Below are 576716 nucleotides of genomic sequence, written 5' to 3' on the forward strand. Positions count from 1 at the left end.
CTTAGAGAACAAAGACTTCTGCCCCAAGACAGATTGGCAGGGGATTGGCACATGGGGGATTGGCAGCTACAGAGAGCCCAGTTTCAAGTTCAGAAACTTCAACTTGCAATCAGAAACTTTTCTGAACCATTCTTACTCACAACAGCAGGTGATTTCTGCAATAGATTATTTTAGATCTTCCCAATGAAATGTCTGATGAACCTGTGTGGGGGCCACAATTTCTGCTGAACTTTAACTTCTCCTTGGGAAGTGCCAGTGCCAGGAGTGCCCCAAGGCCCCGGAGCAGTGGGAGGGAGGGTGGCTCTGCTGCGGCAGGACAAGGGGACAGCGGATGGGGACAGCTTGAGTCATGGCACATGCCTGCTTCCAAACCCAGCAGGAGCAAGGAGGAGGCAGAGGAAATCACTAGGGTAGAAAAATTAGCTCTCAGAAGCCCACAATGACATTTGTAGAATTAAAAATAAGCCTGTGGTAACACCCACACGCACAGAAGGTGTACTGTGGACAGAATTGCAAGCGGTTATGAACAGTACACAGTCCTTACAAGTGTCAGCAATCACCATTAAAATAAACACTCACTAATATGTTGGAAATACCTGTAACAATTGTGCAAGCTGCATGATTGAGTAAGGGTAATTTTCCTATATCATTGCTAGCATGTAAACCTATTTCTACTCCCAGTCCCCTTAAAAAATAAATTGTTTTCTAACTCCTGAAGGGGGAAAGGAAGCAAAAAAAATTACTCAGTTGGCAGCAATCCACTACCAGTCAGAAATTATTGACACTGAATCAACAAAAACAGAACCTCTGCATGCTCTGTTTGGTTCCCCATCCACCTAAATGTTTCAGGGAGGTGATGTGTGGAGGAAAATTACATAGTTTAATTGAATATTATTACCTATAAACTACCAGGTAGGTCCTGAGGTGTTTTGAAGTAATTGTAAAAGATCTGCAGCGAAGTGCATGTGGAACATCATTCTTTACTTATTTACTACTTGGAAATATTTTAAATCTTGTTTTTATTTCCAAGTGATCTCAGCCTGCAAATGTACAATGCACCATTGTAACAGCTGCAGATGATATTAGAAATGAATTGCAAGTACACTGTGCAGCACTGCAGTGAATCATAGATGAGTCCTGGAGAACTGTTCCTCCATTATTTTAAATGTGTACACATTACCAAATGAAATAACATGTATTATTAACATTGTATTACAACACAGTGGGTAGGTTGCAAAAAATCCAGAAAATTATAACCAGAAAAACTTTATAAATTTAAATTATTTTAATAAAGTTTATTGAGTTTAATTCATTACCTGAAAAAATTACAAAAATGAGATATAGATACAGGATCTACCCTTAATCTCAGAACAAATTCATTATATTAATTTCATTACAGAAGAAATTCAGCTTTTGCGTGATTTGGTTTTTTCATATTTCAATCATCACAGGCTTCTTTAAATTAAATTGCATGTTCAGTTGTTTGGGCAGAGAAGCCTAAATTAACACAACTACATTAGAAAGTATTTTTAATAAAATCCTGCTAGGCTCTATAAATTAATGGTTGTAAGGACTGTAAAATTTCATTTTAAAATGAACTCTTGAACATCAGAGAAACATTTGCATGCTTAAATGCAAGGGCACAGATTTTTCTCTAACATGGGAATATTATTATGCAATGGAACGATGGAAATTCCATAATATGTCACAAACACAATTTAATACTTTTTTCCATTAGAGGACTGCCTGCAGGCACCAAGATAAACTTATTACAGAAGAACTATTGGTGCTTTCAAAGTTAATACTTCATTGCATTTTCATTTCAAACATGTTTATTCTATAGTTGGTACTTAGATTAATTTGCCCTGGACCAAAACATGTTTCTCAAGAATCACTAGTAGGGACCTCATTTAACAATTTACATTAAAGTATGTATTTTTTAAATATTGGAAAAACATTTTCAGTGACTGGATCCTAACAGCTTGTGACAACCACTGAGGATGCAAGGGAAACTGATAGGGGTGGTCAACATCCATAGAGTAGGTTAAATCTTTCCTTTTCAGCAGCTTCACAAGGGTTACCAATCTGGCCCTGAAAATCCCCATCCCTGCCTATAGAAGCCATTGCTTTGTTTTACTACCAAGAGAAACAGCTGGCACTGAGAAAACATGAATGATCATCCATGCTGTGATGTGTGAGCAATCAAAGCAGGAGGATTCTCCATCCTCTGAAGGGTCAGCCATCCTCCAGTAACTCCTCTTGGATGCCTGCTCAGTAGCTGTGGGATAAGTCATAAGCTTTTGTTTCCCAGTGACTTGTCCAGAGGTTAAAAACTCCAAACCTTCAACCTTCAGCCTACATGCCAAAAAACAACTCATCTCCCCAAACTCTTCCTCTTTCCAAAAGATATTAATCTAAACTGGAAGTCTGAAGTCAACATCAGAGATATTGGAAAATTAGGCCTTGTGTTGTTTTCTTTCTGGTTTATTCAAAGACAAGTAGGGGCAGAAATACTACTAAATTGCCTGTGCTAAGTGCAGCAGAACTAGGTTTCCCAAATAGAACATTGCAAAGCTCTTTCCTGTAACCATGGGAAATCTCCTAATGCACACTAGAGTCAAAACAAAGATTTCTTTCCTTGAAGCAATATTCCGATATGGAACGTAAGTGCTTTCAAAAATCCACAGACTAAGATTTCAAGAAAGGGCTCTTCATAACCCGTGAATCTGCCACTTAAAATTCTCAAATGAATAGCACAGACTGTGCTTTTAATAGGCATAAAAAAACTTCTGAACTCCCATCAGAAACTAAAGCATCTGACATTTAATTTCGACCGCCTCTTTAGCAAATCCCTCAGCTATGGTATACAAGCACCTTTTGCTGGCCTAAAGAAACAGCCCCCTGCAGAGACTATTTTAGAGCCTGGCAGGAGCTGGCTGGGCAGTCTCGGCACTGGCCAGCACAAACACCTCAGATGGAAGAAGTAAGGCTACTCCATGCAGGAGAGCACTCCTTGCCACATCTGTCCTTAGAGCACATGCTAGAAGGGGACATTCAAGTCCTGCCTTCTCCACCACCCTGCTGGAAGGAGGTATAATCTCTTTTATACTTTTCATTCCTGGGAATCTTTCCAGGCTAATCCCTTCTGCACGGACTGTTTGGGTCACCTCTGGCTCCACTAGCTAAGTGATGAGGCACTCACTGCTTTCAGTTCCTGCTGGCTGTGGCCAATGAGCTCATCAAGAGCTTGAGAGAAATCCAAAACCTCAAGCTGAGTTCCTCAGCATGTCTGGAAGCCCTTTACTGTGTCTGTCCCATAGTAATGTATTTCCACAGCTCAGCATCCTATGCAATCACACTTCACTGCATAAAGCCAAAAAAATTTGAAGCTTTTCAAGCTGACCTTTGTAGGATCATCCCAGCATCAGCTCATAACTGCTAGCACATTAAACCCAAATCCAAGTTTTTAGCCTAATATTAGACGGCTTCATCCAGGCATAAGCACATTCAAGAAGATACAGGCAGTTAATACCTTTGAAAAAAGACTAACTTTGGAAAGTTAAAATGCGTTTGAAAACTTTGGTCCAAAGACAGAAAAAATTAAAACTGCTACCAACAGTCAGCTGTAACTCACCTAAACTAGCTCCACTACCATCTGTTCAGGCCTAAATTCAAGCTTACAGTAATCAAAAAGAGATCTATTGATATAAAAATAGCTATATAAATAAAATAAAACATTTTTAGAAGTAACATAACTTCTTATAACCACTTAGAGCACCTTCTGGAGATTACAAAATAATAAAAAACCAAATCCATACAAAACAAATCCACAAATCAGAATGTGATTTCTCTGTGAAGAATGACTTTCAAAGCACATCATTCAAAGGCATCTCATTCTTATATGCACTGCTTTCCAGACTGAAAGTCCTGCTTTAAAAACATTTTCCATGTTTCCAACTCTGAATTCCCCATCTATCCCCTTGTTCTTTCACACTTTATTATAACATTTTATGTATTCACCTCGCTGTTCTTCAGTTAATTCCATTTTCTACAGTAAGACAGATACGTGGTGTGGCTGGCCAAGAGCCTGCCTTTCCAGCCACTACCATCTTCCCAGTGATGGTGGGAAGTCACCTAGAAATGGTGACTTTAGTGGACAATACCACCATACCAAATTGAAGAACAGGAAGTCAAAACTCTATCAGTCTGTTGGTGGCACTGAGTAAATTAAGTCAGGCAGAATAAACCTGGAGCTTAGCCAAAATACAAAATGTACTACAGATTTTCTTATCCAAATGACTAAGATCTTGGATGACAAATCAGGCTAAACTCCATCAGCAAAGGAAATAAGACAGCTACAAACATATCTGCAACTAAGGTGACCTTTAAAACACAAATTTTGAAAAATAGGGAAAGAGAGAGATGGGCTCAGATCTCTTCACTGTTGTCTGCAACATCCAGCTTCTTCGTTACTAGCTGGGGAGACATGGAGACCAGAAGAGAGAAGTGAGCACTGCTCTTGTTTCTGTGTCTAACAGCTGCTGCAAAGAGCAAGTTTACAGAGGAGTATAGTCCCCAAGGCAATAAGCAGTTTTTAATTAGAGTCAGGGGAGAATAGCCAAAGGACCGGGTCCTTTGCTATCAGAACTAATGCATAAAGGTCAAACTGGCTGGTTTTGCTGAAAAACAAGTCAAACTGTAATGTGTTCTGCTTACCTGTGTGGCCATATTGATGGATATCTGACCAACCAAAATCCCCTGCTCATTTTAAACATCTGTTTAAGCATTATAAGCAAGCATCTATTTCAGCGTTTTTTCAATTGTTTTAGGATTGTGCCAGTTGAAAGAAATGACAAAACAGGAAAATAAAACTCCTAAATGGTATTTTTGTTTTGGGGAAATACAGCTTTATATGTTCTATGTTTAGTCTTTGTCATAAGAGTATCCAGTAAATCAACACAAAGGAGAAATGCATTATTTTTTAATTTTCAGGAAAATTCAACGTATATCCTGTAATTTTACTGTCTGCCTCCAATTCTTAATTGTTTACTTATCTGCCAACTCAAGCCAAGATTTTCCATTGGCAGGATCTTCCATTTCTACTTCTCAGTCTTGGTTTCATTAGGCTAATTCTGAGGGCAGCTACTAAAACATCCAGAAGACAACTATTACAGAGTTTAAAAAAAATCCTTAGTTCCTTCAAATGGAACTTTCACTTCTCTGGAGTCTCCTAAGTGCTTCAGAAATATCTGTGGGCTGAGCAGGTGTGGCAAGGAGCAGATGACTACACTAGGATGAAAATAAAACTATGATGTTGCTTTTAGATTCCACAGCAACCAGACGTTCAGCAGATATGAGTGTGAATCCTCCTGTGACACCTTCCATAGCTAGTGTCCCTTCAAGCTGAGTACCTTATCCAATAAATGGAGCCCTATACTATTACTCAAAATGTACCCACATGGCTGTAGAACCTTTTCCTGATGTTCCCTCACTCTCTGCCTAACAGATGTTTCTTCTAGACCTCTCCAGAAGTAAATGAGCAGCAAGAAACATCAGAACTCTGATAGCTAAAGTCAAACTGCACCCAAATTATAAGTTTGATTGTCTCAAAGCCTCTAATCACTGCTGTAATTAGAAACTATAATGCTATTATCAACAGTCAAAACTCCTATTGGTCAAGTCATAAATTGAGTGATTTGGTCATAACTTTTTGTAGGAGCATGGATACATGATAAGGGAATCAGGGAATGATGGATTCAGTAGTCATCACCCCCAGCTGCTAAGCTGGTTTTTATCTAGCTGGTATCAGGAGGTCCTGCCTGCAAAACCTTCTGCTGCTGCATTCAGCAAAACTCCACTTGATTGCTCATAGTGATCATGATGAGCTCCATTCAGGGAACAGCGGGTCAGAAAACAAACCCTTGTTACATAACTATAATCTATAAATACAGTCAATTTATACTTTTGTACACTGATCATATACTGCAATTTCCTGCACAGGATGGTGCAGCAAAAGGCTCAGTCTCAGAGAAAAGGCAGAAATCTATTCACAGTTTTCTGAGTTTACAATGTTTCTTCAGTAAAATAGTTCGAAAACTCCCCTTTTGGCAGAGATTTTTTTGGTAATTTTTCATCTGACATGCTTATCATGGTTTAACCCAGCCATCAACGGAGTACCCCTGACCCACACACCCACTCTGTCTTCCCAAGTGAGCTGGGGAGGAGATCAGAAAAAGGCAAAAACTGTGAGCTGAGAATAACTTAATAATTAAACTTAAGTTAAAAAGCAAAAAAATACCAAACAAACCCAGAAACACCTTCCATCCCAAAACCCCAAACATACATAATAACAATGAAAAGAATGGAGATGAAAAAAAGAGAGGACTAAACTAAAAGAAACACAGGTGGTGCACAGCAGAACTGTTCAGTTCACCACTGTGTGACCGCTGCCCAGCCCATCCCCAAGCAGTGATCAGCAGCTCTTGGCCAACTCCCCCAGTTTATTTACACAGCATGACATTCCATGGTGTGAATGTCCCTCTGGCCAGCTGGGGTCAGCTGTACCAGCTGTGCTCCTAACACAACTAACTAAACACCAGTGTGTCGGCAGCAGTATTCTCATACTAAATCAAAAGCACAGTTACTAGGAAGAAAATTGACACTCTCCCAGCTGGAACCAGGATTCAGTAAGCAACTTTTTCCCTTCAGCATCTTAATATCTAAATATCTATTTAAATATTTACATAAATTTTTTGCTCCTTTTTAATTTAATTGATTAACTTCATTTTCATGCCTTCCCCCTTTCACAGAAATCTCAATTTCAAGCCTTCAGCAGAATGTAAGACCTGCATGTACCCTGGCTGCTCCTTCAAGCTGACACACCTACTGGAGCATCCTTGTGCTATAGCCACTGTTCCAGGTTTGCATATCCTGTGCTCAGCAATGAGACCCAAGAGCCATGAGGACACTGCTGCCCAGGCCACAAGCTCTCTCCTACTACTGGAAGTGTCACATTTGTCCTTGCCTGTACCTCTGCACTGAAAGCAGCACTTGCAACCAACAATACAGCACCTGGCAGAACTTCAGTTCCACCACTGCTGCAGGGAGCTGGGAGCTCAGGCGCTGAAAAGCACAAAAAGAAAATATGTATTTGTCTATGATATATTCTAGGAAATTATAAACTGCAAACCAACATCAAACAATGACAAAGATGAAATGCTTAAACACTGGTGAAATGTAAAGCTCAGCACAGAAAAATGGCACTGAAAGGAAATGGAAATTTTTTTATGTCAGGTTAATGTATGCTGCCATCTGGAAATAAGAGCAATAAAAAAACAACATGGAAGAGTGAATAAGCTGAAAAACTAATCAAGAACAAGAAACTGGCATATGAAAAACAAGATGTCATCTGTTACAGAGAATGAATAGAAATCACATCTATCTCATCTCCAGGAGTAAGGAAAACTGAAAGCCTATTCTGATAACATACTGTCCTGGAAAAGGGCTACGCCAGGACATCTGGAAGTTTCTGGGAACCACATCTGATACAGTCTCATCATAATTCCAGTCTCCATCTGGCAAGTGAAAGAGTCTTCCCACATTCCAGGGCTAACCACTGACTACATGAGCTTGCAGCCTCTTGCAACAACCAAGTGTGTAAGGAAGAACAAAACCAGTGTAACAACACAAATGTGCAAACACTCAGAGCAGCTGACACCATGGCATGGCTTCCCACAGCACGCTGTCCTGCTGAGGACACTTGCTATCCTTTTACCCCATAGGAGGAAGCACAGCTGTATATCACAACTCTGGCTACAGATCAGCAGTGACAGGGGAATGCAAAAGCTCTGCTGATGGTCTGTAAGCACAGGCTTGAGTGGTGGCAAGAACAGAGAGGTGCACAGGAGAGGAGGTACAACTGGATGTGCAGCAGGTGGCCTGCATCTGAGGTCAAACCAGATCAGGGGTGGGGTATGGGCTGCCTTTCAAAGCAGGGGGATACAAATTGGCTGTCCAAATTCCAAACAACAAAAAGATACAAAATCAGCATTCCCCCTCCCCAACTCCCACCTGGAGTTAAACCAGAATCAACAAGAGCACTATCTAGGCCTTTCTTGACCAATTTTCTTTCCAGTCATATTGCAGAAGGTATGACACACACAGTCCTGAACATCTTGACTTTCCCATTAGTTTTTGGCTCGTCACAAATTCAGGCCATATTTGTGCCTACAAACATGACTGTCAGACCATTCCTGGTGGGATATGCAGCGTCAGGAATTAATTTACTATCAACTATTTGCTTCAGCAGCTGTGTAGGGAATTCTTATTCACTGTCTATAAAGTCATTGCAAGTTGTATCCTTTGACATCTCACTTGTATTCAGAGTTCTATTTAGCTGAAATTATCTCACGTTTACATCAAATTTTCATCCACCACCCTTTGTTTTTCTTCTGAAACAAGCTCATTTTCTGCTGTTGCTCTACTTCCATTAAAATAATTGGTACCACACCACATTTTTCTATTTTTATACTCATACCTGCATCTGAAAAAGCAATTTTATGCTGGCAAAGGCCTAAGTCCAATACACTTGCTGGTTTTACACAATGTGACACAGCAGTATGTGAGATCTACTGAGAAATAAAAATGCCAGATCGCTTAGTCCAGTCACTTGCTGGTTTTACACAATGTGACACAGCAGTATGTGAGATCTACTGAGAAATAAAAATGCCAGAAGCAGATTCAGGAAGTGAACACTGGGCACAGGGCCATGTAGCAAAAGGCAGTAATGCAGGTATGTTAAAAGCTAATGAGGATGAAGAAGAAGGCCATAGTACTGGTCTCTGCTGTGTTAATGCTTCTCAACAACCTTCCTTCCAACTGAAACCACAACCACAGTGCAGTGAGTGGGACATCTGAAAATCAAAACATGTGTGATCAGGAGGGCCACAAAGAGATTCCTAGGTGAGCAAACTCCTGGGATATCTTCCACCACACTGCTTAAGATTTGTAGCTCTTCCATTGAGCCTGTAGAGGTGAGTCTTCTCCTCAACTATAAAAAGCTTTTACTGTCATGTCTATAGCAGTATACAGGTATAAGTGACTTTACAATCCCAAATTTCAAAAGAAATTACAACCATGAGAGAGATTTTCTTAAGCTCTATATACAGTTAACCAGATTCCTGAAGAAAAAGCCCATTATATTCATTTTATTAAAATGCAGTGTACAGCCTTTTATATCTTCAATATGGAGGGAAGCCAGGTCACCAGGCAGAAAATAAAAGGCAGCAGCTTAGCATCCAATGCCATGGGAATATCAACTTCTCTTAATCTGACAAAGAACTGAGGTTGAAACATCTCACAATTATCCGCTCCTCTAAGAAAAATGTTAATTGAATGAAACATTTACACTATAAGCAGGCAGCATTCCCACAGGAGACCCAGGATGACAGAATTCTGTCACATAATCAGCTGATATCAAGTCTCCCTACTCATTTGGTTTCTCTCCTGAAAAGACACAGCGTGGGAAATCTCTCACCCTCCAACTGACAAGAAATAGTTTGTTTAGTCTTTCTATTCCTCCTCTACTGGGCTGGTGTTCACTGGCTTTGAGAGGGGGTCCACAAAATACACATAATACAAAACCAATAGCATCCTATGTTTTTCTTTGTAAGATTATATGATCCAAGCCAACATCCTTACAATGCTTTCTCTAAATTCTCATGGGACAAAACAAAACAAAAAAACAACAACAAAAAAGACAAGGGTCTTTATCTTCTTCCTCATCTTTTCTACTAAGACTAGCTTCCAGTCCCCTGTCTTCCAAGAGAATAAACGGGCATCTTCTTTTGTTTTACTAAATAAGCACTTTATTCTCATCACATCAGACTTATTTTTAGAATATTTGAATAGAGTACCTTCATCAGTTGCTACTTTATAAATAGAGGTTGCTACGGAAGGAACTGTAGCTGCATTTCCTTAAGCAACAGTAGCAAAAGAATATGAAACAGCAGACTAAAGGTAGATTTTTCTTCTACTGTGAAGAAAACATATTTCAAAAACATAGAAATACTATCCCTCTAGTTTTTCTTTTACAGTTGTAGACATGTTCACTCACATTTTTAGGATTATTTCCCTACTTCAGAGCAACCCTAGGAATTCAAAGCTTAAGGTTAGTCACAGCTTGGTAGCATTAAAGATGCCACCAAGACTACAAGTTCCCTGTACCTGCAGAATGTGTGTATTTAGGTGTAATTTTAGTATGTAGAAAGAAATAAGTCAAAAAAGGATTTGGTTTCTTATTTATCTTGCTGTGAACATTGTTAGAGGAGAACACTAGTGCCAAGAATTTGGTTTTGGGGACTCAAGCTCTTCACTGGGGCTTCTACACCCCCAATTTAGAGAATAGATTCAGTAATTCTGACTGCTGCACACTGTTCTGGCTGTAGTCACCAGGGGAAGATATTAAAACAGCAGACCCACTCTGGGGGAAAAAAAAAGAGAAAGGCTTGGGACTTGTCTACACAAGAGACAATTCAGGACAGTTTATCTGAATTAGCTAGAGATTCTCTGTGGATAAGTCAGAATCAAATAAAACCTCTGGGTGTAAACGTTTGGTCAGAATTAAACTGTCCTACTTAGATTAACCTTCCAAATGTTTTACACAGCCAGTGACAACTGACCAGAGTAGAAGGCATGAAAGGGTATCCAAAATGCTCTGATAAACACAGCCGTGCTCCCCTTCTGCCTCGTGAATATCACATCTCACAGCAGAACGTAGTACCAAGAGCTGACAAGGGGAACAGAAGAAACTGAGTTCAAGGACACAATAGGCAGAGAACTAGCTGTCAGCTCTCAGAAAACACGCAGCTAGAGCCCAGGCACAGGCTGGTTACAGTGCTGCCAGCTCCAGCAATCACCAAACACCTGCATCATGGGATGGTTACATGGCAGCATACACCACAGCCCATGTCACAGCTGAGACAAACACAACACAGAGTAACATCAAACAATTTCAGAAAGCTTCACTCCATTTCAGAGTAAAACCATACCTCATCAGAAGGCTTCAGGCATCTGCCCATACAGAATAACATCACACCACTCCAGAAAGCTTCAAATGTCTGCCCTTCTTGTTCTTTGTCCCAGCCTTTTATCCCCTCATGTTGATGCACTGCACCTGTGTGCCCTCTGCTCCCTTTGGTGGTTGGTCAGTGCCCCTGGGCACTCCATGGCTCATTGCTGTCAGTGCTGCTCACCTGCTGCTCACAGCTGCAGCCCATTGGGGATGAGGGTCAGCCACAGCCCCACTCCCAATCACCACAAACTGTGTGCCTACGGTTACAGCCAAGTGGAAGCTAAGCACCTTGGAAGGGTTAATGACACCCCACTTACCTCCAGCTTGACTAGGAGAGCATCAGCAGACACAGGGGACAAGTTTCATGCAGGACATGCTGTAGTTCCTAGGATTCTCTACAGAGAAAGAACAAGCTCCAGTACTGACCACAGAAGGAACTACCTAATCCTCTGTGTTGGAAGGGGACTGAGGCTTCATGGTAAGGCAAATACAGGCAGCTTACTATGAGCAACAAAGCTGTTAGTCATACCTTGGTCTGGCAACTCGGCAAGTGCTCAGCAAAAAGCAGGCTTATCACAGTCACACGAGGGCTTCAATTCCCACCCTGGCAGGGGTCTTTCTGGGGTCTTCCCAGTGTCTTCTTCCCCAAACATCAGGTCAAACCTAGAAACTCTAAGAAGTGTTATCAGCCATTTTCACACAGGAGAGGATGACAAAAAGGCAACACTGTTATACTGGAAAGTCCCTAGTGGCCAATAGCAAGTGTAAAGCTTTCACAGCCCTAGGCATGCAGTAGAAATTCAAGTGGCAGAGAGACTGTAAATATTTGCTTTGCTTTACTTTACTTTCCTTCGCAAAAATCCCTGAAAACCAAAAGCCCTAGAGAAAGTGGAGGAGAAGGCCAAAAGCTGAAGCCATAATAGGTCCTCCTTTAGCTTTCCACTTGTCCAAGGGAGAACCAGGCAGCTGCTGGCTCCAGCTGCAGTCATGCTCGTAGTGCACTTCATGATCTGTCCAGTCTCTCAGAGGTGCTTGAGGGGAGAAAAAAACTGTTCATGCTGGTGTACAGCAGGAAAATCCAGTATGCTGGGGTTGAGGCAGCTGTCAGAGGCAGAGCCTGGTAAATATACTCTTGATGTGCCTGGAGGGAGGTGCTGCAGAGCTGAGAGGTCTGGAGGTCTGCTCACCCTTCTGCCTGCAAATGCTCCTGAGTGTCCCCAAGGCTGAGGCTATGCAGATGGACAGGGATATATTTGATCAAAACAAAATCAGTTTATCTGCTCCTAAAATGTAATGCACTCTGCTTTCTGATGGCAAGCCTCAGAAATACCAAAATTAGACTTCAGAAGAATATAAAAAGCTACCCGCTAACATAATGTGCAAATGGACTGTTGCACTCACTGTGATCTTGGGCAGCAAAAAATTAGAAGGCAACAGCAAACAGCAAAGAAAATTGCAGCTAAAAAACACCAAGATTATCCTGTTTTAATACATATTGTTAAAATGAACATTTTTAAAAGCTGAAGAAATGTGAGCCCGGATGCTATCACCGTATGTCTTACGCAGTTCCTGATTATAAACGAACAGCAGAATCCATAGAAGAGAATCTAAAATGGTATGGATAGGAGCCCAGCTGGTGTCCCCATATGCCTCAGAAATTCCATTTTTAGGAACACAGCAGCATATAACATTAAGGATGCTTCTCAAACATCTCATTTATAAATAGAGCAGAGCTGTTTCACTGAAGTACACACAGAAAAGGTCCACAAGAATAATAAATCAGTTGCATTCAAAACCACTGAAGTGGTTCAACCACACTGTTTTCAGTAGGAACCACTCTGTACCAGAATATTCCCTGAATGAGGAATGATGCTTGTTCATCACTGGGTTGTTTTTTTTAAAGCAATCACCAAAAAGCCATTGTAGTACAAAAGTGCCAACTTACTTTTGTTTCAGCAAACCCTTCCTACCTCATCACTGGGTTTGTTTTTTTTTTTAAGCAATCCCAAAAAGCCATTTTAGTACAAAAGTGCCAACTTACTTTTGTTTCAGCAAACCCTTCCTACTCAAAGCTTTTTTGGGTCCAGAATGGAAGAGCTGATGACCAAACTTCAGGGCAGTGGAGAGTTACAGATGTGGGAGGACAAATTCTTGCCACTTCTGAAAAGCAGTCAAAGCAATGTCTGGAGCTTGGCTGGTCCACATTCTGGGGAGAGTCCTTTCCCAACAGGCTGTGGACTCTGCAGCACAGCTCTTCCTCAATGCTTTTCAAGTTCACCAGAACTACTTCTAAGGGTAGGCCCTTAACTGTGGGAATTCCTGGTTAATTGTGAGAATATGTCACCAAATGCAATTCACATAAAATCACAATTTCATTACATGCACACCATCAATCAAAATATATGTAAAGCAGACACCTAAAAAAATACACTACATATGAATGAAAAATTATTTTATTTAAAAATACATTATACAGCAGAGTGTCTCTCTTTTTGTTTTCTCACTGCTGGTTCACAGAGATAGTATGATAATTTTAACCCAAATATTTGACTGGGAAAGATCCTGAGAAAGAGACCAGTTACAAGCTGATGATATACAGTACACTGAAAAAGAGTCATCTCTTTTAACATAAAAGAATCTCTTGGTAATCTTATAAATCAGATATAAAAAACGCAGATTTGCTACCATGCAAAAATGAGTGAACATTTCATTTAAATCTGCACACACAGAAATCATTAGTACCTTGGAACCTAACTACCTAGACTAAGGGCAGGGTAAGTGAGTTTAACACGGTGATACAAACTTTGGATCTACTACAATTTTGTAAACACAGTTGATAGTCTAATAAAGGTGGATTTTCAATCACCTAAGTAACCTAGCTGTAGCTAAGGACTCTATTCTAGGTCTTTTCTCCCCACATATATATTTCTTCAATCTCTTAATTCTCAGCTTAGCACAATGACTTTGTGGCATATGTTCTATTGCACTCAGAGATGACTTGGCCTTGCCGTGTTTGCCAAGCACTCTTTAGGTAGTTGTATCTTAGTGAAAGCAGAGGTTAAAACAAAGTAAAAGCAGGCATTACCTGATGACTATATGAGAATACATTAAAATTCATCATAGAAAAAATACACCTGATTCTACATCATTGTGTTTCAAACATACTCTAACAATGATTAATGCACAGGAAATACAATGAACTCTGGAAAATTTAAGGCCTAAAATGCTCAACAGCCTGCACTGACCAAGAGTGTTCTCAATGTTTCTCTAGTGCTGCATTTTATCTGCTCTTGCCAGAGGGACACTGCCTGGCACATGTTAACAATGTCTTCAGAATATTCAGATCCATTTGGTGCTCAATTTTTATAGGACAATTTCACTACGAATGATAAGCAAGACTCTTCCAAAGCGGGGGCTTAAGCTGAATATTCACAGCAATAACAGAGATATGGTAACATTGGCTGATGTTGAAGAAAAATCAATCTGTCAACACCATGCAGGCTGGCAGAGGATTTTTTTTTTCTTTCTTTCTTTTTTTCTTTCTTTTTTTTTTTTTTTAAGAATATGAGCCTCCAACACAGACATACAAGGATTTGTAGAGAGAAAGTCTGCCTGTCCTGGTCAGTTAGGCTGAAAAAAAAAAATTAATTGAGACATTTTGGTTTTTCCATGAGTTTTCCATGAAAATGGAGAGTAGAAACTCAGATGAACTTTTCTCACTAAGCTGGTGACCCTCTTCTTATCTTAGCACCCATTCTCCCAGCACAGTATCAGGGAGTACAACAATCATGAGAAGATGCAGGCTGCCTTGAGTAATTTGTTTAAATGATTTATGAATAGCACGGCTTCCCATCAGATATGCTAAGCTAAGAATGGAGCCCTTAACCTTTCCTGGGATATCATTAGTAATAAAGAATATATCAAAGATCAAACTCGCTAAATTATTCTCACTTCTTTTAACCTAGATACATATAAGTCATCCAAGACATTCAAGAACTACAAAACAACAATTCAACTACAATTATGTCAGGAAAATATCCAAATAAATAAACTTTTAATTATGATACAATACTTATTACAGTAAAAATTGGCATTTTTTTCTCTTCAAAAGCAGAAGCACCAGTCTTACATATAACATACCGTTTGAATGATATCTTACATGGAATACAGCGTAATACAATGTGCAAACAGCATTTTCATACAGAACATAATATTTGTCTAGTTTTTATACATTGAAATTGCCTCAAATGGAAACAAGTTCATGCGGAATTAAAAATGTAGATTTTAAAAATCAAAGTTAAATCAAAATACAAAGTACTGTTGGAATAGGTACATGAACCATTGAAAACAATGAGAAGCCAAAATAGAGGGTAATGTCAGATAATTAGTGCTCAGTTTGTCCCATTCCATCATAAAAGTAAACAGTTAATATTTTTGCTAGAAAGTAAAGTGACGTTCTAATATTTAAGAATTCTTCAAAATGTTGGTATCATTTTAGTGATGTAAAAATCAAGTCAGAAAGAGGACTTCTAAAAATTTCTTATTTTTGATACTCTGCAAATATCATGTGTGGGCTGTGAAAAGAGATGAAGTCCAGTGGAGTGAATACACATCAGCATCAACATCATGTGACTTCTGCAAAGGCCGTGATGTGGTTCTACGAGTTAAAGGAAAAACAAACAGATAAAAATCACAAAACCACACAGACAGCAGTCACCATTGTGAAAACTTTTGCCTCCTGTGTTGGAAGGGCAGCCTTGTACTTGGAGACTACTGAAGGATGATGTAAATGAAACTGGTTTTCACTGCAGTGCACTCGCTCACTCCCATAGCAATTCTTAACTGCTGAAAGACTCGATAGGGAAGTATGCTGAACAAAGCAATTGTATGTGATGGTTCTATTATATTTTAAGATGGCTTTTGTTTGTTTTAAATTACATGTGAAAAATTGAGTTAGCTGTACTTTTATTGCTACGTTATTCATAATTGAAAACAAAATTCCTAGAAATTAAAATGACAGTTTCTGACAGATTATAGTACTCTACTTCAGTGTAAATACCATTCTAATATTAATTTTTTAAAGATTATTTTCTCCCCATGAGCACTGAATCAAGTAGCAAAATGCTTGAAATCAAGTGGCATTTGGCAGTTAAGAACTCCTATTCAAAATTTATTTTTCAGAATGACCAGTGTCCAGTTGCAATCTAAGAACATTTTCTTCTTTCCTTCAGTGGGACAATTCTTAGGAACACTGAGATGTGTATTGGAACACGAACATTCTATGTGCAACTCTAAAACCCTGCAGCATCCCAAAGAGCTTGGCTACTTCTTCATACTCAAACCTAAGCAGGTGATTCTGCAAATATCTGAAGGGGAAAGCAAACACAGAGTGATGTGCAGGACCCAGAGGAAGTGTATTTCCCTGTGGGCACACTGTACCCTTGACTGCCACCATTTTTCACAAAACATCCAGTGGTGAAATCCGTAAAGGGAACCTTGATGTTAAGCCATGTGTTTGTTCCCAAGCACAAAAATGCACAGAGGGTAAAACACCAAGCAAAGCACTGCAAATTTTTTTTTCATCACTTTGCCTCCTGGGGCAGATTAAACTCAGAAGAGAGGAGATGTGAGCTGAAGAGGAAGGGAACATGGATAACCTGGGGAGAGCAGGACCTCCCATTTTTTTGCTTAAGGGAAGTCTTTCAGAAAATCTTTTATCACACAGCATAAAAAGTGCTGGAGAGAAACAATGTCCACCATATAAGTTTATATTTCTCAGTTCTTCTTTAATCTGCCTGAATATTTGTCTATCAGTCTGAGCAAGGGGATATAGGCAGGTATCTTTGCTTTTTCACATTAGAGAGTGGAAATTAGAAATACTTTGTTTTTAGAGCTGCCCCTTATGCCCCATCTCCAAGCCAAGCTGGCAGCTTTGCTCCCTCGCTCACTATGCCTTAACTGTTCTGTGTCCAGGGGGAGAAGCTCTCTTCCACTTCCCCTGCAATATGCATTTTAGCTCCAGCAATGTTGTTGCTGTATTTTATGACAGCTTTCATACAAGAAAACTACTTAACACTTAACAGCAAGCATCTATGTATATTCTTCCCCAAAACAGAATTTCTATCTTTTAAATAAGCAACAATTATTAAACCATGGCCAAATTTTTTTACAAAGCATTAGAAAAAAAAAAAAGTGCAATGCTCCATGAAAACATTTTCAGTAAAAAATAGTAACAAATATTATTGCTTGCAGATTTTTGTTCTGCAGAAGAAATGCAAAATTAGACTTCCTAAATTTAAAAAAAAAAAATCAACTCCATTCTGTTTTGAGTATACGATAGTGTGGGCAAACTCAGTGACTCTTGAGTTGCTGTGAGGCTCTGATGACATTTTCTTCATAATATTTACTTTATTTTCTTTATTTAGACCTCAAAAGTCCTCCTGTCAACTTGAAGTATCCTTAGTCTAAAATTATTCACTTTTTTCATAACATTGGAGGGAAAAAAATTGTTCTTTATTTCAATCAATTCTCTCAAGTCCTGCTATGTGCCATCCCTGTCTCTAAGCGACACACATTTTTCTGTGATGCAGAGAACCAAATGCTCTTTCATGTGGCATTAATTCAAGAGTGGATAACGATTATTCAGGGAAAGAAAAATGTGGTTCACACTCCTGCCAGCTATACTTCCAAAATGAGCAGGTCACTATCCTGGGAAGACACACAGGGCATGGGATATAACAACACAGAAGAAAATCCTCCTTCCTCAAAAAGCCCTCAAAGAGAACTGGTAAGCTGCTGATCAGGGACCTATTGATTTGGACCCTACTGAAGGCCTGTCCATTCATTTCCAATGGACTCAGCAGGGCGATGCATAACTAGGTCAAAATTAATCCCTTGCTGATGGCAAGAATCACTGATACAGATTCATGCAGCTGTCTGGTTACTCATGCTTTTTCATGCTACCGTCTCAGGCAAAACTACAAATCAGCCTTGCTGACATCCTGCAGAAAAAAAACCCAAACAAACAGCATCCCCTCTGGAATAACTACATTGCAACTCTTTTCATTCTGCTTAGATTTGCTGTGACAAGGGCCAGAGTGAGATACTAACTACAATAACCACTGTCAACAAACAGATTCACACAGATGCAGGAAGACAAGCAAAAAATCATGCATAAGACCTCAGCTTCTCCAACTCCATGGAAAGTTTTTTCCCTAAAGTTCTCCAAAGAATCAGAAATGCTGAGGGTCTGCTCAATGGCAGCAGTCTCACAGACAGGCAGACCAGCGTTTGTGCCATCCATTCTAAGAGGACAGTACCAGGCTGGTGAGCAAAGCATGCATCATAACAGTGCTCTCACACCAACAAAAAAGGTAAAGCCAAGGGCTAAGCCTTGAGTGCAGGTTTCTGGGGAAAATGATCCAGAACTGTATATCTTCTGCTAAGTTTTAATTAATTTCTATTGATAAGCAATGCTATAATGTCAAAGCATTTTAAAAATACATTAAATTTTCTGTGATTTGCAGTTTTAATTATCTATATTAAATATTTTTAGGGTTTTTTTGCTTTGTTCTTACCAATACAGTTAGAAAATTCAAAAACAGTCACCATCCTAAAAAGATGATTCTTCCCTGTTTGAAAACAGGACTTGGTAATAAATTTGTAATTTTTCCCACAGTAGATAGAGTTCGTTAAATAGAAAAATACTACTGTAGCACCTCAGGCAAATGATAATTGATCAAACAATAATAATAATGTTATCATACAAGTCTCTGAGTCGGCAGAGTGCATTTTGTGCTTTTGCTGGAGAGCTCGGAGCAGCAGGGTGGCCTGAGGTGGAGGTGGCCTGCACAGAAGGCAGCGGGCAGTGCCGGTGCCCGGCCGTGCACATACGTGAGTTACTGCCTTAGAGCAAGGGGCCCGCGGGGCTCCGGCCCCCGCAGCCACGGGAAGAGCCTAAGGACGCGTGCTTTGAGGGAGGCTCCTTGCAAAGCGCCTTCTTGACTGTGACTAATGCCTCGATTCTGTAACACCTACAACATGCACGTTTGAGGAGGTCACACAGAATATATTGCTCCACTTCCCATGTTTTAAGTATTAAGTTTATCTGAGCATTAGATGTAGTGATCACCGTTTGCATTCAATCAGAAATAATTCTTGTACAATCTCCCAGAAGCAGATTTCAGCAGAAGAGTAGGACATGAATACAAATTCAAATGTTTGACATTGAAACAAAACTGCTCATGATTTTGTATGAGCTGACTGTCCTGGGTATGTGTTTGTGGTGTGTGTGTGATTACATCTACTTTAACAGACTGTATTATCAGGAGAGAATGATTATGCCAAAAACTACCTATAAGCTGGTATAAGCACATGGGCTCTCATCAAACCATCCTGCAGAAACAAGTATGGACACTATGGAGGCTTTCGGATATCAAGCACTACAGTATTTGGAGACCTCTCAACTAAAACATTTCAAAGCAACAGAAATGGACACAACCCTCTCCCACATCTGCCCATAGTATTTAGAGGTAAAGCGTCTTTGTGTTCTGCTTTTAGCTGTGAGCTCAGTGAGAGGTGATCTCCCTGGAGAGCTGCAGGGAGCAGGCCAGGCTCCCTAGGCCATGGTGCTGTGTGTACATGAGGGCACATAACAATTGAACACTCAGTACCAACATGTGTAAGACCAAGAAAAAAACAGTAACACAGAGAATTAAAATTTTCTGACATTGTGAAGAAGCTGTTCTGTGTCTCGTGAATAATCAAGATGGAGTAAATAGAAAAAACAATACTCCTTCAATTCTGAAGAGGAAATCTTTCCCAGTCTTAAAAACACTAGCAGAATTCATTGCAATATCTACACTTACTATTGCTAGAATGTTTTATCACTATCGTTACCTTTGGCACAGACACAATGGAACAATAATTAGTGTGTCAAAGTCAAGAAGATTTCTGAGACAGTTAACTCTGAGTCACTAAAAACCAATATGATGGGCAACAAGAATGTCACATATTGCAAGAGGAATTCCAAATCCTTATGACCATTAAAACTTGGAAATGACAGAAGGAGAGAGCATGTAATCTATCTCTTTTGAGTTCAGTCATGCTGGATAGTCAGTCCTACTGGGCAGTATAAGAAACTTCACTGTAAGAAGAAACAGCACCTGTGTTTGGGAAGGTTTGGGCACTGCTGACAGAAGTACCAGTATGAAGGAATGCCAAGCAGAACCTTGGGTAATAAATGCAGTTTAGCTGTCAAACTGAGCACTGCCAAGAACCCACTGTGCATAGTGAATAGCTACAGAAAGCACTGATAATCACACACAGTAATTATCTCATCTCACAGGAGATGAACCATGGTGCATCTCCTAACCCAACCCTTCCTTCTGAAACTTTGAACCATGGTGCATCTCCTAACCCAACCCTTCCTTCTGAAACTTTCTATCTCAGTATTCTATCTACTCCCTCCATTAGTCCTGAAATGCTCCATGTTGTATTTGTATTTGGTTTTTTCAAAGCTAGAATACTTATTTAAAATAAATAAGACTAGCAGAATCATAATCTACTACATGATGGGTAGGAGATCTCTATAAGCCCTGGCCAATTTCAGGCAACTTTTGCATGAAAAAAATGTCAGTCTTCCCTGAAACAGGAAACATAATTTGTGACTGCACTTGGATAAAGCTGAACCTCCAAACTCTTACAGGTACTACCCAGAATATCCCCATTTATCAGTAATTCCTGAAAAAGAACAGAACTCTCTAATCTTGCTGTGGTAGGATGAGAGCTTCCTCTCGCTAGGAGGCTGCCAGCGAACTGAAACACCAACTGTCTTGTAAGGGATGAAGAAGATCAGAGAAAGAAGAGAAAAAGAAGCAGATGGGTGAGTGATGAGGTTTCTTGGCTTTCATTCTTTTCATTACTTCTGAGGATTATTATAGTTAAGGTAAAAGCACTAAGTCTGCACTGCTGAGCAGGTTCTGGCAAGGATCACTCAAGAAGACACGGCAACTACAGCTCACTTGACTGCATGGGCACCCGTGCAGAACAGCTAAATCATCTGCATGCACCACAATGAAACAGAAGTGTCATGCAACAGTGATCTAACCTTGTCACTAAGCAGCAGCAGCTCAATTTGGAGTATCACAAGAACCTATGCCTATTTAAGTGCACTTCAAACACAGCTAGACCTCCACCAGAACTCAGACAGTAGCAGCACAGTGAGCGTGCCAGGAGCATTTCCTCTCCATGGAGAAAGCACCGGAATAGCCAATAGCAGACCTGGACCCAGCAGAGAAATATGCTTCCAGGTCTGTATGATGCATCATGTGCTTACTCATTTACAGGTGAATTTATTACAAAATAGCAGTGAGTGGAGTCCTATCTGGCAGGCATTTCTAATGAAGTCATTCCTTAAGGCAGGAGTTTTTAATTGCTTGCTCCCAGACACCTATATAGTTACTGGTTTTTTAGTACCAGTCACATAGCTGAGTTGCTTCCAGCTTGCACTGCCTTAGCCTCTGATAACTTCAGGCAGTTAGGATTTGTGCTACTCCCAGTAGCTAATTTCTGACAGATCCTGTCTTTAATATTGGTACAGGAGCTTGTAGATTGAAAATAAGAAAAAAAGTTTTAAAATAAGTAAAATGTAAATCTATGTGCATTCAGAATATTGAAGTGGAACAGTCCTAACTGAAATGTAGTGAAAAGTAACTCAAGTGTCTAAAGGAGGAAGAGGCAAATAGCACACAAATTATTTAGCATCACTCTCTCTCTCCGGGAGAGAACAAATGATGTAAAATAAGGGAGTTAAAAAGCAAAGACTAATTCAAGAATTCTTGTAGCAATGGTAGTCAATTGAGAATACCTAACTTAATTTAGACCTTAGTTCCTTGAAGTTGTTACTGCCAACTAAAAGTTGTTACTTTTATTTAACAGGGTCTTTCTTCTATCTAAAACTTTAGATTAAACAAAAAAATTACATTAAATAAAGTTTAAATTACCCATATACACTCAAAACCTAAAGCACTCACATATAAGTAACTTCTTTATCAATTATTTTCTAATTCAATTTTAAACTTTCTGCAAGTGGAAACAGAAGAAAGCATTTCCAAACAATTAGCAAAGTCTTCACCTTATTGTCCTTGCATCCCATCCTCTGTCTGAAAAAGAGAAAAGCTTTGCAACACAGACAAAGATGGGATCTCAGCAAATGGTATAACTTTGCGGTCAGGCAGTGGTTATCTTCAAGCAGAGCAAACATTATCCTGCCACCATCCTCCCACATTCTCCCATTGCTTTCCCCACAGCATCTTAAACTAGGCCAAATCTCAGGAAAAGAACATTGTTGATCATGAGTGAGAGGTTCTCAAACCAGGCAGAAACATGAAGTTAACAAGAAGTCTTTATTGCCAGGAAAAAAAAAAAATTCAACATCCAAGAATGTACACCTATTACCTGTGATGGCTTTTGAGCCACAGAAATGGCTTCTATTGCATGAGAGCCTAGCATGTAAATAAAACATGTTCTTATTAATGTGGTTCCAGGCCAGCTGACAGCTTGTTTTGTTTTGACATTTTACAGAAAGCTTACTGAATGGATTATTTTGAAGATACACATTCATCATCTAAACCCTTGTTCAAGCAAATGAGACTCTGACCTCCTTACGACAAGATATCAGCGGAAGTAGTTTAGACATATTTGGTTCAAAAAAGGCATGTCAGACCATTCTGAAAAGAAATCTTCTTTCCCTTTAAGGAAAGGAATAAAAAACCCAGGACTAGCAGTAATTCTTCCTAAAGAACAACTTCCACTACATTCAAGTGACTAAGCCAGATTGGGAAACCTTTCTTGTGTTGAACATGAAAAAAAAATCAGAATTAATGTGGAATTAAAATAATATCACAGAAAAATACTTTTGGTGCCCTACCCAGTGTAGAATTGTTTGCTGTCTTCAAATATGAGCACAATGTAATAGAGTTTAATAAATTGTGACAGACACAGTCATTAGAAAAAGCAACCTTCCTTTAAAATTCGCATTACTACTTCAAAGTTTCCCCTTGGTAAAAATGTCTGAAGTATTTTCTGCATTTGGTTATGCTATCTATTTCAATAGTTTTTTGCTCATAAAATTAGACAATCTTACCTAACACATAGTACAATACCATCTTCAAAAATATAAATGGTTATAACACTAAAGTAAAATAAATTTTTAAGCAAAACTCTTGGCATACCCAGGAGACTCTCACTAGCATGTTCTAGTCTAAAATCCCACGTGCTCTGATAAGAGATCATGGGCTTCGTGCAGTCATGGCATGGCCCATTGCTACTTTCACTTCCAAGTGGGCACCCTGTCCTGGGCTACCATGTGTCTGATGACAGAAGCCCCACAGGTGACCCACAAGGGACTGCATCCCACACTCTGCACCAGGCTGAGGACATACCACAAACAAACAGGATAAATGCCACTTGTATTGCAAAGCCCCTTGGGCCAGGGGTTAGACTTTCTTTCTAAGCATTCTAAGAACTTTATTTGTTCTGTGGAGTATCAGGCAGAGTATTAAGCACGTTTACTTGAGGAACACAAGGGGAGAGGGTCTCAGATCTACTCAGCCTGACTTCAAGGGCTTAGCAGCAGCTATGTCAGTGAAATGACGACATGAAGAGTCTCCCAAGGGGTGTCACTGAATTTAATTCCTTCCTTCTTTCTCTTTCACTGACATGTTTCTTTATTTTAAATCTGATTACCTTGGCACTCTTGTCAGGCTAGTTTGTGATTTCCAGGAAAGCTACATTTTATTTAACTGATTTTTAAAAAGTCAGACATTACCTTTTCTAGAGGGCTTTCTACTCTGGGTATGCTGATCATGGGCATCTGGGTCAGATTATCCAGATGAGAATGTTCATGTTCTGGCTGACGTCCTCTGAAGTTATTTACCACACAAACAACCTAGAAGGGATTTGAAGATAAACAGAATACCTAAGGAACAACTCATTTTTTCAAGCTTTGATCCTGACAATTATCATTAGGCAGAAATGACACCAGCTTTAGTCACAGCTTTACAGTAGAATCACTGAAATGTGAAATTCATGTTTTACAGAAAATCCTTAATTAATATTTCAAGACAAATGACTTTCAAGTGATTTATTGGTACATGCATCATTTGAGAACCAAAAAAACCTCTTATCTAAAAGAAAATCCATTACTGAAGCTGCACAATAGAACACCAATTATTACCAATCTCACTAAGAGACGTCTTGCAGCATCACATGGCATTAACCTGTAACTCCTGGGAAGGCCAGTGCCATTTCAGTCATGATCACCAAAGACTTTCTCAAATGAAGAGTAACAAAAGGAAACAAGAAGGCAAGGACCATGGCCAAGTCTGAATGTAACTTCAAATCTGCTCTGGGCAGCAGATTCTCACACAGGGACTTTGTAATGTGATGTGTAACAGTTTGTGCTTCTACTAATTACAACACTCAGCTGAGCAGTAATGTTTGCCAACCACATTTTCTTCAAAACACATCTAAATTTGATGTCACGCTGCTGGACACCTTGTGTGGAAGGGAACATTTGGAAATGCAAGCAGATGCATTTTAAAGGAGACTTGCAGCTACCCTTGCATGTCTAGAGGAGTGAAAACACCCACCCCAGCCATGGGGTTCTCAGCCAAGCCATGCTTTCAGATCCAAGATCTTGAGACCAAGATCCTGTGATCCAAGAGTCAAGCTCAAAAGTGTTTCCATGGGGAAAAATATCTAAGATGTATTTAGTACTATTGCAAGCTGCCAGGCAGACAAACCTACAGGCATTAAACAGCAGTGATTGGTCTATTCTATAGTCTTGCACTGCAGATATTAGTGAAGGTGATTAACAGATTAGAAATAGTTTTCTGACACAGACAGTAGTCATGGGCAACTGTAATTAACTGTCTGGTTTTGGAACACAGCTCCAGAAGAGGAAAAGGCTAAACAAAGATTTTTTGATACAGAAAAATATGAAATTTCAACATAAACCTCAATCACTATGAAATAAATTATGAAATAAATTCATTAGACTTATTGTAAAGCCAGAAAAACAAATGCAACCTCTTCTCTGATCAGCGTGGGTACCACTACATCGAATTTAATACTTTATCCATGAAATCATAACTGTGTGATATTCTGAGGAATATATACTTCCTGCATGTGGGCCTTGCTGCATAAATTACTGTTTCAAATGCTACAATCTGTTTTATATGGAAGTAAAAAAAGATAACTGGATCAGTCCTTTTTTTTGACTTCCCATTTCTGAGTGTATGTAAATACTACAAAGGAAACTGGTGACTACTTAAAAAAACCTAAGAAACATGTCTTTTGTTATTTAGTTATCTGAAGGCTTTTTTAAAAGAGATAAAAACTTATGCATTAATTTTTTTCAAACAGAAGTGACACAGACACACACTTACCAAAAATACTGCTATAGATATTCCAATTACAAATCCTGCTATTACATCTGACCAGTGATTTCGATACTCTGCTACTCTGTTGATTCCAGTGAGGAAGGCCAAGCACATTAAACCCAAACACAGAACAGGTTTTGCAAGCCTTGTTCCTCTGGCTTTCACTGTGTTGGTGATATACATCTGAAAATTAGAAAGGAAGAAAGTGTAAGACTAATGGATGTCTCCCACTAATTGGTGAATAAAATCTCTATATTTTATTTGAATAGACTATGTGTATTTAGTGCTTTTTTTCTGGAGTGGGGAGGGTGTAAAGAAACTAGGAGGTAGAGTAGTAGATAAAAGTCATCATACCCTTTTTCTATGGATAAAGAAAAAGAATCAGACCATACAGCAAAATTGCATTTTACATGAACCTGAAAAGCCTACAGAAAACCAGGCAAATTGGACAATCCTATCAGATTACTCTCAGTCTGTGAATTTATTTATTAATGCATAGAAGTAAAGAAACTGATTCTTCACTGGGCTGTGTTGACAGTAACAGAAAAAATATTTACCCTGAAGTACTACTAGTACTATTACAAGCTGCCAGGCAGAGTAAGAAAGAGAACACATAAAGACCTTGTTTTTATTAGCAAAAGCCTTTCTTCCTTATACATAGCTTCTTTACATGACTAATTAGTGATTTGTCAAAAACCAGTGAAAAGGAAAAAAATCGTGTCAAAGAGCAGTGAAAACTGAACTAAATGCCAGCATCTCCTTTCATAAATACAGTTTCAACCAGTGATTATAATAATAATTTCAACCAGTGCTGAACTAATACAACCCCGTGCTTCACACAAACCAATCTAAATGCTGCAGGTTTTATGCATCAGACTGAGAAATCCATTTGTCCTGCTGCAGTCTAATTCTCTCTGTGCAATACTACTGAATTAAAAGCAGTGCCTGATAATAGAGCAGCTCTTCTACCCTAGAAGTGCATTAGAGATTACCAGGTTTAACCCAGCACTTCCCAAGCTCTGATGAGCCAATGGAAGAAATGAATACCAAATATTAGACTTTCCATTCTCTTATCTTGGCATTAAGACCGCTTGCAACACCCCTCCTTCCCACCTTCAAAAAAAATTATACTTCAGCTAATAAGATTTTTGACAGAAAAAGTTTCTACTCTGCAGAAGATGTTTCTGTAATTAAAGTACTGAAACCCTAAGTCTTCAAATGAGTCTTAGCTCATTGTACTCTTGCAGGCTGTCTTCAGTGAGCTGCTCTTATCATGCAGAAAGGTAATAAGAGAGAAATGCAACTTTAACATCCAGCTTTTTAGCCCCACCGGTTTTCTCCAAGCTATAGACCGAGTACTACACACTGAATTAATACAGCATCCATCTGGTTTAGGGAGTCTTGTTGTTCTACTGGATACTACCACCATTATCCACATTCACACTATATGTTAGGACAGCTGGTGCTAGGAAAAACACTGGAATATTTTTAATACACAATAAGAAAATCAAATTTCAAATACAGCTTGGGTGAAGTTGACACAGGGGGAGTTAGCAGGAAGCTATCCTGCATTTAATTCTGTATTGTGTTATATTAAATTGAAATGACTACTGAGAAGGAAACATTTGCTTAAGGCAGGTCATGGTGACATGTTTCATTTATCTATAACAACTTGTCATTGCCCAAGAAGATTATCTCAATTTTAATAAGACAAAACACATTATAGTACAAATACTTGATTCTGCAGCACTTCAATCAAATTTCAACATTTTTAATACAAAGCTGAACCCAAAAAATGTTTTGCATAAAATTCTCAGAATATTTTTACAACCGAGCATGTCCTTCAAATCCCTACTCAAAGCACTGAGGAAAAACAACCACAGATTCATGCTGTGCCCCACACGAGCAGAGACCTCCATTTGCCAACTCCCCTCCTTAAATGAGCAGTCATGGTTGTCATGCCCAGCTCCTTATTCAAAATAACCGGAGGATTCTGCCAGCACAGGTACCATATCTATCTTTTCTTTAAAGAACAAGTACTACTCATGCAAGGAATAGCATTATATTACAGTACAACAGAATCAATAAAAACAGGCCAAACTTTCCTGAAACACTGTGACAAAAAGTCTGTATTTGCAAAACTCTATATAGCAAACATAGCCTCCTCCAAGGCAGGATTCATAGATACCCATTTTTAAACTTGGCCTCTTGCAGCTCCAGCATAATATATTAACAGTCAACTACCTGATCTACACTAAGAATAAAGCATAATTAAGCAGCTGTTTTCTTCTTGATTCTGGTGGAAAAACTATAAACCAGCACACTCAGTAATTGACTAAGAATAAACAACCTGAAAAGATGACAGGATATTTCACTCACTTTTAATAAATATTAAATGCAGTATCAACAAAGGAAAATACCTCAGTGATTTAAATCATTAGTAGGGATGAATGACAGTATAACTTTTTACAGGGCTAAAGATGTTTACTGAACAACTTCATCCCTATTCTTTTTAAGAACAAAAATTGGGAGAGGAGTTTTCCAATGAAAGAAAACTTTTACATTAGTCAACAGCAAGACCAACAGCAGAGATTTTGTATGTAAGGTCAAGGACTGATACAGTAGTTAGAATCAATATTGCAGGCTGCACATTCTCCCGCAACATCAGAATCGTACTGAATCTTCTCTTGAAGAACTTCTGCTGTCACTGTTCCTTTCTCCTGAAATAAGATTTTAGTATTAAAAGACAGAGAGCTGTCACCAGTAAGCAGACACAGGCAGAGAGTCACGTAAGGAGGTGGATTGTAACCTGATTGCACAATATAACCATATTTACTATACTTTCAGAAAACCACAAACATTTGACCTTCAGTCTTCAAGATACTGGAAGTGAAGCTGTAAGAGAACCTCATATATTGACAGAAAACCTTTAATTGAAGCAGGTATGAAAATATGAATTTGAAAGAAATTATCACCATCACCACCAAAGACAAAGCAAGCTCCCTGTGAAGTTTCTGGTGTGACTGGCTCACACCATAGTGTAAGGAACAACCATAGCCTTGGCATAGGCTTGTACTGCCAAAGTACTACAAAAATGTCAGGTTGCAAGTCTCATGTGAAGTTTGTCCTAAATCTAGTACAAATAATTCCAAAACACGTTAAGAAAAGAACAAGAGCTGTATGTAAAGTGCAGGACAAAGTGGATTCCTGGGCTATGCTGCAAGCTCTTTCTAGGCATCTTTCAGCTATCTTTAGGCCCACCCACACCAATATCTATGCACACAAACACAGGTGTAACAGGTCTCAGAATCCCATTTTAGCTACATGGGAGCTACACATCAGGCTGGGTGCTCCAGCCAGGAGGGAAGATAATTTTCCTTGCTGATTTCATTAGCCTGGGGCCCAGGGACGCAGGTAAGAAGATCCCTTCTGCATCTGCTATTTCATTTCTCCCTGATTTAGATGGCCTGGGAGACTGACAAAGACCTGTCCATCAGTGGGCAGTGAATAATGACTCATAAGACAACAAGAAGAATGAGGAAGAAATCATTGTACAGGCACTCATCCCAGGCAGCACTTCAAACATAAATTATCTCATGTTTTCATTTAGTTTTACAATGGGCTAGCATTAAAGAAATTATCTTGAACTATTTAAGTAATGTAAGTAATATTATGAATGTTCCACCCAAGGAGTTTTCAATATTCATCAGACCTACAAGAATAGAGATACTCATATCAAAAAGCTGAAAAAATAGTGGGCTGTTGTAGCCTATAAACAGGTTCAGTGTTTAATTAGAATTCAGTTTGAAAATCCAAACTCTTTTAAGCTTCCTTTGGTAATAATTAATGGGTCAAACTATTTCTAGAGCAAACCAAGTCATATTCTCAAATCATCTGGGTCCTTCTACAACTGTCCACTGAAGGTTTCTTTTAGTGTTTCTGAAGCCTCCTCCAGCTTTCTCTATATGTTTTAATCTAATTATTTATGATGTTAGACCAAAATTAGCTTTCAAAGTCAGGGGCTGGCTTGGCAAAAGGAAAAGAAAGCTCTAGAATTCTGGACTTTACTATTAATTTTCCTACTATAAGCTCCCCACAGCTGTAACTGTAAAACCACTGGGGAAGGTAAGAGGTATCTTTCTCTATACCAAGACCATAAGACACCTATTACAAAGGCTGTTTCCTTGAGGATCTGAATTGTAATGAAGAGCTGACTGACATGAAATTTATAGAGGTATTTAGATAAATTCCTGGCTCAAATAGTCATATTATTTTATTATTTGGTCTGAACCAAACCAATGCACTCAATTTGTGACGCTCATGACATACGTTTTATTATCAGTATTGAGGGATACTTGTTGCACCAGATACTGAAAGAAATTCCACATTCCTAGCACTATTCCTGAAAGGCAGCCAGAAGAATCCTTTAATTTCCTAACAAAAAACGGACAACAAAGTCAATTCAGTGAGGTGGCTCTGCTAGTCCTTTTCCTCCTGAACACTCCTTTAACTCTGTCTGAGAAGCCTATCATACCTTCACCAGCTGCCCATGTAGCTGGAATCTAAACAGGCACTTTAGGACAAAGGACAGGTGAGACTGCACCTATACCTATAAGTGGATCAAGGAGTGACACTGAGGAGAATGTCACCATGCTGCCAGCACTGTTACCCAGACTGTCTTGTCTTTTCCCAGTGACTTATAAACACACTGAACAGCAAAATCAATGCAGCAAAATGCCAGGAGCAAGAGCCTTGCAGAAAACATGATCATGGGCCAAACAAAAGCTCTGCAGAGAGGAAACAATTATTTGCAGGCTTTACAATCTGCTAGTTCTGTCTGAAGTCATAGTTGAGGCCAAGGGTTCAGAGTACAAAGCAACAAAAGCTGCCTACAGACTTAAAGGCTGTGTCAACTATCAAGACATGAAGCCTGTTCCTCTATCATTACAAACCCAAAGCAAGCCTGAAATGTGTGCAGTAACACAAAGTTCAATCACTACCCTACCCAACTGCTGCTGTGCAATGCATTAAGAACAACAAAAAAAGGGCAAAACTTCAGAGAATTAAAATTTCCCTTGAACTAGAGCTAGCCATGACCAATCCCCTAGGTCTGCAGTACCAAAGGATAAGTGCTAGTCACAGGTCTTAAATTTAAATCTACGGGATTAGGCTGACTAAATCTAACAAAAAAGACTCATGACTTCCACTTCCTGTGTCTCAATTGTGGAAAACACCCCAAGTATGTGCATACTGGGCTGCTTAAAAACTTACCTCTAATTGTCCAGGCTATGTCAGCTTATGTATATCAAAATGTGTCTTATACAATTATATACTGTTTAACAAAGCTGCAATGTTTGCCTATGTAGCAAATATTGTTCCATCTGAGAAAGGGTGAATTGCAATGCTGGTAAGTAGATGCAGTCAATTTACTAACCCAACTCAACCAAAAACAAACAAACAAAAGATCTCCAATGAGATCAGCACAGACACCTAACGAAAAAACCAGGCACCAGCCAGATTAATTAGAGATTTCAGAACAGATTTACAGTAGCTCATTTTGAAAACACTAGTACACTGGAAAGAAAAAACCTGAAAGTTTGAAGAAGAAAGGCAATGCATCGGTGTTTGGAACAGGGTAGAGAAAACACCTAACCACAGCATTGCCACTCAATATTTCCATTCCAATCTCTCTTGATAGATCCTGGAAGTAATGGAGGCAAACATTACAAAGCTCTAAATACTAGCAAAACAACTGTTTGAAAACGACTGTACTTTCAAGGGAATTCTGAGTTACCATAGCAGCCACCCACTCTCAAAAGGGGGAATAGGGGGAAAATGGAAGCCTCAAGATCTTAGAAAAAAGAAGCTATTGTTAATAAGACAATACGCACAGATGCTAGGTGATAAGGACGTGGCTGCACTTAAATGGAATGAGATAAGAGAATTATTAGATAAAGCATAAGCTTTGTTTCTAAATTGGTTGATTGGTGAAATCACACAAGTCCAAAAGCATTTACTTCACCACCTCGGAGAGCAGGGACCTTTGGGTCAGTCCTTTGTGTGTTTTTTTTCCTTTAAGCTGGTTTTGTTTTGTGACCAGCTGGCTGAAATAACCAGGGAGGATTCCACAACAATCTCCCCCTCTCCAAAATTTCTGTTAACCAAAAAGAAAGCACATATTGTACCAAAGATTATATGCTAATGAAAAAGTGAGTAATATATGGAGGTCTTTATGTCCATGCTGTGACATGCAATAACTGGTGTGACATGGCTCATAGAAAGACTAGGCTACTGTTTTAAATCTTCTACTCCAGTGAACAGTGATGAGAAAATTGTTATTTAGTGCCAACTATCCTGATAAACATCATGGCAGTGTCAGGACATGACCCCAAATACTGGAACATTGAATTTTTTTCCCCTTGGAGTGTAATAAATAGTATTTTTAGCTTCAGTCATGCTTAGGATTTCAGGAAAAAAAAAAAAAAAAACAAAAAAAAAAACCCAACAATGAACCTGACAATATTGTACAAAGAAGCTACTACAGGAACTCAGAAGTCCTGAGAGGAGTTAATAGTGCTTCAGTTAAATGATAGCAGTGTCAAGCACCATGCAGGAGTAATGACATAGGATATATTCATTTCTATAGTTACTGAAAGAGCAAATAGTGATGAAATGGATCTCAGCAGCTTTAATTTTTTTATATTGCTAACTGTATACTGACCACAGAAGAGGTTTGCATAAAGTATTCTTGCTCATGTCAAAAACCACTTATATCAGGCATTTAACCTTACTGATGTCTGCTTTTTGTTTTTAGAACGTATGCATTAATACGATTTTACTTTCTGCTTTGCAGTAGCTCAATAGCTGGTTTCCTAGTTACTCTGACTCTTGGCAACAGTAGAAATCCAACTTTACAGACGGATGAGAAATATAGGAGTAATTAAAACGAAAAATTCTGAGTATTTTCTAAAATAACTTGCATCAATTTTAGAGTGTCTCATCCTTAGATATCTCCCCAAATAAGGACAATAATAGTAGAAGACTTATACTTGCCTCAAGTTAAACAATAAAATATTATTGTTCATCTCTTATTTGCAAACACTTGCCTGTGCTAACTGATGATCAACATCTATTAAACAGACATTTCTCACAAGAAACCTGGCAAATGTTACCATCAGTGCTGCAGATTTTAAGCCATTGGCTCTAAAACCCTGAGTAGAAGCACTAAGTTGACACACTGAGGCCGAGATCTTTGCCACGTTGTCAAGTATCACCTTCCACATCAGTCAGGAATTAAAAGTTGGCTCAACTGGTATGTGCTCAAAAGCAATGCACACACACACACACATGTCTATCTACACCTGCATCCATACACAGACACACACCTATGGGCAGCCCACTGAGGGGACACAAGGGCTGACTCCTGCAATGACCACAAAGCTCCACACACCTGCCTAGTTTCCACTGACACTGTGAAGGCAGCCCTGGGCTCATCCAAAGGGCTGCAGAGGGCTGTGATTACCAGCACAAGTCAGGTAAGACACTCCCACACACATCTGCTGGGGAGAACTTGTCCCCAGCAAAGGAACAAGATGTGCTTGCTCCTGCTTAAGACTAGAATGATATGCACTCCAAACTACCCTGAGTTACTTGAGTGAGACTAAAGGGTGACTCTTCCTCTCCACAACCTATACAACAGCTCTGATCCAGGCAGTCAACACCAAGTTTTATCCCAGTGCTGTTCATCTCTCCCTTTAAAAGAGAGGAGAGAGGGAAAAAAGGGTGGACTGTCCTGTAACCCACTTTATTGCCTAATGAAAGCCAAACTGACTTTGATGAGGCACCTATAAACACCAATTCTGGTACCAAAAGACACACGGGGATACTGAGAAACATGCAGAGATCAGACATCCATATAGCTCACCCTTCTGTTTCACCTCATCAAAGAATATGGCCATGTGTGATTCTCCTGATCTGCACTGGGTTAAAACACAGAGAGGTACCACCACCAGTCAGAGGAAATCCCTACCCTTGCTCCTTAGCACCCAGCAAAAGGTTCAGAAGGTTCAGAAACCACAACACCTTGTCAGAATTAAGCCAAATGAATCATTCTCACAGTAACTCACAGAAGGTTTGCATGCAGAAAATCAGCCAATTTTGGGCCTCATCTTCTGCCCATTCCTCCCTCCTCCCCCTCAGAGTGCCAGGCATTTGCTCTCAAAAATATAGCTATTAAATAATATAATATACTTACAGCCAGATACATAGCTGCATATATGCTTAGCGCTGCTTCTTTGGATGGGAAAGTCTTTCTGGCTTTCATGATAAGGTCTGGATTTCCAGTGCAGGCATGTACGCTACTGATGAATTGGGTATACTGTTTACATCCAAGTGCTGTATAGTTGGGTTTACAAAGTGCAAGAAAATGGGGTGCAAGATTCCCTGTTACTACTTGTCCAGCATTTACAAAGATGTCCGTAGCAAACAGTCCAAATGCATAAATTCCTAAAGAGGGAAACAAAGAGTTAAATTTCCTGACAATTTATAGTATTTATCATAACAATAGAGCAGCTTCTTCCATTCAAGAACACGAAAAATCCTCTCATGTACTGTACCCTAAAGAGCACAGCCCATGCTGGAGATGATATTTCCTACAAAACTGCAGCAGCAACACTGCAATGTACCCACACACCTGATGTCTCTGCCATCTTTCATAGGAACACTCACCCCTTGTGCAAGCAGCCTGCTTTCCTAGGCCCCACAGCCATGCATATCCCCTGCTTGGGGTAGCTGGCTTTACTGGTACCTAACTTTTACCCATGTTCACTAAACAGAAGTGACAGAGAGAAATTCTTCACCCAATAAATCTGCTTGAAAACCCAAGGTCAGATCCTGATGGATAAGTAAGTTGTAAAGTCATAACACACACACTGGAAAAACTTTTTCTTTTTCCCCTTGCAGCTGTAAAGAATCTAAAGTACTGAATAATTCAATATTGCCATGCACCAGTTGTCTTCATCTGCCTGCTACTGGGTAAATCTCTATGCATAGCATATTAATCACAGTATCAACACAGTGAGCTAAAGATTTATATATTTGAGGAACTACTTATGCTAAAGAGTTTTTTTAATCAGACATATCAGCAAAGCATTAAGCACATGTACTCATTCATTAGAATGTAAATGCATGTATCTGATTACATAAAAGAAAACAGATTTTTGCCATTCTGAGGTTCCCCTCCATCCTTTTGTACATAGCAAATGAGCTCTGGAAGAATATGCAAACACAGCAGCCTGACCAGCAGGCAAAGCCAGTGGATGCCTGTTCCAATCCCACTTGAGCTATAGATTTCCCCCTGTATTTCTATGGGCACATCACCTTACCTTTCCCATACTCCAATTCACTGTAAATATAGGGTGAGCTCTGGAAAATCCCAGTTTCATGGGGCACTATGAAGACTTTAAAGGATCAACATCACAGCAGACGTAATTCCAAAGAAACATACAGTTATAAAGGTCAGGATTTTTCTTAACAAAGCTAGAGGACCAAGGCTGATTTCTGGGATCCTGGCTGGTCAGCAATGTCACACTAATGTTAATTCCTCCCAAGATTCTAGACTCTGGTGAGCAGCACATTGTGCCTGGCCATGTCACTTCACAGAAGGACCTTTCAGCCAGTCCTGAGGGTGTGCACTGCACAACACAGCTGGACACATCACTCTGGGGGAGCATAATGGGGAGCAATGCCTCATGCACTGAAACGGCAGTGAGGCCTTTGCTCACTCCTGCCACCCCAACCAAATTTTTTTTGCTTCTGTGAGGAAAGAAGGGACCACTTAGTTGGAAGAAAATTCAGGCACTGATTACACAGAGAGGAACCGGAGTGGGAGGAGCTCTTTATCACCACGCTGCACCTCCTCCAGACCTATACAAGAGTCTCCTTACCGGGGGAATCGCACTCTGGGAAGGCAGGCACAGTTGTTACACAAACACTGCAAATACAGACACAGCTGCACATGCCCTCCCTCCCCCTGAGACTGGGGCACACAGCAGGATTAGCTGCCCCAAGGCTTCATTCCTCCAGCTATTTCCTTCAGATGCAGCCATGAGAGAGAACCAAACAGCAGAACTGAGCCCTGCTATGGCATCCCTACATGTATTAAAAGGCAGCATCTGGAATTTCCAACACACATTTTGAGTGGTGGGACTTCTCCCTCCAAACACACTTAGAATGTACTAAATAGAAAAGATGACATCTCATAGCCACTCAAGTCAATGGGGGAGTTTCAGCTAAAACCAATGTAGCATGGATTTTGAACAATTTTCTGCTAGAGACTATAATACAATAGCCAGGCTAAGAAAGCAGCTGAATTGACTTGGCTTCAAATACACATTTATATCCCAATGTCCTCAGCTTTTGGGTGTGTGTGTGTTTACTTTCAGCTATAGATATGGCACAAGGATATCACCTTTCTCCACTTCACCCCACTTCAGGCCTGCTGGTTGTTTTTCTCCCCTAGTGGTCCCAGCTCCTTCTACTTTTACTGCTGTTTCTGCAACTGTTTTTAATCCAAACTTCCAAAAAGCTTCATTTGCTGCCTAAAAGTAAAACTGCACCTGAGTTATGACTACACATGAAATGTAATATGGTTATCTGAATATTTTCTCCAGGTCAAAATTAAGACATAATTGATAACTCTCACCATTCAGAAAATGAAAGCAGTAATTTTGCTCATACCAAGGAATCGGATGGTCCTGCGCACCAGTGGATTTATATAACAACAGTCTCCAGTTAATATTGTTTTCTCTTGGTTTTCAAAATCCTTTGTAGCTAACTGTAGACAAAAGACTGCAGTTTCTCCAACGATAATCTTAGAGGAAGAGAAAAAAGGGGAGAGAAATGGTGCATCAGATTACAGCAAGTAAAACACACTAATATTCCAGAGATAGAAATCTCATCTTAAAGAAACAAGACCAAACCAGCACAGAAGACAGCATAAGTGAATCAAGTTCTGTACAGTAATCTTCTTATGAGGGAAATATGCCTTATGGCTTGCTTTATTTGCCTTAAAAGAGAATAAATTATTACAACCAGGATTTGTAGTCAACATAACATAACCTAGATTTCAGGATGAGAGGAAAGGGAAAGATCTATTAGTCCAAGAACAACAGATCACACAATGCAAAAGATCTGGACCACATTAAAGGCCTAATCCTGCAAGGTGCTCAGAATTTCAGTTCCTACATGGCATTCACTGATACCCAGAACTTTGCAGGGTTGAGCTTTAAATTCTGGACTATGATAGAGAGAAAGGGGGGAAAATAATAGAGCTCCTGTTCACATCAGAGGTTTGGTTTGCCAGGAGGTACTTAACAGGGTTTGATTCACATTTTGCTAGCTAAATTTATCAAGTCTGGCTTTAGCTCTGTTCCTCATGCTTGAACAAAGTGTCACCACTGATATTTTAACATTAAGAATGGCCATATTCACTCCACCAAAATAAAGTTTTCATGTCTATATATCATTTACATTATGGTTGGAAAAAAAAAAAAGTAAAAATCACCAAATGAGAAAAAAATGTATTTTGAATGTAAAACATCTTCTCTAGGTTATGTATTTACCTGTACAACAAAGCATGACCTTTAATTTATTCACTAACTGCAGATTGAGACTTGATAGCCAAAGCCAAGACTTTAAGTAGATACATGATATCTGCTTTATGGCAGGGAAATTTAAAAGTAGAGCAGAATGGTCAAACACTGACCACTGGATTCTAACCCTGATTCACTGTGGGACTCACAAGCAAGGCCCTTCCACTCCTCTACATGAAAAACTTAAAGCTTATTGACAGGTACATCACACTTCAATCAACTAGAATGAAGACTACCAAAGTGAAATCTTAATACTCCACAAATACAACCAATAATACCATCAAATCTGATTAATTGCTGAGGTTTTTCTAAACCTTTGCCCAAACAGGAAAATATAAATATTTTCATATATCACAATAGGTCTGAACAGTTCTACAAAATAAATAAAATAATCAGTGGGCACCAGTTCACACACACATTTTGTCGTCAACAGGAAGGATGCAATTAATGACATTCCTTAGCTGTTTGCAGATTATGCAGATATCCTTGAGCTGAATTGTGGAGGAAAGTGCTACTTATAAATAATGTGGCACAAGTAACAAAAATAAGTCTGGAGGCAAGTATGTGAAAAGCAAAATTTAATTTGTCACCAAAACAGTCATTAGCTATTACTTTAGACTGCCTTCAGATCCTAGTGGAATGTTTAGATAAAAAAAAAAAAATTCAATACCTGAACTAACAAATATCCTCTCTCTATTGTGATGCAAGCAAATTTCCACCCCAGTGAAGTAGAATTTCTTCATCTATAATTAGTAAATGATCAGTATACATGAAAAATAATTCAACCTTGACTTCAAGATCATCCAAATTATGAGGAGAATTCAATCCAGTGATCCCTATAGCTCTCATGAAAAAAACATACCAAAAATATCAGTTTTAATGTGATTCATAAAGGTGAGAACAGAAACACTAATACTTTTACTGTGAGTCACTGTAATGCTTTTCTTTCCTCTCAAGGACTAGGCAACCTGAACAGAGTCAGATTCTGCCTTTAATTATTTCTGCCAAACTCAATAGTTTGCAGTAAAATTTTCCACAGATTTTGAAACTCCAGGAAAGAGCAGAATTCAGCACAAAGGAAGCATCTGTGAGATGCAGTGCTCAACTTTTTTCAAGAACACCCAGACTGCCAGCAAGCTCAACTCTCCAGCTCCGAGCAGAGACTGAATCTGCTGATCTAAGAATAAAGGTTGTCTTCTTGCCTGGTAGGAAAGCTGGCATTTACTAAAGAGAGAACTGCTTGTTCAGTTATAGGAAAGGAGATTCTCACTTCCAGCAATGTCTTCATCAGTTGCATCTAGATCTTTGCTGCTGCCTTCTTACATTTCCTGTCTTTGATGGTGACCTGTATGAAGAAAACCCTCTGTTCCAAGAATAGCAGCATTCAAGCTCTTAGCTGAACAAGAATACTCTAAGGGTGGGCATGTAGGTGCAAGGGTCAGAAGGATGTGGAACTCCGCTAAAAACAAACTTCTGCTACAGAGGGCCTAGTGCTCTGCTGTCAGAAGTAATAGGAGTCATTGAGCACACAAGGCATTCATCTCTATGCTTCCGTGGATTGGCTTCGAGAGAATCCTTCTAGAATTTGGCAATAAATACAGCTTCTTTATTTTTCTGTACTGGCAGCTCAGCTAAAGCTGTTCTCCTTCCTCCATCCTTCAGCACAATCACTGCTCATCTCAATAATCAGTCTATTGATGTTTCAGAAATGGAAGAAAAATCCTTTTCAATCTCAATAAATCCCAGGAGAAATTCTTCTTCCCAGTGCAATTCCTTCCCCTTCCTCTCTGCAGCACCACTGGCAATAATCGGGTCTACAGGGCAGAGGAAAAGGAGAGCAATACCTCCCCTGCACTTCACAACAATTTCCATGCCTGGTATATTCCTGGAAAGAGCAATTTCTGTATTCCTGCTGGCACAGGAACCACCATTACCCCTTCCACTGCATATGCCAGTTGTAGTCAGCCAACAAACGACATTTAATTTAAAAGAATTATTTATGTACTTCTCTAAATCTTGGGGCAAAAAGTTTTTGGAATATTCCAAAACTAGCAGTGAAAGATTGCAATGGAGAGTCTGAATGTTCTGACAACATCAATGTCTGGACAAAACTACACAAGTACAAGTACAGAAATATGACTGCAATGAAAAAGAGAGGATATTAGAAGCATCTTTTACCTTATTCTATCAGGGTCACACTACTTCAGATCACTGTACAAATTTTCCCAAAGGTATGTATTAAAATTCTTAGCTCACAGATATTTTAACAGTTTTTGAAAGCAGGGAAGGCCATCCTTCCCTAAGGCCATCCTTCCATTTTGATATACAGCCACAGCATATAAAGTATAAGGAAAATAACAATTTTCATCTGTAGTCTAACAGTACAAAGTGCAGGCTCTCCAGTATTCTGAAGAACATATGTATAAACAACTTGCAGAGTCCTTAGATAAAAACAGCATACATAAGTGTTGCAACAAGAAGCAAGACAAGGATGATCATTTACTCTTATGGAAGCATATAAAAAATATTAACCCAGCAAAAATTAAATCATAGAAGTCCTTGGAACCATCTCCATGGCAATCATATCCTGTCTGTGATGTGACAATCCATTTGACAGCAAGGAACAGAATTTGAGAGGGATGTGATCTAAAATTAATATTTCTTCTTGTTTCACCTCTTAACTCCATATTAATATATTATTAATAATACATTTTCTGCACTTATTGCCAAGCACCTAATACTTGTGCCTTTCCTTGCTTTCTCCTCAGGATTCTTATAGCATTTTGCACACATTCCCTACACTGATTCCCTCCTCCCAAGTCCAGGTTTTTCCTGTATTAGTCATTTTTCTGAATCCAGGCAAGCTGTGCCTAGTTTTAGCACTGCATGTCAATTTAAAAATCTAATTTGTCCTTCCATCCAGTATATTCTTAACTTGGTTCTAAATTCTGCGTTCTTTTCAACTCAAAATGTCAAGCCTGACTCATTCCAAATATTAGAGCTAGAGCAGCATTGACATTGTTGATTTTCCAGTAAATTGACTCCATAAACAAACCTCCCCTAGTGTCTCCTATGCTTTACAACAGTCAGCACCTATATAAATAAATGACCTTAAATCTTCACTTCTTAAAATAATAATAAGGTTTACTTTATGACCTACATTGTTATGTATTTCACAAACTCCCTATAAAGTTCCAGGACTTAAGTGAGACTTAAATATTCACTTGCATGACAAGATATCTGAAGGTACATGAATATGTTTAAACAAGATAAATCCTGAAATATAAGGTTGATAATCTCTATTTGGGATTAGGAAATAAATTTCTGTGTATACAGTCATAGACCTTTCCAGCTACCACCTACTTTAAGCTACAAGAAATATTTCACACAGGCTAGGGAATGTCACAGAATACACAATTCCCTCTCTGCCAATTCTCAGGGTTATGCTGTAACTACAGCAACCACTCAGATAGATGAGTAACACTGAAAAGTGGTTACTGCATTAAAAAGGCCACTAAATATTCATCCATGTGCTCAACTCATCAAGTTAAGAACATTTTACAATACTGTGCTTTGTAGTTTCCCTTCTGACTTCCTTTCATTCATTGTGTTTCTCCCATTTAGGCATGACTTGAACAGTAACCAAGGCTTCTATGAGACCATCTTGAAGAAATAACCTTGGGGAATGAGAATCTCAGGCAGTCCATAGCTCTGCTTTTCTCTCTAGAATCAATTTCTTTGCTCTTATCAGCCAAGAAGGGAAGGTAGAAAATGGAACTAAAAATCTTGGGAATGATTTACATATCTCTATGAAAATTGTTATCAATTAAATTACCTGGACTCCCTATTCATTTAACTTATGAGTTCCCACTTAGTATGGTGCAGATCTCTTCTAAAAATATGGCTTCTATATGCTTTTTTATTTCTGCTCTTTAACTTGTCTTTTTAACTTTTGAGACCATGGGCTATTCCTGGCCTATTTCCTCTTTAAAAATGCCATCCACGTACCAATGAGCATAGTGGTCTCAGTTTGAGAAATCCAGCAGCATAAACCTTGGCCTTTAGTGATGCTCAAAATAAAGCTCTGCTCTCCACTTGAAGCTAAAATTGTTGAGTGAGGTGACAGCCCCGGCAGGAAAAGCAGCAACAGTATTTCCAGCAGCAGCAATTTCAAGCTTATTATGCAGAGCTTTCCCTTGAGGCCATTTTCTCTGTGTTTTTCTTGTTCTCATTGCTTCTTGCTTGCTTAAACTGACAGCAAATGCCCTGGTCAATTTTCAGAGAAGTACATTTTCTATAGTAACAAATGACCAGTACTTCTGCAGAAAATGAAAAAATAAACCCTAGATAAATCTGTGGTATTGATTAAATAGAAAACATCCTCTCTTGCATTCAACATGAGGATATAGGACCATACTGCATAGCAGCTTCTGAAGGTCTACAGAAAAGATGTAAAAAAGAAAATTGCTTTTCTAAAGAAAGATTAAAAAAAAACTCAGACTTTTTGAGCCTGTAAATTTTGTTTAAAAAATATGTACTCCCCAATTTTTTTGAGAAAAATACTAAAATTCATATTTAGTCATGTCCACTTAAGAAAGAAAAATAGCAGTAAAAGATTACATATCTAACAGTGAAATATTACCTGCATTATTAGTTCTCTGTAGGGTGGAGTAAGGCTGTATGGTACTAAACAGTCATGTTGCTTTTGATAGGAACAAACATTCATTATTTTCCTTTTTAATACATTGTAGACATATTCCGTATGTAACACTGGTAAAGGCTGCCCTCTTCACAAAGATTCTACTGCTATTTGAAAGCAAGAGGCACACAGTAGCCAAGTATTTATAACCAGGAAGCCAGAAATTAATCACATGAGAACTTTATCACAGAGACATGGACAACTTCATCATTCACTGAATTATCTTCATTCATTATCACACGAGAGGAAAAAAATTAAATATTTTGAAGTACAGAGTCTCTTAAGACCTTCCTTTTTTCCTTAACTGAGCAATTGATCATATGTGCCAATGGCATCTCCTCTGGAGCCCAACTAAGGTGTCTGATGGGCAAAGCTCCTGCAGAGCAGCACCAGGGCTGAAATCGCACAATGCCAGAGCAAAGGCTGGGCAAGTAAAAGGTCATTGAGAGAAACAGTTACCAGGCCCTGCTGTTTGGAGAAGAGAACGCCTCGCGCCAGCACCAGAGGGCCACAACTGGTGGCACATGAGAGCAGGGCCTTGCGTGGCACTTGATCCTCAGGGACTGAGGCAGGGCATTGAGCACACAGCTCAGAGGTGTGCCCGTGCTGCTGGGCTGCCCTCCACACCGAGCTCTGCGTTCAACTCTCCTGCTGCTGTGTTTGCTGCTGCAGCTCCCGCTCATGGCTGCTGAACCTTGCCTGCCCTGCTGGGCTGCCCTCCACACTGATCTCTTCATTCAGCCCTCTCCAGCTGCTGTGTTTGCTGCTGCAGCTCCCGCTCATGGCTGCTGAACCTTTCGTACCACTGTGAGATGAAGAAATGCAGCTGCTCCACACTGCAGCTCTCCAGGCGATTGGAAATGGCCAGGATGTGAGGAACACGCTCAGGAACGCTCATGTGGCAGTCTGGGGGCCCAGTGAGTGTCTGGCACCTGGCTCTAAAACTATCCAAATACTGGCAGCTTTACAATACTGACATGAGTATTCTTGCTGAACACATTGCAATAGGTAGTAGACAAGAGACATTCATGAGAATTCTTGCCCATGCATCAAGCTTTTCTAATTTTAAAAAAATAACATCCAAAAACTAGAGAAAAAATGTTCATCTAGAGAAAAATCTCTACATCTAAAAATACCCTAGTAAATGGTGAGGGGAAGAGAGAAAATTTAATTCAAAACTGCCTTCTAAAGGCATAAATTCACATGTCAAACTGTGAAGTTGCTTTAGTCTCAAATACTCCAGATAAGGTTTTCACAGGAAATTCTCAGTTTTTAAATTTTTCTCATTTTCTTTTTACAAAAACCAAGGATGCCATTATGTAAAGTTTCTGAACGCCACACTTCACAAACACATCTCCTTAGGAAAATGAGTTGTAATATGAACAGATATCATTCAGATATCAACTGATTTTAGTCTCCTGATCTCTGATGGATACACGAAAAAGGTTGTTGTTAAATATAATTATTTCATTAAGGATATTGGAAAAGAATTCTACATCATAATTTTTCACTTTTCTCAAGCACTTCAACTTTAAAATCCTGCGGTATTTGTGAAGGAAAAATAAAATATTCAAAGCTCTACAATTTATCTTCTCTATTAGAAGATGAATTTCATATATGTTCATCTCTGCATTCAGCTGTATCAGTGAAGTCTTCCACTGGACTTCGAGTGACACATGTGGAGAAGACTGTAGTTCTTTATGACCTGGACTTGGTGAATCCCTTTGTTTCTTCACTGGCCAAGAAAACTGTACATTGCTCTGTCTGCTGAGGCACACTGGTGTCCTAACCCTTCTGTGCATATTGAAAACATGATTCCCTGACAAATACAATACCAATGCATCTGACACCCTACCAGTGATCATTTCCAACAGCAATGCTACTCTGTATTTTAAGCCTTAGGTGATCTATGCAACTGCGCTTTTCTACCCAGGATGAACATTCAATTGCAAAATTCAGCATAAACGGCCTTTCATCCCTGTTTGAATAAAACCTGATTACATAAAAGGCATCTCTTAATGATTCCAGTCACAAAGTAGTGGTTTTACAGTCAGTATATGACTGTAGCCAACTGTTCTCAGAGGCTCAGAAGGACAATATCTGTATTTCTCACTTTTCCCAGTGTCTTACTTCTAGCTCACTTTTACTCAAGGCCAGTGATGTTTTGCAGATATATTATTCCACAGATCAGTTCAAGGAAAGCCACTTCCACTGAATTGCCATTGCCATCAAACAATGGAAAATGAAGGATCAAACACTTGTACCCTGTGTGCAAGTACCTTGTGTTTTAATAGAGCTATGAGAAAAACATGCTGTACATACGATCAATGCCTGTAAGATTCCACAAAAATTGTTTTCTGGATTTTTGTGGCAAAATATGCATGTCTACAAAACATACACACAACTGGTTTACTAGTTATGTTCATTATTATCAAATAGTATTTGATTCATAATGATAAATTTAAGTAGACTCCTCAAGAAAATAGTTATAAGCTTTTTATTTAAAATTACCTTCAAAATAAAACAGCTCTCTTTGTAATCACTTAAGTAGCTCTACTCCTACTAATAATGGCCTCTGTATAAGTAACTCTTCATTTACCATTACCTTAGGCTACAGTATAATTGCCAAAAAATCAAATGCATTAAGGTGATTAACCTTTTTTAGTTGAAATCCAAGGCAGTAAACTCACTAACTTCAACAGGAGCTGGATTAGTTGTGAAAACTATGGCACTCTAGGTTAAGAGCAATACCTCATCCAAAGTCTAGAAATACATCTTAGCTATGAATTCTGTCTCAAGAAAATAATAAAACTAGGAAGACAATCCAATTTTACAGAGAAGCAGTACCAAATATTTGAGAAAGAGGTTTAACAGGTCAGATAAATCAGAAAGATATGTCAAAAAATGCAATGCCCACTCTTGAACATATTAACTTCTAAATCATTATTCTAATATACTTTATGTCTTTACATTGTAAGCATCACTGCAAAGAATCCAGGTGTCATTAAAAATGAATTTAAAACACTTTAAAAGCCCATGTATAAAAGCCTTTGGTCTAAAATGAAAATTTATTCTGAGCTCACATTAGGGTTACTTGTGCATAATATGTGCATTCAGCATAAAACCAGCAGTAAAATTACTCAGTAACAAACCCTAACATTATTAATCCACACTTCCAGTGCCTCTGAAAGCTGGGAAACAAATGACCAAACAGAAGCTTTCAAGTAAAGAAAAGCAGAGACAGCACCTTGCACTGACACTTGCGTAACACAGTCAAAGAGATGACTCTACATAAGTTAACTTTTCAAGCTTCACTGACCAGGCTAAGTCATGATGTTATTCCCAGAACAGTCACTGGAGATGCTGGTCAGGGAGAAAGGACCCAAAAGAAAAGAGGTCAGAAGTGCCTCTTCTAGCCTCACCTCAAACAACTAGCAAGCCCAGAAACAAAACAATGGGTGACCATTCCCCCTGCATCTTCTTCTTTGGAACTGAGAGCTGTAATTTCACAGTGTGCAATTATTTCTCTTTAAGAATGTTATTACAATAAATTAAGATACTGAAGTGATGTTTATTGGAAACAGAATCTTAATGATGTCATACAAGTGGTGGTAGAGGCCTGTTTATGAGCACCAGAAGCTTTAATAATTACTCACCCCTGCTCTTAACAATGCAATGGGAATGAATTAGGCAGCAAGCTTTTTCACAAAAATTACACAGCACTAGTATATCTCATTTATCTTTATTTGATAAATACACAAGTGGAAAGACCTTTTCAATAATGTACTGTACATTCTGTAGATCAAATATGGTGGGTTTACTTTATGGTGGGTTTCTCTGTGGTGGGTTTTCTGCAAATATGATTTGCACCACTTTTGTCACTCTTTCAACTCTGCTACACAATGTCTATTTTACTGCTCCTGCCACAAATCCAGATGGCTGCAGATGTGCAGCTGGCAACACTATGTTGTCTGACCCTGTTTAGAAGTTTACACAATGCAGTGCTTGAATTAAGAGGAAGTCCCAAGTGCCCTCATTGGCACAGCAGCCAATGAGCTGAAACAGGAGTAGCAAGAGTGGGAAATTTCAGCAAAAATTTCCTAGTACAGGAAATGCCTACAAGACAGAGGGGAGATTGTATACTTTGCTGTGAAGACAGCAGAGCATAAAAACAGCTCTTTAAGGCATGCAATGGTATTCTCAAAACTAATTGCAAAGTCTATTGGCTGAAGTAAACCCAGCTACTCTTCCTCAATATGTGACTGTATCTCTTTCCACTCATGAAATAGTGCATAATGGTTTACCCTAACAAGGATCATCTCCTTTGCACAGATCTGTAAAATAATAGTAAATATGCTGCTGGCTTTATCAGATATCTTGAAAAAAGCTCAAGTGGTGAGAGAAGTGTTTTAAGGATGAATGAGCCTATTTAAAATTTTTAGGTCTTGTGAAGCTCTGACACTGATTGTCTTCAAGGCAGAATTTATAATAGTTGGTTTTTGGTCTCCTGTATGATGACAATAAAGGATATTATATAAAATACATGCTATTATGTAAATGTACAAATACATGCTTTTTTAGCCAGTCTTGGATGCAATCTCATTATTGGAGCAATTTAAATTACTACAAAGAACAGTTCAAAGTGTTCTGCAATGAAAGGTGCTTGCACACATTCAGGGATAACAATTTAAGTATTTCTGCTGTAAATTAATAAATTCTTTGAGGCATAACGTTTTTGCCATTGGTATTAAGATTAAAAGTACACATGAACAAAACTATGGATACAAGTCAACCATATAACCATGACTTTTTCTGGCAACACATTGAGCATACACACTTGCATATGTAAACATAGTTTTTTAAAGACAGAGGCTCTGCTCTATGATTTCCATCTACCCCTAATCACACAACAATCACAATCAATTCAGAAACAAAAGAAATACCGAGTAATGCTGCAGTACAGAAGAAAAAGATTCTATCAGCACTAAACTCATTCACCCACAGCACTCAACCTGGGGAAAGCCTTGTGATTTCAAACAGCACTGAAACATATGATTAAACTCCATCAATATCAAGATAAATCACTAACAATACCAAGATAAATTAACAATCTAGCTCTAGTATAACTGTTCATGCACAAATCTCCTAGTGCTTAAAAGAGAAGCCTAATTTCACAACTACCATTTGGCAGCAAGGCATTAACAGCTACGTGTCCATCCTGCTTGAGTGGTCAGATCCCTTTACCAAGGCAAAGCCTGTCAGAGCACACAGCCCAGCTCTGTACATTCATTCTGCCAGCTGCAGATGTCCCCGAACCACTCACATGGCCCAAGGTCAATCTGCCTACAAATCTCATCTGCCTTTGCTAAATGCTCTGGAAAGAGCCCCTGTGACCGACTGAAGCGCTGACTTCAGTCAAGCGTGAGCACTTGGCAAAGGGGCCCATACTAACAGCTGGAATATCCCCACACCATCCACATGGAACATGCCTATGGCCTACAGCCTAATGCAGCCCAAGCATTAGCCCATGCAGTCCTCCCCTGAGCCCCTGGATGCCCAGACTCTCATCTGTCACTTTGAATGCATGATGGCAGTAGCCTCAGGCCTGGCCTCGTGGCAGAGCCTTGATACACCCAACAGGGCCAAGAACACTCCTCACAGGAACAGGAAAAGCAGGACCTGAGCAGTGGAGAGGCTCTGGACATCTGGCCCAATCTACGTAAGTATGACCAAAGTACTGTTAATATGTGCCAAAGCTTGGGCATGTCCACACATCGCTCTGCATAGAGCTGAACTCCTGCACGGACCTGCACTTGGTAGGTCAGGCTCAGCCATGAGCCATTGCACCCTGTAAGGCTCCTCCTTCTCAGCACAGTCCTGTCATGGACAGCATGTACAGGCACTCTGCAAAACCCAAAAAATGAACACATCCTGGGATAAGTCTTGATTAAAGCAGGTCAAGCTCAAATACTTCACCTCATGCTCCCAACAGGCTGCAAGTTCATGTCGTTGGTTACTGCAGCTCAGCTGGCCCGTGATTAAGAAATCTTTAAGCAGAATTAATTCAGTCATGTCTGAGCCCTAAATTGCTACAGACAGGTCACAGAAATCCCTATTACTACCCAAAATAACTATACTCGGAGGCTGAGTTCCACTTACTGATTCTAATATTCAATACTTGATCTATAAAGAGCCAAACTATACATTGATCAAAGAAATCCCCAAAATACTACTCAAAATTTGAACAATAAAAAATGAAATGTATCACTGATCCTTTTTAGAGACAGCATGAAACCTACCAACCTAAAACAACAGGTGTTTCTATATGCTGTACAGAGAAAGAAAAAAAATAAAATCTGGATAGCAGAATACGGTTAGGCTGACCTCTGTTCTTGGTAGCTGCTTTTTTCTTAATTATTATTTAGAAAATTAAAAACTCAGAATGCCTTCATACATACTCTTTAACCTGACATGGATGAGAGGCAAGAAGAAACAGTAGAGAAAGAAAAATGCCTCATACCCAGTGGAATCCCAAATTAAGAGTCTGTTTTGAATCAGTACTGAAAAACTTCTTACACTAATAGATTCTACAAAGCCTTAATACATACAGTCATTTTTCTGCTGCAGGTTTATTGGTATTTTTACATTGAAAATAAATATATTCTGATCCACAGGTAAATAGAAGTGCTCCTCGCAAAGGCAGTTTGCCCACCAGAGACAGCAAGTGCTAGATCTGCTTTCCTAGTCACTGTCCAACACCATGGTCACTGTACTGTGTGCAAATACAAAGAACTTTGTTTTCAATAGATATTCCTCCTTAAAGCCCAGAGACATGGTATATCCACTTCAGCTGGACTTTTTACTTGCAATCTGTGAGGTTACCACATCTCTGCTAAATAAAAAACCATGCACAATGAAAGCTGGGCCATCATGCACTTCAGTGTATCTGAGAGATGCTGCAAGAGCGTATAAAGCTTTTTAAACATCACTCTGCTTTTAAGGCTAAAAAACACAGCTAAAGCTACTTACAATTCTACTTTGGCTGTCATTTATTATTTATCATATGGACACCCATCTCCTCAATCCTGCATGATGTACAATGAGCAAGAACTGTTCAGCTGAAAAAACTGATTATTACTTCAAGCCTACTATTTTAGATTATAAACAATGATAGAAACTCCTTAATCACTCAGGATTAGTTGGATTAACAATTTCTCACTTAAACATAAGTGCATCGTTTGTAGGACAAGCAGGCATTCAGCTGTTGCAAACAGAAGCCTGCCTGCCTTGTTCACATCTGCTTGCCACTTTACTTCCAGAGAACCCATCAAAGGATGAAGCATATGGCCTCGATATTGTTAGTGTTTGTAAATCACATGCATACTAAACACAGCAGAAATACTTTGCAGTGGAAGTACAAACATAACTTCTGCAGGCACTGCTCATGTAAGCCATCACAGCACAACAGGAAGACAGACAGATAAAGAAGAATTCCCAAGAAAACACACGGTGGTTCTGAATTTTTAATTGTTTCTCCAGGTTATAGCTCTGCTGGATTAGTGGTTTAATGCTGAGATAAAGCCAGCATCAGACTATCAAATCATGTATTTGTTTTGCTATGTGTCCCAACAGGCCAATGCTGACATCTGGTACACAAAGTTACTGCAGACCTAACAGCGTGATTTATTTTTTTATTCTTAAGTAGAGTTGCAAAGCAATTATCCATTCACAAAGGAGGAGCATGAAATAAATTTCCCTTAGCTTTAAACTTCTGCATTCCAGACAAGGGCATTCCTCCTCCCCCCACAAAGAGTGGTTTCCTGAAGTCCCCAGTACTTGCATATTTCAAAAAACAAAACAAAAATGCAGCAGGTTTTATCTTTCCTACAAACATGTGGGAATGGAACAAGAAACCTATCAAGGAAAGAAGTTGCAGCTGAGCACACAGATTGAAACAGGGCTATGATACAGGGATCAAATGAGCCCTGCAAGAACAATGTGGTCACAGAGTAAACAAAGTTTACTGGCAATTCCTTATTTATGTAAGGTTTTAACAGCTGAAAAATGTGCCAGCAAGAGAAAGACACATAAATCTAAAAAGCTTTAGCTTTTTGATACGTAACCTATTTCAATAATCCAGGAATTATTTTCTTTGATTAGCTAATTAGTTTCTCAAAACCATTCCCATTTGGTTTCAGAGGCTGCTTAGTCTACCCAACTCATATGAGTCAGGATGTAAAACTTTAATCTTTTGTTGCTCTATCACTGTCTTATCAAAAACATCATGAGATGTTCAGATATCATAATAAAAGTTCACTGTTCCCAGAAAAAGAGCACTAGGATAGACTGCATCCCTTGCTGGCATGTATGCTGCATACCTATGCTGGTATGTACACCTTTTTCAGTAAGTTGCACTTAAAACTGAAAACTTGAATACCTTGCTACATACCCTTGGGATTTTTTTGCCCTGTAACACAGCTGCTGGCAACTGTTCATCCTTGCATTATTTATCAAGCTTCCTTGATTCTTTTCTGGAAGAAATGACAAAACAATTTAATCTCCTTCAGGATGCACAGAGGTCACTTCTTCAAGCAGCAGACCAGGAGAAAAGTCTGTTCAATTCTGAGAATCATAGGATGGCCTCAGTAGGAAGGAACCCTTAAAGATCATCTGGTTCCCAATCCTTCAGATTGCTCAAAGCCCCATCCAATCTGGCCTTGAACAATTTTAGGGATGGGGAATCCACAGTTTTCCTGGGCAACCTGTTCCAGTGTCACACCACCCTCAAAGTGAAGAATTTCTTCCCAACATATATTCTAAATCCACACCCTTTCACTTTAAACCCTTGTCCTATCACTATGAGCCCTCGTAAAAAGTCCCCTCTCCAGCTTTCCTGTAGGCCCCCTTTAGGTAGTGGAAGGTGTTCTAAGGTCCTTCCAAAGCCTTCACTTCTCCAAGCTGAACAACCTCAGCTCTCTCACCCTGTGTTCATAGGAGACATGCCCCAGCCCCTTGATCTCCTTTGAGATCCATCTCTGGACTCCCTCCAGCAGGTCCATTCTTACACTGGGGGCCCCAGAGCTGGATGCAGTACTCCAGTAGGGTCTCACAAAACTGGAATGGCCCTGTGCTTTAGTTTTTTTCCAATACTGTCAAGGTGTCCATAGAAGCTGAACTGACTTGGTACCAACCATGAAGTAGAAAAATAATCAGCCTGAAGTAGATTGAAGGAACACCTGTGAAAGTAGTGGCTTTTCCTGACTAAGGTGAGGAATGAAGAAACAGGTCAGGCATGAGGCACAGCAAATTCACAGAAAATATTTTCAGCACTTGCATTCTACGTTATGCTTTTCCTCACATTATAACAGACAACTGAGTATTTTGATGTCCCAGATATCACAACCTAGAACCCCTTTTCATGTATGGCACTAAGTTACACACTAGTACCATAGTTTCAGCAAACAACAGGTTAACTAAAAGCTTCTCTGCCACGAGCGTTTTGATAACTCAGCCTGATAAAATTTGATCAGTCCCTGATGCCACAGCACATAGAATTACAGATGTCAGAAGGAAAATAGGTACTAGCAGGTTCAGATAGGAGGACTGAGATGGGAGGCATCCAGTCACATCACATAGATCTATGTGCTGGAATCAAGTGGTGCATCTCCTTCAGGTCTCTGCATATTCTGTCCAGTCACATCACATAGATCTATGTGCATCTCCTTCAGGTCTCTGCATATTCTTCAACTGCTCTTGAGCTACTCAGACCTGGAGCTACTAAAATAGCAAAGACGGTGAAAAAGAAAGCAGACTTAGGAAAACTGTGCACATACTTCAAAAGGTAGCCTCTCTTTTTCAATTTTCTCAAATGATGTTGTTTTTTCTTAAGTACTGGGGTACAGTAAACTTGATACAAGAACAATTATATTGCATCTTTCACTTTACAGTCTTTCTTTTGCCAGGATTCAAAATTTCCTCCTCAAAGGAAAAAGTTACTGACTAAAGCTAAGCTCAAGGCAGAATGTCTCATTTTTGACATCCATTCCTTGTTTAGGATGTGCCAAATCTAGAGATTCCTCCAGTCCACTTAAAAAAAAAAAAAAAAAGAGAATCCAATATTTCATGTCTCAATGGCAAATATTTTTTTCAGTGAAGACATTAGACGTATTATCCTAAAATAAATTAGTCTTTAATTGGTTTGCAGAGAAAATACAAATATGCTAGGAATTTGCCTAAGCAAATAGAAGTGTATATTTTATGGATAAGTACTGTAATCACATATTTGTTACTTGGAAATAAAAGCAAACACCATTTGCATAACTGAACTGTTTAAATATGTTAATGAAAATGTGTCATTATCTCCTCCTAGCTTTTATATGGCAGTAAGCATATATCTTAGGTCTAATACATCACATTTTATACCACTTATTGTTTAAAAAGTGTTGACATTTTAAATAATCCATATTAGTATGTGGAATCACTAAAAGAATCCTTGAGTGCACTTCACAGTATTTTAAAGAGGTCAAAATTATTAACATCTACCAGAAAGAAACAATGCAGAACTGATCACTCTATGGATTCTGAAAACATGAGACACTAGCCTCACCGATCTAGAAAACATCTCTACTGGAAGCTAAAGGATTAGACTGACGTGTATTTCCCAAGCTACATCTGTCATAACAAGTTTAAAAAAGCAACCAGCCCACTGAGCAAGAACTGGCACACTGGGAAATGGCTTAAATAGCACTGAGCCCTCAACTAGCAGTTCTATGCTTATTACATATTTGAATAGACTCAAATCAAGAAGCTATTTCCTGTCACCTTCACATTTGACTTTAAGATAAAAAAAAACAAAAATAAAAAAAACCCCATGTGTTGAGAATTCCTCAGTATACCAGAGATTTTGGGGTATTAGTGCTATGGACACTAGAAAGATAGGAGCACTGCCTCTGCCCAAGTCTCAGTCTTCCCTCACAGAATATCATAATTAGGGCTTTTCCACTCTTCTGATTGCAATTTCTACCTCATCCACATTTTAAAAAGATATTACTGCTTGTATGCCTAATCTTCCTTATGCAAACACATCTACTCACTCAAGTCATTACCTGTGCCTAAAAGTATGATCTAGGAGACCTTCCACACATAAAAGTCTAACACTGGAAGGGACAATATATTTTATTATATGTTAAGCTGCAGTTGTTTTCAGCACTTTTTGAAAAACAGACTAAAGAAAAGCAACTGTTTGAACCCTCAACATTCTCCAGTAGAAGAACTCAAAATGTATTTGGGAGATAAGAAACAGTGCCTACACCCTCTAGAGATAACCCAGAGAAAACCAACATTATAATAATGTATCTTCATTTCATGGAACCTACATAAAAGCTAGGAAACCAGCAAAAAAAAAAAAATTCTTCTCATCCTAGAGCAAGGTTGTTGGATTCCTCTACAAGTTTCCTACAGTTGCTGCAATACCTGTGAATCATAGAATGGCTTGGGTCAGAGGGGATGTTAAAGCTCATCTAGTTCCAGCCCACCATGGGCAGGAACACCTTCCATGGGCCTGGCCTGGAACCTGCCAGCTGCCACAGCTTCTCCAGGCAACTCTGAAGCTGCAGGGGTTTTAAGCACAGACATCTTAGCAGACAACAAATTTGTTACAGCCAAAGTGAATAGCACAACTTGACTCCATACTAGATCCTACACAGCCTATCAGATATTTAGAATAGAATAGTTCAGCTAGGAGAGACCTACAATAATCATCTAGTCCAGCTGCCCACCAAGTCATGGCTGACCAAATATTTGGTAAACACATGGTAATTACTTGACCAAAGACTGTAGATACACAAACCCAGTAAGTCCCAAGTACAGAGCACAAAACTTCTTTCCTTCAGTCAGTTTCCCTTCCCCATATCAGAGCACTTGACTCAAAAGATAGAAATTTTTAAAAAGCCACCACAAAACCAAAAAAATAAAACCCAAAGAAAATCCTGAACAACAACAAAAAACCAAACCAAATGAACAAAACCCAACAAAACAAAATAAGTAAATAAAAAAATCCCCACACACAAAAACACCCAAACAAAAAAGCCAAAACCCCATCAAAAAGTCAAGCACTCCAGCAGAGCAAGCAATCTCTGCTTCTGCCCTGGGACTGCACTTCTCAGATCACACTCCTGAGCACCTGTGCCTTGCCAGCCAGCTGCAGCTGTCCCTGGATGGCATGGGGGCAGATGGGCTGAGGAAACAGATTGGCTCAGGAATGAAAGCCTGGCAGCAATGCTGCACCAGGGCTGTAGGAATGTACGAGCAGGAAGCAGCATTTTAAAGACTAACCAGAAAATGTCCAGGACTCACAGTACCTCCCTGTCAGATGACACAGGCTGTTATTCAGGTCTCAGCACATGCCTGTGGCTGCCCTGCGAGCAGACACGCAGCTCAAGCCCATGGCCTGACACTCAGGGCTGCTGCAGCATCTCCGATGTGGCACAGGGGTTCTGGATGAGCAGCCACGTGGCAGCCTCACAGCAGCCAGAGAACCACTGCTGATGAGATGCTCATCAAGACAGGTCCTGCTACTGGTTCTTTACTTCTTTAGTTTTCTACTAGCAGGCAGGTAGAAAGGAAAATCATTAGAAAAACTATTTTTTTATGATTTTTGAGCAACTTCACTCAAACTCAAGCCAATGGAGCCATTAATTGAGTCACATTAAGATAAACTGGCTTAACTTGAAGCACTCTATGGCTCCAATTAAACAAGTCCCATTACTCAAGAAAACCTCAGTTGCTATTAACACCAAGGTAAAGATTCTGCTGCTCTACCTCATAACCTCAGAAAGAGCATTAATCCCATACACCAAACAAGCAAGAAAAAAAAAGGATTTTTTAAAAAACCCTCATAAATTTTATTATTTAATATCCTGTGTTCAAGGACAATACTCATTGTGGGAAAAAAAAGTGAAATTGCATTCACAGAGATCTATTTCCTTCACTAGCCTACATTTGCATGTAGTCTTTACAGACCAAAACAGGGCTATGTTACATTATTAATATTTGTATTTCATCTGTAGAAACAAAATTACACAGAATATGTACATCCAAAATGTCATAGACAAGAAATAAACAAAACGGAAGGGAACCTAGTCTCTGAAATCTACTACAACTGAAAACATACAAGTTGTTTTGGTGAAGAAATCTTACTTTCACCATTCCTTTCAATGAAAAGAACAAGCAAAGGCAATGTACCTGTTCTGTACAACTAAGTGCCATCCTGGGTAAACACTAAGTCCAAGAGGATTGCTCAAGGCAAATCAGAACACAACTCTATGCAAAACCTGAAAAATCCACCCATTTAATAAAGTTAACTATTAGACTTAATGCTGTTAAATCAATGAGATTCCCAGAAGCTAAATTTTTGTTTAATAAAATGAAATAAAAATGCTTTTTTAAAAAATGAAACACAGGCATCTACAATGTGGCTTTCCATGCCCTGACATCCCATGTCATCTGCCCAAAAGACTGGTGACTGGAAGATGAAACACAGTTAAGTATCATTAAATTCTATTATTAGCTTTTTAGCAAGGCTAATTACAAGACTGCCAACCCAAAATGTCATGGAGATTGCTCTGACGTAATCATCTAGCACCCAGGAAATGAATGGAAACTACCAATCCATCTTGCTGACACATAACAGGAAAAAAGATGCTCGACATGAATATCTGACATAATCTTTATAACTTCCTGAGGCAAACAAAAGAAATAGAATTAAAAGCAAAACAAACAACACACACCAGCATCAGAGAAGCATCAGCAGAACAAAACACAACAAAATTCCCTTTTTGAATCTCAACAGTATTTAGGGGTTCAAAAGAACAAACAGGTAAATAAAGTGGTCAAATAACTGATGTTCAAATCAAAAGAACCCAACAAAGCCAAAATGCTACACAACAGGTTTTGCCAAATGAAGAGATTGAATCCCTTGGGAGAAAAAAAAAAATTAAAAAGAGAACCAAGTCCTAACACTAAGGCTGATCCTGACCATAAGGTTTTATATTTGATACCATCTGAGATTTCATAATGCTACAAAAGCAGAAATTGTGTCTGGGATTACCACAGCCTTAGCCTCATGAGGCTTTTTCGACTCCTATTTTGTTACATTTTCCTGAAAAAGAGTTATTATGATTAAAAAAATTGCTATCTTAAAAGGCCTCTTCTTATTGCATTTTTTATTATTCCAAAGCTTACAGTTGATAAAAATCAACTCTTTACAAGGGCTTTGTGCATGTGTAGCTGTGCAGGCACCTGGTAAGTCTAGATATAATCCATCCCCAACAGTCAAATGCTCTCCTCTAGGTCTTTTCTCCTCAGTATGGTGAGGGATCACTGAATGATGCTAATGCCCTCGTTATCTGACAACAGAGTACCTTCAACAGCTTGAAAGGAATCTCACTGCTTTTCCAAAAAGCTTTCCCTTAGCCGTTTCCCAAAAAAAAAGTACCCGATAGAAAATCGATTAAATAAATCACTTTTTAGCCACACCTGTTTAAAACTGATTGACGGAAGATCATGTTCAATTAGAGACACAGGTTTCGTTTGCACACACATCAGTAACTGTGACATATGGAGACAACTAAATCAAGTAAAACTGCTCCTTGCACGTACCAGCTGACTTTTAGAAAACAAAACTGACAGAGGGATTTTCTAATTAGTACCGGATGACACATCAGTAAGTGGCTGCTAAAAGCCAGATTTTCCTCAGGTTGCCCATCTGCAAGCGACGCGCGTTTCGAAAAAGAAAAGATAATTTTTTACCAAAAGGAGTCGCACGGGGCTGGAAATACAGGCACTGGCAGTTACATAAACCGGTGCTAAAAATAAACTTGAGAGGCGCGATGGGCACGGTGGGGCAGGGGCCGGGGGCGGCAGCGCTGCCCGTGGGGCTCCGGGGCCGGCCGCAGCCCCGGAGCGCGGAGGGTCCCCGCCCGCCGGCGGCACTGCTCCGGCCGGGACCCGCGGCCCGGTCCGGTCCGGCCCGGCCCAACAAGTCACCGGAGCGCGGGCACGGGCGGCCCCTGCTTACCACCAGCACGGGCACGCCTGCGGTCAGCGAGTAGAGCAGCACCGGCGGCACGGCGCTGCGGTCCTCCGGGCCCGGGTAGGGCTTTCGGTACGCGCCCTCGTAGCAGAAGAAGCCTTGCACGTTGACGGTGAAGGTGTCCGTGTACTCGAAGTAATAAGCCAGCATCACGGTCCCTGCCATGATCACCATCTGGAAGTAAAGCATGCTGGTGAGCGGAGAGGGCACTCGCATGTACGTGGGCTCCGGCGGCCGCGGCAGCCCCTCTCCCCGGCGGCGCGCTCCGCCCGCTCCCCGGCGGCATCCACCGCGGGCGGGGGCGGCTCAGCGGCGCGCGGCGGCGGCAGGGGCGGCCCCGCCCCGCCCCGCCCCGGGAGCAGCGGCCGCGCCGGACCGGGCTGCGAAGGGAATTGCTCGGCCCCCGCACGGCTCCCACGGCACAGCTCCGCGGCCGTGATTAGTAAGGGAACCCTCCGCTTTTCCTCCCCGGGGCCACCGTGGGTCCCTCTGTGCACCGACACACACACCTGTAGGACGGGCGTGCACAGGGCAGCTCCCGCAGGTGCGCCCCGTCCCGTCCCGTCCCGGAGCCGGCGGGAAGCGGCCCCGACACTGCCAAGAGCCGCAGCTCGGACGGGCCCGGGCAGGAACGCTGATCGCCACTATTGGCCTGGGTGGGAAGGATCTCAACATGGAATCACAGAAGCACAGCATCAGTTAGGTTGGAAAGGACGTCTGAGATCATTGAATCCAACCTATGGTCTAACAGCACCTCGTCAACTGGACCGTGGCACTAACTCCCACATCCAGTCTTTCCTTAAACACCTCCAAGTATTCCTGTGTGATACTGTGATTTTACAAGAAAATAATTCTTCATTTTTTGCTCTATGGGCTTTTATGGCAGCAGTTTTGGAGATACATTGTAGTTGTGTGTTAACAAAAGAGGCCATCATGGAGTTTAAAATTAGATTCCTTAACATACCCCCAACCCAATAAGTTTAGTGTGTTTATTTATATTTAAAAACTTGTAAATATATAGCATTTATCCTGAGCATATCTGCTTGTTTGGGTGATCAGATATGTGAAATACATTTGACTTATACAATCAGCTTGTGCTCTCGCTCATTCCTGGCCGCAGTAGAAGTTCCCTACAGTCCCACAACTACCCACCCTGACCCCCAATCCTTCCAAAACTGGGAATTGAAGTACAGAGTCTTTGGTATATAGATAGCTATGAAAACAATTAACACTTAAAGTTTTTATTTAACAGCTATAAAGAAAATTGTTGGCTGGCCTTGAATCTATCCTCACTCAAGTAACATCCTAGAATAAGAATAGAGTCTGCACCAGTGCTGAGAGAAGTCATACACATAGGAACACAAAAGAGTTCTATTTAAAAATACATATACAGCAATACACATAAGAATAGACAACTGTGCCCAAGGCTTGTACAGATTCACGCATGTGTGGGCTCCAGTCTGGATCCCCAGAGCCAACAGATAAAACAGTTACTTAAAGGTACACACCCCACCCCAAATGTTACAAGGGTGGAAAATACTCTTAGTGGACACTTATCTTACATAGTAAAGGTGGTAAGAAATAACAAATGAGATTAGATCACCCTGTTTTATAATGAGTAATCATTCTTCTAGTGCTGTACTTTGGCTTTAACTGGTCATTTTCCTCCCTTTCTTGAGAGTTTTTTAATATTCAGTGATGTTAGTCTCCATGCATTTATTTTTAATCAGCCCTTGAAGAACACACTCGTCATGTCTGGATTCCACATCCAGTCTATTTTTATGTGCTTTTAACACACTCTCCAGAAGAATCTAAATCATGTAATTCGCACTGCACTCACCAGACTTAGCTGGATAGCTCCCTACCTTTGTGAAAAATCTGTAGTGAGACATGAGACATCTTGTGGTGAATTCTGCCTAGCACAAATTCTATTTTTCCCATTTCTTTAGCACAGTCTAATATACATTACCATACACATAAAAATCGTAATCCCAGAAATTGCATACAGACACCCTCATTGTTAGGATGTATGGCCTGATCCCAAGACAAAAGTCAACAGCTGGACTGCAATGAGCACAAGACTCAGCTCTTCAGTTCTGTTTGAGTGCATGCCCCATAGAAATGCTGGTGGCATATATCTTTCAAATATTTGCATGGAGGAAAATCAATCTTTTTCCAGAAACCAGCTGGTAAAATAGTCCTGCATTTTGCTATCACAAACCAACTTCTGTTTATAGATGTACCAATGTTCCACAGTTAGCTGACCAAGTAAAAGCAGAGATAGCTTTTTATTATAATGAACATGTTTATTGCCTGCACAGTTGAATATGCAAACATATATTAAACCAAACATATAGAAGCATAGGAACACAATCCCCAGTGACTAATGCAACCAGTTAAATGTATTCTGCAACCACAGTGACATGCACGAGAGAAGAATGGCAGAGAAAAGCCCAGAACCCACATTTTTTGTTCCAGAAGGCTATTCATATATTAAATTGTCAGCTGAAACTCAGATAACTGACAGACTTGTTTTGAAATTAACTTCCTTGGGAATATTGCCACTGACCTCAGAGTAAGAGTTCCCCTGATGTTCCTCATAGGTTTATCTTGTTCTTTTCATTTGCTACCTAATTTTAAGTAAATTTTCAGCTGAGGAGACACAATGTGGAGCAGGGCAGACAAAGAGAAACCTTAGACACACTTGTTTGCAATATTTTGAAATCATGACCTTTATTACAAAGAGGTATTTCCAATGCCAAACCAAATTCACTAACCTTTCATTTGCTTACATCACCACTGCTTATTGTATTTTCTAGTTATAAAACATTGCTCTGGCAAATGGCAGTAAAGAAACAGAGCCAACATAACAAAGCCTTCTCAATAGGAAGGAAAATAAGAATTAATATCAAATCATCCCACTATTTTTATCTTTCCTGTTAACCTCTTTCATGCTTTATCAGAGTGTCAGACGCTTGAAGCCCCATGACTGTTTCACTGTTAGATCTCCACACTGCTACACTAATACACTAACCCAGCCCTTTCTGAGACAAATATTGCATCTGTGTTGATGGCACAGCAGTAGGGAAAAGACAGAATGAACTATAATCTCTACAGATATTTTTAAGAGACAACTAAAAGGACATTTTAATTGATAAAGTGAATTGTTTAATGATATGCTGTGGTGTAAATCCTAAAACCCAGGACATTTGCTGCTAAAATGTGTGCTTGTAGGACTATAATAATGCAAGATAAAAATAATTTCCTAGCAGCTGGAGCAGCATCAACACAGCATCAGAAATGGGGGCTCACACAGAATACTTGCAGTGTGATTCAAACAAGTTAGGCACCAAATGTAAGTTTTTCCTATGGTCTTAGTATGCAGTTTACAGAGACAACTCCATTAGGTGACTAAGCTCTACTACATTAGGGCAGGATGAATCATTTTCTGAAAATGTCATTCATTACATCCTAAAAAATACCAGCCTCTTATGATAACACTTGTAAGAGTAATGACACAAGCTTTGATGACTAGCTTAGACTAGCACCCTTCTTTTAAGGAGTTGTAGTGAGATGTCATCAATTCTACTCTTAACTTTCACTGACACATAGCTAAACTAGCTCCAAAATAGGAATTATATTTTCCAAGACTCAAACAGGAAGAAAAATGGTAAAATTAGTAGCAGCATAAGCATTACTGTTGTATTTATATTGCAGTATTATGTAGAACTGGACCATATTTTTCATAGAAGACAAGATTTTGCCCCAGTAAGCTTGGGTACCTCATATGATGCAGTGCAAGTAATATGAGAGAGTGAGCAGATGGAGATGAAACAAATGAGGAGGAGGACAAGGCAGCAATGAAATGATTGAATTTGATATAATGAGCAGCAGTCACACCACATTAGTTGTCTAGTCAGTATTTACATCAGTAATATAATTAATCTTTTAAAAACTGCTTTCTGTATTCAAATTAAGAAGTATAGTTCTTCATGGGTTATAAGAGAAACTTGGGATACCAGTGGGACATCATGTACCTAAGGCCTGTACATTCTCAGAATTAAAGCCTGTGTTACCATATCTACCACTATTTATAATACAAAAACTTAGACACAGTTTTGTCAGTGTGAAATGAAATAAATCACTGGTACTTGAAAGCTCAAATAACGATTGTTTAATCTTTCCTACGATAAATTTAGGAAAAAGCCTACCACTCAGAAAATTACTACCACAACTACAAATTTATTTTCATTGACAGACACATTTTTGGTAACTGCAATGCTATACAAATTGACTGTACACTTGGCAATCTTTGGTATAATAGGCTCAATAAAAATCATATGACTAGCCTCAGAATATGTAAATAAGCTACCTCATCTCATTCACCCAGAATTCTTGTAATTTCTTGTAATGAAAGAAAGCCATTTCCCAAGGTAATTAATGATCCCTTTAAAGATTAACATAGCAGATTATTGCACAGTGTTTGACACAGCACTAGCCTATTCATGGTGCAGTATTCAAGTGGGGGAAAAAGAAAAATCACACAGACCTACCCTGTGCAGGACACTATATGTATTCATACAGCTGATTTTGTACATAATCTAAAATTAGTTCAGACATTTCAACAATGCCTGAAGGTTCTACAGAGCAGTTCAAAAATTCTCTTTACATATTACTGAATTAATTTCACTCATTTGAATATGACAATTTTCTGCACTTTTGTAGTTTGCCTTCTTCTTTGTACATTTTTATTATAAATAGTCAGACTAATTAAGATAATTTATTGACTAAGGATTCTGTACTGCCATTAAGGGGATACACTGAAAGTAAATGTTTGCCCACTCCTCAAGTTTCTGTGTTGTCAGTATAAAGCTCTCATCAAGCTGAAAATCCAGAAGTGTGAAGGAAGGAAATGGTGAGCTCATCAAGACCTTTTTGGGGTATCTTATGCTCTCACCCCCAGTTTAGTTGCCTATAGAAAATGGACCCTCGAAGTCTGCAGTGTTTTTGCAGACCCTATAATGACATCAGTCAAGGATCTACGAACAGCTGAAGTTATCAGAGAGATGGAGATGAAATTCTGTTTTAACTGAAGCAGACCTTGTTCATTTGCAGGAAAACTTGTGCAATGAATCAGTCCTTGTGTAGACAAGGACTTGAAAGCTCAGATAATTGTCACAGGCTGGCTGTTTTAGTGGCCAGGGTTGCTGGTCTCTATCTGGATGAACCCACCCTCTAATTTTTAAGTTCCACACTTTAACAGAATTACAACTAATTTTTAGCTCTGCATACTTGCTGTCATTATCTTTTGCTAATTCCATGACCGGAGAATAAAATACTTTGTGGCACTAGAGAGGGGAACTGTAAAACCATCTGAAAGTGTCTATAGAAATTAGACTGTGGCTTTGCATGGGACTCTGCATGGAGCTGTGAGGTCTTCCTTTCACCTCTGATGAGTCCCCAGTTACAGAGTAAAACTTGCAGAGTGAGTTCCCTCTTTCCTTACCCCAGCTTTGCCCCTAGCAATTGTATCCTGGACAGGGAAGGTATACAAGACTTCACTTTCAAGCACAAATCTGGATGTAAGATTAAATTAACCCACTTATTGGCTTTCTTTCAGAAGGGAAAGACCAATGGACTAATATAATAAATTATGCACCAAAGGCACGGAGTGCTTCCAGCTCTGGTTGCAGTTTAATGTATGCGGCTCACGCTGGCAGGAGTCCCACACTTCCTCTGTAACTGTTTCTGCTGGCTAAGCTCACACACAGTTGTGCCGTAGAACTACTTATGTTCTTACAAATTATACCAGACATTTCTCATTAGCATTACACCTGAAATCCCATTCCTGAGTTGGACATTATCTGTTATTTCATAAAATTACAATGAAAAGCACAGAAAAAGCAAGTTCAGGGTATATCGGCAGCAGCACTTCAGTGGAGAAAAGGGAAGAAAAACCCCAAGCTCACAGAATTTACCAAACAGAATTACAAACAGTATCCATTGCTACCAGGTAATTGTTGACGAAAACTAGATATAGTGCTGATTATTTTCTTAGATTACTTTTAAAAATCTAAATATTAAAAATACTTAAGTCCAGTTCATAATACTCATCAGACCTGCTCTTTGCTATCCTCATGTATCCCTCTGCATTCATGATCCATGGAGATACAAGAAATATGTATCATACATTTCATTTGACACCAAGCCATTCACAAGACATTCATGTTACATTCATGTTTTCACACATGTGCCTCTGAAAAATGCCCTTTCTTTTGTAGCTTGTTCATGAAGATGCAGCAAAGCCAGAAAAGTCAAGAAAGGGGAAAACCCAAGTGACAAAAGTCAGCTACAAAGACACAAAGCATTTGTAAGGCCTGGGATTCTGCCATGAATGACACCATCACCAGGCCACTGAGGATACACCTCACAGGAATTTCCTGCACTGGTTTGTTTCCTAAAGTCACACTTTTCCATGCCTCCTGCAGGACAGATACCTCTGCACTTTAAAAAGCTCCCACCTTCTGCAGATATCTCCCGTACACTATCCTTTCTGGCTAAAAGGCTAAGCTCAGAGCAGGACTGAAAAGACAAACATCTTTGAGGCATAGGCATGCTCACAATGAAAGTTGTGTCTTTCTCCAAATGACTGGATTCCTACAAAACAATTCCTGCAGGAAGCATTAATTTACATCAATCATTATTCAGATATTTTCCATCAATCATTATTCAGATACTTTCCTGCTATCAATGTATTTCTGTCCTTGGAGATATATTCAAAACTTCATTACAAGGCTCTGAGGAACCTTACCAAAAAGTGAGGTCAGCCCTGCTCTGAACCTAGAATTTTCTCAGGTTCTGTGAATTATATGTGTTTTACTCCAACCCAGAGATTTGCTGTCTTTAATCTTAATGGTTACAATCTGTTCTAATGGTCGTTCACAGAAATTATTGTCATTCACTTGGTTATTGTAATTCATATCTAAGAATAAAATCATATTTCCTCTAAATTGCTTAATTGATACAAGTTGAAGCTGCCCATCCACTTACCTAAAGCAGTAGCAAGAAAGATATCTTTAATTTTCCACTTTCTAAAGAGACAGTACTCTGTGTGTATATGTCTATATATTTACATGTATGTATGTGCTCCAGTAAGGTGCTACATAAAACCTGTTACAGGATTGGTTCTTAAAAAATAATCTAAAAGATTATGCCTTTGATTTAATCATAATTTCTCGTCATAATTACCTTCCAGGCAAAAACTGTACTATCAAGCTGTCAAGTATTAGCAAAAGACTCATGAAGGCAGCAAGGAAGTAACTAAAGCATCAAAAAGTCACTTCTGAGAGAAGGCAACAGTCTTTGCAGCTTTCAGAAGTGAAGCCTGAACTGAAAGTAACAGTTGGACACTAAAGAGACATAATAATAATAAAATAAGTTAAACCAGCTTTTGAAGATTCTTTGTGGTAACTTGGTACCGTGAATTATTAATAACCAAAGCTTTCAAGCCCTGCTAAATTAACTTACATAAGATTGCTCCTCTCATTTAAAAATATTCTGTTTAACAAATTGTTAGGCTAAAGGATAAGAAAATTATTAGATTAGAATATGTCTGACACTGATATAACAGGGAACACTGTCAAATTATTATGTAACAAAATACATGTTTGCTCGGTCAATACACAACTCTTTACTTTTATCACTGCTGCTGAAAATCCTTCCTCATTCAGTGTCTTATTCATCCAGCTGGCCAGCTTAACTACAGTACTGACTGTACTAAAAGAAAGAAGAGGCAAGTGATCATGGGGGAAAAATGATTAGAAAAAGAAAGGTGGAGAGCAAGGAATTTGCTTTTAGGATACATTTGCAAAGTTGGCAAGAACATCAGAAGCTGAAATTACAGGTTTCTTGTGGGAAAAATGCAGTAGGTGGGGGATTCTGGAGGCTCCTGCCAGAGCAAAAGGATTAAAAGCATGAGCTCAACAGCTCATGCAGAAAGCTGATGACCAATGTGGCAGCAGGACAGTGTGAGGAGAGTTTGAGTCTGCACAGGCTGCCTGGCTCTGCACAGGCCTGGCAGGTGATAGAGGGGGAAGAAGGCTGAATCACTGGGACAGAACTAAGGGACATTAAATGCCTTCAGGATTTATTCTAGGAAAAGATTAAACAATATCTACCAGAACTAAAATTCATATATCATTTCTGTTATGACTGCCTGATGACTTCTTCTATGCCCTTAAAGCATCATGTAGTTTTTACACTCTTCGTATTGCCAGAAACTATCATTTTTAGAGGCATATAAGGCTCATTTCCTCTGAAGTGTGGTAAAGCTGTAAATGTGATACAGCTAGCTCTGAAATAGAAAGGCATTGAAATATTATTAGTGTTTGGTCTTTCTCCCTCTTCCTATAGGAATTCTGCTGATTTAGAGAAATTAAAATCTGTAGGAGACCTGAGAACAGAACATAAGGGCTGCAGGATCTTATTTTCCCTAAGCTGGCATGAAAATTAACCTTTGGGAAATTGAGTGGACATTTGCTAAAAAGATACAGCTACCTTAGAATACATAATTTTTATGGCTTTAAAATTTTTATCATATAGCAATGCCAATACCTAACATGCTGAATGCTGCTTCTACAGTGACTAGACAGCATCCAGATTGGATTTAAGCAAATTATTTAGCCTATTAGGCATCCTAGTGTCCAGTATTTAATTCCATTACAGCAATTAAGCTTTCAGCTAGTAAAAACAAAAAAAAAAAAGAAAAGTAAACCCATAGAAATGAGAAAAATATCAGATTTTTCCCAGCTGACCTTGACATTAATTACTCAGCTCAAGTCAACACTAAGCTTACAGAAAGCTAGGTATGTTGTATTATATACAACTTTAAACAATGCATATCATCCAGATAGGTTTAAATCATGCACTCTCCAATTTATATCTCAATTTACAATAACATTGCAACTAGCAGCTCCAGAAACAAGGATAATGTAAATGAAGATGCAGAGCAGATTTTGTCATATAATCTTTCCCAAAGATAGAAAAAATCTTGGATGGAGATCTTTTCATTACTCTTATACACAGCAATTTAATTCTGCACCAGTAACTGAATCTCACTAGTTTTATGCAACAAATAGATATCCCTGCACAATCTTTTCATTTCAGTTTTCAACAAAAAATCCAACAGTGTGGATGTTTTAAAGCACTACAAGTAATAAAGCTTTTAAACTAATTGGAGTAGTTTTGCTACACAAGTTCTTAGAAAAGACTCCACTGTCTAAAACTATCCCTGAGCACACTAAAAATATCCCCCAGAGAAAGAAAAGTTCAACTACATGTTTGTGTCCTATAGGTACACAAATCACTGGGTCCTCCCTTCTGGGAGAGCCAACAGGAAAGGTAAACAACAGTGCAATCTCTGGGGACCAGGGATTTTCTTCTCCCTGCATTTCTCATGGTTAGGGCAGAAAAAGTCACAAAGAAGAGCAAAAAGCCTGGGAACATCTTCAGGCTTTGAGACAATTCCAGAAAAAAACCATTCATGAATTAGTTTCCATCAGAGCATAGCTGACTTGGATCCTACTGTCCTTGACACATTCTCTTCTTGCCTTTTTGAGCTTTGATCTATTTCTTATAAATAAAAGAATCACTATGAAAAGCAGGGGAAATGGTACCTGCTTCTTGTAGAGGTTACCCTGTCAGTCAGTGCCAGCAGGGGAGGATGAGCAGAGAGGGGGAGCTGGCTCTTGCTGCACTGCCTGGGATGACCAACACAGCTCTTGCACACCCAACATTTCAGACATCTGGGTCTCTGTTATACAAGTCTTAAACAGCCTGCTAAGATGCAAATGTTTATTAGAATGTTATGTTACTTACGAGAGTTAAGCTCAGAAATTGATTGGGAAGACCACAAATGAAGAACATTTATTGAATTACTATGCTTTATCCATTTCAAAGCAGCAGAAGCTTTCCAATGCCTGCCTTGTCAGTAGAAGACATTGAAAACTTCCATTAGCACCGTTAGTGCTTTTCATCAGCATCAGCCTGGTCTCTCAGTGCATTGCTCTCAGTGAATGATTAATGTTGAAATCCTCTTCTCTTTGAATGTTTATCATCCTGTTAGATATGGCTGGAAGTTTAATTTCTCAGGGCATTGTCAAATAAAATGTGTTGCAGATCGTGGAAGTTAAATACTGCACAGATAACCAGAGCCTCCTCTGTTTCTAACAGCAGGCTATTCCTTTCTAGCAGTGACAGAACAGATCTGTATTATAGCACACATATTTTTCATTCTAAAGCACTTCTAAAATGAATAATAGAAATAAACAACTGAAAAGAATTGTGGAGGAATTGCTTCCATGAAAGGTAATTTCAAGCCAAAAGTCCCTTAAAAGACCAACACAGTAAATGCAGGCTTATCAATATATGGCAATAAGTTTTACAAAGATCAGAATCTGGGTTGGTAAACTTGGCTATGTTCACAAAAGAAAAGAATAATCTACTAGAATGGGAAACTCTCATACAGTTTCCCTCCATGCTCCTTGAGAGACAATTGATACACCAAATTCAGCAAGATTTTAAAAGAATCAATGATTTTTATTTTTTTTTCTGTTTGTGGAATAGGGTTAAGAGGACAGTCAGTCACTGAGCTGTCTTGTAAGATGATCTCTATAACGTCCTGGATAAATGTAATGACAAAGAATGCCTAAGCAATTCACATCCTAGTTCAAAACTCATATACTTCCCAAGGCAACTCCTTTGTGCCAGATGCCCTAAGAAATATGCAAGACAGTCAAAAGTGTATTTTCCCTGAGTCAAAATGAACCAAAGGGCTACTTTTAATTGAAGGAGCAGCTGTAAACCAAAGACAGTCAGTCACTGGAAGCTATGGAGTAGGCTTTTCAGTTATAGTTTATTTATTAATTTATTTTCTAGTGAATCTTCATATAACTTCAATTCCATCCAAGATTAGTATTTATTTGTATATAAATTGTATATATTGATCCTGTCCTGGTATTTTACAGTTATCTATGGTATTTAAAGCACTACATTGTTTTGGAATAGATTAATTTTTTTACAACATACTTAATAAAAATATATATTTTAAAATTATTGTTAATATTTTTATTACTCTTATGAAGACCTGCTATTCTAATAATATTTATTCTTTCTTTAATTCCTTTTAGGATCTACATTTTCTTTCAAATTTTTATGCAAAGCTTTAATGGCTAAATCATGGGACTAAATTAACAATATGTAATGGCAATATTAGAAATAAATCTTCATAGCATTTCAGAATTGTACTGCCCCTTCACATTGAGGAAAAAGACAATTCTTACTCCACGCCTAAAGGGAATTACAAGCCTAGGAATTGAAATAAATACACAAAGAAATGAGCATGCAAAAAATACTTAGTAGAAGCAGAAACCATACTTTATTAATCTAAAAGCAGATTCCAGTTCACATATCTAGTGTTTCACTTCAGTGCAATATCTTTAAGGTCCATTTTAAAAAAATTAAAATTATAGATTGAAAGAAAACATATTTTCAGAATTATAAATTCAAATGTAGATAATTTGAAAAGTTGATATTTTGAAGGCTGGATATTTTGATGGGTTGTGTAAAATACTCACTTTTGGCTTTCCAGTATCACCACAAATTCACACAACTAGTTTTAGCATCCCATGCTAGAGGGCTTACTGGCAAGTTTTTAAGGCTGTTGAAAAGCTACTTATATATTTGAAACAGAAAGAAAAAAAAGGAGAAGAAAATTGTAGGATGAGAAGTATTGCACAAGAAAGAGATTATAAATTATGTCCTTCTTAGGCAGAAAATAAATCCTTAGAATCCAAAGGGTAAAGGAGAAACTAAGATTGACCTTCTGCCATTGAATCAGCTCTAAATGGTCTGAGTCATCTTGATTCTCAGCAAAAAATCTCAATTCAGTGGAGAGTAAACTGCATAAAGAACTTTGCAGAGTGTATATCCAAGGTAGAGAGAAATGTCAGTCAGCATCTCCTGAGAAGCATGAAAATAAGCTATTGCTGTATTGCTACAAAACATATCCTCCCAAAAAAACCCTAAAAAGGACAAAGCCTGTCAGTGTAGTTAAGCACTCTGCTCTCTGCTAAGAATTCAGAAGTTCCTTGCATATTAACATAAATTTTTCACAAAATTTAGATATGTGGTTTACGATATATGTGAAATTCACAGAAGTCAGTATTCTCATAGGTACATATATATGACATCAGTCCACTGTCAGAGTCAGTAATATTCTAATTCCTTCATTCAGAAAAGGTGAGTTTAGGAATTTCTAAAAGTTAACAGCAGGCAAAAAATTATACCTTCTCTAGAGATCCCAGTGAGTATACGTATTGGCACAAGTAGAAAAAAGTGAAATCCAGGGAAAAAAATTATAATACAGTTTAAATTGCTAGATTATAATAATACACTTAATTATTCTAGTGTGAGAATTCCTAAGCCTGAAATTGCAGAAGTGTTAAAGATCAGCAAAAGTTTGCACCTGGTGACACTAAGAAGTTCCAAGTTGAGATTGTTAGGTTTGGGCAGTTAAGGCTGAGTCCAGCAGGCAGTCAGAGAGGAAACTGCCTTGTCCCAGGAATTTCCCTAAAAGACAGAGAGCTTGCTTCACAGCTGCAACCTGGACATCTGTTTTCAGCATACATGCTAGAAAAAATACTTCACTTACAAACACATGAGTTAAAATATCTCAGAGAAAAGACAAATAAATCAGTTTTTGCATAACAACCTACAAGGTAGGGAAAACTTGGGTTAGAGGGAAGTTGAAAAATACCTCTCCTTTGGAATCAAAAGGTATGGTCTGTCATAATAGTTGCATCAGTTGGTAGTGCTGGAGAAACTAACTTCTGATGCTACAGATATCTTTAGGATATGAATCTCAAAATCTAATGCTTACATGAACTTATTTAATGTTAAAGGGATTAGCAAGAAAACAATAAACAAATGCAACAACATACCACAAGAATTCAATGATACAGAACACAAGTCAGAGAAGAGAGAGTATAAATGATGCCTTGAATCAGCAGAATCTCCTAACAGCAATAGAACATAATAGATGTTTGTACAGCTCAGGTTCTGTATAGCCCAAATGTGCAGACTCAGGCTTGAGCTTGCAAAGTCTTACAGAACTTATTACTTTCTTTCCTCCAGCTTGGATAAGCAGACATAAACTTCTAGTTCTATCCACTAGGATCAACAGATTAAATGAGGTTCATTTCTTTGAATTGACTAAAGAAAGAATTTGCAACAGAAGATAGAATACCCAGGTGCACCTTTTCTACCATTTGTGAATTAAATAGGACAGAAATATTGTGAGTAGTAATTTACAAGGCTATTTAGTGGAGAAAAGCTGACATTCTGAAAGGTATAAAGCTTAGTATCACAAGAAGAATCAAGCAAACAGAGATCCTGGTTTTCTTATCCCTGAAAGATAAGATTTTTTTGTACATCTGCTTAGATAATTTCTCTCACAAGGTTAGAGCTTAATTAGGAAAAAAATTTACTAAATATTCTTAAAAAGGGCAAGAACATAGAAAGTAGATCTACCTGTAATAACATCATTGCTTAGCAGAGGAGCTATGCTTGTGAGCAAGCTCTAAGAAGTGCAGAAAACCTATTTCTGCCTTGTGGCAAGAGAGAGAAACTACTAGTATTCCTTTACTGTAAATCACTCTGATCTCCACCTTTTTTTCACTCCCAACCTGCAGGCTACTCATGAAAATGTAATATTTTTCTGAGGAGAGTGCAATAGAATTTGACTCACCTGTATGTAACTATTCCCTGCTGTAACTTCCAACCAACACTTTCACGTCTCCTTGCTGGGCTGAACACTTACTGACCATCATACAGCTTTCACTGTCCCACACTGTGCTGGCCCTGCTCAGCTCCAGCCATGAGTGCCAGGCCAAGCAAACACTTTCACGTTTCCTTGCTGGGCTGAAACACTTACTGACCATCATACAGCTCTCACTGTCTCACACTGTGCTGGCCCTGCTCAGCTCCAGCCATGAGTGCCAGGCCAAGCCCTGGCTGAGGGCTAAGCCCCTCTTTAGCCACTGCTGGAGAGCGTGCAGCCAGGATATCAGTGGCATGGAGAGCAGCAGCATCTCAGGCACACTTCCCTGAGAAGCAAGCTAGGATTTGGGTACAGTCCAGAGTCATATCCTGCACCCCATTTACACCTGTTCAAATACTCTGATAGTCAAGCCAATAAAGACTGGCAGACTTTCAGAAAAGCAGATTTATACTGTGTTCCATGCAAAACAAATACTTGAAATACAAGCTGGCAAAGCCATACACTTAGTTACTACTGATGCAACATTTGGATCACCTTTTAATCCTAGAGAACAGCAATAATAACAAGTGATTGTAGAATACAATCTCCTACAATATATTTGTTTTCTACTTGGGTATCTTATTAAATGTGGGTGTAGAATTCTTATTCAGATTTTCCAAATTATGCCAGATTTGGCACAAGGCTAACTAATTCCCCCCAACATTCAGAAAGAAAAATCACATTTCCTAATCCCCATCTATAGGTCTAGTTGCTCTTTATGATCTCCCTAATTAATTTCATGACAAACTTATGTAATAGCATCATGACATCATCAGAGTTTTGATCCCCTAATGCTAATTCCCTAATTAGATGTGATGACACAGAGGCCATGAGTCTTGCTGCTGTCTCAGTGTGACATTGCACAAGCAAGAAAAGCCAGTGGATCTGCAGTGATTTGTGTCACAATGGATCACAAACATCACTTGAAAATGGTGAGCATAAATTGCCAAGTTACAAAACTTGCTGAAATTATGTGACAGAAATAATGCCAGACAATGAAGCAATTTTCTATTCACACAGAAATAATTTCCAGAATGTGCTGATAAAAAAAATCTTAAACACCTTAATTCAAAAGGCCAAAAGGCTCTATGACTCCATTGAGGATGAAAATTTCACCAGGAAAGGTCATTTAAATCATAATGTTTACACCATAAAAAACTTCTGCTTGACATGCAGTTATATTGTCCCTCAATTTATGATATCCATTTATCAGATAACTCTAAATGTGTATAGAGGGATCTGTGCATCCCACAGGAACCAAAGAACACTGCTTTCTCAGTAGCAGTATGAGGTAAGGAGATGGGTACCAATATGCAGAGTCTAGGAATTAGATTCACGAGGAAATCTTAAAACTTCTCAAGTTTTACTTGTGACCACTCAAGCACCACTGAAATCCCTGGAACAGCTGATGGCCTGAAATGCAGGGATAACAATGTTGAATTGCCTCTGCAGTAAGGCCCAAGAGGGTGTTCAGGACAGTGCATGAGTCTGTGGCTGAGCAGAAAATTGAATGCAAATGCCCCACTCTCACTCAGCCTAAGAAATGTTTATCAGAAGAGGTTTCACTTTGATCTGCAGTCCACAGAATCCAATGATACCAGTGTGCACATGCCAGTCAGGAAAGACTGTGCTGAAAATACAGCTTAATAATTTCCCTCAGGCTCCCTCATACCAAGTCAGCTGGCAACCTGAGAAGAGCCATCAGTATTTTTCTTTATAATTAGCATGTACTATAAGAAAAATGTTGATGGAATTTTTTGTGTGATCCAAATGTTTTGGATGTGGAAATGGCTTAAAATAAACAGGAACAAAACCTCTGCCAACATAAAAATGCAGAACTATTCTAAACTGAGTTACCATGTAAAACCTGGCTATGGTTAGGTTACGTTCTCCTTCATAACAATATTTTATTGGACTCCACAAGATATGCAACTCTCAAATGTAAAGTCGTTTAAGAACGAAAATAATTGCAGACTTAAAGGATATTAAGATTTAATCACCAAAATTATGGGTCCAGGTCAGAGGTACTTCACTTCCCTGTATTCTGGCACTTCAGTACATCACAATCACTTAAAATTTAATTGCAGTCATAGGGACTCCATTCCCTCTCATGAAGGAATATTACACGGGCAGGAATTTTGTTCCCAGCTGCCACAAGTGATTGCTAGCAGAGAGCAGCCCATAAACACAAACATTTGATAGTTGCTGAGATTATTTCATTTAAAAATATACCCAAGAACTTAGCAATGTATCTACTATATTTTCCTACCTCAGCTAATATGGAGCACGGCAACATCACGTGGCTTCTCTGAGGCTGACACCTGCTGCTCGAAATCGTGTTCACCTGTGAAGGAAACACAGGATATTGTGTCCATCTCTCAGAAATGGCCTTGTTTGTAATAATGTGCTGACAGCAAACTAGAAAAGACCTGTGTAAAACACGGGTTTGTACCAAAATAAGGAGTGGTGAGCATTACATCAGGGAAGAGATGTTCACTCTTTATTCCAGTATGAAAGATCTTCAAGTTAATTTAGATTTTACTACTTTTTTACATAGATTACAGCCATTTTTTGTTCCAAATAATAGTATATATCCTAAGATTTATACTTAAAATTGTACTAATTATATGTCTGCATACATCAACAAAACAAATCCTTTATCTCTTGTTGGCAGAGCTTTTCTAATTCTATTAACTTCAAAGAAATTTAAGCATGTTCTTAAATTATGAACAAGAGGACTTTGGTGAAGAGGCATTAATTGAAGCTTAAAGATTTTCAAATTTAAATTTTAATCTATCAGGCTTCTACAGAAGCCTAGGAACACAGGACTAAAAGGAAGTGCCAAGCTGTGAAGTTGTTTTGTGCAACCTTAGTACAGTGGATCTTTGGTTCTTAAGGATCCACAGAATCCTTATTCTCAACGCTGCCCTTACAAAAACTTTCCTATTCCCTTGCAAGAAAATTAGGATCTGTTGTTAAACTTAAAACAAAAAAAAAAAAGCAATAACTGCCTGAAAGAAAAACCTTCCCTTCTAATCTCTGCTATAGGAAAAAGTACTGCGGATGTAATGATATTAGCAAACAGCCCATGACTGATATAGTCAATTGACTAAAATCTCTGGAGAAGTTAGAATCTTCAAGAATTAGAAAACTTCTAAATGCTGTGTAGTCCCTCTAGATTGCTCTCTTCTTCCTTAAAAACACCCTGTATAACCAATATAACCACAATTTCTCTGATTATTTAATTTTTAAAACTCTACTTTAAAAGCTTCCCTCTAGGCTCTTCCTAAAAGATACTGAAATAGTCCATTAGCTGTCTTCTGTTTTTCCCAGCTGTTCCCCTCACTGTTCTTCATTTAAGTCTCACCCATTTTTTATGTTCTGTCCTTCTGGTGTCCCTGTGTTCTCCCTCCAGTTTCTCTTTAATCTTTCCACATACTCCCTTTCCCTCATTCAGTTTCTCATTTTTCAGCATCTTGCATCTCCTTCTCTCTCCCTATTGCATGGCCTCCCAAATTCATCTTTGATTCCTTTTCTTCCTCTGATGCTTTAATAAACTGCAGCTGACTCTTTCTCCCTCTCATGCCTGTGCCTGTGCATATTTCACACAGGGCTTGGGGCTCAGCAGTCCAGGAGTCAGTAGGCTAAATAGAAGAGAAAGCAGATGCTTCCCAGCAATATCAAAAAACCAAAATGCTCTGTGTGTACAGCCTGGCTGCCAGCAATGCACTGACCATCTCTGATGCTCTGCTCCCCTCATGAAGGTGGCTGGAGGAGCCTGACATTGTGCATCCCTCCTCTCATGAGGGAGCCAGTAGCAATGTGAAGCAGAGTGGTTGCTCAATTCTGTGAGACTTAGGCATGTACCAGGCAGGTCTCACTGGGAGATGGGAGAATTTTAGCTGTGACCCTGTCACTCTGGGCATTTTTAGCCCTGTCTTTGGGGCAATAAAACACAGCTGTAATTATCTGCATTCAGCTAGTGTTTATCCAAAGCAATGAAAAAAAAAAGTGCTTCATAAGCAAGAAAATTTGGCATATGTTCTTGAAATTTCTCTCAGATTGTTAGAGGCTGAACTTATTTATCAAGTAAATAGAAAATGCTGCTCTACTGTTGATCAATTCACTTTTATGAATCCAGGGCCAAACTCTGCTGTTCACATTCCTTTCAAATCCTCTCTCAGGCAAGAGTCCCAGAGACTCCTTGACACTCCATTATACAGTTACATAATACTACCATTAATACTGCACACGGAGATGTGCATGCACAGCTACTGCACATTGGGACTATAGGCTCAGTTCATTAAAGAGACACCAACACAGCCCTTATTTATTATTTATTGAGTGTTAACAATACATTGAAGAAAAGAGAACAAGCTCTGAGAATTAAGGACCAATATGTGTCAGCTATTCAGCCATTAGCTCAAGACTAAAAAGGGACTAAGATCCATCTTCTCCAGAATAGCACCAAAGGAGCAATGTATTCTTAATGTTGTGCAAGCACTGCAGATGTGTGTTGGCCAGTGTCAAAAGCTCTCAGTGCACTCAAATGGGGATGAACTCTAGAGCCTGAGATGTATCCCAGATGGCTTTTTTTTCCATAGCATTGAGGTAGGTACTGGTCAGAGCCTAGACTAATCTTTACACAGGAGAAACATACATAATACATGAGATTGCCTTTCCAGAGGTTGCTGCTATGAGTTTGGAGAGAGATGAGTGAGCCTGAATGAGACATCAAGAAGCCATCTGTGAGAGTATGGCTGAAATGTTACAAGCATCCCTATAAATATCTCTCGATGAGGAACTAGTTCTGTTTTAGTGATATGAAGTCTTTTTATGAAAGTAGTTACTAGGCAGCCTATGAAACATTTTCTCTGGCAGTACTCCGCTGTATGCATTAGGCAGCCTGTCTCCCTCGAGCTGCTGTTCTGGGGGCATGCCTAGCAACAACCTACAGGATCCCTCTCCAGACAAGCCTACCCCTGGAACACATCTCACCAATCTGCCTCGCTGCCAGGCTAGAGCATCATGTTCACAGCTGTGCTGGTTTGGGGGGAGACAGCAAGCACACACCTCCAGGAGGAGCTCTGGACAAGGGCATTTGGCTGAGCAGCAGCAGCTCTGAAGGACAGCAGCATGGGAGCCAAGGGTGGGCTTCACACTTGGCAGCTGTAGCCTGAAGATCCTCACTGTATTACTATGACTGTAACCCCTGAACAACCACTTCTTAGCTCCTATAAGGGAGTGGGAATTGGGCAGCAAGGCCAGGGCCACAACAGCAGAATATTTTTACAAAAAAGTAGTAACTGTTCTGAGTAGGGTCTAGGAATCAATTCTATGGGCAATTTCTAGGCATATCTACTGACTCAGGTATTTCAGATGCACAAGGAGACATCCTCTTAGGATGTAACACCAGCAATGAGCTCTGGGAAACTTTCAACAACTTTCAATGCAAAAAGATGCCTAGATTTTAATCACTTCCAATTTACTAGGAAACAGAGGAGGAAGTACTTGTGCTCATAGCTCAAATATGACTTAAAGGGATTTATTTAATACCGCATTCCACAGCCAGAAAAATTAACACATATATCCTTAGTTCTGAGATGGAATTCCCTAATCTCATTATTTTGCTACCTCTATTATCCATGGTCGCCTTTTTCCATCTTCTGGCATTTTTGGCAAAAGACAGTGTTATACAAGTTCCAATCAGATCTAAGGCACTACTTAGGATTTATCTAGAAATACAAATAGCATATTCTATTTCATTTGTCTCCATTTATGGGTGAAGCTCACCTATACCAATCAAAAAGTGCTTACCAATAAATCAGGAGATGTTGAATATGCTCTAAACTTTTTTAAAAATCGACTAAAATTCAAATAAAGCACACTAGAGCTATCAGTAGCACTTATGCTCCCCAGTGTGGTAAAAATGGAGTGAGAAGGTAAACAGAGAATGTGACTGGAGAAATTGAATTAGTCAATGAAAAAGGGAATAAGGTCACTGTGCTGTGAAGAAAATCTTCACAGTAAGAAATCATTTTTATATGCCAAATCGACATAGTCATCATAGAGATGATGGAGTATAATGAAGATGATGACATTTTAATGAAGAGAAACAGAAAGAAAAATAAAGAATGTTGATACTTTCCTCTGAGTTACTGACAGTTCTATCTCCCATTTGTATCAATCTCCCATTTTTATCATATCTATCTATTTGTCAGGAGGGCAAATGTGCTGCATGAATATAATGCAGGAAAGCTTAGAATGTGGGCTAGTGAGCATTTGTATATACTTTGATAAATTTTCTAAAGTGAACCAACTGAGGAATTCCTGGAAGGTCCAGATTTCCTGCCCAGATGACAATCAACACATTGAAACATAAGTTGTTCTGGCATAGAGAGAGCTGTCTGGGGAAGCCTTCAGGACAGTCCAAAATTCCCTCCAAAATAGTTCTTGTGCAAATTAGTCAACCACTTAGCTGTGAAGGTGGCTAAGAATTCATCCAACCACTTTGTCTCATGAGCTAATGCTCATTGTTTAAATTGTGCAGGATTTTGTCTCTGCAGTTGACCGGATTGAGAGTTCTGCAGCAGCCAGTGGTGGCAGATTGGTGAGCACAAAGGCACAGCCCTGACACCCAGCTACACAACAATTAGATTGCTGTGTGAACCCAAGGAGTTTCAGACTTACTACTTACATTTCATGGCTCTTGCTCCTGCTGAATGCCATGATGGTGAGAAAAAAAATAATTTTTACAGTAATTGGTACTCAACTTATGAAAACTGCTGTTAGTGAAGGTCTCCTCTGATTTTTATCTGTGTGCCAGCTACCCCTCAGTTCCATGTATATCCACAGGGACAGGTGCTTTTTCAAACACTACTCAGGCTTTTACAGATAATGAAGTGTTCATTCTTGTATCAGAAAGAATTCTTACATGATCTAAAGCTCACAAAAATCAGCCTTAGCTGATTTTTTAGCTTTGTTAAGGCTGAAAAAAAAATGATCAGACAAAAATATTGCAATAACCTGAACTATATTCATGGCGGAAATACTGAAATATATATTCCAAACAATCTTTAGAGGAACAGAGTTCATAAAATTATTCCACATAGTCACACTTTTATGCCTCTTTCTCCAAGAGGATTTCTCTTTGCATTTTAAGCTTGGTGCTGCAGTAACTAAAAGTCTCTTTTTTCTGACATGCATATTAGTTTTGATCCCAGGGTGTAAGGACAGAGGACAGACAGAGCAGTGGGAAGCTAACTCTGTGAACAGCAAAGGCATTATTTGAAATAACTGACAGAACAGAGATGAGTCTGGTATGTAATGTAACCTGAAGATCAAACCAAACTACAGAATATCAAAGAACTCATCTGCAGATAGGACTGATAAAACAGGGAATTTTGTATACTAATGTCTATACCTTCTCATGTAAAATGCTAGGGAGTTTGTTCTCAGCCAAATATGTGACATTTCCAAATAGCTTTTCTCTTACAAAAAATATTTTAAAATAAAAACTTAAGAATGATGATCCCTTCAGGCTTTAGATCTGCCAGAGAAACACATGAGAGGCATTTCTCTCCAATAGGAGAGAAAGCTTTTCTCTGTATACATAACAGGAGAAAGAAACAGAAGAAACACAGCACATATTGATGGTAATGATGCTGGGAGAGAAGTACTTAAGATAATTTGGATGAAGATCGTACAGATAGAGTCAGCATTTAATGTATTTCAAAAGTAAAGTGTGAAACCAATGACATACAAAATATGCCAGAATAGGGTGCTATCAGCTGAGAGACACATGAGAGAGAACAGTTGCAAATCACCCTGATTAGAGCAGGGAATGACACACTTGGCTTCTTTTGCTACCTGAAAATTCAGGAGTGCCACTACCTGGTGAACCTTAGTAATGAACTCAGATGCTCTTTCCCTCTGAAGCCCAGGGCATTTACCCTCTTTGCCACTTCCTTGAAATAACCTTCCACCTCACAAGTGTATTAATCCACAGGCAACAAGGTCCCTGTGACATCTGCCAGGCATCAGTCATTGCCAACACACAGCAACATCTATGTTGAGGGTAAATGAAATATGGGTGAAAATGTCACCAGCAGATTGGAAGCAGTGCAATATACACAAACAGAGTATTTTCCCCAGTGACTTCCACATATGTTGCACAAATGTTTTGTTTCTTCATTTTTTTCTGACCTTCTCATGGGTGTATCATTTGTGATGATATTGAGAGCTAAACTGTGCTCACCTGTTTTGAAATTAAATAAAATTAGTTTTTAAAAAAAGGTAAAACAGTTGGAACAGCATAGAGTGACAGTTTTCTTACCATGAAAGGTGAAAGCTAGGAACTAGAGAAACTACATCCGTCTCTTTCTTAGATTACTCATTATCTGAAGATTAACATGAGAAGGACGTGGAAGCCTGTCCAACACCAAATCAAAAGCTCCCACAGGAGTTCAGATAGTAAAAAGTGTTATCAGCAAGAAGAGGATTCATCATGGGATTATGTTTGTAGCGACAGGATTAAGTTTTGCCCAACAAGCTGCAGTATCAGAAATAACAAGGTCATTTTTCTGTTAAGATGAGGGAAGAATGCACTTGTTTTGCAAGCAGGAAAATTAATGTGGGATTAACCAATTCCACAAAATTACACCAGTTGTGAAATCAAGGCAAATCTTAATCCTATATCTTTTTACATAAAAAAGAGCCCATTGAAGTGAAAGAGCAAAATTCTGGTGCTGACATAAAATCCCATCCACCACAGATGTGACAGCAACTCTCTACCAATATAACAGGAAGCCCTTGCCACTCAGAAGGCATCTACACAGACACCTTCCCACACAGGCAGCTGATGGTGGGAATCTCTGCAGAAATTCTCTAGAATAGCTAGTGCAGTGTAACTGTCTGGAATAATATAGATCTTGGAATGGCTTTTTGTCTTCATTTTGCTCTCTGATTTAGAATCAAAATATTCAAATATATGGAATGTTATGCCTTAGTCTGCAGCTTGCTCTCCAGTCGGGAGAGGATTTACAAAGCAAGGCCAAATCAGCTGCAGTTCTCTGTGCATTAGCACTGGCCAGGGAGGTATGAATGACACCAGCCATACAATGGGGTATTTATGTTGGGTTTTAAACCCAATGAAACCAAGTCTTTAGTCCTAAAAGCTCTGAACAAATAGTTCACAAATGAAACATGCACATTTCAAGGGATTTGTTTTAATTACACGCTGATGACACTAGAATTACTGCTGCCAAGAGTTCCTCACAGGCACGGCTGGAGTGCTGTGGAGGCGGAGGGTGAGTCAGGCTTGATGGATGTATCCATAATTGTACCTACATTTGATAAGAATCTTCTGTCCCACAGCTCATTGCCTCACTCAGTGCTCACTCAGCTGAGTGTTTAGAGCCACTGAAGTGCCTTCTGGCCAGGCACACTTTCTCTGTTCTTTCCAGTCTGGGCATCCCTTATCTCAGCCCCAGGAGTAATCAGTCACAGCCACCATCCAACAGTGCATGTTGAGCTGGCCCACTGTCAGTAATGGACATTGACCTGCCTGTCATCATCTGGAGTCAGAGGTCAGACAGCTGCTGATAAAACTTATCCACTTGATTAATGCACTTTTTCTGTGTCTCATCAACAGTATTATTAGACCAAAACTAGCAGAGTGAGGCCATAGTGTGTTTTCCCTAAATTTATTCAGTATTGAAATTTCTGTCCTGATTTTTTTAATCTCTTAATTGCCAAATATTCAGATTTTGAGTAATGTTGATTAGTTATGAGTAGACATAAAAATCACACATTATTGGTTTTGTGGCAAGGATCAATTCCACCTTATATTAATTAAAAGTTAGTTCATATGGCAGCCTGTGAAACTCACTATTTCCAATTTTGTTTTTTCAGAAAAAGTCAATTACACTAGTGTTCAGCAAAAGTGCAAAGAAGCAGCATAGAGTCACCACAATCATATGTATATCAAAAGTAATTTGTACTTGAGAATAGCTGCATCTCCAGTTGTCTTGAACTGCTGATCTGCAAAATTTCTGATAGTGGTTTTTGGGGAGCTGGGATGAATACACTGTAATGGTTTTCTTCCCAGCCTTTAGCTGCTGTTTTTCTTTCAATTCCTAAAATACATTAAGTACTTTCCTCATGTGACTATCTAAGCAAGTTCTGTACTGCCAACAAGATGTGATACTACTGCAGATGGGAGCAGCTATCATTCTTCTTTTTCAAGATCAAAGTCGTGCACAATGTCAGCAGTATGAGAGTCTCTATGACACTGCTGCATAATAATTTATCAATTATTTCCTATTTAGAAGAACTTGATGGAGGCTGGCATGTATAAATCTCTATATGGTATTTCTTCAGATTCCACTTTTTCATTATATTTCCTTCAGGCCAAATAGACTCAGCTAATCTAAGACTAAAACCTGGCATTATTTCTGCTGTAATAAAATTCACTGACAGTTCTCAGCTTCTGCATAAAACCTAATTTGTGCATAATAATGTGTGCAAAAAGTCACAATTAAGCTTCAAAGAACTTAACCATGATAATCATCTTTATACTTCATTAAAACAGTAATAATTTAAAATTTTACTGCATAATTGTAAACTTCCCAGTTAGCTTATGTGTTTCTTTATTTTCTCCAACTCTCTGTTCACTAAAAATAACCAAAAAAAAACCCCCAAAATTTCACAGAAAATAAGTTATAGAAAAAAAAAATGCAATTTTGTTTTCACCAGGGAGGCTTAAGTATAGAACTGTAAGTTGAGGCATATGAGTTGATGAGCTGTATTCTGGGCCTGCCTGAACACCACAACACTGCCTACACTGGCCATCACATATACTGAATCATTCAGACTCCTCAAACATATTTACAGATATCAAAGTGAAATAGGGCCCCTATGTTGTCTTTACTTTTTTTTGGTGATAAATTATGTACGTTTTATTCAAGCAACTGGGATACATCACTAAGGGTGGGGGTGGACTGCTGGATTTTCTATCTACTATCTAACAGCATGTTCACAGGAGTATATAGCCATACTATAACTTTAGGCCAAGTAAACAGAAAATAGAACCTCAATATGTGTTTGTGCTTTGAATCTAACCATGAAAGATTCATTGTCTAAATATGTCATTGCAGCCAGTGATTCAGAAGTAGAACACTTCCATCTGGCAACAGATGGTCAAGATGGATCTTATTTGCAGGAGAGTCTTCTGCTAAAAGAACTAGTCTTCAAAATCTGCATAATCAGATAAGCAGGTTCTTCCTTGTGCTATTGCCATGAGAAACCACACCAGAATGCTATCTCACTAGTTCAATCAACTCTGGATACCCTACACCCCTGCTTCATTAAGCATCCTTCTATGTATCACAGCCACTCCTGCATTTCAGTGCTAATTTGCTCATTGACAACATGCACATGATACATGTAACCGTTGTACAATTCTAACACCTTAGTCCGTGCTCTATCATTGTGTGCTGTGATGAGCTTATCAGCAGCTGTCCTTATTGACTGAGGGATGCTTGCAGCTTCCTACTGGCATTTGCCAAGGGTTTGCAAAGCCATCCCCTCAGACTGAACCTACTGCATTGTTTCACATGTTGTCACTCATTCACAAGAGACAGTGTCTGTGGGAGTGACAGATGGCTGCTAACCAAGTTGGTCTGTCCTATTTTCTCCCTCACCATATCAGCTATGTGGTGCCCGTCACTGACTTTCTTCTTTAAAGATTTGTGGAATAATATTCCAAAGCTCAACACACTCTACTCAACCATTCAATATTTACTCTTTGTAAAACTCCAATAGATTCTGTTTCATGGTAACTAGAAAAAAAAAGGGAAAAAAAGATTACTTTCACTGAATTACTTGTTCTTTGGGAGTTGTTCACTCAGCTCTGAAGAAAAGGGCTTAAACATCAGTTCTACTGGAGAGTTGAGTCATCAGATAAGAAAAATCAGCTCTCCCATTTTTGTGTGATGTGGTAAACAAGAAAAGCACTGCAGAATTAATTCAGTTCTTGCTTTGGTCACAGAATCTGAAGTGGCTGTTGCCATGGGTACATAGAATCAAGTATTTAAAAGGGATTTAAGGACATGAAGGAGGAGAAATGACAACACATCATGGAAGATTCAAGAACTGTAGATGCCTGAAGAAAATGATGATCTGAAACACAGAGACACGGAAAAGAAAAGGAGCCATTCATGAGATGAACACAAGATAAGAGAAAAGACAGCTCACTGTGCTATCAAGATGGAGAAGTAAAAAGCAGAAACTGGCAGGCACACCAAGAAGCAAGGAGCAGCTAGCTCCATAAGAGGAAGGGGCAATGAAAATAAGCAGGATCATAAGGACATTGAATTGCATTATGCAGAAAATCATAAAGGATACAAGAAAAGGACAAAAGAAGGGATAAAGAAATAGCAGACAGAGGATAAGGGGAGAAGCAGATTTACAACACAAAAACCAGGTATGTGTGAATGATTGAGGATTTTCATTGAAGAGTCTATGAGCCAGTTATCAAAGCTGATCTGGAGATAAGCAAGATGGTGTGGCAGGAGCAAATACTTGTCCTGAGCTAAAAAAAGTTATCATGGGAGAAAAGAAGCAATCGTTAATCCTACTTCATGCTGATAAATGTCACTGCAAAGTTTCATCAAGAACAGGATCAAAGAGCTATCAGCTAGGAAAGACTGCCTTCTCTTGTCTTTAATGGGATTCTTCCAGACCCAGGAGAAGGAACATACATGAAATATGGTATTAAATAAACTGCAAGGTGATTCAATGTCTAATCATAGAAGGCGGGGTTTAGGCTGCTTGGTCACTCAACAGAGGACTTTTTTCTGATGAGAGACATTTTAAAGAAGGGATTGTAAGCAGGAACAGAAGATAATATTAAGTAGCATCATCAAGTGAGTCAATGACACAGCTGCTAAAATCTGACTTTTAAGATAAAGTAGTTTAAAAACACCAACAGTAGGCAACACCTGAAAAGTACTAGCATAAAGGAAAAGAACCTCTAGAGGGAAAGCTTGTTGAAATAGCAGTTGTGATGAGGATACCAGCATCAAAAAGAACTTGGCCACCAGAAAAGGGATATAAATGTAAATAAAGTGAAATGACATTTCACAGTTAAAGATGTGACAGGTGCTTGAGAAATAAGGCTACTGTGGATAAAGCAGAATCTAGGGGGCAAATCAGTGTGTAAAAGCAGTTCTAGTGAGCAGTGTCAAAATTATGTGATCACCACAACTGCCTGCTGGGTATTTGTTGGGAGATCAGAAAATGTCAGTGTAACTGCTCTTGCCTCAAGTCACTTACTAGAAAATACAAGGTTTGCAGCTAACAATGCAAGCTAACAATGACTACTGGGACAATGGCAGCACTTGAAAATACGCAATGACATCTATTCATTTGAATGAACCACTGAAAGCTTTAGCATACTCTGGGAGAACAACTCTGTAGGCAAAGAGGGATGCAGCCTAAAATTACTTCTATATAATTAAGCATATGGCTCATAATTTCACACACAATGAGTTGAAAACTATGGATATAGCCACAATCCATCTTCAGTTTAGCTACAGCTATGAGTTATATTTCTACTTGGCTTCTAGCTAACTTTCCTAAACAAAATTAATAAATGCTAAACGCCAGATAAGCAAAAAAGAGTGCAAATGCACCCCACTGCCACAGAAAGTCATATTTTTTTCTATTTTTGTTTTAAATAGCATTAGAATAGTGTCTGTTCCTGAGATCCAGATGCTATTGCAACAAAAACAGTAGAAGAGATAGAAAGACAAATTAACATCTTGCTGCACATGTTTAAAAAAAGTGTATTATGAATAGACTTTTATCAAGGCAGGCAGCAGTAGTAATAATAGAACTACCTCACACTGAAATCTGGTGCTGACATTTGAAGGACAACTTGAATTGTGATATTTGAAAGGTTCTGGAAGAGAAGTTAATGGTTCTGGATAAGGGCAGTTTTTAATTTCTTTTTGTCATTCTTAGAAAGAAAGGACTAATGACCTTGCTTTTGCTGTCGAAATGAATTGGACTTTTGGCCTTAATGTGCAGAAAGACAAATCTCAAGATATTGCTATTTTCTGAACAAGTTTGTGTCTTTACTTTGGGGGTATCATTTTGCATACTTTTGTACATAATTTCAAATACTTGGTGATACGATTTCTTAAGATGAAATTCATACATTTTAAAAATGGTCTTTAGAATTGTTTACATTGGTGTCTATCCAGACTGACTAGTCAGTGAAGTGCTAACTTCAGCTGTCTTGAAAACCTGCTTGTTACTTGTAGTGAATTAAAAAACATATTTCCAAGGTGTTCAAAATGAGATTTTAAGTGGCAATGGATTGATCTCCTGGCAGTTCAAATAGATACATTAGAAAAACTTTGCAGAGTATACAGCAGTTAGGAATGGGCATGATGGATTTAAAAAGATGGGGAATAAATACTGCTGACACCACAGGTCCACCAGGTGAGTCTGTCTCTGGGTGGCCTTACAATGGCTGGTTTCTTACTACTTCCTTACCAGTCAATCCCTACCAAGACATCTCTCCATTTCAGCTGGAATAATTACTTTTTTCAAATTATCTAAAGACACACAAACATGTAATTATGATTTCCAAGAATAATGAGTTTTTGTAAGTATTTCTAATGTACATAAAAGAAACCTCAGGGTAGATAGGTAATAGAAAGCTAGTAGAAAGATGAAGGTTATAATTCCTATAAGAAGACCTATTTGTGTTTGGATTTTATGAATAGTACACAATCAGTGACATCCGCATTAGAAATTTTTTTTTTTCTAGTAGAAAAAATTGCATTGTCCTTACTGGATAATAAAATATGTTGTCAAGATTGTTTCCTTTCCAACATGTTAGACTGTGGTATTGTAGAAGTAGCCTGGGGGAGGTGCTGGGCAAGAGGAAGTTGAAAACAAATTTTGTAAAATTTTACAGCCATACTTTCCCGATAGGCTTTACTAAAAGGAAAGACACTTGTTTTAGAACCCCATATTCCTGTATTTCACACATACTTAGCACCCCTCAGCCTCATTATTGAAAGTCTTTTCCCAGGAAAATAAGGCTAAGGGATGTGGCTCAAGGAAGCTACAGCTACATAAATGTAAATTTGAAAAAGAAGCTAGAACTTGTGTCCTTTGTACTTCCATCCATTGCTGTTATCTATACCTTCATCTCTTCGTGTTCTCAATACCTTTTGTTTCCTTCTGTACCTGGACCATGACAAAGGCACAATTGTTTCTCAGAGGTCTCAGCTCTGGCCTTACAAACTGCTTGGTTCTTCCACCACAGGCCAAAGACCACATGCTAATTTCCATTAAGGACTCAGTCATCACTGGGGTGATGTGCCACAGCCAATAGGCTGCCCAGAGAGCCATGTCAAAAGCAAGATGCATATGTTTCCTTAATTTGAGAATTAGGGATTTGGGGATTTCCCAATAATTTGGTCACATCCTATAGGAAGAACACCCTAAGCATGATTATAGTGGATGAATTTGGTACAAAATCAATAAAGCTTATTTGAGTAGGGCAGGAGAATGGGTGAGTAGTGGGCAGATAGCTGCTCTGTGGGACAGGAGGGGTACTGTGTGCCTCTGCAAATGTGATACAGCTATTTAGAGGAGGTCATCCATAAAATCCTGGTCTGGTTTCTAATGGAATTTTAAATAATAATTAGGAAAGTAGTTGTTTTAACATTCATCTGAGACACAAATAAAATTCTCACTTCACCTGCTGCAATCTGGGATGCATTACATTCTAGAACTATAGAAATTATACATCTGGTTTGGTTATCCTACTAACCAGACAAAAATAAAATCCTGGCCAGAAGGAGTACATTCATTTGGCTGATTTTGGTCACTTTATTGACGGTTTAAGCTCTTCTTTTTTAAACTGTCTCATTGGATCCCATTCTGAGTATCTAGGTTGGAGTGAGGGACTGTGTTAGGCAGAAGGGCATTATAGCCATCTAGCACTATATCAATATAAATCAGGGACTTCAGCAGAAATGCTTTGGCCACTGAGGCATTTACTGGATTTGCTGTTTCCTTTTCTATTTTCAGAGAAAAAAGCTTTATGAAAGGGAATTTTTGGTGGCTGGAAAATGAAATATGCTTTACCATTTTTTATTGATAAATATTACTGAACATTTATTTAGTATTCTACATTTTTATAAAACTAATATTCTGAACCAAATCATAATACTTCAGAGATTTATCCAACTGTCTTCAGTGGAACATTTTATGTAAAGGAAGAAACTATTTTGTGGATCAACATTTGCAACATTTCTTTCCATTTCAGCTGTCAATAGCAATTTAGAACTATGTATGAAAGGACTAAAGACCTATCTAGCTTTATAACTTTTCTGAACAACCACTGTTACTCCAGAAAACATTTAACTCCAATAATGCATTGTTTTGTAGAAGGATAAACACCTTCCTATTCTGAGTAGTTGATCTATTTATGCCCCAAGGCTTAGACATTCTTGGTGCTACAGTGCATGCAAATATATGTAATGTTCAGTATGAAAAAGCATCATATATAGAATTGAACAGCTCTACTGCAGAAAGCATCTTCTGTCAAAATGCAAAAATAATTTGTGAGTTTGGAACTGTATATTAGTAGAAAAACCTACTTGAAAAAAATATACAAATACAGATTTTTAAAAAAACCCCACCCCATATATTCTCTTCCAGTACAGTTTATTCCCCACTCACGAAGCTCTTGAAATCAGCAAAAACATTCCTGTTTACATCCTGCAAGCTTTGCACAGTTTCATCCTGTTAGATGAACACCCTTAGAAATCAGACTCCATTTTTCCAGGGAAGTTGTATCCAGTTTTGCTACAGCTGTGTGATGCTTTGGCTGCTTATTTACATACCAATCCCTCACTCACTGGATACAAAAAGTATTTTGTAAGCTGTACAAATACACACGTACCAGATTTTAAAAAAAGGTAGTCTGTTGTGTGTCCTGCACTCTAAGATTTCTGAAGACACAGCAAGGCTGCACATCAACCTATGCTCTGCAGAGCAATCTTTAGCTATAATTAGTCTTCCTAAATACTAATCATCACTTCATCTATGTGAGTTCTTATAATATATTCAATTCCCCACTGCATTAAAAAATGTTTCATTGCATATTTCAATCTCTGGTTCATTTCTTCCAGAGGATAGATAATTTTAGGTAATTAAAAATATTAAAAATTATTGCCATCCTTAGCAACATCAGTTACTTGTTATGCCTGTTAAATCAGCGTTAATAGAACCTGGTACAAAGCAACAAGAGTCTTTAGGAAGTATCCATATGCATCAGGCACTTATGTAAACTACCTTACACGCATTTAATGAAATTAAATGCTTGCGTTGTAGGAAAATAAGGTGCCCAAAGTACTTTAAAAAGGCAATGCAAGGAGAAGGCAGAGCATGGCAGAGCACTGGGCTGGGGACAGTCAGGACGATGAGCAGCACGGCAAGAGGCTGCTCTCGGTGGCTGTCTGCCCACACACAGCTGCCAGGAGTAAGAGGAATAATGGGATAAGCATGAAAAGCTCTAAATAGCATGTGACTGCTTTTACATTACATGAACTTACTGGGAAAATGAAAAAAAGAAAAAAAAAAGCCAAATATTTGAGTCTGTTTTTTGACTGAGCAAGTTTGATGCATAGTCGCTTGTGAATGCACTGTGTCGATGCAGTGGAAAATCCCAGCAGGAATTGTTGGTGCCAACTGAAACAGGATTATGCACACATGACTGACAGTCCCTCACAGCTAAGTAAGGAGCAATGCAAATCACTGGTGATTGACTATTATTAATCAATTATGCCCAAAAGACAGCAGATTCTACTTCCCACAGCAGAATTCCTGTTTGACTGCCAGGGCTCGAGGTGGCCGTGGGCCGCCGTGGTGTCACCCTTGTGTCCCGGGCAGTGCTGCACCACCCGCTCTCGGCCCCGCAGCCGCAGCTGGGCCCGCCGCGCCTCGGGCAGCCCCGTCCGGGCTCCCTGTGCTCGGCCTTGCCCTCAGCCGCACCGCGCACGGATCCCCCTGACCAGCAGTGGGGAAGCTGGATAAAAATCCTCCCGGCACGTTCCCGCACCGTGAGGAGGCCTGAGGAGGAGAGCAGCGGAGGCGGGCAGGCAGGGAGCTCCAGCCCCGCGGGGGCCGCAGCCGCGCTCGGCCCGGGGACACCGCTCGGGCTGGCCGGGACAGCCAACACAAACCTGCCCGCACAGCAGGCTTAAGCTGTTTGAGATTACTTGAAAGAATAAATAAGCTGCATGCTTTCTCTTCATACAATTGTATGGAGACAATGTTTTCCTAGCAGAAAAAAAAGATCTGTGATGCTGCTGCACGAGGAGCTGCAGAGGCTGCAATAAAATGGCTCATGTGCTTTTTGTTCCTGTGCGAAATCCACCACACAGATAAGAGCAGACAGTAGAGCAGCGAGCATGCTTGGGTTCATGTGCCCGTGCACTCTGCGTTAGCAACGTATCATAACTCCTTCTGCTTGAGTGAGCAGAGTGAAATACTTGTTCTCTTTCTTATTAAAGATGCTCTTAAAAAACATGCCTGGATGTCAGCCTCTGCTTCTATCTTCTCCTTTACTGAAGGCTTTCTAGGCTATAGAAAAACAATGAAGGAGCCAAATGCAGACAAAAATGAACCTTAGTACTGAAGAGCAGCACTATCTTTGTGGTTGTTCATAACACCACCTCAAAAACATCTGAAACAGCTACTTAATTGGGCCTAACATGAAATACAGAAGCAATCTGACTGGCCTGATTTTGCATGTGTACTGGGATTAGTCCCTTCATTGCAGTACAGTTGCTTCTGAAGTGTGCCACTGCAAGTAGATCAGCTGAATTCTAAATTAAACCCTCTTCACAAGCATATTCAGCCTATACTCCACACTTTATATCGTGCCTAGCAATATATGTTCCCTAGAGGGTAATACAAACGATAATTATTTCTTTTTTATTAGTCATTAAAAAGAGCAAGGTTTCTGTGTGGTCACGGCTGTCTGTTTATCCAGTTAGTGGTATGCCCATTGATTGTTTTTGGGTCCTTAATTGTACAGTGGAGGCTAATTGTACAATAGAGGACAAATGTACATCCTTTCCCTCACTTCCCCTTATACACTAACGTTTTCATTCTCAGGGCTCCAACAAGCAGGCTAATTGCGAGTGCATCAATATGAATATGGATTGATACACAGGAAACTGGGCAAATTTACAAAGGAGTGTGAAGCATACACGTGGGCAACCTTCACATGCAGTACGCACAGCTGAGATGCAGCACATACAGAGGCTGACATCACTTTATCTCAACTGAAGGCTGGCTGTAGCTGTAAAGAAGACCCCAAGGGCTCTGATGGTATATTGATCCCCATGAGAATATGTCATTGAATTTAGTGTATACTAACACATTCTGAACAGTTTTGTAGTATTTACTCTAGAACAGCAATGATATTCCCACTGAATTTCACATATTTTTGCTTTTCTTTAAGATCTTTATGTGATTTCTCTATGAGATTGTCTACTTCAAAAATAAACACTTTTAGCTTTATCCAAATTTAGAGAATTTTGCATATGGGATAGCTTACATTCTTAATATTTTTCTCCTTCAGTATTTATTGCAAAAACAAGCCTCCAACCTTCGATATACATTCTAGCAAGGCTGAAATCACACTGAGAAACTCTCAATTTATGACTCGTACCCTGAAGATGAAGGTTTTCTCTAGCAGAGAGATATTGTCCAAAATAGGGAGATTTTACTCCTCATGATGTTCACTGACACATGTAGCAAATAATTTATTCAGAAGGTAAAAAATCCAAAGGGAAAGAGGATTGCTCTAATGTCCCCTGTAATGTAACAGACCACTGGTACAGAGTGCTGTTGGTGCTGTGAAGAGCCATTTGTAGGCAGAAGATGCCCCGATGTCACAACTGTAACTGCAGGCACATGATTCTGAGCAGGCTACAAACATCAGGCTTTCCCAAGGCAGAGTCCATAGAACATGTCCCTGCAATGCCTGGGATGGCTACCGTCCCTTCTCTTTGGACTACACACAGGTCAGATTTGTATATTCATTGTCCTGCTGAATTTGAAAGATTAGAACAAAGTAAATGTATCATTGAAGCAAAAGTGAATTAAAGGGAATGTTGGAATTTTTGCATATTTCCATAAACAAGGGTTCTTCAATCTTTGGCCTGAAAGTTCAATTTATTTCAAGAAATCTTTCAACTAAAGCAGGAAGATTTGAAGCATATAATTCTTAAAACCTGTCACCCTATTCTTCTCTGATTTTTTTATTAATAGAGATATCTGAAGAAGGGCATGAAAACAGTGTCTATATATTTTTAAAATATATTTATATTTATAATTATATTTATATTTGCATGCACAAATGAGACTTTGAGTGAATATAGCCACAACAGCTTTTCACAAGGTAGTACATTAGTACATTCAGGACTTAAGACTAAAATATATTAAAATATCATAGCACTGTAAAAAGAAGGAGTATGTAATCCTAATAAAAATGTCTATTTTAATTACACCACCAGCAATTTGAAATGGAAAATTAGCATTTTAGAGTTCATTTTAGAGCTAAGGATGAGAGGTGCTAAAAACACACAGTGCCATATCATGCAGATTTTCCACTTTGGTTAGCTTTGTTTCTGTGGTAATTGAAGTCAATTTTTTCTCCTTTTTAAATAGAAAACTAGCAGGTCCAAGTCAGTAATTTTTAAGGAGTCCATTATCTCATTACAGAGAAATAAATGTAAGAGTTTATTAGATATTTCAGAGCAAATGTAGCTCCACACCTGGGAGTTTATTGCTAGACTGCAGTTAAAATGACCAGCTCTTACCCAGAAAGTTTAACCCCCACAGATTTCCCACATCTTTTATCCCTGTGAAATCTGTGGGCAACAAAAAGGTCCATTTTGGAACGAGGAAGAAGAAGGTCTCTGCACTGTGCTGAATGCAGCAGTTACCATGGTGGGGCACAGAGCCATGAAACCAGTGCTGCCTTGTGTGCTTTGACAATTCACTGCAGATAAACCTTCACACCACACAAGCTGCACAAGTAGGACTCTACTCAGTGAAATATGAGCTTGTGATTTCATATTTCCTGTGTTTCCACCACAAACATAATTTGACATGACATTAATTGAAGATACGTTCTAAAGACTACAACTCTCAGTGGATCTTAGTACAGTGCTATATATGTGGGATGCAGTCTTTTCAAATTAATCCTGACACTCTAAGAGACAGATTTTCCCTGGCATAACCTGGGGGATAAAACACATACCAAGGCCTGGTTTGTCCAAATTTAGTTATTTAAATAAAATACCTCAGCTGAGGGCTTCCAGCTATAACTTGATGATAGAAAAGTCAAAAGTCAACAGAACTGTGAACTACAGTCAGGGAGTACATTAGGTCCTCCTAAAACCTGAACTGATCTCTGGAGACGCCTCTGTCTCACAGGACACACCCACTCCTTCCATTGACTATGTGGAAAACTTGGGCACTGTGTACCTAAACTTGGGCAGAATTAATCTGTGCCCAAATATCTGGCCCAGATATCTGTGGCTTCCCTGTGGAATGGAAGAATACAGCACTAAGGGAGAGTAGTGTTGGACAAAGAATGGGAGAACAGAACAGTGCTCATGAGACATCCAAGAACTTTGCAATACCCATCTCACTGGGGAGGTAACAACATAAGCCCTCTTTTCTTCTGTGAAAAGTGTTCAATACTGCTTCAGCAGGAGTCCTTTATTCCTTACACAGCTACTTTCATTAAACATGGATCACTGCACTGCTGGGCTGATAGCATTAAAAAATATCAATTGACCATCAAACACTCCATAATGACCAGTTTTCTTTCCAGCACTATTAGGCTTTATATAAATTATAAAATGCCGTTATTGTCCAGGCTACCTTATGTGTTTTCATCACAGCACATATCCCTGAGAATTTTGCATTATATGTGCCAAGATAGTCTTGCCTTTTCTAGTAGGAGGGAGAAAACCCTGACAGAGGAAGATAAAGACAACTTTATATATTCCAAAGTAAATATTCCCTTTGATGCTACATCTTCAGAGCAACTGTCCCAGTTTTCCCAGATCTCATGTTTGGGGCAAACATACAGGACATTCAGAGAAATACAACCTTATAGGGTCCTTTGTCTATTTCAGATTTTTAAATTAATATGACCTAAAATATACAGTAAACACTAAAAAACACATTGTAAGGGAATGAGTATTTTGTTCTCATAAAATGTTTCAAATATTCTTCTGTATTATAGCCATACTAAATCAGATCCTTTACCCAGTGGAGCTCTACAAATTTGCTGAACTGGTAAACTTTTCTTTCTGTAATGTATAGTCTGAAGAGACATAAAGACAAAACACTAGACTGTGTTCCCAAATCCTACTGGAAATGAAAGGAGCTGCTCTGAAACACCAGGAAGCAATATTTGCTTCTAGTGGTTTTTTGCTCACAAGGTGGCTATGTTTTGAGTAGTTCCTGCCAGGAAGGTATTTTGAAAGATTCATTAGATGCATTGACTTCAGTCACATGCTATTTTCACTGGCTTAAAATAAAAATGAAGGCAGAATCAGGCCATTTTCTAGTTCAGAATGCAGCTGTTCTACCCCTGATGGCATAACTAATTCATTCAATAATAATCAAAGGATTCTAAACCAAGATAGTCTAGCAATTTTCAGTTGTCCATTATTTTTTTAGTTTCCCCTTATAATCAAATGTGATTGAGAGAACATAGGAGGAAAAAAACATACATCATGCATGTGTAGTCTGATCGGTGATAACATTTCCTTTCATTCAAGAAGACAGACAGAACCATTTTCTCCTGGCTATGCTTTCTGAGTCCTTCTTTCTTTCTTTCTGCTTAAAAAGATACATTTTATAGTAATGAACCAACATTATATGGTACTGAAGTGATGTAAGCAATACCAGTGGGGCAGAAAATATCAATATCATTATAGCACAGTTTAATACTTTGAAAGCTGAACCCAAATTTTGGAACAGAACAGTCAAAAGACATCTTAAAAATCTCAGGCAATTCTAGACAAATCTGTCCTGTAGGTATGTCAAATAAATGTGAGCTTTATGGACATATGGTTTAACTTTTTTCCTCCCATTTAGTCTTTCTTTCAGCCTAGAAAGGGACCGTGGATTCATTTCAGTAAGCTGTTCCTTCAGAAAGACAAAGGAGTGCAGTTCCACATGAAATACTTTAAAATAGAGTTTGATTTAAGTAATTGCCTTCAATTGGGCCTAGATTTTTTCCTGTTAAGTGTAATACAGTACTAATCTAAAAAAGTGATCATAAAATAGTCAGGTTTTACATGGTGGATTTCCTGTATTGAAATATTGAGCTCTTTCAATTAACCACAGTCACAAAATTATTTCCTTTACTTTGCATCTCCTAACAAAACATGAAGGAACAAAACACACATTTTTGTTTATTTGTTCTTGTTCAGCACCATCCCTTACTAAGCACCACATTTTGAAGGGATTGTGGCTGTTTTACTAAATACCACTAGTGTTCCAGGCACTAAATAGAGCATAATTGCCCGACAAGTCTGAGGCCAGAATTACTAACTGAAGATGTAAAGGTGTCCCTTGGGCATTCCAGTGAAACTTCTACCATCTGAACTGAGCAATAACCAGCATTTCCACACACACCCTGGCTGCACTCATACAGAACAGGTTGCTAAGGCCCAGTTCTCATCAACAATTCTCTCACAAACCAGCAGAAAGCAAACAGCACAGCACACATATGGATGGGGCAGGTCCATATCCTTTGAAGCCATCGATGTTATCAAGTGTGAGTGAGTAGTTAATGCCATCTGCAGCATTTAATTGCAGGTGAGGATTCATTGGAGCAAAGAACTCAGCAGGATTCTTCCATCCGGGGTTAAGCACTTGAGACTGGAAGTGAGGGCAAATGACTGCTGCTGGTTTTCAACAATTTTTACAGAGAAACTCTTGAGGGAAATGATCTTGTCCTGACATACTGATTACTGATAAATCCATTCCAGACAAAAAAAGCACTTAAAGTAGCATTTCCCTCCCAGCACTTGGAGTAGGTTGAAGAGGTGGAAAAGGTAAAAGGTGAGGAACAGCTATGAATACTCCCTTTTAATTTTTGCATTTAATGCATGAAAACAAATAATTGTTTTGAACAAGGAGAGGTGAAGGCTGATCCCCTGTACCTGTCAGTATCTCTCACCACATCTTTGATACACCAGGTATCTATTACATATATTCTAAATGAAAGATTGGGTCAACAGACCGGAAAAGTTCACAATATTGATAGCAATGCACAGAAGCACATTTCAAATGCATTTTCCCAGCACTTAAAAACAATCAAATTGGATGGTATGAATTTGATATAGAACAACATATCTGCATATCTGAGAAATCTAACTAGGCAAGGGATTAGAGAAGCAGGACACTGATCTGTTTGGAATTCCATCTCCATGCATAAACTGCATGTTTCTTCTGCCAAACTTTGCAATAAGAGATACAGCTTTCCACTGTGTTCCTTATGTTACCCAGCTAAAGTGGTGTTTAAGCTGCCTGCACTGCAACATCCTACTGACTCCAGCACCTTGAGATTGCTATCCTGGATTCTATTAGCTGGGCACAGACAAGAGATACTGCCCCACAGACAGCAGTGGAGTTTCTAGGATGAGAGAAAGAGAGGCTTCCTAGCTACATCTTCAGTCACCTTCTTGAAAAGCTCCGTGCTAAAATGCATAAGGACAAAGAGATAGAAGGACAGGACAGAACAGGATGGAACAAGACACATGGGACTGCCAGCCATACCTTGGACAGCTCCTCAGCATCACTTCTGCCCGTGAACAGGGGACAGTGCCACTGGACAGCAGTGACCTGGGTGCAGGTAATATTTTGAGGGGTATGGTAAGCATAGGGCATGAGCCCAAGGAAAGAGAAGGGTGTCATATTGCATTTCACTTGCAGGCTCAGTCTCACGGTTTCTGCTTTCTGTCTCAGATAACTACTGCCCTAAGCACAGCTAGTTGGCTGCCAGTAGACAGCAGACAGCACAATAAGGGAAAAACAGAATTGGAGCACTATGGAGAAAGGTGCAGGGAGTTTGGAAACAGATACGCCAAAGGTAAACACAAGAGGGTGAAAACACTGAAATGGAAGACTAGAAGAGGTGGATGACAAAACGATAAGGAAGGGAGGATGGGGAGGAAGCAAGAAAAGTAAGAAACTGTAGAGGAGGGAGCAAACAAGACACTGAGATAGAAGAAAAGAAAAAGGTTTATAGAAAATTGAGTGATAGAACTGGGATGGTAAAATGGCAAGGAAAATGGGGAAAATATATGAAAGATATTAACAACAGATAGCATGAACAAGCATCTAGAGAGCATAAAATAAAATGCAAACACACAAAATTGTGTGGCAAGAACTGAATTACTGAAATATGTAATCTATATTATGGGCAGTAATACCTGCTTTTAGAGCATCACATCAAATCTCCAAACCTCACATCTATATCCCAAGATAAATCAATACTTACTATTCCAGCCACCAATCCATTAACAGATGAATGGATACACTTTAAGTCCTGGGAAAATGTTAATACTTTCCATCCTCTTAACAATGATCACAATCTTGACATCACAGCAATTTAAAATGTAGCATTTTAACCTGTTTAATTTAGATGATAGGGGCACTCATTGCTTTTAATTTTGCTTTTGTGCTACAAATAAACTAGCTGATGATATCCAGGAGTCATAAACAATTTTCCTCTGGTACCAAAGATGGTGACAGGTTTCATCTGCATATTCATCAAGTTGCATGCACATAAACAAGTTTTGTGGATTACTTGCCCTACTTCTTCTAGTATAGTAAAATATACAACATTAGGACCTTTTAGCAGCAGATCAGACTCCCTGAACTAAATTCCAACATGAATGAAAGGAACTATTCCCGCACTCTAATTATTTCCCACACTCTTATTTAATTATTATCAATTAAATGTAGAACTTTACAACAAAATAGAAAACGTTTGTGTTACCAAAGCAGTAAAAATGTAGAAAAAATAGTTGAAATAAATTGTTGCCATTAGAGAGACAGATGAGCCCATTCAAAGAACTGTAAAATCAAGTATTAAGCAGTTACAAAAATAATACCTCCTTAATTTATTTTCCTTGGGTTTAGACATGTAATTTGTCATTGGTCACAATTCCCAATTTATCACTAGAATTTGTATCTGGAAAGCATTATACCAGAGCAGGAAGGCAAATAATAGATTTGAAAAACACATGAAAATTGCGTTCTACCAAATAAGTACTTACATTGATATTCTGCTATCAAAGACATTTAAACTCCAAACAAATAAATCCTTCTATCAACATAAATTAACTCCTGGGAAAAATGAATAAAACTACACTATTGTGTGTTTGTATTAATTTGGAATTAATAACATTTTTGTAAGGTTTTTGTTCTTTGAAAATTCAACAGTTTACTGAACTCCTGTGAAAGATGAATAAAACTACACTATTGTGTGTTTATATTAATTTGGAATTAATAACATTTTTGTTCTTTGAAAATTCAACAGTTTACTTTTTAATTTGAGTTAGATTAACGCTATCAATAATTATATTTCAGGGATACTGTTGAAAAGTGGTCAGGGTGACATCCCTTTGTCCAGAACAGGAAATCAGATTTTAATGAATTTCTGGTCTCTAATCAAGCTGCAATTTGAAATCCTAGTATGTAAAATGCTGTGGGCCTTTTAAAGTAATACCTTCAGAAGGAATGCCTTATTTTTCATGGATTTGGAAGTGTTTGGCTGAAGTTACTGTTTTAGCTCAATACAGGTTTTACCAAAGCAAATCACTAAGGGCTCCCTTAGCCTACAGTGATCTGTTGCCTCAGGCAATGCACTGCTCCTTGCTCCTTAGTTAACTGATAGCTGCTTGTCTGTCCACAAAAACCATTTACTGCCACAGCATTGAAAAATAGCTTCTCCCCTTCTGTAGATCTCACCATCTACTTCACAAAGCACCCCCTCAGGGTGGAAATCCCTGGAAATGGCAGCTGAATTTTGCTACACTGCTTCTCCCCTCTATACATCTACAAAATCAATGATAAAAACTAATTGCTCTCAGTTATATGAGCAAAGTTTTAGTCCCTCATTTGAGGGGCTCTTACACTGATAATTCAGAGGCCATAAAGATGTCAATCTCCTTTTGGAGGCATTTCACTAGGCTGAGGGACACACTACAGAAATATAAGGCCAGCAGGAGAATTCTCCACCAGCCAGTCTACAAGGTAGAGGGCTGCAGGAGTGATGTTTACTATAATATTTGGTGTTTCTGAATGCTTCCACAGCCTGTTGTTCAGGCAACAAAGTACACTTGAGTTACTTCAGTTTATCTGAGGTAACACTTTGAGCCCTAATTTCCCAGGATTTTATACCATGTTCTTTCTAGAGTGTCAAATGTGTCATTTTCAGGAGCAACCACCCAAGGAAAGCCAGGTGCTGAAAGGAAGAACTTGAAGCTAAAAGCACTCATTAAGCCATCAGATATGTCTTGTTCCCTGTTTTTCCCTATTCCTTTTTATCCTGCTGTTTGTGTTTACTGGAGCAGCTACACAAAACAAGAACTTACTGCCACACTATGCCATGCCCTGCACACAGCTCAAGCATCCACTTCTGCTTGCACTGTTGCAAAATCATCTTATATCTTCCACATACCCTAATTTTTTTTTCTGCAAGTAACACCTAATAGTTATAATCCTTAAAACTCAGTGAGAATTCATAATGGCTTGAAGGTGTTTAAGGTATTCCAATCAGGAAAGATGAAGTGCACAGGAGAATCACTCTCTTACATGATATCTTATTGTCACAGTTGCCATTACAAGTTTGAACTTTAGCAAGATGCTTCTGTGGTGAATGCTTGTTGGCTGTGCACATCCACATTTTCACTCTTAACAGACTTTTCCACATTTAATTCAGCAAAAGTTGATTTTAACAACCTTCTAAGCATGATTACAAAGGGGCTGAAAGCCACCTGACAGCTCTTCACTCTCACACTACAGAACCAAAATACAAAACCATTGTATAACCTCTTATATTTTTGCCCAAGTGCTAATTTTATAAAGAACACTGTTGCTGGGAATATTCAACTATTTTTTATAATCCAGGTATTTCTACTCAACTTATTCATAGATCAGGTTTTTATTCACTTTTATTCTAACAATGACAAAATAGACAAAATTCCCGCACCATGCTGTTCCTGCATTTATTCAACATTGACTGACAATGAGTTTTTCTGCTGCCTGATGTTGATCTTTTTTCAAGGAAAATGTTATACAAATAATGAAATAAGTATTTTGTTGCCATCTTATTGCAAAGGTTTCATACCTTCTCGGAGATTTCTCATGGGCAGCTCCTCACAGCACTGACGACTTCTCAGCACGGCCAACAAACTCCATCTCACCCCTCAACCAGCCAACCTGCTCTTTTATAATACCCCTCTTAATTGAATCCAGCTGTGGTTTATTAAGAGCAGGCTTGTTCTTAATGCTTGTGGTCCAGATAAGGCAGCTTCCCCTGCTGCTCTCAGTGCTACACTGGGCTCCATCTCCTGCTGCACCTTGCCCTGCAGCCCACTCCCAATCATGCTAGGTTACTGTGGAGATGGCCACTATACAATTTTAGAAGGCTTTTCTTACTTGTTGTCTGTGCAGTTCTGACTCTGCCTCTCAGAGCTCCATGTTGCTTTTGTTCCAGTGCTCATGTAGCAGTGACTTAGCAAACCTTCCCCCGTACTCTTCAGGGGCCATGCTATTGCTGAGGCACCCCCTGCTGCTGTGGCCATACCATTTGCCACTTCTGTCACACAGCTTGTGTCCTGCTGCACACACTGCCATTCAGGGGGAACCCAGCACCATCCTGGGTCCTTGATCACGTCAGGGTCACCAATCATTCCCATCTTATGGCAAAGGTTTCATACCTTCTCGGAGATTTCTCATGGGCAGCGCCTCACAGCACTGACTCCTTCTTCTCAGCACAGCCAACAAACTCCATCACACCCCTCGACCAGGCAACCTGCTCTTTTATAATACCCCTCTGAACTGGATCCAGCTGTGGCCTGTTAAGAGCAGGCTTGTTCTTAATGCTTGATAATTAGCACAGCTGTAACTCCTTAGGGGCCAGATTATCTTCACCACTGTCTCTATTCTCCTACCTTTTATCTAACCACAGTATTTCATGGTTTTTTCCTTTCTGTTAGTTCAGTCAGTTTTCTGGTGCTATACAGTATAAATATTAGTCCTGATATCTATTGAATACTACAGTGGAATTGCAGTCCTTTTAAGCTGACATGATTTTGCTCAATTGTCACATCATTTTAAGACTACATAAATACAAAAAACCCCATATTTATGTGCATATGTACACATATGGGTAGGCTTTTATGTCTAAGTTTTACTAACTAACAGTGAAAATTAATATTTAATAGTGTGGGACGAGTTTTCTTCAGTTGTGAGGCTACCTCATTTGTGTCCTTGACAACAAACAGCACTATGATTACAGATTTTCAAAATAATTGATGTACTCATATGGAAGTTAATACTGGACTTCAATATTGTAAAAATAAAAGACTTTTGTCTCTTTTGAATTCAGAGCATCTATGAGCACTCTGAAAAACACAAGCTTTTGTACTGTAGATACTTTTCCTCTACCTCGTATGAGTAAGACTACCTTGTGTTATTATCATTCACTTACTAAATTTCCTTCTCAAAGTTGTGCATGCAGTTTGCCTTTCTCAAGGAATTTGAAACATGCAATTTTCATAAAAATTCTCTATTTTGAGAAGGTGTTTATTTAAGCTGAAAAACATGACATCAGAGTCTTGACTGTGACAAAACTACATTGGGAAGCAAATATGTGTAGTGGTTAGAAAGAGATGGACTAATAAATATCAACAGGTTATTGTAGTCCTGAAAATGTCAGATAAGTGTACCAGTCCTTTTCAAGCAGGGTATTTCATATAGACTGCAGGGCAAAGAGAATTTCTGCTGGGACTCCAGAGTTTCCATTTAGACAAATGGGTTCAGTTAATTGCATGACTATAGTTTCTTACTCAACCTCTCTCTGCCTGAGCTCACGCACCAAATGGCAGATATCTAATTAGCTGGTGACAACTTGCTCAGATTCAAGCAAAATATTTGTGACAGGTCACTGCAGAATAATCCAGATTTGTTTTTTATTGATATCTACATGAAGTTGCTTTAAAGAGGCATTGATATTCCAGAAATGGCCTGAAATTTTCACATTCTGATATTTTCAAGCCTTTATGCCTGTAACAAAGATCTTAAATACAGATGTGTGCAGGTAAGAATCTACCATTATCAGCACAGAAATAAACACACACTGGGCACAGGCCATAGTGAGCACAGACTTGACATCAGCCAGCCGCAAAGCAGCTTCACTAAAAAAGCTACATAACCATTCAGGCTGCTGCTAAATCTGACTTAAGGGGAAGCAGTTAATACAAACCACAATCCAGCATTACACTTCTACAGCCACATGGCTTGCAACCAATAACTTGCCTAAGGCCAGAAAGCACAGGCATGCAAGTCTGCAAAATACTATGTAGATGTGTTCATAAATAGTATTTAAAGCGACAGATTTAGAAAAATGATCCTAGCTTGACTCATGCAAAATATGGAAAGTTCATTTTTCAAACCAAACACTGCAGTGTAAAAGGCAGCAGGAAAGCCAGGAATCATTCAGAGTCATCTGCTACTTTAAAGCTGTGACCTATATCTAGCAGCCAAGGAAAAGACATTAGAAGACAGAGCTTTACAACAACAGGAGATTATTAAGCATAGCAGAGAAACAATTGCTTGTTGCAATTACAACTTCAAAGCAGAATTTAACTCTCCCATCTGCACTGCGCATCTCTTTTGTATGTTTTGAATTTGTTCCACTATGAATCTCCCAGTGCTGTCACATGCCATCTATCCAAGAGTGCTATGTGCTGCCAACATGGGATCTACAGATGGGTCAAAGAGGAAAATTTTGCTCTAACATGAAAAAGCAAGGAAAAAAAATCCTGCACTTGAAGAAAGCTAATGCAAATGCTGATAATTAAGGACATGCCCTTGATACCATTCAGCTATCCAATTTTGCTATATCCTGTAATTTATCCTTTTCATAGCACTTATCAGGTTCATATGTAAGGTACCTTGTTTAGATGCTGCCATGTTATCTGACATGAGCTTTGTCCTGGGAACCAGCAGTATTTTTTCCTCCAAATAACAGATTATACTGAGGTAGTTGCACCAAAGATTAGAAAGCCTGTTCATCAAATATTCATAAAATTTTATCAGTTCTATGACCAAAACAATCTTTTAAATGAATGACTAAAACAAGCAACGTCCCCTCCCTTGCTCAGGGCAATTTACCTATGGAATAATATGTGAATTCAATTCAAGAATTCCCCCAAACAGATTTTCCTGAGGGACTGGGAGTGTGGGGGGAAGAAGAATATATATACAAATACACACTGCTGCATTTTTGAATTCTGATATGGCAAGCAAAGCAGAACAAAAAACATCTGTCAGTTCTACACAGCAAAGCCCAGCTCCCATATGCCACCCTTTCTCAAGAGAGGATTACTGTTTTAATATGGTGAGTTCACATCATCTATTCTGCATTCAGTGGGCAAGCCAAAGAAAAAAATATCTATCTATATAATATGATTTAACCCTGATCCATGCACATAGCCCCAGAAGTGGCCTTTCTGTGGGGAAATTGTGTGGTGACCAGAAGAAAGCAGGTTTCCTTAGGCTATTAAGCAATGGTAACTGCAACTGCAGCTGCTGCTGCAGCCTCTGGCCAAACTTCTGCTTGCTACAAACCCCCAGAGCCACTCTCTGACCAGGTAATCTGTACAGCCATAAACTCACCAGCTCCTCTGAATATTTGTCATATTATTTCATACTGCTTTGCAGGTGGGTTTATTCAGTGATGTAACAGTGGTCCCTGCTTCTGCAGTATGCTTTCTGTTGCCATGGAAGCAGTGAAACCACAGCCATCGCCTGTGTCCAGCACTTATCAAAGCCTGGGAGCAAAGGCAGACTTGGCTGCAGAGGGAAGAAAGCACCTGGACAAAGAGACAATGACCTGCAGTCACATTTAATGCAGTGCAACTTTGCTAACACACTAGATTGTACTGGAAAAGAATTTCAAATAAGTTTTCTAATAACTGTAGCAGCTACTGTCTGCCTGAGAAGCACAAAGAAAGGTGCTTTCTTCACCTAAAGAAGTTTCACCAACAGTGCTTCTTTAGGGGGCCAAGGTCTTGGGTTAAACCGAGCTCTAAAAAATCAGCTTGCAGTCACCAGAGACACCTACTGATTGCCAAGTTTTCCTTTTGTTGATGGAAAAATAAATCACTCTTAAAAAGTCATTCTAGATGAGTCAGAAGAGGCCTATAGTCCACAGCTATGAATTTCATCTTTTAGTTCCCCACTCCTCTAACTGTTTTTATGAACTTGATTGGTTTTGCAGAAGCAAAGCATAAACAAACAATTTTATGCTTTATGCTAATGTTCCATGACACTTATCTGAGTTTGCTTGAAGGTGGGTAGAAAAGCTGTCAGGAGCAGTGCAGATTCTGTAAGTATGACTATCCAGCACATGGATGCATTCATAAGTCACACATCGCCACACCTTATTTTAAGACTGCCATGGTTGAAATGGACAGGAGGTGTTTCTGAATTAGTTACCACCAACACATTTTCCTTTAGGAGATCATATAGATGAGATGCTTATTGTGGTGGACTGCCCTTAGACAAACACTGGATGTCCACCAAAGCCTCTCTATCCTCCCCTCAGCCTGAGAGGGGACAGAAAATATGACAAAAGGCTTATGGGTCAAGACAAGAACAGAAAGAGATCACTCACTAGTTACTCTCTTGGGCAAAACAGACTAGACTTGGGGAAATTAGTTTAATTTAGTATGAATTTATTAGCAAATTTATTGCCAACCCTATTGGCAGCTAGGAATCTACTGCTGGCAGCACACAAAGGCTGAAATGGTGAAGTGGCACCTTAGCTGTACCTTGGTCCTGAGAATGTGGTTGTTCTAGCTGAGTCTCAAGTGAGGACCTAAACGAAAGCCCAGAGAGAAGGGTGGGACATGCACCTAGACATGTCCATGTTTGCCCATCAATGTCACCTTTAGACTAGTGCCAGTCAGACCTGCCCCACACTGAGACACAGACACTGATGAGCCTTCTCGTTCTCTGTTTGACTAGAATCCCATGGAGCTGTGAGAGTCACTGAGCCAGCTATGCCAGAGCATGCTGGCAGTGGGTGTAGCTGTCCAGGTCACAGCTTTCCAGGAGGGCCTGATGCCTCTTTGTGATGCTGGGGATGACAAACAGTTCTTTTGCAGAAGATGTGCTGTGGGTGAGGAGCTGTGTCACCAGGTGAAAGAGCTATAGGAAGAAATGGACAGGCTACTCACTATTTGAGTGAATGAGCAAGAGGTAGACCGATTATTTTCAGAGACAATACAAAACTCTCAAGACTTTTGGGAGTCTTGAACCTCCAGAGCAGTGGAGAAGCAGGTGGACTCAGAGCCCTACACGGTAATTAGTCAAAGGACTGATAGTCAAGGGCCTGTTAAAGATGAAGGCTGGAACTGGGTCACTGCATATCAGGAGCAAGGCTCATCTTCCTTCTCACTGTTTGACTGACCCAAGAAAGTGCTCACAGCACCTGACAGAGTTCAAGAAGCATTTGGACAATGCTCTTGGGCACATGGTGTGGCTCTTGGAGATGGTCCTTTGCAGGGCCAGGAGCTGGTCTTGATGATCCTTGTGGGTCCCTTCCAACTCAACGTGTTCTGTGATTCTGTGGCAAGCTATGTCACTGACAAAAAGTAACCGCTTTAGCTAACTCATATATAACCCCACTCCTAGCTCTATCAGAATCAAACACAAGATTAGCACAACTCTTCCTCCCCTTACAGCAGTCACACAGCTTGCATGGTATCTTTCCCATTAGACACATGTTTATAGTGAGTTTGCAGAATAGAGGCTGGCTACTACCTTTTATTTCACTGTATCTATCATAAATGCACTCTTAACAGCCCTTTAGGTAGTCCAATGATAAAATATAACTTATAGCAGGAATTTTTCCAGTTTCTAAAATTACATCATAATTTTTGAGCTTGTTCGTTCATTTTACCAGAGAAGCACCTGATGCCCCTGATTCTCCCAGAATGAAGCAATTTTGTGTGAAACAGGCAGAAAAAGTACTCTTGAATAATTTTTATTAGAGTATGCTGATTATTTTCAAGCTGGATTCATGATTTCACAACAATCAAGGCCTATATACTAAATGCAATTAAGTGGTATCACTCATTACCCACTCTCCCCAGTTATAGTTATATATTTGGCAAGAACAAAATCTTACAACAGCTCCTCAACTCCTGCTGTTTTACTGCTGTTTATTTGCTGTTTTCTTGGTGGTGGGATAACCTACCATCAAAGTTAACAAAAAGTGACTACTTTTATTTAAAGGCTAGACTTGTACTGATGGGTGTGAACTGGACATCCCTACAGCACTCTTAGTAATTTCCTGGAATTTAGTGCTGATAGACAGGAACAAACCTCCTCTTCTCACAGCTCCTCTGTTCCTAGTAAGCCGCCCAGGCTACCCCTGCTACCTGGAGGCCCCTGACCTGCCTTTTACAAGGCTACCAACAATTGCTCTGAATCCTGAGCCAGCAGAAACCCTGTAAATCTTTCCTAACAGGGTTAAGACAAGACTATGTGTTGGTATGGCAACGTGTGTTGCAGCTCTGAAAAGTCTTTTTCAATGATTTGGAGTCAGACTACAGATTTGCGTTCCACACCTGCCTGCAGGCATGAAGTACATTTTTGATTTTACCCTCTCATGATGCTTGTCTACTCAGAGCAGAGCATGGATTGGCATATCCACTCTGGATAAATGAAAAGAGAACAGCTAGAAAAGAAAAGGGGCTGATGAGAATCTTCACCTCCATTGCCATAGCAGCCAAAATACCAGTAACGACCTGAACAAAAACAGCAGGTAATTTCCCATTTTCCCCCAAAAGGAGAAAGGCAGGAAATAAACAATGACTGCTTGAGTCATGCTTCTCTCCTTGTACATTAAAGCTGAATATCACAATACAAGAATAAGCTTATAGGCACAAGACAATTTTTGCAGACCTTATTAATGTGCTACAAAGAATGTAATTGCTATCTTACACACATAATTCCTGCAGGCCTTCTCCAGGGTACCTCTCATTGACATCAACAGGAGCTTGCCTGAGAAAAGGCTGCAAACTTTGATCCATAAATAGGATCTTAGCACATTTCACCATGGAAACAATTGCTCGGGTTAATTCCGTTCTCTTCAAGACTGTAGCAGTAACTGCACCAGATACTTGACAGATCAGAGAAATCACATGCCTCGGTACTGCACATGGGGTTGAAGAGCTCAGTTTGGCTCAGTCCCAGTCACACTACTCCCCCTGACTGGCACTAAGACTGAGGTGAGCTGTCATTGACATCTTCATTTCAAAAAGGGTACACCTGCAAGAAAGGAACATTGATTGTATAGGCATGCTATTCCCTGGAACGTTCTACTGCTCTGTTTCAGAAAAAAATATTTCCCAGAAACAAGATAAACGCCGCAGACTCCCCAAGGAGCATCCCGAGCGCCCTGATGCCCTCAGGGATCCCGTTCAGGTCTCTCAAACCCGTGGGTGCGCGCACACATCTCCCGCCGCAGCCGGAGCATCCCCGCGCGTGGGCGCCCCGCCCGGGGCTCCCCTGGCCCCCGGTGCCCGCCGGGCCCGGCGCGAAGGAGTTAAGCTGGCCGGGACCCCCGCCCGCCGAGCCGGCTCTTGGCCGCCGCCCGCAGCCCCGCCAGCATGTCCGCGAAGGAGCGGCAGAAGGGCAAAGTGACCAAGGACAGCGTCACCCTCCTGCCCTGCTTCTACTTCGTGGAGGTGAGTGCCGCTAGCCGAGCGGGCTGGCCGGGGCTGGCGGCGGGCGCGGGCAGCGGCGCGGAGCCGATCGCGGGGAGCGCGGTGCGCCCGCGGGGAGCGAGCTCGGCTCCGTGCTCCCTCCGCACCGTCTGATGCAAAACCCTTACGTGATGCTCTGTCTCGCCGAAATCAGCATCGAAGCTCCCTGTAAGGAGCTATAAATTAATGTCCTCTTTCGAGCCTTTTGGAGCAGGAATTATTTCTAAGAATTACTCAGAACATGAAAGGGTGCCTCTAATAAATCGGACTATGGCACAGGAACCTCTCGGGAGGAAGACATGTTTCAAGAAGGGCTGGCTTCCAGGCAAACGCCGCTCGCATTGCTTTGATAGAATAAAAATCATAAGGGAATGCTTAGAAAAATAGAAATGCTCTCAAATAGGTAATCACTGATGTATTTTTGCTGAGCCCTGAAGTATGTGTTTCCTTTATCGGAGCTAAAAATGTCTGTTTGGAAAACAGGATGAGGTTCTCGGCACATCTTCTAGGGCAAAACCTGCCATGGCTGCTCAGCTGGTAGCAGGTGGAGTTGCAGAGACACTGGCTGCTTGGTGTGTCACTTGGAGGCACTTAGCCTCCCTGGAAAGTACAGTCACTTAGGTACTTCTGGAAGATCATGAGTAGACACAGTTTAAGCTTAAAGAAACAGTTGTGATGTGGATTTGTTTAATGGCACAGCAGAAAGAGGAAGGTACAAATGTTTTATGGGTTGAGGGAAGCCTATCATGTGACCCTTCTCACAGGGAAGAGAGCCTGTGGCACTTTCAGGTACCTAACTTAGGTAGGAAACAGATTGTGAAAATAATGTTAAGAACTTAATGGTAAAATATGGTGTAAGCTAACTAAACCTGGCACTCAAAAGCATAAAGTATATATAATACTTAATATATAAAAATACTAAAATATAAACATAGGGTGAAACATAAAATATGTTTTCTCTCAGAGGCACTTGAAGGGCTTTGGAGGTTCTCTAGAAGGTAAAAGGGGGTTGGGTTCAGAAGGAATTTTAGGTAACAGTGGGATGTTTCTGTTCTGTAAGCACCTGGATATGGTCAGCAGCTAACACTAAGCTGGAACTTAACAAGTTCCACTTAACAAGTGGAACTTGCTAAGCACCAACTGGAAAGCTTAACAGAGACTGGTTATATGGAAGCATTGAGCTCATCCTATCAATGTGATTAGGCCTGCTCAGAAAAGCCCTTGCTGTGCCATGTACCTTATATTAGCTTTGCACAGGAAGCAGAGGTCACATTTGGAGAAGCCCCTAAGAAAAGGTAAGGGCCTTCTTCACTCTGTGCTCTCTTGGCTGCTTTGGGAATCCAGACAGGAAGGGAGGTTGCTGTACCTCAGCCTGAGCAGGACTCTAATGCTGGAAATGATGTAGAGGTCCTGCAAGACACAACAGAACTTGTGCTGTGCTTTGGCCTGCAGCAAGATGAGATGAAATGCAGAGCAACAGGACAAAGTGTGTGCCTGCTGCTCTTAAGAGTTGCCTTATGTAATACTGATTGCATCCATATACTTTCCCTAGAAGCTCCCTGCAGCTGTTACAAGGAATAAGCTGAAGGATTCTGTGAGCAGCAAAGAACCCACGCTGAGCTCTGCTTACAGCTCCCACATGAGGCAGGCAGGTTCTCCACTCAGGTCTAGACTGTTAGGTCCCGCAGCAAGTCATTCCAAGCTTCATTTAAAAACAGGTAGAGATCTTTTCAACAAACAATTGCTCTGAGGCAGTCAAAGCCCTCAATTAACAGCAAGGTCTCCTAATGAACTTTTAAGACTTCCATGTTATTCAGTCACAGGAGCAGTCAGCCTATGTGAGCCCTTCCCCACCAGGAGTAATTTCTAATTACTGAACTGCAGACTCACGCCCTTCTTGAACTGAAAAGCAAAAGCAACATCAAGAGAAAAAACTGACTGAAATACACCCAAACCTAAACATTGATTAGGAAACTTTTTGGTGAGTTATCAGCCCTGTTCCATTACATAGCATGAGGATTTGAAACCATTTCCCACTTTTCAGTTGAGGACTGAAATCACTTGGGTGAAAGGGTAACAACAATTCATGTGATACTTGAAAGGAGCATGTAGCTTGTGTTCCCTGTGAACGCCCACTCCGCGTTTGACGCATGCGCACCGATTCTAATCAGACTAACGAGAATGCCTTTCTGAGCTTTGGAGCACAGCAAATTGCCAGCACTTCAGCAGCATCAGGGAAAGGACATGACTTAAAATCTTCTGTTGTGATTGGCTCAAACAGAACCAGATTGAGTTGTACTCCGTAAAGAGGGATTTATTCAGAGATCATTTAATTGCAATGAGAAGTTTGCAAGTGTAAGGGATAGAGGAGTCACCCAGTGTGGTTGACGGGCATTACCATGTAACGAGGATTTCCTTTGTAAGCAGGAGGTAAGGTCCTAATGCAATCCGGCAACAGCCAACTACTTAGACCCCAAACTTACCTACTTTAAATAAGGCTTTCTGAATTTTAAAGCTTTAATAAATAGGTGGTAAGAAACAGGCTTTCAACCTCTTGCCTTCTTGCCTTTGAATGCTGTCGATTCTTTTATGTTTTTTTTCTTTTGGCACTCATCCACTTCTATTTTCCCTCTCCTGTTCATAGAAGACAGTGCCTTCCCATTCTGAATTGCAACAAAAAACTCCATAGCCCATTAAGTTTCCACTTTTGAACAAGAAAAGTAGGGCTTGCTGACATCCACTTTCCAGCAAGACCTATTTAGGAGGTCGAGGCCCACGGAAAACCACATTGTTTAGAAAATAAATTTCTAAAAATATGCTTTTTTTTTGTTTTCCTCTTGAATGCTAGACAAAAGCATAGAATTGGAAAAAAATGTTGACTTGAAAGATACTTAATTTTTTTTTTCAACATGGCAGGAAAGAGACATATTCATGTTATAGAAATGAAATATATTTTAAAGAGTGAAATGAGTGAAATAATACATGTAACAACCACTATAATGCAGGCATGCAGAACTTAGAAACAGCAACACACAAACACAGTTCTGACACTAAGGGGTTTCAACTGTTAAGATCCTTAAGAATGTGTTATGAATGAGATTAACTCCGGTAAACAATTGTGTATAGTGGCAGTGACTATCAGGCTTAGATAAAAATATGATTACACAGAATGTAGACAGGCCAGCTGCCCTGGAGAAAAGGAGACTGAGATGGGACCTCACAGCTGTCTACTCACACGGGAAAAGATGAGGGGCAGGTACAAATCTCTCCTCTCTGATGACAAGCAACAGGACCCAAGTGAATGACAGGAAATTGTGTCAAGGGAGGTTTACGTTGGATATAACACAAAGATTCTTCACCCAGAGAGAGGCTGAACACTGGAACAGGCTCCCCAGGGAATTGGTCACAGCACCAGCCTGACAGAGTGCACTGTTTGGACAACAGTGTCAACATGGTGTGACTCTAGGGGATAGTCCTGTGCAGTGCCAGGAGCTGGACTTTAGTGATCCTTGTGTCCCTTCCAATTCATATTCTGTGAACTGATGGATAATTCAAATCAGCAGGTGTTTGCAACAAAAGAGTTAAAACATAAAACTAACATGCTCCTCTTAAGATCATAAGAGCTATTCTTCGTTTACATGGGAAAAGCAAAAGGAGAATGAGGGTAGAGCTTTGAAAGACAGGGAAATGGAAAGAAAATTAAGAGACAGCTTCAGAATAATGTGGATGGATCATTCTCTAAAAGCATTAGAGGCAAATAAACACACTTTCAATTACATGTTTTCCAGTTTCATGATTCATAAAATAAAGTAACTTGATGACTTATCCTATGTTTTGTAGGAATGTTTTAGAGGTTATTTTAAAGGACTGGTAATAGTTCTGCTTAGCAGAACCTCTGATTAGCACACACTCCTGAGAGCTGAATAATTTTAGATTGCCTTATGCACACTTACCTGAAGGGCATGGTAATCATCACCGTCAGGCAGTTAGGCCTCTTTTATTCTTAACTGTTCTTAAAGCATTTTAGGGTTCTGTAGACTGACTCTATGGGTTATCTGAATTTCATTTGCATAGCTGAGAATGACAAAGCTTTCCATGAAAATTCATAGTCACTCTGGCCTAGTGGGAATTACTTTTCATGGTAAAAAGTCTTCTACATACCTCTGGGAGATCTTGAAAATTAGTAGTCCTGGATTAAGTTTTGGGTTTTGTTAACTGACTTTGTTTTCAGCACATTCAAAGTACATAATTATTGCGTTCACTTAGAGAAAAAAAATGTTGATGTCTTGAATTTTAATATCAATCTGAAATCTTCCAGAGCTACGTAGTTTCCATTCCTGGCAGAGTGGTCACACTTTGGAGTCAGGATAGACGGATTTCTCTCAGTGAAGGACATAGACTGTCTTTACTCATGCTCTCCCATTTCAAAAGCTCCTGGTTTAAATCCTGTCCTCATGGAAGTTGCATAAATTTTGCGTTTGACTTCAGTGGTATTACTGCTTCATCCAGTGCCTAATATGTGGAAATGCAAAAGGTCAAGGTGTTGTCAATCTGCATAACTTGATGCATTTATTCTCCAGCTAAATTGTGTTGCTGTAGCACAGCCTTCATCTGCTGGTTGTGTAACTTCCAGGGACTAAAATTGGAGATATTGGATATAAGGACATAATTGGATATAAGGGACACTGTCCCTTGTGCAGTTAAATTTTCTTCCTTATGTTGTCTTCTGGATGCTGTGTTATGAATGCATATGGATACAGCTTCTTTTGCTACATTTTCCAGAGCTCAGCCAGGCCTTAGTCAGTTTGGAAACATTTCTTCCAGTGGTAGAAGGCCACTTATTTTCCTTGTTCCCCAAAGGAGTTGGAATTCTCACCAGCAGAAAGTGCAAAGATCTGTTATCATTGTGGAACTCCAGGCTGCAGAGCTCAGGGGGTCATGAGACCCCACTGAAATAGGTGCATGTAGAGAATGGCCACTGTGTCTCAGTTACAGAGCTTTACTTCCTTTTGTTTCTAACATACGCTGAGAGAGCTGAGCTTGAAACATCATTTGGAACTCAGTAGCACTTCTTAGTCACATCTGGAATGCTTTTCAGCTGTTCAGCCATGCACGACCCACAATATTTAAATTACAATGACCTGCAAGTCGTGTATAGGTGTGACTGCAAAAGACATTAAAAAAAAAAAAATCAGTGGAGTGAAGTGATTAGAATGAGAGGGAATAGGCTGGAGGAATAAATCTTTCTTCCTAAAAATAGGATGTTTGGAACTAATGTAAGAATTAAACTGTAATGCTGTGCCTTGGAGGTACGGTGTAGTCATATTTCTCTCTAGCTTGGTTTCCTTTTATACTTAAATTAACTGGGGGCTGCACCCAACAAAGATCCCCAATAGCAGAAGATGAAATTATCCCATTGCTACTGTCAAAGAAGCATAATATTTTCCAAATATGTATTTTTCTCTCAAAAGAGTTAACTATGTGTGAGAGGAGGAGAAGGAGAAATACACTTAGCTCTCTGCCCATTGAGCTGACCTAGTCACGTGTCTAACTCTCAGAAGACAGATGTCACATGTGTTTATAAGGCTGCATTACAGACCAATATCCCCAAAATATTAGAGGGCTATCTGAGACCTGAGGAGGCTGCTATGCATTCAGAGCAGCTGTATAACTCATTGGCCAAGTCATCGATGTCGCATCCTCCGTGTCACTTCTGTGCTTATAGAAGAGCTGTACAGCCTAAACAATACCAGACTGAGCAGGAGATGACCATAAAAGGGGGATGAAAAGGGAGGTGTCACACCTGTGCTGCCGCTGTCTTTGGGAAACAAATGCAAATGCCACAAGCTAGATGTCCCTTCTGGTTTTGCCTATATGCTTGGCAAGTGTAGAGTTTGAGTAGTTCTCAGTGAAAGAAGGCCCTGCTGCCTTTTCAGTCCAGCAACATCCTCTTGACCGAATACTTCCAGTAGTAAAAAAAGGCCTGAATATGGTAGAAATTAATGGAGATACAATTTTTTAAATTACTACCTCATCCAAAAATTTATAATCCTACCATCTGTGATCTTCCTTATAAAAATCTATTACTCTGGAGCCAAAGTTAATAAAAACCAGCATACTGTGGAACCTTAACATGCCTAGGAACTGAGCTATTACAAATGTGGTATCTCATCTGATGGTCCTGTCACTTCAAAATTCCATTTGTAGGGAGTTCAGAAGCGGCTAAACAGCATGGGAGGAAGCCACTGGAGAAGGGCTGGCACCTACAGGATTAATTGTTTTTTTGTATGTATGTAAATCAGCATTTAGAGAGTACAATAAATTGTAGCATTGTGTAGGGACTGGCAGCTTTGTCCCTTAGACATGGAGTTTTTGAATAAACTTCTGGCTGAAATTTGGTGACACAGACCTGAAAATACCAGCCTTTTGTTGAAGTACTGCTGTTCTTGATTTACCATAACAGTGCAGCAAAAGCATACATTTTGTAATCAACAGTACATGTAATACCCTAAATCTCAGTGTATATAATTATTAATTTATTATAACAATTATTAAATTATTGTAATTATAATTGATGTAATCAAACAATAATAATTAAGATAAGGAGTCATCAATTATGTTTGAAGTCACACTGAAAAGAAATGCATTGCTGGTGGTTTTGTGTTTTAAATTTCTGCCTGAAAACTTACTTTAAACACATATATTTAATAGAATATATATATAAAAATATATAATATGGAAAATTTGTAAAATATATATATAGATTACTTCTCCCCAAAAATATTTTTGTTAAACAATCTTTACTTTGTTGGTTTCTCCCTGTATAATTGCTGCTTCACATTTATTTATAAAAAAGGAAAAAGGAAAAAGCACTTTTAGGGTGACTGTGCATTCAGCATGACTGAGATTTCTGAAATAAAAAGAAATTGTATCATTGGCATATCAGCTCTGTTTTAGGTCTTACACATACTGAGACCTTTCTTTCAAGATTTGGTAAAAGATAAGGATAATTTGAAGAGTTACATGAAGATAGCTGTTGTATTTCCAAAGCTAGACTGTAACTGGCAGTCACAAAAAAATTAAGTTAAATTCTAAAACCAATCCTGGAAATACATATAACTTAATTTTCCAAAATGGTAATTATAATAGATTTCAAAGACATCTGGGATTTGAAATTCAACTTTTAAGTTGAAATGAAATCAAATAGCATTAAATCTAGGCGAAGAAAGACCATTTTATCATGTATCTGTACACAATTTCCACAAAAGTTAAACAATGGTAAGGTACAAGTAGTTTAGAGAAAAGACTAATTCCTTCTAGCTTTGGGCCAGATGAATCTTGCATCCAGAAAAGGGACAAGGAGCAGCAGAAACTCGAGTTCAGGCAGAAAAGCAAAAAAGCCTTTATACAGATGGAAGCCTTAAATTTCTGAAAAGACAGAATGCCTTCTTTTATAAGCCTGCAACATTTAAGAATTAAGTTTAGAACATAAAAATAAATTGAAAAATCTCACTTTTCTGTCAAGCTAGTCCCCTGCTCTATAGGCATGCCATGTTCAGTGCTCTCTCTTCAGAGTCATGGGTTCTCAAAAATGAGAAAATGGCAGAATTTGGCTGATGCCATTTCTTAATAGTGGCCTGTTCTGGAAGGTGCTCAATCACAGTAATGATAATGAGCTCAGGATTCACCGCGGTCAGGATAAGAGAAACCTATCCTCTTTCCATTCTCTGCTCCTGTCCGTTGTGAATCTTGCAGCAAGGTACCACAGGACAGCAGCCAGGGCGGCTGAAAGCTGCAGTTGCTGTCAGTAGTTGGCTCAGGAACACCTTGTCTCCTCCAACCCACTACAGCCCTCTTTCTTGTCTCATCCATCTGTTGCGCCTTGTCATTTAGACCATGAATTCCTTGGCACAAGGATCGACATTTATGATAAATTTAATAGAGTCTTCCACAATGCACAGCCTTGTCATGGGAACTAAACATAGTTATTAATTAGACCATCCTTCTCTGAAAGACTTGGCTGATGTTTTTTTCATGCTGGGAAACCAGTGGCATTCATTTATTGTCTCTTTGAGGCAATCCTGTTTATTTACTTGATTGCTTACAAAGATACCCAGTTCCCAGTAAACAAGAGAAACATCCAGAGGCAGCTCCACTCAGGAAGGGTTGCAGAACAACTTTAGAATCTGAGAAGTTCCTGGCCATCCAAGTCTAAAAATTATTTACAAAATACAAAATATCCAAAGAGGGTATCAGGCATCCCATAACCCTTTATTTCGACACCTGGCCTATCATACCATCTTCAGTCTGCATCTGGCAAATCATGTCTTAACTTCCTCTGAAAGCTACATCCATGCTGCTTCTCTCTTTTCTGCCTACCTTTTATACAGGCAACATCACCATGGGATCTGGGTATGAGCTCATGGTAATAAAGAACACCCAGACAGCACAATTTAGCAAAGCAAGTCACATAACTGCAACCTACAAAACGGGTTCAGACATCTGAGTACGTGACATTCCACAGCTGAATTCTCACGAAGCCCATGAATTTTAAGATAATTATTTTCCTGAAGATAAATAGGGACTTTTTGCTTAGTTGCGTGCTGACAAATATGAGAGTAAAATATAAAACTAGCAGTGTACAATTTTAGAGAAGCCAGGGATTCCCAGGTTGTATCCACTCCAATAGTACTTCCCTACTAAGCCTTGACCCTCTACTCTTCATTCAGACTTCTGTGATCTGTCATTGTGATAGCTGTCCTGTGGCTCTTGGCCAGAAGAAAGATTTGTTACATGCCCCATCTGGTCAGAGAAGTTGTTGTGCTGCTGAATGCTGCTTTGGTTTGTCCTGCACTATATAACACAGGAAGTCTTCTTACAACATCTCTGGGTATTTGCATCCTTGTTGAACTCTTAGGAACAGATAACGTATTTTCTGATGCTTGGGCTATTCCTCACTCAATACAGTAAAAAGCTTTTAAAATATTAATAGTGTTAATTATTATTAATAAAAAAGTTCTGTGGTTTACTGAAGGCTTTTAACTTACAGTTTAAGAAAATAGTAAGGTGGGAAAAGATAAAAAAAAATCTCTTTTTAAAAAATAAATAGATCACAAATCAAACTTTTTCAGTAGCTATGCTGATTATCCTTCTGACTTTAAGGCTCTAAGCTGAACAGGATTTGACCATTTGGGTTAAACTTTAAATTTACAGGTCTGAATTAAAAGCTAAACAGGGATCTTTCTCCATTATCCATCCAAGGAAGTAAGAGTATAAAGACTTATTAGTCAGGATTAGTCAAGAATTGACATTGGAGGTTTTATTATTCTAATTAGGCACAGGAAAATTCCTATTCCATTTTGTAATTAAAACAATACACATTCTACCACCTAATTATATTTGACATTTTCAAGGTGTTGGGCGCCGAAGTCTATAATTACAGAAATGCTGCTGCCTTAAGCAGAACACTCCATACATATTCATATATTAAAGAGTCAGTTATACTGTTTAGAAGACTTTAGAAACATTACCCTTTTCTTTTTTATAAATGTTAGACTTGTAGAAGACATATTTTTATTTGTATTTTTAAAAATATGGGAAGAAAAATGTTCTTTGGGATATGACATACTGTATATAGCAAATTGACTACAGACTTAATCATTAGTATTGTAAGCAGTTATGTTAGAGGTTCATAATCCTTTAGAATTATATCTTTTCTTTAGCAGAACAGATAATTAGAGTCAGAAATAATATGGGAGTCCTGTACTGAAGTCATAAGACAGTAAAATGCAATTCCTTAAATTCCTTGATTTTTAAATTAATAACAGTCACAGCTTACATACAGTAATTTAAAGAAAAAGTTATTCACTACCTTTTATTTTAGTGTTCCACAATAAAATACCACTTCAAATATTGCCTATTTTTGATAGTTGAATACTGCCATTTAAAACAGTTGCCTGCCTAAAAATACTGTGATCCAAGTAGAGTTTGCCTTGTGGCTAATGCATAAACTATTGCTCAAGGAGATACTTTCCCTTCCTGATATTGGAGAAATGGAAAATACTGAAGATGAAACTCTGAATGCAAGGTGTTTCATGAGTGTGGGCCTGCTCTGTGTTTCCGTTCTGGGAAATTAACCTTTGGGGATGTCTTGATAAAAGGGCATCATTTCTCAAAAGAAGGGACAACAGGCATCTGCTTGTTTTGTCCATTTAGCCCACTGGAACAAGTTTGTGTCCTGTTGTAAGGTGCTTTGTCCAATGGGACATGGACCCTGACTAAGTCATTAAGTATGACTTTCAAATAGTTATTAATAAATGACATTGCAAATGTTTCAAGAGTTAAATGTGGTGCAGAAGGGAAGTTGAGAGCTCAAATGCTGTGCAGAATTTCAATGTCCTAGCAAGAGCAGGACAGAGTTAGTGCAAGCTCCCTGCACACCAGGGCAGGGTACACTGTGGCAGCCTTTGGGTCCAGAGGCCCCTTATCCCAATCAGCAGGGTCTCTGTGAAGGCAGATGTTCAGAGAAGAGCACCCAGTTCCACAACAATCTAAATTATTCCCAGAGTATGAAGAGTTCAGGGAAGCCCTAATTCATCCTGCACATCTATGTAATAACTGCAAGCAGTCTAGCCCATGGTGACAAATCATGCATGCTTGCATTGTGGTCAATCAGGCTGCATTCAGCACAAAGAGAGGATTATATTATATTATATTATATTATATTATATTATATTATATTATATTATATTATATTATATTATATTATATTATATTATATTATATTATATTATATTATATTATATTATATTATATTATATTATATTATATTATATTATATTATATTATATTATATTATATTATATTATATTATATTATATTATATTATATTATATTATATTATATTATATTATATTATATTATATTATATTATATTATATTATATTATATTATATTATATTATATTATATTATATTATAATTAATATAAAAATATGTATTATATAATGCATCCTGCTAAAGAACTGAACTTCTTCCTGTGATGGGCAAGAAACAGAACTTAATTTAGTGACAGTCTACGTGATTATTCCATAGATATATACATATTTCTGTCAGATTATATATAGTTATATATTATATATTCACATAATATGTATTATATATTGTGTATGTTATATGCTGTACATGATATGTATGTATGGTATAGTATGTGAGTGCAAATATGGATGTGTTTGGGTTATACATATATATACATATCTGCACTATTTACTGAAGCAAACTTCCTAGATGCCTGCTCTTATTTCTGTAATGCTCACAGCTAGATGATAAAAGAATTATGAACGATAGTCATCAAGGCTCTAAACAGACTGAGTCTCGCCAAGTTTAATTGCTTTTTTGGTAGAATTGTAAAATGGATGTGCATTATCACATATTTAGATTCTAAGAAGGACTGGATACTGGTTTTCATTAACCATCACTTTGAAACTTCATGCAAAATGGCTTTGATGTAAAGACTATTATATATGACAGAGAGTTGCTAAAGGACCAAAAAGGGTGATTGATGAACAGCAGAGTACTGGGGCCCCACATGGGAGACTGCAGTCCTGATACTTTCCTTAAAAAAAAAGAAATTAAATCAAAGTTATTCTAGTAATGATTCACAGATGAAAAGGCTAAATTATATGTGCTAAAGATTGGGATGGGTGTTTTGACTAGCTTGGTAGACAGAGGGTTATTGATATCAACTGAACAGTACCATGTCTCCAGAGAATTAATTATTTAGAGATAGTAAAAGAGGCATGATAAGGAGCAGTGAGATATAAACAACAAACATCAAAGGGATTTGTTAACAGACTATGTCATCTTTGCAAAAGCATTGCTACTCCATTTCCAAACAGTAATTTGTTGTTTTCTTCTCTTCTAGTTGCCCATATTGGCATCTTCTGTTGTTAGCCTCTATTTTCTTGAACTTACTGATGTCTTCAAGCCAGTTCACTCTGGATTTAATTGCTATGACAAGAGTCTGAGTATGCCATACATTGAACCTACACAAGAGTCTGTTCCCTTCTTGATGTTGCTTAGTCTGGTTTTTGCTGGACCATCAATTACGGTAAGTTTGAAGTGCTAATGTCACTTAATAAAGATTTTGAACAGAGTTTCAGTTGGCTTAAAGAAAATAGCTCCTTTGGTATCAGTTAAGCTGTAGTGTCATGCAGGTTAGTTTCCTTAGGATTTTAAATTCATGTTTCATTCTTCTGTAACAAAAGGAGATACACTCCTTATAACATTCCCTGTGGCACTTCATCTACTCTCACTGTCTTGATGGTGGGGTTTAATGTTAAGAAACAGCATCTACAGTTGGATGAGAATAGCTTGAATCATTCTGTTACGCTGTACAAATATTTGAACTTTTACAGACAGGGCATCTCCATACTCTCTGATGCATCAAAAATCATCAGAAATGCAAGATTTTTTTTTAATGCAAGTCTTTCACAGTCCTGAACTTGCCACTTTTGTTAGAACTAGATTTATTCAGAGAGAAGGTATATCAATCTTGTCAGTCAACTCAATTACATTTCCTAAAAAAGCACTGAAACACCTCTAAATGATAAGTTAGTCATTAAGAGCAGGCAAAAGTGGGCTGGTTTAATCATTCACCCAAAGGGAAGAGATGATTTCAACAGAACAGAAGTATCCTGTCAGAATGAGCAGCTGGGTCAGTATTTTACAGAAAAGTAGAAATTGTCTTTTATATATATATAAGACAATTCATTTTGTCTGATTTTACTGGTTCAGATAGGAGCTAATTCTCACACCACTCCTGTCTGGCAAGTGGAGACAGAAATTCACCTTGAGTGGGTGATTCTATGCACCTAAAAAACATGATCAACCTTTTGAACGATCTCTTCTCCCCCCTGACAGCAATGACTATGCATCTCAGTTAGGCACTTCTCAAAGGCCAGCTGCAAATATAACTCTGCTTCTAGCTTCTCTTAATTTCCTTAACTTCAATCAGTTAATTCTTTTTATGACACTATCCAATTTACAGTTACAAAATCTATAAAATGTGATGCCTGTATAAAAATTATCAAGTGCTGTTCTCGCTTTGCTTTCCAAAATGTTTTTTCTTTGTCTTTTTTTTTTTTCCTAACTGAACAGTTCTTACTGCATTTAATTTCCGTTGCTTTAGAAACCATTTTTGAAGGATTTTGCACAACCAGCAGGCTAAAAATTGTACATTTAGGAACTGGGAGCTAAGACTCTAAGTGATTCTGGTACAAATGATTGCTGCAAACACCAAATACTGTGATAAAAGCAAACCATTAGTATTGGGATTTGGCTGTGTTTCTTAAGTGTTTCTGCTGAGAACAAGCTGGACTTTCCTGAGACACTTACATAAGAAATCTATCTAGGCTTACTTGGGCCACAGTAGGTGGGAAAACCTGGCTTTTACTTGAGAGAGTTTCTGTTAAGCCTAGGTAATATCAAACACCTTAAATCAGGATAGAAGATGCATTTTTCATGATATATTATTTGTTAGGGGCTTTGATTATAACTCAATTCTTTCACCATTGCATGGAATTTTGCTATAGGAAATGTTATTCTTGCTTGAATCATTCTACCAGCAGTACAGAAATTAATCAGAAGCATGCCATGTGAGGAACTCAAACCCATACTTGAGCATGCCTATAAAAAAAGAAAGTTTGATAATGAAAGTAAATCCCAAAGCTTCAAAGTACAATTAGCTAAAAGCTGCAAGCCTTGGGAAGATGTAGTTCATTTGTATTGATGTGAGCATGAATGTGATGCCTCTGTTGGTTAGAGGCTGGGCAGTGACAGTGCAAAATACACAACTTCCTTCTGTTGCTCTGAAGGCATTGACTCCTTATTATTCGATACCACTCTGGAATTAAGGAACTAGGGGACATTTCTGTCCAATCCTTCCCTTTTTCTTTAGAAAAATAGGCTAATGTAGCTCAGTGTAAATAGATTACAATTGTGCCATGGTCACATTGTAGAGTTGAGCATTTTGTAAGTTAGTTGTCATAAACATTTCAATTGATTACACACCTTATAAAATCTGTAAAAGATAGAAAAGAAAGCATGAGCTTTGTGAGGAATTGAGGACCTCCAGTAATGTTGCATATCCTGGCCTCTGTCCACACTTCAGGGACTTACTGCAGTATAAGGCAGGAGGTCATCAAGACAAACATTTTATGAGTTGTTTTCCCAAGCCATTATTACACAAGGATCAGTTTGGCTTTGGTGCTTTGTGTTTTGGTTTTTCTCTTTGGGTTTTTTTCTCATTATTAGTAAGTAACAAATGCATTTAAACAGGTCTGTTCTGTAGCCCTGAAGGGTTATTAAAAAACCCAACTACCTGTATTATTGACATATGTCTCATAGCTTGTGGCATAGATTGTGCAGCCCTGAAGGGTTATAAAAAAGAACTACCTGTATTATTGACATATGTCTCATAGTTTGTGGCATAGATTAAATTTTGTGTATGTATTCAAAAACTGCAGGAGACTTGAGTGTAGAACACCTGGACTTGAAGAAATTACCAAGATATTTTATGTCTAGAACACAGATACACCTGAATTGCAGCATGATTTCAATTTGCTTCAAAGAACTCTGAATCTGATATTTTATGTCTAGAACATACATACGCCTGAATTGCAGCATGATTTCAATTTGCTTCACAGAACTCTGAATCTGATCCTCTGATAGATTTTCTCTCTAGTTACTAATTCAGAAATGTTAGACAAATGGTATCAATCGTATCAGTGAAGATTCAAACTCTTACCAGCCACTGACTAAAAACCTGCTTCAAGGTAACAATGTCCTTTCCAACAGAGATCACTAGGACATCAGATCACATTGATTTGGGAAATCAATTCTCAAGGAGAGAAATTCACTGCTGGCAGTTTCACTCCTATTGCCCGTTCTACTCTGGGAGTATTTTTTTCTGTGGAAATACCAGCCTCTGAATTTTCCTTGACATAGGCCTTGTTGTTTTCTGCTCTATCACACAAGCTAATCCATCTGTTTGGTGTTTTCCCTGTACATTCCCTAGAACTTGGCTAAAAATTATTAGAGTTTTTCTGAGTTTTAAGTTTGGAATACTACTGGTTTCTCTGTGAATCTTCAACAATAAACTGATCAAATATAGACAGATAATAGTGGCCATATTTCTCAGCTAATTAGAATTTCTTAAATAATCTTTACCACTGGCTTTTCCATGTCGTAAGAGAACCTTTACAACTTTGATCTTCCTGATCAAGAAATTTCAATTTATTAAAACTTTAGTTAATAAAGAGTTAGACTAAGCTTTTCCACTTTACCTGCCTTTTCCTCAGATGGAGGTGTTACTATAGACAAATACCACATGTAATTGCAGCAGATTCAGTATAATTTGTTGCATTATAAGCTTTGTGCATAGCATGCATTAGTATTCAATGCAGCTGTGGATAGGAAAATGACTCTGCTTTTGCTGGTGAGAACTGCCTCATTAATTGCAACATTTCAATTCAACCCTTACTCTGAACTCTGTACAAATCCTGTACAGAATTCAAAATGGCTGCACTACTGAACAAGGAAAACAATAAAATCTGAGAGTGCAAATGTATAAATGTGTCTGGATTTTCCAGAAAGTGACATAATTTTTTTTTTACGTTCTTCCTTTTATAAACCTTTGTTTAGGGTTTTGGTCACAATCTGTTTTGCTTGGTGCGCTGTGAGGGACCATAAGGACAGAACTTTTTCTGCTGCTGTGGATCAGGTTAAAACCCAAACCAAATCAAACAAATACAGAAGAACAGGCTGTCACATAATTAGAAGGTGCTCAGGATTGTTTGGCCTGTGGCCAAGACTGAATGCTAAAACCACTTCAGGAGAACTAAGATATTGCAGTGGCTCTGGATTATTTTAGAGGCAATATTTTATAATTACTGCTTTTTTATTGTAGAAGCACCAAGTTTCAGCTGTAGATCAAGGCCTGAGCACTATATACTCTATGCCATTTGCATGTAATTTCAGGGCCATCTTCTTGTCTGCCCTCATTCAGGCTAAGTTGCATTACTTTATGTTTACTTATTGATATAAATCTTTTAAAGTTGAGTGCATGTCAGTGGATGACATTGGTTGTGTTACACTTATATTACAGCCTGTTAAATTCAATCAGGATCTTCTGAGTAAGTGCTACATTCCATTTAATGGCTCCTTTGTCATTGCAGATAATGATAGGAGAAGGAATTCTCTACTGTTGCCTGTCCAAAAGAAGAAATGGGATTGGAACAGAGGCCAATATTAATGCAGGAGGATGCAACTTCAATTCTTTTCTTAGAAGAGCTGTCAGATTTGTTGGTGGGTTTCAATTGTTACTCCCAAAAAAAAACTTTCCACATACATTCAGTTTTCACCATGCAGGTTTGCTTCTCTGAAACAGCCTTTCAGAACAGTGCAGAGTTGTCACTAGCATAGATCTTCTGCTAGAAAACATAAGAAACAGACTGCAACAGCAGCCCCATACTCAGTAATGCACCATCTACACTTTCCATTTCCCCTTTCCTCTCCTCTACTGTTGTCAGTGTTTCTAAAAGAGTAATTTTTTTTTTCCTTCTCTGCCCACCTTGAGCTGGCTGCTTTTTAATGATTTCAGTGTATAGCTTCCCCTGCCTGTCTTCAGTGCATCATAAGGATTCATCCCACCTGTCAAAGTATTCAGCATGACAGTGAAAACTTGTCAGAAACTCTCAGTAGGTTTGACATTCTTTTTCTGGAATGTGTTTATCTGCCTCTCAAAAAGGGCTAGAATCTGGCAACTTAAATGATAGAGGAACATGTCAAATTCTTTCATTTTACTTTGTTTTAATTGTCATTTATGAAAAACTCTACTTTGAAAGGCAACTGGACTTTGATCCCCTTCTTACAGTTAATTTCCTCTCCCAATGAGTGGCTAAAGAAAAGGTTTACTGTGTTTCAGAAATCTTTCATTAGAGAAGGTTGCCTAGGCAAAGACAACCTGCAGGACAGCAGACTGAAAACCTGGTAGACAACTATTCTCTGGGTTTTGGTAATCTGGCAAACAGAGAGGTAGTGACAAGTCAGGTTATGCATTCTGTGATCAGTAAAGCTTCATAAGAGCAGCAAAGGCTTTGTGGATTACACCATGAGCCAGGAGGACTGTAAACATACCCCACATCCACTTCTCCTGTTTGGTATCACCGAGGAAACAAAGACACATTCATTTCATCCCAAATTCCCACTCTGAATTTGAAGGTTTTTTCATATTTTAATGGCTTTAACATTCTTTCAATTTTAGGATGAAAAATTTATTTCTGTGAATAAAAGTAGGGAATTATAGATAAATCTTTAGGAGAAGAGCAGTTGAAAATGTCCAGTAAAGCAAATGCGTTACTTCAATTGTCTTGTGAATTTGGCATTATTAATCAGTCTGACGCATTGATCCCTTATGAAATAGACTTAAATATTTGGATTAGTGACAAACAAGGACACAATACTCATGAAACATCAGAGGTGTGAAAGTAGCCAAAGTTATCAGCTGGTGATTCTGTGGTAGCAAAAAGAGAACAGATCTTCAGAGCAATGATCTAATGGACTGTTGTCCATACTCCTAAAAACCTGTCTTCCAGTGAGAAACTCCGAGGACTGGATAAGCACATATGCTCTCCTCAAATAGTTGGATACTCTTTAGTCAATTCAGAAAAATTCTTTTCAAACTGAAGCAACTCCCTTGTAGCTCTCTTGATGAAAAGATGTTAGAGGACATCAAGACATTAAAACAAAATTTTAAGTATCAACAGGAAGAAAATAAGCATAAACTATCCTAATTTTTATATTAAAGAATTCAACTTTGCAATAAAGTTTTGTTCTGCATTTAAATTATCTTATTCTGCATTTAAAGCCTCTCAAGTCCAATAACAAAAGCCATCAGAGCTCTGTTGAATGTACTTTGCACAATTAATCAATCTAATTAATGCATATAATATAACAAGCTCTTGATTTCTTTCCTAGGTGTTCATGTATTTGGTCTTTGTGCAACTGCTCTTGTTACTGATATTATACAGCTATCAACAGGATATCAGGCCCCATATTTCCTGACTGTTTGCAAGCCTAACTATACATCCTTAAACGTATCTTGCTCAGAGAATTCATATGTTGTGGAGGATATTTGCTCAGGAGCTGATCTCAATATTATCAACGCTGGAAGGTTGGTTCTATTCTTCATTGTGTACATTTTAAAGTATTCATTTTATTGTTTATTTTCTGTTTCAGTTTCAGGATTTTTTTTTCCTAGTTAAAGTCTGAATGAGTTAAAGGTGAATGCATAAATGTCTTTTTAGTGATGTTCAATTTTCTCCATAAAGGTATTAGTCTAGCAGTGGGCTTTGGAAGACCCTGTCAGGTTCCAAAGCACAGTCATTAGCAGCTGTTCTGCCCCCTCAAAGGAGGCAGTTTCCTATACAATTGTCACTATGTATAGCTTTACTGCTTTTGGAAGTAGTGTAGGAACAAAGTTCCCTGTAACAGGCAGGGGAAGAAGTCTCCCAAGTGCTTGGTCTGAGACCTCTGTATAACATACATTACAGCTTGGGTGTTTGGGAGTTGTTGGACAAGTTTGTTTTCTGTTTCTCTAATTAATTTTTTTTATATAAACAGCATTGGAAAAATATTTTTTTAGAGGAAATACAACAATAGTACAAATCTGTGTGTCCCAAACCTGTCTTTTCTTGCATGGTATTTCTAAGTGGTTTTTCATATGTTTCCCCATAAACATTTGCTCTTATTGGGATATTGCCGTGAAGCCTGATGCTTGCAAGCAGTGTCTTGCAACTGCATGGTGTCCCAGGGAAATCAGGACATGATTACATAGGAGCAGGCAGAAAAATTTTCACAATTACATCTCATTCATTTCATTATCTCAAATATGATGTCTACTGCTTTGAATTGACTGCCTGTAGCCATTCCAAAATCACCAATCATTCTTAAGTTTAAATACCACCTCTTCTAAAAAAACAGTGAAATTAGTTGTAACATATTAAGACTAAGCAATCAGGTTTTGGGTGTTTCTGTTTCCCTAGAAAAACAACCATATCTTGATATCTCGAAGTTATTCCCATCATAGAGGATATATTTGTCTCTCTATAATATTCTGGCACCACCCACAATTTCTCCTGAATTCAATTTTGTTGCATTTTTCCTTTTTTATGTTGCTATTTCCTTATGCCAGTCTCAACTTTACCACTGCAAGCAGCACTTGCTACTGGTTCTTCAGTAGCACTTGCTACTTCCTATAGAAACTATGGAATAACTTAGAAGTTATATAGAAACTATGGTATAACTTCTACAGTACAGGAGGTTAATTTGACTTCAATAATTACAGTTTGGAAGGAACTTGTTCTGAGTTTGCTAATGCCCTTCATTTTTGATTTGTACTTCCCAGAAACTTTGGCTCCAGAAATTTGCCTCTGGACTCCTGTATGAAAGCATAGGGAGGAGCACATAATTATCCAACTGGTTACATCAAATAATTTTTCTGCAACATCCCCAAATATCCAGTGGTTCCTATTGTCCATCTTTTCCTCTATTATCTTCAGAGGAAGATAATTGAGCCTTTTCAGTCACTTTTGTTCAACTCTCTAGTGAGGTCTCTGTCCTCTGTCATCTCTGATGCTCTGACTCAGTGTGACTCTCTCCCTCAGTAGGACTCATTGTTGTTCCCCCTCTGCACATCCTCATGCATGCAGATTTAGAGTGATATACTGTCATTTGAGTTCGGGACATGTTTTCTTTGAGACCTTTGTTCACCTTTTCAATACAGAGCCATACAAAAAGGCTACATATTTTTAGCTGGAGTTATATTCATTTGAGATTAAAAGATAACAAATAGAGGAACAAAAGCAATGACACCATTAGAAAGTACTGAGAGTGCATTTAGTCTGTGTTTGCCCTGAAAGCATGTGAATAGAAAAGAGAATAAAGATAAAATTGACTGTGCCATTGTGACACACCTTATATGCTATTAAAATGCCATCAAATTAAGGTTAAGTGCTAGAAAAGTTCATAGGACTCAAGTATACATATTAGCTCCACAGAGACTCTAAACAGATTTATGTTTCATTAAAGCCTGCAAAGGGTAAAGGAGTTGATTGGCTATTATAAACATTTACCCTAATTTTTTTTGATGTCTTTATTCCCCAGCCCTCAAACCTGAGCTTGTTCTGCAGGAATACTATTTGTGAAAGATTTGTTCAGGGAGGTTAAAAATAAAATAAGATGAAGAAGAATTTAGATCTGTTTTTAGAAATGCAAATGGAGCCATGCAGATTTCATCTTGGCCAGAATCATGAACCTGCTAGAGGCATAGGCTCAAATTGAGGTCAGCAGAGTGGCATTCATACTGAACTACATGCACATTTTTAATTGCCAATTAATTATGTAGAACACACAAGGCAAAATGCATAGGAAAGAAGTTTAGAAAGCAGACTCTGCTGCTTTGCAGAACAAATGTCTGTCTGAGCTAAAGAACTGTGTTTCAGTCTCTGCTATTTTAAACTAGCTCACTCAGGTGTTGCTAGGAAATTGACTGTACATGGAGCCCCGTTAGGATGGCAAAACCCATCTGTGAAGCCAAATTATATGAAGTATTTATCCCAAGCTGAGCTTTCTCAGGTGAAAGCTGCTGTTGTGACTGAAAGGTAAACATACTCTTCTTCACCAAGACATGCAGCATGTCACATATCTATGCCATTGTAAAGAGAGAAATCCTCATTGTATCTGACTCATTCCTAGAGCTCAGAGGTCATAGACTTTTTTTAGGGCTTCTGTGATCTAGATGTCCACAGCACAGCAGGAATTACTGAATTCAAACCCAGATTTTTTCTCTCTCTACCATGTAAAAACCTCCTTTGCATTCATATCGCTTTTCTTTAGTTGTTTTTAGAGAATTGAAATGGTCATTCAAGTCTCCAGAGTTTCAATGGGAGCAGAAGGCCCTTCAAGTGCAGACCTGATATTGCCTACTGTCTCAGAGTTTGGACATGTTTTCATTTATTCTCTTTCTCTGGCCATCAAGAAGGGGCCCAGTAATTCTTAGAATATCCTCCCTATGTTGCTGTGCTCCATTAGCTTCTGTCATGATGTAAAGTGCTGAATTTTTTTTAAATAAACCTATAGACATAGCAAATAAAGATGTAGTTTGCCTCTCTCTGAGAAAAATGTCACCCAATGACAAATGTTACCAATAGATCACATATTGCTTAGGAAGTATAAGATAGCTGTACCACCCAGTGTTTTTTTTCAATGAGCACTAGCACTGTGCATTTGAACTGAGAAGTATAATTTGAGTGTCCTTCCTTGGCAGAAAGTCATTCCCTTCTCAACATGCCACCCTGGCAGCCTTTGCAGCAGTGTACATTTCGGTGAGTAAACAACTCTGCTCAGTTTCATTTATACAAGACAAAAGTCAGAAAGTAATTTCCTGTATATTGTAAAATTATGTGTTGTCTCGATATCATGGATGGATGGATGGATGGATGGATGGATGGATGGATGGATGGATGGATGGATGTTTTTATCCTAATAATCTGAAAGTAAAATAAAACTACTAATAAAGCTAGTTTTATTGTAGCTATTAAAGAATAAGGAAAAGGTTCAACTGCTTCATATTCTTTGTTAAGAAGCAAAAACAAATTGTTATGTTAAAGTATGTTTGATGCCTCATATTATCTTCATATAAAATGCAGTGTTTATCTGTCTTACAGAGTGATATTTTAACTTACCAGTCAAATTAACTGTTATGTATGCTGCCTTTTCTTTGTTGCTGTCTTCACTTGATTTGCTGCTTTTAAACTTGAGGCATTAAGGGCCATACATTGATGTGATGTAGTTTGATTTCACCTCCAGAGATTTGCAGCATGGATGAAATGGCACAATCACTCCCAGAGGCCTTCAAGGTGTTACTGCAAAGCAAGTGAATAAAACCCATCAGTCAGTAGCAGAGAATCGTGGGACATGCTGCAGCAATCACAGATGATTTTGCACTTCTGAGCAGTAACAGTTCTTCAGTATGGCCCACAATGTTTGTACTATAGACAACTTACTTGAAGTTTAAAAAGTAATTCCATCACTTGCACTGTAAAAATTAGAGGAAAACAACAGTAAAGACCAGTTAATGACATTGGATAATAGTACTGTGCATGTACTGGGAGCTTGCCAGTATTTATTCTGCCCAGAGAAAGGCCAGAATTTGGAACAACACTGATGAACCACCTCCACTTAATTTTTGTAACCTCCGTGATATTATGGCCCTCAGTTGAGAAATGGCTCTCTAAAGCATCTGGTGGCAGCTTTTCTTGGAACAGGTTATTGCGTGCATCTGGCATGACATCTGGCTTCTGTGTTTCACAAGTGGTGGCTCCTTAGTCACATTTATAGAACATTTAGGTGCTGATTTGGAACAGTATTGAGGCATAAAATACTTATCCTAATTGATGTCAATTAGAAACACTGCCTGTGTTCTGGAAATCCATTCCTTGTGATTTCAGATCTTTCTGCAGAATGTGAACAAATTTTAACAGGGCGGTAAAGTAAAATTAAAAGGATTACTTGTAATATTTCTGTGTGCTAGTGATCTGTATATAAAAGAAACACTGAACATGAGACATTAAAATCCTCTTAGGTATATTTAAATTTCTTCAACCGCTTCTTTATTTCTTTCTTTTTTAAGATGTACTTCAATTCTACATTAACAGACTCCTCAAAGCTTCTAAAACCACTCTTGGTCTTTGCCTTTATCATCTGTGGAATTATATGTGGTCTGACTCGTATCACCCAGTACAAGAATCATCCGGTTGATGTTTACTGTGGCTTTCTTATAGGAGGAGGAATTGCTCTCTATTTGGTAAATATAATAGTCATGGTTAAGTGGAATTGTCTGGCATTGTATACAGAAATGCTTCTAGCTTTGTGTACTTTATTAAATACTTAAAAATATTAATCTTTTCTAATCCACACTTAAAAGCATAACACAAGAAAAATATTTGATTAATTGGTATTTGTTGCTGACCTGACTTGATACTGACAGTGTCTGCTTTATGATCTCAAAAAATTACTGAATTAGTATGAGCAACTAATCTGAGTGAATTGCTGAATCTGCAGGAAATTAAAGGCAATATATTATACACTTGTCATTCTTTGGAGTTCTTAGGGAAACCATGCAAGGGAAAAAGGATGGTTAAATCAGGTTATTCCTATGCTTTGTGTGTCAAAAGAGATGGAGCACCTTGAAAGGGTTCTGTAAGGAAGCATGTAGGTCATATCTGCCAGTAGGAAGCTCATCAAGCACTTGCTTTTACTTGCTGCTCTCAGTATGTCTCCAGCAGGAATTTGCTGCCCTGGCTGCTCAGAGAGTAGCACAGGTGCCTGGGAGCAATCAGAGCTTCTGCTGACACCACTGCTTGAGTGTAGGCAGGTGAACAGAAGAGTCTTAACAGGCAGTGGGATGGTTTTACCCCCAAGAATTCAATAATGAATTTTACTATAATGCTAAAATAAGTTTATTTCCTGACCCCCTTTTTTCTGTGATAACATAACCTGATGTACCTGCAGATGGTCTGCAAAGGTGTCCAGGGAAAAATGGTTTTCAGAGTGGCTGAAGAAACAGCACTCAGGATAATAACAGAAATCCCATGAGCTACTAAATTCAGCTTCTATGATTGCACTGTGAGCAGAAAGGCACTCTGTTGAGAATATTATTTCAAATGATTCTCTGTTGTAGATCTATCTAAATGGAGCTGCTGTCCCCAGTTTGAAATGCACAACCAAGTATACTTTGTTAGGTCTTCATATACTGTTGTGTGACATCATACAGCAGAGAGTATGTTTTCCTGGATACTCAGCGCAAAAACTACACTGCCCTCAAAACTACACACCAAGAGGAGGATGACAAATAATTCTGAAAGGAGTGTAAAGAATGAGTAACTCAAATGATTTAGTCAGATATTTGAGCCCCTCACAGAACACTCTCAGTGGAGTCTTTTTAAAATGACAGCCTTTTACAGTGAGTCTTCTGATTAGGAAAATGTTTTAGAAGTAAATCTTATTAAAGTTCTGCACAGCTTGGAAAGCAATTGATTAAAAGTTGATACATTTTTCTATGATGTAGATATTGTATTACATGGTTATTGTGCAGTAAAAAGAATCTGCAGACAGCAGAGAACAACCCAAGCTGTACCAAGATTTGGTAAATCTGGGTAAATGATAGTGTAGTTGTAAAATAGCTTTGCCTAAGAAACTGCAAACATCTTATTTTGCTATTTTTCTAACAAAACATTATTTCTGAATCTGTTGCTTGATAAAAAGAAGAAAGCTCATGGAGGCTAAATCCTTACCTCAACTATTTATTGCCATGAATAATATGTCCTAGTGAGACTACTTCACATAAACCTAGAGGTACCAGATTGAGGACATAATTTGGGCTAAGGCAAAACTAGTGAGGAAATATATTACTATGCTTACTTGCATACCCGTCAGTTTAGCTGGAGTAATGATGTCACTGAATTATATTTAAAAGCAAAAGAATGCAATTAAAGTACCTTAAAATGTGTCCCTTTTAACTTTCTTAACTGACTGTTGATGCTTCTGTCCAAATATCAGGGCCTCTATGCTGTGGGGAACTTCTTACCAAGTGACGAGAATGTGTTTCACCCAAATTTTCACAGAGAACCTCTAAGGTCATTGACAGACCTCAGTCAAGATGCCAACAGAATCCTGCCAGGTAAAAATGGCAGCAGCAGCGATGGCATTGTCTCTCACCGTACGGAAAGTATTCTGAATAGAAACCACAGAGATTCAGGCTCTCTGACCAATCTCAAGAGGGCAAATGCTGATGTAGAAATAATAACACCACGAAGCCCAATGGGAAAGGAAAACATGGTTACTTTCAGCAACACTTTGCCAAGAGTCAACACACCATCCTTGGAAGATCCAGCAAGACGCAATGCAACAATACACGCATCAATGGATTCTGCCCGTTCCAAACAGCTGCTGTCCCAGTGGAAGAACAAGAATGAAAATCGAAAGTTGTCCCTGCAAGTAATAGAGACTGAATCTGGCCAGTCACCACCAAGGGCTATCGAAATGAGGTCAAGCTCAGAACCCTCCAGAGTGGGTGTAAATGGTGATCATCATGGCCCAACTAGCCAATACCTGAAAATCCAACCTGGCAGTGTTCCAGGTTGTAACAACTCAGGTCTAACTGGTGGGCCAAGGGTCTCTATTCAGTCCCGTCCTGGCTCATCCCAGCTAGTACACATTCCTGAAGAGACTCAGGAGAATGTGAACACATCACCCAAAAGTAGTTCAGCTAGAGCTAAATGGCTGAAAGCTGCTGAGAAGAGTGTTGCATGCAGGAGCAATAGCCAGCCAAGAATCATGCAAGTCATAGCCATGTCTAAGCAGCAAGGAGTGCTTCAGGGCAGTCCAAAAAGTTCGGAGGGAAGCACAGTGACCTGTACAGGAGCCATCAGATATAAAACCTTGACAGACCATGAGCCAAGCAGCATTGTTAGAGTTGAGGCCCATCCAGAAAATAACAGACCTGTAATTCAGATGCCATCAGAAGGTGAAGGAAGTGGGTCATGGAAATGGAAGGGTCCTGAAAAAGTCACTCTTCGTCAAACATATGAGCTAAATGATCTTAACAGAGACTCTGAGAGCTGTGACTCCTTAAAAGACACTTATGGGTCAGGTGACAGGAAAAGAAGCAACATAGATAACACTGAGCATCACCATCATGGAATCACTACAATAAGAGTCACACCAGTGGAGGGAAGTGAGATTGGCTCAGAGACTCTGTCCATTTCTTCTAGCCGGGACTCAACACTTCGAAGAAAAGGTAACATCATTTTAATCCCTGAGAGAGGGAGCAGTCCAGAGAACACCAGAAACATCTTCTATAAAGGCACATCCCCCACACGAGCGTACAAGGACTAAGAGGAGACATATCAGCTGGTCCATGCCACCACCAAGTAAACACATCTTGACACAGGTTCTGCTCCCTTTGTTTTGAGCTGATATTTACCCTTACGTGCCAAATTATTGACCAGCAGCCCTGCATTGCTGATGTGCAATGGGCATGAGCCTGTGAAAAGCATGTGGTGGGGGGAAAAGCACAATGCCAGAACTAATGTGAAACATTTTCATGCAACTTGTTTCTTCAGATTCAAAACTTTTATCTGAGGGTGATGATGTCAATTAAAAGAATGGTCTTGAACACACTGTATTTCCTGAATGTGCCAACTTTTTATTTTATATTTGTGTCCAAAATTGACTGACTTTTTCACAGCAAAGGCTGTATCAGTGGTATATATTCACCTTTGCAGAATTTGCACCAAATCTTTAATACAGGATGGTGCTGATGATAACTTTACATGTTTTGAAAAATTGCATAATTATTAGATTCTGCAAACATGACATATTGATGTGCAGTTACTTTACAAGTAATATTGCTAATACTATGATGATGCTGGCTGCATTCATTTAGCGTAGGAAATATTTACAGCTTTGTTATAGTGGATCTGTCACATTCAAAGATTGCAAAGGTTTTGTGTAGTTCTTTAAGATGTCTACTGCAACAAAAATGTGTGGGTGACATTCCATTAGAATGGAATGACTATCTATTTTGAATAGTTTTGCTGCTACTGCTCAACTTTTGTTTAAGAACAGGTGCTACTAATGAAGAGGCTGCTTCTTAGTGGGCTAACTTGTAGAATTGTTTTAAATTACATTTTTAAGGGGTCTTATCAAGTACTACAAGTGATTCAGATTTTACATTTTTAAACTTCTTATTCTGTCCTTCAGCGACCCTTCCATTTTTCTATTAGTTTTTAAACAAATAATGCAAGACACCAGTAACTGCAAGATGTGCAAATGTGAAAGGTGAGCCATGAGTAAATAAAAGTAGATGGCAACTTTCCTAACCAGCTTCCAAGGAGACAGGAATTAATATCATAGCTCACACTTAGAAGCAGTCATTCACCTCACTTGCTTAGTATGCCACAAGAACAATCACAAATTTCACCCCAATCACCATCACACAGGGGATTTGTGTTTCAGTTTAAAGAATGGAATGCCTTGGTATTGCAGAATCACTGAACAAGTGTTACATTGTGCCACTACTACAGTTCACCTCCCTTGAGACACCCTCCAGAGCCTTCTTAAGCATGATATTTTTCCCACCACTGCCACTTAAGAATATAAAAGGTCTCTGCACCTGAGAAAACATGAATTATTTTAGTAAACTGAGTTTTGGATATAATGAAAAAACTTGCCTGCTAAAAATCTCCATTGCCAAAAATTATTGAAAGGATAAGCTCTGAAAGGAATAAGCATGGCATGGCCTGCTAGAAGAAATGCCTCATTTCATTTGGCTCTGACTTAAACCCTGAAGGAAGCCAGGGGCAGTGCTCACCCACTGCAGCTCTTCACTCTCTCCTATTTCTACCTGAAAAAGTGCTACTCTCAGTCAGCTGGCAGCTCCCCTGCTAGAAGGGGAAGAGAATGGCTTAGCAGTCCTTCTCACTGAATAAGAAGATCAGGTCTGTTCTCTGGCTTTTTGAGAGAAGTGTTTTGGTCTAAGTCCTCTTTTCATTTAAAGTATCGGAGAACCAGATACATTCTCTATAGTCAGAACCTGTATACAGACCCTACCTACCCACAGAACTCTAAGGAAAGGCCCTCCCTACCCCAGGCACGTAGGAGGTAGAAGGAAGAATCATCCTGTTCAAGAAGATAAACAGCACAACACAAACATAGACCAAAAAAAACCAAAAAACCCCAATGACGTAAAACCAAACAACAAAACAAAAACCCAAAAAAAGACCTCCAAACCAAAACAAAATCCCAAACCCAGCCCCAAACCTAAGTCATTTCACAAGTATGAGGATGGTGTTTGAGAGTCAATGGAAAGCTTTACGTGTATTTCCCAGTTCTACAGGTGCTCCAGGCTTAGCTGAATGCTTGCTGTCAAGCCAACTGTGCCAAGCTATGCTTCCCTCACCTGCCCATCACCCAGTGCTGTGGAAGAGTGTCAGTCCTTAAGGAAATCACCACACTCTTTCTGTTACTGATACAAGATGACCCCATCACACTTAGGATGATTGGGAGAAAGTATTCTGCAGGCTGCATGTAAGAAGCTACCCAGTAGGGTTGCAGCATATTGTGTATGTTAAAAGCACTGTATGTTGAAGACACACTTTAAGGCACATCAGCTGGGGAAAATAATCATAAATACCAGGAGAAAAAGAAAAAAAAAAGTAATTTTTTTAGAAATAAGTTCTCAGATGCTAGTCTTTACAAGTCAGGAGTTGTTTTTTCTTTTCAAAAGGATGTATCTTTAGTCCTTGGTATTTAATATGAAATTTTGTACAAGATTCCTAGGAATTAAAAACACTTGGACTGTCATGGACAAAACCCTTTGGCTTTAGTTTAGTCTAGGTACAGGGTAAAGGAGGTAGGATTAGCTTTAAAGGAATGGGTAAGACACAAACACTGTTGGCCTATCAGTGCAGGGAAATAAGATGCAATCATTTGTTAGTTTGTAAGTGCAGGGGAAAAGAACGTAAGTAGATGAACCTGGAAATAAAGGAAAATTGAAATGGAGAATAATGGCAATAAAGCAAAGATTAGAAAACGTTCCCTCTGGCAATTTAGCTGTTTTGGAAACAGCAGGATTCCTGGTGGGAGTGTTTGTTCTTTATTCCTTGGTTTTAGTCAGATATATATTGGCATATATGTTGCTTTTATTACTCTAAAACTTGCTGCACTATTTCAAGTGCAGTGTGATATTTTTCCTAAAGTTTCCTATTTCTTAAGAAAAGATTTTAAAGCTCTTGTGTAATCATTGAAATTATGTTCTATACATAAATATTGATATATTCTTTTTTACTCAAAGTGCCAAAGGCTACTGTTTTTAATAATGGCTTATCAAATTATATTACGTTAGAGAGCAGAAATGTAATAATATATACATTGGAACTCAGACCTCTGCATGTATATTTGATAAGGAGCCTTTTGTAAAATTACTCTTTGTTTACATTCCACTGGTACCTTAATTTAAAATTAATCAAATAAATTGACAGGTGACATCTTCTTAGTGTTCTGATTTTCTTACTTGCTAACAGGCACGATTTTCTTTGTTAGGCTGTGCTTTACTGAGAAAAGAAAATACTTAAAAATAAAATATGTTTTTAAATGAGAATTCTCTATATAAAGTATTGTGTTTAATAAAATGTTATGCCATGTTTTCAAATGGAAAATAATTTGTAAATTGCTATAAATGTATTTTGTTAAATAAGTACAGATCAATGCTACTGTGTGAGTTTATTGTGCTAACATCATGAAATAAAGATAAAAATTCCTCATCGATGTTTGTTTATCTCTGTGGTGAAACAAAGTCTCACTTCCCCAAAATGATTTTTCAATATAAGGTATCTCATGATGTGTAAAAGGGGTCATCAGTGAGAAACCTTGAGACGTTGCACAATGGTAAGAATTTATGAGGAGCAGTGTCCAAACAAACTTTTCTCTAACGTAAAAGCATTCTACAAAACAACCCCAAGTGAACTGGGAACTTCAAGCCATGTGAGGGTGTGCCTGCTCAATCATTCCACAGCATCTGCTGCACTGCAGAGCCTCTAATGCTCCTAAGCCACCTTGCTAGTGCTGGGTAGAGCTGCCAGACGTGGTGAGGCCAGCCTTGGATTTGTGAATGAGAACAGGGCAGGTGTCAGAGGCAAACAGAGAGGACAGGCTCTCAGGGGAAGAAGCTGGGACGCAGGAGTCAGCAGGTGTCATACACCCTTTGCTGGCAACAGTGAAAGACCTTATGTGTAACAGCACACTCTGAAAAGCAGTCTTACCTAGAAGGCACACAAAGTACTTGGTAAGCAGACAGCAAAGACTGTCTCCAAGCCTGACTTGAGACTCCCTCAAACAGCAACAGCAGGGCCCAGGTGCAGGGGTGGAAGACACAGCTGTAGCTGAGACACGCACTGACATTGCCAATGGCCTAACTAAGGACCACAGGGAGCAGCAGAGCCCCTGCAATGCATGGCAGTGCAGCAAACTGACTCTGAGAAGCTTTCCCAAGTGCAGGCTGTCCCTTTGTACCTGTGTGTCCTTGGAGCAGGTAACCTGCTGTGGCTGGGGGCAAACTGACTCTGAGAAGCTTTCCAAAGTGCAGGCTGCCCCTTTGTACCTGTGTGTCCTTGGAGCAGGTAACCTGCTGTGGCTGGGGGGCACTGGGCAGCTGCTGTCGCTGCTGACTGCAGCCAGGCAGCGCAGTGCTGAGTGGTACAACAATGTCACATGGCACATGTGCCATGATCCACGCCAAGGCAGTGGGGTGCACTGACATTGCCTCAAGCTGTGGTGCAAATCTGGGTCACTTGGCAACCCCTGTCCCATGACTTTCATGACAAGTTAAGATGGGAGCCCTCCGGCAAAAGAGAATCAAAGACCAGTATGTTGTCTCTCAAAGAAAGGGAAGAGTCTGTGCAGTTGTGATACTGTTCCCTCTGTGGTGACAGAAAGCACTGTCTTCCTGTGGCTGGGCTGGAGAATGCCCAGCCACCACAGCTTAAGAAGCCAGTTTCAGGAGAGGCCTCTCCTTTGGCCCCAGCAGATGCTGCTGTGGCAGTGCATTATATGAGGCTGTGTGAAGCATAAGGGCTGTGGCCCAAGGTTAAGGTGTCCCATCCTCTGGGACATGTGTTGGTTGCCTGGGAAAGCTACAGACAGTGATGGCTGGTATGGCTGAGAGATGCCCTGTAAAAATGCAAGAGAGAAAAACAGACTAGGGTAGGACTGCTGAAAGGTGACATGTAATGCAAATCTGATGAGTTCTCCTCTGGGAATGGCCCCTTCCGTGGATCACAGAGGGGCCTAGATAATTAGACAATTTTAAAGGGCACATTTTATACATCTGAATTTTGGTTAAAAAGAAAGCCCCCGTCTGATGGGTATCTTTGATGTAGAGATTATATTACAAAACTTCATCTAAGATGAGAAAGTACCTCTATTAACAAATCCTGTCACATTCTCTTATACCATTCTGGCTACAGCAAGTGTCACTAATTTAAGAAAGCTCACTGTGATCCAGATTGATGACTAAATGTAATCATGCACAGGGGTTTACAAAGGTATGATTGATTAAACTGAAACTTAAATCTATTTTGTGCTGGATTTTATAAGAGCTTCAGAGGTCTTGATATAAGAAGTCACGTAAGACAAGACTGTACCAGAATCAGTTTGGTATAGATTTATGAAGACCTTTTGTGTGACAGATCAGTGCACACCTAATTTGGCAGGAACATTTTCGAGGCATTAGAACCTCATGACTTAATAAAGTCATGAATAAAATCTTATCACAAACCTTAAAGTACAGAATGCATCAAACATTTGATAAAACTTGCAAGTGTCTCCATACTCCACATTCAAAATGAGAGTAAGGCAACTCCAGCTGCATACATGTGCATACAAACACATACAACACAAAGTTAACATGTTGCATCCAGGGTTTAGAAGGAGACAACTAAACCTACAATTTAAATCAAGGAATCAAATTGTGGCAAGTCTGCAAATACTCTCTCTAAAATTTTTCTTCTTTGACTGCAGTAATCTCTTCAGGCATTCCAAATATGCATATAGACATCATTTAATTATACCTCCCATATATGAAATCTGTGATTTTACCATAAAGAATAACACAAATGTTCACCTTTATGAGCATTTTTAAATTAAAAAAAAAAGCTAAGAACTTATCTATAACTAAAGCAAGTCTGCTCAGTCGTAGAAAGCACTTCTCATGTTTGAGGGGGGAAAAAGTTATCCCCCCCACTCCAAACTTCTCCCTACCTTCAAAGGCCAGGTGTCATTCAGTCTTTTCTTACTGTATTACTTTTCCAGTGCTGCTCAGAAAGAAATGGGAGTCATGGGGATTTGTGGATCTGTCAAATCTCTGCAGCCACTAAATGATGCATAAGGAAAAGCTCTGCCCTCTCACCAAATCATTCAGAGGAGACTGGAGTATATGTAAGTGCAGTGTGATCCTGTTTCTGCTCCTGCTTCAAACAGAGTTTGTGGATCATGATCTCTCTTCCTACCCCATGTTGAGGTCAGAAGACTCTCTCTGCTATGTGAATAACAGCACACAACTGAGAGCAGTAGCTTTGCTCATTTTCACCTGTAAACTATATTACAATGCTTTGTAAACAATAGCCACATTTGAATTTTCTCTAAAATTAGCTATCATGTTTTCAATTAGTACAGGCTAGGTTTATTGAAGTTCTCAGTATGCATTGTTTTGGTGTTCTTTCATGTACATATTGATGTGATATTCTTTGCCTGAGCTACGTAACTGATCCTGTGGGCAAATCACCCTGAAATTTCTTTGTTTTAGTCAAGGAAAGGTGTGGATACTTACCAGAGTCCAGGTGTACACTTTGTCATAAAGCATCAGCAGGGGCTGAAAACTTGTGCATGGTATCAGTTGCAGCCTCTTTTGATACTTCTTGACTTCCTGTAACATTTGAGACAATTATCTTTGCTCTTATGAGAGAGGAGAGCTTTCACAGATGTGATTCCAACATCTTATGTCTCCCAATACTGATTATAAACCAGCCTGGCAGGCTTTGGCCACTTGTAGGCTTTAGTTTCCTGAGAACTACTATGAATATGATGACAAATTAATGCTTTGGTTTACTGCTAAAGAATGAGCAGAAAAACTAAAGAGAACCATGCAGTTTAAATGTTCAGGACAGCTTCATATGGCACATTCTGGCTAGTAACACAGAACAAATGTGCTGTGAGCGCTGTACACCTAACAGATTGCAAACTTGTCTAACCTGCTAAACCAAGGCAGACCTTGCAAAGAGGTTTCTTAAAACACTTTTATTTTTAATGAGATTTATGAGAGAGCTCTCCATTCACCAGCTTCTCTTATGATGCAAGTGGAAGAAATTATATAAGTTTAAAAGCCCCAAAACGTATACACCCAAGAAAAAAAAGTGAATCAGAAGAAAGATGAAGATGCTATGCAAAAGGGAAGAGTAAGCAGCACTGAAAGAACAAAATTATAATTTTTAAATTTGCATGTGATTTTTATCAAGCAGTGTAGGCAGCTAATTAATACAATCAGTGCTTTCTTAATTCCTCTTCAGTAATTCATAAAATAAATGAAGACTGGGTCACTGCAACACAATTAATTTGATTTCATATTAAGATACAAAATGGGCCTAGTTCACAAAACCCTGAGCTCTTGTCATTGAGAAGAGTAAGGGGAGGGACCAAAGGAACTGGTGAGAGTATATCTTAATCTGTGAAGTGATACAGAAGCTACATGGATACTTTATGATAGTCAAGATCAAAATTTATGAAGATTACAAGAGTAGCTATTCTAGCACTGGACATGCAGCTAACACAACCAAAATACTTCAGGACCTCTGAAGAAACATATTTCCAGTGAAGCTCACTGAGTGGAGTTGCAACAAGGCTGGTGAGTTGGACAGTATCAGTTGTATGCCACAAAGCCCTGTTGGACTGCATCAACAGTCTGTTGTTATAAAGGAAAACGTGTAGAGAGACACAGCAAGAGATCTGCTGCCATGGAAACAGATGTAGCTGCTAGATGTGCTGCATCATTGCTACACTGAGGAAAAACCATGGATCAGCAGTATACCACAGACTGCATCTAACTTGCTTTGTTCAATCAGACTTTAAAACCTGAAACAGATAAATGATGATCAGTTATTATTTTATAACAATGTAGCTGCACAGGCTTAGCACACTTTCTATCAGGACTTAATAACTAGTGGAAAACTGGAGATGAAAAACTAAAAAATTAAGGAATAAATATCATTCAGAAGCTTTAATCTGATGTTCATAGTGCTTTGCATTCTCAGAAAAATTAAAAAAAGGTATGGTGCCTGATGGTTCATTTCTTATCCAGACATCGCTCCTATAGCATTTAAAGAGTGCTTTACTTTTGCAGAGTTTGTTCCTATTTGCTAGCAAATGAAGCTGAAATTCCATATTTTTAATCCATCTCTCCTATTCCAGTTGATGATACTTTCTTTTTCATAAGGAATCCAACTGCCAGAACCAGATACTACAAGAGTGCCCATTCCATCTTCTATTGCACCCAGTCTTGTTCCAGCCTTGTAGAGACTTAATGCAGCTTGTTTCAACCACAGTGCAACTGCTTTATGTGGAATCAATGAACATTTTTACAAATAAAAATAAACTGCTGTCTAAATCACTGCAGAAACAGGACTTTAAAATTCACTTTTAGAAAAAATTATCATGAAAACAGTTCAAGGCTGAAATGTTATTTCTCTGTAGTCAGTATCTCATTATTCTCTAGAAAAGTGCAAAGGTATTTCTGCTTTTAAATTATGGTAACACGGAGCTTTGGATTATCTAGAGAGAGATTAGCACTGATATACAGCTGATAAATTGAATTCTGAGTCCACCTGATTCTCACTTCTTACAAGATTGGTCTGCATAAAACAAAGTAGTCATATAATAAATTGCAGGTAGAGATGTAATAACTGTTATGTGTATTACATTTTAGGCACAAGGATGACATTTGGTAGATGCCAAATCTCCTGCAACTGTATTAATCTTTACTGAGTGCTCTCAGTTCCTGGTAGAATTCTGATGTTATCATTTAAATAGGAAAAAAAATTGTATGTTGGAAATTTATTCAGATTTTCTCTCTTCCGTGAGACAAAAATAAAGTGCTCCATTTAAATGCACTCCTACATGGTTTTCACTGCATAATGGTACTCTGTGGCATCAGCTTGCACAGTAATGCTGCTTTCTACTGAAAAGTATGAATTGACCTTATGTAAACTGCAGTAATTGTTTCCTGCATTAATGAAAAGATCCTTCATTTTTCCAGAAGAGGAAATTCAATTGAATTGAGATGCTATGAATCCAGAAGCTCAGATGTTTGCAATACTTATATGTCTCTGGTAGCAGTACCATAGAACAACCTATGCAAGCAGAAGCTTCTGGATAAGAACATCAAAGATCTATCATTTAAGCATTAAAGTGTTGAAAGTGCTTTCTGTCTTTTTAGCATGTATTTTCCAAATACATATTTTTAGAAGTTTCACTGAGAATCTAGTTGATTATGTTGTCTCTTTACTAAACACAAAGTTCAAATCAGTGTCCTGTACTACCAAGTGCTTGAAATGAGTCTTAAGAAAAAACCACTTTCATTCAGGTTGGCCTTGTTTTTGTCCTTGAGAATGCTTGGTGTACATCAGAGTAATGAGTGCTTGTTAAGAAGAGGAGACAAAAGGACAGAAGATTTGTATATTGCATGCTGTTTCTTTTCAAATTGTGATCTACATCATCTTAAAAATAAATTTAAACCTTCCCTGTCTTGGGACAGTGAAGAACCGCTAGGATCCTTTAGCTATCACAGTGAACATTAAAAATTTCTGGAACTCTGTTAGCTAACATAATCACTCAGTCTTTTCAGCATCTGAAGTCCACTGGAACCAAATCAATCTTGAGGAAATGTAAGCTGTCAAGATTAAATAACCTTGTGTGTTTGAAAACTAGCAGGAAAGCTTCTAGCTGTTGTAGCTGTTGCTACAACTTACAGCTTGTTACAGATAAGCAATCATAATATCAAAATATGGCATATACATGGACACATTGATAGGCAGATTAATTTCTAAACATTTTTAAAAAATAGAAAGAAATATTCCCTTGAAATTGCCAAAATTACTTGATAACTGTCAGTAATAAACCCATTGCACTATCTTTAGTATGATTGTGTAGAATTCTTATTGTAGAATGTGGATCCCAATGGGCTGAGTGCAGCCCTGGCTGTCCTTGATCCAGCATAAGTAGCCTGTGTGAGGCTTTGGGTTTTGAAGATTGTCAGCAGTAAGAGGGTGGGAAATGATAAACCTGGAGTAGTAGTAGCAGCAGGATCAGCCATTCACCAGCATGGACAAGAATATGGACAGAATATGAACAAGAGGGGAAGACAATGAGTTATGGTATTGTGTATGCTTCCCATCACACCTAGCATTCAAAACAGGAGTGTCTTCCAAAACAAATCAAATAATCAGCAGTAACAAAGCCATCAAATCAAGCAGTGGTTAATTATTAACCCACACCAACAAACAAAAGCAGCAGCATTTCAGCTCTCCCCTTAGTCTGAAAATTCAAAACTGTGAACTGAGAAACGTTCTAGCTGGAACCTTGCAAATGTCCTAACCCCATTTCTCACTAATCTGTCTTTCCTGCCAATCAAATTCATTTGACTGACAGGCAATTTTTTGGAGCCTTTGTACTATGTAAGCTCCAGTAATTCCTTCTTTAAAAAGCCTTTCACTCCTGCTCACTGCAAGAGGTGAAAAAATGTGCCTGTGTGAAGAAAACAAGCAAATTTGGCAAAAAGGAATCCATCAACTGCTGTTAGCACGACCCTTAGGTATGGCAGCTGTGATGAGCCAAAGGCCATAACTGGTAATTTTCTCATTGTTTTACTTCATCTCTCAAGAGATAGTGATGAGATTTTATTGGCCCAGTTAACATCTAAGTCCTGTCAGACTATTTTAGATCAGATTAAGTTGAGATTGTTTGAACAGATGAAGATAGAGAGCTAAAAATACTGAGAATGACACACTTAGACATGAATTGGTCATTCCTTCAATGAAGAGGAAGGATTATTTCTCTCTCCCCTTTTCCTTAGCAACTGTGAAAATGTTGGGTTCTTCCTCATTTCTAGAAGAGCCCTGATTTCAGGATCACCAGAAAAATAGAGGCATCTACTTGTAGCCAAGGCATCTTCTGAATAGCACAGGACCTTCAGTTAAAGCTTTTTAGACCCTATGTCTTATTATGGGAATTATTTCAGCTAAAAGGAAATTACAAAGCCTGAGGTATGGGAAGCCTTTTATCACACCATGGAGTGCTCATATTATAATGCATCTCTAGGAGAGAACTTGCTTGAAAAATACTATAAATGGGAGCCTCTATAAGAGGATGCATAATTATTTATCTGCTGATAAATTCTGACAGATCATCTTTCCTTGAGTAAAAGACATAATCAGAAAGTCCTTGATCTGTTAATGGGCTAAGAGCACTCTAAATCCAGACTACCACGGAAAACACTGTTAGCTTTAAAATACTGGTTTATGTTTTTGGTTTTTTTTCTTTTTCAGTGTAGTATCACTGAACTCTATGCGTCATATTGATATTGTACTGGCAGTGTTGTAATTTGTTTTGTCGGTTTTTATAATTTTTTACTCAATTAATGTTTAGCAGAGCTATTTTCATTCCCACTAAATTCAGCCTGAGTCCTCAAGCAATGTTTTTTGTCAGGGTGGTTGGCCAGTGTCTGAGATAGGGTTTAAATGAATAAACATTTGTTACTTAAATGAGTATACAATATTTCTTACCAACTGCTTCATTTGTTCTTTAAGTCAGAGTCATTTTGTGTCAAATGGACAAGCAAGTTATATTGAAGGAAAAAGGAAAAAGAATCCTGAAGGCTCCAACTATAATCCCATTATGCAATCATTGCTGGAGACTCCAAGAATGTCAGCCAGTCACATTCCTAACAGAGACTGCAGAAATTTCTAGGCAAGACCCTCAGGTGACATGACAAGTACAAGTGATTGAACAGAACCTAGAAGTGGATGCAGACACAATCTCCACAGCTTCTTTACTTCTGTCCAGACAATTTGCAGAGAGAGGAGGTGACTAATGCTGAAGAGGAATGAGAGAAATGTTCCTCCTTTTCTGCCAGACCAATTATTTTATAATTACTGTGCTGCTGAGAGTTTGGGATCTGCTGTTGTAGTAAATCTGAAAAATCAGAATAACACATCTAGTGCACAAAGGAGTAATGATTTTCAAAAGATTTAAAAATGCATGAATGTCTAACAACCTGCATCCTGAAAATTTTCCACTGAATCCATGAGGGGAGGTAGCAGCAAAGTAATAAAATTTTAACCATATAAGATGGTCACATGTTTTTTAGATATTTATAGACATTTTATGGAACAGACTAGGGTTTGGAGATTTTACCATTTTGCCATGAAATTAAACCTATAAAATAAAATTAAAATGAACCCTCCATGACAGATATCTGAAGCATAATGATGCTAAAAATAAAATGTTACCAGGGAAACCAAATGGAACTGAAATTAGTGATACGGCCTGATCTAAAGCCACTGAAATAAAATGAGAACAGGATCAAATTATACTGAAGAAAATAAATCAAAAGTAAAGCAGTCCTTCAACAGCAAAAGCTTTATTCTGACAGTATTTCTGATTATAAACCAAAATTAATTTAAGACTCCTAGTATGGCTTTTTTCAATGGTCTGGATGTCCTCATACAGGGCTCTGTGTGGGTGGGTGTGTCTGTGTGTGTGCAAGACTCAACAACTGAGCACCAATTGCCTACAAGGGGCCTGCAGCCTGCACTGCAATGATTCCTTCCTCAGCACAAGAGCTCATAACTTGAGTCAGCTTTACATAACTAAAACTTCATCTGTACTATCACGTCGGCAACTCTTCCATCTTATGTTTTCAAACTCCTTCGAAAGTTAAAAGGTGGAAAATTATTCAAGATACATTTCATTAAGAGTCTAGATACTCTAATTTCAGCAGACACATGCATTCATAAGGAGCAGAGAGTCACCTACCACTCCTAACTTCTCTATTTCTGAAAATGTTAGTCTACTGCTGTAAAATGGCCAAATAGCTATTTTCAGACAGAAGACATTACTTCAGGACTAAATTATTTACAGAGAAGTACAATGACTCCACACTTGACATCTCCATCCTACATTTGTTAATTTTATCACCAAACTCGATCTTATTTCCTCACTTCACCCACAACTTCACAGTGGTATTGGTATAATATATCTCTGCCACAATATCCATTCTTACCCAGCGATGGCAGGAAGGCTCCCCGTTTGTATTATTGCTTACATCCTCCTTCAAAAGAGCAAAAGATTAATTCTCACCAAAGCAATTACCTGGCAGCTGAGCATTATTTTATCTAAAATATTATTGATGGTTTTTTTCTGAAATGGGACAGTGTGATAATCAGTGATTTTTAATGGCTATTCATTTTACTAATTTTTGGTTCTTGGTTCAGATTTCAGCTGAACAACATAGGTCCACCACATTACCTCTCTTTCAGGTGACTTCTGTCCTTTTAGTTATATGCTGAACCCAAGGAAAAAGTGGCCTTGATGGCAGACACCAAGGTCTGCCATTGTCACAAGGAAAGTCAATATGTCATCTTCACATCGAGGCATATTAAAAAAGAAAATGCACACCTTTAGTTTTTATGGTTTTTGACATGTAAATGAGTATAGCATTGACACTTCTATGTTTTATTTATAAGACATAAACAGAATTAATTTTGAGAGTTATTCTGAAGCATTTTGTTGAAGTAGGCAGTCTACTATCATGTTATAGAGCACAGAACAGCAGCATTTACCTTAAAAAGTTCACTTGGACTGGCATCAGGATTAAAATAGCAAACCTCTGGCTCAAACGGTTCTGGTAACAGCTCATTCATGCTTCAGTATGAACTAAGTTAATTTCTCTTGTGAAAACTTCTTCTTAGAAAAACAAATAGTCAAAGAAGAAGAATTTATTAAAATGCATACATTCCCATTTATAGTTTAGAGTTCATATGTCTGCTACCTTTTTTGTTACTCATTTATTATTATTTTTAGATATTATTTTATATATATAATCTCCATTATTTCAAACCTGAACTCAGTCTGAAAGATGTTCAAGTATCTTGCAGACATTAGACATTTACTACCCTAAATGCAAGCGCAGCTGCTGAATATGTCAATGAAGCCAAATGGCAGCAGCTGTCTAGATTCCACTCTGGAAAAGGCTACTGGAAAGGTGGCTTATCAGAAAGAAAGAGAAAATCCCATGATACTCAGGTTTTACTCTCCAAATGATTTTTTAAATCCTACAGTGCAGTATAGTGGCAAAAGAAAGCTTACTGAACCTGATAAAAGCAGATTTCTGGCTGAGATCAAAGCAAAAAAATAGAGTTGGAGTAGCTTTGCCTCTGCCAAGAAGCTCACTTGATGATGGAAATATCTCTTGTATGTTCACAAAAATCTGAGGAAAAAGAGCTGACAAAATCAGACTGGACAGTTTGAGAAAGGCATTGGTTGCTCACTGAAAAATACTTTCTAGGCAGCACTGTAGCAGCAACCTGGCTGGTGGCAGGACAGACAGATGGCTGCACATCCACCTGCAGACAGCAATAATTATATCACCAAGGATTTCTGGGTTACAAACAACAGCACAATACAAAAACAGCAAATAAAATGTACCCTCCTACAATTGTACCTACACATTTTTCTGGATGCTTTAATTGAAATGTAAGCCTGGCAATAAAGCACCCCCAGTGTTTGTGATTACCAGCTGGCTATTACCAGAGACATACACAACTCAGCACTCCTGTAAATCCAGGACTCACCATCACTCCTCAGGATTCTCAGTTCTCAATCTCTCTTGTAACTCAGTAAAACAAAGCCCACAAAACTCTTATCTTTGCCATCAGTTATGGCTGCTGCACTCCACACACATTTAATGTATTACATTCAGATTTCCTGACATCCATCAAGTTCTTTGATAATAATTTAGTTTTAAATAATCCTGCGTGCTTGTGTATCTTATAATCGGGACTGACTGGAGCTTCAAGGGGAAAATAAAACATATTCAGATTTCCTCACATCCATCAAGTTCTTTGACAATAATTTAGTTTTAAATAATCCTGCGTGCTTGTGTATCTTATAATCGGGACTGACTGGAGCTTCAAGGGGAAAATAAAAAGTGCTACAAGAATCAGTCCTAGAATGGCTTGATGGAGAAAAATATGGCTTGATGGAAGACCAAGCATAAATATCAGTACAATGATGTAAGAAAAATATCACCTGCTCGATAGTTCATGGTTCAGAGGGTTCTCAAACAGCACCTTTGTGGCCTGTTGCAAGCTGGGTTTAGTGCAGCCATGTTAAAGGACTGTGGTTTCCTAAACAGTCTTGTTGAAGAATTTCCTAAACCACAGTCTTCTTTAACAAGTATCTGATTTGAACTCTTGTAAAAACACTTACTCTGCAATTTTCTTGCGTTTTTTAATGCAATTTATTATCACCTACAGTTTGGTCATGGATAAAACCTTTCCTCTTCAAAGCATACAGCTCTGTTGCTCATCCATTCTTGCTATTCTCTTCTAAGAAAACTGCAGCTGTCGCTATGAATATATTAAGGCTTCATAAAACAGCTGTCCTAAAATGTCTCATCACACCTCTCCATAGACAAGTATGGCACAAAGCCATATTTCTGGCTTTGCTCTTTGCATCCATGTCAGTTACAGATTCACAAATTCATACAGATATATTGTGATAAACCTGATGAATCTTGTTACTCTTGCAATAACTTCCCCTTCAAAGTGAAATTGCAAAGCACCGAAAAGAGAGAAACTAGAAAAATTAGCAAAACAGACCTTATATTCTGCTTGGTTTCTAATGGCTAAAAATGCAGACTCCTTTAGGTTTGTATCAAAATATTAATGTTAACTTCCCTTTTATATTTCCAGATGAGACCTTGTTTACAGATTCTCCTGCAGAAAGCTTCTAAAAGGCAAGTTTGGAAAAACAAAACACTGAAAGGCTGACTTTTATGTCTCATTTGAAGGAGCGGCACAATATTAAAAGCAGCTGAGTGCCTGAAAAATTAAGGATTTACAAGAAAATTACTTCAACCAGTTACTGTTTAAAAGACAAAGAGTGATCAAAGCATAAACTAGATTAAAAGCAAATATAATCTGTCAATTTCTATAATTGTTAACATATAAAACTTATAGAAATTGAAGAAACAGAGCAAGTTTTGCTGCAAAAAAACCCCAAATCTTTCTAAATCTTGTCCAGTATTTCCCTATTAGGGAAATTTTCCCAAATTAGACAGATTTGACAGGAATCTAATCAGTTCTATCAGGAAAACATTAATGTGCCTGAAAATCTCCAAGAGAAACTATCCTAATCACAAATTTATAGCACGTCACTTGTTCCAAACATCCTTCTAAAATACACCAATTAATAACTTCATTGTTCATGACAATGTGTCAACAAAATTACACTCAGTAAGAGAGAATAACACAGACTGCACTGTGGGGGAATGCATGTCAATTCACCATTAGGAGGATGTGGGGTATGTGGGGTATGCCCACCACAGGCCTTATCCCACCCACAAAGTAGGATGACCTACAGACTCAGCTTTAACCTTTCTGATAGCCCTAATGAAATAAACCTAGAAATAGGGGGAGGGGACAGAAAAGGAAAATGGGGTTTGGGGGTTACCCACAGATCCTTAAAGCTGCATGGAAGGTAGGGAAAATAATGATCATTAAATCCTCCAGTCTCCTGTAGATCTCTCAGATCCAGCACTAAGACTGCTAAAAGCAGTAATTTCCAAATGTATTTACAGCAACCCTGCAAGCATGTTTGTATAAAGAAAATGAAAAAAAACCAAACAAACAAACCAAAAAAGGGATACAAAGAGAACATAGAAGGATATGCAGATTTAATGTTCTTACAGAAGTAACCTTCTAGTAACCTTCTACATTGCTCTAGCTGACATAATCAGTATGAGCTATCATCAGAATACTGATTTAATGTGGAGTAACACGTCTTGCACCAATGTTATTATGCCCTTTTTCTTCCTTTTAATTTTTTGAAGATGTTTCAGAATTGATGGCACATGGCAACTATTTAATGAAACTCTTAGTATCTTCATTATAGGTTTGTACCTTAAAATCACATCTGTCATGAGACTAATTTCTGCTGTTATAACTATAAAACTCAACATTTATCATCTTTTAACTGATGTTAGTTATGATAAAATGGTTTCTAACTGTAATTAGATAACAATAAAAATACTTTATGTGTTTTCACAACAGATTGTTTGAAATCACATTTGCTTTGTCCTCTACATAGCAGAAAAACCAAAGTAAGACATCAGTCTCATACAGCTGCTGAAAAGGTTTCTGTCCTGGACATTTGTTACTTCTCTGTCTATCTATTCCATCTTCATGGCCACTAGGTTCCTCCTAACCCCTTGCTTAGGCTGGCAGTGCTGATTACAAGTGCCAGAACCATAATTTCCAGAACACTGTTTTCAGATGGGTTGTCATTCAAAACAAGGAACCAGCCATGATTTAGGGTTTCCACTTCATAGCAAAATATTCCCACACCATAATGTGAGAATAAAGAATTCTGTCTCTTTCTCTTCAGCATACTACATTTCTTCTCGCTTTCCAACAGTTAATGTCACACTCAATTCACTCAAAACTTCAGACAAAACTACTCTAAACACCTCTTTCTTTTGCAAAAAATTTAATAAATTTTAACTCATGCTGCTCACCCACATTATGTATTACAAAAAAACCCCAAGACAGCAATTTTAACGCATTGAGGGTGGGGAGGGAGATGGGGAGGTTCACTGAAAACTTCTTTTATCATTTTCTTGGGGTGATTTCTTGTGTTCTTCCTTTACAGTTAAAATAACATGTATTCTGTTTAGTTTTAAATAAAACATGCAGTAAGGTGAGATGTTTCATATTGGCAGACCAGACGGCTAATTTATGCATGAAATGCAATTTATAAAGCTTTTTAAGCACTTCCAGAAGCTCACATAGATTCCATAATATATATTTCCATGGATCTCAACCATGAAGGACAGGCTAGTGCCCACGTACAGGTATAAACAGGATACTGTGAAATTATATACAGAGGTAGTCAGGCATAAGCCAGAAAATTATTCACAGGTAGAATTTTCTTCCATCAGTAGTAAAACTTGGAGTAGCTTCAGTTAAAGCTGCATATCTGGAAAATCAGGAGCAGAAGAGTACTGCATATCATTTAGAGACCTCTCCCTGCTGATTTTTGCCTTGAAAAATAAAAGTGCATGTGTTATTTGAGTATTTTGAATTGTTGTAATTGTCCACCCTCCTTTGTCAGAGCATGAAAGTTACATCTGGTATGTCACCTAAAGCTAAGAATTTACACAGTTGACAAGGAACCATAGTGCCCAGGATTTAGGTGCTGATAACTAACATTCAGCTGTAAGGTGATTTACATTAAAAAAAAAAAATCCAACTATAACTTTCTATACCAAAGTTTCATGTATTGCCAAAATGAGGAAGTAATAATAATTACAACACAGAGACTCTAAACAGCTAAGTAAGTGATTCTCCTTTTTCTTGCACTTTGTGCAGGTCCTTTCACTGGCTTTTATGGCTTTCACAAAAGCCACCAACTGTAACTAACATAGATTTTGTATAAAATTTTCACAAATGACTGCAAAAATTAGGTTAGAAAACCAGATGCAAAGACTGTGGGAACATCAAAACTTTCAGTACTTTGACATTCCTGTCCAAAAATTAACATTCAAAATTGTGTCCAGTACTTTGTGCATGCAGTTATTTAGTACCCTGTCATATGAAACCTCAATTTTGCTGAAAGAGATCTTTAATAGCTTCTCTTCAGCCTTCTACAGTAAGAGCTCACTTACAACTGCAGTCTTTTCTGCAAACAATAACACAAAAAGTACAAGGCTGACAGCTCGATAAGAGTAGGTGCCTGTCATAGGCAATGACAGATAGTCATCCATCCACCCATCTATAACGACAGAGCCTAAAATTATTACTTTTAAAAATCATTTTGTGTTGTTAAAATGTCTTACAGAAAAGGAAAAAAAAATTAAGAAAACCTTAAGAGCCAATTAAAACAGAATTCTTTACAGTACACAACTTTTCTCAAATTCATTTGAAACGTCAGAACTCCAAGAAAACAGACATTTTTTCTTCTGTTTTTGTGAGCTTGAAATGTGTTTTTCCTTCTTCATAACCACAGGAGTGATCAAACCTAAAGTAATATTTTATTAGATTGACCTGTCTAAAGAACCTTGATTATTTCCATCAAAGTCACTGTGAAAAGGTACGTGTAATTAACAGCCAAGCTATTCAACATCAGTATGAAGCTACAGTGGTTTTGATCTGGTTCTTTGCTCATAAAAGAACTAACAGGAGGCCTCCAACATGGGTCAAAGGGCAGAGAATCACCCTAATAAAATGACAAAATCTTCTAAACTAAGGACGTGTGCTGTCTTCAGTCTAAGTTGTCACAAAGTATCTGATCCTAAAATATAATTGTGTTTGGGATGTATAACACTCTCTCTAACACAATGGATGGAGCAACTCCAAAATTCTGTCTGTAAAGGGAATAAAAATTCCAATCATGATTTTAATAGCATTTATTTTTAGAAGAAACAGGAACATTAACACAGTGAATAAGATAAGCCCAATTTTAGGAGCAAGGTTGAAGAGGAGAGTACTTGGGCACTTAAAAGCCAAGGTTTTAATCTCAGTTCCCTAGGAAAAAAATACTGCCCTAAAAAGCCACCAATCTATCAATTATTTCACTTACCACTGCTATCTTTCAACACAGCTTCACCAGCAATATATGCAAAGAATGTTATAAGTAATACAAGTAAAAAGTGGAGAAGGCAATTTAGATACATCAGAAAGATGAAAATCCACAACATTTAGGCCAGCTAAAAGTCCTGAAGCCTTATTTTCCATTAACAGATACATTTAATACATACTAGGATATGTAAGCTAATACAGAGATGCTGATTTTGACCAGAATAAAAGAAAAAAACATTACTATCTTTTAGTCTATAATAAAAATAAAATTTGAGGCTTCTGCAAATACTAGCAAATGTATTGTGTGTGTGGATGTGTGTGTGTGTGTATACTACCCTTGGTGCCTTAAGCCAGGAATAAATGCACATTTAATGTCACCATAAATGGGATTGTAGCAATGACATTCCTATTCCAGTGTACTACCTTGCCAGAAGATGGCCATGACTTTACTACACTTCTCTGTGTGGTAGAATGATAATATTATTTAACATTTCAGTATTATTAATGTTGTTTTAATACTGATACAAGTAAAGCACAAGTGCCACACAGACACCCACTGTCCAGCCTCTATTTAAATACCCAGCTTGGATTCAGGGTGCCACTAAAGGTATTACATTTTAGCTACCAACTCTCATGAAGCATAATTTCATTTTCAAGAGCACTGGTTGCTTACACCTTCTATTGAATTTTATGAAAGCATTGAATAGTACTTAGTTATTTTTTAGATACCTGAATTTGCATTAATTTCAATAATAAAGAATTTCAACTAAAGAACAACAAAAAGGATTATATGAGTTTGGAAAGATCAAACAAAGAAAGATTTGAATTATTTTACAAGATTTAAGTATTACAGCACCTTCATAGCATTTAGCAAATGCACAATGATTCTAATTCCCTGCTCTAGGAACCACATAGCCTAAAGTCATGGCAGATTTGCTTTTCACAGTCGGCTGTCCCAACAAGTTCCAATGAATTAAGAAAATCTCTCTGTGCTGTTTCTTAGAAGGTTCCTATGGGCAGCTGTGAGGGTCCAGGGAACTGGGACTGAGAGATTTATGCTAATAAAAACTCACTTTAATCTTTAACACCCTTAAGTGAGGATTTGCATGAAATCCTCTCCTTAATGTTTTAATTCTAAGCCAGAGGAACAATTTCTGGTCCATGGTATCCATGACATAAATTTAATCCACTTGGAGATCAGGATTCATCACACCTACAAAACATTAACCATGTTACGGTGTGAAACAGCAAAACTTTCATTAAATAACATCCTTTGGCAGAAAATTTGACTTAAGTCTGTCTGGGATCCTTTAAGGTCTTATACTAGTTAGTCTATTTTGAAGAGACCCTATTGAAAATATAGCAAATGGACCTGATGAATTGCTGATCTACAATAACTTCTGCTATTCCACAAAGACAAAGAAGCACTTCTTGAAGAAACAATTTCCTTGTCACAACCAACGCGGCATTAGCATGGCATAGTGCCCAAGAGAGCTGTGAGAAATGAGTCTGGAGGAGACTGCCAGAACTCAGCATTGCCACATAAACTGAGCACTGAACCTCAGAAACATAAAAAATTTCTGAAGCAGAACATATTTGTTATATTTGACGCTTTCTTGTCCTACTTCACACAACCAATGCCCTATAAAATGTTTAAGTGCTCAAGTCAATGCTTAAGCAAGAGTCAGAAGCTTTACTTTTCTTAGAAGCACATAATTTGAAAACAAGTGATGGAAAAATTATGACAGCTGATGGACTTTATGAATTAAACTAGCAGAGACTTTATATCTGTTTTGTGGATAGCCTTCCCTGAGTAGGTGTGTTGCAGGCCACAGTATCTAGTATGCAATACACACAAAGAATACATCTATAATTCTGGCTCTTTGGTTTTCACTAGGAAGGATCTAAAAACTAAACTAGCAATTCCAGTAGTTACCTAGAAGAAAACACTGCAGGCAGTATCATGAGAAAAAGACTTGCCTCATGGTACATGTCAAAAGCCTCCAGGATCCAGCCTGTGCTTCAGATAAGAGATACAGCAGCAAATAGTTCATCTAGCAAATAGCTAGAGTGAAAGCCCAGAGGAACTGCTCCTGTACTGCCCAAGTTGTCTGCTTAGTGCAGTCAGGTTGTGTCTCATGTGCATGGGACTGCCGCATGGCCCTGCTCTCCTGTGACCTGCTGACAAGGCCCCCAGGGCTCTCAGTCTGTCAGGGTCTCCTGCTGCAGGATGTTTGCTAATCCATACAGGTATATTTCACCTTTGAGGTTCTATCTCTACCAGATCACCCTACACTTTCTACAGCTGACAAGAAAATGCAGGTTTTTACACTGGGGAATTCTCAGCCCCTGAGCCCCTGCCTCAAACATGATAGCTGGGAGATTATCCCTCTCCCCTTGAGCAATGTCAGAAGTCTGTGGAGATCCAAGAGCCCAGCCAGGAATTACATTAGGTGACATCCCCTTGTTGCACAGCTCCTGTTTACTGGTGTGTCTGATGAGGTGCACTGATCATGGACATTGTTGACCTGGAGACACATCTGCCATTACAACTGAAGTGCCTCATTAGTTATTTTAGAGGATATTGACTCAGATGAGCAAAATCATGGCATGTAGGGGCACCCCTGCTCTCTGCTACAGAGAATGTTACCTTCTCACCCCTATATTACTTTGAATATGTTAGGTGGTTTTTGTATTCAGCATAGGCATAATCTGTCCGAGATAGTTCAGCACTGTGTCAATGTGAAAGCTCTGACAGAAGTTTTCATGATCATATTTTGGTGACTAAACTGCTGCAAAGATCAATAAAATAGTGGGTCTGTGATATTTTCAATTAAAAATATGGTATTTGCAGAGCTACAACATTTTGTGAAAAAGAAACACTAACTGATTTCTTGATTAAGAGAAGTGGAAAAATATCTATGGGTATCCAAATAGTTGATGCTACTTTTTCAAAACACAGAAAATATTTTTGGTTAGAATTTCTTTTTATGTCTGTACATATAAACTTAGCATATGAAATGAGGATAAGAAATAAATTCAATAATTCAAAGTCATTTCAATTAGATGTTTCAAGTTCCCTGACTGCATTTTTCCACAATATAAGTTCATTAATGTTTTAAAAGGTCCATATTTCATTATGAGAAAGAAGGTATTTAAATAGTGAATAGAAGTGGGATAGAAAAAATAATTTCCTGCCCTGCTTTAGAGAAACTGTTTTCATTAAAAATTGCTTGTCTTTCTTTAAACCATATACAAAATTATTCTTTTATTCACTCTAATTAATGCATCAGTAAATAAGAACTCTATCTCCATAATCATGACTTTTGTGGCATAAATGTTATATGCAGGGAAGAAAATTGTCACCCAAAATCACTTCATTTCCAGCAGGTAAGCTGCCTGTAGAGTATCTTATACACAAAAAGCCTTTTAAATTGCTTGTCTTTTGTACTTCTGTAAAATGCACAATCACTGGAGAAAAAAACAAGCTGAGAGAGATAATGACAGGCAGGCTAAGTATACAGCAACTGGCAGGCAAATTTATTTTCCAAGTCCAACATATTTGGCAGGCAGGTCTATGAAACACACATATTAGCTGGCATTTATATTGGAAATCAGAAGAATGTTCTGGTAACAAGTACAATCTTTTACATTCTGTCAGACTCATATTTATTTTGTTCAGCCCAATCATCCATTTCTCACTTTCTGTTATTATATCCTGAGCCCCAGCTGGTAGACATAGCAACGCTAAAGCCAGGTAGAAGCACTAATGAAAGAGCTGAAAATGACAACAGCATCAGAAAACACGTGGGCTCACTACTGAGGAAAAAGCATGGCTGAATTTTCAAATCCTTCCTGGATCATTGAATAGCATGAGAAATCTAGATTTTAGAAATAAAAGCCAAATCCCTGCTATCCATAGGTTAATACTTAATCAGCCCAAAGTTCTCAACAGGAATTTTCCTATGTGATGGTAATGCGCTCTATTAAAAAGTTGGTGGATTAACTACATGGATTTTTAATCATGTCATATCTGTCCAAATCCATACAGTAATTTAATTTGTGTCCAACATGATATTTTCTCTCTCCAAATCAAGCCTTTTCCTCCAACTAATTTTTCTTTGATCTTTTCACAACCATTAAAAAAAGATTTCCATACTGGAGTCTCCCACCACTGTCTGCACTTGACAGTGTGCCACCCACACAGTTTTGTGCAAGTGTTAAGCCTACAGTATTCATAAGCTCTCTAAAATGCAGTTCAGAATATTTTCTACAGCAGATGTTTTTCCTTGCCTCTGCTTTCATTTTTAGTAAGATTTTTTAAAAATTAAAAATCAGCATATATTAAAAATAAAGATGATAGAAATATAATTGCAGCCAGCTGAACACTGGAAGGAAAACCTCCATTCAAGGACATCTAAACAATCAGCATCCAAGTCTAAGCCCAGCTGCTAAGAAGTGAGAGCACCTTTCAGCCCCCCATTTTTACTTCCACTGAAATGATTAAGAGGGTGAGGGCTGTTTGACACACATCTTCTCTGTTTGTATTGCTCTAGTCTTTTGGTGTGTGTATACAATGAATGAACTCCTGTGCACAAATCAAATAATGGCCCAACTTGTTTATGTGTTCAGTATCACACATAAACATTTGAATTAGTAGATGGGGACAGTGAGGCACCTGCTGTGCCCTTGTGTGAAAACAATTTGTTAATCTTTTTAAAATGTTGAATCTTTAGGGTTTTTCTATTGAACTCCCAAATGTTCAAAGACTACTGTACTTACTGCACACACTTCAGCATTCTCAAGTAAACATGGTCACAGTGCATGTATCACTTTGTGGGGGGAAAGGTTGTGAGCAAATCAGCCAGATTCTGCTGTAGGTTAAGCTTAAGATCTCAGATTCAAATCCACATTAAAATGTATCAGAGTAGGGTATACATGTCAGTATTTTACTTTCCCACAATTTCATATTTTTGTTTAGTTTATATTAAGCTACATACCAAACTCATCCAACAGATACTGATTTACTAAATAAATTCAAAAATTCTTGATACCACATCTAGTGCTGATATAAACAGTTGCAATTCATTAATAACAGATGTAGGAAGTCAGCCACTGGTGTGTGACACAAAATAATTTGTCTCACTCTGTTTTCACTGCTTTATATCTTTATAAACAAAGATATAAACACTTCAACACTGGAATTAGCGTTATTCCTTATTTAACTGTATATTTTTTACTGAGGAACAAACAGATCTAGAGTTAAAATGTAAATAACTACAAAACAATCCTTACTTTCCTATACTTGAGATCCTAATTTTAAAGTCACCCTTATATTCAGGTACACCCAATGTGAAGCAGAAGCATTAACCAACTTCATTGGTTGTGAACACAATATCTCTGTTATGAGAAGCATTTCGCCAATATCCTCTCAAGCAAAATAAAAATTTACATTTTAACCTTTGATTTTGTTTTGGTTTTGTTTCTTTGTTGTGGTTTGGGTTTTTTCCTTATTTATTTCTCATTTCTTTCACACACACTCAGGAGCTTGAAGAAAAAAATACTGCATTACTTATTTCTACCATAAAATCTGAATTTATGAAAGCTTGAGATGTAAAAGTAAAAAATACTCAGAGATGCTTTAATGCATCTTGTTCAATGTAAATGCTGTTTCACATCCTATTATGTAACATTCAGGAGAGACACAGGTGAAATAAACAAACAGTGTTTCAAACATCTTCCAGTTCACTGGCAAAGTTCCAGGGCCTGCAAGCAGATCCTGGAGGAGGCAGAGCCAGGACTTTACACAGGTGCATAGCAGGAGAGTGTGAGGTGGTGGGGATAAACTGGAACAAGAGAGGTTCAGGCTGGTTGTGAAGAGGGACTTTCCCTCCGTGAAGCCATCAGGTAATAAAGCAGGTACCCCCCTGTGCCATCTCCCTTCATGAAAGTTTTCAAGACTGAACAAAGCCCTAAGCAACCTGGTCTGAGCTGATATCTAACCAGGCTTTGAGATTTGACTAGATATGCCTTAACTTAATCATTGCAATAAGATGCTATAATGGCAAAGATTTCTTCTCCATACACAAGTCAGTCTGTTAAGAAAGGTGATTCTCCAACTATATTTAACTTTGGTACAATCTCACCTGGAGTTCTGTGTGCAGCTCTGGGCTCCACCATTTCAGGAGGATGTGAAGGTGCTCAAATGCATCCAGAGTAAGGCAACAAAGCTGCAGAAAGGGCAGGAACGTTCTGTGAGAGCAGCAGAGGACTTTGGGCTTGTCTAGTTTGGAGAAAAGGAGGCTGAGGGGTGACCTCATTGCCCTGTACAGCTTCCTGAGGAGGGGAAGCGAAGGGGAAGGTGCTGATCTCTTCTTCCTGGTATTCAGTGACAAACACACGGGAATGGTTGAAAGCTGTGCCAGGGGAGGTTTAGGGTGGACATTAAGGAGCATTTTTTTACTGAGAAGGTGGTCTTGCACTGGCTCAGGTTTCACAGAGAGGTGGTTGCTGCATCAAGCCTGTCAACATCTAAGAATTTGGACAATGCCCTTAATAGCAAGATTTGACCCTTGGTCAGTCCTCAGCTGGCCAGGCATTTAGATAAGATCATAATTATAGGTCCTCTCCAATTGAAATACTCTATCGTAATTCAAAAGGCAAAAATTCTCCTGATCTTAACCAGGTCACTAAACCAGTACAACCAAGACACAGCTGCCTGCAGAGCCAACTTCACCCAAAGGAGTATTCCATTTATCGTAATTCAAAAGGCAAAAAATCCTCCTGGTCTTAGCTAGGTCACTAGACCAGTATAACCAAGACACAGCTGCCTGCAGAGCCAACTTCACCCAAAGGAGTATTCCATGTAGCATCACAGATGGTCACTTTTGCCATCCCAGCCCAAATAACTATTTACCAGACACCCATTTGAAGATAGCTCATGGAAAACAGTCCCTAGCACAAGTTCAGAGTGAGGCTTGAGTCATAACAAGAAAAATTAATCATTCTGCTTCATGTACTTCCATGTGTAATTACTATTACAGACCTGAGATGAAGGCAGTTATATAACTTATCTGCAATTTTTCTCCCATGCCTTCAGTGACATAAATAACATAATCCAAGAGCAACTGACTGCATTAGATTTCAACAGCAAACATAATCTCTCTTGGGACTGACCAAGTGCATTCATGTCAGGGAGCTGTATAATTATCCTCGAACTGTAATAGCAAATTCAAGCTTTGTGTGCCGATTGGACAACAGGCAACAGACACATCCATGAAACTGCATTACCTGTGGTCACTTCAGACACCAGGTGCTCTTCCTCTCAGCAGCACCTTTCTGCAAGGATATCTGAATATTTATTTGCCTAGAATTATTCAGAGTGCACACTATATATCATCTTGCTCATGTGTACAAGCTGCTGAACTGATACTTTAAAATCCTATAGAGACAAAAAAAAAGAAAATAATTATGATAGAAACAAACACTCCTCACAAGTGCAGTAACCAGCAGAAAAATTATAATTTCTTCTCATTCATGCTCATATGAATTGGCTATGCAAACACAGGAGTAGATATTTATTCAAAATGGTTCTCACAAGCTGCTGTGAAATAAGCTCTAGAGAAAGAGTAGTGAAGCTGAAGTGCTACATGAAAATCTCATATAATGTATATTTTACGTCTCAGTAGAGCTACCACACTAGCAGGTAATGACTAGCACAGAACTTCACAGAGCAACAAATCTCTCCTGAATATTTCATCAGGGACGTCCATCTTAGAGTCCTTAACAAATTTGGGACAACTGTGTTAAATTAATTTATAAAGTAATCTCTGTTAGATGTGTTTCAGAAGGCTCACTCTGCCTGCTTGCCTAACTAAAAAATAATTTTTAAAAAAGGACTGTAGTGTGCAAAACTAAGTCTAGAAGCATTAATGGGTAGTATTTTGCTTAGCTGATAAGAACATGGCTAGTCATTGGCTGAAAAGAAAGTGTTTACCCTACTTTTTTGGTACATTTTTCAGTTTAGTAAAATAGAACAAAGATATTAATCTGATGAAATGGAAAATAAAAGCCAAGAAAGTTGGTTAGACTAATAAAATTTTCTGAAGTGGGTATAGGTCTCTGTGGGAGTTTGCACTAATCACTGTCAATCTGGTCTTTCTTACTACTAAGCTTCAATTAGCACCTCAGAGAGAAAAAAAAACAAACCCAAATCAATTCATTGCAAATTCTTCATCAGAGAAGACTTGTCCTTCTCACTTACTGTGCAGCTAAGCAGTGTACTGATGTCTAGCAGGCAATTTGTCTCAGTCCCAATGAAGAGCAGACAATGGCTACTAAACTGAGACCCTATTTGTGAACCAATTGTCAATTAAAAACTACTCAGCAAAGTGTAAGATAAATAAGATGTACTATGGCAAAACATTATCCTGACAATGGAGTTCAAACCACTCAGCTTTACTATAGTATTATTACACTTAAACACAAATACAGTTGCTATATAATTGAAAGAATAGGGATCCCATCAAAATAGAAGTATCTCAAAGGTTAAAATATTTTTTCATTCCTATGAAATTATATTTTAGAGCTCCTCTTGTGAGATATACTCTGGGTTCTGACTGCATATATTCAGGATGTTTGTAGATCAAAAAATAAACAAGAAATTATGAAACTAGTACTGCAGTTATATGCATGGGAATTTGTGGGCAAAATATAGACAGAAAGAATATCTCTATTTCCATTTACAAAAGAAAATAAAGATTTTCTTACAGTGCTGGAAAAGGCTATATAAAAGACCTGCAGCAAAACCAATACTGCTGATTAATGCTCTTTAAAAAATATATTTTTCAGAAGGCTGTCATTGTCTTAAGCCTTCACTTACCAAAAAGGAGCTTCAACTCACAATGAGAAAAAGTAATAAATGAACATGTCTCAAAGAGTGAAGGAGTCCATCTTGCTCATTGTAATGAAAAAGAAAGACTATTTTAATAGCTATGCAGAAGGATCAGCATGGATCTAAGCAGGCTACTGCGTGCCAAGGAGTATTGTGATGCCTAAGTGTGCCCTGTTCAGACAGCCTTGATGGTGTATCAGTTTTTGCTTTTGCTCACAGCAGTTACTTCCACCAATGTAAAAGTAAGTCTTTGAGAGTTAGGTATTCTACATCTTCATAACACCACCACAGGTAAAAACAAATGATCAGCTGCTGAATTTCTGACCACAATTACAGAGATAAAGGCTGGCATTCAGTCTGTAACAACAGGATATCCTAGAAGCAGATACCGATTTACTCTCCTCAGTACTGCAGAATGTGCTTCAGTATCCATCTTCCTTTCACCATGCGTGTTAGGAAAGGTTCACAAGTCCTACTGCTCTCTGCACCCCATCCATGCCTGTAGGAATGGACCACAATGGATCCCAATGCATGGGATTGTTCCTGCATATTTAAGGTATTTTTTCCATACCTACGCCATACCACTGTAGGAATCTGAACATGTTTTACACAGGAAGGGACCATATGGGCTGGGTTTGTTTTGCTCTTTTTTTTTCCCCCAGAGCATCTCCTAGGGACAACAGCTTTGTGCCTACTGCTGCTCAGAACAGTCTGTCCCAACAAGAAAAATGATACCAAGGAAGAATTGTTTACTGTCATATAGAAGAGATTTCAAATTGAGCTACTTTAATGAAAGCAATTTTAATAAATATCAGCCAAGATATCTAAACTGACAAAAGCACGGCTACCAAAATTATTGAATTTAACAACACATTTTCCTGAGATTAAAAGAAATTGGCAGATGCCAAAGGGGGAAAAAAGTGGTGTCACATATTGCAACTTTTTATGACAGATGGTTTCGAATGGATTAATGAGGTGAGTGCTGAATTTCTAGGTTGTGGTTAATATTTAACCTCCAGTCGGCAGACACTGCTAGAATTTTTACACCTGAGTGGTCAATGGCCTACCTAATTGACCTGTTAGAAACACTGTGTGCTAATTTTAACAGTATCTACCAAATGAAAAAGAAAGTTAACAAATATTGCAAAGTGGGGACGGGATTAGAGAGACCTTGTGACAACACTGGGATAGAAATGAACTTCAATCCTTTCTTTTCCTTCTGAGAAACTGAGGAGAGGCATACAAACTACATGAGCTCATAATATTCTGTTACAGTCAGGAGGAGCATTGCCCCAGGCTGAGGGAGGTGATCCTGCCCCTCTACTCATTCCCAGTGAGGCACATCTGGAGAGCTGTGACCAGTTCTGGGCTCCCCAGTACAAAACAGACAGGGAGCTCCTGGAGTGGGTCTGGCAGAGGGAAAAAAGGGACTGGAGCATTTCAGCAGGAAAGGCTGAGGGAGCTGAGGCTGTTCAGCAAGGGACAGATGACTGAGAGGGGACCTCATCAATGTCTCTCTGCAGGGAGGTGTCAGAGCACGGACCGGGCTCTGCTCGGTGGGGCTGAGCAGCAGGACAAGAGGCAATGGGCAGGAACTGATGCACAGGGAATTCCACCTGAGCATGAGGAAGAACTTCACTGTGCAGCTGACCATGCACTGGAGCCGACTGATCAGAGCGGGTGTGGGGTCTCCCTGAATTCCAGAATGGTCTGACACAGCCCTGTGCCAAGAGCTCCAGGATCACTTTGAGCAGGGAGCTTGGACCACAGGACCCACTGTGGTCCATTCCATTCATACCCATTCTGTAATTCATCTGCTGTAATGAGTCCTCTTACTGCATTTAGGACATCACAGAAGTTACTTGCTTAATACAACCAGCAGACATGGCCCGCTTCAATATCTTCATTATCTCCTGACTTCCCCAGTTCATTTGGCTAAGAAGTTACACTAAAGTGTATCAACTGTGATCAGCAATATTCTGTCATTTGTATTTTGAAGGAACTGCGGGAAACACAGTACAACAGTATCTACAGGAGTTCAAAGGTGAGTGAGAGCACAGTCAAATGAGAAACAGTAACATGCACAGTGCAAATATTTACCATCCTAAAAAAAAAAATAATTATCAGGACATTCCATTTCACTACCTTCCTCCTGAATTTATTATTTTCCTGGAATATAGATGAAGTCATTCTGATATGACTTGCTTGTATATTGAACATCCTTCATTTCTCCAGCAAAATGGAAAAAACAGTGCCTGGTCACACACTTGTATACTATAGTTATTTACACAGGAAATAGCTATATTTACTGTTTCACAGAGAGCCTAGGCATACCCTAATCTTTAAGAGAACAGAGAATGTTCCTTGTTCTCTAATAAATTAGGAAGAAAGAGATGAAGAAACAAATTACTAATAAAAAATATAGTTAATTAAGAGGATAAAAAAATTATTTTGGTTTCAAAATTCTTAAAGAGAATACTGCCAAATAATCTGTGACAAAACAAGAGTGATACTCTTAATTCAAACTGCAATCCATATATCTGCATATCCTTCTTTAAAAAAATCTTTGTACAAAGCATTAATTTTCACAAAAGGCTGTCACATACAAAAATATGTTATATAACAATTTAAGTCTTTGAGAAGAAAAAATAGATATATGTGCAATATACATAAATACAATATATAAAATGTTCCATAGACATTTAATCTTTTATATAAAATGTATTTTTATGTAAATAAAATACAGAATATGCAGAATAGCCTTATCATTTACCAAATCTGTCTATTATGCTCTGTTTGAGCATATCCCAGGTAGACATTCAAGAAGCAAAATACTTAGCCAAACTGGAATATACAGTGGTAATCTGAAATGGTGCTTAGAATTCTGCTCTAATAAATGTGATGAAGCCCTTAATGACTTCAAGCATTGGGGGGAGGGGAAGTGAAGAAGAGAGTTTGAATCTGTTTTCATAATGAAAACCGACAGCTCTTGGTTCCAATTTCACCCCAAACTGCCATAGAGATTAATATTTTTCTCTCAAAGCCACAATTTTATAAGAGATTACATTTTCCTCTGAAAGCAGAAGAGCTCCATTCAAAGACATGCCCATTTGTTGTTGTCAGCTTCTGCCTAACTGGGCTGAAAGCCTACTGTAGCTCTGCAGATCTGTGACCTGCACTTCACTCCCTCCAGGCACTATAAATAATTTCCATGGAAACAGCACTGAAGAAGATATCTGCAAGCCAAGAAGATATCTATAGCCTTTCTGTTGGATTTATGTCTTTTATTTTATCCTCTACATTTTCTCAGTTAAACCAATATTAAATACATTTATTCTATAAAATTTGTTACACACAAAACTAAAATTATAAAAGAAATGAAAGATAAAGGAGGAAAAAAATAAAGGAGATCCCTACTCCACAATATGTATGCATCTATAGAGTATTTTTATATCCTGTACTCCCCTTTGTCCCAAGGAAACCATACATTGCATCCACATTGCACTTTTTTCACAAAAGGAAACATTCTCCCTAAGTCATAAGGTGTGAAGAGGTGTATGGTAATATCATTTGGTATTTAATGAAGAGTGTTGTATTCACAGCTTGATGAAGCTGAGAAGCAGTAGATATATGTGAAATCACAGCTGATGGGCTCTGACACAGCCACATCAGACCACAAAGGGAGGAACTGAACACAGTGGAGAGCGCTGTGGTCTTGCCAAGTGCAAATCTGCTCTTCAGACCTTGATGCCAATTCCTAAACAGTGAGAATGAGCTAGCTTCCAAACCATGAAAAGTAATGCTCAACATGAGGACTTAGTAAGGGTAATCTGGAAATGTACCAAATTCTGTTCCCTCATGACCTTCCAGTTCACGAGGGTCCCTGTATGTTGGAGGAGTGCAGTACTCCCTCCCTCTCCTGCTGGCCACAGGAACACCAAGGCTTCAGGCCCTCCTTGCAAACTGTACAGCCTGTACTGCTTCCTTTGTCCACTGAAACTGCAGATGACTGGCCCCAAATTATAAGGGCCTCCTGACTCCAAGATTAGTCTAGAGTTATAAGAAGAAACTGAGTATTTCTCTTCTTTGACTGAGCTTGTGCAACCTGCCTGTAGCTCAGGGGATGAAGGAAGTGAGACAAAGCATCAAATCAAAATTCAAACACAAGCACCTAAGGAGAAAGAGTAATCCCTGCTCTTTTTTTTTCTTTGCAGTATAAAAATAACAGCCATTGAGAACAAAAATAAATTTAAATAGCTATTCTTAGCTGTGTTACAGGTAATTTTGGAGCTGCTTTTGCCCTCCATATTCCTCCTGTAGGATCTGGTTTATCCTCACACAAGTTTTGAGTGCTATGAGGTTTTTCTTCATTAAAACACATCAGATTACCTATACTCTCTTAGATTCTTTCCTCTATATTTGTTCTCATTGGAAGAATTCATACAGTTCATAGTAGTATCAACACTACGATTAAAAGTAACAACTCGGGCCTCAAGTCACTCAAGTCACTGCTCTAAAGCAAAGATTTCTTTGAAGAAATGTTGCCTACTATTATATAAGCCCTTAGCTGTAATCACCCTTTAAGGCTTCTCTTTATATCAAAAATGATGGGAAAATACTTGAGAAGCCAAGAATCTCTTAAAATGTTTTGAGCCAATGAAATTTAGAAAAATATCAGATAGAAGCTAATTCATCATAAGAAATCTTCCAACAGCTACTGAAATCCAGATTCCTTTTAAACTCATGTTTGACAGCTTTTTATTTCCTGTAGTTAGAAGAAAAATATTATCAAGATTATCAAGATTAGAAAAGTTATTTCTTGTTTTCAATCTAAAATATTCTGAAGGGGGCTATTTTTTCAGATTTTTCTCATATCCCAGCTCTGTCAGAATTCTCACTTTAACTACTTAAGATGCTACCTAAGTATTTAACATTATGTACACTGCTTAACTTCTCTGTGCCTTTTTTTTTATCATGAACTAAAATGGAAGGTTCTGACTTGATTAGGAAAATAGTTTTTGACAGTGACAGGACAGGAAGCAGTAGAATGTGTTGTCCAGGGAGCCCAAGAAGTCTCCAGAACTGGAGGCCTCAAAAACCTGAGGAACCTACTTTGAACTCAGTATGGATTATGCTCTGAGAAGTGGGTTGGGCTGGGTGCTGGGTCCTACTCAGCCTTTGTGAGTCTGTGTACACTTAAAAGTATGTGAAGCATTCCAGGCTCTGGACTGTTAATTTTTTTCCTATAGTTATGAGTTATGGAATGAGAAAATCATCGCAAGGATACATGGAAGAAACATGCAAGAGAACTGGCAGATGATCACAAATATGTCATTGTGGCAGAGGTGCAACTTGACTCCTGCACTGTGGTCACTTCCAGTAGATACTTTCATCAATACAACCCACCAGCACCCAAAGCTGTTGTTTAGGTTTCGACAGGGCAGAGCACAGTGCTGAGATTCACAGTTTCAGTTCAGAAGTGATAGGTAAGAAATAGCATATATCAGCCTCCATGCAGTTATTTACCCCTCTGAGCATTCAGACCTTCCACATCTGTTTGCATTTATTCTAAATACCTGCTTGACACAGCTGACCTACCTGAATAACTTACCTCTCAAGCCAAATGCAACAGTGAAACATAAAGTTTAAATAAAAAACAAAAACTCCAGAGATACTCAAGTTATTTGAGTCTTTAATTACATGTCATAAAGAAAATCTTTCTCTTAAACAAAGGGAGCACTGCTTGCTGGTAACAGCTAAAACACATTCCTTAAGCCTTTCCTTCCGCAAAGCTACACGTATTGTCAACTTTAAGTTGCTTTTTCACTGCCAAAGCTAGGAGGGATGAAAACTCACTTCCTGTCAACACAGTTGCTGGTGCATCACAATTTGCACCTCTGGTAATTTACATGTAAAATCATGACTGTTAGTAACTCACAGGTACCTGCTACAGGCTTCCCACCTCAGCTGTGGGTTTGGAATGGCCTGGTAACTAGATGACACATTTCTAGTCTCAGATGATTCTCCTCTTTACCAGATATTAAATTTTGTGGTGTAATTACTAAAAAGTCTCTCACCATCTTCCTGCTCTGAGATGAGCCCTCGAATCATCTGGGATTAGGCTATAATTAATTATGAACAGAATTCATTACAAGCACTTCCACTTCCATGAACAAACCTTGGTTTTGCATTGGGTTTTGCTCCTCGTAGCTATGCACAACTTATGGCTGGGCTAAACAGCCTTCAGTCAGTGATCTCCTCCCATCAGAGCACAAGTGGGTCACTGCAATATCTTAGAAAATAGGCTGCCTTCTGCATTATTCCTAGACACAAGGAGCACTTACAATGTCAGATTCCTCCTGTAATTGGGCATATGCTAAGCCTCAGGCTCCTCCTATGTTGTTTTTACAAAGAACAATATAATGCTACAGTCTTGAATTGCAGAGTCTATCTTCCAATTTTGTTTAAGAAAAAATGATAGCTACAACACTGCAGAGGGGATTTAAAGAACAAGTGTTTTACAAGATGTGAAACAGATTTATTATATAGCTCTATATAGTTAAAAAGTGCTTCAGTAAATAAAATACACCATAGGAGTTCTGTTTCTGAGGACATACAGTACCTCAGAAGCAGTGATGTCTATGTTCACTAAAACTGAACCCAAGCATTGTTTACATAACTCCCCTTCCAAAAAAAAAAAAACAAACAAAAAAAAACCAAAAAAAACCAAAAGCAAACAAAAAATCATAATACTTGCTTTCACTTAGATAGCTGTACAGCTGCAGAGCCCCTGCCTTTGCAAAAATTGAGGCTGGGGGGGAATTGGGAGCAGGGCTGTTGGGTTTGTCCCCTTGACACTCCTTAATTTTTGTCTTGTCCTGCCCCCTGGTGGGAGCACAGGCCGCGGGTCTATTGGTTTCTCAGAGACGCATTTCTGCAATGCAACCCCAAAACTACACTGCACTTCTTACATTGCTTTTTGTGATAAAGAATTTGTGTCAATTAACATACGAATTCTTTAACTGAATAGTAACGGAAATAAAACAACATATTATTTAATAAAATAATTGCTTCATCCAAATAATGCTTTCTCTAAAACTTAAAAAAAATCACCTGCATAATATTCACATTGCAGTAAATATCCTTTCTATTCCAAATAGATATTTAATATTTATGATTAAATGAGAATGGATAGCAAATTTTATATATACTAATATACAGTGCTTATTATTCGGTGCTGTTTTAGTAGGAACTCAAGATATAGCAACATCTATAGTGTGAAAATTTCTTTACTTAAAGATTACATAAATTCCTTTCTTTTATTTCTAGAAGGATCAACAAAATGATGCACAGACCTGCATTGGGTTACTGCTCAGTAGTCAAAAAAAGACTTCAAATCTAACAGGTGGAAAAAAAAAAGCAGAATAAAAGCAGAAATGAGCAGAATAAAAGGCCTTACAAGTGTTAACACTTGCCATCCATTTAACTGCTGCAATTCTACTCTCACTGAGTGATATCCTCTAAGAGTAGCAAAATAAGATACTACCAGTTCAAGTAAATGCCAATCTTAAACCCTTCAGCCATGTTCAGATTATTTTTGACACACTTGTGTTGCACCCTCAATTCCTTTATCTCATTTAAGCTCAAAACACCACTGTATACTCTCAAACTCCTTCAGGTAACCAGGTCACCCACTGGCCTTTCAGGTGTCTCTTGTCCCAAACGCCAGGTCCTACAGACACTGATGGTTGTGGGCAGCACATTCTGCTCTTGTCTACACCTAAGCTGTAGTGGAGGTGGGAAAAATCCTTCAGCCCCACTCAGTTCACTGGACTGACAGGGGAAGCAGCAGCACTGCAGACTCTGTGCACACCTGAGCCACTGAGGTAACAATGTTTGGCCAGGGTGTGACACTGGAGTCCATTCACCCCCCAGTGCTTCAGGAGCCACCACCGGCATCCTGATAAACCAGCTCAGTCTCAGCAGCAGCCAGAGCTCTGCCCACCCCACTTTCTGCAGGTACATCTGCCAAAAAACAAAGGGCTTCCTACATCTTTCCTTGGTTTCCTACTGCAGAGAGCAAGAATTACTTTTGAACACGTATCTGTACATGTAAGCTGATAAAAAAGCTCAATTGTTTGCACCCAGACAATACAAATCAGAAGCTACTGTAAAGGCATCTAGAAGGACAAAACATCAAAGTAGCAGAAAATATCAGAAACCATAGCAGAGGTTTTATGATTCCCACGTGTGTGTTGGGCTGGTCCTCAGCTGGTAGAGCAGCACAATTTCCACAGCCTTCAATAACTGTTTTGCAGCCACCAAGAATGCAGCCATGTGTGACTGCTTAGGGCAAAGGGAGATTACACATCTTCCTGCAATTACATAACAGTTTGCCTAAGCGGTGAATTTACAAGTTGCAATCAACTGGTGTACCCTGCAGAGGCGTGTGAAAATGCCTCAGGTTATGTGACACAGAACTGCATCATGTCCCCGACTGATCAAAAACCCAGTATGAAATGGTAGGTTGCAGATGAAGATGAACTGCCAGCTGCAGTCTAAAACCAGAATGTTTGAAGAACAATTTCTTATGACTGTGTATTAGCACAGCAAACCTTTTCTCTGCTTAAGCATCCAACCCAGACTAATTTGTGGTGCAACATTTTGGGACTACATGTCTTTATGAACTCCAAGTACTGGGGTAAAAAGGATTGTGTTTTTAGGGCTGTCTGATGGCCTATCTTAATTATGCTCTCACCACAAAATTAAAATCTAATGAGATCTCAGTTTGGATAAGTTCACTTAAATTGTCAAGGGTACAAGAAAGAGCTGTAAAGTCTAATTAAAGGGAAAAGAACTCTTTATATATTGAAAAACAGAAACTATTTTATTCCATCTCCAGTGACTGTAATTGATTTAGTCCCTGATTTATACAATTTATTTTCTCAATAATTCAGATGAGGACCTGATTCTGCAATCCCTGTTTATGTCAAACAGCATACACTCAGGTGAATAATAACATTGATTTTAATATTGTAACTGCACACAGGAAATAAATAGGAAACTTTGCAAGGTGAGAAATTAGCTTATTATTTTGTGATACTTTGGACACACTATCATGCTTAAAAGTTATTTGTTTGGGCCATCTACTCCATAAGTAGTTTACTTGACCTGATCAGGGAAGAGGCAGATAGTCAAACCCTGCTGACTGATGAACAGCCTGGGAAGTTGGAGCAAGCTAGGGACAGCACAGCTCTGTCCCATCTCTAGGCTGCAGAAGGGACCCCTCAGCACCCAGGTTATGTTAAATTCTGCAGGAACTGCATGTGGAAATTTATAAAAACCATTTGCATTGACATTTGCTTAGGCTGTATCACTTCTAACATACTGTACTACACAAAGTAAATTGCAAATATTTGTTTTTCACTACAAGAATAGACAAACTGTAGCTAATTAAGTATCACACCACCTTTGGAAAAGCAAACAGGATAAGAGGAGGCTGAGGGCTGTCTGTGCTTAGGCCAGTGAGCAGAAACTGCAACTAAGGAAAACACTTCTAGCGGTGAACAGCCTGGGAAGTTGGAGCAAGCTTCCTGAAGCAAGCTAGGGACAGCACAGCTCTGTCCCACCTCTAGGCTGCAGAAGGGACCCTGAGGCTGAGGGCTGTCTGTGCTTAGGCCAGTGAGCAGAAACTGCAACTAAGGAAAACACTTCTAGCGCTGGGCCCTGCTTTGTGATTTCACTGCAGCCTGTGGTCCATGGCTGGGCCCTCTCTCCCTGTGGCCTCACTGGAAGTGAATTCACCTTATAGAAAAACTCCTTGTAGAGACTTTGTTGCAATGCTTGCTGTGGATGATGACTGTCTCATCAGACTCCCAATGCTTTAAGAATTATGACCAAAAAGTGAATGACCCAGTTCCACAATGAAATATCATTAAGACTTGTATATTCTCTGTCTCCTAGGCAACCACACTTTTTTGTTTGTTTCAGAAGATTTAAAACACAAAAACACATATGTGAAAAGATTCAGACAAGAACACACACTATTTCCTTCAGAAAAACATGTGCCTGAGATATTTTTTTGCCATGGCTTATAACAAGCAAGCTCTAGAAAGAATTTTACATCACCTTATCGGAGAGACTTGAGGGAACCTGCTGGCTGCGTTATGGAGCTCCCGTCCAATTCGTGGATCTCTGCTCCGGAGCTTGGTTTGCCTCCTGCTCCCCTCCTGCCCTGACCCCGGGGTCGCAGGGCTGTTTTCCACATTTTTCTCCTGGCTGCTCAGCACCTTTGCGGCCTTTCTCCCTTTCTTAGGGCCCACGAGCTTTCCTCGAGGTCTCAGCAGGCCGGGCTGTGGGTGCTGTGGGCCCGGCCTCCCCTCAGGGCTGCTGCCCTCAGCACCGAGCCCCGCAGAGAGGGCAGGGCAGGGCAGGGCAGCATAGCACAGCCTAGCCCAGCACAGCCCAGCACCCCGGGCACTCGCGGGCATCCGGCGACACGAAATGTGCACCGCTCAGGAATGACAAAACTTTTCTGGTTTTCCTCGATGATAAGTGCCGGTTTTCCCCAGTCACAGAAGGGATTTTTTTGGGGAAGAGGGAATTTTCTGAAATTTTCGTGATCCCTCGCAGTTCAAGCAAGTTGAAATTGACTTCTTTGTAGTGAAATGAGTCATTGCAATCTTTCACTCACATTCATAATTACATCCCACCCTGGCTATTCGAGCTGGTCGAAATTACTATGAAAGAAATATACCAGCACGTCAAAAGCACTTGCATAAAAGAAATGAATGGAATTTGAGAAATAAAACCATTCCCAGGTATTGCCTGTTAGCAGCTAAAGAAGCACCAAAAAATTCAGTCTGGTTCTCCTAAAACAGAGTTTTTACCCCAAGAGAAACTCTTGCTTTTTATCTTAATTCAGGATGAAAAAAAAGAAACCTTAAAAGACAAAGCGATCACTTGAATGTTTTCCTGGAAGAAATGTCCATTTTCCAATTTCCTATCTCCTTTGAGCAGTCTGTATCTGCAAAAGCACTTTTATCCCAGGAGGGAATATTTTAATGGAATATGTTTGAAATGCATGTTCATCACCCAAGCACACAAAAAGACACAGCACATATTTTAGCTTCTCCAATGGGCAATGTAATTCTCCTCTCAGATCAGCCAAACTTCAACAGAGCAGCAAACCAGCTGGACATTCCTTACCTCTGCTTTTCCAGTACACACTGCTGGAAAAAAGCTCACTGCTCACTTGAGAAAGCGCAGGCTAGCAGGACAATAAAGGATAAGTGAATATGCAAACAGGAGTCTAATCTATTTCTTATCTGTGACCTATTCATAAACTAAAAAGTAACAGCTTGGAATTAATTGTTGAGGGTACTCAGTATACTAAGAAGGAAAAAAAGAGGCAGCCTTGGATCAAACTTTCTACTGGAAGTTGCTATATAGAAACAAAACCCTCCTTTTGTGCAACTACTTAATCTTCCTAGATTTTTTATATGATTAACACATATTGTCTATAAAGGCCCATTAAATCCTCTAATTTTATATTTAGAAACCCATAGAATTTCTTCAAAATTGACAAGCATCTGTTTTTTACTTGAAGCTATTTAAAGTTCATCACCCTTCCCCTGATTCCTTTTAGTCATTAATAACTCTAACTCACAAAAAATTCATGTGAAGCACTATAAACCCACAGCAATATAATCATGAGAGTTGCCTCTTTACTGCAGCAGGATTGCAAATAGGAATGATCCTCTTCACATGGCTCTAGAGTTACAGTCCAGCTTCTTAGTACTCAGGGTTAAAGAACTGGTTAAGGACTTTTTGCCTGGGTTTTATAGGAGAAATCATGCTTTATAAATCATGTGTGGCATATCCCCTCAGAGCCAGGAGCTGTCAAGAAGCCAGTTTCCTTTTTCTACCTTTACCACATATACCATAATTATTGGTTTTATCTTCCCACCAGTACTGAAAGTCTCTTCTGCTGCTCTTTTACATTTTTCAGTAGACTTATACAAGTTATATTGCATGAAAATCTGGACCTTCATTAAAACAAATGACTAAAGTAACAAAATAACTTTTATATTTGCATTCAGTCACAAAAAATACACTTATTTTTAGGAAGTAGTTTATACTGAATCACAGAATATACTGAATTGGAAAGGTCCATCAAGTCCAACTCTCAGTCTTGGTGTAATATCATTCCTTTGTTCCTGTGAGTTCTTCAAGAGAAAAAATTTATCTGTGCTACAGTAGGGATTATCCCCCTAAGAGTCCCTGACTGTGCTAGGTACAAGTAAATACATGAAACAATAAAGTCACTTCCTGCCCCAAAGAGGTACACTTTAAGCATACATGACAACAGATGGAGAAAACCCTGGAGTATTAATATTGCATGCACCAGAAGGGATTATTCTCACTGTGCCTGAACTAGACTGTGTGCTGTTGCTACTTGTACTGAAAGTCCTTGGTCCAATACCACATCTTGCAGGACTGGAGGTGGAATAAAATTTTCTTTCAAAGTCTGCAGATTGAGTGTAGCCTCCCACACATTTCATTATACTGCTGTCAAGGTTCATTCTCACTGGCATTGTCATTTTTATCTTGAAAATGTTTTCAGAATGCAAGAGGCTCAATAGAAAGAATCACTGACACAAGTTTGGCTTGCTTTTCTGTAAGCAGTAGAAGAAAACTGCCTGCATTGCAGGCATGATAATCAGCATATCCCATGGGTAAGTACTTGCTTCCCTCATCTGAAAGCATCACAGAACATAACTGTACCAACAGCCATCACTTACTTTTGTATCCATGCACCAGTGGTCAGCAGCAGGGGAAAAGGAAAACTCAGTGAAATATATAATGTCGTCTTTTAATATGCAATATCTGGAGCATTTCTGCAGCAAACTACTGACCTGGAAGTCCAGATGGTTTGTAAGCTGTGCCCTTACAGGCAATTTTCCCTCTCACCAAGTCCCTTCAAATCTGTAATGCTAGACTCTACTGAGAACAGTGTTTGGCATACCTCAAACACCTTGTAGAGTGTGTTTCATTTTGGAGAAGCTTTGTTTCTTCTTCTTATGTCCACTACATTTGAACTTGCATAGAAAGACTAATCAAACCAAAAGAATACTGTGTCATAGACTGTGTGTGTGGACCAGATGTGCTTCTGTTGATGTTGCTGAGAGATTTTTCCCCATAGGTTTGAACTGGGAACATGAAGAGGCCATATGGTAGTAAAGATAATTTACATAGCACCTTTTATCAACAAATATTACAAAGGACCTTGCAAATCACCTACTGTACAGGAAGAATTTCACTCAGAACTGAAACAAAAATATCTCTGGGGTAAAACCTGGACATACATAATAGCACACAGTAATGCTATAAAGTATTTCTAATTAGTTGTGAAAAATAGTCACAGCAAACTGAAATCATGAGAGGAGCACAGGTGGACAAGTTCTATTTACAAATCAGTTACAATCTGCACAGTTTCACCCTATATGTGAAGTAATAATTTATGAAAAGTAGCTTATTCCTTTTGATAAGTGCAACTCTGATAAAATTATCTTCAAATATAGGCATTAGAACAGAATACTAAGTAGATAACTTCATTTCAGTTTTACAGACATTCACTCTATATAGGCACAGTGAATGTGTATACCTCATCTTAGTGTCCCAGTAGGTAATATGGCCAAGAAAAGTTATACTAATTTTTGTATTTGTTATAGGTGGGAGTGTGGGAGGCTCTGGACATTTTCCAATACTGTTCTGAATGTCACTCCTGAAGCAAGAATAATCAAGAAAAAACAATTTTTTCAAAGACAATATAATTTTCTTTCTATCCATGTTGGGGAAGATGAACAGTAGGAGATAGAAAATGTGATAGATTGCAATATGGATCAGGGTCAGCAAAGAAAACAGTCATAATTTTCAAATGATATTATGTAAAATTCCTTAGTGAGGTTTATTATTTGAAAATGTTACCTTCTTCCAACCTTACTTCCAGGTTGAATCTTGTTTCATTCCCAAATCTGTCTAATGTGCTGTAGATACATCCATATAATGTTTATCTGCTGTAAGAAGGCAATTCTAAATGCTGCTCAACAAATGAAATGCATATTAAGTAGACATACAACATAATTTACATTGTATATTTATAGAGCTCCCAGAGCAACTTACAACAAAATCATTCACCGCACCTAAATGAAATTGGAAACATAGTTTTGTGTAAAGAGACTTTTGGAACAAGAATTTTCAAAGAATCCAGAAAGTTCAGCTTCCAGGTCCTATCTTTTGATTTTCTAAGAATTTCTGTCCATCCACAGTAATCCAGGCCTGGTCACACAAACACCAGCAGTCTTAATATCACATTTATCCTCATTAACCCAGCCATAGTAGCCCTTTCTGTCCCTGAAAAGATAAGGACAATGTTACTGATTCCATAGTAAATGACCAGCAGGTCTTTTCCTGATTCCAGCATTGCAGTGTTTTGTAACCATGAGTGCAATGATTTTCAGTACAGCCATGGGACAGCTGCAAAACTTCTGTGTATTAAACTAGCTGCTAATTAGGAGTAAAGAGTTTTCTTGAAGCTCTTCAATCTCTTAAAATTGACTGTGCCAAGATCCATTGTCTAGATATTCCTGTTCACTTCAAAGGAATGACAGCAGAGAGAAACTGTACTACAGACACACCTGTATTTGAAAATTATAGGTTAGGAAAGACACCAAAGATTTCATTATAAGAATTGCAGATCTCTGAGGGGGAACAGCACAGCCACGTGTGGAAGTTCTGTGTGCTTACCCCTGACATGCAACCACTTAGTATTCCTGAAAAATGGGCACTAGCAGTATCACTGCACAATTATGATGCCCATTTTCATGGCCATGCTTTGTTCACCCTCCTGATGGCACTACTTACAGTCAGAGGGGTGGAATAACATGAACACAGTGTGTTCCTACCCCCAGGGGCAATTTTCCTTTTGTTATTTGTATAGTCATATGCACTAAAAGGACGTGAAAAGGCTATTATTAAACTACCCTTGAATATGTTTAATGGCACCACATGCTGACTCAGAAATTCCTTTCTTCCAAGCCCATATAAAGCTGAGGGTCTAATTACAAATGCTCTATTACTGTGTTGATAAATGTACCATATCATTCATTCCTTTTCAGAAAAATTTCATGCAGGCCTTTTTTTAATACAATGTTTTAAAGATCAAACTCAGTATATCCATTTAGAAGAGCAATCTCAGTTCTTAGCTGTAGTAAAAGTAGTAATAATAACACTTACTGTACTTCAGATCTTCAAAGCACTGTATGGGTATTAAGCAAATTGTCTCTCTTGGCAAAGATTTTAGTATGCATTGGACAGTAAGTAGCAGCAGGTACCTTGTTTCTTCTTTTTTTTTCTTCATTATTTTCTCCTTCCTGTTTTATTCCCCATAGGCTAGAAGTGTGTCACTTCTCTGTTTATGGGAATTCTAGAAATTCCTTGCTGGTGCTACTGAATGATTTGAATTTGCTTTTACCAGCCGGAACAATCCATCAGACTCCTATTATTTGTAAGATATCTCAGGAACAGAAGTGAGAGTAAACTTTCTTTTGAAAGTTGACCCCTGCCCTCTTGCCATAACATGGATTTGTCCTGGGTAGGTTTCAAAAGGAAATATCCACTTTTTTTTTTTCCCTAGCTCAAATGTTCTTATTTACTATCACAACTAATAGAACCAGAATAAACAAGAATCTTGTCTTTTGCAAGAGCTGAGGTAGAAACTCCCAATGAGTGCAGTCCCAAGGATGGTGTTTTCACAAATACAAGGATAAACATTGTTCTTTGTGCTTTTCAAAGTAGCCCAGTAAAACAGGGCTTGACAATCCCCACTTTCCAGGAGACTGCCTCCTTTCTAGGTGGCAGAGGTAAGTGCAAGCAAAAGAGCCAGTTCTGCTTAGAACCAAGGGTCAAAGGTACAGCAACAGAGATCTGTAGAGCCAGAGCTCATCACAGCAGCAGTGAGAGTTTGCCATTCCAGAACTCCAAACCTATTGCACTCCCATTCCATCCGGAAGCTGCTACAGTCTCCATTCCTCTTTGCAGCAACTCTTCCTTCTGTAAATGTTCAGTATTGTAAAGTACTCATGTCCTTTAAATTTCTAATTAAATCCCAAGGAGACTGAGGAGTCTGCAGATGCAACAAGCATTAATTCAGTGGTCTCTACTGTCAAGAAAGCAGTCAATGTTTAAGTGCATTACAGCCATTTATCTTTTTGTTATCCAGGAAATTTCTATAGGCTTCTGATGCAAACATTTTCAATAAACATTAAAATAAAATCACCGGAGCAGTTTGGCTTGTGGAAATTCTCCCAAAATTGAGAATTACCAACAAACAGAGGTGTAATCTCACTTCTAAATTGTATCAACATGGGTGTGAGTCATACTCACAGGAGCTGTGAATGTGCTGTGACTTCATGTTGCTTCACTGTCTTCACTTCCTATCTCCTAACAGGGCATGTCCTGGAAGTGCTCTGCCACATGCTTGCTTCCCCAGCACTGCATGGATATTTCTGCAAAAGCAATTCTGAAGAGCTAAAAACCCAACTCTCTGCTTCTATGACCAGTAGATCTGGAGAAACCGGTCTCTGCCCAGTGATCAACTTGACCTTTGCCAATACCACTAAACAGTGCTCCAGGAATTAGCAGGCTGATATTTTGCCATAGACACAGCATTTTCTGTCACATAAAAAAGACATTAGTTTCTTAGATGACCAAGTCAATCATCTTTGATTAAGATGTGTTTTTAAGCTTTTTTCTTGAAAAAATAATATGCACATGGTTTATGTTTCCTATTATATCTAGAGATATATTCTGAATTCTCCTTTGGAGGCTTCAGTAGCTATAGAAAAAGTCTTGATGACAAGAAATTAAGAAAGTGAAGAGTAGGACTTGCTAGAAGAATTTATGCAGCTAACGACAGAATACAAGACTTCAGGGTCTGAAAGGGTGAAGCAGAACTATTTATCTGTCATGCCACATAGAAAAGATTTCTGAGCCGATTTATTGCTTAGCTTTTGAAAGATCAACAGTCACACAGAAAAAAAATCACTGTTTTCTTTTCTTCTTTCCAGAGCTATAAACCTGTATTTCAAAAGCCATTGTTGAAGTGGAGGATTAGATGAAAAGGCTGATCCCTGACTCAGTTTTCAAGGGCAGGTCTCATGCTACTTAACCCAGGAATTTCCCCAGTTTTCTGTCGCATTCTATGCTGCCATCATCTGGCTCTTTTCATAAAATCTGACATTTTCTAAATCTCAGTTATCTCCAAGCCTGAATTTCTCTTTGGGTAAGAATCTTCAATGCTTTTCATGATGATGTCTCCTGGTAATTTACCTTTTCTCAAGCAACAAGCATCTCTCTGCAGCTTCCCCTGCCAGAACATTTACCCAGACTCTGGGCTAGGCATGCAGCTGCCTTTGCCTAACTGAATACTCAAGATGGAGGGAGGATATTAATTTATGTGTCTGTTCATACTCCAACATACTATTCTGATTCTAAATCTCTTCAATCACCTCGATGAGATTTCTTGACATCTAGCCAGTTACTTCAAGCCTGCCAGCCACCAGAATCTTGACTATGCCATCCTAATTCAGGGAATGCAGACATTTGGTCATGGAAAACACCTCTCCTCCCACAGTAAAGGGTGTTACCAACTCTCCTAGTGATTTGCTTAAATATAAACAGGTTTACTTGCTCCAAGGCAAATCTTATCTTATGCCTGATGGGGCCAGTGACAAAACAAAGGTGACAGAAGCTTTCCAGTGGGCTTACATGGATCCAAGGCCACACTGCTTCCAAGACATCACAACCTTCACCTCCTTCTCATGCATCTAGCAGCCAGAGTACTGTGGAAGATACAGAAACATTCATCCGGCTAAACTCTGGAATTCTGATGGCAGGTAAAACTCCAAAGGAACTGTGAAAGCATTGGCACTAATACAGACATGGGGAAGAACAATACATACAATAAACTTTGCTTCATCCTTAGATTGCAGCATACCATTCTGGGTTCTGAGGAAAGGCTTTTCCTGGAGCATTTCCAAAGCTTGGCTTTTTGTCTACTCTGATCTTCACAGAAGCCCTCTGTCTCTGTGCATGCCAGGCAAACGCTTGCCTAGCCAAACATGCTCTGCTGCTTTGTGTTCCTGTTAAAGGATTCACCCAACCTGTTCTGTAGGTAACAAGGACAGGACAGCAAGGCTGCCTCTCTGCTGCCCAGCCACACCCCAGCTCCAAGAGCAAAACAGAAGGATGCTACAAAGAACATTTCTGGCGTAGATGGAACTGCAAACAAGCAAGCACAGCACATCCCTCTATCACAGCACACATCAATCAAGGCAGGCAGTTCTTGACAGGACACTAATCAATCAGCACAGGGAGGCAGTAGCATGGGGAGACATTCCAATATGTTTTCCTTCATTCTTTTTCCTGAAACAGAAGGGGCAAGTTAAATAAGGCTCTGCTGGAGCTTGTGATGCACATTTTTCAGGTATGGTAATTACTGCATACAAAGAAGACTTTGAGGCCTATAAATTAGAATGAACAAGTCTTGGGGCAAACCAGAAAAAAAAGGAGCATATTTACATAGGGACTCTAAGGAGAAATGAACGTAAAAAGAGAAAAGAAGATAGGAAACTTGGTCTCAGAAACAATAAAAATTTCTGCTTTGTTTTAATTTACACATCCAAGTCCTGAGAAAAATCTACAGAATGAAAATTGACGTTAAATAGACACTTCTCTAATGGACAAAGTAGAAACATGCCTAATATTTGGATACACAGAAGTGACCACTTATTTTGCCTGAGTACTAACTTCAAATGGCATTGTGCTAAAACTTACAGATTCTGTATTTGCTATTTATTTTTGCAATGACAGAACAGAAGTGGGACAAAGTGGCTGGACAGCTGTATGACACCTCCATTCTGAATTCAAATCTGAATTGGACCTCAACCAATACACGCAGGTCTTGAGCACCACTACATGCCTCCCTTAAAAACCTTCACTGCTCTGAATACTGGATGAATGTCTTCTTCTGCATCCTGGCTGAACTGGGCTGAGACTTTCAGATCCACTTGGGAGCTGGCAGAAGTGAAACTGGGCTCCCACAGTTTACAAGAAGTATCAATCCTAATGAAGCAGAACAGAAAGTAAATATGTACCTTTAAAAGTACTAATGTCAGCACAGTTAAATATTGGAGGCTTGAGGAAACACCTTTCATACAGTTGCTGGTAGAAGAAATGCAGAGAAGCCCTATATTGGCCCTGTATAACATTGTATTTATTTCTTATACCACCAGTTTTCATATCCTTGACCTGTGTAACTGTAGAGTAAGAAGAAAATAAAGAAGCAAACCACATAGTAATATGTGCCCCACGTTCCTCTCTTGGGGATTAAACAAAACAAAGAACACTTCATTTCAATTTTCAAGCAGTGTCTCTGTGTTTCTGAAGAGTGCTGATGCCCTGTGATATCTAAGCAAGAAGCATTAGGACTGTAGACACTGCATTCCTCCTTGCTTTATTAATAAAACAATAATGAACTCAGTGGTGCAGAAGCAACAGAACATTCTGCTATGAAGGAGACCTCAAAGCCCACTCAGCTGCCTCACTGGTGTATATTAAAATTAATGAGGTTCTGCTGCAGAAGGGGAGAGGTGTCCTTACAGGGGAATGAGATCTATGATCTTTATATTGCAGCACAACCACTGAGAAGCACAGGAATCTGCACAGCTCAGTCTCAAATAACAAATATCTTTCTACAGAGGAAGGCAAGGACAGGCTGAATATGCTTGCTATACATCTTGAAAGAGGGGATAGGAGAGTTTTTCATTTGCATCTTAAGCACCTTCCCACTAGTAAAAGCTGGATCAAGGATCTCTCCCTCCCCCCCACCCCCAATTTTATAGCTAAGTGAGAAAAATATTGGCAATATTGAATGCCAGCCAGCAGCTGAGGCTGCTAACTCAGCCATTATAACCACAGTATTTAATAGCTGTCAGTGAAAGAGCCCTGATATTTATACATGGGAACATATACCTGGAGGTCAGCACACTTCATTAATATTTTTGTTTATGGCATCCTTCACAATGCTTTTGAGCTTTTCATGCTTTCCGTTAACAAAGCAAAATTTTAGGTTGGTAAATAATACAATTTTTAAAATGTTGTTTCATTAAGACGGCTCAGTTTTAGTCCAAATTATTCAAGGCTTCATTTTTATTCAAATTATTCAAATTATTCAATATTTGACTGCAAAGAGAAGTTAATAACACGCTGCTACAATAGCATCTCTGTGAAACTTATTTCCTGCTTAAGAGCTCCAATAAGAAACAAAAGTTGCTAACATGTTTCCTATCTGAAGCGTGTCAAGTATTTTGTGAGCTCATTTCAAGCCACTTGCCTGGACTGAAGCAAAGCAGAACCTCGGCGCTGAACAGTCTGACACGTATACAGTAAAATCTCACACTGGGCTCTGGCAGAGAATTGATTTCCTTCCTTCTTCCCTTCTAACACAGAGAAGCGCAATTGGGTGTGTGGCCCCACAAAAGAGTGATTGTTAAGAGACATTTCCACAAGTGCTTCCAAGGCCAAAGAGTCAGACCACCTCTGCTAAAAGGAGCCATAAGCAGCCAGAGGCCATGTACACACCAGCAAGGACTGGGGTTCACTGGAAACAGAGCTGGGCAATGAGGCTGTTGGTGCTGATGACCTGACATGCTGCCATGAATATTTCATTAGGGTTTATCTCAAAAAAAGAACAAATCTGGTCTCACTAGGGATTGAATGCAGCCAGTGAGCATTGAAAATGCTCTTGGAAAACATTGTCCTTTCAGTTTAATCTGAAAGATCCAATAAAGCACCCCAAGACTGCTCTACAGTATGAATCAAAGCACTTTTAGCAGGGACAAGCAGATTAGCTTCAGAAGCACATTCCTGATCTGAACTAAACTAATCTAGATGCACTATAAGGTCTTCTGCATGAGATCCTAACAGCACAATATAGAGAGAGGGAAAAAATTATTTTGTACTATGCTCAGACATGCATCCCTGAAAGTGGAATCAGGATGCATCTTCCAAAGTAAAGCGATGCTATGTAAAAGCCAAACAGATAGGCAGGCAATTTTTAAATCAAAGATAATGGAAGGAAGCAATTTAAGGTAATTTTACTCTCTTTAAGAGTAAAAATTGCTTTTACATTTCAATCAAATGAGACCATCTATGCAGCATAAACTACAGAGCTAAGCACCAAGCAGTGTCTCCTCTAGTGTCTTGGATGTTTCTCCAGTGGCATTCAGGTGACAAAAGAAAAATCAGGATTTTTTTACAGGCTTAAGAGCTTTGATATTCTCAGCCTTTTTTTTTTCTTTTTAATCTAATCCCACAATATTAATTTAAGATATTTTGACAAGCCTCAGTGGAAATAAAATTCATTTTATTCCACCAGAAATTAAATATAGTAACAAAACTCCAAAACAATCTATTCTCAGCACCCTGTGAGAGACTAGAAAACAATAGCAAATGTGTATATTTATCTGTAAATGCTTACTTAAGAATGCTTACTTAAGAATTTCTTTCTTAATTAAGGAATTTCAAAGTTACTAATGTCAATGGTGATCTGGTGCCAAACAAAACACAATTTTTATCCCCTGCAGTTGCTTAGTTCTTAGTGATCATGGGAAATATTTGCAAATCTGTAGAGACTTCAAGTCAAGCTGTGAACTTAACTTTCAATATCTAAATCTTTTTACCCAATTTTAAGGAAGTCTAAATACATACAGTTCTTGACTGATTTAGGTGGCACTACATGAGAACTACATAGAAAAGTTGAGGTTTCACACACTTTGCTTCTGCCTCTCAGACCTGGCCATTAGAACCAAAAATAATGAGGCATATCATAAATCATTAGCTGAATGGTTCATTTGTTTTCTGTTCTGGTTAAACTGGACAACAGTGAAAGTTATGATACCATAACAGAGGAGGGAAAAGAGCTCTTCTGCTTTGAAATGGTTTGGGTTGAAATTTCAATAGAAGCAAGAGTCAGAAGAAAGTAATCAAGAAAGTATCATGACATCTGTAATACTGTGTAGCAGTTCTGGGAACAAAAATTACCTCTTCAGACAAACAAAATTCCTGTAATCTAGCAAATAATATTAATTTCAAGACAGATCTCGGAGACAAAGGTCTCAGTATAACACAAAGCCAAAGTGGTCAGTGGTCCTTAATGTACATTGTGCATAGATTTGATTGTAGAGCACTGACTGCATGATCCTGCCTTATGCACCACATAGATGCAGATAATGCTTGCATGAATAAACAAACAAACAAAATTATATTATTGAGGTAATTTTCTTACCAAAGTCTGTCAGGTCCACCTCCACTCCGGTCTTTTCTCAGTATTTGTGTAAGTTCATTACCTTCTCATTCTGGTTTTAATATCATTTAGGCTTTTTTAAAATTTTTTCTCTAAATTGACCAAACTACTCACAGTAGACCAGAATTAAACTTTTTTAACACTTGAACATGGCACACGGTAAGTCTTTATTAAAAATGCATATCTAAGGGACGCATAAAAATTATATCATTAGAACATTATTTAATTTCTCACCCTTTTTGAAATATGCTGAGAGGCTTGTAGCAAAAAAGCAACTCCACGCTTGTACTTTCAGAGATCATCCAGAAAAACAATTCCAGACAGAAATACTCACAAATGAGATGTAGCGGCCGCCAGAGGGAGAGCTGGCGGCGCCAGAGCCCGGGGAGCTCGGCAGGGGCTGCAGCATCTCTGCCTGCAGCACACACACACAGACACAGACACACACAGCATCACTGCCTGCAGCACACACACACACACACAGCATCACTGTCTGCAGCACACACACACACAGACTCACACATAGACACACACAGCATCACTGCCTGCACCGCACACACACAGACACACACATAGACAAACACAGCATCTCTGCCTGCAGCACACACACACACAGACACACACATAGACAAACACAACATCTCTGCCTGCACCGCACACACACAGACACACTGCATCACTGCCTGCAGCACACACACACAGACACACACATAGACAAACACAGCATCACTGCCTGCAGCACACACACACAGACACACACATAGAAAAACACAGCATCACTGCCTGCAGCACACACACACACAGACACACTGCATCACTGCCCACACCGCACACACACACACTGTTGACAGCCAGTGGAACTCCAGTGCACAGAACTCCTTCTCAAGGAAATGTCTCTACAGTCACAGCATTTGGGTTCCTCTGTAATCTAAAGATGCAAATCTCAACTAAAGGAGTTGATACTCAGTGCCATTAAAAATTAGTCTTTTAACTGCCTTTAAAATTATTTCCTTACTAGTATTTAATGTATTTTTCTTATCTTTTCCTGGAGAAAAGCTAGGACAACACAGAGAGGAGAATAAAAGCATCTGTAGGAGTTTTACCTAGCCAAGTGAAGAAAGAACACCTACAAAACCATATTTTCCACTTATTTTTTGTTTACCTACCCAGAAGATGGGAATAAGTCAAGAAGGAAAGCTAGGAGGTGGTACCATGACAGAGTTCACCAACCTTCAGTCCCTGCTGATAGAAGGCCAAACTCTGTGACTAGTGAGTCTCAAAAAATGAGTCTCTCCCTATCAGCAAGGAGCAGACCTTACTCTGAGCTGGTAATCTCAGCCAGGAGAACCTCTGGGAACTGGGGCACTCTGCTGCAGAACACAGCTGGGATCAGGCAAGTCACACGGACTTGGTCACAGACTGCCACACGGCTGGTGCTCTGTGCTCACCAAAGCCTGGGCCAGCCTACTTTGACTCATATTACAAAACATATAACAATATCCCAGCTGGCCTTTGAATATTTCCACAAAGCAAAGAGGTCTCACATTGCCAAAATAGAAAGAATTAAAAAGACCACACCTTTCTGTTATAGTTCAGAGATTTACCAGTCCCTGAAACCTCCACTGCAAAGGCGCTATGGTCCCTCACATTTCTGACATGTCCACTATCTCCCTGCTTCCTTAGCTCTTTGATCCTGACATACCAGTTTAGGGAAGCAGATTTTTGCAGATTATTCAATTTGTCTCATATACAGCTCGAACAGTTCAAAATGAATATTCCTTTGGCCAAGTCTCCTGAAGATTTGATGGAGATATTCTCTGTTATTGAAGTGTATGTTGAATCCTGCAGTCTGAGATATGGCTCAGAGGGCATCCTGCCAAAAAACAGAGCCATTTTCCCACTCATTCTTCCCACACAATTAAATGGATAAATCGAGATGTCATAAAAATTGACACAGGAAAATCCAACAGGTGTCACAAAATTATTGCTTTCAAAGCAATTTTGTATGAAACAAAACATGTACTGATTACATATCCAATATAGCATTCTCATTGTATCTCTAAGAAAATTCCCTGTTCACAAAAGTTCCATTTTAGAATGCATTTGCTGTGCTTTTTCCTGAGTACTGTCAAGAAACAATTTCATTTAAAACAGTTCACCATATGAAAGTTTATCACTTTTTAAAAAACAACCTTTAGCATCTGTCAAGCATTTTTATCTGTTCAGAAATTACAGTAAATCACAGCCTTTACCTCACCCGCTCATTTAGCTAGGATATGTCCAGAACAAAGGGCCACAATAAATGCCAAAGTGAGGGCTACACCCACTTATAAATCACACAGCCCCAGGTCTCTTAGTTAGCAGGTTAAAAATTTACTAGATTTTAACTGACATACAAGACAAGTAGGTCCCTTCAATGACAACTGATTTATCAGAGGAAAAGTCTTTAGCAAGTACTGCTTAGCCCACCATGGACTTTTCTAAAATATCTGGTTTTATCTGTTTATCTTAGCCCCAAAAAAGACTTCACCTGGATACACGTGCATGAAGAAAGCACAATAACATAGCATCAAAAGGATTTATAGTTTCAGACTTTGCTGCTTCCAGTCCTCTACCTTGTTGTCAATTGCAAAGTGGTGCTGATAAATGTGACATCAAAATGCAGTCTCACACTTTGGTTTCTGAACATCAACAACAAAAAAGGTAAGGTCACTATTCCTTAAAAATCTATTTTCTTAAGAAATGTGTCTATCAAAATCTGCCTCTACATAGCATTTTCATCCTGCTCTTCATTCTGCTTGTCTTATTTACTAAAAAAACTCTCCTAGTTTATACATCTACAGTTATTATGTGGATCTGGAGTATGAGTTCTTGTGCTTTCAGATGTGGGAGGAAAAGACAGAACAATTTGTATGAATGAAATATAATTTCAATGTATTTGTGCCAGCTTACAATGGATGAGTACCTATTTCAAAGGTAGAGCTACACAAATCTTAAAATATATATGTGCCTGTGACTGCAGCTGTTCTTGAGAGACAAGGGGAAATGGTGAGAGAGGATAGAAAGAGAAGATGGAGAAGAAAGAAGATGGTGTTATTGAAATGTAGGTGTATTTAATCTAATTGTTCTAAACCTACTTCTGTGACATTAAATAGTATTAGAGAGTGACTTTGAATACAGAAAAATACAGTGATCACTGTGCTGATCTGGCCATCAGCAAAACAGCAATGCATAGCATTAATTTCAATTTACATAGATACACAGATCCTGTGGTTTGGCCTTAATTTAAACCAGACTTCTTCACTGTCAGAACTAGAATAATTTATTTTAATATGCGGGTCTAGTTGGCCAATTCTAGTTGTTTAAACATTCTGTATGATCAAGAAAGGCATCAAAAAGCACTGTGAGGAAAGTCATCACCAAGTAACAAATATATTTATGTATAACAAACGAATAAGCAAATACTACTTCTGCTTTGCTCTGTGTGTATTCTTCAGACCTCAGAACTATATCCAGCAATGGACTGCCTTAAACACCCCTACACCGAGTTTCCTGCTATCTCATGTGATGATTCCATTATCAGAAGTCACATTCCCATGAAGATTTTGTCTGACCTAACTACTCAGTCCCTAACCTCCATAAATTACAATTCCTGCTCAGCTTTTTGCACTCTCAAAATTGGTTATTTCACCTTTCAAACACTCTAGCACCTTAACCTTCTCTTTAAGTTGCTGAAAAAAGGTAATTTTAATCTTCTCCTTCTTGCCTCTCTAAATGATATCCTCAGATTGAAATAAAAGGACAACCCCAATTTTCTCTGTTGTATTTTGCCCCTCCCCAGCCCCTGAGCTGTCAATAGATGCCTGCACAGACAGAAATGTTCTTTTGCATGGAGACATTTCCCCTGACCATTTACCTTTCTGTCACACCCTGCTTTAATAGTGGTACACAGAATATTCATTTCAGATTTAAGTCTCAGAGAAGAAAATTAACCACAGTGAATTTTGCCTGCTTTTGGTAAATGATAGCCTTGGACATTCATTGTTTTGGGTCTGTTTTGGTGGAGATATTTGTCTGTTTTAGGAAAACAATCAGATGAAGTAGGAACTGGTTGAGAAATTATCAAGTTTCTCCCACACTTTCAGTATAGCAGTTGGTGTTCATTATTTCATTTAAATCATACACATAACATAAAATATGGGTTTTTTCCTTCCATGTGTAAAATTACAAATCAAATTAAAGTGTTCCTGTGCAGATTACCTTGGAATGTAGAATCTCATTTCCACTGTCAATCAATCACCATGCACATCACAACAGAAATTTTGATGCTTACACTAGGCACCCAAACATGCTGTGTGAAAGGACAAAAAGATGAGAAAGGAAAATCAAAGCTCATCAGTGTGGTAGGAATTCTAGGGCACTTTGCTGAACTCTGAAATCTACCCTTCTTTAATGGTGAAGCTCGCACATGGAATTGGTGGAATGATATTTTCCACAAACTTCTAAAAACTATTGGCATAAAATGGGTTTAATCTCAGGATACCTGTCTCTTCTGTTAGCTAAATATCATGGTAAATTCCTCTCAGAAATCCAGGACCTAGACAAACAAATGTTTTCCAGATTTTCAGTGCTATAGTGCCATTCTTTTTCTAGTTTGCTTCAGAAAAAAAATTTTTAAAAAATTCCTGGTGGGACTGCGTCAGAAGTGACAGAACATGGCTCTGCAGAGCAAAAGGCAGAGGGCAAACAGCAGCCCTGTGGCTGCCTGGCACTGTCTGTGTCACCCTCAGCCTGGGACTTGTACAAATCAGTCACAACCAGCTCTGCAACTGATAGCAGGGTTTGTGTGCACACAGCAGCAGGAGCCTCTATGAGCTCACTAATTTAAGCACTTGGAAGCAGCAAAGAAAAGGCATAATAGTCTTGCCATGGAAGTCTGAAGGTAAAAGAGATCAGGGCAGGGGAGAAAGGCTGGACTGACTCAGAGTGACAGCAGTAACAGCCTGTTCCACTGTGCTCTGCCAGTGCACACAATTTCCAGCAGTGCTGCAGAGCTGGACTCAGCAGGGGTAATCACAGCTCAGCACGTTCCCAGCTGTTTCCAGGTGGTATTTTTTGTAACAAAACAGTAACTTCATGAAAGCATTTGAATCAGAGTAAGCTGGTACTCACTGAACACGATCACAACTTAAGAGAGATGCTTCTATTTGTTTAAAGACACTTCAAGTTTTGAAATTCCAGTGGGATTTCACAACCTTCAATGGAAATATAGTGTCAGATTCTCCAGTATTACGCATTTCCATACATGCATGTCACTCCTAGCAAACATTACAAAGGAGTGGCTATAGGGTATTTCTTACCTATAGTTTTCTACATGTAGCACCAAACTTCCCTTGCTATAATTTTAGAAAGTATTCCTCTGCTTATGCTAAAGCCAATACACTTGTCCTGTTCCTTTTAATTCCTGCACACCTTGAAGTACCTTTGTCCATACTGATTACTAAGGAGGTTCCAGAGCCAGGTTTCCTGGAGGCTGATGGGAGGCAGCGAGGATGAAAGGGAAGCTGCCAGTGAGCAGCACTTACCTATTAGCCATTAGCTAGGGAGACTCCCACTCCAGCTGTTGCCTGAGAGAGATTTCAGTGGAAAGATTACCCACATTTGATAAGGAATATTCCCAGCTTGGGAAGGACTCATGATTAGTAGATGGTAATAATATTAATCTAATATTTAAAGTGTGTCAAGCAGTGCAAACAGGTTAAAATGTTTCATTATGGATTCATTAAGGTTTAAATTAACTCAGTGGTGCTAGGCTGATAGCTTAATTCTCAAATTTATATGTAATTTTATAATTTGAATGAGCCAGGCACTGATTGAAATAGCCAACATAGACCTGTGAACAAATAAAATTAGGGAGGAAGAGGTGAATTTTTTCTGGGTTTACTTTATAACCCTATATTTACTATTAATCTACAATATAGTCCCTGAATTGAGCATACCAAAAGAATTTTCAGGCAATTAACACATATAAGAAAGACTTTGCAGAGATCGTTGACACAGCAACACTTGACAGGCCTGCCAATGAATGTTCTAATGAAAACAAACACATGGAAGCTACTGGAAGTTCTCTCTCAAAATGTCTGCTGGGGTCCAAACATCAAGTGATGGGTGACTTGCCACACACTATTCCTACAAAGCAACCATTTCTAGCAATCACATAGCCTATATAAATACGCAAATGGACTTATATGAAACAGGATATTTTGCTGGTATTTTTACTTGTACTTTTCTGGCAAATGCCACATAAAAATTAGAGAAGCATGGCTCTCTGTAATATATATACATAAATGGAATTACCATTCAGTGAATAATCCATTCCCATTCCTAATCTGATTTTAAGGCAGGGAGATCACAATATCTTAATATTTAACAATGAAATGTGGTCTGTCTAAAACTTGTTACAGAAAGTTGGAATATTTTTTACATGTCCATTTACTTATAGCTTCATTTGTGCAATTCTATTTTTAAATGTGCAAAACTGCCTTAACTATACAGTTATTCCATACAGTCAATGAATCTGAGAAGTAACTCAAGATAGCAGCATTTTCTACCATGAACAAAATTCTGTGCAACTCTGGCTGTAGATTGCAGAAAAGGAATAACAACTAGTTGTGCTTTTTGGGAGGCCTGAAAATGTTGAGAACATTTGAGAAAAAAGGCCAGATTTGTAGGATCGGGAATCCCTGTCAGAAAAATTACACAAGACTTTTCTTAAGTAGGTTACAGACATCTCTGTCACTGTGGTTGCACCCATAACACCTGACTCACTCCCAGTTATAGAACAGGATCAACCAACTGAAAGTACACCAGGACAAAGGCTCAGAGATCCTTGCACTTTAACAGCTCTACATCGAGGTGGACAAGTGGCCCTTGAGCCCAGTTCTAAAGTTTCTGCTGATGACTACAATGGAATTTGGGTGTGAATCCATTCACCTTCAATTCCTCTATCTAGAATATGATAAGACCAAGCCAACAATTCAAGCTACAGTTGTGCTTATACTTAAATGCCTTCTTTTCCTGTTGGCCACATTTCCTTTTTTTAAAGGCCATCCTGTGGGAATAAAGAGCTCAAAAGCTAAATAAAAACCTTTTGCATTTCATAATGAGATTTTTAAAGCACTCATCTTCCTCCACATTGCCAAACATTTTTCCAGCTCACAGATATTTCAAAGAGGTATTTGAGGTCTGGGCACAAACAGTGCTTTGTTTCTATATTTATGGTAAGATCTTTGTATGGAAAGATTATAGATGTTTTCCATTTTCAAATAGAGGACTTTACAACTTGCTTCACTCAGAAGAAAGTTTCCATTAGTCTGGAAACAGCCAGTGTTGGCAGTGCTAGCTGAGCAAACAGTAAACTGAAAAATACAGCAGATGTTACATGAGAGAGAATAAGGCAGGAAAATCAACAAACATTTGTCTCCAAGCCTGGGCTTGTCCATCAGTTAGTTTCACTGTGATGGCCTCCCAGAAGCAAGTACTTGAAGGCAAGTATTTGTCTGCTACATAAACTGGAATGCCAAGTATTTGCAACTTGCTCTAGGTTGCAGGAGATGTGAGTCAGTGCTGTTGAAATCATTATAAAGTGATGCTAAAGTTGGGGTATTGGAGAAAACTACCATGGAGATTATCAGCTACAGAGAAAACAATTTCTCAAGAAAAAAGCCATCACAAGGCAGCTAGTGGAAAAAAATCTGAACACAGGTATTGCTCTTCCTAGTGAGATCACACAAATGTTTATGCAAACAACTTCCACTGCTTTTTGTATCAGCTTAAGATATAGATAAAATAAATCCCTACATTAAGAGTTAGGGGAAAAGAAGAACAAATACTTTTCCCTGCTAGTAACCTTGACTGCAGCCTAGGTGAAAGATTGGAAAGACACCAAACCTACCATGACATTTTACACACAGCAGAGAGAATGAGGTAAAGACACAGCAATCAAATAGTAAAAGGAACCCTATGAAGTCTTCTGGGCATTAAGACACCTTTAAATGCAATGGTAGAAACAAAACACTGTCACAGAAATGCCTTTTACCCTAGCTGAGCCATCTCCTCATCTTCCTGCAGCATACTGATGGGCCTAGGCATGATTCTTAATTTTTTTTGTGAGGTTTTTTTTCATGTTTCACTGAAAACTGAGAAAAGGCAAACCCACATCTTTACAAATGCAGCTTTTGAACTGGCAGCAACATGACTCATGAAAAATGAAAAGCCATGCTAAACACTGCAACCATTAGAGAAAGGCTCTGAAAATGGGATTCTCCAGTGAGACTCAGCACAGTCTGAAGAAGCTTGGGACTTAGTACAGTTATAACTCCTCTGACTTCAAAGGTACCCAAGGAATTAATTTGGCCCTGTTTGTTTTGGTAATGGTGACTAGCCAAAAACAAAACCCATAAGGCTCAGGAAATGTCAGGGTAATCTTATTTCCTTTCTCCCTCATACAGCAAGGACAGTGCTCCCAGCTTACTGCCTAATATCCAGGATGATGTGTGTCTTGACTGTCATTTGTCAATGCTGCTGCTACTAGAAATCAAAGATTTATGTTCTCAAAAGAGCTTTTTGGCAGAAACTCCCAATTGCACTGCAGGGTAATTCAATATACTGAAGCACATCAATGCAGTTTGCTTTGTCTATTTGCCCCCTGCCCAAATAGTCCTCTACAGACTTAATACTTAGCTGTCAGGCAACAAGCATGAACATGAATCTGTCCAGACAGATTTTGTAATTATATGTTTTGAACAACAAATCCTTCATTTCTAGGTGCTCCTTACCTCCTCAGCTGCTGCATTGAAGAGATTACCATGCCCTGAGATTGCTCAATTCAGTCCAAAAAGAGTCAGCAAATTCCTTACAACAAGATGAGAATTTTTCTAATTAATCCTCATATTTCAAGGCATTGAAATGAAACATATCCAATATGTTTTGGATAGCGAAACATAACTAAAGTCTACCAACATATTACTCTACTTAAGAATTAGAATTCAGAGATGCTTAAACTAGTAAAGGATGACTGCTGTTTTGGTATTTACATTATGATCCATGCACAACTGAGCATGAAGATGGAGAGAGTCCATTCCCTAAGTGGTATTTCACTTGAAGTTCAAGAACATTTTTTTTCAAAATAAACAACATCTTTTCAAGATGTTCACAAAGTACACAGAAATTGCCTTCTTGATGTAAGAATTGCATAAAGAAGAGATTAATTCCTATCTACTTAGATCTTTTCAGGGTCTTCCAAGGCTCAATCCAGGTTATTACTCCCAGCATAACTCTAGAACAATTCTCAAAATAAAAGACAATGACGATGTTTGTTACAAAGTCAATGCTAGGGGAGTAAAGATTGTATTTGTGTGTGTCTTTACAAAGACACTCACAAGGAACATTGTTTTAAAAAACTACCCCCAGGAGTCTATGAATGAGCCAAAAACTACCTTGAGCATGCCACTGAAAATTACTTCCAGCTTTCCAGGCAATTTTGAGCACTGCAAGAGTAATGTTCCTTTGGCTAATTACCTCAGTGCAGATGAAGTGCTAAACCCTTTGGCTGGCCCCTCCAACGGCCCAAGCTTGCAATGTCCCAACAAATGCTATAAAGAAATTACACTGCACAGCCAGAACCTTCTTTAATAAATTTGATCTCTACAAATAATTAAACTACTGTCCTCCACCCCAAACCCCAGGAGAAAACTTTATGCTGTACCTCAGAGGACTAAAGCTCTTTGGAACATGATGCTGCTTGACAGTCCCCAAAGCTGCTCACAAACAGACCTGATTCTGTGCATTGTTGACAGAAAATTGACTGTTTCACATGAGTTTAAGGGGACTTTGACTAGATGGAAACTGGTGAACAGAGGATCAGTGTCTATAAATTGAGGTTTCATAAGTTTCAAGTTCCATACATTTAAGTCCTAGAGACATTCAGTTGTTAATAACAATTTCTCCATGCTGCAGGCTGGGAGGATCACAATCAGTCTCTATGAAGTGTGCTAGTACCCACATGGCTCACACAGTAATGATGTAAAGCACCTGCAGACATTTCCTTGGCAACATTAGTTCAATCCAGTATAGAAAGCAAAGGGGGCTGCTGGTACCCTCAGAAAGAACCATTATCACACCAGGTCTTCAAAGAGGAAGAACTCTCTCTTACATTAGACGCCATCTCAAGCAGCATCTTTCTGCTCTCAATGAGTTTCATGTGGTCTGATGATTGTGTCACTATGTTGTTTCCACACAGCTACTGTGTCATCCCATATTTACCTGTCAGAGCACAACACAGCCCTCTTTCATAGGCAGTGAAGATGCCAGGGTCTGACAGAACATGTCTAGGATCTCCCCACCCACCACAGACAGCCAAGCTCTACAAGCCCCAGCAGGCTCATCCCGGGAGGAGCACCAGTTTCTGCATTTCCTTTTCTCAAAGTGCTTCCTTCACTGCAGCTGAACAAGTAATACTGGATGTGCTGTTGGTTAACCTGTCCATACTCTTACTTCTCCTGTAAACAGTGGTTGATAGATGTTTACTACTGTTTTCACTGATGCCACACCAACTCCTGCTCTATGTCCCTCCTGTAACTCAGTTTCTTTGTCAGAATGAGGTATCAGCCAAACTGAAGCCCTGACTCACTCCCAGTGTGGGAGCTGAACTGCTGATCAAAGAGCTTTCAAGCTTTGTTATTATATACCTGATGAAGGCCAGACAAAAGACCAAACTATAGACCAGAAAATTGCTTCTTCAGCAACTTACTTTCTCATGTATCAGTTAACTTTTTCCTAGCGTTCATCATGATCTCTGAACCTCATGATATCTTACCTGGTTTTTTTGCTGTCGAGGTTCCAATTACAATTAGATATCTTCCAGAAGTTCAAGCGTGATCTATTTGAATGTTTCCAGAAGTGTAAAAGTACATCTATAAGTTAGCCATTGACATGAAATAGTACCACAAATAAAATGAAAACAAATCAAAAGCGAGTAGTGGGCTTCCTGTATGCTTTACTAATTTTTTCTTTTTCTGGTCTAAAATACAATTTCTGAGGTTAATTCTCCCCTCATCTTTCTCAGTGTTAGTACTACAGCCCAGAGAATTGTTCCACTATCTATGACCATTCATTACAAACATCAGTTTACTCTCATATTTTGTGTGTTTGGAACCATGACACACTATGCTCTACTCTTCCCATTAAACTTTGTAACCTCTCAGGCAGTGAAATATCCCACACTGGAAGGTATTGTTAGGAAAAAACACCATAAACACTCTATACTAGGCTATTGCCATGAATATAGGCAGCTGAGTCAGAAAAAGAAGTTATCTGGTTAGAGCTAAAGTTAAGGGAGTACAAGGCTAAGTTATTCCAGCTAGTTTTACGTGAGCTTTGGTCACAGTAAACATTGAATCATGTTATGTTATTTAAAATATATTAAAAGTTTTCTAACAGCACACTTTGCCTGGTATTGATAAGGTCTATAACATTATCAGAAAAGGTAGCACACACAAGGCATCACAGATTCAAAGCAAAGACTTTTATGAAGACCCCTTTCACTTTCTTCGTTTGTAAGCTCATCACTGCCCAAATGTTTGTAAAACCCCCAGTGTGACTGGACCAGAGTGTGCAACACTGGTGGTAAAAGACTGCACAGACTGCACTCGGTCAGTGGCCAAATCTCTGAGTGAAGGAGCAGTCAATTTATACAGATACACATGTAAGAAGAATATTTATGGATTTTATATTCCTAGATACACATTTTAGTAATATGCAGGCCTCATCACCAAACCCAGCGCTGTCATCTGTTAATGCATGACATCAGTGTGGTTGCTCATTTAGAAAGAGCAGCAGATGAGGTCACAGAGTCATTAAGGGTTGGAAAATACCTCTAAGATCAGCTGAACTATAGCCCTCTGTGAAGATAGCCTTCTACACTCAGTGTCAGCATGCAATGAACTGAGAAGTCAGCCAAGCCACAGACAGAGACCGTTTTTGAGAGGGACTAAATCACATGAGAGGACCTCCCCCTGGCAAATCGACAGGGCCAGGCTGCTTTTAGCAAAGGCAGCTACTCCTGAAAAGGATGGTGATGGCATAAAATGATTAGCATAGGAGACTGTTCAAGGGCAAAGCACATTTGCTAATGATGACTATAGTGCATTAGCCTGCTGCTGGGTCCATGCCATCTGAAATAATTTGTTAAGGTTCTGGAGACCAATATGGCACAGAAACCTATTGCAACAGAAATAAATTAGAACAGACATCTTTTGAAACAGAGGCAGCTTATACTTCATGGTGAGCACTCGCTTATGAGTTCCAGGGTTTTCAACAAAAATCAAGCAGATGCTTCTATTCTCTTCTGGGCAGGGCTGGCCTGAATTTTGGTAGCACAGTTTTGGCAGTACTCCATTATTACTATGGCTGGTTGCAATTGTCATTTTGCACGGAAATCTATAAATCAAAAGGCTGTTTAAAGTGATTTTGTTTTTCCAACATTTATTTTACAAAATCACCAACCATCATTTTAGATACACTCCAAACTCAAACATCTTCTAAATGGCTGTGCAAGGAGTAGTCCATATTCAGCAATGGCAAAATTCTCTGTGAGCTAGGAAAGTACCATCCTGCCCATCTGTCAGATGGGAAGCAGGAAATACACAGAGAAGCAGGGCTAATTTTCCTGACTTACACAGATTCACTCACATTTCTCCTTGGCTCATGAAAAGACAGCTTCTTTATACTCACATTTCTTGATTCCTGACACCAAAACGAATGGCAAATTCAGTCCCTATTTAAAACTACTTGTTCTGGGTTATAAAAGGTTACTGATAAAAATGTACAAAGTTCCAAAAGGAAGGCAGCAAGCAAGTGGATCCAGCAGCAACTGCCACGTGTCTTGTAAATACATTCCGTAACTGGCACAGTAGGACTGATGATATTATGATACTGACAGCCAAAATAACCATCTACCCAGGACAAATAGCAAATCCTGAACTGTGAAAATTTTTAACCATTTCTTCTGGAAATGTGAAAATCAAAAGGAAATTGAAAAAAAGATCAATAAGAAATCTTTTAAAGTTGTCCTTGATTAAGCCATTTTTGTACCATCTTACTAGTCACTTTCCTGAGCATGCTAAGAATGTTCTCAGGTTTTGTGATAGGTTATCACTTTGTTTTTGTCACTGCCCTGGAATTATTGTCCCTCTTAAAAATCTCTTCTCCCATGCAGTAATCTCACCTTTCAACATCCAATCACTGAATTTTGTTATCATTTTGCCTTTTACTGTCAAATTTCCATCAGTAAGAAACTGTGTTTTCCTGAAGAGCTAATTAACATTCTATTTAATCAGTTATACTTGTTTTGTAGAACATACTCCCTATTAGATTCTTCTATTATTCTTCTCATAACATTTCAGTCAGATTTCAGCATCCCTCTTGAATTATTTGCAGCAAAATTGGACAATCTATTCCCCACAACTGTTGCACTCATCCCTAACTCAGAGGAACTCTCAAACTCTTTACAGCATCACCCATTCTACCTACAGGTTTGCTATCAGAGTTAATATTCATCTGATGATTCAGTATGACTCCCAAACTCTCCTCAGAATCTTGAGGTGTCAGGGCATGCCTTCATCTGAGGAATTTCATCCTTCCTAAACACACAGCCCTGCTTTTGTTAACATTCTTACATGTGTGAGCCTTAACAAAAAGTAGTAAGATTCACTTTCTTACAGCTACAAAACACATATAGAGCAGTTTTTTACTTCTGTGTTGCAGAGGGCCACAGGAAAGGTCCATTTGCCATGTTCAGACATTATTGTCAGTGAAAAAAAATATGAAACACTGCTAGGAAAGAGCCTTTATGATTGCAGAAGTGTGAAGGAAAATAGAAATCTCAGCTAGTCCTACATAAGGCTTTGTTATTGATATGAGCCTTGTGAACCAGGGTTTGAAAGGAGAAAGCCCAAAAGCCTTTTTTAGCAAATCTAACTCTTGTCATTAAACAGATTGGAGGCAGAAGCCATCAGAGACTCTCTGTAAACTTCTGAAGTGCTGAAACTAACCCAGGCATTCTACTAATTTAGCCTATAGTTCCAGAAGGCATGATAGATCTGAAACTTTATTCATGATCTCACACACACATGGAAAGAGAGAGCACCTTGTACATAAATTATTGTAAACATTTCTATTGCCCAGGAGGATCCAATTATTTTGAATGATTAAGTGACAAAATAATTAAATAATCAAAGCCGTACAATCCAAAACATTTAACCAATTCCTATCCCACATTTGTTTCTGAAGCTGAGAGTATCTAGATAATAATCTGAACATTAGAGAGATTAGACATTGTTCTCAGTAGCTAGGAGTGTTCCTGCAAATCAGGCAAAAGTTTGTTGGCTAACAAATCAAATGGTCAAGAAAAATAAGGAAATTAAAGTCAAAACTAGATTTAGAAAATACAACTAAAATGATAATGTAGGAAAATAGATTGTGGGATCTAACTATTTTAGAATTTGTTGACAGGATGCAAATAACATTAAAGGGGGGAAGAGGGTGTTGTGGGCATGGAAATGGAAGAGAAAAAGAATTCCGAGATGTTGTTTTATCACAGGAGAGTTTGTGTCACCTTCTAGCCTTCTGTATAAAATGTTTTTGACAAGCTCTACTACAGATAGATTTTTACCTCCAAGAATTAGAAAATCACAAGTGAATAAGTAAATTCAAGGAAAAAGTAGTTAATTAGAGAATTTAAAGTAATTTTCTGCAAGAGAAACAAGAAAAATCAACAGTCAGGATGTTTTTTCTGATTGAAATCTCTATGTAACCAGGACAGAATCCTACATGCTTGAGTCATGCTCATGATCTTTCAAAGTCTGACCTATACACCACTTCTTGTATTATGCATGTTGTTTTCACAACTGGCCTTTAAACTTCACGAACTCAAAGACAGTTCTATACAACAAGCATTATACATAACAAAACCAAAAGGACCAGTATGTAAAAAAAACATTTTCAAAATATGTTATGAGCACTTAGAGCTGCTCTGTGGATTTCATAACTGCTTGTTAGGGACAATTAAGTGGGGAGATTCAAGCTGTGGTCAGTTTTATACAGCCTATCAGTGCAGACAGTGCACACCGGGAGCTGTCCCCTGGACCTTCTTCATCAAATACTGGCAGAGGTAGGCAGATTTGCTCAGGGTTTATGGGATTAATATAGGACAGGAGAAAGACTGAGGATTAGGATAATGTCTAGCTGGAGTAGGAGGAGGTGGAAGAGTTGAGGCTCTCACAAGGTTTTTTTGGAAAGCAGGCATTATAAATTTGGAGAAAGTGCAAGCCAGAGGTATTGCAGGACCAGCCAGGACCTGAGGTACTGCAGTCAGTTCTGCTGAAGGTATCATAATAGTAAGGCAATTAAGGAAAAAGGCTGCAGTCAAAGGAATAAGGATTTAGAGGAAGACTTACTTTGAAGCCCCTAGTGGGAGCCACCAAAGAGACCCATTCCACTACCAGCATTGCCAATTCTAATTGCTAATTTGCATATGGTAGCACGCAGCTGCAGCGTAAGATCAGCCCTGGAAAACCCCATTAGCGCCAGTACAGGACATTTCCACAGCTCTGAAATGTGGATTAAATTTCCGATTCAAACCCCAAGAACAGGTTTCTTAATGTCTTGTAACTGCATCAGCTGTATGTCTGACAGTGCAGCCAGATCCATTTGGCAGCAGGCTATTATAATAGTCAGTGAAATGAGAAATTACCTGCCAAGCCCCTTCTCCAGATTAACACAATGCACCAAACCCTTTTCAAATCGTCATTTCACCTACAGGCTATACACAGTGGCATTTCCAAATTTTCAAATATCATGCTGAAATAGGTTATTAAAATAGTATTTAACTCCAGCCTTTGCAGGCCATCAGTCTCCAAGTACATTTGGACAGTGAGAAATCAGTAAAGACCATAATGGATCTCCAAACCAACTACAGGTCCTACTTGCCAGGCTGCAGAGAAATTTGCAAAGACACTCTTCAGAAATTATATCTAATGAAGCAGTGCCATCACATGCAGATTAGCTTGGCTCTCCTTAAGTCACTGGGTAAAGAGCCCAAGAGCCCATTCACATCTTAAGAAGATATGACTAGAAAATAACTTTATAGTCCCCAAAATATTCTTTCATACAACCCCATCATTCTTTGCATTAGTGAATGCTAATAAGATATTAGCCTTTGATCTGACGAAAGTGTTTCAAAGGCCTATTCACCTCCAGGGGAGAAGAAAAGGAAAAAAAGAAAGATTCCACACATTGTGTTACATAGTCTGTAAAGGTAAATTTACATTTAACAACTTATTTTATCTAACAGTTTACCACCATCTCTTTCTTCCCACTTGTCCCTTCTCTTCCACTGCTCTTTCCTGCTCCTTTGCATTTTCCAGTAGCCACAGTTTCACCTTCTATCCTCACTCTTTACCACAATGAGTACCACAACTCTCTCTTTACCACAATGAGTACCATTTTGGCTCTCATCAAGCTTCCCTGGGCAATGATCTGACTCATCAGCATAGCAATAACCACCTTTTAGCTTGGTTAGTTCTCAGCCAGCTTAGTGAGCAGATTCAATGAGCAGACAGCCACATTACCTGTGGGAATATGGTACATAGAAACAGAAGCAGGATGTCTTCCTTCAGCTCCACAGAGCTGTTCAAACTTCTTACAAAATTTCACCATGAGCAAATACCAAGCAAAGAGCAGAATATCAGAAACAGAAGCAGGATGTCTTCCGTCAGCTCCACAGAGCTGTTCAAACTTACAAAATTTCACCATGAGCAAATACCAAGCAAAGAGCAGAATATCACTAAGAGGATCCACATCAGATTCAGGTGAAAATAAGGACAATAATATCTTTCTGATTAGAAAATGTAGCTATGAAACAGGTCTGAAATCCTGACAATCAAAAAAAAACTTCCACAAAAAATAAGGAAACTGAACCATACCACATTTTTTGCTCCTAGTTAATAATCACCACTCTAAGGTAAAGGGTTAAGTAAACGTACAGTGCTGTGTGAAGCAGCAGTGAAATATTTGAATCTGTTGAAAAAGAAGAGTTGGTGACATACTGTCAGAGGCATGCGGATGACTCCTCAGGTTCAGCTGCTCGGCTGCCCCGCCTGGCACAGCCGGCGGCAGCTGCCAGAGCCCCGTGTTATTGAGGTGACCTCCCTGGCACTGGCACCGAGCAGGGGACAGCTGACATTAACAGTCTGAGGGACTGACAAGCTGAGAGTTTTTCCTCAGTCACTGCTTCCAAATAACAAACTCCTCAGCAGAAAACGACAGGCTGAAGAAACTAGGCCTGAATTTGCAACACTCATCATCTGACATAAACAATCTTATCACCTCTGCTAACAATAAAGTTTTACATAATCTTATCATGTTTCTTTTTTTCCATTAATACTTGGAAAGGCTTACGCAAAACAAATTGTATGTGGGATATTTTTTGCCCACCCACAGCGGGGGATACTTAATATCTGGAAGCACAGGGAGGATTGCCAGAGTCTGAAGTCATCATGTTTTCACAGCAGTTTCAAGCTTCAGATAAATAGCTAAGCATACATGCTTATCATATGTGTCAACATGAGTTCTCTCATGGTCCCTGGACCACTGAGTAAGGTAAGCCTGAGGGCTGCAAGGTGACAGAGGCTGAGCTCTCTCTGCTGCCACAAGTCACATTTCCTACATCTTTCTTCTCTTGCTGCTTGTCTCCTGATCAGAATTAGAGTTCTATCGACCCTATTCAGCTCACTGACATAGTGGATATTCATGGATTTGGGGATTGAGGTTTGTTTTCAAGTTTTCTTTTTAATTACTTTCCTGACAGATTAGCAAATATAATTGCTTCACAGATCAATCAGATGAAGGGAAGTGACAGGAAAATGTGGCTGGAAGTGTGGGAGGAGAAAGCAGTAACTCCTCTTTGCCCTGCTGGGAGCTATCAGATAAGGTTCATCCCATCTTGCAGAAGGTCTGAGCTCCAGGGCTGCAGGCACAGACTCGCCAGGCAGCTTCTCCAAGGAGCAGCGTGGGAGCTCTGCCCATGCCTCGGGAGAAGGGAGCAGCTGACGTCACCCGCACGGCTGCTCCATGGCTTCACCTCCTCCCTGCTCAAGTCTTGTCCCTGCCTCTTCCACACCACACCCTCCCCAGCTCCAGCTGCAGAAAGAGCTTTTCTCATCGGGAATTCCTACTTCAGCTCATCTTCTAGAACAAATTGTCTGTACTTTTAAAACTTTCACCAGCTGCACTTGGTACTGTGGCACTGGTACACCTGGCACTAAATGTTCACAAAAATATGTCTGCAAGGCCCTAATTTTGCTCTGCCATCCTACTGAAGTCTCTTAGATCCAAACATCACAACTGTCCTCATTGTGCTCTCTGTGTAAAATAAGAATCAGAAGAATATGAGATGTAGTTCCCTTATTACGGACAGCAGAGTACCTGTTTGGGTTTTGTTACTTTTTTCAGGATTTGGCCTGGTTGTGGAATGGTTTGTTTTCACTTAATAAAACATGACTAAACTATGCAATAACTAAAGATGGTTCTCAGAGCCCTGCTAAAAATTCCCCACACAGTTGGCTGGCTAGGATTTAAAACTCTGCCCTATTCTTAGAAGTGCATATCTGCAGCAGTTGGAAAATGCTAGGTTGCAAGCAATGCGTTCCACAAGATGTTTAAGGCACCCATTCTGAGTATTTCAGATTCCGTGAATTTGTTTCAGCTTACATTTTAAAAACAAAACAAACAAAAAGGCTGAAAAAACTCCCCAAACCACCACAAAACAAACACAGTCCTATCATTTATCTGGGCACCTGAACACATTCTATTAAGAGTCTCACACTTGATATCACCACAGTAATTACACTTAAACTATTCACTGAAGTGGGATTTTTAGATGAGACACAACAGAGTGTTAAAGGTGGTTTGGAAAGCCTCCCACATCCAGAGGTTCATAAAATACACAAGACTAAGAACAGACAAGTCTGGGAATATGAAAAACACTGCACAAAACATTGTTAAATGATTAAAAAATAATCAGTATACTTCAACAAAGTTCACTGTGTGATTTTAGAAAATAGGGGCAGGATGGTCCATATTTAGCACAATAGCAATTTTAGCTGGGTTTAACTGTGTCTTATCAACATCAGATAGACCCCTACCACAGAAGGGACACTTAAGCCTGTGCTGCATTCTAAAACCTCTCCATAGCATTGAAAGATGCCTGAGCAGCAGATGTAGCATAAAATAAAAAAATCAATGTGTTAAAGAAACCTGATGATAATGATAAATAGCTGGGTTTTTAGTTTGAGTTTAAAGAAGTAATATATTTATAGTTATGAATAGCAGCAGGAAGGGAGTTGTACCAACCGAAACATAATAGTCCAAGGCTTTTCCTCCCAGAGATTATGGGTGTGTATCTACTCAAACAAGTAAATGAGGTAGAATTTAGCTTCATAAAACTGTACAAATCTGAGATATTTGGATTTTGTTTTGCTTCAGTGAGAGGACCCAAGAAATTCATTATGTTAAAAGACCTGCCTAGTAGGGCATTACTTCTGCAATATTGGCCTTCAAAGAAAAATTTAATCCCTGCTGAGCGCTGGCAGCTGTTTTGCTATAAACTTTCTCTAAGATCCTAACATTTATACATTTTTAATAATTTCAAGTGTATAATTTCATGGAGGGATGTGAGCCTTATTTAGATTTTCAAATTTCTATTTCTTGCTGGGTTTTTTTCCACCTGTAAAATGCAAAACTGTGGCTCTAGCTGGAGAAGAGACTGTCTCTCAATCAGCTGAGGCACCCTCGATAACAGACTTTTGGGCCAATTGACAGGATGGCTGCAGTAAACATTTCTATTGAGACCTTCAATGAAATTTATCTCCTCCCTATTCCTGCTGTCAGAGTCAAGGCTACATGTAGACAAATGCATAGGGGCAGTATATTTGCTCTCTGTGAGAATGTAGAATTCCTTTTTGTACTGAGTGCAAAACACTATTTTCGTGTTTCAAGCACATTTACCAAATGCAGCTCATCACAAAGCAAAATTATCAAACTAGTTAAGATGAACAAAATGTGAATTCATGAACTCAGTAACCACTCTTTCCAGAAAGTGTAGGCTAGTTTTTCAATCAACAACCATCTAATCAACTCCATTAACTTCAAACTCACTTTTTGAAAAAGTGAGAGCTTCTTTCTCCTTACCTTTAATGCAGTGTTTCTTCTCAGAGGCAATAGTTTGCTACCACAATAATCTGTATCTCACTGTGCCTTAGGCTAGCTGTTTGTTTCAAAAGAAATCCCAGTACAATGAGCAAGAGTAGAACTGAGGCTGATATTGTATGCAGAGTATAACCAAGGAAAGACAGTACAGTTCTGAAGACCATTTCAGGACTCAGACATTGCTCCAGAAATGAACAACAGAACTTGCATTTTCAGCTGTGAAAGTGCTTCTATGCTGCTTCTAGATTTTGGTTCATGATATTGCATTCTTCTAAATTTCACCCCCTTTTCTGTAAGACTTCACAATGGAACTCTCTCACCTTGTGCTGCAAATTTGCATTATTATTCCTAAATGAGGCACACAGTGCAAAAGGGAAACAAACAAAGAAATAAGTGAAGCCAAAAAAATCCAACCTGTATGACTCATTATATGATACACAAACATTTTCTGTATCACTCAAGCAATCTATTCTACCAAAAGAAAAAGAAACTTTTTCTTAAAGTTGCAGAATAGGTAGATAGTTTCCTCTGGATATGTTCCTGGCAAGCAGGTTCTGAGAAAATTTGTTCTAAGAATTCTGTAGGCTGAAAACACAGCTGTTCAGATTCACTGCTCTAACCTTTACTCCATGGATACTCCTGCTGGTAAGGCAGGCTTACCAGGCAGACAAAATGACAGCTGGTCCATTTCTTCTCTTGCACATAAATCCCATTTAGAATAGGATTAAGATAACTGGAAAACAACCTATTGACTGAACAACAAACCCTGCCTAACAAGGGGATATATATGATTCAAATAATTTAAAATATTTAAAGTGGGTTTTAAATACTTTCCTAATAATGGTCACCTAAAAACAGAAGCAACATTTTAGAAACCTTCAGGTTACCCCAGCTTACTGGTTTAGATTATGGAAAGACATGTTAAATACTTTTCCAGTCTGTAACTATCTAACATCCACAAGTAGGGTTTTTAAAACACTTACAAAATTTTCAAGTATAAATTTAGGACAATATTATATATTGTCCTAAAAAGATCCTAAAATTTCTAAGCAATGCAAACCCATTGATTTTCATTTGATCATAAAATACAGATCTAATTCCTCCACCCATTGAGTGTAGATCCCATTTAATTCACAGTATAGATTCTGGCCCAAAACAGACATCCTTACTTCTGATGTAATTCATTGCTGCTTAAAATATTTTTTCAACATTCTGAAGTCCATCTACTCACTTAAAATTTAAGATAAACTTCACAGAGGACAAAGGTAAAATAAGCAGGTTTCAGTTTTTTTCAATGTTTGGTAAAAGCGGGTTATACTAACTTATGAAAGCTTAAACAGAAAAACTCTCTCTATTGGCTTCTGCAGCAACAATATATTTCTTTTCACAGGATGGTTGAATTTATTCTCTTATCCATAAGCCAAATTTATTTAAACTCCCATGTAATCTGTCTCTTGATACACCTCAATATACTTGCCTTTGAACTTTGCATTTACTTTAATATTGTAATTTTTAAAATTTCAGATGCTGAACAAAGCATATATTAATATTTTAAAAATATAAATTACTCTTCACTGGAAATTAAAAATGGGGTCTTTGCAAGTTTGAACAAAACCTTAGGGTGGATCAGAGTATAAAGAAAACATTAATGAGTCCTTAATCCCCAGTGCAGAGGGGGGAAATCTGCTCATGTATACAGTGGAGTGATGACATACTAGAAAGGAGGAAATTGAAATTAAAAATTGGTTTCTATTGAATTATAAGGCTGCAGTTTCACCATCAAGTGTTCAATTCTGTAGCATCTTATAATTTGCTAATAATGAGTTTGATTTCCATTAAGCTTCAGGTGACTGTACCAACATGTAAAATAAAGCCTGTCACCAAATCCTGCTGAGTTGAGTCATGTCAGTGAATTAGCAGGAAAAACCCAAACATGCTGACTGACTCTTCTGCTGGTGTCCTTACAAAGACTTAAGTTACGTGATACTGAAGGTAACAAAGGGTTTCCAGATTCACATTACACCTTTATGCTGTTTGATTTGCTTAGAATTTTTTCCACAACTGGATTTTACTAAGGCAGTTCCACTTGTTCTGCAAGTTTCCTGGATTGATTTTGGACAGCTGACTCTCACTCAGGTAAATGGAAAGGTCAAAATGTGCACCATCCCTTAAGGCACAGAATGCTGTTTTCAGCAGAAGTCTGCAGCAAGTCAACTGAATAAAAACCCAGCCTGAGATCCAGCAGCATTTTAGATTCATCTTAGTAACACTGCAGTGATGATCCTGAAATCCTTACTTAGACAAAGCTTCCCCTGAGTCCCAGATAGCTGACCAGTAATTGCACAGATTAACACTTGCATTTAATGAAAGACTTGACTGCTTAAAGTTTATCTTACTTCAGGTTAGCAGTTCTAAAACACTTCCAGCTATGAATACAGCTTTTCTAAAAATTTCATCTACAAAACTAAATTGGAACAGCCATCTCAAAAAAACCCCATGCCATTTACAATGCTAATATTACAACAGGTTAAAACACACTGGAGAAATATGAGAAATAATTTATATAATAAACTTCTGTCATTTAAATAAATTAATAAATTTAGAATATCTCTTTTTCTATGATTCTGGTGATAAACAAAGATAAATAGGAATAAAATAAAAGTTTACTTCAGCCATGGTCCTGTTTTGGGCATTTAACAGTTAAAGAAGCAGTGGCACGCTAACCGAGCACATTAAAACAAAGAGTTGGCAGCTCCTGAAGGAAAAGAGCTTGTGCTCCACTGTTCCAACTTGTCAGTCAACTCATGCCAGCACTCTCCCTGTCTGCCTCTTCTCCACACCCTCATTACATGTGTCTGTCTGGACTGATCTGCTCATCTGTTCGGGGACTCTTCTGACAAGTCAAAAATTCTTCCTCTTTCTGCTCTGGAATTGGATCAAACCACCTCAGCTTTTTTTTTTATTTTTTTTTTTTTTAGCCCCACCAGGAGGTTTTTTGCTTATGGTCTCATTCTGTTTGCCTTCACTACTTGTCTGTTTTTGATTTGTAGAATGGAGGAAGCTGAATTGCTGAAAGAAAGATTCCAGGCCATAACAGTAAGTACTCATGGTTATAATTCACTATTAAAAAAAAAAGGCTTAGAAGTAATATTAGTAATGAGCTGCTGTGTGTTTCCTGAATAATGATTTAGCTCAGGACAGAAAAGGAAAATACTTCATTAAGATTTTAATGCTTGAAATTGTTGCTTAATAATTCTAGTTTATAAGATATTGCTTTAAGACAGCTAAGCTGACTGTACTGATTTTATTATGGGTTGTATTGGTTGTATTGCACCTTAAAATTAAATTCAAAGCAGTGAAAGTGTGTGTGCAAATCACTACTGGACAATCTAAAACACACATTACAGAATGTTTGCCTGAAGGTCAGAAGGCATCTAGAGAATTCCAGAACAAATCAATTTTCGCATTTCACAATGTGAGATTAGAGATTTTTCATTTGTACTGTGGAATTACATACAATTCCTAAATTATTAATGATCTGTCATAAGTATTGCTGTCTGAAAAGTAAAAAAGGACAGGCTTGGATTAAGCAAATTCCTCCTGTCAGTTTTCAGAGGACAGACTCAGTGAGGTTTATGCTGGAGACATTAGAAAATATTTTCAGTTTCTCTTCCAAGGGGAAATTTGAGTGATGGTTTCTAGTGTGTAAAAGGAACAACTAAACTATTTTTAAAGTAATACAACCTGATGTTATAAAAATGGGCTGAAGCTAAATCCTCCTCTGAATTGATCTGCACCTAAATGTATTCAGTTACAAAAGACTTAAACTGATACAAAATGTGACCCTTTGAGATGAAAGGAAACCTCCGGAAGGATCACTCCCTCTCTTAGTTAATAATAAATAATGGAAACAAAGGTATTTGCCACACTCCTGACATGACAGATTAGTTGTGAAACACAACTAGCAGAATAATTGGTGAGCAGAATTAAAAAATACCTTATTGGAGTCAAAATAAATGTAAGGCATAACTGGAAATCTATGGGAATCTAACAGGTTGGGTTTTAATTCAGTTGAGTTTTAATTATGGCTCTTCATAAGAGCCAACAGGACCGTTTACTGTATTTACTTGAGACCTGACACAAGCCCACAATAAGGTAATTTGAAATGTTTTAGAGGGTTTAGAATACATTTGTTTGTTTAACTGCAATGTTGCCTGAACCAGGGTCATAACCTGGACTTTGTCTCTAGTGTATGGGCTCAAAAGATAACAGTTTTGGCACTCCAGAGAAGTCCAGGCCTCACAATGTGTTGTGTTAGGAATGGGGCAGCACTCTTGGCTGATGAGGACTCCCATATGAACATACTGAGGCTGGCATCCTCCAGCTGCAGCTTTGCTTCCAAATGAATACTGGAGCAGGGTTTTTTAAAGAAACTGGGGCAGCTTCCAGTGTCTTGCATTAGAAGAAATATGAAATAATTTTTGGGCTCTGCCTATGACTTCATTTATTACACTTAATGAGTAAAGGAGCAATGTGCTCTCTGCTTTCATCAATCCAGAGCAAGCAGTTGAAACGTGTGGAGTGTTCCAACTGCAGAAACAAAGTAGCCTGAGTAAGGGGAAGTTATCAGCCCTAACAACCTGCAGTAAGAGTTGTCCAGGGAAACAACACCCTGCAGTTACAATAGGAAGCTCCTCCATGGCTCTGGCTCAAGTAAAGTACCTGGGAGTTTCAAGTGCTAGCTACCTTCCAGATGTTTGCTGTACAGGATCTAGCAGGATAGCAAGGGGCACTCCAGCAGTCAACAACTGCACCTGCACTGAAACTTCTTGGTTTCTGTTGTTAAATACCTGTCTCCTTGACAGCAGCACAACCAGTAGGAGTTTTCAAAGTCTTCTGCAAACCTTTTCTCCCTATAGCAAAAAAAAAAAAAAAAAGAAAATATTATAATTGGTTTTGTTCATGATGTTCTTGTTATTAAATGTTTTGATGCTCCCATGGCTCTGAAAAGGAAGCCTTTTCCTTTGTTATGTAGCTACCACCTGCTGCCGGTGTATCTAGAATATAAACGTAATAAATAAAATGCCGTCATTTTGTTAGAAAGACTTTCATACCTTAAGATATGAAAGCTTTAATACTTCTAATGCTTAACAGGTTTTAATGTCTGGAAAATTACATGAAAATGAAAATACATTAGTTAAAACATTAGCTATTTCATGGAATTTGACAGTATGTGCAATTGCCAGGGGACCAAGACCACCATCTTTGGCACCACTTTAGAATAATGACACAAACTAATGGACTTGGCAGACAAGATATTTCACAAGACACTGCCCTGTGGATGCCTTTGCCTTTTTGTCAGACAGATCCAGTCTAGAACACAATTCATTTCTGTGCACAAAACTCAGGAAAGAGTCCCACATGTTTCAGCAGGAGTGAAAATTAACACCAAGTCTTACCTTGCACTGATGCACAACAGAAAGGAATGGCTGAAGATGCTGTGTCATAAAAAGCAAATCCTGCTCACATTAACATGAGCATAGTAAGAGAGGATTCAAGAACTTCTGCCAGCAACATGATCATCTGCAGGGGCAGAGCACGAGGTTTAATAGAATCATGGCTCCCTTAGCTATGCAGGAATAAACATTTATTCCTTCAGATGTACAGTCAAAGCTTCATAAAGCAAGATATGATGTGCAGAAAAAGCATAGCAGAATGCATGGTAGAAAAGTGTTCTAACAGGTTTTTATTTTGGCATACAAGGTTCAAAAAGATTCCTCATAATTCTTAGCTTCTGGAATTAGACTAAACTATATAGACATAGATAGATGTATAGAAGACATTCTATTTCAGCTGATTTAATCAGGATAACTGTATTAAATTTAATATTAACAGCTATTTAATACCTACCAGTGAAATTAAAGCATGCTAGAACACCAGAGGATACAACAAGAAAACTTTTAGAGAAAAAATATTGGACATAAAAGTAATATGGACCTCTGAAAGAAAAAAAAAAACAGGCAAAAGTTTCTTTACTAAATAGCTTCCTTATTATACAGTTAGTTTAAAATACACTAATTTATGCCTTTATACTCAGGTTTTTTCTACACAGTTGTTTATGTACAAATACTCATTTCAGACTGCCCAAACTTATTACATTACCACTGGTACAAAAAGAATACTCAAATTGACTTAAAATATTTTTTAATAGTATAAACCAAGTAAAAGTTCATTCTCTGGCTAAGAAACTTATCCAGAACTTTAGTAAAAACAAAGAGTTTTCCTTAAGAATTGTCATAATCTGTAAGCACAAGCTCTTGTCACACTGCTTATCTAATGATGGGTTATTTAAAAGCCGTTTATACCATGAGGTCAGGAATATTTCCTAAGTAAGGAAAAGTGTGAAGATCAGAGACCAGATACTCTGTCTTCAAAATCAGGTCTGGCTAAGAAAAATCCAGCATAGCAGCTTTTGGATAAAGACTCACACAAGGGGCATTGCAGAAAAAATACATATTGTAGTGATCCTAAATCTGTAACTTTGTTAATTGTATTAAAGGGCTTTGGCAAAACACAAAACCACTGCAGAGGTAAAAATAGCATATATTTTGAGGACAGAGCCCCACCTGTTCTCTTTGGAGTATTAAAAAGGCAGACTAACACCATCAAGGAAAAATTGTAAAGGGTTTATAAATAACTGCTATACTTTGCAGACTGTGAGAGATCAGTGTTTTGTTCACCTATGAAATCCCAGCACAGTACCAGTAGTGCCTGGCCAGCCTGTGTCCTGCCCTTGGTCCCCACATGGTGCTTCTTCCACTTCCTATCCTATCATATCCTTTAGAAAAGCATCCTCAGAGCCTGTGTCCCCACTGCTAATTTCTCATTTCCAGTAACAGTGCAGTGATTCAGCCAAGCACACCACGGCTCTTCCTGTTTCCAAACCCCAGATCCCAGGGAAATGGTGAACAACTCCCAGCCTTATGTCCAGCACTTCCTTACTGACTTTCTCCAGTCCTTACACACAGCTGGTTCCACAGGTGGGCTGAAAGGGCAAGGCTCTTCCTCTGCTTGTGCAGAAGTTAACCCCTTCCTAAACCATACTTGTCTGAAAACAGACTCTTTGATAAAAAGCTACCACTTTTTGGACAGAGCCAGGCTGTTCTAATTGAAAGGAAAGGATTAGCCTCCAGTCAACAAACATTTCTGCACAGGACAACAGAAGATTCCATGTATAAAGAAATAAGTACAAATATTTCTTGATTGGCATATGGCAAGGTGCCATGCCCAACAACAGAATTTTATAGCATTAAGGTTGACCAAGACAATAGCTTAATTAATACACCTTAAATTTACTTTCCTTTGGCATGACTCCTTTCCCCCTGGCTGCTGAGGACACAAGGTACTAAATCAGTGTTTGGCCTCACACAGAGGAGCCACAAGGTTACCTCATGTGACAGTGCTATCCAAAAACAGGAGAGGCTCAAGCATTGCCAGTGTTCAGACATTGTTCACCCATTTCCTTTTTTCTCTAATCTGTAATAAAATGGATTAAGGTGGCACGAGGATAGGCCAGCACTATACAAGGTTTATTCTTCTAAAGATCAGCAGCCACAAAAACAGCCTGAGCACAAGCAAAATTTTTCTTTTTAAACTGAGAAAACAACATATATGAAGTATATTACGTTCCTCTTTTCTCTTCTTTACCATTATTTGACTAACAAAATACATTTCTAAGTCTTTGTTTATTCCTGTTTATTTCAGCTATTAGCCACAGGATACATAAACTCAGTGCTGGATTCACTGACAGCCCATTTCATCTAGTGATGTATCACAGCTGCTCAGTGCAGAGCATGCAGACTCTTTCCTCTCCTAAATGATGCGTGGGCTGCCTTAGGAAATTTGGTCAGGACCCATTTTTAGTCTCACTCTGCATGTACAATTTTGCTCAACTGTACTTTCTTCCTGTTTTTGCCCCCTAGTCTTCCCAAGACTAAATAATTTTTATTTTACATCATCCTTCCTCTTTGGTCATTAACACATTTAAGTGGAGTGAGAAAGATCCTACACAGGTATAGTTTCCACCACTCTTTCTTGGAGAAAGAGTGGTGGAAACTATACCTGTGTAGGATCAAGTTATTGCTGCAAAGAATTATGCACTGCCTAAGCACCACATAAGCTTTATAATAAGGCTTTATTTGCATGGATTGATTTCACCCTACTGAACAACACTTACATAATAATTTTATTAACAAGTAATTTCTCTAAACGAAGTTTTATTGTTCTTAATTTGTAGGACAAAAGAAAACTGCAAGAAGAAATTACACAGAAACGTCTAAAAGTAGAAGAGGAAAAAATGAAACACCAACATTTAAAGGTAAGTGAAGTGTTAGATTTATGTAACTAAAGATAGCTTCAAGTCATACAGCATGAATAAAGGTTGGGGATTTTGGAATGCAAATCTTCATGCATTTAAGAGTCGTGCTTTTACTGTCAAATTTTCACAGCTTTGTAGAGTCTTGCCAGGACTCCATTTGACTTTAATAAGCATCACTCTTTGAAAAAAATTACACTGGGGAGCTAATGTTACTTGATCACTTACACAGCATAAAATGAGATCATAACCAGGAAAAACTCACAGATGAAAATTAAGCCTCACATTTCAGACTGGGTGTGTTCACTCTAGTCCCACAACAGCAATCCCACTTGGTACAGGGTGCAGCAAAATGATGAGGTCTAATTGCATTTTTTCCTATAATAAAAACACCATATTTATTTGGCTGTAGGCTTTTGTCAGCTTGTTTAATTATTATTTAGTAAAATAACGCAGTTTCTTTGTATATTAAAAAAAAGTATAAATGCTACAAACATTGTTCTCAAATATGGCCTAGTAAACTCAGGATTACAAAGTCCAAAGGTATAAGAAATCTAAAGATCCATCTCTGCAGAGAACTGAAATGGCAATGATTTCTACCCAACACCACTATTCTTAAAATGTTTATAGCAGTTTGGCAGTCCATATCATTTAGAGAGATGAGACAAAATCTATGCTCCTAGAAATATACAAGAGTTGGTATTTTACATGTTCTTTTCATTATGTGAGCAGATAAACAGTCTCAAGAAAGATATATTGAATCTAACACCAGGAGTGTGTTGTGTCTTCTCCAGCAAATGTGAGAGAGGCACATTTAAAACACTCTTCTCCAAAACAGACACTAGACCCCGAGTTTCATCCCCCCTCTTCTTTTGTGTCAAGCCAAAAAAATGAAAAGCCATGATAAACTAGTTCACTGGGCCAGGCAAGCCAACCCACAGCTATGCCCAGGTTTTATTGGAAGCGAGTTACTCCAAGGACAGGCTTGGCCCTTTATGGAACATCTTGTCTAAAAGGGAGGGGAATATCTTTTCCAAGTCCTGTAACCTTTGAGTAGCAAACATGTGACTCCTCCATCATGGGACATGGCTACATCGAGTACTAAAAGTTTTATTTCAAGTTTCCATTTCTATAAATCCAGATGACTCTTTTGCCCTTCTTTATAGAGGGATAAACTGATCTGTTGTAGACAACCAGCTAATCCTCACTACCGCTGTGTGCAGACAGAGCCCTAGGGCACTTTCCTTACAGACTTAGTACATGTTCATAGCTAAAATTAATAGGTTCAGTGGAGTTTTAAAAGTTAAGAAAGCAAAAATCAACCTCGCACTTATTCTGAAAAAATTTTATGGAGTTTTTAGAGAGGCTAAAACACTCCTGGAAAAATACTACTGAAATGGTTTTACTTTGAAGAGAACACAGGATGTGAATTCTCTGCCTGTTTTAGAGAAATCATACAGAGATCACACAGAAAAGCTTTTAAATTAAATCAGTCCTATTGCATATACAAAGCAAAACAAAGATCTGTTGAGGAAATTATTCACTTGGAAAAGAAGAATCAAACAAACATTTAAATACATACTTCAAATATGTACTTACATACACACGTATGCTGTATAAATACATAAATATCATTAGTTATCTGGAGGACACAAAATGTAGGCTTCTTTTTTAGCAGCTCAGGAATATGACAGGCACCTAATATCAAACACATTAGTGCATTAACATCTTTTGCTTTATACCCCACAAGTTTTGTCCCTTAATAACTTGCTTCAGACTAATTCAGGTATTTCAACAGAGTCAAACAACAAAAGGATCCAGTGCATGAGTTGCTTTAAAACAGATTTAGACTTCTAAAACGTTTAAACACTGCAGTAAATTTTATTAAGGGGTCATTTCCCTAGTGATTCAAGCTGATTCCACCCATTTATACACATACCAGCTGTGTGCACGGTGAAATCCAGTGCTCCATGATCTATTAACAAAACTCACACCTGTCCCCCAGGAAACTATTGCAGGTTAGTAAATCTCACTGCCAGAGATGTTCTTGTTAGATGGATAGCACTATCCTGTTCCTCATTTTGTCCTTCCTATTTATAACACTCAGCAACAGGTTTATCAAAAGGTTGTTGGTTTGGTTTGTGGTTGTTGTTTGTTATTGGAGCTTTTCTTTGTTATGATTTTGCTTGTTGCCTAAAAAAGGAAGGTTTTGCTTCCTTTTTGCAAATAGGAATCCCTGCTCTGGCTTCCCAATTACTTTGTTTGCTGCCCACAAGTAAACTTCTTATTAGAAATACACGTGAGGGATCATGACAGATCTTAGTTATTTGGTAGAAGTGGAAAAGGAACATTTATTCCCTGCATGTGCACTTCTCTCAAATGAAGTGGAGGGCATGCAAGCAAATACTCCTGTGTGGACAGGGCTTCACAGATCTGCAAAGGGTATTGGGGGCTGCTAGTGTAGGTACAGAAGAAATTTTATCCAGTATTTCTGGATGCTCTGACAACTAAACCTTCCTCCTACCTGGAGTCCTTTTCACTGAAGCAACAAGGGAAAGGACCAGACAGAAGTGTTTGAAAAGTGCAGTCAGTACTGATTTGCATGTACTTTCTAAGAGCTTTTACAGTTTAGTTTTTTAATTTTCAGGCTTCTGACATGCCTGAACACCATTAGTGCTACCTTGTAGGTGCTCGTCACACACCTCCTCCTTCCAGTAGTTAACAGTGTTGAACAACCTTCTTTCTTCTTTTTTTTTTTTCTCTTTTTTTTTTTTTGCTGAAAAAATGTGAAAATTTTTTATGCCTTCCCCAAAATGCTGTAAGGTAAACTGCCATACTCGTGGGAGAGCAAGTCCCACAAACTCAAGATACCTTTGCTTTCCAGTGAAGGATGAATCTCTCAGTGCTAGTCCAGCCTTGTTAAGGACAGTAGTGGAGTTACACCTGGAGCACACACTGCAAATTATTCACAGAATCTGCAGGATACTGTATGGAACTTTTGATATGACCATGAGCCACAAAACAAAGTGATTGCTTTCCAGCACTCTGGCCCTTCCAAGGGTTTTATCACATCACAGTGGACAAGTATCCCCTTCTCTTAACACACAGAGCCTAATGCAAAATGAAAGTGCTTTCATGTCAGTGCTGTAACACATGCACAGCCTGGTTCTGAGCTAGAGACACTTTGTCATGGAAGGAAACGTTAGACAGCAGGAAAAAACCAGTCATGCCCAAAGCAGCTGCTCCTGCACTGGCTCGTGCTGCTACTTGGATGGAGCAGTCCTGAAACTATCTTTTATTCAAAGGTTGTTTCCAAACTACACAATGTGGCATTCTTTCAAAAGTGGCTCAATAAATGAAAAAGATTATATGACCTTTAGCTGGGAGTAGCAGCAAACTGCTCTAGAAACCTGCAAAAATAACACTATTGTGTTACACTTGTATTTAGGGAGTTGGTTTTCTTGGGCCTAACCCTATAAAGACAGAAGCTTTTGTTGATTTCAACAGATGATATTGGTTTCTGAGGTCTACAGTGCCAGCCCCACTCTAAATCTTACAAGGAATTATCAATTTATTTTTGGAGACATAAGTGCTAGACTAACACTGTTCCAGCCAAGATGAAAACCTCACTTTTCTAGAGGCCCTACTTATAATTAAAAACTAAACAGCTTGATAGAAAGGGAATTAATAACTATGTGCCCTCCAGCCTGAGAATACAGTATTTTGTGCCAACACCAGGCTACCTGCATCTACCTGATAATGTAAAAATATCCTATCAAAATCTGCATTTATTTCATTAGAGCAAAAACACAACTACCAGGAAGTGCTGCAAAGTGATTCTACAGACAGAGTCAAGACTCAGAACGTCAGTTTTTATCAAGATTTCCTAGGATCCAGTGTTGAGAGAGACAGAATACTGTCCTGCAGGCAAAGGCAACTGTAAATATTGCTCTTACATCCCACAAGTAAAAAAATTAAAAGCACCACAGAGTGCCCAGACCTCTCAGCAAGCCTATTTTAGACACACTTTCTATGACATTATATGTCAAGTGGAAAATTGCTTTTGACTGCAATAAGGTCCTGCATATATATTGCTCTGCCAGTTGGGCCTCAGTAATAGCCTCATGGAAAGTACACAATTAACAGACAAGTGCAGGAAGCAACAGTTGAGGTGACTCAACACAGGATGCAGGCAGGGATTCCAACAGCCCCTGCAAGCAGCACTGAGGTTAATGCAGCAGTTCTGGGCACACTGCCTCAAGCAGCAGTAGTCAAAATTCAATGTAATCTGCATCCACATCCTGCAATTAACAAAACTGTATGGGGGGAGAAAACCAAAAGCTTAATATGGAAACTAGACAGCTCAAGGAACCTAAATTATAACTGGGACATTCATGGTTAATTAAAGACTTTATATGTGTGCTCCTTTTTGCCTCTTGAAAGAGTATGAGAGTCCCAAATCCTTCCCCAAGGCAGCAACTGCATTTATACCCCCGAGTTAAACTGAAAGGAGTAAAAAGAGTGCAAAAAAGTTGGCATGGTTTACACATTTCAGCCTGCAAATATGAACTTATCTCTAAGAATATTTTTTATTTTACCAGGAGTATTTTTGAGAGCTCTGATGACTTTCAGGTACCATCTTTCCAGTGTAAAGCAGCTGTAGGAAGCAATCAATGCATACAATGGTATTTTTCAGAATTTGAAAACTCAGCTGAGAGAGATACACTTACCTGTGCACATACATATGTCTATTTGTAAGCCACCAATGCACAGAAAGGGCTCCACAGGCACTAAGCAGGTCAGGAGCTAAATAGCTAGGCTCTGCATTGCCCCTGCAACAGCAGCTCTAAATACACAGCTGCTGAAACACTAACCAGGCACCAGCTGCCCATGCTCCACCTTTCCACTGCTCCTCTTCACCAGCTGAAATGTGGGTTCACTATCATAAGCACACAAGATCCTTTTAACTTCCAGGAGTACCATTGCATCACTAACTACCTAGAGATCTCTTACTCCCATATAACCTTATTTACAGAAACTTCTCATCTTTTACACCTCCTTCCAGAAGCTATGCAATGCCAGGACTCCAGAAATTAGGGCTATTGAAATAAAACTGTTGGGTACTCACTGGATCCTTTCAAATGAGTCTGTTGTATGTATGGTTGTACAACTGGTTTGCTTTACTGAAGACACACAAATCACTGGATCCACTTACCCATATTAATCTGTTATGGACAGCAGCTGACATAATCCACATATTTGTTGGATGAACTAATAAAATGGGACATTTTTCCTAAAGGCTTTGCTTTTAAGGCAATGTCAAAACACAAAAAATTTAGTATTTCTCTTCCAGTGGCACTCACTGTGGTCAGGTTGCCTTATACTGGCTAGATCACAATGCTGTGGATCACATCTGTGGCATCAAGACAAATACAGCAAATGGTTAAATACCCTAACTTCTAGCATTCACTTTCTTGTCTATTTTTCTCCATCAGAAAAAGGCCTTGAGAGAAAAATGGCTCTTGGATGGCTTTAGTTCTATGACTCCAAAGGAAGAAGAAGAAATGCAAAAGCAGAATCAGGAGGACCAACAACGGACTCATGAGCTGGAACAAGACATCTTCAGGTAGGGAAGAACCCCTGCCCTTGCGTCTGGGTTAAAATAGTCCCATTTTACAATCCTACCTTATTTTGTAAGAGATTAAAATATCAACAAGTGCTAAACACATGCAGAGTAAAGCAATTCTTGTCATGTTTTCTAGTCAGTCAGAATTAGAGAATACAGAATGCAATTTTCCATACTGTAAATTGTAACAAACTGCACAATAACTATATTGCAGAGTATTTGTTTCTCTAATTCCAGATATCCTTCTCATGCTGTATTTGGTAGGTGTAAGACACAATATGTGGGGCTTGCTCTAATGTAACATTTCTTGAATCAGAACTTTAAAATAACAATAAATTTTGAAAGTTCTCCAGTTTCACTAGACCCTGGCACAGCCTTTAATACCTGACTCTCACCATAACAGCACTTTAGAACAGTACAGGCTCCCCAGCCCCTTTAGTAACACTTATCCTCAGTTTCCTATGTGTTTTGTGCTCAATTTGGTCCCAGAAACCTGCTATAGCAAAGGTCTTTTTTGACCTTTCATTAGAGATGTTTCTACAAATCTCATCACCTAGTGCTTCCCTATCACACATTTAACTGCAGAGACAGTCTCATGAAAGATTCTTATTTACCATGAACATAGTTCCAGGTGCTTATTAGCTCCAGTTAGCCCTTCTCAAATACCACAGAGCTGTGTACACAGTCAGCTCCTTCCCTGGGTCCAGGCATACTGGGTGGTACTGCCCCTTAGCACCCACAGAAAAGATGAAATGTTCCTGTTCCTTTAGATTCTGGAAAGTTTCTTCATCCTTTTTCAAGGCTTCTTCCTCTATTTCAATTCAATAGCATTTTCCTCTCTACTTTTCTTCCACTGCCCTCCTACACATACTCTTGGTAAAGCTGTCACCAAGATGACCCCCTCTGGTAATCTCCCATCCTCTTCCCTCCTCACTCCATCTCGGACACAGACAATAATTCTCTTGGCTGACAGTAGCAGCCTAGTGCTACTTTGTCCTATAATTATGGTGACTTCTTGCTCCAAAGCACTTTTCTCTACAGAACATCTTTGTACACACCTCTGTAGGATTCATGGTTGCAGTGGTAGGAGGCAGACAGCAAGCCCTGAAAGCATGCCAGGAGGCTGTCATTCTGAAGGCATGAAAGAGGGGCCCATAAGACACTGTGAGTGCCAGAAAGGAACAGCATCTAGGGCTAGAGTGGGCTAAGGAGCAACAAGGAAATGGTGCTGAGCAAGCATTTCCCCATCAGACCCCTGGAAGTACAGCCCTTCTCTAAGCAGTGAGAAGAAAGACTACATTCAAAGTCCTGCTGACTGTGAGCAAAGCCTGAGCTAAGAGTTTAGGAAGGTTTATTCACGTTTTTTTGCTATAAATTAAAAATCCTACCACTCCCTAATAGAGGTTTAGCAAGGGCATCTAGAAAAACATCCACATTGCTTTCTAAATAGCATTACATCTGGTTTATACACACCCAGGCCCATTTCAAACCAGCCAGCAGTGATACAGAAACCTAGGAGTAAAGTCCACTAATAAATATAAAATATGCATCATACAGTTCTTGCACAGCGCTTTTGCTACACCACAGTTATCACCAAAGCTAACAAAAGCCTGTCTGACCTTTGACCTGCCCTGTAAATCAAACATTGCTAAACTGATCATGTAGACACAGCATACAGTAGAAATAAACTGAGAGGCTCAGTAGAATTCTTTCTCCTAAGCGTATGAGTATTAAAACTCACTTGATTTGGAGATATTCAGTTCACTCTGTTGATTATTCTGTGTGTGCTTTGTCTTCAGTTAAAGAAATTATGAATCACTTCAAAGACTCTTTGATTACCCTTAGACAAACCTTTTTTTTCTTCTGTTGAGACGATTATTGCAATTGCTGGCAAATTATTTACAGTAATGGCATGGCTCTTGCCATCACCTTCCTAAATTGGATCTCTGTTCTGAAAGATTCTTTACCTGAGTGTCAAATTGAGTGGTGTATGTCTGCTAATCAGTTCAGATTTGAGCACTTTTTTTATAGAAGAGAGAAGTTCCATTCTTTGTATCAATGACAAAACAGTGAATAGCAAGCAGCCTGAGCCACCTTGGAGACAAATGGCTGAATGCTTTTGTTACAGACAAAAAATTGTATTTACACTGTCTGTCCCATTTACCCTCTGTATATGTTGGAAGCTTCAGTGAACCCAGTGAGCACATCCTTGGTCAGAGTACAAGCTGAACGAAGAATTAAGAGTCCTATTTTCTCACTTAATCTTCAGCTAATAACACTCATTCTTGATGGAATTAGTTGCTAAACAACATATTTAAAAATGCAAAACAACTAAGGTCTATTCAATTGCTTGTAATATGATGCATGAAAGCAGACTCAAGGCTATACTGGAGAGCTGCTAAAGCATTTGACTCACCTCAAAACCTGTGAGAGCTTGCTAAACTGCCTTTTCCCCTCAGTCTAGAATTCTTCACAGTGGTATCTTCCTTTCTGCTTTTCATTCTCAAGCCATTTATTTTTCCCCAGGGTGGCAGTGATGCCAACTGCAGCAGCTCAGCTGGTGGCCAGCAGCATCCAGGCAATCTCCATAGATTTTCTTAATTCAGCTGCTACTTTGGCAGAGAAACCTTTCAATTAGTGTCTTGACTTCTAAGGATTCTTCTCTCATCCACACCTCTATACTACTTATTTCTCCCTCTCAAATAATCAGTGCTACTTGAAAAGAGGACAAATATTCAAAGGATTGCTTTAATACAGTAGCTGTGTCATACTTCCATTTCTTGCCTAAAAAATGCAGCACTGTACAAAGATAGTTTCATATAATTTCTAGAATAGTTGCTAGACCCTTTCAAGACAAACTGGGATATAACTTCATAAAAATGTGATTGACTTAGAAGTTTCTAAACATTTAAACACACGAGAAAGGTCCTGGCCTAACTTTCCAACTGCATGATGTTATAAGGGCTTCAATTTCTTTGAACTGTACAAATTCCATCTCAGAAGTTTTCTTTCCACAAATTCCAGAGTGAACACTCACAACACACTCTGTTGAGAGTATAAGTGCAAAAGAGGTACTAAGAGTCAAGATGCAATTCCCTTTACATGGCTATGAGAATTTCTTTCTAAACTCACTGAGTATTGAATTAGGTCTCTTAATTACCATACAAAGTGGGTGTTGTATGTATAATATAAACTGTAATTTGTTTCTTGATCACCCAGGTAAATATACGGTTATTTATAATTTTTTATTTATTTGGGGTTGTGTTCTCTTTTTCCCCACCTCCCTTTTTTCAAGCATCTCCAAGATTTTTTCCTCCTCTTCTTACACCTGTGTGTCTAGGGGTGCTTAGAGCCAAGACTGAAATAAATCCACAGTATAAGTTAATGATTTTTCAGCTCATTATTCTTCTGGGAGTTTTTAATGATTTTCAAATTATGAGAATATTGTGATCAAGTCTCATCTAAAAATAAACATATCAATAAAAATAAAATAAGAAGTGCAAAAAATATGGCACATGGTCATTACTTTCTTTTATAGCTGTCCAAAAATATTCATCCCCCTTGAAAAATTTTGTTAAATTCTAGCAGTGTAATCAGTACCTTTGATCAGGGTTCTAATGCCATCTTGCAGAGCTCAGGTCCAAAGTGTGAGCAGCTTTTAAATATTTTTTTTAGCTTTTTATTTTCATCCTGAAGGGGTTTTTTTCCCATGTCTGTTCTGAGGTCTGTGATACCTTTGTATATCAAAAAAGAGACGTTGTCACCAACAGATAAAAGTCCACATAGCAGCCTGTTAGTGTAGCTCCACATATCTATATACCTTTGTATATCAAAAAAGAGACGTCACCAACAGAAAAAAGTCCACATAGCAGCCTGTTAGTGTAGCTCCACATATCTGAGTTTAAACAGGGCAAGAGCCATAATGGTAATTCAGTTTCCTCAGCCACACAGAAGGAAATCAATAATGCTAATCTGTCAACCTGCATTCAGCTTTTCTAGATTGATTACTTTAAAGGGATGGCAGACTTTAATCATTCAGGGTGACTTGGTGTAATATCATGAATCCTAGCATACAGTAAAGAAGTCAAAATACAAAACCCCAACACTTCTTTCCCTCAGGGTTATAGATCAACATTTCTATAATCCTGTCTGTAACTTGGTCTCAGATCATCTAGTTGTATCTATTCTGACTGGTCTCAGTTGCAGCTGCCTTAGGTCTACAGTCATTGATTTCCAGCATGGATTTAAAAAAAATAGAAGGCAAATTTCACTCAAATATGGAAGCTTTTGAAATTTCCTTTTTTTCCCTTAAAGTAGAAGTTCTTTTTAAAAGAACCAGGAGACTAAAGTTATACAGCATAAGACATTCAGTTCAAGTCCCACTTCTAGAATACAACTCCAGATTTAACTCTGATCTTCATGGAGAATTGACTTCCCAACTACTCAGCTAATAAGGCAAATTCCCAACTAATTCCCAAATTCCCATCTAAAACCCAACAAATATGCTCTTATTCAGAAAAGAGTAATCTTGGTTAGAAAGAATAAAAAATAGGAAACAGGACACCTGCTTAAGTCATTGCCTTACTGAGAGAAAAAATTGACCAAGATACTTTACTTTAGCAGTGTGCTTTATACCCAGACAACCAGGAATAGCTTTCTCCCTCTCTGACAAAGAGATTCAAATTTTTGTCTAGGACTTTTCTGTCTAGAAGTGTTTGCCATACATGAAGAAAAGGAAAACTCTCATCAGGAAAAAAGATACTTAACCATTGTACTCAGCTTTAACAGGCAAGAAACCATACAACACAGACTTAACAGATAAGAAAGGCAGGGAAGGGAGCTGCACCATACAAACCTACAGCAAGTGTCAATAGTCCAAAAGAAATTGTTACTTCTGAGCCTCAATATTCCTTTCACATAACAATAAAGGTTTTTAAACTAAAACAGTTAACCCATCAGCCAAGTCCTAACTGGCAAAATAGTTCATGTTTAAATGTGGAAGGCTTTGTTTGTTGTTGGGTTTGGGGTTTTTTTTCTTTTTAAATGAAAATATTATTTCACACATTTTTCCCAATGTGTGTAAAACCATAAGTTGATCTCATATAAGAGCAAAAATTGTCAAGATAAGTAGAACCACCTCTACTAATGTCCATATTCCCAATGCATCAACTCCACAATGTTGTTCTCTGCCTGGTATTAAATCAAATGCAACTGTGATTGCAGACTGGAGAAGGAAATTGAGGCTCTGGAAAGACAAGAAATGGAAGTCTCAGCTAAGGAAGAAGCAATTCTGAAGAAGCTGAAGTCTGTTGAGAAAACAACAGAAGACATAATAAAGGTTAGTACTATATTATTCCAGAAATAGAATTTATTACTCAATCATCATCATACCCAGGGAAAGGGGAACTAGCTGGATCCCATGAGTGGTCATGAGCTTTTGTCTGAAGTGACAACAGTTCAAACATGAGAGGGGTCAAGATGTTACATTTCTTTAAGTGCCCACATGGCTCCATTTGCTTACTTATGGGGGTGGGGGAGCAATTCCTACCTTTACTCATCTGCAGCACGTCTCTAAAAACAGCACTGCCACTGACACCCAGCAGCTTTGCATCTCAGCCAGAGATAGACACGCCAGGAACAGACCAGGTATGGAGGCTGGTCTATTCATGCTCCTTCAGGTGATGTGCCCAGCTGAACTGCATCATGCTCTCCACCAGTCCCTGGCAGAGATTATGATGTATCTTAGTGTTATCAGCCATTAGTCTGTGTCAAAAGGTAATTTTAATATTTTTAAATCATCTTAAACCATCTCAAAAAAATACAGTGATTAAACCAAACTTCAGTTCTCCAGCTGTTCTTACATACACTCACACATTCTCTGAAGCTACACAGGGAGATCAGTAAAACTGGAAAGCCGTAAAAAAACCTTAGACGCCGACCAGGTTGGGCCACAGTGGGAGGCCAGGTCACTTCATAATATTTTTGTCCTTCCCTGTGTGACTTGGAATCATAGTGGCAAAAGACTGTAGAAATTTCGCTCTCACTTACCATGCTCCAACTGAGCACATTTCACTTTTAGCCCCTTCTCTGTATGAAGCTGTGCACACAAAAGGTTAAAACTATCAGGGAAACCAAAGCACTGTCTAGTTAACATCTTAAAAGTAACTATCACATTTATTGTTAATGGTTCTCTTTCCCACCTAGTCTGTGAAGACTGAAAAAGCTGGATTTGAAAAAGGTACGTTTAGTCAAAAGAATATTTTTTAAAAGGTTCTTGTAGAAGTAAGTTAAAACATACTAATGCTTTGTGGATCTGTGGATCTTCTTTACTCAGAGGGAGCAGACTACATATATGCCAGCATCCCTGACCTTCCCAAGTATTTCAGACCTTCTGCACTGAGAAGTACAACACATGCTGACATGGATGATGAAGAAAAGAGAAAAGGTACTGCTTATTAGTAACTCCAGAAGGTGTCAATATGTACAAAAAGCATCCTATATATTGAATCTAATACACTTTAAGCAAAGAATAGACATTACAGATATGAGACATTTGTTCTCATTTAAGCTGTGTTAGGTCATCAAAACTGAGAGGTGAGGCAGTGGTGTAAAGTATGTGCCACTGAGAATAACTTTTTTCACCACTGACACTTCTTTCCAGCACTTCATTCTCCTGCCTGTCACAACTAAGTACAGACTCCTCCCTTCATATCATTCATTTCACATTTTCTATCTGCACTTACAGCTGTTGGGTAACCAGCAGTAGTCAGGCTATTTCCCAACTACTACAAAGCCTCCTAGCCCTTCAGAGTGCCCAAGACTCTCTGGCATTGCAGCAAGTGCAGCTCTTCAGCTGCTATTGCCCAGCATAACGCCAGGGGCCAAGGTTAAATCTGGATTTCTCAGTCTATCATGTAATGAAAACTGTCTCAACAGCTGATTCTTCCTCACAGAATGAAAATACTTTTTTCCAGAGGATAAAAGGGGACATCCAAAATGAGAATTTAATATATGGGTTGTGTATGTGATGATTTCACATATTTAATAATTTATTCTGAGTTGTTCTCTATTACTGTCAGAAGTCCTATATTTCTTGCAGCTACTGCATTACCAGTTTAAGCACTTGTTTCTTTCAACAGCATTGTTTGCCATGGAAATTAAGGTTGAAAAAGACATGAAGACTGGAGAAAACACAGTGTTATCAACAATACCTGTTCCCTCAAAGGAGTTTAAAGAGACAGGAATTAAAGTCTATGATGATGGCAGGAAGTCAGTTTATGCAGTGTCCTCAAATGGGACCACAACACAGAATGGGATGGATGAACTTGCTCCTGTTGAAGTGGAAGACCTGCTACGGCAAGCAACTGAAAAAAATTCTCAGTCTCCCACAGAGTACCATGAACCTGTCTTTGCAAATAAATTCTGCAGGCCAGTTACTCCTCAGAAAGACAAATTAATCCCAGGACCAAAACTGGAAGGCACTGACAAAAGAGAGATGAATGGATTTAGCAATCATCAGTCAGGGGTCTGCTCCAAAACAGAGCCCTTTATGCAGCAAAACAAAGAGAATGGCCTTGATCTTCCAAAGGTAATACAACCAAAGTCTCCCTCTCCAGTAATTTCTCATACGGAGAAGAAAGTGCACACTAATCCTGACAACAGGACGATTCATAATGAAGAAAGAAATGCTGCACACGAAGAATTAAAACCTTACCAGAATACAAGGGAAAACCATAGTGAGACCAGGTTTTTAAATCCCTGTCATGCTAATGCAGCACCCCCCACACCTCAGGATGAGGAAGATGTTCGGTACAACATTGTGCAGGCTGTGCCTTGTTACGTGGATGAGTCCGAACCTGTCACGATGGTTTTCATGGGTTACCAGCGCGTTGACGATGACGACGCAGAAGCAAACCAGAAGCTGGCCCCGTACGATGGGGTTATCCATGCAGAACTGGTTATCATTGATGACGAGGATGAAGACGACAGCAAATCTGAGAAACCAGCATATCATCCCATAGGCCATTACAGTCAAGTTTATCAGCCACCAAACAGGAAAACCACAGAAGCCCAACAGACAAACCCTGTGAGCAGTCTGGGTTCAAGCCTGGACAAGGTACCCCACAAAAATTCCATCTCCCTGCAAGAACAAGAGGAACGCTTAAGCTCACCAACCCACCATGCTCATCTTCACAGCCAGATGTCTGGAGATGGTACAGAAGATCCCTCACTAACAGGTAACAGAAAAGGAAAAGCATGTCACTGCTGCTCGCTCATGTAGCAACTTGATTGCTCTTATCTGCTGGCAACTGTATCACTTCTTATATTGTTTGGATTGTTTCAGACTAATATGCTATTAATAATATTTTTTTGCTCTTGTTTGTTAACAAACACCAATCTATATTTTGGATCTGTTGAATTATTTTGTCTTCAGCAATGCACTAGTTACCATATCAAAATTTGAAAAATAAACTTACAGAAATTTCATTCCTGTAACCTTGAAAGATTGAAAGTGGTTCTCTTTCAAGTTCCATTAATGCTACAAAAATTAGCAGAATTAATTTTCATTTCTTGCAGGTAACTAACAGCATTGCTACTTAACAATTCCTCCTCCCTCACTGGCATGTTTTTCTGCCTGTCTGCATTCCAACTACTTCCTAGACCATCCAAGTTACTCCTTAAATAAGAAAGGCTGCTTAATAATCAGATTTACTTTGTATTTTTAAGGAATCAACATTGCCAACATTGTCTTGATAGTGTTTATGCAAGTTTTAACATTTTTCCATTAACTTGAGCTAGACATTTTTATAGCTTCTGAAAGATAATGAAACAGTTTTCATCACTAACACACCGTTAGTTCAGTAGTCCACAGAGTTATTTTTTAATAATTTTTATATTTTATTAATACATACAGTACCTATTTCTTACTATAAAGTTTTTTATTATAAAGGTTTGAAAGCAATAGCAAAATCTTCCAGAAACATAGAAAACTCTTCTTTATGATTATGTTGCACTTTAATGCATACAATTAGACTCCATTTAAGTATGCTTACAGCGCAGCAGATTGCACACTAGTCCCATTCCACTTGAAGGAAAGAACACTGGTTGAATTACAGGAAGATCAGGGGTCCTGATGCCACATTCTCTCCTCCAGAGAATTTTCAGCAAAAATGTAAGTTTAGACCCTGGCTAAAGCTGAATTGACAGCCCAGGAATTCTTTACACTACATGTAAAGCCAGGAGGGAGGATGATCTTTGGATCATGTAAGAACTTTCAACTATTTTGCACCAGTAGGCAGTGGTTGGGAAGAAATGTTCAGCAAGCAAGGCTCTCAGCTTTTAAGAGTACCAACATCATGGAATGATGCACACAAAAGCCAGAAATATTCCAGCAGTGCTGCCCATCCTTTCTGATCAATAAAGCCATTACACTTTTCCATTACCTTTGCTTTCCTCAAGCACCCATTCTGCCATCTGTGTACTTCCCTCTGCTCTTCAGCACCAAGGGCTGCTGCCAGGAGCTTTTATATCAGCAACTGGAAGCAGAAGTAGTTAGTACTGGTAAGATAAACCACTCCAGAAGCTGCTCCAGCCCATTACAGTTTGGGGATGGTCCCTTAATTCCCCCCATCACATAAATATAGGATAATGGAGAAGGGACACTCACCCACGTACCAGCAGGTTTCCACTGAAACAGGTCATTCATCCTACAGCCTGCTGAGCGGATGCTCCTGAAACTACCCTGGGAAAGAGTTGTCCAAGTAGTAAGTACAAGCTGGCAGTACCATTCAGGTGGGCCATGTACAGGCCATGAGATGTTAGCTGAGTGCCCTTATCTGTACCAACCCCCACTTATTTTTGTCTCTCAGCAGAAGCATCTGAAATTTCTACATTTTTCCCCTTCCACTCAGACACTTCACCAACAATCTGGGCTCTCTCTCTCATTTGAGATTAATAAAAAACAAATACTGACTTTCAGGAAAGGGGACTAAGCACAAACATAGCAAAGATGTTTGACAGTCCGTTCTGTAAATCTGTATTTGGTCTCAGCCATTTACTTATAACTATTCCACCAATAAGAAAATGGCCAACTGGGAAAAATGGATCCCAGCTAAATTACAAGCAGTTTGGCAATTGCCTCAAAAATTCCCCCAGTCAGCACTGCCTCCAAGTGAGTATCTTCATGCCTAGTAGAATTTGGAGCTAAGCCATACTCTTTAGCCCTCCACTTACTTACTGCCACTCCCTAGGACATTTTTGATCAGTGGAAAAAGCCAGGAAGTGACTCAATCTTTCCCAAGCAGCCCTGCAATCGTACTGAGACTCCTAAAAGAGAAACAAAACCAGGAAAGCCTCTCGCTCTAGAACAATGTAATTATACAGAGCTGTTTCTTAGAGAAATATATTGTTTTCAAAGCAGTCATTGATGCCCACCCTAACAGGTTCACCCTAAATGCCACGAGAGAAAAGGGTGGAGTCAATTATTTTTGGTAACTCATCATTCATTACTAAAATGAACAGTAAAACAGAAAAACAAATCCTCTTGGAAACTGAAGCTTTGGGAAGCACTTGCAGCATTTAAACATTAAACAAGCACTGGGGACTCTGAAACACAATGGAAAACAACGAAGCACAGGACAGACCAGCATGATGGCCCCTTATGTAATAATTTTTCTTTAGGAAAGTAATGAACCTTCAGAACAAGTTACTGAATTAGTTAGCAATGGCCAAGGACAAAGAAGCAGAGGCATTGTTCCATGTGCCAATCTATATAGAGGCAGATCAGATTAAATTAGGAGCTTTTCATGCCCACAATCTTACTAAAGATGTAGGGCATGCCTCTTTCCATATAGTAGCAATTTTCTTTCACCCACACGCTCTTTTCTTCACCAATATCTCAAAGTATGTGCCCTCAGAAAGCCAGAGATCATAGATACAGAGAAAAGGATGACAACACTTTAATTGGTACTCCCGTATTTGCATTATTAGGGCTTATTTTCTTCTTCAAATTTCAGGCAAATTGATTCAAGTGCAAATGTTTTGAAGATGCAATACTCATTAGGTAAATGAAAAGTCCTTGGGAAGGAACAAAGGCTAGACATAGTGAAATGAATAAGGAAATGCAAAGCTAAAGCTGAATAAGCAGCAAAACCTACTGACAGTGTGGAACAGGCTCTCATGGGACACGAAGGTCCAAGGCTTTTGGCAGCTAGCTAGTCTAGATGAGCTATTTTTTGCCTACCACTGGAAGCATTGCAACCTTCAAAAAACACAATGGAGACAGCTCCATTTGTGTTGAAGAAAGTAAAATACAAAAATCCTTTTTAATGAAGATTCATGCACCATCTATTCCTGTAATGTATAGAGCAAGACAAAACCAGACTATGGGCTAGAAGCAGGCATCAAACTGACTGTTCTTAAACCATGACCAGGGCTTGAATCCTTCAGAATTCCTCAGCCTGTAAAAAGTACACAGTGTCTTTGTAAGAGCTAAGGTTAACATCAGTGGCTCTATGATATAAAGTTACACTCAGATGCTTCTATGATTTGCATCAACTTCAGCATTCAAAACATAACTTGAGTTGGACACTTGCTGACATGTGTAAATCAAGTACACAGCTGCTTTGACCCCTCGTGTCCCAGCACAGAGACATATGCAGGGTGCAGGAATGAGACACTCTATTTTTGGTGACTCTTCAAACTAGCAGGTCAGAGTAATGGAGATTATTCCTGTTGCATTCTCAGATCAACAATGTGCTGGAGGGAGGCTTTTACGTATCAAACAACAGCATTATATTGCTGTTCTAAAAATAACTAACATTTAATCATTGGCCTTTTGCTGTCCCTTTCAAACTTACCCCCATTATACACAGTTACAGACAATAGCCATACTGATGTTTATACAGGTGCTGTTACTGCATCAGAAATCAGGAACATGACTAACTCCCACTCTGACTCACAGCACTGGGAAGAAAGGAAAGTTTTCTCTGAGCATCACAGAAAAGGAAAAGGTTTTCAAACAGTTACAGCTCCCACTGAGGAGTTCAGTTTAAACAAAGAGTTTGTTTAATTATTCACGTGTCCTTTTAATCTGTCAGCATCCAGTCAAGGGCAAAGCCAACTCTGTGTAATGTGTTAGTGAAGGTAACAGAGACAAAATAGAAGGTAGCTGTGCTAATTTTTAAATAGCAATTATGGAGTAATTTCTTAATATACCCACTTTATTGCAAAATTACCAGAACTAACACCTTCTACTGATTTCTTTCTATAACACTAAACAATGCTTATTCTGCTGGATTAACTACTGGAGGTATGTGTATTCTTCATTTTTCTAAATAAGGAGATTTTGCTTCAGAAATAGAAAGAAAGACTTAAAATGCAATGGCTTTGTTTATTTTTGCAGCTCTGAGGATGAGGATGGCAAAGCTGGGGAAAAAAGTCCTCTAACAGCTGTAATGACATGGAAGTAAAATTTACCACTCAAAGCAGATAAAACTAAGAAGACTTTCTTCCACATACTTTTTCTGGATCATAATGCTTGTTTTGCTATTCTGTTTCATGGGCTGTTTTGCCCTCCGCATAATGCAATGGACTTGAACAGACTTTCAGATTTGACCAACTGCCACACGCACACATATCTCATCCTGGATTTTGTTAAAATTAGTGGGAAGTTACCCAAGGCCATAAATGCAGTGTATATACAAGTATGAAGACATGTGCATACCTGTTCTCACAATCAGAAATATGCTGTTGCTGTATACACAGAGCAGATAAACACCTATCTCCATGGAACTTCATGGGACATTGTTTCACATTAAAGTGTGCCAATCTATCTGATTTTGACTGAAAATGCTGTTCCAGCATTCTTTTTGTAAAAGCATTGGTTAATAAAAAGCAAAATGTGAGAGAGGAGCAGGAAGAAATGTAAATATAAAACATGCTTACCAATTATACTACCTTGGATGAAATGTAAAGCATTCCTTTTTAAGTGATAGCAGAACAAACAAAAATAATTAAGCCAGCATATTTAAATATTTAGCCCCCTTCTAGACCTCCACAGTCCATTCACCCTTCTATGTTACATATGACAGCGTAGCCATCCTCACACCCTGCTCTTTGCCATCCCACAAACATGCTGCCCACCCACAACCTCACAGATCAATCCTATGCATAATAATATGAACAGCCTGACCTCCTGAGCATGTTTTCACCTCCCAGCCTGCTGAGAAAGCTCTGCTTTTCCAAGAAACTGGTTGCCAGACAGGCAGTGCTGTCCATCAAAAAAACCAAACAAAAACCCAACCAAAGCAAACAAACAAAAAACCCCCAACAACAGAAAAGGACTCCAACAGCCATACTGTTTAGGTTTCAGTGGGCTGGGGAGCTAAAATCAGGCAAGCCTCCCACCAGAAATGCTGAGTTGCCAGTAGCTTGTCCTGCAGCTGAATACAAAGATCTGTTACAGGTGCAGACACTGCTGGGCACGGTTCTCCAGCAAGTTTCAAGGCTCCCACCAAAAAGCAGGTTAATTCTTTCCACATGGTAGAGGAGATAAGGGCCCTAAAAGCAGGTTCAATCACACCTAGAGAAATCACATCCAAGTCACATTTTCCAGTATATAGTTCTTGGGGAGAAAAAGTGCCTCATAGCACACTACACCATTATGACTCAAATCAGTACAACAGCTTTAATTTACTAGGTCTTAGCCTCATTTGTAACACTAAACAGATAAAGCTCATGTTGTGTTATTCTGGTATAGCTGACTCTAATTATACACCAGTAAAAAAAAAAAAAATTAAAAAAAAAGCTATAATTTTTTGCTGGTATTCTTTCCAAAGCAGGAAACTGAAGTTACTACCTCATACTGGGGCACGATGGTAGTAATTGACTGATTTGTCGCCTTCAAACATTTGGTGGCTCCCAGTCTGATGTGGGTAATTATCTCCGATTTTAAGACTTGTCAGACACGGTTACCTGGAGAGTGGAATAGTAAATGAGAATAAATAAATTTTATTACAGTACACTTCCTCTATGTCTATCCTCTTGTTTATTGCTGTTTTATAGTGTTTTTTTTTCTTATGCTTCTCTTATTTGCTGGTTGTGAAAGCAGAAGGCTTCAGCCTCAACTCTTAAGAATTCACCAAAAAATGAGAGCAGGTGAGTGATACAAAGTAGTCACAAACAATTTTTTTAACAGCAGCAGAGAGCTACGGACACTCATCCTCTGCTACCCCAAAAACCTGTGTTATTAAACTTAAATAATATGGAAAAGGGAGCAAGTATCATCACAATACTAGTCAAAGTAGTTTAAAGGAAAGACTGGAAAATTGTGTGCTTCTGGAAAGTTGCAACGTTCATCATCTGAGTGCTACAGTCCCAGAGCTTTCCTGCATCCTTTATCAACAAGGACAGAAATACAAGGTGGCAAATTATCTTTCCAAATGTCAGTAGAGATACCATGCAAAATTCCAATTCATCATTAAAGCCAAGTGATTTCTAAGGCCCCACAACATGAAAGTCTCTCTGAAGCCAAGCTGAAGCTGCAGTCCTTCTAAAGTGCAGTATCCTTTGTGTGGGAAGATTGCCATAAACAGCTGGTTCAGTGATGCAGTTTTGTGGTTTACATTATGTGCAGTCACTTTTGCACAGCACAAGGAAGACCAGCAGAAGCCAGACAGTGGCTGAACTAGGTCAGGTATGAACTCAAACGGGTGGCTCCAAGCATGTTCTGAAGAATACGTCCTGTGCCAGTTCTGCTGTGCCATTTACTCAGGTAAGTGCAACAGTTTCCACATTCACACAAACCCCTTAAATCTGGTCAGAACCAGATTTATGTGAGCAAAGAATTTCTCAGACCTAGAAGCAGATCATCCCTGTTAGCCACCCTTCCATTCACTTGGACTCTTCTTACTTCAGCCTGCACCAAAGTTCTAAAACCACTGAGGTATTAACTTCTGCATAGAAATGCAGAATACTGCAATTTTTCCTTGGTGACTACTGTTCATCTTCCATTGTCTGCAGAAGGATATACCCACATGACAAAAGAAAACCATCTGCTCAAACAAAAGCTTATTCATAGATAGCAAGCAAACACCCATTCCAGAATGTCTATCTGTATGAAATGGCTTGAATTTAAAGACTGAGTTTCTGAAAATTTTTCCAATTAGTTCATTTAGGAACACTTCCTATTTTGGAAAACCTTTCCATGCCAACCTCTCACGGACAGTTTACAGCAAGCAAGCAAAGCAGAAGTGCTGTTATTTGAACAAGGGCGCCACGTAGCGTTAGGAGCTGATGGAACACAAAGCAGGCAAGCTCTCCTTCGCCTTCCCTGGGTAAAAGAAACACTTGGCCATTATTACACGGAACTGGACGTCTCCCCATCTTGGGATTTTTGACAAAACAGCAAACAATGTAGCACTCAGTGTAAGAAGGAGAATTTAAATACATCTTCCCTGGATTGTGCTGCAGCCTGAAATGTCAACTAACTAAAAACCACTTAAAGCAAAACAAAGTAGCTGTGAACTCCGTTACATTTACATCAAGTAATTTTTGTTCAAAGCACAGGCAAAGAATATGATTTGCAGCTAAGCCAAGAGCAGGTAACGAGTATTTGGAGGCTGCACCTAAAAATCAAAACAGTAAACTACTTGTGAGACTAATCGCAAATGTCTGCCTGTCATCTGTTTTCCTACCAATATCAAACCCTCCAGAGATTTTTTTCAAAGGAGTACACAAAAACCTTTGGACGATATTGGAATACAATGACATTATTTCCACTTACCAGTTCTGCAGGAAAAGGGCAGGAGTGGTGGTGTGAACAGAAACTGTGTAAAATAAGCACGTCTTTCAATCAATTAAGTTACAATACTGTACATAAGGGCTCCCATAAGAAACTAGACAATACTGCAAGCAGTGGGAAGAAAAAATTTATCCAGAACGACTGATAATTTTGCCAATTTAAAAGTTGTATTAGATGTGGAACAAGGAAACTTTTTTCTTCTTGAGGAAAAGAAACTGCTTTAAAAAGTGAAACTATTTTAACATTCAATTTCAATAATAATTTCTCCAGGAAGGATTTACATAGCTGTAATTTATAAAACAACATTTACAAAAACCAGACAATCCATTTTGCTACTAGGCAAGACTTTTCTAGTTTCCTTTTGACAGCATTTTCACATTACTAAAAGGGACAAGAACTTTTATTGAGATATTTACATTCATGTTTTAAAACCCATGTTCATTGTCACATGTAAATGAAATAACCCTCAGTACAGCTATCATAGAAAGAATATGGCATTAATCTTAACTTAAAAAGCCAATAATCATGTCTAGGTTGAGTGATTTTTCTACATTAAATTCACAGTAGATGAAAGAGTCCCACAAAACTTTAGCAGTTTATGACCCTGAGATTCCCAGGCCTTTTGAGATCAGACTTCTCTAAAAAAAAAAATCTCACACCCACCCAGCTGGCCCCATGCTTCTTGTCCTTCAGCCTGGGTTGTGACTCATTTTTTCGTGGCCACCCTTTCCCACTCTGCATATGACTTTCCTAAGGGAGATGATTCAACTTGGACTCACTTGCAGTCAGCTGCTGCTGACAAAGGGATTAATCCCAGCTCCATAAACACCCTTATGGCTAAATCAGATATCTGAGCAATCAAAAAAGATCACTGACTACAACAAAACATGTAGCTTCCTGAGTATTACCTGTCCATGCAACAGGCTGCACTATGGACTTGGGAAGGTGGAAGAAGAGGCAGAACCAGACAGCTTTGGTAACTGAGCAGAACCACCACCTGCCCCACACCTACAAGTGTTTTAGAGCTGGCCACACTTGTAGAGATGTTGCTGTAAAAGTCTATACCAAGTCAGGCCTCACTACTCACTATTCTATCCAATACTCCCAAAACCTTCATTCCCAGCTAGCATTGCATGCCTAGCTGAAAAATGTATCTTGAATTGCTACAACTAAAAATCTATACTTTTCAGTAAGAAAAATGAAGATATGTGGGAACAAGCTGTTTAGAGCCACAAAATACAACTGCAAAGCAAAGGTTTCATTTCCAAAATGCCATTTCAAGAGTATCTTTCCATACTTAGGCAAATCGTGAACCAAAAATGTGAAATAATATAGTCTCTTTTTAGTCTCTGTACCCAGTTAATGTATTTGGAGAAAGCTTTTGTTGACTAAAAAATTGCCCTCCAATATTCTTTCAGAATAGAGTTGTTATAAAATTCTTATAGTTCTGTCTTGTACATATGCTAGCTCAAAGGACTCTCACGTAACATTAACAGAAGCTGCTTTTTCTAAAGTCAACCTAGTTCCCAATTTACACTTTGCTCAATAGCACAAATACAACTGCAACATTCCAGAGCAAGGATTTTCACTTCCATTAAAGCGATAGTTGGCATAAATCCATCTTATTCACACAGTAATTCAGAAGACTCAAGCAACCAAAGACAGTAAAACAGAAATCCATAAACACAGCTAGGTTCTTCCTTCCTTATATAAGTTACTATAGGTATTAATGCATTTATGTTGCAAACAGGTTCTCTTTATGATTTAGAAGCACCAAGAGGGATGAGTCAGAGCAGTATTTTGAGTGAGGCAAATGGTGGTTTTACTAAAGGACTGAAGTTCTTAAACTCCTGTGCTTGTGTAAGAGCACTACTCAGAGCAGACCATGCCTTCCGCATTTTACTTTTATCTATTTAGTTCATTCATCAACCTGCATTTGTGACACAATCTTTCACTAAGTTTCAAGGTTTTTTTTAGTTGAGGGTTAAGGGTTTAGTTGAGGTTAAAGGGTTTCTTTATGCACAAAACTGTCAAGAGCAGGAAGCTGGCATATCACATATTAGAACACAGTAAAGTGGACAGATTAATCTGGACCAGTCATATCTTACCAGTTCCCCCAGTAATGTTCACAAAAGGCTTAGGGAAATGACTACCCAAATAACATTTTTGGCACATCTTCTCAGCCTTCTTTCCACCTATAAGCTTCAATCAAGTAAACTAGTGTGCTTAAAAAAATAGAGATTTCATTCCTTACTCAAGAAAAGGTTCCCATTAAAAGTCCCATCAGAAGACAGCTTTTGTAAGACTGCAGGATTTCTCTCTAGATTTGAATTCCAAATCTCCCTAACACTGAGCAGGACATGTGCTGTTCTTCTTCAATTACATCTTCAGGACCATGTTGAGAAAAAAGTTGTATAAAAAGTATTCCTTGCAGATTGTTCAACTGCACAGTATTTTGTCACAAAATTCTCTAATACTTATTTCATACTTGGTTGATTGCTATCAGGAAGGCAACAAGGAATACTATATTTCCACAGACATAGATGGTTAACACAATCTGTTTAAACAGACGACCCTGCAAGAAAAGGGGAAGAAAAGTCATTGAGTAGTCAGTCTTTTCATTTGTTTAAACAAAGAATCATCCCATTTCACAGTAGTTAGTTACCAAATTGTGACTCACCTCTGCTTCTGCAGATGTGAGTGACTGCAGTATCTGTACTCTGTCATCCTCTATCACTTCAACTGTTCATGGGAAGAAAAACAGAATTCAAATCAGCCCTTAAGAGGAAGGGGGGTTCATTTTTATACTGCAGAAGTCTTGATCCTGTGACTAAGTCTTACACAGCATCAAATCTGAAAAGGACTTGGGATTTTCATTTGACATTTCCTGACCTGTTACTAATCACACTCATAGTGCAAATGAAAAATTACTGGCGCTGACCTACAAAACAAATTCTGAACACTGATGTCAAAAAACATTTTGTCTTTTGCTAGACTAAATAATCAAAACGCTGAGTTTTGCGCTAACACCTTTTCCTTTTATATTTTAAGATAAATGGATTTCATAAGAAGTATTTTCATTAGCCAACATGAGAACACTCATTGTCCACACATTTCAGGTTAATTTTCCCTATTTCTAGGAAGTAATTACTGCAGTTAAATTTAAATTCACCTCTTTTATAATCACTCCTTCTCCACATGCCACCTTACACGGACTCTTAATTAATCATACTTCTTCAGTTCTGCAGCTGTCTCATCTCAGCCTTAGACCCAGGTCATTCACATGTGCAATCACCTCCTCCCTGTGACACTAGCCAGTAAAGATAACAATTTCTAATGAAGTTACTACCTCTCTTCCCTAGACATATTGGAGTCAGGATTTCATATTCCTTCCCCAGTCAGTCAAAATGACAAGCATTCAAGCTTGCTCCTGCAATAATTTTCAACAATTTAAATGCAGATTAAATCTGCATTAATTAATCTGGATTTAACATACCCACCTGGGATCAAAATTATGGGAAAAATTAATAGAGTCTCAGAAAATATTTACATTTCAGTCTGCCCATTTTAGCCCCCTATGAACTACAGTTTAAAAAATGAGAAGCTACTATTTAAAATGGCACAAATCCCACTCTTCTAGAACACTTATCTTAAAAACTGGTTTTCTTCCATATTCATTCATCTACAGAAGATTCAACACTACTAGAGTTACCCCCTATTTCAGTCTGCCCATTTTAGCCCCCTACGAATTACAGTTTAAAAAATGAGAAACTACTATTTAAAATGGCACAAATCCCACTCTTCTAGAACACTTTTATCTTAAAAAGTGGGTTTATTCCATATTCATTCATCTACAGAAGATTCAAAACTACAAGAGTTACCCCCTTTCAGCTTCCGAGTTAGAGGCCAAAGAACACCTCCTGAAATTCAACCCACACTGGTTTTATTCTCAGCAAGCATGGAGACAGCAGGAGTTTTGCTGGTTTGTACCTTTACGAACAAGACAGTAGCTGTGTATTTCCAGAAGAACATCAGTACCAACATGCCAAGCTACAAAGCCAATCATTGCATAGGTGTCCCACGGGTCTGGCAGGTTGAGTGCTGGCAGATCCATTCCCAAGAACATAGTCACAACTATTCAGTAAAAACAAGATAGAAAACCCAATAAGAATGTTGTGCCAGTGTACTTTAAAAATTCTCTCAATGCTTTTTAAATAGATTTCCCATTAATTACCTAAAACTGCTTGAGGAACAAGGTTAAAGGAGTTCACACAGCTGGAGGGTGTTGAGGGTTTTTTGTGGGGGGGGATCAGTTGTTGTGGGCTTTTTTGGTAGTCACCAGTCACCACAATATTAGTGGTTAAGGTTGCTGTGGAAGCTTGCCTCTATTATTAGAATTAAACCCAGCTTCTGGATCTGTAAGTGAAATTCCTGTCTCCTATTCAATAACATTGAACTATATTACTGTAAGAACACCATTCTCATATCTTCCAAGACAAAAAGAAATTATGAAGATAAAGGGCAGGTCCTCATTACAGAGGAATATCAGATTTGTCAGTAATTCTTTTAGTTTTAAAGTCACTTTTTCTCTAAGGTCTATCCAATGGCCCCTTAAAACTCACAAAAAAGATGGCCAAGAAAAAGGATCTTCAGACATGCCTAGACTGGACATACATAGATGTTTTAAATGAACAACAGCCCAGACAAAGGGCAACGTTCTAAAGTTTCTTCTTTAACTCAGTTAAGTGGAAGTTAGTAACTTCTACTCACCAGCTAATATTCTAGCTGTTGTACCAGTACTCCAGTGAAACCAGTTAAACAGTTGCCTCCTATAAAACAATGAAACACATTTTATTGATTACACCACTGGGGGAAGGGGTCAGAAATCAAAGAACATCATCTACTTTCAAACTGTAAAAGCTTTCCATTGTACAAAGAATGTTTCTTTAAACAGTCACATTTCATTCCTGTGGCTGTAATTCAATGAGTCAGTTGTACCTTGGCGCGTGACGAGATGGTCTGAAGCCTGCCATAAGTGGTTGAAAGATTGTCAAAGCCATCACTGCACAGCCAAGATAAGGATGAAAACCTGCTTGCTAAAGAGAGGACATTTTTCTTAAATATCATATCTATATAAACAGAAAGAAAAGACAGCAAAAAGTTGCAAATTTTACTTGTTCTTGTATTAATAAGTTACAATGGAGCAGCACTGGCAGAGACAACAGGACACAATAAGCAAACAGAAAGAAAAGACACCAAAAAGTTGCAAATTTTACTTGCATTAATAAGTTACAATGGAGCAGCACTGGCAGAGACAACAGGACACAATAAGCTGCCCTGCAGCCAGATGGAGATTGCTTGCCTTGGTAGCAGACACGCTGGTATGTCTGCTCAGGGCTTGCCACATATTTTTGCTATATTGAGAAATTCTACCAGCTGAAGAGCAGACTAACATGACTATAGAAACCATAGTCCAAGCTCTCCAGCCCCAATCCTGTGTCTCCAGGATAGGCCTATTTTATAACTCATCCCAGCACTGGTCTTCTCTTTCACATGAAAATGTTTTATTCCATTTCCCTAGCTCACACCTGTGACCATATTCTTCCACCTTGAATTCAGATACTCTCTAGACTTTCCAACTTTTCAGGCGACTTTGCATCAAACAGAACACAGGTGACAGCGACAGACAAAATCTCTATCCAGCTACTGCTCCAGACTAAGCTTATCACTCACTGTTATGTCCAAATTGACAAAGACACTTCTTCCCAGCAGGTTTACCATGCTAATGTCAGCCATCACATCCTTACTCCCTCCCAAGACCATATTCTCTAAGACAAGACTTGTGGGACCAAAACAGTACATAAAGAAACTGTGAGCAAAGAAGCTATTTGGAAGAAAAAGGAATAAAGGAAAACACTGAATTTTTTCAGCTGAAGTTTAAAGGAGACAAAATTCCTCTTCTGGATTGCCAGAATTTGGAATCAGCCTACTTAAGAACAGTTTTCACAGAAAATTGGTTAGAAATAGTCATTATAGCTGGCAGTGGACTTTCTCATTCATTTAGTCCCACCTATACCTTTCAGCTAACAAGACAAAAAGTACACACTTACTTGGCTCCAACCTCCTCTGTACACAAAAGGCAACACAAAAGAAATGCTTGTAAGCATGACTGTGGTCAACATAAGCATACGATGCACCTAGAAAAGTTAAGTTTGGTTTTAGAAACTCTACACTTAATACAGCATTAAAAGACATTACAGTTAAAAGATATTCTTAATTCCCACTTAAGACAACCTTTACTAGTAAAGTAGGTGAACTTCTGATTTTTAATTTATAAGATTAAAGAAAGATGTAAACCATACCATTTTTAGTCTATTTATTGGTTTATAATTCTGCTTGCAATAATACTAGAAAATACAGCTGGAGATATGTGGAGATTTTGCCCACCTGAAACCACAACTCCTTTCCAAGTAGGAATGAATGAGACCAGACAGGTTTGAAGAATCGTGCAACAATAACACCAATACTAACTGTGGTAATCCAAGCAACAAACATTAGCGCTCCTGAAAATTGAAAAAAAAACAAACAAAAACAACCCAACAAGGTAAATGATAGGTAACTTAAATGCACATGAATACAACTTCCAAGACTATGTAATTGTTTCGTCCATGTGCACATAGCTAGAATTTACCAATAATTAAAAACATATCACCTGGTTCAGGCTACAGCTTTATAGCCTTTTTCTTGCTAGAGAACAGAAATATCCACACAACACAGAGCAGCTCTGGCTACTGCACATTTCACACATGCTAATACACTTTGTACATACTGGAGAGAGAAACCATTCTATCACCAACTCAGACATCAGAGCATGAAAGATGACATTGCTACAATCTGTGTGACAAAGAGTGAGTGGCAGTTCAATCATGGACCTGCATTAAAGTCCAGCAGTGTGGGAGAAAATAATTCCCATTAACTTCAGTGACTCCAAACTGCCAGTTGAGTGGTTTCTGATTTCAAATAGAACTAAACCAAAAATGCAACTACAAGAACTTCAAATAGAGAGAAAGAGATAAACAAGTCCCACTTATAAATTTAAGGGAAAGGCAAGGGTGGACTCCTTTTTCTGGGCAAAAAAGAATCTTCCAACACTGTTCTTGAAATGAAAAATTAGGAACTTGACTCTGCCACCAGATTCTAGATTTTGCTAGCCAACTGAATATACAACACAAATGCCAGAAAGACAAGAGGGAATACCAATTCTGCAATAACCCTCCAGTCTCAGCAACTCTAGAACTGGGAGACAAAACTAGAAACTGCAGCTTACCATGAGCCTTGATAAGCCGCGGGGCCCGGGAACCTCCGATATCCTGAGGAAGGTCTGTGATGTTGTACAGTCCACTGGTGACCAGGGGCTGACGATGATGTTTGTATATCAGTCCACCTAAGCAGTGACAAAGTGATTTATTTCTCACTAATGAAAGCCATTGCACTCGTAAGTGTGCCCATTCCTCATTCATGAATTCAAGCCCTGTTGTGACCACTGCACAATCATACAAGCTAGCACACAATATGGTAAGAACCTAACATCATCTAAGCCATCCTGCACACTTAATGTGCAAAACACAACTCACCTAGCTACAGAAAATACAACACATATGAGTAAATTTGCAATAACCTCCACAAGCAAACCCATGATCCAGAGAAGCAGTAAAGGTTTAATTAAAGGCCTCAAGCTTGGAAATCTTAGTTCAGACACCAATTCTCATCTAAGCCATATCTTACAGAAGGGTTACTAACTCATTTGGAGCTGTTAAAAGAAAAGCAACCATATATGTAAGTCAAAATTACCTTCACTAGCTTCCCCATCTGCCAGAAAGATGTAGTAACTGGTATCGAGATTAAATCTCCCTTTGTAAGCAGGGAGACGAATCCTCCTCCTGAAAGAACATTGAAGAATACCATCCACAAGCCTCCACGACACATCTTTAAGGGCATTCTGTAAAACAGGAGATACTTAACACCCAGTGTCTTCAGACTAGCTGAGTAACTGGCTTAAAAGTAACCCTGAAAAAGACAAGAGTGTCACTGATATAATAAAGAAAAAAAGTAAATTGTCGAGGGAAGGGGGATCCCTTCTGAATTGGCATGCAAAAGGTATTTCAGTAAGTCAGCATAACAATTTAGGATTTGAACTAATCTCTAATTTTTACAGCCTACAACAATGTTTAACTCAGGGCGTACCAATTGCAGTTCTAGCAAAAGGGACAGACTAATAATAGGGACAAAGCTTCCAAAAATACTAAGCTTCCATCATATGACTATCTTTACAAATTAAATTTAGACTTGCTAAGTTAACACTTACTAGGAAGTAAGAGCCCAATCAATCTCACCTTAGAGAATTATGGATCCACCTCAGTATTTACACCTGCTGTGCAAAACAAAAGCACAAAGCAGCAGCATGCCTTATTTCAAAGCTACGTCTGTGAAAGTGTCTGAGCTGTTTTAAAACATACCTCTGAATCCAAGAGAGGATGAATTCGCTCCTTCAGATGGGCAGTGCTCACGTGAATGCGGTGATCCACATTAACACACAGATAAGCATCATCACCACCCTGCAGAGATGAAAAGAAAAATATCTATAGCCCAATAAAAATCACTACTGATAGTCTCCAAAAGGTCTTTGATTTAATATAGGCAGCAAGACCTGAGAGATTTTTGTAGTTATCAAGCTGTTATTCCCCATTTTTCAAGCACATCAGTATTAATACTGAGGAACCACATTAAGTCAAAGAGATGACACATAGAAACACACATTATGATTCACGTTCCCTCCCAGAGTAACAACCATATTATCAGAAGTTTCCTTAATTATTTAAAATTTATCAAATTGACTAGACAAGACAGAGATGGATGTTGGAGCTATTTAAAAATCCACTTCAGTTACAAGATTTATTCCTGCACAGCTGTAAAAAAAAGTGTTGTTAAGAACCAAGTGTTCCTGCACTAGGGAGATGAATATAAACAGCATCTCCTTTGTGCAACAAGTAGCTTATGCATTATCCATTTGTCAACAGCATCATCTCTTCACTTTAACATAAGTCAGAAAGAAGTGTCTTTCAACATTAAGAATGCTTGTTTAAGAGTAACATTCAAGGATCAAATGCAAATTATTTTCTGAATAACAACTCAGTTTCTGAGAGGTAAGATTTTTTTGATAGTAAAATAGAGATGGATTTCATCAGGAATTTCAGTCAGACAGGCTGAATTCTGCCATAAGAGATAAATATAGGGAAATTCTATTGCAGTTATTCAGTCCTGAGCTAAAAGTGACTATTCACCTGGAAGAAACAACCTGTGTTTTAGCACTCTGGGAGAGTCACACTTTATGTGACATCTGACAGTATTTAATTTCAAGTTTTACTAACATCACAAAAGCAACTACAGCAAAGAAAATAGAACACTCACCATCCACTGGTCATGGGAAAATGCAAATGCTAAATATCCTTCACTTGGACCACTCATTTCAATAAAAACTGAATTCTCTTCTCGTTGGAAGGATAGAAAAAAACATGAAGCACTCCCAGGATCACAGTTTGTAGGGTTCCTAATGCAGAACTTCATAATTCCACAACCTGATGCACTAAACTAAACAATGAAGCAAACAAACAAATTGTGAGCAATGAGAGTTTCCACTCTCTTCCTCCTTTTTACCCATGGCAGAAAAAAGCATACAAGGAACAACATCATCTGTGTCTACACACCAATCTCTTAATCCATGTCTACAGTTACCCTAGGACTACTAAGTAAATTGATGGTGAATTCCAAGCTAAATTTGAGTTGAATTTTCACTTTAAAGGTATTACAATAGAATAACTTTGAAAAGCCAGCAAGAACTTCAGAAAAAAAACCAAAAACTTCCCTGGTCTAATGTTTGGAGAGCTGTAAAATGAGAAAGAAAATAATGGTACTACAGCTTCATGCTTACTTTTTTAAAGTAGAAACTCCACTGATATACCTTGAGCAAATACATTGATTATAAGCCACAGTTATCCTGGATCAAATAGCAGTGCTTCTCGATCCATTCAAGACTCAGTAACAAAAGTCAGTAACACAAATGAACTTAGAGAAGAAAGCTGCTGAGCCTGCAGCTGCTAAATAGGAAGTTATTAGTCAAGACCAGATTGTCTTTTCCCATTTCTCGTGAGAAGTATGCATAATATTTTCTGATCATTACTTTATAAACTTTCTGTTAATCTTCTTACCTGTGTGCAGCATGAGAACATTTGACCCTGCAAAGTTCAGGCAACTCAGCTGTCATGTTCTTAGCCTTATATATCAAAAGTTACTCATCCATCATCTCTCCTTTTCTGTTAATAGGCTGTATCAATGTCATCTCATTAAATTCCATTCATCAAAAGCATTAAAGATAGCCTAATTTAGCTTTGTCATTACTTACTGGCTTTGATATGGAGGAAACTGGGTGTGAAGTTGACATAGCCTCAGAAGTTGCATGCAAAGGTGGTGTTGGGGACAGCACGTCAGGCTGAGAAACAATGGGACCCCGAATTTTTACCCAGAAAATCCTGTATTTCTTCACAACTGTGGCTCTTAAAAAACACAACACACACAGAGTGATTACTGTATATATTTATAGTTGGCTGCTACTTTAAAAAGGAAAAAAATTATAGTTCAGAGAAATTATTTGCAAAACCCTCATCTCTATGGAAACCTCTACCATTTTAGGGATTGAAGTAGAATGTATCTTAAATTTCAGTAGAAAAGGAATTTTAAAACATAACACCACATGCTGCAGTGAATATAAGAAACATTCATGCCTATGGCATAGATTAGAACTTCAGAGAAGAGTTGCATTGCTTTTATCCTGTAGTTCACAAAAAGCTAGTGTAGTGTAACAGGAGGGTACACATATCATTTAGTTAGGTACAGCAAAGAGGAAGATTATTAACAGTGTATATTGCAGGTATGAGAAGTGAGAAGGTAGCTAGAAAGACTAAAGAAACCAATCTCCAAATCCCCTTACATTCTCCCTGGGAGGAAAAAAAAAAGTAAAGGAAAGAAAAAAAAGTGTCTGCATTAGCACAGATTCTGCAGCAAGCAAGGGGTGTTGACTTTTCAGGTCATTGGACCCAAGGGCTTTTCAGTTGCTGGACAATATTTGACACAGACAATGGTACAGGTTTGCCTTGTCTGCATTTTAATAAATTAGAATCTATACTAAGTTTACTTACAGAAACTGTACATGTTTTGGAGCATCTTCAGGAGCAATCCAATAAATTTTTATGTCGTTCTTTTTTGCTTTACTTGTGTGACTGACAGCTGAATTCTGAAAAGACACATATATCAAGAGTTACACAGTAGACAGACATTTTGTTAATTAACACAGTCAGCAGAGGCTGCAGCTAAATCCTACAGAGACATTGCATTACGCCAGTGCAACTGGCTTTTCCCTATCTTCCCTATCAGTCATGATCAGCTCAAGTGAGGTGTAGCACACCAACTTACTCATACTAACAAACTTCAAGACTAAAAGGAAGGACTTTCAATCCAGAAGACTCCAGCAATGAGCTAGAGGTCCCTGCAGCATTTATACAGAAATAGTGAGATTCTTCGTAAGGAAATGCTCCACTTTTTGACAACAAGAAGATGAAGACACAGAACAAGCCCCTCAGTGCCCACTGAATAACTGTAAAGCATTGACTCTACCTTGGTACGACCACATGTCAGCAGCTGAGAACGTCTCCGGTCAGCTAACACAAAAGAACCAACTGCAGGGCTATCCAGGTGCTCTGCATCCCGGGCTTGTATGAAAAATCCTTCAAAATCTGGTCCAGACAGATGAACTAAAGCAAGAAGAAAAATAAGGAAGTTTAACTCTACTCCGGAGAAAGAAGGAAGTATTTCAACAATGACTACCAGATGCTCATTTTACAAGTACTGAATGATGGTTAATGGATTACCTAGAAATGATTCAACTACTTGAATAAGGAAGTTTAACTCTACTCCAGAGGAAGAAGGAAGTATTTCAACCAGATGCTCATTTTACAAGTACTGAATGATGGTTAATGGATTACCAAGAAATTATTCAACTACTTAGATAAATCCAATTTTAAATAGAAAACTGAGGAAAGACATACTATAATACAAAGAAACAATAAATTAAACTCTTCAGCTGTAACTGATAATACCTTCTATGTTGTCCCCTGGTTTAAATTCAGTCCCATTCACTGTAATGGTGTGTTCAGGTGACAGCTGAGGAGAGCTACCATGACAAGGTACCATGCTAGTACAGGCTCCTCTTACTTTTCCATTTGGATAACAAGCCACAGATGCATAGAGGCAAACAAACAGCCAAACAGCAACAGCAAAATCTGGCAGCGCCATCTGTATAAAATAAAATTTACAGGCAACTACAGTAACAGCAAAACCAGGCAGCACCATCTGTATAAAATAAAATTTACAGGCAATTAAACACAATAAATATTTACATTATAGGTCACCACGCCTCTTTAGAAATCAGTAGAATGGTAGAATACAAAACCATGTTCAAAAAAAAGCATTCATGAGAAGACACCACTCCCAGCTTCCAAATAACTTCTGCTTCTGATAACTGTCAGACACTGTCAGAATGTTCAGATACCATATTTCAGGCCATCTACAGGTTGTCGATGGATTTGACACCACTGGATGGGATATTTCCCTCCTTGCACTTTTCTTTTAAAGTGTCTTTTGCCAATCCCTCTCCTGTTCTCTCTCTCAAAAAAAAAAAACCAACAAAAATCAAGTTCCTTAAACATCTGCACAGGACAGACAGGTCTTCAAACATGCTCCACAGATATATAAAGGTCGACAGTATTGAGGAACTACACAGCTAGTATCAAGCCCACTTTTATTAATCATAGCTTCAAATTTTGCATCATTACACATTGCCTTTTGTTTCCACAACCCGTGTCTATTTCCTCACATATGACAAATAATTCCCCAGTAACAATTTCTTCTTTCTGCAGGGAAACTAAAGTTGCCAAATGCCAGAAATAAATTTTATACATGCAAGAGTGAGAATTTGGTATGAAGATTTAGACAAATAAATATGTATGTTTGTTGCAGACAAGCACAAGACTTCTCCTTTGAACTCTCCCTTTTGGATAGTGGACCTCTAGACAATTAGTCAAACAACGGATTTAGCTTGTCACACTCTTGTCAACAGCACCATGAAAGACAAGGGATAGTAAGACTCCAGATCCTAAAACAGTTATATGAACCCCTAACCTCAGCTTTCATCATGCAATGTTTTGGCCCACCACAATACTGTTTTCATAAAACCTGTAGCAGTTGTTTTGCTGCTCCAGTAGCATGCAGGGCTTAGAGCTGTACTGTGGTTCACAGAACACCTTAGCCAACAAAAGAAAGCATTTCCACATCCAAAAGGCCAGGAGAACAGAGAAACTTCCTTTCAATCCTTAGGCACCAGAAGTGAGTTATCAGCTCTGGTGGAACATAGACCAGGCAAGTTGGTCTGCCTTCTGGAAGGGCCATGCCCACTTTGCAGCAAGCGATAAGATGTATCAGGTTATGAAGTTCCCTGACAGCATGGATGGACACGGAGATAAGAAACACAGAGCCATTTCAGGCTGAACTCTCGATACCTAAAAAGCAGTCAAATGAAGACCAGGCACATCATTATCTTATACAATAGGAGTCATCAACATGAACTCTTCTAAAGTTCTCAAACATGGAAATCCACAATTTCCAAAGCAATGCTGTATTTGTACTTCAACATATGGCTCCTCAGCAACTTTACACCACTAAATAGAAGAAAATCAAAGGTAAGAGTGTGTTGAACAGTTAGGTTTCAAGAACTAGAAAATTCTAGTCTCTCTCAACACTCAACTCCTCCCAAATATTCAAGATAACATTATGATCATATCTTTAACTTCTAGTTCAAGTATTTCCTTCCAGTTCAAACACTTGTCCAAACTGTCAAAAGTTTTCATCTAATTGATTTTTTATACATAAGTTAAAGACACCTATAGAAAGCTAAAGGCCAAGGTTCAGTACAATTATATGTACCAGAGAAAACTTCAAAACATGAGATAAGACTGTATATCACAGAGACAAGAAAAAGAGTAGTATTCTGCTTTAAGCAGCAGAGGATGTGGTAGGGATGTAAAAGAAACAAGAAATAACTTGTCAGATTCAACTGACTCAAAAGCTGGCAGAAGAAAAAGATTAAGTAGAGATTAAAATAATTTTAAAAAAAATCTGAAAAAGATTTGGATAAATAGAGAGCAGTAAGTTACTCGCTCCTGCACTGCAAACAACTCCTTCAGTACCTGCAGATATCCCTGGTAGCCTAATAGCTCATGAGCACAGTGCATACATTCCAACTTAGGATTTCTTCATAGAACTGATCTTCTTTCAGCTGTTTAACTTCATTAGCTGCTTAGTGTGAAACCTAAAACTAACTTCAGAGAGGAAGAAGAGATGAGACAACAGTCAAGGCAAACATACTCCAGCTCAAAGGTACGAAATTACCATTGACAGAAATTTCTCCTGAGCACCATCAGACAAGAGGGCAAACAAAAAAGGAAAGAACCACCTGAAGGGGAATAAGCTATATTAATATAAGGGTTGTATGACACATTCCTTTAGAAATAAACTCCTACAAAGGGAAAGTAGCCAGTGTTGCTGCCCAAGAGTCACCCTCCCTCTCAATCCACAAAAAGAGCTTGGGTTGTCCTCTTCTGCTTAAAGGTGGTCATATCATGACAGGTGGCTTGAGCAAGCACAGAAAACATATTCATACTAATTCATTACTTCTAAAATATAAACACACACACTCATGCACACAAAAAATACACACCTCAGCATTGTGTTCCTTCTAGGAAAGAATTTCAAGAGCATATATGTTTCAAAATTATTTTTTGTAACACTTTGAGTGTAGGTACTTACCTTACAGCCAGTCCTTCTGTTACAGTGACAAAGCCTGAGTAAAACTGCTATTGGCTCTCTACTTGTAGCAAAACAATTTATATGACTTTGTAATATCTTCTATGTGGTTTGCATCTAACTATATTAACCTTTACTGTATCCAGGAAGCTTGTCTGAAAAAAACAAACAGTAAACACACCAAAAAAAGTAAGGTTTATAAGAGCATCTTTACTTCAGGCACATATTTTATACAGCTTCCTCACACTTCAGCTGAAATGCATGAAGCTGTAATGAAACACTGACCCTGCAGCTTCCCTTGCTTTTTCAGACACCTCCCCAGACCTCAAAGAGTTTCATACTAAGTAATTACTTAATTATCTTCTGGTGCAGTTAAGGGTAGGCAGGGGGAACCTACAACCAATTTTTGATACCTTCTTCCTCCAAGTATTAGTTGACATAAATTTACAGCATGATTTTAAAGCTCATTATACGTTTGCCCCCTATCAAAGGGACATTTTATTTCAGAACAAAAAGAAACAGTTTTTAAAATATGGTAGCTTTCTCTTTTTTTTATATATTTCACCAAGAAGGATTTTGCCCTGTTCATTTGCTTGCTCTAGGGATTTTACTTGGGCAACTGCTCTGCATGGAATCTTCATGGCTCCAACCTTGCAAACTTTTATCTGCATGAAGAGCCAAAGTTGGAGACTGACCTAAAAAGACATAGTTATCCCAACAAGTAACTTCAACTATAGCACGAGCACATTTACTGTCACAGCTATCACAGAACCATCTCCAATGCACATTAACAAAGAAACAAAATAAGAAACTAATATTCACATAACAAGAATCAAAAAAGAAACCAGAGGAACGTAGGTGGCATAGCTTCCAGATAAAATAACCCATAGCTTACCTTGCCTCATTAAGGCACACAGGTTTAAGAGTTTTCTCTAAGGCAATTCAGAATTCTTGCATGAAAGGCAGCATCTACAATGTGCTCTAAAAATGACACCAGATTTTACTTTACTTCATACCTGTTGCACATATTTTATTAAGCAAATACACTTTCCAAAGAGCCTGCAGTATCCGCTTCGAGCACTCACTGGCATCAGTTTAACCAAAGCACGACTACAAAGGCTCGAGCAGCTCCTCAGCCCCGCACGTCCTTGCCCCAGGGACTCACTCTCCTCTCCGGCACCGCTGTGGGGACAAGCACAGCCGAGCCAGGCAGCACTTTCATCTGCTCCAGCCTCCGCCGTGGCCGCGGCGCTTTTCTGGCTGCGGGGGCGGCGGCAGCGGGGCCCGCGGGGCGGAGGCCCGGGGAGCCGCGAACGCTCCGGGAGCCCGGCCCAGGCGCTGCCCGCCGGGAGCCCCCGCAGCCGGGGCTCTGCAAGGTGCTAGGGCATTTATTTTCTCTGCAGCCTGCCAACGCTGGGGGTCTGGATGGTTGTCCTGCGTTAACAGCTGGAGTTTTACTGAGAGATTGGCCTTGTCAGAGCTTACAGAGCTCATTAGCGGTGCTGTTCGTGGGCCGAAAGGTGGTCACATATACAGGCTTGCAAAACCAGGCCTTTCTTATCAAGAAAGCAAATAAATACTGGCTGTAACTGGGTCTTCACTGGCAGAAACTGCAATTGCTGACACAGGCTTCTCTGACTTCTGTATTTTTTAAATCCAAGTTCTCGATTGCTCACAAAGTGACACAAAAAGACAATTACTTAGAAATCCAACAGGAATTTTGCCCTCCCACAGCATAGAAATATTGTGTTTGTGTTAAAAACCACCTTTATTGGAGAGCTGTAGTGGTTCAGTTACTTAGTAGTAGTTCTGAGCAGTTCTAGAGATCCCAGTTCTATTAATTTGGTAATATTTTCTAAAAAATAATAACTATCTACTAAAATATGACAGACTACAAAATGCTTTTGTTAGTATTCACTCTTTTCTCAGCTTCCATGTACCCTGTGGTAACATATTAGAAAATATATTTAACATGAAAAACAGTATGGGATTACTTTGCCTTATCAGAAAATTTATTTGACTGTTACTTGTATTATCTTGCTCATGGGAGTTATTGGGAAGCTGAGATCTCACTCAGTGTTCAGTAACTGAAGAAACATAATGCATAAGCAATAGCTTGAAGTCAGAGTGAAATATGGCATTTCCCCCTAGCTGGGGGAAAAAAAATAATTCTGTTTACAACTACATTCGTAAAGTTCTTGTATATGAAAGAGTTTGATAAAATTGCAGGCCTAAGTACATACATACTTTATCATGTACCTGTGTGTTTTTAACTTATATAGATACAGTATTTGTATGACAAATAATAACATAAATATATTTACAGTAAGAAAACTGGTGACCAGAGGGACCAGTATTCTTGACAATATTTAGGTTCATAACTTTCACAGAGTACAGTGGAATTAATATAAAAATATTTTAAGATATTATTTTAAGGTCTTGGCTCATTGACAGAATGGGGTACATATGTCTGAAACGTAATATATATATAAGTATATATGGAAGTAATTTATTTACTAAGACTCACAAGGACGGATGAAAATGCTACAATTCTGTTGGAAATGGTAATCAGAGTTTAAGAAGGAAAAAACGTTTTTCTGTGAAAAGTAAAGAGGGTAAGGGAGGGAATACTGTTTTGCTTATCATTGTATAGCTTCTCTTATTTCCAAAGATGTTAGCTATTGCTAAAGAGCTGCAAAGCAAGAAAACCAAGATAACACCAAGCGAACCAGGGAGAAGAAAAACTAACCCTGTAACTTCTGGTACAAGTCCCCATACTACTGCATGGGCAATCATCAATCTGTCTGGAAGGGCTCTTTTCAAACATACCAGTCTCCTTTAAAAATAGTAAAATCAATAGTTCTGCAGTCTTAATGAAAATGTTTCTATTAAAAGGTACTGCTTGCTAATTTGTTAAATGTCATATCCAGTATAAAGTAAATAGAATGCATTAGGGTATATGAGCTATAAAAGTCCACAGCTGCATCTTCTTTAAAGTGTACTGCAAGTGTCCTTAGTGTGTTCATAACAATTCTGTATTTATTTCAAAGCAGATGTTCTACCTTGGCCAAATGAGATAGAGACACAGAGGGCTGGGGGTGGCTTTGAATCTTCCTGCAAGCCTGAAGAGATAAAGCTGTGTAACCTACTATTGACCTGTGTCAGAGGATGAGGACGTCAAGTGGCCAATGAATGGAACAACATTTAACATGAAAAGAAGCTGATGAGCTTTTTTGCATGGTTTATTATAGGCACTTAAGGAAGTAAGTGAAAGCTTCTAATTTTGAAAGCAACAGGAATTTCATAGAGGAGACTTCTTTCCAAGTATATAAAGGGGAATTTCTCTTGCTTAAGAACTAAGAAAGCAATTAAGTAAATATATATAATTTTGGAAATTAACTATTGTGCAGTCCAAGGTTTATTCTGATAGCTATTCTATTTTTTAAGCTCAAAGCTATATGGAATACAACAACCCATTGAAGAGAGCCCATGTTACCATGCGAGTCCTTCTAATCAACTTTCCTCTTAGGTATTAAGCGAACTATTCAGCAAAACTGTGGCATTTTAGGTCAGACCTTGCTCAAGTTTCATATATGTGCATTGATCTCTATGTTACTGGCAAGGTTATCACCATAAAATATCACAGGAGCTCAAATCAAGTGATGTGCAAAAAATGCTGCATCCCTACAAGACTGATTTGATGATGGATAACTGGATCAAAGAATTTTTTGTTACTATTTTGAAATAGTACATTTTAGTGTTACCTATTTTGAAATACTGAAATGTGTTTGAAAATGTGCACTGGAGTTGGCTAAATACATGCTGGATACTAGGCTTTCTCTGAAGAGAACAGTCCTGGCACCAATATTTACTCACCTCTCTGGTGTAAACTACACATAGGAAACCATGCATTTCAAGACTTTTCAAGCTTTCAGCATTTTCCAAGCTTTTCAGCATTATTGTCTTAGTTAAAGATTTATTAGGGAACTAATAACAATATTGTTATCTTAGATAGGAAGAATTCTTCCTACCAAATCAATTTGTATGTGGTGAGGTTTTTTTCCTCCCAAAGAGAGGAGAATGTTGAGGCATTGAAATAATCCTGACCATCTAAAATGAAATAAATTATGATAAAGTCACAGTGTAGGATGAGATTTTTTCTCCATAATTAATAATTTAGTTTCCCTTGAGCTTTGGCACTGTTCCCTCCCAAAGAGAGGAGAATGTTGAGACACTGAAATAATTCTGAGCATCTAAAATGAAATAAATGATGATAAAGTCACAAGGTAGGATGAGATTTTTTTTCTCCATAATTAATAATTTAGTTTCCCTTGAGCTTTGGCACTGTTTCATACTTACCTGATTTACCAACTTACTGTTAATTTACAAATTAGATTAAAGTATTCCCCTTATGTTCAGAAATGTCCTTCTACTGTATGCATTTTTTTATTATTTACTGATCACATTCATTTTGGAATTTTTTATGTCACACATAAAATTGAGACTTGGAACTGTGTTCATATGAAAATACTTGTTTTCCTAGAGGTAAAAAGCATTTTACAGTTTTCAGTCAATGACTGTAACAAGCCACCTGGTGGCAGTAGCCAATCAGTCAAGTAAGATTTGCCAATTGCACAGAAACCTGCTTTAGTTTTGCATTTTTATTCTGAAGTCCCTGCCCCACAGCTTTCTACCAAAATATGTTATATTGATTTTTTTTAAGTACTTGCTTGCTTGTCTGAAACTAAATATTTAAGATTGGTTCCCTGATATCAATTTGAGACAGGTCTGTATAGGTTTTATGAGAAAATGACACACAACCTGTCACTTTTCTGAGAGTCTCCACTTATGCAGTGCCCAACACACATAAATTGATAAAGGACTTCAGTAAAATCATTTCACCTCATTCAAGTGACGTGGGTCAATGCTTGTCTGATGCACACTATCAAGTTTTATCTGATTAAAGTACTGCATTAACCTTGTTGAGTTCTCTGTATTTTCTGACCATTGCTATCATGATCTTTTAAAATATTAATTTCATTATATCAGCAAGATGTGATACGTTTTATTGTTCTGCTTTACAGGGAGCAAAGAACTTGCTGGCAAAGGCATTGACCTGTAAGTGCTTCAGTGTAAGACACTTTAGACCTGATTGCAGAATTCATAATGCCAAGCTAAGATTAACTGAAATCTTGAACAACGTTCTCTCACACAATCAGTTTCTTTGCCAGCAAATCTCAATTCCTCCTTTGCCCTTTGCCCTCCCCAGCTTTTTTACTCTGCCCTTTCACTTGGATTAGGAACTAATTTTCCTGTTCTTTTTCATCTCATCTCAGAAATCCTTTCTCAGACAACTCATTTCCATTTCTTCACCTTTTCTCAGCAGCTCCTGATTTGACTCCTTCAAGGATTTAAATGCATTCTTTGTTCAGACCCACATGTCTGTGGGTTTTGCAGTTGCTTTGGCTTCAAGCATATGCAGTCCTGCTGGAGATGATGCTCAGCACTGTCAGTTGTAGCAACATTCCAGTTAGTACATGCCCAGTGCCCCTGTGGGGGAACCATGGTGTTTGAGTACTCTCCATGGGAAGGGCTGCAGGGATTTTAGCTCTTACTTTAGTAAGTCTCACCTAAAGGTTTACAGAGACCTTCAAAAGCTAATAAACAGGTCAGACCATAGCAGGGCTGGTGAAAGGCATATCCAACATTGTGAGCTGTGAGAAGAGTAAGGGAGATAAGATCGTTTTGTACCAGTTTTCAAGTCCTGTAAGCAGCAATCCTCGATTGAGGAGCACAGGGGAAAGTCAAGCAAGGTGTAAAGGGACACAGTCCAGACAGGCTATGGAAAGCTGCCTCCTGCACAGTCAGGTTAGCACATGGTCACTTTGGAAGCCAGTATCTCCAAGTTCCAAACTTTCTCCGAAGCAAAATATCAAAGCTGTTCAAGACATTTTCCTTCAGCTGAAATGGAGACTCAGTGCTTCGTGCAGAGATGGGATACTCATAAAAACTGGACAGCAGCAGCAGTTTGTCCCAAAATACAACTAGGTTGTAATTCCTAGGTTCTGGGTGTTCACATAGGAACCACTGTCCAGTAATGGGCAAACTACTCATCAGTAATCCCAAACTTAAATTTGTGGATGACCAAAAGACCTGATGATATCAATGAGACAAACACTAAGGAATTTTATTTTCTGGTAGCAGCATTTGGAGATGGTTCAACTGTAAATGTTTTTGTGGTCTAACTGCTGTACAGCAAAGGATTTACCAGTCTGAATTCCAGCTTTGTAGCACTCTAGTGCAAACCACTCTTATATCATCCTCCTTGTTCTTCCTGCTCATGTTTAATATTTTTTAAAACAAATGCTTGTGGTAGTCATACATTTGGTGAAATATTTTCCTTCTGCAATATATTACCCTATGTTAATCTGCTCAAATTACCCTGGCTTGAATTCTGCCTGCACTGAAAGATTACAGAGCAGGACTACAGTTCCCAATATCAGCTTTCAGATAACTTAATGTAATTGTTTCTTTGTTTAAAAATCAGATGTCAAATATATAGAACAAAAAAGAAAAATCAGTTGGTTACCATTTGAACTCAAAGACCTATCTAGGCAAGATTTAAGGGTTATTATTTTAATGGACCAGGAAAATACGAATGATATTCTCAGTATAGTTTGATATATTCGGAAGGAACATCATAAAGGAGATGGAGTGTGCAAGAGACACTCTGAATATTTATTTTTGAGGAGGAAATAGTCTCCTTGATAAGACATTGCTACAATTCATTTAAGAATAGATCCACTGAAGTCTTAAATCTCAGCAGATCTCACTAGTGTTACATGGAACAATTCACAGGAAGACAGAAGTGGTTCAGCACACAGGTATGGTAAGTTCTCCTTCTACAACAAAAATTGGCCCAGTTTATGTGAATCAATTTTACATTTAACTAAGTTAAATGGTACAAGAATATAATTCAGATAGTTTTGTTTGCCAAGTCCCCACATTTACAGATTATTAATATCAAACTAATGAGATGCTGTTAGCTAAAGCAAAGTCAAATGTATCTTAAGCACTTATGTGAAAAGCTACCTTTAATGACATTTTATATGGTCCTCTTTAAAGATATTTGCATTGAATTTTACAATTTTCTATTAAAAATTAAACTTGATTAAAAATTAACTTTCCATGGATGTTAGAGCATTGATTGTTTGAGGCCACACAGTAAAAGAATGGCCAAACTGGACCTGAAAACAAACCCAAAATGTTAATCTTTGAAAGATCAAACACTTCCTTACATGAAAGGCCAGTAAGGACAAACTAAATAGTTTCATGTTTCATAAAAATGTTTCGAGCCTCTTCATCTCATATGATTTCTGACTGAAATAGACATTTTTATTCCAGCCTATCATTTATCATTTTTATTACATTTTTATCCCAGCCTATCATTTATCCACTGCCTACCAAGTTATTGCAAAACTCATTTAGAAAGGACTTTTTAAAAAAAGCTATAGGTGATTACATCAATGTTCTCACTAATGTTTTCACTCAATACTAGGTTCTAATGTCCAAGAACATATCCAAATTTCTGCTGAGCATGTAACTGCCTAAGAAAGCACTTGTTTTCAGTCACTCCATAGCAAAGATTTAACTTAGAAAAGACAAGTTTAACCAAACTGCAGAAATACAGTTTTAAAGAAAAGGAACTTTCTTTCAAGTTTGCATTTCTGGTTGAGAAATCCCCATTGGAAAACAAACACTAGACAGAAGACTCAACACCTCTTAAGCTTCTTATTGTTGGAACAATAGCACAGTGCTAATTTATGAATTTACAGAGCATGAGTGTAGAGCATTGAGAAAAAATGCTCACTTTAAATTTTATAAAGTCTCATATTTCCTGTGTGCAGGCCAAAGGAATCTGCTGTTAATTTTAGTTAGATGTTCAGCTAAGTTCTGTCTGTGCTAGTTGGCTTTTTCTGTTGTTATTGGGAACTATATTTCTGTTACTAAAAATAAAAAACTACTGCCACCATGTAAGTACTCCAAGTTCCCACAGTGTGTTTTTACCCTTTAAAAGTACTTAGAGTACTTTTTACTCTTTAAAATAGGCATAAGCAGTATGACATTAGTGAGATATGACACCTAGTGAAAAGCTCCCCAAAGTGTACTGACACCTCTACTAGGATAAGTGCTCTGTAACACTGTGTTGCAAAACAGGAGGAAAGAAAAGAGAACCACTAGGAAGGTGTACATAAAAGGACTGAAGAATTCCAGTATGTGTAGATTTGAAACTGCTGCAAAATTATTTCCTGATGATTAATATTGATACAGTATGTACTCTTATTTTGAAAAAAACTATTGATCATTTCCTGCTGTGGTATATCACAACCACACACAGAGAAACTGCAAACAAGATAAAATGGCACTGTGAAAATCACCTCTTAGATGCCAGAGCAGCAAGTGCTCAGTTGGTGTTGGCTGTGTTCTAGACAAAAGCGCAATGCTCAAAGGTAGCTCTTGTGCATTCATGTTTTGCTGGCTTCCATACAGAGAAAAACTGCCCAATTTACATGTACTAAATGAACACAGACCAAGGTCTGTAAGGGATGGGCCAGCATAAGAGATGATGGTGATGGAGAAAGGATTAGAGGATTCTGCTCTGTTCCTGATTACACTTCATCAAGAGACCTATGACATTCATTATCTTTGAAGCAGGGTTTTTTTATATTTAATTGAAAGCCAATGAAATTATAATAAGTGATTATTAATATATAAATTATACCAATTATTAAGTGATTTCAGAGTACCTAGGAAACTTTTTTTGCTGTGTAGTGATCAAGTCCTTTATTTACACTGTTGACATCTGGTTTAGCTACAGTCACAAATTATGTCAAAATAACTATCTCAGGCTTGGTTTCATAATTATTTTTGTCCAAGACACTAAAAAAAAATCTTTTTCATAAACCTGGTTCCATTTGAAAATCTGTCTCAATGCATAGTATAGAGGAAATGTGCCAACGCAAACCTAGTAAGGCTAGGGTGAGTTTCTGTATGGAGTAAGGAAATCAAAAGAGACACATTTTAAAACTTTGTAACAGAAGAGAAATTGACTTCAATAATGCCCATTTAGTTCCCATCTTGCTTTTCACGAAGTGTTCAACATGCACTTGAGGATAACTATTTATGCAAAGGACTTGGCTGCGTAGGCATTATTTGCTCTCCCTCTCTTAGAGCTGCTCTCTATGTAAGCAGCTCATGAAATTTTAAATCCCAGCCCATTTTCAGTATGTGACAGGACAACAGCAAGCCTGGAAAAGACACTTGTGCAAGGCTCTGTGGCAGACCAACTGCAGTCACTTCAGGCTACTGAAGCTTGCAGAGGACCCTAGAAAAAAGATGGTCCACATCTCATTCAGTTAGCTCAGTTGGTTCCTATGACTTCCATAACTGTTGAAGCTTCCTGTATTTCCCATTCCTATCATCTTCTTTTCTGGGACACATCCAATTCAGAGGAAACAGCCAGCATGCCAGGAGAGCCAGGGTTCTGCTAGGTACAAGTCTGTCCTGTATATGAACACAGGCCAGCAAGCTGAGTAAAGAATAAGGGGGCTGGGAAAAAAGAAGGGCAGTGGGAGAATTCTACTGGGCAGGAAATAGCCATGTGAAATAACTCGGATTGTCAGTATCACATCTGAATCACATCTGAATGAGCCTTGATGAGGCGAATCTTAAGGGAACTGCACTCACAGGGGTGCTTTTCCTTTTTGCCCCATTCTGTCTAGGAAACCTAATATATGTCAAGGGCATACAAGTCATCTACACCAACATAAAAATCTTTCTCAACAATACCAAAAAACTTTAACTGTAATGAAGAACAAACAGATTTCTTGACATTTTCAGAGGGAGGGGCAAGTGAAAGAGAAAATAAAGGGGAAAAGCTACCAAATTATAAAAAGAAGCTTCAGTTTGAAATGAGTGGAAGTGTTTCCATGAATATCAAGACCTTTGAACTTTGCCTAAATGCACTGTAATTGGATAAACACCCTGCAGTAAAATACACTTATAAGGGTATGCAGGGGATGGCTGGAAGCAAATGGTTAAGCCTAAATTGTTTTGCAGACTTCTTCCAATCCCACAAAATGTATATTCCGCCTTCAAGAAGAAAAAAAAGAAAAAGAAAAAAAAAACAACTCAGTATAACACAGTGACTGTAAATTGAGAAGCACTTTTTTAAAAACGTTTTCTAGGCAATAAAAATAGACTGACCTTCCAAAGCTGCAAGGCTGACCTTTACACTGGGGTGCAGTTAGTGACTTCGGTCGTGAGAGGCCTGGAGCAATTGTTCCAGGTGTTCTGCAACACAAAGCAATGGTAAGGGCTGAATGGTGTCAGCACTTCGGATGACAGTATGCTGCAAAACAAGGCGGCGGGGGGCTGTTGTTCTGGTGTTTGGGATTTTTTTAAAAACCATGCTACCTCTTGGTCAAAGACAGATCCACGGAGTTTGTAGTCTTGTCCACACACTATATATAGCACTTAAACTCTGGCTGACATCATGTTTTTTGAGCAGCGCAGCCTATCAGGATGGAGCCGGCCGCCCGGCGCCGGGTGCCGGCCCCGAGGCAGCGGGGCGGGAGCGCTGAGGGAGCTCGGCGGAGCGGCGTCCCAGTCACCGCAGGGAGCGGCTGGGCCCAGAGGCACCAGCCGGGACACTCCAGACAAGCTTTAAAGCCACCCAGCCCTCAGCAGAGGGCCCGGTAAACCGCACAGAGCTCCGGACTCAGGTGGCCGGGACACCTCTGGTGCCTGCGCGCACCAGCCGAGCGTAAAGGCGCTGCTGGGGCTGTGGCTGTAGAGGCTGACAGCAGACAGGTACCACCACACCGCGCTGCCCGACAGCAGGGCCCAGGCTCGCGGAGAGATCAGCCCGCTCGCTGCAGCAACAGCGCGGGGCACGGGGAGAGCTCCTGAGGTAGCCCTGAGGTATCTCTGGGAGAACCCGGGGGTACCCCTAAGGCATCCCTGAGGTATCCTCCCTCCTCAGGGCGCGCCTCGCGGGGCCGCCAGAGGAGGGGCGGGGCCGGGAGCTGAGGGGCGGGGCCATCCCGGCGGGGCGGGGCTGAGAGCGGAAGAACGGGGCCGGGCCGGGAATGGAGGGGCGGGAATGGAGGGGCGGGGCCAAGGCCGGAGGGGCGAGGCCGGGCGGGGCCTCGAGCGGAGGGGCAGCGCCGCCGGGGCGGGCCCTGGGCTCTCGCGGGAGCTGCGCCGGCGCCGCCCGTCTCCGAGCGCGGCCGCCGCGGAACCAATAAACTTTGTTTAAAAAAAAAAAAAGGCAAGAAAAGGGGAGGAAAGGAGCGGTGCCACCGCGGCTGCGGGCAAGTGCGTCACTGACCGCCGAACCAGCCCGGGGCGGCCGCTGAGGGCAGCTCCAGCCCCGGCTCCGCTCGGCCTCGGCAGCCGTCGCCCTCCGCGGGGAGCGGCGCCTCCGCCGCTCTGCGGGCCCGCTCGTGAGTATGGTGGGACGGCTGCGGTGGGCAGCGCTCCCCGCGGAGGGCGGCGGGGCGGCGGCGCCGGGGCGGGCGCGAAGAGTGACAGGTGTCAGGCTTCCCCTGCCCGGGGGCACCCCTGTAGCTCTGGCTGCGGGCCGGGCCGCGCTGTGGGACGGGAGCTGCTCCGGGGTGCCGCCGGCGGCGGTGCCCGGCCGGGGCAGGGCTGGGCTGTGCCTGACAGCTCGTCCCGTGCCGCCGCCCCTCCGCCCTGCCCTGCAGCGCCGAGTCTCCGCGCTGCCCCGGGACCGGGGAACATGTAAGCGCGGCCGGAGGCGTGAGGCGCTCCGAGCGGCCGTGTGCTGCCGGGGGTCTCCGCTGACCCGCGGGGTTTTGTCTGTTCCCCCACGCAGGGCTCGCCTCTCCCTCCCCGCACTGAGAGTGCCGGCGCGGCGGGAGCGCCGCACGGGCAGCCGCAGCCATGCCGGGCGCTAAGGAGACGCGGCTGCTGCACCTCGGCGAGATGGAGAAGCTGGACAAGACCCTCTTCAGGCTGGAGCAGGGTAGGTCGGGGTGCCGGGGCTGGGTGAGAAGGAAATGGCCGGGACCTCGTCATCGCCTTTGGATGGCAGTGGAAAGAAGAGCTCATCCTGAAGTGGAGGGGTTTTGGGGGTGTGTGGGGGGTGTTCTTGCTTTAAGTTTGATTGTGGGTTGGTTTATTTGTTTTGATTTGTTTCCACTGCAGGGCTCTATGGGCTCCGCACACAGTTTAGTTTGACTCGTTAAACTCTTGAGAAATGAAGAGCAGATTGGCCAAGAGCCGTCAGTCTTCATGGGACTGAAGCACAAAGCGTTTTTTAGACGGGCCTTTTCCTTCTCCTTTTATAGCCTGTACTTCAGTGACCTGAAAAAGTCCTCATAAGTCAAGGTCTCCAGTGTTTATCTTCTTATGCAGCACCCCATGTTTTAATATTCCAATTTTGAAATCTGTCAGTAATGCTTGCATTTTGCAAAGTCTGCAGGTTTGAGGTAGTGCTTCAGAATATAAGCTCTTTAGCATCTCCTAAATCTTGTTATCAGATTTGTTAAATTATCAGAGCTATGTATCATGCTGCATACTTAAAAGAACTTGATGTTATTTCTTCCTGAGAGTGTTTTTAAGTCTATTTGTAAAAACGTTGAAAACTAAAAACCATCCACTAACTGGTCTACTATTATGCTGGTCAGCAAATTTAGACTATAAAACTGAAGCCCTTGTCTTTAAAAAATATTTTTAACAGTCCAACAATTTTTAGTAAGAGTTATTGTGGATTTTTTACAGTGTGTTCCTAATCTAGGAAAATAAAGGAGCAAGGTTTTGATTCTTGAGAATAAAATTTCTCTTCAACTCTATTGATTCCAGACTCTTCTGACCAGCCTAATGTAAGGAAATGTCAATAGTGAAGAAGTGCAGAGTTGGTCCTATTTAACTTATCCATCAAGATGTGTAAATTTTCTTGACATGAGGGAAGCAGAAGTGCATGGCTCTCAGGCATTCAAAGTGCCCCTGCCGGTAGCAGTCTCTGAGAGGGCATAGCTAATTTTGAGCACAGCATTTCTGATGTCAGTATAACTCTTAGAGGAAATAAGATATCAGTGGCATATATCCCTGTACTCTAATTTTAGTATCCCTGTAACAAAATGTCAGGCCAGTACTGAAGGGAATGTACTTAACCTTCCAAAAGTGGTTTTATACATATATTTATTACATTCAAATGAGCTTCATTTTACCTGACAGACATTCAGATCTGAAAACAACTGCTTTGCCTGGTGGGTTTTGGTGCAGTGGTGATTTTGTTAATGAGAGAAACACAAAGCTGGATAACACTTATGTTTAAATGTATTCAGACATTGACCTCTGGTATTAGAGTCCCCATGATTCCATTTAATAAACAAGTAGGTTTTTTTCAACTTAAGGTATTGTAACTTGGTGTCCAGAATTTTTTATACTTTTTGATTAATTATCTGTGTACTAATAATTTTCCCCTTTTTTACAAGTACTCAGGTTTCTTTTACTTCCAGTTTTGTAGGCTGTTAGGGCTAGTAGGTGATTTACTGCACTTAACTACGTGGCTGGCATGTTCTGTGTAAGAGCTTGCATCTGTTTCACTCACTTGAATGAACCCTGTTCTTACCACTTGTGATGGGGAGCCTCATACTTGCAAGGGAAAACCTTTCTAAAAGCTCCTGACTGAACAGAATTTTTTATGTCTAACTCAGTAGAGTACATATGCTTTTATGTTCTAATTTTTTAACTTAATTTTTTCTCAGTATCACAAGTATCTTAAGCTTAAGCATCTTTCTATGTGTGTCAGAGACCTGAAGCACACCTACAAGATTCCCTTTAGTTTGTTGAGCTCTCTGAAAGTTTAACAATTTGTATATTGTAGATCACACACAAGTATATGTAATTCTTCAGTTAAAACATAAGAATTTTACCTGTTCCTAATTTTTTTCAGATGTTTTCATGGGTCAGCCTACTATATAGACTTGGTAAACCTAAGTACTTAAAGACCATGTAATCCAAAATCTGCATAAAGTTGTGTGTAATCTGATCATTGTGATGTTTTGCTGTATTTTATTTTTAAAACTTTATGTAACAAAGACAAACAAATTGGAAAGAAGATGAATGGTGCCATGTAAGTAAAGGAAAAAGTACATATGTAAAGTGTGCCAAGAACAATGTTGGGAAGGAAGGGAGAGATGATGCAGCTTTGAGTGTTGCAATGTTGGGTTTGAATCTATTAGAGAGTGTCCAAAGAAGAGCAGTGAGGATGGTAAAGACCTTGAGGGGAAAACTATCTGAGGCATGGCCATGAACGCTTGGTCTGTTCAGCCTGGAGGGAGAGGAGACTGAGGGGACACCTCATTGCAATCTGCAGCTTCCTTGTGAGGGGCAGGCACTGATCTTTGCTCTCTGGTGACCAGTGACAGGACCCAAGGATGGAGCCGTGCCAAGGGAGGTTTTGGTTAGATATTAGGAAAAGGTTCTTCACCCCCATGGTGGTTGGGCACTGAGGCAGCTCACTAGGGAAGTGGTGACAGCACCAAACCTGACAGAGTTCAAGACGTATTTGCAAAATGCTCTCAGGCACATGGTGTGATTCCTGGGGAATTCTGTGCAGTGCCAGGAGTTGGACTTGAGTGGTCCTTGTAAGTGCCTTCCAGCTCAGGATGTTCTGTGATTCTGTGCTGTAGAAATTTATAATTGTGCTGAAATTAATATCAAATATGATGATATTATTCATATAGTAGCAAATTAGGAATTGCAATAAGAGACTAGACATATCTAATCCTCCTGATCAAGTAATTTTAACTTTTGTCTTTTTCTTTTTTTTTCTTGAGGTTTTGAGCTACAATTCCGATTGGGCCCAACTCTTCAGGGCAAGCCCGTTACTGTGTATACAAATTATCCAGCTTCTGGAGAAATATTTGATCGCCACAAGTTCAGGACACTGCCATGGCACAATCCCACAGGAAAAGAAGATGACTCTGACAAATACTGCAAGTTGGATCTCCAAATTTCTGGGTCATACCAGTACTATTTTAGTCTTGGGTAAGTGAAATTTGTATACCTGCAGCCAAATGCAGTTTTCTCCCTCGGTCTACATCTTAACCTGAAAAAACCCCTTTTTTCCCATACATTTTTCAAATTGCAGCCAAGGGACCAATCAGAATTCACCAGTGAAAGACAGTAACTGGTGGTTCTGTAGTACTTTCTGATGCAGAGATATTCTGGAGAATATACAGAGCCAAGCTGATCAGCTTTCTGTGAATGTTGGAGAAGCAGTCTATTTTTACAAGTTTTCAAATTCATCAGCATTCTGAGTATCTCAATGATTATTTTGTACTTTCTTCATTGACTTTGAGGGTTATTTTCTATCTAGCACAGAGGTTCTGGCATTCTTTACTTGGATCCCTGTCCTTTGTTTTAGTGGGGCAATTGCAGAAGAGAATGCCACTATCTGTAATAATTGTAGTCTGGTATTTTGTGTTTGTGGAAGATGGGTGGTTAAATTCTTCCAGACTTAAGACATTTAGCTCAGGTACCTTCCTGAGGATGAGGGTCAAAATGTAGATCTACATGTAATAGAGGGGCAGTTGTGCTTTCTGTGTTCCATATGCCAAAAGGAGGAGTACTCCATCTCAGAAAATAGCAAAAGTATCTCACTTTTCCTGAGTTTTAAGCTCTGTACCCTGTGTAATAGAGGTGCAGTCGTGCTTTCTGTGTTCCATGTGCCAAAAGGAGGAGTACTCCCATCTCAGAAAATAGAAAAAGTATCTCACTTTTCCTGAGTTTTAAGCTCTGTACCCCATTTATATTTTTAAGTCCAGTAGAGAGATGATACACAAGAAATTAACATTTCAGTGTTTACTATTTCCTATATGTGTCATGCAGTCCTGTTCCCTCTCTCCCTCCAGCCAGTGTACTGGGCTGCTGTGTTTCTGAAAACCTATGCTATTTGAATTCTCTCTGAAACAGACTGGTACAATGGGTGTTAATTATACCAATGAAAATTATTTTTTCCTAGAAATGAAAAAAGTGGTGGCGGTTACATAGTTGTGGATCCCATTTTGCATGTTGGAGCTGATAATCATGTGCTGCCTTTGGATTGCGTTACACTCCAGACATACCTCGCTAAGTGTCTGGGACCATTTCATGAATGGGAAGACAGGCTTAGAGTGGCAAAAGAAACAGGTAATGCTAATAGACGTATTCAAGGATAGAAGTTTTTGGTTTATGGTCAAAACCCAAAGTTACATGGAAGAGCTTCAGTGTAAACAATCAATAGATTCTTTGTTGAAATATATTTTCTACGATATTCAATTTCGTTAACAGATTAAATCACTGAATTTATTAAAATATTGGCAGAGGTGTAAAAATTCAGGGATTTCTCAATCTTGGAAACCATTTATTTTGTTTTCATTTCAGATGGACTTGGAAGTTTGTAGAACTGACAGGGTGGTTTTTAAAGCTTTTGTTATGTAGAATTTCAAGAGGAAGATTCAGATTAATTTACACTGGTTATTCCAAACAGTAGTTCTGAGTACATAAGTGCAGCTTATTATGCTTCGTTCAATTAACTTTGACTGGGGTTTTTTCCTGATTAAATAAATGGGTTTTTATTTCATAGGTTACAACATGATTCATTTTACGCCACTACAGATGCTTGGACTATCTAGATCATGTTATTCATTGGCTGACCAGTTAGAAGTAAACCCTGAATTTTCAAACCATAATAAAAAGTGCACTTGGAGTGATATAGGAGCACTTGTGGAGAAACTGAAAAATGAATGGAATATGCTTTGCATCACAGATGTAGTCTACAATCATACTGGTATGATTTTCCTGTGGTAATAACCAGATTGGTCCTATAATTATATTTTGTTATTTCCCGTAACTTCTCCCTCTTTAACCCATTTTTAGTAGCTGTTTTAAACAATGTAGTTGTCTCTGTCTTTGAGTCTCTCAAATCCAGGACAACTCCTTGCAATTGTAACTCATACATCTCTGTTACAGGTATAAAAGAACTTAGTATTGCTACTGAAAGAATGAGGAGAGCCCTTCTTAAAAAGAATTAATAAGTTGTGTATCTGTATTTATGTAGTATACCTATCTTAATTATCTGTGGTGTGCAGTTCCCATATATTTGAACAGAGTGTGTATTCTGAATTGTTTGATGAGCATAAACTGAGTACTTTCTTGTTAAACAGGGCATTATGCTTGTAGCTGCTTGTTATCTGTGGTGTGCAGTTCCCATATGTTTGATATAGTGTGTATTCTGAATTGTTTGATGAGCATAAACTGAGTACTTTCTTGTTAAACAGGGCATTATGCTTGTAGCTGCTTAAAAGTAACTGCTCTAATTTGGGTCTAACACGCAGACTAGAAACAGAGTTGGGACAAGAAGGTAGGATTAAGTAATGGGGAGAATGCTACAGCTGAGTCTTTGGGAGAAGAAAGAGAGCTTTGTGTTTGGGGAGGCTTTTTTTAAAGCATAGATATGTTAACACATCGGAGCTGTTACTTTTCTTAATTGCTTGAGGGACAGTGGATTTTCTTCTGTGTGATCTTACGAAAATTTAAAATGTAGTACTTAATTTGTAGTTTTGTTGATTATTTGGATAATGAGTTTTCTTTGTTTATAATGCAGTTGCTACTGCATACTGTAATCCTAAAGAAAATGATTACCACTCTCATACCAGAGACTACAGCAAGGAGTTATGTTGATTGATGTCTTTTGAGGCTCAAAAATGCGTAAAAGTAAATCATTTGTGAATTCCAATCACTTGTGAATTTCGTTTGTGAATTTATTTGCTGTAGTTCTTTGGTGTTGATTTTTGCCAAACATTCCTGTCCAATCAGTCTGCAACAGAGTGCTTTCCCTGTCTGTTTGTTGAGAAGTTACTAATTATAGTTGTTGGCTCTGTGTCTGAGGGAATCAGGCTTTTAAACCTCCTCCCAGTTTTGGATAAAAAATTTCTTAGGCTTTTCAACCAGGGATAAAAAACTTCTTACTCTTTTCAACTAGATGTCCAGTTTCTGTTAGAGATGCTTGAGGTCCTCTCACTTTTGAACAGTGTATATTTGCATGATACTAAGGAGGATGTTTTTTGATGGATGGAGAGAACTTAACTATAGTAGTTACACACCAGAATATATTTGAGAAGGAAAATGTCATGTTATTTGGCTACATTTATAGGACTTTTTCGGGTTTTGTTTAGAGTTAAAGTAATCTTCCTTGGGATGGATGACTCAGCATTTGTACTATGGTGAAAAGATGTTCAGAAGTATCTTGTGAGAGGATAAAAATATTCAGATGATTGTGGTTCTTACATCGTTAAGCAAGGTATCCTTGATGACTTTGTTGCCTGTCATGACCCCTCAGCTTACAGTGGTTCTGTCTGTTAGTAGTTTCTGCTTTCTAGTGGAGACCATTGTATAGAAATGGCATTGATTCCCTTCTGCCCCTGTGGGAGCCAAGCAGCATCACCTGCAGGATCAGGCATTACACTGAGGTGTTTGGTGTGAAACCCACACTGTGGGCACAGCAGGGAACAGTGGGAATCAGCTCTGGGTGTCTCTGTGAGGCTCTAATGAGAAGCAGCACCTGTGGCTCAGCTTGAAAGTGAAGTCATGTGCTGATGTAAAATGTCCCTGAACCTTTGGCGTCTTTGCAGGAGTATCACGGATAAACTTGAAAACCCTCTCTGGTAACTGGGTATATTCAAATAGGAAATATGTTTGCATTTACTTTTTACTGGGAGACAGAAAAAAAGACAGTTGGAGGTTTGTTTTTTTATTTCCTGAGCTTTCCATGGCTGTAATAAATCGTATAAAGTAGTAAAAATAATGTGAAGTAAATTATACATTACTTTTCTTTTACAAGGGGCTACTGTTGTACAATTGCAATATAGCACTCGAGTCAATCTTAACTTCAAGTAAGGTTTGTGTTTAATTTATGTAAAAATGAGTTAGTTAAGAAAATTATTTCAGATCTTTATAAGAAGAATGTAATGAATTTTAGAAAGTTTTCTTTAATTCCTCATCTTGGTATTTCCATATTCCTATACTTGCTTTGTTCTATACACATACTCTTTACTATGTTATTTTTTCCTTAGCTGTAGCAAATGTAATCACCAGTGATGTTTTGGATAATTTTTCTTCTGCAGAGTTAGATTTCTCTTGATGTTACGTTGTGAATCACTGGAACTTACCTTCTAATGGAAGGCCTGTTGCCTTTTTTTTAATGCTAACTCTTTAGTTTAAGTAATGTCGTCTTTTTAGTCTTTTCTTATGAAATTCCTTTATAGTAAATTATAGTTCTTCTTAGAAGAAGAGAACAAGCTGATTTTGCTTTTTGGAGAAGAAGGTTTTTTTAGAAGTAGTAAAGGATAAAGAAAAAAAGAGCAGGAGGGAATAACCTGTTTGGCTGTTTGGCCTGGAACAGTCTTTAACAGGCTAAACTTGATACTGCTTTACATAACTTGAAAACATGGTGGGTTTAGTAGTAGGTTGTATTTAAACCACAAGGACTTTAATTTCCATGAATGGTTTGACCTTACAATGATGAAATTTTGCTGTATCTTGAGATACAATATAACAGGGTGCTCAGAAGAGCTGTTCAGCTATAGACTAAGGTAGTACTTTTCTTTTTTTGCTTTGATATTTTTGTTTTAACTTCTTTGAACTAAGCAAACTTGGGATTTTAAGTGTTATTTGTTCTAATTCTGGACACATTAGTGACTCTTTATGTTTTCAATATAGTAATTTGTTATATATTTTCTCATGTGTGAAGTACTACTTCTGTTTTTTTCAGCTTTTCTGAAAGCCTAGTTTTTGTTCTTAGGTACTCTGTGAGGTTTTCTTTTTATTTTCAGTTTTATAATTTAGTATTGCAGTTTGAAATATTCATTCAGAAGAATACATGAAATTTATTTTCATTTAAACAGTGTAGCAAAAGAGTTGCAAAACTAGAAAGAAATTAACTCTGGGATTTTTCTTCATTATTTTACTTCCAAAATCAAAATTCTGTGCTATGTATGTATTTACCTGTACTGCTGCATGCGTGCTGTCTATATTAGAATACGACACCTGTGTTCTAGTGAAGGCTCTTTACCTTCTCTAAGTTAATTTTTAATGTTCAGCATAGCTCCTGTGCTTGTTGATGCTGCAGGGGAAGCTTGGCAAACAGACACAGAGTGTAGTGTTTGTCCTGAATGAGTGTTCCATTTGCATGCACCAGACAGTGCTCTCGCCTTGCTGCGTAAGGCTCCGTGACGTTGCTTCCTACAGCTCAGCTTCTTTCTATGGACACAATAGCACAGCTAATCCTTTCTTAAATGCCCATTTAACTATATTTTGCATTAATTATTTTTTGGATATGTGCACTCTTCCTCTCTGGCTGTGTGTGGCATCTTGACAGGATGAAGAATATTAAAAATAAAATAATAAATATAATGAAAGTATGTATTAATAAATAATAAAAGTATATATTAATAAAATAATATTTAAAATAAACAACTCTATAATGTAAGTTTGAGGTGTGTGTTTGGCTTTCAACACTCAAGAATATCAGTATCTTTCATTCAGTATTTAATGTATTTCTTGCATCAAGATCTGATTTTTTTTGGTGTTTTAGAATTGCATATCTTCATGTATCTAACGAAAAGTTTTTTCTACAGTCTCTGCAGCTGTATTTTTGACCAAAAAAATCAGTAATAATAGTCAATCAGTAATAACATTTCTGCACAAGATCTGATTTTCTACTGACATGGGAAACTTTAGTTTAAATGTGAATGAACCATATGTGCTATAGTACCTCAGCTTCTTGGTGTTAGGATATTTACAAAATACAAAGTGTTCAGTTTATGTATTTACGTTTTTGTTTGGTTTTTCCTCCCTCCCTTTCTTCACTAAGCCACTAACAGTGAATGGCTCAGGATGCACCCGGAGTGTGGCTATAACCTTGTGAATTCTCCTCACCTGAAGCCAGCTTGGGTCCTGGACAGAGCTCTGTGGCATTTGACTGGTATGGTGGCTGATGGAAAGTGTATTGCCAAAGGGGTCCCTCCCTTGATTGAAAATGATCAGCACTTGCATGTAAGTGAATGAGAACGAAGTGTAAGCTAAGGAACTGCATAAATAGCTGAATAAACCTTTAATATTTCTAGGGTTGTGTAAATACACAAAAAAATGGTGTATGCTTTGCAGATAGATTTAGTGAAGTAAGCCCTTATTCCCCTTTTTTTTTTAACTTTTCTTAATTATATTAACAAACAACCTTAGTAACTGATGCAATTTTTATTTTTACAGTGTTTACGTAAAATAATTTATGAAGATATATATCCAAAACTGAAACTATGGGAATTTTTCCAAGTGGATGTTAACAAAGCTGTGCAGCAATTTAAAACCCTTCTAACTCAAGGTAAAGGAAGACTATGTTGCTGAAGCATGTGAATTCTATATTTGTAGTTCAAGAGACTTAGGTAAGCTTAACAGTTAGACAGAAAACAAGATAATGCTATTTTTTTGCTGTGTGAGATGTCCACTGTGCTGATTTAGGCATACAGGAATGCTTTGAGGGCTGGGAAAGTCTTTAAAGACCTTCAATACCTTCATCCACCTGCATCTTGGTTATGCTAGAATTATAAAAGTTGTGTGTCTGTTAAATGTAATTCCTGATTTTACTTTGAGTTGTCATTTCTATTTTGTTCTCAGGCAAAATGGGCACTAAATCTGATCCAAATCAACATCTTCAGATACTGCAGGACCCTGATTACAGACGACTTGGCTGTACTGTAGATATGAACATAGCACTGGCAACGTTCATACCACACAGGTACTGTGTTACTGATTGCAAGTTAAAATCTAAGTGAAGCTGAACTCATGAAGCCAAAAAAATGCATTCTTTTCAGACATGAGAAAAAATTGGGTTTTGAATCATATTAGTAATTTATGCTGCATGTTTTTAAAATCGTTTTTAATTGTGCTCTGCTTTTAATTTTCTCCTGCTAAGCAATGGACCAGCTGCAATAGAAGAATGTTGTAACTGGTTTCGCAAGAGGATTGAGGAACTAAATGCTGAGCAATACAGACAAACTAGTCACCATCAAGAACAGGTGTTGAAATTATTGTTTTAATGCTGAATTGTGTAAAATTGCAGGTAAATGCAGGCATTTCAATAATAACACATTATTTAATTACTTCCAGGCTGTCAATTGCCTTATGGGGACTGTGGTTTATGAACGAATCGCTTGTCACGGTCCTAAGCTGGGACCTATCAGTAGAAAACATCCCTTGGTTACCAGGTATATACAGGTTTTCTTGTTTGTTTGGAAACTATTAGAATCTATCCAGGGAAAGCAAGTTCCAAGTTCAATAAGTATACATTCCAAGTTCAAAAGCATACATTTATATGTAGAAATATATGTTTTCTTTGACTTGGACAAATGTCACTCAGCAAATTTACAGGTTTTTTTTAAGCAATAACTATTTTAGAAACAAATGTGATCAGAAAGCATGAGACAATACTCAGAGCACATCAAAACCTTACATAGTGCAAATTGCTGTTGTAGGTGGAAGAGGAGTGGAGCTAGGAAAGTTCACACCTTTCATGTTTTATGTACTTGATGCCACTCATATCTAAAGAGCTACAGCTTTACTCTTACATTACCAGCTGGCACCAAGATAGTGGCAACATCTGTTCTTGCTTCTTCAAAGCTTCCTTCAAAATAGAAAACTCTCCATCATTTATGCAAGTTGCTCTCTTTTTTATCTGTATTATGTACAAGTCAGTTCATAGCATATTCTTTAATTTCAAAGACAATAAATTGCAGCTTAGGTTACCGTATGTGTTTGATGTTTGTCTCTTTGATTTATCTTTTAATTGCCTGTCTATTCTGTAGGTATTTTACATATCCATTCAAAGAACTGACTGTGGAGGAGGAAGAAACTATGATACATCAGCCAGATAAAGCTTGTTATTTCATGGCTCATAATGGCTGGGTTATGGGAGATGATCCTCTTAGAAACTTTGCAGAACCAGGTTTGTAAAAGAAATTTGAGTTCTTACAAACCAAGCCAAAGCAATAAGGATTTTATTTAATCTGTCTTTTTTCCAGATGTATTCCTATGAGGCTGCAGAATAGCAGATACTAAGCTTATAGCACTTTAATTTCCCATTCAGCATACAGATGAACTGTAAGAACTGGAATTTGAGGTACAGTTTTACAAGATTTGAGAGGGAAATTACCAGCTTTCTGCCACTGAAATGGGGATGTCCTGCCTCCCCACTTTTGTCATTGTCTTTGTTGCTTACTTTGTACTTTGTTCCAACACCAGTGCTTGTTGGCATTTCCATGAGACAATGACAGTGTGGCAGAAAAACTAATGCAATGAAAAGGTGAATAGTGTTTTACTGCATTAGTGAGCAAAAACTGGATCCTTGAAAAGTCTGCTGAGTGGCAGTCAGGCAGTCAAGAGACGACCCAGTTAATCCAAATTAAGTATGCAGATTACTTGTGAAGGTGAAATAGGGCATTAAATCATCATGCACTAAAATATTGCATTCTAACTCCTTTGGGGACAATGTTGATATACAATAAATGTAAAAAAAAAAAGCTCGTGTTCAAAGTAGCCATTCAGTTGGTGTAAACTAAATGAAACAAAGGCCAGTTTCATTGTAATTAAAAACCGTCTGAAAGTTTGAGTCTGCTTTACAAGCTAATCTGATGATACTCCAGAGTGATCTGCAGTCAGCAAACGCTGAATTTCTGCAAAGCAATCTACACCCCTTTCACTAAATTTTATTTGCTTTTGTTCTCCTTGAGGATTGAGATAATAGGTGTTTCAAGAGTGTTTTTGTTCAGTTGCCTTCAGATTATTGCCCTTTCTTCTAGGCAGACTTTTGTATTTTTTTTCCTGTCAGTCACTGGTTTTAGTTAGCATTCTTAATTTCCAGTATTGAGGTTTCCTTGTAACTCAACTACAGGGTTGTGAATGCTTTATGTTTGTGTTATGCCTTTGTTTTATGCCACACATTATTTCAACTGAGAACACAATGTGAAAATGTAGTACACAAAGACGCCATAAAGGAATTGCAAAGCAAATGCAGCCAGTTCTCTAAATGATCCTTTGAAAAAATCACAGTGTACATCCAAAGAAACACAGTTTTTCTCTCTGTCTGACTGTGCTGCTATTAGTGAAGAAAAGAGTTGGCTGTGCTTACGTGAATGTTTTGGGAATTTGTGGTAATTTACAGTTCCTTTTTTTTCTTACTGTCTTTGGAAATTCATCACAGACTGCTGTTAATAGAAGATAAAATTGTAAATTGTGACTGTGACAGATTATAACACAGTGAGATTCTTTTCTGAATTTGACCAGTGTGAAAAACAAAACTCCTAATTTTTGTTTGTTTGATGCTTTTTCTGAAGTACAGGTTTTTATACTACTTTGAAGAATTAAAAGGAATTTTATTTCAATCTGAAGAATCGTTGCAGTATCACAGCATATAAGCTAAATGTTCCCATGGAAGAGTGTGAAATTTTACATCAGTGTAGTGTATATATTGATACTTTTTTTTAGAATTTTTACTGTTCATTACATTATTTTTCTGTTCTTCAGCAGTAGAAAATGCCTTATCTTCATTTTGGTGCACATTCTATACACTCTCTATCTATATATGTGTATATATATATATACACACAAGTGAATTTATTTCCTTTACAGGTTCAAATGTGTACTTGAGAAGAGAGCTCATTTGTTGGGGAGACAGTGTGAAACTGCGTTATGGTAATAAACCTGAAGACTGCCCATACCTCTGGGCACATATGAAAAAATACACTGAAATCACTGCCAAATATTTCCATGGTGTTCGTCTGGACAACTGTCACTCAACACCCATTCATGTAGCTGAGGTACGCAAAATTAAGCATGTTTGTTAGAAAGCAGCTTCCTGTCTGTGAAATAGATCCTGCAGATCTCACAGCAACAGTGCAGGACTTACGTGGCAGAGTTTCACTGGGAGTGAATCTTCCTCATTGCATGAAATCAAGGTTTCTTGTCTGGCGATGTTCAGAAATGGTTTCAGCTACCTTAAACAGTAGAGTGGTATAGTTATTTTATCTTCTCTACTTTAGCTGAAATACTGTGGATGTGGATGGGCCTGGCTAGCTTTTCCCTCACTGAGCTGTGGATGTAGTGCAATGACTGCCACTATCCAGAATGTCAGTTTGAGCTGGAGTCATTGCCACGACTTGATTGAAAGTCTGGTTTGTTTGGGTTTTTTTTGCCATATATATTTTGCTATTGGTTAATTAAACAGGAAGGGGTTCACCTCACAGAATTTAAAAGCTGGTAATGAACTCCTGCAACAAGTTTCATCTGGCAGGTGAATTGCTAAGACTAGTGCTTCTTGTTTCCCAGGGAGCTGACTAAATCCCAAAGTTGTACTTGCCTGGTAAATTAGCTTTAAATAGGTTTGGAGTAGTGCATCTTGTTAGTCCTTAGTCTTAACTTTGTAACAAAGCTTACCTAAACCTATGAAGAGCTCTCTAAAACAAGTTGATTTGCCCATGCAACTTGTAAGTAGCTCCTAAATGCAGCCTTTTCAAAACTTCTGCCATTCTTTTGTTTAGTGTTACTATTTTTGGAAGGGTAACTGCAAAGACTTAAACTGAAGTGCTGCTCAGATTTCTTTGTTCAATAGGGATCTCTTTTATCCAACCTTTGTTCTTGTATTTTGAGCTAAGATTTTGTTTTAAAACAAAGTATTAGTTAGCTTAAAGTCTATGGAAAATTTCCTAGAATTACTCAATCCATAAGTAATAGCTGTAAAATATAACCATGGTTTTCTGAAACTTTCATGTTATCAATATTTTTAATGTGCTGCATATATTGAATGATCGTTTATGTTCTGTTAACATTCATGTTAATGTTTGTGTATACATAGCTGACAATGGATGTCTTGCATTAAAAATGTATTGTGATCTATAGGAGATGCTAGCAACAGCCAGATCAGTCAGACCTAATCTTTATGTGATAGCTGAACTCTTCACGGGCAGTGAGTACATTGACAATGTTTTTGTCAACCGCCTGGGAATTACCAGCCTGATTAGAGGTACAATAAGCAGTTGAAAATTATGTAGGATTGTCATGTATGGTTTGGAGTTTTCAATGTGAAACTAACATTGGTATGCTTTTTTATTTTTCTTACATATTCATGTTCTTTGCTTATGCAATTATCTTTTTTTCATGTTCTGTTTAAATTCTCCTGCACTGTATGCTAATTCTTGGTTTTGCTTATGTTTGTGTGTCCTCTTCTGTGTAACAACTTGTTTTGCTCCTTAATTTTGGCTTTCTGTTTATCTTTGCTGCATGGCATTTTCCTATTGTCCAATCCCTGCCTAGCTTTGAAACTTGTCCTTTTTTGTATCTACCTTTCCCCTTTCTGTGGCTTTTTTGGCTGTGCTTTTTGCAGTACATGCTGGACACAGCTAGAAAATTGCGAGCCGATTTGTATGTAGTGGCTGAACTGTTCACAGGAAATGAGGAGCTGGACAATATCTTTGTGAATAGGCTGGGCATTACCTCCTTAATAAGAGGTAGGCTTGCTGCGTGTGTGGTCTCTTTCCAACGAGAGATTATAGATTACATGCTTTTTTCAAGAAAAGGTTTTCTGCTGGATTATGGGCTTTAAATTTCATACTCCGTGTAATCAGAAGTACAGGTTCTGTATTGTGACTTTTTTGATAATTGGCAAAAAATAAAATACTAGCCATAAAATAAAAGAAGACCTCCTTTGTTAGTTTACAGAAGGTTAAATATTTCATTCTTGATCTAGTGAAGGAAAAAGGAGTTGTAGCACAGTTCTGCTATGTAAGTCCTGCATCATGTCTGATTTTTGTTGCATGAGTTTTTTAAAGCCTGTGAGAAATAGTTTGATCTCTGCTTTTTTATCCTTTTTTCCCTATTAGCTTTCTCTTCCTTAATACGTTATAGTAAATTGAATATTCCAAGGCTGTGTTTCCACACTGAAGAATATAGCTGTGTGTGTTTGATTTTTTTGATTGAACACACCAAAATAACAACTTCTAAATGTCACATTAACATCTTTGTGTGTGCTGTCCTGTGTGGTAGTCATTGTTATGCACACTCTTAGGTGTTCTCTTCTGCAGAGGCCATGACTGCCTACAACAGCCATGAAGAGGGGAGGCTGGTCTATCGCTTCGGAGGCGAGCCTGTCGGATCTTTCGTTCAGCCGCGTTTGAGGCCTCTGATGCCAGCTATTGCTCATGCGCTCTTTATGGATATTACACATGATAATGAATGTCCAATTCAGGTGAGCACATAAACAACAACAAAAAAAATACTTTTAATGGTTTCAGGAGTGGTATTTCCGAACTGTGGGAGGGCTTGATGCAATCTGGATATCCTGAACAGTATTTAGAACAAATGCAGTGCAGTTCAAGCTTTCATGCAGAGAAAATAAAATTGTAACAATACCTTCTGATATTCAAGATTTTGTCTTTCAAGAGAGAAGTATATAAAGTTACTAAATAAACTGGTTTGAGTCTTTTATCCAACTGCTGTAAGCAGTTTATTGACCTGTTCTCCTGAGCTTGTTTACAGGCAGGAATGAGAGAAAGTGGGGGGCAGGGAGTGCTTATTTTGATGATTTTTCTTAAGTTGTTTTCTTAGCTAATTTGTAGAAATTTTCTCCAATAATTATATTGTAATTGAGGAAATGGTGACCATGGGATTAGCACTTCCTTTGTTAGATTGAGTGCATCTTCTGTATGCTGAATTGGGAGGATTGAATTTTCTTGGTTTCACTATTCATTACCTATATATTTTTGATGTAGCACCGATCTGCATATGATGCTCTTCCTAGTGCAATGATTGTTTCCATGGCATGCTGTGCTACTGGAAGTACCAAAGGATATGATGAACTAGTACCACACCAGGTACGTGTCTCCGGTTCAACTCCTAAGCTACCTTTAAAAATACCTTTTATTCTCATCCTAGAACACATATTTTAATGTTGTTTGTTGAAATTCCAAGCAGTTTGCTGTCTGGCATTATTTCAGATTGTCCAGCTTCATATGAAATTTGAATTCATTATACAGTTCAGACCTCAAGATGTGGTAGTTTTTATTTCCCAGAGTAATTAATATTTGTTTAAATTTGGTTTTTTACAGATCTCTGTAGTATCTGAAGAGAGGTTTTATTCAAAATGGAATTCAGCAGCACATCTGACCTCTGGTGAAGTTAATTTCCAAACAGGAATTCTAGCAGGAAGGCTGGCCATAAACAGGCTGCATCAGGAGCTGGGGGCTAAAGGCTTTAATCAGGCAAGAAGTGAGGGTAACACTGCAATTTCTTCATATGTGTGCTCTGAGTGAGCACAGTTGCAATGTTCTGTCTTTTCTAGGTCTATGTAGATCAAGTTGATGAAGATATAGTTGCAGTGACAAGACACTGCCCTAACACACACCAGTCTGTTGTGGCTGTGTGTCGAACTGCCTTCAGGGATCCTAAAACTTCTTTCTACAGTAAAGAAGTACCTGAAATGTGTATACCAGGTAAACAGATTTCTTTCCAAAAGCTGATATCATGTACAAAAATTTTAAGTTATTCACGCTTTTTAACTTAATGCGCATGCTCATGAAATCCATATGAGAACCTGCAGTATGTAATGCTCCAGCACTGTCTCCTAAAAGACAACAGGCAATTTAAGAAAGCTGATGACCAGTAAAAGACAGGTTGTTATTCTCTCATCATCTGATTTTATAATTAATTTATTATAAAATAACAAAAATTGCCATTTAAAATACAGTACAGCATATGAGTGTGTAATGAATATTTATAGGTATTTAGAATATTTGACATATGTTTCTGTTCTTCCACTGTATGACAGAGACTTATATATTGAATATTCAGCTTTTTCATTTTAGCTTTTGTTTCATAATTTCAAAATCACTTTTTTCATTTCAAATATCCTAAGAGCTGCAACTTGTTTTAACTTTTTCTAGGAAAAATAGATGAAGTAGTACTTGAGGCAAGGACTATTGAGAGAAGTGCTAGTCCTTACAAAAAAGATCTACATTTTATAAATGGATTGCCTAATTTCACAATGGAACTCAGAGAGCATATCCAGGTAATTAGCATCCTTCACCCATGTTCTGATATTTTTTAATCTGTCATATTTTATATCAGAAAAAAAGACAGTGGATTTCAGTTGCAAATTTGTTTTCTTTTTTAAGATAAAAGATAGTAAAATCATAAAGCAAGCCGGAACTGCTATAAAAGGGCCAAATGAATTCGTTCAAGAAATAGAATTTGAAAGATTAACACCAGGAAGTGTAATAGTATTCAGGTACGTTATTATAATTGCCATATGGCTGTGTGGGTTTGAAAAGTGATAGGAGACTGGAGAATAGTGCTGTATTTCTACAAGATATGCATTTTTATTTACAGAGTTAGTCTGGACCCAAAGGCACAAGAGGCTGTGGGGATACTCCGCAATCACTTGATCCAGTTCAGCTCTCATTTTAAATCTGGAAGTCTTCCTGATGATCACTCAGCACCAATATTAAAAACACCATTTTCTTCGTAAGTATTCCTTAAGTTTCTGACTTAGAATCAAGAGAGCTACTAGGGGAGCAGAGAATACTATGTATATCTACTGAAGGTTGATGAGTTTTGGTGGTGGTGATAGAGATGGGTTTGAATTGTCAGAGTGCAATGAAAACTCTGAGATCTTCTGATGTGTATAATACTAAGTGGGGCTAATACTAAAAAACTTCCCAGTTTGTGTAATTGCTGCCTAAAGTAGACTTTCTAATATGGTCTGCTTCTCAGTGTGTGACTGGGTGTGATTTTGAACATAATACTGTATTTCCAAATAAACACTTAAACATCTTGTACACCTGAAAAATTAGACTTCTAAATTCCAAGATGAAGTGTTGAGAGAACTGTATATATTTTAGTATTTAAAGTCTGAAATGAGAATTGTTTGGGAAATCCTTTCCCTCTTTCCTTACTGATCTTATTTTGGGTTTTATTCTCTTTTTCTCCCCTCTTTTTCAGAATTGCTTCTAAGCTAACTTTGGCTGAACTAAATCAAGTACTGTATAGATGTGAGGCAGAAGAACAGGAAGATGGTGGAGGCTGTTACAATATACCAAACTGGTCACCCCTCAAGTATGCAGGCCTCCAAGGTAATAGTTTCAGCATTATTTTTTCTGTCAATTAAAAAAAGTAAATGAGAACTTCTCAGTTTAGATCACATCACACAATAATGCTGTTGTGTTGCTGCTGCCATTGTTGGGTGAAGAAGGGAGGTTTTTTCCTGCTTGACGTTGTTACTAATTGGTGTTGTACCCAGGAAATCTCATACTAGAACAAAACCCCTCTCCCAATGCTTTGAAACTTAACACTGCAGCCAGGATGTGTTTTAACACCAGTGCCTTGACTTTTAAATATAAGGAAAATAAATATACCTTCAGTGGAAAGTTGCATTAATCTAACCTGAGGTGTTAGTGGATTACTGAGGAGTGTCTGTCATTTATCAAACATACAAATTCCATCATGCTAGTTATTTGCAATGATGTTCATAAGTTTCTAGGATTTATGCTGAGGAAACTAGAATTGGGTTGTAGCTTAACTTGTTATGCAGACGGAGAGAAGCAGTCCAGTTAAAGCATCTGTTGCTATGTACCTTTTGCTCCTGCACTGTAACTGCTGTTTGTGATAATGGTGTGTCTTTTAATACTGAGTTGGGTTTGTATCTTCAGGGTTAATGTCAGTGATGGCAGACATTAGACCAAAGAATGATTTGGGTCATCCATTTTGTGATAATTTAAGATCTGGAGACTGGATGATTGATTATGTCAGTAATCGTCTGATTTCACGTGCTGGAGCCTGTGCAGAAGTGAGTAAAAATACTTATTTTATTCAGGATTTTAACTTGCTAGTTAATTTCATTTCCAATTACTGATTTTTTAAATTTTTTTTAAATTCAGACGTATGTTATATGTCTATAACATATTTCCTGCCTAGGCAATTTCCTCTAGTAGATGAAACCATTAATATGTTTTTCTTCCCTTCCCTCAATCCTATTTAAGAGTAGACTGCAAAAGTGAAATTAAAAATATATGGGGCATGAAGGTATTGTTAGCTCTTGCATGAAGGCTTGCAGGGGTCCCTCCCTGTTTTACTTCTCCTCAAATAAAAAATGAAATTACTGATTTTTTTTTCTCTAGGTTTTGAGGTGTTTCTTGGGCTTTTTTTGTTTGTTTGTTTTAAGAAAGTACTTTCAAGAGAATGCCTAAATACTGCTGCATACCTGAGTATCACAGTTACAGTCAGGCAAGCACTAAGACAGGAATTTCTGAGATTCAAGGTTGCTTTATAGCTGCATTACAGTGCAGTCCTTTTCTTTGCCACGTTTCATTTTTCTACATGGAAAAATGCTTTATTTATTTCACAAGACCTGATTTTTTTAACTTACCTAACAAATACAATAATAAAGGCTTTAACATTTTTACTTTATTTTACTCCTGAAGTCAAGTCAAGTAATGCAAAGCAGAAGAATAGATAGAACAGTTGAATGTACTGAAGCAAAGGCTAAATTTGACCTGAGAAACAGAGTTTTTCTAGAAAACAAGTTAGTCTGATACTTGCCACATTTACTGCTCTTCAAAGACTATTGCTTTTTTCCTGTGTATTTTTGAGTTCTTAATGTCTCATTTTGTTTCAAAGATTTAAGTCATGTGAAACTAAACTTTACAGTTTTGCTTTTAGTATAGTCTCATCATGTGATATTTTGAAAGGTGCATTCTCTATCTGCAAGGCTTAAATCTTCAACGATGTACTAGAAAGTTGTCATAATGTTATTTAGCAGGACTAGAAAGAAATAAAAATATTTCCCAGATGTCAAATGTTTTGCAGTGATACAAGGAGGTGAAGATCTAGAATCCTGAGTCCCAAGACACAGACCTGCAGTCATATTCACTAGTGGCTCTACATAATTTAGTTCTGATAGCTTTTTATTCCTGGTCTTCAGCTTCATCTCTTCAGTGTTATCTTTGTGGCAATGCAAAACTTCTTCCCATCTTGGATTATAGTGATGCCTTTTGAGTTGTGACTTTTCTTTTCTACTTAATTTTAGTAACAACTTCATGATAGTTCATTTTTTGGCTATAAGACTAGCAAAATATAGTCTACTTCTATACTTCACATTTTGTCCCACTTAGTATAGATGCAATACACATTTTTCTCTACTACTCTTCAGCTAAAAGACATTAACTCTAAGAAAGTTTGGAGCAGTAGGGCAAAGCATAACTGGGGTGTATTACATGTACAAAAGTTACAAGTTACAAAAGTTGTAACAATATGGATCCTGAAGGCACTGCCTTTTGAACTTTCATGGATCAAGTTCTAATTCTGTTGTATTTTAATAGGTTGGTAAATGGTTGAAGGCCATGTTTGTCTACCTAAAGAGAATTCCACGTTACCTCATCCCATGTTACTTTGATGCCATATTGGTGGGAGCATACACAACGCTCCTGGATGTGGCATGGCAGCAGATGTCGAGGTATGCTTGGCCTTTTTATCAGAGCTATAAAGGCATCTTCATGACCTTTTAAATTTTATCTTTTGGAGGATGTGATTGGAATATTTTCATAGTCGTCTAATGCAGAAGGGTAAAACTGGTAGAGAATTATCAAATCCATCTTCTAACAGTGGTGGTTTGGAAGACTGATAGTTCAGACATCTATCCAGAGTTTCAATTTATAACTCCTGTTGGGAATGCACAGTAGGAGGAGGAAACCCTGAGCCAGCATCTTTTTTGCTAGGCTTTGGAAGCTTTTTGGTTTTTTTTGCTATAATCTTAGTACCAATGCAATGATTCCTTAAAGCTCAGGTAACTAAGAAAATACCAGATTGTATTTGATGCTGATGCTTTCTTCAACACTTCTCCATTGATACTCCCCATTATCTGAGCACTCTGCTTACTTTTTGAAATAACTGTTTAAACTTCAGAGTCTGCTGCTTTTTTTTCTTGGAAAGGAAAGGGAGACTCATTCAATGGAGACTTCATTCTACCTATGAATATGCTGAACAAGTTGATACTGTTTTGTAAAAACAGGGATGTTTAAAATGGGAATAGAATTTGGTATGGCTGTGAAATCATGGAATGTAATATATTTTATGAAAAAATGCTTGGAGATCAACTAGTGAGGAATGGAGATCATCCATTTCAGGGAATGCCTTAACAGATTTTTGATTTGCAGTTTTGTATATATATGTAAAAATATGTGAAAGTATATATATATGTAAAAATCTGATCTTTAAAAATACTGACTAGGTTTGACAAACTTTGTTTTGACTCTTAACATTGGGTACCCATTTTAGGAAAACAAATTATTTACAAATTAAATCTTAGATAAAAAATCAGTTAATGCAAAATACTGGTATTAATTCATTACTAGTTTTTTATATTTCTTACATGTAATGCTTGTCATGGCCTTCTATAAATGAAAAAGGGTACATTTTATAGACTGCTATTGTTGAATGCAAAGTTATTTTAACTTAAATCTGTTGAATTACAGCTTTGTGCAGAATGGATCAACATTTGTTAAACACCTTTCCTTGGGTTCAATCCAGTTATGTGGGATAGGAAAATACCCTTGCCTGCCAGATCTGTCTCCTTCCTTACCTGATGTTCCCTATAGGCTGAATGAGATTACAAATCAGAAAGAGCAATGTTGTGTTTCCTTGGCAGCTGGTAAGTGACAACAACAACCTTTAAAAAAAAAAAATCTTCCAAAACAGTTAAATTGCTTTTAGTAACTATATTAAAATCTTCTGCATGATGTTTGAGAGCCATATGTCAGAAACTGTGTATAAAATGTAGCAATTCCACTCACTTTTGCCTTGCGTTTAAGGTAAAGGTTTGCTCATGTTGAAAGAATGGGAGTTTTCTCTAGTAGTACTCGTGGGTGTTTGGAGGGAGGGCTTTATGTATAAATGCTTTATTTAGAGTCTGTTCTTGCTATATTTGTTGTTAGCATATACACAGATCTAAGAAAAAAGTTGTTTTCCTTTCCAGAAGACTTGCTTGAGATGAGTATGCATATCATAAGGGGTTTTAGTCTGTCTTTTATAAATGTGGATTTTAAAAGTGAGTTGTAATGGAGAAACAAGAGTGAGTTTATGGTTTGCAAGTTCTCAGAAAGAGCCATTACCATTAGAAGAACTCCTAATCTAAAACTGTCTCCAAAAGGAAAGAGCATAAAAGCAGTCAGCAAGTAGTATTTATACCTCCAAATGTTCTGCCAGCATCTGGCAATCTTCCTGTGGGCATTTGCCTATGTCCAGAGTATTATCTTCTATGGCTTAGAATGAGTTTATTTTGGTTCTGAGTTGGCTCATTCCTTTTCTGAAGCCATGGAAACTTTTAAGCAACCACAGATGCAGTGGTATCTCTCTCAGTAGAGTGCTTTTCTTCTTTTTGCCATCACTCTTGTGTAGCTTTATTGCTTTTAGTTTCTGGATTTTAATAACATTCCATCTGCCTGCTTTAGTGTTACCTAGAAGCACAGAGGCACAATGTTTCCTTAAACTGGACATAAAGATTAATTATACTGAAGGGTTTGGTTTTAAATATCCTTTTCACATACTAACTGGTAATTGTGCCTGAGATTTTTAAAATATGCACAGATTGTGCTACTGCCATGTACTATAAATTTGCAGAGATGTAGAGGCCATATTTGAGAATTAGCAAATACTTTGTTAAAGTAAGTGACCAAGCATGCACAAGAGACTTCTGGTTTAAAGCTTTACCATGTGGAATTTCTGTTTAATAGATCATAAAAGGAAACTAATGGCAGTATGGATGTTATTGTTGCAATTATTATGCCTTATCAGTTAGAATCATTCCTAAAGCTACTTGTTATAATATCTGCAGTAAAATGTAGAAAAAACAAGTATGGATGTTATTGTTGCTTTATCAGTTAGAATCATTCCTAAAGCTACTTGTTATAATATCTGCAGTAAAATGTAGATCTCTAAGCTGCTGGAAGAGAGAAGCAGAATGTCTTTCACAGTGTCTGAGAACATTCTCATCCCCTTTATGCCGCTGAGATGCCACAACTCTCATGCATAAACTCTTTCCAACTAAGTGTTCCAATCATAGTTCTGATTTTTTTGGTTAGTTTTCTTTCTGTTTCTTTTCATTAACTTTTGGTTAAGTTGCCAGGTAATTTAATAAAAATGAAAATGCCACTGTTAGTGGTATGAGAAATGCTTTTGTGTGATCTTGAAATTCTAGAACACCTTATTGTAGAATAGGGTGCAATTAATTCTGTCAAGAACTCAGTCTAGGAGATTGTTTATTTGAAATATCTTAATCTAGGAAAAAGCTATAAATGAGGAATATTTTTTTACTTCTGGTTATTTTATATATGTGTGCTTGGAGATTTCTGCTATATCAATTAATTAGATGAATAATGACATTTCTTTTCAGGTTTACCTCACTTTTCTTCTGGAATTTTTCGTTCCTGGGGAAGGGATACTTTTATTGCACTAAGAGGTCTACTGTTAGTTACTGGGCGCTATCTAGAAGCAAGGTAAGACTGGCCTAGCCTTGGTTCTTGTTGGCTTTGTAGGCAGTTGGAAAAAAAGCAATGCTCTCAAAACCTGAGCTGATGCGCAAGATATTTGAAACAGCTGATGTGCAGTATAAAACTTTAATGACACTAGGCATATTTGGGAGCTCCCTCTAAGTGGGATAAAAAATACTACTCAAATGGTCTTTTACCTTCTTAGCACTGGTACAAAGCTGATGTTCTGCAGAGATAAGGTAGTTGTAACCCCAGCAATGCTACTGTTTGTCCTTGAACAAAGTAATTGTTTCACTAGTACTTGCATTATTGTTGCTGAGCAATAATTTCAGAATTGTTTTTGTAACAACTTAAAGTAGCAAAAGAGAATACTGTTCTAAACAGAAAGGTGTGAATGCAGGTCTGTCATGATTTTTTTGTAACTGCTACTATTTGTTGATACTAGAAATCAGCTAAATGTGCATTGTTGCAATCTGGTAGCTATAAACATTTAACCTGACAAATGAGCCATACATAAGCCAGATGAATCTGATATTTTGATTAATAATAATTTGAATGGAGTTTGGCACATAATAGAAACATAAAAATTAGTTGGTGTAAATCAGCATGTATTTATGCTGCTGTGCATTTGGCCAGCTGTTAGCTTTCTCATGCAGAGAGATCTGCAGTCAACTAGGATGTTTATTTTGCCTTTTAAAGCTAGTTGGAATCCGTGTTTTCTGCAAGGTATGCGCAACGGTTCTCAAATGAAACTTCTCATAAACTCAGTTGCTGTCACCTCTCTGTATTTTAATAGGAATTTCCCATCTACTCCTGCCCTCCGTCCCCATTCCACCCCACCCATCAGAATGGATACCAGGGTAATCATATACAAGGTCAATAAAAACCTTCCCTGTGACCTCAGTGTGATTTGGATTTAGGATCTATATCACTACCTATTAAAAAGCAAATTATCTTTTCCTTATGAATAGATGATGTATGTTTTGTACAAACTGATTTAAATGTATTCATGTTGAGGAATTTGTTAGGGAATGGGTGGTTTTTTATTGTAAAAGAAGTTCATGCTAAATTTAGTAATTTGTAGCTTTCAACAGCAAACTTTCGGAATCTGTCTTTAAAATGCTGTTTGTCTTCTTGCTATTATTGTAACCCTGTATGCTTTGTACTTTATACTTGGTCTAACAATGGCCTGGAAGGCAACTTAGTCAAGACTGTGATTTTCTTTTGTTCTAGAAACATCATTTTAGCATATGGTGGGACTTTAAGACATGGTCTCATTCCCAATCTGCTTGGTGGGGGGACACACGCCAGATACAACTGTCGTGATGCTGTGTGGTGGTGGCTTCAGTGTATCCAGGAGTACTGTAAAATTGTTCCCAATGGATTAGACATTCTCAGGTGTCCTGTCTCTAGGATGTACCCAAGAGATGACTCTTCTCCTCAGCCTGCAGGCACTGTGGTAAAAATTCTTCTAATTGAACTATTTCACAAAACGATCATGTTTTAATGAAAGGATGTAATTTTTTCTAGCTATAGGAATCTGTTGCTATCTGTTGTTTATGGTAAAATTTGATTACAGCACAAGAATTCCACCTTTTGGGCACTTCTTGCATCACTTGATTAGACCAAGTGCAAGGAGGAAAAAAGTTCCATCAGCTTCTAATCTCTTTGTTTTTCGTCTTGCAAAAATGTTGATTTGAAAAGTTGTATACAATGGTGTTACCATTGCCAAGGATGCTACTTGAAAATGTTTGATGTGGGAGTTGTTTTGGAATATCATATAAACTAGAGGTTTAAGAAATGTTTTCTACTAATTTTTCATCTTGCCTTTCACATGTCATCCAAACATGTAATGAAACTAGGATCAGCCACTTTATGAAGTAATACAGGAAGCAATGCAACGACATATGGAAGGCATAAATTTCCGAGAAAGGAATGCTGGTCCTCAGATTGACCAAAAGATGAGAGATGAAGGTAACATACACAGAACACTTGCTGTGCAAAACAGAAGTTGATAAGTATATTTTGTATTTCCTTTTCCTCTTGTTCCCTCTTTCTATATTTTTTAAAATATATATTTGTTGTAACTAAAACTGTATTACTTTATATATGTAATATTTTTGAAGTGTGTAAATAATAGTTTATTGTTAGTAACTGGTCATATGTTATGGTGCAAATTACCTTTAAAATTTCACTTAAAGTACAGTTGCCTTCAGAAACCTGTCTCAGGTCTCTTGTTGGAAGGTCTTTTTGTTTATTGGAAATTTGGGTTGAGGGTGTGGGAAATTGGGATTTTGTTTTGCCTAAAAAATGAACTTAACACCTCATATTCTTTCTTGCCAGGTTTTAATGTAACTGCAGGCATTGACCCTGAAACTGGCTTTGTCTTTGGAGGAAACCGCTTCAATTGTGGCACTTGGATGGATAAAATGGGAGAGAGCGACAGAGCTCGCAACACAGGAATTCCAGCTACTCCAAGGTATGAAAGCCAGGCTTGAGGCACGGGTTTTTTAATTCTTTTTTTAACTTATATTCTTCTGCAGAACCACTATGAGTTCTGTTGACACATCTGAGAGGTTATCTCTCAAATGTTCTAAATGTTTCTACGTACTAAAATGTTTATGGATTTTTTTTTTCTTCATGCTGATTTGAAGTCAAAAGCTGTGTTCTTGGGCAGGTGAAGCCCATGGCTTCTGTTACTGTCTTAGCTTCATGCCAAGAGTTGACTTCTGAATTCAGAAGTAGTAAAATGTAATTTAGGAAATACTGTATACTTGCTGTACTAGCAGTACTTTGTTATTCAAACTTCTCATATGAGTTATATATTGATAATTGTGTTGTTTGAATACTTCTAAGTTTGAATTCAAAAATATTTACAACATCTACATTTTTTGAGTTGAGATTAAGCATTTTGAAATAGGCTCTTTATTATGTGCTAGCAAACTGCTGCAGGCATCCTTGCTTGAATTCTGTACAGTTTCAAATTAATTGCCATCCATGGGTAAGAATTGAGGAAAATTTTATCTTGCTTGACAAGTCAAGCATTTTAATTGGGAACCTAGAGCAGTTGAAGTACTTTCCAAAAGAGGCTGAGTTGGTGATATGAGAGAGAAAATTCCATTGAGTAGACAGTAAATCTGAAATATTTGCATATATTGATTGCATTAATATTACCTGACAAAAGAAGCAAGTCCAAGAAGTACATTTAGTTCTAATTTTAATCCCTCACTTTTGAATTGAGTAGTCTCTTATGGCAAAACTATTACCTAAGTTACAGAAGTGTATGTGCAGATGAGAAGCTTTGTCCTGAACACAGTTTTGACATCAGAGGACCACATTTCGGGTTGATCTTTTTTTTGTGTTCTTAATCACTGGTATAAAATTATCTTCCATTTGTGCTAATTAGCTGGGTATGATAATACCACTTTAAATAATGCTGTTGGACAGAAAAAGATATTTGCTATCCAGTTTGCAATCAAGTTCATTCCCTGACAGAGAAATAGAGGAATAGTAGGAAAATAAGAAAAAAGAAATTGTCTAAATAAGAGACTTAATGAATCTAAATTTTTCAGTTACTCACTGAACTTTAGTAGCCTTCTTAAAGTAAATAATGAGGGGTTTTTATCATTATTATTTTAGAGATGGCTCTGCTGTGGAAATAGTTGGCCTGTGCAAGTCAGCTGTTCGCTGGTTGATGGATTTATCTGGGAAAAACATATTTCCATTTCGTGGAGTCACTGTGAAAAGACACGGTAAAAACAGGCGTATCTCCTAATTGTATTACTGGGGTATAAGAATAACTAAAACAATGAAATAGTGGCCATATAACCTCAGAAGAAACTTTAGGGTAAAAGGGCAAAAACTTGAGAACGTATCTTGTATGATCAAAATAATTCTGTTAGTATAAAAATTTATTAAAAGTTTGTATTGTCTTCTCAATATTTCACATAGTTTATTCTGTGGATTACAAAGGAATTTCAGAGCCTGAATACCTTTTCTCAAAATGGGTATAAGTGATAAGGTATTATGTATTATGATGATTGATCATTCATTACAAAAGTAAAATGGTGCAGGACACTTTATTTTCCCTTTCTGTCCCTCCACCAGTATTCATAACGCAGAAAACCCCCTGCTGGGAATATTTACATTAAATATCATAGGAAGTCCCTTATCTTTTAGAGGGATCCTCTTCTAATCAGAAAGTTACTTTAAGCTTAGCCAACCCAAGTGAATATGTACCCTGTGGAGACTCTGATGTTGCGTTAGTCTCACTAGAAGTTTCAGTGAGCTGTTGCTCCTGTGATCTGTACAATTGGCCTAAATGTTAGGGAATCACAAACTGAGAGAGGTGCTCTTGGTCTGCTCCTGTTATATTAAGTGTCAGCAATTCAAGAAGCATACTTGTCCTTTTGTCACTGTGGCTGATTGCAGAAAATTAAAACTGTGTATAACATCTTGCAGGAAAGGAGGAGTTTATCACATATGATGAGTGGGACAGGAAAATTCAAGGACACTTTGAAAAGCTGTTCTTTGTCTCTGAGAATCCAGCAGATCCTAATGAAAAACACCCAGATCTTGTACACAAACGTGGAATTTATAAAGACAGCTATGGAGCTTCGAGTCCATGGTGTGATTACCAGCTCAGGCCAAATTTTACAATAGCAATGGTTGTGGTAAGTGTGGGGGAGTGGGAGGAGGGCTTTGCACTTAAATGCAAGCTTAGTTCAGTTATAAAGAACATTTTAAGGTCTGTCTGCATGGCATTCTATCAGGAACATACATTGCTTGGAATAACTTTTAGAAAGCAGCTTTTTTTCCATGCTTTTAATATTCATCAATCTTGGAATATGTCCTAAAAATATATCAAGACAGGACTCGCCAATTTGCTGTGTTCACTATATTCAGAATATCTTTCATGGCTAGGTCTGGGAGGCTGCTTTTCCCATCAAATTGGCTAAAAAGGAAGGAGTCTTTGTCTTCATTGGATTTGTAAAGAACTTCAGTAATGATATTTGTCAAGGGTGTATAAAATAAAATCAGAATTGAAAAACGCACTGGATACCTTCTGTTTTCTTGCTTACTCTGACTTTCCAGTTCCAGAAGTTGATTCAGTAATGCAAAACTCAGGCTTTTTGTCATCTCCTGCATTTGTATACACAATCTTATGTATGTATATGCACAGACACTATTCATTAAATCTTTATTATTTTATTAGGCCCCTGAGTTGTTTACACCTGAGAGAGCTTGGAAAGCTCTGCAGATAGCAGAGGAAAAGCTTCTTGGTCCATTAGGCATGAAAACCTTAGACCCAGAGTAAGTACAGTAGAGATAAGATCAAGTGGTAATTCCTAAAGACAATAAACATGACAGTAGGAATTATTTGATGTAGGGCAGGGGTGGTGGTGATGGTGTGAAATCTTCTTTTATACCAATGGAATGAGGCTGCTGGAAGTACTTCCAGAACAATTGTTTTGCTGTTCTAGAAGTCCGTGTAATTGATTTCTTTATATAGGTAATGGCTGGGTGGTTTTGGATGCCTCACAGTAAGCAAGTCAAATTTGGTATCATACCAAAAATGTTGAATTTGCATCTTGGGACATAGAGTGTTTGGTACCGTGTACAGCACTACAGTTTGAGTAAAAGGGTAAAATTATGATTCTAAAGTCCTTTCAAGATGTTGACCATTTTCCTACAAATTTAAACTTTATTTGGAATTTCACTATCATGTAAAGTACAGAACCTATTGGAGACCTCCCTAACTTAACCATCAATAAATGTAAATTGCAAGGGTTTTTTTGTTAATTTCTGTTTGCATTTTCTGCGTATCATTTTTAATTAAGACTTTGTTTGCATAATACTTTTTTTTTCCTTGCAGTGATATGGTGTACTGTGGAGTCTATGATAATGCTCTTGACAATGACAACTACAAACAAGTTTTTTTGTTAATTTCCATTTGCATTTTCTGTGTATTGTTTTTAATTAAGACTTTGTTTGCATAATACTTTTTTTTCTTGCAGTGATATGGTGTACTGTGGAGTCTATGATAATGCTCTTGACAATGACAACTACAATGTATCCAGAGGGTTTAATTATCACCAAGGACCTGTAAGAGCTACTTCCTTCAATTTAGAGAAAGTGTAGTCATCTTTTCAAACCAACTGCTTTGTTAATTGTCTGTTTCATTCTTTGTTTAGGAATGGCTGTGGCCAATTGGATATTTTCTTCGTGCCAAACTGTATTTCTCTAGGTTGATTGGTCCAGAGATATATGCAAAAACTGTAGTTATGATTAAGAATGTTCTTTCTCGCCACTATGTTCATCTTGAAAGGTAAGGTGACAACAAACACAGATACAAAATATCCAAAATACCAAGTTAATGGTATCCACCATCCAAATCATGTAAGAGTACAGATCTGCTGTACAAACAGGATCTCTTTTCTAAATAGGAAGTTGACTGCTATATGTGCAATTGCAGGTCTCAAGTCAGATTTCAAATACAGGTGAGATCTAGTGCCTTTCACAGATTGCAGAATTCCTAATACTTACCCATGTGAAGACTGGGTGAAATAAATCTTACACAAAAATGAGCATCTTACTTCATACAAGAAATCAGTTTCAGAAAAAAAGACACTGAGTTGTTTTTCAAAAAAATCAAAGTATTTAAAAACAAACTTCATAAAATATAATACTTAAAGGGCAAGTAGTGACAGATTACAATTGCAGCAGATAAAACGATGCAAAATATTGTTAGATTTATTGTGTTCCAAGTGAGAAAATTAAGATTCTGAAGCTGTCATGCTAATAGCCTTGATTTTCTAAGGAGACAGAGAACTTGCATTTTGAGTTTCTCTCATACCAAACCCACACACTGTTTTTCTTCTTTTACTCTCTATTTTAATTAATAAGGATTTGAGACAAGCTGAACTAAATAAAACACCTTGCCCTTGATATCTCTTCCATATAATCTGTTCTGTAGCACATGAAACATGTATTTATTTGTACTCAAAAAAGTAATTCAGGACTCATGACAAAATTGTTTGTCTGACCACACAAGGAAGAAAAAAGCATTTGTGAAGCAACATTTTGCCTTATGTAGTGTCTTGACCAAGTCTCTTGTTTGGTAGTATCAGAAATAACTTGCAGTTTGGTAACACTATTTGCTTATTCTGTCTTACTAAGGTAGTGTACTTTTTTTTTATTATTTAATACTCTGTTTTGATCCTTTGTTTCTGTACAGAATAATTAATGTAGCAATAGGCTTTAATTGTAGTTTTGTAAGTGTGCCGGTTTGTTGGGGGGGTTCTTGTTCCCAAGGAGGAAAAGATGGTTTATGTAATCATGCTGTCTTTCAGCCCTTGTCACTTTTTAGCACCATAATCAATTTAAAGTATAGTTTGAATACCATTGTTATCTCATCTTCCAAATGCAAAAAGACCAGAATGAGAAACAGGAGCAGCACGCCAGATGTGTAACTTCACTTGTTATTAGTAGCAGAGAGCCTGCTTTGAAGAACAGACACTTCCACTACAATTAACTACTGCAGGTGAAAAAAACATTACATCTCAGTTGTTAAAGGATATTCTAGGCTTGTAGGAGAGCAGACCTTTAGTAAAGCTTTTCAGTTTCCTACTGAGTTTATCTTCCAAAAGGCTTCAAAATTAAATGTTCCCTTTTTTTTTTTTTTTTTTCAATCTGTAATCTAACAACAGTACGCATTTCTGTTTTCTTTTATCAGATCATCCTGGAAAGGACTTCCAGAACTAACCAATGAGAATGGGCAGTATTGTCCTTTTAGCTGTGAAACTCAGGCCTGGTCAATTGGTGTTGTCCTTGAAATCCTTTATGACTTGTAAAAGTTTATTTTGATTGATTTGGTGAAACTTCAGTGGTCTTACTATTGGGCATAAATGAACACTTTGCTTATACTGCAAGGGAAATTAACTATTTTGCACAATCACTTAAGTTGTGTCCTGACTTTCAGAGATGCTGGATGCCAGCAGCCTCTGTGCCCTATAACTGTGTGGGGCTTAGGTGTTTTGAAAATCAGGGCATGACAATAAAATAAAACTGCAGTGCACACTCGATGCAGCAACTTTTAGTAAGGAGCAATTTTAAGAATATGCACAAACTTAATTTTAAGTAGCTTTGGTTTTTTAGCCTTTTCAAAACAAAATCTTAATGTAACAAAGTAATTTTTCTCCTTCCTGAGCTAAAAATAAGTAGCACAGCTCTTATGGTTTTTTTCCTTCGTCTCTTAAAGAGTTAATGGATGTTTTTGCAAATGCATGCTTAAGGAGGAGTAGACTAACCTCTAGCTTTCTAAGTTTGGTATGTTTTGTGCTCTAGCACCCTGCATTAATGAAGGCATAATATGTTATCTCTCCATTGAACTCTATAATGGGGATGTTTCTGTATGTGTTCAATTGAACACTCCACTAAGCAACCACAGAAATAAAGTGTATGAATACTGTAATAAATCAACTTTTGAAGTTATATATAACATTTAGAAAACTTTACTTTGAGAGTTAACTCAAGCAATAATGGGTAACATCCTATGTTAATCTGTCTTTAGATTTATTTAAACACCATGAGCCATATAGCAAACCTGTTTTTTCATTTATATCTGGTTTTCACCATGGGTAATTCAAAAGAAGTGTGCGTACAATGCACGGCCTATATGTTAGGGAAGGCCAAAGTGCTTGACAGCTTATTAAATTAATTTATTGAAGAGGGAGGGTCACCTGAGCCCTTCTTGCTTGGGAAAATCCTAGCTCTATTAATCAGGTGGAAACAACACAATGGAAAGACAGAGTACGTATATCAGAGAGGAGAATATGAGGCTTCTGGGCCTTGTGAAATTGCACCAGTAACAATAAGCATGCTGTTTGGGAACAAGCCAGTGAACATGATGTAAAACATGTTTTTTCATATTTGGATGCCTGCATGTCCTTATTAAGTTCAGGGTTCACAAACTGAGAGAAGAGCAGTTGGTAATTCTCAAAATCTTCATACAATTTTTTCATCTTAGTGCAATAAACCGGCAGAGAGTAAAACTGACAACACTTGCCACGTCACAGGGCAAAAAAGCAAAAGCACTATTTCTGAATGTTAGACAACATATGCTGAAAAAATAAATATGGGATGTAATTATAATGCACTAAAACACAGATCAAGATTTTATCATGTCTGTATTTTAAAGTTTCTGTATTCTGTCTAAAGTACAGTGCACATGCTGTCTTGTTCAGGGAGATGTATTTCAGGTAGATACTGTAAGGGCAAGTTAACTGGTTCAAGAGATGAATTGTAAGAAGTGGCTATACCCATATACTATTTGTTTGAAGGGTTAATAAGTATTTTAACTCCCTTGCTCAAGTGTTCTGTCCTTAGAAGTTAGGAATAGGTAAGGTCTATATTAAACCTGAACTTTGAACTGCAGTACATGGGTTGGGAATTTTTTATTTTCTCAACGCAACGCATAAGAAATGTCATTTGATCAAAAATGTTATGGAAATGTCAGCTACAGATTATTTTTTTAATGTGCAAGAGGCATAGAAAGTATTTTTCATACTGCACTGAACTTTCCAAAATTCTTGATAATTATATTGAGGTTTCTGTCCTTCTGTTTCACAAGCTTTACTGTTTTCCTGGATACTTATTTCTTGTGTATTATTTCAAGGTATGTTTTATGGCTCCTGTGGCTTAGAAAGCCACAAAATGGCAGAAAAAAAAATACTTCCTAGTTCATGAAAACATTTTAAAATTGGAAGTGCAGCTTAAGAGCTATAACTGTTGAAGGTTTCCACCAGGTGTCAAAATTATATTCATTGGCAATAACACTCTTTAAGTGTTGGGGAAAAAAACATGAGAAATTTTTCATCAAAACCTTCCTATGCTATGTACAGATTGCTTTCCAGTTTTGCAGCCTGCACTGCTGATAAAGACTGCATATTTGTCACTGCTAGGGGTTTTTCTAATTTAATAGTAAAATTTTAAAGATAAATCACCACTGTGTACACAAAAATACGTATGTTAGGAAACTTCTAAACATGCCCATTTATAATGTTGCTTCGGCACTGATTAGTTGAGCATAGTTTTAGTGACAAATATTTTAAATAGGGAAAAATATGTATTGGTTGACTTTGCTGTTAAGTAGCAACAAAAGTAAGGTTTAAGGTTATTAACTCTCTGGGGGGGTGGTGGTTTATTGGTTTTGGGGTTTTTCTTTTTTTTTTTTCTCAAAAAGCTACTCAACACTTTGTCAAGCCAGACAGTTTAAAAATGAAGAGGGAAGAAAACAATGTTAACTCTAACATAAAATGAGCTGATATCCATACAGATCAAGTCATTATCCCCTAAAAATAGCTGACTTTATATTGACTGATCCTGAGCTGTATCATTATCATTTATATTTTACACTCACTAGTGTAAACTTCTAGTAATGCAAACTTATAATTGGTAAAATAGAAATAAACTAAATAACTCAGTAACAACTGTGCATCCATTGTGTTCCAGTTGGTGCTTCTTGATCTATGTTACATTAAGAATTCGTTTTCCTCCCAACTGAAATAATTTAACTGTTACTGATGTTCACACAGTTAATAGCTCTTGATTTATTCAAAGATTATTAACTTGAGAATTCAAGTAAACTAATGTATCATTCTCACACTGCATGTTGTAATGTAAAATGGAAACATGAGCTTTACATGTCTGTCTATCACAGCAACAGCTGATTTTAAAAAATGTCATTATTCATTTCTGAAATGCACAAAATAAAATTCTTTAATTCAGAGTTAACCTTTTCTTGTGATTGTGTTTTTTAAAAAAGTCAAACTTTGCAGCCGATGTTGCTTGTTCACTTCTTGAAATTTTACACATAAGGGAGAGATTGTTAACTCCTCAGGTTACATGTTAAAAAGTGCTAACAAGACTTATTACAAAAACAGCAGCTTATTAGAAAAAAAAACATAAACTTGAGATTTTTATCTTGGTGTCAATGTCAGCTGCCCTAGCTGAGTTTGAGTGGGTTTGGGTTAGCAGACCTTCTGCTATGAATGTTTACATAATTTAAGTTGTTGTCCTGCTGGAGTTGCAATATTATAATCTTGATTAACTGATTTAGATACCCAAGTGAAACAGTGATGAACCTTTGGAGTAAAATTCCTATCTCTATGGAGAAGGCATTTTCACTTTTCAGCTTTACTTTGTAAAATCAGTCTCACAGCACGGGTGCCTGGTATACTGAATATGTTTTTCAGTGTCCCCATTTCATTCCATGCTTTATAAAAACAGGATTTTTCTCTAATTCCCTGTTCAAGCATTTTCTTTAGGAAGTAGTTTATTATTCTATTGTATATACTTCTAATAAATATTCTATTGAAAAATGGGTAAGGAAATGTTAAAATGACAAGTCACTGAGGTGTTGGGGGACGTTGGTAAGGTCCGAGCTGCCGCCTCAGCCTTCATGGCACCTCAGGCAGCTCAGTCGAGGATGAAATGTTACTGGTGGCTGGCAGGTTTCTCTTGGAAACTGCTCTGGAGCTTGCAAATGGCAGTCGGGGAAGGACACGAGCTGTGCCCGCGTTGCTGTGTGAGGTGAGGCAGGACGCCTCAAGAGCCCGCTAATGTCGCCACCGAGAGAGGGCTTCCCGAGGGCCCGGCCTGCCCACGGTGAGGTGAGGCAGGACGCCTCAAGAGCCCGCTAATGTCGCCACCGAGAGAGGGCTTCCCGAGGGCCCGGCCTGCCCCCGGCCTCGGCCCGCCCGGGGCCCTCAGCGGCCGGACGGCGCCGCGGGGCCTCAGCCGGGCTCTGCGCACCGCCGGCTGCGGGCGGCTCAGCCGCTCTCTCCCCGGGAAAGCTGGGGAAACCTGCCCCAGCTGACGGCTTGTTTCCCTTTTTGAGTGTACCTGGAAACAGGAACAAGGAAAGTGTACTTGCCCGTGAGCATCTGGGGGGTTGTACCTGTTTAGTGTAGCGGTACAAGGGAGGGATCAGCTCTATTCACATTCTGCCAGATTTGCCTGTGCATTTGGTATTTCTCGTAAATTACTGACTAAATTAAAACAGAGGCTTCCCAGTTCTCAATTTTGCATGAAAGTGCAAGTGACCAAGTGGACCAATGGCCATTTTTAATGGGGCGTGTTGATTTCAGAGCACCAGTGGCTGAACGAGGCACTAAGTTGACTTTGTTTTAGTGACAGCTGTTTTTTACAGGGTCAGATTCTGAAGTAGAATTAATGTGTGGTGGTGTGAAAGTGAACCTGAGAATAATATCCAAAGCAGACTGTGGCTAGTCAGGTGGCAGTCTGAGCCATCTGTGCTGTTCCAGGCTCTTGTGCCTCTGTGAGCACTTGTCCAGTCCCGCTGGCCTGTGACATGTTTGTCTCATTATGTACTACCTCCTTGAACCTGTTTCTTTCCAAAATCTTAATCTCAGCTGTGTGTCTGTTCTGTTTGCAACCTTTCAGCCACAGGCAACTGTTCACCCTATGAATAATAATCTCAGCATATTACACAAAGTTCAGTACAACTGACTATATTTGACAAATAATAAACTTGTTCACTTCACATAAACTCACGCAATCTGAGAGATCCATGAGCACTTCCCTTCCCTTTGTGTGCCATAGCAATATCTCAGTACAACTTCAGACAGAGAGACTATGCTTCATATAGTGCCTTATTGCAATGAGAATGGAAACTGGCCAGGAAAGAAGAGAATAATGCTGCAGCCTGGCAAGGGTCTTAAGCTGAATGATGTGGACTCCAGATACTAAAGGAGGTAAGTTTTTTTTTCAGTTCTGTGTTACTGAGCTCAGACTGGCAAATAAACTTTTTTATTTAACTTAAATTTTGTGTGGTGGTGAGAAACATAAAATGATGTCTTCTTACCAGTTCTAAAGGAAGATACTTGCAGTCACATGATTTACAGACTTATAAGTACAATTGTTTTAAAGCATGATGCTCTAGAGTAGGATTAAATTATAATAGTGGGAGTCTTTTTTTAAGGTGATTTTTAGAGTCACAGTTACATAATTTGAGAAAGCTGAAAGATTAATTCTTGCAAGTGACATCTCAAGGAAAAGGTTTCTACAAAATGAACAATCTGTTCTTTTGTGGGGATACATTCAGCGGCTGTTTTTAAAATTTTTTTGTAATTTGTCTTATGGCCACTGTCTATAAGGGTCCTAGATGCAGCCTAGACCTGGAGAGGGGTACCTGTTTTAATAGTATGCAATGAGAAATCAGTTTCAAAAAGGAGTAAGGCTCCCAGCTGCTTGTGTAGCACCCTGAAGTGCAGCCAAATCATGAGCTAATAGTGTCTTAGCAAAAGCAGTCGTTGGAGGGCAATGCCTGTTTTAATAGTATGCAATGAGAAATTGGTTCCAAATGCAGGAGTAAGGCTCCCAGCTGCTTGTGTAGCACCCTGAAGTGCAGCCAAATCATGAGCTAATAGTGTCTTAGCAAAAGCAGTCGTTGGAGGGCAATAGTAGGTTGAGTGTTGCCAAGATGTGTCACAGTATTATACCTAAGGAGAACTTGGGGTAGGATTTTAAGGTTAGTTAGTGGGTAAATTTTGTGGATATGAATGACTGATTAGAGTGTCAGGGATGGCATATTAGAAGCGATCTTACTTGAAGGTGTGGTAACCCAGGGACTAGCGCTGTGGGCTGGGGGTGAACACCTCAGTAGAAAGCTGGGGATGACGGATGGGGTAAGAATAGTGCAGCTCTTTATTACAGATAGAAATGAGCATTTCCAGCCTGGCAGCAGAGGGTGGCCCCGCTGGCCCGGCCCGTTCCTCTCCCCTGCTCCCTCAGGGCTCTGCATTCCTGCACAGCTCCACTCACTGTGCTGCCCTTGGACGGCTCAAACCTCCTGCACATCAAAATCATAATGAAATCTAAACATTTTTAAATGTCTAGAAAATGTTTCTTTAATATATCCTCATGTGGGAGAAGTGGAAAAGGAATACATCTTTGATGGTTTAGTGACATCTGGATTTTTTCAAGGGATAACTGGAACTAATGAGTATTTCATTATTAAAAAATCCAGTAATCTATTTCTCTGTTTTATTGCGAAGTTCAATAATCTATTCATCTCCTAAAAAATGGGAAATGTTAGGATATGAAACCAGGTGTATGTTAGGCATTTATTTATTATTTGCATCAGAGTTTATTTAATGCTTCTGCAATTGCTGGCAATTTTTTTCTGTTTCCTTAAATGCTATGTTTATGCATATGTTTATGTGACTGTGACTCTAAAAATCACAAAAAAATGTAATGTGAAAACTGAAAATAATTCTGCCTGGGCAATTTTTCACTATAACTGTGGGGTGTTTTAACTGAAGTATGTTGTCACATGGATATTTTTTAGTGGCATTCATTGTGTGTTTAACGGGCTGCATTTTCTAGCAGTTATTCCACTTGCTGAAGCTGGATGGGAACACCCACATGTTCAAGATAATTTTGTAATTTGTAAAGCCTATAATCAGACCTACTGGGACAGCTGTTCAAGAGCTGGTTTTGTTTTCTTGTAATGGCTGCCTGGCTAGTAGTGCTGGAGGTCTCCCTGCAGGCCTCTGGAGGGCCTGGTTCATGTGTTTGGAACAGTTAGGTTACTGCAGTTTTTCCAAGCCCTCCAGGCACCATTTAGTTACATTTAAGAACCAGATGCTGCTATCACCTGGATCAGAGTAAATCTAGAGTCATTTAATTTCTATGCCTTGACTAATTGCAGGTTTATTATTGTATAGTTTTGTCTTTAGACAGTTTATACACCTTTGCAAACAGCAGTTAATAGAATAAATCAGATGTAGCAATGCAATACAGTTGTTTATTCCAGGGTAGGGAGTCTGTGCTGTGCTGGGGTTCATTGTCACAATAGTTTCCTTGAAGCAGTTTCCCCCTCATGCACAGGGGGGTTTTTGCCTTCCTTGTAGGTACCCTTGCTGGAGTCTAACATAACATACTCTAAATTCAGCTGTAGTCCCAAAAATCTGGTAAAATTTACTACTTTGAATTTATCAAATTGCTGGAAACATTCTCGTCAGGAATGTTAAAATCAAAAACTAGTTGAGGATCGCTGGGTGGGGGATGATAGTGGTAGCAGTAGACAGGTGTTCCTCTGGTTATTTCCATCATGTTTTCAAATAAGACCTTATAAAAATTCCTTAAAAGCACTAGGATTTGGAAATTTGTACCTGTGTTATTAGAAAGTCTTGTTTTGTCTGTGCTGGAGGATTGAGCAGAGAAGCCTGAAAGTTGTAATATTTTAAAAGTCAATGTTTATTAGCTTAGTAGCTGAGATAAGGACCCTTCAGTTAGGTAATTAAGCATTTCTTCCAAATTTCAGCAGATACTTTTTATTGGTTATGAAGTGATTGTTCTAAACTGATGTTGTTCTAAACTGATTGTTCTAAACTGAATGTTGATGTTAAATGTCATCTTGCTTTCTATCCATCTCCCTGATTTCATTTAACATAAAAGGCTCCATGTAATTGTGGGGAGGGGGTGTTTCTGTGTCTATTGCCATTCAAATTATAAATCACTTCAATATTTCTTTAGAGAGAGAGCTGCAGTACAGCTCTTTCAAAAAGAATCTCCTGGAGGGCAGAACCCCAGTGTTTGAATTTTAACTTAATGTTTGACTGTCTGAAGAGCAACCCTACTGCTTGGTGGTCAGTGAATCCTTCAGGAAGGTCAGACATGGGGTGATGGTTGAGGATGAAAGGGAGAAAGGGAGTGCAGAAAGGGAGAAGGACTGAGTGAACACTCAGGAGAGACAAGGAGGATGTTCCCTTACCTGGGGAGTGTTTCAAAGGGAGAAAGTAGGAAAGAGGAAGTTCTGATGTCTGGTGTGTCTGCATGCTGTAATATAGTAAAAATGATGAAGAGGGAGAAGCTGCAGTTTACCTCTGGGCCTCCTGGCTCGCCTGTATGACCCTGTGTTTCAGTGGAGCAGACAGCACAGCCCCAGGGCTCTGCTGCTCTTACACCAAAGTGCAACACTGCCCTGACCAGGAGTTCTGACTGCTGAAGGGATACACAGCTTGAGGAACCAGCTGTGACCACAGATGAATTTCCAAACTCATTTCAATTATCACCTGGTTTTCACTTCTGAGCACTAGAAACTTTCTAAATATTGAATCTCATAGGGACAAGAACTCCTGTAGAGGCTGAAGAAACATTTTTCACTTGGCTGAAGTGAAAAATTGGCATTATTTTGTCAGCCATATTTCCACCTCTTCAGCCAGTTCACTAAGGTGTCTTAAAGCAGACTCAATTTCTCTATCTTTAACCTTCTTCAGCATAGCTAAAATGCTATTGTGAATTTCACCCAGAATCATCAAAATCCCTGGAAACGTAAGTACTACATCAGACTCAAAGGTTTTATGTGCTTGAATGTAACATTTTAAAGTCTTTTGATGCCATATACAGAAGGTAACTCAGAATAATAATTGCTGTAATAGTATCTTTTGTCTCATAAATTTAATTCTCAGCGTACTCTATTTAATTTGCTATAATTATATACTCAATGTGTTGCTAATAAATACACTCTTTCAACACGTACCTGTTTGATGTAAATATATTTTCAAACATGGGGGAAGCAGTAGAAGTCAAGGATACTACATCTTTACCATTTTTCACTATGAATGCTTTGTTAAATACCATGTTATGTTACATTTCTTTTCAGGAAACTGACATGAGGATCCTTTGAAATAGGATGCTAAATAGTTGTGACAGCAATTAGTACACACCACTCACACTTGTATGTTTCCAGTGCTAAAAATGTAAGGATTGCTCTGAATTAACTGAAGGGACATTGGCGTGGTATGCAGGTATCTCTGAGCCCTTATCTTGCTTTCTTGGAAAATTGTGATTGTTACACTCTAAGAACTTTTGGTAGCTTCAGAACATGTGGAAAGTGGATGGCAAGTAGTACTACCTGGTGGGCACACTTTTTTTTTGGAAAGTTTTGATCTTTATTTCTTGCTTGGTCATTTTCACTGCCTCTCACAATTAACCATTTTCTGCTGAAAATAAGAATGCTGCTAACCCAAATTCTACTTAGCTGAGTCTGTCTTCTAAGCTAAGAACCACTGATTTTGCTGCCACTGCTGCATGTGATTTCTAAATGCTGCTTCCACTGCTGGGGCTGCTATTGAAAGAAAAACCCCTCCTGTTGTTAATACATGGATGAGGAGTGACTGGTAATGGGCCATCATTTTAGACAGCGGCAAGTTCAGCACAACACAGACATTTAAACACAGGGAGTCCAGAATTAGTTTCCCCCGTGTTCAGTGTTAATTCTGCCTGTTTAGGTCACTGCCACAGTGCCCCAGTAACGCTGATGTTTTGTCTGAGCACTGCCCTCCTCAGGAGCTGCTGCTGTCTGCCCTGTGCCAGGATCCACCTGAATGTGCTTGGTCTGTAATCCCACTGTACGTGTGCCAGGGATTATACAGCATTTCACACCATGCCAAATCTCACCATGCTTTGCAGCAGACCTGCAGGTCTGCTGCTGCATGTGCCTTTAAATTGCACTACATGTAGTTAAATATTTAATTTATAAAGAATAAATACTAATCTCCTACAATTTACAGTTCCTTTGATCTCACATCTGTCACATCACATGTTTAGCCTTCAGGAAACCTCACAGCCTATGCTGATATCTGACCTAGCTGTACATAACAGCCTTCTGGGCTCTGTTTCAAGCATGGTCTGCAGATTCAGTGCTGAAATGTGTCACGAAAGTTTCCAGAACAGTTCTTTCTTTGGATCATCATATGGTTTGATACAATGGAACAGCTCAAATATTCACTGAATGCCTTTAGAGATGTTATTCACCATGCCATGTTCTGCAGAAAATTACATGGCATTTAGGAACTAATTCATGAAAGTTGTTTCTATATATTATTTCTACACAGGTTGATTAAAAAAAATCCATAATTTATATCTTCGACTACAGGTTTGTCTTCTACTCTGAAAAACTACATTTCTAGTACTGTTACTGGAAACCACATGCTCCTACCTTTGTTTTACTTCCACATCAATAGAGAAAGCATTAGAAATATTTTCTAAAATTACCTAGAAAACCCTCTTGTTTCTGTGAAGCTTATATTCAAAGTTGAAAGTATCTAACTCCACTGCTAAATACCACAGACTAACTATCTATGAGATGTATGTTCTTCCTCAGGTACTTCTGACTTGAGATGGGTTTCCATTATCTTTTTACTCTTTTCCTATGCTGTTCTGCAGCCCTTTCTTCATTCTCAGTTGTAGTACTTATTTTGAAATAATCTTGGGAACTATTTCAAGCACCTTTGTGGTGTGGATATTTAACCCTTTTACAGCAGAGCTGCAAAGGCACGTTTGTGCCTCAGCAGTGCACATGGCACTGTGACTGTGGCTGTAGCACCTGGGACAATGTATTTTCTTGAGCAGCTGTGGAAATTCTCACTCAGTGCTTCCTGAATCACTGCAGAGTGGTGAATCACTGCAAAGTGGTCCTTAGACTACTGACCTTGAGTTGACTCTCCCAAATATTTTCACTTACTAAACCTAATTAAAAGATGCATTAAGGATATTTATATTGCTGTATCTCCATAATTACAGTTGCTATAAGGATGCTATTCTTTTGTGAAAGGGTGATAAGATGTTAATAAATAGCCTGCCTTTCATACTGAGGATAGCATCATACTAAGCTTGAAGGTCTTTATAATAATGGATTAGAGTAAATTAACACTTCTCCATGAGGAGGATTATGTATCATAATTGTGTTCAAATGTATCACAAAAAAAAAGTAAATGAATTCTGTAAGGAATTTATTTAGTCAATGGAGCATCAGATTGAAGGAACCCAAGTAAACTTATTTGTCGGTCCTCATGAGCAGTAGTGCCCTGATTGTAGTGATCTGATGGCCCTAAGAAGTCATGGCAGAGGTTCTTAGTGCAGAGCAAAAGTTAGAGGACTTACAATTTAATCTGTGGGACATGTCACCCAGTACCTGATTACCTTGGCTGTCTGTACGACCAATCTCTACAGGTCTAGCCCAGCAGTGAGGGACTCAGTACCCACAACAACCTTGATGGTCAGCAGCTTCTCTGTGGGGCCATCCTAACAAAAAAATCCCGCTGAAGACCAGGAGTGGCCTAAACCTGCACTCCATAGGAACATAAAACATTAGTTCAGAAATGTAATGGAGCTCAGTTTCTGATTTTGTCCAAGTTATTTTGTATCTCATGGGTATAACAGGCTTTCATGTTCCATATATTCCATATATTCCCTGTTTTATATTGTGAGCTTAACATCTAGTGCATCTTTGCCCTTGTGGTAGAAAGCTCTGTGGCTCTGACTGTTCTCTCCGTGAGAGTCACCTCCTTCTCCTCCCTGACCTCTGGCTAAATGGAGGAGTGCATTACTAGCAGAGGAATGTAACACTTCCAATTTGCCAGGTAGGCGGTAATTGCTGCGTTCCAAAGAGGTTACCACAGCAACCCCCTCAGAGTACACGTAGTGCACTCTGCTTCCAGAGTTTAAGTTATAAATCGTGTTTAGTGTATACTCGGTATACTTTAACTTAGCTATTTCAACTCCAAGGAAAACCCAAATAAATAGGTATTTGTTTTCTCAGGTGACCAGCTTCTCACATTAGTTTTCCCTGCCAGTTCTAATAGAAAGTAATTATTATGATCTCAGCCATTTCCTTTTCCTCACCTTCCTATTTTCCATTACACAACTATAATTATTATTGATTATACCTAATTAGGATTCATTGTGCTTCAAAGATTTAATACTTGGTCTTTGCCTCTAAAAGGTGATAATCTTACATTTAGGCTTAACATCATGAGTAATACAAGAAACAAGGGGAAAATCAAATGCAAAGGACAAGAGTGACCACTTCAAAAACACATGATCTTTTCCTTAGTTAACGAGCTAGTTATCTGTAATTTAGTAAAGTGTAAATTCAAAGCATTTTCATTACTAGTATATGGAAGGGAATAGTACTAGTGTGAAGCCTATTTATTTATTTCAGAAAAATATGTTGTCTTGAGAGAAGCAGTATTTATCTGTATAGCACACGTGCACTTTACTGGTCTTGTAAATTACTTGGCTTGCTTACACACCAGGGACTCCCTTTTTCCATTGTACAAAAAGGTACCCAACGAGTCACAATTCCCTGCAAAAAGGCATTTTTAGATGCCCATCCCTCACCTGTTTGCAGCTCTTTGTTGCTATGTTCTCTTCAGTTAATTTCTGCATTTTCTTCTATGTTCAAGTCTTTGTGTGCACTTTATATCCAGGGTTATGTGACACAGAAATAATGACAGGGCTTTGTATGTTCCACTCCCATTGTCCTACAAAACAGATTCTCCTCTTCAAAATACTAGGACTTGTGTGTATTCTCATGTTATTACTTTATCTAGGAAGTCACATCTCATTGTTAACATTGTTAACATTTTGCCTTATCTTTGAAAAGGGAAATTAAAGAATCTGATTCTTGACTACCTGAGGAAAAAAAAGGATTTCGTAGCCTAGTGAAAATTATGGTCTATAGGAATGAAAATTTTCTGGCTTGGTCTATAGGAATGAAAATTTTCACCTGGTAAATCAAGCCTCAGGATTGAAAGTCTTGCCAGAAGAGTACGAAGGTTTACAAATTGACTTTGCCAATAGGAATTTGGTACAAGCCACAGCTCACACAGGAAGACCGTGTTCTGTCTGATGGAAGAGTCAGTGATGTTGTAGGAAATTAGGAATGAATAAATATATAGGTCAAAAAAGCCTCTGTAGACATGCTTGGTCTTCAGCCTCTAGATCCATTGTCTCTCATTCTGCTAACTAGTGAGCAGTTGTTGCAAACTAGAGCTACTTGCACTACTAAAGCACGTATCACATTGGTTGCTCTGAGTCTTTGTCTGTTACACATTCTATTACTGTACTTCTGTTAATACTATCTATTACCATGCAATGGGAATCCCAAACAGAAGCCAGGTTCTTTTGTTTTGATAATGAATTTGTGGGCACTGGGATTGTGTTGGGAAGCATTATTGAACTCTATCCCAGTCAAACAATTGCAGAATGGTGAGTAGAGAAGTGCCTGAAAATGTAGATATTCTAAATATACTGCCTTTAAGTATTTCAGATATGATTCCAGGAATGTTTACTATTTTGAAATAAAAGGGAGACATTGTTCCAGCTGCTAGGAAAGTGAGTTTATAGAAAGTGAGGTTTTTTTTCCCTTGTAGTAGATTTCAAATTCACCAGGAAAAACTTATAAATACTGAACAAAAATTGTTACCTGACTATTCCTTACAGTGTTTGTTGTTCCAGCTGCTAGGAACTGACTATTTATAGAAAGTGAGCTGTTTTTTTCCTTGTAGTAGATTTCAAATTCACCATGAAAAAAGTTATAAATACTGAACAAAAATTGTTACCTGACTATTCCTTACAGTGTTATCTGCTGAAGGAATAGGAATTCACCTCCTGCATTTGAAAGGGAAAACTCTGTGCAACCCAGGTGACATGAGCACACATTCTGCAGTGACTTCTCACTGCTATGAAGAGTGAAAGGAAGGGCTTGGGAAACAGTCAGGGAATACCTCTGGAACTATCTAGACTCTGATTGACTGACAAGTCCTCAGTGCCAAGGTGCGTGTCCCAGTTCTGGCACAGCGACAGGAGACCTGTAAATACTTAACAATAAGCATCAACTCCTTCTACTGAAAAAGGCCACAGTTAAACAGTTCCTTTGTTGGCTTCTCTTAGGCCTTCCAAGTGTCTATCAGTAAATTAATATACTTGTATTAAGGCTTTCTGTGGAAGCCCCAGGAAGGTGTTCTCGTGTGGATTATGATGCCATAAGCAAACATAACCCCTGTTTCGGTAAGCTTACTAAATCTTCTTGCAAAAAATTTTTTATTTAGCTAATAAGTGTCTTTTTATTTTGACAAATTTAAATTTGTCAAAATAAATTTAAAGAGTCAAAGTGATGGAAATGATAATTCATTATCAGGTGAAATAAATTAGTCGGTCTAGTAGGAATTTAATCCAATGGATACACGCAGCATCTCCATGTTACCTACTCACTCTGGTTCATCAGTAGCTGCTGCAAAGAAACACAAGAAGAATCTTTCACTAAGTGTCTTTCACTAAGTTTTTGTGTTCAGGTCATGGAAGTACGGTATTTTAGAAAAATGAGTGAAGCAACTTCCAGAATCTAAAATATTTTAACAGTCATTTGCATTTAGACAAAATGTAAAAATAGATTGCCACCAGGAATTTATTTAACTTACACATAGGAAAATCCTTCTTGATACCATATGACAACTATCTCTCAATAGAAGAGTGTGAATAGCTAGTGAGAGATTCTGACTTGGCATAATTAAGGACCTGGTGGGTCAGGCAGAACTTGGCACAGTATAGTTATTGCCAAGGCTAGATGCACTAGAATGACATCTGCAAAGTACCTTAAAAAAGGGGCGGGGGGGGGGGGGGTTTATGAAGATAGGTTTTATGAAATTCATGAATACAGATGCTCCAGGAGTGATGTGAAATGTACTCCTGGTCTGAGCTATAGCATTTACATAGGTGCAGACAGACCCTGCTTAGAATCAGGAAGGCTGCCTGAGATGGAGCTGCCCTAATCAGTCGTCTACTCTGGATTACAGTTTACATTCTCAGATTCCATCTTGGACCATTAAAATCTCTTCACTGAGTTTTTGTCAGAACTATTACTTGACAGTGACACATTTGTTTGGTTTGTTTGACGAAATTTGCAAAATATTTTTGCTCAGTCTCTGGTATTTGGACTTTTAATATACAGTCAAATGTACAAAACATATTTCCTACATCCAGTCCAAGGTAGGGAGACTAAGCCATAAGGGAGACTTTTTCATTTTTAGGTAATTTCTTCACCTTTAGGAAGTTCTGAGGTAAGAGAGAAAAGGAGTGTCCTTCTATGTGATGGCATTCATGTTTTTCTACTTCAATTATCAATAGCCCTTTACTAAATTCTTATTTAATTAGGCTTAAGTTAAGATACTGATGCTTTTAGGAGTAGAGTAGGTACATCTTTACCAATCTCCTTGATTTAAAAGGTTGAATATTCTACTGGTTGATTTTTATATATTTTAACCAACAGCAAAGCTAGCATAAGTAGTTTATCAGAAGTAACCAGGTAACAATGACAGTATTTTTTCCAAAATCTGTAATGTGGGAGCAGACATTTTCTGGATGCTGTATTTCAAGAACTAATCTGTTGTAATTGTTATATATGTTTCTATATTTTTTCCTAAAAAGTCATCGTTATTGTGGTGAGAATCAAATGGTTCTCTGAGAAAGGAGGCCATAATAAAAGCATTTTCTTCAGTTATTCTTTTCTCTGTGATTCTAATTGCTGCATCTGCACAATAAGATTTGCATTTTGCAGAAAAGATCACTTAAGTGGTCATCTTTTAAAGATGTTAAGTCAGAGTTTTTAGTCTTATACATAGTTTCAAGTACCAAAAGTTCTAGAAGTAATCCAATAGTAATTACTATAAATTTTTTAAAGTTTGTATATTTGAGTTGTTTGTGTTATTTACATAAGCCAAACATAACTTGCTTGCTGAAGATGCAGATGGACATTTTAGTTCTTGAATAACCACTTTATATATCAGTTTTGAGAACATGTCAAGTTAGTGTTACTATATGATTTGTTGCATAATGATCTATTGGATATTCTAGAAGTAGCTCACAAGATGAAGATATAAGGAAATTATTGACCATCAGCTATATAAATTGAGCTGTGCTACACAGTGCTCATGCCTAATATGTGCAAATAGTTCACATCCAATAAAGGGCACCTGTTCCAAGCAATTGAGAAATCTTTGTTTATATAGATTGGATGGTTGAGCCACCTAAGCAAGTTTTTTTCTTCTGATGCTTGAAAAAAAAATAAATGGAGAGTTGCCAGCCTAACCATGTTCAGATATTGGTATGCATCAGACTTCTCATATGTTATCATTAACAAAACAATTATTGTTATTTTCAGTTGCCAGCCAAACCATGTTCAGATATTGGTATGCATCAGACTTCTCATATGTTATCATTAAAGCATAAGCCTACCATGAGAAGTGCCACCGATCAGTGCTGCTTGCCTCTTCCTAAGCCATTCATTTTCTTCCTTATCATTTTCTGAAAGTACCCATGAGAAGTGTCACTGATCAGTGTCACTGATCAGTGCTGCCTGCCTCTTCCTAAGCCATTCATTTTCTTCCTTATCATTTTCTGAAAGTACATTTTCTCTCATCCTACTACTATCAAGTAGTACTTGAACTTTGGGATTAATCTTCTTTTGTAAAATGGTTTGGATATGAAGTAGAAGATGGAGTTCTGATGCAATGCCACCTAATCAAGTCCTGAAATAATTATCACAGGACTGATTTCAGTGCAGTAAGCTATCTGCAGAAATGATAATAGGTGTTGCTCAAGCCTGGCACACCTAACTTGGTGTTTCCCAAGCCATATAAATAAATAGTCTTCCTTGTGTATCCACACCTCTCCTGTCACACCATTTCTGAGCAAAGAGGGGTCCTTCATCTAGATTAGCAAATAGATTGAAGCAGACACCCTCCTATTTTCATAACACTAAGTATGATTTTGATACGCTTGCAAGTGGAGAGTATAATTACCATTATCCTCTGGTACTACAAGTGACATTGCTGTTACTGGCTCCCAAGCTTCATTTTTAGGAGCCTGTTTTCATCCAATACTACAAAAAGAAAGCTTTAAACTTCAGCTCAGCTAATGATACATTTTCTCTAACATTAAATTCAACCATTCATTATTAAATACTTTTATTAATAAGCACTTTGTTGGGAAAAATAGTGTAAGAAATAGGTGGTTCTGTGCTTATTAATTTGCCTCTAGTCTTTCCAATACACTGAACATGCTCTACAGATAGTTTTAGCCTTGTAAATGAAAATTACATTATATGAGTGTATATTAGCATATACACTCATGTAGTATATGCTGTGCTTTTCATTTTCACTCTTCATTAGTACTTCAGTTTTGTATAATCCACTGGATTTCTGCATGTCAAGTAAAAAATTTCTGAAAAATTCATTTTTTTTATTCTAAACTACAAAATAATATCAATAAGTCATATTTGATCAAGTAGAAAGAAGATCAGATTACTAAGGTGTGTTACAAACTCCCCAACATTCCAAGTCAAGACTCATGTGTCATCTAGAACTTTGGAATGCAGCAAATAATTTGCTTTACAGACTGTTGATGAATTGAAAATAGTTTATGGCTTAGAATTATCATCAGTTCAGTGCAAGATTCTGCAGCACAAAGCCAGGAAAGAGCAGATATCCTTAGGGTGCTGCAAGATCTGCTCCAAAAATTAATTGTAGGGTAAGTCTAATGAAACTGTTGAAAACAGGATGTGATGAAATATGAAGCACTCCTTTGGCTCCCTCACAAAACCTTCCCTCCTCTCACTATATTCTCTCTCAAAATAAATAGCAGTGGCTGGGCTGAAATCAGAGTACCACTAATGCTACACTTTCCATTTTATTTTCTGATTTTCTGTGGTTGTTAAATACTGAAGACTGAGCCATAAATAGAAGCAATTTTCAGTGATCTCCCATTTTTTTTCCTTTTATCCTGATTTTGGAGATTACCTCAGTTATCCACCATGTGTGTTTGTTTAGACAGAAATTCAGGGCCTTGCTGAACCCCTATTTCTGTAGGACAGTGTGGATTAAACTTTGTCCCATGTTGCAGTAATAAACTCATGGCTGCACGGTTCCAAACTTCACCATAGTGAAAAGGGTCTAGTTTAGTAATGCTGCAGCCTGTGTTTCTCAGTCTTGTATTGCAAAAATTTAAGAAAAAATTTCACAAGATTTCTGATATACAAGAGGATGGTCAAGAGAAAATTACTAAAATGAACACACCTAGAAGTGTGTGTCTTGAACTGATGTTTCCTGTTCTAGCAATAAGAAGTCAAAACACTGCTCTAATTTATTATTATTCACATTTTTAGAATACATGAGCAGTTCTAATAAGTTATAATAATAACTTATTAGAACTGCTCATGTATTCTAAAAATGTGAATAATAATAATGAAGTGAAATGTCTCTCTCAACTGCTTACAGGAATTTCAGTTTTTCATTTCCACAAGTGGCATTGCAGATCAATAGCAGCAGCTTGGCTGACATCCTAAGCCAAAGCCATGGGTATCATTGGATTTTGGTCCAACTCCAAAGTTGGTGTGAGGGAGTTCTACAGCAGCAGTCTCCCCTTTAGCTAGAAAAGCAAAAGCATGAGAACCCAGGATTACGAATTCAACCATACAAACCTAGGGGACTGGAAAAATAATAATCCTTGTTCTCAGTACTTAAAATACAGACAATATTTTCCTTTTTGGCGGGGGTGGGCAAAAGCCTATCAGTTGCATGTACCAAAATTAATTTGCCCAGAATTTCTGCTAATTTTTTCTCCTCTCCATATCATCTGCATTCAGCTGCCACAGCACATTGAAAAATGTGTGTGTCCAACTAGGTTGTGTTTCCACAATGAGGGAATTGGAATCAAGGTTAGCATTAACCAAGAGGCCACAAAAATTTGTGATGTGTCTTCACTAGCAACAATATTAATTCATAATAAATTAAGGGCCATCCCATTTCTCTAGGGCTCCAGGTCAGTGTCAGCCTTTGAACTGTGTGTTGAACCCTTCCAACAAAGTGGCCCTCTACAATTAAACATCACTTAAACTTCTCCAGAATATAAATTATAAATGTATAAAATTTCAGGTACCTTGCAGCTAAGCACCTAGACATTACAATTTGAGGTTTTTTATATATATGAATAATGAAGAGTGAATTTCTCTACTCTGTACTTACTAACACCGTATATTAAAAACATGAATTATAATGGAAGTTAATTTTTGTGCTCTGAAATTATAAACTTCCTGTTGCTGCCCATTAAACATTTAATACTGAGATAGGAAAAAAAGGGCAATTTTGTTTCAGAGGCTATTTAGGCCACTGATCACTTTTTGGTCATCTTTGCCTTGCTCTTGTAACCCTGCATGGGGATTTATGTGTGGAGCAAATTGAAAGCTTATGATTTTCAAAGACCTCTAAGTGCTCTTACAAAAAGCTGACTGGGAAAGAGCTGCATATGAAGGTAATTTCTAGTAGTGTTCCCAGTCCTTTAAAGCTACGTTAGGGTCACTCAAACCTGAAGGTTTACCAGTGTTAAGGTGGAAAATGCATGTTATTTGCAACTCTTACTTTGGGCCCTCAGTCCAGGCCAGTCGAATATTTGACTTTGCTGGCCCTTTTCTCCTGTTTTTCTTTTTCCATTTCAATGTTTATATGCTTTTGCCTTCTTAGCAAGGCACAAGAATTTGTCCAATTTAAGAGCTCTGCAGTCTTGGTATGGTAGTTTCTGTAGCAGCATGGTATGGTATGTCCTTTATAATTTCACACAGTTTGAATTAGATGGAAAGATAATCACCTGGGGAGTTTGAGACTGAGCTGGCTGGGCTCAATACACGGTATTATATCTTTCTCTGCTCATCTAGCCAAACAGATTTCAAGAGCAAGATTCAGGGAAAAATAATTAAACTGTAACTTCTTCCTTCAAAGTTTTAAATGCTTACCCCCATTTTCTTGTATTTTTAAAAATTCCTAATTTACATGAAATTTACATACACATTCTTCCTAACAGTTTTTTTGAAGAGTAGTTTACTTCTGCTGGTTTTTACATATCAGCTGTATGATATCTTGTCCCTGTACAATCCTTCTGTGAGCATTTCATTAGAAGAAATAGGCCAAATTTTAATACTCTCGACCTTGCCCATTCCAGTTCATCCACTCCCAGCTGTACATCTTCTAATGCCTACCTTAGTCATGCCAAGCTCACATTTTTCTCCACTGAGTGTTAGGTCCTGCTGGCAGACACTGCTTCTCAGCTAAAAGTAGGGCTCATCCTCAGCTATAAATCTCTGTGTTGTTCTAAGCAAGTGTAGACCTGCCCAGACCTGTCAGCGAGATCATCTTAGACAGAGTAGTTACTGCATTCCTTTTGCTGAAAGCAAATGTTTGGAACTTAGATGCCCTGATGTAATTTTAAAACTAGAGCCTCTAGAATATAAACACATGCTAGAAAAGTTTCAGCTTTAGTGGATGATCAGTTTTAGGTGTAGGATAGGCCTTGCCCCAATTAATCTGTTTTTCAGCTATCTGCAAAACAGGTGAATCTTATTGTTTTAAAATTTAGAGTAAATTAACCTGAAAGTTTTCAAAGGTTTAATGCTGTCTCCTGTCTTGCTGCCCAAAATGATTTTCTATCATTTGACTTGCAGGAGTCTGCATTGAGCACCTTAGTAGAAATCGGTATTGAGATTTTTTTTGTTGCAAAGGGTTTACTGAATGCAAACCCTTCCACCCTACAAAACCAGGCGAAAAAAGAGTGAGAGAAGTGGAGCAGTCTGCTCAGGTATTTCTGCATCTAATTTCTAATCTTAACACAATAGTTCATAATTTGTCATTGATTTAAAGTCCTAACAGCATTAGCATTATTCAGGCACTACAAGCAGAAACATTCACTTTCAATATGTGCTACAGATTTCTATTTTAACTCATTTATGACTGAGTTTTTGAAATCTGCTACAGTAGATGGTAACCTTTTCTTCCTTTAGGGATATTGACTAATTAGATCATGTGTGTTTCCTAATATACTAGTTGCAGAATGAATGTTCTAAGCTGCTCACTCACTTTAAGAGCTCTGGACACATATATATCATAATTAACCTTCTGTTTTGCTTGTATTGATGTGAATCAACTCACTTGGTGATAGAACTGAAAAGTGCAACTAGCTACAAATCTATTTAAATTACACCTTTTGGCCCTACTCAGAACTATTCACTTTCCAATGATACAGTAGTTCAGTAGGGACCAGCGTGAGGTTGTGGAATGTCCTGATCTTTAAGATATGACACCATGAAATGTGACAGGTATGAGAGGATCCTTATTCAGCTGTGTTGCTGTGGACAGATTTCTGTATGCCATTGCAAAATGGCGTGCTGAAATCCTAAATACTGTTTATCTAGCTAGTTGCCCCGTGTTTGACTGTATATGTGAACATCACAATTGTTCCAAGATCTCATTTTTTTTTCTGAACCATGGCTCTCTGGCACACAGATAATGTTTCCTAGAGAATACTCAGTTTGATTTCTAAAGCATTCTGATTTGAATGGACCAGTGCTACAGGTTGTAGTGCCACTGTGACTGGATTTTATTTCTGCTATGATTGTAACACACACCTATAATCCCATGAATACCATGCTTTACCTTTGAGAATATCTTCTGTAGACAATGATACAAGAATAGCTTTCTCTGTCTCTCACATACTATGTTCTCAATTGTACAATGCTTCTGTTCTTCCTCGGTATTTCGTAACACATATTTGTTGAAAGCATATGCTTGATTAAGTTTCTTTTTCAAGTAAAAAGGTGGCTTGTTATTTTCTGTACTCAAGGATCTTGCTGTGGATATTGGCTATTTACAAACAGTGTATATAAACAGATATATTTCCTTCAGGCGATATTTTAATTTGAAGGTGGAAACAACACATAGTTACTGACGTTTTACCAACATTAAAACATCTCAGAGAATTTAGGTGACCAGTATAAACCCTTATCACAAATGAAATGAGGATTGCTGTTGTGGAAACAGAAACATTAGTTTCAAGTTGTTGCCCAAAAATATGTTATGAATCATTTTGTCAGCATGAATTGTTTGAGGTAGTAGGAGATAGTCATCACAAATTTCATGGCCAAAAGCAATTTAGAAGCATATTTGATATCACATCATCTTCTCAGTAAAAGGAATACAAACCTAAAAAACTCCAAATCCCAGCAAATATAGATGAGAAGAAGAGAGATGATGAGACACTAGGGAGAGATGAAGCTTTGGGAAATTAGAACTGCTGAGTGTGTGTATCTAACATTAGATACCTACATCCACAGAGGTGCTCCAGAAAGTATGTGGGGCTTTTTAGAGATCCTAAGCCACTGTGGTTGCCACTGACTGTACGAATTAGGTATTTTTTCACAAATGTGTTCAGATTCAACAGGTGTATTCCTACCTAAGGGTATGTGAATGCCAGACACATTAGTTCAAGTCCCTTTGCCTTCTAGAATATCAGAGGGAAAATCAAGAATCAATAGATGTGTACTGTCTCTGACTGATCTGTCACATGGTGGGTTGTACTAATCCATTGCAAATTTTAAAGCCCAAAGGCATTTTTCTAAGTCTTTTGTGGTCTGATATTTGCAATTAGATTCTAACAGTGGAGAAAGGATGTTTTTATTTTCTAAAGACAGTATCTTTCCACAGACTTACAGAGCATTAAAAATTCGTCTTGATTTTGGGGTCCAGAGAGTATGCACAGATGCCACAAACAAAGGAAAACACAAATTTCTCACTAAGTGACTCACTTGTTGGCCAATCTTACCTGTGTAATGCAGAATTGTGATATTGTTACAAAGTGACTCTCCTATAACCTTCCCAGCAAACATCATCACGCTATTACTGTTTACTCTGACAGCAGCTTCTTTCCATCCAAGAAGCTCAGCAAATTTCACAACCATTAAGCCTCCCAATGAAATAGTTAAATGTCATTATCTCATTTTCTAGATGAGGCATATAGAAATTAATGACTTGTTAGAGTCATACAGGAAATTTGTGACAGAGCAAGGAAGAGATGGCAACTCCTCCAGCTCTCATGCCTATTTTTTCATTTTTAAAATTATTCCTTTTTTTTCCTCAAATAAAAGGCACTCCTGGTTTTGGAACAGCACTATAAATGAACAAACTGAAAGGCTCAGTTATTGAATAAGTAAAAGAAAAATACCAAGAGCAGCTCTGCTACTTTTCTGGCAACATAATGGAACAACTATGCTATTATGGGCATAGGATTGCTTTTAATTAGAAACACACTAGAATGCAAGAATGTTAGATCTCAATTTGAAAAACGTGAGAGAGGGGAAGGAGGACCTCAGTGGTTTGATATAGTACTAGAAACCTGGTATGAACAGCATAGAAGAAATGGTTCTGTTTGATCTGCTATCATGTCTTAAATGTGCTGATTCATCCCTGGGCTTCTTGATTTGGCTGTGGCTGAATCTCAGTATTTCTGTTTAAACTGAGCAAAAAGCACTGTTCACTGTATGGGTCACACATGAGGTTCATTTAAGTTTCTCACACTTAAAGAAATCCCCATTAAGTCCACTAACTGTTCTAATACACAAACACAAGGAAATTCATTACATTAGTGCTTACACATAAAATACATCAGAGATTTTGTTTGGAAAGCTACTGTAAAAGTGAAACACTTTAGGATGTGTGTTTTAATTTTTTTTAGATAATTCCTGCTATTTTTTACTAGACACTTACATATTCCCGTCTATAGTGTAATACTGTCTATACAAGGGGTCTTATGCTATCTGTATGTGTATATATATATCTATATATATATAGTTATATAGATATATCCACATTGTATGGCATGAATTTATGAAACTTTGAGCTGATTTCTATTGTATAGGAAAGGGTGGTGGAGGGTTTTAAATGCAGGAGTAGAGAGTGGAAAGTTTGTGTCCTGAGAGAAATATGTATGAATCTTAGAAAATAATTACTGCATGTATTTATGGTATGGATATTATCCAGCCCATCTATTTAGGCTTAAATTAGAGGAGTCCCTTAGAAGGAATTTCTGGCAGAGGTGAAAATAAAGTACAATCTTGTAGATAATCAAGGGCCCTAATCAAAAAGTAAGAAAGCCGGGGATCACGCTCAGCCTGACTCTGGCCTGGGCTGACGAATTTTCTTCTTCCAGTCAAGGTTAGGGTGGAAGATGATAGTTATGAAATCTTAAAGATGCTGGCCTATGCAGAGAAAGGGGTTGAGTGAACTTTTCAGGGAGTGTCACTGAGTGCTGACAAGGGCTGACACATACCATGAGTGGCAGCAGACTTTCTATATGACCTTGGCCGAGTCACTTAATCCCTCTGTGACTTGTTTTCCTCATCTGCGGAATTGGGTGTAAACAGCAATACTTCCCTGCCTCACAGGGAGCTGTGGGGATTACTTTGTTGCTGTTTGTGAGGTGTGCTCAGAGACAAACGGGAAGAATGCAGGGGAATTGTTACTGTTTGTTGCTGGAAACCTGTACAATATCAAATGCTTTGTTTAGTGTGTCCTGGAAAATATATTAACTGTCTGTTTCTTGGGAATTGGATATTATTGGAAATAATAACATGAGCCCATCATACCTTCCCTCTCTGCTCTGCTTCCTTTTTGCTCTCCAGTAGCTGTGCACACATAGTTAGGCAAAATTAGACAATCCCTCTTCCCATAAAAAGTATGCTTCCTTCTAAGATGACAGATTTTTGGCTTCTGTAAATGATGGAACTGTGACTACCCAAATCTACAGTCACATTCTCTTACCTAGGAACAACCTGTATAGATTGACACAAAGATAAGTAATCTGCTTAACCTTTAGTCACACTTTTGAAGGAGTTAATAACAAGTGTTTAAAGTTGATTTTGAATTCCAAAGGAATGTTCACTAGTAAGGACATCTCCCTCTTGGCCTGAGAGATTGAAAGAAACTCTTAGAAGCTGCAGCTCTATGCTTATTAATAACAGAACCACACCTTTTTTGATCACACAGTGGTGCAGGTCTCATGGTTATCTGTTAAAGCCATGCAATTATGTGTCCCCCAAATTAGCAAAAATTCAGTTAGCCTAAGCAGCCAACATTTTTCAATGACTGGGCATACACCAACAAAGGGAGTTTATATAATCCAGTATAAACTCCTATTTATAGCATTTGTATCCTATATCTGTGCTGCTTTTGACCCACTACTGTTGGACTGGCAGAAGCTCTAAAGCTGAATTTACATGTCTGAATGCCAGCTGCTCACTCATGAGTGGACCATACAGGGATAGAGGTGCACTGCTTTAACCCCACTGTGCAGGAGAATTCTCTAGGCCACAGGGACTTAGAAATAGCCTGTAAACATATTTCAGTGGTCCTTGAAGTATTCTGGATCTATAAATACAAATTACAGTCAAAGAGAATTTCTCAGTAATACCAGTAGGTAATGCATGTAAGAGAGACCATTTATCTTCTCCATGACTGGGAAAACAGTGAATTTTCATTGTTAATATTAAGGCTCCAGTTTTCTCATGGACTGCATATCTCGGTAGCAGGATCCCTCAGCTATAATTTCTTCCATTCCATTAACATTTGTAGGTTTACTTAAATCTCAATGTAGAGTCTGGTAAGTCACTAACAAATGGTAGTCACTGTGGCTTATATGAAGTATTGCATATGTTTGCAGCCACACCCAGGCACTCACCTTAAAAGCACAAAGGGACAATACCACTTGTTAGCTTGCACAATGCATGAGATAACGTGATGCAATGCTCATATGTCATTGCTCTTGTATGTGCTGTTCATGTCAGGTGCTTCTCCTGAGCAGCACGTAAATGCATGGCACCCATCACTCTGCACAGTCTTGTTCACCCTCACCTCTTCTGGGACACAAAAGGTTTGGTGGAAGTAATCCATTTGATCACTCCTTTTCTACTCTTATGTCAAGTCAAGGCAAACCTGTTTTTTGCTCACTAATTCTCATGTCAGGATCCCAGTGACTTAATCTATCTAGGACTTTCAGGGTGTGAACCATTTTGTTATTTATAGAATTACTTATTTTTACACAGATGTTAGCAGGGTTCAAATCAGACAGGAAAGTGCTAACATGAGTGAAGACAAGAAATTAAAGACAACAAGGAGTTGAAATTTTTTAATATGTAGGAAAGGATCATTTTCACATCATTTTTTTTTCCCTAGAAAAATGGGGTTTTCTGAATTATCAGAGAGTTGAATGTTTATCAAGAAGATATTTAACATATTTCCTTGGGAGAGCAAAATATACTATGTAAATTTTAGTTGGTATTACAATTTTTTTAAACATTTTTTTTCTGAAGAATAAAAACATATTTATATCTAGTGTTATTTTGAGCAATATGTAATATTGCTATATGATATGTTGGTGTATTTTCAAGATGGGAATCTATTTATTGAGCATGAGAAGCAAAATGTTCCTTTATAAATAAAAAATGTGGCAATACTTTAAGTCCTTGGAAACAGGATGTAAATATTGACATGCTAGTATAAGGCAGGAGACATGCTGGTTCTGAAGGAAGACTAAATAAGTGTGTCTTTTCATTTAATCATAATTCACCTTGGAATCCTTACCACTAAATTTATACTAGAATGTTTTTGAAAATAACTTCTGTTGGGTACTCTGGAGTTATACACAGAAAGTATACAATTATAACATCCTCTTATCACACTAATACTGTAAACTGAGAAAGCTGCTTTCATTTGATGAAATGTGGAATATTACAGAAATGTCTCAAATGATCATAATAGATGTCAGGAGAACAATTTAATTTCTGTCATTTGTAGGGATTATTCTTGACCTTCTCTGTTGAAGCAAGGAGGAAACAAAGGAAAGGACAGGGAGAGCTTGGAAAGGCACCTGGCACATAGGAGGAGTCAAGGATGTTCAGAAATAGTTGTGATTTTTTTCAGGACTGTGAAAAATAGTTCTTGGAAGAAATGAAGTTTCTTTCCCTCCCTTCCCACTCATTTTTACTGTTCCATAGAGTCACTTTGGAGTACTTAACAAAAGACATAGATTGTTACAAACTCAGCACTTCATATCTGTAAGAGCACTTTTTATGTATATTTTCTGTGAAATCATTTTGGAGCGGCTATTGTTGCAACACTCATTGTGTCCAGCACATGTGAGGCATCTGAGCAAAGAGTTTGCCAATTCTCCTGCCCAGGCCAAGACTCAGGAGTGTATCTATTGCCTATGGGAAACATCAAAGCAGTTTGATAAGGATACCAGACCCTGATGAAAATAACTTCACCTATTTTACCATATTATTTATATATGTATATTGGCAACAGGTGCAGCATAAACTGCCAGATTAAAAGTCATCTTTGGCTCACTGGTGTAGAGAGCAAGCAGAAAGCTGTTGAGGGTCATGAAAGTGGTTGGAGGTCCTGATGTCAGTGAGGAGGAAGGAAGTGGGCTGTTCACTCTGATTTATTTTAAACAGATTTTACTAGAAACAAGGTAGTACTGGAAACTCTGCCAGGGTTTGCAGTCCTTTATTCAAGAAGACAGTCTTTTGCTTATGTGAGTAGCTGGCTTCCCCTGTGTCCATCATGTACCCTTTAAGATTTTCATCCACTGCCCAGTAGGTATTCCCTTCCTTTCAGTGTTCTGGGCTCTGGCCTCTCTGCCATGCTCCCAGGCTTCTTCTTAAAATGAATTGGCCCACTGTCGGTGGGACAAATCAAAAGTGATTATTTTAAAGAAAGACCAGCTAACTGCATATGGGCTACATACAATCACAGCTAAAAAAAAAAAAGAGGCTAATATTCCCACGGGAATTTGCATTGAAGGCATTCCAAGCACCAGGGAATTCCATGGGCACACAGTGTAGTGTTGTTCTGCACAGGAGTTTCAGCACATAGCAAACTTTGTAATCATGGTTTCACTAGAGTCGGGAGTTTACCACTTGTTCAACTAGTATTTAAATTATGATCTCAAAATTGTCCTTTCAAGTGTGTAGACCTGAAAAAGACTTTATTTATTTTTTGAACTGGCATTTTAGAGTACAGGTAAATTCATACTGAATCAGTCTCCTATGTTTGATTCAGTGGGAATACTGTTCCTTTGAAATGAACTGCAAGCATAGTGTTGTGTAAGAGGGACGCACGTTTACAACTCTCACATTGTAAACTAATGGTCTGAGTCTTTACCAGCTTATTCACTGTAGTATTTTATTAGTGCTACAGCCAACAAAAGCATATTGCTTGTGTTATCTATATTCTTTATAATCATATTACCAAGATTACAGCGATTCATTGCCTGACATTTATCTATCTCACTGTCAAATCAAATATTCATGGAGTGCTCAGTGCTGCTCAGAGTAGCCTGGAGAAACAGTTCTGATCCCTCTGGTTACCTCTCAGTATCTTCTGGCTGGTTGTGAGGGAGGTCTTGCATTACACATTTGCAAGATCCCATCTCTTTGGTTATGTGTTTCTGGTGTGAGCACTTGTTATTGCTTTACTATGTAATTTATTTGATGGTGTTACTGGTATGCTATTGCATTTGTGGTGTGCAGCATGATTTTGTACTGCTATTTATAACACTGGTATTAATGGTAAGTTTGGTGGTATAGTAAGAGAAGAAAGATTATGATCTCCTTCCCAATGGATACCAGCACATAGGAATAATGGAACAATATAAATAAAATGCTACTCCTTTATTAAAGGTAATTAACTGAAAGAGAATACAGTTAGTTAAATGCACTAAATCTTAAAAATAGCTAATTTTCTTAAAATGTTATGAGCATTTTGAATTTAAATACATTTAAATGAATGAACATTAAGGAGTTGAAGAAGGCTCTTATAAACAGTCCTTGGTGCAAGGGTTTCCATTAACCAAAGACTCATAGATTCACTGAATTCCCTGATTAAATAGGAATGTCTGTCATATTGCTAAGGTCCTTGAAAATGTCCAGAGGAGGTCAACAAAGAGCTGAAAGTAATGTCCTGTTAGGCACACCAAAGAATTTTGGGCTTGTCTAGTTTGGAGAAAAGGAGCCTGAGTGGTGACCTCATTGACCTCCACAACTTCCTGAGCAGGGGAAGTGGAGAGGGAGGCGCTGATGTCTTCTCCGTGGTGCCCAGTATAGGATGTGTGGGAATGGTTCAAAGCTGTTCTGGGGGAGGTTCAGAGTGGATATTAGGAAGCATTTCTTTACTGAGAGGTTCATCACGCCTTGTAACAGGTTTCCTAGGGAGATGGTCAAAGCCTCAGGCCTGTCAGTATTTTAGAGGCATTTGGACAGGCATGAATTAGACATATAATTGTAGGTCCCATCCAACTGAAAATATTCTATTCTATTCTATTCTATTCTATTCTATTCTATTCTATTCTATTCTATTCTATTCTATTCTATTCTATTCTATTCTATTCTATTCTATTCTATTCTATTCTATTCTATTCTATTCTATTCTATTCTATTCTATTCTATTCTATTCTATTCTATTTTATGTCATTCAGCTTTTGGACTTCTCCCAGTCTCCAGTAGAGACCTTGTGAAAATCTTCTGAAGAAGATGTTAGTTTTGAGTGCAAGTCAGTTGCAATAACTTCAGATTCTCCCCACAAGGTGCATGGGAAGAAACAGCCTCATTAACTCTTTGCTCTAAGAAAATGCTTGGAAGTATGACAGTCAATAGAATTTCCAAATCTTTTCCAACTGTGAAAAAGGAGTAGAAAAGTAAAAGAGTAGCAGCATAATACTCTGTGGTAACAGATTGAGACTAATATAGAATATTTTACTGGAATTGTTATGAAATGTTAGTAGGGGGTTTTGTATAGAATAATTCTTTTGATTTTAGTCGACATACTGGTTTAGGCTACCAGCCTTCAGAAGCCCTGCCTGTGCCAGATGCCTCGATAAAGGTCAGAGGGGCGTGACTCACCTGAGAGGAGGGTGTTGTCACCGCCAGCTCTGGGCAGGACAGTCCCACCTGTGGTGTCCCAATTTCCAGGGCAGATGCAGGCAGCCCTGATTGGCCACGCTGGCTCCTGCCTCGGCACGGATTGGCCGAGCCTTCTGCCTCCTCTGTCTCATCTTGCTGGGCACCGCAGTGCCCGGCTGCAGCTCCTCCACACTGACCACAGAGGGACCGGAGGATGCCCACGCACCAGCGCCTGGTCGATAAGGTGTGTTGTGGGGATGTGGTGGACAGGGTGCACACTCACTGCTAATGCTTATTCTCAAGGGCTAAAGAGTAAGTCTGTGGCTCATCGGGAGCATCTAGAAGAAGGAGAAAAATACTCCTAAAGAATGGGAATAGAAAGGGGTATACTGGAGCTAGTCTTAAACTGTTGGCAGGATGGACTTGCAAGGACTGTGTTTTTCAAATTATGGAGAGGTATTTATCATATTCATTAAATGCTCCATATTTAAAAGCTTTTAAAACAACTGTTGCCTCCATTCAGAAGTTTGCCCAAGGCTTTGGAGGAGCAAACCACCAAAGTGTCTCTTCCTGAGTCCACTAGACTGAACGCAGTAGCTAACTAGCAGGGATTTAATGGTTGGCCTGAAGACATGTTAGACTAAATATGGAATAGGATTCTTAAGGTAGCAGCTTAAGGTGAGGGCCACATAGACTCACAGGGAGAAAGGTTTGAATCTGTGATAAAATAATAATTATAATTTCCCATCAGATGAAGGAACTGAGGATATAGTTAATTTTTCATCATTATAACCAATTAGAAGTCTGCAAATAACATTTATTTGCCAGAATTCTCTATGCTTCTATTTTATAAATATTTAATTTTTGTTTCTTTACATTTTTCATGGGGAAAATGTAAAATATGTGATGCAAGGTAACATAATTGCATGGATTATGTATTGGAACTCAGAGCCCATGGAAGTTTTCTGCCTGAAGTCTGGACTTGGAATTTTTTAAGATGCTAATATCTCTCTTTTTCATCTAAAAGCTAGTTCCAAAAGATGACATGATGAGACTCATAGAATACCTCTTGAACTATTAAATCAGAGAGCTAATGCAAAGAGAAGGCTTCTCAGCCATGTTTCAACTCGTTGTACTTGTATTTCTGGCTCTTTTCTAGCAAGAAAAAGAGGAAATATTTCAGACTGGCTTTCTTTCATGGCAGAGTGCAGTTCCAGACAATTTTCCAATCCTAGCAAAACTAGGACTTTGTGCTTTGAAATGAAACACCTCATTAGAAACAAACTTTTTTTTCCATCTCTCCATGAGTCAGACAGATTTCAACAACACACAGACTGGTTCATATTAAATCACTGTTTACCACATCTGTTGATATAATAGCACCCACATGCTGTATTTAAAACTTAATTAGAGGTGGGCCACGTCAAAATCGTCACAAGAGATTGGATAACCGCGCCCAGAGTGCTGATACCAAAACATGATGCTCACCAGGATCCCATTAGAGTGACACTTTGATGAGGCTTTGGAGAGGTGCAGTCTTCATCTGCTTTAAAGACATGATAACTTGCATCTATCACTTTCCTGGTTGTGCTCTAAGTAGTTGTGACACCATGCAAACCTCCATCATCCTACTTGGAAATCTTTCAACATTTCACAGTCACCTGTCTTATTATTTGTTGACTCAGTGGCTTTTTAAAAAGTTGTTGAAGTTCAGAGTTAAGTACATAAACGTTCAGAGCTGTATTTTCCCCCTGCTTTCAGATGCTTCTGTTATTTATTGCATTAGCACATATAAAACAAATGATCTTACACAATTATACATGAATTAAGATACACGGGTAGATGGTACAAATTGAGCATATCTCTTTCATTGTGTTTGAAATGCTTTAAAAAATCTCAAGTAAATACCTCCATTCTTTCTGTTACTGTCTGTTGTGTCACATGAGGCAATCCTGTAGCAGACAGCATGTAAAATAGCATTATTAAATACTTCTGGAGATTGAACTGTTGTATCAGCAATTTTGTAACTGGAAGAGTGAGTTGTTCATAAGATGTAATTGCCTTTTAAGTATGTAGTGCTATAGTTGAATATTTAGATTTTGGACATAGGCTGAAAGATCTGATATTAAACACCTGAGAATACTTTTGGGAAATGTTTTCTTTCTTTCTTGGAAACAGTTTACCATCATTGCAAGAGAACTATAAAGAAAATACATTTTTTCTTCATGGACGGTCCTGGAAAATTGGACTTCAGTCTTGTCTCTTAGTTATTTCTTGTGAATTTCTGTACTAGTTATAGTTTATTTACAGGTTATAGTTATTCTTACTAATAGGAAGCATGCCGTAGTAATTTAGTATTGTTAAACTGTTTAGTAGTTCCAGAGGACTTTGCAGAAATCTCTTGTTAAGTCCTTCAGGAAAAAAATACTTTGAAAATCTTTAAGAGTACTCCAGGACATTTAATTAGATTTCTTGACCATCACTTGCAATTGAGAGTAGGGAAAGCAGTCAAAGAAGAGCATGCTAATCATGGTTATATCTACAGAGAGCAAGGATTCCCTCTGAGTTCTTGCATAGCCAAGGAGATGAGCTAAATTTGCTGGTGCAACAATGAGGAACTTTGTTTTAAGGCTTTTCTAGTACAAAGGTGTAATGCAGGAGACATGGCTGTTAATGGATTGCTGACATGTAACCTCAAAATTTAATCTTCCATTAATAATTCAGTATTTTTAAATTATAATATTTGTGTCACTTATTGCACTTTTCTGACAGTGTATATAAGTATTTTAATTGTTTCCTTCAAAATACATGAATGCAAAGAGAGGGCAGCTTTCTAGGTTTGTTTGTTTCCTGTCTTGGAGAAAAGCTGGTATTTGCCAAACAAGGCAACTATTTAAAATAAGTTCCTGTGACTTGTATTGTCTTTTGTTCCACAGATGAGGAGACACTCCTGCTTTGTTGTTTTGTTCTGTGGGATATTTTTGCCTGGAATCCTTGGTTTTCCACAGACAAACACCTCAATTGATTGTGATTCTCTGTTACCAAACTATGAAGCTGAACCACAGACATCTGCACCACCATATATTATTGCTGTATCTTTTGATAACTTTGAGCCAGGAAATGAAGTCCAAGGTAAACAATTGGAATGACATAACATCTTTGTCCGTGTCTTCCAGAATTACCAATCTTCCTAAAAATCTCCCCATTTCTCTCTCAGTCTAGATATTTATTTTTTTTTACTTCAATCTTGTTTATATATACCTGAGATGTTATTATTTTTTATATTTAATGTCTATATGGACATACTTGTTAACTGAGAATGCTTTCTTTCTTTCTTTCTTTCTTTCTTTCTTTCTTTCTTTCTTTCTTTCTTTCTTTCTTCTTTATCTAATAAATATATCTTAACTTTATGCTGTAATTTTTTTTGTGACAAAATTAAAATTGAGTAAGACAGCTAGCCAAACTGGACTAATAATTAGTTGCTTGTTAACTTTGTATTTGAGTGTTTGCTGTTGAATCAGGCCTCTGCAATACAAAGGGATCCTCCTCATTAGTCCTTCACACGCTGTCATCCTACAGGAAAATAAAAATTCAGGACGCAGTATGAGACTACTTAAGGGTGATACATTTTGAGTCACTCTTCTAAGAGCTGCATCCCAGATTTTATCACATTGCATGAGGTGGAGCTATTGTGGCTAAACCCCCTTTTTTATCTTTCTAATCCCAAATTGCCCTGGATGGAGCATCTTCACAGCAGGGCCACTGCTCATTTGGTAGACCGAATTCCTTTTGAAATTGTCAGTAAATCATTAATTCCATGTTACTTTATAGAGAAGTGCCTTTCCAAATTTTTTCCATTATTTCCTTTGTTGCCATTCCCTTTATAATTAAGAAAGGTATTTTAAATGGGTTTTTTTTAAGAATTGTACAGGACTTAAAGTAATTTCTGCACTGTGCAGAATTATGCACAATGCAATCTTGTGCCTTGGAGTGAAGCAAATTGCATGGTAAACATTTAAGCAGTTTTGGTGATATATGAAATTTACATTTTTCAAAATGCCTCTTTTCACAGTAACTCTAGAAGCACTTGGAGATGCTGGATTTAAAGGATTTAATCTACAAGCTCGAGAAATAGATGGAGATGTTCCTGTTGGTACTTTTAAAATTACAGATCCAAACACTAAAGGCTTGGAATGTCATAACATGACGGTATGTGTGTCGTCTCTGGAATCCTTACTGGAGCTTGGGTTTCTTTAAAATTATAGAAGTAGGGATCATTTTTATACAGCAAAGCTATTTTTTCAATAGAGTTTAAAAGGTTAGGTTTTCTCAAGAAATATGTATTCATATCATATGTAGTATGAACCTAATGTAAAAATTCTCTGGCTCTTTGTAGCAGGGCATCAGTGTTATCTTACCTGTTGTAGTAGAGACAGTTTCTGTAATAATATAGCTAAAATCACTCTTACAATTTAAATAATTATATTTATTTCTTTTTAATTGCAGAATTCAGCAGTAAGTAATGCAAATTCAGATGTGAAACAGAAGATTACAACAACATGGATTGCTCCACATGATGTTAGAGAGCTTCAATTTATGTAAGTAGTTGTTCGTTGGGGTTTTTTTGCCCTGAAATTTCTTTCTCTGTTGAGATAGACCTGTATTGCTGCTTGAGATATTCTTGTCCAACATAGTTTTTTCATAGTTTGCCGTAACTTCACACTGTGTTCATTAAATTATTTCCATTTCAAGATATAGTTGTAAAAGTTAATGTCCTAAGGATCTTAATATATGTAAATAATTCCATTAAGCATAATGGCCTTGAAATTTTCTTTTTCTGTTGAGATAGACCTGTGTTGCTGTTTGAGATATTCTTGTCCAACGTAGTTTTTTTCATAGTTTGTCATAACTTCACACTGTGTTAATTAAATTATTTCCATTTCAAGATATAGTTGTAAAAGTTAATGTCCTAAGGATCTTAATATATGTAAATAATTCCATTAAGTATAATGTTATTAATGGATCTTCCAGTAGCCATTTTTTACACTTTGAATTCCTTAATTACAACAGCAACAAAATATTAATGTAACTCCTTCCCTAAAAAAAAGAAATTCAGACCTATTCAGTTGTACCTTTCTTCATTTTTAACAGTGGCAGAATAGTAATTTGATGTAAATTCTTCTATTATAAATTTTAGAATAAGTGTATGGCCTATGAACTAATTTCTGAAAACATCAGAAGATGGATTTAGCCTACTTTTGATGCCATAATGTTATTAATGGATCTTCGAGTAGCCTTTTTTTACACTTTGAATTCTTTAATTACAACAGCAACAAAATATGAATGTAACTCCTTCCCTGAAAAAAAGAAATTCAGACCTATTCAGTTGTACCTTTCTTCATTTTGAACAGTGGCACGATAGTAATTTGATGTAAATTCTTCTAATATAAATTTTAGAATAAGTGTATGACCTATGAACTAATTTCTGAAAACAGCAGAAGATGGATTTAGCCTACTTTTGATGCTACATTTCTTGCAGATGCGAACCTTGTAAAAATACCACCTACCCTAAAAAATGTATGCTTGAAGTATATTGGAAAATACCTAAATATTTGATAGCTTTTGCAGATGTGAACCTTGTAAAAACACCACCTACCCTAAAAATGTATGCTTGAAGTATATTGGAAAATACCTAAATATTTGATAGCTTGCATTGTTTGAAGTGCAGATTTACGATAGGGCCATCTTTACCTTGCTTCATTAAATCTTGAGGAATACCAAGAACAAACAAAAGAATACAAAACCACAATTGCTTGCACTCGTTATTGCCATGAGAATCAGTTCACCATCATAGATGCAGATCGTCAGAGCGTGTGGGACAATTCTTATGGACATTTGAGCCAGTGCTCCCCACTGGCGTCAGTGCTTCTTCAAGCAGTGTCTATCTCTCTTCTGCTATCCCTCTTCAGGCAATGTCTATCCCTCAGCATTTGTTTTAGTTATCTTCAAAGTTATGCTGGATGATAATACAAGCCACTTCAAGGAAAAGTATTCTGTGAAACTTAAAACCAGAACCCAGCGGATATTCTTGGCTGAGGGAAACGGGGGACAAGAGTTTATTAGTATTTTTAATTTGTTTTAGTTATCTTCAAAGTTACGCTGGATGATAATACAAGCCACTACAAAGAAAAGTATTCTGTGAAACTTGCACTGCAAACACTTAAAACCAGAACCCAGCAGATATTCTTGGCTGAGGGAAACGGGGGACAAGAGTTTATTAGTATTTTATATTGAAATATTTTGATAGAAGATAAATGATTTTGTTTTCTCTCTAGTGCAACTGTTGTTCAAAATCTAGAGAACTTTTGGGTTGGAATTCAAAGCAAAACTCTCACACCTATGAATTCTGCGTCAGTTAATGCAACAGGAAAAAGTAAAAGGAAGGTATGTTTTAATGTATTTGAATTATAGAAATTAATACAGTAATTAAAGTATCTTTGGCTTTATACAAGATATACACTTGTTTATTCATTAACTAAGGCAAAATCATTAGATGTTTTCAATAATTTTAATTTAACTGCCTAATTCTCTTATAAAAATTATTAAAAAATAAAGTTAATACTCTTTTTCTCCTACAGAAATGAGGAAAGTAATAATCTATTTATCAAAACAATCCATGTCTTAAATAAAAAAAAAGATAATAAAATTGGTTATAGAATTGTACTGTACTTCTGAAGTACAGTGCTATTCTTAACTGCTGCCTCAACCCCTGAGAACTGCAACAGTAGCACATTCTTGAAAGGAGTTGGTAACATTTTTTTGACAATAATTATGCTTATATGAAACATGTTAAACATTGGCAGCTCCAGAATAGAGAGCCTCCTCAAATCTACTGTATTGGACTGCAGCAGCAATGATTTATGTGAACTTGTGATGTAACCAAGAGTGAACACCTGCCTTAAATCTCTCACTTCACCAAGTGTATTTTCTGTTTCCTATAATAAGCCAGGGGCTTTTTTCTAGTGAATAATTTTGTAATGCTTCCTCTTTTGGTTTTTTTCCCCACAGCTTATGATTGAATTAGAATGTAACAAGGTAAGAGCAATTTTTATTCAATTTCCCACCTTCCAGTTTTAGAGTTCTTATCCTACTGGTCCAGTTGTTTCATGCTTGTAGCATTAAGATTCTATTGTACCATTCAAATTACTTTCCTAGCAAGATGTCATTTATGCTTTCATTGTTTTATTCAGTTTTGAATGTATTTTTATTTTTAATTAGTTAACATTAGTTTGCAGATTAGATTATTAAAATGTGTAATATATTGTCAGCAATTAAACACTTGATTTCTTCACTCAGACCATCAATGTGAATTCAGTTGATTTCCTGTTTAAAGTAATTTGATATTTTTACACCAGTCACTAAATAGTAACTGGGGCCTGTATTCTCTTGCAGCGTGGAGGGACTTACTCAACAGGCCGATGCATCATGGTAAATATGCCTTCTAAATGTCTAAATATGGCATTGCCATCCTGCTAAGTACCCAAGATCTCAAGGCCTACTCAAAACTTGCTTTTAGACATGTCTTTATCCCCCTTGTAACTCAATTTCATTTTCTTTTTGTTAGTTTGTCTTTGTTGATTAAAAATCCAAAACTGTCTAAAGGGTTGTCAGCCTCATTACCATTTCCTTCCACAGATTTTCTCTGCTAATCTGTAGTAGCTCTATAATATAAGTTTTCTATTTTCTCTTTTCACTCTTTATTCTTATTGGTTTTTTGCTGTTCAAGATCACTTATTTACTTGCCTTCTGCAAATCATCATCTAGATATAAAATATAGCTATTTGATTTTTTTGTTTGAAAAATTTCACTGGCAGCTCAGTGAAGAAGCTTATTTTCCTTCTTTGCTTTTTTACAGCAAATATGTTAATGATTACATAATCATATAAATAAAAAGCTTTCATCTGATTTTTAATGATTGTGGTGGTGTAGATCTCCTCCTCAATGATGGACATCAAGTGTGTGAGGTCAGATACAAAAGGATTTGTATCTGCAAGCAGCAGAATTATGTTGTTTATAACAGCTGGATTGGCACAGTTTTGATTATTTGTCTTGAAAGATCTCTGAAATAATTTTAATAGTATTGGTGGGATTGAGTAGTAGAAAACTACTTTGTGGGTTCTTCCTTTTCCCACCAAGTAGAACTTTCTTTCCTGAAAATCACTTAAAATGATTTTTCAGCAAGATAATAAATACCAGTCTGGTTTCTTTTCAGGTTGGACCTTCCAGTTCTTCTCAGAGCAGCTATTCAGGCAGTCAGGTATGAGTCCTCAATTCCAGCATTTGTATGTTTTCCTTCAGTAATGCTGAATTATTAAAATTCTATAATGTGAGGTGATTTAATGCTGTACTGAAATATCTGCTCTACTAGTTAAGTCAGAATGGCAGAGGTGTTTATCCAGTGTTTGTACCTGGGCTGAGTTCAACTACCTCCACTCTCTTGAACTCAATAGCTTGCTCCAGTTTCATGTCTGTATTGCTTTTAACACCAGGCTATCTTTGCAGCTGAAAATCTGGGGCTATCACTGTCTAGTTGGCCTTTTTAAAGTTCTGGGGTATGCATGTCTGCATTGTCACCACTTTCACTTCATTCATCACAGCAATGTATACTTGGGTTTTAGTTGATGATCTCCACTACCATTAATGTGCCTATTTTCTCTTTGACTCTTAGATACTTTCTGGTGAGTCTCCAGTTTATTGAACTGAGGTTATCAAGGATGTATTGCTTACTACTTATTAGTGGTTATGTTTATTAGTGAATTATCTGGTAACATTCCATTTCTTCAATCTTTACTGCTTTTAATGAATTACCAGATGCAGGGTAATGCAAATTATTTTGATACATATGCTAAAATCTGGTTTTCTTCCTTGTATTTTTTAATATATAATACATATTCTTTTCTAAGAATTGAGTTTCTCATCTTGTCATATAACTACTTGAAGTTATTAATTTTTTCATAAAATATGGGCCATTCAGTAACATTTTGAAAGATTTCATGACCAGCGACAAAGCTGATGAAACTTATATGAAATACAGATGATGTCTCACACTAAATTAGAATTATTACAGGCAGGGCCAGTGAACTGGTAACCTCTTTATTTGCTTATCCTTGCTTGCACATACACACTGTCAGCTGCACAGCTTTTCATGTCATAAATAGCATGGCATTGGGTTTTTTCTCCCTTGTCCATTTGAGTTTTTTATATGGAAATAATTTACTTCTGTTTTTATTTCAGGGTGGAGTAGTCTACACAATAAGCAAGAGTGGATGTGGCCCCGTAAGTACTATTTTTACGTCACCAGCTATGAATATAGCATAACTATATTCATAGTAACTCCTAGCTTTCAATGGCATTATTTAATGAATGTTCATGTGGGTGTCTCTGCTACAAATAGAAATACTGATGAGAAATAACTGGTTTATTTTTTGTCTTAGGGAGGTGCTGCTGGTGCATATGGCCTACAAGCCTGCAGAGATGTAAGCTGGTTATATATGTTTTTACTGATTTTCTCCTACTATGCTTCTTAACTCATCTGCTTATTGAAAATTGCATTTGATTCTGTTCTGTAGAGCTATTGAAGTCTTCCTAAATATATTCAGGAAAATAGTGTTAGCTTGAGGTATTGTTCTGAAATTAAATCCCAAAATTAAAAGGTGTTACACTGACAGTTCAAAGCCTAATAATTTAAGGTGTGTATGTACACATAAGTGATACATAATATCACCTATTAAAAACTCTTAATTTGTTTCCCTATTAAAATGTCAGAATTCTTAGTGCGTAACGCTTTTTATCAGGTAAAATTATTGTCTTTGTATATTGCATATTTTGGAATATTATTAGAGATTCTTTATAATCTTTGCATATTAATTCCCCCAGAATTAAAAGGTATTACACTGACAGTTCACAGCCTAATAATTTATGTTTTAAGGTGTATATATACACATTGGTGATACACAATATCACCTATTAGAAACTCTTAATTTGTTTCCCTACTAAAATGTTAGAATTCTTACTGTGCAATGTTTTTTATCAGGTAAAATTATTGTCTTTGGATATTGCATATTTTGGAATATTATTAGAGATTCTTTATAATCTTTGCATATTAATTCTTTAATTAGTAGAGGAATTTCTATTGTCCCTCTCATTTAATTCTTTTTCACGTGAAAAAAATTAATAATTAGTAAATTATTGTATAAATAAATACCTGATTTACATTTTTTATTTTAGAGTGCATCCTTATCCGGCAGTGGTCTTACTTATGGTCAGGTAACTGTATTTTTCAACATCTTTTTAGCTTCCTAAGGTATTCAAAATCTAGGCAGTTATGCCTAAATTTTCCAAACAATAATTAAATTTGTGGAAGGGGATAAAGGAAAATTTTCTTCAAATGATTTAGTAGTGATCATACCTGGAAATATCTTCATCTGATAAATGACATATTTGGTGTTTGTTTCTGTATCCCTATTTCTATTTTCCACCAAAAATCAATTATATTTATTCTATAAAGGGACACCAGTTACTTTTGCTATGCTTTTCCAAAAGTCAGTGCTTTGTTTGATGGTTACTAAGAATTAAAGGGTTTTTTTTTTTGCTTTTGGGTTAGTTTTTTGGATGAAGGTAGAAGAGTTTAATTTTTTTTTCCTACCAAGAGATTTTTTTCCTACAAACATACTTACAATTTGATGAAACATTTGCAGCTTTTATATAGTACTCTGTAAAACTAGCAAAATAATTGGGCTTTTTAAAGAAGGTTAAACCAGTTGATTTATTGCAGCTGTTAATTTATTAACTGCCAATACATTCACTTTCTTCAGACTCTTACTTTGTTTTGTACCTCATGGGTATCATATTAGTACAATATTCTTGTGGAGAATAGTGCTGTAGTTAATTTGCCATACATTTACCTAAGTAACAAGTGAATTCTGTATTCTTTACAGTCTGTCCCTGCAAGCAGCTCGGATTCCAGTAAGAAGGTAAGCACTCTGTTCAAAGGGAAAAATTCTTACAGTTATAACTTGGTGTGACTCCTGTTATTTCAGTCAAGACTTTTCAAGGTTTTAAGCCAGATTGATTCATATTATTTGATTTGGTTCTTAGAGGCTGGGAGAGCTTCTAATGAGAGAACATTAACACAGCAGAAGATACTATTATTCTATTTGGCTTATTTTGGGGGTTTTTTGAATGAACTCAATATCAAGTCTTTTTTATTTTTTATCATAATATTAAATAAAGACAAAATAAATTGATGTTCTAGTTTGGGGTAGAAAGTTGAGGATCAAAAAAGGGCACACAGCACAGGCATGTAGATATGGTACAGAACAGAAAATCCTGCTTCTTCCTCTACAGCTGTGTCATCATGTGGTTTGGGGCAAATCTTTAATCTGCTTATACTCTTGTGTAAACTATGTGTATATATATAATTCTTTGTTTGGTGATGTGCATTAATTTTTTTTATAAAAATGCCATTTTATAAGAAGGATCTTCCATAGCATTATTATCAGAGTTTGTAAATTTACAAATTTTAGTATTCTTCATTTTTCTGACATATTTAGTAATATATAAATAATCTTTATGGTAAGTAAATAGCTTCCTCTGGTTTCTCCACAGGTTGTGGTCGTCGCCAACAGCACCTTGGTGATGTGCATTAATTTTTAAATAAAAATGCCATTTTATAAGAGGGATCTTCCATAGCATTATTATCAGAGTTTGTAAATTTACAAATTTTAGTATTCTTCATTTTTCTGACATATTTAGTAATATATAAATAATCTTTATGGTAAGTAAATAGCTTCCTCTGGTTTCTCCACAGGTTGTGGTCGTCGCCAACAGCAACCCTTTTCCACCTGTGGTAAGCTCTTTTTCTCTACAATACACATTTTCCCTACAAATAACTTCAACCCAAAAAGCTTTCAAACAGCAACGTTTTTAATTTTCAGAAATATTCCTGGAGACATTTTTTGGCAGGCAAGATTTACCCTATGTGTATAGTTCTCTTCAGGGAAGGTGTGTTATAAGATAGCTACAAACCTCATGGTTCTGTGATTGCTGTTAATACTTGCAGAGACAATGGATTAGCTGCAGACACCAGGTCTCTCCATGTATGCAGTCTCTGTGTTCCCAAATAGTTTTAATTTTCTGTTTCTATTGAAATTTTCTTCTGCAAGTTTACTTCCATTCTCACTTTTTAATTATTACTTTTCCAGTCTGCTTACTTGGGACTAAAACTAAGTTTAGCTTTCAGGTGCTTGAAGTGAGCTTTTATAATGAAATATTTTATATATGTTGAATTTCTAATAGAATGTGTTGTTCTAACTTGAATAAAGGTTAAGATGCATTTATTCTATGAAATCCTTTTTATATAATTCTTTCACATTCCACTATGAATTACATCTGAAAGATAAGGGCCCTTTTTGCCTTTCTCTGCTACAATATTCTGTTTGGGCATGCCCTTGTGCAAAATAATGAAAGATTTTTCTGTTTCTTTGCAGCGTCACACCTTCCCTCAGGTAAGAATACTTTTTCTTTTGATTCCTAGGATCATCATAGTTCTTATGGGATCAAACCAGTTGTCTCAGGATGGTGTGTGCTGCTCTTTTACATTTGTCCCTCATGCCTCAGAATTCAGCAAAAAAATGCCTCGTGAGGAAGTGGATTTGTGTGTGTTGATGTATGAGCAGTGCAGGTGACAGTGAGACAGGCTGGAGGGGTGATGATGTCTCAGCTTCCCTCCCCACATTTGGAAACCCCAAGCTGACTGGTAGTGCAAAAAAGTTGTGCACATAACCTGTGCTCTGCTGCTCTCCACAGAAGATGTAAGAGTAGAGAATTAGTAGGGTCAGTCTGCCTCCCCAAACCTTCAGAACTGAGAATAAACTATCTTAATGCTAGGTGTTGGGAACTGGTACACAGTGCATCACACATATGACCTTTCCCTTTATTCTCACAGAGTAAATAGTTTATAAATAGTAAATACTAACTTAGCATTTTCTGATTAAATGCATTGCATTAAACCAGTCAATTAGATGTGCTATATTATGTTTCTTTGTTTCTGGATTTTTTTTTTCAGAGTTTGGGAAGCTCTGCTACAAGGATCATAGTACAGGTAGACATTTTTTCTCCATTACACTTGAGTTTTAAATGAAGATTTGCCTTAGTAAACTAAGTAATAATTCCTCTCTTAGGGAACATATAAGTGTGGATAACTTAGAGATATCTTAGATGGTCATGAACTACAGTGGTGGATTAGGGCATTTCTGTGACTAGAGCAAAGGGGATATCTTAGCTGGTTACTGCATAAAGACTATTGCAGCTGTTTCCTACATGTAAAAAAATTTTAAACCTCTGTATGCAAATTCTATTGAGCTCTCTAAATTGGCAACATTTGACCATCTCGGTCTGCTCAGGAAGGAGGATGGAATTCTAAAGCTTGAATGTTACTCAGTATCACATCAAATATAAATTGCAGCCTGCACAGTTCATTTTCATTTAAACAGTCCATTTTTTAAATGGAAACATCCGTTCAGAATTACATTTTTAAAATCCTGATGTTAATGCCTAGGTGAACTGTTGTATTTGTAGTGTTGCTTCTTGATAACCAGGCATTTGGAAAAACTAAAGCTTGAATGTTACTCAGTATCACATCAAATATAAATTGCAACCTGCACAATTCATTTTCATTTAAACGGTCCATTTTTTAATGGAAACATCCATTCAGAATTACATTTTTAAAATCCTGCTGTTAATGCCTAGGTGAACTGTTGTATTTGTAGTGTTGCTTCTTGATAACCAGGCATTTGGAAAATTGTTTGCAGTCTAATCACACTACAAGCATGCTTTAAAATATTATGAATATCATTCAGACATATTTTTCTGGGTTCTTTGTCATTTTAGCATCCATCCCACTGTTAATGGCTAGTCAGTCCACTGGATGCCAGTCCATCAGATTATGACAACAAATTCTCACTTTTATTGGAAGATCAGTAGCAGGTTACCCCAGCTGAAATTTGTCTTTCCAAAACCATTGATTTCAAAATGTGTAGCATTATTTTCTTCCATGACTAGCGATGAGTGCTGGCAAATAAAGGAATAAGATTTCCTTGTTATTTTATTTCTGACTTAAAATATACAGTGTTTTGATTATGCAGGTTAACTGTTTTCAGTGTGTAAATATAAAAAATATTTTATTCCTCTCATAATTTAAATATTTTCTGGAAATCAAAATATTTTTTGCAGTGGCTTTTCCTTATGTCAATTTTAACTGTGGATTTTTCAATTTTTGTTTTGACAAAGCCTTTGTCAAAAGTTTGTTGTGCTTATTAATGAAAAAATAATGCATAATATGAATACAAATAGATATGGGTTTAAGGCAATTTGTGAGGTACATTTGAAAGGCAGAATTATTTTAACTTACTTCAAATACCATAATATGACACAAAGATGTATTATACAATTAATTTTCATTAAGAAAATCATATCAAGATATATAAATACTTTTAACACTTCATTTGAGTAGGATTCTTATATACATTTTTTAGCATGTGAAGATGACATAAAGTAAGAAAAGGTGTAATAAACTTCGTAGTCTTCAATTGTTTAGTAGACAGGAGGACAGAATTGCATCTTGAAATGGGTTAGTGCATAAGCAATTCCTCTTAAAAATAAATAACTTTTTTTTTTGTTGTTGTTCATGTGTAGAGTGGACAAAAACAGCAAACCAGCAGCAGTACTTATTTTCAGGTAAGTAAACTGTAAAAGTGTTATAAATATTCCTACAGACTTCCCTAAAACAGGGGCAGCACAACTTACAACTTTCTGCATTTAAAAATGGATTTCACAGGTGCAGGTATTTCTATTTCCCAGGCTTTTGTTCATGAAAATACCATCTGATAAGCAGCACAACTTACAAACAAATTATTTTCTGAATTTAAAAATGGATTTTACAGGTCCAGGTATTTCTATTTCCCAGGCTTTTGTTCATGAAAATACCATCTGATACTGGTATTCTAATGATTTTGTTTGTGATGCTCACAAATGCATTTCCATGTGTGCTGGGTTGGCATGAATGAGTGTATTCCACTCAGAGCACAAGGATCAAAGACCTGAGAGGAAGTGATTCGAGGCTCATTACCACACCATCAGCCCACACTGATAGATTCAGAGCCCATGCATATTAGACCTCAAATTCCAAAAGTTGTAAAGGGTAGTTGCTTAGCCATATCAAGAATGATGAAAAATCATAATCGTGGAACTATGTGCAGTGTCTTCCAGCATTGCTTAAAGCCATGAAGATAAAGCTACTTGTGTGGAAAAAAAAAGATAAAAAGTGAGGGAATTCTAGAAAATACTCACACAGAGGCACCATAAATTATTGTAAACTAAAACTTGAAAATATAGTATGAACTCAAGTTTGAAGGCTCTTTAGGTCTTCCTTCTCTTGGGGGCTGGGGGTAGGAGAGATGCAAAAGTCCATCAATATTCTCTGCAGCACTCATGCAACAAGAAAACTCTTTCAAAATGGTAGGTATGGGATTTAGGGATCAGGGCCACAGGGAGGCCACTACTCAACATCAAGAGTATTCAATATGCACAAGGTTGGCAGTCATGGCTTCTGATGAGAATAGGACAATCTATTGCAGGGCTATTAGCATACTGCTCTGTCTCTTTTGTGCTTTTTGGGAAATCCCCAGACAGCTGGATTCTTATAAACATCATGCTCTTTAAAAAAGGCTCCTTGTCAAGGTGGTAATTATCTTCTCTTTATTTTTAGGGTTCCCAAGGCAGCCAGTCCTATGGTCAGGTGAGATGTTTTGCTGAAATATGTTGAGCTTTTTCATAGGAGCCTGTTTTCTTACCTTCCTGAACATTTTGAGTGCTCCATGAGTTTGGTTTGTACCACTGAAATACTATGAAGGAAAAAATGAACATAGTCCAGAGGAACTTTACGAGGAAATGGACTTTTCTGTTGCTGCTATACTAAGACAATATAGCTTTGTTTACAAATGAATTCTTACCTTCCTTGCAGGGCTACAGACCTCAAGGTGGAGCATAGTACAGAGGAACTTTAAGAGGAAATGGACTTTTCTGTTGCTGCTGTACTAAGACAATATAGCTTTGTCTACAAATGAATTCTTACCTTCCTTGCAGGGCTACAGACCTCAAGGTGGCAGTTCCTATGGCCATCCAGTCACCAGTAAGAATAGAGCATTTCAGAAATAGCACTATAAAGGCAATTAGCAAACCCTCAGAATCTGAACTTTAAAGGACATTTTCTCTGAAAGTGACTGTTCACATTCAATGTGTATGCATGTGCTACTGGTTGATCGGGAGTCCCAGTGTGTGAAATCATCCCACTCAGCACCTCAGGAGAGCCAGGAGATGCCTGGCTCTGCATTCTGCCCTGCATGGCTTTAGGATGTAGTTGCTTGCTGCTGTTGCTAATGCAGGCTGGACCCCTTACTGAAAGGGAAGTAACCAAAAGGTGTCCTTGTCTTAGGGTGGACCAGGTTTCTCAGGCAGCAGCAGCAGCAGCTCCTATGGCCAGGTAAGCAAACTGGCTGCTCTGTAGAAAGTTCTTCACTGGTCTCTCTGTGACTGGCATGACTGGAAGACTTTTGAGAGTGATGTTTCCCCTGGCAGTCTGTGCCTCAATTTGGGCCATGGCTTCTGCTGAGAATAAGACAATGTGCTGCACAATTGCACAGGTTTTAGCACACTGCTCTGTGTCCTTTTCTTGCCTAAGAGGAAGAAACCTTTTAGGGAGTCCTATATGCAGCTGTTATTTCCAATGATATAACGCCTCCTTGTCAAGGTGGTAATTATCTTCTCTTTATTTATAGGGTTCCCAAGGCAGCCAGTCCTATGGTCAGGTGAGATGTTTTGCTGAAATATGTTGAGCTTTTTCATAGGAGCCTGTTTTCTTACCTTCCTGAACATTTTGAGTGCTCCATGAGTTTGGTTTGTACCACTGAAATACTATGAAGGAAAAAAGAGCATAGTACAGAGGAACTTTAAGAGGAAATGGACTTTTCTGTTGCTGCTGTACTAAGACAATATAGCTTTGTCTACAAATGAATTCTTACCTTCCTTGCAGGGCTACAGACCTCAAGGTGGCAGTTCCTATGGCCAGGTAAGCATCATCCAGTCACCAGTAAGAATAGAGCATTTCAGAAATAGCACTATAAAGGCAATTAGCAAACCCTCAGAATCTGAACTTTAAAGGACATTTTCTCTGAAAGTGTCTATTGACACTCAATGTGTATGCACCTGCTACTGGTTGATCGGGAGTCCCAGTGTGTGAAATCATCCCACTCAGCACCTCAGGAGAGCCAGGAGATGCCTGGCTCTGCATTCTGCCCTGCATGGCTTTAGGATGTAGTTGCTTGCTGCTGTTGCTAATGCAGGCTGGACCCCTTACTGAAAGGGAAGTAACCAAAAGGTGTCCTTGTCTTAGGGTGGACCAAGTTTCTCAGGCAGCAGCAGCAGCAGCTCCTATGGCCAGGTAAGCAAACTGGCTGCTCTGTAGAGAGTTCTTCACTGGTCTCTCTGTGACTGGCATGATGGGAAGACTTTTGAGAGTGATGTTTCCCCTGGCAGTCTGTGCCTCAATTTGGGCCATGGCTTCTGCTGAGAATAAGACAATGTGATTGCACAGCTGTTAGCACACGGTTCTGTGTCCTTTTCTTCCCTAAAAGGAAGAAACCTTTTAGGGAATCCCACATGCAGCTGTTATTTCCAAAGATATCATGCCTCCTTGTCAAGGTGGTAATTATCTTCTCTTTATTTAAAGGGTTCCCAAGGCAGCCAGTCCTATGGCCAGGTGAGATTTTGTTGCTGCTTTGTCTTGAGCTTTTCTGTAGGAGCCTGTCCTGTAAATGGGCTTTGGGGCATGGGTGGGTTTTTTCCTTCTCAGTGTTTCTGAGTGGTCCTTGAATTTATTTTGCCACTGAAACACCATGAGAAAAAAAGTAACATAGTAGAGAAGAACCTTTCATGGAAACAGGCTTGTCTCTCTGGTGTTCTGTGATTCTGCTTCAAGGCAGCCAGTCCTATGGCCAGGTGAGACTTTGTCTTGAGCTTTTCTGTAGGAGCCTGTCCTGTAAATGGGCTTTGGGGCATGGGTGTTTTTTTTTCCTTCTCAGTGTTTCTGCGTGGTCCTTGAATTTGTTTGTGCCACTGAAACACACATGAGGGGGAAAGTAACATAGTAGAGAAGAACCTTTCATGGAAACAGGCTTGTCTCTCTGGTGTTCTGTGATTCTGCTTCTGCTGTGCTGGGACTAAACTTACACAGCTCTTTTTACAAATGACTCTGTACCTTTCTTACAGGGCAAGTAACATAGTAGAGAAGAACCTTTCATGGAAACAGGCTTGTCTCTCTGGTGTTCTGTGATTCTGCTGTGCTGGGACTAAACTTACAGAGTTCTTTTTACAAATGGCTCTGTACCTTTCTTACAGGGCTCTCAGCCTCAAGGTGGCAGTTCCTATGGACAGGTAAGCATCAGTCAATTGTTAGTCGTTATACAACATGTATGTGATGTTCCCATGTATGTATTGAGCATCCAGTGGTTTCTAACTTGAAATAATAGATTAGAATTAAGTCCTGTGAACCCTTTTTCATATTGCTCTGGCAACAATATGTTCACTGAGCTGCACTTTTCCCTGTAGAAAGGAGTGCATTCAGCTCTCAGCTTTCTGATGCATTTTAGTATTTTACCAAATAATGCACAGTTGGATATAGTTGGTCTTTGACCCTTGAAGCAGCCTGGCAGCTAAAGCCTTTGAAAATGTTTCAAATGAGAATATTTGGATCATGAGCTGCTCTTTTTCTTTTCCCCAGCAGGGTGGATCTGCAGCTTATTTTGGCAGCAGTGGTTGTGGACAAGTAAGATTTTCTCTCCAAACTATTTGAAAACTAGACCCCGCTTTCTTTGCAATACTAACATGTTTTTAATAATTTTATACTTTTTGTAGTTTGAAATCTATTGTTTTCATTGTTACATGAACTTATCTATCACAGAGGTCAAGAAAGGTAGCTATTGTTGGCCATTGTAATGAATATGAAATGGCTGCTCCCATTCAGAGTTACATATGGAAAACAAATAAGCGATTAATCTGTCTGCTTAATGAGCAGACAGATTAATTTTAAAAGTCTTTGCTTTGGAATTTTTGGATGTTGCTCCATTTATTTTCTATAGAAAAGAACAGGAATAGAGAGTGGCTCAAATGGAGCAATAACTACATTAGTAGTTTTCATCCTGGTTCCATTTCAACTTGTCTATGTCTATAGTGGTGTAAAAACAATGTATTCAGTGATGAGATCCCAGGGGAAAGGATTATGGATGAGGCCAATAGTAAATCTACATTTAAATAAATATATTGAGCAAAGCAACCAGAATGAAAGATAATCATAGATAAAGACATTTTTAAGTAGTATTTAGCAGAAATGTTATGATTCATGTAAGTTAGACATGAATGGAAATGCCTCCAAAAGCATCATAAGAGCAGTACAAGGACACCATTACCAGCAATGGAAGTGATAAACACTGAAGAATGTGTTATTTCCACCAAGCTGTGTCACAGGTTGACTTATCAAGAGAAGACCTGTACTGTAATATGGGAGGGTCACAACAAGGGTAGAACCATTTCTGTGTATGTACCTCATCCTCTTATCACAAAATGTACCCAGAACAGGCAAATGAATGGCTCTGAGCAGAAACTTTGCCTAAAACTCATGGTGGTGAATCTAGCAAAAGATTGATGGCCACATTTACATAGAAGGTCACCCAACAGTAACAGTTACTTCCAAAAAAAACCCACAAACATCTTTACCAATCAAGTGGAGATCAAGAGATCATCCCAATCAAGGGATGATACAGAGATACATCAATTACCAACCTACCGCTTTCCATGTGGCTCACAAGTATTCCTTTGATCATCTGTTTGAATGTGTCTTGATGCTTGTGTGGGGGTATGAGAGTGGCAGAGGGTAAAGCCACACACTTAAAAGGTTAAATAAAATTAAACTCACTTTCTGTAAAGTTAGATGTTGAATTTTGTAACACTAATTCTCACATAGGAAATTGTAAGGAAACTACTTTGCAAGAAAAATGGCATTTACTTTTTTGTCTGGTTGGTTTTTGACAGGGTGTCTCCTATGATAGCAATCCTTGCCACCAGGTAAATGGGCTTTCTTCTCTTATTTTAAGATGCATACAAAATTATTTTTTGCCACTAACTCATTAGTCCCAAATTCAGGTTCATATTGCGAAAATCCATATAATCTTACAAATTTTGAGATCAGAACTCACTCTCTTCCTATACACAGGAGTATCACAGGGACTTTGGAGCCTTTTCTGCCCCTTTTTCCTAGCATTATGTTTTGAAATGTCTAATTCTATGGGACATTAAGGACAGATTCTGGAAAAAGTCTGCTGCAGAGTTGCCTAACTGGTGACTTAAATCAGGGCTAGAGCTCAGCAACCTCTCTTTTCCTATCAAAAAGCCAGAAAATATTTTAGAACTTCGCTTGAAGTCCCTGAAAAAAAGTTTGTGCAGTGAACTATAGATAGCCACATGTGTATTTGTTGCAAGTTCAGGTTTTAGAACTCTACAAACCACTATCCTAAAAGACGTCACCTATGTTTAAAGAAGTCATCTCTGTGATGTTAAAAATTAGGCAGAAAATGGCAACAAATTATTTCCTTTTTATTCACAATTCTTCTTTTGATTCTTACTGAGTTTTCATAAGAAACAGAAAAATTTGATAGATTGCTTCAACAAACACTGTGTTTTAGCAATATATACTATATTTATAAATATGCAAACAGCATAGATGTTGCTATGATGCATTATTATTATGTGGTCAGAATGTACAATGCATTGTATGTAATATATTATAACTTGGTATAATTATATATTTAATAGGCATATATTTTATAACAGCTTTTTTTTTTAAGAGAACCTATTTCTTTTTAAGACCAAAGAGAATGCTTAAATTTTGTTCTGAAATCTTCTAGAACATTGAAAGATTATACTTTTCATTTCATTTTTCTTTGTTATGAATGAAGCCTTAGTCCCATTTTAGTGAATGGCAAATATCCAACTCACTTAAATAATTCAGTATTTCACTATTCTTATTATGTACTTTTGGCACTAATACTTCTAGAAATATCTCTTCTGATTCACTGGAAGGAGTTACATTCCTCTTTGGAAGAGGGCACATTGAAATATACTGAGTGTTTTATTTAAAACCTTTTCCTCAAGGCCACTGTCTGTCAGAGGTCACAGCTTCCTGTATGATAATGCTACCAAGAGAATTTATATAAATTCATTCCATTTGTATAAATTAGGTTTTCTACAGGAGAAAAAAACAAGATACATTCTCTAGAAAGTGTTCATAATGGAGCTCATGCATGCACTAGAAATTACTTAAATGTTTGAGGTTCCTTGATTTATGTCTCATCTAGTATTTACCATTGCATTATTGGCAATCTGTGCTCATTACATTAAAAATTATATTCATATTTTATATCTGCCTCTACTTCTTACTCTTCCTAAGCAAGTATCATAGCTTTATCAAAAATATTCCATGGTCAAACAGTGGGTGTCTAAAGCCTTTTTGTCTGATTTACAGGGTGGATCACAGGGTGGATCACAGGGTGGTCAGGTAAGTAGATCTTCACTATCCATTGGTAAAAATGTTTCAAGCAATTCTAATCCACAGCACAGTTTTCTTACACATGGGGATATAGACTCTTGCAGAGTCTCTCCATGTCCAGTCTGTAACTCATTCTCTGCAAACATATTTTTTTATGAGCCCTGAAATTCCGCTTATGTAAAAGTGGAAGTTACACAGAATTTTCATAGAACTCAGCTACCTAGGTCAGCTGTACTCACTCAGATAAAATTCAGCTCTCCAGCATTATGACTGCTGCTGTTTTGTTTTCACAGGGTGATTCGTACTCCTCACAAAACTATGGTGGTAGCCAAGTAAGTATTGCCTCCCACCAAGGTTTTATTATGGTTTTAATTTCAGTAATGACTGATCAATATCTGACCGGCAATATGGTAATGTAAATTCTAATTATTTTCTTGTTGTTTTAGCAGGGTGGATCATCATCTTCCCAGAATTATGGTGACAACCAGGTAGGCAGACCTTGATTTTCTCCTGGTAAGAATTTTTATAATGTTTGATAATTTATCCACATATCTTGAAAATTGTATTTGTTCAAAGGAATCCTAGGCAATTGTTTATTCCAGCTTTACAGCCTCTGAACCAAATCACAGTTTCCTCTGAAGCAGAGTTTATATTTGTTTGTTTTACAGGATGGATCCTACTCACAAAACTATGGTGGTGGCCAAGTAAGTAATACTCTATTTCACTGCTTATACATCACTCCATATAAACTTTAGCCTCTGCTCAAAATCAGGTTTTCTATATTGTAGCTTTCTCCAGTTTTGACTGGGTTTTCTGTTTGTTTTAAAGGGTGGATCCTCCTCAGACACCTATTATGATAATCAGGTAAGTAGTTCTTTCTTTCTCCTAGTTACATAATATTTGTAGTCCCTGCATCAATTTTGTAGTCCCTATATCAACTCAAAGATCTAATAAAACATAATTATTTCTGTGCTCTTCTTGGTTTGGATTTGTTTTGTTGGGTTTTTTTTTTTTCTTTACTGAAGATTGGAAAATTCCCTGTCAGCCACTATTGCAGCTATGGATTTGGCTCCTTTTTCTCTTATAAAGATCCTAATTTAATTTAATTCTGCTTCTTTTTTGCATGAGCATCTCTTCTCTCTGGTAGAGTAAACATGAAAGTGTATTTTTAGCAATTCATTTTTGTGAAGAAATAACTGATATCTGATGTCCTTCTAGGAGTCACAAGATTCCTCATATGATAATAATCCCAATGCTTGTGATGATGTGAGTATGCTTTCTCTAATATATTTTTATCACAATGTTTTTTACGTAGATGAGAAAATATTGCTCTACTATATGCAGTCTTTGGAGCAAAATGATCCAGAAAGAATGCTGAGTTTCCACACTAACAGCTGTTTCAGCAACTGTCTCTTCTCTTGCTGAAAATTGTCATATATATGTTTACAGATGAATAAAAATACTTCAATGGCTTTGCAATAACAGATATTTTCCTCAAAATCTAAGGGTACATTTTACATTAATTACAAAAAAATAAAAACAACCTGCAATAAAATCTTTAAGTAGATACAATGAATGCAAGAAGAAGGGAGAGATATTCCACTGCTTTTCATGTTACATTTGTACTAATCTAAGGTTGTTATTACAATGACTTTCAGACTGCAATGGTAGAATTTCAAACTAATTTAGACAAGACTGTGGAGAAGGGGAGCAATAAGTCATTTTGTAATGGGAGCAACAAGTAATTTTTGTTATGTCTGTATACAGTATCAGAAACAATTTGTTTTCTTTAAGCTTGTTTTATTTAAATAATTCTTTTAAAAAGGAAATCATGTATTCTTTTCCAGAATGACACTACCTACAGTTCCAATAACCAGGTAAGTACTTTGTGTGTTCTGTAGTGTTCAAATTCTAATGATTAATGACAATGTTAGTAATGAAACACTTCTATATTAGACCTGTGGACCTTTAGTATATGATTGCTTTATACTACCCTTCAAAAAGTTAATTATTTCTCTATACTCAAGGCTGCTGCACAATTACTTCAAATGGCACAATACTTCTAAGAATATATGCTAATACATTTTGTTCTTAATATGTCCACTTTGACCAGATAATTTGGGAATTCATCACCTGTGTACATGAGGCAGGTAGCCATATCAAGCTTTTTGCAGTCATTCAGATTTAATGTCACTTACATGCTGTTGTTGTAAAGTAACATTTATGCTTGGTATTCCCCAGTATTACTCTGTCAAGACTTTCCATCTGTCCTACAAGCAGAAACAGTGATTACCATGAATAGATTGTGACAAGCAAATACACTGTTGTGTAAATAATTTATGTGTAAATAAATTACATTTTCTCTACTTGTTTCTGTTCATAGAAAAGCTTTTTCCATCTGTCACAGCCTCCTTTTGTTTTACTGCCATCTAGAGTAACCTTCTGTCATCAGCTACTTGCTTTTTCAGTTCTCAGCCATTCACTACTCTGCTTCGTTGTTGTCCCTATTTTTCCTCTATAGCACTTAAGTACTGCATCAAAAGTATTCTAGAACGTACAGAGGCCTTCTGAAAACATCTTTTGTTTTGGCTTGTATTTACCTTGAATTCATTGCACCAGGTCCAATTCAAAATGTTCTGAAAAAAAAATTCCTTCAGCAGCAAGTCCTGTTTAGGAGCCTCCTCACTTCCTCCTTTGTACATGAAACATGTTAGTATTCCCTTGGTTATCTCTCTCCAGTCTGGATGGCTGGACTGCTTTGTAAAAGAGAAAAGAGTTGGCATCTAAACCCTTTCACAAAGAAGGATGGGGAATGTGAAAAAAAAAAAAAAGAGGGAGAAAAGGGATCCTTATACAGATATACAGATTGCATACTAAACTACAGTGGTTCAACTGAGGGAAACTCCCCCAAGCAGGAACTTCTGTTGAAAAAGATAAACTGAAAACAGATAAAGAATATGCTTTTAAAGAATCTTAATGCTAATAAAACAAAATCTCTGGACATCTTCCTTTTCCAAACATCACCCTGACAAGTAGTAGGTTTTTGTTAAAGTATTTCATGTAGACAAGTACAGCTGTAAAGTACTAACAGGCTTGTGGCTCCTTTGCAGCGTTCTGGTTGTACAAAGAAGAAAGTTGTTGCCCGAGTAAGTAACACCTTTTTTCTTTTAATTTTTGTCTGTTTGTAGGATTTTAGTCCTAACTATACCTAATCTGTCTTAATTATACCTAACTTTTCCCTAATTATGTTTATAGTAGTCAATATCTTCCTACATAAGGGAAAAGTAAAATAAAATTAGTTGGGTATTTGTTCTTTGGATGAGTCTCTTTAGAGAAAATATATATATGAAAAAAACCCAAAACATTTAAATTATGCTTTGAAGTATAGGGTAGCTCGAATTCCTGTTCTTCATTAAGCACATACTTTGATCCAAGTTAAAGTTAAAATTAAATGAGTATCATACAAACAAAGGAGAGCTAACATTGTAGCTGAAGAAAGATAGAATAATAAGTAAGGAATAATATTTCCTATTTTATTATGTTCATAATAGGAGATACAGATATCTGTACTGTACAGTTGCAAGTCAGACTCAGTAGTAGCTTTATAAAAATTATGTGCAAATAGTCTTTTATTTTATAATAATGCATTCCTACATAATGTACAAAATAACGGGTCTAGTGCTCTTCTAAACAAATAATAAGGAAAGAAAAAAGATCTATCTCTGATCAAGGAATTTTCATCTCCTCATTGTAAATGTTATTATTTTTTTACAGGACACATCACATGTTTTAAGCAAAAGAGCCTATGATGAACAGGTAAACCATTCCTGTCCCTTTTTCTGACCAACTGCTGGTAGTAGTAAGTTTATGTTTCCTTGTGTACTACCTACAAAAAAAGAAGGATCTAGTGTCCACAAAGAACAACTAATTCTCTTTAGGGTTAGTTATTTCTTTCCAAATACAACAATGTATTTTATTTTATTACCTCTACAGATGTGTGTCTTTTTTTTTTTCTTCACAGAATGCATCTTCTTCAAATAGCAGCCACTCTGACATGCAGGTAATAATGTAGTGTCAACTGCATGATATCAAGGGAATTCCTGATAAATTATATTTCATTTTCAAAGTTTGGTTCCAGTATTTTTTTGTGCTGAAGGATGCTATTTTGATTTGACAGCATTTTCCTTATGAGGTTATAATTTCACACAGTTGTAAATAGTGATATTAGGCTCAGAAAATACTGTTTTTTCTGTTCCTTCAACCCACTAAGAAGGTAAGAATTGCAGGTGTTTCTTTACATAACATTTTGTAAAATTAATTTGAAAAACACAAACTTTATAATTTCAGATTCTTGTTTTAGAAACATTCTTGCAGTCTTCATTGTAATGGCCATATATATAATTCTTTCATTTTGTATTTGGTAAGAAGGTACATTTTAGGGATTACTTCTGTTACAAAAGTAGGTCCAACTTTCATATTCTGTAGGATATACAGAATATATGCTTCAGCAGTGTTTATATTAGAGAATTATGTGAAATTTAACTGATCCAGAGTAGCACCTTGTTCTGGTTTTCTTAGTATCTTGGTTTGGTACCCATCCCAGGGGTCTGAAATCCTGCTGCACCCAGCATTAAGTAGATTTTACAGTAGCATACTCCTCTGTCTCAGAGAGTTTGGAGTTTAATTCAGTATTGCAGACAGATCTCAGAAATCTGGAAGGTAAAGGTTTCCTTAATTAGTTTCTCTAATGCCCATTCCCTGAGAATTGTATCAAGTCACTTAATTAGGTTTCATGCTAATTTATGTTTTCACAAAAATTCAACAGGTGCAGGGAAGTAATAGAGTTTGTAATAGCATTTCTCATTACATAGTTTAATACTTTAGATGCTTTAATAAAATATAATTGTTTTCTTCACAGGGTGGATCATTTATTGCGACCAGCGGATCAAGTAATCAGGTCAGGATTTTCTTTATTTTTAACTGGTCTTGTTCAGATAGTTTCCTATTAAATGAATTAAAATCAGAAATCAGAGTTTAAGTAGTCTTACGTGGAAGATTTGTGGAGTTGTCCATTAATTTGTAAATGAAGTGGCCCTATTCATATCAAATTTATCAGAAATGGCTCTCTGAAATCACTTTTTAGCACTGTTTCAACATAACATGTGTTTTACTGGTGATAGCACAATGGGATACTCCTGACTACCTTATACTTCTCTCCTGCTGAGACATCTGTCATTGGGACATCCCACTGGGAGAGGCACTACCAGTCTGACTTCCAAAGCAAACATTAACAGCACACATCTGTCCCCTCATTTGTTCTAGGTACAGCAAAGGTCATACCTTCTCTGTAGTCCCACAGACTTTCTTCCCTTAAATAGTTTTGCATCTGAAATAAGATTTTATTTTTAATTTCTACAATTTCCACAAAGCAATAATTCTTCCCTTTTTTTTTTAATATTTGTAGGGTGGTTGCATTTGTCCTGATGGAAGCAGTGGTCACACACAGGTAATTGTATTTCTGAGTTTATACTTCCTTCTTCTGTGACAAAAAAACCCCAAATTTGTTAAACATTTCAAAATATAATCTCTTAAATCAACATTTAAACTGTTCTTTCCCTGTAAAGAGAATAACGGAAATTTCAATGTCAGTTGCACTGAATAAACTTTTCTCTTAGGTAATGCCTCTGGGCCAGGAAAAAGGCCAAGAAAGGTGCTTATGTGGGCATTATAGACTAGCTCTACCAGGCTTCTGGTTTTTAAAGTCACCTTGGATTGTAAAGTAACCTGTCTTCTATCAGGATACATATTTCTGAATCTTTTATTGAAGGTGTATTTACATAAACCCATTTGAAAGGTGTAGTATTTTTTTAGTTTTCAATTTCAACAAGAAGAATTTTATGAATTAATCTTTCTGTACAACTTAAACAAATTGTATAAAAAAGTTACTGCTTTCTGAACTTAACTTCATTAACTTAAAATATAGCAACAGAAATTTTGCTCAGATACAATACCACCTCTTTCATATAATTGAGGCTAAGCAGTAACCATGGTTTACATGCTTTAAAATATAAATTAGTCCACTAAAATAAATAATACTGAAACTTCATTGAGGAAAAAAATCCTTTTATTTGTTGTGTGATTGTACAAAAATCCATTTATAAGGAAAAAGGTGGAGATCTTTATGCAAGTTTTTTCATTCTAATAAACATTTTACTTTGCATGCTTTAATTGTTGCAAAATAGGTTTTTAACAGAAATCTAGCACAGCTTGCTTGAGGAGTGTGTATTTAGTTCCTATCAACAAGAAATTTTCAACATGAAGAAAATAAAATGTCAAACTAGGACAGATGAGAAAACTGTCTCTCAATGCAGTTGTGTCAACTTGGATACACAAGAGACTTATTTTCCAATTTGTAATCGATCAGCTGATCAAATTAATTTATGATAAATTATGTAGCAGTAGATTTGATCTTTGCTTTCATGGTCTTAACTTCATTTTCTGTCCAGGGCCCTCTACATGTGGCAGCTACAGTTCTTACAGTAGTGTGTGAACAGATTGGCCATGACAGGTTATATGCTAATAATAGTAAAAAAGCAAGCTCTAGGTAGTTGTATACATACAAATAAACTACCATTCATAAATCATAAATAAAAGACAGAGTGATCTGCTTCCTAGGGCAGTGGTTACAGCAGCAAGCCTGACAGAGGTCAAGAAGCATTTGGACAATGCTCTCAGGCACATGGTGTGACTCTTGGGTTGGTCCTCTGCAGGACCAGAAGTTTAACCTGATAATCCTCTTGGGTCCCTTCCAACTCAGTTTTTTTCTGATTCCTTGAAGATTCTTCAGTAAAATAGAAAAATTCTTGCAAAAAGCATTCTTCTAAATTTAAAAGCTGTGAGTTACACTAAAGTCTCTTCAAATCTGGACAGTATTATAAATTAAGAGTCAGAGCTATACATACTTAAACCAGCTTGTTTCAAAGGAAAAATGGGTTTGTGCATGTGGATCCCCAAATTCATCACACTGCAATTATTTTGCTTTTTCTCCAAGCTTCATTTAAAGACAAGATCTTAGCCTACAAATAGTCTCAGAGGAAGCATTCTAACCATAGAATAATGCTTCCCCTCTTTTTATATAAAGAGGAAATGACAGTTATAGTGAATGTAGGAGCTAGTAAATAGTCTTCTCCTTTAAGTCGTGAGCTGAGAAACATCCTCTCCTAAATAATCTTTACTCTTTGGAAGTCCAGTATTCTGGCAGTTTTTAAAATGGCCATCAAGGTCATGATCATATATAAAAACATAGAGTCTGCAAGTTACAACATAGAATTCTGCCATTAGAAAAAGTAAAACTAAATGTTAATACTACTTTCAAATCTTTTACCCTGAACAGGAAATAACAGAACCTGCTACAGGTTTCCTTATCTCTAAAAAAAGTATGAACCAGTATTCTCTTTTAGTCGTTACTGTAAAGTTTTATTTGAAAGAATAGACATTCACAGTAGACTCATTGATGTAAATGTCTGTTTGCAAGCAAATAGCTAGTCTGTGTTTTCATTTCAGGGAGCCCCAGGTTCTTCATACAACACATATTCTGGTAACCAGGTAAACATTCAGATAAAATGCCCTATTCAGAAACTCCATCTAAAACCTTCCCTGAAGGAGTAGCCAGATATAAACCAGTAACCCATTCTGTCTTCTGCACAGGGAGGGCCTTACTTCTATCCTGGAGGAGCCTATGGACAGGTAGTAGTTCTTCCTCCCTCACCAGGATAATAAAGACTCCATCCTCCTGGTCCCTTCATGCCCAGTATTGTGGGTGCTATGATATATTAAATTATAGACCTGACTGTTATCCCTAAGAGCAGAAAAATTAAATCCACCCTGTGTAGCCTGATGGTGAGAAGCTTGACAGAGAACAGTACAGAATGGTCTCTGCAGTTTCTTTGCAGAATTCAAGTTTCAGCAGGCCAAGAAAATTGCTGCCAGAAGATTTCTTCCAATTTAAAAAGAATGGCTTTGAGTTTTACTTAGGCATATAAAATTCCTTCAAAACTGGGAGAAAGGGTATAGTGTGAACCACATGTGCAGGTATTTAAACTCTCATCTTCAAGAAAATAGCTGCTCTGTGTTTTTCTTTCAGGGTGACCCAGGTTCTTCCCACAGTTCTTACTCTGGCAACCAGGTAAATATTCTGGTCACTGCGCCTGCTCAGGAGCAGCCTAGAAGTATTCTTGGAGAGAACATTCAACTACAAACCAGTAAATTTCTATGTTTTCTCTGCAGGGAGGGCCTTCCTACTATTCTGGTGGATCTTATGGACAAGTAGGTGCTCTTTCTTCTTTGTAGAGATAACAGACTTCTACCTTCATTCCTGTATTTCCCATGTAGTGGCTGCTGCGAAATATAACACCCAAGAGCTGAGTCTATCACAACACCTAATAATTGTATTACCTGTCTGTACCTTACAATATGAAATCTGACAGAGAAAGACTAAATTGTGCTTCGAGCTTCCATGGAATGATCTTTCATCTAACTAAAAAATTAGTGATAAGAAGCCCCTTCTTGTTTAAGAGTATTGGCCTGGATTGAGTTTTGGATACATTGGTATTTACACCATCCTGTTTGCAAGTAAATTGCCAGTCTGTGTTTTCATTTCAGAGAGCCCCAGGTTCTTCATACAACACATATTCTGGTAACCAGGTAAACATTCAGATAAAATGCCCTATTCAGAAACTCCATCTAAAACCTTCCCTGAAGGAGTAGCCAGATATAAACCAGTAACCCATTCTGTCTTCTGCACAGGGAGGGCCTTACTTCTATCCTGGAGGAGCCTATGGACAGGTAGTAGTTCTTCCTCCCTCACCAGGATAATAAAGACTCCATCCTCCTGGTCCCTTCATGCCCAGTATTGTGGGTGCTATGATATATTAAATTACAGACCTGACCTGTTATCCCTAAGAGCAGAAAAATTAAATCCACCCTGTGTAGCCTGATGGTGAGAAGCTTGACAGAGAACAGTAAAAAACGGTTTCGTTGCAGTTTCGTTGCAGAATTCAAGTCTCAGCAAATTGCTACCAGAAAATTTCTTCCAATTTAAAAAGAATGGCTTTGAGTTTTACTTAGGCATATAAAAATTACTTCAAAACTGGGAGAAAGGGTATAGTGTGAACCACATGTGCAGGTATTTAAACTCTCATCTTCAAGAAAATAGCTGCTCTGTGTTTTTCTTTCAGGGTGACCCAGGTTCTTCCCACAGTTCTTACTCTGGCAACCAGGTAAATATTCTGGTCACTGTGCCTGTTCAGGAGCAGCCTAGAAGTATTCTTGGAGAGAACATTCAACTACAAACCAGTAAATTTCTATGTTTTCTCTGCAGGGAGGGCCTTCCTACTATTCTGGTGGATCTTATGGACAGGTAGGTGCCCCTCTTTGTAGAGATAACAGACTTCTTTTATTTTCCTCCTCTTCTGTCCTTGAAAGATGGAAAACACTTTATTTGGAGAAGCAAATTAATCAGCTTTTTAAAATTTTCTTTGCAGGGAGGGTCTTCTGCTTATGATGGCAGCAGTGAATCCTATGGTCAGGTAAATACTCTTCTTTGTGTAAATGTTGCTGAGGACCAATACCCTGGCTGAAGTAAATATGCAGCTATATCTGTATTTCTGCTGTCACTATATTCTAATGAAAGTGATCTTTTATTTGAGGAATGAGTAAATTTGTATGTACTTTAAGCTGAGTAGCTGCTTACAGGGCAGTAAAAGGTGGGGTGCCTCCAACCTTTAAGGGTTATTTTTCTCAACAATATATTGAGCTCAACAATATCTTCTCAACAATGTCAAGATCTCGAGTTACCTGCAAGATAAGGTCTCTTCATAAGATGCAGGTCTCTTCAAAAGTGGAATTAGAAATTGAGTTTAAAAATATGTAACATTAGTATTTTACAGTGACGTAAGTCTGAGTTGCTGAACAGTTCTGATGACTAAGTAAATAATAATATTTTTTAAATCTGCCACAAGAAGAAGATCCCTACAGTAAGCAAAAAAAAAAAAAAAAAAAAAAAAAGCCTGTTTGCAATATGAAAATTATTTATGTTTTCTTAACAGGGTGGATCTTCTGCATATAGTGGTTCTGAGGCTTATGGCCAGGTAAAGTTTATCTCCTACATCAAAAGCTTAAGCTTGCTGTGTTGATTCTTACATGTACTGGGTTCTATGCTTCAGTTATTTTTAAGTGGCCATGACCACAGAAATGCCATTTTAACTTTTGTTTGTCTTTACCTTTGTAACAACTCAAAATGTTTCCATAATGTAGAGAATATGAGGCACTATGTATGCTGTTTTTAACTGTGACTAGCCCTGTGACTATTCAGTGCTTTAACAATTTTATTGTTCATACGTTAGCTCGTTCAAAAGGTAAATACTTCATGCATTTACTTTACATACTTATGCAGAAGTTGTTGAAAGTTTAACTAATGGGATTTTTTAATATAAAGAATGATAACTTTGCAAATTAATTTCATTGAAAACTTTCTCCCTATAAAAATTCATGTTTGCAAGGAGGGCTTTTTCCCAGCCTCTTCTGCTTAAGCAACAGGTAAAGTTAAATATTTTTTCTTTTCTTGCACGTTCCCTAGTTTAGGTAAAGTTTGAGATTCTAAGTGCTAAGTTAGTTTTATTCTTCTATTTTATATTCCCCACAATTAAGAACATGCAAGAGACATTTTCACATGAAAATTAATGTTTTTACATTATTTTACAGGACTCACCTTCTATGGGAGCCAGTGAAACTGAAGATAATGTAAGCATTTCTTCTCAAAAATATCAATATCTTCATTCACTCCCTTTTAAAGTATCTAGGTGCTTACATGGACCTTTACCTTATCTGATGTCACATGATTGTGCTATACATGACAAGGACTTCACAAACTAAAATTGCAGTTACAACAGTTCCAGCTTCTAACAATCAAACATTTTTTGAATTTGTTGTTAGAAGTAGCAATTACAAAGAAAGGTCTTTTTATTTCACAATTTCCATCAAAACTCAGTATTTGTATATGACTACTTCCCTCTTTCCATCCGCAGTTCGCACTACATTTTGTTTGTTTTTCCAAATGCCAGACACATGATTCAAGTTCCTTCAACTACATATTGCATAGGAATGGTCTGTTTTCATATAGTGTGGTGAAAACTGCCTGCTTTTCTTAAAATAATGCCTTTTCTCCTGACTAAAGTATATGTTCTATTAACTCTGCTGAAGCTATTTATAAAACTTTACAATTTTTAAGTCTTTTCCATGGTCTTGGTTAGTAGGAAATTGCCCTCTGCAAATAATTACAAATTCAGCTGTGCTGAATACTTTAGTACTTAGTCACAATATATGTGTGACTTTAATACTTTAGACTTTAGTCACAAGTATACTGTGTCAATAGCTTCAATGCAGTTTCTGAACCAAATCTTCTTATGGATATTCAAGAAAGCTAAAATATGATACTACAGAAGGTCTAAGAAACCCTCTGAAAGAAACTAAGGTGTAACAACAGATATGTACCACATCTTGGCCTTTGAAAAATCGACAGCTTTGCAAATGATGATGTTTTTCCCTGAAACAGTCTGGAAATAAAATATATTGAGAAATTATCTCATTCCTTATCAGGATTCAGCTTTCAAAAGAAAGAAATGCCATTCTCTAGAAATGAGTAGAGAAAGAATTTGTAGACTGCTTATCCTACATCTTCAACCTTCCCACAAGCAGTACCTCCCTTTGCTTCCCACCCTTGCTTAGAAAGAAGTAGTAATATTTGCCATGGCTAAATTAACTAGACTCTAATCTAAACTAACTAGATTCTAATCTTTTTTAGGATCCCTCCTCACCGTCTGGTAGCCGCCAGAGTGAACGGGTAAGCAACCCCTCCTTTTTTTAGTGCCAGGTGCCAGCCCAGTGCTTGGCAACTGCAGCACCTAAATTACATCTCCTGTGGAAACCCTGAGGCAGCTCCAGTGTGGAACAGAAAGCCCTCAAGCACAGCAGGAATGAGGATATGGTTAAAGAGTTTAAGTGCTGCTAGAAATCCCAGTGATGCTGAGGTGTGCTCTTGAATCTCAAACTCACATCACAAATGTGATAGCACAATTTGCATATTCAGGTCCTTACACTTTTTAAATAATTGATTTTTCTGCAAAGAGTTTCAATACCATGATTTTTCCAGCACTTATTCTAAATGCAACCCTTTGCTTGTTGTGCTGTATGACTTACTTATGAAGGCTTCCATTTTCCTATCATTTTAAATGGCACATATTGTATTTATTCTAATGACACAGAATGAGAAATTATTTTGTTGGAGATTTAACTCTTTCAACTTTTGTATCCTAGAGAATATCTTCCACCAAAAGAGCAGTTATCAGTAGACATGAAGGGCATGTGCTGTTTTATATAGAAAGACAGTAGTGGTTTTTTGTTTTTCTTGAACAATCCGTGACAGAAAATTAAGGCATGTGGAGAAGCAAGGAGGAGTGTTTTTCTTCCACTCTGATTTTTCCAGTTTTTGGGGTTTGGTTTTTCCATGTAATTTCATCTTAAATACATTTTTCCAGGATTTTTATTCCCCAGGAGGCAGCCAGTCAGGTGGACATGTAAGCATCTATTTTATTTATTATTTGCAGTTCTCTTTCAAAATGGCTGTAGTATTTAAAAATTATCCCAATGAATAAATGACACCAAAGCATTAATTTCCTGGAATTTATCATGACATCTGGCATCATGTCTTGTGAAATCAAATTGCAAACTGTTTGAATAAAAAAAATTAAAATTTTGTGTGTACAACAGTCTTGTTCTCCAGAAGCCATTTCAAACAAAAATAAATTGGGCCTTCTTTTTGCAGGGGTCATCTTCTCAAAGTGGTAGCTACTCCAGTGGACAGGTAAATAATAAATCTTTGTATTTTTGACCTGAAGAATCAATCTTATCAGTCATACAAAAGTTTGAGGCTCCATATTGTATTGCAGCAATTTTTAAGCTGTGAATTAAAAAGATTGGTTTATTCTTCCTTACATAGCTCTATGTAAAATTTCAAATGCAAGCAGAGTAATCAAAATACAATTCATGTATTTACTGATATTTTAACACCAGGAAACATGAAAGTAATAAATATTTGGCATGAATTTATATCTTATTTTAAATATAAAGTAAGTAATTTTTTTTTCAGGACTCATCCTCATCTGGAAGCAGCCAGTATGGTGGGCAGGTGGGAAATTTTTCTTCTTCGTTGTTATTGTGAGGGGTTTACCCCCCAGTGTACATATTTCAAGAAAATCTTACCAGACTGGTAATACCTAAATTTCCAGACTACTCTGTGGTTTATTTTATTCTCATTAATCTTTCTATAGCTAAAATTGCATTCTCAACCAAATGGCTCTTTCCAAACAGAGTCAAAAAAGTAAAAGACAATATTTTGTATTTAAATGCATGTGTCACAGAAAAATCTTTAAACAGGAATGTAACATTTACAGGGTTCACCTTCCTCAGGAGGCAGCCAGTCTGGTGGACAGGTATGACTTTCTTTGTCCACAGTCTTCCGCTGGGCTACTGTCAGGCACCCTGATTTATTTCTCTCATCTTTCCTTTACAAGAACTGTTTTCCTTCACCACTCTCCTTTTTGCCCAAAGCCTCAACAACACATTGTTTTCTTTTGCCATTTGTCATTTGGGCATCCTGCAAGCCAGAGTAACCAGCAGTAATTGTTTGGCATGTGTATGTCAGCTTCTGTACCTGCTTTGGTACTAAACAAAATTAATGCATATTGAAAGTGTAAAGTGAGACACTGAATGGTGAACTCATGGCCACTTGTCAGTTAGTTTTATCAGAGTAGAAATCACCTGTTTTCTGTATCATCTGTAACACGAAACAGTTCTGCATGTACTCCAGGTGCTCTGGCCTGTTTAGAAAAAAAATTGCCTTCTGTGGTACTACTCAGAATGTTGTATTCATCCTTTTGCTGAGTATTATTTTTAAGGTAAAAATTGTAGGTAATAAAATTTGAAGATTACAAAATGAGCATTTTGTAGCCCCACTGGAGCAATAAGTGCAGGAACAGTTGCATGGGATGAAACAGATTCAGTTCTTGAAGCTGGGCAATTAAAATGTGGCTTTATGGTTTGCATGCCTGGGATGGTAGAAGTAATTTGAATTGTAACTAGAACCCATTTCAGTCCTGTGCTCTTGACATCCTAAATATTTTCTGCATTCTTTACAGGGTGGATGTGATTGTTCTGGGGCAAATTCTGTAAGTGCTACTTGTTCATTATACATTTTCCTTTACTAAACTATTTAACTGGAAAATTATGTGAGATGCTATTTATTTCTAACTTACTTATTTGAATGTACTCTTAATTTTACATTCATTGTTCTTTTGGTGACTTAGATGGTTCTGATATGGTGGGAGTTATTTCTTATCATGCCAAGATTCAGTGTTACAGAATCATTGAATAATTTAGGTTGGAGAATGCCTCGGGTCCAACCATTAACACAGCACTGCCAAGGTCACCACTTAGCCATGTCTCTAAGTGACACATGTACATGTTTTTTCAGTACCTCTGGGGCTGGTGACTCAGCCCCTTCCTCAGCAACCCCTCCAGTACTTGATAATCCTTTCAGTGAAGAAATTGTTTCCTAAAATCTAATGTGGGCCTTCCCTGGAGCAGCTTGAGGCCATTTCCTCTTGCCCTATTGCTTGTAACTTGAATGAAAGGACCAACCCCCACCTGGCTACAACCTCCTTTCAGGGAGTCGTAGAGAGCAATAAGGTCCCATCTGAGTCTCCTTTTGTCCAGGCTAAACAAACCCAGCACCTTCAGCTGCTCCTCACACATCTTGTGCTCCAGACCCTTCCCCAGCCCCTTTGCCATTTTTGGACACAATCCCACACCTTAAGGCCCTTCTTTTACTGAGGGGCCCAAAAGTGAACAAGGATTCAAGCTTCATCAGTGCCCAGTCAGTGCAGGGGGACAATCACTTCCCTAGTGCTGCTTGCTGGCCACATTATTTCTGATAAAAGCAGAAAGCTCTAAAGCTGGCAGTGAGCTGCATTTCTGAGCAGTGATGTCAGCTGCTGTACAATATTTACAGAGATGTGTATTTCTTCTCAAAAAGCCAAAAAAATATTGCATTAAATAGCAGAGTTAATTGACAAAAGATCTATCATGAAAGAAAGCTAAAATAATATCCAGTCTATAAAACTGCCAATCATAAAAATTTGTATCAAAAAGCAATGTTTACAAAATAGAAAACATAAACAAAACAAAAAAGGGTGTGACTTCTCACTTGTGCTTTTAATTCCATATTAAATTTCTTAAGGACTATGAAATAGGGTAATCCCTGTTTTCCAAAGCAAATCATATGTGGCCTATCAACATGTAGCTTGTAAAGGGCATTCCTGCACCTTGGAAATACTCTTCTTTCCTAGGCAATGAATTATAGGTAGATACAATATGTTACTTCATTATTTATGGTCTTGTGGGACAAAAAAGGGATATTTTCTCTATTGGCAAATTGATAAAAGTAAGTGAAGTATAAGTGTAACTTATTTCAGGCTGAGATATTCTTCCATTGAAATGCTATGGAACAGACATTCTAAGGTTTTGTTTCACTTATAGTTTATGACCAAAGACAAACGGTAATTTTTCTTTTCTTTTTTTCCTTTATAGGGTGGATCCCCTACTTTAGTCAGAAGCGATTCCTCTGCAAATGTAAGAAATGTTCATCAGCTTTTAAATGTGTCCTCTGTTTGCTTTATCAGTGTAATGGCTAGAGAGGATAAAAAGAGTCAGTGTCTAATAGAAGTCATACACTTGTGAAAATAACCTACTTTAGTTACAATTAAAAATACACACAGGACATTCGTTTTAATTGTAACTAAAAAATGCACACAGGACATTAGTGCAGTGATCTCAGTTTCTCTTTCCATTTGAAACAGTTTTCATTCAAAGAGAAGCCTTACAATGAAAATTTTTGTACAAACACAGGTAGATAACAGCATAAGTCTTTACATTGGGAGTCAATTCCATTGGCTTCCTTTGAATTATGTAAAAATATCACCCAAGGATATGCATTTATGTTATTTTATTCCTCTTAGATTATTACTGCAGGAAAGTTTAGTACTAGTCTTTATGTGCTACTATCTTTCAAGAAGTTTTGCTACAAAAGACTTATTTAAGAGCAAAATAATTGGTGGTTTTGGTGTTTGCATTTTTCCCCAGGACACATCTTCTTCTGGAGGCAGCCAGTACAACAGCCAGGTAAGCATTCATTCCAAAAAGAGAGGCAGTTTGCCACTTCTGAAAATGATTGTTAATTCATTCAATAAATTAAATTTTTATATAGGAACTGGGTAAAAAGAGCAAAAGCCCAGCAAGTGAAATTCATCTTTTATTCCTATTTGACCTTATTCGATTACGAAGAAAAAAAAAATCCAATCTCCCCTCTTTAAAGAGACCTTTTGTTGTATGAGGTTTCAGCAAATTTTCTTAGTTTGGTTTTCAGAGTCCTGTTAGGTAGCCAATATTTTACTGCTAGCTCTGGCCCAGCATTCAGCTTTCCAAATTAAAAAAAGTCATTCTCCAGAAATGAGCAGAGAAAGAACAGGAAAGAATGTCACTTTAACCTTCCCAACATGTCACACAAGCAAAGCACTGTGTCTTTGCCTGCCACTCTTGCTAAGTATCTCAGGTATTTTCCCAAATTAGCTTGCTCAACTTAAATCCTAGTTATTAAAGCATTCTGAAAGTCCTGCTCACCTGTCTTCACTCTTACCTTGGTCTCTTGCTCCTGTTGTCCTGGAAGAGTCATGCTTTTATTTAAGGAAATCCTAATGCAGGTAATTCACTCATCTGGTATTCTTTACAGGATTCATATTCCTCTGGAGCTAGCCAGTATGGAGGACATGTAAGTTCTTTCTTTTAATATTTTATATTACATTTTTAATAAATATTTAACTCCTGTTAAGGATCTCAATTTAATATATCACAAAAATTGACAGTGGTCTTTACTCTGTAGTAATATTGTGAATTCAAGGAAGACAAAAAACAGAGTTTATTTTGGGATAATTACACACAAACACTCAAATAGCAAAATACAGGTGTCTTTGCCACTTCTTTCCATAGAAAAATCCAATTAGATATTCATAAATAACTAATTCTCAATTGTTTTCCAGGAGTCATCTTCTTATGGAGGCAGCCAGTATGGTGGACAAGTAAGCATTAATAGTCCCCATTTTTGTAGTTTATTTACTGTCCACCTGATTGACTCTATCTTAGCTTTAATTTAATCTAAAATCTTTTCAGTAAATCTTTCTCTGTAGTGTTCTGATGCTACTGTAATTAAACAAGTTCAGATGAAGAACATTATCTAAGACTAAAAAAAAATAGAACGTGAAATACTTGGTTGACTCAATTGACTCTTGAAATTTGCAGGACTAGATATCATGTCTCTCTGAAATAAATTAGTACTTTATGAAGCTAACCAGAATTTTTAAAGCCTCATGAAATGATTCTATGAGCTTATGAAACAGGTGTAACAAGGTTTCAGTTTCCATTTTTTGTTTATTTTTAGGGTTCACCTTCCTCAGGAGGCAGCCAATATGGTGGACAGGTGAATATTCTTCCCTTGTTGCATTTACTACTTTATCAAAGAGATTTGGTAGTTCTCTGGGTAAAAGAATAAGGAGATTGGGGTTTGGTTTGGGGGGGTTCTGCCCATTTTTTATCTAATTTGTTGCTAGGTATACAATGGTTATAAATCAGGATGCCAAGCCACAGAAGAGCTTTTAAGATGGAGCTTCTGAGGCATCATGGTTTTAAAGAGATTGGGGTTTGGTTTGGGGGGTTCTGTCCATTTTTTATCTAATTTGTTGCTAAGTATATAATGGTTATAAATCGGGATGCCAAGCCACAGAAGAGCTTTTAAGATGGAGCTTCTGAGGCATCATGGTAAATGCAGATGAGCCTCAGCCATTTTGGCACAGTCTGCTTCAGTCCACTCACAGTTCTGGAGTGAAGGAAACCGGGTACTCCTTCATATGTATCATGGTTTAAAGGATTACAATGTCATGGATATAGAGATTATTCAATTCTTTTTTGTTCAGGGTTCACCTTCTTCAGGAGGCAGCCAGTATGGAGGACAGGTGAGAATCTCTTCTTCTTCCACACCAAAACTGGGTACTTTTATATTGACTGAAAAAATATTTTGTGAAAAATGTTTTGTTTATCTGATAACAGATAGGTATCTAAATATATATGATCTGAAGCAATACAAAAATTATGGAAATCTGCTGCTTCTGTTGTATTAAATGCAGTTCTGGCCTTGTTCTACCCTCCAACCTGGCGTGTTGCTGTCAAGGTTTCTTAGCTCTAACAATAAGGAAGGAGATTCATCCCTCCTCTACCTCATTTCCTTCAGAAAAATGCAGTATGAGAGTTGATATCTGAAAAGCAATATGGTTTAAAATAGGAAGAGGGGAGAAGGTGAGGAGTTACTGGCTCCTCATGCCCCTGTGAAATGAAAGATGACAAAGTTCCTGGTGCTGCCTGCAGGTATAGCCTCTAATATGGAGTGACACAGAAAGCAATAGGCTGAGTATTTACCTTCCTGTCATTGTGCAATAGAGGAAAAACATAGTGTTTCTTTTAAAAGCTCTTAACCTTTTGATTTGAGAAATAATTGGCACCTTTGCTACAGGGCTCATCTTTCTCAAGTGGCAGACCTTATGGAGGACAGGTGAGAATTGTTTTTCTGTTTATGGGTGTTTTCTCCATTGTTTGCCTTTTTTTCTGGTTTTTTTGTTTGTTTGTTTATTTGTTTTTTGGTGGGTTTTTTGTTTGTTTGTTTGTTTTTTGGGTTTTTTTTGGTTTTGTGAAAATCAGAATATTTTTTAAAGGAGTGTCTTACAGCAAAACAGTGTTTAGACAGAATAAATGAATATCTGATTCTGCTGTGCCAGGCCATATAAGCAAAGTATGGAAGGCTGCTGTGAGCACACAGTCCGGGGCAGCAGCACTACTCACACCTGCCTGAAGCTGACTTTGATTCAAACTGCATTGTTCTGCTTAAACAGCAGCCCCTGTAAAGGCTTTCAGTGGATTTCAGTATGGTCATAAAGTAAATGTTCATGTCTCTGTGGCTCTTAAATCCAAGGAAGACATAAATGTGTTTTTCTGTGACAGGTCATGAGCTAAAGAATGTGCAACAAATCCAAATGCTTTTTCATTTCTTTAGGGTATAGCTTCTTCGGGAAGCAGCCAGTATAGTGGACAGGTAAAACTTCTGCTTTCATGGTACTTGCAGTTTGGGTGCACAGCTCATCAGGAAAACAGATGGGTATTTTTTGCAAAAAAGGAGCATTCTGAGATAGAATAGCATCAAGCCATACTGAAGCAGTCTGAGTCTGTCTATATCAGATAATGTTAAGAGCAAATGATACAGGAAGCAGTGACACTGCACAGAAATGTTTCTTCAACATATCACGGTTTAAGAAGATAATTTTTGTGTTATGTTTAAGTGGAAGCAATTTGAAATTCTGAGAACCACAAAGAACAAGTGAGACTGTTACTCAGTAACACAGAAGTAATTAAGTTACTCATTTCTTCCAGGGCTTTTCTTCAGGGGTCAGACAGTCTGGAGGACAGGTATGTTGTCTCTCTCTGCACTGTTCAGTACTGCTAGTGTCATATACTCACAAATTGCTTTGTGTAACTTTCATTCACAAAAACTGTTTCCAGTTACACATTTTATCCAGATTGAATGTGGAAAATGAGGCAATGAATAGTAAACACCTGGCCACCTCCAAATTTTATCAGAGTAGAAGTTACCTAATTGGCCTCCACTGGAAGTCATCTAAAGAGCACTTACCCTTTTGTGAGTAGGTTTTACTATAGATTTTAAATGAGAAGTTAGAAGATTCTATTTTAAAATTTGATCAGTAAGTGCGCAGCTAGCTTAAAAGGGCAGAGGAGAGATAAAGAAACTGCTTTTTTCAATGGAGCTTGATATGTTGATGAACAGTGTTTTATAGTCCATTTTCTTAGAGTAGCAGAATATGAGTTTGATTTACTAATTCAGAGGCCTATTCCCATCACAGACCCAGGAAAGTAAGTTTGGTTGTGTTTTGTACAGGGTGGGTGTGTGTGCCCCGGTGGAGGTTCAGTAAGTATTTTTTGTCTTTATATATTTTTCATAGTATGTACATGTACTGGAAAATTCCCAAGGAACTACACTTCTTGAAATAATTCTGTCTGTGAAGTTCTATGTATGATGAAAGCTTTTTTCCACATTATGTTAAAATGATCAATTTTGAACCTGCTAAATGCAAAAATATTAAGCGACTTGCAACCATAGTATTGTATTCAAAATACAAACTACTCAGTTTGTAAGAGAGGCCTGGGACTTTTCTAAGAATCTGTGTCACAAATATCTCATTGTGTACCTGTTGGGTTTTGGACTTTGCTCTTATGATAGTTATTAACAGTGTGATTGAACTAGTGAAATTTAGATTAACATTTTGACTCCAAATTCTTTCAGAATGGGGCAGAGAAACACATTTGAAAAAGTTAAAGCTATTTCCATTTTTCTGTCTAATTAGTGTACTTCCTATTTCTCTGTAAACTTCTAAAAAAAAAAAAAAGCCAAAAACCCCCCAAATACACATTCAGTACAGTCAAAAATTGCTTGGATCACTACTTCTCTTTATTGGTCTGTGTAATCAAGCAAAATGACGTCTGAGTATATAACCCATGGTATATATGCCAATTTTGAGAATCAAAAGTGTTGAAAACAACATATAAATTACAATTTATATAAACAGAAATTACATAATAATAATAATAGTCAATTATATACACATTATATATATACACATATATATTCCTTGACATATAAATCAAGATGAATCAGAATAACAGTAAGCGGTGTAAATGACTTGATCACTGCAGTAGGTCACTGTGTTCTCTTGGATTTCCTCTGTGTGACACTGAGGTTAGGACAGAGTAAACATTGCTGTTTCTGTTGAATGCAGGGCTCTTTCGCAGGAACCAACTACCACGGTGGACAGGTAGGCAGTTTGTCTCTCACATTTACATAGATTAGTTCCTCAGGAATAAACATGGCTCAGTTGTCATATGTGCCAGCAGCCATTAAATATTGAGCTCAATTTAGTCACAGAGATAGGTACAATAATTTCAGAGTGCAAAACGGGGCTTTTACTCAATCACTCTTGACATTTCAGTTATATCCTTCTATATACAAGAGCCAAGGTTTTACTTTGTAGTTATAGAAGCTTTCTTACCTTGAAAAATTACTGAAGAATCATTCACAGGGTTCATCTCACTGCATAAACCAACAATGTGAAGTATGCACAATTAGCCATCTGCCACTGCATTAGTAACTGTGTAAAATTCTTCCAGTTAGTTAGTGTCATGAGTATTGTTTATATTATATTAAGTCCAGGATCTTTTTTTGCCATTTAAAAACTTGTTGCTATTTAAAAAAAAAAAAAAAAAGGTTATTAAAAATTTGCATTCTTTTTATAGGGTTCATATCCTGGAAGTAATCAGTATGGTGGACAGGCAAGCAAATTTTCTTTGTTTTCAAGATCTTACTTCTATTTGCAATTTATCAGCTGAAAAAATATCATGCAGTACATATACTGACAGTTTTTAGGGTCATTGTACTCCTAATAAATATTTGAAAACAGGTACTGTCAGTAGCTGGAGTCTACTCAAAATGGAGTAGCATGAACAAATTTCCATGCAAAGAAATTCCATAGATCATTATTTTAGTTGTTTTACCTCAGAATGCCTCTTATCTCAAGTGATTATTTTAATATTTACATTAAATACTTGGAAAATTAGGTACAGAATAAACCAATAGATACTGCTTTAAAAATATAAATTCGTGTGTTACACACAGTAACACTACTTTAACCTCTTCAGGTCACCTCAAGACTCTTCCTGTTAAGCATGTACCTTTATGCAGACTGCTTGCCACTGATTCAGAAATGTTACTAGTGCAAATAGCTGACAGATGAAATGCATGACTAACTCAAAAGATGGAGCTTATTTTTCATTAGTATTACTGTGTTTGCAGTGTCTCACTGTACCATACTAAAAAAATTAATTGCTTTTTACTCCACTGGCAAGCATTGGTGTTCAGTATCACTATTAAAAAGATAATCTCACCTAGAATGGAGAGGATTCTTAACAGCTGCAAATATTTTTTTCCCCCCAAACTACCTATTTGGTAATATTAACAGTGTCTTTACAATAATACACAAGGTGCTCTCTAAACATGTCTGACATAGTAGAAAATCACAAATAGAGTAAATTGGGTTTTTTTCTCTTGATTGGAGCCATATCTAAGACACTTTTGATCCATTTATTTATGGAACAGAACAGTCTCAGCAGGTGTTTTGTGACCACCCAATTTACTACTTTCAGCTGTTGAAGAACTTCAAGGCATTAGATCAGAAGTCTTTTACTGCATCTTTTTAGATTAATATACTTTCCAGATTATGACTGAGATCTCCTGTAAAAAGTCCAGTGATGTTTCATTTTGCACAGAATAACAAAAAGTAACCACTGTTCATTTTCTGTGATTTTTTTAATAGGGATCTTATCCTTCAGGAGGCAGCCAATATGGTGGGCAGGTTAGTATTCTCTTTCCATCCCATCACTTCAAACTCTTTCCTAACATAGTCTCTAAATCAGGTCAGTTACTTGATGCTGACAGACACATTAATTTGGCCATTTTATTAAGTTTAAACAGGATTGAAATAATTTCAATAAGGTGAATAAAAGATTTGGTTACAATGAGTTACTGCTCTGAGTATAAAATATTCCTTTGAACACACTATAGTTGCCAGGCTGTTTTTCATAACACTGCTTTCTTGATTCAAATTGCCATTGCTGTGGTGTGTAGTACAAAGTGTAAATTTTAAGCATCCCATTTACCTTTTTTTGTTCAAAGAACACCCAAATAAGCTTGTCTTATGTACTGCAGAAATTGTCTCAAGACAGTGGTAGAAGATTTTACATTCAATTAATACAAGTTTGATTTACTTTTTACAGGGCTCATATCCTTCTGGAGGCAGACAACATGGTAAACCAGTAAGTACAAAACATTCAAATTTACCTTTCTCTTTTCTTATACACCTGCTTAAAAAAATGATAGCAAGTTAGTTATAGACTAGACAGGGAATCACTTTAACATGCAAAGAGTGGCACCTGATTTACTTATCTGGGATATTCTCAACAAATTCAAAGATGATATTTATTTTCACACAGTTTTGAGACAGTTTACTGTGTAGTTGAACCAGTAATCACAGAATAAGTCCACTGGATTTTTGTGTGTGTGTATGTAAGGAACTTCTGAACAGCTATTTATGTTTAAATTAATAATAATAATACACTTTGTGCTCAGAGCTCAGTTTCTCATTGATTTTGTATGCATTTTTCTTAAGCATTTCTGTCTTGCTTTGAAGAAAACACTTTTCCTTTTTGAAGGAAATAATAGTTGCCATTTAACTATGCATATTTTCAACTTCTACCATTTCAGACTACTCTTTTTACTATGTAATTTGGACCTCACTCTTGCCATTCAATGGCAGTTGATACAAATGTTTTAGCTTATCTCTTATAGAAAAGATGTACTTGTAATTAAAAAGTGATCATAAAGGTTACATTTTCTAATACATGAATCCTAAAGGTAGGACATTTTATGTATGTATTTGATGGCATTTCTTAAAAACTTAATGGTTGTAACATTTCCTGTTGGCAATGCCATTCAAATAAGCAGAGTCTCTTCACCAGAAAACTGAATAAGATGCTTTAGGAACATCTAATTTTTATGTACCTACTTTTATTTTCAACTACCTTTGTTCTTAGAGTTTCCTTTAAGTAGGGGCTATAGAGTGAAGGCCTCTTATAATTTGCCTTATTTTGTTGGTGCTGTCTTTTTTTTTCCCCAAATGTAACTATATACTGATACCAGGAGAATTATGGTTTAATTGGACCTTATTATTTTTTCTATTCCATATATTAAACAGAACCATAAACCAGTTCTTTTTTTCTTGAGAATTTTGTATTAAGTTGTCCAATACAACATTTAAAAGAACACACATAACAGAAAATGTTAAATATATGTATTTCAGATAAAGTTTTGCCTGGGATTTTTAGATGATGATACAAAACAGTGTTCATTCTTCTGTGGTCTTTAATTACAGAGAGCAAGACTATTTAAGCACAAATAGACATAGAGTCAAAAACAGGTATCTTTTTTCAGGGTTCCTCTTCCTCAGGAGGCAGTCATCAAGGAAAGCCAGTAAGGATATTCTTCTTTCAGTATTCTGCAACCAAATTAGAAATGGGGATCTTGGGGTTTAAGATAGGTAACAACAATGAGGGTGAAATTTTAAATTGTGTTACAATGGTAAAGGTATGAGAAAAATTACCAATAAGAATTGGAATATTTTGTTGAAACTTAGGATGAGGCAGCATTTATTCCTCCCATAGCAAAGTTTTTATATACTCTGTTACTGACTCATAGGAACATGCTTGGGCCATTCTAATAAGAATGATGCATTTAAATATCAGTGTAATTGTTTCAGTTTCCAAATCTGTAGTTCAGACAAGACACATTGCTTTGACCCATTCCTCTGAAACTCTTCCTGCAATAAAAAGGACATAGCTGTGCTTATTTGAGGCTATTCAATTAAAATAGGGGGGAAAGTGCAGTGAAAAATGGCAAAACTAAAATCACTATCAGACCCAATATTAATCCAGGGCATTTTCAAGATTGCTGTGTGCTCTTTGGACACTGTTCACTGCAGCCTTGTATGACAAAATTAAACGGTTCGTAATTATTTCACAGGGTGGCTCTGGCTCAGGAAGCACTTACTCTGGGAAACCGGTAAGAATACTTTCACCACAGCACTTAAATCTTCTTTTCTCAGTAAACAAAAAACCTGGGTGATGGGTAGAGAAATTTTGGGATGACTTGGTCTGAAGAGAACATTGTGTATTAATACTATTTCAACCTTCCTCTTGAACAACTTAAACCCATGCTGTGGGTAAAGCTATTAAAATCTTGTTGATCACAGGAAAAAACTGTTCAAAACCGTTGGCTGGGAACACCTCTATAAATGTATTTGTTTGTTTATTTTCAGCAATCACCTTACTCGGGCGGCAGTCAAGTGGTAAGAATTTTTCCTCTGTAGTTTCTACTGGTTTCTTTCTATAAATGTCAGAAAACTGAAAGCTGCCAAATTTCCTACATCTGAATGAATGTTTGAGAACACATGTGCAACATAATAAATGAAATAGTCTTAAACAAAAATGAAAAGTGGGACCACATAGGTGCTTTATACTTTTGACCCTGACTGTCACTGAAAAATATGTGTTGATATAAATGTGGCACATGATCTTTTGACATCAGAAAAGTCTATGTAATAGACGTGGCTAATAGAAAAAGATTTCTCTGAAAATTTCTATGCTTTTATAATAGCAATAAAGAGAACTATTTAGGAATGGGTTTATCAAATTTTTCTCTCTTTTTTTTTTTTTAATATAGAGCTCTGCTGGGAAACAGTCTACTCCCCAACTCCTGATGTTATTCAGTGTTTTGAGTGCCTTTGCTCTCTCTGCTGCTGTATCAAAATGGTCTATATGAACTTCTGAAGTGTTACTTGACATCCTAAACACGGATTATAATCTGTATTATTAGATTACTTAATGTAAGAAAAAAGTACCATTAAGTCAAATTGGCAGATGCTACTTGGCTGTTATATTGCATGTCTAGCTGGTATGTCATGCCCCTCATTAGTTTACCTCTGGTTTTAGTCATTAGTAGTTATCATTAGTTGTGTCAGTGTTTTAGGCATCATTTTAAGAGAGCATATGGTACCCTACCTATAGGACATATTTTTATTTCCAATAGGGAATGCGATGAACACCTACCTGAAATGATTGGTGTGACAAATGAATACTTAGGGAAATATTTGGTTATTAACCAAAGTGGACAAGGTGAAATAAACTGTTGTATATGCAAACTGAGCACTGTGCCTGGTAATCATGGCATAAGGTAAGGCTGATGTGAACTTCTGATAAGCAGTCTCCATGGGACAGAAGAAAAGATGCTGAAGTACTATCAGAGTATTGGTTTTAGTCTTTTGTAATCAAATGCAAATTCAATATGGAGATTGCAAAAAAAAAAAAAACCACCAAAAAACAAAAACCCACCCCCCACCAAAAAACCCCAACAAAACAAAACAAAAAAAACCAAAAAAAACAAACAAACAAAAAAAAAACAACACCACAGACTGAATTTTTGGGGTTATTTAAAGTTTATTCATTAGGAAAATTCAACAGATCAGAGCAAAGACATTATGAACTCCATTCAAACCAACTGCAAATACCTAGAGTTCTGTAGAGAAGCATAGGAGCCACATATACCCCGGATTAGGCTGATAAACTACAACCTGCTGAAAAAGAAAGCCTTTTTCCTTGGAAGGAATAGAAAAATAATTAAATTCATAAAACTAATACCATCTTGGCTCCTTTTTTCAAGTGCTTAGTTTAACCTGTGATACCTCGTGTGTCTGAAAGGTTAATGTCGTGAGTGCATCTACAAGCAGGTACATCAGTGTGCTCGCTGAAACACCAGGGCCCGTTTTTGAGTTCAGGAGCTGTTCCACACCTTGCAGCAAACTCTTCTGGAGCTCTCAGAGCCACCTTCTGTTTGGTGTTAAGAAAGCGCATTCACCTAAAGCATACTTCTAATGAATGTGTTATCGAACATGTGCCTGCTATTAAAATTACCATTATTAGTAGCGCGCTTTTCTGTCACGGTTTACAATTGTAATTGCTGGGAGAGGTTTCCATTCAAGTTCTACCAACTTCCGCGGGGCCAGGATTTCACCCGGTTTTGATGTGCAGCACCACCCTTTGCCAACCATCGGTAAATCAACGTGCAATTGAAGCACAAAGTTATGCCTATATACGATCTTCAAAATTCGGTGGATAATTTGTTTCTTCGGACAACACAGGAATGTCCTGTTTGAGAGGTCCGTACCTTAATTCTAACCATCCCTACCATTCTCTAATAAATTTGTGATGGGTTTCATACAAAACGCTGGTGTCGGTGGCTCACGGTTTGGGCGGGTCACGGCCCGTGCCGCTCCCCGCGCCGCAGGGGCTGCCGGCTCGGGCGCCGCCCGTGCCCCGCGCCGCTGCCCCTCACCGGCCGGGCCCTGCCCGGGCCCCGCGCCCGCTCCCGGCTCTCGCTGCAGCCGCGGCCCTGGGAACGGAGCGGGCGGGGCTCGGCTGCAGCCGGAGCCTTTGCGGGACGGGACCGCGGCTCCCGGAAGCACCGGGAGCCGGAGCGAGCCGAGCGGGGCCGGCGGTGAGCGGCGAGCGGGGCCGCCGGGCGGGCGCGCAGGTGGGAGCGGAGCCCGGCCGGGGCTGTGCGTGAGGGGCGAGCCTGAGGGAGGCCTGGGGGAGACGTTTGGGGGCAGGGGATGGGGCGGGAAGCAGGGCTGTGGGAGCAAGCTGGGGAGGGAAGGGGTGGGATTGAAGAGACACCGAGAGAAATGTCTGCAAATGGAGCGGCTTGGGCAAGAGGGAAGGAGGGTGAAGTTGCTGTGGGGAGGCGGCTGTGTGCGAAGTTGGGAAGGGGCACGAGTCTGCCCAGAGCCCTGTCAGTGCTGCTGAGGTTGTGACTCCCGTGCTGGTGCTCTGCTGAGGAGATCCTCACTGTGCGTGATGTGGTGCTGCATGTGAAGTTCACAGAAATGCACATTTGACAAGTATTTGCGTGGTTATCATAATTCTATACCAAGTTATTGAAATGAGAAACGCTCTAGTGGTACAGTACTTACGGATTAAGCAGAAACTCAGAGGATAGAGATAACAAATGTAATAATGCATATTATAGAATAAACTGAAAGATAAAAGATGAATATCAGGAGGAACCTGAAGTTGTTTCATTTTATTAAATCCTATAAACTATGTTTTAAACCAGAGGGGGGAAGACTTGGATTCCAGATAAAATATTTTAAGGTAGTGATTGAGTGAAGAAGACTGACACAGATTTGAGCAAAAAAGGGGAGTGTTACTTGGGACATAAAGAAGGGATGCAACAAACCTTTCTAAAGCTGACTGAGAGCCACCTGAGTGGGAAGTTTTATTTTTCATGGTGGTCTCTGCATAGGAGGATTGGGATCTAAGACAGCCTTTGCTTTTTAAAGACCATATGTGCAGAATGAAAAGGTGGGTCTTAGAATTAACATTAGGTGATGGGCTGCTTTTCTCAAAATCTGTGGGGTTGCCTCTCTCCATAGGCACTGCACTTGACTTACCAGCGTGCTCACAAGCTGAGTTGAGCTACAGGCTGCAGGGTGAGTTTGAGGGAGGTGACACTTGTGGAGAAAGTGATTTACAATAATCTCTGCCTTTGGAAACTGTAGTTCCCTTGTACATTGTTAAGCATTGTGAGAAGAACTTGTGATTGAAAATCGCAGTTCTGGACAATAAGTATCCATTGGTTTGGGATGCAGGATGTTCTGGTTGGTAGAAGTAGTATGTGTAGCAAAAATACTGGTTTGGGGAAAGACTGGTTCTAGTAAGTATGAATTTGCTTTCTTTAGAGCAATGTATTGTTAGGAGTAACTCTGCCTCCAACAATCCTGCAGGCTGCCTACGCAGCCTCATTCCTTATTCAGGTGATGCTGTTGTTTGCAACAGTGAGAAAAAGGCGGGGATCATCTGTGCCAAGTACCTGTGGAATTCAAGTCACATGTCCCCTTAACCAGTTCTGGATTTGGCAGTGTTGAGGGAGCACAACACATACTTATCTTTGGGACGGGCTAGCTAGACACAGTTATTCCTCCCATACTGTTCTGGAATTGTTTACTTCCTGGGCTTATTCTTCACTGCTTACTTCAGTTCCCACCGTATTCAAGCTGCTTGTGCAGGCTACGTGCCTGTGCTGCACAGCTGGATCACATCAGTGTAGGATGTCTCTAGAGGGGAGGAGAGATTCTTAACATCTGTACTTCTCAGGATCTAGCATGATGGTTCTGAGTTAGGAGCTCAGGATTTTGCCACTGGGTTTCTGAACTTTGTCTTACATTTATATCTCTTCAGTGCAGTTCAATTGTCTCATTTTGTTTGTAATTACTAGCATGCTGCAGTGCCTACAGATTGATTTTCCCTGGAGGATCTAGTTTGTGTTATTCTACTCCAAGTAGGTCACCTTGACTGAGGTGTTTGACACACTGTGTTGCCTTGAGCACCCAGACTTGATTTGTAATTCATAAATAGCATAAGTGTAAGCTGCAGCTGAACCCCAGCTGGATTCAGTGTTCAGCCTTTCAGCACCTTAAATCAAGCTCCTTCATTGGCTTATACATCTGCAGGAACTGCATTCCAGCAGTCCTTTGGTTCGTGGCGTTGCACTCCTGTGTGCTTGAGGAGGGGCGGGCATTTGAACTGAAACTGAGAACTGAATGGCTCCTTGCTTGCAGAGGCTGAGTGTGGCTGCTGGGATCTATCTGTGCTGTGATCTATATAATGAGCACAGTGTATGTTCTGTGTGAAAATGAGATGCAGTTCAGGCAGCTTGTATCAAATTTCTGTGCTGGCAGGCAGAGTTTGGCTTAATGACTGTTAAGTCAATATAAAACTATTGCACTACTGGGCAGAGTTGGAGTCTTCATCTTACAAAAAATGCTGGTGTTAACATTTAGCTCAATGAGGGCCTGAATTTCCAGAACACAGAATATTTGTACTCAATATGTGATTTGTATAATATTTATCAACCCAAATTTTCATCAGTCAAAAAAATGCAATCTCTGTATTCTTAGGTTTGGTGTAAAGGATAAGGGTGGTAGGCTTAAAGAGCACTTAACCACAGATACCACATTTTAAGATTCACAATGTTTTACTCTTCCTGCCCGATACATATTAGAATGCTGGGGTTTTTTTCCCCCACAAAAGAAAGAAACAAACTGAAAACCTTTGGGAGCTCATAAAACAGCTCACCCACGTTCCCTTTCTGCTCAGTTCTCTGTCATGTAAGAAAACCCTGCCTGAGTCCCAAGGAATTTATAGCATTCTCTGAAACGAGACTTTAGTTAATAGTTAATATGGAATTGCATTCCCTTTGTTAAACTTGGCAGTGTTGGAATTTCCTGGTTGAGTGATACATATGGCCAGTGAACCACTGATACAGCCTCCACTACCTTTGGCAGAAGCCAAGGTTTTGGAGCAAAGTTGAGAAGAAATCGTTGGTTGATCTTTAACAGTTACCATTTAATGAGTAACTGCTCTGAACCTAGGTGCACTTGCCAGTTTTGAAAACCATCTGTATGGTTTTAAAATGGCCAAGAGTTGTGGTTTGACCCCAACTGGCAACTAAGCACCACACAGACACTTGCTCACTCCCTCTGCTGGGATGGGGCAGACAATTAGAAAGGTAAAAGTGAGAAAACCTGTGAGTTGAGACACAGACAGTTTAGTAGGTAAGGCAAAAGCTGCACATGCAAGCAAAGCAAACCAAAGAATTCTTTTACCATGTTCCATGGGAAGGCAGGTGTTCAGCCATCTCCAGGAAAGCAGGGCTCCATCATGTGGAACAGTGACATGGGAAGACAACGCCATATTCTGAACCTCGTCCCTCCTTTCTTCTCCCAGCTTTATGTGCTGAGCATGACTCCATGTGGTCTGGGATATATCCCTGTGGTCTCTTGAGGTCAACTTTCCTGGCTGTGCTCCTCCCAACTTCTTGTGCCTCCCCAGCCTCCTCACTGGTGGGGTGGAAGGCAGAAAAGTGTAGCTCCTGCTCAGCTATAGTGAAAATGTCCCTGTGTTATCAGCACAGATCCCAAATCCCTGCCAGCTGCTGTGAAGAAAATGAACTCTACCCCAGCCAAAACCAGCACATGAGATATGGTTGTGCCTAGGGAGCAAGATGACGTTGCAGGAGCAAGGTCCTCCAGTGATCTACTGTGTTCTGCTTGATCACATTGTCTTTAAAATACCATTTGAATGGAGTTATGTTTTCAGTTCTTTTCACTAGTTAAATTTTTTTAATGTAAATTGAGAAATTGGAAATATTGCCTGAAGGATCTTTCATATGAAAAAAAATCTTCTTCCTCAGTTTCTGCTCAAAGAGTAAGCAACAGACTTTGCTAGAGGATTTGCTTTTTACCACACTGCTGAAGAGTTGTACAAACTCCAAGAGAAGCACAGTTTTGTCTTTTTTTCATAGTGTACTTAGTGCACTTTATAATGTCTCCAGCAAGAAAAATGAGTAACAAACTGGAAAACAAAAGAAAGAGCAAGGTAAGTTTTTAAATTGTGAAGTTATTTGCAGTGATTTAGTTGCAAAGTGCCAGGTATTTGGGGAGGAACAGCTGACAATTGTAGACAGTTTATGGGAGGGAACAAATAAGAAACCTGTTCGCAGTATGAGGAAAATGGAAAACGTAGTACTGACATTTTAAAGTGAGAAATACAAGATATTTAGGACATGCATTACTACAATTACAGTGACATGACAGATTTCATCCTGTGGTGGTGAGAGGAGAAAGAACTGTATTATAAAATTTTAGCAGTCCAAATATGATAGTTAAATTATTTGTGTGTTGTAAAATCTACTTCAGAACGCAGTTCAGCAGCACTTAACTAGATTTGGAGAGGTCTGTGCTCCCTCTGTACCGTGTGGGATATTTGTCATAAAATTACAGAATGGTTTGGGAAGGGATTTTAAAGGTCATGTTTCTGACTCCCTGCCCTGAGCAGGGACAGCTTCCATAGACCAGGTTGCTCAAAGCCCCTCTAGCCTGGCCTTGAACACTCACTCACAGTAACTTAAAGATCATCTGTTTCTGACTCCCTGCCCTGAGCAGGGACAGCTTCCATAGACCAGGTTGCTCAAAGCCCCTCTAGCCTGGCCTTGAACACTCACTCACAGTAATGGAGTTTCTCCAGTTCTCTGGGCAGCCTGTTCCAGCCCAGGCCCTTGCACTTGGCCTTGCTGAACTTCATGAGGTTCCTTCTTTCCATTTATTTATATATTTAAAGTACATGTTGTATTTATGTACTACCTCTGATAAATACAAAGCTATATTCACTGAAAAAAAAAAAAAAGAGTATTTATGTAATGGAAGTTTCTCTGAGGAATGTAGTTGTGTTGCAGAAAATGACATGTTACTTGAGTGTTATCCAGCACAGGGAAGAGAGCAATGTGTATAGAAAGTAAGTGAAGCATAGACAGAAGTTTTATAAAGATAGGTTCTTTAGGTTCAGTGAGTTATCTCTTCCTCCACCTTCCAGTTGGGCTTTTCCTTTGTTGACAGCTTATTGTATTTGTATAGCTGTGGTGTCAGCACTAGGTTCATATTACACTGCAGAAATACGAGAACACCATCCTGTTTCTTTAATCTCTTATCCTGACTTCAAACCAAGTGCTCAGGAAGTTTGTCCATACATGTACCACTGGAATGACACAGAGGCAGGCTCAATCAGTGTTTATTTTCCAGCAGATCCCATATGGAGAATTTGGTGTAGTAGCACAGAAAATCTAAACTTTGCCTTTGGCAGTTTTGAGAGGCTGGTTGTCTACTTCTGTGTTGGGCTTTGCATTTTAACTGATGCACAAATGCCTTTTGTTGGTTGAGCAATGTTAAACTGATTAGTCATAAAATGGAATAAGACCTAAGAAAAAGAACTCCTGTAACTTGGCTTTTTTACTCTAAGAAACTGTCAGCAATGAAAACATTTCACAGCCAGGCTGGAAGGAATTTAATTCACGTAATGACATCACTCTGAAGATTTGGAGCATGATACTTGTTAGTTAATTTTCCTTTTTTAAATTAAACTTTACTTGTGACAGAGTATGGAGGAGTAAAGAAACAGTTGCCAATAGAAGTTACTTTTGTCAAATCTTTTGGTGAATTTTACTTTTTTGGTGTGAGACTTGCTGGAATTTGCTGTTAATTTTTTTTCTTGTCTTTCATCTACTTCTTCAGATAGTGTTGGGTGCTTGGAGTTTTTCCTGTAAGCTTCTCTGATACTCCGTGTAATTCTGATTTTGAGTCCTTCTACAAAGTTAAGAATAGAATCAGTTCATAAACTAATCCTTAATTTTGCATAGGATTTTGCAACAGTAGATACTTATCAGCTGAAAACTTCAAAAGTTTATACCATCAGATCTTTAAAAGACAAAATTTTAAGATTAAGAAAAGTCCCATAATCTTATTGCTCTGTAGTAAACCCTGATTAGTATCATGGAGTTTTGGTATGCTGTTCATTAAGTCAATTTGATTATGGCCTAGTTTCATCTGCAAGTTTACCGGTATTTGAGGAGGGAAAGTGTAGGGATAAAATAAAAATAAAATGTAAAATACTAAGTTTTAGCCTAGGTTGCAGGTATTACAAAGGGAGATGAAAATCTGCAAGTCAGAAATGTATTCATTTTTGAATTAATATTATGAGCTGAAAATACGTGATTTTCCACTTCAAAAAAATCTGCTTCTTTTGAAGAGTTATTCTTCAGACTTTGGACAGGATGGTACTTTGAGCTGAAAGTATTTCTTCCTGTATAGATTGCTTTGCTTTGGTTTGTGTTCTGAAAACCTTTCCAAGGTCCTTCTTCTTTTTACTTTCAGGGAGAACAGTTCTTCACATAGAATTCAAATTTTATGCAGCTGTGTGTACTGAATCCAAATGTTATGTGGCTGTAAATCCCACCTTGGCTTCCTGAGTATTGGCTCCTTTATAGGGCTGCCTCCCTTGTGGCAGAGGGTGTGTCCATGGCACACCGAAGAAATTACACAGAAGGAACTGATTTTTTTTTTAACATTGGCTAACAGAAGAGTTAGTCTGCGTTAAAAAAAATAGACTAAAATAAGAGTTAAAAAAAAGAGTGACGAGCCCAGTCCCTGAGGTGAGTTATTTAGTATTACAGTCAGGGAACTGCAGGTCCTTAGCACAGCCCGGTGTAAGGTGCAGTTCAAAAATCAGAGTTCATGTCACCACTCAACTTCCAGTCTTTGAATTAGCAAATCTAAATCAGAGTTTTCAAACAGATGCATCCTGCAGAGTACAAAGTAGTACATCCAAAGCCCAGTAAGAAACTCAAGTTGTAAATCTGTACAGGAAATGCAGTGGGAACTTCAATGTCATTGTTGGTTTATGACAGTCCAGGTGTGGACTGTTACTGGAGGCAATAGTTCATTTGTTCTGTGGCTGCTGCTGTGAGGGTAGCAGGAGCTCATGGCTACAAGTGAGCTCTTACACCTCTGATAGTCACTTCTAAATCTAAAGGTGCTGTACGACTGCAGTTGAAGACAGCCCAACTAAAGTTCACTATCTTGCTCCTTTTGTGGATTGTTCCCAGTTTGCAGAAGAGGTCTGTGAGCTGATAAGCAGGTCCTTTAAAAGAGAAGAGACCAGGAGAGCTGATGAGGTGTTCTGTGTGCTTAGGAGAGAGTGGTTATATCATTGGCCTGTGTACATTTCAGAGCTCTAGTTCCTGCTTGGTGAATCACCTTGTAAGTACAGCATGAAACTTCACACATTTGCTGTCTACAAGCCTGTCTTGTTGATCACTGACAGGACAACTTTTAAAAAATACCCTTATTTCAGCTATCATGCTGGACACTTAGGTTCCATTCTGTGTGCACTTCTGGAACTCTGAAATGCATTAGAGACTTCCTTGCATTAGCAGGAAATATTTCCTGCTACTGGTGCCTTTTTGAGACACATTGTTTGGGAAAAGTTCCCTTTTTCTATTATGACTTCTGCGGAAGAGAAGACAGAAGTTAATGATGTGGTATGGATTCTTTATGGCTTTGTTTATGGGTTTATCAAAGTGTTGTGCTTGTTGGTTTATTTTCGTGCTGATTGCTTTGATACTTGCTCCCTACCATACTAGTGATTTACTTTTAAAATTACATTTTTAGCTGATTCATAAATAGATGGTTGTATATTATGAAAAAAATAATGTGAACATTATTTTTAATATTATTGCCTGTTTTGAAGGTTACAGAATTGATATCTGATGATTTTTGACATTTGTAAAACCGTTTGTCGTTTCAGGCTGACAGAATGCAGAAATTTGTGTCCAAGTCAGGACAGATATGTGTGTTCCCGTAATCTGTATTTTGTTCAGAAGCATTTTGAAAACTAAAAACAAACAAACAAACCAAAACCCCAAAAGAAGTGTGCTTTCATGAAATTTAGTGTTTTTTGTCCTAACAATATGTTGCTTTTTATTTCCAGTTTTTCAGGTCTGAATACTAAAAAATGAGGTAAATGAGAACAGTGAAAGAAACTGTTTGTTCAAGTTGGCTCACATAAATGTCAGTTTTCTCTAGTATCATAGGCAAGCCTTTTAGTGACATTCAGTATTCTTCTCTCAGTAGGGTTTTTTTTCCTTTACCTTTTTTCTCCTCTGTGTTGCTGGTACTTCTCCAGAAAGCATGGTCTCTGAGTGTGCATGTCACTTCTTCATCACTTTGCAGGAACTGTTCTTTTTCTCCTACTTGTTCTCAGCTGTAGCAAACTTACTCATCAAAGTTGTTGTTCTTCAACTAACAGATCATCTCAGTTTTGTTGTTTAGGGTGCATAATTCCACAGTTAGCACCCTCATGTAATGGATTATTTCACCAGAACCAGTGGAAAATAGCAAATCTTGAGCATTGTCTGCAGCTTTCTTCTCGTTCATGGTTTATATTTCTGTCTGATTCATATTGCTCCAGTGCAGTTGCATCTTTAGTATTTGTTTCTTCAGAAGTTAAATGAGATTATAGTTCATACAAAAGTATATCCTATTAAGATTTCTTAATGAAACCTTGTGTATTTCTGCGTCCTGGCATTTTTTTCTTCCTTATTTGCCAGTGTGCTTTTACAAATATGTTTACAAAGGCTTGATTTTTGAGATAAACAATTTTATTGTGTAAGATACAAGTGTGTACTTCATATCTTTGTGGCTGTTGATAATTCACTCCTGTTTGCAGGTTACTGCAATGTCTTTTAAGTGTCACTGTCATATAGGTAACAATTTGACTTTGAATATTTGACTGGAGAAAACTTATAAATATTTAGAGACAGGATAAGGACTAATCAGAAATATTTGAAGAATGTAGCTCACCAAATATCTACAAAACCAGCAATGAAATGCATCTTGAGCTAGAGAAGTGCAGTTAGCAAGAAACTGCTTTAGTTCTAGCCACGAATACTTTGAGGTAGCAGCACATCCTTGAGCAGCGTGGACAAAGCTGTGTAGTTAATGACTCAGAAGCTGTGTGCCTGCAGGTGTAAAACACAAGGACAGCTCTGCCATATGCACCCAGCAAGTGGCTGTGTCCTGACTTCTGAAATTAACCACATGCATTGTCTTGGCTTGTTACTCTTCTTTTGCTTGTAAACATAGTTGTAAACTTCTGGTTATGGTTCTGATTTAACTTTGGCATTATAAAAAATGGCTGGTTTTGCATAAGTGGGCAATGAAGGGAGTAGAAGATAAGCTTTTGTAGAAAACAATAGTTTCTGTGTATGAAAGTTCTTTATATGAAGCATAGCAAAAATTATGTGATAGTCTGAGTAGCAGCAAGGATTTTTTAAATCTCCTTGTCATATACTGTGCTTGCAAAATGAAAATTACTGTCTCTGTTAGTCTTCTGCAATAAGTTAATCCTTTGTACTGGTGACAAATTGCAAAGAAAACTGTGTCCACTTGGTGGAAGTTCCTGGTAGGGGTGAGGATGGTACAGCTGTATTAATATGAAGTTTGTGGTAGTCAGTGCAGCCTGGGAAATCAGTTCCAGTCACCTAGTCACCTATATTCAATGAATTTTTTTCTGAGCAGGATAATCAGCAGTACAGGTTTAGTGCTGCTTCCCCAAAGCTTCTCCTTCCCATGTCTTCCTTTCCAACTCCTTTCCCTTCATTGCCAGGCATACCTCTCATTCTCATTTAAAGCAGCCCAACCCTCACCCTGCTTTTGCTGGCACGGTGCCACCTGGCAAGGCAGACACTGCAACCTGACAGCCTTGGGAGAGGTGGAGGAGTGGGAGGATCTCTTCAGTCTGGGAACAGCTCACTGCAGCAGCAGTACTGGGCATTCTGCTGTACCCCAGCAGAAAACACCTTCACCTTGAAACTACCTTCTGAGCTTTCACCTACATAAAGAAATCAGTGATTCCCAATATCTGCAATATTACCTTTGGGTTTGTTTCTTTTTTTCTGTTTCAGAAAGGAAAAGGTCAAGACATGTCTGCCCATTTAAAGTACCTTTCCTTGGGCATCCTGGTTTTTCAGACCACAAGTTTAGTGTTGACCATGCGCTATTCTCGGACACTGAAAGAAGAAGGACCTCGTTACTTATCCTCTACTGCAGTAGTTATTGCTGAACTTCTGAAGATTTTGGCCTGTGTTCTATTAGTCTACAAAGACAGCAGTATGTGTCAAATTTTGCACCAAGTAATTTTCCTAATCAATATGCTGTATTGTAGTGGCAACTGCAAAGCAGCCATGTGAGTACAGGCATACAACAAAGCATTTCCCTTCTTGTGTAAGAAATAGTCTTGGAAAGACAATAATCATACTGCATATTTGCTTGAGAGAATGAATACTGAGGAGGGCAGGAATGAATTTTATGCTAACATCTCAAAGTTTGTGTTTGCTCAGACATTTTAAGAAATCTGTATGTAGAAGTAGGAAAAAATGAAAAGCTGTAAGTATGTCCAAAGCATGAATGATAATTTAGAAACCTGTGATAAATGGCAGATGCAGAAGGGAAGAAGCAATTTCATTGTTACATGAAGAATCATAGTTTTAAGCTAAAAAAAAGAAAACTGTATTCACATTTACTCCAGTTCTTATTTTGTATATTTAAAACTGAATTTGTCTAGTTTGTGTTTGATTTTCAACAGCTTAAAAATGTCAGTCTATATATAAATATTGACGACTATAGGATTCTAAATATGTACTTTTTATATGGTAGTCTTTGATACATTATCTTAAATTATTGAGGCGATTTCAATAAGTTTAACTCAAAGTATTTTGAATACTTTTTTTCGTTCTGATATTCCAGGCTGCCGGAGGACACTTGCAGCCATATTTCACATGTACAAGGCCTGTGAAAGTGAAACAAACATAGATGGTATTTTCAGGTCTTGGTGTAGTGATAGCTATAAAAAGGGGCTACAGTTTAAGAACAGAACATTGCTGTTTCTCTTTTTTTCTACTCCTTTGCTTTTAGTGAATGTCTAATTTTTTTTACTGTTTCTTTGGGTAGAATGCAATTTACGAACTCTGAACAGAGTGCTACGTGATGAAATCCTTAACAAACCAATGGAAACCCTTAAACTCGCCATTCCTTCAGGAATTTACACTCTTCAGAACAACTTGCTATATGTAGCATTGTCAAACCTAGATGCAGCAACATACCAGGTATTGCATGTTTGGAATTCTCTGTAAGCTTCAAAAAAAAAACGCCCTTGAATTGTAGTAGTAGTAACTGTTCCTGGTTCTTCTAGGTTACATATCAACTGAAAATTCTCACCACAGCACTGTTTTCTGTGTCCATGTTGAGCAAGAAACTGGGCGTATACCAGTGGCTGTCACTAGTAATATTGATGACAGGAGTGGCATTTGTGCAGGTAAATATTAGCAGGTGTTTTGTGGGGTTTTAATGTGTTTATTCAAGAAACATGGATTTCTATACTGATTATCCAGCTTTCTGATTCACCAGCTGCACACGAGCACCAGAGTATAGTCAGGAGCTACGAATCACAACTGGCCAGGTCTGGAGGACACCAGAAATGGTTCAAAGGCAGAAGATAACACCTCTTTTGCAACCCAGTGCTCTACTATAGAATGTGACAGGGCCTCTGCAGCAACCTGCAAGTAATAATGATAGCAATTTTTATTAGCACGTTTCTTCAGGCATTAGGAATTCAGAGATCTTCTCTGCCAGGACAGGCTGTGTTCACTTTGTCATATGGATTCATGGCAAATTTACTTTGGACTAATTTCAAAAACCTAAATTGGCCTCAGTTCTCAACAGTGCAGGTATCAGAGTTCATAGTTTTCAGAGGCCAGGATCATAGGATAAGAGACTATTCTAAGAATTTTTAGCAGATTTTAGTATACTTGGAATTCTTTATTTTAAAATTTAAGGATTTGGGAAGAGATATGGTAATTAAATTCAATAATGAAAAAAGAGAACAAAATACTCTGACAGTATTTAACAGATTTCTCAGAAAGTTTTTGTCCATGGCATTGCATTTTATTGAGCTAGCCATAGACACATTGCAAGATTTGACTGGTCTGCACAATCACCAAAGAGGGACACATGAAATAGACATTTCATCCTACCTTAAAGACAGCTGGTGTAAGTAGTTTTCTAGCTGTGTTTATATTTGTAAGGTAAACAACTGTTGGGTGGCACAAGTTGCTGACAGAGAATGACCATGATAAATCACACTGGGATTCAAAACCAGTTCTTGCTTATAAAATATAAATGCTGCAGCTGCTTAAATTGATGAGTATTCTCCCAGTTCAGGCACAATTTTACTGCTTACAAATACATAGAAAAATAATTGTAGCTTTGCAGTCCTTTAAAAGTATTTATGGTGCAAAATACAAAACTTTTCAAGCATGTGATTGTGTGTATTTAGCAACTGTTACTGTTGGTGGAAAACAAATTTGCATTTTGTAGATGCTCATGACTTGATTTCATCAGTGAATTTTGTGTACTTGTTCTTACATCCAGTGGCCTTCAGACTCTCAAGCAACACCTGCTAAGGAGCACTCAGCAGGATCACAGTTTGTAGGCCTGATTGCAGTTCTCATAGCGTGCTTTTCTAGTGGATTTGCTGGAGTTTATTTTGAGAAAATTTTAAAGGAAACTAAGCAGTCTGTGTGGATCAGAAACATTCAGCTTGGTAAGTTTATTTTTAATCATCTGTTAGAGATATTGTATTCTGAAGCATTAAGACAATTGTGCAAAATAAATGTATAAATAAAAAATACCACCAACATTTTAGTATGCTGCATATATGTTGTTTTATAACCAACAAAGTCAGACTCTGCTAGAGGGAATTATAGCAGTTGCTTTCTGGTTTCGGTCTAGTTCTTCATTTACATTGTTAATAGAGTATCTGTACATTTGTGCAGAAACTGTCAATTGATTTTTTTTTACTATTTTTTAGAGAATATAGGAATATTAAATCAAAATATATTTCTAAGTCAGTGTTTTGAGATGTTTTAAAAGTAATGTATTTTTTTCTCTTGTGCCTGGGTAGGCAGCTTTTTGTATTAAAAGTGCAAACTATAAATTCTGCTTTGTTTGTGAACAAAGTGGAAATAATTATTTACTGTTATTTCAATACCAAAGGTCAGTCTTTTGTGTGCATAATCACTGAGGAGAGGCATATGCAAAAGACCAGTCCATTTTAACTATTTGTACAGCTGTACCTACTGTGCACCTATCAGTGTGCATCACATTATATGAACATCACCTATATTAACATCTATTAACCACTCTAGTCTTCACCTGTAGGCAAAAACTGTTTATGGCATATTTGAATGAGTGCACTGAGCAGAATTTGGCCTTTCCAGTGCCTTAGGATGGACTAGGGGTCAAATCCACAGTGTAAAGTTAAGTCATGAGATGATTTAGTGGATCAGAGCTGTGTGGTGAGTCTGGTGGAATGTAGTGCAGTACTGTAACAACAGAGATGGTGTGGCTTCTTTTGTAATTAGTTAGTTGGTCAATAAGCCATCTTTTTTCCTCTATTTTCCTACTACTGTATTTTAATTATAAGTGGTTTCAGTTTAAAAAGCAGAGGTTAATTTTGAATGCCTTAAATCATGTTTACGTGACCATAAGTGTTTTGAAACTGCGTATAGTGGAAGGAATCAAAACTTCTCCTTACTAGATGCTTGTATTTATGGAAACAGTGTCTGTTCAAACTAAGTTTCCTGAACAGAGTGTAGGGAATACAACAGGAAACATTATGTTAGGGAATTTTGGGGGCAGAGAAGTGTTGCTAGCTGGGGATTGGTCCAGGATTTAAGGTGAGATTTGGTATTTTGGGTGGAACTGCAATATAAAATCCATTGCCAAGGAAAGCTGATTATTGTTACTCTCAGTTTCTATGCTACATTAGCAACAGATATCTGAAATAAATTCAAGTGAGAATTCATAATTGTTGATAAATCAATAATCTCAAGTATTGTTCATGTTTTTCTACAGCACACAGAAGCATGTACACTTAGTTTGATAGCTGGCCTGGTCATATATTGAATGTTCCAGTAATTCTTTGTGAAACAAGGAGATCAGAACAGACTGCTGAATGCTGACTCTTCAAGGTTATGAATGACTAGGACAGAGATATATGAAGACATAAATGCCTGATTATAGTGAGAATCAGATACCTGAGTCTTGTATTTACTTTTGTAGTGAGCTTAATACGCCTCAATAGGAGGTTCAGTAGAATGTGTTTATTACTGAGGTTGTTCTCAGTTCAAAAATAATGCTGTCATATTTCATTAAGTTTTTTAGAAACTATTTAAATACATAAATACAGTTAAACAATACATATTAAATACATATAAAAATAAACACAGCTTTTACAGTACAGCTTTCATAAAATATGTAAAATGTGAAATCGCGTTTTCAAAAATACACTGGTGTCTTCTTTTTGCAAGTGCAAGGTAGTCACTCACTTCAGACATTGTATTATTCAGGAGCCAGACATTCATAAGCAAGAACTCTGAAATAGAGTTTTCTTAAAACACAAACAAAAAACCTGTATGTCCAACCAGGTTTTCATTTTCATATCCATAGAGAATTATTAAAACTGTAGAAAATAATGGGGAAATAAATCAGAATTGTTTTAAAAATCAGTTTTTAATGCACATCAATACCATAATAAGGGTGTATGAATAAGTTATTGTATTTCTTTATTTTAACAGATCAATTGGAAAATACAAGTTTACAAATGGTTTAATCTGAATGATAACTACATTTTTCAATCTGCCTACAAAAAGAATTATTTCTTGTCAAACAGAAGGTGTTATTTTCTTCAAAACAATTCTGGCTTTTTCAGATGCACAGAAATGTGATGAAAATCACCTTTTTACAGAGAAGGAATAGAAAAAAGTGTTGCCCCTTTCCTGCTCTGGACTAGAGCAGACATCAGTCGCAGAAGAGCTGCTTACATGCTTTACTTGCTTGAGGAATTAGGAAAAGCTTCTCATTTGATAGAAGAACACTGGACTCACCAAATTAAAAACCACAGTCTCACCTCAGATTCACTTTTGACATTATGTCTGTACTAGTAAAAATTCATGGTGTTTGAGACTGGCTCAGGAGAATCCCATTTCAAAAATCCTTGTCTGAATTGGCAAACTGCTAATTGCTGCTCCTGCTGTGCCAGAGACCTTCTCTTCCCCTGAGTGTTTTCCCTGTTTTTCTCTCCAGGTTGTAGGTGACTCCAGCCTTCAGTCATGACTAGTTTCAGGAAAACCGAAATAGCATATAAGTGAATTTTTCTCTATGCCATAAACAAAAATCACTCCATTCCAGTAGAAAGCAATGGAAGATAAGTATATAAGGATATCGTAATGGAAACAATCAAAACTTGTTTCAAGTGTGGAGAATAGCTTTTAAAAGAGAACAGCAAACTGATTGCATTTGGATGTGATGATATTGCAAGTGACAGTCCAATTTTAAAATCAGAAATACATGAGCAGCCTTTAAGGATGAGGAACCCATTTGCATGTTTTTCACCTAAAGCTTCTAAATCAATCTTGTGCTTTCAGGGTTTTTTGGTAGCATATTTGGACTGATGGGTGTTTACATTTATGATGGAGAGCAGCTGTCAAAGAATGGATTTTTTCAAGGATACAATAAACTTACTTGGGTGGTGGTTGTTCTACAGGTGAGACCTTGTGTTGCATGTTTCTGTGAAGGCACTCAGAGATTTACTCTTCTATAAATAACTGGGGAAGCTAATGGGTGTTTTTGAAGGTGCTGAGAATCCTACAGTTGAAAGTCTGATCTATCATTATCATACTCTAAATGAAAATCTGGAAAATATATAGCAAGTATGTAATTAAGAATTGTGCAAATTAAAAACATGTGAGCATTATTTATTTTGTGATATTTAAAATTATCTCTCTAAATGACCTTCCTCATGTGGCTAAAAATGTACAGTATGAGCATTTCCACTCATTTAATGGTGGTAATGTGATCAACAATTTCTTTAATGGGTTAAGAAGTACTCCTCCAATATTTATTTTCAACAGTACATATTCCTAATGTAAAATAAATGTATTGCTCCTCCACATAGACAAAAGCATTTCCTAAAGTAGGTGCATGGTTTTAAAGCAGATGCTCTCAGTCAAACTATCAGTTTGTGAATCCAAACCTTGCTATTTTTCCAGGCACTTGGAGGGCTGGTGATTGCTGCTGTTATAAAATATGCGGACAACATTTTAAAGGGATTTGCAACTTCTCTCTCCATTATACTGTCAACATTGATCTCCTATTTCTGGCTGCAAGATTTTGTCCCTACAAGGTAAGAATTATTTTCCACGTATACTAAAAAAAATTAGTTCAAAACTTACTGCTTACCAGATGTAACTGCGAAAATAAATAAAAACCAAATCCCATCCAAGCCACACTTTCGAAATGTCTAGGTCCAGCTTGCACACCAAAGTTTAGCCTCATCCCGTGACTAAGACGGAGTTTCTCAGGGAGGTGGCTCGGGGTTCCGCGGCGGCCGCGCTCCCTGCGGCTGCTGCCGTGCCCGGGGCCGCTCTTCGGCCCGGCCGCGCCCCCTGCGGCCCCGCGCGGGCACCGCACCCAGCGCTGGGGCCGGGCCGGGAACGGGGCTGCGGCCGCTCCGCGTCCCGCACTGCGGGGCCGGGACGGGGCTGCGGCCGCTCCGCGTCCCGCACTGCGGGGCCGGGACGGGGCTGCGGCCGCTCCGTGTCCCGCACTGCGGGGCCGGGACAGGGACATGGCCTCTGTGCTGCCTTTCATCGCCCGCACCACGGGCTCTAACACAGGTGATTGCAGTCACGCACTGTGGAAGTGATGCTCCACCTCTGAGTTAAGGACACCCAGAAGCTCAAAGGCAGAGCTGTTTCTAAAGGCAATGCCATGTTTAGTAGTGAGAACAGCCGAGAAAGAAAAAGAAGTGCTTTCTCCGTTCTTCTAGGCCCCGTACAGTGTCCTGATGCTTTGGGGATCAGACTGTGGTGCCTCTGTGTGCCACAGGTTTGCACAAGGGTGGGTTGAGAACACTGCTGTCTTGGCAGTGCATGTTCCTGTATGGAGTGTAGAATTAATAATTCCACTTCCAGGTGTAGGAATAGGGTTTTACTTGTGACTGACCAACACTCCTTGCATATGTTACAAGTACTCATAACATAAAAATATTTTTAATAATATTTACGACTTTTGTATCTGGTGCAAAGAAACATCTTTTTATCTAAAAACATATATTTGCAATACTATGGTCCCTTCTATCCCTACCCATTCTGTGATTCTGTATTATCAGGGCTTAAGCATTCAAAAAAGGAAATGGATAGCTGTTTAGGCTTAAGAAGTGGAAGACATTGAACTTAAATTATAAGTAGATTATATTTGTCCCATTAAAACAAATGTAGAAAGTGCTTTAAGAATTTCTGCATGTTTAAATGGAAAATTAATAAGTAACTTAACAGCTTCTGCAAACATGTTGAAAATTAAATACAGCCAAGTAGCAGTATGTAGAACTTGAAGTGATCCCATTTAATAAGACTTTACTAACTTGAGTTAATCAAACTTAATCTTTAGCACCGTGCTTATGCTAACAGTGCATTTGAACTGGAGCTGTGTAATTGTTTCCGTCACATAACAAACAGTTTTGATAGGGGTAATAGATCTAAAGTACCTAAATGCTTGAATGTGTTGCAAGGGGCCATGTCCCAAAGTGGGCTAAATGTATTCTCTGAAGGATTATCATGTCATATGCCACAGTTTTTTTAGCATTTGGTTCAGAAGATGAAATTGTTGATGTTGTCATGTCTGTGAGGAGATTCTTTTCTAAAATGCATACTGATCATCTCCTGGCTTCAGTTATTTTGTATCAGACTTTAACTATCAAAACGACTTGAAAGACCAAAATGTCACAATAAGGAAGATGCCTTTATTGTGTTTTCATGAGACAAATCTTTCTGTATCTGGCAAAAATTAGATTATATTGACTTGCAAACTGGTTCTTGGGCAGCAGTAATTTGTTTCGACATAAGCTTTGCACTTGAAAGCAAACAGAGCTCCAACAATGCAGTATAAGAATGGGTGGGTAACCACAGAAGCTGCTTTTCTTCAGCTCCTGCTTCCATTTTGCACACATTCTTTAGGTAAAAGTTTAAGAAAAAAAGGATTGATCTGGTTGCTTTTGGAAATTGTTCCATGAAAGTGTATTTTTAATTTTCAGAATATGTTAGTATAATGACACCTTAAATTGTGGTTACAAGTTTCTTACCTCAACAACTTTTTGCATCCCTCTAAAATATATACACACAAATTATTTTGCTCTTAATGCATTGGACAAATATAATTTATCTTTCTGTTTTCCTCATGGAAAAATGTCCTTTCTTTTGATTGTATTGCATAAATAAATTTACATCAACTAAAACAAACTTTTTTTTTTCATCCCTATTCTATTCAGTGTCTTTTTCCTCGGAGCCATCCTTGTAATAGCAGCTACTTTTCTATACGGTTATGATCCCAAACCTGCAGGAAATCCCATTAAGGCATAGCAGACTTCTCATCAACCTGCTTCTGGAGATCATGCACTGGGGGCCTTGCTAGCACTGGCATGTGGGAAGTGTCACTGTGCACTGCAAGGGAAGGATGACTGCCCTGATTATATGGAAGAAATGCTGAAGAGCAGTTCTGAACAGCCAGAGGGGTTACAGGTGGAGGGTGATGCTGTCTGCAACTGATGGGGGGGAAATGTCAGGGGAATGCCCAGTGCAACTTGCTAATAAAAACTTGAAAGGAGCCAAAAGTTTCCAAGAAACTACAATTAGGAATGTTTACAGCTTTTGACTGAGATTGCATCAAAAGAATACTGTATTGACTGCTGCAGAAATGTGTCCTATGCACTCTTTGAAAGAGCACACGACAACATTGTCAGATTGTATGTTTTTGCTATTCAATTCTATTTAATCTCAGTAAATATGTTTTTAACTGTTTGTCTATTTACGTGAAATGAGCAGAAAGTCATAGTTCTAAAGTGATGGTTCTAATTAGGTACTCCTTATTAAAACTGAAAATTGAAGTATGATTGAAAGACACTTTCACAATATCAAATATTTTTATATTTTTAGAAGGCTGATTTAATAACAGAAATCTGTTATTAAATTATAATATTATAATTCTGTTGCTTCTATAAAACTGTTGTAAGAATGTTAACATTCTCACTGAAGTACAAAGGGAGGAATACTCCAGCCTTCATCAGCCTGTAGTGTTGGAGCAGATGGAATAACTCTGGGAACCCAGGCTGGAGGTTACCACACTAATGTGAGAGCAGCAGTAGGGTTGTGATGGGTGCTTGCTCAGATGTGATGTTAATTCTTTATTTTTTTTTACTAATTATAAATCAACTTTTTAGTAGAAACTTAAAAGTAGTTTTTGTGCTTCAAATAGCCTCTGAAGACTTTTTAAACCATTATTTCGAAATCAAAGAGCTCATAATAAGCATTTTAAAGGCGTTATCAATTGTCTGTAACAGCTCCATCTGGAGATATTATGGTATGGCATCTGTATACTGTACTGTACTTTGTTACAGAGGTGTTTTTTAAACAAGTGTTGTTTACTCATGAACTCTTCCAGGCTTTTTCTGTATATTTCTATGTAATGGCTTAATTAGAGTTTTGGTGGGGTTTTTTAAATTATTATTATTTTGTTCTGAGAGTCCTTGAGCCAACAGACCAAAATGGGTTCTCTAGACCTATTTGTTCTAGTAGTGGAATTACTTTAATAGGAAATATAATTTAAAAGCAATTAATTGTGCAATAGGTAAATACAAAAGCATGCTGTTATTCTGTTTAAAACAAAAACTTCACAAAGAAACTTTGCTGCAATTAGATCAGTTAGACTGTTATGAACACTTCACTTGAAGAATTTGCATATAGTCAGAAACACAAAAAAAAATGAAACTAATAAACAAAAAAAAAACTGTCTTAAAAATCATTGGGTTTCAGGTTCACAATGGATGTTAATGTCGGGTGACACCTGTGATGGTGCATTTATATAAAAGCATTTCAGGAGTCCCTTACCAGTAGAACGGCAAGTGGTAAAAATTCCGTTGTTCTCTCCATGCCACCACCTCCTCCATGCTGTTTCTCACATCTGTCTTGTACTAAACAAAATGTGTGATAGAAACGTGTTTTAAAATGTTTACCAAAGTACCTCATTTGATTGACAAGGAGATTCTGTAGGAGTGCTCTGAGCTTTCTTAGTGAAGTATTGTAAATTAGAAAGGAAGAATTCCACTTATGTCAGTCAAGTAAAAATAGTTTCTTTCTTCTGTTGGCAATTACATGTTTTATCAACATTCTGTTTGTTTGTCTTATCAGAGCAAGACATTAAAGAAATATCAGAGCTCTGCCTAGGGCTTGCTAAGCTTTGTGAACTGTGAATCTCTCCCAGCATGTTGTAATTGCAGTAGCTTTGCTACTTGGTGATCAACTATCTAAATGGGCGTTCTATGTTAATATTAAATCTTTTACATGTAACATTCAATGTGGCAATGTAACAATCTTTGAAAAGTCCCATGTAGCCATTTCCCCCTGCAGTGCAGCCTGAGGTAAGACGTGTGCGTAGAGCAGCGGCTCACGGCGGTGCCAAGTACAGAACGGGACCTGCACAGCTCTGAAATGAGGTGGGAGGTGTTGGTAGTAATCTCTCAGCTGGAGTTTGGCCCTACACAGTTATACTTTTGATTTCGTAAAACACAGTAGTGGGAGTGTTCAAGTGATATAATTGGTTACTTTCTTAAGAAAAGTCTCCAAAAAACATAAAAGGCAGGCTGAGAACACTTTAAAGCCAGTTGTACAGGAAGGAACCAAAAAAGCCAAATAATTACCACGTGGCTGGAACTCTGGGATATGTAGCCTGGTTTTAATATTTCAGGTGCACCTGTCAATGTTTGCCAGGATGTTTAAAGGAAGCACCAGGCATATGTGCTCTTTGCTTTGGAATAGGATGCCATGCAGCTTTGGAAAACTGTCTGCTGTACTAAGGAACAGTAGCTCCTTTCTGTAAAGGAACAGTAACTCCTGTCTGGAAATCAGTGACTTCCATGCTTTCACTTGACAGTCCAATTCTGTTTTCCAGCAGAAGGATAGATCTCGTCACAGACTTGTGGCTGAAAAGGAAGAGTGAATTAGAATTTTTCTCTGTGTTTCCTCACAGAGAGGAAAAGCTCTTCTCCGAGGTGTGACTCTGGACAAGGGGAGGTAGCACGTGTTTTGTGAGAACAGGAGGGATTTGAGGAGGGCTGACTGATTTCTGTAACCTTTGCATCGGGGACCATATGCACATTTTCTCACTGAGATACTTTTGTATTTGGATTTTTATTTTTTTAAGTAGCATTAAGTCTATAACTCATTAACTAACCAAAGAGGAATAGCTAGCACAGAGTTTTGGGAGGTACTGGATAATGAGCTTTGAGTTATCCCTGAAAGCAAATGCTGTAGGAGTGCAACTTCCCAAAAATAAACTTGTCTTTCTGAACTATTTTCTGATTTTTAGACAATGGTTTTGTTACTTTAGTTGTATGTTTAGGAAGCTAACCTATACTTAGCAGAATTTTGTTTAAATATTTATAAAGTTATAGAAGTTATAGCTAGCTATTTATTTGCAATAACTTGAATTATGTGATTTTTCTTTCTAGACATATATTGGGTATACTGGTATTTATTGAATACTTGGATATTTGGTAGTTTTATTTGAGAATCTCTGGGATACATGGTAAATGGTCAAATAATTATAAACTTAGGACTATCTTCAAAGCAAAATAGATCAGTTCAGTGGTAAAAAAAACTTGAGTCTAATAAAGTAAGATAAATTTGTCTTTCAACATTGTATTTCTAAGCAATCCATAAGTCCCCAAAAATGTATTTTCTCAAAGAATTCAGATAATTGTGTAGTTTTATTCAACTTCATTGTTTTAGACAAACTTTAAGAAAACATCCCTTTTTATTTGTTTCAGTAAAGGTTAGATTAATGTTCTAGATTAAACTTGTACAGTGTAATACTTTTTTTTTTACTACAATGTTTTATTAACTATTGTTTTATTTTTCCTCAAGAAGAGAAAACAATCCCATTTTGCTCATGTTCCATGCACATACAGGCCTCTCAGAGACTCTTAGTAGTACATAATTCTTTTGTGTGTGTTTCTAACTTATTTTTGTGGCTGTAATTCCAAATACTGTAATAGATTTTGTTAATTTTTTAAAATTGAGAAATGAAACATTGCATTTCTTCTGGTTTTTGTTGTCAGTAACTTTCATATTTGAATGTATTTCCTGGTCAGCCCTGCATGTTCTATTGTATTTAAGCAATTGTCATTTTCCAGATTTGAATTTGTTGCTCATTTTCCTCCTGGTGACAATGTTTCTTGCTGGATATTGTGTTGAGGAGGATTATTCATTCCTTTCATATCTGAATCTATGTTTGTGAGAATGAGTTATTAAAAAACAGTAAGGGTTTTTTTTCTTTGTGTGTGTATTAGAAAAGTAACAGTTATGTATAGCATGGTATTATACCATATATGTGTAACCTGAAACGGTGCATTACTGTGAGAAAGACCAAATAGTGTTTCCTTGCCTTTGTTTTAATTGTTCTTTTCATTTTTAATGCTGATTATTTTCCACAGGAAGAGAATCCTGCCCTTTCCAGGTAAGCTCATTGTATGTTTTTAGGTATCTAGAATTAAGACATTTTACTAAAGAAAAATTTGGGGCAAAATGCGACAAAATACGTGGAATTGATTAGATCATATGCTTCAGTTATTGTCCAAAGTTCTGTTCAGTTGAATTCTTACCTTTTTATAAGTATTTCTCAGCTGAATTTATAACTTTCTAGGAGAAAAAATAGTGACTGACTTGCCATTCAGTGCTTGTTCTTGTTCTTGAATGTCTGCTGCACATTTGCATCCAAGAGTAGATGTGGCACATTAACTTGTCAGCAAACTCCCATCATCATTCTGACTGTAATTAGCCATATTCACTTCATTAGTGATTTATAGCTCAGTAAGAATTGCTTATATGCTAAGCATATGTTTGTGTTTGCTGCCATGAGTATGATTTTTTTAGATTTTTTAAAATTTTGTCCTTATTGTCAATATATGAGCCCAAATATATTATTCAAACATTGTAGCAAAATTTCTAAGGTAGTCTTAGTTTTTTATATGTTGATATTTGTGTGTGATTACATTGAATACAGTTCCAATATATGGTGATTCCAGGCAGTTTGGAAAAGGTTTTTTTTTTGGTCTAACACTGCTGAACACTGGAATGCATCTTACATGGCCTAACACAGTCCTTCTTTTAATCCATGTTGAGGTAAAATACTGTATTTTATTTTCTTCTATATGAGTAGATAACGCCACTATAGTAATAAACTGGTTGAAATTAAGCAGTGGCTTTATTAAGAATATGATTTTAAACTGTTTGAGAGCTTTGTTGAAAGGAGAGGCTTGTCTTATGCATATTTTTGCAGAAATAAAACAACATTTTAGCTAATGCTTATTATTTCACAATGTAATTTTAGTATAATTTTCTATAAATTCTAAGGTTATTGGATGGTTTTTTTGATGGTATCTTTTAACATACATCTTACTGAATGATGCCAGCAATTTAATTTTGACTGAGACGTGCTTCTTTTTGACCATTTTGTCATGACTTCTTGCAGTGTTCTTGTGATGCTCTTCTGGTCTGAAACCCCAGCTGTGCCCTGAGCCAGGGGTGGTAGGGAGCACCTGAGTATCAATACCGACTTATAGTGTGGGCTGTGGCTGTAAAACACTGTAACACTGTAAGGAGCTATGAATGGCTGTAATTTATAGTGTATCAAAGACCTGAGCAGAGTTCACAAGCAGTTTCTGTAGATGATGGATAACATGTTTCTCTGCCCGTTCTGCAGATTCATTTATTGTAACTGGGTCATTTCACCAGCAGTTTTCAGGACACTTAATGTCTATCAGTTTCTTTGGTCAATTTGGCCCTGCTCTGAATGTTAACATGCAACATGATTTAAACTGAAAATTTTATGCTATTAGGTAACAAATTAATGATTCCTTATCTAGGGACATTGTTCTTCAAGACTGGTGTAAAGGCACTCCCTGAGGAATCTTACCTGAAACTAGTGAAAGCATCATCTACCTGTGCTTTGGAATACCCCTAGGGAGATAAGTATTCTGTCCTTTTTGATCCCTCTTCCAAAATGATGGAAATGTCTTCTACAGCTAGCAGGTAGTAGTATTTACGTAGTATAGAGGGTTGAACACTGGGGGTGTTTAGATGTTACAGACAATTCTTGTTTCTCTTCCTCAGGAGTTTGTGTTAAATAACGTTAAATATTAAGGTTAATGTTATGTTAATATATAAGTTAAATAATGTTAGAGCAGGTTATGTCGGGACTTGTGTAGGTGAGTGGAGTTTAATATTTGAAAATATGTAGCTTGCTGAATTTCATGACAGCAACAGCAAATTTATTCTACATTCTCATTATTTGAATCATCTACTCTGTCTACATGAGCAAACTTGATAGTTAAATGCATTTTGAGTAATGACATCAATATCAGGTGTTGGTCTAATATGAAGGTATGGATAGACAACCATCTTGTCAGCCTGGTTACCAAATGACTTTGCTGACATTGTAGTTGTGTTGACTTTTTACATGAATCCCTTACATGTCACCTACATGCCTGTGTGTGACTTTCCCACCAAAATCTAACAGCACTCTGAGGAATAGACTTGAAACTGTGTCAGCATTTTTGGACCCCTCTCCTTTTCAAGTAGAATTGGGACAGAATTGTCAAATACTTCATGTGACACCCTGATACTTGTAACAAATGACTGATAATAGCAAACATTCTAGACCCGCTAGACACCTCTTGGTTTCATGAGCTGGAGTCGGCTTGTCTTTGTCTAGATCCATTGGTGTGAGTAGGGCTGAGCATCGGCAAGTTCTAAATTCCTTTAAAGGTGCATTATGATGAGATAAGAGGCGCTTGATCTTAAGGCTGAGGGTTTAACCTAAGCCCACACGGTCTTAAGCGGTGAGTGATTGACACCCGTTAGGTAACAGGGGCCGTCTGTACCTCAGGGATAAGTTCCACTGTTGGCAGGGACAAAAAGCTGTTCCTGTGTAGCTGAGGTTTTGGGGGAAACGGGGATGTCACAGGAGCTGGGGAGATGGAGATAAGCAGCGAGAGGGCTGAAAGACAGAGGACTAAGAACATAGGGACTGATAATGGATACAGCCATGGAGGCTTGTGTCTGTATCATGGCTGTAATGCTGTAGCACGGACAGTTGTTGCTCCTTAGTGATGCCAGACATCAACAGCAGATGAATCTGTAAGCTACAGAAAGCCTAATAATGCCGGCAACATGTTACTAAAAGATTGTCTCCACTAATTGGCATGCTGCTATGGGGAAGCTGATCCCTGTTATCTTGTTACTTGCAGGCGCTGTGGTAAATCAGAACCTGGGATGACCTGCCCGTTTGAAGGTCTGAGAGCTTTCGTTTAAAGCTTGATAGTAAGAAAGAAGAATATCTGTCTGCGAGCTGGATCATTAGGGTGATTATATCTGTTCGTGTACTCTGGCTCTAGAAATGTCAGGTATATCCCGTTCTAACTGCCTTCCTTTGGTCCTTTTCTCCGGGCGCCTCAGCAGCTCCAGGGGCCGGGTGTTTTCATTCGGGAGGGACGGGTGATGCTTGCGGGGCCATTGGAGAACCTGAGGCTCCCGCGGGGCCGCGCTCGGTGCTTCTGCCGTGGCGTTGTCAGGCTGGGGGTGCCGGAGGCTGGGGGGCCGCCCAAAGGCGCCGCTGTCCCGGCGCGGTGCCGCTCTCCCGGCCGTGCCCGCACTTCCCGGGCCGGGCAGGCGGGGGGGGCGCCCCGCACACGTGAGCGGCGCGCGGCCAATGGCGCGATCGCGTGATGCGCAGCGCCGGCTGCGCGCGCGGCGGGGTGCGCAAGATGGCGGCGGGCGCGTGAGGGGTGGCGGCGGCCGCGCCGGAGGGACGGAGGGAGCCGAGGCCCGAAGGGAGCCGGGAGGGGCCGCTGGTGCCGCCCCCGGGGTGCGATGGTAAAATGACCCAGGCGGGGAAGAAGAAGAAGCGCGCCGTGAACCGCAGTATCATGCTGGCCAAGAAGATCATCATTAAGGACGGCGGCACGGTGAGGCCGGCGGCGCGGCGCGGCGCGGCCCGGGGGATGGCTGGTGGATCGCGGTGCCCTCACGGCCGCCGCAGCCGCGCTCGGCAGCCGGGCCGGTGTCCGCGGGGCGGCTGCCCCAGCACACCTGTGAGCGCGTCGGGCTGCTCCGCTCCGCCCGTGAGCGCGGTTGCCTCCTCGTGTGGGCCGGGTTCTGGGTCGCGGGAGCGAGTGCGGCCACAGGCGCCGGGCCTGGGGCACGGCGGGTCGTTGGGGCCGCCCGAGGTGAGCGGAGCATGTCCGAGCCCAGGCTCGCCGAGCGCGGCTCCCGTGAGCGGCGGCCGCGGGGCGCGGGCAGGAGGGCCACGGCGGGGCCGGGGCGCGCTGTGCCCGCGGTGCCCGCGGTCAGACGGAGCGGGCCGAGAGGGGAACAGCGCCTGAGCGGTTCCGCAAAGGGCGCCTGGGAGAAAGGTTTTGCGGTTCTTCCCACTCTTCTGCTTCTTCGTAAATACATGAATTCAAAGAAGAAAGGAAGTTGTTAAGTGTTTGGGCTGCTGAAGCTTGGAGTTGGTTTGGGTGTGGTGTTTGGTTTCATTTTTTTGGGTTTTTTTTTTTTTTTTTGTATTGATAAGTGCCATTACTTCCAACGTATCATTGCCCCTGGATTATTTCCAATGTGTAACACTATGTAGCTTCGATGTGCCCTGTTCTAAATACAGTGCCTTTACATTATTTCCAACGTATCGTTGCCCCTGGATTTTTTTCCGCTGTATAACACTATGTAGCTTCGATGTGCCCTGTTCTAAATACAGTGCCTTTATTTCAAATGAAGAGACATCTTGACAGACTGAATTGCTGATTTAGCAATTGTTGGCCCTTCGGTTTGTCTTTTTAGAGCACTAACAGAAGAGACAGGTGTGAGAGTCACTATACTTGTTCATCGAAGTGGCCAGCTGGCTGGATTACTGAAGTTTCAGGAAGCAAAATGAATTCTGGTATTGGTTGTTGGTGTTTTTCAGGATGTGTTTCTGCTGTTTGTAAAGATATAAATGTATGTGATTATCTTGTACAAATGTTAAATGCAAGTATTTTAGATTGAGTAGTACAAGCAGAGTAAATGCTGTTACTCAGGGACATGGTGCTTCATCATTTCTCTCTGCAGTAGCATTGGTTAAGATACAGTGTGTTTCCTATCGTCCCCAGCCTGTCAAATTTAACTTTCCTTTGCCAAGAGAGGAGAAAGTATGTTACAATTAACTGCATTCTGTGATACTTTTAGTACACCCTTCCATGCCTGCCACCAGTTTCAGAAGCTGAGTGCCAACTCCCGTGAGTTCTGTATTAATTTAATTTTTGGAAGTCACATAGAAATGAGCCATAAACAATAGATGAAGGTATGTAGATTGTTTGGCAACAAAAACTTCCACTTGTGATACTTTCTGCCTTCAAATAAATGTTTGGGAAATTATTTGTTTTAAATACATATTTTTAAGTTATGAAGTTTGGTTATGAAGTTTTATGTCAGTGTTCTTTATAACAGCAGCAGAATTTTCATGAGTGGAATTTTGTAATATTTGCTGGAATGTTAGGTTGGCCTTCAGTGCTCAGTGTCCTCATCAGCGTGGTGTGTGACATTGTGGGAAACAGGTACCTGAAAATGGCCTGGTCTTCAATATTTCCCACTGGCAAACCAGTCATTAATCAAGCATCTTTGTGCAAACTTTCCAGCCTGATTGGTTTATTTTGGAACTGTTTGAAATCAGAAAAAATTGCGTGAGCCAGAACAAATGTACAGATGGTTAATGAGGCAGTAGCACAGGCAGAAAGAGTCTCTGATAGAAAAAAAAAACAAAACCAAAACCAAACAAGCAGAAAGGAAAACCCACCCATTGTTTCTGCATTTCCCACTGCAGTTTCTGCTGGGTCTCCTTGACAAGGCAGTGGGTGGTGCAGGAGCTTGGCTTGGTGCTTGGTGGCATTTTTGTGTTTTTCTGTTTGCAGCTTTAGTAGCTGTATCACAGAAAGAATGTGTAATGGCGTGTTGTACTCAAGTGTGTGTTGTCAGATTTCCCCAAAGGGGAGGCAGCAACACCAGTGATGTGGTTGCATAGAATCACAAATGGTTAGGGTTGGAATAGACTTTAAAGATCATTTATTTCCACCCCCTGCCATGGGCAAGGACACCTCCCATAGGCCAGGTTCCTCAAAATCCCACCTAGCCTGCCGCTGAACACGTCCAGGGGTGGGGCAGCCACAACTTCTGTTTCAACACTTTCCCCCCCCAACAATTTTAATTTTTCCTTCCTTTATGTATTCATCTTATGCACAATGATGCATTTTTGAAGCAGTCATGAAATGAACTAGAGATTAGAACTTCACTGGGTACTTTTTTCCATTCCAGCAGGGGAGCAGCAGCTGTGGTCTTCCACACGATAGCTTTGTTGCTTTGATGGTTTTGCTGCTGTTGTCAGGTGTGTGTTCTTGGGCTTGCCTGGTATGTACACTTCTTATCACTGACATGACTGACAGTACAAAGTGTTTGATTAAAGGCATCTTCTCTATAAGCAGAGGAAAAGGCTTCTTGGAGCCCTGTTTGTGCAGCGGGTTTAGCCAGGCACAAATGCGCTCTGCTCTGGCTGCTGGTCACAGAGGAGGGTTGCTGTTACTGTGGTTGGAGCATCTCAGTTGCAGCTTGTTCACACAAGGGCTCTGTATCTTTTCTTTCCAGGTCTGGGGCCTTCTGCTTAGTGCACTTAGGCCATTGCATTACACTGCACTAGCACAGGGAGCAGGTTTGTAGGGTGCAGCAGTTCATCTTTTCTTTCCAGGTCTGGGGCCTTCTGTTTCAGTTGCACTTCAGCCATTGCATTACACTGCACTAGCACAGGGAGCAGGTTTGTAGGGTGCAGCAGGGCTGGACACCCGGCACCTGCCCTGCATCTGTGGGCTCTGAGAGTGCGTCAGGCTGGCACTGGAACCTTGTGGACTGAATGCTTGTAATGTGTCTTAACTGCTCATCCTCCCCTTGCTCTCTCGCCTCAGAAGCATCTTTGCTACTTGATAGTTGCTACCACCTTTAAAAATTACTATAGAGGTGATGATCTAAATGTGACTAAATTACTTGTATAATTTTTTTAATAGATAGGAACAAATAACAGTACATATGATAAGTCAGTACTAGCAACAAGAAAGCAGGGAAGTTGCACCATAGTGATCTAAATGTCACTTCTGCTTGTTTTTGTCAGCGTGTTGGAAAGCTCTGTTGGTGTTGCTGACAGCTGGGTGACATGGCAGAGGGCAGCAGTGACCTCTGAAGTCAGCAGTGTTCCCCTGGGCAGAGCAGCCACTGCTGTCCTGCTGCTGTTCCGCTTTGTGCGGGTGGTCTCGGAGCTGGACAAAGGCAGCACGGCCACCGATGGCCTTGGAGTCACTTGGAGTGTTTGCTGTGAATGCAGGTGCTGATGCCCCCGTGCTGGCAGGGGTGGGATGGTTTGTGACCTCTCCCTGTCTGTCAGGCCTCAGGGGGTCACAAGCCAGCAATGTGACAGGAATCTGGGGGCTATCAGAGAGACCCTGATTACATGAGACTGAGTCAAACAGCTAACACTGATACTTGCAGTTTGTGCAGAGCTGGATAAGTTTTTAACCCAAAGCTAAAATAAGGCTTGTGGGTGGAAAGGGAAAGGAATTGTGGGAAGAGAGGATAATTATAGCCACTCTCTGTACCTACAAAGACTGTTAATTTACATCCTTGGGAGAGTGGGCAGAAAAAAGCAGAAATATTGGTATGGTATGTCTGTATTTACTGAAGACGGCTTGGGAAAGAAAAATAGCTGAGGTACTTTTGTCTTTCACCTTTTACAGACTATTATGGCTACTTTTGAAAAGTATGATCTCATTTAGCAATAGGAGTGAGTAGGCAGTGAGGTTTTCTGTATTTATTTCCTACATTTTTTCAATATTTGGAAATATTGGACTCTGGAAAGAAAAGCTAGGTATGGCTTGCACAAATCTCCTAATAAAAGAACGACTCCAGTATTACCTAACTGCAAGTTAAAATTGTGTGTATTTGAGGCTGGAAGGCAGCTCCAACATCGCTAATCCAGCTACCCCAGACAGGGTCAGCTGGAACTGTTTGCTCAGGGCTGCGTCTAGTGGGGTTTGGAGGCTGGCAACTCCACACTTCACTGAGCAGCCCTTTTCAGGAAGGGTTGCTTTTTTGAGCTTCAGGTATAATTTCTTGTACTTCAGTCTGTGCCTGCAGTCCTGTCACTGACACCTCTGAGAAGAGTCTGGCTCTTGTATTTACTCCTCCATCAGCTACTTACACACACTGATAAAATCCCAGTGAGCCTTCTTGGGAGGCAGCTGAGGTCCTTAGCCTGTGTGTGTGCTCAGTGTAAATGCCAGTCTGATCACGTCAGGGCCACGCTGTTAGTAACTCACCTTTGCACAAAACCAGCAAAGCAGATGTTAAGGCAGCGCTTCTACATTGAAAGAACACATATGAAATTTCTGAGGAGTTATTCATGCAGCTTTCATATGAGAATAATTACTGAACCCTGTCCTTAATTTGCAAATGTTGAACTGTGGCATGTTGTTTGACAGCATTTACAGAGTCTACGAGATGAACAGGTTTTGCCACCCATTCTCTTTTTGTTCTCTTCAAAAGCTGCTTCTGATTCTACCAAATCACTGGGAATTTCAAGTTCCTTTTGTCAAATCTTTTATCTGCATCTCTTCCTGCATTTGAAGCACACTGTAACTAAGGCCTGCACTCAGTATTTGGGAAGTGATCAGTGCTGTTCCTGACATTTGCTTCTGGTGTTCACTATTTTAGTTTCTTTCCTGATTTAGAGCTTTGTTTTGTGTGGAGCAGTGGTGCCTTTTAGTAACAGAAGAGCTGTTTGGTAGGCCAGGTAGTGAGAACTGGGGATAGCTGAGTGTGAGCACTGCATGGAAACTTTGTTCCATGTGGCTTTGTGTACCTTTAGTTTCTTTTCTCAAGGAAAACTAGCTAGTTCTCTGAAGTAGAGTCTCTTTTCCCTGTAGCATCCTTGTTTCCCAGACTGGCAGATGAAGTGGTTTATTTTTTGAGATGGCAGTGAAGGATTCTGGAGAGTAAGAGTAGGACACTTCAGGACATTGGCATCAAAGAGTTAAAAAAAGGAGTTTCATTCCATACCAGTTAGATGGGTGACTATTCAAGTTTTGAGTCTTGTTTCATTATTAACTGTTCTGTTTATAGTGTTCAGATGCATTTCTCATGACTGATGAATGATCAGATGTTTTAATCACCTTCTTTTCTCCTATTTCAGCCTCAAGGAATAGGTTCACCCAGTGTCTACCATGCTGTCATCGTTATCTTCTTGGAGTTTTTTGCTTGGGGACTCCTGACAGCTCCCACTTTAGTGGTAGGTGATCCTCAGGAGCTTTTTCTCACTGTATGGGAGCTGGGACAATTACTGCAAAGGCACTGAGCATCTTCTAAATTACATTAAATGAAAATTACATAACACTGAGCTACTCTGTTGTGCAAGTGAGAAGTTCTGTCTTTTTAGATGGTGTCAGAATTTTCATTTGTTTCATTGTAGCAGTGTAATGGTGTGGCACAGCTGTTTACATGTGAGTCTGCTAACACTCAAGCTTACATGTAAATAGTTTCTGATTGAAACCAGTAAGGTGGTAATGAATTGTCTTTTCTTTCAAGATGCCATCTAATATTGGCATATTACAAATGTAAGGACAAAAATATACTTGAAATGTGGTAACCAGTTGCACCAGTCTGTTACACCAGTCAAAGCATCTCCAGATTTGTGAAACAGTCACACCAATGTGTTTGTACCAAGGTACTTTCTCATGTAGTTCGTTGCTTTTAAATTTGGATTTAATTTGTGAATGATGCATGATGACAAATTGAAGGGAGTGAAGGCTTAAAAATCTCCCAAGCCAACTCCACTTTAAAAGCACTCTTGGTGCTGCTCTGAAAGCTCATGTTACCCATCAACAATGTCTTGGGTATGAACTGCACATTGTCACTGAATGGAATCCCTCTCATCTAAACACAAATCAAACTGAGACAGCTGCATTTCTGGATTCTGCTCACCAAACTGAGAGCCACTTCAGGATGGTGACATCTCTCCTCTATCTCTTTCCAGTTCCCAACAGATGACACAGTAGCATTTGGAGAATCTGGCCAGAGATAATTTTCTAGGTTCTCTGTGGTTTATTTATATTTCAGGCAATCTAAAATGCCTTCCATGCAAATTAAAGATTAGTCACATTATTTGTGGTATTTCAGGCACTGCAATCTAAAAATGCCTTCCATGCAAATTAAAGATTAGTCACATTATTTGTGGTTTGCCCTTTTTTCTTCTATTTTTTCTTCTATGTTCTATGAAAATGAAAAAAACTGCTGTGCATGATAAAGTTGGATGTATCATGAGCAATATTTGTAGTTCATACTGTGTAAATGACTGTATTCATATTTCCTCTCCAGGTTTTGCATGAAACCTTCCCGAAACATACATTTCTAATGAATGGTCTAATTCAAGGAGTAAAGGTAAGTTGACAGAAGATAATCACAAGTACAATTTGAAGTGAATGGTAGGAGAAATGTGGAAATAACTGCCAACTGAAAGAAACAGTCAAGAGGTTTTTCAATATGGCTTTCACAGTATGAATAAAATGGGAATAAATTACTGCTGGAAGTGCAAATGTGCATATTTTTACTTTTAGTAAGATATTGCTTGGTGTGTATCTACTGTTTGGGTTCAGCAAATAAAAAGGCAGTTCCTTAATCCCAAATGATGATATGGTGCTGAAAGTGGATAATTTTTCACTTGGAGTTTGTTGCTCCAATAGACTATAAAGCACAGCTCATGAACTGCTTGTAGGACTGGATCATCTGCATTTTGAATTTTGTGTAGCTCTAGATAACAGATCTCAAGTTTATGTAGTCAGACATGGGATAGAAGATGAGTATGCTTGGCCACGTTGCCTTTGGTGCATTGCACTGTAGCCATGGGCTTGAATGAAACCAGAGCACGGGCTGCTCTCACACTGTGCCATGGTCAGCTACCACGAGTCTGACCTCTGGCTTCTAACTCCAAATGTTTTGTTTCATTAGGGCTTATTGTCGTTCCTCAGTGCCCCACTCATAGGTGCCCTGTCTGATGTGTGGGGACGAAAGTCCTTCTTGCTGCTAACAGTATTTTTCACCTGTGCACCAATACCACTAATGAAGATCAGCCCATGGTTAGTAAATTGTTTCATGCCAAATTGGCTGTTGTTTTTCAAGGTTGCTATCTAATGCTTGTGTGTGTAGCATCGTTAATAAAATGCTCTTTGTGCTTTATGGAAGGTTGGTTATTTCTGTGCAAAGCTGGGGGTACAGTCAACCTGAGGCAGCTGCCAGGAGGCCAGAGGCCTTGGTCAGAATTTCAGTAGCTGCTGATTTTGATCTGTGTGCTGTAAGCCCTACGTCCAGCACATCTGCCACAGCTGGAGAACGCTGTCCAGTGAGCTGTGTGGGTCTGGATTGTAGCCACAGTTCTCACTCAGCTACCAGCCAGTGACACTGAAATGAAAACCTTACCTAATGTGGGTGCATGAGGTAACCATCTGTAAGGTACAGTGTTGCAGCACTTTTACACTTCTGTTTCTCAAATTCTAAAATAGACCAGCTTTCATGCTGTGTGCACCTTGCTGACCAGTTAACTGGCTGGGACGCTGCCCAGGTAGGGCAGGAGTCAGTCGGAGCCCTGGGCTTGCTCCTGCCCCATGCAGTTGCTGAGGGTGGAGCAGCAGTGGCACAGCCTGCACTGACACAGGCCAGTGCCAGCTGCTCAGGCAGCTCTGTCAGCCTTTCCCGTTTCCTCTCTGCTCATCCCTCTTCAGAAGGAGCCTGTTTTCTAAGTGTACATTAAGGTCTCAAATGCTAGTGTCTATAGCATACATATAATGGCTAATGTGGAGGCCTTTCAATGACCAAGTTCTCAAAATACTGAGGTTCCTAATTTGCTTTGGGTCATAGGCCAGTTAAGTTTATTAGCTGAGCACCTCATTTCTCAGTAGGAGTTAATCACAGCAGCTTTTTGTAGATGCTATAAAATCATGCTGCTTGTACTTGGTGCAATATGTGTTACACAGTTCTATCAAGACACAGTCACATTGGCTTTAAGATTATCTCAACAAATTGTCATAAGTTGGACAGGGTGATTTACTGTTTAGCTATGCTTGAATTGAATAGACTTTGTTTCTGTTTAGCTGTTCTAATCTTTTTTATCTTGTTCTTAGGTGGTACTTCGCTGTAATCTCTGTGTCTGGAGTTTTTGCAGTGACATTTTCTGTAGTTTTTGCATATGTAGCAGACATAACCCAAGAACACGAGAGGAGCATGGCCTATGGTTTGGTATGTATTGTTTGGGCTCTTTTCCTGTGGTATTCAGTACTAAGCCCTTCAGTTTGTAATGCTTTTCAAAGCTGTGTTTTTGTTTCTTCTGTGGCAAGTTGATTTTAATTTGGAGTCAGTTTTTTCTGTTTAATTCTTCCTGTCATCCAGTCTTGTATCTCTTGAATATTCTGCTTCTAAATGAAGCAAAACATAAAAGCTGTCCTGCCTGTCTTAAGGGCCGTTATCAGTCTTAATGATGCAATTTGAGGAGTTTTAGTTATTCCTGCATTGCTGCCCACTCTGTCATTGTTTCAGAAATCTCACCTTTTATTCTGGAACTGCCATTGTGTGATACTTGACTGCCCATGCCCGTGTCTCCAGCCACTCTTCTGAGCTGCAGTTCAGTACAAACATAGCTGAGTTACATGGCTGTTTTTAGTTCTTACAACTCAGCTCTGTTTCTCTGTTACCTCCTGATACCCTGCCGGGTCCCAGGAGCCCCGGCAGCTTCAAGTTATAATGGATTAGCAAAATTATTTGTTGTGTTTAAGTTACAGAATCCATTGCCATTTGGCAGGAAGAGCTGAAAGCAATGGATATAGAACTAAATACTTTCTTTGTGCTTGTAAACATCAGGGATTGTGATATGTTGAGAAAGTTCTTTCTGTTTTTGATTTAATATCTTTCACAAGGCCAGCTGATTAACCAGCATATTACATTTAATATACCCTTTATGCATGTGCTTTTTTTTAACAGACATTGCCTATTTCACTAATATGAAGATTAAATACAACTCATTGCTTCCCAGAGGAATCTACAGTTAATTAAACCTAATTATGTCAGTACATGCAAGAGTGCTGTGAGCCTCACATTCCTGTCCAGTTATCAGAAAAAGAAAATATTTCTTAAAAAACTGTGATTGTCTAAAATACACAACTGCTACCACATAGGCATAGGAAAAAGGTTACTTTTAATCACTGTGTGATTGTAATGGGTAGGCTTCTGGAGAGGAGAGAATGTGGGTAATAACACTGCTGACTTGTCTCACTGAAAATCTTACCAGCTGTTATTTACTTCAGGTTTCAGCAACTTTTGCAGCAAGTTTAGTGACCAGCCCTGCTATCGGCGCCTACCTGGGCCGAGCGTACGGCGACAGCCTGGTGGTGGTGCTGGCTACGGCAATCGCCCTGCTGGACATTTGCTTCATCCTTGTTGCTGTACCGGAGTCGCTGCCAGAGAAGATGAGGCCAGCGTCCTGGGGAGCACCCATTTCATGGGAACAGGCTGACCCCTTTGCAGTAAGCTACTTCAATTGGGAAGATTTTGTTATTTGTACATACTGAGCTTTGGACGCAGGGAAAAGACTCAATTTTTACAATAGTTCAGGCTTGCAAAACAAAGCCTTCAATTTCTTCAAGCTTAACCTTGCTTCACTGGTGATCCTTTTGCTGACAGTCTTGTTAAACATACAGAGAATTCTTTGGTGCTGCCACATAACAACTTCATTAATTGTCAGGCTTTTCAGAGCCCAGCTAGGGATGCTTTTTGGAAATGAAGGCAGAATGTTTTGTAATTGTTTTTTCTTACCGTAGTCCCTGAAGAAAGTCGGCCAGGACTCCATTGTGCTGCTGATCTGCATAACAGTCTTTCTTTCCTACCTCCCAGAGGCAGGCCAATATTCCAGCTTCTTCCTATACCTCAGACAGGTAATGTAACACTTTGCTATGAATTTGAACAAAAGTAAATTTACAGGGCTTAAGAAAGCTTTCAGTATTACTGAACTAATAAGGAAAATACAGATAAATCATGTAATTTAGAAGCTCCCAGGAACTGATGTCAGTTCCCTTATTGTTCTGGTTTTCTCTTTTAGACAGGCAAAAAGAAGTGATGAATGAGTTATAAAACAATTTCTTGTATTTTGTAATTATTTGCATTATTTTTGGACTATGAGGTTCAATATGTTAAACTGGTGTTACTTTTTGAGGGAACAATTTAAATTTTTTTATTTATGCCCCTTAATTTTCATTTATTTGTTTGATGTAATGGAAACAAGACAAGGAACTGAATACTGGTCTTCTGCATTGTGTGTTCCTTCACTGGGGTTTGTGACATCATCATGCATGGTTTATGATTAATAATCAAATTGCCTTCTTTTAATATAGATAATGGGATTTTCATCTGAAAGTGTTGCAGCATTCATAGCAGTTCTTGGGATTCTTTCCATTATTGCACAGGTGAGTTATTGCTTTGTGTGTCTTTGATTTGACAAGCTGAAAAGGAAGCACTGTGGAGAATGGAGGACACTGTGGTTCCATAATTGTAGCTCAGTTTTTCTGTGTCTGTTTTTTTCTAGCTCTCTAGAAATTGGCTAAGACTCTAACTTGGATGAAAACACTTGAAAACAAGTGTTTGGTTCATTAAGGGAAAACTAAATCCTTTGTGCATCAAAGAAGAGATGATGGTTTAGTCACATAACTTGCTAAATACTGCTTTTTTTTTTGGTAGAGGCAAATACTACTTTTGAGAAACACTAAAATAATATTTCTGCATGTATTTGACATGGAGAATAAAATGTTTTCAGGTGTTGTTTTTTTTTAATTCATTAATTCATCAGCTTACTTGTGTTTAGCCTTTAAGGATGTTATTGTTCTGACATTTTGCTTTTGCCCTCTGTTAGACAATAGTGTTGAGTTTACTGATGCGGTCCATTGGAAACAAGAACACCATCCTGCTGGGCCTGGGCTTCCAAATTCTGCAGCTGGCCTGGTACGGCTTTGGCTCAGAGCCATGGTATGCACTTTCACTTTGCTTTGACTGATGCAGGGCTGGTCTGCATTGTGTCCCTCCTCGAAGGGTGTGAGTGCAGAGCCAGTGCAGCTCCCAGGGCAGAGCTGCAGCCCCAGAGCAGTCACTGCAGGCTGTGTTTTGCAGGATGATGTGGGCAGCCGGTGCTGTGGCCGCCATGTCCAGCATCACTTTCCCAGCGGTGAGCGCCCTGGTCTCACGAACTGCTGATGCCGACCAGCAGGGTAGGTTTGCTCCTGGCTCTTGGAATTCCAGTTGAGGAATGCTGTGCAGACAGACATGCTGGGCTTAGTGCTTGTCAACCAGGCTGACTCTTGGCAGGGCAGCCCAGATAGCTGAGCTTAGGGCACCACATGAAATCCAGGCTGCTTGGAAGTTGCACTGTGTGTGTACCGTGTACTTCTGCTGCAGAGGGAAAACTCAACAAGGCTTCACAGTTGCAAACCAGTCAGAGAACTCCATGCACTGTTCCTCACTGTTGCATGCAGTGCTCTCTCCTGTGTGAGACAGTGCATATCCTGGCCTCTGAACTAGCTTAGCATGGCAGGCACTGCCACTCAAATACGTGATAATGACAGGCTCTTTGTGCCCCTTGTTTACTGATACCCATAGTGCAACACCAGTTAGAGCTTTTTCTGCTTGCATTAGTTTCAAGTCAATTAAGGCATTAGAAATAGTTAATTATATATGTATAACTATAGGTATAGAAGAACACATATTTTCCTTTTCCCAGGTGTTGTTCAAGGGATGATTACAGGAATTCGAGGCCTGTGTAATGGTTTGGGACCAGCGCTTTATGGTTTTATATTCTATATATTTCACGTTGAATTGAATGAACTGCCCATGCCCGAATCATCGTCAGGAGGTAGTGTGGTTGCACAATACCATTTACAACAGGTACATTTCTTTTGTACTTACTGCTTCCAGAAGAAGTTAGGAAGGGCTCCTGTGCTCATCAGTTCTCCAGTTTGATGCCGTGGTACATTTTGTTAGGCTGACTGTAAATGGAGGGTGTAGAAAGAAGTTTCTAAGTCCCTTTAGGGGAGGGTTGTTTAACTGATCTGTTTAATTGCATGCACTAGTTTAGTTTAATTTTCAAATAACTATAGCTGACAGTCATAGACAACTGTGACCCTTGTGAAGGATGGACAGATAGCAATGGTGAATGTTTTTGTTTTGTTGTCCTTCTGCCGAGCTTTTTTTTTTTTAATTGAGTTTTTGGGGAATCTCAGCAGGAAGAACTTGCACCAGAAAAGAAAGCTGGCAAGCATTAATAAGAATCATGTGCTCCCTTGTCCTAAATCTTAGGATGTAATGTTCTTTCACATTCCTTCTCAAAGCCTGCACTGTATTCACTAATGTGTCAGGCAACAACTCTTGAGAGTGGGTAATTAGCAATAGTAGGCTGTTGTGTTGAAAGGCTTGTTAACACTTTGTTGTTGTTTTCAGAACTCCATAATTCCTGGACCCCCATTCTTATTTGGAGCGTGCTCTGTGCTGTTGGCATTACTTGTTGCCTTGTTTATTCCTGAACATACAAACCTAAATGTAAGATCCAGCAACTGGAAGAAACACTGTGGCAGCCACGGCCATCCCCACAGCCCACAAGCTCCTGGTGAAGCTAAAGAACCATTACTGCAAGACACAAATGTATGACGAAAATCCAGGAAGACCGTTTGGACTCTTTCATCAGCAGTCTGGGATACACATTCCAACTCCATCAAAATGTAATTTCTTAAGGTAATCTTAAGAAGCATCTCTCTGCATGAAATCTGTAGGAATTGAAACAGGAGCTTTCTCCAAAGATGTTGCCATTGAACTAAAAACTTACTCGCTTTTATAAACAAACTGTTACATACTTGTCTCTTGCCATGAAATACTGTTACTGCTAAACTTTACATTCTTAGTTCAGAGACAAACAATAGAGTCAAGGCATGAGCATGTGTCCTTCTGTTTCCTTACGGTGGTGAGCTTTAATTCTAGTCATGCTACGTCTCAATGAGACAGACTGGCATCCATGTGGACCCATTTGTTTTAATGTTGTAAAATCTTGGGTCAGCTGATTCAAAGCCTTAATGTAAATGTACTTAAGTAGGGAGGTGAATTGGTATCATTTCTTTTAAAAGTCACATGGCAGATTTTTTTTAAGTTTGTACTAATATAAAAATCACTCGAGCACGCTTGCTGAACAGTAAAAGTTATTTTTATGTAAGTGCATTTACTCTTTCTATTTTTAAAGAAACAGTCGTATCAAACACTTGTTGAAATACAAAGTGGGTGTTTTGGGCCTACAAATTTTAATACTGGCTCTAAACCTCTGCTTTCCTCTGTACCATTTATTAAACCACTCTATTTCTGATGTTTGCGTAATCATAAAGGACCTCAAAACTTGAATACACAGACTGAACTCTATAAGCTGATAGCCTTGAATCTGTTGTGTGCTATATAGTGGCCTTTGAGGACTGTCACAAGAACCCTTTTGCATTACAGAACTAAAGTTTTAGTCCTAAATTTTCAGGACCCTTAGTACAGAAGAGAGCTTTATACAATTACTGATGTGAATTTCTCTAAAAGTGTATATTTTTGTGTCCAGTTGTATTATTTAAGTGTTCCTTTGTATAAATTTGTGTATAAAGTATTGTATAGGTTTAAAATGTTTTCATCTTGTGGTTATTGCTTAATGCTTTTTTACCTTTGAACATTCACCATGGTTGACCAAGAGCAGGAAAAAAAATGTAAATATACTGTTAATAAAGTTGAATATTTTAATGAATTTTTAAATAATTGTGAATGTCTCTTTAAACCTTAAGTGAAGTTCAGTAGTTGCATGTGTGTTATACTTCAGCAGGTGGAAAAAGGCATCTGGAGTAGTGATGCAGCCTGGAGCTTTATGTGTTAGCTAAAGCAGCCCTGAGCACAGAGGAAGGGTCCCGGCTGTCCAGCAGCACAGGCTGCCTGCAGCTGCTCCTGCTCTCCTGGGACCCGTGGAACAGCACGACCAGAGATCCAGGCTGCAAGGAACGAGTCAGTGCCACACAGCCTGCCTGCCCAGGGCTGCCAGGCCCACGGCACGGGTGGGCACCTTGGACTGCAGTGGCCTGGGAGGTGCTGCCACACTCCTGTGACAGCAGCTCCTCTGCAGGTGACATGGGCACAGCACTGGCCCCTAAGGACAGCAGGAAAGAGCAGCTCTGCAGGGCTGGGCCTGGGCAGCAATGAGCCACACAGAAAACTGCAGAGAAAGGTAAATAAAAGAGAGCTGTTCTGGTGCTTACCTCAGCTGGGAATTCCAGGACAGTGGAGATGTGGGTTAGTACTACTCCTGAAACAGTTACTCATCAGAGCTTTTGATAAAAACCATTTAATATTTCCATTAAAATGTACACATGACAAAACCAGACACTATACATTAACATGGTACTAATTTATAAACAAGTGTACACATCTCACACAGCAAAACAAACCACTGAAATGTACAGTCCTCTGGGTGCACTTGAGTAACTAAGGCAAGAGGAATGAAATATCTTTACCTTAAAGCAAGGAATAGTCATTCTTAGGATACTTTGCCTGGCTTAAGTCCATGCATGCTCATTTTGCAGGGGACACCAGATCTCAGGGGTTATCGTAGCAGAACAAGCTACACAGCTGTACCTGAAATTTCTGTGTGGTCTTAAAAGTTGAAATGTATGCTTTATAAAAGTTAAGATGTTGATACTTGTCAACAGTTAACTGTTCAGCTACTTCACCTTTTAATGTTTTATGCATGGCAGCCTGTGGAATGTAATGTAAGAGATTAACAGAAACGTTAGGGAAACCAGGACTGAGAATTTTAAGTTTTGATTTTCTACCTTCAGTGAAATAATGTAGCATTTTTAGTATGGGATTATTTTTAAGTCTATATGCAGTTCAAATAAGCTGGTTCCAAAATGAAGCAAGTTTCAAAAACTAAACTGTAAGGGAGGTTAGTTATGCCTCCATATGAGCTTGACCAGTCTAAAATGGACAGCATAGCACAGTTCTCCTGTGCTTTCCCTTTGCCCCAGCTGTTCTCTGAGTCAAACAGAAATTCAGGTAATTGTTCTCACTCAGGGAATGTACATTTCACCTGGTTTTTATTAAAAAGTCAGAGCACTTTGGTGAGTTTTTAGGATTTACAGGGTCAACAATATACTGAGAAAATTCTGCACAGCCCTGGTGATGTTGTTCCCACTAAGGCTCCTTAAGGCTTTATCTTCTTCTCCTTAGGCTCAAGCACCCTGAAGCATCATCCAAGTCAGTCAAGATCCCTTCCTCAAAGAAAACTGGCTCATAAAATTATGTCAGTTCACAGTGATACTTCACTAACACACTACTGCAGGACGTTCAAAAATCCCCCCAATGGTTAAAAGAGGACTCTTACAGTAAATAATCCTGTCTATGATCCAGGAAAATAGGCCGAGGCTGGTGTTCCAGCAGCTTTTGGCTGTGGCTGTGCTTTGGCTGGCAAGTATGGTCTCAGGTACTCTGCAGAACAGCACAGGACACTGCATTAAACCACAGCTGTCACTGCCCTTCAAGGACATTTCAAATAACACCTTCTGTTTCGTACTTACCCGAGTTCAGTGTGTTTTGACTAAGCCCTCGTAAAGGAATGCTGTCATCTTTTTTCTTGAAATACTTTGATTCCAGCCCCAGCTGATCACCACTGGAAACAGAAAGGCAAATTAAAATCTAAAGCAAATGCAGTTTGTCATCAGTGCATTATAGCGAGGACAGCTACAGCCTTGGTCAGGAGAACCTTCACTAGAAGTGCAACTACTGCGTTTCATGACCTTTACCATGTAAAGTTAAACCATCACTGAGTGGGTTAAGAACAGCCTAGAACTGATTTTTTTTCAGTGCCCCAGCACCTGATGGCTTAGGTCTGTCAGCAGGAGCAACACTGAACTGGTGTTCCTTGGGGCCCACTCCTGCCAGCACAGCTCTTCCTTTGGTTTCAACAAACCTACACAAAATTGGTTAGCGTGGTAATTAGAAGCAGGCTAATACTGGAACCTTCAGTCAATTCCCAACACAGCAAGCTGACAAAGGGCTTTACAGTGAAATAACGAAAATACTAAATTGCAGTAGCTGACACTCACTTCTCCTTGTTGGCTGTGTGACCAGCTGCAGGCACTGTGTGAGCATCCAAACACCGACTGGCTTTCAAAAGCTGGGAGTTCAACTGAACCTGCAGAGACAAAGAGCTGCAGGTTAAGAGTTACCCCAGATCTGAAAGTCCCCTCCCCCAGGGCATTCACAGAGCCAAATTCCCAGATTCCTGTTTCTACACCTCACTGGCCTTGCTGTGCAGCAAAGCCTGTGAGAAACAGCCTAAAGACAAACATTAGCTATGAATAACACTCATAATGCTCAAGGCAGAGAGCCTAAGAGTAAATACAGTAAATACACACTTTGAGAAATAGTCAGAATGTTGTGCTTTGCTATTTTATACAATTTAAATAAAATTTTATACAATAAATAAAATTTTATACTATTTCATATATTCTTAAGCAAACAAAAAAAATTTAAAGTGCCTGCCTTTGATACTGGACATTGGGAATTTCCATTTTTGCTGTGTATCGGTTCCAGAAAGTTCTGGAAGGCATAGAGAGGAGAAATGGGATGACTGATTCCTGAGCTATGAAAGGATGGTCGGTCAGGCTGTAAAACAAATAGAAAAACTCATCCATAAATAAGAAACATAATTTTACAAGTAACTGTAGAGATTATAAATTCCAAAATTAACAAACTAACTGCCATTACAAAGCCAACACTTATGTGAATTGTCCTGATGGGAAGAAAACATCATTTTTCCAAGATCTGCACACTAAAGGAAAACCTAACTTTAAAAAAGTCAGATGAGGTGAGCACTCTCAGCTAGTAATAAGCTACAGACCCTGTCTTTGATTAAAGCAATTAATGTATCCAGCTACAAATGCAGAGACCTCTGTGTATGAGCAGCCCTGCCACTGTGAACAAGCAGCTCATCAATTCCTGTTGTTGCTGTGGCAGCAGAGCTCTGTACAGCACAGGGTGAGAAGCAGCAAGTTGCACTATTCAACAATGACTGCAGGCAGTGCTCCTTAGCACCTGACTTTGCTGTTTCTAAAAATCATTAGTTAGAGTATTGAAATAGTACACTTTGGGTTTTAACCTTTACAAAGAGAATTAGTAAGCAAACCTCTCACCATAAAAAAGCCTTCCTTTTTTGCCTTCACTCTGCACTTCATCTTTTCCAAACTAATTCTGTTATTGCTTTGTGTATTTTATGTAAACAAGAGCTTGGAAGATTCTCACCGACAAGGCTCAGGGCATCAAAAGCACCCAACAGTTTTATGTTGTTGAAAAACAAACAAACCAACCCAAACCACACCCACCCAAAACTGTAAAGCCAGAAGAAGATGAAAGCACTTTCTTTTTCCCCTTTGAAGGCCCTGCTTTTTAGCAAGTGCTGCCCACCTCACCAGCCCGTTATTTACAGCTCTACCTTACCATGCTGAGAGGTGAAACAGCAGCCCTGCCCCCAGCATGGGCACTGGCAGGACTGTCCAGCTTCTTTGCCATCTGAACTTCACTCAGCTGTCTGTTCAGCCACGTGATAACTGCAAAGAGGGAGAAAAAGCTCAAGTCCATTTGCTCCCTCTTAGAAGCTGTTTGAAATGGCCAGGAGCCCTCCTCACAAGAAGTGACAGCTCACTGGGTGTTTTTCCTCCCCAGCACCACACAAAGCCACTTGCTGAAGCCTCCCCCCCTCCAGGCCTCTGAGCACACACCCCACAGCCCCAAGGGAGGGCTCTCCACACATGACAATAATGGCAGCTCTTCACAAAAACCCCAAAAACTGCTTCTATCAATTTCAGCAGTAATAAGATCACTGGGTCATTTTTACAGGGGGAGAAATCAAGCTGTACAAACCTACCATTTTCATTGGTTTGCAGTAACTGCTTACTTTCTTCGAGTTTTTGTATTGTACTTTCCAGCTGCTCTTGTAGCTTGCAAACCTGTAATTCCCATAATAATTGTAACACTATCAGCAGTGTTATACTACAAGCTACAAACAACAACAAAAAAAACATTTATGAAGTTATTATAAAATTAAAGAAGTTTGAACTCAGTTTGTCACAAAAGCAACACAGTAATTCTTTTAAAGGAAGCCCCTACTTTCAGCTAGGATTTTGTCAAGGTGACAGCCAGAATCCTTTTTGACCTTTATTTTTCTATGATTAAATAGTGCAAGGACTCTAAACAGGGGAATATCCTGTTTAATGGAATAGAAGAAAAAGGTTCACTCTGTTCTTGTTCTCTTCAAACAATTTTGGTTGCCTACCATATAAATGGATGGCTTTTACAAATCAGGTTAACATTAAAAATCTGAAAGTTGATGACACATTTAAACACAAAAAAAGCATTTATGAAGTTATTCTAAAATTAAAGAAGTCTGAACTCAGTTTGTCACAAAAGCAACACAGTAATTCTTTTAAAGGAAGCCCCTACTTTCAGCTAGGATTTTGTCAAGGTGACAGCCAGAATCCTTTTTGACCTTTATTTTTCTATGATTAAATAGTGCAAGGACTCTAAACAGGGGAATATCCTGTTTAATGGAATAGAAGAAAAAGGTTCACTCTGTTCTTGTTCTCTTCAAACAATTTTGGTTGCCTACCATATAAATGGATGGCTTTTACAAATCAGGTTAACATTATATTCCCTTCACCAACTTACATATGAATGTGCCTTCTAAAGGGTGCTGATTCATCCACTACATTGCTTTGTTCTCTTAGAACAATTTTGGTTGCCTTCCATATAAATGGATGGCTTTTACAAATCAGGTTAACATTAAAAATCTGAAAGTTGATGACACATTTAAACAAATATGTTAATAAGCAAATAAGTATATTCTATTGCATGGAAAGATTTAAGACCTTATTTCTCTAAGTTAAACCCACAGAACCCAACAAAGTACACACACCAGCATTTCCAGCACACAAGGTTAACCCATCAATACCTCCTGCTCTTTCATTCGAAGGGATTGTCCCATCTCCTGTGATTCCCTCTGCTCTTTTTGAAGCTTCTCTTCTTTTTCTGCCAATAGTTTTTCTTGCTGAATTGTTACTGTATTTTTCAATTTTAATTTACTCATTAGAGTTTTCAAATCTCCTTGTAGCTTCTTGATAATTTCATTTGCCTATTAAAAAAACCCCAAGCCATATATTAAAAAAATAAACACCTAAGAATAAGGGAGATGTTGCACAAGGGAAGTGCTGTGTTCAAACAAACCTTAAGGAGTTCAGCTGACAGCGATTTAATTGTTGTTTCTAGTTTTTCAATATGCCTTTGTTTTTCCTCTGTACTCTCTTCCAGTATCACCTTGAAAAGAATGTTACAAAACACAATAAGGCTGTGATACACATTGTTTATGATTTCAAGTAGAACACTCATAATTCTTTGAGTACTATCCTCACAAGGAACCAGCCATACAAGGTTAAAAAAAATTAATGCAGAAACCTTTTGCTCCTGTGTCGCATCTAAGACTTCTTTTGTTCTGGTGACGAGCTGATCTTTGTCTTTGATCTCTTGTTCCAAGACAGCAACTCGTGTCTGCAGCTGATTAATGAGTTTCTCTTTTTCATGACATTCAGCATCCAGAGTTGTGTTCTCCCGGCGCAGGGACAGCACCTCCTGCTTTGCTCTTTGACATTCCTAAATGTTGGGAAGGAATTGAATTTTATTCTTCAAGAAAACCTGTAACAGTAATTTAAACAGACACATTTAAATAGCAAGCATAATATGGAATAAGAAGGAAATAAATGAACTGAATATGCTGTATTTCCTATGGCGTGCCCAGGCAGGCACTGTTAATGCCCTAGCAGTAGGAAGCTTAATTTTGGGTATTGGGAAGCCGTACATCTTCTAATCCAGAAAGCTTTGCTTTCAGTTCTCTGACTGTGGAGTCTCCTTTGTATCTCCTCTCTGTTAGGTCTTTATTGATGACCTCGAGTTCTGAGAGCCTGTTCTGCAACTGCTGAATACTTTTCTGATGCAAATTTTCCAATTCCTTTTTCTGTTGTTCATGCTGCTGTTGGTACTGAGTTTGTGCCTGCGAGAAGCAAAGAAATGAAGCAGTTATTTGACTCTGACTACTCCCATACAAGAATCTTGTTCATTATTGCCAACCACTCTACCTGAAGAGCTCTTTCCTTCTCACTTGTCAGCTCCTGTGAGTGTTTGTTGCTCAGAGCTGTAGTGTAGGATGTCCATTCATTTTTCAGTTTGTCAAGTTCCCGGCTCTTCTCTGACAAGCTCTGTTTAAGTTTGACAAAGCACAGGATTTTAAATATAAGCATTTCAGCCAATACTGACTCTTTACTGTTACTTACTAAAAGGACATGGAATTATTAAAATAAAGTCAAATTTCAGTACCAGATGCTGAAATATGTTAATTTTGTAACCAGGAAAAGTAAGGCACTGAGAAGCTGAAGAGCACTGTTCTAATGCTGTGGATAAAAATAATCTTAATTTGCAATTGCATTTTTTCCAACCGCTATTCAAGAGTGAAAAAACAGCCTGCTGATGCTCTCTGCCCTTGTAACACAGAGCAGCCTACTAGGGGAAAAAAAGAAATAAAGTTCTTCAGTGGCATCTTTTCCTTTTTTTGATCTGTAATTCTGCATTCCAATTCAGCAAACACATTCCAGTAACTCAAACTGAAGCTGCAGACATGAGGCAAACAAATATTCCATTCCAAAAATAATTCTTAACAGTTTTAATGGAATTGTTCTGTTTCATTATGGTCAAAAAAGTCACCTTGATAACTGCAGAATTTGACCCAAATCATTCTCCTGAAATACAGAATTACTATGCTGACTGCATGTAATTAAAAACCAAAATGGAGTAATTAAAGTCCAAGACTTCCAATTTGTTTACCACCGTTTCACAATTTTTCCAAATAAAACAATTCCCAACGATTCATGGAATATATGATTGAAATACAGAATTACTATGCTGACTGCAAAAACCAAAATGGAGTAATTAAAGTCCAAGACTTCCAATTTGTTTACCACTGTTTCACAATTTTTCCAAATAAAACAATTCCCAACGATTCATGGAATATATGAAATATATTTATCATTTATCTTCACATGACCATATATTTAGTATTCAGTTTGTGTGTACACACAGACCTCTGCACAAAATAAAGTAAAATTCTGCTTGAGTGCTGCAAGAGCTCAATTTAATTCTTCAGCTGCTGGTTTTATGCACTCTCTAGAAAAGCTACACTAGACTATTCTCTTCACTCAGTCCCAAGTCAGTTACCTTGGCTGGGTAGTGGCTAACCAACCAGCCCACAAAAAGGGTTTATTTGCCATCAATCAAAAAAAGTGCAACACACAAAAATGAAAATTTTATGTTACCTGTTGAGTGTAGCTCAGTTGCCTGGTAAGATCCTCTTCAGTTCTTTTAAGCTTTTCTTCCAATAGCATTTTATCCTCCTGTGCACAAATTGACATCAAGTCAAATCCTCAGCTCCCAAAATACCTGTAGCATTTAGGTCCCAGTTAATCAGCACAGCCTGCCTAAGCACCCATTTACTCACTGTATTTGTGAAAAGATCACCTTGTTAAATAAGTGTCATACTGAATAAGATATAATTAGTAAATTCAAAAGAAAAGGTATTAGCCCACAATGTAAAAACCCCAAATTAAATTCTTACCAAATTTCTACAAGGAAATAGTATCTTATTTACAAGATATGTTTACAAAGGAGTTACCTGAACAAGAGATCAACTGAAATAATGAAAATCCATGTTATTAAAATGGCTTATTAGGTGCCCAGAAATACAACAGCACAATAGGAGAGACAAACCCAGGCTATGAAACTGAAACAGACAGCAGTCAAACTATGAGACCTTTAATGCCTCACAAAATCAAAGCTAGCATGCTACCAAACTGCATCAACATTCCAATTTTAATTGGCTTTTTATAGCTTAGTCCTTTGAAGCCCACCAAACCTCACAATTAGCAGCAGCCTGTGCTGTCCTGCAGCCAAGTGCAGGACAGAGACTGAAGGTTCCAGCAGGTCCTGCAGCTCTCTGGCCATCAGCACAGGCTGTGAGCAGGGCAGTGCAGCAGCCAGAGCATGCAGCTGCTCTCCCCCTTCCTGCCTGAGGATACAGAAGTGTCCTCATTGCTGGGGCATGGTAACAACTCTGATTCTACAGCATGCACCCAAGTAGCTGCATGCAATTAATTACATATTTGGGCTAAAAGGAAAAATAAACCAGAGCATACAACTTGGCACATACTCCTGAATTATTCAGAATGAAAAACATGCTTAAGTACATACAGCATTGAGGCTTAGTTGCAGTCACAATAAACTTTCATTTTACCTTAAGGCATTTCAAACAGTTGGCTAAAAACTTCTTTATTTCTGCATCAGTTCCTGGCAGGAATTTTAGAGAGAGATGGGTGAGGTGCGTAAAATAAACCAGAGCATACAAACTTGGCACATACTCCTGAATTACTCAGAATGAAAAACATGCTTAAGTACATACAGCATTGAGGCTTAGTTGCAGTCACAATAAACTTTCATTTTACCTTAAGGCATTTCAAACAGTTGGCTAAAAACTTCTTTATTTCTGCATCAGTTCCTGGCAGGAATTTTAGAGAGAGATGGGTGAGGTGTTTGAAAGGGTTGGTCTCCACTACATTTAAAGAGACAGGTGTGTGATCTAGAGCAGGTGCTGAAGAAACTAACTGCAGCAAAAACCTAGGAAAAACCAAGATAATCAAATGTTTAGCATTTTTTTTCCTGAAACTACCTGTAGATCCTAAACTATTTCCCAATAAAATATATTTTTATATGTGCAGTAAAAGGCTTTCCAATTTTTGCTCAATAAGGAATTCTCCTCCAAAGACTCAGGTTTTGCCACATCCACCAACACACTCAGATTGGGCAGGTCAGATTATCCTTTTCTACTGACTCTTCTCAGTCTGAGTGACTGACAAGCATTTTAAGAACCCAACAGGTACACACAGAGTAACGTGGCACACACTTGTGACCTACCTTGGGATATCCTTGTTCTGCTCCTGAATGCATTGCTGAAGCAGATCTATAAATTTTTGTGGGAAAGCAGAGAAGTCTACCAAGAGACCTTGCTGGGATTTCAAACTACATCAACAGAGAGGAAAAAAAATGTTAATGATACAGAGACCTGTAATTTATTTCCTATAAAATATTTTGTTTACTCTAGTAGAAAGAACCAATTCTGATCATTAAAGTTTACTAGCATGTTACTTTCAACCAGAAGTGTGTCCACATATAACAAAATCATGGAAGTGTGGCTGGAAGGGACCCCAGTGGGTCAGCTGCTCCAACCTCCCTGCTTGAGCAGGGTCATCCTACAGCATCTTGGATAATAATCCCCAGAGGATACTTCTGATCACAAGAGTTCTTGCAAATGGGCTGCACTAATTAAAAACCAGAAGCTGCTGTGGTGAACAAACGTGTTCCTTGGAGTAGGCATCACCCTCAGAGCACAGTGTGGAGCAGTGATGGGACAGGCACAGGACAAGGAGGGGAGCCTCAGCCATTGCCTCGATCCCCACTCGCCCATCTCTGCCCCCCTTCTGCACAGACACAGCAAACTCAGACAAACATCCCACAGTGCATGCACAAACTGTGCCCCTGTGCAGCACAACTCTCCTGCAAACGCTACTTTGCTTTTGCTTTCTGATCCACACACTGATCACACCTCCCTTTTTAAAAACAACACCAAAGCCACTCCCCCCGCCAAAACCCCAAACAAACAAAAACCAAAAAAACACACCAAAAAAACCACAACAAAACAAAGCAAAAATAAATAAATAAATACCTAAAAAAGCAGAAAACTGAACTGCTCATCTGTTCATGCCTGGAATCCAAATTTGATGATTTGCTCAAATTCAGAGCAAGTAAATGAGACCCAACAGTACAATTATGCAAGAAACCCCTAAGATACAGGCACAGGTCTGTAAAACCACGTCCATGCAAACAGACTTTGTTCTCGTAATCATTTCCTGAACTAGCTCACACACACACACACACACACAGAATAGTCTGCAAGCAGCAGTTAGGATAAACAGAAGACACCAGCAGTATTCCTCTGTGTAACCTGAGCTGGGCACCCTCCTGAAGCTGGCTGTTTCACCAACTGGTCAGAGAACAATACTGACAAAAACCCACAAATGAAAACTGCCAACACCTGAACTCTAACACAGACCACTCTAAGCTAAAAATATTCCCTTCTTTATTGCCATTTAGAAATGTTTCACAGAGAAAATACTGTAATTTCACTTACCTTTGAAAATCCTCCTCTGATATGACAAGGTTATAAAGGAAAAAAGGATCAGTATCATCAGTCAATCGAACAGCTAAGTCCTGAAAAGATGTACATTTAAATAAGATTAAAATACTATAAATCTTTTAAACCAGCATTGCAAACAGTATTGAATGCTTTCATTGTTTAGTCAAAAATACAGTAGAATTGTGGCAACTGATTCAGAATGTGTACAACATTACCATTTAATACAACTTCAAATATTATAATGGGAAAACAAGGAAAACTCTTCCACAAAAACAAACCAAGCCAAAATCTTAAAACCTTAAACTTTGAGCAGCAAAGGTTTTGAAATTCAGTGTGTATCCACAATTTTTCAGAGATAAAGCTATTTGCTCTTTTTTCTCATGAAATAAGTGTAGCACTAGCAGCCCACTGTCATGGTTTACTAATACACCACTCCCATAACTGGAAGCCTTTCAGAGCACGCTGCTCCTGAAGTTTATGAAACCACCAGCTGCTTTTATATACTGGAATACAGAGCTCAGCAGATTGGATACAGCTGAACCCAGGAATCCCACATGGCAAACTGCAGGGTTATGCTGCTCAGCTTTCAAACACTCATTTGTTCAAGATACAGAGCTCAGCAGATGGGATACAGCTGAACCCAGGAATCCCACATGGCAAACTGCAGGGTTATGCTGCTCAGCTTTGAAACAAACACTCATTTGTTCACTGCAGGTCTGCACAGTGTTTTGGAAAACCTGCCCTCTCCATGAGCATCAAGCCTTGAATCCCAGGGATGGGGCTGTGCAGCACATTAGGCTCAGGCAGCTGCTCCCTGGAACAAGGCTCACCCCTGTGGCAAGGATATTTATTCCCTAGCAGAGGTACTAAAGGAAAGTAGAAACATGTCAGCTGTTCCAACACAGTGAAGTGTGACACAGCACGGTACAGACACAGAACTGAAACTTTTTTCAGTAATTCAGGTGCCAGTAACACCAAAAAAACTCTCAGCTGGAGATGCATAAACAAACTCAGGGGTTTACACACATACAGTTAAATTTGACCCACCCCAGCCAGCTGGGGTGGATCAAATGCCAGCTTGGTGTGATGTCCGTTAGCTGATGAATTTACACAGAGAGAGAGAGTTAAAATTAATACTACCCCAAGCCAGCTGGGGTGGATCAAATGCCAGCTTGGTGTGATGTCCGTTAGCTGATGAGGCACTGAAGTTCTCCTTTAGACTGATCACTCCCTGATGGACTCAACTGCATTTCCAGTTTCCAGGCTGCTCCTGGCACAGGCTGCAGCTCAGCACACACTCCAACTGAAGTGCCTCTGCCCAGCGGAAGCTCCATTATCCATTACCACTGCCACCAGCAGCAGAACCTGACCAAAAACTGCTGCATTCCTATACAAACAAATCTTTACCCAACACCACCAAAACCAAGGTTAACATCATTCTGGGGGGATGAACACTTTAGTGACAAACCAGACACACAACAGAAGAGATAACAAAGTCTCCAGTAGCACTCTCATTGTTATTTTCCCTGATTGTTTTTTTTTACTCCCAATTTAGAACCTTGAACCAAAGGTACTCCTAAGCTCTAAGTTACGTTCCCCTGAGGATCTCCAAATACTTTTAATATGCAAGCTTGCTAAGACCCATAAACAGGCAAACTAAAATAGAGGGCTAAAAAAGGCTGGGGGGAAAGGGTGGAAAAACACAACTAAGTTACTAAAAAAAAAATTGTATAAAAAATCAGGTCAAACAGCAAACACTAAAATCCCACTTTGCTTTTCGTTTTTCTACTTATACTTCCATAAAATGAAGTTCAGGTAATACCTAATGACAGAAATATGATTAATTTACAAACCTTTTTATGAACAGGATTAGAAATTGACAGTAGTTCAATATTCACACGAACATTTAATCTCCTGTGTACAAAAAGATGAAACTCAGTAATAAATCAAGAAAACATTCTCCAAATAACATGTGTTCACAGCTGCATTAAAGGAATCAATGACATCTTTAAAATAAAAATTTAGGCAGAAACATTAAGAAAGTTCCCTCCAAAGACTACACTTAAAATATAAGTTTCAGTCACTGCAGCTCCTCAGAGCTGGTTTCTTTGCTGCTTGCTTGTTATCCACCAGACTTTAAATAGCAAGGCAGAAGCTTTGAAACTTTGTCCAGAAACTACAACTTTTGCAAAAGTCCGTTGAAATTTATTAACGAGTGCTCAAACTCCTGATAATCATTTATACAGTGCTACCTTGTCTTCAATGATTTCTTATCGAGCACTAAGTTACTTGTTACAACGCACACCACACACCTCAGCCTCTCCGTGCCTCTCACACTGCCTAACCCAGACAGGACCCACAGCGCCGAAATCCGTCCTGTTTTGCAGAGACGCTTCACACGGGGAATGTCCGGGCTTTCCCAGGCACCACTGCCGTGCGCACCCTCGCACAGGCGGCTCAAACCCGCGGGTCCGGGGCCGCGGGGCGCTGAGGAGGAGCCGCGCCTCAGGAGGCCGCGCTGCGCCGGGGGAGCGGCGGGAGGGCCGGCGGCAACGCCGAGGCCCGGGAGACGCCGAGCACCGCGCGGGCCCGGCCGCCTCAGCCCCGGGCACAGCGGCGCTTCCGCCGAGCCACTGCGAGTTCGCTGCGCTGCCGAGGCACCCACGGCACCGCCCGGCCCTCACCGGCTGCCCCGAGCCTCGCCACACCGGTCCCTCCCTCACCCGGACGGTGCCCGCAGCACCGCAGAGCGCGGCCCCGCGAGCAGGCAGGAGGGAAGCGCCTGTGGCTCGCAGCCCCTCAGCGGAGCGGAGAGAGGCTCCCGCGCAGCCGGCCCGCACTCACCGCTCCTCGCAGCCGCAGCCCCGCACTCGCACCGACACCGCCCGGTCGAAGATCCGCTCCGCCGCCATCTTGCTCCCGCCCGCGGGGAGGGGCCCAAGATGGCGGCGCGGGGGCCGCCGGGAGCGGCGATGGCGGAGCCGGGGCCGGGGCCGGGGCGCTGCGCTCACTTCGTGCTGAGGAAGCGGCGCTTCTGCAGGATGATCCCGGCGCCCGGCCGGCGCTTCTGCGGGGAGCACGGGCACGAGGAGGTGCAGGGATCCTCTCGGGCCGGGAGGGCGGGCGGGCTCGGGTGGGAGAGGCAGTGCCTGTGCCTTCCCTTGAGCCTCCGTGTGCCGGCACTCGCTGCAGCCCTCACCCTGCATTAGGGGTTTGTTCTTTTAGGATGCAGTCAAGTATTAAGTTCTCGTCTCCGTTTCTCCGTTCTGGTTAACTCACTTATTCTGAATAGATGTTTTATGAAGCTGATGTCCCTCAACAGCTTCTTTAAAACAAAACGCTGAATACATGCTGAAGTGTTTTCTAAAACTTTTCTAACTAGGAACAAAATGACAGAAAAAGAATTCCCTGTCCTCTTGATCCAAAACAGTGAGTATATGTAAATGCTTTTCCCGTTCTTTGTCAGTATTCACATGATACTTACTTTTCTCTCCATTTGGCTTTTAGCACTGTATATGAAGACCAGCTACAAAAGCATTTAAAAAAATGCAACTCAAGAGAGAAGCCAAAGCCTGTAAGTGCAGTGTAATTTCAGCACATCCTCTCGGATTTAAGACCTTGAACATTGCAGAGAATTCTGTGTGCTGACAGCAGCTGTGAGCTGCAGGGCAGCAGGTCCAGCAAGGCACCACTGTAAGGCAGGATGGAAGCTCTATAAGCACTTGCTGAAATGCAACTCACTTTCCAGCCCCCTCATATTCTCTGCCCCTTCTCACTGTAATTTGGTACACTTTTTCAGCTCTTGGTTACAAATGAAAATATTTAATTAATTTTTCTCAGAAATGCAGGCAGGGAAGAGGCTCTCCCAATGCCATTCATTTCAGAAGCTGGGTGAGAGGTTCTCCTGGGAAAGCAAAACCTGCAGAGAAGCTCTGGGTGTCCCAGCCAGCTGCCCAGTGCAGCCAGCGAGCCAGGGAAAGCTTGGCTGACAGCTGCTGAGGGAAGAGCAACAGGACGTGTTTAAACAGCTCTTTCAATAAAGCAGAGATGGCTTCTTTATTGCCTGTCTTTCTGCCTTATTAGAATTGCACCTTTAGTATTCCCTGGGAAACCTGAAAATGGTCTCTGGAATCTGTCCAGTAAGCCCTGACTGCTTAACTCTTATGAACATGTTCAATCTTGTAAAACTGTGTCAGAAGAGTCGTTTCTGGCTGGGATTCAGGATCACACTGTAGGAAGGAAAATTACTTGGAAAATCTTACTTTGCAGTGGATTCCTATTGCTGCATACCTTACCATAAGAACACCAAAGAATTTAGCTATTTGCGTCTTCCTGGTAATTACCTGAATAATTTTTTTTTAATTTTTTTTTAAGGTCTACTTTGTTCAAGATATTAATGCTGGTTTAAAAGATGTAGCAGAAATACCAGAAAAACAAGTGAGTACATTATTTGGTTTTAGGCTCAGTCCTTACATTACATGTTGCAATTTGTGACAAAGATACAGAAAATTTCAAAGGTCTCATATTTATTGGTGTCACTTTTTTTCCCTTAAAAAGGTTCCCCTATCTTCTCTATCTATTGAAGAGCTGCAGAATTTAATTACCAGGTTGAAAAAAGCAAGTGATGGTAAGCTTAATACTAAATACTAAAAATGTTTTAAATTGAATTGATTAAATATTTAATTGTTATTTTTGTTGTTAGATACCTATAAAAATATGAGACAGGTGCCATAAAACACATCTGAAATAATTATCAGGCAGATAATTTAGCAATAGCTAAATTTTACTCCAAAAAGTAAACTGGATTGATAGAATGATAAAACTCCAATCCTGTGCTCCCTTCCTTTTGTTTTTGTTTTTGTTTCTTACTCAGATATCACTACAGATAACAATACAGCTCTGTTATAAACATATGAAGATAGCTTTACACTCCCAGCAGACTGCTTTGTTAGTGCTACAAACTGAGCTCATGTCACAATTGTAATAATGTGTGTTACAAACTAGGAACCCTTGGAAACTCAAAAGCTATACCTAAAAGTTTTGCATTTGCCTCCAGGCCTGGAACTCCATCTTAAGGAACAAATACTGTCCCACCAGGCTTTACAAGAAGCCTTAAGTGACCCAAAGAATGGGGAATCTGCTTTCAAACACCTGAAACAACAGGTTTGGTCTGATTTACTAATAACTATAGAGCTTGGACGTGGAATTCTGCTGCTGTATATTTACAGGTGACTGGGTGCATAATTCGTTTGGACATGGAATTCTGCTGCTGTATATTTACAGGTGACTGGGTGCATAATTCCAGTTGCTTCCCACAGAGGAAATGTGATATGGTAAAACAGAAATAACCCCTTTCCTCTGTACACACATCATCCTTTCCCTAATCCCTCACTGAAAGGAGGATATAAAAAAGTCTTCTGCAGTTTGGTGAAAGAATAATTTTTCTGTAAGGCATTACAAAACACAGGGCATATATTTTCTTGGTTCACAAATAATCTTTTGATGTCTGTAGGCTTCAATTTTAGGTAACATGGAACAATTGCATTTACTTGGTCCAGGAAGGTGTTTTGTTGAGTTTGGAGCTGGGCGAGGAAAGCTGTCTCATTGGGTTGATATTGCCTTAGAGAATGTTGAAAATGTTCAGTTTTTGCTTGTGGAAAGGGCAACCACAAGATTCAAGGTAAGAGGATATTGTTACATTAGTAAAGTATAATTTTTAAACCATTGCCATTGCAGCTGTTAGTATTTCTTTTTTATCCTCAGTACATTTAAATTTTACAAGTTATACATTCCATACTTCACCAATAGCAAATTTATTGGGAAAAAATCTTGATGTTTAATGTTGGAAATTCACAGATGTAGATTTGACAAGAAAAAAGTCTGGCATTAATACCTGGAGCAAAATTATAGTTATTAGTGGCCAGCCCTATGCAATCTCTTGTTCTGTTTAAACAGGTGGATGGAAAACACAAAAGGAGAGATTCTGTATTTGAGAGGCTTCAAGTGGACATTCAGCACTTATGTTTAAGTAAGTTCCTTCTTGCCTGTGTCATTCTGAAGTAGAGGCTTATTTTTAAATTTTGAATTGGGGTTCCAAGCAGTTTGTGTGCAACATGCTTACATGTACTTGGTTCTGAAAATTATTCTCAGTGGTTGCTTGGACATGTTGATGCTGTATGTATACACATATATACACACAGCCATGTGTGAATATACATAAATACACATATACATGTATTTTAAATGGACTTTGAAAGTTTTCTACTTTTTATACACTCATAGGACATCGTTATAGGTGAGAAAGCACCAAAACAAATATATTTTGAAGGTTTTTTAGCACTTGCAGAATTAAACATGTTTGCATTGTTTGTTTTATGTGTAGAATTAAGCAAGTGATGCACCATCAATGCTGCAGAATTTGTGGGAGCACCTGTCAGCAGGAGATGCATTAATGTCATATTTACATTTCATAGGCAGTATAGAAAGGCTGAAATGGTTAAATGTGCTTCCCAGCCACTGCATCTTGCTCTTTTCGTTTGTCTTAACAAAATGTGCAAATCAATGTATTTTTAGTAGTGGCAAACATTTATTTCTAAGTGTGCTGATATTATATTCTGAAAAAACAGAGGCGCTGGGAGAGTTGTGGATTGGATGGGAGTTTGTTGGTTGTTTTTGTTTTTTCCCTCCAGATAAGGTACCTGTTTTGGAGAAGAAAAAACTACCAGTGGTAGGAATTGGGAAGCACTTGTGTGGTGCTGCAACAGGTATGAATTACAGATGTGTGAACTGCAGAAAGTCAAGATATAGACCTTACACTCTGAATACACTGATCTTCCAAATCGTCCTTTTAAGCTGTTCTTGCCCTCTAACCCTTTTTTGGTGAACACAGTAATTATATTCTAAGTATCTCTTGACTCAGGGGAATAGTAAAAGGAGGAGATGTAAGGATGCTTTAGGCAGAAGTGAAGTCCTTCTTGGCTTCAACAGATTAGAACAGCGAACAGTGTGTGGTGGCATGGGTCATGTATTTGAGAATAATTTTTTAGCACAGTTGCCTCTTCTTTGAAACAATTTTGTTTCTAAAATTTTATTGGCTGTCTGAATATGTATCCCAAACACAAATAAGGTTGTGTTTCTGTTCTGATAACTTTAAACTAATACAGTTCTTCTAATGTTATATGGCTACTAGGTAGAGTACGACATGTTTTCAAAGCATGTTTGTAATTTTTAGTTATCACTGAACTTGCTTTTTGGTTTAGTTTGTGATGTGTAATTTTATTTTTCTTTGTGGGAAGCACATTCCTAACCGTGATGCAGCCTGTATAAATAATGGCATGGTGTTTATGGATATTTTTTGTTGGGGGGGATGTATTTGTTCATTCCCAGATCTTGCTTTGAGATGCTTGCTTGAAAGTTACACCACTTGCTGTGGTGGAGAAGATGAAGAGCCTGCACCAAAACGCTGCAGGGCTGCTCAGACAGAGGTGGCTCCTCACAAATCTGCTGGTAATGAAAGCACCACAGAAGACCATAAGCCTGTAGCTGGAATTGTTATTGCTCTCTGTTGCCATCACAAGTGTGACTGGACACATTATGTAGGCAGAGAGTTCTTTAAATCAGTAGGACTGGGACCAGTAGAATTCCATTATTTTCAGAGAATGAGTAGTTGGGCCACTTGTGGCATGCAAGAAACCACAAGCAAAGGTTCTACAAGTGAAGTCAGTGAAGATCAGACTAATGACACAGAAGAACACGAGCACACGCTCAGCAGGACAGCAAGTGGTTCTGATACTTTACAAGGGTATGTACATTTTTTCCCTAGCAAATGGATTCCAGCAGAAAAGCTATATATAGTGGCACATTAAATTGCTTTGGGTCCTCAAAAGGACTAATTTTGCAGAAACATTTAATTAGTAAACTTATAGACTATAAAGATATAAACTTATAGACTTTAAAGATATGATTTTCATGGACGTACATTTCAAAATATTTCAACAGTCATGCTTACCTGACCGAAATGAACTTAAAATTATTTCAGTAGTTCTTCTAAGCTTAACTACTAATGTTAATTACCAGAACTGTTTTGTGCCAGCTGTTCATTCCTTCCTTCCTCTGTCTGGAGCCAGGGTGCTGAGCGTTGAGGAGCGGAAGGAGATCGGCTGCCTCTGCAAACGGCTGATTGATCACGGGCGCATTGAGTATTTACAACAGCAAGGATACAAGGCTGCACTGCAGTATTACACAGAGTCTGCTGTGTCCTTGGAGAATGTCCTGTTGACAGCTGTCCCAAATCCTTCTTTGATACCAGAGCCAACTATATGACAGGAGATAGATTTGGAATTGGTAGGGAAAAAAACCAAACCCTATAAAACTCATTGGGGTTTTTTTTTAAAGCTACTTCATCTCTTACAAAAAAAAACTTATATCATCTTTCCTGTACCCAAGAAAAGGTCTTATATTTTCCAGTTTCACTGGGAATTGCAAATATGCAAACCAGTTCTCATCAGTGGAAAAATAAATTCCCTAAGAATATTTGAAACCTGTTGTAGCCTCTTTGCTGGGAAGAAGTGTACTTGATATTTTCTTTTCCATTCACAGTTACATTCTTTATTCATTAGGATTCATGACAGGAGGAGAACCAGAAGTACAACTTTCCACATTTCCTGAAAGACAATAGGTTAAAATAAGTTGACATACTTTATTCTCACTTTGAAGTTCAGAATAGTTTTGTATTTCCTCTTAAAATATTTAAGTAGGCCTAAGTACTTTGATCAGCATGTGCTGCTAGAGAACCTATTCAGAAAGAAAACTTATGTCTGAAGTGTCATCTTAGTATATTTTTGCTAATTTGATAATTCATTCATGAAATATTGATAAGAAAAAAGCTGGCTTAGTGTTCTAAAACAAAGGCATTACATTCATTTTTTAAGCCTTCACAAAACACAGAATGAAGATCAGAGAGATCATTTTATATCTGCAGTGAAGTGCTTGCTGCAAGTAACAGCTGCCAACTGAACATCTGTTCCAAAGTGCTTATTTGGGTCTCTTACTGCAACCTTAAAGCTGTTACCCCAGAAACAATGAACAGCAAATTTTGGTCATGTTTCAGAAGTGGGATGAAACTGGGGGTGTTTTGTTTAAGTGACTGTATTTTGTGTCAGGGAAAGCAAGTTGTGAGAAATATCTGTTTATCAGGTGTTGATAGTTCATTGCTAAAAGAGGTATCTCGGGAACATACACATTTCTCCCTTAAGCTTCCTCTGGAAGTACTACCTGGACAACATCCACAAATAGGAAAAGTTGAGTTTCATGAATTAAGGGATGCTAGAAGACCTTCACTATGTAAACTGATTAAATTGCAAATACAAAAGACAGTCATCAGCTTCTCTTTATCCATGGTGTTGGTAACTCAGGCACATTTCTTACAGTGCTCCATGGTTCCAGTATGTTCCTACCAGAATCTGTGCTGTTTGTTGGAGACCCACTGTGCCAACGCCTGTTAAAAGTGCCACTGTCCTCAGTAAAAGCCTGTTTACAGATTTTTTGGAAAACATTACTCATTTATTAAAAAGGTTATCCATGTTTCATTTTTAAACATATCCTAGATTCTATTTATCCAGTTTATTCCTTTCTTCCTCACTATATTGTGGAGAGATCAGAATTAATAAAAATGCCATACCTGTTTTCTTGAGTGATTCCTGGATATACATGTGCATGAAGTCAATGCCAAACATTTCCTGTTGCTCCTCCTCGTCTGTGTTCTCACATGGAGGGAGTGTTACCTCTAGCTCCAGTGGGTTGTCTCTGAAGTTGACAAATCTAGGAATTCACCAGAAAAGGTTAAACCTGTAGTAAGTTTTGTCCCAGAGAAAATAATTCTTTTGAAACTGAATTAAGATTTCTCAAATAATGTTTTAAGCAGAAGGAAGTTAAGTTCTTATTATACTAAACTCACCACTCTATTAAGTAAGCTAAGAAGATGCTTTATAACAGTAACTGATTGTGGTGGGAAAAAACATTGCAGTCCTTATAATTTTGTCTTCAGTTTCTGACCCCACTTTCAGATGTATTGAGCTTTCACAAACAGGTGAGTAAATGAGAACAGTGCAAGTGGCTGCTCCCAGCTTTGCAAGGCAGGAGCCAGTCCTTTCTCTCTTTATTCTTGTTCCACCCTCAGGCCTATAATTGTATATATTTAGTTAAGGAGGTTCTTCCAAAAGAGCTGAGAACAAGAATTGTCTTCTTGGGTTAGACATGGTTTATGCAGCTTAGCATTCTTTCTCTAAAACAGCCAACATCCAATAACCCAAATGAAAATGCTAACAACAGGGAAGTTTCTGTCACAGTACACTAAGGAGTAGTTCAAATTCTACCAATTAAGAATTTTTTTTTATCAAGTACATGACAGTTTCATCCATATCCTTAAACCTAACAAATTTTGTTTAATTCTGAATGCTTGAATTCTTTGGTTCTACTTTTTGTCATTTTAATGCCTGCCACATTTTTCTGTAAGCTCTTGCCTTCAGAGAGTGATATCAAAGGGCAATTATAGTGGGAGGGCTATGAAAAGAGAAAACTGATCATAGTCTACTTTTCATGTGAGACTGTAGCTATCATAATTTACTTCTTTAACTAAGTACTTCACTACACAAAGCTTACTTCACCAGATCCTTAATTGTTGTGAATCTGTGTAATTATGCTGATTTATTGTATCCCCCTCTACAACTGTGGTACTGCCTTTTCCTCTCCCTTAGTATCACTCTACGATATACAACTCAAGAGGGGCTTTAAAAAGTATTTTCTAGTTATCTTCATTTATAATACTGATGCTTTTTCTTACCTCAGATTTGTCATGTCCTTCATACAAGCTGGAATAGTCGTAAGTTTGTTGTTGCTAAGAACAAGAGTACTTAGATTTTTCATATTACCAATGGTTTCTGGCAAAGAGTTTATTTCATTCCTTTGGAGCCATAAAGTGTGGAGGTTTTCCATTCTGAAAAATAGGTATTTGTGCAATAAATCAAAATTCATAGAATTAATCCTCTCAGTCATTACTATAAAATTAATTTTTCAGCCACATAAAGGACTCATAATGCAACAAGTCTCAAAGTAAACCCCATATCCAAGATAATCACCTAATTTCTGTTCAAAAATGTGACTGACAATAAATATTTAACCTTATAGTTGATACTGAATTTATTGTTAATTGAATGAATTATTCCAGTTTATCCAAAACATCACATTAGGGCTGATAAAATCTTGACTTTGGAGTGAGGTTAACATAAAAATTATCATTTTAAGTAGTGTTTATTAATTAGAATTTCAATGCAGTGGAATTGAGACTAAGATGAGCTTTGAGCTGTATTTACCTGTCAATTGTGTCAGGAAGCTCCTGGAGTTTGTTTCCCCCCATATCTAACCATTCAAGATTTGGCATGTTGAGGAGAGCTGAGGGGATGGCAGTAAACTGATTCATGCACAGATCTATGTGTGACAGCTTCTTTAAATCACTGAGCTGAAAAGAAAGGGAGATTTAATGTAACTTTGTGTAGCTGCTGCAGCAGTACAGCAGTAATCTAGTAATGTTGAGAAACATTACAGCACATTTTGGAGCCGGTAAACAGAATGGTTTTGAGTTCCAATAGCTGATAGTACCTGACAACAACAGTTTTGCTTGGAAGGTAGATAGGTTGGGAGCTGATAAGGCAGCAGAACTTTACCTCTCACCCAGTAGTGAGTGCCATAACTGCTGACTACAATTGACTACAAAAGGTGAGTAGTTGTTTTCATTCTCTCATAAATGTTTTCAGCATTTGAGAACAACAGTTTTTCTCTTCTGCACAGGCAGTTTTATAAATCACACAACCCGTTTTCAGATCTAGCTGTTCTGGTAAAGATGCTTACAGCTGTCCCCTGGCATGAATTTATACTCTCAACCATAAAAGGGAACTTCTCTGTGCTAAGGCATCAGATTCTTAGTGGGGTAAATCAGTGATGACATCCAGCCTAAACAAATTGATATGGAGTGTGTCACTGCCCTCCATGCACTGCCAAGTCATTTATCTGGCCAAAATAAAGACTGGCTCCTTCAGCTACTCAGGTGTATGTGTGTGCTTCTCATGTGGCTTCAGTTTGACCAGTCATGGAAAGGTTGTTCACATCAGTGTGAAGTACTGTGAAATCACAGCATCACAGAAAATCTGAAAACAGAAATGCAACACGTAATGATAATTGGCTTTGGATAAATTTAAAATATGCATCAAATAAAACCAAACAGTCTGTCAAAACCTGAGGAGGAAGATCACAGATACTTCTGTTGACAGCCAGTTCCAATCTTTCCAGACTGATGCAGTTACTTATTTCCTTAGGAACAGATTTTATTCTGTTGTAACTGAGAAGCAGCTCTTGGAGGCTGGTCAGCTGGCCTGCAGAGAGCACAAATGAGAAATGTTCATGTTTATTCTATTTGAAGCATATTATTATTTGCTTTGCCTTATCCTTTTACTGTTATAAAATAGCTCTATGTTCTCATGAAACAAACCAAACAAACAAACAAAAAAATTACCGAACTGCAAATAGCAGCACCTCAGGACTCTTTAGTACAGGAGTGCAATCTAGTTCTGCAATCTAATTGAGTGCTTCAAGAAAAAACCCAAAACCAAACATTGTGACTAGGCTACTCCTGCTGTGGACTCAGAACATGAAGTGTGTTTTTCAGTGTCACTTTGCTAGCTGCATTCTGATGTCTAGTCCCTGCTGTGCAAACAGGTCCTTTTTTGTCATGGGGAGCTTTCATAGAGATATATCTCTTCCATCCAGCCCCATTTTTAGTTTATATGGAATTTATGGTTTGGAGATCTCTATTTCATTGTCAGATTTAAATAATCCGTTTTCTTACTCCCCAGTAGGATTATTAGACAGGCAAAGGGACAAAAATGGTACATGTGTGTGAGACCAATTTTCTTAGAAAAGCAGCTTAAAATAAAAGAAAACACAGCTCACCAATTTCTTTAGGTACACTTTCAATTGAGTTCCGGGATAGATCCAGAACAACAAGGCTGTGAAATCTTCCAATAAACTGAGGAATTTTCTGCAAACTAGTTCTGTGAAGCTGCCATTCCTGGAGATGGATTAGTTTCAATAAGCACGAAGGTAATGTCTGCAACAAGAAATACAAACCAGAAGAAATTTAATTTAGAATACAGCCTGAGGCAGAAGTTTTATTTGAAACACTAACAGTCTGTCCTTTTTCTTAAGCTATACTGCACCATGTAGGTTACAAAATTAATCCTGATAACTGTTTACTAAAATATGCTAGAAATAGCAAGTATAATTAAATATGTATACATATTAGGAAAAGGTTTACCTTTTATAAAGGTTTACATCAATATATTAGGAAAGGGTTCTTCCCCCAGGGGGTGGTTGGGCACTGGAACAGGCTCTCCAGGGCAGTGGTACAGCAGCAAGCCTGACAGAGTGCAAGAAGTGTTTGGACAATGCTCTCAGGCACATGGTGTGACTCTTGGAGATGGTGCTGTGCAAAGCCAGGAGTTCAGCTCAATGAACTCAGCATATTCCATGATCCTGAAGTGAACACCAGTGTGGGTTGTCATGCTGATCACACATTGAACCTGCCCTCTTTTGGCTCCCAGTTTTTAGACACCTGCACTACTGTCATTGACAAGTTTCAGGCTTGTTTTTATTTCTTTATTGTTTTGGGGTTTTTTTAATTCAATATAACTGAAGATTAAACTGCTCTAAACAGATTTTTGCACAGAAGGCTGGGTCTGGCTGTCGTGTTCTCACTGGCCTCAACACAAACTAATTCTCATCACCTTCTAGGAGCTGGTCAGTGCATTTCTGCATGGCTCAGAGCACTGATAGCCTTCACTCTGCCAGCAGTAACAGCAGATTAGCTCTGCACATGAGAAACAACAGTAATAGTCTTCTGGGAATCTACTGGCTCATTTTCACTCTTAGACAGAGAAAATAAACAATAAGAAATATCTTCATGCACCCAAACACAGAGGGTTTTCATCTTGATACATTTCAGTAGTTCTGGTGTGTGAATGTTAAATGAGAATTTACATAATGTAAATCATACTTTGCAGTGAAAATAGTTTCTAATGCAGAAAAGTCTTTTGGGCTTTGATTTTGCAGAGTAATGCTTAATATTCAGGACTAAAAACCACCCAGCTTGCTTTTACACTCAAAACAGTGTGTCCCAATTCACTGTTAGCAAAGCACAGTGAGCGGTTAGAACACAAATAGTACCACTGTAAGTGTAAAGTTGTAAATAGTAGTTCTCATAATGCATCAGTCATTCAACACAAGCAGCATTCATTCCTATCAACCCTACCTTCCATTCTTCTTCCTCTATCCTTAAAATTGCTCTTCCACCTTCATTAATAACTTTTTCTTTAAGCTTTGCTAAAGCAGCTCTCTCCTCCCAGACAAGCAGTAGTCTACAAGGGAAAAAAGATCTGCCAGTGGTGCCAAAATGAACACAGCAATTAATTACTATCCTATCTATTTTCTGGAAAAAGAGACAACCACCTTATTGTCAAATAACGTTAATTTTATCTGGATGTTAATATACTATCAGTTGGAGAGAAGAAAAGCCCTTAATGTTTGGCTGAGGTAATTTATCAGAATTATATTTTACAGTTCTTTAAATTTACATTCAGAAGGAGGATATAATTCACTTTCAACATGTTGCAGCAGGGCCACAGAATATAAAGTCATGTGGAATTAAGTTCTAAAGCACATTTTGAAGCAGACTCCTAAAATGAAAGCCTTCCAGTCCACCACAGATAAGTGCAAGAAAATAAGTCAATCAGCTTCTTTTAGCTTGATTTCCAAAGGGTACCTAAACAAGAGTTATGACAAGGTCATTCTCAGTCTTTCTGCTTGTATTCTCCATGAGTCACTTTTGAATTTGTTGTTCCACTTCAAACACATCTGATAAATTAGGAGTACCAAAAATAGTATCCTAAATCTCTTAAAATTTCATATAATTGCTGGCCAGACAGAAGACCAGACAACCCTGTTAATACCTCAAAGGATTAGAAGAAAGAAGAAAGCATAAGAAATCTTCACCGGTTAGAATATTTACAGAGCAGAAGATTTTAGATTCTGAGTTGAGGGGATTTAAACTATATACTAATATTTTTATCACAGATACTAGATAAATTCTAATCACTGGGATTCCTGCTGGAGTAACAACTAAGGAATTAGAGTCTGCATGAGTTTGAAGAAACCAATTACAGTCTTCTGCAATGTAACATATGGTCTAGCTTTTCACATACTTAGAGTTGCAATTTACCTACCTTCCTGCAGACCTCTGCCTGAATTCCTTTTCTCTCTGTAATTCCTCATTTATCTTGTGTATTCTCACTTCCCAGAGTGTCTTCACAGCAGAGAATGTTCCCAGGCAAACTGCAGTTTCAGCCATGATCCTTTACATGTTCAGATTTGCTTGCAGGAATCTGACTGAATTTCAGGCTCAATGCACCACTTCAGGTATGGGTCCCAGATGGGGACAGTGACGTGAAAAACAAAATTCTGCAATACCCACTTCATTATGTTATCAAATGAGGTAATGTAAAGAACTGACAGAATTTTATCTACTGCTTTCTCTTTATAAAAATAGATAATTGCACCTAGTTACATTTTATTATAACACGAAAAGGTATTTTTGCAATCTCTGTGTTCTCTTTCAGTGAACAACTGCTTCTCTCAGTTCCTTCAAGGGTAGGCTGTTGCCATAATTATTAAATGTAGATTTGAGCATTTGTTCCTATCCCAGGAAGACATGAAATTGTTACCTGCAATCTAAGGCAGTTCAGTTCTGATAGCTGCGTTCTGACACCTACCTGATATAGACACTTGTCACTGAAGGAGTTTTGCACTTTACAGAAACTGCACTGTTCCTGGAAATTACTTTATTTGCATTCATTTTCTTCATAGCTTAACTCATTACAATGCATTTTATAGTTAGCATTACCTTTAGGAAAATGCATTTTATAGTTAGCATTACCTTTAGGAAAATGCATTTAAATCCTTCTGATTTCTCTTTGAAAGTTTGTGTATCCCTGAGTGTCAGAATTCACATTTAAAATTAAATGCAGTTTTGATATTATGTATCCTTTGTGAGATAATTGATACATATTGTCCTGAAGAGCAACAAAATCGGATACTCACTCATCCTAATCACTGCATCCCTCTGAAAACCATTCTTATTGCCATTACTGGAGCTAAGATACTGATACTCAGATAAGTTTGCAGGGCTGAACTTCATACCACAGCAGTGTACTCTGAACACTGATGATCTGAATGCTCCCTTTCTACCTTTTTTCTGATACTTGTAGTGCCAAGTAAGAAAAATGTCCTATATATGCTTTAAAATTAAAAAAAAAAAAACAAGAATAGCTTTCTTCCAAACAAGCAGGTAGGTAACAACAAAAGAGGAATTTCATGTCTTTTCATACATGTATTTCCCTACAATAATTGCTGCAGGTCTATCTTTTAGAACCAATCTTTTCTTTCATATTTGTTTCTGTTATAATTTTGTGTGGCCTGGATAAGCCACAATTGCTTAGTGATTATTTTTGTGTTCAAATTGGCAATCATTCTATTTTATGTTTACTATGTCTTTTGCTAACATGCTTACTTGTAAGGTCTGCTTATACTGAAATCAACCTAAAATGTGTAGGCAAATAAAATGTAAAATGTCAGGATTGCTTCCTGTTGTAAAGACAGCACAAAATCAATTATAAAGCTTGAATAAAAAAGAATCTGGTCTAATACACTGATGTTTATGATTCTTATGTTTGTTAAGGAAAAATGGCAGGATTTGACAAGTGACACAAATGGTAACTCCAGCGTGGCAGTGCAGTCTGGCCTTTGGGCTCCTACAGAGGGATTGGATTTTTTCCTGTAAAGACAGAACTGTATACTTTTCCCTCCCCCACGTAAATGTGATCACATTTACTAGTTAGAAGGATTAGCTTCTCTTTCAGTGGTCAGAGTAACTACCCTTCCCAGTCTCCACCTCAACATGCAACAGTAATGCTATATATGCATAAGGCTTTTTGCTGCAGTGAGAGGCTCAATTCAAATTGCCTGATTTTTTCAAGATCAAATTTCTGTTGAGATCAAGTGATTAACTATTTTATAATTTCTTGTTGTTTAAAGACATTTTTTGAACTACAAGCCCTTTTAGGTAGAAAACTAGAAATCTTTTTATATAAATTGTGCAGAAAAGAGACATTTGTTAATAGTTGTACTACCAAACCCAGTATCATACTATACAGTCAAACTAATACTAATTTCTAGTAAAGCTTACTCTGAGCAACCCTCTTTTGCATATCATTCAACAGATACTGCCTTAGAAGTACAAAATATCAAAGGACCTAAGTATATTACTATTTTCAGGATTTCTTTATATAACAGGATTCCATCAAAAAGGTCTTGTTCTTAGATCTTACTATTTGTCAAGAAAATAAAAACCATAAAAACCTTGTCATCACAAACAAAAAATCAGAAGTGAATTCACAAGTGTGGCTGTAAAACAACTGCAAATTCACTCCCCAGTAATCAGATCTCCCAAGAACTTCACCTCCAAGCACCAGAAAGAGTTGAACAACAACTCACCTTAATTATTCAGTGTTTTCAAGGATTTTCTGTGGCTCATTGCTTTCTGGACAAGAGTGGAGATAAATTATGAATCTCATCTGCATTACCAAAGCCATTTAAAACTCTCACTCAGACTCCAATGCAATGTCAGTCTAGTTCTAATTTTAACCTATGCTGAGAATAGAAGGCATCACATGAGGCATTTTGCAACCCCCCCAAGCATTTACCACTGTTGAAGTCTTCCCATTTTGCTGAGTGTGATTGGGCTCCCCTAAACTCAACTCCCATAAACAGAAATTGTGAACAAAGAACAAAGGAATATTGTTATGCTACACAATAAGTTTGTTTTGAATTAAAAATTACAATTAGAAATAAAAAAGGCCAGTATTGAATTAAAAATTATTGCTTTCTTTAGTAATGTTTCTCTGCAAGGTAACTGAGCTTCAAAGTGCTATTAAACAGCAACATTTACTAAACAGACAAGAAGGTATTACATCACTAAGTATTTTACTCATTACTTTTGCCAATGCTAAAGAATTCTCTTGCTGAAGAATTTGACTGCAAATTTTCAAAGTCCAGACAGAAAAGTAATCTTTACCAGGATGTGCAGAGGGGTTATTACTCACCCCTTTTCATGGTTCCAATAACGAAAAATATTTAACATTCTATTTCTTCAAATAGCCCTTGGAGAAGATAAAAGGAGAACAAGTCTGTCAGGATCTTTTACTTCAATCAAATGGGAAGAGAGACAACAATAACTAGAAGGTTACTATTTGAGGCAGAAGCCATAAAACTGGATAGTTCTAACCAAATGAGCTGGAGTATAAAATGTGAGGATGAAATTTTAAAAGTATCATTACTTTGGTTATAATTCTACCACACAGAACTTAATAACAAAACAAAAAAAAATAACCCTCTCCAATCCACAAACAACTAAATACATTAATACCATTACCTACTTAAAAAGACACTAAGTACTTTAGCTTTCAATCTTCTCCTTGTGTAAGTAAAATTATTCTGTCTTAAGTATTTCAAATTAATTTTATTGCTTTCTTTCATACATTTCTATTTCCTCAATTTATTTTCTCAGTGATCATCAGATTAAAAAATATCCTAAGCCTTTAAACTAAGCCCTTACCACAACAATATACTTGTAGGAAAGTAGACATTAGGCTGTGTTCTTCTGGTAGCCTTGAGTACAGTATGTTCTTTAAGGCAAGAAGAAAGAGTTTGAGTCACCCATACAGGATTGCCTGCATAAAATTCACAAATAAAACCAACATTTTGTGGCTTTACATTTTTTATTAGGAATAAATAAATCTGATAAAAATGAAATAGGTGATAAGCACGATGTAACAGTCAAACTTTGCAAGAAATGACCTTTATATAAAAGACCCTTATACCACAATAGAAATGTTAATAGCACCTTACATGGATGCGCCACACTCCATACATTACCAGCTTTTCTCTTATTCAGTCTCAGCATCATGGATAGCAGGGATTCTACCTCTGGTAGCCTGTCTCACATCTTCACAGCTAAATGCAATAGACAACTTTGGTCTACCATTTTGAAGAATGCTCCTGTTTTTGATATATCTAAAAAAAGGAGAAAATGTCCATTTTGTGCGTTACAAATTCATTTTTAAGGCTATGTAACCGTCTTTTCTCATGTCTGTGTGAAACTTATGTGTTTAGAAGGTATTTATATCCAACAGTTTTCTTCATATCTTCCATTAAATCAGCAATCTTCATTATCTGTTGATTTTACCTTAAAGCCACATAAGTTTTCTGCTCTAAAGTCATTAACTTGAATCTATTCATTAGGTGCCTCATGTCTGAGTTTAAGAAGTCCTTATCTCACAGTGTTTTTTAATATCCATTTTTGTTGAATGTGATTAATCTATCAGATTCTAGTATCTGAATATCAATAACAGAATGCAAGATCATGATCAGCTTACTGTCAGGCTTACCTAATGACAGAATAATAAAACAAGATCCTTTTTTTATTTTGTTTTCTCTTTCTTCCTTGTTTCATTTTAACAGACAGATGCTTTCTATAAGAATAAAAAATAACTAGAAAGCATTAAGGGCTGAAACTACTTTCAGCCTTTAAAAATATAGGATATTCTAGAGAGTATTAAGGCCTTGATAGTTATCAATCAGTGTTATCAGTAAGCATTGGAGTAAATATGGCCTCTTCATTTACAGTTTGATAAAGAGTACCTGTGTAAGTAATTGCCAGAAAAAGTGGACTAGCAAAAGACTTAAGAGGTTTACTCAGTTAAACAATAAAAAGCTCTCTGGACATCTTACAGCTGAAGCATTAAAGGCATTTTATTTGTATATGATTTTTGCATAATCCCTTTTAGAAATTCAGATATTATTTGTTAAAATAAATTTATGTGTCCAAAATAGAAGAACTATGAGTATTCCCCCTCAAAATTTCCCTTCAGATTATAAATACTGCAGGTGTAGAGCAGTGGCACTCAGTTGCACCAGCCTGACAATCATTTTCATTATAAAAGGCAAAATAAAGACATTCCACCACCATATTCAGAAGCTGTGACCTACTCAGTTTGACAGTCTGCTGTAGATGAAATTACAGCAATACAAAATGAAAGAAGCAACAACTAATTGAGACTGATATCAGCTGTTGAGAACTTTCAACCAGGTAACATTATTATATAATGCACGTAGCAAAGGGCACATGTTAGCAGAGACAGCTTGTATAACTATTCAGTCTAATCCACAGAGTTTAAAGGCATATTCTAGCCATGGTTTCCTTTATTTAAGGTCCAGCAGCATGGAAGCAGGGTTCTCCAAGTAAGATTTCCACAAGTTAGAAAACCGGGCCATTGTAGCTCCGTCAATGATGCGATGATCAGCCGACCAACTCACATTCATTATTTGTGCTTTAAATACTTCACCTTTGCTATTAAACCGAGGAAGAACCTAAAAATCAGAGGAGGGACAAAACCAGAACTATTGAATTTAATACTTTCATTAGCAAATCTGCTTTTTTTGTTCTTGCTAATTTGTTGATCTAAATTAAAACATTCTGCTGAGTTAGACAGACAGCAGTAGCATCATGCTAAAAACCAAGACTTTTCTATTACTTTTTGTGCTGTGGATTAGAATTTATTGTAAGCCTGCATAATAAACAGTCATAGCCTTTTCCCACCATCATGGAAATACTGAAGTAGTAAAAGTTTTTCCTGACTCCAAAGTTTCTTCCTGAATAGTTTATTGCGCTTTCCTTAAAAGTGCAGTTTCTTTAAAGCACCTCTAAAAAAAAATGCTCAGAGGAGGAACACAGAAGTAATTTCAGTTAATACTAATTTCATTTCCAGCACTGAGTTCCAGTGTCTGTATTAAACAATTAAAGCCTGAGATTCAGAAAATATAAAACTGCCTTCACATCCAAAATTCTGTATGGATTCAGCTACCTGGCTTATGAAATTGAACTTAATTTTCAGAATACTTCTCAAGTTTTCTCCCTGCTGATAGCAAAATTGCTATTGCCATGTTGCAAAACTTGCTGAACTGTATTTATATTGTTTCTTACTAATCCGAAGGCTAAACATAGATGTGAGACAAATATAACAGGATTCTGGAAAATAAATATGAACCTTTGGTGCCAGAGACATCCAATTAAACATTTGGTGTGTGCAGTCATTTAAAAATACCACAAACTTTTCAGTCATGAGCTATGCATTTTCTCTGCAAAGACAGACTATATGTTCCATTTTCATTAAGATGACCTTAGCTAACACTCTCATCACTGAGATAAAGTTAATATACCTGTATCTTTCCAAGTGCTCCAATAGCTACTTCAGGAGGTAGTATCACTGGTTTGGCATAAGTGCCACCAATCTAGAAAAGAAAAAGGTGGGGATATTATTTAACAACATTTTTTCAGCAGATTGCCTCTTGAATTATTTGCTACAATTTTGTTCTTTGAATATTAAACTTCACTAAAGCTGCATTTCAGAAACAGCTCTCATTTTCCCTGTACTTACTGTGCCAATATTTGAAAGGGTGAATGTTCCCCCAGTGAGGTCACTTGTTCCCAGCTGGCCTGCAGAGCCCAAGGACTGGAGGCGATTTAATTCCACAGCAATGTCAAATACACTGCAGACTTGAACATTCTTCACATTTGGGACAATTAAACCTTGCTCTGTGTCCATTGCAACTCCAATGTTGTGTGAAGCCTGCAGCAAGTGCCATTAACCAGATATTAATATAAGCTGTCAACATAAAAGGTATTTTAGGTAAAATGCCACTTCAATCACATTTTCCTTATTTATCTTTTTAACTTGGAAAGTGCTGTATTTAATAAGCAACTCCTGCATACAGCTTTGAGGGGAGAAAAGTATATATATTTTTTTTAAATTAGCCTCACATCTGCAAACGGTGTCAATTGATGTTGACAATTCCACCTTCGGAGAATACAAAGTCCTGGAATCAACTTCACAATGAAAACATTGCACTTTAGGATGACCAGATGTGTAACAAAACATAAATAGCATATTTCAAAGACAACGCTAAAATTAAAAAGAAGAAAAAAAAGAAATTTGGTGTGTGCACAGTCATCTAAAAACACCACAAACTTTTCAATCATGAGCTATGCAGTTTCTCTGTTACAAAGGGAGACTCTGAATAACAAAGTGACTCTTACCTAACAAATTAGTGAAATAAGGCAAACAATAAATCAAATCTAGATCTCAGAATCTGAATACACAAATTATTTCCCTGCACAACATCATAATTTTGGTTCTCATAATTAGCTCAGACATTCTGAAAGACCCCTGTTAGACATTACTTTTCACTTTCTGCTCACATTTATCCATAGTTTACAAACCTTATATGTGACATTTTGACAGTTCTCATCCAAAGAAGCATTAAGAATGGGATACTGCAGCAATCCCAGAGAGGCTGCCTGTTAAATACAACAAAAGAAAACAAAATAGATTTTTGTATTTTATAATCAGAAAGCTCCATGGCAAAGAAGTAATGGTAGGAAAAAAAATTAGATTAATAACAATATGGAATGAGTGTTTTGGTAACACTCTGAGTACAATAGCATTACCAGACTAATCTGTACTTTCACTGCACATGAGTGCAACTGCCTGCTTTTCTGAACAGCAGAAGGGACAACAGTCAGTGACCTAAGGGATTCATTAGCAATACAAAGATTATAATAATAACACCAACAAGAACAATGATGCATTTCATATGACCTCAAAAAATACTGACAATTTCAAAAACTTGTTTTGTGTGATTCAAACACCTGGTGATGCTTACCTCCATATTGAATTATGCTGAAGGCACTCTATCTTTTCCCATTAATATTTCAAAAAATTTCAATGACGCTACATAACTCTACCTGCAATTCCAACTGTAAATTGATAAGTGGCTCAATAGACAAAAAACCAGTTTTCCTGTGATCTGTCATAACTCAGATGATAGAGATACATCTACAACAATCATTGAACAGATTTTGGCAAAACCTGTGTAAGTACTCCATACAGGGCTCTGCTGCAGGCCTCACCTTTATGAAGAAAGGCATAAAGGAAAGCTTGACTCCACGCATTTCAGCTAGAGGTTTCAGCTCCTCTCGCAGCTGAACAAGTTGAGTCAAATCAATCTCATCAGAATAACCAAAATGGGGGATCTTCAGGGCTGCACTCATAGTCTTTACCATGGCCTTCTGAAAACCTGGAAAATATTAATTGTCTTCTTAAACCAAAAAATGAGCTTCTGTGAAGTTATGGTGAAACTTCATCTGTTTCCATTAACCAAATAATACAACTTATGAAAACCAAACCAAAGCCAAAGCATAACCAAAGAAGAACAGCATGAAGAGCACTTAGTGAGTTATTCAGTTCATAGAACTCAATTTTGATGATGTAATACTTCAGATTATATTACTGCATCTCTCTCCTGTGTATGTATAAATCTGAAATCACAATATGATAATCTGCATTACGCTTTCCAGCCTCTCCAAATAAACACTGCTTGAAAGGCAAGCAAAAAATTTTAATCTTCCCCTTCTAATGTGATTTTTTGTTACCTTAGTGTCTTTTATGGCACTGTTCTCCAGAACAGGTGTGAATGCTACTCACATAATAGTGCAGTATGCTTTTACTAAACACTGATAATCACTTAAATTCACTGCACTTTATCACTAATTGCATAATGATTCCTACCATGACAAACCCACCATGACAAATCCTACGCATTTCAACACACACTTGAAGAATGAGCAAGTACAATTTGCAGCCCAACTCCATCCAACCAAAACATGAAGAAATATTTAATAAAATAATTTCAGCAGAGATGCTTCTTACAGAGAACATTTTCCTAAATGCTCAATTGCATAACAACCACATGAAACACACTCCTATCAAAAGGAATCAGCTACTCACAGAGCAACAGGTACTGGCAGTCTACTGTGACCACGGTCTCAAGACTATATTTCATGATTTACCTGTTACAGGTTCAGTTTTATCTTTTCCTGCAAATGCAATGGGTCTGGAAAGAGGAACGGGGATTTTGCGGGCTTTGTCCTTTGGAGCAGCTGGCACAGCCTCTGCTTTCCGCTGAGGTGGGACAATTTCAGCCTTCGGTGATGGAGGCAAAATAGCTCCTGTTTGTTTGGCCAAGTAGTTGAGTATATCTTCTTTAAGGATTCTGTTATCCTTTCCTGTCCCAACAACTTCACTCAATTTAATCTGAAAAGTATGTATCAAGCAGTGACACTTTTACAGCAACATAAAAATATCTTATAGTGTGAGCTGTGCTTAAAAATTATTCCGTATTAAGCAGTGACACTTTAGTTTTACAGCAACATAAAAATATCTTATAGTGTGAGCTGTGCTTAAAAATTATTCCCATTTCTGATATAACATATTTGCAGTTTTCTGTTCCTTTCTATAATTCATTAGGTATTCAACATAGTTCAAATCATCCAGAAGTCCCACTAGGTATTTGACTGCAAACTTCAAGGAGGAATTATGAATACTGTTAACCTCCTAATTAGGTCACAGGACCAATAGTGAAATATTAATTTGAGAAAAGCTATTTGTTACTTAATTCTCTCCTAAAAATGTATCAAGACCTTTCAAAACCAATGGAATATTCATAGGGAGAAAAAAAGCATGTAAAACATCACCTAGTATATCCTCTGCTCTAATACAAATCTGAAAAGCAAAACAAGGGTGTTTTTTTTTTATTTTTCCCTCCTACTTTCTCTGTAGAGATTCTCAGGAATCTCCTCTGACAGTTTCTTACTTTTATTCTAGAAAGGTTTTCTCAGTCTTCAGCCTAAAGCTGTCTTTTACCTAGCTGTCTTTACCTAGCTGTCTTTTAAGCCCAGTAATTCTTTTTCGATCCACCATAATCATCAGAAAGCACAACCCTCTTCATTTCTACAGCAGTTCTCACACATGTAAAATGCATTTGAAAGCAAGTGTTTCCTCTAGATCAGTGCTCTTCTAGTCAGCCAAACTGCCATAGAAAAGCTGGGTAAAATGCAGCAGGACCTTATTCAGCAAACCTACATTGTTCTCCATGGCCAGGCGACGAACTGCAGGGGTTGCTAATGTTTTGTGCCCTTTTATCTCTTGGTGAGTGTGCTCTTCATGAGACATAGGAGGTGTTTCAACAACATCTTCTTCTGAGGCAACACCTGCAAACAAAAAGAAAAAAATTAACTTGACTACATTATAAGCATTTGTTAAATTCCAACCTCAACCATTCTGTGACAGTTGAAGTTTTTAAGATTTACTTTGAATTAATGTGGATGGGAACACAGCTTGCTAAAGCTAAATATTCATGAGGAAATGTCTAGGCAATTTTAAACTTTCTCTACTCAAATTTCTTGACTTTATAAAGGGAAAATAATCTTTGAAGATTTTCAGAAGGAAAAAGTAAACTTCTCTGCCACTGATTGTTTTATGACAACAAACATAAAATATGCATGAGAAAAAAAAATGGCTTACAATACCTTTTGAAGCATCAATCTCAATGTCCACTAGTGGTTTTCCAACAAAAGCAATATCATCTATGCTGTAGTGGAGCTTTCTGATGATGCCATCATAACGACTGGTGATAGTAACAGAGGCTTTATCACTCTGCACTTCACAGATGCTGTCAAACTGAGACACACTGTCACCTTCCTTTATGTACCTGGGGGAAAGACACAGGCTACTGGGAAACACAGTCAGTGTAAAACCCTGTTCTGTGTATTCCTTTGGTAGCTTCAGTAATATACATCCCACAACATGGAAGCGCATTCCAGATAAGAAAACAAATTCATGCATCTTGTCTGACTGCCACAGAACCCTTTGTTGGGTAAAATGACAATGCATTCCAGATGAGAAAACAAATTCTACGTACTGGATATGTTGGCTACATGCATCTTGTCTGACTGCCACAGAACCCTTTGTTGGGTAAAATGACAAAATTATTATGAATATCATTACACACATATTACATTTACTTCAGTAAAGCAGAGTTCTCCTGTCAGATTATAAAGCACTTAAAAATAAGAATGAGCCCAGCTTAATCTGAATGCAAGGAAGTTGTTGGTTTCAACTTGTCAATATACCATCAGTTTCAGAAAGGAAATGGACAGGAGGGAACACTGTCTTCCATGCAGAGAGAGGTATTTGTACAGAGAACAAGGCCTTGGAACACTGCCTTCCTTCACTGTACACTTTGATTTTGTTTAATCCATTCATCCCTGGCTTTTTACAAACAATTTAGAAGTTCAAATCTTTTACTAAAAGCAACAGAGGACGGGTACAGGGGTACAGGGGTACATTCTTTAGGTCAATTATTTGTTTCTAAAGCTAAGTCTAAGTAAGCACAACAAAAGACAGGCCACCTGAACAAAAAAAAAGTCAATCACTGAAGGAAAAGCCTATATACAGGTGCATCCCATTCCTTCCAATTTTTCCACTCACAAATATATGAGACTGCAAACAAACAAAATAAAAAGCTCAGTATGTACAAGGTTCTAAAATGTGCAAAATGAAACCTGAAAAATTTCACTAGTAACCAAAAAATATTCTCAGATAACTCATTGATCATACAGCTAAAGCTGCTAAACTACCTGCTGATCTCTTAGTGTATTTCCAGGAAAGCAGAGCTTACCATTCTTTGACAGTCACCTCTGTAATTCCTTCTCCAATGTCAGAAAGCTTAAACTGGACAATTTGGCCACATGAAACTTGAAACAGAGAATAAGAAAATACAACATGTTTCATATTAAATACAAGCTACCAGACAGAAAAATCTGAATGCATCAGAAACAGTCCACATACCAGCAATATGCAAACCTCTAACATAACACTCATAAAATAACAAAGTAAAAGAAATTATTTTATTATGAAAAAGATTACCAGCAGATGTTCTGAATAATCGCTGTTGATGACTAAACTTGAGGGCAGATTTGTCAAACACGCACACATATTTTGATTTTATAAAGCGAATGCTGCTGCACGATCTAACGCGATGAATGCAAACCTGGGGAGAAAATCTCAAGGGTTAATACAGTGGAGGTAGAGCTCATTCAATATTCCCCATCTAACAGTCACACTAAAATAGTTTCATTCTAGTCTACATAAGACAGAAGTTCTTATGGAACACAATTACACTGAATACATTCTTGAATATACAGTAACCCCCTTCACATTAGCAAAAGCTTTGCCAGTTTTTAGCTTCATTCACTAACACAACACATGGGGAGATCAAAGCCACAGTGACATAACCAATTAACAAAAATCATGACAGGATTTGGTGAGTGATTCATCGCCTTTGTTTCTCTCAGGAATTAGCTTAATCAGGACAGGCACACAAAAAGCACAAACACACTATCAACCACATCAGATATCTGAAATAGTCCTGTCCAGGATGAATGCTGGAAGGTTTCCCTAGACTGCACAGAAAACCAGCATATTTGTCCCATCAAAGGTTGATCAGAAGTACTAATCAGTAAGAAATTCACACCAGAGGGCCCAGAGAGTTGCCCTTTCATTTTTGTTCCTATACAGGACGCAATCATCTTTAAGTAAACATTATCCCAAATCAGCTTCAATGATATTTGCAGATAAGAAGTGGCCATGAGATGGTTTTTTTTCATGGTTACAATAATATCTATCCGGAAATCAACTTAAAGGGTTTACAGAATTTTCTGAAAGATTCTTCAGACAAAACTTTATGCTTTAAAGCCTCTTGTAATCAGTCATGATTGTGATCATAAGCAAAGTTGGTAGTGCTTGCATTGACATAAACAGGTCATAATCTCAACACAAGTTAGTTCAGACATGTTCTTATCCAGTAAAATTTATTACATTTCATGTAATTCTAGTGTTATGTTGTCTTAAGAGTGCTGTAAAATTTATAAAAATAACAATTTCTCTGTAGATACGATCTCTAACTAATTTAGAGATATGAAAAAAATTCAGGTGCTACAATGTACCTCAAGTAGCTCAAAACTGTAAAATTTAGAAATTATCTTCTTAGAGGAGCCAGAAAACAGCACACCTGCATGGGAAAGTTCATTTTAACTTCTTGTTTAAAAAATCCTTTCAGTAATTACAGAGCATATCAAACTTCTTGTTTCCCTCCCCACACCCCAAACTGTTCAACTACTTGCTATCACTTTTCAATTTAAAAAGTGCATTATTCAGCAGGCCATACAATTCTGAACTGACAATGTACTCATTTTCTGTATTAATTAACCCAGCACTGCAAGTTATATTTAATATCCCCTTTCTTTAAGGAACAAACATTTCTACAACACAGTCTACCATGATGGACACAACAAAGTTATATCATTTGTTACCTTTAAGTTGCCTGCCACTAAGATGGTACCTACTGATTTAGAATTAGTGTTTTTCTAATTCCTATAACAAGCAAATAGAAAATCTTTTCATTAGTTCTCCAAACAACTTTCCATATTCAACAATCAGGTAACATGGCAACTTCAAGCTACGAAAAATCATACTTTAGGAATACATTTAAAACTCACATTAAATTACAAATCTGGTATACAATGTACATCTTCACAATCCTATTTTTCTTCTTTTTTTAATTCTGGGTTACTTCCCACTTGAAGGTTACATGTTTACATAAAAATGTTACGGAAAAGAATTGTTTAACTAGATCTTTTTTGTCACAAACTTGTAAAAACTCTCTTTTCTCTTTACATGACCCTAAATGAAAAACATTCAGTATTTACCTGTGAAGATGATCACAAGGAGCACATCAAATCTCTGAACTATTTCTAAATGTGAAGTTTCACAATGATTTCCATGTGATTTTTAACCTTTGGTTACCAATGCAGGTAGTGAATTAGTAATGTCACTGCCAAAAAAAGAGACTAGTGTTGTTATTGCAGAGTACCCATGCTGTTTCATATTATATCTGTAGGAATAATTCAAAACTACTGCATTTTAAAAAACATAATCTTTTTGGTTTTCAGTTTTGCACGTTCTCTACCAAAAAGTTGCTGTGCTAGTATGTTAAAGTAATAATACAGGACACAATCTCTTCACAGAGCAGTGTTCCTTACTAACAAGGAAAAAATTAAAATCCATTAAACAAAGAGACTGTGCTTACAATTTCAGCATTTAATCACCATAATACTGGTGTAATGCCAAACAAGGAAATAAAAATGGCACACAAAAGACAAAATTAGCTCTAACATCCATAGCATACCCATTTACATATTTTGATGTCTGTAAAAATCTATCAGTTAACCCCAAAGATAACTGCTAGTACTAAGCTTGTTAATGTGGCTACTACTGCCCTAAACAGCAACTTAAAGGCAATACTGCCACAGCAAGGGAACACCTGTCCTGTGCAAGCCTGGGACGTGCAGAGTGACTCTGGAAAAAGGACCCGAGGGCCACTCGAGTCCCCTGCTGGGCCTGAGGCCACACCAGCCTGGCTGCCAGAGCTGTGTCTGACCCCAGCCGAGGGGCAGCTGAGTGCACTCAGGGGAGCTGCCCTGGCCCTCGGGCTCAGCTTTGGCTCTTTCCTTAAAAACAAGTCAACTCCGGTTGTCTAAACTACCACTGATCCTGAAAATGTATGCTGGCCTCAGACCAAAATATTTGTAAGCAGCCTGCAGAGAACTGATTACCTGATGGAGTAACACTGAATTTCCAAGCCAAATTGAACAGTTCATGCTCACAGGCAATGACTTTGCATTAAAGGATATTGAAGTGCTGAACTCTCTTGACTTCTGTCCCACTGAGTCATTTTAATGAACACTTCCTCACATTAGATGTGTTTTGCATATATATTCTGTATTTCCCTGTACATTTACCTATATACTAAAGCAACATCCCTGGTAATGTGTTTTAATCCAATGTCACCCTCATCCAAATACCTGGCTCACATCCCAGTGTCCAGGTAACTGCCATTCCCTACCACTTCACACAGATTCAAAATGTGCTTGCAGGAAACACACACTATAAACCAGCCAATTCTATAGTTCAGCATGTACATAGATAAGATGAGCATTTTCATCTTATCAGAATCTCCCTCTGGATTTAAGAGTAGAAGGTTAGAAACACAACTTAATAGAAAGTGCTATTTTCAATGCTCCTAATTAGTAAAATTATTTATACTTATAAGTTACTGGCTGAAAGCCAGATTACAAAAGTATCATTTAAAAATTCCTCATCATTATGCCTTAAAATTACAATATGAACTATTAAGAGAAAAAATATACTAGAAACTGGAACTGATCCTTAATTCTGTTTCTAAATTTCAAAAATTATTTCTTCTCTGACATCCCACAAAATAGGGATGACACAATTGGAAATCAACACTCTTCACAATAGCAAGAAGACTATAATACAAGAAGACAGAAGAAAACATGAACTATGTTCACGAAACTGTAAGTATCTCAAAAAGGCAACCACATAGATTAACTTCTTATGGCAAGCTATCTCAACTACTTTTCAAGTATCAAGGCTCCTGGGATTCAAAGAAATACGTTTCCCTTTTTTGTCTGTGTATCCACACCGTCTCCGTGCAGATGCGGTATGCAAAGGGAGCTGATGTGTGGGCGGAGAAGCGGTGATGGCAGAGCAAGGCATAGGCAAAGCAATAATGGGATGACTTAGAAATAACAGAAGAGCAGGATGTCACTGTTTTATCACAGAAAGGCACACGTTTCTTTCTCAGGGAGCATGGGCAAGGGCAGAGCGGGGAGAGGGTGCCAGCCCTGGGGGTCCCCGTGCAGCGCGGGGCGGGCGGTGCCAGGCCCCGCCGGGGTCCCGGTCACCCGCGCGGAGCACGAGAGCGCACAGCGGGGAGGGAGCTGAGGCGCTGCCCGGCCCCGGACACCGCCGAGGCGACAGCTCGGCGAGCGCATCGTGTTTGCAGAGGCGCGGTGCGCCCGCCGCACGGCAGGAGCAGCGCTCGGGGATGCCAGGAGCTATCTCTCCACCCCGGCCGGCCGGGAGCGCCGCCGCCCGCGGGGTCCCCGCTCCCCTTACCAGGCGCCCCGCGGCTCGGCAGCTGCTCCTCAGCGCGGTCACGGCCGCCATCTTCCCGCGGGCGGAGCGGCCCCGCACACACCCCCGGCACAGCCAACCGGCGGCGGCCGCGCCGCCACAGCCAACCAGGACGGGCGGGGGCCGCGGGCCGGGAGGCGCTCGGGGCCTGCACACGCCCACGGGAGGGACCGCGAGAGCCGTGCGGGGCTCCCGGGCCGCAGCCGCGGGCGGCGGTAGCGGGAAGGGCAGCGCGGAGAGCCCGGCCATTCATTCCCCATACACCTGTATTAAAGTCCCGAGCGCGCCTGCCAGAGCAACACGCCCGTGTCTGCGGTTCTGCGTGGTGAAGGGTCGTTGTAGCCGGCTGGGGGTCGACCTCTTCTCCCAGCTGACGAGCGACAGGGCATAGTCTTAAAATAGGCCAGGGGAGGTTACCTTGAACATTACGTAGAATCTCTTCACAGAAAGGGTGATTAGACATTGGAACGGGCTGCCCAGGAAGGTGGTAGAGATACCGACTCTAGAGGTGTTTAAGGAAAAGAGTGGACGTGGTACTTAATGCCATGGTTGACATGGTGGTATTCGCTCATGGGGTGGACTTGATAATCTCAGAGATCTTTTACAACCTAATTAATTCTGTGATTCTGCAGCAAACTAGCTCGCAACGAGGAGGGCAGCAGTCCGGCCGCTCTCCTCCGGCGGCAGCGCTGCACCCATAGCTCTGAGCTCTCTCGGTTGTTACCGCTCCGGCCCTCGGGACAGGGGAAAGGCATTGCCTCCTGCGGAGCGCGGTCAGTACCGGGGGGACAATGGAGCTACTCCCGGCCCCCGCCGGAGCGCCGAGCCCGCCGGCGGCTCCTCCCCGCGGCGGAGCCGCCCCGACCAACCCCCGGCGGCGGGCAGGGAGGCGCTTCCGCTCTGCGCCTGCCCGGCACCGCCGCCCGCCCCCCGTGCCGCTACCGCAGCATCCCGGGCGCGCCGCCGCCGTTAAGCGCTTCTGGCCCCGGGGCTGCTTCGCCGAGGTCTCGCCGTGTTTAGGGCCCCGCCGGGATCCCATCGGCGCGGCCTCAGCGAGAGACACCGCTCATCGCCAGCCATGGACGGGGACAGGGTGGAGATAGACGGCGGGATCATGGAGGGGGTGAGCGCCAGCGGGCCGCGGCTTACCTGGCACCGGGCAGCGGTACGGGCCGGCCGGGTGGGCGGGAAGTGCCGTAGCGCCTGACGAGCGCCGTTTCTCCGTGCAGGGCGGGCAGATCCTGCGGGTGTCCACAGCGCTGAGCTGCCTGCTGGGGCTGCCGCTGCGGGTGCGCCGGATCCGCGCCGGGCGGAGCCAGCCCGGCCTCAGGTGAGACCCTCCCGGGCGGTCCCGCGGCCTCAGCCGGTCACTTACGGCGTGTGGGGCCCCCCCGGGCTGGGCCACGGCCACGCAAGGCCTCGGCTGCTCTCGTCTGAAACGTTTGCTTTTCTATTGCTTCAAAAGAGCCTTTTTGCTAGAAAATCCCGTCTGTGGCTCTCATGGAGTGAGAGGGAACGCTGCGGCGTGAAGCGGGCTCGGTTCTCTTGCCGGTGCCCTCAGCGCGGGTCCCGCCCCGGGCCGCAGGTGAGGGCGCGGCCCGGCCGCTGCCTCGGAAATGGTTGCACAGGTGCTGAGAGGAACACGCTTTGACACAGGGAACACACTGATGTAATGCCTGAGCAAAGCATGGCTTACCGAGCGTACAGTGCTAAGAACAGTTAATGCACATCCTAGTGTTGATACAGTTAGCGTATTTCCAGTGTTACGAACAGTTGGTGTATTTCCTATTTAGATTACCCTAACAAATGGAAACAAGCACAAGGCAAGTGCACAGTAAACCTCTTAACTCTCTTGTAGCACTGCAACCGGTTCTGGCTCAGCCAGTGTTGCCATCGTTATCCCAATGCATTTCTGTCCAAGCATTTATCACATTAGGACAAGTGGCTGCTCTGGTATCTCGTCTATCTGTCTTGGGCCCATTCTAGTGGAAAAGATACCAGAATCCTGCATATCCTAGTATGGCCTGAATGCTACTCCTTTGGCTCCTGTGATCTCAGAAGTACTGCAGCAACCAGAGTGAATTTCTGATCCGAAATTTGCAGTTGTAGTTTTTTAGTTGGTGTTCAGTGGTTGTTTTAATGTAACATAAGCATGTAGTCTACTTGTATGTGTCTTTAACTGTGTATTGTCACTCTAAGACCTCAGCATCTGTCTGGATTGGAGATCATTCGAGATTTGTGTGATGGGAAGCTGAATGGTGGAGAAATTGGCTCAACAGAAATAACCTTCACTCCTGGGAAGATCAAAGGCGGAACCCACATAGCAGATACAAAAACAGCAGGGTATGTCTTTGTACACCAGCTTCTGATAACTTTAAAAATTACACAATGAGGGGGGGAAGAACATTTATACTTTGGTAGTGACCCAGGATATGTGCTGCCCAAGCTAGATTTATGTGACCAAAGAACCTGTAGTGTAGGCAGGAGATGCATGAAGTACATGTGAAGTCTAAAAGTCTGATTGATATAAAAGCTGAATGCTTGGTTCATGTAATGAAAAAAACAGCTGCCCGTGACTTTAAAACTTCAGGTGTAATTTCCTCACATTAGTGTGTTACATACCAGACCAAATGCATTAAATTAGATAAGTATCTCACACCCATGAGGTCTGAAATAAACACCATATAATGAGGTAAATTTTGACATTTTACTTATGCTCATAGTAGCACAGTATGTCATATTGCTCTTTTGAAAATGGGAACATATTCATGTATTAAAATGTTACTGCTGCCTAAGCCTTTTCTGCTACCTAAACCCACAGTTTTCATCATTATATTAAGGAAGATACATAACTTTATTTCAAACAGAACTATTAAAGATGCAGTTATTGTGAAATTAAAACTTTCATATTTAGGCTTGCTAAGGACATGAAGTTTTAAAGTGGTGTCTTTTAAGACTAATAATTTTAATATAATTTTACTAGAACATTTACTTTTGTATTTTATTTTTTAAATGTTCTTTGATATATAATGATTCTTTGGAATTCTATGGATTATGAATGTGTGACATTTGAGTATCTTACAATTGCTTTTAGGAGTGTGTGTCTACTGATGCAGGTAGCAATGCCCTGTGTGCTGTTTGCTGCTTCCCCATCAGAGCTTCATTTAAAAGGTGGGACTAATGCGGAGATGGCTCCTCAGATAGACTACACAGTCATGGTAGGGAGAAGTTCCTTTGCCTTGGTGCCTCTTCCCTGAACGTGTGTGCAATGTAACTGCTGTTCCTCTGTTGCTCTCACTGCGAGTCTTACTGCGAGTCTATTTGTGATCATGGAATATAACACTGTTAGTGTACTGGATGTAGAGAGCAACCAGCGTTTCATGGAATTTCCTGAAATGGCAAAATGGCAAATAGTCTCTTTGGTTTTAATTACTACAGAAAATTTCACTTAAAATGTGTTCTTTTTTCTAGAAGTGCTGTGAAGTACTCTTATTTTTTCTGTAAGAAAATCCTTTTACACAAAGTGACATTGAGAATGAAGTACGAGGATGGATGAGACTGGCTATCTTTTTTTTTTAATAATGCAACTGAAATTTTTGTGTTGAGCTTTTTTTTTTTCTTTTAAGATTGCATAACATAGCGGGAAATTATCAGTGCAAAATAAATTCACTGTCTGTTTTTATATGTTTACTTTTCAGGTTTTCAAGCCAATAGTCGAAAAGTTCAATTTCACATTTAAGTGTGACATAAAAAGGAGGTGAGTTGTGGAGCTGTGCAGCAGAGCTGGGCCTTACTGAACCCATGTGTGAGCAGAGGCACACACAAGGGGCTCTCAATCAAACTGAGGGGTGAATTTATAATACATGAACTAATCTGCATTAGCTGTCCCTGTGTGTAGTGTCACATGTGATGAATGGGATAGGGTTCTTGGCTGTCTTTTCTTTTCATTGCTGAGTCTACAGCTGCTGTGTAATGTTTCCTGTTGGCTCCCCTGAGGGGAGCACATGCTGAACAGACAGTGCATTACTCAGCTTTTTCCAAGGAGCCAGTTAGGTTGGTGTTAGGAAGTTAAGATGTGAATTACAGAGGATTACTGTTAAAGAGCCTAATTCCATTATAAGGGTTTCTAAGGCACACATCAAGAAAATTTGTATGTACAGTAACAGGGAACATAAAAATACATAGAAAAGTATGTGAAGAGCCTCCTGGCTCTTTTCTTGGTTTCCTTGTGATCATTGCATTTAATTATGTCCAATTATTGTTTCTAAATAGGGGCTACTATCCTCAAGGAGGTGGTGAAGTTGTGGTCCAGATGTCTCCAGTCAAAGAGCTGAGCCCAATAAACTTGACAGAACGTGGCACAGTGACAAAGATTTATGGAAGGGCATTTGTTGCTGGAGCACTGCCTATCAAAGTAAGTGCTTATCATGGCTCTGGTAGCATCCAACTTTATAATAGCCATAAAAAATTGCATGCAATCTGCTCAACATTCTTCTACTCTATTTCCTTTTGCAGTCTTACACAAGCTAAGCAACCTTATTAAATGGTTTCAGTTACTGAGGCTGTAGAATTTTATATTGGACATACCTAAAATTCATTCATTGCACAGCAGTGTAGAGCTAAAACAGGAAATGAGAACTGTATCCTCATCCTTCATAGGACTATTCAAAAGTCTTTGGCATATATTGAGGGATACCTTATATTTGATTTATGTATTCTTCATGTGTATTGTTTTAAATCTGAAATTAGGACCCTTGTTCATAAATTTATGAGCACTGTAATAGGTGGAGCCAGTCTACAACAAGTTTTTCAACCATTGCTAAGGGTATTAGAACAAGTTAAGGGTAGGTTTAGCCAAAAATAAAAGGAGATAAATTTGCTCCTTTATATCTCCTTTCTATTCTTCCTGTCCTGAGTGCTGGGATCTCCTTGAGGTTCCTTCTCACATACAGGCTAGGAATTGGTAGAGGAAGGAAGAAGAGAAGCTGAGTTACTTTTTGAAAAACTCAGGACTCCTGGTTTTGGTCTTAAAATCTGCAAACCTGTGAATATAGCTGTAATTAGATCACAGGAATGGGATAAGCTTCGTATGTCTCCATTTGCTTGTAATGTAAAATTGTTAATCTGTGTATTGGCTCTTACAGAGTATATTCTGTACATAATAATTGTGGGGTGGGGTTTTTGCACTTGGCTTTGGGGTGGGTTATTTTTAGAATCTAAAGTTTTGCAACAAGACTAAAATAAAATTTCTTTCTCTATGAATGAAGAAAAGTTCTTGAATTTCTATTGATATTGATATTTCTACATACATTTCTAAAGCTGTCATTTTTACAGGATTTAATGTTACTTTATTTTGTAGAAAAACTTTCAGAAAAAAAATCACATTTAGTTCTTGCTTGTAGGGGTTTATTACAATCTTTTTTTTTTCTAATTAATAAAGGGGTAATTTGGGGATTAACTGTAATAATTGAATTTATGAGGAAAAAGTATTGCTATATTACATAATTTAATTACTGGGTTTATGTCTTGTCTTGTTAGCTGGCAAAAGACATGTCAGCAGCAGCAGTGAGATGCATCAGAAGAGAAATCAGAGACCTGTACATTAACATTCAGCCTGTCAGAGAACCTGATGATCAAGCTGTTGGGACTGGAAGTGGAATAATGTGAGTCCAAGCTTCCTATTGTTACCTCTGATCTTTTTGGTTAATTAGCTGGATCTTGATTACATAACTGATAAATAAACTGTAATATGAGTGATTTTGATTTTAATTATTTTTTGTTTTCTGCTTAGTATTGTTGCAGAGACCTCAACGGGTTGTTTGTTAGCTGGGTCATCACTTGGCAAGAGAGGTAAGAATTCCATTAATTCTCTGAGACTTACTTCAGATTCCAATTTGTTATTGGTATATTAAGTTATCATCTGTTTAAAGATCTGATGCTCTGAATGCTTCATTTTTAAATATATGCTTTCAGAAATAAAGGACAACAGAAATTAGCAGATTTAAAACATAGTAAATGGAAATTTTAAAAAATTACAGAACTGTTAACTTTACCTTGTACCAGAATGGGGAATCACTGGAAATATTTCTGAACTTTAGGAGCATAGCCTTTGTGTTTTACATTTGAAGTTTTTGCTCAAGAGTGAATCTAGATTAAAATGAATGGAAGTGATCTTGGTTTTAAATTATTTGAATAAAATGTTTTTCTGACTAAATGAAGCTACTTTCTTTCCACTGCTTAGGAAGTATGAACTATATATGAGCATAAGATGGGAAAGGTTTTTATAAGCAGACATTTGAGGCAGCATTAGGTTGAAAGAAAATAAGATCTAAAAAGTTGACAATTTCTTGGGTTGCTTTCTAGGTTTGTTTTTTTTTTTTTTAACTTTTAAAACTTGAAATAGTAATTTTCAGCTTTCTGATTTCTGTCTTAGGAAAGAATGCTGACAAGGTTGGCATTGAAGCAGCTGAGATGCTGCTTCAGAATCTTAAACATGGTGGGACTGTGGATGATTCTCTGCAAGACCAAGTAAGGTTCCTGCATGTGTTTACATGAAGTAGCAAGAACATGCATGCACTACTTGTAAACAATATAGATCTGAATAGGGAAGGAACAAGACGTTAGTTAGTCTCAGAGATGTGTAGTCACAACATCACTAAAATTAGCAAATTACATACAGTTTTTAGGAACCACAAATGCTTTTAGCATTGTACCACCCCTTTCTCTAACCCTCAGTAAGTATGGAAGAAAGAGGCAGGAATTGGCTTCTATTTGGCATTCCATGTAGTGCAGTGATAATAGCTCCCTCCTTGCATATATAGATTGATACTAAGGGAAGGCATTAGAGAATATTTAGGACATGCTCCCAATTATCTTGCTCTCCTAATTTCATTTGATCATGAAGGCTCTCCACTGCCTTATCTTAGCCTGATAAGAATCTTGGGCTGGTTCAGCTAGGATGATGCTAACTCTTAGCTGTAAACACCTGGGCACACATTAATATTATGTAGTATAATAAGTATTTGGGTTTTGGACTCACCTACTGTTTTCAAAGCATGCAAGTACCATTGATGGGAACAAGCCACAGCCAGAGTCACTGTGTGTGGGAACTGCACAGAGTTAGTCACACCTTGCAGTATTCTTGTTATGGTGACGTTTTTAAGTCAAACCAAAGGTTTTTAGATGTCTGTCTGGTAAATATGTGATCAGGAAGTGTTTGAATTAAAGTACCTCTTCCTGAGTTTCTCTCCATGTGGGTAAACTACTAATCTGGAGTCTGATGTGACTTTGGGGAATTTTGGGGTAATATGGTGGGGAAGAGCCAAGTTAAATGTAGTAACAGGAATTCAGGGCCAGGAATTCAGTAATAGGAATTCAGGGGCAAACTCCAGTGTGGAAAAGTAGCCCTTCTGTAATAGGCATTACAGTAGCAATCTCCAAACTTCTAGAGCCATGGATCACTCTTCAAAGTCAGCTTCATGAAACTTTTATGGAACTTGGAAGACTAAATTTTTATATTAACTGACATTTTGCATATTTTAGTTGGGTTTTTTTAATCAATAAATTCCTAGAATCTGAAGAATGACTTAATAATTACCTTTCCCTCCCTTTCAGCTGATCATTTTTATGGCATTAGCAAAAGGAGTGTCTAGAGTGAAAAGTGGACCAATTACACTTCATACTCAAACAGCTATACACTTTGCAGAGCAGCTAACAAAGGTGAGTCCAAACATTCAGGAAGTTTTAGCTATCAATTTTCTTCCAGTAATTTGGCAATGTACAGTTCATCAGGCAGTGCAAGCTGAACTTGATCATGGAGGACAAGCATTGATAAAACAATTGCTATAGTATTTACCTGGAAGTTTTCCTGTAGAAAGTGAGCATACTCGAGAGTTAAAGGCTTTTAGAATAATTAGATACTACTCTTACCACATTTATTTAAATGGGTTCTTGAACTAAATCTGTCAAAGCTGTAATAGCATAAACACGTGGCAATACAATTATTGGATATCTGATACTCAATATTTAAACTGCTATATGTGATAACTTAATTAGTGATGTATTTCTAATCCTCTTCTAGGCCAAATTTACTGTGACAAAATCAGAAGACGAAGACCCCGGTAATGATACCTACATCATTGAGTGCCAAGGAATGGGGATGATAAACTCAAATTTACAGTGTTAAAAAAAGAAAAGAAAAGGCAGCAAGCTGCCAAAAGCAACACTCAGCATACCTCAGTGATGTATTGCACTACACTTCATTGGATGTATGATCTGCCTGAAGAGGAGGAGCCTTCTGTCACATCAGAGTGATTTAACTTGAAGGTTGATGTCAGTCTTTTCCTTGGTATGGTGAAAATCTGTCATGTGAAAAATGAAAACTTTACTTTGGTTTTTTTTTTTACTATTAGCAGCAAAACAAGTAGCAACAGGACAGCAAATAGCATATACTGTATGTATGCAAGAGCTTCAGTTAGAGGCTTTGAACTTTACCTAAGTAGAAAATAACTATTTTAGTTCCGTATTTCTTTCACTTTTAAAAACTGTAAGTTTTGTTCTCTGGAAACCTTTATGTTATGAGGTACATGGAATGAAATGCACCATCAAATCTGTATTGCTGTTCTTCCTTGGCCATTTGCTAAATAATAAAGCAGTATCACCTTATAGCAGGCTGGTATTTATATTTGCTGTTACCTCAGCAGGTTGTGCTTGGGGAAGGTGGATACAAAATAAATTTTCAGCAGCATAGTTTATTTTTCTCCCTACAGGAAGAAGACTCAATACATAAGATAATATTTTAAATCTTCTTTTTTCATCTATTTTATAATAGATGCTCAGGCAAGCTAAATCAATGTACCACATTACAGCCCAGACACCAAGTATTAGCTCCATGATAACATTTTATTTTCTAGCTACAGTTGTCCTTGTCACTGAGCATACTAACTGAGGCTACATGTTCACTGAGGTGGTGTTCTTTTTGAGGGGAGTATTTAATTTCAGCTGACAGTAGGGTGCTGTTGAACACACATATAGACACAGTACCTGTGTGTATGGACATGGAGCACTGTAAATACACACAATTTGTGTAGGCATATAAAATCCAAGCGTGTTGTCCCCTATCTGGGCATTAAGTAAAGAAGAGCTTCTACCAGGCTGGTGTTGATCATGCTACAAAAACTTCCTCTAAAGTAGAAGGAAGAAAGGAGAAATAGGGCACCATTGGTTTTGTATATGAAGACCCAAATCAAGGAGTTGGAATCACTTAAGGAAGACTGTATAAATGCACTCTGGAAGCTGGGAGTGATTTCCAAGTTTCTCAGCCCATCCTGCAGCCATCGTTCTAAGATTTTTTTTCCCCTCAGTTGTGACTTTTGAATCTAACTGCTAAAGATGCAACTTGAGGTATTGTTGCTGTACTAATTAAGATAATTACTTAATGCATTACTGTACATTTCTAATACCAGGAAAAACCTTTGCTAATATCCAAAAAAGTTCATCAACTATCTACTTAGCAGTATCTGTCTTCATAGGGTTTCCTCTGTAGTGCAAAGGAATGCTATTAATTTCCAACTAATTATTTTTCTCTAGTACTGACAGTAGTCTGAAGGGGGCAATAGTAACCCACTGAAGTAATTGTGGGACACAGATTCTACATCCTTTGAAGAACACCTCTCTGAGTTACTCAGCCGTGCTGGTAATGATTATCTGTGTTTCCTTTTTTAAAGAATTCTGAATGTATTAAAAAAAAAAAACCAACAAAAAACTTGAAAGAAAATCCCAAAGAAATTGCTATCTGTGCTTAAGAAAACAAGATCTTAAAACCACATTTGAATGGATCTTTACCTGTTTTCAGCATTCAAAAGATTAATATACTTGACTTGGTTTTTGAATGTACAGACTTTGTTACCAATGAAAATTTAAAAAAATATTTTTAAAAAATCACTAAATAAACCAAAATTGAGTTGAACAAAAAAATCTCATTGAAGAATTGAAGTGCAATTTTTGTCTTCCAGACATAGAAAAACATGTAAATGCTCAGCCAACACATTTAACAAAGATTAACAAACCCAGTTACCAGTGATGCCTTGAGAGGATACCTAGAACAGAGGCTAGACAGATCTAAAGGAATAAAGTAGGGTTTTTTTAAAAGGCCTTGAAAGGACACACCTTGGACAATACAAGAGCCTGGCTGTGGCTCCACCCAAGATGGATGCCAGGTCATGAGTTTTCACACTTTCCTAAGTTTTGGTCCATTTACATACTGGGGTTAATTATCCAATTAGAGCTCCAGGTTATGCAGTCCCATCCTCCCAGACAGCTCTCCTCAATTCACTGTGGTTTGCACTTTTTGGGCCTGAAGCTCCAACGCTGTCCTTGGTTGTCAGGCTGGAAAAGGATTGTTTTGTCTGAGTAAACTGTGAAGAGAACTTGCTGACACTTCATATGACGTTTAGAGTTATCCACTAATGCAGTACAGAATCTGGAAAATATGAAAGCTAAATATGAAAGTCTGTTCCACAGAGCAGCTGTCATCACTAACTGGCAGTCCTTGCTGGTTTCCTGGCAGGCCTGGTCAGGCACCCAGCCCTCGCTCCTTGTGACCTTGGGGCCAGCAGTGGCAGGGGAGAGGCTGCAGAGCTGCCCCTTCCTTGCTTGCCTTATTGTGAGGGCTGTCCCTACTGCCATCCCTGCTGGGCTTCCTGCACTGGAGGAGGCTGGAGCTGATTTGACAAGGATTTCCATGCAACCTTTTTCTCCTCAGGATCAGAAAAGCTTTAGATAGGAATCATCCACAACAGGTTTTACTCCTTAATGGGATTAAATTCCCCAAATAATTGTTACCCCCCTGCCCCTGCTACACACACAGAATTTTGTTACCCAGGCCCAATTCTCATCCTGTCACCTCATGGTAACCTCTTACCAGGAAATGTTTATTGCAATACCTCTTCTTTTTCTACATATCATAATTAGTCTTCATAACATATATACTGGAACAAATTTTAACTGAGATGATAAAAACCATAAAATGAATTTTGGGATAACTGCTATCATTCATATTCTACCAGCTTTCTACATTCCCTTTTCAATGGGATTCTGTACCATAAAACTTAAATCCTCCAGGCTTACATTTACTTTCAATTCACTTGATTTTAAATCAAAGTCAAAACACGAGCTGGAGACCTTGTTAGTTCACACTCCTACACTGCAGATGCTGTATGTATTTAAGCTTAAATTTTACAGCATAAATAATTCTCAAAATTAATGCAGTGTGTGCAAATTCGTTGTTGTAATTTGTTTATTTTAAACATCCTGCCCTCTTTGAATATTAACTGATATTTAGAGGGCATTACTGGAAGCTTTTTAACTTTCATTTTCATCCATTTACAATCACAAATTTTTTAACTATAAGGTTGGATTAAGTCACTTAGAGAGAATGTATTAACCTTTTGTTCAGGAAGAGATGAGACATTGCTTGCACCTGCTCCACAAATATGCACTGGGTTTTCTTATGTTAATCAGGCACATTTGAATCTTATATAAAAACTTCAGTGTGGGTGTACAGATACAACTAAGATGCTTACATTTAGTACTGCTCAAACAAGTAGTGGCAATGACTCAGAAGTTCTGTGTACCAAGGAAATGGGATAAATCCTCTCCAACTCTGTCTCTGGTGTACTTGCATGAAAGGCAATTGTGATTGCATGAATGCAATGATCAGAGGCACTTCACTCAGGTATGTGGGGACTGAAGTTGCAAGACAAACAATACGGGCATTATATGCAGCCAGTTACAAAACTTTCTCCATAAATTACTGCACTCTGGTTCTGACTGAACTCTGTTCCTCTCAAAAAAGATATTTTTGAACCTTTTCTCCTTTTGTGCCCTTAGATCGTCTGGTGACTGTTCCTCTTCTGAGCCCGGCTGTTTCGTTCTGGTCACTGAAATGTTAGTGGCACATTCACTGTTTTCTAGCCCATGTTGAGACCACTGCATCCAGCCCATCCAAGGAGAACACCAGTGGTGAAGTTAGTCTGGGGCTGGAGCTCTGTGAGGAGGAGCTGGGGGAAGTGGACTCGCTCAGCCTGGGGAGGGAATGGGCTGAGACCTACCTGCAAATGGCCAGTGCTTGCACAGGGGTGAGGGAGGAGATGGAGACAGGGCCATGGTGTGTGGCAAAGGGTGAGAAACAGAAATGAGAGATTCTCAGGCTGGCCAGAGCCCTGACTGACCCAGCTTGAGCTCAGGGCTCACCCTGCATTGTGCAGCAGTTTTGACCAGAGCCCACCTGTGATCCCTTCCTACCTCATCCTCTGATTCTCAAATCCCTATCTGGAAACTAATCATTATCCAAACATAGTGTGGAAGAATTCTCTAAATTCTCTAAAATATTCCAGCACGGGTTATCTATAAGTGGCAATGCTGAAATCAACCAGAGGTTAAATAAAACATTACACAAAACAAAGGTGTATATAGGGAAAAATTGCCAACACAAATTCTTTAGAATGGGAACAATTAAGAAATTTTAGAATTAGAGCTACAGCTTGAATTCAAAAGAAGTGACTGCAAACACAGACATCAAATCTGTTCGTGATTGGAGAGAATGGGAAGTAATATCAATATCTAGTAATCAAGTAAAATAGGTCAGCTGAAAAGTGCTTCCCTAATATTTGAGCGCAGAAAGGTCAGTAAAGGCAGGTAAAACAAGTGAGAATGCAGTCCTGCATAAACTTGGGCAGAACCAGATTTTTTCTTTTAATCCCAGATTTTCTGTTGCCTTGAAGACCAAAGTTCAAGGCTTAGGAAGCCTACTGATAAGTGCACTTAAAAGCTAAAAGCCCTTGTGGAGTGTGCCTTTGGAGAACGTCCCAGTGCAAGCTGTGTGACTGAATTTTTGTCCCACCCAACTGTCTCTCCTCTGCCCAGGAGTCTTTCTGTGCAATGCTTTCCAAATGCAAAGAATTTGGGATCCCATGATAGGACATCCACTAGAACAAGGAACTCTTACCAAATATTTTGGGATCCCATTATGATAGGACATCCACTAGAACAAGGAACTCTTATTTGAAAATCACACTTTCAGATAATAACGGAACCTTTTTTCTTCACATGAAACTTTTTTAGGATTGAATTTTAGACATTTTATGTCACACCATACAAGTTTCAAAGATCCATTAAAAGAAAACATCTAATGTTATTTTTCTTTCTCTCCTTCCAGAGATATTTTTCTAGCTACTTTAGACTTCCATTACCAGATAAATGATTCCTGTATAAAAAGACAATTTGTGACAGGGCTTGTTTTTTTCTTTTTCATATGGAAACCACTCTATAAACAGAATTTTACATGCATTGCACTCTTCTAGTTTATACAAAGCCAACTGACTTGAAGTTTATCCAGCTCTTGTAATCCAGAAATGCTCTAGTAGATCATATGTTTTCTCAGCTATTAATGTTTGTAGCATCAGCACAAAGTCAGGCTTCTGTTACTTCTTTCTTATATTGGTATTGCATTCCATTAAAAAAACTGATGAATAAAGCATTCACTTTTTAACAGAATAGGTCTTACAGAAAATGTCTGTGCAGACTAAGACAAATTCCACTATACTGTGTTTTAGAAACAGCAGTCAAGGCTTCATTTGCTATTCATAAAATAGCAAATATTTGCTTTTAATATGATGAAACCATGACTGGGAATTTACATTTTTTAAACTGAAGATGGAACTTGAGCAATAGACATAAATTAAAATTATTATTAAATTATATCATTTGGAAAGAAAGGAAGGAAGAGTAAGCAGTGAGTATAAACATAATGTCCATATATCAGCACCTCTCTATTCTAAGCTGCAAGCACAAAGAAAGAGTCTCAATTCACAGCAACTAAATTCACAGAATATCCAAGTAAGTCAAAGTTGTTGCTCTGAAGTAGCACTGGAAAGCACTGACCCTGCCTGAACAGGGAATATCAACAAGTGCTGACAAATCTTAGATAGCTACAGTGGACTCGTCATCAGAAATGAGGATAAGCACATGGCCCCCTTATGTTAAAGTGATTTGGTGGTGCTGTATAAATATCTCTTATCAGAACAGGATTGCTAGCATTCTCTGCTATGTGGGAGAGTTCATTTTCATAATAAAATTAACAGATGTAAAACTATAAAGAAAGATTCTGTAAGCTAAGCTGAACTGTATGAACTCAAAATAGGACTTAAAAATTAATTACATTTCGTAAAGACTGGCAAATCTTGGGCCTTCTATCTAGTCAAACCTTTCATCTTTTTATCCCCACATATTCCCCACATCACAGCTCTGGGCTTTGAACTTCAGCTCCTCAGTTTTACCAGTGATCTTGCTACACACTCTTGAATTCTCAGCTGAAACATTCTTATTATTACCTCTGCTGGGGTTTTTTTTCCTCTTTCTATTCCAATATGTACAAGTCTCTGCCCTCCAAAGCATTTGAAAATATCTCTTAATTCTGCTTTGGTTTTTTTAATCTCTTTTTCAGTTCTAAAATGGAATTATTTCAAAAAACAGCTACAAAAAAATCAGTCTAAGCTGCTGATTTTGTTGAAGGGAAAGGAAAACATCTATGCAGCCATCATGTGGAAACATTTAAATGTGCTGATTTCTTTCACCTAATTAATTACATTGGAATTACATTAATTATATTGGAAAAATATTTTCAAACTTGATGGACTTCTGGAGAAAAACAGTTAAATTGTTTGGAAGTTTATCCCTTTCAATAGGACAGAGCCTGCTGCCAGGTGAAGTTGAGAATATTTACATACCTCTATGAAGCCTTGATTCCAGAAGTGACTCTTTGTATTCCCACTGAAGTTCACAATTGTTGCAGTGTGCTCAGCTCCTCTGAAATTGAGGATATATTTAAGTTTTCTTGCCTTTTTTTTTATCACTTGTAAAACCTGCACAGATGAAGACAGCTTTAATTAGTAAAAATGAAATAGACTATTTAGAGTGGGTTAAGATAGTACAAATGCCATATACTAAACTAAAATACTTTCTATATTAACCCTTAGTGCTTGCAGTGAGAAATTATTGTAACAGAATCAGTGATAGCCACCTTCACAGAAGAAAAGGTCAATGTGATGGTGAACTAACTTCCTTTGAACATAGTTTGGTCAGTCAGCAAAAGAAGTTTTTAAACTGTGCTTTTAGATAGATTTGTTTGCTTCCGTCTCATAGGATGGTGACCTCCAGGACAAGATTTATGTCCTCTGACTGCAAGCCAGATTCCTGTATCCTGTTTATTATTTAATATGTGCTCTGTAAAATAAGCACAATTCAAATGCTTTGCCATTCAGTCAAGAGTCAAGCCCAAGCCCATATTTAGACAGAAAGTAGGTGTTTTATCCAGTGATTATTTAATGATCCTGAAAGAGAACCAATGAAACTTTCTCCCATATGAGACCCCCGTCATCCTGGTTATCATGAATGATAAAAGGAGAGGATCTGTCCCACAGCAATGGGACAGCTAGTGACTGCTGCAGTTTGGAGGGAGAGGTAGTTAAATCCATTTTGGTGAGGAAGAAGTTAACACATGGGTTAACTTCTTAATTTTCTTCCTGGCAGATGCTTCAATACACATATTGTGAAAAGAAGGAAACCCTACCACCTCTTGTTCTGAGGTTAAATGACTACTGTGGCGTTCTGCTCAAAAGGCTGTTGGCCCCCTCAATACAAGATCACAAATGAAAGGAATGACCTTCCTGCAGGGTGAACTGAGGTTTGAACTTGCCCACATACTCCTTAGGCTCAGTAGCAACCACCAAGGGTTTGGATGGTTCCCTGCTCCACTACTCATGGGCTGCACAGTCAGCCTGGGAGCACAGACAAGGCTCCCACTGTCCCGGAATTTGTGTCAGAGCCAGCCACCACAATCTAACAATTTTTACTTGAAGATTCTTCTCCCACATGCCAGTGCATGAAATTCAAGTTTCCAGTAAATCATAAGCATGTTGTTTCTGAGATCCACTACTTCCCTGGATGTGTAGTATGGGTAAGAGAAATAAGAACAAAAGTCAGCAGATGAAAGTAAGAAAATCTCAGCAAAAAGTGCACAATTTTCCATAGGATCTCATTACATATTACAAAATTGACAAATGACACCTAGCAGGTTTAAATTACCCTATTTATCTAAGCTTCTCTTTCTTCATTCATCCGTTGTAGCATGTGAGCCTGTGAAGAAGTGAGCAATGCCCATTTCCTGCACTGGCGGCTATCAGTGTCTCCATCTTGCAGACTCAGTTGCAGCTGAGCCAAGTACTTATGACAAATAGAATCACATTTTTTTAATTGTCTTTTTTGCTTCTTTTTTTTTTTTTAATTTCCCTTTCTGCTTCTATTTTTATTTTCCATGTTCTGCTTTCAAGTTCATTTCTTTCCTGTTTTATGTGCATTTCTCACCTTCTCTCCAACTTTCCAGTTCCCTCATTTCTCTTTTTCCCCTTCCTCTCACATTCACATCTACTTAGAGAAGCATTACAACATTAAAGTATTGTAAAACTACAGAATTAAAAGCACAGCCTGGCTCCAGCTAACCTTGGTCCTTGTAAAACCGCTTTACTTCCTGAGAACCACAATTGGAGAGGCAGAAAACATTCAAGGACATCTGTGGAAGCCCCTCCTACAGCGTAAATGAGCAGAGGCTCAGTTCCCGTAAATGCAGCACCAGCCTCTGCCTGCAGAGACAGCTGCAGAAATGGCAGTTCATGACATCTGATGAAATAGAAGGAATACTGGATTATGGGATTCACAGTTTTTCTGCATAAATAGAAGAGAGACACATCCTCCTACAGAGCTGGGTTGGGGTTTTCTGCATCAAACAATTTGTTAGTTAAACCACATGAAACTGAGGCAAATTAAGCTCGTGCATATAGTGCTGTGGCTGTGCCTATGTTTATGGTCCCGGTCCTGGAGCCAGCTGCACCCACAGAGCCTAGAGGGATAGACTTTCATGGGAACCAGGCTATCCCCATGTCTGAGTCACTCCTCCTGGCAAGTTCTCGGCTCACCCAACTTAGACAAAGTGAGATTTAATGTGTAGGCAGCATGAATTATCTGGGAGTTCTGGCTCAAGGAAGCTAAAAAGTAAAGTCAGTTAAATACCATTCTAGCAAAAATGGATCCCCATTGTATACATGGACATTTGTGAGAGCTTGCAATTACCTTTCAGTCCTTAGCAAAAAGGGTTATTGGCCCATAGACAACAGACATCTTTGAAAGAAGGGTGTTTTTCTTTTAGTACTCCTTGTTTAAGTGGCAGAATATTCTTCAGAGTATGACTAAGACTGCATCTAAACTGCTGGGAAGCTGGGATGGAAATTTCACAAAATTACTTGCATGAGATTCCTGAGGTTTCCCAACTTCATCCAGGAAAAGAACAAGACTGATTTTTCTCACAGAAATGCAAGACTGACCTTCAGTTAAACCAAGATACACAATACCCACAAAAAGCCCAGAAATAAGAGATTAAAGAAAATGTGTTCAAATTTCAGAATAGTCTATTTCCCAGCATTTTACTTCTATATATGCTTTATCTAGCCTGCACTAAAATTACCACCATATGAGGAAGGGCACTCTTTTCCCTCAGCAGAAGTAATAAACAGAATAAAACCTACTCTGGCACAGCTTTACAACTGTAGGCAGATAAAGACATTATTTCCCCCTTTAATCTTAGAAGCAAATAGTAGTAGTGTTTATGGTGGTGACAAACACCCAAATTTAGGTCAGGGGATGAAATAGCTGCAGTGAGGGCTGACAGATCACACTGCAGTTATGCTCCTCTAAAAAGGCACTGCTGTTGGTCGACAAGAAATTGATGTTACACAGATATGTGTGTAAAGCAGCTGATTCTGGACTATCATGGACAGTTATTTCCTAAGCAATTTCTTTATGACAAGAGAGTAGGAAGACAAACAGCAACTATTTGCAGATTTATGTGCTCAACTCATAGATTTTGACATAAAGTTTTGGGGGTTTTGGCATTTTTTGTTGTTGAGCAAGTGAGTGATAATACAAGACAACAGGAACAAAATGTGTTCTTGACCAACTTGCTGTTTCAAAACAACGTTGGGAAGATGCTGACATACCAATATGTATCACTTGTGCAGCAAAACTGCTGAAAGCAACTCAGAGCATCCATTCATCTACAGCACAGTGTCTGCTCCCTGGGTTCCTCAGCAAGAGGTCCTGGTTCCAGACTGCAGGCTTCCTCCAGGGGCAGCGGGCACTGGACCACCAAGATGGGTGCCTCACAAGCCCTGGCTTTGTGCTGGTGTCCTGTTGTTTCACCCAGCTGGGCTCTTGGCCAATACAGTTGATGAGGTGGAAGCCACTGAAGAGGTGTTACACCAATAACCCAGGGAAGCACTGGAGTTCATGGGATGTGACTGAAGTGGTCACACAACTGCAATCCAGAGCAAATGTACAAGTGAGAATTTTCAAACAGGAAAGGGGCAGAAAAGGTGTTTTCTGTAACTAATACTGAACAAGAAGTGAAAACTTATCTTTAACTCAATGCTTATTTATTAAAACCAGAACATTCTGACCCTGCCTTAAAGCAAAGCTTAGAATTTTTCATGGTGAGCAAATCCATGTTTTCATGGGCTTTTGATGGTATTGGTGATTTATGGATGGCTGATCCTAAGTGCCATTTGCAACAAGCTGGAAAGGGATATGGCTGCAAAGCACTGCAGGGCAATTGTAGGAGAGATATAGTCCATCCTCACATCTTCCTTTGTAGGGACTGAATTCTGTATCCTGTGTGATCTCTGATGGTCTCATTAATTTTTGCACTTAAAAGAAGGTTAAGGCAATCTTAAACTCTTTCTGGGGACACAGATTTATTTGCAGATGCTTTTCAATCAAGGATACTTTAGAGGAAGTCCTAAATGTGGTTATCAAATACAATGAAACTCCCCTTGGGAAATGGAAAATTTTTTTCAGTCAACTTAGTTGGAAAATCCAGGTCAGGTTTTATAAATATCAAAGACTTCCAGAGAGCAGCCAACTGCTTTCCACTTCCTTGCCACAGGAAATTTTTGCTGACATGTTGAACAATGACCATTTAGATGAAGTTAATAATAAGTAGGCAATTAAAAATCAGTGTTCTAGGTGCAGTAAAAGTTTCTGCTGAGTGTGCTTCTGTGGTTTAAAAAAAGTCAGCTAACAGGAGTAACTGGTCAAAGACACTTTAAACAGATGCAAGAGCAGAAGAGATGGCTCTCTCTTCATCCTGATTGTCACCACCTCTGCCTTGGCTGCACCAGACTAAATAAATGCAAGATCACATAGCAATTTCAATTCAGGATCTGATCCAATCAAAACTGACCCAAAAGAAAAGAAAAAAGGGAGGGCTGGATGAGAAATTAGTTTCTGTAAGGAGTAGACTCTCTTTTTGGCTTACTATAGGTGATTGGGATTGGAAACTATGGATATCAGCCAGGCTAGGTTAGCTTAAGACAACAATATCCCAAAAATATTGCAATGCAAGGAATGAGATGCAGACTAATCCAAGAAACATTATAGATCCTTTAAGGTAAGTAAATTCTGAAGATTCCTCTGGAATAGAAAGTATCACACTGCTATGCGCTTATGAATGGTGACACTGCACTAGAGGTTTTAGAGAGTGTGACAGACTATTCAGAAACAAGAGGACAAAAAGGAGAAGTGTTTTAAACCTATCAAAGGAAATACACTTCACAAAGTGTCTTATTAAACTGTGCAACTCTTTTCCACAGGAAGTAATTGGGAGAGCACTTAAAAAGGAGTCATGAAATGACGGGACTTTTAGACTTATGACTATGCCATGATTTGGAAGATAGACTGAGTCTTATGCCTGCATTTAGGCAATATATATCAGGTGGGGAAAAAAAAACCTAACCACCTTAATACTGTAGAAGCAGCTGGTCCTAAATCTGGCTTCAGGGGTGTTTCTTACATCCTCCTGTGAAACTTTGGTTTCTGCTTATTGCCAAAGGTCAGTGTCTGTTTGAATATCTTTCATCTGATCATGGGAATGATATTGCTCCTTATCAAAAAAACAATGATATGTCATGGAAGCCTCTACCATTCATAGTTACAGAAAAATTTAGGTAGGGATGATTACAGGAGATCATCAAGTGCAGTGTTTCACTGAAAGCAGGGCAGACTTTACAGTTAGATTAGACTGATCATGGTCTTTTCCAGCTGAATTGCAAGAACCCCCAAGGGCAGAGATCCTACAGGTGCTGAGGTCCTGTTCTGGCTGCTGAACCACCCTCACCACGCATTCGTTGCTCACGTACAACTGGAACGTCCCTTGTCACATGTTTTGGCCATATCCCCTTGTCTTTGTACTGTTCACCTCTGAGAAGGGACTGGCTCTGTGTTCTCTAATCTCTGATGACTGGAGCGATACTGAAAGGTTTCAATCAGTCCAGAAACACACTTCTCCCTTCTAAGATGCATTTTTTTACCTAGCATCAGTACTTAGACATATCTGCACTTTAAAAACTTCAAATTGCAAAACAGAGTAAATGGCATGGAAAAGTAAGACTGCATTTGCCACAAAACTTCTCATACTTTGCCTCTTAAACCTGCCATCAGTATATTTTTGAAAAAGCCATGCTTTAACTCAGTCTATTTGTGACCTCTTGATTTCCAAAAATTCAAATTAGCAAGAATTAGTTTGGCCAAGCATATTAAATGAAATTTAAAACACTTGCTTATACAATTTGTGTTTGGGCCATAATCTCAGGGTGACCTAGAAGGTGCACTGCACTACATTCCTTTAGACTGCAGACTTCTGTCTCTTTCCATCCTGAGGATGGCTCTTTTAATACACTCAAAAAACATGCTTTCAAGATGTCTGTTCTTGACAGTTCAACTTCAGGAAAGATAACTGAAAAGAGGTATTCATCTTTTAAGTACAGGCAAGGATGTTAATCTGGTGGTTCAGAACTGACAGTTTTTCTTTTCAAGTGTCATAGACTTGAGCTCTGATTACACACTCTTCAGAGGCTCCAACAAAAGAATCTCTTGTTTCATCTGCTTCATGCTACTGGCCTATTGTTTCACATACTCATTTTGATAAATTGTACAAAATGCTACCTTGAAATTGAATTTTTGTCATTAACAGTGGAAACAATACCTATGTAAACACTCTTTTACAAAATTCTAGAAGTTTTTAAAAATGTTCTACCAATTTAGTAGGATTCCAAATATTTCTCTCTTACCTGTTTTATAGTCTTCACCATGTTTTATTATTACTCTTATTAAAATAAGAGTAGGACATTTAACAATGCATCAGCCATTCATTAATACTCTCTGGTCCAGATTTCTACATACCAAAAACATTAGTCTCTCCTATAATCCCAGTTTCCAACTTCAAATTTTTCCCAGGGCTTTTGTGGAAAAGATGGGAAAGGCTTTCATTTTGTTTGCAAAGAACAAGAGCAGGTGTGGTGGCTGGTCTTGCTCCTGCTAGTCCTGAACATAACTGTCACAGCCATCCCCTGCTTCACTGTATTAGAATATTAAACATCTAAGTGAGAGTTCATCAAATATGAAAGCAATTGATTACTCATGTGTGCCATGTTAAATACAGTAACTGGCAATATAAATTGTATGCAGAATTACCTCTTAATAGGTCGTGAACATTCAGCTCCCCAGCTAGGTTGTGGGATCACTGCCAAATCCCTCTCTCCTGCTGTTGACAGCTTGTGGCAATGCTGTGCAGAGTCCTTCACACTACATTCTCTTGTGTCCCAGACATTATCTAGAAATCTAGATAGCTCAGTGTTGAAAGATGGCTCAAACCTTCTCCCACTTTCTTCCATTTTGAAAAGAACACAAACCAAAATAGTGTAAGGCAGACATTTCAAAAGCTCCCCAACATACCACCATAAGATCTCAAACTCAGCAAAGCAGTGCTTCTTCTCTTGAAAACAAGGATGTTGTGCATGCTATGGATTTATATAATTTCAAGTGACAAAATGAACACAAAACAACCCCCTTGCAAGTTACTAAGTGCAGTGAAAAAAACTCTGACTCAGGAAACTCCTGAGCTTCAAAGGAGCTGGAGGCTGGGAGTGCATTTAGAGAGCATATTACCATGCTTGTTGATTTTACAGCATTTTTAAGCGTTCAGTTTTACCTGCTGCTGGTTAAAAACCTCAGCTAGACATAGCGTGGTCATTCTCATGCTCTACATCATAATGAACATCATTTCCCTTTCACTGAGTCTTTCTACAATTATCTCGTTACCTTCTTAATTTGGTCTCATTCAAAAATTATGCATATGCATCCATAAAAGACTGCAGAAACCTTGTGGGTGATTCAGCAGTAATCTCACACTGAATTTATCTGCTCTTCCCTATTAAATCAAGCCCAAGGCTGAACAGGTGCCCTGATCATGACTCACATCTACTCACCTGTCTCTCATTTTTGCAGCAAGAGGACTTGGCTAATTAAAAAGGACAACAGCTTTTATAAAGTAGATTTTCATGTTTGAAGAAGAGAATGTTGGAAATTTATAGCTTCTCATTTTATTGAATTAATGGTGAGCTAGAAACAGGAAGGAAAACAGAAATAATCACACATACAGTCTACAGGTAAAGTGTGATCTTCAACTGCTTGCTACCACAGACACTACTAAACAGAAAAGAGGGAAGAATTAAGTTCTGACAAAAAGCTTATATATACAATAAAATACATAGGATATTTCAGTACATTTGTGTTTTGAACACGGAATTTTAGCCTAGGAAATTACCTTTAGATGTGGAAACACATTCTCCTGCATTCTTTTCATTTCTTTATCTGCTTCTACAGATATACTACTTTTTTGGCTGTCAGACAAAGAAAGCAGAGCCTGATTCTGCCATATTCTTGCTTTTTACTTCCCCTCAGGCAACTTGGGAAAAGTGACTTATGCCAACATTGTCACAATTTCCCAAAAGAAGTGATCTTTAATCAATACAAACAAAATCTTGCTATCTGCTCCATCCCTGCTCTGTTATCAGCACCAAGACCATTGTGATTATGAGCGAGAACAAAAGCCTCAACAACAATGTGGTGCTGGAACTTCATTTTGTTTGTAAGGAGGAAATTTTCTTTCCTTTTTCCCAGAGCTTATCTACAAAACCTAAATTAGCTCACTAAAATATTTATTTCTGCATGGTTTTCAGATATGAGTGCCTGAATGATTATTCAACAGTGAAGAATCATGCTGTCTTACCTCACTCAACTGTTTTGATGCTTGGATACAAATGAAGGGACAAAATATTCAATTTTAGTTGAGCAGGAAATAAAAAAAAGTAGATATTATTTCAATGCCATTTAAAAAAACTGAATGCAGTTCTGTTTTAACTCTATTTTATATGTATTTCTGATATTGAAACAAGCAAATGTTTGCCACCATTACAACCATTTGTGGTAATATTTTGCTGTTTGAGCACATTAGTTGAAAGTCAAGTAAATATCACAGCCCTATGCTCTGAAGTTCTCTATTCAGCTGCATGTTAGCAGTAGTACCAAAGGGTCAAGTGCTGTTTTCTGCCCTGTACACCAAGTGCCTGGGAATGTAAAAAGCTAGTTTAATCCACCAGGCTTGACTAGCAAAGAGGCTCTGTGGCTCAACTGGTATCAGTGTCTCAAAGTTACATCACTGTAAAACTGATAGTTTCCATCACTGGAAATCTCCAATAAATATGAAAGAACAACATGAAATATAACAGTTGGAAATATGTGGGAGTGTTCAAGACATGACATCTGTGTTGGAACATCATATGCCACCATTTCAGCTGCTGAGAGCAGATGTCCCATATCTGCCTCTCATTCAAAAGGAAAGGAAAAATATTTAAGAGAAAAAAACCAGCAGCATTAGGACAGATCATTTTAGCTTTTACAGTCATGCACAGCAAAGAGGATTACAGTAAAATGATCTCACTTTCTTACTTTCCTCATATGCTCCTGTCTCTTTTAACACATGGATATAGTATTTATTACTGCAATTACAAAAAAAAAAAGTAATTGTTTTCCTCTTTCAGGTCACATAAGCACCGAGTCCCAGACCCTCCCTATCACATCTATTTATAAAATATATTTTTTTATTTTGAAAAAAATAAATATTCAGATTTAAATGTCCCAATTTCTTTGCATTGCAAAAACTAATAGGTGCCCTCAAAGGGTAAATTTTCAACCTGTCAAAAAACTGTTTCTCTTGTTTCATTTGCAATGAGCCTTAAACATAGCAGAACCAGTGAGAGGAACTAAGGACCTCGTAAACAAGGGGAATTTCCCAACCCTGTATCTCACAGTCACATGTTTGGCCATTCTGTGTACTTCAGCAGCACCAGAAGGACTCCTCAGGTGAGAAGGACAGAGGAACAGGCAGGAGATCCCCTGCTTTTGTACCTGGCAGGTACCCAGGTGCTTGGAACAAAACGCTACTAAGATGCCTGGCAGCTAACAACAAAGCACATTACTCTTTTCACAAAAATTTCCATATTTCTGGTAACATAACTTGCACCTCTTTGGTGGCATTTATAGCATGTGGATCCCAAAAGATTGGAGGCTTATAGGTTGTTGAGCTTCACAACAGACAATGGAACAAGAGAGGGAGTTTCCTTGATATAACCACTTCTCTCACTTCTTTCTTAAATGTGAAGTGGCCTTCAAACTGAGTACAGTGTCAAAAACTCTGTCAGGTTTTGATTGCTAAGTTGCATGGTCTAGATAAAATTCAGACTGGTTGGTTTGACAAAGTTTTTTTTTTTGCCTCATGTTAAAAGGTTTGTGCAGCGCCGGAGGGGATTTAGAAGAAAACACAAGAATTATTTACTGGTGTAGAAAAGGCCTCATAAATGTAGGCTTCCAACAGCCCTATGTCTTTAGTTTACCAAAGAAATAAGAGATTACTTGATTACAGCATGCAATCATCATTTGGGCAGAATGGTGTAAAAGGACAGAAAAATTGGATTAGGAAGTAGGCCATGTGTATATCACAGGCAGGGCACCACTGATAACCAAGGACAATTGCAAACTCTCTGTGAGGAATTTCCAGATCAAATCCCTCACAGGGGAACACACTCTGCTTAAAGAAGTTATGTGGTCCAGCACAGCAGCAAGTCCGTGGAGCTGAATGGCCTGCCCCATTCAGAGACACCAGATCATCATTTGGCCTTAAATATCCTGATCAGGCCCTGCTAGTCCCTGAAAACAGAGGAGCCTGCCTCTTCAAATGCAAGGCCACCAGTGTTATCTCCAACAGATAACAGCACATCTCACATGTAATATATTAACTGTCTCCTTCAGTATACCTAAAAAATTATTTGAGAGCATTCTTGGAGATATTTAAAATATGTATCTTTTCCTGATTGAGCTTTTCATGAAAAAACATATCCTGAACTGACTTCAGGGAGTGAGAATTTGCAATCACCTGTTAAAATCCTGATTCATATGAGCATTACCCAGTGGTAGTTTTGGGCTAAACTCCTGAAGAGGAAAAGACAAAGCTATGCTTGAGCAAAGATCAGACAGGGGAAAATGCAAATCTATAACGTGTGAAGTGACTTTATAGAGAAACCCTGAGAGGACCTGTCAGCTCTTTGCTTTACAGACCACTTTCTTGATCATAAAGACATGCCCTTGTGACACAGATTCTTACCTAGACCTCCAGGCAGCTCTGAAACCACTTGCTGGGCTGGAGCTGCTCTTCATGACTTTGCCAGGGCAGAGGTTCTGCAAGCTGCTTGATGAGAAACTGTGTAAGGAGAACCAATATTCCTTCTGTAGTTGTAAATAAAAAGAGAAGTTATTTGACTGTGAACTTTAAACCTTCATAGGACAAGCTTGTACTGATATCACTAAGTTCCCTGGAAAATACCGAGAATCTGACAGTAGGGCAGGAAATCCCCTGGCAAGACTTTGTGATTTCACTGCTAGGAAGCTCACTCCAACACAAGAGCAGCCTCTCCTAAAATGGACACTAGAAATTCTTTCTATTTATTTAACATTTTTGGAGGGGAAAGCTGACCCTGTTGAAATCAAGGGAAAATTCCTACTGACTTAAGTTACTTCACACCTTAATGGAGGTCCTTAGAGGGCAGACAAGCCACAAGGAATTAACATCTGTATCTGTATCAGAAATAGTGACAAAACCAACAGCTGAAAGAGTACTGGAAACTTGTGGAGGAATTTCCAGTAAAGACTACTCAAGCACCAAAGCACTATTGCAAGATGGCTCTTATTTCTCTCCCACTCATCTTCCAACCTCTCAGTCCGCAGGAGGGGGAAAAACAGCACAGGAACTTTAATGCCCCTTCTGCAAGGTCTGGCCCAAGGCTGCCCAGAGGAGGAGTAAGAAGGCAAGGCATACCTTGGTGGGTCTCACCAGTAACCCACCAACCCCAGGATGTCTACAGCAGTGAAAGACACTATTTCAGGATGTGATACACTGGCCACTTTCTCTGTTATGTATCCTGAGGACTGCTCAGCATCAATGGCCATTCAATAAGGGATGTTGTACAGTACATTTCTGTCTACTCCCTTTTGGTTTTTTTATGGACCTTTAGCCCATTATTTTTTCCATTCTGCTTTTGAACCAATTGATACTGTTATGCCCCTGACCTTCTGCAGCAGCTTCCAGTAGATTAACATTCACCCTGTGAAAAAGAACTGGTTTTTGTTTTTGTGGGTTGTTTTTTTGTTTTTTTTTTGTTGTTTTTTTTTTTGTTAAAACACTTTCTCCTTACATTGAATATCCTGTTGTTCTGGAATTGCATGTTTTAGCAAACAGTTTTGCATCTGTTGTTTTTCATCAACTGCTTTCACAATTTGGAAAACATCAGTCAGAGCCCCTCCTCCTTCAGCATTCTCTCTCCAAACTGGAAAGTCCCAGGCATTTTAATTTGTCCTGTTTTCCAGACCTCCTTCCCTGTATCTCTCCTAGCTATCCTTCCTGCAATACAGATACCAGAACCTCACTGATTAGGCAAAATGTATGTGCACCAAAATTTTGCACAGTGGAAAAAATCATGCTTTCTGGTTTATTCACAAGACAGCACTGAGACAGGCCTGACATTATTCTGAATAAATATGCCTGGCACCACCTCCAAGAAATTTATGTCATGGGCCTGTCAAAGCTCTCCTCCTCCTCTGTCTTCAATCTTTTCTTCACCCTCCTACTGCATGTTCACATTCCTCCAAGCCAAGTCCACACTGCTCTCCCATTTTTCTGCTACACCCCCACTTTCCAAGCCTCCCTTTCCAATCTAGATAGACATCCTGCATGAACTGATTTACAGCACAAAACACTGCTGAACAAACTATGAAAAAATATGGGAGATGTGCACCACTGCCTCATCCCAGAGGTAGCCTCATCCCAGAGCTAGCACTCACATTTGCATTGCTGTTGGCAGCAGTTGTCACCATGTGTATAATGTAAAGACATATTCTTTTCACATATCCCTGCTTGAGCTTCTTGTGTGCAGGTTTGGAGGGGCCAGGCCCACCTTCCTGGCTTAGCACTGTGGATCTGGCCACAGTGCATCAGGACACATGTCAACATCTCAGCCACAGAGCCTGCACCTCCCACAACTTTGCCTTCGGTGCTGAATATCAGCACCCAGATCAGTCAAAGCACCACTGCCAGTCAGGAGAAGGGAGGTAAAGAGGAATACTACCTCTTCCACCTCTCCTTCCCTCCATCTTGGCTTCTGCACCAGAAGTTCACTATTTTCACAGCCATTTTGCCAGCTCTGGAAAGTGTGTGGTGAAAGAGGTGCCAACCAGAGTGAAGCATGCAGACACTGGCTCCCTGTTAAAAGGGAAATTGTCAAGCATGTGGTTTAGATTTTCACAGTGAGGAGCTTGGGAAGGGCATTTCTTCAGGCAACAACTCACTCACCATCGCCGAGGTGCACAGACTTTGCCTGTGTCCCCGCCTGTGCCTTGAGGCTGGGGGCCTTGTTTGTGTCTTTCCCATTGTGACACCCACAACTGCTGCTGCCAAGGACAGTTTCCTTCCAGAGTAATGTGCATTCTGGCATTATCTTAAACAACCATCACTAGGGGGATTTAGTCAAAGAAATCTACTGGTAGTTTTATTTTGCAGTGGAAATCTGTAAAGCATATTTACAATGCCATTATATTTTACAAGAAAGTCTGATTTGGCTCATCACAAAATAACGGAATTCTGACATTGATCTGAGAATGATTGAAGCCAGCAAGAATACCTTAGCAGTACTAGAACTTACAGGATTATAACCCCAGACATTTTTTGAATAATATTTACAATTAAAAGTTTTGCAAATGAGCCTCAAAGGCTTAAATTAGTTTAAATTTGTTAGAAATGCATAGCCCAGTGATTATGTAACTTCACTGAAGGTACAGAGTTTATGGCAATATCAGTGAAAAGAGAACATTTTCCAAAAATTACCACAACCAGATAAATTATATTAAAAAACATTCATGCTGCAGAGTAATACAAAATAAAAATCACCTGATCAGCTCAAGCAATATTGATGTATATATTTGAATTAACAAAATTTCTCTGTACAGTTGCAATAAGACTTCAGTTTTACAAACTGATATTTAGTTGAACATATTTATAACACAAATTATACACTATGTACAAACCTAGTTCTTCACAGAACTCTTTGTTCAGAATGCTTCAACACAGATGAATGATTTACCAATTTCTAGGTCAGGATTCTAGCTCTTCCTTTAATTTAAATACCAAAACACTTATCAAAACATGAAAATAAGCCCATTTGCTATTACATGGTACTGTTCTTAAGTCACTTGTTTGTTACCATGTTACAGAAGAGTAGAACCAGTCACAGCAATAAATAAATGTGCTTATTATCAACTAAAGACTTATATTCACATGATCAAACTTTCAACCTGAGTGCTTTTACAAGACTGTAGGATCCATTGATTTTTGCTTGTCTTGACACGTAGATCAAAATTGCAACTGCAGGTACTGCTACTGCTGCTACAGATGAGAATGCAATAATCAGTGGTATCATCTGATCTGGTTCTTCCAATCTTGCTGAAAATGGAGACAAAAGGAGAAAAAAATGTGTAAATATTCTTTGAATCAGATACATGTGCATCACTGTAAAAACAGTGTTATTCATGACCTTCATTTGGAACATATTTCTGTTTTCATGCACAAAGCATACTTTTTGAGATTTCCTTTACTTTTTTTCTTTAGACCTTCATATTACACGTTTTAATTCCTAGCCACTGTCTCGGTCTTGAATTTGCTATGCAAGTTCGAACCTATCTGATATCATCTATAAAGAGGAATACCATGAAATTCACAAAGAATACAAGAGGAATATCACATATTATATCCAGCAAACATTTGGGTACATTTCAACCTCCTGAAATTCATTCTTCAAGGGGAAGACCATATTTTAAAAGCTCAATATTTAGATTTTCTGTGAAACACAACCTTCTCTGGATTAGTCTCATTGTCCAAGCATGTGGACAGAAATGCAGCTGAGAATCGCCTGTTGTGGCCCTATCCTTAAAGCTACCACACCAACTCATCTAAGAGAGACAATGACAGCCACACTGAAAGGAGGTTAAAATACAGCTTATTCTGACCAGGTTGTTTGGTTTGATTTTGGGTGAGGGTTTTTTTTCAGGTTAACCACAGTACTTCCAGACAAGGATCAGCTATAAAGCAGTTGTGCTCACCTTGACAGAAATTTCACTAAAATGCACAAAAAAAATAGGTTTAAGGCAATAGAACCAGCTACCTACAACAGTTATCTCAATCTCTGTAATGCTGTTCCAACCTTACTGAAAATATGAAGGGCGTATATGCTTGTATAATTTTTGGTGACACTGCAGAGTATAAAGTTTCCATTCACTGACGGCAGAATGATTTCTCCTGATGGGCTTTTTTTCAGGACCATCTCTGAGGGTGTATCTGCTACATGTAACAGTGATATTTTCTACTTCTTTAACATTTTCTGACAGATATATTAATACAGTAATATTTTGGAGAGGAACTGAAAAGAAATTCAAGGTAGGATTTAGCAACAAACAGAAGCAAAACTCATGAGGCATCAGCAGCTTTTACATGCAAAATATGAATCCAGTTAATGGGCCCACTGTAGTAGCTGAGCCCGTAGCTTTAGACCTTTAGCCCATACTGCTCTGTCACCAGCTATCCTTCACCACTGAAGCCAACAGCAGCTGGCAAAAAGAACATTTTATCAATTGACAGAGTATGTTGCATAATTTTTCCATTATATGGAGTCTCTTTTTCTTTTCTTATTTCAAATCCATGGTTTATTTGTTTGAGTTCATGAAAGGGCACAGACCAACAAACCCAGAGGCTGATGTACTCTTTCAACAGAAGAACAATAGAAAAAGCAGAGGAAGGAGTCCTAGAGCTGCATTTTTTTTCCCACAAGGTTCTGCAATTTTATATCCTGTTTTCAAAAGATGAAGTAGAAATACAAAAAAATTTGAAGCAGCAATTATTTTATGCATCTGCTATTTTGGACAGAAGTTTTCATTTGCATTAAGACCCTATCACATATGATAAGAGCCAATGCAAATCATGTCAGATTTTTTAAAGACCATTGTTAATGAAACTGAAGAGATCACTCTGTGTAAGACAAATCCTAGTATGAGCTCTGCACAGCAGTTATATTAACTAACCTTTGACATAAGTGCTATGTGCTGAGACTGCTCCCCCGGTTCATTAACAGTATGCATGTGTATTTTCCTGCATCCCTTAGCTGAGCCCTGTCTGTGGTATATTTCTATCTACTGTTTCAAGGGTTGTGAACCCATCACCAACTTTCCTTTACAGGCTAGTCCTAAGAGATGTAACATCTGCAGATATGCAAGGAGTAGTAACACTTCGTCCTTGTTTCGCTTTGCTGGAAGGGGAAATCAAAAGTGTATTTTTTGGTGCAGTTATAAAAATAGTAAAGAACAGGGAAGAGAGCTGAATTCGTGGCAGAAGTGATCCCTAAGCAAGACACTGTTGCTATGCAATAGGCAGAAGCAGCAGAGCTAAAGCAGAGAAGTCTGATTACTACTGAAAATGAAACTTCGCTTATTCCATGTAAGTTGGGGAATCAGCATTTCTTGTAGCTTAAATGCAGCTTGTAAGAGCAGGAAACAGAGTTGAAGCTTAGGGAAGAAGCAAGAAACTGCTTCTATAGAGCAGCTTCAGCATTTACTGTCTCCTTGAATCTTTCCTATGCATATATCCACTGATAGGCCTGCTTGGAAAGATATTTCCTCCCAGGTACTGCACACCTTCTTTACCTCACACATACACTTGGCAGTTGGAAGGCGTGACGGAAGCCCCACCGACTTAAGAACTTTTCATAATCTATCTGTATTAAGGCAGACTTCACACTTCATTGTTTAAAGCTTCCTAAATCACTTAGTGACATTAGGGCCACCTTTTAACTCCATTGACATCAAAGACACAATTACCTCATTCTTAAAAAAGAAGATCTGGACCTAAAATACATAAACCAAAAAACTTGTTTTCCGTCTTGTTCTACAAACCTTGAACATATAACTTCACAGCTTTTTCTTCCTTGCCAAATTGATTATAGGCTTCACATTCATAAAGCCCCAGATCTTGGCTTTTCAAGTTCCGTATAGTTATAGTTGCATTTTCTGAAATTTTCTCAGACTCCCCGGTGGCCTTCTTTTTGTTCCAGGAGATCACAGGAGCTGGATTACCAGAACTAGTACATTTCATTGTTACAGTTTCTCCTTCTTTAAGAGCAGCAGTAGGGAAAACAGTGATCATTGTATTCTTTGGTCCATCTGAAAGGAAGAGTCCTATAGTTAATCATCACTGGATTTTTTAGAGATGAATCCAACACGTCTTATTGGATACTAGATTCTCACCCTCCCAAAGCTAATTTCTTTTTCATTCTCAAAACAAAAGTAAAGCACATGGTATCAGAGTTTCTGTACAAACCCTCCATAGCCTAGACATTCTAACCAAATACTTCTAACTGTGGAGATCAGTTTCTCACTCATTCAGATCTCCACTAAAGACTGTCATCACATTAATGATTTTGTGACTTTGTTTTGTTCATCAGTACTGCTCCTTTCTTTGGGAAAGGCAGAGGACTATGATGATTCTTTGTTCTCACAGGGTTTCATTTAATTTGATGGTTATATTTAATCACTGAAGAACTTACTAATTATTTTTGAGTGACTGGGAAAACTTTACACATACTTACATTTCACATTAAGCGTGATTTCACTTTTACTGTTCCCATACTTATTTTGTGCTACACATTCATAGTCTCCTCCATTTTGGAACATCACAGATGGAAGAAGAATACTCCTGGCACTGTAATGCCCTGCATTTGCATTATCAAATTTTCTCCTTAAAATAATCTTGGGAGGAGGGTTACTTTCAGCAGAACATTGTATAGAAACATTTTCTCCTTCCTGAACTGTTGCAGAAGGTTCAATTGACAGTTTTGTAATGACTGGAGCACCTGCATGACAAAAGAAAAGGCTGTTAGAGCAATGCAAAGGTACCAAAGATGGAAAAGGTTTTAAGAAAGCAAGAATTGCTTGCTCAAGGATCTGTTTATTTTGGTTTTGACCCCAGCCTCAATCTAAGACTTTTGGGTCTGTCAAAGCAGTAGCAGTCAATATCAATCAATCAATCAATCACAAGATATTACAACAACAATAATATTATTATGTCCAAAACAGTTTTACCATTAAATGCCTATTAAATGTAATGCTAATGACTAAAACTATTAGTTCAAAGAAGGAGACTGTGATGTCCCTGTGAAACTGGTATGCACATTTCACAGAAATAACAGTGTGTGTGTCCCCAGCACTTTCTTAGACTCTTTTCTGACTTTTAGTGTAGTATTGTGGGAAATGTATTGAAATGTAAAAGTACAACAGCAGTACTGAGAGAATTAGCTGAAAATTAAATATAGAAAGAAAAACTACAGGACATGAGGAACAGCCTCAAATTGAAGCTGAATCCTGAATATGTAACAAGGAAAGCCCCATATTTTCCTAATTTTCAGTGTTTCAGCATCCTCCAATCTAACAGAGGTCAGACCAGTTAGGTACCAGTTAGATACTGGATAATACAAGTGAAATTCAAATAGACTTGTACCTTGTATAATAATGTCCACAGTTGCTTTCTCTGTTTTGTTAGTTACCAGATTAATTACTTCACAGATGTACCGTCCTGAATCATTGAAATGGACACGGGGAATAGAAAGAACATTGTTTTTTATCAGACGCTGAATGCTTTCTTCAGCCAAATATTTACTCCAAACTATTTGTGCTGGTGGGTTACTCTGAGTCACACAAGTGAGGTTCAGAGAGTCTCCTTCCATTGGTGAGCTGTCTGGAGATGCAGTAATGACAGTATTTTGTGGACCAACTGTAAGAAAACAAAAGGAAGACAAGATCAGTATGTAAATAAATAATGACATGCACATCTCTAACACTAGCTTTTCCAGAAGTACATGTCACATAATATCAAGAAAAAAAAGAAAAATATGTATCCCAGTAGCACAGTGGGACCATTTTTCCAGAATTATTAAGATGTTTTGCTTGCAGCTTTGAAAGCTGAACTAGCAAAAGCCCTTGTACAAAAATACTTACAATTTGCATTAAGTTTCTGAGAAGATGTTCTTTCTTTGGGTTCAAAATCCATATCAGCAATTGGTAATCTGGCCACACAGGTAATCTCTTTCCCAGCATCTTCAGCCGTGGGATGAAATGTATATGTCACAGTTTTGGTCTCTGTATTTGTGCTGTCATCTTCCAAAAAATATTTCTCATGAAGAACGTGTTCATCTTTCTTTAGCAGAACTTCCAGGTGATCAGAAGGATACACATCAGGAATTTTACAGGTGACAGTGGCTGGTTTTCCAGCAACTAAGGATGGGCTGATCTCAATGATAGGATCACTGGGGAAAGCTAAAAGAATAAAATCAATTTCTTTAGACTAGCAGAGAAGAACAGTAGGGTCAACAGAAGAGCAAGATCCAGACACCAAATATCTTGAGTTTAGAGGTGCTCAGAATCGTGACATTCTATCAACATTATTACAAGACACATCTTGATCTGAAGACCTACAGATCCTTTATCAGCAGTACATATACTAACAGGAAGTTTATTTGTATAATTGTTGAAAAATTATCACAAAGGATTAGTAAAATTCAGCATGGCACCTAGGCAGTGATACAGCTGCTTAACTATAGCCATTCAGAGCAATCCATACACTAGTGCTATCCTGTTTGCTGTGCTGGTAGGTTTAGACATCTGAATTATTCTCCTGCAAACTACAAAGGCTTTGATTTTTATTTCCCCAGCTCTAGGAATGCATTAAAGCAATGCATGCTTTGGCTTTTAAGAATTACCAAAACCAAGAATAAATAATGCTAGTATATACAATCTTCAATGCAGAAAGCAGAAAAGGGCTAAGAAAGGGTCCTGAACAGGCATATAAAGGAATCTCAGAAGGAAGTATATGTTGAGCTATAACACTCATTATGCTAGAATTAAAAGTTAACTGATAACCACAATATCTAAAACAATTAGTGAGTTTTCTATCAATATGTACTATTTAAAGAGAATTTTACATTTTTACTTACAGTAAAGTTCAACTTTGACACTCTTCTCCTTTTTCCCTCCCTCATCACATATGACAGTACAAAGATAAGAATGAGAATTCACAATGCTAACTGGATTCATAGTCAATGTAGAATATGTCCTGTGGCTGCTGACTTTTCCTCCAAGGGGGCTGTCCATCTGTGTTCTCCAGGAAAAACTTGGTGATGCACAGCCAGTAGTATTGCATGTGAGTACGAGTGTGCCTCCAATCTGTGCCACAATTCTCTCAGCAGGTATAATTTCCATTTCAAAAGCTTTAACTACAAAAGGGAAAACACACATCAATTCAGCAGCTTTCTCAACTTTTATCTTCCTATTTCTTCTCATATTCTACTGTGACATGAGGACTTTATGCTTCATTTCTTTATGGTTGTGTGGAAGTTAAACTGATAAAGCTCATACAGTGGTTTACATATCCAAAACACCCCATAAACATGGCTATTGTCAAAGACAACACACACTCAGATGACTGCCAGTTTTCATATATAAAATTGCATCAACAAAATTTAAATAAATGTATTAGCACAATAGAACTTTTTTGTCAGGTGGATTTGGTTCTAAAACTTCGTAACATTTGAGGGGAGACGTAGCAGGAAGATAGCAAAGACAACAGCAGAAATACTTTCAACAGGACATTTAGTTCCAAACTTGCCTGCTACTGTCAGGAATGACAGTAAAAAAATCAAGCATTCAGTGATATACTGCAGTTGTCTCCTAGACTGTCTTTTAGCAAACTCAATAGCAAAATGACTGAGTCATTGCAGAGCATAGAAAAGCTCAAAGTAAATGTCAAAAAAAGCTTCCTGACATTTTGACAGAACTACTTAATTGACAGTTGTATTCACTGAAATGAAAAGGTAACTGGAGAAAAGAGAAATAAAGATCAAACAGTAAATTTTAGGTCAGTTTACATTTAACAAAGTTTTAAAAAATAAACCAAGCACCACCAACCCCTACCTTCCCCAACTTACCAGTTCTTAACACACACAAAATTACTAGCACAGCCTGGCTTGTTCTTCCCATCTCTTTAAACATTTATAATTGCTGTTACTAGATAAAGAAAGTAAATTCAAAAGTTTACTTTCTATTTTCTGTGAAGAAGCACTGTGAGATCTTGCTGCTCTGCCACAGTTTATTCCAAGAGCTCCAGCTTGCTCTTTATAAAGGCTCTCCTTGGTGCAGAGTGGGAAATCCCTGGACGGGAAAATCCAGAGCAAGGAGGAAGAGACCCATATCAGGCGGTGTCCGTTGGCTCAGCGCCCTCTGCTGCTTTTGTGACAGCCCAGGAAAATAAATAGTAACGCTTGCAAATACAGTGCCTATTGCATTTGAAAAAATCTGTTTCAGATCTGATCCTGCAAACAAATGATAAAACGAAAGAACATGCGTAAGTCCAAGTAATTGAAAGCAACTATATCTCAGATAAAAAAGTTATTCAAATTTGTTTTTAATGAAAATATTTTTGTGGGATTGAGTCTTCAGAACAATTCCAACAATGCTCAGCTCTGTAAATAACATTACATGACTCAGTATTTCCTTTGAAAACTGTGCTACCAGTTTCAGAGGTGTTGTTAGTCATGTTCCTAAGTATTTTTGATCTCTAAAAATGAAGGAATACATCAGATAACAGAAGTCTGGAGATCTGACTTAATCAGCTTGAGTCAGGCTGATACTCTTCAAATTAATGGAATTAATTAATATTCCCAATGCCACTTTGCAGTGGATATACAAATCCAGCTTGGAATATTTCTGAGGACAACTCATGCTGGTTAATATGGCAGTGATGTTAGGGAAAAAAGTAACGTTTTCAGTGTTTAATTTTCAGTTGGAAAATGCTATGAATGCAAAAATGGATAAAGGTTTCTAAGTCTCAGTTGTTTATTTATTCAACTACTTAAGTAATTCAGGTACTACAGAGGGATCTGGACAGGCTGGATAGATTGGCTGAGGCCAATGGGATGAGGTTCAATACTGTGAAGTGCCAGGTCCTGTTCTTAGCTCACAACCCCATACAGCACTACAGGCTTGGGGAAGAGTGGCTGGAAAACTCCCCAGGGCAAAAGGACCTGAGGATGCCGACTGACAGGAGCTGAACATGAGCCAGCTGTGCCCAGGATGGCCCGTGTCAGGAATAGTGTGGCCAGCAGGAGCAGGGCAGGGATTGTGCCCTTGTGCTGGGCACTGGTGAGGCCACACTCGAGAGCTGTGCCTGCTGTGGGCCATCACCTCAGGGAAGGGGCTGCAGCACAGCTCTGAGGAGCAGCTGAGGGAGCTGGGGTTTATATTGATAATAATAATAATATTAATAATCATCATCATCATCATCACAAAAACAAATGAAAAATCCACTCCAAGACAATCCAAGAATTACTCAGAAGACAATAAAACAGGGAAATCTGAAGCATCTAGAAATGCCTAACCAAAAGTCACTAAAAATTAAATTGCTACAGTAGATTCTACCATAATATTTTATTTTTATTATCACCATCATATTTTTCTAAAATTCAATGAAATTGCTACAGTAGATTCTACCATAATATTTTATTTTTATTATCACCATCATATTTTTTTTGTTAGAGGAGGAGAAAGAGGATGAGGAAAAGGCAAAGACAGAGGTGGAGAAAGAGGAGGAGGAAGAATAAAACACTCTTAAGTATCACAAAATGCAAGCAGAGTACTGTTCTGGAAGTACTGCTATCAAATCAAAAAAATCCAAGAGCTAGCCAGGATAGGAAATAACACATCTACACAATGGGATTTTAATGCAGAGAAAATGGTCTTGAAGGAAAGTGTACTCTCTCACTTAAGTTGCAAATAACTTTTAAATCATAGTCAGAGAAAAGCAAGAAATGAAACTCTTCTGCTTGGACTGCTTAAATAATCATCAGAAGCTAAGCGAAAAAGGGTACTATTTCCTTGTTTCTGGGAAATCAGTTTCTAAACAGAAAAAAAATTAAACATAGGAGAAAATATCTGCATACTGGAAAAGTTTTAATCAAGTCCTTAATCAGATAACATGAAATAGGAAATAACTCTGATCCTGGTCTCAGTAAATTAAACTGGGCAGCTGCCATTAACTTTACTGGAGCTGGATCCTTACCAGAGGGACTACTACACTGAGTCATCAGACTCAGACAGTTGAGGTAAGAGCAGAGTTAGCCAACAAATATTACTAAAGGAAGTACAAATCTTCTAAAAATCTAAAAAGTTTTCAAAAACTTTCTCTTTACACAACTTCAAATGTAAGCCTTCTATGTACTTTAAACAGAATATGTACATTACTCTTGCTCCTACTACCCTCAGCATCAAGCTCAAAATAGGAAGATGGGCACCAAGTAGGGTTATTTTCAGAACTGTCTGTTCTAGCTGGAAACAAAGAGAGATCAGCTGACAAGTTTTAGCACTTGACCTTGAGAGTTCAGATAATCTAGTTTTTTATTCAAACAGCACAGAGGAGGATGCTGGGGGTAAAATAGAGGATGCATCTACATCCACAGTGAGATAAGTATTATAGTACCAACTGGAAGAAATCTTGACACATGCAGAGTGTAATAAGGTCTGGAATGAAACAAGTATTACAAGAATATTACTAAAGGCAAAAAAGATTAAAGGAATTAAGCACTGGGATGTAACTACATGTTTTTCAATACATCTAGTAATCAAAAGAGACTTCTAAGGCTTTAATGGACAAACAAAGATAAAGCAATTATGTGTTGCAAAAGAGAGTTTGGAAATTCTGAACACAATTTTTGGCCTGGCTTAAGAAAACACAAGTGTCCTTCAGGAAACTAAAATTTACATCAGATTTATCTGGAATTTAAGAAAATAAACCATTTCAGAACTGTGCTAATCATTTGCTTTAACTCCTACTTCTGCAATCCTATTAAATACCTATATGATGCATTTATTAGCTTCCTCTAAGAAAAAGAGATAACAAGTTCTTGAAATCTTAATGAATTATTTGAAAAAAATGCACGTTATCCAACATATTAGTTATCCAATGCTTATATACCTTTTCCTGCATTTTTTCCTCCTGTCTTATGGAAGCTATTAGAGGAAAACTGAAAAGCTAGCCTTTTGCAGAAACTGGACTCTTAAAACCTTCACCACTGCTTTTGTGATTTATGGCCAAGGAACTATGGCGAAGAGAAAGAAATTTCCTCTATCCTTTTGACAGAGGAAATTTAAGAAAAAAGAAGGTAGAAGGAAACTCATCTGATCTGACATCCCACTGATAGGATGCAGCAAAGTCTGACTCAGCAGTTCTTTAGCCTCATATCAGAGGTGTTACAGCAAGTCCATACTTAGGTCCACCATTCAAACTGCAGCCCTCACACATCTCAGGAAAGATATTCTTGGGATATGCACTGGGGGTCTGAGTGAAGAAAGCCTCAGAGTTTTGGATGCTTTACAGAAGCATCTGGGATGAAAAGCTTCCACCCCACGCAAAGAGTGTCTGATACCTCTGCAGGATGATTGTGCCTAAAGAAAAAGAACCAGAGGACTGTGCTGTAACTCAAATGAGAACTAACCTCGGAGAGAAAACTCTCATCAGCAAAGAAGGAATGCCCTTCAGGCACCACATGCAAGGTAGTACCTTTAATATGGTCATATCTTGATAAAGTAACTGCAAAAACATAAAGCTGGAGGACATGTATGAAGACATGGCTAATACAGTAGGAAATTATCTGCCAGCCTCAACAGTTTCAGTTCTCAGTAACTTCAATAGCCTGCTCTATGGGTTATACACTGTCTCCTTCCTCAGAGCACCTGGATTTTTGGTTCCCAAAGCTGCCCCAAAACTTTGCTTCTCCTGACTCCCTCCACCTGCTTTGTCACCACCTGACAATAATACAATCTCTGTATAGCCCCAAGAGGGGGAGGAGAGCATCACTGACTCCCTATAATTTTCATCTCCGGATGGGAAGATGAGATCTACATGCACATCTATTTAAAGGGTTGTGTCTGTTTCAGGAATTGTAACTTTGTACCTAACTACAAAAAGAACACCAACGCATTACCCTGTAACCCACATCACACCTCACAATTGTACTCCACATCTCACTTGTCATCTATTGCAAGAAGAAAAAGAAAAATCTTAAGAAAGTTTTATCATCTGCTTCTTTTCCTTTTCTGGAATTTCTTAAATACCATATGTAAAAATAAATGCATCTACTTCCTCCATTATCTTTCTCAGCACTAGCTTCTCAGTTAGGACACTTCCTGTCTGGTTAGTCTGAAGGCAACCAGAATCCACAAAGGTGCCAAATAAAATAATACAGAAGTGTGATGACATGCACAGACCACAGAATAGCTAATTTATTATTTTCTTCAATTTAGAGGCATTGTTCACTTCACAGAAAGAACAAAAATTTTATCCAATAATAAATAAAAGCCACTAGAGAAAAAAGCCCCTATTTTTTATCTTAGTCTTCTGTTACTGGAAAAAAAACATGCTGTGGAAATTCCAAACTTTATTTCTAAAAAACTGAAAGTATGAGTTTAGTGGTGCTGGATCTAAAAATGAAACTGTTGGATAGTGTTGAAATCCACATACTTTAAGTGCCAAATGCTGTATTTCAAGCCAAACTTTATTAGTTTGGATAGCTGTGCTCCTGTTATCTTCACAGTGACACAGGTAGAAAGAAGTTTCCCTCTGAAATATTATCTAGGGTATAACAAGAGTCAAATTCAAATATGAGACTTGAAGTATTCAAAATCTCTTTGGGAATTCTGAAGTAAGACTTCAGATTCACTTTTATTTTGATCTGTATATACCAAGGCATGTCAAAATAATTTGTTCTCACAACAAAAACAAAAAAAACCCAACAAAACTCATTCAAAATGGACAGAGTGAAAAAATAGAGTAGGCTTTGGGTCAACATGCAGATGATAGCTAGAACTTAGGATATGGCAAGGTAAAGTCAGATGAAAACATTTAAGAAGGAATATGAGCAAGTTATTTAATTCCCCCAATGTTCCACAGGAAATTCTAATACCATTAAATCTTGTTTTGTACTTTATTAAGGCCAGTATTTCATATGGTCTGAAGAAGTGTATCAAGACAGTGGTGGAGAACTTTTTGACCAAGTTTTCTTATTACTCACCAGCAGCAGCTCTGCAATACCCTTGTTCATCAGTCCCTTGCCTGTTTGCCACATCCTCCTTCCTGCTCTGCAGTCATGAGGTACATGGATGTCCCTATGGACCAAGAAAGAAAAAGGGGAATGATGAAAGCAAGATCCATAACAGACCATCTCACCTGCAAGAAATGCAGAACTTCGATTCTCCTACACAGGCTACTGAAAACTGCACTGCTACTAATGGACTATCCTTCAACTTATCTTCCAGAATATATTCTTTTTTCTTCTCTTACAATGGTTCATATTCTGAAATACTGTACTCGGCTGGGTGCTGCCTTGTGTTATAGAAATGTTATCTTTGTTGTCCCTCAGTGGGCTGGCTCACTAACAGGTAGAAATACTACACAGATGTCAGAAAGTAATCCAATTACTTAACTTTGCAGGATTCCAGATTCATAATTTTTAAATCTTCCATATAGGTAAGAAATACAGAAATTCCTCAGTTTATTTTTTTAAGATACACACAAATTAAATCTTTCTTTTACCTAGATTTTGTTACCTTCCCCTCCCTGGAAGTGGACTGGAAGTCCTGAAGAAACTGACCTTCCAAATAGAAGCACCTGGGAATGAACCAATTTTCACTTCCATCAAGCCAAAATGACAAGTATTCAAGAGAAAGCATTTTGTACTAGCAAAATATGTATGTTTGTGTGTCTGTACACATACTGATAAATCAAGTAATGCTTGAAACTAGCTGCAACTCTATTAAAGGACTGGCACCTTGCTTTTGTCTCTGGAATGTGCTCTACCCTAAATAAAAAACATGCTGTTTTGTCACTTGGACTATTTATCTCTTTCCTTTTTCCCCCCCAAACAGTTAGGTATCATCTTAACTGCTTTGTTTGTTATTAACACTTCCACAAAATTAATATAGCAAAGTAGGAGTGGCTAAGTGATAAAAACCATAAGCAGCTGAATTTTTCTCAACAGGCAAGGGTAAGAAAGATGAGAGTTACTGGAATTTATTTCCCCTTCCTAGACAATTACTTGGCTAGGCATCAAAGCCCCAGCCCTTGTAGTCTGATACAGACAACTGAGCAAGAATGACTTTCATAGTTGTGTCACCTTTATCACAGACCATGTTACACTCTAGTGATAAGAGAGGCAACTTGAGAAATGTGTCACATGTTTGAAATTGCTCTCAGTCAGGATGAAAGTCTGTACTGAATTAGTATGAGAAATACCTGACTTCCAACATTCTGATACTTCTCAGCCAAGGATCTCTCCTGAAATTTCCCAAGAACTGTATGTGAATACCAAATTATAAGTAACAGATGGTTTAATGAGCCTCTTGGCTGGAAAAATTTTGCACTGTTTGACTTAATTTCTTACTACAGTTAGCTCCACACTATGAGGAATGGATATTGGCAGCCTTCTTTCAACAGCTCAGCTCTAGGCTAACCTACATGGTTCACTTGCAGCTGAATGAAATAACCATTGACTAAGTGAGATGACCATGCACCTACTGCCAGGGCTTTCACTTGGAAGCTGGGACATCCTAATGGGAAAGGGAACAATTTTGTGCAACCCACAGTTTTCAACAGACAAAGAAGGCACAAATGTTTCATAGGCAGCATTGAATCCTTTTGTGGATCAAGTATCAACCAGTTAAGTTCTCATAGGCTCATGAGCTCGAGATTGATCTTACCTCTGTAGTGCCTTTCAGTACTCAGGATATCAGCAGCATGGTGGCTTGGATCTGCAAGACCATCAGGCTCCAGGCACAGGAACTTCCCAAGATGTAGGAGGGTGAATTCATTAAGATTTTAAGCAAATCATCTTATATCAAGTCTCCAATATTACTCGAATGAATGTAGTACAAACGTCTCACATTAAACAGAAATGCGTTCTAGGAATTCTCTATTAATGAGTGCTTGATATAAACCCATCAGCCTATAAGTGATTTATTATTACATTCTATTATACTGATTCTCCTGCTATGGCACCAAGATCCAGCTGCTGACTTTGCTTTTCTTGCACTCTTGGCTGTCTTGTGTCATGACTACTGAATTTTTGTGGCATGAAGAGATTTTCATGCTACTTCTAAGGTCAGCATATGGATCTTGCGGTAGCTCATGGTTCACAAAATGTGCTGTTACATAGCAAATATAGTCTATCAACAATTTAGGATCTCATACAATTTAAGAAAAAATGTTTCACTTTATCCTGCATATTGTATTTATTAATGGGAATATTTATTTTAAATTTCTTTTTCTAATTCATTAATTGGAAAATTAATAAATAAATAATTTTATTTAAAGATTACAACAAGATTTGCACATTTAACTTAAAGGAGGACAAATTTTCAGGTCAAGTCTATAGTACAGAATGATTACAAGAATTAAGAGAAATTTATCACAAGATTGAAAATTAAGCAGTGTATATGTTCAAAACTCCATAACTACCCAGGAAGAAAGCAATTACTAAATTAATCTGCACTATTTACTAGTTCTTACTAGCTCACCATATTCCTTTTTTAATAATAGAAACAACTGCTTTCTAAGTTTTTAAAGGGATTATACAGTTGGTAAATGCTACTAATTTAGACTAAAGCTACAGATGATTGTAAAGATGAATAAATAAGGAGACAACAATCCTGCACAACATTCCTTCTGAGGTTAGCTTTGGTTTTGTGAATCACCTTTAAACTTACCATGATCCTTTATTTTCTTACTCTTCCTAACAAAATCTAATGTTTCAATGAATGCATTTCATATTATGGCACTAAGCCATTTTCATAAGGATTTCTATAGTGTGCCATTTAAGATTCAGTTTATCCTTCCAAGGCTGTTTTAGACAGAAAATTAAAGCAAAAACTCAGACAACCACATTAGTGTTTTGACTGGCAAACACAGTTACCTACGGGACTTGAGTGCAAATAGCACTTTTCTGGCACAGAGCTGTAAAGCGAAACATTGTGAATAACTGGAAATCCTGTCGGGATCTAATTAGAAGAAATAGGGCATAAAACCAAATGAGAAGTTGTCTGTGACTTCTTGGTAATCTCATGATTATGGAGTGACATCAGTTGCCACAATTACATAGTAACTCCTTAAAGTGACCGAGGGTTAAACGCTGTGCAAGCCTAAGTTGATGTGTGATTGGAACTTCAGCTTCACCTTGGCTGTAATTGCTGGCTGTGTCTCAAAAGCAAGGCCTCAGCATTATTCAGAGAGATCTCTGGAGCTCATGGAATGTCAAGAGCCTGCAGGGAAAGCGAGTGTGGCCTGGATTGTCACATCTGGGTTTACAACACACAGAAGTGTTCAGTAACGGTGAGAGCAGCTTGATGCTTCCCATATGAATATGCAGGAAGGAGCCCAAGGCAGCTTTAAAATCTTGCTGTTAAAGAGAAATGAAATCTGCCATTTCTGCCAGTGTAACAGTGCTTTACACAGAGATAAATTTCACAGGTTCTTCACTGAGAAACTTACTAGTCAAGGTATGCATGAATGTCAGACTGTCACAAATTCATTTGTAAAAATTCCAGGGTCCACATATTAAGAGGCTATTTGAAAGAGTGTTAAAACTATTTCTTTTAAATATTATAAGTTCTTTCTATGCTAAAACTTAAAATCTTTCTTGAAAAACCAGGAATCATTTACAACTGCTCCACAAAACACAACAAACAATGCAAATAGATAAAAGAACAAAAACCAGAAAAAAAATGGTAAACGGGAAGTAGGTATTAACAAAAATTCTAAAAAACATTATTAAATAGACTTGCTTCAGTATCTCATGTATTTCAGGAAAAATTTTTTCTTATGAAGTAGCTCAAATGAAAGGAGAAATGGTGCTAGCACATAGAGTTAAGATAAAAATATCATAGAGAATATTCCTATTCTCTTTTTATTATTTCCACATATTATAAAACATATTACAAGTTTTGGACCAGAGGTTACATTTTTTAATTTCTTTTGCTAAAAGGAAATTTTTTCATAATTAAGTGCTGCTGCTGTTTTTCCCTCACATTTAGAACCATTTGCTTATTATCTTTTCCAGCATATATTAAAAGAAACACAACTGTACACCAAAGCATTTGATAGAAAAGTCTGCTTTTGCAGGAGAAAGAATGTTTTTCTAGTTAATGCAATATTGCTCTAAACTTTGGTAAGAATCATGGAAAGTAGTCCAGAGGCTGGCTAGTACCTGAGATCTCACTCCCATTCCATTTTTGGGGACTGAAGTCCCCCCAGTCTTTTGGGACTGAAATTCTGTTTGGATATGCTCATGAGTGTAGTTGTTACAAGGAGATGGAGATGGACAGAATATACCTACAGTGGATGAGGCAGAATTTTTTCAAGCCAGAATCCCATCCCTGACACAGGCCAAGAGCAGATTAAATGATAAAATCTTGAGAATGGTGGAAGCACAAGTGATACAGTTGCTTACACATGGACTCAGAAATGGTCCCTGCATTGAGTCTGTGTGTTTGGGAGCAGAATTCAATACAAGAAAAATCCTATGAGCAAAGGAAATTCGAGAAATATCTAAGAGATTTGGAAATACAAATTTACAGATGTATTTCTAAAGCTCACAGCCTTTTAAAATTTATCCTGAAGAGCACAGCAAAATAGAAATTAATAGTATTAACCAACACTATTGCAATTAGAACTAGAAATCACCTGCTTTGTTCTGCCACTCTAAAACCAGCTCTGCTGCTTTACTCTCCTCTTGCACTACTACTGCAAAACCTTTTTCTCCTGCAACTTCAAAATAATCTCTGTCATTTCTGAATCTAGAATGCCACTGAACTTTATCAACTGAGCTCTTCTAGCATCCCAGCATTGCACAGAGCCTCTGTCAAAGTTTTGAGCTGCCCCACAGCTGTTGCTGCCTGCCAGTGCACTGCTCCCAGGCCATCTCAGTTGTGTTACCACAGTTTGGCTGTGTCACCATCTGCTGACTCTGCACTACAAGTGCCACAGAGCTGCCTGTTGGCACCCACCTGTAAACGTAAGATTTTCCCAAATTAATCATATCACCTTCTTACTTAGGTTTGCATTCTGGCCTCGTCTAAAGCCCAAGGGACACAAACAGAGAATCTTCAAGATACACTATCAGATTTTGCCTTGTCCTCTTCAGCTGTGTAATGACTTACTAAATGATTTTTTAACCCTGAAAGCACCACATTTACTATCATTGCAAACTGGAATTACTGAAAGGCTGGGAGCTGCTTTGCTTGCTTCTTTGCAAGCACAGATTGGTGTAACTGAAGTCACAAGGAACATGATAATTTATAGAGCTCCTGCTATGCTGGGCTGCTCAGCCCAGGGCTCAAGGGCAAAGCATGGATGTAGTTCAGAAGGCAGTCTTTGCCACAGCACAAAAATTTGCAAATTTTATTACAAGAATACATATCTTTACTTGAAGAGTGGAAGTTGGCCTTGTACAACAGCTGGAAAATCATGTCAAAACTGATCTCAAAATGCAAAGTTGTTTCAAACAAAATATATTAAATAATAAATCTCTAATACATATAATCAAAATAGCTTTTCTTTCTGTGGTATTTCTTTCAATTCTCCTCCTGGGAGGAGAAGTTGGCATTTTTCATTATAGTAGCATCAATTATCTCTCTTTAAACATTTCCGGATTTCAGCAGAGAAGACTCCACCTTCTCCCAATACACAATAAACAAAACCTTTCTAAGGTTTCAGCCCATTTCAAAATCCCGAAGTCACACATGGGATAAAGAAAGAAACAGGATGTTAAAGTAAATTACACAAAAATAGGAAGAAGGTTGTTTATGAAATGGCAACCAGAGTCCTGACATATACAGTATTCTCACTGTTTTTTCCTTTGCCATAAGTTTTCTGACCCTTCTGTTTTTTTGTTTTGATTGTTTTTTTCTGGCTGATTTATTCATCAGCTTTTTCTATCACTATGGCAAAGGCAAATATCCTCTGGAAGGAAGACATTTTCCCTCCTCCACACTTCCTCTGGGACAGAGAAGAAAGAACATTGATTTATCATCCTGCCAAAGCTGGCCACCTGGACAGACACCCATCATTCTCAGAACAGAAATGCAAGACTAGAGTGTGCTCTGGCAAAATCTGCCTGAGGAACAGATGATTTCCCACATTTGCCTTTGCTGTAGGTCCAATGTCTAACTTACAGCAACAGTCAACAGCAGTGGCTTCAGCAGAAGATGAAGACTGCTCACAACTGGCAAAGTTCACCATGCAATTCTTTAAATAATGTCCTTATTTGCTGAGATTATGTCTCCTTACTTGAGGTATGACTTCCTTCTTTAGCTTGTCTCACTTTACTGCATTATTCTTTCAACAGTAAAAAACCACAAAATTGTTTTAAAAGTCAAAACCCATTCAGAATGAACAATGCATACAAAGACTGGCAAATAGTTGTGCATATAAATTTGTCTAATTTGAACATTTTATCTCTGAAGACAGGAAGAAACTTCCCAAAAGTTTTCCCCCTACAAATTATCATATAATCAGATCATATCAGTTTCAGGAATCACAACATACTTAAATCAAGGAAATACAAAACATTACCTGGAAATGAGAGGAATTCTCACTTATTAAATCACAGTTCATGCCAATCTTTCGATTAAAAAAGTAATCTTCCTCATTTCATCCATGTTGTGATATTTGTAATATCCGAACTGCCTGTATTTAGTCTGTGACCTTTACATTTGACCTTTAATTGAAATAGGTTATAGAAAGGCAGATAAAAAGACAATTTTTTTAAAAAGGAATTTAAGGTTTGGTTAGTGATTTATGTTATATACTGCAGATTACTCTTGAAAATGTCTTTTGTATGCTACCTTCATAAAAGGTACATAAACACAAATTTCTTTTCTGGTGCCACAAAAATGCTATGTCTGCACCTATTTTATCAGGATTAAGACTCATGTTGACAATTAATTTATTAGTCCTATTCTCCACACAACAGGGAATTTATAGCTTAAATCATCTCAGATATATTTAAATCTCAGTCAATTTAAAAATGTTTTCTCAGTTTGTGGGTGAATGCCAATATCACCAAGTTATTTGCATGCATACAAGTAGAGGCCAAGGACTACTCTTTCTGATGGAAACTGTCATTTGACTTGTCTAATAAGCTCCGAGGAAATTGAAAACTCTGTAAATGAACTACACAGGAAAGTTTAAGACTTATCTGTAGTAGCAAAAGGAGAGAAAATGCCTCTGTATTCCTCTGTATTGGAATCCTTCTAAGCAACTCAAATGTCGAACTAATGTAACTATATGCTGAATTACATCAATTTTCAAAAGTACTGTATTCCCTACAGGGCCCATAAAATCCATATACAAACAATTATGGAAGTCATTCTCAATTTCAGTTTTATTGAAAAATGGTTGAAAAATATTTTTAATTGAAAACCAATAAATATTCACCCATCTCTTCTTTTGATTTTGATGTAACTGTCATGTGTTCTCCAACATAATACAGAATTTATCTCCCTGATGCAGGTACCCAATTGCTTTCAACATTCTGGCTGACTTTTTTCCTTGTGTAAAACATTCTATTTTGGATTATATTATATAGTTGGGGGTCTTTTAGTTTATATTCTAGTCATATATTTATAAATGTCTATCACCATTGTTATGTAGTAAAGCATCCAAAAAAAAAAAATTTGGGGGGGGGGGGGGTCCCACCTCTGTTTTCACGTGAATCCCTGGGGCACTTGAGAGACACTAAAATTTCTTACTTGCTTCTCTATGGAGAAATGTGTGACCAGAATTATTTGGCCATACAAACATCCATGAGTCTTTCCTAATGAGGGGCCTGTAAATTGTGCCACCAATCAGGTATTGAAAGTTCATAATTTGCAATAACTTCAGAAAACTATTGGCAAGGATTAGCACTAGCCATTGAATTTTCCTGCTTTTGGACCAATTCAAAGAGCCTTGTCTTCCTTTGGAAGGACTTCAAAATTATGAATGACTGCCGAGAAAAGCAGCCTTTGCTAGGAAGAAACAGCACAATGCAATAGGTCAGTGGAAGTTCCCCTCTAAATTTTTTCACATGCAGCCTTTTAGGGAGCAAAGAGAGGGAGGGCCTTCCATCTGAAAGAATAAACCCCAACTATGTACAGAAACCCGTGGTTACAGAAACACAGGCATTCACACAATTATGTTAAAGAACATTAGGTGCTTCTGCAGTCTCCACCCTGAAACAGTTTCCTGTTTTTTAAAACCTAGCTACTGATGCTAAATGCTAAAAGATTTGCTTTAATGCAGCTCATCTCATTACAGTCCCTACATCCTGTTTGTAAATCTGTCACTGAAATTAAACTTTCATCCAGCTGTGAAGTCTGTCCAAACTGACCACTGTTACTGACCACTGCCAAACTAGAGCCTGGTGTCAGCTTTCTTGAGATAAGAACCTGTCTTCTCATTTCCCTGTGGGATACCTCATGTTTCTGAGATCCTACAGGAATAATTAAAAGCCTTAAAAGTACACCAAAAAAAAGGAAAATTCAACCACTGAACTAAACTCATCTTCTAGTTCTTGAAGAATTTGTTCGTACAGCTATAGGGTTAGTTATAGACTTTAAAAACACTCATTAAAACCATAAAGATACATTTACAGAAACACAGCTTCACAGGATAAAAGCAATTAGTCACAGATCAAATACTGTTAATAAAATGGAAGTGCTTTGTACTTCCAAACTTGTTCTAGTGAAGATGACTATTGATCAAAACACTTTCTTAGAAACTCCCACATCAATAGCTATATGTAGAAACAAAAAAAAATTACATAGTCAAATCTGTATTGACATCATTTGATTAAACAAAATCCTTCTCAGGGTCCCTTCCAAGGCATATCTCTGTTCTAGCCCATTTTCTCTCTTGGATAAAAAGAGACTGAATCAGGTTTCTAAGAAACCTGGAGAATAGATGTTTAGGAAGTACTGCCCTTCCAGGTCATGCCAAAGATCTTAGAAGAACTTCAAATTACCTCAGATTTTTTTTTTTCTTGTAAAATATGCATTCTTAAATAAAGATGTGAAATAAGAATTCCTCAAGAATCACTTAATTTGCTTAGCATATTGTTTTTTTCCTGACATGTCAGGAAATAGTTTTCAAAGTGCAGGTTGCAACAGCATGAAATCCACTTAGACCTGCACTCCTGCATCACCGCACTGATCCGAGTTTCGGACCTCCACACTTCCTAAAAAAAAAAAAATTAAAAAAAAAAAGAAATTTATCAGAAAATACAGAGCCTCACCAGTCCTCACTCATTATCTCTACAGTTCATGAGATGAAGAGCTTGGATGGGAGTTACTGTATTTTTCCTATAAAGGCTTTTTGGCTTTGAGGTAACTTCTGGCAATTTAGATTATTTTGAAATTGTCTGCACTCTTAACACCATTTGATTGTGTGAATTTTCCATATTACCAACATCCTTAACAATCACTACAGAATCACGATCTAGATAAAATCTGAAAACACTTGATGTCCCTTTTGATATTTTTGATTTTTTTCTGTTAAACTTTGAATCATGACCATTTACTACACACACTTACTACACACATGCCTGTGTACATCCATATTTTACAAATACAGCTGAAAATGTGTTTTACAGTTCTTGCTCATTCAACCTTGTTGGCGTTTAAAACTATTTCACCAGTATTTTAGCAAATTTCATGAAACACAGACTGGTCATAGCAAAGTCCCCAGTAGATGTCATGGTATAAATGCTACCCTTACAAAATAATTTTTAATATCCTGCATCCAAAAACATATAATTGGCATTCCTTATTTTAAGATGTTCCTTAAAACACTCACAACTCTGTGAATTTTTACTTTTAATTTTTTTTAACCAAAAACTTCAGTTATTTCCAAATGGAATTATTATCCAAGTATGGTGTATATACCATTCACACCCTCCATCAATCCTTCAGAGCAAATAAACCTGTCTCAGCTCTTGCTTGCACGTGACCAGGAAAATCCTAAATGCACCTACATTGCATCTCAACAGCATGGCTGGTGTGCTGGAGCTGCATTCCCAGCCTCTGTCAGTATGGCATGCTACGAAGCAATTTATGCAATGAGATATTTTAGTTAAAACTGCTATTAAGGTTGCAAATCCACATGCTATAAAATGGGAAAGAAGATAATTGAAGTTTGTATGTTTGTATGATCCCACATATGTTTTTTCCCCCCAGGAAACCTGTTTCTATATCAGAAGAGATAAATAGATTGTGGTAACAAGTTAGGGGTTGGACTATAAAGGAGACTCTTTGTACCTGCACTTTGTCTCATTTAGCCACAATTAAAGTTCCTGAACACTGTCATTTCCTTAATTAAAGTAGTAAGGAATGTTCATTACTCTAAAAATTCAGGTGCTTAACTTAGGAAATCAAAGTTAATAAAGTTGAGGTGCTCCAGAGATGTGGGTAGAAAACACCAATAAATTAACCAGTGGCAGTTGTCTTTCATGTTTTGGTGATCTACATCAAGCATGTTGGCCTAGGTACAATATAAACACACAAATTGAATTCAGTACATCTATTATCCTCTGAATAAGCTGCAAGGGAGGAGAAGGTTTTTAAATCCTGTTACTAATAGGAATTGCTGTAATATCCTCATGATTGTGAGGAAATGCTTTGAGATTACAGACTAAAAAAAGAAGATATAATAACAGAGCTACAGAAAAAAACAGCTCCAGGCCATATCCAGCTTCTAAACTTTTTTACATGAGAAGTAACACCCATTTTGTCCCATTTCCTACACCCACAACCACTTCTACAGGGAAAGAACACCAAGCAAGACCAAGATCCTCACAGCAATTTCCCTTGACAGCAGTTCCCAAGTTTTGCAATAATAAGTGAACCTAAATTCCAGACAACTCAAGGGAAATTACACCCCTGAGCAGACTGTGGAACAGCACACCTGTGGAGTCCTTCGGTTACACAAAGAAAGCACTTATTTTTTAGAAATGGGCCTGATAAAGAACTCTTCTGCTACAGACCATCTTATAAAATAATAAATCTGAGATTAATGAAGATTGGATGAGGAGGGACTCACAGATAACAGCCCAGCACCTGTGGAGAACCCAGGTGCCCAAAGCCAAGCAGCCAGCAGTGCCTGCTGTGAGCTCCTCCACAGCACAGGATCCTCTGGGCTTCAACAGTTGGACTATGGAGAGAAAAACCTCATGCAGAATTTAGATTCAACAGTGATTCCCAACTGTGGGCAATTTTGTGTGATGTAACACTTGTAGTTACAACAGGGAAAAAGTACTGAAATTTGGCCTGTTTAATATCAGATAACTTTATATTTTTTACCATAAAAAGATTACAATAAATACACAAAAGTATATGCTCAGGAGGTTTCAAAAGCATCAGAATATTCAAAGGTTAGATTTCATCTTGGAGATATTTTCCAACCCTAATGATTCTGTGATTACTATTACCTCCATGTTCAAACTCAGATGAACCTAGGCTATGAAGCAAAACTTTGCTCACATTAGACTCTTCTGCTGCAACTAGTTGTGGTACCAGTCATTGCCAGCTAGATGTCCCATGAACAATAGGATATGTTATACAATGACAAAAATAAGAGCCTGCCTTTTAACATGTTTACAACATACATAATTTTATGTACAATAATTTCCTTTTGTTCTTCTACTTTTGGCCAGTCTGATGTTGTGCAAATGCCTTCCAAGTATGTCACTGGTCTCCTTTGATGCAGTGCAGAATAGGTAGTCACAGTATAAATATCTAATGAGCACAAATGTAAAAACCCTGTACCTTATGAGAAGATAGCTCCAAAGAGAAATACACCATTGGGAAGTTCCCCCTCTGCCAAGAAGTTTTGCAGTACTGCAATGGCAAATGCCCCAAGTTACTTTGGTGAGGTCAAAACTAGGGAAGCCCAGCTGTGCAAAGCACTCTGCACAATACTCTCACAAGCATCTAGATCTCCAGATAGACAAAACTGTTCTCAGACTCAAAGGAACTTAAAATATTTCCTCCTTTACTATCACATGTCTATACTTCCTTCTTGGTTATTATGGGCCCAGCATCCTCTGGTTCTCTGCAACTGTTGGGCACTTTTGTCCATGCAAACAACAATAACCTAGAACAATGATGACAATGAGCTGAATAAGGTAACTTGTTCTGACATTCTGTCTTTACAACTATGTAAAATACAAAACACTGACTATTCTCCTGTGGTAGAACAATTACAAGTGCTAGCATTTAAAGTCACAGCAGGATATTAAACTTCTGAACCTTTCTAGCAGTATCATCTCTTAAGTACCTGCACTCTCCTCTTTCAACTTCTTTTCAGCTATCAGTAAATTAGGAGTTATTTTGAAATTCTTCTTTCTGGTAATTAGTTTTTCATCTTACTTTCAGTAGGTCAGTTTGACTATCTTTCTTCTTAATTATGAAATCACCTGCACCTTCATATACTAGCTTCAGCACACCCACTTTTCCTTTACATGTTTATTTTGTCTTCCCAGTCAATCAGAGGGTAACTTCAAAACTGCTTTTATTTTCTATAAAGACTCCTACACTGACAGGTCTCACATTTCCTATCACCATAATTGCTCTTGGGACTTTTTCCAGTCCTCTCAAAATCACATGATAAATGTTCTCATTTCCCTTCCAATATGTCTTTCCAAAAGTCAGTTTCTTACACTTTGAATTACAGCCAATCTCTCAGTATGCTGAACACCCCTCTAATGCCTTTGCAAACATTTCCTCACCAGCACCTGGAAAAAGTTAGCAAGATCACTCAAGTGACTACACTTTCACAAGCCATTAATTCTTCCAGACACTACTGAATGTAGTCTGCAGATGCCCTGATAATTAAAAGTAACAGAACTGTAAGATATTTTATAGCAGGCATATTTGCAGGCATTTAACCTCTTTGCATGTCCTATGACTTCCAATACTAGCTAAATTCTCAAACTCCTTGCTTGTTCCAAATACTTCATATTGTGTGCTCACACTATTGTTCTTTTCCCACCTAGTTCCTGCTGTGTTACTCAGTTACTTCATTTGTACAAAATAAGTACAATTAATTAAGATTTCCTACTATTCTTTCTTTCAGTTATCTCTTGGAATGTCCCCACCTACTTAGTACTCAGAAAAATTTTTCTGTTATATCGAAACTGAAACAAACTCCAGGAGAATGAAGGAAAAGAAAAAGAAAAAAAATTGAGAAAACGTAGTATTTGTGAAACGAAACAAAACAAGATAGGATTTAAAAAATACTCTCGATACTAAGTTCAGTGCAGGCTCTCAGAACATCACAAATCTCAAAACTGAAAAAAAAATTAGATGTTACTTCACAGGTATGTATTTCTGATTATTAGTTGTGCAAAATACTGAAGTATATACATAACATCAGTAGAGGGTATTAGTTCCAGTTAACTACATAAAAGAAGCCTCATATATGCTTAAATGTTTTGCTAAAAGAATCCTTACTGTCATTAAATAAGAATTGCAAATGAAGGTATAAAAATGCAAGAAACCATCCTTGTAATTCGCAGATCATCCAGCAATGAACCCAGAGGCTCACAGGTTTTGTGTAAAAAATCTCTAACAAACTTTTACTACAGCAATCACATCTGTTCAGCAATTGCATCTGATGTATTAGATGTATTAGAGCAGACATTGTTTAATGAGTGTTTGAAATCTGTAAAGTACCCTTGTAAAAAGGAGGAAACGGAAATCCCCTTCACATCCATTATTACTTAAAAATGTTTTATATAAAATTAATATCATAGTCATGGAAGGGGTTCAATGTTAATGAATATGGAAAAATCTTCTTGCATTCTGGATATTTTGTGGGGATATATAGGGGCCCTTATGGTTCCAGAATGTCCTGCTTATAACTATTATTTCTCAGCAAAAACTTAATCTCTGTTAGATGTTAGTCCCTTTCTTAACTTATATTGGAATAACTTGTATTTTGCAAGCCTAGATTGGAACTGAAGGAAAAAGAAAAGGAATGTACGTGGTCAAATTAACTCCTGCTTCAAGCAAATGCTGCAGCCAGACCAGGCACAGGGAGGCAAGGTTCTTTCCTCTGACTTGTTACACTGCTGATGAACGTTCTCATCTTCTTTAGTCCTCACCTCTGCTGGAGCAAGCGGCTTGTAGACATTCCTGCTGCTAACAAAAATACTGCCACTTAGAACTTCAGTAATGGTCAAACCTTACACTCAGAGAGAAAACAGAGAGAAGAAAAGGAAAAAAAAGAGAGGGGCGAGTGGGAATCTCTCTTTCCCCCACCCCATGGGTCCTGGAAAGAAGGCTGCAGCTCATGGGTGAGGAACTTCAGGAAAGCTGCACTCAGTCCTTGGGTGTCACCCCACATCAACTATCACAGCAATATTAACAGTTGCAACAGGAGATGAAAAGGAGGATGTGCACATTTCCACAAGCTGTGCCTTAACTGCAGATGCAGTCGCAGGCTTGGGTTTGAATCCCAAACTGAGGCAAGCAGAAAAATGGTCTTTGAGGCTCAGCTCTTGCTCTGTGCTCCAGCTGCCCTCCTCAGCAGGCAGCCTGATGCACCGTGTACCTGAATCAGGACAAGGAGCTCCGCGCGGCTCGGAAACACTGAGCCAGCACTGCGAATTTGTCATGTAATTGCAATGGAATACAACAGCACATATTCACAGATGATTGAAGTAAACATAACTAATTTGGCGCCTTCCAAGGATGTTAAACAAATTAATTTACCAGAAACTAATTTTTATGGCAGAAGAGTGATTTTCAAGTGACTATTGCAGTATGAATGTATTCATAATAATAATCTGAAATTCTGATCTGTTCTTTGAATCAGTACACTGTAAAATGCCATGTGAATGAAGAGCCTATTCAAGATCTCATTAGAATGCTGTGTATTTCTAATGTACTCCTGGTATTTCCAAGAAATTATCTTTATTGTAATAAATAATTGTTGATTTATTCAGAGCAATTAACAACTTCAAGAAATGTTAATGCTTTCATGTACTGTCTTCTGCTAGAAGACTCATAAGGCTCTAGGCTTATTTCACAGACCCTGCTTGGACTTCCTGTGAACAGTCACCAGCCAAAATTTAACTATCCTGGTACTTTTAGTATTTTATAAACATATGGCCCTTAAAATACACTGCTTTGATGAACCATCTTGTGAATATATTCATACAAGGATAGTGAAGTAAAATAAGCAGTTTCAATGTGTGCTAAGCAGCTTAAAAATATTAATGCTTAGAACATCTTTTTAAAAACATTCACAGATTCAAAGGACATTAAATTTATCAACTCATGCTATCTTCAGTTAACCTATGACACTAAATTCAAAACCAGTCATGATGGATTTCTTGCTGAGTGTGCCTCTTTAATGTCTGTTGTTGCAATCCAAAATTAGTACTTTATTTAGTATCAGCACTTTCTTGAAAACAAATACAAAGTTGACAGTTATTTTTAAGAATGTGCTGTATCACACATTTAGAAAACACAAATAATGCCAGCAAACATGAAGGAGATGTACCTTATAGAGAGTCACAGGAAACAGAAATCTCACAGAACAAAAAGATCTTCCTATCACCAATAACTAGAATTTGGTCCTGCTATTGTTTATTTCAAACATAGGGAAAACTCTGCTTCCTGTCACTATAGATGTATTTTGCTCCATATACAACCTGACCCTTGACTTATAATAGAGAACTCCTTGGCTCCATTCAGTTTAGCCACTACAGACTGAACCTTCTGCAGGTTCAGCCAACATCCACACTACTGTAAAAGGATTTGACACATCATCAGAAAAAACAAAATATGAGTTTCCTTGAATTCTAGGGGGAAAGCACTTGAATGGCAAAAAGAAAAAAAAGAAAAGGACAGAAACATTGCCAGGTCAGACAGTCCTGCTCCTTGCTGCTGAAGCAGCACAAAGCAAAACTCCCAGCTGTACAAGTGCTATATCAGCCCTCCTGTCTTTCTTAGGATTTTGAACGCCAAAACCTGCAGTCAGTTCTCCAAAGTCGAGAACCAAATGGCAAACTGCATGGTACAGTCCCCATTAAGGAGAAAAAGTGTGATTCCTAAAGACATTATAAATTAAGGCCAGCTGTTAATGAAGAAATCTATAAGGTTAACTAAGGACAAGGCTCGTGATCTGCCATGTCTGAATACAAGCTGGAGGAATGGTAGCACTCACTGGATGGTGCTCCCCTTCCTGGGTAATCTACAGCATCTCTGTATGCATCTCTTTTCAATGCAAATGGTGAGAGCAGCAAGTAGCTGCTGTCTCTAAAAGGTGTTAACAGAAATGAGAATTTTTCACATGTTGCTGACAGAAGGGAAAGACTTGGTTATAATTTCCTCTGAATTTTATTCCTAAATCCCATCTCTTCACCATTTTGTTGATGGAGGCCCTATATGCTTCCCATCTCTCGGGAAGCATAATTTTTCCCATTTAAACCTCAAATACATCCTTCTAGCACACTGATACTAAGTACAGGAGTTAAAAAAGACTCTGGAATCACCAAATACACAATAAAGTAGGAGATGGCAAATTTAGTGTATCTTGAAATGGGAGGAAGATGTAAAAAATAATTGCTGTGAAATGAATTTATTTTTTTTCATTTTTAAGCAGATTGCCATGTTAAAAGTAACTAGTTTTTTGCTATTTCCTAACCTAAAGGACATTTGTTTTGCTACTCTGGGTTTTTCTAATAGCCTTCTACTAGATTCTTCAACTTTGCAATCCCACTTCCCAAATTAATACGCACCTACCTCTCTGCACAATTTCTACAAACTTCTGAACTTCCTCCACTGTGCCTTCTGTCCACAGATGATTCCTTCTCCTCTAGCCTCTCCTGAAGCTTCTTCGATAAACTTCCTGTTTTCTTGACAGTGTTGACTATGTCCATTATCTCATTTTCACTTCAAGGAGGTGTCTTGCTCTACCATTCCTTCCGATCCCATTTTCTCCTCTTTGTTCCAACTTCTTTGCTCTGTTTGTTTTCCTGCTTGTTCCTTAACATTGTCCTTGTAGACTTGCAGTTCTATCAATTTGCTTCATTGACCTTTACATGCTGTCTTGCAAATTTGTGAGCCTCAAAATTCTGTCATTATATTAAGCTTTTGAAGTCATCTTGCTCATCCTTTTTTGCTGGATTTGCAGAAGTTCTGCAAGTGTTTTCCTAGCAACTACTAACCTTGAAGCTTTCCTAGCATTTCCAAATTATTTTCATGCTCATCCATACTTCCTCCTGTCACATTAATGATATACTGAACTCTGAAGGAACAATATGGTATTTTTTTGCTACCTTCTGCCATGATAAAATCCTACTAAATCAGTTATTTTTTGCATCTCTTTCATGACAGATGCACATTTGTCTAATTTGTACAGCACTACCTCACCTCAACTATTGAACTCCTCTAAATTTTTTTTAAATTTATTTTTTCTAAACTATTTCTTTTGCAAAAGACCTTTGTTCAAACATGGCATGCTGCAGTGCAGACCCCTTCACTGCATAAGGAAAAGATACAAATGAAAGAGCCTAGAGACTGGCTTTACTACAGATGCAAAGTTGTTTCTCTGACAGGGCTCTATTTACTTTCAAATGTTGAGACTTTAAAGTAATTATAAATTAAGACCTCCCCAGACTTCCAAAGCTCCCAAATGTTTTTGTTCATTTGTTTTGTGTTTTAACAGCTTTGACATTCTCCTAAGCAATACTTAAGCTTAAACTGTCTACTTGCACAGACTTCCAGAGCTTCCAGATGTTTTTGTTTATTTGTTTTGTATTTTAATAACATTGACATTTTTCTAAGGAGTTCTTAAGCTTAAACTGCCTATTTGTGCTCTTAAATAGTGATTATTGGTTAGGTAAAGGCTTTAGTTTGCCTTGCAATTTTAATAAAAACTATAGTAATATATCCTTGTCTGACTTCCATTTCAAACTGATGAATTACATATATTTGTTAACTAAAAAATAGTAAAAAACAGAGATTATAGAAACTGATGTATCATAGTGAAAATATATGTATATAAAGGCAACTTAATGAGTGTCTTACAATAACTACCCCAGATATTTTTTTGAATGAAATGTATACTTTGGTAGCCCCTTTACCTCTACCCTTACAGTCATTAAAGGAAGGCTTAAGAGTGCTTCAGGGTGGATTATTTTTCCCCTCTAGGTTGCTGGACCAAATCAGATGAGTGTGTTGATTTTCTGTAATTGCACACATGTGGTACATAAATAAATAATGATGTATATAAACAGAAATATTTGAGCATATGTTTAAAAATCACAAATATGTTTAAGTTATGTTAAGGCAATGATGCACAAACTATTTCTCACAGCTTTATCTGTGTAGGCAATCTTAAAGCCATTTTACATCTGCTTTCTTTTTCATGTTTATATGCTTAAGTCTGTTTGTGTTATAAAACACAAAAGGTAAGTAATTGTATGAGCCTGTTCTCTCCGTAATTCCACTCCAAAAATTCTGACCCTGTTTTTGCTGATATTTATTGAATTCTAGAGGCTCTAGACCAGGTAACTCACACAGCTTCGCCCTGTTCACCAGCAGCACATGATCCCTTTGGACCATAGTGCCATCTAGCTTCTCTTTTCCTGACCTCAGTAATTCCATGTGTGGAACACAGTTGAGTGAAGAAGCAAAAGAAGGGACAAGGAGCAATCATTAATAGAATTGTCAAATTAGTTGGCTATTTATCTAGACATACAGCTGAATTATGGGAGGCTGACAATAAACCCCTCTTTGATAATCCAAAAGTGAGACAAAAGCATGTGTTTTCCTTTGGAATATGTCTTATTGCTTCTCTTCAAAATGAGAAAATCAAGATCTTTACTGATGCTCTAGGCAAGCTACCAATGCCTTTGGAAAAGCTCTGGCACCATACCAATACTAATACACACTTCCAGGACAGCAAAGACAATGTGGCTAAATCCTTGCACATTGCTGGAGGCATTTGTTTCTTACAGCAAAATCTCTACTTTCAAAGGAGCAGAATTTGATGAGACTTGGAACATTTATTGAGATGCCTAGAAAGGAAAAAGGCCAGAAAAAGTATCTTTCCCTTCACATGATGTGGTGGGAGGGTAATGGACTTCCTTGCATACATATGGAAACTGAGATCCACCCAAAGATGCCTGGGTTTCATTTGCCTTTGCAATATATGCAGGACCTAACTCTATGCAAGCATAAATCAAATCCAGTCCCCTTAATGAGGGTATAACTTCAGAACAAGAGCTGCAGTGGTAGAACAGAAAAAGTCTCTTCCAGGTCTGGGTCTGACTCATATCCTTGGCAGTTTCTGCTGGACTACACAAGATTCAATCTATTTTTTTTAATCTTTCTTTCTAACACACTGCTGTGCTCCTTAATACCAGGAGGGATAGATATTTCCTGCTGTGTCCCATGAGCATGGTTTGTTCCTCCAGTGGCACCATTACATGAACTTCTTACTACTGGAATGCCAAGTGTTTAATGCTGTTAATACCTAAGAGGAAAACAGCTGAATCTTCAAACATTAATTTCAGAATGAATGTCAAGATAAAGATTTTCCATGAAATCCTACTAATCAACCAAACTTCTTAAATGATCAGGGTATATTAAGGCCTTAATCCCTAAATAAATAACAAATTAACTGAGATTCCGTTGGTCTTATTCCTTTCCACATAGACCACCTTAAGTCTGCAAAGAGATGAGGATAAATGGGCTACTGAGTGTAAAGGTGGCATAAATGTGCAGCTCTTAGAGAGATGCAGGAGCTGGGGCCTTTTGCAATGGCCTTGTATGATGGAGAACAACTCAGATCATTGGCTGGCCCCTGTAAAAGAGCAGCTGTAGCTCAGCTGCCTTCTTGTTTCCAAAGAGCTGACAGACACAGCTGTCTGCACTGTGACAGCCTCTGCCAGCACCAGACCCCCCTGGTTAACAGCTACAGACAACCTTGGCATCACTGAATGCTGTTATGGACATTCTTGCCAAAAGCCTGTCCATAGACTATCTGAATAAAACTATTTATACAACAGGTACCTATGCCAGCCCAAGAATGGCTGGCACATAAACAGAAACATTTGGTCTCTGTTTGAAACCAAATATTGATGTAAAAATGTTACCAAATATTTATATGACAACAGTTCACCAACTTTGTTCCCAAAATCAAGTAATAGAAAACAGTATTTCAATATAGTACTGTGTAACTGATGAGAATAAGAAATAAAAGAACACTTCAGTATTTCTACAGGTATCTCATTTACAGATATAAACTTGTATGGGCCATTCAACCCTGATTAAGTTGATCACAATTGATTTCAGATTACAGATAAGAATAACACATAATCAGCTACTTTATTCATTAGGTTAACATAATACTTATAGTGTTAGATGGCACTAAATGAGATAATGGCTACAATACTATTCATTTTACATGTAGTGGGTTTTTATTCTGAATTATTTGCTCCACAAGTTGCGTTCACACAGATTCCTCAATAAGCTTTTCCTAGAAGCTTTTTTACATTTGGGAAGAGATTGTTTACACATTTGTAAACTTATGAGACAATACCTTTTTTTAATAATTAAATGAAAATTGTCTCTGAAATCTAAAAGAAAATAGACCAACTGAATTAATAAAATTTGCATAAGCTACCAGATAATGACTTATTTTTTTTTCTCAGAGTTGTGCCCCACATTCTACAAAAATCAGACCTGTTTTATCCTCTGGGAAGCCACACTCTCTCTGTCACCCACAATCTTGTGGAGTCTTGTAAACATTTGTCTCCCAGGAGTCCTGACCTCCAGATCAGCTTCTGGGCATTAGGGCTCACCAGCTCCTGACATGACAGAGACCTTGGGAGGAGCAGCCAGAACACCTGGGGCACCACGTGCTCTGCTACAAAAGGGTATGGGCTCATCTACCATTCTGACACATGCTGCAAAACAAAGAAGATTTCTCTGAGCAATAACTCAATTTAAAAAATATTACTAAATTCCCAAACTCAGCCAAAGAGATGGTCATCAAGGATTACGAAGTTCTGACAAGTCTTGTCTATCTCAAATGAAATAAAGCCACAGTTTAAAAGGCTACATATTTTGTAATTAAATACACATGTATGCACATGTAAGTACATAATTCTTGCATGTTAATAACTCAGTAACAAAATATCTTCCCCTCAACAGTCTCAAAATGTATCTGTGTTTGGGCTGATACCAAGCATGGGACACTATCATCTCAAGGATTTTTTTAGCATAGTATGACTACATTGCAGAAGGGACTATAATTATAATCTTGACATTACCATAACGACCGTGGTTGCTATCAGGTGACAGGTATTATATAGATAATCAGTAGACAGCAATATTTAATGATGCATGAGATAAAAGAAAATTAATTCATGCCTTTAATTCAGTTCAGAGCCATCATTTGTAAATCTGCATGTGACTGTCCTAATCCTATTCATATGTACATAACAGTTACATTAAACAACAAAGAGCCAAGCAAGATATCTGCTGTGAAATTCAGAGAGCTTATATTTACTCTTTATATGCAATGAATATTTTTAATGTTTCTATTTATCTCTATTTTTAACACAATAGAGTTCTACTGCCTTGATTTAATTAGCATACAAAAAAAAAAAAAAGCTAGTAGCCACTAGCTACCAGTGAAAGGTATAAAATGTCTTTGTTGAAATCAGATACAAGCAGTAGTGAAGCTAACTATTTTTTTCCCATGTTACAACCTACCACCTCTTTCATTTAATCTGTCCTAGAGAAATAATGCCACCATCTGAGAAAAAGTAATCTAGAGTAAGGGGAGATGCTCTGTTGAATGAAAGAGGGGCAATTATGCTCACTGGAGGAGCTAATATGGCTGAACATTTCAAACCCTGCAAGATTTTATCACAACCTTTATAAAACAGAATTAGTTGAAAGAGATATTTTTGTGGAAAAGGACTCTCCTGAAATGAAGCTATTCCAGTACGTGTAGATGGCCATGGGTGAAATGCAATAGAAGACAAAGGGGTAATATTCAAAGATAGATATGAAGCAGCACTACTCACATATCTTGACAATATTTCTGGTTACTAACTCTGTTCAAACCTTGGTGCTCCTGTCTCCACAGCGACAACACTGCTACAGCCATCTCACTGAACCTTAGAATGGAAGATGCAAAATTTATAGAGAATCACAGGAACAGTTTTTAATGAAATTACATCAAACTCAGTGTCAGAGGTTCCAGGCTGAGAAGAAACTGGATATCTCAGCACTGTGGTGCACAGAGACAAGGCAGACAAAGGATTCAGAAGAAAACATAGAGGATATGGAACATGCATGAAGCAAAGTTTGCACAATGTTTTACAGAACTGACTATTTTTCAAATCATCATCTTTGTCTCTCAAGCTCTCCCTTTCACAGTTTTCCTCTGTTGCTAATGCTAACTTTGTTGCTTTGTGACTAACATTACACCTCCATCACATCATCAGCTTCAGAACAGATCAGGAGGGATGCAGCTCTTGCCTGAAGCATAGCTGCGTTTTTAATTCTGCCCTCAGACTGCCACACAGCAGGTGAAGACAGCCTGAACACAAGGCATCTTTGGTCTTAAGTGAAGCTTTTCAATAACAGCAGCTCCATTCTTGTTCTGTGTGCCTTGGCTCTTGAACCACCAGAGCTGATTCTGTCCAGTAAGGATGAGGTTTATTTTTCCTTCCTTTGTGTTTAGTAATTAATACTAATTATGCTTTTCATCAGCTTTCAATTCTAGAGCAGCAGGAAAACTTTGGAAGCAGGAGTGAATCTCACAGAAGTACAGTAAAAAAGAGACATTTAAAGGATGCTGAACAATTTTGGCAGAGGCACATTTTTATTATTCATTATTTCAACCCATTGTCTTACAAGAGAAAAAGTTCAGCATGGTGAAGTCTAAGGTACTACACAGCTCCCTTGATTGGCTTGAGCTCCCCTTCCAACTGGCAGCTTGCTTTCCTTCTGAACAACTCAAAAGCTTGGCTCTAAACTGATGACAAGCCAGATGTGTGGGGTTGCAGGTTGACATCCTGCAGTTTTCCCTGAACTCTATAAACAGTTAACCTCCCTGGAGTGGTTATTATGCCTCTTCAGAAACCCAAAACTTCAGGCAAGAAAGCAGCCACGAATGTTTTGTTTTCTTGGGATTGTTTCCAGTTCTTTATTTTCATGAATATCCATCCAGACTGGGTGTAGGGCAGACTGCACAGAGACCCTTACCAGATTGAACTCCTTGACAATAAACAGGCAAGGTGGCCCACGCTCTTCAAGCAGAGCTATTTTCCTGTAAGGTCGTGTTTTCCACACCAGAAGAGATCATTAGATCACCATGTATGGTAACAGATTGGTTTGAATACCTGCATAAATGTGCTTACTCTGTAATGATGTCACTTTTAAGTTACTATGATTGAACTCTTCAGCCAAAAAGGTTTTTTCTCCAGCCTTCAAACTACTTTTGATTTTTTTTCATATTACCCTTTTTTAACAACCTTACTCAAGTGCAAATATCTGTAAATATAGAAAAAAATGTGTCCGGTGTTCTGCACAGTAAAAACCCAACTTCAATACCTACTTACTCTAAATAGTAATTTAAGTATGTGGGATTTGTCCATCACTTCTTTAGTCTTAGTTTACAGCTGTGTCCCAAAACTTACCCTGCTCAAGGAGTTGTGCCCTGATCAGCAGAATCAAGAACTTTTCCCTTAGCGAAGAAAATTAGACAAGATACTGAAGAAAGGGAAGGAGAAGGAAAGAAAATAGACTATTACCCTGGTAAAATGATGACAGTGCATGGGAAGGATTGACATAAAAGAGCAAAAAAAAGTAGCTTTCTTAGAAGTTAAACAGTCACGAGAAAAGCTATTTTCGCTGCCATTTGAGAAAGGGACTTCTGAATTTAAAGAATATTGCAATAATCTGGTTATGTGATTTAAGATTAAATAGAAAGCTAAAGTATATGTTGTCACTTTTTTCTTTAATGAAATGCTACACTTAAATGTCTTCATTTGAAAATAATCTGTATGTGGGTTTTTTTAAAAATAGCATCAACTTGGTAGTTAGGGAAAAAAGGTTCACAATGTGCTTATGGCTGACTGAATCTGGAGGTTAGCTAAGATGTTATCTCTGCTTGTCAGTCCAGCACTGCTGCTGAACGCAGTCTCCACAAGACTGCTGATGCAACTCATACCTTTTTTGATTTCAGAGTTTAAAGAAAATGTGCTGGTGTACGGAATGCTTTGTTAAAAGAAGAAATTGAGAATACAAGTGCATGTTTTTATTTATTAAGAAAAGCATAGAATTGTATTTCCTCACATACAAAGAATCAAAGAATCTGAGATGGTCACTTTTATCATAATCCCAGGCCTCTTCTGGCTTTCAGATTTTTTTCTGTGTTGTTTCTCAGGATCAAACTGTTAGTGCCCCTGTCCTGCCTTCTTCATCTCCCCTTGTCATAATTTCCCAGCTTCACCATGCTGCCTGTACTTTTTTACACACCTATTTTGAGGACAGTGATTGCCCAGTTTTGGTGGAGACTCATATTGCTGTAGGTACCTAATTCCACAAAGCAGCTCTACGGCTTTTTATAACTATTTTGAATTAACGGTAACTTCAAAAGATTGAATCCAAACTCCAACTTCAGCAACACCCTCTACAAGCAATTTTCACAAATAACCCATGCCTCAGGGCATTACTTTGAGGCATGACAATTTTACTTTCAAAAAGCAGGTCCCACATGTATTTCTGCATGGGCAATTCACAAACTGAGTGGCAGATTTAGCTGGGCCATAATACACCAATTGGCACTTTTCAAGCACATCAGTGCAACTGACTACAAATCATCCAGGCTGTTACTAACTCCTACCTGCTCTTGTTTCCAGAAGCCCTGAGAAAATAGCAAAGGAAAAGGCAACTATTGCAGGTGAACATCGTGGCTGATCTGCACTACTGTATCACTGCTGCATCATAAATTCAGTGCTTTAATGAGCTCTCACCTCCCATCTAAAGCACATGAAGCCAGCTAACACGTGTCAATGCCAGCCAGTCTAGGAAGGGCAGCTTCAGGCCATGCTCAGACAACTTCCTTGGCACAACACCAGAGCAAAGGAGCAACTCAGTTCAAGCAAACCTCATTTGAATTGCTGAGAGGATTTTCCATCATCTTCATTTACACCTCTTGAAAGAGTGGTTGGTTGAGACATTTTAAAGGACAATTGGCAACATATCCCTTGTGTCTGTAAATTAGTTGTTTGAGCATGACAGAAATTCACATTGAAGAAAAGTCACCACTAAACTAGCAGAGGACACATATAAATCATCTGTAAATTAAAGCATAGAATGACAGAAAGTGAGAATGAAATCCATTTCCTTAACCAAGAAGCAGTGCCACAGAGCCAGAACTTGAGCCAAGCTGAGCTTCCATTGAAATTTACCATGGAGTATTTACAAGGTGGAAATACAAAGATTATGGCTGTAGAACAAGGCATACAGGACTTTTCAGAGCAGTAATTTCTCAGAGAAACTGATCTTGAAACAAAAACTCTTTCTTAATTACTTTAAATTATTTTTTTCTGCGTAATGTTATTTAGGTCACCTGAGTATATTAAAACAGTCAAAGATTTACAGTCAGATGCAATTACATCAAACTTTCCAAGGGATTTCCAGGTGTTTTCTGGAATTGATGCATAGCATAAGGATAGCTGTCTAGAGTTTTGTACATCATAGCATTTTCATACATGTTTGCATTTTAAACGTGGTCTATATAAAATACAGGCATTTCAGATTTAACTTGCATGCTATTTTACAAGGGAAGAAGACCAGAAGTTCCAGTTGTCTGATGGTTTGGACATTGAATTTGCAAAAATGTTATTGCTTTAATTCCAGACTAACATGTTCCATAGCCCAAAACAGGGGAGAGGCATTGTCTAATTTTTTATTTTAGAGTTTGATTTTTTTTTTTTGCTTATGGGCGCAGTAATGAGCTTTACCAAGTCTCTTGAGTTCCTTTAGCCATGGTGGGAGATGCAATATGCATTCTTCTGTGGCTTCCAGCCTAAGGATTATTTTGTAGCTGAACAGGGTCTTACCCTCGGGTGACCCTTGGTTGAACTTTATTTTGGAAGTGAACCAGCATATTTTCCAGTATTGGGATGGATGAGGTCGAAGCAGTTTTCCTTCTCCATTTGCTACACAAAGACAGCTAAAGCACAGCCACTGTGATCAGGATGAGATATTACAACAAGGATATAATGGCTCCTTCACTCTCCAAGATATGTGCACAGTGTTAATAAGATCAATCTTGCATATCTTACATGTTCAATATCTCCTTGCTGGCCCTCTGTATCTTTCTGGTGCCATCACTCAGAAGAACATTGTTTCCAATATGAAGGAAGAAGCTTTCTGTAAAACTCAGACTCAAGGAAACTTATTTTACTTTCCTAGAGGTGCTTGAAAGTGGCTAAAGCTGTTTTCAAGATGTTAATACATTTTCTGAATGTTAATTAAAAAAAAATCCTTTTGAGGCTTCATTCTTTGTGTTTTTCAAATCCTGACCTTAACAAGTATCCCTTCTGTGATTATGGAGATTTTTTATGCCAGGAAACAAAATATTGGTATGGGACTTTTAGATACATCATTGTATCACAAATACCTAACAGGTCTTAGTCTTGGGGAAAAAATTAAATTATTTCCTTTCTCTTAAAGCATTTTCTGTGGAAACTTAAACTCAGCAGGTAAAGCAAGCAAAGTGCATGGGCCATTATAAAATATGGCCAAAGGGCCTTTTATTTTATTACCTATCGTGTGTCTTTTCCTTGTTATTATCCCATCATTAGACTATCCTCATGAGAGCTCTAAATTTGTGTCACCTAATGCAACAATCTCTTGTTGTGACAAAGTTTCCTCACGTTCCCACGGGTCCATTCTTCTCAAGACAGCACAACTTAGGTGATACTGCTTGTGGATGCCCACGGATTCAGAAAACAACTGCCTTCTTGCAGACGTTTGTGCCAGAAGGCAAACACAGCACGCAGTACCATCACCATGAGAACAACAGCAAGTGCTTGGAAAAGAGGAAGGAGGAACTCAAGCAACAGAGAAGGAAATACGAGGATTGTAAGAGGGAGGAATGGGCCTGCAGCACTCACCACCACAGTTTCGGTGTGAGGAGCTGTCTCCTTTCCAAATGCCACACAGAATCTGTTATTTTGTATCTGGCAGAGGCTGTGAAATCATACTTCTGCAATAATATATTTAAGAGAAATACAACAAACTGGTAACTGAACAGGTGACAAGGTGAGATGGACAACACCAGCCTTCATATTGCATTGTATTTTATCGAGTGCCCATGGGCAGAGACCTTTGTTAAAACAGGCCTTAAAAAGCTTTCAAAACAAAATATCCAAACCAGATCACCACAAAGGTGCATATGTTTTCGTTTTTAACAGTTTCCACAGAGAGTATCATCCTGAAGTTTGCCAGAGAAAGCTGAAGGAGGGTCTTGCATGGAGCACAGAGATCAGGTAAGCTGGGGAAAGGAAGCAGCTCCCGGTGTCTGTGTGCATGTGTGTGCAGTGAGACACCTGCCAGCTCTTCACAAACGAACCTTGTGTTCAGGGAGCTCACTTCAAAGAACTACTTTAAATGCTGAAATAATTACATCGATTTTATAAAAACAAACTTGCATATGTCTCAGAAAGAGCTGTCTAGGTGCCTGCCTCATACTGAAATCTTTAGAGCATAACAACAGTTACGTGCGTTGCCATATTTACCGGTTATCCCAGATTCCTAAATCCACTGCTTTGGCTGGAGTCCTGGCCGGCTCCTGAGGGCGGACAGCTCCGTGCTGGGAGCGGGGCTGAGGGGGCGGGCGGGAGATCCCGCCCCAGTGTCCGTCCCGGTGTCTCGGGAAAGCACCGGCGCTGCCTGGCCGTGCGGTGGAAGGGGGAGCGGGCAAGAAGTGCGTGGGGTCGCAAAGGAGCAACAGGAGAGGAAGAAGCGCTACCGGGGCGGGGGCCGGCGCGGCTCGGCTCGGCTCGGCTGCCCGACGGGCGGCCCCGGGCCCTCGCCGCGGGGCAGGACAGAGCGGGCCGCCCGGCGGAACTCCTCGCTGCGCCACGTGTAGAGCAGCGGGTTGAGGGCCGAGAGCGAGCAGAGCAGCAGCCAGCTGGCGGCCTGCAGCGCCGGCGGCGCCGGGCGCAGGAAGAAGCCCAGGAGGCTCACCCAGACCAGGGGCTGGGTGCCCAGCAGGAACACGCAGCAGAGCAGCAGGACGGAGACGCTGCTGAGGCGGCGCTGGGCGCGGCGAGGCGGCGGCGGCGCGGCGGGGAAGGGCAGCTGGTGCAGCAGGTGGAAGTTGAGGACGCTGACCCGCTTGGCGCTGCCCCGCACCCGCCGCACGATGCCGAGGTAGCAGTGGAGCAGCAGCGCGGTCTGGCCCAGCACGGCCAGGGCGAGGAGCAGGGCGGTGTAGCGAGAGCTGCCGTCCGACTGGGCTGAGCCCAGGGTCCAGAGCCCGGGCAGCAGCGGGACCGGGAGCAGGGCGAGGGCCCAGGAGAGCCCGATCATGCAGCCCGTGTGCCTCCGCTGGTAGAGGGCCTGGTACACGCTGGGCAGCTTGGTGATGAGCACGTACCTGTTGAAAGCCACCAGCAGGTGCGAGGCCAGGGAGACGGTGAGGCCGAGGCCCAGGAGCCCCCCCCGGAGCAGCCGGTACTCCGCCGAGCGAAGGGAGGAGGAATTGGGGGGCAGCAGCCCCAGCACAGCCTCCTGGGGCATCCACAGGGCGCACACGCTCAGGTCAGCCGCACAGCCGTTCACGATGAAGGCATTGCTGGTTGTCTGCAGCTTCTTGAAGGAGAAGACTAAATAGATGACCATCACATTGGATAAAGTCCCTGAGATAGCTAAGACTGCGTAGAGCAGCGACAGAAAGATGCGGGTCCCAGAGGAGTCCTCCCAGAGCAGCAGCAGAGGCGAGCTAGCACTCCAGGAAGAGGCGTTGGGCATCTCGCTGAATGCAGCTCAGTTTTGACTTTGCCCTGTAAATCCCATCCTTGTCTGGGTCAGAAGTTCTGCTGCAGGAGTCCTCACCAAGCACACGGGAGGCTGTGCAGCTGAAGGACTCTAAGGCAGGTTTCAGTCATACAAGCTGTAAGGTCCAGAAAATGCTGTTTGCAGTAAGGATCCAAAAACCAGCAATGTCCAAGGCAGGTAGGCAGCAAGAGAGTCCACAGATTGTAGCTGGTGAAGGTGGGTCCATAGGGAGGCAGATGGCTGTTGGCACACCAGAGCACGACTGAGGTTTCTGTAGCTGTGAAAACAGCAAAAGCAGCAGCACCTTGCAATCGGCAGCAGAAACGGCAGCAACTGATACAAAGCTTTGCAGTTTCTCCTGTGCCACAGTACGTACAGTGTATATCATTCCAGGAAGATTCAGCCCTTCCACTCTTCATGAATTATTCAGCAGATTTTCAACTTGTTAAATCAAGAAGGAAAAAAAAAAAAAAGCCAAACCCTATCATGCTCCAGAAATACTCCAACTATACAGTCTGACTCTTTTCTCCCTGCCTTACCAGTCTTCTGGGTCTAACCCATTTACACAGCTTTCATTTGAAGCAAGGTTTTAAACCACTATCAGTCACTTCTGTCTGAAATACAGTCCATAACTGTAGAAATTCTTCTGCTCGATACTCACTTTTTAACAGATTTTTTTCTGATCTTTTTTTTGCTAAGAGTAAGCTCAGTATGCTTCTGCAATTTTAGTTAATTTTAGAACTGGTCTATAATAACAATATACTTTCCAAATGAAATCTTTCAAACACAATAAATAGACTAATCCTGGTAAGATAGTACTTTTTTGAGGAAGCTGGTTCTCAATCTGAACATTTAACATCTCTTCATAAACCTCAGCCTGTTTCAACCCACAGGAAATACTACATTGCCACCCTGCCAGAGGTGAACACTGGTGTTGGTCAGCGCACGGGTAACACAGGATCTGTGTGTATTTGAAATGGTCTCGCTCCAAAATTAGTTCCTGGAGAGGTGAATAACAGCTCCTGAGGTGGACTAAAAACAGATTGAAGAGTAGGCATTAACAGCCCATAGACGGAGAGTAATTAGTCATGGGATTCTCCCAGGAACTCCACCCTGCTGTACTCAAACAGGGACAAAATGGTAACTGTCCTTAACCTGGACAAGACTTAATAAGAAACTCAGTAAGAGGGCTTACATTTACTTTGAAAAGCTTTTCAGATACAGAATGCTGGTTGACCTTGTGATGAGCTTAAGAAAAAAACTGCTTTTGCAGGTAGATTAGGTATAGGCTACAAAAGGAATCACAGCTTGTACGGTATTTTCTGTACCAGAGACCTTCATAAGGCATTTTTTAGATCTTGTTTCACTCCTGATACTAACAAATAGCAATATCAAAAGAATGTATTAGGACATAGTTATAGTTGTAGTATACATTTTTTTCAAATTAAAAAAGTTACATTGTGTGGGTTAATGGATGTTGCAATACAGCATATCTTTTACTTGATAAAAAAGGTTCATGTTAACAATTGGCAAAAATATTGATCCAAAGGTGGATTTGTTACAAACATGAATATCTATGTTCACTTTTAATTAATTAATGGCTCATGTGATTAAGGTTAAAGACATACCTCAGTGATTTACCTGATCAGGCCCTTAATTACCATATTTTTTGCCTGCTGCACTTTACAGCGTAGATCTAATCAAGTGTCAAACCTTTTGAGGCCTTTCATTGTTTAGTTGTCAGTAAAGAACAGTTATTATAGAAACTAAAATCCTCCTCTTTCTGCAGTACTGTAATTGAAAAATAGTCTCTGAATTTGTAACAAGAAATACCTCCCTAACTGAAAAGCTTTATAAAGCATACTTCAAAAAGAGATTATGATGATTAACTGTTTCATAAGATGTTAGCCACAGAATATTATGCCCAGTAGAGACCTGTAGATTTATTTCATCCATCCATTCATGTTTTTAGAGGTCTTGTGCACTACAGCGTGTTCTCCCAGAACCAGATATATTCATATTTGAAGGAACAGAAATGGTAAAGTTCAAGGACAAGTGAACACAGGATGTAAAATAAATTTCAGGCTATTTCTCAAAAGCTACAAGGTTCTGAAAGACCTTCCCGACCAAATTTTTTTCTTGTTAAGAAGTTGATTGTTGCAGAATACTTACTTATTTATGAATAAAAAAAAAAAGTTGTATATAAGCTGGTATTTATGTATTTCATCTAATAAATCAATAAAAGTCTATAAAAAGGCCAAAGGAGAGGTTGATTCCTATGCACTAGAAACCTTTTAATTAGCTATTTTTCCTGTATATTATTTACTCTGCACATCCATCACCATCCAATTATTCATCCAAATGCAGTGGCAGAAGCCTTTTCTTGGTTTTTTAGATCAGACTGTCATCAGAATTTGGGCAACTTGGAAAGCATCCACTCCATTCCCAGCTTTCCCATTCCTTTAGAGAGGCTGTGTAACAGTTATACACTGTCTACATCTATTGCAAGAGAAGCTGCCAGGCTAATAAATAATAGATAAATAATCATGTAATGCAACTAATTTGCTGAAATCAGCAACAGGGTTAAACAAATGTTAGAACCATTTGTGATTAGTTTTAAAATGAAGGAAGGACAAAAAGCTAATGACAGCTAAATTGTTTAGATTCTTATGCACAATGAACCTGCTGTTGGTAGGACTAAGAGACCTGTTGCATATGCAAAAAAGTCAAGATATATTACACCTGTAACAAGGGGCCTCACCCAGGAAGGATTCCTCGGTTCAGACACAGCTTTGAAATCACTGTACTTTGAAAAATAATGTCATCATCATAATATCAACATGTTGATTAAATACCTGACATTATACAAAGCATAAATAAGAACCTTTAGAGAGATTGTTAAGAGATATCTATCTTGCTAGTGGTCTTTTGCAATGTTATCCTACTTTTAAGTACATTATATGGTTTACAGGAAAGAAGGTGACTTTGAAGTTATCTTCAATTAGAGATCAAATAATCAAAAGACCTAGGAAAAAAACAAGAAACAAGGAAGCTGGCTTATACAGGCATTTTATTATCAATTAGCTGTATATATATATATATATATCTACATTTCAAAATTAATCAGTATTTTATTAAGGAAAACTATTTATAACAAAGTAAATGAGAAAATTCTTTATGAGAGGTAGAATTACCTTATTAATCTATAATTCATATACAGTATATTGTATATATATACACACATATGCTACTTTGTGTGTATATTTTACATATACACAGTTGCAAAAATGTACAGTATTGCATGTAAATTTTAGTCAGTGATTTTGATTTTTATAGCTGCTCTCAGTATTGCTTTTGAACACTTTCAGTACAACTTTCCATAGCAATTTGTGTAAAGCAAATGCAGGGTATTCATAGGTCTTCAGGAACAAAGACTGACAACTGGACTAAGTTTTATTTTCAAGTTTCTGCAGATATTGGAAACACAAACAGGAAACCAATCTGTCTTGTTTTTGGCTTGCACATGAGGGGCAAATAAAACCCTCACCGTTGCTTACATTCTTTTCCTTACCATGCACTTGTGAGTTCTGAAAATTTTACACATGATCTTTTTAGTACCTCCCTGTAACACCATTTCATTCCTAATCACATCTGACTGACCTGTGTGTTCCACAGAGTAAAGAGCATCTTTACTATGACAAAAACCTTCCATGATACAGGAGGCTACCTCAGCCATATGCTTCACAACAAATGTACAGGTTTATGAAGCATCCAATTGATAGATAAAGATTTAATGTATGTCCAACATATACTGTGTGTTGCTAAGGAAATTGTACACATACTGCCAAATGTATGCAGTGCTACCTAATTCATTGTACATTTTTACCAACTTCAGTTTGGTCTGCCTTCATTTTTGCAGCATATATTGCATAGCAAAAGTTAACGCTCTACACTGAAAACAAAACATAAATCCTTTAAGAAATTCAAAGAGCGTTAATTGTACAATTGAGTCATCACATAAATTACTTCTTTGTTGCAGCAGAAGATGTAATTACATCACATCTCAACAAATATTTTCCCTTTATTTTTCTTTCATTGTGTTTCCTTAAGAAACGTTAGCAGCCAGAAGAGGAAAGCAGACTAGGTATCAAGTGCTTTTAGTTGATATTGTAATAACAAATCTCTCACTAGTTAGACTTCCATCAAATTACCAGAAGACCAATTAGTAAAAAAGTAAATTACATTAGGCTCTAAGCAATAATGATGGACCCACAAAACAAGAAAAATCTCTTGTTCATAAAAAAAAAATTGTATCTTTGATAAACATGTACAAATTCTTTAAAATACACATTTTTGTAGCAAAGTAGACCCTAAATTAAAATATATTCTAGTTTTTACATAATTTTTATATATAGTTTACCAAAATATTCTCTTAATACATATTTTAACACTGTACACAAGTTAATAAATGTCTTAATGAAACTCATTAGAAATATATTCAAGCTGTCTCAACATAAAAAATTTAAATTTGTACATAACATGGGCTAGTAATTTCCATAAATTCAACTTCAGTGCATCTGCAGTAGTCATTAACAATAAATTTCTGCCTGTTAAGAAGTCTCCTCTTGGTGCTAAGGAATTAATACATCCTTGTATTGAAGGTTCCTCCTTTTAATGAGCAGCTTCTTTTCTTCAGTTCTTCTCCATCATGAAGGGCATCGATTTGGAAGAGCTCAGCAGGCTTCACCAAAGCAGCAAGGCTTTAGTACTGAACATACCCAGACTGAAGGGACTGTGCAGAGAAGAAAAACTGATTAAAACTCACTGGAGAGGTTTTTTATATATATAACATATATTCTTCACTTAAAGAGTAGAGGAAGGACAGAAAGGAGGAAAATAAACAAACAGAGTTGGAGGGGGACCTGAATCTCTACATAGGTAAAGATGAATAAAATAAAAGAAACTGAAGTCTGAGCAAAGTCCATCAACTTTGCTGTACCTACGCTTTTCCAAACCAGTTTCTTGAGAATCTTAATAAAAGTGTTACAAATCCTTTAAAATACCACTGCTACTGTAATTGAATTGTTTCCCTTTATCCTGAATGAGAATCCAACTGCTACTGTGAAAGCTTACTTTAGATGTTGATTCAGATAATGATATAGGAAACACAAGATGTAGTTCATTATTGAGGAAAAAAGCTCTATCAGTAATTACACAGATGCATAAGTTTATGTATGATTACCAAAACCAGATGAAAATAAAGCACTGCAAATGGTTCATCTGGATTAGAAAGAAGTCAGGATATAAGAGAAAATCATAACTTGCTCTACTGTATTTATTTACATTTCTGTTTCTACTGAAGTCTAAAGTTTTATTAAAAACTGAATAATCAGCTTAGAAAGTATCCAGTCATTTTAGTAGCTCCCATACAGATGTGTTTAAGAAGTCATTCTGATGAATATGTCTTGTTCAGTGATGAGCTGTCCCAAACCCCCAAACATATTTTAAAACTGCATCAATTCTTCAGAATTAGAGAGAACTACTGGAGACCAACATGACTCCTAAGACAGACTAGACTCTCACAGTCTTCCCTTCCATTTTTCTACTATTCCTAACTAGTCATTACAGAAAATGCACTTTGGTACCCACAATGAAACCCATTAGTACAAGTGCATAATACATTTATATACACCTTTATAGATCTAACTCATATCACACAACTACTTTCCCCCTATATTTTAAGTCTCAGTATATATTTTCAAAGTTGTCTTTTAAATGCATTTTCACATCTTGAAGATTTGAGACCATCTGGATATTCTTTCCAGGTAGAAAAAGTGCTGTCAGCATACAGATTTGAATACCACTGACTTAAAAAGGTCTGGTTTTGGTAAGAGCAAGGGAGAAGAATAGCCAGCCCTTCATTAATGAGCACTTGAAACCTCTCTCTTAATGATCCCCAAAGGCTTCTCATTTTCAGAAGTGCATTTCAACAACTGGAAAGATGGTTACACTTAATTAGTGCAGTATTTGAAATGGATCCATGGGAATAGAATCCCAAGTAAAGCTGATTAACAAACATTTTTAAAAGGCATGAAGTGTGGTTATATACTTTCATATGTTGCACAGTAATAGGTTACTTTATGCTTGGGCAGATGAAAGATGACCAGAAAGCACTTTACACTCTCAAAAGCAGCAAGTGTTAGTTACAAAGAACTGAGAACACCAGCCCTTCACTCATCAGTCTGCAGTAACCAGGAATTCTACATCATGATTTCAATAAAAGCAGCAAACCATAAATTAAAGATTCTGAAGTTTAAACTGCAATTCTTAAAATTGTTAGCCATCCAAGTTACAAAAAATATGGGGGAAAAAAACCATCAAGAAAGCACATTAAAAACCCCCAAATATCCAGCAGCATATATTGTTATTGTTTGGAAACAGGATAGCATGGTTTTGGTGATTTTCATTACAGAATGGTAGGCACAGTGTATATACTTTCACCCCCCAAATATCCAGCAGCATATGTTGTTTGGAAACAGGAGAGCATGGTTTTGGTGATTTTCATTACAGAATGGTAGGCACAGTGTATATACTTTCAAATGGAGAAATATATTTTTCAGTGTGTTCCCACCCGCATCATAACTCTACTTCACAACCCTATGATTTCTTCCTAAAGTCTCAAAATATTTTCTGAATACAGGGAAATAATTAAATCTAAACAGCGTTTTTCTTCAGATTAATCTATGTGACTTCACATAAATTTCTATCACTAAAAACATGGTGATACCTGTAACAACTGAGCTATTGTAAAGTATACAGACTCACATTTGAGTTTGAAAAATTTAAATATAGCAGGAGAGGCTTGTTGTTTTGATTTTTTTTTTTGCATTTTCACAAAAGTCATTTGTGCTCAAATCTTTTCACATGTCTAAAGAGATTGACTGTAAAGTTTCAAAGCCTGTAATTGTGGGGTTTTTTTCCATTTTTCTTTTAAATTTTTTGAGGAGTTTTCGATTTTAAAATTTACATTTACCATGACTCAAAGTATGGCCTATGATTCTGAAAGCTTCATTAAAAACAAAAAAGCCAATCCATTTTCACATGTAATTTGCTGGATTTAACAACATCTTATTTAAAATAGAGTTAAAAATAAAAGAAAAAAATCTAAAGAAAATTGACTGCTGAATTGCCAAGATGAGAGTAGAAAATCAGTAAATGGAGAAGAAATCTTAATGTGTATTCCTACAGTGGTCCCCTGCCGTGTCAAGCTTGCTATTTTATACCCAAGTACCAGACATTTAAACAAAGAACTAAGAATTAGATGGTTTCACTACAGTTAAGGACATCTAATGAAGTTTATGCTGAAACAACTGCTTAGATTACTTTCATTTTTCTTCAAGAGGAAGCACAGAAAACCTCCTGGGAGAGAAAGTCAGCACCAAATCCACTGAGGCACTAGAGCTGTATTTGACGATGTGGGACTGCAGGACCAGGCCAGCCTGAATCTGAGCTCTGTTTCAGGACACAACAACCCTACAGCATTTAGGCCTATTTGGTAGGTAGGATTGGAACATGCCCTTTCCCTCTATAACTGCAATAATATAACTTAAGTTTTTGGAAGTGTGCATCAACTCTCCCAAAACACTGCTGCAATAGGAGTGTTGCTGCAGGCACGAACCACTGGGAATACACAAGAGCCACTAAACTAACTCAGGATGCATTAGGGAAAATGTACATGCTGTGAAGTCTGTGGGTCAGCCCACTTTACACACCAGCAAGATGCACTAGTGCTTGGTTTTTGCAAAGCCTGTCCCGTCTTCATTAATGGTAAGTTCTTATTAAGAAAAACCATGTTACAGGTAAAGACAATGTATATGAATTTTAAAACACTGCCAACACGTCTCAATTTTTTGGCAATGTTTCCATCTTGCCAGTTTCCATGACAGCTATAGAAGCAAAAGGTGACTCATCTTAAGACTACCCAGTTACATATTCTCCAATAAAAATACATTTTAAAGAGTGATATTTGGATTTAGAATTATTGTAAGAACAAAGCAAAAATCTTACAGCAGTACCTTAAGTGTGATTATAGTTGAAGAGAGTAATTCTGCAAACGTTATTGTGAGACATGCTGTTTAATCAAAACACACACTTTGTAAAATAAAATATTTATTCTCTTTGACTTGAACAGCAAGTTTTCTTTTTTTTTTCTTTGAAAAAACCAAGCTTTTCATCTAGTTCATCAGCATAAACACAATAAAGTGGATTATAAGCTTGCACTGATGAAGGACAAATACCATTAGAGAAAAATACATGTCAGACAACAATAGTTACAGTCATGGTTATTTTTTATTCTTTCTTTTTGTTAAGTGGAATGTGGAACAGCAGTATTTATGCTGTTTCATTGCAAAACATTGGGAAAAAAAAGGATCAGTGAATAACCTTCTCTTCCACAGTGCAGGAAAAACTCACAAATGAGTTTAGTGAACATAAACTAGAACTGAAAAATTGCTGTGCTAGACATCTCAAAATGCTCCTGAACCACTCGTGTTAACAAAGATAGATAAGTAAGAGTGATAAGGTGATTTTCTAAAATAAAAGTACTGCATGATTACAGCTGGTTAGCTTGATATCGAACTCAGAGAAGGGAGATTTTGGCATTTAAGAGAAAGAGAATTAATCAGTATCCTTCAAGAGTCCTTTGATGAGCTAAATGAATAAACAAAGCACTAGGACAGGTAATGGACTTCTGTCATGTACATCACCTGATGTGCTCCAATTAGAAAGAACACAAACACTGCAACAAGCCTAGGCTGGGCTGTCACGACTTCAAGTAATTTCAGCATCTAAAGCATTGAAGTGGAAATGATTAAACAGAATTCTGTTTTTAAAAGAATTCTGCCAGAACTGGCAGCTTGATACTATTCTGTATTTCACTGATGAGCTTCAGACCACTGGTAAATGCCACCAAAAGCAAAACAGCTGCATGTCAGGGGCTGAAGTGGTAAGGAAAAACCAATCTTCCTTGATGGGTTAATTGGTCCCATAAGAAGTGGGGAGGGGAAGGAGAAAAAAAAAAACCAATCAACCAACTAAAAGGAAAAAGGAGGATGCTTTTCCAGAGAGTTCCACATGAAAAAAAATCCCAAATCAAACTAAAAATCCCTCCAGGAATGCAGGACATGGGACTCAAATAAAATAAACAGAAGTCACTGTCATCAATGGCAGCAACTCTTTTTTTTCCGCCCTCCAGCTCCCAGTGCATTACAGTCAAAGAAAAGAAAAGAAGCTATGTATTTATAAGCAGGATAGCACTGCGTAGCAGCTTTCTGGACCAGAATGATTTAAAAAAAAACTAAAGAATTTGAACTCTTTCCAAAAGGATTTTTGAGCTAACTTAGCTTATCAAAAGAAAATCAAGTTGAGATGAGTAGCATGAGATAACTCCACAACAAGAAAATAAGACAAAGGGCTATAACACTGACATAATAAAGAGATACAGAAAGTTTCAGGTTAAAAGTGAAAGTTTGAAGCATGACTCTGTTCAATCAGTGGGACTAATTTTCCGACAAATTATGTTGCCCTCAAAATGAACCATCTCTGTATTTGCCAGTGAGCTGCTCACTACCAGACAGAGAGCATTCAGAGATTAAATTATTGAAAAACCTACTCTTGTCTTAAAGCTCAGGACATCACAGTGACTGCACTCAGTCAATTGTGCATAAAATGGGTAGCAATTCAGTGCACTCCTCTGTGACTGAGAGAGATGCACAGGGATACAGGGTACATTTAGGAGCAAATGCATTAATCAGAAAATATATGTTTTCATACCTGAAAAACATTCCAAGAAGGAACACTTTTTAGCCATTATTATATTGAAAGAATATGACTTCACAGGTAAATCAGAAACTTGTACTTTGCTATGTAGACTCTGCATGGCATGACTCTAAGAAATGCTGCTTCTCACATCACAGCACATAATATATAAAATAGAGTATTTTTAGATCACCTCACTCTTCAGAGGAGACTGGAGATAGAATCTTGTTTAAAGATCTTGCTGCATTTGACTGTGTATAACCTCTACTCCTCAAGAGCAAGCAGTATCAAGGCAACCATTATTCACAGGTTATATCCTTTATATCCCTTATAGCCTTCCATGCATTATTAAGTCATTAGATAGGCAGGAAGAAAATTAAAGATATTCTTATAACAGGAGAATAGTGCATTTTAGAAAGGTTTTTTTCTTTAAAAATGCTTTCTATTCAACCTAAAACTTTACACTATGCCTAAGATATTTCATTTAAATTAATGGTTTACATCACTTAACAGTCCTACTGCAGAGAGAGAAAAATTAATTTCCTTCTTCACTGCAATGCACAGAGCTGTAAGCACCTCTCTGCTCCTAGCATGGCTATTTCACCTGTACATGAATTGCTCCTTTCTTCTTCCTTTAACAACACAGTAACCAACATTCCTTGTTTTCCTCCCTTTTCCTAAGTCATACAAATTTAATAAAGAAAGCCATGCTACAATTCTGGAAGTTACACTGTAAACCACCCACTCTCCCCACACAGATTTGGGGAATTTTTGTGTCAATGCCAACTATGTTGCACCTTGAGAGTTTATGAGATGGAGAACCACAGCATTATCCTACGTTTTATAACAATCTTTATAACAAAAGAAACCTGTAGTGGCACTACCACTTAATTTCCTGTCCTATGCTTATGGAACAAACCCACTAACTTGGCTTTCACTGTAAAAAATCATTTGTAGCATTAAGTTACAGCAATTACCTCTCCAAAGGAGGTGACAATTGTTAGCTTTTAAGATATTATATTTACATTCAGCCTTTAAACTGCTTGAGAAAAAGAGGCTTACTGTTTCTGTAATGCTTTACATTATCATTTGGTACCCTTGTAAATTCTGGCCTATTGTGAATGATGTCAGCTTATTTTCATGACTAAGCCATATTACAGTTACAAGGAGTTTCTTCCCCTTAGGATGCTGCATGTAAGTTTACATGCACATGCTTTATGCATAATGTAAGTAAAATATGGAAAAAAAACCACTAAAAATGCTGCTGGCAGCATATAATTTACAAAAGAAGCAACTGAAAAGAATGGGAATGGGCTGACTCTCCAAATAATTATTGTTCAATACATTAAATATGAGACAGTATTGAAAGTGAGACATTAAAAAAAAAATCAGCCAATTTACCACTTATTATTCAGATGAGTGATTGCTGTCACCCACTTGTGGTATACTGACTTTTAGTTCCAGCACACTCAACAGGAGCAGAGGACTGAACTCCTGAGGACTGAATTTTTTAAAGCATATTGGATTGAAGACTGGGAACACCTAAAAAGGATGATTTTCCAGAGCAAACAGAATGTATGAACAAATGAAAGATGCATCAATCTAACTCAAACAAACATTCTTTCCTGGCTTGATATACAGTTTTTCTCCTCTCTCTTCATCTCTATGCCTGAAGAAATTAAACTGAATTAGTTAAACAAGAACAGTCCTCTTGTTCTAGAACTTGTTTCATCATAGAAAAACTGTTACAGTTTCTATATCTCACTTGAAAAATCTCAATTATACATAGTTTATTACTATCCCACGTAGCAGGGAAAAACAGTGAAATTAGAGGTGAAGATGTGACAGCATGCAGGAACTCCCTTGCAAAAAAGTTACTGCTGCTGCTGTTTAAAGTAAAATTTAAACTCAATTTTAAACTCAGGGCAGAACAGCGATTCTAAGATCATGGAATATCAGCATTTATTTCCAGATAAACTGTAGTGAATAAGAAGCTAAAATTATTTTTTTAAGCAAGGAGTCTGAAAGCATTAAGTATTCTGAAGAGCTGCTTTAGTCAAGCAGAATCTACCATAGTAGGAAGAACCTACTGAGTTAGAGACTCACGTTCCCTCAACTAACTTCAACGTTCTGTTTATACAGATTACATTTCAGTCACACATGCAATTTAATTCCACAATGGAACAATGAGATTTTATTTCCTACTGTCATCTATCCTCAGAAATAGCAATTCATACTCCCAAGCTACAGAGATGTGGCTTCTGAACTGTGAGTGGTGCCACAACCGAGCTGCTAACAAGAGGGCAGGTCCTCCACTTCTGCAGGAAGAAAAGAACACAGCCCATGAATGACCTTTGGCAGGACATCCTCGTTACATGCAATGTATGTCATTAGCTGTTTCAGACAGACTCACCACACCCAAAACCACTAGCAGGTATAACACCAGAACTTTCTTTATATGAAACCATTTATCAGTGCTAAGGAAACAGAAGAGCGATGTGCAATACTCTGAAGTTAATTTTACACAAAGACAATTTTATTTCCACCCAGTAAAAAAAAATAAAAATCATAAGTGTCAGAGGTAGTTGAGAGAGGCTGATAGGCTCCCTTAATCATAGGAAAAATCTATTCAAAACAGTGTTCTATTTTTTAAAATTAGTAGGCTATCAAATCCTTGGAAATCAGATATTTTAAATTGGTATTAGGTTTATAGTAGTAGATAGGATTATTTTTTCCCTAGAACAGATGAAGCTGTTTCTGATTTCAGAACTGAAGCTTCTCTAGTCTCTCTTCTCTACATTTTGTGAAGAAACACTTTCAAGTTGCATTAGTTTATCTGTACCTCCTCTTTACATAGACTCTTTCACAAAGAAAAAGGGCACAAAATAAACCGAAGGCAGCAAAGCTGTTAAGGAATTAAAGCTGCAATGTGAGACCATCAGAAATATCTTGCTTATAATACTTTCCACATTTGGTGTTAGAAGAGGAGTAGGTTTCAAGTCAAGAGCACTAATTGTTCAAATAAGCCCTATCTTTAAGGACATTCTACCTTCTGTTTACTAAGATACATATAAAGGCTTCTTAAAATCTGTTACTGCACAAAGATGAAGACACATAATTAACTTACAGACTGTGTTACAGATAATTTAAAAATAAAATCTAAAGGGTAAGAAGGTCCATAAAAAAAGTTATCAGAAAAGAAGTTAGGCACAATTTATGTTCCTGAAGCTTCCATGTAACAGATGCTTAGAAGAGATGGGAAAAAAAGCAGCTGAAATGATAAGTAACAGACAAAGGTGCTGGTAACAGACAAAGGTGCTGTCCAGAAATATTAGAGGAAGCTGGAGAATTATGCTGAGTTAAGGTTCTTTTTGCAACAGTTTTGCTCCCAGAAGCAAGGAAGAAAAGCATCAGTGAGCTGCCTGAAAATGCTGTTGTGGCTATGACTTACAGGAATGGCCTCTGGTACCGTGCTGGAGGAGCTGTAAGGCCCATAAAGGAAGGCTGGTGCATACTCATCTGTCACGGCGCTGGGAAAACTGCTTGGGCTGCTCAGGCTGTTGCCACTACTGCTGTTTCTGTTGTATAAGTTGTTGTTCAGTTCATGGTTTATTCTGTGTGGCAGCTGCAAGCTGCCATTCAGGTGACTGGAGATATGGCTTACAGAAAAACCTGTCCTAGAGGACGATGATGTCATTTTGCTCTCATCACCATCTGAAGCAGCATACAGGTTCCCTAGAGAACTGGCTAGTCTGGAGTTTATGGAAACGCTGAATGGAAAACACATGCAGGGAAAAAAATATTCACAAGGTATGTAGAGATAAATACAAAAATGCAACAGACAATTCAGAAGACATTAGGTGAATAACACAGACCATTCTGAAATAATCTGTGTTTGCACACAGGCTGATTTCTAGCTCCTAAGTAACAAAAAGCAGAATTCTTTGTAAGGACTTTCCATGTTTTGCTTATTCAAGCACTACACCATGACCAGCTTTCACCTCTGTCAAGCCATACATGCATGCAGGATATGGTATTAAAATGTTTAGGCAGTATCTGATTTACACTGAAGTAGTTTGTGTACATGGAACAATTTAAGAACTCCTCCTCTGTTTCTTGCTATCAGTTTTGTGATACAAGCCTTCAAATAACCAAGGAGTAATATGACAAAATTTGAGACTAGAAATAGGGTGTCCTGAAATACTTCAGGCTGGTTATTCTGTTCAGGCAAATATTTGTGCACCTATTTATTAAAAATGCATCAATCATTCTGAGTGTCATTTAATATATATAATTACTTAGGACAATAGTTATAATGGAGCTAAATAATAATAAATCAAGGGCTCATAAAAAAATTAATTACCACTCCATATTCTGAGAGTAATTGTATATAGACTACTGGGAATATCTACAAAACATCCATAAACTGAGATAAGTGAAAGAAATCTTGACAACCCACTTGAACAAGACAGTAGTATTTCTGATGCCACAATCTGTATAAAACTCTCAGACCAGAAGGATAGATTTTGGGTTTTGCTTGTTTTTTAAATCTGTAGGCAACTAGTGGAACAGCAAATCACTGTAAGTAAATTTAAGTCTTCTTATAGCCAAGAAGAGCAAACACTTAATAGGCTGCAGATGTGCTGACAACCACTGTAGGATACTGCAAGCATTTGTAGCAAAATAAGAAAAAGAAAAATACCTTTTAAGGTTAGAGCCAGGGGACGTGGAAATTCTGCTTATTCTTTCTGCAGATGGTGAAGTGACTGCCATCACCCTGGAGGCCTTCAGAGGAGATATGGATCCTTCTGTGCCACCCGAAGTATTCAGTCTAAAGAGTGCAGAGTTCCAGTGAGAAGCAAGATTTTATAATTAAAATACACATCTCCAACACATAATCTATCAGTACATAGATTGGTATTTTAAAAAGTGTGAGTTCTCACATCTCAGAACTCAACAGCAAAAACTTAAGTTTGCCTGCTTTAACATATTTTTCAAAAAAACTTTCCAGTTATCCACTCCAAGTATTTTCCCTGCTGCACCTTATTAAAAAGCTACAAACTACTTTTCACCTTGATAATTTATGAAGGCCAAGTGTCCAATTTTTATAGATTTATTTTAAGTTTTATCATAAATTTTAGAACTCTATATGTAAACTTCATTAAGAGTACTTTTTGAGCTTATAGAGCAAGTATGAGTACAAAAACCCAAAATTGTAGCTTTCATGAGGTCAGCATCATTTCCAAATGAAAATTTTCACAAAGCTGCATAGAACATGCAGCTCTTTCCAGGGTGGGATTCTTAATGACAAAATCCTTTATGTGTTGATAATGAGCTGTATGCATGTTACACTGGACTACTCAAATTGTTAATATTACAGCTATCCACGTTAATTAATTAAAAAAATTACTTTTCTCTAGCCCTAGATCAGGGGATACAGCAATCAGACCTTAAAGAATGAAAAAACTTGGGTACAGATCTCCAACTACAAGCACAGAAGGAAAATGACATTGAGCAGCTTTAATTACACACCAAGAAAGGGTAAAACATTCATTTCCAATGCTAACCATCTGGAGAAATCCAACTCAAAAATTCAGGTCACAAAACTGAAAAAAATGTGCTCTTTTCAGATTAATGCTCGATAATGATAGAAATTTTTTTCTTATGTATTTTATTTTAGATTCAATATGGTAAGGCATGCAATTTGCAGGTGTTTAAAAAGGTTTGTTACCTGCCTATGCTCAGAAGTCTGAAATAGTGATCACATAAATTGATTAGCAATGATCCAAAACACTGAAAATTAAGACCCCAGTCAAGTGATATACATTTAGAACTAGAGTTTTAAAGTTAGTACCTGAAGTGTTGTGATATTGACCTGGTGTTCAGTTTCATGTCTTGCAGCCTAAAGAAACAAAAGCAGCAGTCTTTACCCAAGGATAAAAAACCTTTCCCCTTTGCCAAGTCATATCTGTGTGTCTCAGGTTGGCTTAAAATATAAAAATAAAGAATTAGAATTATTGACAATTAGTCTTTTCGTTTACAGTAAAAGAACAGAGTTACTTCAGGTTTCATTTCCAAGTTCACATTTTTATTGGTTCTGAAAAATTCTAAATTTCTGTAAGCAGTACAGAAGAGTAATCATAGAAAGAGAGCTAAGTTTGATTAAGAATATTTTGTTCAAGTTGTAAGTTCTAAAATACTAGATATAAATTTGAAAATGTTGAAGTATTTTTTACATTATCTTTTACTACTACACAGTAAGAAGGCATCCCTAAACAGGGAGGCAGAGGACAAAAAAAGAGAGAAGAAAAATATTAACAAACCAAATCTGCAACTAATAGATACATATCTGGAGAAGTTTCCATCACAGAAGGTGGTACAGGTAGTACCACTGCCTTTAACAAGGTCAGGTACTTGACATGGATCTGATAGCACAGACAGAAATTAAAACTGTAAATTACCTCAGACTGGTATAATTACCTCAGAGCTCCAGTTGTAGCAGAACAAGGCTGTCTACGACTTTTTAAGGCATTCAGCTTATCTCCCTGTGTTATCCCATTCTGAGCTTCCACATCTTTGTCTTCAGAATCATTCTGGGAAACAAAAGCATGCGAGCAAGGGAATCTATCAAATCCTAGGAGCAGTGTAGTTGGAAAGCACTGTCTCCCTTCCCAAAGATCAGAACCCAGAAGGCTGCTTTAATGTCTTCTGCAGACATGGCACTACTCTTTGCATAGTTCAGGCACATTAAATGTGCCTCTGTACAAACACACTGACATAGGGCTTTTGCAGAACCTGACCTCAAAGTTCACAATGCTCAAGCCTAATGCCAGCATTTATTTACCTCAAGAAGTCTGTTGGACATTGATACACACCTGCATTCTTATTAGTTAAAAACTGGAATACACTGACTTTTTGTTTCCCTTCATTCTCAAGAAAACAACTGAAAATCCTAAGAGAATGATTTGAAATAATGCAAACCTTTGGAAGCTTGAAAAATTACCTATAACAATTTTAAATATTCCTTGATCTTTCTTATTAAGTGGAGATTTGTTCTAAAAATATTTAGAAGTTACCTATAGCTAGTAATTAAAAGCTCAGCTTCAGTTTGCTTGAAATTTTTCCTTAGAATACTTACCTCCTTGAACTGATCCAAGTCTTGTGCTTTGTTCAGACTGTCACTGATGGAAATGTCATTTAAGCCACTAAGAACTCTGTTAATGTTTCCATCAACTCCTCTCTGTATCTGCTTCGACCGGATGAGATCTCCCTCCCGCCATAACATTGCTTGCTTCCTTCAGGATACAAAACCAAAGCCACTCAGATCAACACATTTGCATACATATAAAAAGCCATATGAAAACATGCCACGCTTACAGACTGCCAACATTTGAATCTTCTGCACATCATCATCTGGAAAAATAATTTACATGTCTATCACAAAAAAATTTTAAAACCTCAAAACTTAAAAACAACAGAAACCCCTTCAGAATCACCACATTAGTCTGTAGTCATAACAGTACTAAATCTTCATTTTCTCAAATCCTTCTGGGGAAAGAGGTTAACTAAACAGGAATTTGCAATCATATTTTAAAGGCTCTTAAAGTGCAACTTAAAAATAATATTAAAAAATGTTTTTATATACATCATGTGTAGCATAACTGATGATACAGAACTTTGTAACTTACTAGTGTGAGGTTTCTGGATACAGATGTTGTGCAGTGAAACTACAGCTGACCTGTGCAGTGCAAGTGGATGTAGTCATGTAAAGTTCACTAGGACTCTAGTACTGACTTTCAGAAACTGAAAAAATATATTTTTCACACAGGTGATAAAAATAATAACAATTTCTTTGCTACAATGTGCATGGGAAGAGCAGACTTTCTGGATGAGTCTGCATTACTCCTTGATAAGGAAGTTTGCTGGGTAGGTACCAGTCATGCTAGTTCCATCCAAGAACTGAGACCCTATCACATACTGTTGAAAGAACATTGAATTCCTATACTGAACAGAGAAGAAAACAGTGAGGAATTACATCAGAATACACTTTCACTGGAAACTTTTGTTTGGAAACAAAATATTATGGCAAACCTTAAGAGCTAATGGTTCTGAGCCAACTGCCTAAGCTTGCTCAATAATAAATGCAAAAGGTAAGCACTTCAGAAAAATTTCACTTCATCCCTAGTAAACACCACAAGAAGGCAGAACAAAGGGGTGGGGGGAGAGGGAGTGCCACTTAGTCCACCTAACAGAAGTAGCCTAGAAAACATACTTGAATTTACATACCATTGAAATCTTCCAAGATTATTGCACATGCAGTAACAAATTGATCCGATACACATTTAAGTGGAAAAGCTTCTATTAAAAAAACTCCTAAATTAGTCAAATCTTTCTTATCAAATCTCTAAGAGCCTAGGAGATTGGGCTTTGACACCTTTGAAGCTGTGCAGGTCATTTTTAAGACTGTATTATCCAATCATCAACACTGGCTGAAGAAGACTAATTTGGCTCCAGTGAACACCTGTAGTTTGTGATCTGCAGTATTTTGAATAATAGCAAGCCACCTCTCAAACAGAGGCAAGTCCACTTAGTTCCACTGGAAAAGAAATAAAACCCCTCATTCATGCTCTACTTCTCTTGAAGTACAGTAATACCTCTTCCTCTCCAATATCCTATGGATTTTAGGATGCAAGACTGGTGCATCTTTTACAGTATTTACACACTATCTAGCAGAGGTGATGAATCTTCTTTTCCCTATTTGTAGTGGAATTTCTTAAAATGTTTTGTCCCATAAAAGTGAAAATGCCTCCAAGTAAATATTACCATGCCATCAACTCAAATATATCAGCATAACCACAACAATTGTAAATGCACAACACAGAAACCACTATAACATTAAACTTACTGTCTGCATCACTGTCATTCATTTCCAGTCAAGACCAAATCTGAAGCTGTATTAAAACCATACATTTGTTTGCCTACAACTACTAGGTCCAAATGAGAAATGTTTCATACATCATGCTGAGGAATCTGATGGAGATCATAAGCTTTCTACCAAATACTTATTTAATCTTTAGTTACAATAAAGTAAAACCATACAAATGGTACCACTTCAAGATTAATTTTAAGAGCCACAGAGGATATATAAAATATTTAAAGACTCTTCTTTCAATGGTAATATTTAATAAATCCTATTTGTTGATTTAATCTTTTGCCCATATCTGTCCACTTCCAAAACATTTTACTAATTCCTAAATTCCTCAGAACAGAAACATTCAGTCTTGAGGCCCTGTGCCCCCCCTCTAAGGGGACAAAATGCACAGAACTCCAGAGAATCTGACTGCTTCTGAATAACTCAGATCTCAATCCCCTATTAACTAACCTTAAATCTATTGAACAGGCAATAACTTACAAGTGTCAGTAGACAAATTAGATCCTATACACAGTGCAAGATGGACAGGGATGGAGAGGAGCAAAGCAGGTACATATATATGTATACATACTCTTCCAAGAAGTGTTGCTGGGGTCCTATAATAGAGCCTGGGCGACATATTCTTATCCAAGCAATGGCTTCAGCATGTGTGAACTTGTAGTGCTTCATGATGTAACAGGCAATCAGTGTTCCTGTTCTCCCCAGGCCAGCTACAGAAACACAAGTATCAACAGCCACATGTGAAGGGATGAGCATTCCAGAATTATCAAATAAAAGTATGGGTTGTAAGAAAACTTCCATGCAATGTTATTCACCGTATTAGTATTTGAAGACATAATTTCTGATTCAGTGTCCTATTTATCACATAATTCAATTTCAATGCTAGATAGAGATACAGGGACAAATCTTTCATACTTCAGAAAAATTAATGTTTAAAAGAACACCTGCAAGAGTGATCACTCATGGCACTTGAAAAATTCTACTCCAAACTTTGTTTAAAAAAGTCAATATTTTTAAAAAAGTTGTGATCAAGCTGGATACCAACTTCATATTTATGATACCAGTAAAAAACCATAATCAAGGCACCTTTGAGAGGTCAGCACAAGTACCTAAAAAACCATGGTGCAAATACATCACATCTCAACAGAGAGCAGCTCAGTGGCTGGTTCTTTTTGAATCAGTTTTGTTGTGAAACCAGCACATAAAACTATTCACTGCTATTTGTATAAACAGCAATTATACCAGTGTATAATTTTAGATATTCATAGTCTAAAAAAATTTAACCCATTGCCCAACAAATCCCAAACTAATCCTGTTTTTATGGGGACAACAGAGACACAGAGAAATTAGCTTTTACTATCAATAAAATCTCAAACTACAGAGTGAGAATTAATCTCTTTCTAGCTCTGTGTCTCATGTACTAGTAAAGTGTTTCCCCATTTAAACCTTATTTCCCACAAATACAGTATTTGTAAATTCAGTCTCACAGCAGCCTGCTATTGTTTATGCACCAACAACTATCCAAATGGAAACTGCCAAGCAGCCAGACATCTCTGCTGACAATTCTATACACAACTACAAGCTCTTTACATTTAACCACTAACTCTGACTTTTTTGGAAGTGAACATGTTTTAGGCAGGATGAAGGTAGAAGTTCACACATAGTGAGGGTCCATAATTGTACCTTGGAAGACAAGCTCTGAAAAATCATTTAAAAGGCAAAGTATTGATTTCATTTCTTTCCTCCAACATTCTGCTAATGTACAAACTTCCCATTACAATCTTTTGCAATTAGCTGTTCTATCTCATCTGAGACAAGCGGTTTCTAGAGTAATAGCTGTGCTCAGAACATCTCTGCAATATAACTCTGCCTAAGTTAACTGTCGATTTAACACTGTAGTAAATTATTTAGAGTGGTATAAAAACTAAAAAGAACATGATTGTTGATTTGCTTACTAAATGGTCAGACAAAAGACCAAAAATACTTCAGTGCAGAAAGTACATCTCTAACTCACTACCAAGTATGTTATATTCCTTTAGCAGCTAAGCCTGGACAATAATTTACTAACAATTTCCTGCTAATCCATCATTTTTATACCCTTATTTAGCCAATTAGGGGATGGCCAGCTTATCAATGCCAAAAATTCTGGGTTCTAGCAACAATAACAACTTGTTGGAAAATAAACCTGTTTATCTTTGATATGCATATTTATTGTTCATGGGAAAATTATGAATAGTATTACTCTTGCTTCTGATCAGACAAGACATTTGTCTCCACAATGTCCTTACACAACTCTAAACATAAATCAAGCTGAACCCTTAAAAGCCTTTGTTACTCTCTCTTGACTAAGCATGTTTTGTGCATTTTCTGGCTGGTTTGCTGAATTAGGCTGGTTTGAAATGCTGGCATCACAATAACTCACATCAACTTGAAATGTGGAATTCATACTCCACAGAAAAATGTAGAACAGTCAAAAAGCACAAAGAAAACCTTTTAGTGTTTTCCATTTCCTAGCCAATTATCATAATGCTGTGAAAGCATAATGCAAAAAAGAAACCTACATCAACTAAATCTCAAGTTTTCAAGTCATATTAAAAAAAAACCCCACACAACAATGAACAACAGATTGTCAGTTCCTGTAAATAACAGTGTGGGATGTAAGGACTACATACACACAGGAAAATAACAAATATCTGGCATATATTTAGTCAAGCACCATAAAGCATTATTACTCTCATAATCTTGAAGTGCTTTTAAATGCTGTATTTCTGGGATACACTCTATGGATTTATACTTATTTGGAACTTCAGTCAGAAATTAATAGGTGCACATACCTTTACAATGTACAGCAATGGCACCATCAGCATTTTCACAGATGTTCAGGAACCTCTGGACTATACTGTCACTTGGTGTGCTGCCATCGATGAAGAACAGATCATAATGCTCAAAACCAGCATCGGTAAAGCGTTTTGCCTCATAAATCTTTTTGTTTAGTCTTATGATTGATGTGACGTTATGCTTCTTGAAATAAGGAAAGTAGGCTTCAGGTGCATGAAGAGGATAACCTACAAAAAATATAAAGCCACAGTCATTCAATGCCGTAGGTTCATGAAGTTCAAAATCCCACTAAACAAAATAGCCCCTGAAAACTTTTTGAATAATAAACACACTAATACTAAAAATGCTTTAATACTTTATTCAGAATAGACATTTTAAGTGATATAAAAAATTGTCCAAAAAATGCTCATTAAGACCACTTTTATTATAAAAAGTATGAGGAGGCGAAAAGTTAAAACACAATCTATGTGAAACTCTACTGTCTCAGATTAAGTCCCCATTCTTCTCTGCAAGGGGATTTATACACAAAGCTGGGGACATATATGAATTCAGCATTTCAGAACAGCTGTTTATCTAGAGTCAAGCTGCAGATCAAAGAATAAAAGCATGCTTGAAGAGTAAACTCTGTTTTTATAGAAAATAGATTGCTCATCAGTATTATGGACAAGAGAAACAGTCAAAGGATAAACTCCAGTACCAAAAATATTCCTGTCCTACTGGGAAGTAAGAGAGATTTATTGCCTTGATTCTCAGTTGAGAGACAAAAGGATCCTCTAGATGAAGATGGGGGGACAGGCAGGGAGGTCAATGACCAACCACAAGACAGCTGCTCAGGACAAGTCACATACACATTAGTAAATGCAATTTAGACACAAGATAATGAGAAAAATGTAACTTTGTAATGTGTACTTGCAATCATCTGGGAGAGGATTATTTATCGTTTCATAACTGGATTTTAAGTGGGTTAATTTAATAATTTTCAATTATACATGTTATAAATAAAACACAGGTTTTCCAAATTCCGTGGGAAATTTAAGTAAATTTAGAAAAAATCCTGCAAGAAAGGGCTGCAACAATGATTGGGGAAGAAACCCAAACCAACCAAAATATTTTCTTTCTGGCTTTTGTTTAAATTTTCAGTGGACACTTTGTAAGCAGCAGCATTTCAGTCATAAAAGAAACATGAGAGAGCAGAAGAAGGGGATGGGGAGAGCAGGTAGATATTCAGAAAACATTCTCACATAAACAACAAAATGTGACACAAATAATATAGTCACAGTCAGAAAACCCCTGATGGTAGTATTTAAATGACTGATTTTCCTTTTAGCTGGACCAAATCTCTACTTTCCCTGTCAGTCAAGCAGTCAAGTTTTTTCTTTTTTATTATTCCACTTGAATCACATACCCCAAGTATCTTCAGTAGGAAAGGCAAGGTTCTTTTAACAGTCTTTCCTGGTCTGTTTCATCAAACTCTATTAAGAGTCTTCTGTGTTTAATGCAACTCACCTTTAGTTCTGCACACTTACTGTACCAGGTGTCAGGTTCCAGGAGGACAGCAAGTGACCTGAGTCTCTCAGGCACTTTGTCACAGGATGAAAAGTTACTGACTGTTAGAAGAATTCAAATTCTTCTGGCAAAGAAGAATTCCAAAACTTTTTGAATTAAATTCTGTGAGCATATATAAAATGCTCACCAAATGATTATTTCTGAAGATTAAAACTGATGTATAACCCTCTAATACATTCTGATTTTTTGCTGTGATCGTTTTACGTGCTGGAAAAATAAGATCATAGGACAGCATTAAAACATACACCATACCATTTTCAAGTTTGCTTTTCGGGTGTGGTCCACTAAAAGCCAAAAATTTTCCTGGAATAATCCAGTTGAAGTCACCATTTTCCACTCGCTACAAAAATTTCAGAAAAGAAACATTTTAATATCTGTATATACAAGGTAAAAAAATTACTCACAATTTTATTTTACTTCTTGTGGCATTAAAATGAAACACCTGAAATGTAACTAGCTAGCTTAACTATATGGGACAAATTAAACAAGCTGCTTCTCAGATCTTAATAAAATGAAATGTAAACAAAACTTGCTTAAGTTTTCCAATAAAAGCAGAAAGATCCTTTATGTAAAATATTTCTCCTTGAGAGGGTTCACTGTTTCAGGATACCTATTAATAACACTGACAACCACCACCATTCTTCTATGTTTTAATCAAAAATTATGGAAAAGGGCTTTCTTGTGAGGCACTAGCTAAAAACCCCAATTCACAGAAAACAAATTAAAAACCAATTAGCCTTCAAAACAATTACCCTTTCCCTGTAGAAACTGAAATTTACATATTGGCATAAGCTCTGATGAGCCAGTAATCACAGAAGAAAAGTGTAAATTAAATAAAGAGACTAGATTTTAATAAACTTTCAAACTATGACATTTTGTATTTCTTGCTCACTTTCAAATGAAAACCTAAAAAGGCTCTTCAAATTCTGTCACTGCTGAAAATGAAAGCTTCTTTGGAAATACATAACATGAACTGTAGCTCCAAACTGCCTTTTCTTTCTTTAATTGAAGACTGCTCATTCCTTGTTTGGCAATGCAGTTATTCTCAGCATGACTTTTAAGGACATGGCACTCGGTTCAGCTGCAATATTAAGCTTGTGTTTTTAGCTCTCAACTCATCAGAACATCCTAATGAGTGAAAGGTTCTGATAATGGACATCACTGTAATCAATTCAGCAACTGTTTGCTTAGCTGAGCCCATTAGGCTTGCTCCCAATGTCCCTACACAATGGAAACTCCTGGAAATTACCCAGGTTGCATAAGGACTAGAGAACCAAGCTCAGTGCCAAGGCAGGACCCCTGCCCCCCACCAGACAGACTGACAGACTGACATCTCAGCACTGCAGCACCCCATGTCCCTTAATGGAAGAAGTCCTAGTCAGTAAGCTAAAAATATTTCTGTATCTCTAGCACCAGTTTTATTTGTGGATGAAGTTCCTTATAGTTCCAGGGGTCATGGTGAATAATTTCAATTTTTATCAATATGGGTGTCTCTGTATATGTGTGCATGTGTATGTTTGACACTACATGCAAACATCGTTATTACTAAAAACCCAATCAGTAATTTACTTCCAGTCCAACAAAAGGGGAATTAGCTGCCTTTATAAGATAGTAAGATGAAAGAACTATGAACACAAAACAAAATTTCCTTTTAGCCTGCTCCATTTAAGTTGTATGCAACTTTTGTCTACAAAATCACACATTTGAAGACCTAACATAGCAAAAACCTGTAACATGGAAAGTTTTTGAAATATAGCACGGGACATAACTAAACATAAAGCTGACCATGATGTGTGAAAAAAAATAAGACATACCAAAATATGAACAAAAATTTAAAGATGATTCCAAATTCTTGCTTGTTAAACTCAGCAAACAGCATACTATAAACATCGTTCACACATATGTACTTTGCACATGCTAAAATAATGTTAAGCCTTAAACAAGATAATGGGATAGCTTTAGTCAATTATTTTAAGACTCGTTTTCAAGCAGACTAACACCTACTACACATACAGAATTTCAAACTACCATTTGTTTTTAGAACAAGTTCTTATTTTTGTACATGGGGTAAGCAAAAAGCAGCAATTTCATATTTGAAATTTTAGTTCCTGTTCATTTAATTTCGGTAATTCTGCAAAGGCTATACCAATTTTTGAACCTAATCATTATGGAACATTGCAGGATACAGAAATCCTTCTACAAATGCTTTCAAGTTTAGTGAAATAGGCAGATTTGTGGTACAGACTGTCTACTGCAGACACCTAGTGCATAGATGTGCTGTCAATTAACTTTTTCCACTGTTTATTCCTCTTCACTTTCGTGAACAATTATGACGCATTTCAGTATGTACCTGAAATACATACAGCTATAGGAAATGCTTTTAAAATGGAGATTTTTAAACTTAGCAACTTTATTCTCAAAACTTCCAAGTTTTCTGAAACATGCAATAGAGCGGAAGAATGTGGGAAGAATATTGGCTACAGTAAAACAACACAAGTTTAAAAAGAGAGTTAAATTTATATTCAAATATTTAGTACACCTCTAGTTTACATATCTCCTTAACCAATACAGCTACAGGTGTTTATGTGTTCCAAAGACAGTGTCCAATAAATGAAATGATTGCCACTGACTTCAGTAAAAACCCCTTTCCTGGGGTGAGACCTGGTAGACAAAGACCATGCAACTCTTTGGACCAGATGTGCATACACCTTCTGTGCCTGAGATTTCCTCTGCACACAGCCCAGTTCACAGGTACAGCATGGCATATTTTAAAGCTTTTCTAAAGCAATGTAGCTTAAGATAACTTTTTACTACCAGCAGATAAAGGTGTGTATGTTACAAAGTCCTAGAAGCATCTAGAGCCAACCAGAGTACCTATTCCTAGGTTGCAGGAAAGTTGGCAGAACAGTGAAATTAATCTGTTAGCTTCCTGGGAGTTCATTAGGGAAATATTTTGGATGTATTTCCTTTACTAGAATTTCAAATAATGCATCCTTACTAAAAGAACCCTCAAAATCTGCTTCATCTCTGTGGTTGTAAAAAATTTGTCATATATTTGGGACTAATAGGAATGAAAGAAGGAGCTAACAAGTGCTGAAAGAAAACATTCTGTGGGTCAGCTGAGAAGCCTTGGATTGTATCCTGGAAGAAGGCTGGGAAAGCATGAGAGAGGTCCCAGAAGCCAGAAAGGCTACAAGGAAACAGTGGATTTATGATATGATGCACTGAAATTGCAAGGAATCCTGCATGTTCTTCAACAAGAGCAGATAGGTTTCCATGTACATACCTTCATATGAACACTGGGTTTTACTCAAATTAAAGCGTGTTTCCAGTATGTTTTAAGGTAGGGGATGCTGAATACTCTTATTTTAGGTAACTCAAAACACATTCAATTCATTATTAAATGTACAAACCTCATAGTGTTCATATTCATCCACATCAAATGTCTTAAAGTCAAAAAATCCATGCTGCAAGGCCTAAAAGGCAACAAGGTGTCAGTTTACACTGAAATACAATATATAATGTAATTTTAGAATACTTATTTTGAGCAAAACTAAATCCCTAAATGTTTGTGGTTGTAGCTTATTAAGCTTTTACATTAAGACAACATGACATTTTGCACAGATTAACAACACAGACCACAAAAACCAACAATGTCACTGAATCAAGTCAGGCTCATTATTTCCCCTCCAAAGACATGAGAATGGGACACAAGGCTGTTGCATATCACTTAAATTGTAACATTGATTCTACACACACCACCTTGTGGGGTTTTTTCTGTAAGGCAGATGACAAGTTAAAAAAGCAATTCCCTTTTTGTCATACCCTCATTTAGTGATTCCTATGCCAAATGTATTTTCATGCAATTGGACATAACAAAACATTGAACACTAAGAGTTTATTGATTTTCTGCACTTAGTATGATACTCTAGTTCTACTACCATAATACCTAGGATAAATGGCATATACAGAATGCAGTGCCATGAATAATATGTATTTTATTATTTCTTTTAATACACATTTCACAGGTACAATAAAGTCCACTAGACTACATTAGACAGTGTTTATTACAGGATTGAAAGAAGTTTTGTATTTGGTTATTTTTATTATTATTAATTATGCCACTTTTGGACTAAAGATTTGTATATAATAACCATATTGAAAACACTTCTATGAATATGAAATTCATAGCCAATATTTATTCCAAATTAATGGAAGACATTTCTGCAGCATATATTTATACTGAACCAATTGCATTTTGAAAAACAGATATTGCACAAAACTCTGGAATTAAGGTGTGATAAGAGCACATCACAGATCTATGATTTAAAACCAATAATCAGACTGCCATTGTTTGCTACATACAGGCCATTTTTTAAAGACAAATTAAAAATAGCTTTGTTATACACCAAATAGGCTCAGTGACTGGACCTAAGATGAAACCTAAGATACTGAGAGGTTGTCTGATTTTGAAAAATGTATTTCATTGAAGCATGGCTGGCTGGCTGCACTCCACAACTTGCAAGCCCCCTGAATAACATGTGTATGACATACACACATACAAACACCCAATTTATCCAGGTAAACTAAGACTACTTTCAATTAAGGCATATGTTTTCTGCCCAAAGTGTTTTAACCTCTGTAGGTGAACTAGACAAAAATTAAATAATAAATTTTATGAGAACAAAGGAGGAAAAACTGATTCTCACCGTCCTTTTGATGTATTAGCTGCAGATAAATTACAGTGATTGCACTGACTACTTCAGATCTTCAGATCTGTAGAATGCCTCACAAATTACAGTCTTGCTGGTAACTGACAGCTCCTTTCCCACCCCCGCAGAACTAAAAATATTAAGCTTGATCTCTTTTTCCAATTTTTAAAAAACAAAGTGTTTTGCCACTTTTAAAAATTACAAGTGGTCTATAAAATATCTGTACAGCACTGTTCCCATAACCTGCTCCCTTCACCAAGAACAATGAGAAATGATCAACAAAATTTAAAGGTCCCCAATTAAGAACTGATGTAAATTTTTTTAAGAGAACAATACTTGGAGCTTAATAGCTCAGGACTACTTAAAGTGACACATCAAACCACTAGTAAGATAGATTAATTTCCACTGGTTTTAAAAAATTTTGAAAATATCAGTGTCAAACACAAGTGTTTTGGGGAAAGCAGGGGCCAAGTACATGCAAAAACTGTTCTGATTAAATCAGAGATTTAAGATTCCTAGGTATCTGTTTCACTTGACCTCATCAGCCTGTCATTCCCTCTCACCAGTGGTTATAAATGATCTATCAGCACACACAGCACAGTGTATTGCATCAAGAGCTGTCCCCAGCCAGGCCTGGTGAATTTTCATGTTCTACTTCACGAGCTGAAGTTCAAAAAGCTGTCAAAGGCCAGGCCAGGCAGTCAAAGTGCAACCTTGCTCTGCCATCAGTACTCAAAGACACGTCTCAGTAACTTAGGTTTCATCACTACTCACTCACAAATCTGCTCTGAAACCAGGTTTTATAATCTATTTAAACAGTATTTTTCTTCATGTTTTAAAAATCAATTTAAACCTGTTTTGCTAAGAAAATATGTTATTACCTTATTTACTCCCTGTAAACAGTCCAAGATGGTAAGATTGTATGTGCAGTTCCCAAATGAAGCGTCCCTATAGATTTAATACAAATTAATTTAATATACACAAAATTATTTTAAGAACTAGGGCAAAGGCAGAACACAACAGAATATATTCAAGCTATTCAATACCCTTGCAGAACTCTGAATTAAAGTCCAAAGACATCTTTTTAGAAGTTTGTTCAGGCTAAAGTACTCCCCTACCCAAGATGTAGCTCAGATTAAATGCAGTTAGATATTGCAAGCTACTTTAGGTCCATATTTTACATCAGGTAACTACATGCTCTTTACAAAATTATTTATGCTATCCTGGAACAGGAAGGTTTGCATTCTCTCTGGATTGTGTAAAGACAGTAGAAAATAAAGCACAGCTTGCTTTAACCATTATTCAAGTCTTAATTGAGTTACACTAACAGGGGCAGGCAAATAAGACTAATAGTTTGGAATTAATCCTCTCTGGATTGTGTAAAGATAGCAGCAAACAAAGCACAGCTTGCTTTAATCATTATTCAAGTCTTGAGTTACACTAACAGGGGCAGGCAAATAAGACTAATAGTTTGGAATTAATTTACAGGCTTCCATTTTGATGCCCAATTACAGATGTGATTACAAGTTTTCCCGATGTAATTAAAATTATTTGAGCTCAGTATACCACATGAAAATTACAACTTGTCTGTAAAAGATGAAGTGAGACTCACCATCAAACACACAGCACTAAAAAAAAGTATTGTGGAAAAATTAAAATGTACTTTTCGAAGTGTGCTTCAGATTTTAACAAAACTCTGCCTGAGCAGATTATTTCTTTATCACTCATTAAGGAAATCTTTTACAGCTTTTCTCTTTGCTATCTTAGACAAGAGTCCTAAGAACTGCAGTTTATCAGAATAGTAAAATTTTAGGTTCAGACAGATATGTATTTAATCTATAATTGATTCAAAATTTCAATCTTTCATTGAAAACTTTCCTTTTTTGATAAAACTTGCTATAAGTAGTATGAAGTTTGTGATATGTTCCTTCAATCTCAAGTACTTTAAGAGTAGAAAATTCTCTCCTATTCTTTAAGAGCAGAGTAAGTTTGGCAGTTTTGAGCAAGCATTGTTCATAGAAAATAGTTTTAGAAAATTAAAAGCTTCTATTTTGGTAGTCATATTGCAGACAGGCCATTTAAAAATGCTTTCCAATTATTAGATTATTAAAACACTCTTAACCATAATGTTTTGGAATGGGAACTTTGAAGTGTATATGAATCTTCCATATCCAAATTCAACAGAGAAGTTTTAAAAATGAGAAGCCATAAAGTATTTTCATTATGTTGAATAAGCAGATCATATCAAAACTTAATATATGAATTTTACAGACAATACATTTTTGACAGATAATGGATTAACATTATTTTTTTGAATATCACATGATAGCAGATCATTTTAGCACAAAATTCTTATAGCAAACAAAAAAGTCTTGTGAGAAAAAAAATTAAGGGCCCTAATGGGAACACATACATAGCAGAAAGAGTTTAAAAGCTGTACCAGTTTTCTGGAGGGGCTGACAGAAATAAAATAAACAAATGCAAACCACAAAATAAAATATTTAGAGAAACATGAATAGAAGATATGGTTGTAGCAGCCAGGTTCTATTTTATATGTTATTTTGTTGTAACAGTAATATAACTTTTATTTTATCTGTATGTATATCATTACTTCTTTGAGTGACAAGGCATCTGATTGTGCTGTACATTAAAACTATGCTGGGGGGGAAAAAGACCCCACATAATCCCTAATCCACTAATAAGAAATACTACAAAAGAGGGAGGGAGGGAGGGAGGGAGGGAGGATGGTGGAGCTGACCTAGATGTACAATTCCAGGTGTACAGTATCCTCAGCCACAGCTCCCAGAGCCAGCTGTTACCAGTGAGCTGCACACAGCTGACATGGACTGCCTCCAGCACCCACATCTCCAACCTCTCATTTCTCCTGATGTGCACCATTGAAGTAGGAACTGATCACGTTTCATTACAGTATTCTTGGAGTATTTTGTGCCCAAATGAATAGCCACCTTACTTTTCAAACAGTGACAGAACTCTATTCACTTTCAAAATGAGAAAAAATGTGAGTGTTTCTAGGAGATGCAGATTTAGTAAGAATCTGAGCTGGCATTACAGAGGTGCATATCCCACATCCGATTTCACAGTTGTACTGACCTCAATACTGCATAATGCTTTCCCTTTCACCAAACCTCTAAACACTGTCAATAACAAAACAATTTGTTTCCCCAGCACTTGCCAATAAAGAAACAAACCCCAGAAGCTGTGAACTAAAATCCATCTCTAAATTCATGTCATTATTTAGAAACTGAAGATAATAATATCAATTTTTTTGTCAATAAAATTATTTTGAGGTAAAAATCTAAAATTCTGCTTCTCAGTAGGCAACTGGTATTCATGACAATTTTAAATGGTGTTAGCACTGTTTTTTAAATGGAAGTGAGAAGATACAGTATAAGATCTTCAAGAGACCAGAGCGTCACCAAGTGACAGTGAATCAGCCAAAAATAAGACAAAAGTGTCTCAAAGACAGTAGTGCCTTATCCTGCCAAGTTATCTTTAGTTTTTCTATTATAAAAACAAAACAAATTTCCCTGAATTTTGTAAGAGGAGCAATCTGATTTTTTTCCACCCCTGAATTGTATTTGCTGAAGCTGTCTTTAAATGAAATACCAGCTGAAGACGTAAGCCGATTAGGGCTTTTTGAGGTCACTCAGCTACATGAAAGTAGATCAGTTTCCCAGTGCTCACTTCATGTAAACCTACCTCAGTACTCCACAAAGAATCTGACAATGCTGTAGCTTCTCCCTATTCAAAGTTGTCTATTTTTCTTTCAAGTAGAGGACACTTCACGTATCAAATTAACAAATTTGTTAAATACAAGTTGTAACACTTAACTGACCATTGCTCACTGACAAACTCTTAAACTATTCAAACAGAGATGACCTATATGACAGAAGTTATATAATATCTAAGTTCCAGGCTGCAAGAATAAATTCAAGTCAGTAAATACTGAACAGCAATGATTAGTATCTCCAAATTACCTCCCATTAGAAGATGAGCAAAGAGGTAAGACATTTGGTTGTTTTGAGTGAGAGTTATTTTAATCCAGCTTTTCCCACTGCAGACCCTCATCAGATCTTCTTGCTCTTCTCTCAGCACCAGTAATTCTGGATATCTTGTATATACCAACATCCATCTGTGAACCCCATACCTAAATAGCCCCTCCCTGTCAGACTTCCCATTTCTCATCTAGCTTCTTATCAAAATCCTTCATTTTATTTCCTCCCCACCCTCCCTTTATTTCTTTGTCTCCCCTCCCGTACAGCCACATTACACACCCACTTTCCCCAGCAGGACAAACTACACTTCAGGTAACAGAATCTATCTAGGCTCTATTCCAGAGGCAAGAGCTGACATAGTCCAAAGCAAATGCAAAAGAAACGTAAGTGCTTTCCAGCCCCACCCCATTCAAGAAAGAATACTCAGGAAATCAGGATGTTTAATTATTCTAGCAAAAGCTCCCAACACTATATTCCTTCTAGAGACAGCAAGGCTCAAGAAGAATGTCTCCCTCTAACATCGCCAAAGCTTTGCCTTAAAAAACCCAAACAGAGCAACAAAAGCCCAAACACATACCAGACCCCACCCACACCAGACAAAACCCACCACTAAAACCCCATCATTGCCAAAAGCTTTAGCTTTAGACAATAATTTCTCTCACAGCAACCTAGAGCTTGAAACACTTGGAAAAAGACTGCAAAGCAGTTATGTTTCAGAATATCCTACTCCGTCCATTTATTGCCGTGTTCTCCTGAAGCTGACAAATGGAATTAAACAATTATTCTTTTGTAATCATTTTGCCAACCCAGACAGCAAAACCTGAGTATTCCCTTTGCTGGACTTTGCCTTCTTCAACGTTTTTGGATAGCATACTCTTCCCAGGGAAACACAAAAAGCTCTTTTGTATATAGTATAAATATATTTATATTATATAAATAGAATATAAAATTATCTCCAGAAAATCTTGCTGTGTCTATTTTTTTCATGATTCTAGAGTAGCTAACTATTGTATTTTGAAATAAAATTTCATTAATTCAAACTCACAAGGATTACCTATGAATAATCAATTAACACTTAACGGGAAATTATTTTGCATCAATAAATTTGTTACTGTGGTTCCAATCAGCCTCACAAGAAATCAGAGACAATTATTTTCATTAGTCCTTACCAGTCAAGCAGATATGGCATTTTCTTATCATTGCTGCTACTATCAATATCAGGATTACAAGGAATTAGTTGCAAGGCAAGACTATAGCCTTTGATTGGAGCAAACAGGGTCCTGTGAGACTGTTCTGCAAACACACTACTTCTCCCAAGTTTTCTGTCTTACCATTTTGGTACCTAACAAGTAAGTTTTTTCACTCTGTCAAAACTCTTTTCTACACACCTTAATTTTCACCTTGGTGGGGTGAGAAAAACCTAAAGACATATCAATTTACTACAGTTCCAAACAGTAAATTTCTTTAGTTGGTCAACAAGATACGGCTATTCAGCTATGGGGCCTGATGAGATGTATCCATCCTCAGGGTCCTGAGGGAACTGCCTGGTGTTGTAAAGCCACTCTCCATGATATTTGAAAAGTCGTGGCAGAGAGGCTCAGTCCCCAGTGAGTGGAAACTCCTATTTTTAAAAAGGGTAGAAAGGGAGGGAACTGCAGGCTGGTGAGTACCACCTCTGTGCCTGGGAAGGTCATGAAGCAGATCCTCATGGAAGCAATGCTAAGGCATATACAAGACATTGTCTAATGCAGATCATGACCCCTGTATCTTATATATAAACTGGAGATGTTAAAAAACACTGACATGTTTAAAATGACTGATTATTTATGCATTGTACCAAGTATCTTCTATGATTAGCTGAAAAAAAATACGGATACCAGTAGTTCAGTAAACTTCTTGGGCTCTGGAGAGCTATCAATGATCAGATCAGTGTATAAATTCTCTGTCAATAAAACCTATCACTGATTTAATACCTTTTCTTTAAATGTAGCTTATTAAGATTTTGTAGCCAAACTGGTCTTGACATTAAAAAAAAAAATCTACCAGCCCAGCAGTTTATACTGCATCTGGCTTCTGTGCAAACTATGAGAAGAGACAATCTGATCTTCCTTTGCTGAGTGGCTGAAGAATCAGAGGAATTTGATATAGACAAGGTAGGTCTACATTTCCAAATGCATTGGCTAACAGTGAACACTACTTGCAAAATGCAGATTCCCCTATAAGAGGGGATATTGACCTTCTCACAGTTGCATTCTATTGCCAGTGTTTGCATAAGAATACCATGAGGTATTCTCATTCATAAAGCATAAGGGCATTTCATAGTCCACACCATGAAAAGTATTTGGAAGTCTCTCTATTAGATAGGCATGATAGCTAAAATTCCTTAGATTCAAGCCTCAATGTGACCTGAGTACAGAATTTAAGACAGATTGATAGAAACTATTTATGATTCACTGAAAACATTCTGTAACCTTAATATCAGTACCTGTTCTGTAAAATAGAGAAAATATAACACCATAAAACCCACTTCAACCCTGTAAGCCTCACTAGCTAGGGACTAGGTAATTTCAAATATTTGAAAGAATTCCAAATAGTAAAACAATGCATATGAAGAAAAGGTTTAAGTGCTATATCACAAACATGCTAAGAACTACTTTCAAAACCTGACAGTTTGCTAGAGTGAGTCTTACTTAAGACTTGTATCAATCTAAATTATTTATTATTCCCACAAACAGCAAGTAATTACATGAGGTGTAAAAATATTTTTTCTGGAGATAAGTCCTTTTCATACAATACCTGTATCAGACATGAAACACCTTTTTGGGAGGCAATCTAAACCCCAAAATTTTTAGCAAATTTCAAAACAGAGAAGTAGCCTCATTTCTTGTGTTCGCATACCTAAAGGGAAGATATGGTGGATTAGATCCAGATAAAAGTGTCCTGTAAGCTTCTTCTGGTGTTTTCTTCAAGTATATAACCTAAAAGGAATGGGGGAAGAGAGAAAAAAAATAAATCAGCCATGAGCCTGACAAGTCTTTAAGCCAACAGGAACTTCCTCCAGCACACTGAACTTGTAAGAATGCATGTTATACTCCTTCATGACCAATTCCTCTGACAGATACAGATCAGAAAAGACATGCCTACACAAAGAAAAGTTTCAGCTACCAGCAGAAGTCAACAAAAACTTTGTTTTGTGTCAATCCCATACTTTAAAAAAAGAAAATTGGAAAAAAAAGTCACATACTGCTGCAAGTGAGAGACTTCAATGTTGCATGAATTACTGTAAAATAGCTTACATTTAAAGCTTAAAATCTTGCTTGTAGACCAAAGATCCTTAGAGGATACTTCAGAAAGCTTCAGGAAAAAGATGAGTTTCCATCTTATCAAGTAATTAGGGACATGAAGCAAATTTGTACCACATGTTCTCCCAATACTGCAGGTTTTATTTGACAGAAGTTCACATGACACTTTGACCTAAACACCGGTCATTGTCTGTCCACACAGCTCATAAAGGCTCGTAACAAAGACACCAGGAGGAAACAGAAAAAGGAAAGAGGAGAGGAAAAGAAACACTGAACACATCTGAAAAATCAAAACCTCTTGAAATCCATAGTTCCTAAAAAAATCAAAAGTATCTCAGATATCAAGAGCAATGCAATAACTGAAGGAGGAAGGATAATGAAATGAAGAGGAAAACATTACACTATGTCTTCAGCACCTAAAAAGTAGTGAATTCCATTAAGAAAAATCAAGGCGACATTTTCTGACTCATCCATATCAATGAAAAGTCAGCAACCAAAACTTAGCTTCATTTTTAATCTAATATGATGAATCTTCAGAGTGCTTTCCTTCTGCAAAATACACAGATTTTAAAAAACCCTAACAACACAAAGCCCAGTGTGAATAGTTTGGATAAGCTGAAGCTTTCTTTGATATGTAAAAAAGCTTTAAAAATTACTTTATAGATATTAACTATTCTCTTAGAGCAGTTTTTTAACAAGGGACAAGGTTTTCTTCCCTTTCCCCACTGTCACTACTGTAATTCTAACCATGTGGTTCTGCTACTTGTAAAACCAGATTCAATAGATACTGAACACTGTTCTTCCTCTGATATTTTCCTTTTTATGTTCTCCTCCTTCTGAGTCATGATGTGGTTGAAAGTCCCACAGTTAGGCCATTACACAGGAACATGACATGTAGCAATACTGGCCACATGTACCCGCTGTCAAGAAAACTCATGACATATTTCCTAAAAAGCTTACAGAACTAAAAGGAAATCAGTATTTTCCAAGTCCACCTTAATACTTATCCACAGTATTTGAAATGCAATTTGCATTTGTGTTTTTCCCACCTGCACCTACCATTTACAAATTAGAAGTATGCAGAAAAAGATCCCCTCTAGAGCTACTTAGATTACCACAAACAAGCCCTTCATGTTTCAGGTAGGGCTGAGATGTCTATTTAAATTTTTAAATTAGGATAAAACACTCCTTCAAGCAAACAACTGGACATACCATAGTACTTTATTATTACCTGGTCATTTGCTGCAACAGCTTTTCTCTCTCACTGGCATTACAGAAATCTAATAAAAGATATTACTACCAAAATACACACAGAGGAATCATGAGAGAGAAATATGTCCAGTCCATCTGCTACCTATAAGGAAAAGGAACAGGAACCAGGACAAATAAACCAAATCTCCTCAATTAACTTTCAAACACCAGTAGAGCTGTGGCACACTGTCTACTACCCTGGGTAGGCTATGAAAATTAAATGATAAAATAAATAAATTCAATAATCACTATGCCTTTGGTGTAGTAACTTTAAGAAGGCTGTGGGAAAATCCTTTTCCTTCTCAGTCTGAAACTCACTACTAACATGAGAAGCAATTCATCCTAAGATGATTAATTAGAAATAAGCAATTTGGATTTTCAACATTCAAGAAAATAGTATCCTACGGAAAAACATGTAGGGCATCTGCTCAAACCATTCCCTATGTAGTAAAATAAACGGAGTTTAGGGATGATGACCAGGTTTCTCTAAAATACATACAGAGTTTTCAAAGACACTTTAGAGACAAAGGAAATGACCATCTGCCCACCTCCCTAAAGGAGCACCCCTTGAGAAGCCACTTGACACACAGAAGTCTCTTCAGGAAGGTTAAAGTATCCATGTGATCAAAAATACTTACAGCATATGAACCTATTAAAAACGCTGCGTTCGCTCGCTTCCGCTGGTCAAAGCTGGTGTAGTACACAATCTTCTTTCTTGAGAGACTGAAATACTGTTTAAAGAGAATAAAAAACAACCAGCATATTTACTAAGAAAAGAATACACTTTAAGAATACTTCAGCAAAATCACTTTTCCAAAGCTGCAAAACATGTTAGAGAAAATTCTTATCAAGAGATTCTTAAAATTAAAGGAGAAAAAATTACTGATACTCTGAACAATCCTCTTATATCACAGACAAACAAGAGTGCAGGCAAATAGCCACTGTTTCTGGGCAGATCTCTTGGTTAGCTGTACAAAAATATGTTATAAAGTGGAGCTGAACCAAAATCTTCAATATAAAAATCAGGATCCCCCCCCCACCAAGTTTGAATATTTGAAACACTCGCTTGTGAACACTGATTAAAGACATTGAAATTTTCAAACTAAAACATCATCCTGTATGTTAAACCTATTTAGCACATAATGCCGTGGAGAAGACAGAAGAAAAAAATCAAGCAATCAACTTTACAGTAATTTTATAAGTTGAACACTTCCATCTATACTAGTTTAAAATGGGGTGACAGACATATTTAGAAACCTTCAACAGCAAGAATTTACTTAAAAAGGTAAAATAAAATAAAAAGACTGTATAGGAGAAAAGCCTGAAGGAAAGGCTAGGCAAAGACAAAACTAGTAACACTCACAATTCTATTTCTTTATGAAGAAAAGAAGCCTGTGTCAGAATCCTGTGGACAAACCTCCCATTGAAAACAAAATCAACAAGCATCAGAAAAGAATAATGACAAGCTGCAGCAAAACTGTTTAAAGCCAGAGAGACAATATTGTCACTTGAAAATGGCAAGTTGAACAATTTACTGCGTTAGTAATTTTTAAAACTTCATGAATTGCCACACTTCCATTATACTACACCCCTGTATGTTTTTCCAGACCGATTTTTACAGCACTCCTACAGTTTTGAGGAAGTCATCAACAGATATACTAGATTCTGTTTCTAATTATTGAAGCATTTTTCTATTTTTAAAAGTTGTGTGCTCTGTAAAATGCCCTAATACCAGTGTTGTTGTTACCCAACTGCAGGTTTTTAATTCTTGACAGGTTTTTAATTCTTGACACTGCTGACACTTGGGGAGATGAGGTAACTGCTGCAGAATAGGGTTTCATTTGTAGTGCCAACTGTACTTCACTTCCAGAGACCTGTCCATGTCGAGGCTTCAAAACTTGCTGCAAATCTCATCCAAAACTTCTTGCAAATTTTAGAACAGTTTTAAGCACAGAATCAAATTTTCCAAAAAAATCAAATATCTGATCAGCCCAGGAGAAAGCTGATGCAGGTACCACAGTGAGTTTGTTACTCCCACCCCCACAGAAACAGCACCTTTACTCACAGTGCTAACTGTACCTTCCACCTCTGGAAGCTGTGGCTTGTAAGAGCAGACTGGAAGAGCAAGAGCTAATCAAAGTGAGTGTAAATAGGTCTGTAATTCCTGAAATTGCTGCTTGCTGTTGATTGGAAAAGGTTGCATCTTAAGGCCAACAGCAACATCTCTCAGTGTATATGCAAACACAAGAAGCACAAGTCATTACTTAATTAGTGAAGCATTCAATTTTTATTAAAATTTGACAAAATGAGTCCCAGTACTTTAAGATTCCTCCCTTCTTCCCCCTCCTCAATTTTTTAATTTTAGTGTTCTCTAACTGCAATTCCACCCATGATGTGTAGGTGGGATAAGATTACAGTAGTTATGCAACAGTGACAGAACTTCAATTATAACTTATTGACTACTACTTATTTTAAAGCAAAGTTCTTTGCAGCAGTTTACAGTGCACCTAAAACACTATTTTAAACTGCAGAGCTAGCTAGTGAGAAGTAAGTTCCATGGAGAAAGACCATATTTCTTGTTTTACTTTATAGAATGGATTTTTTAATCATATGGGTATATCAAGTCATTCCAATTTTGAAACACTTTTGTACCCAAAATAGCCATCACCTGAAGTTTCAAGAATATTTATATGAAAACAATGCATCAGTTTTATTGCAACATTTTCAAAATGTAAGGGTTTAATCCTTGTTATATGAAATATTTCAATGTGTTTTGAATCCTGACTAAAGCTTTAACAAAAAATTGAAAACTGACATTAATGCCTTATAGCATAGCAAGTAGCACAATTTAAGTTTTCAGAAGCCTATAAAACAAATATCTGTTTTTATTTGCACACTAGTTACAGAAGAGTTTTACAGTAGGTGTTTGCTGAAGTGTCAATACAATGCATCTGTTAACATTTATGTGCAATTTGCCAACTCAGTGCACTTTCATCATCAAAACTAAGCTATATGACATATTTATAAAAAATACTGATTTTCTGATCATATTTAGTAAGCTACATCTACTCCTCTGGCCAGGTTCAATGATGAGCTTTCACAACAGTTCTGGGAGGTTACAGTTTTTACAGCTCCAGAGCTCCACCTGAAAGGAGCAGGGCTTTAGATCCCTTAGGCACTGCACAACTCTGAAGAACCAGGAATGTTTCAACAAAGACTTCTTCAATACAGGTACCTAGGGAATAACTATAGCTGCAGATAACATAGTTGCCAATAATCTTTTCCTTTCCACAACAAAACTAAGGTGCACACACTATGAAGCACTAAAATTATTCTTTACCCGTGAGAAAATTGTATCAGTTTCACACACGATTAAAAGAAAAATTTTAACAGTATAACAAATAGTGTCTGTCAAGATACATCCCAGAGGAACAAACCGAAAGAATCTTGTGAATTAAAAGCAGAAGTTATACAGAAAGTGTAGTGGTTTTTACTTTAGGAAATAAAACTAATTCATAAAGTGTATGAGAGGGTTACAGATTATTTACTTTTACTGTAGGATGGCAATAGCAACCACCCCATGACAATCTGCACACTCTTTTATTCCGATGATCAAACAACTCCTGCAGCTGGTCACAGGGCACCCTTAAGGCAAGGGTGTGCAAGCAGCAGTTTCCCAACAGGGCTCTCTCTCTGTCCTTAGTTTAATCTGCACTTCCCATCTCTGAAACACTCATCTCAGGCTGCTTACCTGTTACCTGGTGCCACATGACAATTACCATACTTTTGCTGCTCCAGGGCAGGTAAGTCACAGGTAACGAACTTATGAACACCCTAGTTCAGGCTCCAGAACTCATCTTGAGGACACGTGTGAAGGACAGACACAAGAAGATGAGGTGTACAAATGGTGACTAATTCCTCCCTGGGGAAGCTGAGCAGCAGTCACTGTAGCTGGGCCTACAGTCCCCAGCAGATGCACTCCTCTGGGGCACGTAAACACACATGCAGAGGCAGGTTTCAGCCCTGGGTCTGCCTTACAAGCCTACTTACCCACTGCAGATGGCATCTAAATTAGGAGAGTGTGGCACAGATTTTAACTGCTAGAAGAGCAAAGCTTACATTAGCAGTACCAGTCTGCCCCAGGGGTAGTGCCAATCAGCCAGACTGGAATCCATTCATATGTAAGTTTTATACCACTCTGGCAGTACTCCAAGCTTTAGCTGTTTGGTTCCAAGTATTGCTTTCAAGTGGTTACACTATCAAGTTACCCTTCTCTCCTAGGCACTAGGAGTTTAATTTAACCTATTTGGAACTAGCCTCTGGCAAGCCACAGGCAATAAACTGCACTTCCTCCCAGGGGGAGACCTCTGGTCCTGGCCAGCTGTACCACTCACCATGCAGTGCAAGTACATTCACTCTTCTCAAAAACTAGAAAAGTTACATTAAAATTGACATTGCAGTTTGCTAAACTAACCCTGCAACTATCAGGGTTAATAGTTCCCATTAAAAGAGCTAATTTAGCTCCTTTGGTTTTTTTTCCCATCATAACATCCAATCTCCATCACCTTACAAGACACTTCTGATGATTCGCTTGCCTCATTCAGTGAGCAAGATGATGGCCTTAGAACAAGAATAAAGACTGCAGACACATTCCTGTTTAATACTGAACCATTAAAAAAATCCCCTGAGATATTTATCAGTTGCATACTTATTTTCTGGGTGAAACTCCTGGTACCTAGCTTAAGGACTGAAGTCAATACATGAGATGTATTACAGTCCCAAACAGATCAGAGTCACAACTTAGAATAGGAGGTTGATTACTGGCTCTCCTCTGGAGTAACTGCTTCACAGAGCAAGCACACTCCAGTTTTTAATAACACAAATATAAGGTCACAAACCAGAGAATTAAGGTGAAAAAATAGATTCCTACTGAGTAAGAAGCACTGGTCATGTGTTTGAATGGGGCAGTGGCACTGCAAAATGGGATGATGTATTTATAAAGTGCCTGGTGTTATCAAATGGCAAATCCAACATTTCCCCAATATGAGCACAGGCATTCAAAATTACAAACAGTAGAGATTAACTTTCCCTAAGTATCTTTTTAAAGTAATAAGCAATGTAAGTTTTCACTAGAAGCACTTGTTTTTTTTCCAGAAATTTGCAGCAACTCTACAAGCCCTTCAATTTGCAGAACCTCCACTTAAGAATTCATGGAATTCAGCACACCCCTGAAAGCAGCAGCTAGCATGAATCAACTTAACTAAAGGTTGCATTTGTGTCCCTATAGAAATAATGTGTGTCCCATTATAGAAATAATGCCATTTTCAATAAAGGGACCCTCTTAACAGCGGCCAAAGCAATCACATCTGTTGCCCCATTTCCCCCTTCTCTCAGTAACAGGTCTAATATTTTATATGATAAAATATTTTAAATCTGTAATATTTAGATTATTCTGTAATATTTAGTGAAGGGTCTCCTCATTATCTGCCCATAAGTTATATTAATCAGCATTTTGGAATTAAAACATATGTTTCATTTCTTGTACTTGACAGACTTTCTATGCATGATGCAAATCACTTCTTCACAGGTATTGGAGAAAGTGAAGTCTGCAGCTGTACAAACGCTCAGAGGACTGGCTGGGATGGAGCTGGGATTTAGGCACAGCAGCCAGTGTGATGCTGTGATTTAGATTTGTCATCAAAACTGTGTTGATAGCACACCCATGTTTTATCTGCTGCCAAGAAGTGCTCTCAGTCCCAAGGCCTTCAGTTTCTCTGCCCTGACCCCTTTTCCACTGAGGCTTACTTTAAACAGTGGGATTTCAGGAGCCTTTTTTTGCTCCTTGAGTACCTGTTTTTTCAGTTATTCAGACCAGCATAGACACTTCATTAGTTGCAAACCCTAATTTGTGGTGACACACCAGGAGCTTTTGTTACTATTGTCTTGGAAGTGTTAAGGTTATGCAAAAAAAGATGAACACAGCCTTCAGTCACCTGCCTCACTGCCTAAGCTGAAATGAGGGCATATTATTTTCTTTCACTCTTCAGAGGGAAAAAACCTCAGAACTAAATATCCTTAAAGCTTAGCAATAACCACCTAGCTAGTGGGCACCTAAGAACCACTTTCAAACTGGTTAATTTTATTTTAATTTGAAAATACAAAAACATAGGAACATTGTTTTTAAACTAAGCTTACCTTTAATTTCTTATTTAGTTTACAGCAGTATCTGTATAACATTGCCAAATTTAGAGGTCCAAAATCTCCATAGAAACTGGAAAAAAACCACAAAACAGAGTTATTTATACAAAAGAGCTAAGCAAATTTCAACATTCATGTTGTTGATAAATAAAGCTGGAAATCAAGGATACTGAGTAGCCAATACACATGGAATAACAGATAAATCCTTTATTGATTAATTTAAAAGGACAATAGTAACAATTAATTTAAACTTATTTGTAGCTTCAATTTAAGATAGTCCAGTAGCTACTTTTCTTATTATATACACACACTAATTACAGAATTTTTTTTCTTCATCCCATGACATCCAGTCTGGTTTTGGCCAAAACCACAGAATGAAGACTTGAAGACATGATATTCATTTAAACCATGCTGATGCCATCCTAAAGATTCTACAACTGCTTAAGATGAGAATATAGCATTACCTACTATCAAGAATAAGCTAAACAGAATTTCTTATGGGTGATAAAATTTATTTAATAACATCTAATCTTGATCTCTGTCTGAAGTTTTAGCTCATTTCTTTATATACCTTTCTTTACTATTCCAGAGATTAGATATTACATACATACTTTACATCTAATTATGTTTCTTTTTGTCCCCCAAATCCTCTTGCCTCCAGGTTGTTCTTCCAATTTATTATCTATTTCATGTTGTAAATATCAACTCCTCATTGTTCTTGTTTCTCTCGTCTACATTTTTAAACTGTGTTACCTTTGAACAACAATCTCTGGCCTTAAGGGAAGAGCTAGTAGCAGTAATTTGTACAGGAAAATTATTGCACAACAGGAGTTCCTTTTAGTGATTCCCAGTGCTCTTCCTAGCAAACCCTCTAAACAAGCACCTATACAAATAACAGCAGCCTTTATGCAAGCAACTTATAGCAACCTTGTCTAGAGTACCCTCTCCATGAATTGTGCAAAACTTAACCTGCAGACTTCCTTCAGTAATTCTCCTGTTGTGTATAAAAATCTTAATCTTCATGGTCTATGCAAATTTATTGAAGCACACATTATGATTTACAGTGAGAACAGACTACTACTTAAACTGCTTTAATTTCATCTACTTTAAGCCTTTTTGATAAAAGAGACAGGAAGCTTCTTGCCTACTAACAAATAAAAAACAAGTCATCAGCATCTGAATACATTCTGTTTAGGGAATCACAGAGCAAAAAGCTGTTCTGGACTTACAGTCTTTGAAGGAGTAAAACGGTACAGAAACTACATGATATAATAGATGGCAGCACCTATCAAGCTTTCTCCCCCCCAGCAAAGGGTTTATTTTTCAGGAAAACAGATTTCAGTTGAACATAAAAAGAAAACTTCCACCTTTAGGGCAATCAAACACTGGGAAACAATTGCACGGAGAGGCTGTGAAGTCACAACCAAATTGTACAAGGATCTGAACAACCTGCTCTTGTCAGCCCTGCTTTGAGCCCATGGTGCATTACATATCTGTGGAGTGTCTTCTGCTTCAACCATTCTGCACAGACACAAAAACAAATTAGGAGTGCTTCATCTTTTTAGTGCTTGTGACATCATTGATCTCCTCCTCCCCACATTCTCTCAAACAACAAAGCCAAGACCAGAGCAAAAAGAAACAATCATATTAGTTTGATCACTCCCTAAGACAAGGAGCCTTCCTGCCACACCAGTGCTACCTCAGTATCATCTACTTCACAATATCAAGTAACAACACAAGCTTTGGTTAAGAATCAGTTCAGCACAAAACATTATGATGTAATTACAGGAGCTAATTAGCTGGAAAAAAGACCAAGGTGTCCAACTACCAGAACTTAATTTTTAGGTAGTACAGAAGTTAACTAAACCAAGAGAAAACTGCAGCCCCAGGAAAGCAGGGTTTAACTTTAGAATTCATCTTCTCTAAGATAAGTCTGTCAAATATGGTCAATAGTTATTTTTAAAGCAAAACCCTCCACACAGATTTTCACAGAGATGAAGTAAAAATGTTCTAAGAGCAAGTATGAGTTAAGACAAACAAGAAGTTAAAATTGGAGTTCTAATAACACTGGAGTGAATGTAGCTACTAGGAAAGTTATATAGGCTTCCTAACATCTCCTCCCATACAGCTGCACTTACACATGAATCAAACACCCCCACCCTATCTTACTCCATCAACTTTAGAGCATTCTTTCATTTAAATATAAGATTGAAGATTAAAACTTATGATATGAAAATTATTTTGGAAAAATTATTTTTAAGGTGTTGTGGAAAAATATGGAATGGGATAGTTACTATAATACAGAATACTTAAAAAATGTTGAGAGTAAAGTATCTGAAAGCTATAACTGCATACCCAGTTCATCTAAAGAACTGAAGAAGTACAGCCATGCTTTATTACAATTCATTTGCTAGAAGTACTTCAATATGAAGTAATATATCCACTTCTACTTTTCCACATGATTAAATTTGAACAGCAGTGTAGGAAAAATACATGAAAATCAGTTTACAAATTTATCCACAAGACAAATTACTATTTTGGTGGATATAAGGATAAAATACATTTGAGTCTGTCTGGGAAGTAATTGTCTTTCTACAAAATGAAGCCATTCAGCTTCTCTCAGCCCCAAGTTAAAGATGTCACAGTCTTTGACTATATCTCCATCACTGATTATCATTAAGAATCCTGTGCTTCTCTGAACACAGTGGAGTAGGGAGTAGAAGCATCTGTGTTTAAGACTCTGGTACTATCCCTGTTTATCTATGCTGCAGAAACAAAATATTTCTCAGAATACAAGCACAATCAAAGGAAAGGCACTTTCAGTCCCTGCTGCATCAGCATCACAACACCACTGTCAATTCCCAAGTTATTTCCCTACTACCATAGAGGCACTATAAACCAGCTATTGCCTTTGCTGATGAAACATTGTGGTTGAAATGCAAGGCAGATAGGTTATGTTACATCTATTATTTGAACTTTCTCCATTCTATACCTCTAAATTGGAGTAAGTTAATTATCCTTTCTTTGACGGGGCTAAGTGAAACAAGTGCTTTACAAATCCTCAAATCAAGAGAGTTCTTTGGAAGATAATAGAAGGCTCCGTACTGCAGTCAATGAACTCTGATCTACAAAATCTTTCTTCCATTTACATCCCTAGACCTAAATACAGTTTCTGACATGTTTAAGCAGAAGGATTTAATCCTATGCACCCTCATTACTTTTTCTACAAAAGGCCATTTTTATACTTGAATTAGTGACACTTGATCCTGCTTCACCCAAAGGATTTTCATCTCAAGACCAGAATTTTAAGTAAATGTAAGTGGAACATGGGAAATGGGCAGGGTATAGAGAATGGGGATGAAATGACACACCAAGTCACCAGCTGAATAAAGAATTTCATTTGGCAAAAACTGAAGACCAACATAAGAAAAAGCAACTAGTCACTGATAAGCAATTCATCCAATATTATTTTACTTCCATCTCTTTTACATCTAGATGTTTTAACAAAGCATTGAAAAACAGTAAGAGAAATTGGAATGCCTCTGAAGTTTAAGCTAGTTAAGAGAGACAGTTATTTACAACAGAGGTGGAAACCAGAGGAGCAGAAGGCAGGTATGGAATTATTTAATTATATTTTGTTTTAACCAAGTACCTAGATGATACCTGAAGTTATTCTCCCCCCTCATCCCATGGGGAGTTGCTTTCCAAACCATAAGGCTCCTCAAACCAAGTAGCAAAACCCCAGAATATACTAGCTGAACATTTAAATACTCTACTTCAAAAATACTACCATGATGCACCTGGAAGCAGTAGCATAAGTTTCTGATATCTGTTTTCTCCTTAGAGTAAACTCCTAGAACCATTTCTTCCTACCAGTAATTTGCTGCAGTATTATATCTGAGGCATTTGTTGTACTGTATCACAGGAATGGTCATCCCCCTAGAAAGGCCAGCTCATTGCTCTGTCACTCAAATAGTTACTGTAAATGCTTCCAGGGAATTTAATGGTGAAGGAAATGCAGGCCACATCCCTTTAGTAAGAAGTCGTTTCCAACTGCAGTTCCATGGGATACCACATGAAGGTGCCACGGGTCAGTTCAAGCCTAAACCTTCTGAAAAGCAAACACCACTTTTTACTAAGCATTTAAATATCTCTGACCCTTGTGCTGAAGAAAAATGATAAACAGATTTCCCATCCTGAATGAATAGATGGTGCCATTCACTGAAGGAATATTATAGCCTAGCAGACTTTTAACTGAATTGATTCCACAGAATCAGAGTATGCTGAGGTGCCTTTCTGTGGTGCTGCCCTCTGGCCTCTCATTCCCCAGTCTGCCCCTACATCCAGAGTTGTCCCATTCCAGGTGCAGAACCTGGCACCTGCCCTTGCTGAATTTCATATTTTCATATGAATGAATATTCATATATTCAATTCAGTTGGTGACTGTCCATCTCCCTGATTTGTTAAGGTCCATATTAACCTCCGTCAATCTACGTGACCAGGATATCATCTTCCAAAAATAAAATGTATTAGTTATACTTTACTCCACATGCCTGATACTTTTTCCCTACGGAGCAGTAGTTTTATACTGCCACTCACTTCCCATCAGGGCATGATGTTTCTTGTTTGCCACCTTATTCAGTCATTGGTTCAGTAACTTGAAAACAGAGGTGCCATTTAATAACTGCAATCATTTTCTGGAGTACATATCCCAGAACTGGAGCACAAAGTAAAAGTATACCCATTAAAGTATGAAGTTTGCCTTCTTGAAGACTTGCAACCATATAATGCCACTTCCCTGCCAAAACAGGAGTCCTCAAGCTTGCAATTACTTAAGTCAAAAGATAAAAATCCAAGAATGTGGTGAAATAAAAATACAGCTCCCTAACTGCAAAACTTGGCTAATTTTTCAGCATTTCACAAATGTCCAGCTATGACCCTCCAAGGGCCCTGCTGCATCTCTTCTGAGCCTGGCTATTTAACAGCCCAAGGCCCAGGTGATGCAGAAGTGGCCACCTGACTATTCAGCTGCTTCCTTCAAACGATAAGTTGAACACTTCTCACATGCAACTAACACCCTGCATAAGAGAGGATTAGTCTGCACATTCATTACAACCTATCTGCTGCTTGGGAAATCTTACCTATTCAGGCTTTCTTCTTCAACTCCAGTTTCCTGAAGTGTGTTTCTCCTCTCCACTTCTCAAGCACATGAAAAAAGGTGAGCATCGTTTTTATCCTCTCACCCGCTGATTCCAGTGACACGTGAATTGTTAGGAGCTTCCTTAATTGGGCTGAGACAAAATTCCTAATGCTTAATGCTGCTTAGGGATTGCGTGCCTCTGAACAGACCAAGGATGACACAGCAAATATAACCCTAGAAATAGCTGAAGGTAGGAACAGTGCAGAGGCCCTGGATTATGCAAAACTCCCCAGGTATTAAGTCCATTTCATATTGGAAGTTCCAAATCCTCCTCAAGATCCTGATTCTTCAAAATTCAACAACTCACAGATCTAAGTAATAGATAATTAAAGTAATTATTCCAGATACACGGCTTTTTAATCTAGTGCTCCTTCATATTAAAAAAAAAATGAAGAGGTTTTCCCATAAAAAGTTGCCCTATAGAACCTTCAGGTCACATCAGAAACCTAGTCCCTTTGGAAAAAAATCATCTTGACAGAGGCCAAGATGCACATAAGGGATTTCCTAGACAAACTACAGCCCCATCCAACTCAAAACTGGAGCTTAGAAAGCTGCTGTTTTATTCTGGTACCCTTTTACTACAAACAAAAATCTCCTCGGTACTACTGGCAAATGCTTTTATCTTGTACTTATAAAAAAGCAAAGACAGATACAGATATAGTAAAGTAATGTACAAAATTAAGCTGGGGAATTTCCTTGTTTTAATTTTGGACTCAATCTTACTAAGTTGTCTTGGTCATCCAATAGTCAAGGTCGAGTTTTCAAAACTACTGATGTGAACAGCTTTTTGTGTGATGTGACAGCTCTGATTATTGTAACAAGGCTAAGTTTAAGTTTTCTTTTTCCTTTCCAATGATTTAAACCACAGAGAGATCAAGAAGTTCACGTTTCCTATGCAAGTACTGTTACTGGAGAGCCACAGAAAAGCAGCATTAACCAAAGCCAAACGGGGCAGGCTAACCCTTACTCTTGTCACAGGAAAGACAAACAGTTTCTTTGCAAATACACATGCAGTAGAAGAAACAGTACTCATTTAATACTGTTGTAGCTGAGCACTTGAGAGTTTTGCTCTACTGCTATACAGCTGAAGTAGCACTCATGAAGACTGCTGTGAAATGGGCAAGTAACATACCACAGCCTGAAAGAATATTTCAGTGTAAAGCATGATTTACAGAGACTATCCTATTTACTACTTCTATTGCTGCTTACACCATGTCAGAGATTAGATCTGCAAAAGCTGTTTATACAAGAGATCCAAAGTCAGAACAAATGACTGAATAAAAACCATTATGATTTGTGAAGGCCATTATAAATCATCAGGATGAGTGAGATTCCCATTTCACAGCATTTAAATTATGACTTTGTTTGAGAAAACTACTCAGAAATAAAAAGGACTTTAAAAGTTTGATAAAACTGCTTTGATAAAACTATGTGAAAGCCAAGTTAACCAGTCAAGTGTAGTATTCTCAACCCAGATCTGTTTACTGGAAGGTGAAACGTGAAAGATGCTATTCTTAGAGAATAAAAAGCTTCTTACTAGTGCCTAACTCATTAACTGAGGTCTTGCCAAGGCAAGGTTTGTCTGTTTGCCAAAAGACAATCTTCATCAAGATGGATTGTTTCTCATTAACTCCATTTTTCTGAAGCAATAGTTACCTGTACTACACTATCCTGAAAGACTGTGCTCCCTTATAAGAAGTAGTGCAGAATTTCTCAGTAAAAACCTCAAAGTTTCAGAAAGACTCTGAGAAAATCTTACAGAAACAAAACTATCAAAGAGATTTCAGAATTGTATCATTCCATTCAGGTTTCTTGTTCTCTTAACTGAGGCATTTGTATAGAATTTCTCTGGCATAATAGGTTTAAGGTTAAATTGCAGCACATTTAACTAAAATAGTGACAGTTCTAGTAGCAAGTTCCTAGTCTGCTAGCAATTTAAGATAGGCTTAAATGGTTTTAAGAACATCTTTATTATCTTTTTAGTGTGAATGTTTAAGTTAGACAGTATTATGAAGTCATTAGAACAGTTGAAAACTTCAAGTGAGAACTGAAGTGTAAAGTGCTTAAGATTACATAACCCCACTTTGTGTATAATTTAGTGATAAATCAGGTGACAAGGTACAGGAGCAAGTCAACCCCAAACTTCCCAAACCATCAGATCTAGCACTGCAGCTCTTTTGTTGAATTAATGGGGTAAAGTACTAATATAAAAATTACTTCCTTATGTCTCTTCAAGGGGAGGGGGGGGAGGAAAAGGGAAGCAAGATAATGAGTTTTTGAGTACTGTGTGATCCAGTAACAGGCTCTCTGTAATCAGGCAACTCCAAACCTACATATTCATGAGGTTTTCAGATCAGATAATGCTCCAGTGAAGCAAACTGACACCTCTGTAAAGTCAGCCAAATAAAATTCTGTAACAAGCTAACAGAATAAGAGTCCAAAGAAAACCAATTTAAACAGAAGAAGAGCTGAAAGAAAAGGAGTTTACTTCCAAGTACAATGAAGTATCTTTGTCTTGTCATTACAATGATGCATCTAAGCAAAGTTAAATCAATAAACAATTTTATTAATGCAATTATTTACACACCTCACAGGTACTGAGGATTTCATGCCTGAGCAGACATCTCCTATCCCCCTCCTGAGAACTCTCTGAGCAAGTGATTTGATTGAAAAGGATAAGTGGCTGTGGAATTCTGAGCACAAGAACCACCCAAGGAAGCCATTTCCATGAAGATTCTGCAAACCACTGTTCTGACCTACAGCATTTCGAAACTCACTTCCAAATATTTACTTTGCTATCATGCAACAAATACTTCTAATCACTTTCTCAGAAAGAAGACTGCATTTTTAAGGAAGTGAGGAGACCCTTTGACCTGTTCTAGTAAAGTTACACTCCACTACTACTTGCAGACAAGCCCTGTCAGGCCCCCCACTTTGTGTGCAGCCTGGGAAACACAAGGGACTGGCTGATGTCAAGCTTGTTGATGAGCATAAGGGAACTATCGTAAAATTAGCACTTCCCCAGGAACTGAGCCTATTCCTCAACTTACCTCTAGCCTTCCAAATTCAGAAAGATATTAAAAATATACATAACATGGTAAGCCTACTGACACTTGCTTTTACTTCCCTGAGACCATATAAATTGCCTTAGATATGAGAGGGCAAAAAAAAAAAAGATCAGGCACTACCAAATATTGCAGACACTGCTAGGGCTAGGTGCTGCAATAGAAATACCAGGGGAAAGTTTAGCAATGACATTTAAAAGGTTATTACGCAATTCCTTGGTACCACCTGGTAACTGTCGCTTATTTTCATATCACATTTCAGCACTTTATGAGCACAAAAGGGAGACTATCTTTATGGTACCAGATACAGGACAACAACTTTAAAATGGGCCAAACAGATTAGGAGCCATCAATTCAGAACATACACCAGGAGTTACGTGTTCAATGTCTTTAGTTGTGCCCTAGAAGATAAGGAAACTTCGCTTCCTTCCATTACCCAGTAATTATATCTGGTATCAGGTTCCACCTTCATAGGTAGTTAACACTGGGTTAAGGAATATACCTACAGAATTTCCTCTACATATTAAAGAAAACTACTTTCTCCACCACACCCTCTAAAATTTTTTCAGTACTTTTTTTTTTAAACATGACACTGTCCTTACACAAATACCTCACTCAGTTACAGGCCTTGGTTAGTACAGCCACCTGTAACTAAGAGTACAAAACTGCTCCTCTTTCCTACCCACAAGATCAAATGGCACATAAGAGCCCTTCACACTTCCTAAAAGCACGTTAAGAAACAAAACATAATACCGAAATCTGGAAAAGATACAAGTTTCCCTTCTTAAAGCAAGTGTAACACTTTCATACCACACAAATTGCTCAGGACCTTCCCCAATGGAGTTCTGCTTTCAATATTAGGTCAACCCTCCCTTAGGATACTCCAAAGGTCCCTTCCCATCAAAATTACTTAATGATCATTAAAGAACTTACTCCTAACCCAAGCACCCCGTTACAAAAGTCAACTTTCAGAATGAACCATTGGGAACTCCAGTAGAAGACACACAGCTTAAGATAAGAAAACGTCTAGAAAAGATACCCTGAAACTACAAGCTGTGCAAAAAAAGGAAGCTAAAAACCAAGGAATATTGGTTTACACCTTCACAGAAGTAGTGCTGGCTGCAGGAGAAAGGAGGGAAGAATGGCTGATGTTCACAATTAATTCAAGTCATTTGGAAAGCAAGTTATGCTTAAAATAGGAACACACTTTTTGTTTCACTTCTGCTGCAGCAAACTCCATGTCCAGCAGGTAGGGATATATCATCACACAGGAAACAGTTGGTCTTGAGATGCAGTCCAAAGCACCAACTTTTTAGCCACAGCACAGAGTAATTGCTTTATTTGTTTGATGGTTTTTATGTCCTTAAATAGTATTCACAACTATAATCAGTTTTATTTTTTACCTTCTGTGTGAAGTCAGTGTCTTACAAACACGAACTTTTTACTTCACAGAAATATTTTTTCTGCTGTTCTAAAGACACAAAAGCCATCAAGAAGTGCTATCTCAAAACCCCCTACTAAAACCAGAGTTATAAAAGAAGTTACAGACGCTCTTCAAGAGCACATATAAACACTGCATTCTTAGGATTCTGTAAACTTCATACTCTCTATACAGGAAAATACAGGAAATATAAAACAAACTATTGTTTATCTATTCGTGCCAAATAAGTCTTCTATTTAAGACACCATTCAGTAAAGTGTGATTAGTCCAAATAGACCTCCATGTTTTAAACAAATCTTCCAAGGCTCAGATATCCTTCTTTGAGCTCAACCACGTTTTAAGCCATTTAACCGGCCTTGCAGTTGTTTTTATGGGTCTTTTTTTTTTAAGTGTCACCTAGTTTCAGCAAATAAATAAATACACTTGGAGAAACTTTATACTCATATTCTGTGCAAGTAACATAACGGGGCAAAAATATTCTACAGAATATATCAAAGTGTGTTGGGGAGACTCTCAGGTGATCACTTTGAATATGCAAACCGCAACACTTACTTTTCATAGACCAGTTCCTCATCGGTACAGAAGTAGTGGGTATTTACGGTACTTTTCGGTTTAGTTCGTAAAGTAGCGAAGTACAACCGATCTGAAAGACAGATTAGAGGCACAGTGTCGGACAGCGGAGGCAGCCGGCCGCCGCCTCGGGGCACGCCTGTCACCGCGGGGCGGAAGAGGCTCCGCCGCTCCTTTTTCTGCTGCGTGAGCGGCGGCGGGAGCGCCCGGAGCGCTCCGCCCGCGGGCCCTGCCCCTGCCGGGGGCCGCTCGGCAGCGGCTCCGACCCAGCGAGCAGCGCGCAGCAACAGCAGCCGCGGCGAGCAGCCCGCGAAACCCGCCGGGCACGGGGGCCGGGGCCGAGCCGGGCGGGCAGCAAAGCCGTGGGAGGGCGGTAGAGAAGGCAGGGAGTTTCCCCGCTGGGGGAGGCTCCGGGACCCCGCGGGCAGGGGATGGGGCGGCTCCCGCCCCGCTCTCACCTTTCACGAACTCCGAGGCTCCCCCCAGCACTTCGGAGGCGGCCGCCGCCGGCTCCATCTTAAAGAGGGCCCGGAGCAGCGAGGCGCGGGGCGGCTCCGAGCTCATGGCGCTCCGGGGCAGCGCCGGCGGGGCCGGGGCGCGCTCGCTGAGACGCGACCCGCTGCCCGGAGTGGCCGCCCGCCAGGGCCCAGGGTGCTGCGAGCGCAGCGGCCGCAGCCCGCATAGGAGCGGGAGCGGAGCCGAGAAGAGCCCCGGGACACGACGGGCAAGCGCCCGCAGAGACTCCAGCTC

General features: G+C 38.3%; 15 protein-coding genes and 1 long non-coding RNA gene across 42 annotated transcripts in view; 8 read left to right on the plus strand and 8 right to left on the minus strand.

Annotated features, from left to right (window-relative positions):
- Window positions 1–13506: 13506 nt before the first annotated feature.
- On the minus strand, window positions 13507–209783 carry PLPPR5 (phospholipid phosphatase related 5). 5 transcript variants are annotated; one of them, XM_039718436.1, is made up of 11 exons: window positions 209662–209782; window positions 209053–209115; window positions 128778–128957; window positions 110929–112139; window positions 73102–73176; window positions 56942–57130; window positions 36253–36385; window positions 33770–34020; window positions 25522–25698; window positions 23901–24020; window positions 13507–15728 (listed from the first exon to the last, which is right to left on the minus strand). In XM_039718436.1, the coding sequence occupies exons 5-11, from the start codon at window positions 73126–73128 to the stop codon at window positions 15696–15698; spliced, it is 930 nt and encodes a 309-aa protein (XP_039574370.1). In that variant the 5' UTR covers window positions 73129–73176; window positions 110929–112139; window positions 128778–128957; window positions 209053–209115; window positions 209662–209782; the 3' UTR covers window positions 13507–15695. The 5 variants fall into 5 exon arrangements, with proteins under 5 accessions (XP_039574370.1, XP_039574380.1, XP_039574400.1 ...); XM_039718446.1 differs by having other exon boundaries at window positions 111137–112139; window positions 209053–209783; XM_039718466.1 differs by lacking the exons at window positions 209053–209115; window positions 209662–209782 and adding an exon at window positions 200566–200684.
- PLPPR4 (phospholipid phosphatase related 4) lies at window positions 106846–136423 on the plus strand. The gene is made up of 7 exons (XM_039718306.1): window positions 106846–106957; window positions 118898–119083; window positions 123210–123339; window positions 125011–125206; window positions 128360–128417; window positions 129725–129898; window positions 131653–136423. Exons 1-7 carry the CDS (start codon window positions 106880–106882, stop codon window positions 132988–132990), a joined length of 2160 nt encoding a protein of 719 aa, XP_039574240.1. The 5' UTR covers window positions 106846–106879; the 3' UTR covers window positions 132991–136423.
- Window positions 206972–232225, plus strand: PALMD (palmdelphin). The gene is made up of 8 exons (XM_039718416.1): window positions 206972–207298; window positions 212499–212579; window positions 218072–218202; window positions 223426–223540; window positions 224407–224440; window positions 224537–224647; window positions 225342–226439; window positions 230606–232225. Exons 1-8 carry the CDS (start codon window positions 207254–207256, stop codon window positions 230647–230649), a joined length of 1659 nt encoding a protein of 552 aa, XP_039574350.1. The 5' UTR covers window positions 206972–207253; the 3' UTR covers window positions 230650–232225.
- A 1894-nt stretch (window positions 232226–234119) lies between these two features.
- LOC120506600 (ferric-chelate reductase 1-like) lies at window positions 234120–259566 on the minus strand. 10 transcript variants are annotated; one of them, XM_039718355.1, is made up of 19 exons: window positions 259451–259566; window positions 259241–259327; window positions 248978–249129; window positions 248359–248490; window positions 246214–246409; window positions 245732–245868; window positions 245257–245351; window positions 244464–244614; window positions 243473–243652; window positions 242521–242619; window positions 241856–242003; window positions 241332–241448; window positions 240452–240567; window positions 240115–240201; window positions 239003–239100; window positions 238775–238833; window positions 237995–238138; window positions 236685–236746; window positions 234120–236579 (listed from the first exon to the last, which is right to left on the minus strand). In XM_039718355.1, exons 4-19 carry the CDS (start codon window positions 248401–248403, stop codon window positions 236487–236489), a joined length of 1827 nt encoding a protein of 608 aa, XP_039574289.1. In that variant the 5' UTR covers window positions 248404–248490; window positions 248978–249129; window positions 259241–259327; window positions 259451–259566; the 3' UTR covers window positions 234120–236486. The 10 variants fall into 10 exon arrangements, with proteins under 10 accessions (XP_039574289.1, XP_039574270.1, XP_039574280.1 ...); XM_039718336.1 differs by lacking the exons at window positions 259241–259327; window positions 259451–259566 and adding exons at window positions 249870–249955; window positions 250060–250237; XM_039718346.1 differs by lacking the exons at window positions 259241–259327; window positions 259451–259566 and adding exons at window positions 249870–249955; window positions 250140–250232.
- Window positions 259567–259691: 125 nt separating this feature from the next.
- Window positions 259692–295425, plus strand: AGL (amylo-alpha-1, 6-glucosidase, 4-alpha-glucanotransferase). 5 transcript variants are annotated; one of them, XM_039718276.1, is made up of 34 exons: window positions 259692–259846; window positions 260874–261023; window positions 263845–264055; window positions 265032–265198; window positions 265635–265838; window positions 269922–270103; window positions 270317–270428; window positions 270722–270842; window positions 271020–271122; window positions 271214–271311; window positions 271909–272048; window positions 273731–273918; window positions 274997–275120; window positions 276178–276341; window positions 276865–276966; window positions 277201–277353; window positions 277434–277584; window positions 278035–278159; window positions 278266–278378; window positions 278480–278614; window positions 279092–279222; window positions 279799–279935; window positions 281467–281600; window positions 282619–282794; window positions 284535–284637; window positions 285865–286090; window positions 286494–286605; window positions 286975–287110; window positions 288271–288383; window positions 289093–289304; window positions 289847–289944; window positions 290649–290736; window positions 290826–290959; window positions 292367–295425. In XM_039718276.1, exons 2-34 carry the CDS (start codon window positions 260942–260944, stop codon window positions 292482–292484), a joined length of 4593 nt encoding a protein of 1530 aa, XP_039574210.1. In that variant the 5' UTR covers window positions 259692–259846; window positions 260874–260941; the 3' UTR covers window positions 292485–295425. The 5 variants fall into 5 exon arrangements, with proteins under 5 accessions (XP_039574210.1, XP_039574218.1, XP_039574199.1 ...); XM_039718284.1 differs by having other exon boundaries at window positions 259820–259957; XM_039718265.1 differs by lacking the exon at window positions 259692–259846 and adding an exon at window positions 260207–260481.
- A 27065-nt stretch (window positions 295426–322490) lies between these two features.
- On the plus strand, window positions 322491–340669 carry LOC120506496. The gene is made up of 20 exons (XM_039718148.1): window positions 322491–322520; window positions 325213–325408; window positions 326349–326485; window positions 326783–326874; window positions 328612–328720; window positions 329345–329371; window positions 329729–329764; window positions 330549–330593; window positions 331571–331612; window positions 331771–331812; window positions 332564–332602; window positions 333274–333309; window positions 334146–334184; window positions 334825–334842; window positions 335403–335438; window positions 337031–337072; window positions 338103–338132; window positions 339426–339461; window positions 339786–339833; window positions 340661–340669. Exons 1-20 carry the CDS (start codon window positions 322491–322493, stop codon window positions 340667–340669), a joined length of 1089 nt encoding a protein of 362 aa, XP_039574082.1.
- Window positions 340670–352295: 11626 nt separating this feature from the next.
- On the plus strand, window positions 352296–393926 carry SLC35A3 (solute carrier family 35 member A3). Its single transcript, XM_039717922.1, is given in 40 exon segments — window positions 352296–352316; window positions 352653–352694; window positions 352797–352835; window positions 353228–353269; window positions 353371–353409; window positions 353534–353578; window positions 354098–354139; window positions 354753–354791; window positions 355852–355890; window positions 356585–356623; window positions 356872–356910; window positions 357196–357234; window positions 357500–357538; window positions 358244–358273; window positions 359694–359735; window positions 360246–360284; window positions 360892–360930; window positions 361199–361237; window positions 361597–361635; window positions 362129–362167; window positions 362722–362760; window positions 363259–363297; window positions 363633–363668; window positions 364156–364185; window positions 365054–365089; window positions 365568–365603; window positions 366644–366682; window positions 367104–367142; window positions 368317–368355; window positions 368905–368943; window positions 369200–369229; window positions 381292–381496; window positions 382337–382491; window positions 382578–382700; window positions 383816–383987; window positions 386872–386978; window positions 386981–386990; window positions 387496–387611; window positions 387613–387629; window positions 389772–393926. Coding segments are annotated over 33 exon segments (1887 nt in total). The 5' UTR covers window positions 352296–352316; window positions 352653–352694; window positions 352797–352835; window positions 353228–353269; window positions 353371–353409; window positions 353534–353578; window positions 354098–354139; window positions 354753–354764; the 3' UTR covers window positions 389863–393926.
- A 3365-nt stretch (window positions 393927–397291) lies between these two features.
- On the plus strand, window positions 397292–411477 carry MFSD14A (major facilitator superfamily domain containing 14A). Its single transcript, XM_039717986.1, has 12 exons — window positions 397292–397520; window positions 402815–402910; window positions 403996–404058; window positions 404626–404753; window positions 405795–405909; window positions 406971–407189; window positions 407484–407597; window positions 408054–408125; window positions 408569–408681; window positions 408823–408920; window positions 409430–409593; window positions 410146–411477. Exons 1-12 carry the CDS (start codon window positions 397434–397436, stop codon window positions 410350–410352), a joined length of 1476 nt encoding a protein of 491 aa, XP_039573920.1. The 5' UTR covers window positions 397292–397433; the 3' UTR covers window positions 410353–411477.
- A 564-nt stretch (window positions 411478–412041) lies between these two features.
- On the minus strand, window positions 412042–424990 carry SASS6 (SAS-6 centriolar assembly protein). 2 transcript variants are annotated; one of them, XM_039717934.1, is made up of 17 exons: window positions 424901–424990; window positions 423910–423970; window positions 422051–422130; window positions 420778–420882; window positions 420309–420480; window positions 419127–419204; window positions 417897–418016; window positions 417620–417811; window positions 417220–417414; window positions 416992–417081; window positions 416720–416899; window positions 415637–415718; window positions 415210–415319; window positions 414256–414312; window positions 413817–413905; window positions 413289–413380; window positions 412042–413199 (listed from the first exon to the last, which is right to left on the minus strand). In XM_039717934.1, the coding sequence occupies exons 1-17, from the start codon at window positions 424966–424968 to the stop codon at window positions 413111–413113; spliced, it is 1860 nt and encodes a 619-aa protein (XP_039573868.1). In that variant the 5' UTR covers window positions 424969–424990; the 3' UTR covers window positions 412042–413110. The 2 variants fall into 2 exon arrangements, with proteins under 2 accessions (XP_039573868.1, XP_039573876.1); XM_039717942.1 differs by having other exon boundaries at window positions 414256–414378.
- Window positions 424977–430583, plus strand: TRMT13 (tRNA methyltransferase 13 homolog). Of its 2 annotated transcripts, none has more exons than XM_039717998.1 (11): window positions 424977–425148; window positions 425439–425485; window positions 425564–425630; window positions 426431–426493; window positions 426614–426683; window positions 427113–427219; window positions 427569–427736; window positions 428012–428084; window positions 428746–428820; window positions 429443–429857; window positions 430183–430583. In XM_039717998.1, the coding sequence occupies exons 1-11, from the start codon at window positions 424999–425001 to the stop codon at window positions 430376–430378; spliced, it is 1431 nt and encodes a 476-aa protein (XP_039573932.1). In that variant the 5' UTR covers window positions 424977–424998; the 3' UTR covers window positions 430379–430583. The 2 variants fall into 2 exon arrangements, with proteins under 2 accessions (XP_039573932.1, XP_039573941.1); XM_039718007.1 differs by lacking the exon at window positions 430183–430583 and having other exon boundaries at window positions 429443–429562; window positions 429712–429854.
- LRRC39 (leucine rich repeat containing 39) lies at window positions 429946–440062 on the minus strand. Of its 3 annotated transcripts, XR_005628510.1 has the most exons (10): window positions 439712–440057; window positions 437386–437620; window positions 436416–436521; window positions 435059–435215; window positions 434345–434481; window positions 433426–433571; window positions 432897–433049; window positions 431736–431875; window positions 430597–430719; window positions 429946–430370 (listed from the first exon to the last, which is right to left on the minus strand). XR_005628510.1 is itself a non-coding variant. In XM_039718032.1 (9 exons), the coding sequence occupies exons 2-9, from the start codon at window positions 437508–437510 to the stop codon at window positions 430664–430666; spliced, it is 1020 nt and encodes a 339-aa protein (XP_039573966.1). In that variant the 5' UTR covers window positions 437511–437572; window positions 439712–440062; the 3' UTR covers window positions 430406–430663. The 3 variants fall into 3 exon arrangements, 2 of the variants coding, with proteins under 2 accessions (XP_039573966.1, XP_039573954.1); XM_039718032.1 differs by lacking the exon at window positions 429946–430370 and having other exon boundaries at window positions 430406–430719; window positions 437386–437572; window positions 439712–440062; XM_039718020.1 differs by lacking the exon at window positions 429946–430370 and having other exon boundaries at window positions 430406–430719.
- Window positions 440063–440975: 913 nt separating this feature from the next.
- On the minus strand, window positions 440976–453352 carry DBT (dihydrolipoamide branched chain transacylase E2). 3 transcript variants are annotated; one of them, XM_039717965.1, is made up of 12 exons: window positions 453214–453276; window positions 450180–450244; window positions 449101–449224; window positions 448853–448928; window positions 447702–447883; window positions 447256–447383; window positions 446184–446427; window positions 445245–445411; window positions 444555–444632; window positions 443713–443904; window positions 443495–443566; window positions 440976–442645 (listed from the first exon to the last, which is right to left on the minus strand). In XM_039717965.1, the coding sequence occupies exons 6-12, from the start codon at window positions 447343–447345 to the stop codon at window positions 442478–442480; spliced, it is 1011 nt and encodes a 336-aa protein (XP_039573899.1). In that variant the 5' UTR covers window positions 447346–447383; window positions 447702–447883; window positions 448853–448928; window positions 449101–449224; window positions 450180–450244; window positions 453214–453276; the 3' UTR covers window positions 440976–442477. The 3 variants fall into 3 exon arrangements, with proteins under 3 accessions (XP_039573899.1, XP_039573908.1, XP_039573889.1); XM_039717974.1 differs by lacking the exon at window positions 453214–453276 and adding an exon at window positions 450942–450994; XM_039717955.1 differs by lacking the exon at window positions 450180–450244 and having other exon boundaries at window positions 453214–453352.
- An 809-nt stretch (window positions 453353–454161) lies between these two features.
- On the plus strand, window positions 454162–461895 carry RTCA (RNA 3'-terminal phosphate cyclase). Its single transcript, XM_039718223.1, has 11 exons — window positions 454162–454354; window positions 454461–454561; window positions 455431–455574; window positions 456326–456449; window positions 456930–456988; window positions 457504–457645; window positions 458770–458894; window positions 459023–459081; window positions 459665–459759; window positions 460846–460950; window positions 461312–461895. Exons 1-11 carry the CDS (start codon window positions 454310–454312, stop codon window positions 461414–461416), a joined length of 1104 nt encoding a protein of 367 aa, XP_039574157.1. The 5' UTR covers window positions 454162–454309; the 3' UTR covers window positions 461417–461895.
- Window positions 461896–470672: 8777 nt separating this feature from the next.
- Window positions 470673–475570, minus strand: LOC120506518. 2 transcript variants are annotated; one of them, XR_005628527.1, is made up of 3 exons: window positions 475495–475570; window positions 474868–475060; window positions 470673–471655 (listed from the first exon to the last, which is right to left on the minus strand). It is a non-coding gene; the product is annotated as an uncharacterized LOC120506518 (long non-coding RNA). The 2 variants fall into 2 exon arrangements; XR_005628529.1 differs by having other exon boundaries at window positions 474868–475014; window positions 475495–475564.
- A 5734-nt stretch (window positions 475571–481304) lies between these two features.
- On the minus strand, window positions 481305–523511 carry VCAM1 (vascular cell adhesion molecule 1). 2 transcript variants are annotated; one of them, XM_039718094.1, is made up of 8 exons: window positions 493998–494888; window positions 488862–489245; window positions 487872–488150; window positions 486877–487194; window positions 486380–486652; window positions 485472–485735; window positions 484780–485046; window positions 481305–482281 (listed from the first exon to the last, which is right to left on the minus strand). In XM_039718094.1, exons 2-8 carry the CDS (start codon window positions 488923–488925, stop codon window positions 482121–482123), a joined length of 1626 nt encoding a protein of 541 aa, XP_039574028.1. In that variant the 5' UTR covers window positions 488926–489245; window positions 493998–494888; the 3' UTR covers window positions 481305–482120. The 2 variants fall into 2 exon arrangements, 1 of the variants encoding a protein (XP_039574028.1); XR_005628519.1 differs by lacking the exons at window positions 481305–482281; window positions 484780–485046; window positions 485472–485735; ... (3 more) ...; window positions 488862–489245; window positions 493998–494888 and adding exons at window positions 516135–516155; window positions 521796–523511.
- Window positions 523512–526111: 2600 nt separating this feature from the next.
- CDC14A (cell division cycle 14A) overlaps window positions 526112–576716 on the minus strand; it is a 50804-nt gene continuing 199 nt past the window's right edge. Inside the window, exons 1-16 of one of the 2 annotated variants that reach the window (XM_039718478.1) lie at window positions 576425–576716; window positions 575949–576039; window positions 565688–565763; window positions 560131–560223; window positions 557838–557917; window positions 551805–551871; window positions 549625–549687; window positions 546464–546551; window positions 544642–544872; window positions 542379–542517; window positions 540014–540170; window positions 539356–539468; window positions 538730–538777; window positions 537578–537706; window positions 536327–536645; window positions 526112–527851 (exon numbers count right to left, since the gene is read on the minus strand). The exon at window positions 576425–576716 is cut by the window's right edge and continues 174 nt beyond it. In XM_039718478.1, the coding sequence (XP_039574412.1) occupies window positions 527822–527851; window positions 536327–536645; window positions 537578–537706; window positions 538730–538777; window positions 539356–539468; window positions 540014–540170; window positions 542379–542517; window positions 544642–544872; window positions 546464–546551; window positions 549625–549687; window positions 551805–551871; window positions 557838–557917; window positions 560131–560223; window positions 565688–565763; window positions 575949–576039; window positions 576425–576530 (1830 nt within the window). In that variant the 5' untranslated portion in view covers window positions 576531–576716 and the 3' untranslated portion in view covers window positions 526112–527821. The remainder of the gene's footprint in view (window positions 527852–536326; window positions 536646–537577; window positions 537707–538729; window positions 538778–539355; window positions 539469–540013; window positions 540171–542378; window positions 542518–544641; window positions 544873–546463; window positions 546552–549624; window positions 549688–551804; window positions 551872–557837; window positions 557918–560130; window positions 560224–565687; window positions 565764–575948; window positions 576040–576424) is intronic. The other variant, XM_039718485.1, reaches the window with a different exon arrangement.

This window comes from Passer montanus, unplaced genomic scaffold (genome assembly GCF_014805655.1).
Source record: "Passer montanus isolate IOZ18808 unplaced genomic scaffold, ASM1480565v1 scaffold103, whole genome shotgun sequence".
Taxonomy (NCBI): Eukaryota; Metazoa; Chordata; class Aves; order Passeriformes; family Passeridae; genus Passer; species Passer montanus.

Excerpts from the sequence above, each read along its gene's own strand:
- PLPPR5 (XM_039718428.1), bottom strand. The coding sequence starts at position 57,172 with ATGCGAGTGCCCTCTCCGCTCACCAGCATGCTTTACTTCCAGATGGTG. Across the intron at positions 36,386-56,941 it reads CAGGCGTGCCCGTGCTGGTG|ATTATCGTTGGAGAAACTGC; the intron begins GTAAGCAGGGGC and ends TCTTCCTCTAAG. Across the intron at positions 15,729-23,900 it reads TAGAAAGCCCTCTAGAAAAG|AACCACATCACGGCCTTTGC; the intron begins GTAATGTCTGAC and ends TTTAACTCGTAG.
- PLPPR4 (XM_039718306.1), top strand. The coding sequence starts at position 106,880 with ATGTCCGCGAAGGAGCGGCAGAAGGGCAAAGTGACCAAGGACAGCGTC. Across the intron at positions 106,958-118,897 it reads CCTGCTTCTACTTCGTGGAG|TTGCCCATATTGGCATCTTC; the intron begins GTGAGTGCCGCT and ends CTTCTCTTCTAG. Across the intron at positions 119,084-123,209 it reads TTGCTGGACCATCAATTACG|ATAATGATAGGAGAAGGAAT; the intron begins GTAAGTTTGAAG and ends TTGTCATTGCAG.
- PALMD (XM_039718416.1), top strand. The coding sequence starts at position 207,254 with ATGGAGGAAGCTGAATTGCTGAAAGAAAGATTCCAGGCCATAACA. Across the intron at positions 212,580-218,071 it reads TGAAACACCAACATTTAAAG|AAAAAGGCCTTGAGAGAAAA; the intron begins GTAAGTGAAGTG and ends TTTCTCCATCAG. Across the intron at positions 223,541-224,406 it reads CAACAGAAGACATAATAAAG|TCTGTGAAGACTGAAAAAGC; the intron begins GTTAGTACTATA and ends TTTCCCACCTAG.
- LOC120506600 (XM_039718355.1), bottom strand. The coding sequence starts at position 248,403 with ATGCACTGTGCTCATGAGCTATTAGGCTACCAGGGATATCTGCAG. Across the intron at positions 238,834-239,002 it reads CCATCTCGTCACGCGCCAAG|GAGGCAACTGTTTAACTGGT; the intron begins GTACAACTGACT and ends ATTGTTTTATAG. Across the intron at positions 236,580-236,684 it reads TCACATCTGCAGAAGCAGAG|GGTCGTCTGTTTAAACAGAT; the intron begins GTGAGTCACAAT and ends CTTTTCTTGCAG.
- AGL (XM_039718276.1), top strand. The coding sequence starts at position 260,942 with ATGCCGGGCGCTAAGGAGACGCGGCTGCTGCACCTCGGCGAGATGGAG. Across the intron at positions 265,199-265,634 it reads TAGAGTGGCAAAAGAAACAG|GTTACAACATGATTCATTTT; the intron begins GTAATGCTAATA and ends TTTATTTCATAG. Across the intron at positions 282,795-284,534 it reads TTGTGTTTCCTTGGCAGCTG|GTTTACCTCACTTTTCTTCT; the intron begins GTAAGTGACAAC and ends ATTTCTTTTCAG.
- LOC120506496 (XM_039718148.1), top strand. The coding sequence starts at position 322,491 with ATGCCCACGCACCAGCGCCTGGTCGATAAG. Across the intron at positions 326,875-328,611 it reads GTTAGAGAGCTTCAATTTAT|TGCAACTGTTGTTCAAAATC; the intron begins GTAAGTAGTTGT and ends TTTTCTCTCTAG. Across the intron at positions 337,073-338,102 it reads GCAGCAGTACTTATTTTCAG|GGTTCCCAAGGCAGCCAGTC; the intron begins GTAAGTAAACTG and ends CTTTATTTTTAG.
- MFSD14A (XM_039717986.1), top strand. The coding sequence starts at position 397,434 with ATGACCCAGGCGGGGAAGAAGAAGAAGCGCGCCGTGAACCGCAGTATC. Across the intron at positions 405,910-406,970 it reads GGAGCATGGCCTATGGTTTG|GTTTCAGCAACTTTTGCAGC; the intron begins GTATGTATTGTT and ends TATTTACTTCAG. Across the intron at positions 407,190-407,483 it reads AACAGGCTGACCCCTTTGCA|TCCCTGAAGAAAGTCGGCCA; the intron begins GTAAGCTACTTC and ends TTCTTACCGTAG.
- SASS6 (XM_039717942.1), bottom strand. The coding sequence starts at position 424,968 with ATGGCGGCGGAGCGGATCTTCGACCGGGCGGTGTCGGTGCGAGTGCGG. Across the intron at positions 417,415-417,619 it reads AGCTTTCTGGATTAGAAGAT|GAATGTCAAAGAGCAAAGCA; the intron begins GTACGGCTTCCC and ends CCCAACATTTAG. Across the intron at positions 413,381-413,816 it reads CACACAGCCAACAAGGAGAA|TGGTGATCAGCTGGGGCTGG; the intron begins GTGAGTGTCAGC and ends TTCTGTTTCCAG.
- TRMT13 (XM_039717998.1), top strand. The coding sequence starts at position 424,999 with ATGGCGGCGCGGGGGCCGCCGGGAGCGGCGATGGCGGAGCCGGGGCCG. Across the intron at positions 425,149-425,438 it reads GGGAGCACGGGCACGAGGAG|GAACAAAATGACAGAAAAAG; the intron begins GTGCAGGGATCC and ends TTTTCTAACTAG. Across the intron at positions 429,858-430,182 it reads GGTTCTGATACTTTACAAGG|GGTGCTGAGCGTTGAGGAGC; the intron begins GTATGTACATTT and ends GTCTGGAGCCAG.
- LRRC39 (XM_039718032.1), bottom strand. The coding sequence starts at position 437,510 with ATGGCTGAAACTGCAGTTTGCCTGGGAACATTCTCTGCTGTGAAGACA. Across the intron at positions 435,216-436,415 it reads TAGAGGAAGAAGAATGGAAG|ACATTACCTTCGTGCTTATT; the intron begins GTAGGGTTGATA and ends TTCTTGTTGCAG. Across the intron at positions 433,050-433,425 it reads CTTCCTGACACAATTGACAG|AATGGAAAACCTCCACACTT; the intron begins GTAAATACAGCT and ends CCTATTTTTCAG.
- DBT (XM_039717955.1), bottom strand. The coding sequence starts at position 453,264 with ATGGCGGCCGTGACCGCGCTGAGGAGCAGCTGCCGAGCCGCGGGGCGC. Across the intron at positions 448,929-449,100 it reads ATTATTCAGAACATCTGCTG|TTTCATGTGGCCAAATTGTC; the intron begins GTAATCTTTTTC and ends CTCTGTTTCAAG. Across the intron at positions 444,633-445,244 it reads TTATGCCTTTCTTCATAAAG|GCAGCCTCTCTGGGATTGCT; the intron begins GTGAGGCCTGCA and ends TGTATTTAACAG.
- RTCA (XM_039718223.1), top strand. The coding sequence starts at position 454,310 with ATGGACGGGGACAGGGTGGAGATAGACGGCGGGATCATGGAGGGG. Across the intron at positions 454,355-454,460 it reads ACGGCGGGATCATGGAGGGG|GGCGGGCAGATCCTGCGGGT; the intron begins GTGAGCGCCAGC and ends TTCTCCGTGCAG. Across the intron at positions 456,450-456,929 it reads AGATAGACTACACAGTCATG|GTTTTCAAGCCAATAGTCGA; the intron begins GTAGGGAGAAGT and ends TTTACTTTTCAG.
- VCAM1 (XM_039718094.1), bottom strand. The coding sequence starts at position 488,925 with ATGTTTAAAGAGATGGGAAGAACAAGCCAGGCTGTGCTAGTAATTTTG. Across the intron at positions 488,151-488,861 it reads TTTGTGTGTGTTAAGAACTG|TTAAAGCTTTTGAAATGGAA; the intron begins GTAAGTTGGGGA and ends TCCCTTTTGTAG. Across the intron at positions 482,282-484,779 it reads TGTGAAGTTATATGTTCAAG|CAAGATTGGAAGAACCAGAT; the intron begins GTTTGTAGAACA and ends CTCCATTTTCAG.